This window comes from Bubalus bubalis, chromosome 1 (assembly GCF_019923935.1).
Source record: "Bubalus bubalis isolate 160015118507 breed Murrah chromosome 1, NDDB_SH_1, whole genome shotgun sequence".
NCBI classification, from domain to species: Eukaryota; Metazoa; Chordata; class Mammalia; order Artiodactyla; family Bovidae; genus Bubalus; species Bubalus bubalis.
In genome coordinates this window covers 49,195,491-49,772,206 of record NC_059157.1, presented here as the reverse complement: position 1 = coordinate 49,772,206, position 576,716 = coordinate 49,195,491, and the positions used below count along the sequence as shown (strand labels likewise).

Below are 576,716 nucleotides of genomic sequence, written 5' to 3'. Positions count from 1 at the left end.
TATATATGATATCAGTTCTTTGACTACTTGTATAACTTACTTTACTCTGTGGTCTGATTTTATAAATATTTTTCATATACCGAAAAGAATATATATTCTGAGGACAGTATATTAGATAATGTATATTAGACATTATTTTGTGTGTTGCTCAAATCTGTATCCTCACCAATTTATTTTGTGTTTGATCTATTTTCAGGAAATTATATTAAAACATTGTACTGTAACTGCATATTTTTCCTATATTTCTGTTTGTTTTTTGCTTTAACTATTTTAAAGCTATGTTATTTATTTTCTTGTTGCATCTAACACCTTCTTTTGACACTGATGCCTAGGGGAATTAAGTTAATACATTTGGCTAGACTGTAGTTAATTTTCAGTGAACAATCTTCAGCTCTGCCAAGAATCTTTCCACGTCTAGGAGTTGATATCAATATGCACTTTAGGTGTACAAATAAAAGAAAGCATTAGGTAAGTGGAATGTGTAAATAACACCAGCAGTGTTTTGGACAAATTACTAGTTTGTGGATTTTTTGGCAGTGATGAGAAAGTTGAATTTGTACTCCTCTTCTTGAACTTACTAAATCCATTTAATATTATTTCTTTTCATATGTGGTGCATTCTCTTGTTCATGACTTGATCTTTTTGTCCTTCAAGAAGAAAACCATGCTGCTGGGGGCCCTCGGTGATGGGAGGAAGATGAGGGAAGGAGCCACAGAAAAGGTCCCATTTGCTTAATGTCTTATTAGTTTAGAGTGTCCCACCTGCATCTTTCTTCTCCTTTGTAGTTTTGGCTCCTTAAGGAGGCAGGAAGGAGATGAGCTCTCAGAAAGTTTCACTTTAAAGGAAAATACTGCTGCCCTAGTTTCAACTGCCACACAAGAAGTCATTAAATAACATTATACAAAGTGTGGATGTTACTAACATTAAACATTGGACACCTAGCCCAGCAGTTTTGAAATTTTACTTTTGTGGCACCGTTTTATAAAATCCAGGGTACCTTTAATCCTAAACATATTCAGAATATGATAGCAATTACCCATCACTCTTAGAGATATCTAAGAACAATAACATTTTTAACTGACAGAGCCTAGTTTCTTTTGAAGTGCTTTATCAGGAACAAAAATGATGAAGTGTGCTGAGAATATGCAAATATATTCAAGTGCACACAATTAAAACCCTGAGATGTATTTGATGATAAATCACTTCACTGTGGTTGCAAGTATTCGCAATAGGAATTCAAATTGATAATTATGACTATACGATGGTTAGAATAGCTAACAGTTTTCCATTTTTATCTGCTCTTTGAAATAAAAAGAGAAATGTAATGCCTTAAAACCACTCTCTAACAGGCAGATTGCATTTCAAATATATGAAAACTTTTTCTTTCCTCTGGCTATCTTGTGTAAAAATACCTAGAGAAAACCACACGTACAAAAAAAAGAAAGAAAGAAAGAAAAGGCAAGTCCTATCCCCACTTCCCACTCCTGACTTCTGGATAAGTTTCCAAAGCTTTTTCCAGTTCTAAATTACCTCCAGGTCAGGCCTTAAAGAATGAGAGCAGATGCCCTATGTACCCATTACAATGCCAATGTGTTGTGCCCATTACAATGCCAATGTGTTGTCATGGAATTTAAGCCTTGTTCTAACCAATCCCTTCCCTGAGCAAACCCTTAACTGATGAAGAAACCGTATGATGGGAACATGTGCAGGGATGTGTTAGAGAAGGACCACGTGATCCCTTTTTTAAAATTAATTTTTAACAGAGTATAGGTGATTTACAACGTTATGTTAGTTTCTGCTCTACTGCAAAGTAACTCAGTTATACATACACATATATCCATTCTTTTCAGCTTATTTCCCCATATAAATGATTAGGGTTTTCCAGGTGGTACTGGTGGTAAAGAACCTATGGAGGAGGGCATGGCAACCCACTCTAGTATTCTTGCTTGCAGAATCCCTATGGTGGGCTACGTCCACAGGGTTGCAAAGAGCTGCACACGACTGACACGACTTAGCATGACCATGGGTGATTATAGTGTATTAAGTAGAGTTCCTGGTGCTATACAGATTATTGCTATTTCTTGATTAAGGCGATTCATCATCAGCTGGGCAAGCTCTCTGTTTTTTGTAGCTTTTTCACAGAGGTTTGGTGAGACTCTATAAGATTATTGCCATTCTCAAGAAGCAAATATAAACTAGATTTTATAAACTATAAACTAGATGTAGAGAGATGATTACATTTGTGTCCTGAGGACCTGAGCAAGCAGACACAATTGGAATATACCATCAACAGGGAAGCAAAAGTGATGCATGGGTTTATAAAGCAGGATTAAACACAGAGTTACCTGGATAAAAAGCAGGAAGATGGGAACGTATATGTTCAAATGCCAGCTCTGTTGAGAACATGCCTGTTGTTCCCACTTATTATTTGAAATAAACAATAAGCCATCTCATTGCATGAGAGACTGCTCGCGCCAGCCAGCTGATGACGCTGAAATTCTCAGAAGCCCCAGATTTCTACGGAAACACAAAACAGTGCTTTTTAATGGAGATGGTAAAATAATTTTGATTGCCAGTGCACAAGTTTTAAAAATACATTATGAACTTTAATCTCTGGAACAATGCCTCTTAGTGGAAGGTGTAATTCTCAATAAACAGGAAAACTAAAAACATAAAAACCAGGGATGAAACTGACCTTGCCCGAGAAGGAGAAAAAAACTATTTGCAAATGATGATTAAAAACTTCACACCCTCTTTCTGGAAATATTCTCATCTCCACACAATAGATCTTAGGCTGTGTGGAGTTCTTGATCCTCATACCACTCTTCAAATTGGCTTCTCTGGTGACTCAGATGGTAAAGAATCTGCCTGCAATGTGGGAGACCCGGGTTCGAGCCCTGGGTCGGGAAGATTCCCCTAGAGAAGGAACTGGAAATCCACTCCAGTATTCCCACCTGGAAAATCCCACGGACGGAGGAGCCTCGCGGAGTCCATGGGGTCGCAAAGAGCCGGACACGACTGAGCGACTAACACACACAGTATTTGCCTAACCAGAAGGTGAACACTCTCAGTTGTGGTTTTCATTAGATTTGGGAAATCCTGAAATAAGCCAATATTTGATGGGGGGCATTTTCAGGCTCCTTGAGGGATTTGGGAACCTACTTGTTTTTAGAACGTCTATAGGAGCTCATATAGTTCAGGTGGGATGGATATTGGCACAGAGTGGGTACCACTGGCTTTAATATCCACCCGGTCTGGCTCTCAGCAGAGTCAGAACATGGGAGCTCTCAAGTGATAGTCATTATCACCTCCGAGAGCTTTATCAGATGTGAAATTCCAGACTTTCTTCTTCCACCGCCCTGTTGAACTCTGATTCCTGCTGGACAGACTCCTCATGCTCATTGGAACACATGTTCCTGTAGTTTTCCATCATCATCAGAGTTTCTGGCTACTTTCTTCCTCCCCTGCTTCTCTATCCAACCCGGACCCCATGGCCCAGTGTGCACAAGTTCTTCATTGGTGTCTTTGCCTCCTTCATCCTCTTTGGCCTTTCAACCATTCCCGCCAGTCACATCCATATCTAGATAGAAACTCATTCTCATGCCATTCCCAGGTGCCAAGATCTAACAGAGGGAGTTGAGACGTGCTGAAGGATTGCAGATAAATTCAAGTTTTCTGGATGCCCAGCTTCTACTGCTGCTCATCAACCCTCTGCATCAGTCCTCAACTCTCCTCTTCTCCCAGAAAACCCTCCACTACTATCTTCTTCAGGTGATCAAGTCTAACTAAAATGAACCCCTCTCTTTTTTAAAGATCTCTGATATTCTTGAGGTATTAACGTATATCAACTTTTTTCTTCCATCACTTTTTCCTTTTCTTTTTTTTCATGCAGAGAAACAGTGAACTGGCTCCATCTTCGTGGTCTCAACAGAGGGGTAAGACAGGGTGGATATTACTGGCTTTGGTTTCAAAGAACCTGAGCTCTTAGGAGAAAGAGGAGAATTGAGAATTAGCACAGTGTTTGGATGAAACCAAAAGGGGAAGGATTCTCGTCCACATCCCATCCCATCCAAATCCTTCCCCAGCTTAGGAGATTCCTCTGAGATGGTGGCGAGATCAGAGGCTGTGAGCCCTGGAGAGAGAAGACTGATTGCCTTCTTGCTCAACAGAATTTGGAGAGAGAAAATGGAGTCACAGTGATTGAGCAGACGAGTCCTTAATGAAGCAGAAGTGACCACACAGAGCACAAAGACAGCACTAAGAGTACCCTGCCACTGACATAACGTGGAAACAGCAGGAAGAGCCACCAGACCTGAAGGTACCATGTGCAAAAATGGGCACTTCTCAGTTGAAATCTATGTGGACCAAAGTTCAGATGTACTTTTCTGCCTCCCCAACCACATGCTAGTACTCTGTAAGTAACTTGGAACCATGATGGGGCTCTGGGAATGGAAAATGGGTAGGCAGGATAACCTGGGATAAAGTTTTCACCAATTCATTGGGATGAGGGTGCATAATATTAATACAAACTAGGCTGAGTTACAGACAAAGACAATTTGTATTTATTGCTTAATCAAAACCTGAAATTCAAACCTACCTCATCTATGTCTTCAGCCATCTTCTTCCTCTCACATTAACAAGACAAAGTGTTCTGTTGCCTTCTGTTCTATCTTCACTCCAAGAATTTGTTGTTGTTTAGTTGCAAAGTTGTGTCTGACTCTTTGTGACCCCCATGGACTGTAGCCCGCCAGGCTCCTCTGTCCATGGAATTTCCCAGGCAAGAATACTGGAGTGGGTTGCCATTTCCTACTCCAGAGGATCTTCCTGACCCAAGGATCAAACAAGTGTCTTCTGCGTTGGCAGGCAGATTCTTTACCACTGAGTCACCAGGGGAGCCCTGATTCCAAGAATATCATGCTGTCATTCTCAACCACTGTTATAGTATTTTCCAGCATTTATCAAACCTTTGCTACACATGTATCTCTTCTTGCATTAGTTAATTTTAAGTCTCAAGGAGCAGAGTCTAACTCAGTGTACCTAAGATAAGAAGGTGGATGGGTTAACTGATGGAATCCAGGGAAATGTATTAACATAACTGTGCCTCAGAAATAATTGGAACTAGAGTCACATCACTCTTAGGATTCTTTCTCTCCATTTCTTCAATCTACTCTCTGAAAACTGGAGTCATTATCTTTTTTTTTGCAGACTAACTGGCTTATTCCAGCAGAGGAGAAATACAACTGCTGACAGCATCAAAGTTTTTCATGTTAAAATTTCTCCAATGGGGAGAAGACTGACTCATGCTTTCCTTCTGATATCACACTCAAAAACCCATACATTCTGCACGTCAGCTCTAAGGTTTGCGGTGTAGGTAGAAGTAGTTAGTAGAAAAGGCAGGGAGTGAAATGGAACAGACGAAACAATAGACGTCCATAACCCATCTTTAAGGGAGGTTGGCTGTCATTCCGGTGGCCTATAAGCTTGCGCACTCAGTCACAGAAAGGAAATACTCACAAGGGAATTTGTAGTTTTTCAGTTGCTCACTCGGGTCTGACTCTTTCGACCCCATGGACTGCTGCACGCCAGGCTTCCCTGCCCTTCACAATCTCCTGGAGTTTGCTCAAATTCATGTCCATTGAGTGGATGATGTCATCCAACTATCTCATCCTCTGTCATCCCCTTCTCCTCCTGCCCTCAATCTTTCCCAGCATCAGGGTCTTTTCTAGTGAGTTGGCTCTTCACATCAGGCAGCCAAAGTATGGGAGCTTCAGCTTCAGCATCAGTCTTTCCAATGAATATTCAGGGCTGATTTCATTTAGGATTGACTGGTGTGATCTCCTTGCAGTCCAAGGGACTCTCAAGAGTTTTCTCCAACACCACAGTTCAAAAGCATCAATTCGTTGGCGTTCAGCCTTCTTTATGGTCTAACTCTCACTTTGATACATGACTACTGGAAAAACAATAGCTTTGACACAAAAGAATAGGGGTGCTTTATTCTTACTGCCTCCACTTTCTTCCCATTTACTCTCCTCAGTCTCTTACAGTTCAGTTCCTGCTTTGATCTTTTAAAGAAATTCTTTTATAGGTACCTGTGAATGACCTCATCATTCTCAAATTCAACTACCTTTTTTTTCTTCTTCTTCTTCTTCTTCTTTTTTTAGTAAGCACCTTCCTTTTTCTTTCTTTTTGTTTTAAATAGCAATCATTGACTCTGTTAATCAAAATCTTTTTTCCTAGCTCAGACCCATGTATTGCTTTTCTTACCTGGTTCTCTTCCTACCTTCTAGGTATGTCTTCTGTCTCCTTTGCTGATTTTTCCTTGCTCCACATGCTCCTTAATTATAAGTAATTATCACATTTCTGACCTCAATCACCTTTTTTCCTACTCTCTCTCTTACAATAATTTGAAGCCTTCTGCAGTTTTTTACTTCCCGTGGCATAAAACCAAAAGCAGTAAAAGCTGAAAAAAGCTAATGTGAAGTTGATATCCCATAATAACAATGTGATGAATTATAATAACAGCTAGGGCTGAAATTTTCTGAGCACTGACCAGTACTCTAAGCATATTACTTGCATTAAACCATGTGATCTTCATCTTCATTCTTCATCTTCATGGTGACTGCAGCCATGAAATTAAAAGATGCTCACTCCTTGGAAGAAAAGTTATGACCAACCTAGATAGCATATTAAAAAGCAGAGACATTACTTTGTCAACAAAGTCCATCTAGTCAAGGCTATGGTCTTTCCAGTGGTCATGTATGGATGTGAGAGTTGGACTATAAAGAAAGCTGAGCACTGAAGAATTGATGCTTTTGAACTGTGGTGTTGGAGAAGACCCTTTAGAGTCCCTTGGACTTCAAGGAGATCCAACCGGTCCATCTTAAAGGAGATCAGTCCTGGGTGTTCATTGGAAGGACTGATGTTGAAGCTGAAACCAATACTTTGGCCACCTGATGCGAAGAAGTGACTCCTTGGAAAAGACCCTGATGCTGGGAAAGATTGAGGGCAGGAGGAGAAGGGGATGAGAGGATGAGATGGTTAGATGGCATCACCGACTCAATGGACATGAGTTTGAGTGAACTCCGGGAGTTGGTGATAGACAGGGAGGCCTGGCGTGCTGCAGTCCATGGGGTTGCAAAGAGTCAGACACGACTGAGCAACTGAACTGAACTGAACTGATCTTCATCTTATGAGATGAATACTTTTTTTTATTATTCTCCTTTTGACAGAATAATAAGGAATAAAAAAAGTAAAGGGAATGCACAGGGGTTAAAACCGCATTCTCTGTCAAATAATGAGAAAGGTAACGTTCAGACTTGGGCAGTCTCCCAAACATGTCTGGGGCTTCCTGTATTCTTGCTTCTGCTCCTGGAGATTGGCCTCCGTACCGTACTCCATCATTAAACATTTTGCCCGTCCTTCAAGGAAGAAGTTCCTAGGCTTCCCCTTCCCAGCGCCTTGTTGGATGGATTCTTTCCCTCCATTGTACTCCCATGGGGTCTTATCTGTGCCTCGCTTATAAATTTATCATTCTATCTTCTACCTGACTATTTAAAAAGATGTCACCTTGTTTGATATACTGTGGGCACCTGCAGGTGTGTGCCCACACTATAGTGCCTCTCAGCGCTTTGTTCCGTCATGGATGCTCAATCAATGTTTTTTAACTGAATAGATGAGTCATTTGTCAAACAATAAATCTTGTTGAGAATCATCTGTAAGGTTCTATAGATCAGTGCTGCTTTGAGTACAGCCTGCAGACTGATAATGTAACTGAGAACGGGGTCTGCTGATAGTCACTCAAAAAGCCAATAAAGAGGCAAGATTGCTGGAAAGGAAAGTTTGCATTACTTTGGATGGTGCAACAATGGCAAGGAAAGAGACAGAGGGCAGACATCTGTTCCAAAGCCCAGAATCAGTGGGCAAGAGCTTTATAGACAGAGCAAGGGGCTACATGCAGAAACAGCACTGCTGCTGCTGCGTCGCGTCAGTCGTGTCCGACTCTGTGCGACCCCACAGGCGGCAGCCCGCCAGGCTACCCCGTCCCTGGGATTCTCCAGGCAAGAACGCTGGAGTGGGTTGCCATTTCCTTCTCCAATGCATGAGAGTGAAAAGTGAAAGGGAAGTCACTCAGTCGTGTCCGACTCTTAGCGACCTCATGGACTGCAGCCCACCAGGCTCCTCTGTCCACAGGATTTTCCAGACAAGAGTACTGGAGTGGGGTGCCATTGCCTTCTCCGGCAGAAACAGCATAGTCAGCTCTAAAAGTCATCTTGTAGCTGGTCCTCAGAGCTCTGACCAGCATCATCTTGATTTAAGTACAATTAATCTTTAGTTCCAGCATCAGTTTGTTTCCCTTTCTTGAGGCCAGTTTTCAGAATTGTGGCATCTTATGTCATGGCAACAGTCTGGTCATCAGGTTTTGGTATTTCAGTATTTATAAGACAGCTCACAGGATATGGCTCAGAATATTATCTGTAGCCCTTGCAGAGCAACTAAAGGTCCTTGAATATGCTTAATGAATACATTATTATTATTGTTTGGTCTCCTTTGACTACTTTCCTTTGGTTTTGCATTTTCTCACTTCCCTGATTGAACTTATTCTTTGACCGAAGTTTTTCCGCAGATGAAAGGCAGGCAGAGGCCACTGGGGGCGAGGACCATAGGGTCTGCTCCATTTCAGTCCTCTTCCCGGAACCATTTGTTATGATAAGATAAGGAGGTTGTACCAGAGGGTGAATCAACACAAAGCTTCTTCATTAACAAAGTTCTGCTAAGAAAAAAATTGTGGTTAGACTAAATGCTGTGCCTAGTGACATAGATGATTTACCACGTGGTTGAGTTACATTTTGGTGCCAGCTGTTGACCTCATCAGGGATCAGTAACGAATAGTTTGAGGACTTGCGTTTTGAGTAGCATGGCTATAGGGGATATAAAGCGGAAATGACTTCTGCTCCTGGGAACTCACATTCTAGGTGAAGAGATACAATATGATATCAAGAACAGCAACACCTAGACCACAAGATGCTAAGCATGTAAGTCAATAAAAAGAATAAAAATACCATAGTGCTTCCAAACTGTTAGTCCAACTCTCCAATTTTTGCAGATTAAGAAATGAAGGCTCAGATGGGAATGCTTCCAATGCTTCCACTGGAATGGGAACAAAATGCTTCCAAGGGAACAAAAAAAATAGAAATACAGTTTAAAATATGATATAAATATTCACAACATTTATAGGTGGGCACATATATATGGGTGCCACAAGAAAATTTTTCTGATTTTATCTGTAGCTTTAAAAAAATCTAAAAGCTTGCACAAAGAAATATGACAATTAGGAGACATTATTTAACAGTGTATTTTCCCAGTCTGTACATAATTCCTGTACTTAAAAATTCTAGTCTATCTTTTCTTTAAAGAAAACAATTGTGAATACTTAAGAAAGCACTTTCTGAGTGGCTATATTTTCTCTGAAGGGCATTCAAATATAGATCATATGCAGCAAGGCTTTCAAACATTTGTTGATTACAAATACAATTTTAGGTAGTCTGACAATCATCCTTTTAGGGAGAAATATTATCAATAAGAGTAGATTCACCGAACCAGACATTGCACCAAAAGTAGAACTGATTACAGATATTGGATGGAATGGGCCAGATTTCTGAACAATCACTTCCTAGAGACATGTGAGTTAAGTCAACAGATTGCTATGGAAACAGAAAAGGAAAGGAACACATCCTTAGGAACAGAATGTATGATCTGACAGTACACATTTATGCTGTCACAGGGAAAGGAGAAAGAAAAATCTCTACTTCAAGGCAGTCAATACTTTTGTGGTTCTTGTACTTCCTGACAAAATATTTGATCTGCTTGGGCACCCAGGAGAGGAGACACAGCTGGCAAGGGATCGAGATAGATTCTAACACAGAAATATTACAACACATTCTTACAAATGTGTTATAGAAAGCCATCAGATTTACAATTCTGTCCTCCACCAGCTCCCTCCCTGCCACTGAGGGAACACACACTAGAACTCACACATCAAAATGAAATCCCAAGGAAATCTAAGCAAAATGTAAACAGGAAAAAAAACTGTTAAAAAAAAAAAAATAGCAAGTTCAATGTCACAGTGAGAAAACATTTAGGTTTTTTGTCCAAAAGCTGTTGCTCTCTTCAACTGTATCTTAAAATACTCATTTAAGAAAATTGGGTGGGAGCCTTTAGATATTCTTTGGGAAAAATCTATTTAAAGATAAACCGAGCAGATGAAGAAGGGGGAGGATCAAGATGGAGAGATTTATAAACTTGTTTGTAGCAGTGATCTTTATTGGTCAGGGATGAACTGTGGGACACTTGTATGCGCTTTACTCCTGTTACGGAATAACCTGCATTTCCTCCAAATTCGTACATTGAAGCCTTAACCTCTTAGGTGACTATATTTGAAGATGAGGCCTTTAAGGAAGCAGTTGAAGTTTAAGGAAACCCGTAAGTGGGACCTTAATCCTTATGAAAAGAGAGAAAGACTCCTGAGACGCTCACACTGAGGAAGGATCATGTGAGGACACAGCAAAAAAGCAGCCACCGACATGCTAACGAGGGGCTTCCCCGGTGGCTCATTGGTTAAGAACTCGCCTGCCAAGGCAGGAGATGTTGGTTCAATCCCTGGGTCAGGAAGATCCCCTGGAGGAGGAAATGGCAACCCGCTCCAGTATTCCTGTTGGAGAACTCCATTTTCAGGACTCAACTGAGGGTCTGAACACAAATCAATACTGAGATAGAAGCCCCATTTTAATAACCTGTGAAAACATTCACTTCTGCCTGACACAAAATGAAAAAATGAGGACTAAAACTGTTTATTTTTGCCTTTTGTAGTACCTGAACTCATGTTCCTAGGGCCTCACACTCAGCCTACTCTTTTGGGAATGGTAGTTCAGTAACATTATTGACTAAACAAGGTTTTTTTCGACCTGAATGTTAGACAAGAGCCCACTCTCAGGCCCCAGAAGGGGTCACCCTTCCTGCAACAGACAGAGGATTTATTATAAAGAAGTGGCTCATGTGATTATGGAGGCTGAGAGATCCCACCATCTGCCATTCGCAAGCTGGAGACTCAGGAAAGTCAAAATATGAGTTTCATTCGTATTTTTACCCTGGGAAAATGCCTCACAACACAGTCAATTTATAAATTTGATTCAAAACATTGTCCACGTGATAGGTGTGGATTATCTTTGCTAAACTTGTTTAATCAGAAAGTTAAAAATTTGGGAAAGAGAATTCGACCCCTTCGGAAAACACTGTGCATGTTCTGAAGTCACTTCCCTTATAACCACTTAAATAAGGCATCTGAGGACACTGTGTCTTCCTTTAGTTGCAGCTCTGTAAGTGATATGGGCTTCAGCCGTGGCTCCGTGGTAAAGAATCTGCCTCCCAATGCAGGCAGTGTAGGTTCGATCCCTGGATCGGGAAAATCCCCTGGAGGAGGAAATGGCAACCCACTCCAGTATTCTTGCCTGGAGAACTCCATGGACAGAGGAGCCTCGGGGGTTGCAATCCATGGGGTCTCGCGGAGTTGGACACGACTGAGCAAGCACGCAGACAGAATGAATCGTGCGATCCATTGAGGGTCTGAATAGAACAAAAGACGGAAGAGAAATTTGCCCCTTTCCTCCGGACTCACTGCTTGAGCTGGGGCATCTCATCTCATCTTTTCCTGTCCTCAGATGGGGATGTATACCATAAGCTTCCCTGCTTCTCATGTCCAGATTTGCTTTCCTGGGTCTCCAGCTTGCAAATGGCAGATGGTGGGATCTCTCAGCCTCCATAATCACACAAGCCACTTCCTTATAGTAAATCCTCTATCTGTTGCAGGAAGGGGGACCCATTCTAGGGCTCTTGTCTAACATGCAGAAATGAATTGTCTAAGACACACATACTGACAAAGGAAGAGACTTTATTAGGAAGGGGAGCCTGGGCAGAGAGCAGGAGAGCAAAGGAACCCAGGAGGACTGCTCTACCCCGTGGCTCCAAGTCTATAGGTTTTACGGTGACGGGTTTCTGGTGAATGATTCTGACTCAGGGTCCTTCCTGGTAGTGTATGCATCACTAGGCCAAGCTGGATTCTGGAAGGCTGGTAGGACACATGAACTGGTGGTGTCTTCTTTCTCCTTTTGACTTTCCCCAAATTCTTCCTATTGGTGGTAGCTTGTTTCATGTTCTTTATTAGGACCTCATGTTCAAGATAACTCATGCAAGTTGTTACTATGGGGCCTGACAAGGTCAGGAGGTTTCAGCCTATGTTCCTCCCTGCCCTTCCTCACATCTAAATTTATATATAAAGTTATATGTTCTTATGTATTCATACAAAGGAACCCACTGGTTCTATTTCTCTGGAAAACCTTGATAATCCGGGTATTAGTAAAGGAAACAGTTTTAGAGCTGTGAAGTCCAATGGCTTTGAGCTTAACCATGTAAAAAATCATGGCTGAAACCCAGAAGGCATCTGGGAAGTGTCAGAGTTCCTAGGGCTTATGGATTTTCATGCAACTGACTGTGTAGACGAGTGAGTCTTGAAACTGTACTCACTTTTTAAGGTTATCTACACTGATGCTATTTGTTTGAGCCTACTGCTGCTACTGCTGCTAAGTCACTTCAGTCGTGTCCGACTCTGTGCGACCCCACAGACGGCAGCCCACCAGGCTCCCCTGTCCCTGGGATTCGCCAGGCAAGAACACCGGAGTGGGTTGCCATTTCCTTCTCCAATGCGTGAAAGTGAAAAGTGAAAGTGAAAAGTGAAAGTGAAGTTGCTCAGTCATGTCCGACTCTTAGCGACCCCATGGACTGCAGCCTACCAGGCTCCTCCGTCCATGGGATTTTCCAGGCAAGAGGACTGGAGTGGGGTGCCATTGCCTTCTCTGAGATATCATTGCAGTCATGTCTGGTCTGATGGAAGATTACTTTGCTACATGCCCTGACTATGGCTGGGCAAAGGTAAATCAAAACAGGTTATATATAATAAGTTTACTAAGACTGCTGTGTGACCAGAGAAATGCATTGTTTCACATTTCTGGAGGCTAGAAGTCTGAGATCAGGTGTTAGCAAGGTCAGTTCCTTTGAAAGCCTGTGAGGAAGACTCCGTTCCAGGCCTCACTTCAGATTCTGGTGGTTTTCTGATACTCTGTGCTGTTCTTTGGCATGAAGATGCACCAGATCTCTGCCTTCAGCTTCACATGGCTTCTCCCTGTGGGCAGGTCTGTGTGCTCATTTCCCCCTTTTCTAAGGGCATCAGTCATGTTAGACTGGGGGCTCACCCTACTCCAGTATGAGGCTTCCCTGGTGGCTCAGACAGTAAAGAATCTGCCTGCAATGCAGGGGACCCAGGTTCAGTCTCTGTGTCAGGAAGGTCCCTTGGAGTAGGGAATGGCTACCCACTGCAGTATTCTTGACTGGGGAATCCATGGAGAGAGCAGTCTGGTGGACATGACTCAGACATGACTGGGTGGCCAACAATTTCTTTCTACTCCAGATGACCTTGTCCTAACTAATTACATCTACTATGACCCTAACCCTACTACCAAATCAGGTCACAATCTGGGGTACTGGGGGTTTGGACGTTAATATAGGAATTTGGGGTACACATAGTTCAACCTGTAACACTTCTATTAACTTGAGATTTTTCAGGCCCTCCACCCCTAACCTTCAGTACCTCATCAATGAGAGTTAAAATTTTTGATGCAGCACTTCACTTAATTAGCTATTATAATTCCCTCAGGGGGGAGGAAATTAGTTAACAGGTTTTTCTGATAATAGGAGGGTTGACCTATTATGTGGTGAAACTGTCCTGAAGGCCACGTTTCCTGGAACGGGGGACCTGCTGTTGGAACCCTTTATCAGGTGTGCACAATTGTGTTGATTGATCTCTTTTTAGAAACTAGCATTTTACAGCCATTCATTTTCAATCCAGTAATCAGCCTGATTAAACTTTGACAAGCATAAAGCAGGGGAAAAATGAAATAATAACTCTTTTGCTAGATCTTAACTGGGGAAGAAAGCTGACAGCCCTAAGAGGGAAGAATGATGGGTATTTAAAATATAAAATTTGAAGAAACAATGGGCATCTGAATGATACTTGTTAAAATAATTATATTTATTTTTATATGATTATATTCAAAGCATTCATGATAAAGCTTTGAATATAATCATTACCATTTTTTTTTTTTTGGTGGCACTCTGTGTCATGTGGGATCTTAGTTCCCAGACCAGGGATTGAACCCATGCCCCCTGCAATGGAAGCATGGAGTCTTAACCAGCAGACTCCAGGGAAGTCCCTTGCCAATTTTATTTAGCTTAACATGAAGGTGAAAGAGGAGAATGAAAAAGCTGGCTTAAAACTCAACATTCAGAAAACAAAGATCATGAAATCAGGTCCTATCACTTCATGGCAAATAGATGGGGGAAAAGTGGAAGCAATGGCAGATTTTAATTTCTTGGGCTCCAAAATCACGGCAGACAGTGACTGTAGCCATTAAATTAAAAAAAGCTTGCTCCTTGGAAGGAAAGCTATGACAAACACAGACAGCATATTAAGAAGCAGAGACATCACCTTGCTGACAAATGTCCATATGTGTCATGCAAATGTCCATTTGCATGACAAATGTCAAAGCTATGGTTTTTCCAGTAGTCATGTATGGATGTGAAAGTTGGACCAGAAAGAAGGCTGAGGACAATTCTTTCCAATTGGGCTGGAGAAGACCCTTGGGAGTCCTTTGGACTGCAAGGAGGTCAAACCAGTCAATCCTAAAGAAAATCAGCCCTGAATATTCATTGGAAGGACTGATACTGAAGCTGAAATTCCAATACTTTGGCCACCTAATGCAAGGAGCTAATTCATTGGAAAAGACTCTGATGCTGGAAAAATGGAAGGCAAAAGGAGAAGGGGATGACTGAAGATGAGGTGGTTGGATGGCATCATTGACTCAATGGACGTGAGTTTGAGCAAACTCTGGGAGATAGCGAAGCCTGGGAAGATAGGGAAGCCTGGTGGAAAAAAGTGGGACGTGACTGAGCAACTGAGCCACAACATGAGTAAAGTAACTTAAGGTGATACATGAGATGTACGTTTGGACTGTTGGGGGATTTTGTTGTTTCGGGGTTTTGTTTTGTTTATGTTTCAACATCTCACCTCTGAGTTAAGATCATTTCACTCTTCAGTGGTTCTCAGCTGGGAACACCATTGCCCCCAGGAAATATTGGGGACTATTTGAAGACATTTTTGGTTGTCACAACTTGGGCAAGGTGTCCAGTGGGTAGTGGTCGGAGACACGGCTTACTCTCTTACCATGTACATGACAGCCCCCCATAGCAGTGTTATCCTCCTCAAAATGTCAGTGATGCCAACACTGAGTTCATTCATTTTTCCCCCAAGGGCCTAGACTGGGGAGCCTTCATTCTGCTCTTTAACTAACTGTGCCAGCTATAGATGTCACCCTAGACTCATGCTATTCTTGGAGAGAAGGTAACAGTATACTGAGGTCAAGCCAAAACTCTGAAGGAGGTCCAATAGTCTCACCAAAATTTTTGCCAATGTCTAGAAGTTCATGTTCTCAAGGTCACTCAGACTTGGCCTCTGCTCCTGGGAAATTCACATATTTTAATTCCATCTTCCCTCCTACTGTTATTCTCTCCGTTCACTTTCAAACCAGATGTGGAATTTGACCTCCCTGTCTTTTTCAGTTCAGTTCAGTTCAGTTGCTCAGTCGTGTCCAACTCTGCAACCCCATGGACTGCAGCATGCCATGCCTCCCAGTCTGTCACCAACTCCCGGAGCTTGCTCAAACTCATGTTCATCAAGTCGGTGATGTCATCCAACCATCTCGTCCTCTATTGTCCCCTTCTCCTCCCGCCTTCAATCTTTCCCAGGATCAGGGTCTTTTCAAATGAGTCAGCTCTTCATATCAGGGGGCTAAAGTGTTGGAGTTTCAGCTTCAGCAACAGTCCTTCCAATGAATATTCAAGACTGATTTCCTTTAGGATGGACCAGTTGGATCTCCTTCCTGCCCAAGGGACTCTCAAGAGTCTTCTCCAACACCACACTTCAAAAGCATCAATTATTCGGCAGTCTGCTATCTTTATTGTCCAACTCTCACATCCATATATGACCACTGGAAAAACCATAGCTTTGATTAGAAGGACCTTTGTTGGCAAAGTAATGTCTCTGCTTTTTAATATGCCGTCTAAGTTGGTCATAACTTTTCTTCCAAGGAGCAAGCATCTTATTCATGGCTGCAGTCACCACCTGCAGTGATTTTGGAGCCCAAAAAATAAAGTCTGTTACTGTTTCCACTGTTTCCCCATCTATTTGCCATGACATGGTGGGACCAGATGCCATGATCTTAGTTTTCTGAATGTTGAGTTTTAAGCCAACTTTTTGACTCTCCTCTTTCATTTTCATCAAGAGGCTCTTTAGTTCTTCCTCGCTTTCTGCCATAAAGGTAGTGTCATCTGAATATCTGAGGTTATTGATATTTCTCCCAGCCGTCTTGATTCTAACTTTTGCTTCATCCAGCCCAGCATTTCTCATGATGTACTCTGCATAGAAGTTAAATAAGCAGGGTGACAATATACAGCCTTGAAGTACTCCTTTCCCGATTTGGATCCAGTCTATTGTTCCAGGTACAGTTCTAACTATTGCTTCTTGACCTGCATACAGATTTCCCAAGAGGCAGGTCAGGTAGTCTGGTATTCCCATCTCTTTAAGAGTTTTCCAGAGTTTGTTGTCATCCACACAGTCAAAGGCTTTGGCATAGTCAATAAAGCAGAAGTAGATGTTTTTCTGGAATTCTTTTGCTTTTTTGATGATCCAACGAATGTTGGCAATTTGATCTCTGGTTCCTCTGCCTTTTCTAAATCCAGCTTGAACATTTGGAAGTTCGTGGTTCACGTACTGTTGAAGCCTGGCTTGGAGAATTTTGAGCATTACTTTACTAGCATGTGAGATGAGGGCAATTGTGCAGTAGTTTGAGCATTCTTTGGCATTGCCTTTCTTTGGGATTGGAATGAAAACTGACCTTTTCCAGTCCTGTGGCCACTACTGAGTTTTACCAATTAGTTGGCATATTGAGTGCAGCACTTCCACTGTCTTTTTACCTTCGCAAAATCCTTCCAAATAAGGCACCAGTGTAACAGTTTGCTGAATATTTCATTTTGGAGGGGTGATATATTTCATGGGAGGGTGTTATTTTTCAGAGGCACAAAAGAACAGAGGACAGACTATTACATTTCTTTAGTCATCCCTACACGTTGCTTGGCCATCTTCTTTCTTTTCCACAATTCTCTTCTGCAATTATATAAGCCCTCAACCCTCAGGCTCCCCAGTGAAGACAATTCTCTGTGCTCAGCTGTGCATAGCTATGTAGAATTCCAGGTCCAGTTTAGTTCCCAGCCTCTCTCGCTTGGGATTCATTACTGGGCTTCGTTCAACAGTGGGTCATCCCCCTCTAGGTCCTGCTCTAACCCACACCAAAATCAGGTGAAGATGTTAATGTTCTGATGTCCTCCTTTCTTGCCCCTCAAATCAGTCCCTAGAGGAGAACAATCAGAATTCTGCTTCCACTCAAGCGATGACATCACTCTACTTTATCAGACTCTTAGAAATTAGACTCGACTTTCCCACCTTTCCTCTGTTTCTCTTGTTTACAAAACTATTTGACCCTGGGCACATCACTCAATTAAAAATCACAGAAAGTAGAGCCTACAGAAACCCTGGAACACATCTATTTTAAGTCTTTCATTTTAGAACCAAGAGAATTGTTTGGGATTAACCCAAGGTTAATTAATGGTATTTGGTACCTGAATCCAGGCACCTGTTTCCTGGTTCTCTCATCACAATCACAGGAAGGGAAAAAACCCAAATCCTAGCTCAGGGAAATCTCTTTGTTGAGCCTCAATTTCCTTGTTAAAAATAGGAAGGGAATAAATGAGATGGTCTCTAAGGTTCTTTTCAACACAAGTAACCACATAATCCTCCAAAGTTGCTTGGAGACTCTCTGAACCTACCCCACCACCACCACCACAAGTAACAAAACAAATAAAAACACTTTTCCAACGGTGTTGAAAAGTTTCACTTTTTTACTCACGTGACATATGTAAAGAGACCTAATGGTATGCTAGGTAAGAGTACAGACATTAAACCTAAAACATCTGGGTGAGAATCCAGGCTCAGCCTCTTATTAGATAAACGGTGTGATCTCGGGTAAGCCACTTAACATCTCTGTGTCCTTGTTTCATACATTTTTAAAAGGGGGGTTATAATCACATGAATATTCTAAGATAGTTTTGGGGAGTAAACAGGTTCATTAAACCACTTAAAACGTTAATGGCATATTAATGTCTATTGACTCTTTGCGACCCCATGGTATGTAGCCTGCCAGGCTCCCCCGTCCATGGGATTTTCTAGGCAAGAATACTGGAGTTGGTTGCCATTTCCTTCTCCAGAGGATCTTCCTGACCCAGGGATTGAACCCGGGTCTCCCGCATTGCAGGTAGACTATTTACCGTCTGAGCTACCAGGGAATCCAATGTTTATTAACACATTATTTCTGACACTTGCAATTAGTAGGCTACAGATGACAAAATAAAATAATTAGGTTAGAATAGGAAAATTACAGGAATACACTCATTTTACATTCACTTTTTTTTCTTGTGTTCTAAGAACCAAAGAGTATCTGAGTCAACTCATAAGAGAATCTCACAGTATTATTTTTAGACTCTTGGGAGAAACTTTTAATCATGCGTGCACTTGGATAGCAGATTATTCATGGTCGTGAGAACGTATCAGTTACTGAGAGCAGGCTGAGAACATCAAGATTGTGCCATGTAAGCGCTTGGGCTTGTGCTTCTGGGTGAGGTTCTGTGTAATATGTTGCAATTTATATTTCCTGCAAAAATTCAGAGGAAAGCCAAGTGCTTGCAAACTGGGCTTGATAACATTGGGTTTTTTGAATGTAATTTTTAAAATCTTGCTGTCAGAAGGGAGGTCTGTTTCCCTGGAAACCTCACCTGTATTTAAAGTTAAATTATTTTTAATTAGTCTCAAATTATTTTCCTGGAAGGTCTTAGCCTTGAAAACTCCACTCTCTATCTCTTTCAGAAGCATCCAGTCAGAGCTACTGACCCAACCTTGGACTAGAGTTTATCCCAAAGTCATCTGGTCCTAGGATAAGAGATGATAGCTTGCCAAATGAGATGCAGAGGTGTCAACAGCTTGGGATGGTTCTGGAACAGAAGTCCCCCAGCAAGGGCCCAGTCTGATCCAACTCCTGGTGACTATTTTCGTCAGATGTGATGATGGAGGTGCCCCTGTCTATGCCTCTGCCCTCTGCCTCTTGGAGATGAATTCTGAGAGGGCAGCTGTGGAGAGGGGAGCGCTTACCACGAGCAGCCTGAGTCTCTGCCAGCAAGTCAGGGGTGAGCAAGGAGGCACGGTGAATCACAGGTGCAGAGTCACCAGGAGGGCAAGAAAGCAAGGTTTCAGGTCTTACTGGGGACTCTCGTTGACAACGAAGGGCAGCCAATTCACGAGGTGTCGCCTGTTACGCAGAGACAACCTACACATAAATCAGTCTCGGTTAGGAGTGACTATCTGAGGGGGAAATGGACCAGGTCTCGGAGTCTGCTCATTGCTGAGCCAAGTGTGAATCTGCAGCTTGAAAAGAAAAATCAAAGCAGGCAGAGAAATGTCAGAACAAAAGCATGGTGGCTCAGAGGGAGGTCAGGGCTTCCTAAATCTTCTGAGGCCTCCTCTTTCAAATGTTCTTTTCAGTGTTATTGGGAGGGGGCGGGGCGGGGGGGGGCGGATTCTCTTTATTTTTTAGATATTTGTTACTGTGGTAAAAGAATAACAAATTTTTTAATTTTGTTTTTCAATCCAAAACCTCTCCTAAGATCCAGAGCCACATGTCCAACTGTGCACTAAGTAACTTGAATGCACAAAAGTGCCTTGATTTTTTTTTTAACTTTGTGTTTTGTATTATAGCTGATTTACAATGTTGTGTTACTTTCAGGTGTACAGCAAACTAATTTAAGTGTGTGTATATAGTTTTCCTAGGTGGTGCAGTGGCCAATGCAGGAGACATAAGAAACACGAGTTCGATCCCTGGGTTGGGAAGATCCCCTGGAGAAGGAAATGGCAACCCACTCCAGTATTCTTGCCTGGAGAATTCCATGGACAGAGGAGCCTGGCAGGCTACAGTCCCTGGGGTCACAAAGAGGGGCATGACTGAGTACACCACACCACAAATACAGACATCTCCATATTTTACAGATATTTTTCCCAGTGCCAGACCTGCAGGCTGGGTTCAGAATTCTGCAGCCCCCCAGGCCCCTCTGTCCGTGGGATTTCCCAGGCAAGAACACTGGAATGGGATGCCATTCCTTATCACTCCATCTCACTGTGGCTTCTGTCTTGCCTTTGGAAGTAGAATATCCTTTCTGGTCATCTCCAGTCTTTTCTGTCTACGGTTGTTCAGCCATTAGTTGTGATTTTGTTGTTTCTGTGTGAGGAGCTGAGCTCAGGTCCTTGTCTTGGTCTGAGATCCTCTTTGGTGTTTAAATTGGTGTTCCACTCCTTTCCTTACCTCACCAGTCTCATAGGATGGCGTTCTTCCCCACTATTTGAGCCCCTGCCAAATTGGCCTTTTAAATTTTCCCAAATGTTCCACTTTCTTTCCAGCTCCAGGAGCCTGCCCCAGGCAGCAGGTTTCCTTTTTATTTTGATCCCCATCAGCCTTCCTCAAGCCAGAACTCCAGGGAACTTCAACTGTGCTTGAGATCTGGTGTACAATGCATCCGTCAGCTTCCACACTCAGGTCAAGAGCTGCTGCGTGAATCTGTCGAGTTCCTGCCCTTCTTTCCAAGGCCAGTGGCTTCATCTTGCCCGTATACCAAGGTTCTCTCTTCCACTGTGACTCAGCAGCTTCACATCCCAGGCCCTTCCCCTTCCTTCTACTTGAACCTTAAATTTGATCCTAGATGCTTTCTTTGCAATGACATCACAAGGTCATTGCAACTCTAGAAACACCAAGCCCCCTGGTTTAGTGTGAGCCTCCAAGGATGCTCCTATAAAGACATTGCTTTTGTAAACCTAGACTCCATGGGCGTTGCCAAGGCTTTTCCAGGGAGCATGGTCTTGGGAAGAGGCACCAGGAATCAGACTTAATATAAGGGAGAGTCATGAAACACAATGAAAAGCACAAGAACTGCAGGAAATGAAATCCTGGAAGTCAAATAAGGCAGGAAGTTGATCTGAAGTCTTGAAGGAGGTCCCTTGATGAATGAACTCAAAGGAAGCCAAACATTTCTGGACCTTTTGATTCTCCAGTAGTTAAGGAGATAGAATTCATAGTCTACTCCATGGGTCCTTGACTGATGGGTGTGATGATGATAGATTGTTTCCATTCTGCAGAATATGGCACCCGACTCTCCTTGACTCCACCCCTGCCTCCCCAACAACTCACAGAGCTCCAGTCCCCCCATCTCCGTGCAGCCTCCTAGGCAGTCAGTCTCTGAGGGCACCTGCCATACTCAGCTGCCCCTTGTAGTGTGTCTGGCATTAGGTAGATACCATTTGCTTGTTAAATTGGTAAATAAAAACCAAGTTCTGGGACTTCCCTGGTGGTCCAGTGGTTAAGAAACTGCCAATGCAGGTGACACAGGTTCAATCCCTGGTCCAGAAAGATCCCACACAACTCAGAGCAACTAAGCCCATGCTCCACAACTACAGAGCCCGTGTGCCACAACTACCGAATCCCACGCACCTAAAGCCCATGCTCTGCACCAGGAGAAGCCGCTGCAATGAGAAGCTCGTGCACAGCAATAGAGAGGAGCCCATGCTTGACGCCACTAGAGAAAGCCCCGCACAGCGAGGAACACCCAGCACAGCCAAAAATAAATCAATAAAACTTTTTTAAAGACACAACCTTCTCTCTAATTTCCCATGAACGTTGAGATCTAAAGCAGCTTAATTAATTCATTCACTTTAAAATGAAAATTTACTTTGAAACTCTGTAATTTTTTTAAGGGGCCGTGAGAATAGAATAGATTAAAAAACCTACTGAATGCTCAGTACTGGATAAGTTGTTTAACACACTTTATTTGATTTAGTCCTGTATTTAATATCTAGGAACTATCTGTACCATTTTATAAATCAAAAACAGAAACACAAGAGGAGAAGTGGCATACCCAAGCAAGACACAGAGTTCAATTCCAGCCTAGTTCTGCTGACTCCAAAGACTGGGGTTCATTTCCTCACAGTGTCTCATACAATTCAGAGTTTTCAGTATATGATGTATTAAATCCCAAATTAGACTATTCTCTGTAACTGGGTATATACTAATTTCTAATTCTTGTAAGAGCTGGCTTCAAGCATAAGAAACTTGGTATGAATGCACCATATATTTAAAAAGATAGAGGCAGCTACTGCAAGTCAGGCCTAAAAATCACAACTCTAAGGCACTTTCCAAATGAAATTTCTGTTTCCTCTCTTTTTCTTCTTTGTTTGTTTCAATTTTTTTCTAAGCCAAGTTAGAGTGAAAGGGAGAATCTTGGTAGATCATTCCACAGAGAAGAGTGATTTGTCTTCATTAGTATTCCAGTTTTTAGTATGCAAATTACATGCACTTTTCCTTTCTCTTATTTGTACCAGTGGCAAATTATAATTCACTCCCACTGAGGAAATGCCATTGAAAATGAAAAAAAAAAAAAAAAAGTCCAATCTTTAAAATTAGCCAGACTTCCTTTGATTTAGGCAGGAGTATAGGGGCCAACCTGAATGCATGTGGTCAGCTAAAAGGACTTTCCAAAGTACTTTTTTCTAATGTTGGCTTCCCAGGTGGCGCTAGTGGTAAGGAATCTGCCTGCCAATGCAGGAGGCACAGAGATGTGGGTTCAATCCCTGGGTTGGGAAGATCCCCTGGAAGAGATAACGGCAACCCACTCCAGTATTCTTGCCTGGAAAATCTACGAACAGAGGAACCTGGAGGGCTACAGTCTCTAGGATAGCAAAGAGTCAGATGTGACTGAGCACTCACGCACACAGGGGCCATTTAATGGCTGTTTTCCTAGTTTCCTCCCCCCCACTTTAATGTTTCTAAAAGCAGGAAGTACTGCACTGTTAATACAGATGTTTAAGGTTTTCATATGTCTTTATTTTGCCCCATTTGGGGGGTTGTGTCTCACAGTTGATTGTCTCTTGGAATTGAGTGAATCTAGGACCCCCGATTCACAGAGGGGCAAAGAGGCTTGGAGGGCTGCAGTCCACAGGGTCACAAAGAGTTGGCCATGACTGAGCAACTGAACAAAAGCAACAGGAGACCAAGTGAGGACTCGGCTTGCAGGGTAACTCTCAAGAGTCTGACTGTGATCCCCAGAAGGGAGGCTGCCTCCCTGGCTAGAGGCTGCATTAGCTAAAGGAAGAAGAGGAGGAGTGTGGACAGCACCACTCGAAGGCCAGGCTTGTGTTCTGAAACGGACCTGAGGTTGAAGCTTACATTACATTAGTGAGTTAGGTGTGCTGGGGTCATAATACAAGGAGGCTCTTCTAACTACTGACACTGACCTAAAAGCTCCTTTTTCTGTCTGAGATGCCCTCAGGGAGTGAGAACAAAACTCAGATGGGGCACGTTGGGAGTAAGTGACTGGAGAAAAATAAAGCCTGTTCCTCAACAAAGTTGGCTGTTCAAAAAGCTGATTACTCTGCTTAGGTCACAAGCTTCCCAGGTGACTCAGTGGTAAAAAGAAAAAAGAATCCACTCGCCAATGCAGGAGACACAGATTCAATTCCCGAGGTGGGAAGATCCCCTGAAGCAAATGACAACCCAATCCAGTATTCTTGCCTGGAGAATTCCACAGACAGAGGAACCCGGTGGGCTACAGTCCATGGGGTCGCAAAGAGCCGGACATGACTGAGCAACTAAACAACAACAGCTTAGGTCACAGATGACACTCAGGATGAGGTGCCAACATGCAACGCACTGATCTCCTGGGCAGCATCCACTCTTCAAGATGTAGGGGGCTGGGCAGATGGTGACTGTGGTCATGAAATTAAAAGATGCTCACTCCTTGGAAGGAAAGTTATGACCAACCTAGACAGCATATTAAAAAGTAGAGACATCACTTTGCCAACAAAGGTCCATCTAGTCAAGGCTATGATTTTTCCAGTGGATAGGAGAGTTGGACTATAAAGAAAGCTGAGTGCCGAAGAATTGATGCTTTTGAACTGTGGTGTTGGAGAAGACTCTTAAGAGTCCCCTGGACTGCAAGGAGATCCAACCAGTCCATTCTAAAGGAGATCAGTCCTGGATGTTCATTGGAAGGACTGATGCTGAAGCTGAAACTCCAATACTTTGGCCACCTGATGAGAAGAACTGACTCATTGGAAAAGACCCTGATGCTGGGAAAGATTGAAGGTGGGAGGAGAAGGGGACAACAGAGGATGAGATGATGGAATGGCATCACTGACTCGATGAACATGAATTTGTGCAAGCTCCAGGAGTTGGTGATGGACAGGGAGGCCTGGTGTGCTGCAATCCCTGGGATCGCAAAGAGTCAGACACAACTGAGTGATTGAACTGAACTGAACAGAGTCCTTTACTGGTAGGATGTTATTCATCTTTCTTAGGGTGAAGAATAGGCTTGATGATGATCAGAAATTATTATAAAATAAAGATTATAGTAAATTACAATAATAGCAACTAATATTTGGCAATATCAGAGGGATACATATTTGGTTGTCCACAGTGAGGTAGAGAAGGGAACAGATTCTACTGACATCTAGTGAGTAGAAGCCAGTACTGGACTCTTTGGATAGAATTCACTGTGTGCAGCTCACATTTAAGGAGAGGGGACTAGCGCTCCATCTCCTTGCAGCGGGGAGTAGCTACGTATATTACTTGGAATTTTAAGCACTGGAGATTTGCCTATTCCCTCCTACTTACTTGGGAATCCCTGGTGGCTCAGATGATAAAGAATCTACCTGCAATGCAGTAGACACAAGTTTGATCCCTGGGCCGGAAAGATCCCTGGAAGAAGGAAATGGCTACCCACTCCATTATTCTTGCCTGGGAAATCCCATGGACATAGAAACCTGGCGGGCTACAGTCCATGGGGTCTCAAGAGTCAGACACGATTTAGTGATTAAACCAACAACAACAACAACCCACTTATTTACCTACATATTCAATCATGTATTTATATGGGTGTAGTGGATTGAATGGACTTCCCAGGTGGCACTAGTGGTAAAGAACCCACCTGCCAATGCAGGAGACAAGAAACTTGGGTTTGACTCCTGGATTACAAAGATCAGCTGGAGGAGGGCATGGCAACCCACCCCAGGATTCTTCCCTGGAGAATCACCATGGACAAAGGAGCCTGGCGGGCTATGGTCCATAGAGTCACAGAGAGTTGGGACATGACTGAAGCGACTTAGGATGCAGGCACATAGTGGGTTGAATGACAGCTCCACAGAGTTATATCCACATCGCAGCCCTTGCACCCTGTGAATGCAACATTATTTGGGGAAAGGGTCTTTGCAGATATAATTAAATAAGGATCTTGAAATGAGATCATCCTGGGTTATCAGGGTGAGTCCTAAACCCAAGGACGGATGTTCTTACAAGAGAAAGAAGAGAAGACACAGAGGAGAAGACCATGTGAAGATGAAGGCAGTGGCTGGAATGATGCGGCCACAGGTCAAGAGCCATGGGGAGCCAGCAGGAGCTAAAAGAGACAAAGACCAGGTTCTCCAGTAGATCCCATCACAGAGCATCACCCTGCTAACACCTTGATGCCAGACCTCTAGCCTTTAGACTTTAGACTTCCTATTAAGTCCCCTAGTTTGTTACAGCAGCCATAGGAAACTGATACAGTCAGTATGGGCTATGGAGACTCATGTTTTTTTTTAAGTATGGACTTTTGTATATATAGTTAAGTCCCCTGCATTCAAATGAGCTCCTTTCTGAGGGCATGTTCTTAAGTCCAATTTGTTTGTAAGTCCAACAAAGTTACTCTAGGTACCCAACTAACACAATAGGCTACAAAATACTGAATAATAATAGGTCTATAATACTTATCACACAAATAATACATTAAAAACAAATACAAAAAATAAACACATTTTTAATCTGATGGTACAGTACCTTGAAAAGCACAGTAGTACAACAGCTGACACACAGGGGCACGTTCACACTTTGAAAGTTCTCCAAGATGGGGGCCTCCTGTAACCCATGTATAATGTTTATCTATGAGCTTATTTATATGATCCAGCACTAAAGTATTTAGTTTATGGCTCTGGTCACAGGGGACTCTCTTAGTCGGCAGCAGCAGTTTTCCCCAGGCATCCGTACCTCCCACCCTGGTGTGTGTTGCAAATTCTTTGAGTACCCTCTCTGAGGTCCAGGGCTGACCCTGCTCAGCAGAGTCTCTGAGTTAGTCCTGCATAGAGCTAGGCCATCTCCAAATCCTAAACCAAAAAATGACCTTTAATGTTTTACTGCTCTTTAACTATTCAGGCACCCATCAGTACACCCAAGAATGTTAGCATTGCTTACAATCCAGAAAGCTTGCCACGGAGAAGAGAATTAAGCCAGAATGCTGGCACTGTGCAGATTTTCCTATGCCCCTCCCCAGTTTGAGGGGCTTCCCTGATGGCTCAGAGGGTAAAGAATCAGCCTAAAATGCAGAAGACCTGGGTTGGATCCCTGGTTCGGGAAGATCCCCTGGAGAAGGGAATACTACCCATTCTAGTATTCTTGCCTGGAGAATTCCATGGATAGATTTTACATGTTTTAGCCTATGTTTTATACATATCCTTGCCTAGCATTAATAAGAGGAGGCAGAAGCAAAAGCATGCTTCCAGAATTCTTCAAAGTTGGCCTCTTTAACTGAAATATTTTCGTGAGAAAGCAAAGGAAAGTAAAGACAAGCTTTCTGTTAGCAGATTCCAAATTCCAGGTAATCTGGGTCAGGCATACATCCAATTAACCAGGACACCTTTAGCTAGACCAAATGAAAGCCAGAATCCCAGCTTCCCAGAGTAATTTCCTTCAAGAGCTGAGGATGACAATCACAGTTGTCCTTAAGTTGTCATATGAAGAAACAAAAACTTCTTTGCAACTTTAGACTTTGTCAGCTGGAAAGGACTGATATTCAGTTGCTACATGTCTCATAGAATTATTGTCTTTTTCTTCACAGCAGATTGATTTGTTCTGAGAACTGCTAGTGATGTGAAGAGTAGAGATGATTGAGAAACAATCAAAAGACTCAATCTCTGTTTCCCCCAACCTGCACCCTCTTCAGCACTTCCCATGTTCATTAATGCTTCTGATTTATTAGTCTTGAAGCTGGGGTGTCGCCACTGGTCGCTTAATTTTTTCCCTCCTCCCTTTCTTCTCCTTCTCTTCTTCACTCTCTCCCTACCCCATCCAAACACCAAGTACAGCCTATCTTTACTTCTTGAAGACTCTTATATCTATTTGATTACTTTGCCTCTCACAGACATCACCCTAACCCAAACCCTCATCACTTTATTTCTGGAATATTGCAAGGTGGTTTTTTTTTGGCCACACTGGGTCTTTGTTGCTGTGAGAGGGCTTTCTCTAGCTGTGGTCTCTCTACTCTTCGGTTGCAGTGTGTGGACTTCTCATGTGGTGGCTTCTCGTGTGGCAGAACATGGGCTCTAGAGTGCACAGGCTTCCGTAGTTGTGGCTTAGTTGCCTGGCAGCATGTGGAAGGCTCCTCAACCAGGGACCAAACCCATGTCCCCTGCACCGGCAGGTGGATTCTCAACCCCTGGACCACCAGGGATGTCTGCAAGACTTCTAATTACTCACTTTCAGCCTCTCCACTGTGTTTCCTAATGTTTGCAAATGCATAATCTTATTTCCTAAACACAGTCTTGTAGCTTGGTATTCCTCACCTCATCATCCTATGATGTGTCCCCAGTGCCTGAACAAGAAGGTCCACCTCTTTATTGTTCCTTTTAAGTTCTCCCAGATCCCAAGTTGAGCACACCAACTATAATTCCCACAACTCAAAAATGACATGAAACTTTCATGCATGCTGAACTGATTATAGACCTGGACAGACCCATATTTCTGCCTGTTACAGTTTTCTCCCATTCTTCCCTTTGTCTCAAGTGCCCTTCCTTCTTCTTTCCACTAAATCATCCATAACTTAAATCTCTGCCCTAAAGGTGAGCTCCTCTCTTAAGGAGCCACTAATACATGTCATCAGTTTCAAGTGATGGCTTCTGCCTTTAAACTCCTGTGTCCTCACTGGCCATTCCAATATTTTCCAAACTGAGTCCCACAGAAGTGTGCTATGGCAGTGTTTCTCCAATTTTGCCACACGTGAGGATCACCTGGAAGGCTTCTTAAACAGAGATTGCTGAGCCTCGACCAGAATTTCTGAAACAGCAGGTCTGTGGTGGTACAGAATGTGTATCTCTAACAAAACCCAGGTGCTTCGGTTCTTTATTATTATTATTATTATTGAAATACAGTTGATTTACAATGTTGTGATAATTTCTGCTGTACAGCCAAGTGACTCAGTTACACACATTCTTTTCATTTAAAATGTTTTCCATTATGGTGCATCCCAGGAGATTGGATATAGTTCCCTGTGCTATGCAGTAGGAACTTGCTCATCCTTCCTATATGTAATAAGATCCAGGTGCTCTGGATGCTGCTGGTCTATGGACCACAGCTGCTGCTGCTGCTGCTGCTGCTGCTAAGTCGCTTCAGTCGTGTCCGACTCTGTGCGGCCCCAGAGACGGCAGCCCACCAGGCTCCCCAGTCCCTGGGATTCTCCAGGCAAGAACACTGGAGTGGGTTGCCATTTCCTTCTCCAATGCATGAAAGTGAAAAGTGGAAGTGAAGTTGCTCGGTCGTGTCTGACTCTTAGCGACCCCATGGACTGCAGCCCACCAGGCTCCTCCATCCATGGGGTTTTCCAGGCAAGAGGACTGGAGAAGGACCACAGCTAGAGTACCACTATGATTTCTACTGAGCTTCCTAGGTGGTACCAGTGGTCAAGAGCATGCCTGCAAATGCAGGAGATGCTAGAGACTCGGGTTTGATCCCTGGGTTGGGAAGATTCCCTGGAGAAGGAAATGGCAACCCACTTCAGTACTCTTGCCTGGGAAATCCTATGGTTTTAAAAGTTTTTGTGTCCATCAGAATCTTCTAGAATGCTGGCAAAAAGGGTAGATTTCAGAGCATACATGTTTATGATCCAATGAGGCAAGTGTGGGCCAGGCCAGTCCTTTAAAAAAAAAAAAAAAGACCAAGCCCAGGGTAATTCCTACTGAGTTGGTCCTCTTGTCTGCCCAAAAGGTTTTGTTCTGGAAAGTGCAGGAGCTCTCATTTCTGAGGATAACAATGATGACCCTTTTTGACTTTTGTCACTTAGCATCCTGTGGCCCTTCTCTCTGAGGAATTGGTCTATTGTTCCAGATAGTTAGTCTTTGAGAAAAAGTTTCTTTTTTTCTCAGTCTCTAGCACAGTTATCCCCATGGGGAAGAATACTCAAATATGTTGGATATCACCTGGTTAGAAAAAGATAATTCCTGTGACTTATTAATCCCTATGAATTCCTCTGATGTACTGTGAAAGTAAGGTAAGTGTTGAATAGTGAGTAGGAGTGGGTGGCTGGGCGGGAGGGCTCAGACTGGACTTTGTGAAATGGCCTCGGGCCACTTTGAATTCCCAGGGTGGGCCTTGAGTCTCCCTGATATGCAGACATGAAGGCCAGGCCTCATTTTCCTCTATTGCTTGGGGTGAGAACCGATTTGTCGAATGCCTCTGTTTAAGGCACATTCTGATTTCTAAGCTCAAACTAAGCCACTTTGTCCTGTACTTGCGGGTAGTTTCTCATGAATGATTAACAGGTGAATCTAAATGTCACTTTCATTTCGATTTAAAGAATGAAAAAAGATTGAGGGCACAGAGTAAGTGAGAAGGATGATTTTTCAGTTCTGTCTTGTCTGATTGCTTAATGTTTCCGCAAGAACATGTGCATGGGATGAAGAGGAGCTGGGGGGTGGGGGGTGAGCAGGGTGCTGGAGATGCTACAGGCATCTTCCCAGGAGCTCCACGTGTATGGTATAGAGAGACTGCAGAGTGGGGTTCTCTCTCTTGCCATGACCAGTCTGGAGAGGTACCCTCACTGCCTAATGGAGAAACTAGGGAAAGAGGTAAGGAAATGATCACCTTCATAAAAAAAACAAAAAAATCAGAATTTTAAAAATTGCATAGTTTAGTTTAAAATAGCATTTTCCTAAACATGTTTAATCACTGTTAGCTTTTCCCTGGACAATGTTCCCCAAAACAGCTGGTAGAAAATGTTTGTATAGAACTATATTTATTTCTGGGTCTAGTAATAGAATTGTGCCAGAACTTTCAACCCCTTATTTTAATTATTTTAAAGGAATTTCAAAAGTGTGAACATTCCCTAGTATCAAAGATGATTGTAGAATATTCTCATGTGCCTCAGGACTATCACAGTGTTTTAAAGTTCAAATTAAAACTAGTTTCAAGAAATTGAATTAAGTAAATATTTACTAACTTTAGGGGAAAAAAAATTTTAAGAACTGGACTTCATGTCAAGTAAATTCCAAATTTTAGAGATGGAGAAAAACTTACAGTGCAAACTGAGGGTCAGAGAAGAAGTCACCTGAGTAAGTGGCAAAAGTCTGAATATTCAATGAAAGGAAACGTTGGTGCAGCCGGGGCCAGGAGGGGGGGACAGCACAACTCTGTGCATCAGTTCAGTTCAGTTCAGTCGCTCAGGCGTGTCCAACTCTGTGACCCCAAGGACTGCAGCACACCAGGCCTCCCTGTCCATCACCAATTCCCAGAGTTTACTCAAACTCATGTCCATTGAGTCAGTGATCCATCCAACCATCTCATCCTCTGTCGTCCCCTTCTCCCACCTTCGATCCTTCCCAGCATCAAGGTCTTTTCCAATGAGTCAGCTCTTCGCATGAGGTGGTCAAAGTATTGGAGTTTCAGCTTCAGCATCAGTCCCTCCAATGAATATTCAGGACTAATCTCCTTTAGGATGGACTGGTTGACTCTCCTTACAGTCCAAGGGACTCTCAAGGGTCTTCTCCAACACCACAGTTTAAAAGCATCAGTTCTTCAATGCTCAGCTTTCCTTATAGTCCAACTCTCACATCCAAACTTGATCACTGGAAAAACCATAGCCTTGACTAGATCCTTTGTTGGCAAAGTAATGTCTCTGCTTTCCAATATGCTGTCTAGGTTGGTCATAACTTTCCTTCCAAGGAGTAAGCATCTTTTAATTTCATGGTTGCAGTCACCATCTGCAGTAATTTGGGAGCCCAAAAAATAAAGTCAGCCACTGTTTGCACTGTTTCCCCATCTATTTCCCATGAAGTGATGGGACCGGATGCCATAATCTTAGTTTTCTGAATGTTGAGCTTTAAGCCAACTTTTTCACTCTCCTCTTTCACTTTCATCAAGAGATTCTTCGTTCTTCTTCACTTTCTGCTATAAGGGTGGTGTCACCTGTGACTATGTGAATACTCAGTATCTGAATTGTGTCTGACCCTTTTGTGATGCCATGGACTGTTGCCCACCAGCTTTCTCTGTCCATGAGATTTCCCAGGCAAAAATACTGACGGGGTTGCCATTTCCTTCTCCAGGAGATATTCCTGACCCAGGGATCAAAGCAGCATCTCCTGCTTTGCAGGCGGATTCTTTACCAGTGAGTCACCTGGGAAGCCCCATACAAGGGAATATAACACAATTACTAGGAAGAAGAAGAATTAATATTTCACTGATTCGAAGGAACATCCCTTATGCATGGCTGAGTACAAAAGAAGCAAGTTTACAAATGAATATATGTCATATGATCTCAATTTTTAAAACAAAACAAGAAGCAAAATTATATGTGAAAAAACATGTTTTGATATTTTTGAGCATCAGAAAAAACCTTGAAAGAATATTTCAAACTGTTGGCACCAGATATCTAGGAATAGACAAGAATGAGTTCTTTTCTTCAGTTTCTTTCCTTTAATGTGTCTGTGTTGGTTGCTTGGGGGCACTGACTCTGTATTGCATTTGTAGATAAATGGAAAATTCAGGTAGATATTTCTTATCAAAAGCACTCAAAAAGGAAGGCCTCAAAGTGTTCCAAAAATTTTTGTTAGAAAAAACTACTGGTCTTTTTCTCCCCTTTAAGTGAGCCAGGGTGACCTGTCAACTGTCAGACAGATGAGAACTTGGGAGGTTCTTGAGTGCACTTGATTTGTCCACAGGTACTGAATGCTCTTCCCTGCAATGCTTTTGAGATGATTAATCTACATATTAAGAAGGAGGGACTTTCGAGCAAAGGTGAACCTCACTGCTGCCTAAATTATATCTAAAAAGCTGCTTGAAGTGTTTTAAGTATTAAGAATAGAAATGTGCAATCAAAAGATCCCTAATTAGAGCAATTTTATCATGTAACCAATCTACAGTATAAAAAGTGGATCAGTTACCTGATGAAATTGCTCTAATAAGGGATCTTTTCATTGGACTGATGCTTTCAAATTGTGATACTGGAGAAGATACTTGAGACTTCCTTGGACAGAAAGGAGATCCAACCAGTCCATCCTAAAGGAGATCAGTCCTGGGTGTTCATTGGAAGAACTGATGTTCAAGCTGAAACTCCAATACTTTGGCCACCTCATGCGAAGAGCTGACTCATTTGAAAAGACCCTGCTGCTGGGAAAGACTGAGGGCAGGAGGAGAAGGGGATGACAGAGGATGAGATGGTTGGATGGCATCACTGACACAATGGACATGAGTTGGAGCAAACTCCAGGAGATAGTGATGGACAGGGAAGCCTGGTGTGCTGCAGTCCATGGGGTCACAAAGAGTCAGACATGACTGAGCAACTGAACAACAACAAACCGATCTACTAGAGAGCATTACTGTCAGTCCAGAGGGAAGCCAAATCAGCACCCAGTATATTGTAATTGGTCTCTAGGGGTTTATCATGGAGATGAAAAATCTAAATGCACATAAAAATTAGAGAATGTAATGAAACAAAAAATAATCTCTCTGCACAGTGACGTCTACCACTCTCAGTGCTGTAGACATTCAAAGAATGAACAAATGGATAAAGGCTACAAATAAAATGTTTGCATAATTAGAAATAAAATATAAAATAAAAATTCAAGTCTCTGGAAAATGTCATGATTACTTAAGGAAAATAATTCATTCAAATAACCAGAATATAAAGGAATTGAAAATTTTTTGAAATTGTCCTAAAGGACAACATACGCCTTTTAACCTCCTCCTTGAATTAATTGTGATTTTGAAGGTGGCTGCAAAGGTGGCTGAGTCCTTGATTTATTTAAGTGTTTTCTCAGTTTCTTCTCCTAAGGACTCTGAAGGGAACCTATTTTGTAAATCTGAAAATGAGGCTGCTGCTCCAAATATCCGTTAAGGAGATGTAATGATTTTTCCTTGGCGATGTTTGCATCTTCAGTGGAGCTCTCAGAAATCGTCTCAAGAGCTCTGTAGGCTTGCCTTCTTTTCTGGGCAGTCTTCCAGCCAGGGAAGGAATTGAAGCATTTAGTGCTCAGCCCTTCGGACATTAGTGGTCTCCCTGCCAAGGCTGCCTAGGACTAAACTGATTCCTGAATGTTGCAATTACCGAGAGCATCGTTATTATGAATGATGGATACTCATGTAGTCTTCTCATTTTGCAAAGTGCTTTATAGTCATGGTGCATACTCAGTCGTGTTCGACTCTTTGCAACCCCATGGACCATAGCCTGCCAGGCTCCTCTGTCCATGAGATTCTCCAGACAAGAATACTGGAGTGGGTTGCCGTTTCCTCCTCTAGGGTATCTTCCCCACCCAGGGATTGAAACCATATCTTTTGCATTGACAGGTGGATTCTTTACCTCCATGCTACCTGAGAAGCCCATGCTTTATAATTGTATTCCCTTATTATTTTTTAGATGTTAATGCCTAATTACAGTATGCTTTGGCCAAGCCTTAAAAGGACTGGCTTCTGGGGTGGCAGGTCCAGTCCTTTCCCCTACTGGGCTGAATGCACATGGACTCATTGATCTCAGTTCCTCAGGGATACCCCTATGCCCTGAGAATAGGAAGCAAACCAAGTAAATCCTGTCCTGATCCAGGGCTATATTTGGCCTTTTTTTTTCCAGGTTACCATTTCTGCTATAAGGATTGAGTACTTATTGCTGTACTCAGCAGCAAAGACCACCTCCTTCCCTTGGATCTGACAAATATTTCTAGTTTCAGTCACTAGGAAATAATTCTATCAGAAGCATATGAATAGTTTGAAGGTATTTTTAAGATAGTGGAGACACTTATACTGTGATGTATATTGCATCAGTAAATGTATATCTTTTTCTAAAACAATGCCACTTTTTTCTAAACAAAAACCATGCTTCTTGTCTTATTATCTATTGGCATGACTTATCAGGACTTCACAATCCAGCTGAACCACTGAGTGAGCAAAATATTCCCTAAAGTTTTCAAAGCATTCTAAAGAAGTTTAGAAATACAGTTAGTTCTTTTCAGTTATGAAAGAGAAGCAATTAGAATCTGGATGGATCAGAACTAGAACAAAAAGTTTCACAATTCATATGGAAGCACAAAAGACCCTCAGTAGCCAAAGCACTATTGAGAAAGAAGAATGGAGCTGAAGGAATCAACCTTCCTGACTTCAGATTATACTACAAAGCTACAGTCATCAAGACACTTTAGTACTGACACAAAAACAGAAATATAGACCAATGGTACAAGATAGAAAGCCTGGAAATAAACCCATGCACCTATGAGTACATTATTTCTGACTAAGGAGGCAAGAATGGGACAAAGACAGCCTCTTCAATAAATGGTGCTGGGAAAACTGGACAGCTACACCTTGGAAGGAAAGTTATGACCAACCTAGATAGCATATTGAAGAGCAGAGATATTACTTTGCTAACAAAGGTCCATCTAGTAAAGGCTATGGTTTTTCCAGTGATCATGTATGGAGGTATGGATGTGAGAGTTGGACTGTGAAGAAAGCTGAGTGCCGAAGAATTGATGCTCTTGAACTGTGGTGTTGGAGAAGACTCTTGAGAGTCCCTTGGACGGCAAGGAGATCCAACCAGTCCATTCTAAAGGAGATCAGTCCTGGGTGTTCATTGGAAGGACTGATGCTCAAGCTGAAACTCCAGTACTTTGGCCACCTCATGTTAAGGGTTAATTCATTGGAAAAGACCCTGATGCTTGGAGGGATTGGGGGCAAGAGGAAAAGGGGATGACAGAGGATGAGATGGCTGGATGGCATCACCGACTCTATGGACATGAGTTTGAGTGAACTCCGGGAGTCGGTGATGGACAGGGAGGCCTGGTGTGCTGCGATTCATGGGGTCACAAAGAGTCAGACATGACTGAGCGACTGAACTGAACTGACACATAAAAGAATGAAATTAGAACACTTCCTAACACCATACACAAAGATAAACTCAAAATGTATTAAAGACCTAAATGGAAGACCTGAAACTGTAAAATTCTTAGAGGAAAACAAACATAGGCAAAACACTCAATGACATAAATCAAAACAAGATGCTCTATGACCCACCTCCTAGAGTAAGGGAAATAAAAACAAAAGTAAAGAAGAGGGACCTGATTAATCTTAAAAGCTTTTGCACAGCCAATGAAACTATAAGCAAGGTGAAAAGACAATCCTCAGAATGGGAGAAAATAATAGCAAAGAAACAACTGACAAAGGATTAGTTTCCAAAATATACAAGTAGCTCATACATCTCAATGCCAGAAAAACAAATCAAAAAGTGGGGAAAAGATGTAAACAGACATTTCTCCAAAGAAGACATACAGATGGCTAACAGACACATGAAAAGGTGCCCAACATTGCTCACTATTAGAGAAATACAAATCAAAACCACAATGAGATATCACCTCACACCAGTCAGAATGGCCATCATTAAAAAGTCTACAAACAATAAATGCTGGAGAGAGTGTGGAGAAAAGGAAACGCTCTTCCACTGTTGGTGGGAATGTAAACTGATACAGCCATTATGGAAGATGGTATGGAGATTCCTTAAAAAACTAGGAATAAAACGACCATATGACCCAGAAATCCCATTCCTAGGCATATACCCTGGGGAAACCAAAATTGAAAGACACACATATCCCATTGTTCATTCCAGCACTATTTACAATAGCTAGAACATGAAGCCAACCTAGATGTCCTTCAACAGATGAATGGATAAAGAAATTGTGGTACATATACACAATGGAATATTCAGTTCAGTTCATTTCAGTCACTCAGTCGTGTCCAGCTCTTTGCGACCCCATGAATCACAGCACGCCAGGCCTCCCTGTCCATCACCAACTCCCGGAGTTCACCCAAACCCATGTCCATTGTGTCAGTGATACCATCCAGCCATCTCATCCTCTGTCATCCTCTTCTCCTCCTGCCCCCAATCCCTCCCAGCATCAGGGTCTTTTCCAATGAGTCAACTCTGCTCATGAGGTGGCCAAAGTATTGGAGTTTCAGCTTCAGCATCAGTCCTTCCAATAAACACCCAGGACTGATCTCCTTTAGGATGGACTGGTTGGATCTCTGCAGTCGTGGGACTCTCAAGAGTCTTCTCCAACACCACAGTTCAAAAGCATCAATTCTTCGGCGCTCAGCCTTCTTCACAGTCCAACTCTCACATCCATACATGACCACTGGAAAAACTATAGCCTTGACTAGATGGACCTTTGTTGGAAAAATAATGTCTCTGCTTTTGAATATGCTATCTAGGTTGGTCATAACTTTCCTTCCAAGGAGTAAGCGTCTTTTAATTTCATGGCTGTAATCACCATCTGCAGTGATTTTGGAGCCCAGAAAAATAAAGTCTGACACTGTTTCCACTGTTTCCCCATCTATTTCCCATGAAGTGATGGGACCGGATGCCATGATCTTCGTTTTCTGAATGTTGAATTTTAAGCCAACTTTTTCACTCTCCTCTTTCACTTTCATCAAGAAGCTCTTTAGTTCCTCTTCACTTTCTGCCATAAGGGTGGTGTCATCTGCATATCTGAGGTTATTGATATTTCTCCCAGCAATCTTGATTCCAGCCTGTGCTTCTTCCAGCCCAGTGTTTCTCATGATGTACCCTGCATAGAAGTTAAATAAGCAGGGTGACAATATACAGCCTTGACGTACTCCTTTTCCTATTTGGAACCAGTCTGTTGTTCCATGTCCAGTTCTAACTGTTGCTTCCTGACCTGCATATAGGTTTCTCAAGAGGCAGGTCAGGTGGTCTGGTATTCCCATCTCTTTCAGAATTTTCCACAGTTTATAGTGATCCACACAGTCAAAGGCTTTGGCATAGTCAATAAAGCAGAAATAGATGTTTTTCTAGAACTCTCTTGCTTTTTTGATTATCCAGCGCATGTTGGCAATTTGATCTCTGGTCTATTACTCAGCCATAAAAAGGAACGCATTTGAGTCAGTTCTAATGAAGTGATGAACCTAGAAACTATTATACAAAGTGAAGTAAGTCAGAAAGAGAAAGATAAATATCATATTCTAACGCACATATACGGAATCCAGAAAAATGGTACTGAAGAATTTACTTGCAGGGCAGCAATAGAGAAACAGACATAGAGAACAGACTTATGGACGTGGGGAGAGGGGAGGAGAGGGTGAGATGCATAGAAAGAGTAACATGGAGACTTGCATTACCATATGTAAAATAGATAGCCAACAGGAATTTGCTGTATGGCTCAGGAAACTCTAACAGGGGCTCTGTATCAATCTAGAGGCGTGGGATGGTGAAGGGGATGGGAGGGAGGTTCAAAAGGGGGGTATATATGTATACCTATGGCTGATTCATGTTGAAGTTTGACAGAAAACAACAAAATTCTGTAAAGCAATTATCCTTCAATAAAAAATAAATAATTTTTTTTTAAAAAAGGAAGAAGCTGGATGACTCTAGATTTTGATGGACTCTGGCACTGTGAGGGTCCCTTGTGGAGTCTGGGGCCTCCTAGTTCAAGGTCAAAGTCAGAGTGTTGGCCTCCCATAATGGTGTCATTGATTAGCCTTCCATACCTGGACTGGTCAGGAATTGAAGGACAATATCGCCATTCTGGCCATCTGTAATTGTCTCATTAGTTAGGGATGCTCCCATTATGAATCTCCCTGTCCCTATGGAGTTGAAGCTAAAGGCCCCACACAACTCTCTTCACACCCTTCGTTGTTGGGGTGAACGTGGACATTGCGACCTTTCCTCCTTTCCCTGAGACCGGATCTCCTTGCCATCCTCTACTGTCCTCCCAAACTTACCCAATGGCCACAGCCCAGTGGAACTGGGGTGCTCGCCACAGGTGGCTGCAGAAGGATGTGAGGAACTGACTTCGGTATCTTTCTTGTTGGTTTCAATTCTAGAAGAACTAGAGGCACAAGAAGTGAAGTGAAGTGCTATTCCCCCATTAGGATTGACCGTGGAACAGTTGTTTGTTGCTAGAATTATAATATTTCATCATGTGTTGTCGTTTATGCCCTCTCATGTGTAATGGTGATATCTGTGTTTATTTTGCACTTCCTCGCAAAAGGGGAGAGCAACCAAAAGGACATTCATCTTACATCTGAAAACCATGCTTATTTTGAAGAAAGCTGAAGATAAGGGGAAGCGTGGGACTTTCCTGGTGGGCCAGAGGTTAAGGATCTGCCTTCCAATGCAGAGGATGTGGTTCAATACCCAGTCAGGGAACTAAGATCCCACATGCTGCAGAGCAACTCAGCCTGCATGTAGCAATGAAAGATGTTACAACTAAGATCCCATACAAATAAATATCATTTAAATAAATAAATATTAAATCTATATTATTTATTTAAATAATAATTAAATAAATATTATTAATAAATAATTAATAATATAAATAAATATTAAAATTAGAAGAAAAAAACAAAAAAAAGATCAGGTTGAGCAGGACCTTGACTCTCATTAAGGAAATTTATTTCAAGATCTTAAAAAAAGATTTCTTTTAAAAAAAGATGTTCTTATCCCATTCCCCTGATGTAAGGTAGGGAATAAGTATCTGACCAAAGCAAAGCCTATTGTCCCTGGAGAAGGAAATGGCAACCCACTCCAGGATTCTTGCCTGAGAAATCCAAATGGACAGAGAGGGTTGCTGGGCCGGATACAACTTAGCAGCTGAACAACGACAGCAAAATCTACTGTGTTCCTCCCTCGGGCTTTGACTCTGGGGCAGTGATACAAAGAAGTAGAGGGGCATTCTCGAACTCACCTTGTAGTGGCCGCAGTGATTTCCACTGTCTACTGTTGGTAGGGCTAGCAGTGATGCTGGAATAACATGGCCACAATAAGGTCCTACATCGAGTCCCATTGTAATGATTTTGGCTGTGGTTCTGGCCTCCCTTCATTTTGCCCACTTTTGTGCCTGGTTGATTAGCTCTGCCTGAATCCTGAAAATTACTCCCAATCCTTAGGAAAAATTGCTTTTTGCTTTCAAGTAATCCGAGTTGGTTTCCATTATATGGAACCAAGAACCCTGAACAATGCCATCATTCTGGGACCCAGGACATTGATGACAAACATTAGTAGAGTCCTTTTGGCCCAATATCTCTTCTCAACAATAAAAGAATGTTTTCTTTGAATTTGGGAGTGAGTCTTTGTGTCAGTTAACGTTTATATTTTGAGTTAAGTCCCTGAAGCACAGAGACCTTTAGTCACTGTGTTTCTATTATTCTAATATTTTGTGCTCTTAGTGGCTAATTGTACATTCCATACAAATGTTGATGGTACAAGCTTCCTCTGAATTCTTACTGCAATGGGCTCTGATGATAACTTTTGTAGATAACCCTGCTGCAATTGCCTATGAATTCATACTCTGATGAGAAAAATTTTATAAATATTCTTGACTTTAGGAAGGAAAATACTAACTTATAGAAGAGAGTTATCCAAAGTGTGTCTTCATAATTACTTAGGAGATGTATTTTTTATTTGTCTTGTCCCCAAATGTTTACCAAATTCAATAGCTAAAAACCATCTGTGTTTCTTCCCTATAAATTTCTTGCTTGTATATTTACAAATGGAATATATTTATTTGTCATTTGGGAAACTTTTTCATAGTGCTCACTTCATATGACAGGTTTCCCACTTCATGGATGAATGTTATTTTGGTCTATGTAACCCAAAACTCTGGAATGGTTTTTAGGGGTCTGGTGATGGACAGGGAGGCCTGACATGCTGCGATTCATGGGGTCGCAAAGAGTCAGATACGACTGAGTGACTGAACTGAGTGTGCCTATTGTATTTCGTTTGTGTATGCTGAAACTTTTATGCAGTACATAGTGATTGCTGTTGTTATTCAGTCACTCAGTCATGTCCAACTCTTTTTGAAGCCATGGCCTGCAGCACGCCAGGCCTCCCACCCATCACCAACTCCTATGGCTTGTTCAAACTCATGTCCATTGAGTCAGTGATGCCATCCAACCATCTCATCCTCTGTTGTCCCCTTCTCCTTCCACCTTCAGTCTTTCCCAGCATCAGGATCTTTTCCAAAGAGTCAGCCCTTTGCATCAGGTGGCCAAAGTATTGGAGTTTCAACTTCAGCATCAGTCCTTCCAATGAATAGTCAGGGTTGATTTCCCTTAGAATTGCCTGGCTTGATCTCTTTGCAGTCCAAGGGACTCTCAAGAGTCTTCTCCAACACCACAGTTCAAAAACATCAATTCTTTAGTGCTCAGCCTTCTTTATGGTCCAGTGCTCACATCCATACATGACTACTGGAAAAACCATAGCTTTGACTATAGAGACTTTTCTTGGTAGGGTTTCCCTTTACCTACATTGCAGGTAAAGAATCTGCCTGCAATGTAGGAGACCACGGTTTGATTCCAGCAAATTTGGAAAACTCAGCAGTGGCCACAGGACTGGAAAGGTCCATTTTCATTGCAATCCCAAAGAAAGGCAATGCCAAAGAATGTTCAAACTACCGCATAATTGCACTCATCTCATATGCTAGCAAAGTAATGCTCAAAATTCTACAAGCTAGGCTTCAACAGTACATCAACAGAGAACTTCCAGATGTTCAACCTTGATTTAGAAAAGGCAGAAGAAACAGAAATCAAATTGCCAACATCTGTTGGATCATTGAAAAAGCAAGAGAGTTCCAGAAAAACATCTACTTCTGCTTTATAGACTATGCCAAAGCCTTTGACTGTGTGGATCACAACAAACTGTGGAAAGTTCTTCAAGAGATGGGAATACCAGACCACCTGACCTGCCTCCTGAGAAATCGGTATACAGGTCAAGAAGCAACAATTAGAACCAGACATGGAACACCAGACTGGTTCCAAATTAGGAAAGGAGTACATCAAGGCTGTATATTGTCACCTTGCTTATTTAACTTATATGCAGAGTACATCCTATGAAATACCAGGCTGGATGAAGCACAAGCTGGAATCAAGATTGGCGGCAGAAATATCAATAACCTCAGATATGCATCCTTATGGCAGATACCACCCTTATGGCAGAAAGCAAAGAGGAACTGAAGAGCCTCTTGATGAAAGAGGAGAGTGAAAAAGTTGGCTTAAAATTCAACATTCAAAACACTAAGATCATGGCATCTGGCCACATCACTTCATGGCAAATAGATGGGGAAACAGTGGAAACAGTGGCTGACTTTATTTTCTTGGGCTGTAAAATCACTGCAGATGGTGACTGCAGTCATGACTGCTTGCTCCTTGGAATAAAAGCTATGACCAACCTAGACAGCATATTAAAAAGCAGAGATATTGCTGACACAGGCCCATCTAGTAAAAGCTATGGTTTTTCCAGTAGTCATGTATGGATGTGAGAGTTGAACCATAAAGATAGCTGAGCACTGAAGAATCCATGCTTTTGAACTGTGGTGTTGGAGAAGACTCTTGAGAGTCCCTTGGACTGCAAGGAGATCAAACCATTCAATTCCAAAAGAAATCAGTTCTGAATATTCATTGGAAGGACTAATGCTGAAGCTGAAGCTGCAATACTTGATTCGATCAAGCTCCACCTGATTTGAAAAATTGACTCATTAGAAAAGACCCTGATGCTGGGAAAGACTGAAGCCAGGAGGAGAAGGGGATGACAGAGGATGAGATGGTTGGGTGGCATCACTGACTCGATGGGCATGAATTTAAGCAAGCTCCTTGAGTTGGTGATGGACTGGGAAGCTTGGCATGCTGCAGTCCACGGTGTCCCAAAGAGTCAGACATGACTGAGTGACTGAACTGAACTGAACTGACCTTTGTTGGCAAAGTAATATCTCTGCTTTTTAATATGCTGTCTAGGTCGGTCATAGCTTTTCTTCCAAGGAGCAAGTGTCTTTTATTTTCATGGCTACAGTCACCATGTGCAGTGGTTTTGGAGCCCAAGAAAACTGTCTGTCAGTGTTTCCATTTTTCCCCCATCCATTTGCCATGAAGTGATGGGCCTGTGTGCCATGATCTTAGTGTTTTGAATGTTAAGTTTAAGCCATCTTTTTCATAGTGATGTGTGCACGCAAATGCTTACTTAATATGACCATATTAAAATGTATCAAAATATCCAGAATTATGTTATGAATTAACATACACATGCAACATGAAATGAAAATGTAAACTTGTCTGAATAAATAAAACATTTGCTCAACCACTGTTTACGGTGTCCTCCTACTAAATACAACGCCCTTTGAGGACAGCAGAAGCTGATGTGCATTCTGCCTTTGAGGAATTATCTATTTAATGACAGGAAGTCACAGTTTCATTGGGAAGCTTATATTCTAATGGTAATTGTGTGTTGGTAGTCAACCTCAAGTATAAACTCCTTGTTGGCATATGTGTGTTCCTGACAAATCTTTGGAAGTAAGCATTTGGATATGGAAAGGTCATATCCTTTAAAGATTTCAGTCCTTTTACAAAAGTCTCTGATACCCCTAACCTAATATTTTAAGGCCAACTTCTATTTTCGTAGTTATACTTAATAAGATAAGGGTAAGATTTTACAACTCTTGAGGCCTGAAAGAGAGTAAAAACAGAGAGAATATCAGAGCAGTTTAGACCTAGAATGAAGCACAGATTATCTGGCTCAACCCTTGAGTTTACCAGAAGGCTACTGTTCAACCTTTAGATGGTTAGTATGTGAGAAACGACAAGACAACTCCCTTGATCACTTTTTCCTTCTTCTTCCGTCTCCCCTCCCCACCTTATTGTATTCTTCTGGAGTACTAAAGGGACCTCCCGGGGATGTTTTCATTTTGAGCAGAAGACAGATGCCAGTGCCGATTTGAAGACATCACATGACTGAGCAACCAAGCAAACATCATGGTTTTAGGAAGGGAATTGGGACGCAGCCTACTCCTTCATACTGATGCGGCGTCCTTATCCATGCTCTTCTTAATGATCATACAGCAGTGTTGGCAGACTTTTTCTGCAAAGGGTCAGAGTAAATATTCTAGGCATTGTGCTCCCTTTCGTTTCTACCCAACCTACTCCGCTCTGCCGTGTAGTGTGAAAGTAGCCATAAACAATACAAATGAGTATGGCAGGGGTCCATTCAACTGTGTTTATAGAAACTGAAACTTGAACTTCATACAATTTTCACAGGTCATGAAATAGTATCTTTCTTTTAATTCTTTTCAGTCATCTGAAAACAAAAATCATGCTTAGCTCACAGGTTGTACAAAAATAGGCCGTAGTCAGATTTGGCTGGTGGGCCACAGTTTTTCTGTCCCTTTTGTAGGGAACACTTATGGGATGTCCCTTATATGTATACTGATGAATCTAACCTAGTCAGAGTTGATACCCAACGAAAATAAACGTAAGGGGGACATAATTGCCTCAACCCTAGTTGTTGTTCTTGTTGTTACTTTGTCACTAAGTAATGTCCAACTCTATGTGACCCCGTGGACTCTAGCCCACCAGGCCCCTCTGTCCATATGCTTCTCCAGGGAAGAATACTGGAGTGGGTTGCCATTTTCTTCTCCAGGAGGATCTTCCCAACCCAGGGATCAAACCTGCATCTCCTGCATTGCAGGCTGATTCTTTACCACTGAGCCACCTGGGAAGCCAACCGTAGTTAGGATCCCAGAATTTTAGGGATTATTTTCCTTATCTCTCTACATTTCAAGATGATCAGGTGGTGGACCAGACACATAAGATAACTGCCCACCATGACCTGGTAGTCAACCTTTGTTCTATGCTTATTCAGAGACCAAGTTCTGCTGGACTGTGCCCCATATTTATTTCTTATTTATTTTCCTTTCCCCTCATCTTTGGGATTCTCTGCAGGTGATGTCTGCCAGCATTTATGGAAAGTAGATGCCTGTCTGTCTACTGATCCCCTCAGTAATCAAGGAAGCTTCCCAGGGAAGAAGTGTGGATAAAGCTCCATATAAAGAGGTGAGGTAGTTGTTGGGAGGGCTTCAAACTGCTGAGTCATTGCTGTGTCATCATTTACAAGTTGCCATTTCTGTTACAAGGCAAATGTGAGGGTGTGTGAATTTATGTACAATGCATAACATCAAATTCGGTGAAACATTTGCCAGTAGCTTTATACAGGGTGGATCAAAGTAAAGGACAGAAGCCTAGAGACTGGAAAGAAAAGGAGATTAAGATTTCATCACAGCTCCAGATTTCAGCCACACATCAAAGGTGTTTGTTCTGTTGGCTTGTTTTAAGAACATGCTTAAATGGGTTACCGTATAATTTATTTGTCAAAGTAAGGATTTTAAATGCCGTTAAACTAAAGACATTATGAGAAAACCAATTTTCTCTCTCTCTCCTTTTATTTTTTTTTTATTTTTTTTTTTTTTTTGGTATTCACCCTGAGATAAAATGCAAAGGTAAGTTGTATGTATGGGGCAAATAATTTATCTTTTATTAGGACTCTTTCCTGTCTCATTTTTGGTTGAGATTCCCAGGTAAAAAGTCTCAAGCATTCCCACATTCCAAAGTAAGCAACTGGACCCCCTAATCGGGACTTGTAAAGGAGAGTCAAAATCCTGTTTTGTGACTCTCAGCTGGCCACCTACCCCAGGCTAGGAAAGAGACCAAGATCATGGTATGGACAGAAGAGCCTGAAACTTGGAGAGATTTCTTTGGGAAAAGTTGGGCTTTGAGTTTCATGTTTCACCCAAAGTCTCATATTTCTCTTCTCAATCATGTGTCATGAAATGGCTTCTTCTTTTGATATTTTTTCAACCTAAGATGGTAAAGCCTTTCTTAACTTGCTGGTCATACAAAAACAAGTCGTGGGCTAGATTTGCTCCATGTGCTGTAGTTTGCAGAGCTCTGACTTGGAAACAAAAAGAGGGGGAAATTAGTGGTTTTTTATCATAAAACTGTTTTAAAAATTATTGTTTGTCCCTAAAGGTTCGAGAGGAAGAATTTTTTTTACATGGCAATGATAGTAATTGTTCAGTCATTCATTCGTGTCTGATTCTTTGTGACCCCTTGGACTGCAGCACATCAGGCTTCCCTGTACATCACCATCTCCCAGAGTTTGTTCAAACTCACATCCATTGAGTCAGTAATGCCATCCACCATCTCATCCTTTGATAGTAATAATAATGCTGCTGCTGCTGCTAAGTCGCTTCAGTCGTGTCCGACTCTGTGCGACCCCAGAGACGGCAGCCCACCAGGCTCCCCCGTCCCTGGGATTCTCCAGGCAAGAACACTGGAGTGGGTTGCCATTTCTTTCTCCAGTGCAGAAAAGTGAAAAGTGAAAGTGAAGTCGCTCAGTTGTGTCCGACTCCTAGTGACCCCATGGACTGCAGCCCACCAGGGTCCTCGTCCATGGGATTTTCCAGGCAAGAGTACTGGAGTGGGGTGCCATTGCCTTCTCCGAGTAATAATAATAGCTAATACTTTAATAGTGGTTTCTATGTGCCTGATGCTTTTGAAGTACTTTCCTCTATTTACTCATTTAGTGCTCATGATACAGCAATGAGTTAAATATTCAACACTATTAAATAGTTTAGCCAAATTCTCAGTTTTAGTGAAAATAGCAGGGCCTAGATGCAAATCCAAGTGACCTCATTCTAGCATGGCACACTTAACTACAAGGCTAGTTTCTCACTTACGTTGGTCACACACCCAGTGAAGCCCACTCTACTGTTTCTGCTTGAGTGTTCTCCACAAGGTCTAGACACTTTAGCAGGGTGTTCTCCTTTAGAACCTGTCTTCAAGGGGGTGTCTGAAGTCAGAGGGATAGAAAAATGCTGAGCAATCGTCAATATAAATCAACACACATTTTTCAAAACTCTTGAGTGACATAATTTTAGCAGGCAAATTTATCATCACAGGAAGGCTTCCAGAAAAGTTTTTTAAAATGAGGATGAAGAAAGAAAGCTTTATTTGATTGGGTGGGTCCACTGGGGACATGGTGAGTCTGATCATCCTTTGGGAACTCAATAGACCTCCAACCAGCAGAGTGTTTTACTTTCTATCTAATCTCCAAGTCACTAATCAAAATGAGGATTGTAGCCTGTAAGGAGAAAATTCGTCATGAAGGATTCCATGTCTGTGAAAGTTTTTTCATATAGGTGGCCAATTGTAATCAATCTCTGAAACGAGTTATGTTTTATGTGTATGTGTGTGTTGAGAAAGGAACACACTTCATTTGTGTGGGGAGGACAAGAAGTACCCTATAAAAGCCTGTGGGTTCTGCAAGATTCAAGCTGTACCACTTTTGTACTGATTAACACCTGGCAAATTCCTTTCCCTCTCTAGCAGCCAATTACATCTCTAAAAAAAATAAAATAGCAATGATAATATTACTAAATTCACAGGGTCATTGAAAAGATTAAAGACAATAATGTATGTGCATTGCAAGCTATAAAAAATACATATATTCATATCTTTTAATAAAGCCAATGAAAAAAGACAAATCAAGCTGAATCTAAAGGAACTCTATTGCTACCTGCATCAGCAAATCAAGATAAGACAGTCGCTATTTTTTTTTCAATAATAGCTCAAAGGCAACTAACAGTATAACCTCTATTGCAGGTAGTTTCTGAGAAAATACAGAGTCGGTATCACTTCAGAAATGTCTTAGGGGATAGATTTTCCTGGAGGAGGAAATGGCAACCCACTCCAGTATTCTTGCCTGGAAAATCCCATGGACAGAGGAGCCTGACAGGCTACACTCTATGGGTCACAGAGTGAGACATGACTGAACATGCATGCCAAAAAAAGGGAGATCGATTTTACGAAAATGTTTGTTTTACCTTCCTTTTAATGAGAAGTATTTTCCCAGTTTTGGTCTAAACTTTCTATGTTTTAAAAGAAAGTCGCTCTTTTGGTGCCTAGAGCAGCCATGACTCAGGGTCCCAAGAAGCGTGTAGCATCCGAAACGTTGGATGCTGGACGAAGTGACTGGTGTGTTTGTTCCTCGTCCATCTACCTGGCCCCACAAGCTGAGGAAATGTTTCCCCCTAACCATTTTCTTAAGGAACAGACTTAAGTATGCCCTAACAGGAGATGAAGTAAAGAAGATTTGCATGCAGCATTTCATTAAGATGGATGGCAAAGTCCGCACCGATATAACCTACCCTGCTGGTATTATGGATGTCATCAGCATAGATAAGACTGGAGAGCATTTTCATTTGATCTACGACACCAAGGGTCGCTTTGCTGTTCATCGTGTTACACCTGAGGAGGCCAAGTGTAAACTGTACAGTAAGAAAGATCTTTGTAGGGACAAAAGGAGTCCCTCATCTGGTGATCCATGATGCTCACACCATCTGTTACCCTGATCCCCTCCTCAAGGTGAATGACACCATCCAAATTGACTTGGAGACTGGTAAGACTACTGATTTCATCAGATTTGACACTGGTAACCTGTGCATGGTGACTGGAGGTGCTAACCTGGGAGGAATTGGTGTGATTACCAACCAGGAGAGACATCCAGGTTCCTTTAATGTAGTTCATGTGAAAGATGTGAATGGCAACAGCTTTGCCACATGGCTCTCGAACATCTTCCTTATTGGTAAAGGCAACAAACCTTGTATCTCTCTTCCCTGTGGAAAGGGTGTTCTCCTTACCACTGCTGAAGAGAGAGACAAGAGACTGGCAGCCAAACAGAGCAGGGGATAAAATGATCTCTATGTGATGTGATTGGAAAAGTCTTTGTACCTAATTAAAGATAATTCCAAGTGATTAATAAAAAAAAGAAAAAGAAACTCAACTACTAAAGTTAGAAATGGGTGTGGTGACCTCTTAAGAAAAAGGCATACTATTTGATTAAAATCTCAGCTCTTCTGATAGCTTGGGTTAACTAACATTCAAGAATAAATTGATGTTTTTTTCTGTTGTGTCATTTAAAACTGCCAGTGTTATCCATTCCAAGGTTTACCTTTATTATCAGACCCCTCTGCCATCACCCAAAATTAAATTGCTGGCTTTCCTCAAAATGTTCTTATTTTTGATCAGATAAAATTTGCCTTCTGTGTAGTTTCAAGATGAATAGGGTGTACATGGGATTTGGGCTTCATGTTGATTGAAAGTATAGCTCTCTAGCAACAAGGATCTTGCTGGCTGACTTCTGTTTCATGTAAACACAAGCAGAACAGAAAGAAAAATGTGTTACACACTTGTATGTGTTAGCTCAGGCTATCATAACACAGTAACAGGAGTTGGATGGTTTAAACAACAGACTGATTTCTCATAGTTCTGAAATCGGTAAAGTCCACGATCAAGGTGCTGGCTGATTTGGTTCTTGATCAGGGCTTTGCTGCTAGAGTGTAGATAGGTGTATTCTCATTATGTCCTCACATTGAACGGAGAAAGGGAGAGAGAGAAAGGGAGAGAGAGGAAAAGAGAAATAGAGAGGAGGGAGAGAGAATGGGAGAGGGAAAGAGATGTAAAGGGAGAAAGGAGAAGAAGCAAGCAAGCTCCCTGGTCTTTATAAGGGCACTAATTCCATGATGGGGGCTCCATCCTTATGACCTAATTATTTCCAAAGTCCTCACCTTCTAGTACCATCACATTGGAGATTAGGGCTTCAACATATGAATTCTAGGGGGAGCAGGAATCAGTCCATAGCGCTGTAGAGAGAGACAGCTTCTCTGCAGCAAATCCTCAAATGGGATTGTTCTTGCTTGCTTTGGAGACAAAACATAAACAATTAATTATTCCAAAGCTGGCTGAACAGTAGAGGAACTAAATAGAATTTCAATCAATGACTTTTGAAAACAAAGTAGTCTTAGGACTCCCCTGGTTCAAGGGTGATTTGAAGAAGGAATAGCTTGTGAATGCTTGTAAAATCTCATTTCAATAAATTTGAGAGAGATGGAAGTGGCATTGCTACATTCCAATTATATTTAAATGAAATGATATTAGAGCACAGAGGTGGTGTTACTGGGTTGAATTTGGTTTATCTAAATAAAGCCGGCATTGTTTTTATGTCCTGGTTTTTCCGTTTCTTCTTCATTTTCATCTCCTTTCCTCTGTACCATGTTGAGGTACCTGCCTTGGAGATATTCTTTCCCTGATCTCTAGTTCTGACAATTTCCTCACTCTCATTTCTTTTCAACCTCCTTTACTCCTCTGGGTCCCTAATGTAACAATACTGATACAGTAGAAAGCACTAATTCTGAACCATAACCGTGTTTTCATTAAGCAGATCCACTGCCATGTGGACAGGGACTTGTGAACACATCTGTTCTACAGGATTTTTCATTTAAAATAATTTTCTGAAACCACATCAGCAAAGTACTACTATGATAAACTATCCCCAAAGACATGGATGTAGTTTTGCTAATCACAACTCTAAATTAAAATGACATGTAATCATGGGATTCTACTTGTATTTATTCGTTCTTATGCATTTATGAAGGTAAACTCTGAGCTAGTGTTATTTGGATGTGGATTTCATGTTTTGTTCCCACATCATTGAAATTGGGGAAGGAAATGGCAACCCACTCCAGTGTTCTTGCCTGGAGAATCCCATGGACAGAGAAGCCTGGTAGGCTGCAGTCCATGGGGTCACACAGAGTCGGACACGACTGAAGCGACTTGGCAGCAATCATTGAACTGGGCCTTTATGAAGTTGCTGGATCCCTTGGCATTCAATGGCAAGGCTATTAGCCTTGGTTAGGAGGAAAATTTGTGGAAAAACACACTATGCTAAATTAGCTAGTAACTGCTTCTGCAAAAATTGTACCCAGTTTCACCTGTGATAAACTTATGATGGAGTTCATAAGATCCAAGAGGCTGAATGATATCATTCTAATAGTCTGCCATTGGTTGGCTTGATTGAAGAGGTTAATATTAGTCCTTGAATAATACTCCTTGCTTCTTTTCCAAAGTCTTATAAAGTGCAACTGAAACTAAAGGCACAATGCAGCTGTCTCTCTAATCTTGAATTTCAGATGAGTAATACCCAAAAGCAGGGGTCCCCAACCCCCAGGCCATGGACTCTTACATGTCTATAGCTTGTTAGGAACCAAGCTGCACAGCAGGATGTGAGCAGCAGGTGAGTGAGTGAAGTTTCACCTACATTTACACCCACTTGCCATCACTTGCATTGTCACGTGAGCTCTGCCACCTGTCAGATCAACAAGGATATAAGAAATGCAATGCGCCAGAATCACACCAAAACCATCACATACACAACCCAGGTCCATGGAAAAATTGTCTTCCACAAAATAGGTTCCTGGTGCCAAAACTGCTGGGGACCACTGCCCAAAGGGGATTGCAGCATTTTATATCTGCCTGTAGCTAGCTCCAGGACGGTTTCCTATGAAGAGAAACTTGGCTCTAGATGGGCAGTCACTGAAATCACTGGGATGGATTTTAGCCATGTTAGTTTAGTACAGTGACTCTTAAATGGGGTTATTTTATCCCTCTTCTCCACTGCAACCAAGGGCATTTGGTGACGTGTAGAGACATTCTGGTGGCTAGAACTTGGGGGAGGTGGTGTATCTAGTGAGCAGAGGCCACAGATGGTGCTCAACATGTGATAATGCCCAGGACAGTCCCACACAACAAGAATGATCTGACCCCAAATGCTAATAGTGCTGAGACTAAGAAACCCTGGTTTCAATAAGGAGCATGTTTGGACCTTAGCAGTTAAAAGGTGGAAGGAGTATGGCAGCCCAAACTATGGACTATAATGCAGCTACCAAACAGTGACTTAGAGCTATGTGTCTCAATTTGTAGAGCTGTTAAAGATGTACTAAGTGGATAAAAGCAAGTTACAAGTGATGATGATAATAATTATTATTATAACCAATCTTTATTGAGAAGTTACTCGGTCATTACATTAAATGCTTTAATTACATCATCCCATTAAATTCTTCCAACAATATGGGGTACACATTGTTATTAATCCTGCCTTTATATACACTGACACTGAGGCATGGAGAAATTAGGGGAAGTTGCCTAAAATCACACATGTTACAGCCTCCAGAGCTCACCTGCGTCATCACTTTATGTGTGCTGTGTGTGTTAAGTCACTTCAGTCATATCTGACTCTTTGCGACCCCACCAGGCTCCTCAGTCCATAGGATTCTCCAGGCAAGAATACAGGAGTGGGTTGCCATTTCCTCCTCCAGGGGATCTTCCCAACCCAGGGACTGAACTCAGGTCTCTTACATTTCTTGCATTGGCAGGCAGGTTCTTTACCACTCGTGGCACCTGGGAAGCGTCACTTCATATATATGCACAAATACAATGATATGATACTAAAGAGTTTAACACAGCAATGGTTTTACCTCGATCCCCTCTCTAACTAGGGATGCTACTCCCCAAAGAAAAGCTCTTTTAATCATTTTTGCTTTAGATCTGTATAACTTCACAACTCCAGATAATTACTAGACTTAAAAAATAGAGGCAACTTGTTGATTTGTTTATCTCATGTCTTATTTATCTCATGTAGCTCACTCATACTTTGTGATCCCCTCTCTTTCTTCCCTCTCAGCTCTCTTTCTTTTAAAAAAATAGTATCATTCTACTTCTGTTGGTCACAGTTGCAACTTTGAATAACAGTGTAGTGTTTTGCTCTTATCATTTCCTAAATTGTATCACCTAGAGCCAGACATCCTGGAATGCGAAGTCAAGTGGGCCTTAGGAAGCATCACTACGAACAAAGCTAGTGGAGGTGATGGAATTCCAGTTGAGCTCTTTCAAATCCTCAAAGATGATGCTGTGAAAGTGCTGCCCTCAATATGCCAGCAAATTTGGAAAACTCAGCAGTGGCCACAGGACTGGAAAAGGTCAGTTTTCATTCCAATCCCAAAGAAGGGCAATGCCAAATAAAGTTCAAACTACAGCACAATTGCACTCATCTCACACGCTAGCAAAGTAATGCTCAAAATTGTCCAAGCCAGGGTTCAACAATACATGAACCATGAACTTCCAGATGTTCAAGCTGGATTTAGAAAAGGCAGAGGAACCAGAGATCAAATTGCCAACATCTGCTGGATCATCAAAAAAGCAAGAGAGTTCCAGAAAGACATCTATTTCTGATTTATTGACTATGTCAAAGCCTTTGACCATGTGGATCATGACAAACTATGGAAAATTCTTCAAAAGATGGGAAAACCAGACCACCTGACCTGCCTCTTGAGAAATCTGTATGCAGGTCAGAAAGCAACGGTTAGAACTGGACATGGAACAAAATACTGGTTTCAAATCGGGAAAGAAATACGTCAAGACTGTATATTGTCACCCTGCTTATTTAACTTATATGCAGAGTACATCATGAGAAATGCTGGCCTGGATGAAGCACAAGCTGGAATGAAGATTGGCAGCAGAAATATCAATAACCTCAGATATGCAGATGATACCACCCTTATGGCAGAAAGCAAAGAAGAACTAAAGAGCCTCCTGATGAAAGTGAACGAGGAGAGCAAAAAGTTAGCTTAAAACTCAACTTTCAGAAAACTAAGATCATGACATCTGGCCCCATCACTTCATGGCAAATAGGAAGTGTTTCATAGGGAACAGTGGCAGGTTTTATTTTGGGGGGGGGCTCCAAAAGGCACATGGTGACTGCAGCCATGAAATTAAAAGACGCTTACTCCTTGGAAGAAAAGTTATGACCAACCTAGACAGCATATTAAAAAGCAGAGACGTTACTTTGCTATTATATAGCTATGTCAAAGCTATGGTTTTTCTAGTAGTCATGTATGGGTGTGAGAGTTGGACTACAAACAAAGCTGAGTGCCGGAGAATTGATGCTTTTGAACTGTGGTATTGGAGAAGACTCTTGAGAGTCCCTTGGACTGCAAGGAGATCCATCCAGCCCATCCTAAAGGAAATCAGCCCTGAATATTCATTGGAAGGACTGATGCTGAAGCTGAAACTCCAATACTTTGGCCACCTGATGCGAAGAACTGACTCATTGGAAAAGACCCTGATGCTGGGAAAGACTGAGGGCAGGAGGAGAAGGGGATGACAGAGGATGAGATGGTTGGATGGTATCACTGACTCAATGGACATGAATTTGAGTAAACTCCAGGAGTTGGTGATGGACAGGGAAGCCTGGCATGCTGCAGTCCATGGGGTCACCAAGAGTTGGACATGACTGAGCGACTAAACTGAACTTAACAGAAAGTGTATCACAACTCCCTCCCTATATACTCTTTGTATATCTCCTCTCCTCTCTTACCATTGCCATAATCTTTAACATTTATATAGGCCTACAAACATCATCAAGTGTTCTGCAGTTGTCTTGCAGTTGATGCAAGAAGTTGAAAACTATCTCCAGGGACTTCTCTGATAGTCCAGTGGTTAAGAGTCCAACTTGCAATGCAGGGGACATGGGTTCAATCCCTAGTCAGGGAACCAAGATCCTCCATGCAGCAGAGTAACTAAAGCTCACTCGCTGCAACTGCAGAGTCCACGTGCTGCAACTGAAGAGCCCGTGGTCTGCAATGAAAGATCTCACATTACACAACTAGGGCACAGCACAGTCAAACAAATAAATTAACAAATATTTTTTTTAAAAAAACATTAGCCAGAGTTTACATAGCTGTCAAGGTGGGTTATTTCTGGATCACATAGGGACTAGACTGCAATTCCTTCTCTTCAGGACGTATATGTCCAGCCTTGAGTGGAGATAGGTGATCAAGGTACAAGGGCCAATGAATGCTGTCGTTCTGAGTAAAGACCATTCTCGAATCCCCTATTTTCAACCCATTTCTCACCCCTCTTCACTCTGCACCCAGATCTGCCGTCTCCTGGATTCCCAAGAGCCGATCTCCAACTTCCTATGTAGTCCTTCACTGACTTAGTGCTTTGAAAAACGCCACTGAAATATGTATTTTATCTGTTTCTGCTGATATTTTATTTGTTCACATTTTAATTATTTTAATGGATAACAAAGTGTGGCCTCCCAGAGGGAAATTCAGATGTCCTTTCTCTCTATGATTGATGAGCCCTGCACAGTCTCTTTCAACACGTTGGAGAGTCAGTTCCTCGGGGCCCTTTTGATCTTGGAAGAAGCCTCCTTGGAGAGTTCACAACAACATTTGTAAGACTGCTGCTCTCGGCAACCATTAAATGAAAAGCTCGAGTATTCCCTTAAGATAGCTACACATCTCCTCAGAGCACTCCCAGGTGAAGAAAATCTGGCTCTGTACAGGAAGCCTGTGCAGTGGGAGCCTGGGAGTCACTAAGCATCAGTTCTGACCGTGGACCAGCTTCCATTTAACCCATGTCCTGCCTGGGAAGTGGAAGGAAATCTCACCAGGAAAGGACTCCTGGAATCTTTCACCAGTTTAATGCTCAAATATAGACAGGGAGGAACTTCCCTGTTGGCCCAGTGGGTGAGACTTTACCTTCCAAAGCAGGGGGTGTGGGTTTAGCCCCTGGTCGGGGAGCTGGGATCCCACATGCCTCACCCGCCAAAAAAAAAAAAAAAAGGTAAAACAGAAGCAACATTGTAACAACGTCAATAAGGACTTTAAAAGTGGACAAGTACACACTGCTATATTTAAAACAGATAACCAACACAGATGTATAGAACAGTCTTTTGGACTCTGTGGGAGAGGGAGTGGGGGGATGATTTGGGAGAATGGCATTAAAACATGTATAATATCATATAAGAAATGAATCGCCAGTCCAGGTTCGATGCAGGATACAGGAAGCTTGGGGCTGGTGCACTGGGATGACCCAGAGGGATGGTACAGGGAGGGAGGTGGGAGGGGGGTTCAGGATTGGGAACACGTGTACACCCGTGGCGGATTCATGTTGATGTATGGCAAAACCAATACAATATTGTAAAGTAAAATAAATAAATAATTTAAAAAAAAACAAAAAACAGATAACCAGTAATGACCTGCTGTACAGCACAGGGAACTCTGCTTAACATTGTGTGGCAGCCTGAATGGGAGGGGGTCTGAGGGAGAGTGGATAGATGTGTTTGTATGGCGGAGACCCTTTGCTGTCCACTTGCAACTGCCACACTGTTAATGGGCTATCCTCCAGTACAAAATTAAAAGTCTGATTTTTTTAAATGGTCAACATCAAAAGCATTAAAAAAAAAAATAGACAAGGAGTCTGGAACATTTTGGTGCCGCTCTAAGGAAGAAGGCTTGAGAGTTCAGCTGTCCTAAAGTGGATGGTTGTGGTCATGAGAAGGGACTTTATCTGGCCAGGAGATGTTTCTGTTCCTCTTCCTCCACTCCTACTTCCAAATAATGGACCATAATGATTCATAGGTGTTCTGTCATAATTTTCCTGATATCAGCTGGCCTTGAATAAACCCAATTGAATGAATTTACTTTCTATTTAGAAAGATTTTCCCAAAGTCTCCTAGTATATAGGAACTCTCTCTTTCCTACATGAGAGAAATTGACAATGATTCTCTCCATTAGGATATAATTCAGTGAACCAGTGAAGTTGCTCAGCTGTGTCCGACTCTTTGTGATCCCAGGGACTGTAGCCTACCAGACTCCTCCATCCATGGAATTTTCCAGGCAAGAATACTGGAGTGGGTTGCCATTTCCTTCTCCAGGGCATCTTCCTGAGCCAGGGATCGAACCCAGGTCTCCTGCATTGCAGGCAAATGCTTTACCGTCTGAGCCACCAGGGAAGCCACCAGGATATAATGGTGGTTTGTTGTTGTTGCTAAGTACTGTTCAACTCTTTGTGACCCCGTGGACTGTAGACTGCTAGGTTCCTCCGTCCATGGGGATCTCCAGGCAAGAATACTGGAGTGGGTTGCCATTTCCTTCTCCAATAATGCTGGTTTACCTACTAGTTTATTTATCTAGACAACACATAGAAAGCCATCACAAACAAACAAAACCAAACACAGAGAGAAACACACAAACAGCAGTGAAATTTGCAAACAGAGCACGTGGGATATGCCCTCTCCTGTGAGGGGTGTGGGGTGTGAGTCCTAGGAACAACAGGGAAGGGACTCTTGCTGAGCTGGTGGTGGAGGGCCAACCACTATCTTGGGGATCTGGGAATCCTCCCAAAAGACAGACAAATATCCAAGGGCCAGGTGTTCATTAGAAACCTCAGCTAGGGAGAGTTTATTACACCTCACACTCTGATCTTGTGCCTGGTTATTGTTTGAAATGCACACCTGGAATATTCTTCCACCCTTGGAACTTTCCAGAGCTGCATTTATGCACCAACCTGTCTCATCTCACTTTCACTCTACATTTTCTCTCTGCTTTGGTTTTGGAACATACTTTCTAGTCACTAAAAATCCCTCTAGTGACGGGGGGCGGGGGGGGAGTAAAAATCTCTTCTTTTAAACTTAGGTTTTGCATCATCTAATTAAAAAATTCCTTATTTTTAAAAATTATTTATCCCATATTCAGGGTCTAAAGTCCTTCTGCTAGGCTCTTAGAAAGGGAATTTTGATAGAGGCTCAGAGCAGATAGCTGCCCTAATCTCATTGAACACTCTAAGGGGAGCTTATGAGCTTTAACTCAGATTGAGTCCTGATTCCACTTCTTAATAAGACCAACCTGGCACATTCCAAAGCAAAAATTTCCTGACCTGACTACATATCAAAATGGCTTGTGGTATTTTAAAAAACCCAGAATATATCCAAGACCCAGACCTACTGTATCAGAATCTCTAGCCTGGGGGGTCAGGAATCTGCATACTCTCAAATTCCCCCAAATGATTCTGAAATAGCTTCCCTGTGGAGGTGTGTGCAGGTCACTGTATTAATATATATTAATCCCTTCTAGCAATGTGTCTTCCAACATCTGGATATAGTTTGATGAACTTTTGAATTCTGAGGACTGACTTTACACTTGCAGCACCCAGTACAAAGTGAGTTCATGTTGTTTTTCATGCTAGTAATAAGATTTTTGTATCTACATCGGTGTTATTGACCCTGGCTGCACATTTGAAAATCACCTGAGGAGCTTTTTTTTTTTTTTTTTTTTTTTTTTGCATGTGGGATCTTAGCTCCCTGACCAGGGATTAAACCTGTGTTCACTGCTTTGGAAGAGTACACTCTTAACCATTGGACAGTCAGGGAAATCCCTCAAGAAGCTCTTGAAATGTCTGATGCCCAAGAGCAACCACTAAAGATTCTAAAAGAAGTAGTCTGAGGTGAGGATGGGCATTGGCTATTTTTAACAAACTGTCTGGGCAATTCTCTTGTGCACTTGGGGTTGATAATCACTGCTCTATGCAAAGGCTTAAGAAGTTGATGAATGTTTTGACTTGTGGACAATGTATCAGTCAGCTGTTGCTGTGTAACAGACAACTGCAAAAATCCCACAATAATAAGCATCATCTATTCGTGCATCTCTGAGGGAGACTGGGCAGCCCTAATGATTCCAACATGGTTGGCTGAGTGCAGCTTCAGGCCATGGGTTTAGTTTATCTTGGGTTCATGTGACGCTCATTCCTTTGGGACCCACAGGTTACCTGGGGCAAGTTCTCTTCATGGCAATGATAGAACTGCAAGAGAAGTGAGTGGGAACATGTAATGTCTCTGGAGGCCTAGGCTCACTTCATCACACTTTCACTTCCTCTTGTGTTCTACAAGCCAAAGTCAGTCACATGGCCAAGTCCAGCAAGACCAGGCTCTGCAATCTAATAACTTTAAGCTACTTCCCTCGGCTCTGGTGCTCATTGGTGGTGTTTTGAACAAAAGGACGGTTGAGAATTGCTGTCTCAGGCTGCAATTCCCTTCCAGACTTAAAAACTCCAAGGTAATTTTTATTTCCTCCATCTAGTGAACCTTGTAATTTAAAAATAATCTCCCAAATCGCCATCTTTCTGCAGCCATGTATTCACCCTTCTTTTTTAAGAACATTTAGAACATGTTGGGGACTACTCTGGTGGTCCAGTGGCTAAGACTCCATGCTCAGTGTAGAGGTTCCAGGTTCAATCCCTGGTTGGGGAACTAGATCCCATAGGCAGTAACTGAGAGTTCACTTGCCACAAGAAAGATCGAAGATTACATGCTGCAACCAAGATCCAGTGCAGCGAAATAAATAAATATCCAAGAAAAGAGCATTTAACATATGGAATCTAGAAAAATGGTACTGATGAGCCTGTCTGCAGGGAAGGAATGGAGGTGCAGATGTAGAATGGAATTATAGATCCAACCAAGGAAGGAGAAAGTTGGACAAATTAAGAAAGTAGCATTCTCCTGCATGCTGGTGACCCACCATGAAAGACCATGCTAACCCACAGACCATGAGCTTGAGAATGCATGATTCTTGCTTTAAGCCTCTGAGTTTGGGGGACCATCCTGTTAATCAGCATTATTGTGGCAAGAGCTGACTAATACCTAAGATGCCTGATTATGTGAGAAGGCGGAGTTGCTAAAGAATGTGTGTAGTAAGCTCTCATCTAAATATAGATGCATTTGGTTGCACACGTGTGTGCTCCTGTGTGCATGTGCACGGCAGTCTTTGGATCAGATCTTCATGGTGGTTTTCTAAGGAGATGAGATTTTCAGAAACTGTCACAACTTTCCTTGTTGTAATGTTCTATTGTTTTAATCCAAAAAGCCTATAATGCTTTTGTGATCACACAATAAAGACTGATTTCCTTTATGAGAAAAAAAAGAAAGAAAGAAAGCAGCATTGACATATATACACTATCCTGTGTGAAATAGACAGCTAGTAGGAAGTTGCTACATAACACGGGGAGCCCAGCCTGGCACTCTGTGTCTACCTAGAGGGGTGGGATGGGAAGAGAGGGGGCATATATGTATAATTATGACTCACGCTGTCGCATGGCAGAAACCAACAGAACATTGCAAAGCCTCCAATTAAAAAACAAATAAGAACAAAAAAGAACATTTATCTTAACTCTCTGTTGGTATTGCCCAAAGTAAATCCTGACACAAAGCAATCAGCAGTAACACTCATCCTGTTTTTACTTAACTTAGGATATGTTGTACATCATGAACTTTTGTATTAATTTTCACTTGTTAAAGTCTCACATTCAAATGTTTTTTATTTTGATTCCAAAGTCTTGGGCTCCCTCTTGCTCTGGTCCTGCTCTTCACAAACATCTGTCTGAACGACGTGGCCTGCAGGGATCTGGCCCTTCTCCCTCCTCCAGAGGATGTCCCTAGATGTACCAAGAGCTTCCTATCCCAGTTCTTCCTACAAACTGCTTTTTAGAACAAAACTCAGAAGTCTTTTCATTTGCCAAGTCAATATGCCCATGTGATGCAGCCTCTGTTTCTGTGTTGAGGTTAGATAAGACACTGTCTCTCATTCATTGCCAGGCTGACCTCCAGATGCACTGGTGTGAGCCCACCCCTGTCTCCTAGCAGTGCTTAAACTTGGGAATCCAGAGAAGTCCTCAGTCAGCTGAAAGACTTCTTTGTATGTCCTTCCACAGGGCACCAGGGCATATGGTAGGTACAAATTAAACACAGTAGCAACCTGGATATCTAATTATTCCCTGAGGCAAAGATGTAAATCGAGCATGCTGATAACTCTGGGTTATATACTTAAACACTTCATTTTAGGGTATCTTCATGGAGAAAAAGGCATCTTTTAAAAAAATTTTATTGAAATAATTGTTTTACAATGTTGTGTGCATTTCTGCTATGCAGAAAAGTGAATCAGCTATACGTATGCATATATATCCCTTCCTTTTTGGATTTCTTTCCCATTTAGGTCACCACAGAGCACTGAGTAGAGTTCCCTGTGCTGTACAATCTGTTCTTGTTAGTTATCTATTTTATACATAGTATCAGTAGTGTATATATGTCAATCCTAAGGTAACCCTTAGGAAGGTGTCTCGGATAAATAAAACTGTGGTATAATGACATAACACGGATTTTGGAGTTAGAAAATCAAGCGTTTGTATCTTGGATCAATCAAGTAGCAGATGTATGACTTAGAAAATTACTCAACTTCTCTGAATCTCAATTTAGTAAGGACAATGATCTTCCTCTTTGAGGTAGAGCTCTTAACAGAGCTTAAAAAATAACAGGTAAGAGGTACCTAAGTTTCTGACCTAGAAAAAAATGTTGTTGATTTAAGCATCAGAGCTTTTAAACAGTGTAACCCTTTGATAGAAATTCTTAAAAATTTATTACACAATTCACTTTCCTTGTTACCTAGGATAGACTGAGTTGACTTTATCTCAGTGTGCCAAGGCCAGTAATTGGCGCAGCTGTTCCTTCCTGAGCTCTGATGAAATGCAGAAGTGCCCCGGGACCTACTGATTCATGAAGGCCAATTTGTCCTTGTGTCCATTGCATAAAATGTCAGTATGCTTATCTGTTTTTATGTTCTTTGGGTTTTCCCTTGCTGTCACAAGTTTGCTGTCACTTCTCCTTACTACCCTGCTTGCCTCTTTTTATTTGTGAGTCCTGATCTGTGGTAGGTTGATAAACCAGATGGCTAGCTTAATAAAGATTGTGGACACATAAAAAGCATGACTAGGTTACATAAACACCCAGGGAATCCTGTATGTAGTGCATGCATTTTGTGGCATCTATTTTACAATGAGTTTGCTTCCTGGCTAAGTCCTCAACAAAGTCATGAAATATCTGGATTTTGGAAGAGTGAGGTGGAATTATAATACTTCATATTCTTTGAATAAAGGGAAGGGCTTAAATATTTTCTTAGTGAAGAGGTTTGCTTCATGACAGGTAGAACTCTGTTTTGTGTGACTTGATGTCTTTCACAACACCCAGCATATTCATTTGCTGGGTATCATTTGCTGTTGCTCAGTCACTCAGTTGTGTCCGACTCTTTGTGACCTGCAGCACACCAAGCTTCTCTGTCCTTGACCATCTCCCAGAGCTTGCTCAAACTCATGTCCATTGAATCGGTGATGCTATCCAACCATCTCATTCTCTGTCATCCCCTTCTCCTCCTGCCCTCAATCTTTCCCAGCATCAGAGTCTTTTCCAATGAGTCAGTTCTTTGTATCAGGTGGCCAAAGTATTGGAGCCTCAGCTTCAGCATCAGTCCTTCCAATGAATATCCAGGACTGATTTCCTTTAGGATTGACTGGTTTGACCTCCTTGAAGTCCAAGGGACTCTCAAGAGTCTTCTCCAACACTACAGTTCAAAAGCATCAATTCTTTGGCGCTCAGCTTTCTTTATAGTCCAATTCTCACTTCCATACATGACTACTAGAAAAACCATAGCCTTGACTAGATGGACCTTTGTTGACAAAGTAATGTCTCTGCTTTTTAATATGCTGTCTAGGTTGGTCATAGCTTTTCTTCGAAGAAGCAAGAACCTTTTAATTTTATGGCTGCAATCACCATCTGCAGTGATTTTGGAGCCCAAGAAAATAGAGTCTGTCACTGCATCATAGTCACTAAATAAAAATTTGTTGAATTTAACTAGATTTCATATAATACATTTGGCTAGAAAAAAAGTAAATGTCCCAAAATCATATTAATAGTGGGTTAAAAAGAAAACCATAAGTGTTTGAAGGGGACTAGCCTCTCCTTTGGAAAATTTTTACGAGAATTTTCTTTGAAAAATGGTTTAAGAGAATGAAATGACATTTAAGGATGCAGAGATGCCATATTTTAACCAAGGGGCTCAGTTTGCCACTGACTGTGTTACTGATGTGGAAATGCCCCAGGCCCAGAAAATTTTGAGAGCAACAGGTTGATCAAATATCCTGACCTTAAATTACCTCCTACTTATATAGGTGAAGTGAAAGTTGCTTAGTCATGTCTGACTCTTTGCAACCCCATGCATAGTAAGGGTGAGTAAAAGTGAAATGAGCTGTTGAGTTAGCTTGGAATTCAGGTGAAATTCTATGACTAAATTTACACTAAATATACTAAATTCTATGACTAAATGTACTCTTACTCCTAGAAAAGAAACATAGCTGTGAGTCACCCCAAACGGAACTACTTAAATGTCTATCAATTGTGGAATGACTAAATCATGCTATATTTGTACAATGGATTGCTATTTAGTTATGAATGTTACCTATGACATGACTGATCTTTAAAATAAAATACTGAAGAGTTGCAATAGACAATGTTCACTGTGTTTGCATTCATGTCAAGATAACGGACAGGTTTATAGAAACTCTTTGCATGCTCTGACTCTGATAGCTCAGTTGCTAAAGAATCAACTGCAATGCAGGAGACCCCTGTTTGATTCTTGGGTTGGGAAGATCCCCTGGAGAAGGGATAGGCTACCCCCTCCAGTAATCTTGGGCTTCCCTTGTGGCTCAGCTGGTAAAGAATCTGCCTGCAATGTGAGAGACCTGGGTTCGATCCCTGGGTTGGGAAGATCGTCTGGAGAAGGAAAAGGCTACCCACTCCAGTGTTCTGGCCTGGAGAATTCCATGGATGGTATGGTCCATGGGGTTGCAAAGAGTTGGACACAATTGAGTGACTTTCACTTTTTTTTTTTTTTTTCAGAAGTTACTCAAGACACATAGTAGGTACTAAAGCACCACTTGTTTACTATAAGCTTTCTGGTCAACCTCCTCTCTCCCTCTATTAAAGAGTAATTCAGAGATGACCATGTAGCCATTATAAAAGACTGCCTACAGTTTTAAACTGCATTTTGTCTTTGATACCTACTTGGGGGGAAAAAAAAGAAAAAATGTCCTTTAATTTTTCCAGCTTATGGGTCATGAGCAACTGATTACATTGAAATTAATTTCTACCCATTGCCATTCACTATTTTTCCTTTTTTTTATGGTGTTGTGGCTCTTTTGTTGCTTTTCCTCTCCAGGCAGAGGAGCTGTACTGAAATGTGTTTATTAGTTGTTGCACATATATCTTGCAGGTTGCTTATTCCTGTTTCCACTTCCAACCTGATTAAATTCAACAAGGACTTTGGCCTTGGGTGAAAAGAGAAGCAAATTTAGCAGTGCTCCTTGAATTTATGAGACTGAGACATGATTTGTTGGTACTGGAGATTGGACACTGCTCTGGAGAGTGGGGCTGATGAAGGAAGAATTTTGCCTCTGATGTCGGCAATCACATGGGATTCACAGGCAGGACTTGGCTGGGCCAAGCCTCCTCTAAAGAGGCTGCATAATGTTCCTTGAGGGGTCAGAAGGTTCCACTAATGTGGCATCTGCTCTTGGAGCACTGAGATGGAAAAGGAAGTGAATCTACATTTCCTGTCATCTATCAGTCTTGTCACCAAACTAAATACGGAACAGTTTATCTCATTCATACTGAGCACAGTGAATAGGTTTTCTCTTATTGGAGTACAATTGCTTGCAATGTGTGTTAGCTTCTGCTGTACAACAAAGTGAATCAGCTATATGGATACAGAAATCCCCTCCCATTCCCCACCTCTCGACTCCTCTAGGTCATCACAGAGCACTGAGCTGAGCTCCCTGTGCTATACAGCAGCCTCCCACTAGCTGTCTATATTACACATGGTAGCATACATACATGGAGAAGGCAATGGCACCCCACTCCAGTACTCTTGCCTGGAAAACCCCATGGATGGAGGAGCCTGGTAGGCTGCAGTCCATGGAGTCGCTAAGAGTCAGACACGACTGAGTGACTTCATTTTCACTTTCATGCATTGGAGAAGGAAATGGCAACCCACTCCAGTGTTCTTGCCTGGAGAATCCCAGGAACCCTCTATGGGGTCGCACAGAGTCGGACACGACTGAAGCGTTTTAGCAGCAGCAGCAGCGTATATATGTCAGTGCTACTGTCTCAATTTGTCCCATGCTCCCCGTCCTCTCAGCCCGTGTCCACAAGTCTGTTCTCTACATCTGTGCCTCTGTTCCAGCCCTGCAGATAGGATCATCAATGCCATTTTTCCTAGGTCCCATATACACGCATTGTATGTGTGTGGCAGTCACATTAAAATACAATATCGTTTTTCTGCTTCTGACTTACCTCACTCTGTATGACAGACTCTAGGTTCATCCACATCACTCCAAATGACCCACTTTCATTCCTTTTTATGGCTGAGTAGTATTCTACTGTAAATATGTACCACATTTTATTTATCCATTCGTCAGTGGGCATTTAGGTTGCTTTCACGTCCTAGCTATTGTAAATAGTGCTGCAATGAACATTGGGGTACATGTATTTTTTGAATTATGGTATTCCCAGGTTATATGTCCAAAAGTGGATTTGCTGGGTCATATGGTAGTTCTATTTTTAGTTTTTTAAAGACCCTCACTACTGTTCTCCATATTGGGTGCATCAATTTACATTCCCATCAACATTGCAAGAGGGTTTGTTTTGGCGATAAGGAAGCAGAAGCTCAGGGAAGCTAAATAACATGCTGACGACCACCAGCTATAAGCAAAGAAGCAGGGTGAGACCTGGAAACCACAGCTGTGATTTCCAATCATGGCTTATTTCTCTGTCAGTTCAGTCAGTCAGATCAGTCGCTAAGTCTTGCCCGACTCTTTGCAACCCCATGAATCGCAGCACACCAGGCCTCCCTGTCCATCACCAACTCCTAGAGTTTACTCAAACTCAAGTCCATTGAGTCAATGATGCCATCCAGCCATCTCATCCTCTGTCGTCCCCTTCTTCTCCTGCCCCCAATCCCTCCCAGCATCAGTCTTTTCCAAAGAGTCAACTCTTCGCATCAGGTGGCCAAAGTACTGGAGTTTCAGCTTCAGCATCATTCCTTCCAAAGAAGCCCATGGGATTACAAAGCATTAAACAGCTCCCTGTGCAATACAGTAGGTCTTTGTTGGCTTTCTGTTTTATATGTAAGGGTGTGTATATGTTCATCCAAAACTCCTAATTTATCCCTCCCCCCAACTTTTCCCTGTTGGTAACTAAAAGTTTGTTTTCAAAGACTGTGAGTCTGTTTTCGTAAATAACTTCATTTGTACCACTTTATTAGGTTCCACATAAGTGATATCATATGGTATTTGTCTTTATCTGTCGTATTTTAGCTAGTATAATAATCTCTAGGTCCATGCATATTGCTCAAATGGCATTATTTTATTCCTTCTATGGCTGAGTAATAATCCATTGTATATATGTACTGCATCCTCTTTATCCATTTATCAGTTGATGGAAATTTAGGTTGGTTCCATGTCTTGGCCATTGTAAATAATGTTGCAACAAACATTGGGGTGCATGTATCTTTTTTAATTATGGTTTTCTCTGGATACATGCCCAGGAATGAGATTGCTAGATCATATGGTATTTTTAGTTTTATAAGGAACCTCCGTACTGTTCTCCAGAATGGCTGTACTAATTTATGTTTGCACCAACAGCATAGAAGGGTTCTCTTTTCTCCACACTCCCTCCAGCATTTGGTTTTTTTTAATATTTATTTATGTACTTACCTATCTATCTGGTTGCCTGGGGTCTTCATGGCAGCACGCAGGATCTCTCATTGTGGCATTCAGGCTTAGTTGCTCCATGGTATGCGGGATCCTAGTCTCCCGACCAGGGATCAAACCCGTGTCCTGAGCATTGCAAAGTGGATTCTCAACCACTGGACCACCAGGGAAGTTCCCAGAATTGATTGTTTGCAGACTTTTTGATGATGTCCATTCTGACAGGTATAGGTGATACTTCATTATAGTTTTGATTTGCATTTCTCTGATAATTAGCAATTTTGAACATCCTTTTCTGTTCTTCTTGGCTATCTGTATGTCTTATTTGGAGAAACGTCTATTTATACCTTCTGCCTATTTGTTGATTGAATTGTTTTTCTGATACTGAGCTGCATGAGCTGTTTGTATATTTTGGAGATTAATCCCTTTTTGGTCACATGGTTTGCAAATATTTTCTCCCATTCCATGGGTTGTCTTTTTGTTTATAGTTTCCTTTGCTGTGCAAATGCTTTTAAGTCCTATTGGTTATTTTTGTTTTTATATTCATTATTCTAGGGGGTGAATCCAAAAAGATATCATGGTGATTTATATCAAAGATTGTTCTTCCTATTTTTTTTTCATCTAAGAGTTTTATACTATTTGAGCTTATGCAGGAGACCTGGGTTCAATCCCTGGGTTGGGAAGATGAAAGGCTAACCACTCTACTATTCTGGCCTGGAGAATCCATAGACTGTATAGTTCATGGGGTCACAAGAAGTTGGACATGGCTGAGTGACTTTTAATTTCACTTTTCACTTTAGGTCGCTAATCCATTTTGAGTTTATTTTTGTATACAGTGTTAGAGAATGCTCCAATTTCATTTTTTTACATGTGACTATGCAGTTTACCAGAACTACTTATGAAGACATTGTCTTTTCTCCATTATATATTTTTATCTCCTTTGTAGTAGATTAATTGATCATAGGTACACGAAAACAGTCAGTGTCAAGATGTTCCTCCACCATACAGCCCCTTTGTCCACTTGCTGGAAATTTTATGTCCATCTAGTGCTTAAAATGTCATGGTTTGCTGCATTTCTTCCTGCAGAGTGATTCAAACATCCATAAGGAACTGTCAGGAGAAAGTAAACTAGTCCCATTTAGAAAAATAATAATGGATTTCATAGGAGAAACTCAGGAATGAATGAATTTGTCTGAAAAATAAATAAATAAATGAATAAAAATAGAAGACCCTACTCTAGCTCTGTGGGTAAAATTTCCTTATTTTTATATCATTAACTTTTACACTATGAATCATTTTAACTATTAAATATAGATCACCTAGCTGGGGATTGACCTGACAGAGAATGGTTGGATGGCATCACTGACTCCATGGGAATAAGTTTGAGCAAACTCTGGGAATTGGTGATGGACAGGGAAGCCTGATGCAGAGTACATCATGAGAAACACTGGGCTGGAAGAAGCACAAGCTGGAATCAAGATTGCCAGGAGAAATATCAATAACCTCAGAAATGCAGATGACACCACCCTTATGGCAGAAAGTGAAGAACTAAAGAGCCTCTTGATTAAAGTCAAAGAGGAGAGTGAAAAAGTTGGCTTAAAACTCAACATTCAGAAAACTAAGATTGTGGCATCTGGTCCCATCACTTCATGGCAAATAGATGGGGAAACAGTGGCTGACTTTATTGTGGGGGGGGGGGCTCCAAAATCACTGCAGATGTTGATTGCAGCCATGAAATTAAAAGTTCCTTGGAAGAAAAGTTATGACCAACCTAAACAGCACATTAAAAATCAGAGACATTACTTTGTCAACAAAGGTCCGTCTAGTTAAGCCTATGGTTTTTCCAATGGTCATGTATGGATGAGAGAATTGGACTATAAAGAAAGCTGAGCACCAAAGGATGGATGCTTTTGCACTGTGGTGTTGGAGAAGACTCTTGAGAGTCCCTTGGACTGCAAGAAGATCCAACCAGTCCATCCTAAAGGAGATCAGTCCTGGGTGTTCATTGGAAGGACTGATGTTGAAGCTGAAACTCCAATACTTTGGCCACCTGATGCAAAGGGCTGACTCATTGAAAAAGACCCTGATGCTGGGAAAGATTAAGGGCAGGAGGAGAAGGGGATAACAGAGAATGAGATAGTTGGATGGCATCACCAACTCAATGGACATGAGTTTGGGTAAACTCCGGGAGTTGGTGATGGACAGGGAGGCATGGTGTGCTGCGGTTCACGGGGTCACAAAGAGTCGGACACGACTGAGTGACTGAACTGAACTGAAGATGCTGCTGACAAAGGAATTCTTACTTTTAATTTTTGTGTTTTTCCAGATTTCATTCATACTGAAATTAATGGGGAAAAAATCATCTTTCAGTTTACAACTGCAGGAATTGCTTTCCATGGGTAATTTCATATTTCTAAATGTCACAGCATTTTAATTTTTGTAAATCTATACATACCACTAGACCATTCAGGTATGACCTAAATCAAATCCCTTATGATTATACAGTGGAAGTGAGAAATAGATTTAGGGGCCTAGATCTGATAGAGTGCCTAATGAACTATGGACGGAGGTTCGTGACATTGTACAGGAGACAGGGATCAAGACCATCCCCATGGAAAAGAAATGCAAAAAAGCAAAATGGTTGTCTGGGGAGGCCTTACAAATAGCTGTGAAAGAAGAGAAGCGAAAAGCAAAGGAAAAGGGGAAATATATAAGCATCTGAATGCAGAGTTCCAAAGAATAGCAAGAAGAGATAAGAAAGCCTTCTTCAGCAATCAGTGCAAAGAAATAGAGGAAAACAGCAGAATGGGAAAGACTAGAGATATCTTCAAGAAAATTAGAGATACCAAGGGAACATTTCATGCAAAGATGGGCTCGATAAAGGACAGAAATGGTATGGACCTAACAGAAGCAGAAGATATTAAGAAGAGGTGGCAAGAATACACAGAAGAACTGTACAAAAAAAATCTTCACGACCAAGATAATCACGATGGTGTGATCACTGACCTAGAGCCAGACCTCCTGGAATGTGAAGTCAAGTGGGCCTTAGAAAGCATCACTACGAACAAAGCTAGTGGAGGTGATGGAATTCCAGTTGAGCTATTTCAAATCCTCAAAGATGATGCTGTGAAAGTGCTGCACTCAATATGCCAGCAAATTTGGAAAACTCAGCAGTGGCCACAGGACTGGAAAAGGTCAGTTTTCATTCCAATCCCAAAGAAAGGCAATGCCAAAGAATGCTTGAACCACCGCATAATTGCACTCATCTCACATGCTAGTAAAGTAATGCTCAAAATTCTCCAAGCCAGGCTTCAGCAATATGTGAACCGTGAACTTCCAGATGTTCAAGCTGCTTTTAGAAAAGGCAGAGGAACCAGAGATCAAATTGCCAACTTCTGCTGGATTATCGAAAAAGCAAGAGAGTTCCAGAAAAGCATCTATTTCTGCTTTATTGACTATGCCAAAGCCTTTGACTGTGTGGATCACTATAAACTGTGGAAAATTCTGAAAGAGATGGGAATACCAGACCACCTGATCTGCCTCTTGAGAAACCTATATGCAGGTCAGGAAGCAACAGTTAGAACTGGACATGGAACAACAGACTGGTTCCAAATAGGAAAAGGAGGACGTCAAGGCTGCATCTTGTCACCCTGCTTATTTAACTTATATGCAGAGAGTACATCATGAGAAACTCTGGGCTGGAAGAAGCACAAGCTGGAATCAAGATTGCCAGGAGAAATACCAATAACCTCAGAAATGCAGATGACACCACCCTTATGGCAGAAAGTGAAGAGGAACTCAAAAGCCTCTTGATGAAAGTGAAAGTGGAGAATGAAAAAGTTAGCGTAAAGCTCAACATTCAGAAAACGAAGATCATGGCATCTGGTCCCATCATTTCATGGGAAATATATGGGGAAACAGTGGAAACAGTGTCAGACTTTATTTTTTTGGGCTCCAAAATCACTGCAGATGCTGACTGCAGCCATGAAATTAAAAGACGCTTACTCCTTGGAAGGAAAGTTATGACCAACCTAGATAGCATATTCAAAAGCAGAGACATTACTTTGCCAACAAAGGTCCGTCTAGTCAAGGCTATGGTTTTTCCAGTGGTCATGTATGGATGTGAGAGTTGGACTGTGAAGAAAGCTGAGCGCCGAAGAATTGATGCTTTTGAACTGTGGTGTTGGAGAAGACTCTTGAGAGTCCCTTGGACTGCAAGGAGATCCAACCAGTCCATTCTAAAGGAGATCAGCCCTGGGATTTCTTTGGAAGAAATGATGCTAAAGCTGAAACTCCAGTTCTTCGCATGAGGCCACCTCATGCGAAGAGTTGATTCATTGGAAAAGACTCTGATGCTGGGAGGAGTTGGGGGCAGGAGGAGAAGGGGACGACAGAGGATGAGATGGCTGGATGGCATCACTGACTTGATGGATGTGAGTCTGAGTGAACTCCGGGAGTTGGTGATGGACAGGGAGGCCTGGCGTGCTGCGATTCATGGGGTCGCAAAGAGTCAGACACGACTGATCGACTGAACTAAGGAACTAATACATTTTCTGTCTTGGTGTTCTTCCCTGTGGCCTCAGTTGAGCCCACGTTACTAATGGCAGGTGATGTACTTTTACATTTATAGCCTTAAGTTGTTACAGTTGATTTGGGTGAGGGAAAGAGAGAGGAAGAGTCTTAAATGACCATTGGCATCTACAATGGACCAGGTGTGAGCAGTCTATACCCACTTGTAATGAGTAAACCCCTGAGATAAACAGGAGCATAATTTTACTCACTTCTTAAGTAAAATCAGCTTGGCTCCTGAAAGCTCAATTCTCTTTGGCACCTACTCTTGCCACTCAAGGTGAACTCTATCACTGCCATTTTTAAATGCAGCAATTCAAGATTTAAACTTGGTCATTCCAAGCCTTTTCTCCAACCCCTTTCTCCCTTGGAATGATTTATGACAGTGGGTGGGGTTCATTGCCTTGCCGGCTGGAAGAGGCAGCTAGAAGTCAGCCTCCATGCCTGACTTCCTCTAGACCCAACTCAGGTCTCTAGGTCCATGAGCTCTGTCCCAGAATGCCCAAGTCCACCTTGGACAGAGGCAGGAGGCAGACAGAAAGGTAGCAGACAACTCTCGGTGGCTTTTTCCTACCCCACACACGGGAGCTCTTGACTTGGGCTCTCTTGGCTCATCCACTGGACAACTCAGCAGGTGCCTTGTTGGACATTATTGGGGTAAAATATAGTGAACGAGGCTACAGAGCAGTATCTCCAGCACCCACCAGCATTCCAATCATATCCACTTTCTCTCTGACTCTCCTCTTCACACCAGCTGGGTGAACGTTTTACTCATTTTATTGAAATATAATTTACATATAGTGCAGTTTGATTAGTTTTAACAAATGCATACACCTGTGTCAACTGTACACTTAACATTAGAATATTCTATCACCCAGAAATTTTTCTTATGCCCCTTCCCAGTCAACCCCAACCCCCAAGAAAACACTCTGGTGATTTCTACCATCAAAGATTAGTTTTGTGTGTTTAGAATTCCATGTAAGTGAAATCATGTAGTACATACTCTTTGGGGTCTGGCTTCATTCACTCAGCATCGCGTTGTTTTGTGCATCAGTAGTTTGTTCCATTTTGTTGTATTTTATGAATATTGTGCCCTTTGTTGGACCAGCTAGAATGGAGAGAGGAAGAAGAAAATTGTAAACACCACTCAGGCCCGCCTGAGTTGTGATAGAAACACAGTAATTTGAGCACTGCTTTTCTTACTTTGGTATAAATGTTTATGCATATATTAACCAGTTATTTCCCCCATCCTTCATTACCTTAATATCTATCATCAGACATTCAATAGCTGCTTAGCCTTTTATCTCAGTATTTAACTTACAGTATATCAAAGTAAGAGCATGACACAGCTTGAAAAGGAACAACATCACCTGGAGATGGATTAAGTGACCAATGAGTCTTTGTATCCTTTGGGGAATAATAATATGGGTGGGCCTCATCCAATCAGTTGAAGGCCTAAGTGGAACAAAAAGACTGGCCTTTTTGGTTGAGGAACTTTTGAAAAGAGGAAATTCTCCAGAAGATTGCCTTAGGACTGGGATGGTACCATCAGCTCCCCTGGGTCTCAAGCCTGCTGACACACCACAGAGTTTAGACTTCCCAGTATCCACAATCACGTGGGCCAATCCCCTGTAATAAACCTTTATATATAAACACACATATGTATATATAATAAATCTATACATACATCTATGTATAATAAGTATATTATGCATATACTTATTCAGTTCAGTTCCATTCAGTCATAAGGGCGGTGTCATCTGAATATCTGACATATACTTATTACATACATAATATATATATATACACATATATTCTCCCATTGGTTCTGTTCCTTTGAAGAACCCTTACTAATACACTGACCCCCTGACCAACAGCCAATCCAGGCCACCTACCAGATGCAGAGGTGGCAGCCTGCCTTAGACGCCTCCACCAGGCTCCCTCCTCAGGTGACACCCCTGCCTTCTCATATTCCTTTCCAGCCCTTCATGGTCCACTTGTGCCAGTGTTTCAGAAGGTCTGGTGAGTGATGTTTCTCTGATCCTCCAACTCCTCCCTTCAAATCTTTACACCTCCAGCTTCTTCCACAATGTGTACAGCCTTGTTCCTATAATAAATATTAACACTATTCTATAAAACTCATACTGTTCATGGGGTTCTCACTGAGTGCAGAAGAACTGATGCTTTTGAACTGTGGTGTTGGAGAAGACTCTTGAGAATCCCTTGGACTGCAAGGAGATCCAACCAGTCCATCCTAAAGCAAATCAGTCCTGGCTGTTCATTGGAAGGATGGATGCTAAAGCTGAAACTTCAATACTTGGGCCACCTGATGCAAAGAACTGACTCATTTGAAAAGACCCTGATGCTGGGAAAGATTGAGGGCAGGAGGAGAACAGGACAACAGAGGATGAAGTGGTTGGATGGCATCACTAACTCGATGGACATGAGTTTGAGTAGGCTCTGGAAGTTGGTGATGGACAGGCGAGCCTAGCTTTCTGCAGTCCATGAGGTCACAAAGACTTGGACCCAACTGAGCAACTGAAGTGAACTAATAAAACTCAATGATTTTACTTTCATTATTGTACCATGAATTATACCATATAATTTAATGCAAAAGAAAGCATGCTAACATTCCCCAAATAGGTAAAGCATGAAAACTGTTAGTCGGCTCTCATTTCTTGTCTCATTCATTCATTCATTGGTTCATTTGTTCACTTGTTCACTCAGGGAATACTCAATACAGGCCAGGTGCTATTCTATGAGAGCAGACCTGAAATGTACCAAGGGCTCGTCAGGGTCTAGAACTCTGGCTAGAGAGGGAAAATTGCCAAGAGGAGGTTTCAGTTCAGTACAGAGAACTGACATTAAAACTGCCTATAAATGAAGAGCCTCTCCTTTCCAAGGTAATGAGGGTCTAGCTACCAGAGAAATTAACAATTTACTTAACCAATATGCTTCAGAAAGTATTGGCACATCAATCTGTGGTGTTTACATTTTCACCATATTTACTTTTAAATTTTATATTCTGCGATTGTCTTGTATGCCATTTGTAAGATTCTATACGCTGTCCATATTCTGAGGTGACTATGAGATATAACAGAATTATGATAGTCTCCAAATTATATCACAGGAGAAAAGAACTAGTGTTTATTGCACACTGCATATACTCAGACAATTTTCATTAGTTATTTTATAATCATCCAAAACTCTAAGTTTTTTTTATCCCCTCTGAGATCAGCAAGCTATAGTGACTTGTCTAAACCCCTCAGTTCCTAAACAGAAGAGCCTGAAGTCTGTCTGCACCCAAGAGTCCTTGTTTTTTCTTTTATGTTATATCACATTAAGGTTCAGTATTAGTATGTGGAAAACTAATAAGATTATCAATTATATGCAATTGCATAATTTTCAAGTATATTCTTAATGAATGCATACTTTGTATACTAGGACACATATCTTATTTCATGTATTAAATTAGTTCCATAGCATCAGTTATCAATGTTTTGCCTCTTCTGATCACTCCAGTCCCTTACCTTCCCACTTAATCCTCACAATAACCCTGTAAATACAGTTATTATTAATATTTAGCCTATTATTAATATTTACAGATGAGAATGATGAAAATCAGAGAGGCTGAGAAATATATCCAGAGCCAATATATCAAGGCTAGAATTCAAATTCTATTATATTCTGATGTTGAAGGCCATTCTCCATACTCTGGGTCCCCTGGGGTTAATTTCTGCCATGGGCAGGGGCTGAGGGGTGAATTTTGTTTACTGTATTTTCCAAGATGACTCATTCTTCCTCCTACATGTCCCAATACTGTTTCTCCCTTCTTCTCCCTCCAGAGGCTTCTGTAAACAGCTTCTTGTTCATTTCTATGCCAATTTCTACTTTCAGCCTCATTCAAACATTTGGAAGACTCACCTCAACAAGGCACTGGTTGAGCAAATAAAAAGAAATCTTTTCGTATACTTAAATTGTGATGGATGACACAAAATTCCATTCAGTGCAATTTAGGTCTTCTAAGATATTTCTTTTATTTTGCCCAACCATGTACTCATAATTGGATGATTTTGCTTCCAGGTATGATAAAAATCCACAGAGGATTTCATTTTGCCTTTAAACTCTAGCTGGTCATTGATATTTGAGATGTTTAAGCCAACCAGGTATATAAATAGCCTCATCTACAATTAAGGGAAAGATGAGTGTACCTTTGTAATATTAATCCTGGGATAGACACAGCCTCATCTGCTATTTCCACCAGTTATCAACAACAGCTCTAAAGCAGAAAAATAAAATGGAATATAATTGCTTTTCAGCTCACTACAGGAAAAGGAAAGCTACATTAGTACATATGATTCATATAAAAAGAGAAACAAACACACAGTGGGAGAGAAGGAAGCTAATATTTGTTAAAGGTTTAATATATACCAAGAGCTTCACATATCTTACAACGTCCCTATGAAATATCATTTCCTATTCTTAATTTCATATTATAAAGGAAAGAATTGATCCCAAAAAACAAACTCAGCTTGATAAATCCCTCCACCCCAAAAGTCCAGGCTTTTCTCACTATAATACATTGACCCTGTGTACAATCTGATGCAGATTTCTCTTAAAAACTTGGAACTTGTTATATAAGATGTCATTTACCTTCCTGTGCTTCAGAATGAAGATAAAGTCATGAACCAGAGTCATCACAGCCTCTGCTCTAGTGTTTATTACCCAGTTTACAGGCACTCTCATGCTTTAGCCTTGACAAATTTGTTCAGAAACCCTGAAGTTTATGATGAAAGTGAGTAGACAAAACTGTCCTCCCATTTGAAACACTAGAGGACTTCTAGCTATCTGGAGATGGTGTCTGTCATCTCGCCGATTTGGGGTGCAATGCCTTGCCTTCCCTCCTCCCTTGGGATAGAAGTTGTCTAGGGCTGATGCTTTTGACAAAGTTGTTTATTATTCAAGGTCCCATTCCTTCCCTGGACCAAGGTGAGATACACCAAAGCCAGGTTCTCCCCACTCCTACTCAAGACTCAGATTTTGTGTGGCTGCAGCTAAGTCCCGTCAGTCGTGCCCAACTCTGTGCGACCCCATAGACGGCAGCCCACCAGGCTCCCCCGTCCCTGGGATTCTCCAGGCAAGAACACTGGAGTGGGTTGCCATTTCCTTCTCCAATGCATGAAAGTGAAAAGTGAAAGTGAAGTCGCTCAGTCGTGTCCGACTCTTTGTGACCCCATGGATTGTAGCCCACCAGACTCCTCCGTCCATGGGATTTTCCAGGCAAGGGTACTGGAGTGGGGTGCCATTGCCTTCTCTGCAGATTTTGTGCAGGCAGATTCAACAAGAGAAAACAACTGAAACAACAGATTTAACCCAAAGATGCCCCCATAGACACTGCCTATCACTTCTCCAACTCTGCTCAGAGTTTGTCCTGCTTATGACTTACTTTATCCTTTCCTCCAGTTCTGTGGGCATCCCATATCTTTCCAATACATTTCCCCTTTATTAGCTACAGTCATTTTCTGCTGCCAGCTACCTAAGTCCCTGAAATGACAAGCCATCCAAGCCTTGAACTATGATGCGGGGCCGCAGTCACGTTCTCCCATCACGGCCAACGCTGAGCTCTGATGCCCCTTCTCTCCCAGACGCCCGACTCCTTTCACCTGTGTTTGCAGGTGTGCTCTTCCCTTATCGATTTGCCATCGTCAGCTGAGCCCACTGAAAAAAATGGCCAGGATTCACAGTAGCTCAGATTGTATCCCCTACTGAAAGAGATGATCACTCAGTAGGAAACCCAAGAAACTAGACAATGTTGTAGACAAGGAAAAGTGGGATCTCACATGCACTAAGGAAAAGAAAGGAAAATACCTACAGGTCCATCTAGTCAAGGCTATGGTTTTTCCTGTGGTCATGTATGGATGTGAGAGTTGGACTGTGAAGAAAGCTGAGCACCGAAGAATTGATGCTTTTGAGCTGTGGTGTTAGAGAAGACTCCTGAGAGTCTCCTGGACTGCAAGGAGGTCCAACCAGTCCATTCCAAAGGAGATCAGCCCTGGGATTTCTTTGGAAGGAGTGATGCTAAAGCTGAAACTCCAGTACTTTGGCCACCTCATGTGAAGAGTTGACTCATTGGAAAAGACTCTGATGCTGGGAGGGATTGGGGGCAGGAGGAGAAGGGGACGACAGAGGATGAGATGGCTGGATGGCATCACTGACTCGATGGATGTGAGTCTGAGTGAACTCCGGGAGCTGGTGATGGACAGGGAGGCCTGGCGTGCTGTGATTCATGGGGTCGCAAAGAGTCGGACACGACTGAGTGACTGAACTGAACTGAACTGAGACTGTTCTATAAAAACCTGTTCTAGCACAATCTATAACAGTTACTGCCCTGTCATGTGAACAATGTCATCCCGGACAATCTGCCCCAGAATATTTCCCTAGTTTATGAAATCTCACACCCAGGGAATCCCTTTGTGTAGATTCTTAATTACTGAATATTTTACTTAAGACTACGACAACTTATACTTGGTCACTTCCACACTCAGATGTGCCATGCACGTGCGTGCTCAGTTGTATCCGACTCTTGGCGATCCCATGGACTGCAGCCCACAAGGCTTCTCTGTCCGTGGGATTTCCCAGGCAAGAATACTGGAATGGGTTGCCATTTCCTCCTCCAAGGGATCTTCCTGACTCAGGGATCAAACCTGAATCTCCTGCATCTCCTGTATTGACAGGCATATTCTTTACCACTGAGCCACACTCAGTGTATTGGGATTTAATTCAAATTTTTTAGAAGAAAAATCTACTAATATTAAAAATCTACACGTCATCTACCCTTTCACTACTAGGAGCAGGTGTTATTGCAGACTACTCAGAGAATGAATTTTTGGGATCTGAGTCCATCTGCTTTATCTCCTGCTGCTGGTTATCATGTTAGCCCATAGATAGTAAAATTATAGCGAACCACCGCAAGCCTCACCACCTTGCAGATGTTTCATTATTCAATTAATATCTGTCCATTTAATCTGCAGGTGAATAAAGGACCGGAGACAGCTGTATTCCCTCAGGGGCTTCCAATTAAAAAGGATTAAGAGCATATCTATACCCTAATTGTCCCCAATTTCTCAGCATAATCATGTTTTACTCCATCTAAATATGTCAGCTACAGAACTATCCTATAAATAGTCATATTTTCAGAAAGACTCAAATCAGATAAGAAAATATGCATTTGCAGAGTCAGATAAAAATAGTTTAGGATGAGGACACTAAGATACAGATTCTCACTTTTGTACCTGTGAACACACACCCCCTCATCTGTGCTCAATTATACTTCCCTGTCCTTTGAGCACAAGTCATTCACTTCCTCATGAAAGCTTCGGTGGCCCACCGACCTCCTGATATATCCCCACTCCAGGGGTCCATTCATCCTCTGAAATTCCAGGAGTTTCTCAGGGCACTTAGCATAGTTGGCCATACACATTCTGACCTCTAGGGGGAGCCCAAGGCTCCTCTTCTCCCATTCGGACCCTGCTAAGGTCCAGTTCAGTCACCCAGTCGTGTCCGATTCTTTGCGACCCCATGGACTGCAGCACGTCAGGCCTCCCTATCCATTGCCAACTCCTGAAATTTACTCGGACTCATGTCCATTGAGTCGGTGATGCCATCCAGCAATCTCATCCTCTGTCGTCCCCTTCTCCTCCTGCCCTCAATCGTTCCCAGCATCAGGGTCTTTGCAAATGAGTCAGCTCTTCGCATCAGGTAGCCAAAGTAGTGGAATTTCAGCTTCAGCATCAGTCCTTCCAATGAATATTCAGGACTGATTTCCTTTAGGATGGACTGATTGGATCTCCTTGCAGTCCAAGGGACTCTCAAGAGTCTTCTCCAACACCACAGTTCAAAAGCATCAGTTCTTCAATGCTCAGCTTTCTTTATAGTCCAACTCTCACATCCATACATGACTTCTGGAAAAACCATAGCTTTGACTAGACGGACCTTTGTTGGCAAAGTAATGTCTCTGCTTTTTTATATGCTATCTAGATTAGTCATAGCTTTTCTTCCAAGGAGCAAGCGTCTTTTAATTTCATGGCTGCAGTCAGCATCTGCAGTGATTTTGGAGCCCCAAAAAATAAAGTCCAAGGTAAGGTCCAAGAATGTAATAAAGCACTGAAGCACAGTTGGGCCACAGAGCTGATTAGGGCACAGAGAGTGATGCTTTGCTGGAGGAATAAAAATGAGGTGAGTGGAATGCTTTGAGAAGGATTTCCTTCCCACGTTTGTGGTGCGAGCTAGTAAGCCTTTGGAGCCATCTTGACCTACCTCTAGTCTGTGTCCACATTTACAAGGTACAGGGAGTTCCTGAAGCTGGGTATGTTCATTCCGGACACTCAGGGCAAGCCCGGAAAGTTTTCTTGCCTTTCCCAACACCTGAAGAGTTGCCTGCCTTCGTGGACTCGTGGCCGCTTCCTCCATCTTCACAGCCAGCAGCATAGCACCATCAACTCTCTCTCACTCTGATACTCCTGACTCCCTCTCAGGAGGACACCTGTGATTGCATTTAGGGCTCACCTGAGCAATCCAAGACAGCCTTCCCACCACAGGGTCCTCAGCTCAACCACAACTGCACAGCCCCTTGTGCCGTGTAAGCTTAAGTCACAGGTTGCAGGGATACAGACATAGATATTTTGGAAGGCCATTATTCTACCTACCACACTGCCTCCCCCACCGCCTTGCTGTCACACACACACACACACACACACACACACACACACGTGGCTATGTAGCCACATTAGACATTTACGAAGGGCCCCAGTGCTGAGATGGAAGGGATTTTTTTTAGCGTATTTAGCCCTGCTCCCGCTACAGAGGCACTGGGAGAGCACAGGAAAACCAGCACCCCCTGCACCTTCCAGGAGGAGCAGGAAGAGCATCTCTGCCTTATTTTTAGGGCACCAGCCCTCAGACAGCAGCAACCTCCTCCTGGTCTCTTATACTAGGGTTACGGCTGCAAAGCTCAGTTGAAAACGCATGAATCAAATCATCATACGTGATAGAAGTGACTCTAAATTATTCCTTGGGGCCAATATGAGCTTTTATATAAAGGATTGCCTCAAGTTGAGTGCACTCACATTATTTTATTAAGCTCGGGATCCTGCATCCCACTCAGAAAGCTACTGCCCCACTTTGACTCAGCCCCAAAGATGAAGGACATCAGCCCCAAAGATGAAGAAGCACTGGGACTCCTCCCCAGAATTCTTGTTTAAAATAAAGGGATTGAGGAGAACAGAGGAGACACAAAGAACAGATGAGATGAGAGACCAGGAAATAAGAGAAATATGATGAGTAAAATTTTCCAGTAGGGTTCCCTAGGAAACAAATGGGCAAAATTTGCAGCATGTTTACCTGGGGAATGAAATGCATTGGCAGTCAGAGGGAGGGGGAAAGGAGAATGGAATAAAAAATACACCAAGTAGAAAGTGGACCTTTACTCATAAAGTCCATTCTGCCCACTGGCAGGGACTATCTCCTGATGCTGCATGGAAACTGGGACCAAGAACCAGATGAGGGAGGGAAGGAGAACAATTTATCTGCAGGCTCATTCCTGCCTCCTGCCTCTTGTTGGTCCAAGTTCACCCACATTGTGTCACCTGGCCCCTCCGGGCAGCAAATCTCATGTCATCAGTCCCTCTTCTTAGTTCTGAAGCAACAGACCCAGAACAGAGCAGTGTCCTGCAAGTCTGGTCTTGACCAGCTCCAAGTCCAAACTCAGTGACCCTCTGTCTCTAGGGCCACCTTTGCAGGACAGACACGGGTCAGGCCTTGGGACCGCAAACCACCCTAGCCTAACTCTTTGGTGACTACCTTCAGGGCTTCAGCTATTTAAGATAACTCTTTCCCAGAAAAACTAGGCTGTGTCTCCATCTTGCCCCTTCTTGGCCATGGGGCTGTCTCTGCATCCCTGGAGCCTGGAATCTGCCCTGGCTCTTGCTTCCATGAGCACATTGGCGGTCACAATAGCCGTGCTGTAGAGCCATGGCCAAGGTGAGCCAGGAGCCCAGAGAGCTCTTCCCACAGAGGAAGTTGTAGCCTGAGACATATTGAAAAGAGAAAGTAAAAATACAGCACAAGGGAATCTGAAGCTTAACAAATCAGAAAAAAAAAAAAAAACACATAAATTGGACTTGATACAAACTCTTAAGTTCAGGATAATTTTTACATAATTCTAAATTGTAACGGGGGCTTCCCAGATGGCTCAGCAGGTAAAGAATCTGCCTGCAGTATAGGAGACACAGGAGATGCGGGTTCAATCCGTGGGTCGGAAAGATCCCTTGGAGAAGGAAATGGCAACCCACTCCAGTATTCTTACCTGGAGAATCCCATGGATGGAGGAGCCTGGAGGGCTATCGTCAAAAGGGTTGCAAAGAGTCAGACACGACTGAGCACACAACTGTAATGTGGAGACTGAGCATTTTGAGATTTCAGCGGAAGGAAAAAATCCCCAAGGCCAAGGACTAGGAGTGAATGAAAGTCACTCAGTCGTGTCCCACTCTTTGCGACCCCAGGGACTATACAGTCCATGGGATTCTTCAGGCCAGAATACTGGAGTGGGTAGCCTTTCCCTTCTCCAAGGGATCTTCCCAACCCAGGGATCGAACCCAGGTCTCCAGCTGAGCCACAAGGGCAGCCCATCAGCCCAAAGAGAACACCATCCGAAAAGAAACAGTTCTCAGGCTGAGCCATGAAGGAGAAACTATAATAACAATGACCATTATTTTGCTATCACATGAATGCTCCAGGCACTGCACTAGACTCTTTCTATAAGCAGTTCCATTTACCCTACTGCTTTTTCCAGGTGAGATAAGGATTGTTACCTTATTACACAAGCAAGGAAAGTGACACACAGTTAGTGAAGGGTCATTCAAAGTAGCAGAAAGAGCCTAATAAGGTAGGAGAGTAGAGTTCATTAAGGAGAAAAGAAAAAGATACTTTTAAGAGAACGGTAACTCTCAGACTCAGGAGGGTCTTCAGAGCCAGGCTGTAGAGTTGGGCTGTTATTTGGTAGCCCTGGGGCCAGCAGGGGAGGGTCATCTGCTGAGGAATGACCTATGTACACGTTTTCAGAAGATATTTCTTCTATAGTCAGCACTTCCCTGGTGGTCCAGTGGCTCACACTCTGCGCTCCCAGTGCAAGGGGACCCAGGTTCCATCCCTGGTCAGGGAATTAGATCCCACGTGCCACAACTAAAGATTCCTCATGCCACAACTAAGACTCAGCACAGCCAAATAAAAATAAATAAAAGAAGAAGATAATCCTTCTGTGGTAATAAGAAGGGTGGTGGGTACTCAGTTGCTTCCGTCGTGTCCAACTCTTCGGGACCCTCTAGACTATAGCCTACCAAGCTCCTCTGTCCATGGGATTTTCCAGGCAAGAATACTGGAGTGAATTGCCATGCCCTCCTCCAGGGGATTTTTCTGACCCAGGGATCAAACCTGGGTCTCCGACATTGCAGGCAGAGTCTTTACCCACTGAGCCACCAGGGATGTCCCAATAAGAAGTGGGGCAGAGACAACAACGAGATCGTGAGACTTCTGCAGTCCATGTGGAAGAAGGCAGGGCACTGGCAGGTTTAACACCTTGACCATGGGTGACAAGGTGGCTGAAAGAGTGAACCACGGCCCCGAGGTTCTTCTGGGAGCAAACATAGACGGGTCAGGGCCACTGAGGAGGACCTCATTCCTCAGTCATCATCTGACCTGCCTGTGCACACACAGGGCCCTGCAAAGCTCCTGCCCCAAGACCTTACTCACCCAAATGCTGCAGACAAAGGCGAAACTTGCCATCCGCTGTGAGGAAGGGGCCCATTCCCAGAGGCGGAGGGTGCGTGAGGCATCAAGAGCAGCCCGGCTTTGTTATCCGCCTTCCTTTCAAGTCACGAAGTGATATCACTTGGCACTTGAATTTTCAAGGAGCACTTAGAGCTTCCCAGGTGCTCTTGCTAATTACCGCAGAACCACAGGGAACTGGGAGGAGCAGCGAGAGTAAGCATGCCAAAGTCAGTGCAGGCAGCTAGGCACTAAGTGGCTGAATGAAAATAAAATGTGCGTGACCTGCTGCTCAGCCACGTTGGCCTCACCTGCCCCAGTGCAAACAGGTGAGCTGCAGATTCTCTTTCATCTGGCGAAATGAGCAACTCTTAGGATATGATGCCCAGCCTGGGATGGGAGAAAATTTAAATTTATGATAAATGAAGCATGCAACTCTACACGCAGATACTTACTGGAACAGCAGACTTCTGAGTGCTGTGTCATTGTGTGCTAAGTAGCTTCAGTCGTGCGCGACTCTCTGTGACCCCAAGGACTGTAGCCCACCAGGCGCTTCCGTCCATGGGATTCTCCAGGCAAGAATACTGGAGTGGGTTGCCCTACCCTCCTCCAGGGGATCTTCCCCACCCAGGGATCGAACCGACATCCCTTACATCTCCTGCATTGGCAGACAGGTTTTTTCAGCACTCTTGCCAGGTGGGAAGACCTTTGCATCGTTGTAGGGACCTAAATTTTCCTGGAAACCCAGAAAAGGTTATCACATGTCGTTTCTCCTTATTTGCCTGTAAGGAATGGTGTCAGGCGGTGTCTTAAGTAATTGTCTTTCAGAGCAACAGGTGACTGGAAGGGGTTGCTGGTAGCCTTCTTGGGACCTCAGAGGGACATGAAAAGAGATGACCTAGGGAGTGAGGGAACTAGGTCAAGCCCTGAGACATCCTTGGAGCCCCTGAATCCTGCTTATCTACCCTTGAGCTTGCCAGTTAAGTGCGGGAAACAGGCTCTCTTTTCTTTGAGTTGATCAGCTTTCATTTGCAACTGACGAATTCTGGACTCTAAACACCCCAGATCTGGGGCTTCCTTGGTGGTCCAGTGGCTAAGGCCCTGGGCTCCCAGTACAGGGGGGCCTGGGTTCGATTCCTGGCCGGGGAGCTAGATCCCATGTGCTGCCACTAAAGGTCCCAAGGGACGCAACTGAGGCCAGTGCAGCCAAATAAACAAATAAAATGCTTTCAAAAACCCAAACCCCAAGAATATAAATAACTGACGCTGTCTGTGAGAACAGCCTAAAAGCCAATATTCATTTGATTAAGAATACCTCTCATTTTGTGGTTTTAAAATTAGACAAAGAAAAAGTGAGAGAACAAAGCCTTCATTTACTTGTGGCACAGTTTCCTATGACTTCACACCCCAGTACAGGCTACTAAGGCATTGAGCTGTTCCATCTTTGGAGCTCTAAGTCAGTGATTAAATCGGACTCCTATCCGCATCTCTAAACCATTCCTCTAGGCTTCGGGGAAATGCTGTACAAAATAATAGTGTTGTTGACATGAGAGAGCAGAGTGTACGGAACATCGAGTTAACTAGGTAAGAACATTGCCTCACGTCCTGCTGGAAACAGGGACCAAACCACATTCCTCTTCCCTAGAGGGACCAGGCTGCAGACAAAAGGTATAATGATTTGGGGTGGGGGGGGGGGAGGTTATACAGCACTTTATGGGTTTCCCAGGTGGCTCAGTGGTAGAGAATCTGCCTGCCAACACAGGAGATGCAGGAGACGCAGGTTCGATCCCTGGGTCAGAAAGATTCCCTGGAGGAGGAAATGGCAACCCACTCCAGTATTCTTGCCTGGAGAATCGCATGGACAGAGGAGCCTGGCAGGCTACAGTCCATGGAGTTGCAAAGAGTCGGACACGACTGAGCATGCATGCATACTTATAGTTCATAAATGCTTTCTCATCTACTTTGTCATTCCACATCCCTAGCGGTAGTCTGGGACAGAATGGCATCCTGCCTTGTTACAGATGAGGAAACTACAGCTCCAAAAAGTCAAGAGACCAAGCAGCTCTCCTTCCAAAACAGCACTCGTTCCTTTAAAGCACAACTGGTGAATCTCACTTCTGCATGTTTGGCCTCAAAAAAGAGAACAATGAAGACTTGCCTCTACTCAGATATCTCCCAAGTCAATTTATAAAGGCCTTCTTCTTTTTTGATGGGATTGACTACATGTATAGGTGACAAGAGCAGGAGGAGAAGGGAGCAACAGAGGATGAGATGGTCGGATGGCACCATCAACTCAATGAACATTGGGTTTGAGCAAACCTTGGGAGACAGTGAGACAAGTGCAATTGTGTGGTAGTTTGAGCATTCTAGTCAAGGCTATGGTTTTTCCAGTGGTCATGTATGGATGTGAGAGTTGGACTGTGAAGAAAGCTGAGTGCCAAAGAATTGATGCTTTTAAACTGTGGTGTTGGAGAAGACTCTTAAGAGTCCCTTGGACTGCAAGGAGATTCAACCAGTCCATTCTGAAGGAGATCAGCCCTGGGATTTCTTTGGAAGGCATGCTGCTAAAGCTGAAACTCCAGTACTTTGGCCACATCATGCCAAGAGTTGACTCACTGGAAAAGACTCTGATGCTGGGAGGGATTGGGGGCAGGAGGAAAAGGGGACAACAGAGGGTGAGATGGCTGGATGGCATCACCAACTCAATGGACATGAGTTTGAGTGAACTCTGGGAGTTGGTGATGGACAGGGAGGCCTGGCGTCCTGTGATTCATGGGGTCGCAAAGAGCTGGACATGACTCAGTGACTGAACAACAACAGATGACAAGGGAATCAGGCTAGGCTATGAGTCCATAGGTGGGAAAGGGTCTGTCCCCAACACCCACCATCCCAGAAACTGGAGCAAGAGAGCCTTTGATTCCATAATTAGAGATTAGCTTCTGTGCCACCTGGGCTACTGGGTGACAGCAGGCAGTAACTCAGCATGACCACGACAGACCCGCACAGCCTCCTCCCCAACCTTGCACACCGACCTCCCTGCAGCCTCCTGCCTCACTCCTCCCTTTCCTCCTCCCACCTGCTCCCAGTTAGAACCCTCCTACCAGCAGGAGGGTGAGTGAGGAGGAGAATAAAAACTACAGGGCCCCAGAGGGTTGGAGTGTCTGTGCTTTGGGGAGGGTTGGGCAAAAGGAGGAATGAGCCAGGTACCCCATAGAGCAGGGGCTGCCTTCTCACCATCATCTCATTTAATGCTGACTCAGCTTCTTGATGGAGGGCACCCCCCAAACTTTGCATCTATTCAAAGCCCATAGACCTAAAGTCAGTTACCCAAAGCCACACAACCAGGATCAAAAGCGGGTCTAACTGCAGAGCTCACATTTGGTCTGCTAGACCACGTTGCCCCACACATACAGCTCCCTCACCTCACACTAGGAGCTGGGGAACACGGGTCAAATATAAACATCCCAAATATAAACATCCCTTTTTCAGCTAAGAAATGAACTCCAATCAATCCTTTTGGCTTGGTTGGAAGCACTGCTAAGTCTAACCCAATCCAAAGGAAGGGAGAGGAAGGGAGAGGGTAGACTTTGTTACACCAGAAAAGTGAAAGTGAAAGTTGATCAGTCCTGTCCGACTCTTTGTGACCCATGAACTGTATAGTCCATGGGATTCTCCAGGCCAGAATACTGGAGTGGGTAGCCTTTCCCTTCTCCAGGGAATCTTCCCAACCCAGGGATCGAACCCAGGTCTCTCGCATTGCAGGCAGATTCTTCACCAACTGAGCTATGAGGGAAGCCCAAGCAACGTGAAAAGGGTTATCTCTGGAAGAAATTAGTGTGTTTAAGCAACATCTTAGAGCTTTTGCAGGTGCCTCATCAGCTATATTTGCCTTTTCCCTTCCTCCAAAGCCTCAGGCTTTCAAGTGGAGTCATAAATGTTACGTGTGTAATGTCCATCAGATGGAGGTCAGCCTGTAGGCTGCAGAGCCTCCCAGGTAAGATGCCAACAAAAGACACCACTTGCTTTCCAGGCAGGTTTGCAAAGACTGGATGAGGAGGAGAGGTTGACACTTCAAGTTAATGAAGACCATTGTGATAACCAATGTTCTGGAGTCATCTGTAATGATGTGCCAAGTTCAAGGACAGCACCATTGGATAATTGGTTTCTCCAAGTGGGGCAGAAGGGTAGAGAGGCACACTTAGAGGTTTAAGAGCTGAAAAATGGCATTCCAGCCTCATCCTCGGGGTGACTCCTGCAAAGGGAAACAGGCTGTGACCTGAGAGGCAGGGGGTAGTGAGGGCAGAAGGGGAAGTCTTTCTTGCAGGGCACTGCAGACTGGTTGCACAGAGACCAGTGAATACTGATCTGCAGCTCATAATCTTGTTTATGTTGATTTTTTTTAATTTACATTGTAAAATATTTCCATCATACAGAATAGAAAGAACGGCACACTGAACAGCTGGGACCAACCACTGGGTCAATCAAATCTTAAGAGTCTTCCACACTTGCTCCCCATCTTTTTAAGACCCAAGTCATGAGGTTGAGGCTCCCCCTGCCACCCTCTCCCTCTCTTCTCTCCTTCCCCAGAAATAGCCAATATTCTGAACGTTGATGGTCATTCCCAGGCATGCTCCCAACTATTATTACATGTAAATATAGCATTGTTTTGATTTCAGATTTTACGTGTGGCATTGTCTTTGCTGTTTCCCTAAACTTTAGGTTTCCAAGCTGTAATCCACTTTTCACTACTGTACTCTATTGGATAATAAACCAATATGCATTTATTCACTCTTGTTTCTGGACAGCTAGATTGCTTTATGATCTTTTTTTCTACAAACAGTGTTGCAATCTCTCTCTTTAGTCGCTAAGCCTTGTTCGACTCTTGCAACCCCATGAACTGCAGGCTGCCAGGCTCCTCAGTCGATGGGATTCTCCAGGCGAAAATACTGTAGTGGGTTGCCATTTCTTTCTCCATTCTTATACATTTATCTCTCTGCATATCCAATGTGTGAAGTTTCTAGGGAATAGTTCTAGAAGCAGGGCTGATATTCATATCTTGAGCAAGAAACATACACCCACTGGGGACAGGGAGCCTCTGTTCTGATTGGAGAAGGTGCAAATTCTGATTAGTGGGTGGCTTGCCCTCTGGGATGTTAAGTATATCGAGTATCATCCCTGCCTAGAAGTGGATTGATTGCGTTGAAGAGCACAAGACCTTTAACTTTGCTAAATCATTTCAAATATCTCTCTGAAGTTACTAATGACACAGTCTTATCAGTCATGACTGATAACCCCCATTTGTCCAGATCCTTGTCAACAGTTGGTATTATCAGCCTTTATTTTTTGCTCAACTGATGGCATGAAGTATTATCTCATTGTGCAAATAATTTGTGCATCCCTCATTCCTAGCAAGATTGAAGATCCTTTCATGTTAACTAGACATTTAGCTTTTATCTTTAGTGAATCACCAATTTGAAACTTTGTCCTTTTTTTAGTTTGAGTTTTTCCCTCATATTGATTTGATAGTTCTTTATCAGACACATATTAATATAAGATGTGTATTATGACTATATATCAATACAACATACTGTATAAATATCTTTTCCTGTCTTATTGCATGGTTTTCAGCCTTTAATACCTGGTGCTTTGGCTCACTCCAGCTCTTCTTCACCCTGGCCTTCTTTCTCTCTGAAGGGGTATCAGCAAAATCACCACCAAGGGAGACCCACAAGTGTGACCTGTGACCTCTGAAACAGTCCTGCAGCAGCTTCCTCTCAGACTATTTGTTTAGAATTACTAATATGTTGAGCTTACTTTTCACCTTGATGATAAATTTTATGAAGGCAAGAACCTGGGTCTAGGACAGTGTTTTTCACAGAAATTAATGTCCTTACTTCTGACGGCTCATAAGTGAGCAGGAAGAAGCTGATCTCCTAAAAAGCATAGTTAAAACTTGGCAAGAATAATAATTATTGTGGTGAAAGCTGTCATCACTTATTAAACACAAACATATAAATTTAAATAATCTCTTCTCCACAACCCCACAAGGTGATCTTTTTATCCAATTTTTTGAGATGAGAAAAAATTTTTAAAGAGTGCCCTGTTAGATCATAAATGGGAGAATTGGCACTGAAACCCAGGAAGTTGAGCCTCAAGGGTCTGCTCTTGTTCTTTCATTTTATTAATTCACTTTCTTTCTTTTTTTTTTTTTTTCCCATTCCTGTCCAAATAAAATCTTGGCATAACTGGCAAAGGTTTTCCAAAACCAAGAAAAAAGAAAAGGCAGATACTGTGATTACTGCTAGTCTGAGATCCATTTCTTCTCACTCCAGCTTTGCCTCTTTATGGTTTTCTCCAAAAGCCCTTTTTCTGACAGGGCAGCAAGCCTGGGGAAGCTGTCAGCTCTAGGCATTGCTGGCCGGGTGCTCTGGTAGCCCTTGGGATTCAGAGAGAAAAGAATGGTGAAATGTTTCTGATAGAGATGGTAGATAGACAGACAGACTGAAATATATTACACTGCTTTTATATAGTTACCTGTCTTTCATTGATTTAAGTGTTAGGGTTGTGTTAAGTTATAATATGATACATTCAATTGGTGGGCTTCCCAGGTGGCTCCCTGGGTACAGAATCCACCTGCAATGCAGGAGACACAGGCAGAGGCGAGTTCACTCACCAGGTCAGGAAAACCCCCTGAAGGAGGGCGTGGCAACCCACTCCAGTATTCTTGCCTGGAAAATCTCATGGACAGGGGAGCCTGGTGGGCTACAGTCCATAGGATCGCAAAGAGTTGGACACGACTGATGGCTGAGCACGCACGCACGCACACATGTTCACTGGTTAGCTCCCAAGGGCAAGAACTGTGCCTTTTTTTCTTTCACGTTCTCTCTTAACAGGTGTTTCACAATGAGTAAATGTACATTGATTCATCTGAAGTAATTCACATACCTCCATCTCCTTCAGAGCAGATTCTTTGTGTGGGGACATTTGGTCAACACAGATTCTCCAATCCTATAGGCATAAGGCCATATGCTGCTAAGTCGCTTCAGTCGTGTCTGACTCTGTGCGACCCCATAGACGGCAGCCCACCAGGCTCCCCAGTCCCTGGGATTCTCCAGGCAAGAACACTGGAGTGGGTTGCCATTTCCTTCTCCAATGCATGAAAGCGAAAAGTGAAAGTGAAGTCGCTCAGTCGTGTCCGGCTCCTAGCAACCCCATGGACTGCAGCCCACCAGGCCCCTCCGTCAATGGGATTTTCCAGGCAAGAGTACTGGAGTGGGGTGCCATTGCCTTCTCCGATAAGGGCATATAGGAACAAGTAAAAAAATACTAATTCCTTCCTTTCCTCTACCTGTTTGAAGTTGTATTTTTTATTGTAATAATCTTGTCACTGCCCTATTTCAGGTGGGGGAGTCCTATACATAGTTTGCAATCAGATTATAAAGAAATAGATACAGAGTCTGCCATGCTACAGTCCATGGGGTCACAAAGAGTCAGGTACGACTTAGCCACTGAAAATCAACAACAAAATAGAGCATGTTTCAGGATGAAGGATTCTAAGTAAATGTAAATTACTGCATGTGTTCACAGAGAAAAATTGTGATAACTGATTGTTACCTCTGCCTTTACTCTAATGTGAGACAGCTGCTTGGTGTGATGGTTAATTTTATGTATCAGTCTCACTGGCCTAGGTGGTGTCCAGATACAGCTGGTGAAATATTATTTCGGGGTATGACTGTGTTTCTAGAAGAGATTTGAACTGGTGAACTGAGTAAGCAGATGGTCCTTCTCATTGTGTACAGGCATCGGCCAATCCTCAGGGGGCCTGAAAAAAACAAAAAGACACAGGAAGGGCATGTTCATCCTCTCTGCTCGAGCTGGACATCCTTCTTCTCCTGCCCTTGGACATCAGTGGCTCCTGGTTCTCTGTCTTTGAACTTGAACTGAATTATGTCACCAGTTTCCTGGGTCTCCAGGTTGAAAACAGTGTATCAAACAACTTTTCACCTTCCATAATTGTGTGGGAAATATACATATACTTACATAGTATTATATATGTGCTTTCTCAGTTCACTCAGTCACATCCGATGCTTTGCAACCCCATGGACCATAGCCCGCCAGGATCCTCTGTCCATGGGATTCTCCAGGCAAGAATACTGGAGTGAGTGGGTTGCCATTCCCTTCTCCAGGGGATCTTCCCATCTTGTGTCTCATGCACTGGCAGGTAGATTCTTTACAATTCAGCCACCTGGGAAGCCCCCATTTTATATATATATATGTATACATTCTTTACCTTGTGAGCAACCAGAGAAGCCCATATAATATTTATATATAATACTTCCAGAGAAGCCCATATAATATATATATAATATATATATTTATGTATATTATATATATGTATATGATGTATTTATATATAACATTTATATGTGTGTAATATATTGATATACAACATAATATATTATATATAATATATACAATTATTTATAAATCTATACAAAATTCCTATTCATTCCATTTCTCTGGAGAACCCCAACTAATACAATTGGGATAGTAGATAAGATGCCAGGTGATGGTGCCACAAAGATTAAGACAGTAAGATTCCTAAGATGGCATTTGAAAACCCTGTCAGATGACATAAGTCCACGTGGTCTTTCATGCCTGGGACAACTGAAACCTGGGCAGAGGAGGAGACTGGTTCCAGGTCACACAAGCAGCGGACAATTCAGTTGAGACCCATTTGGTGGGCAGGATCCTCTTGCAGGTTTAAACAGCCTATGTGGGAAGGAAAAGCAGGGATAGAATTGACTAGAACAGGGAAGCCTGTCTCCCTCCTGACCCCCACCCCCAGGACATTTTGCGTCCTCAGAAACCATGGAGTCCAGGAACTTCTCTGGTGGTCTAGGGGCCAAGACTCTGAGCCCCCAAAGCAAGGGGCCTGGGTTTGATCCCTGGTCCCCCAGCTAGAGGCCACTTGCCACAGCTGACGATCCCAGGTGCTGCAACTAAGTCCTGGCACAGCCAAATAAATAAGCAAATATTAAATTAAAAAAAAAAACAAAAAAAAAAACTGTGAGTCCAGGACACAAGGACCAAGTCCGTGCAAGGTCTCACTAACCAAATAGAGAATAAGGCACCTCTGCAGACAGGCAACACTTCCTTGGAACTCTGATCCCCTCACACTTAAATAATTACTTTTCCTCACACCAAGGTAATTTAGCGAACAGATGACATTTGTATTCACAACACTCCCCTCCCACCCCCTAACACACACACACATCTGCTCCCTTGTTTCTCAGGCTCCAAAGTTCTTTTTATTTTAGTATTTAATCATGTTCTTCTGGGCTTCCCTTGTGGTTCAGCTGGTAAAGAATACGCCTGTAATGAGGGAGACCTGGGTTGGATCCCTGGGTTGGGAAGATCCCCTGGAGAAGGGAAAGGCTACCCTCTCCAGTATTCTGGCCTGGAGAATTCCATGGGATCACAAACATGGAGAAGTTCATGGGATCTCAGAGTAGGACACAACTGAGCGACCATCACTCACGTTCATCTACCTGATCAAATTTGAATTTGACTGATAAAACTCCCAATTTAAACCTTAAGTGGATATGTCTCTTGAATAACTCAGGTGGAAATATGGAAAAAAAACAGAAGCCTGAGTGAAAAAAAAAAACTGAAAAATATTTTTTTCTAAAATGATTAATTAGTGATTAATTTAAAAAAAAACACACACACCTAATTTTCCTGTGAATTGCCTAACAAAAGAACTTCTAGAAAGCTAGTCTCCAGGCAGAAAAATGAGTTTTAGCCATCAAATGTAAAAATCTCAGGCTTCCGAGATTTGGCGGGGAATTTTTCTAAATAGCTCCTACCGTTGCCCTCTCTTCAGGCCAGGACAGTGAGAAAAAGAAACACTGAACCTCAGCTACGTGGGCGTCCACTGTTCATATACAAAAATGAAAATCCATTCCCATCCTTAGAAGTTAGTAAAGGGGACGGACGGTTCAGTGTCTGCCATTCGCTGCTTTCCCTCGAGTTTGTCACTAGGCAGAATTGTACTGGGTCAGCGAGAGGTGAGCGTTCAGAGAACGTGATGAACAGACACATCCGGCTATCACATCTGATACTGACTGACCGACATAATGGAGGTGAGGGATTAAAAAAAAGGGAAGGTGATTGGAAGAAGGGATGGAGGAAAGACGGGAGAGAGAAAATGAGAATAAGAAGGATAATTTTTGGTCCGAACACTCTTCTTGAGTTTGTCTTGGACCATCAAAATATACATAGTGAAACAGTGCCCTCTTCTGGTCAATAAAGGAAAATTCAAGACCTTTTCTCCAAAAAAAGGTCTAATTTCAAAGATGGATGAATTAATACACTAAAAAAGAACTGCAATCAAAGTGTAATAAATTTGTTGTTACGCTCTAAAATAAGCTCCATAAACTAGCAAGCTGAGCTCACAGTAAGTGCCCGAAAGGTGATCAGTTCAGTTCAGTCGCTCAGTCGTGTCCTACTCTGCAACCCCATGAGCTGCAGCACGCCAGGCCTCCCTGTCCATCACCAACTCCTGGAGTTTACCCAAACTCATGCCCATCGACTCCGTGATGCCATCCAGCCATCTCATCCTCTGTCGTCCCCTTCTCCTCCTACCTGCAATCCTTCCCAGCATCAGGGTCTTTTCCAATGAGTCAACTCTTCTCATGAGGTGGCCAAAGTATTGGAGTTTCAGCTTCAACATCAGTCCTTCAACGAACACTCAGGACTGATCTCCCTTAGGATGGACTGGTTGGATCTCCTTGCAGTCCGAGGGACTCCCAAGAGTCTTCTCCAACACCACAGTTCAAAAGCATCAATTCTTCGGCGTTCAGCCTTCTTCACAGTCCAACTCTCACATCCACACATGACCACTGGAAAAACCATAGCCTTGACTAGACAGACCTTTGTTGACAAAGTATCGTCTCTGCTTTTGACTATGCCGTCTAGGTTGGTCATAACTTTCCTTCCAAGGAGTAAGCGTCTTTTAATTTCATGGCCACAATCACCATCCGCAGTGTAAAGTCTGACACTGTTTCCACTGTTTCCCCATCTATTTGCCATGAAGTGATGGGATCAGATGCAGTGATCTTTGTTTTCTGAATGTTGAGCTTTAAGCCAACTTTTTCACTCTCCGCTTTCACTTTCATCAAGAGGCTTTTGAGTTCCTCTTCACTTTCTGCCATAAGGATGGTGTCATCTGCATATCTGAGGTTATCGATATTTCTCCCGGCAATCTTGATTCCAGCTTGTGCTTCTTCCAGTCCAGCGTTTCTCATGATGTACTCTGCATAGAAGTTAAATAAGCAGGGTGACAATATACAGCCTTGAGGTACTCCTTTTCCTATTTGGAACCAGTTTGTTGTTCCATGTCCAATTCTAACTGTTGCTTGCTGACCTGCATACAGGTTTCTCAAGAAACAGGTCAGGCGGTCTGGTATTCCCATCTCTTTCAGAATTTTCCACAGTTTATAGTGATCCACACAGTCAAAGGCTTTGGCATAGTCAATAAAGCAGAAATAGATGTTTTTCTGGAACTCTCTTGCTTTTTTGATGATCCAGCAGAGGTTGGCAATTTGATCTCTGGTTCCTCTGCCTTTTCTAAAACCAGCTTGAACATCTGGAAGTTCACGGTTCATGTACTGCTGAAGCCTAGCTTGGAGAATTTTGAGCATTACTTTACTAGCATGTGAGATGAGTGCAATTGTGTGGTAATTTGAGCATTCTTTGGCATTGCCTTTCTTTGGGATTGGAATGAAAACTGACCTTTTCCAGTCCTGTGGCCACTGCTGAGTTTTCCAAATTTGCTGGCATATTGAGTGCAGCACTTACACGGCATCATCTTTGGGGATTTGAAATAGCTCAACTGGAATTTCATCACCTCAACTAGCTTTGTTCATAGTGATGCTTCCTAAGGCCCACTTCACATTCCAGAATGTCTGGCTCTAGGTCAGTGATCACACCATCGTGATTATCTGGGTCATGAAGATCTTTTTTGTACAGTTCTTCTGTGTATTCTTGCCACCTCTTCTTAATATCTTCTGCTTCTGTTAGGTCCATACCATTTCTGTCCTTTATTGAACCCATCTTTGCATGAAATGTTCCCTTGGTATCTCTAATTTTCTTGAAGAGATCTCTATTCTTTCCCATTCTGTTGTTTTCCTCTATTTCTTTGCATTGATTGCTGAGGAAGGCTTTCTTATCTCTTCTTGCTATTCTTTGGAACTCTGCATTCAGATGCTTATATCTTTCCCCTTTTCCTTTGCTTTTCACTTCTCTTCTTTCACAGCTATTTGTAAGGCCTCCCCAGACAACCATTTTGCTTTTTTGCATTTCTTTTCCATGGGGATGGTCTTGATCCCTGTCTCCTGTACAATGTCACGAACCTCCGTCCATAGTTCATCAGGCACTCTATCTATCAGATCTGGGCCCTTAAATCTATTTCTCACTTTCACTGTATAGTCATAAGGGATTTGATTTAGGTCATACCTGAATGGTCTAGTGGTTTTCCCTACTTTCTTCAATTTCAGTCTGAATTTGGCAATAAGGAGTTCATGATCTGAGCCACAGTCAGTTCCCGGTCTTGTTTTTGCTGACTGTATAGAGCTTCTCCATCTTTGGCTGCAAAGAATATAATCAATCTGATTTCGGTGTTGACCATCTGGTGATGTCCATGTGTAGAGTCTTCTCTTGTGTTGTTGGAAGAAGGTGTTTGCTATGACTAGTGCGTTCTCTTGGCAAAACTCTTAGCCTTTGCCCTGCTTCATTCCGTATTCCAGGGCCAAATTTGCCTGTTACTCCAGGTGTTTCCTGACTTCCTACTTTTACATTCAAGCCCCCTATAATGAAAAAGACATCTTTTTGGGGTGTTAGTTCTAAAAGGTCTTGTAGGTCTTCATAGAACTGTTCAACTTCAGGATTACTGGTCGGGGCATAGACTTGGATTACCATGATATTGAATGGTTTGCCTTGGAAATGAACAGAGATCATTCTGTAGTTTTTGAGATTTCATCCAAGTACTGCATTTCGAGCTCTTTTGTTGACCATGGTGGCTATTCCATTTCTTCTAAGGGATTCGTGTCCACAGTAGTAGATATAATGGTCATCTGTGTTAAATTCACCCATTCCAGTCCATTTTAGTTCACTGATTCCTAGAATGTCAATGTTCACTCTTGCCATCCCGTTTGACCACTTCCAATTTGCCTTGATTCATGGACCTGACATTCCAGGTTCCTATGCAATATTGCTCTTTACAGCATCGGACCCTGCTTCTATCACCAGTCACATCTACAGCTGGGTATTCTTTTTGCTTTGGCTCCATCCCTTCATTCTTTCTGGAGTTATTTCTCCACTGATCTCCAGTAGCATATTGGGCACCTACTCACCTGGGGAGTTCCTCTTTCAGTATCCTATCTTTTTGCCTTTTCATACTGTTCATGGGGTTCTCAAGGCAAAAATGCTGAAGTGGTTTGCCTTTCCTTTCTCCAGTGGACCACATTCTGTCAGATCTCTCCATCATGACCCGCCCGTCTTGGGTGGCCCCACGGGCATGGCTTAGTTTCACTGAGTTAGAGGAAGCTGTGGTCCGTGTAATCAGATTGGCTAGTTTTCTGTGATTGTGGTTTCAGCGTGTCTGCCCTCTGATGCCCTCTCACAGTCAGTGCCCGGAAGGTGATGGGGTCCAACAAATCCAGTGAGAAAGCAGGCTTAGATATGATCTTGTTCACAGTCTAACCCTCTTCATAGTGATCTTCCCCCTGTTAAATTACAGAAAGCCAGATCAAATTTATCATCTTACCATAAAACAACTTTTCCAAAACATACTTCAGGAGTAAAGACTACACTTACTGTTCCAAGTGGCCAAACATCTGTGGTCTCCAGGAGGTCACGACAGCTCGCAGTTAGATTTAAGAGCTGTGTTTATATAAATAGGAAAATTGAGGCCAAGGCTTAACAGTCTGTTTTCTCAACTATAACATGGGCAGAGTAACATATTCAAGGTTTTTCTGAGGACTGTATGAGAGAGTTTGTGAAGCATTAGCCAGGTAGGAAAAGCCAGGCAAGGTGAGGGGCCCCGCCTGTGTGAGTGGTTATCACTGAGTACAATACGGCTATAATTAATTAAATTGTACAGCTGACATTTGTGTATTAGCCCTTCTGCTTTTACATCTAATCTTTTTTTAAAAAAACCTGAAGATAAACGTCTCTTTTACATTTCTTTTTTTGTGGTAGAGTATTGGCATCTGGTCCCATCACCTCATGGCAAGTAGATGGGGAAACAATGGAAACAGTGAGAGACCTTCTTTGCTTAGGCTCCAAAATCACTGCAAAAGCTGATTGCAATCCATGAAATTAAAAGACACTTTCTCCTTGGAAGAAAAGCTATGACCAACCTAGACAGCATATTAAAAAGCAGAGACATTACTTTGCCAACAAAGGTCCGTCTAGTCAAAGCTATGCTTTTTCCAGTAGTCATGTATGGATGTGAGAGCTGAACCATAAAGAAGAACTGAATGCTGAAGAACTGATGTTTTTGAACTGTGGTGTTGAAGAAGACTCTTGAGAGTCCCTTGGATGGCCAGGAGATCAAACCAGTCAATCCTAAAGGAAATCATTCCTGAATATTCATTCATTGGAAGGACTGATGCTGAAGCTCCAATACTTTGGCCACCTGATGTGAAGAACTATCTCATTGGAAAAGACCCTGATGCTGAGAACGACTGAAGGCGGGAGGAGAAGGGGATGACAGAGGATGAGATGGCTGGATGGCATCATTGACTCGATGGGCATGAACTTCAGCACACTCCAGGAGATGGTGAGGGACAGGGAGGCCTTGCATGCTACAGTCCATGGGCTCACAAAGAGCTGGACATGACTTATTGACTGAACAACAATGGCACTACTACATTTAACTTTTTGAGAAACTGACAAACTATTTTTCACAGCATCTGCACCATTTTACATTCTTATGTGAGAGTTGGACTGTGAAGAAAGCTGAGTGCCTAAGAATTGATGCTTTTGAACTGTGGTGTTGGAGAAGACTCTTGAGAGTCCCTTGACTGCAAAGAGATCCAACCAGTCCATCCTAAAGGAGATCAGTCCTGAGTGTTCATTGGAAGGAGTGATGCTGAAGCTGAAACTCCAATACTTTGGCCACCTGATGCGAAGAGCTGACTCATTTGAAAAGACCTTGATGCTGGGGAAGATTGAAGGCGGAAGGAGAAGGGGATGACAGAGGATGAGATGGTTGGATGGCCTCACCAACTTAATGGACATGAGTTTGCGTGAACTCCAGGAGTTGGTGATGGACAGGGAAGCCCGGCTTGCTGCAGTTCACGGGGTCACAAAGAGTCAGACACGACTGAGTGACTGAACTGAACTGATCCACAACATACAACTGTTTCACTCTACCCACATTCTTGCTTGTTATTTTCTGTCTTTTGAGTATCACCATCCTAGCAGGTGTGAAGTAGTATCTTGTTATGATTCTGATTTGCATTTCCCTAACAATTAAAGATGTTGAGCATCTATTCATGTGCTAATTTCATGTGCCATTCATATATGTTTTTTTTTGGAGAAATGTCTATTCAAGTCCTTTTTCTATTTTTTAAGTGAGGTTTATCTTTTGTTGTGGAGTTGTAGGTGTTTTTATATTCTGGATATTAAACAGTTATGATTTGCAAATATTTTCTCTCATTCTGTAGTTTGTCTTTTCACTTTCTTAATTTGCAAAAACAACTATTTTGTTGTAGATCAAGCAAAGACTCCAAGTAGAACTGATGAGCTGGCGAGGCCCGCACAGGAGTTTTGTACTGTAGGGGCTGGCCTGGGCCAATTCTGCCTGGAAGCAGAGCCCCGCATGTAAGACAAGAAAGCCGATGTAGGAAGTGGTAACTAAGACACTAAATTGGTTATTTTTTTTCAAAATTCAAGCAATTTCCCCAGCAGTCCAGTGGTTAAGACTTGGTCTTCCAATGCAGGACGTGCAGGTTCGATATCTGGTTGAGAAACTAAGATCCCAAGTGCCTCTCAGCCAAAAAACCAAACAGAAGACAGAAGTGTTATTGTAACAAATACAGTAAGACTTCCAAAAAAAAAATATGTGCTTTACAAAAAATGAAGCTCAAGAGAAGGACTCAGTGATGGAGTGGATGACAGATACATAATAGTTGCCCAGCCTGGTCAGCCCAATAGAAGGTGATGCCATTTACTAAGAGGATACACGGTGGAGGAAGATAAAGTGAGGGTGGGAACAATGAATCAATTTGGGGAACAGTCTGAGGGACTCGCAGGTCTACAGCTAAAAACGTTTTCAGATTTTCAGGCTCAATGAGTGGCACCAAGCATCACCGAGGGGAGGGGAGGCTAGGCTTGTGTGTGACCCCCAGGAGCTGTTCTAACTCACCATCACCCCCTGATTCTCATCTCCAAGGCTCTGGTCCCCAGAAGGCCTGAGTCATAGTCTCCTACCCATGAACAATGCACCCCAGCTAAACCCACACTTAACTCAGTTGCCACGTGGGCGGGCCTGGGAAATCCACACCACCGCTCACGGCCTCAGTTCCTCATCTGTGAAATGAGAGCGGGTTAGAAAAGACGGCCTGCGAGCGTCGGTCATAGTTCACTGCGCTCTGTTTCCAGAGTAACACTGGGCACTTCACTAACCCATCACCAGGGGGCGCCAGATGCCACTGAGTCTAAGCTCATACCGCTCCCTGCACAACGGGTCAATAAATGCAGAACCGAGCTGTTGGGGACAAGGAATGTGTGCTGTGCTTAGTCGTTCAGTTGTGTCCGACTCTTTGTGACCGCATGGACTGCAGCCCACCAGGCTCCTCTGTCCATGGATTTCTCAGGCAAGAATACTGGAGTGAGTTGCCATGCCCGCCTCCAGGGGATCTTCCCAACCCAGGGTAATTACGAACCCAGGTCTCCCATATCGTAGGCGGATTCTTTACTGTCTGAGCCACCAGGGAACCCCAAAAATACTGGAGTGGGTAGCCTATCCCTTCTCCAGGGATCTTCCCAACCCAGGAATCAAACCAGGGTCTCCTGCATTGCAGGCAGATTCTTTACCAGTTGAGCTACCAGAGTTTATTTGGAAAGTCAACAGAGCGAGAAGGTGGTGGACTAGTGCCCCAAAGAACCATCTTCTCCAAGTAAGAATTCACACTCTTTTATACGAACAGGGAGGGTGTTAAGTCCTGCCTCCCCTCAGCCTCCAGAGGAGATATGTTAATTTCTATTTTCTGCAGCCATTACCAGGTGGTCAGGTTATTTCCTGTGAGCTAAACAAAGGTATTTTAGCTTAGCACTTATTACATGGGAGGCACAGTTCCCAGAGATGGGCCATTAGGTATAATTTAAGTTTATAAGCAACATTCTTGTAGTCATTAACTTGTAGCCAAGCAGTAGAATACAAAGGTTAAAACAAAAGGAGCAGATCTAGAACTTCCCTGGTGGTGCAGTGGATAAGAATCTGCCTGCCACAAAGACAGAAATATAGATCAATGGAACAAAATAGAAAGCCCAGAGATAAATCCACGCAACTATGGACACCTTATCTTCAACAAAGGAGGCAAGAATATACAATGGGGAAAAGACAATCTCTTTAAAAAGTGGTGCTGGGAAAATTAGTCAACCACTTGTAAAAGAATGACACTAGAACACTTTCTAACACCATACACAAAAATAAACTCAAAATGGATTAAAGATCTAAATGTAAGACCAGAAACCATAAAACTCCTAGAAGAAAACATAGGCAAAGCACTCTCTGACATAAATCACAGCAGGATCCTCTATGACCCACCTCCCATAGTAATGGAAATAAAAGCAAAAATTAAACTTAAAAGCTTTTGCACAATGAAGGAAACTATTAGCAAGGTGAAAAGACAGCCTTCAGAATGGGAGAAGATAATAGCAAATGAAGCAACTGACAAACAACTAATCTCAAGAATATACAAGCAACTCATACAGCTCAACTCCAGAAAAATAAATGACCCAATCAAAAAATGGGCCAAAGAACTAAATAGACATTTCTCCAAAGAAGACATACAGATGGCTAACAAACACATGAAAAGATGCTCAACATCACTCATTATCAGAGAAATGCAAATCAAAACCACTATGAGGTACCATTTCACACCAGTCAGAATGGCTGCGATCCAAAAGTCTATAAGCAATAAATCCTGGAGAGGGTGTGGAGAAAAGGGAACCCTCCTACACTGTTGGTGGGAGTGCAAACTAGTACAGCCACTATGGAGAACAGTGTGGAGATTCCTTAAAAAACTGGAAATAGAACTGCTTTATGAGCCAGCAATCCCACTGCTGGGCATACACACTGAGGAAACCAGAAGGGAAAGAGACACGTGTACCCCAATGTTCATCGCAGCACTGTTTATAATAGCCAGGACATGGAAGCAACCTAGATGTCCATCAGCAGATGAATGGATAAGAAAGCTGTGGTACATATACACAATGGAGTATTACTCAGCCATTAAAAAGAATGCATTTGAATCAGTTCTAATGAGGTGGATGAAACTGAAGCCTGTTATACAGAGTGAAGTAAGCCAGAAAGAAAAACACCAGTATAATATACTAACGCACATATATGGAATTTAGAAAGATGTAATGATAACCCTGTATGCGAGACAGCAAAAGAGACACAGATGTAAAGAACAGACTGTTGGACTCTGTGGGAGAGGGAAAGGGTGGGATGATTTGAGAGAATAGCATTGAAACATGTATATTGCCATATGTGAAACAGATCGCCAGTCCAGGTTTGATGCATGAGGCAGGGCACTCAGGGCTGGTGCACTGGGAATGTACACCCGTGGCTGATGCATGTGAATGTATGGCAAAACCACCACAATATTGTAAAGTAATCAGCCTCCAATTAAAATAAAAATTTAATAAGTAAAATATAAAATACAAAAAAGAAAAAAAGAATCCACCTGCCAATGCTGGGAACACAGGTTCGATCCCTGCTTCAGGAAGATTCCACATGCCTCAGAGCAGCTAAGCCCACGCATCACTGCTTAGCCCGAGTTCTAGAGCCCATGAGCGGCAACTTTTGAAGCCGGTGCACACAGAACCTGTGCTCCACAACAAAAGAAGCCACCGCAATGAGAATGCACACACTGCAGCTAGAGATAGCCCCCCGCCCCCCGCAACTAGAGAGAGCCCACTCACAATAACGAAGACTCAGCGCAGCAAAAAACAAATAAAATCATTTTTTAAAAAAAGAAATTCAATACAGTTTCAATTTTTTTTTTTAAGGGAACAGATCCAGTGTGGACTCAGGTTTGTTTTTCCCTGTTACATGGAGAGGTGCCCTCACACGGGGCTACGATGGAAGTGCCCTCATCCAGCCAGAAGACACACAGGATGCTGTGGTGGAGGTAAAAAGAGAACTGGAGACTTTCCTGGTGGTCTAGTAGCTAAGATTTCGCACTCCCAATGCAAGGGGCCTGGGTTCAATCCCTGGTCAGGGAACTAGGTCCCACACGCTGCAACTAAAGCACTGCAGGCGGGTTCTTTAGTAGCTGAGCCACAAGGGAAACTGAAGAACACTGGAGTGGGTACCCGCTTCCTTCTCTAGTGGATCTTCCTGACCTGGGAATCGAACCGGGGTCTCCTGTATTGCAGGTGGATTCTTTACCAACTGAGCTACCAGGGAAGGCTCAACTAAGACCTGGCACAGCCAAATAAATATTTTTTAAAAAGAGAGAACTGGAATGCAGTCCTTCCACACCCTCCTTACTCAGGCAAATCCTTAGCTCTGAAAAAAAATGTTTAATAAACAGCAGTAGCAGCCAACTTTCTCTTATCAGTTTATTAAGGTGAAAAACACTGTCCTGCTCTTCACTCCAGAGCTTGAGTCAGTCGTGTGCTCAGTCGTGTCCGACTCTTTGTGACCCCATGGGCTGTAACCTGCCAGGCTCCTCTGTCCATGGCATTCTCCGGGCAAGAATACTGGAGTGGGTTGCCATCTCCCTCTCTGGGGGATCTTCTCCACCCAGGGACTGAACTCGTCTCTTGTGTCTCCTGCATAGCAGGTGGATTTACCACCAGCGCCACCCGGGAAGCCCTTGAATCAGTTAGATGTATGCACTTTCAAAGTAAATTAGATCCAGTAATTTTCAGTCCAATTATGTAACAGACAAGGATAAAGGGATTAGATTTCCTGTCTGTGGTCGATACAGAAATGTAATTCACAGCTCTACTGATACATTAGAATCACTGTGCATTCATGCTCAGTCGCTTCAGTCATGTCCAACTCTTTGCAACCCTATGTACCATAGCCCACCAGGCTCCTCTGTCCATAGGATTCCCCAGGCAAGAATACTAGAGTGGGTTATTCCCACTTCCAGGGGATCTTCAAACCCAGAGATGGAACCCGTGTCTCTCAGGTCTCCTGCCCTGGCAGGCAGGCTCTTTACCGCTAGTGCCACCTGGAAAGCCCTGCTGCTGCTGCTGCTAAGTCACTTCAGTCGTGTCCGACTCTGTGCAACCCCATAGACGGCAGCCCACCAGGTTCCCCATGCCTGGGATTCTCCAGGCAAGAACACTGGAGTGGGTTGCCATTTCCTTTTCCAATGCATGAAAGTAAAAAGTGAAAGTCAAGTCGCTCAGTCGTGTCCAACTCTTCGCGACCCCATGGACTGCAGCCTACCAGGCTCCTCCGCCCATGGGATTTTCCAGGCAAGAGTACTGGAGTGGGGTGCCATTGCCTTCTCCCTGGAAAGCCCTAGGATGCTTTTAAATATACTGATGCCCTAATCCCAACCCAGAGCAACAGCAACCCGTTCTAAAGACACAGCTCTCCCTTCAGCTGAAAGACGAATTTGGGACACATTCCAGCTCCCTCCATCACCTCTCACTCCCCAACCCCCACCTTACTCCTTCAAACTCACAGTCTAGTTGCTAAATCAAGTTCAGCTCCTCCCTTTGTTAATCCTACAAAAGAAAAATTTGAGAGCATTCTGCAGGCCTCCAGCAGGGGGCAGTGGTGTATACATGGAACATTCAAAGCTGCTTTGGCTAAAAAGCTTTTAAGGAGAGGGTTAGTACAGACGCTGTCTTGTTATCATCCTTATTAACAAGATAAACCCGTAAAGAAAATGCCATTGGAGACTTTTAGAGGCTAAAACATTTTGTTTGTTCTTTTTCAAAAAGCAGGAACAGTGGCTTTGATTGCTGTAATTCTATCATTGTTATTACAGCCAGTCAATGAATTTTCTGGCGGGAAATCCATGGATTTGCCAATCTATCTTTCTTTGTGGGTTCTAATCCTGGTCATTAACACCTAACAAAACAGCTGCTAGGGTGCAAGTCACAATTTCTTTGAGCTTTCTCTTTCACTTCTAATAAAGCAGTAAAGATATCTACCCAAACCATCTCACAGGATTTTTTGCAAAGGTCAGGCAGAATAACAAGATGCTCTGAAACATATAAAAGGAATGCAAATGCCAGATGAAACTACTTTAGAGGTGAGGGTCACTTCACAATATTTTATTTACAATTAGCCAAAACATAAACAACTCAAAGATCCAAAATTATCAAATTAGAGACTCTCATTTTTTCAGCAAGTATTTGAGGTCATTAGTGGTGTGACGATCCAAAAGAGATTTGTGTAACCACTAAAAAGTATATGATGTATATATTTGTATTGAAGTGTAGTTCATGTACAATGTTAATGTGCTGTACAGCAGAGTGACTCAGTTATATATACATACGTATACTTTCTTTTTCACATTCTTTTCCATTATGGTTTATCACAGAATACTGAATATAGTTCTCTGTGCTATACTGTAGGATCTTGTTTACACATTCTGTATATCCCAGTCTGCATCTGCAAACCCCAAACTCCCAACTCATCCTTCCCCCAAGCCCTCTTCCCCTTGGCAACCACAACTCTTTTGTCTATGTCTCCGGATTGGAGGAGGAAATGGCAACCCCCTCCAGTGTTCTTGCCTGGAGAATCCCAGGGACAGCGGGGCCTGGTGGGCTGCCGTCTATGGGGTCGCACAGAGTCGGACACGACTGAAGCGACTTAGCAGCAGCAGCAGCAGCCGAATCTGTTTCTGTTGCATGCATGCATGCATGCTTAGTAGCTTCTTTGCGACCCCATGGATGATAGCCTGCCAGGCTCCTGTGTCCACGGCAAGAATTTCCCAGGTAAATTTCCTGGGAAAGAACATTTCCCTGGCAAGAATACTGGAGTGGATGGCCATTTGTTTCATACATAGGTTCATTAGTCATAGTTTAGATTCCATGTGTAAGTTATACTTTATGGTCTTTCTCTGTCTGATTTACTTCACCTCAGTTCAATTCAGTCATCCAACTCTTTGCAGCCCCACGGACTATAGCACACCAGGCCTCCCCATCCATCACCAACTCCCAGAGCTTACTCAAACTTATGTCCATTGAGTCGGTGATGCCATCCAACCTTCTCACCCTCTGTCGTCCCCTTCTCCTCCTGCCTTCAGTCTTTCTCAGCCTCAGGGTCTTTTCAAATGGGTCAGTTCTTTGCATCAGGTGGCCAAATGTTTGGAGTTTCAGCTTCAGCATCAGTCCTTTCAATGAATATTCAGGACTGATTTCCTTTAGGATGGACTGGTTGGATCTCCTTGAAGTCCCAGGGACTCTCTAAAGTCTTCTCCAACCACAGTTCAAAAGCATCAATTCTTGGGTGCTTAGATTTCTTTGTAGCCTGACTCTCACATCCATACATGACTACTGGAAAAACCATAGCCTTGACTAGATGGACCTTTGTCGGCAAAGTAATGTCTCTCCTTTTTTATATGCTGTATAGGTTAGTCATAGCGTTTCTTCCAAGGAGCAAGCATCTTTTAATTTCATGCCTGCAGTTACCATCTGCAGTGATTTTGGAGCCCAACAAATAAAGTCTTTCACTTTCCATTTTTTCCCCATCTTTTGCCATGAAGTGATGGGACCAGATGCCATGATCTTAGTTTTCTGAATGTTGAGTTTTAACCCAACTTTTTCACTCTTGTCTTTCACTTTCATCAAAAGGCTTTTTAGTTCCTCTTCACTTTCTGCCCTAAGGGTGGTATCATCTGCATATCTGAGGTTATTGATATTTCTCCTGCCAATCTTGATTCCAGCTTGTGCTTCTTCCAGCCCAGCGTTTCTCATGATATACTCTGCATAGAAGTTAAATAAGCAGGGTGACAATATACAGCCTTGACATACTCCTTTCCCAATTTGAAACCAGTCTGTTGTTTCATGTCCAGTTCTAACTGTGGCTTCTTGACCTGCATACAGATTTCTCAGAAGGCAGGTCAGGTGGTCGGATATTTCCATCTCTTTAAGAATTTTCCACAGTTTGTGGTGATCCACACGGTCAAAGGCTTTGGCATAGTCAATAAAGCTGAAGTAGATGTTTTTTGGAACTCTCTAGCTTTTTCAATGATGCAACAGATGTTGGCAATTTGATCTCTGGTTCCTCTGCCTTTTCTTAATCCAGTTTGAACATCTGGAAGTTCATGGTCACCTACTGTTGAAGCCTGGCTTGGAGAATTTTGAGCATTACTTTGCTAGCATGTGAAATGACTACAATTGTGCGGTACTTAGAATATTCTTTGGCATTGTTCTTCTTTGGTATTGGAATGAAAACTGACCTTTTCCAGTCCTGCGGCCACTGCTGAGTTTTCCAAATTTGCTGGCATATTGAGTGCAGCACTTTCACAGCATCATCTTTCAGGATTTGAAATAGCTCAACTGGAATTCCATCACCTTCGCTAGCTTTGTTCATGGTGATACTTTCTAAGGCCCACTTGACTTTGCATTCCAGGATGTCTGGCTCTAGGTGAGTGAACACACCATTGTGGTTATCTGGGTCATGAAGATATTTTTTGTATAGTTCTTCTGCGTATTCTTGCCACCTCTGCTAAATATCTTCTGCTTCTGTTAGGTCCATACCCTTTCTGTCCTTTATTGAGCCCATGTTTGCATGACATGTTCCCTTGGTATCTCTAATTTTCTTGAAGAGATCTCTAGTCTTTCCCATTCTGTTGTTTTCCTCTATTTCTTTGCATTGATCACTGAGGAAGGCTTTCTTATCTCTCCTTGCTATTCTCTGGAACTCTGCATTCAAATGGGTTTATCTTTCCTTTTCTCCTTTGCCTTTAGCTTCTCTTCTTTTCTCAGCTATATGTAAGGCCTCCTTAGACAAGTGTTTTGCCTTTTTTTTCCTTGCATGTCTTGCATTTCATTTCTTACTTCATTTCTTATAATAATCTCTAGTTCCATCCATGTTGCTACAAATGGCATTATTTCATTCTTTTTAATGACTGAGTAATATTCCACTGTATATGTGTACCATATCTTTTTTATCCATTCATCTGTTCATGGACATATAGGTTGTTTCCATGTCTTAGCTATTGTTATAGTACCACTATGAACATAGGGGCACATGTATCTTTTAGAATTACAGTTTGTCTGGATATATGCCCAGGAGTGGGATTGATGGACCATACGGTAATTTTATTTTCAGATTTTAGAGGAACCTCCATACTGTTTTCTACAGTGGCTGTACCAACTTACATTCCCACCAACAGTGTAGGAGAGTTCCCTTAAAAATATGTTAGAAGATGTACCCCAAAGTTCATTGCAGCACAATAGCCAAGACACGGAAACATCCTGAATGTCAATCAACAGACGAATGCATAAAGAAGATGCAGTGTGTGTATGTGTGTGTGTGTGTGTGTATGTTCCATATATATATAAGGGAATTATGTATGGTTAAGTAATATTCCATTTTATTACTTAGCCATAAGAAAGGATAAAATATTGTCATTTGGAGCAGCATGGATGGACCTAGAGATTATCACACAAAGTGAAGTAAATCAGGCAGAGAAAGACAAATATTACATGATATTATTTATATGTGGAATCTAAAAATAACACAAATGAATCTTTACAAAACAGAAACAGAGTCACAGACTTAGGAAACAAACTGTGGTCACCAAAGAGGAAAGGCAGTGGGATAAATTAGGAGTACTGGATTAACAGATACAAAAAAAAAAAAAAAGAAATTACTCTCTATATAAAAGGGATAAACAACAAGGATTGACCGTATAGCACAGTGAATTATATTCAATATCTTGTAATAACCTATAATGGAAAATAATCTTTTAGAAATGTAAATATATACACACACACACACACACACACACACACACATACATACATATAGGTAACCAAATTACTGTATATGTGAAACTAACACAATATTTTAAATCAACTATACTTAAGTTTTTAAAAAATCAATAAATATTTGTCAAATTAATGAATTACATCTCTGAGGCAGACAGTGGAGTCTAGTCCCACGAGTCACCTTGTAGTCTGGACGGTGGGTGTCATCCATTCACCCGGGCACCCTAAGACCCATCAACTGATGGATAGACAAGTTGGGGGTTATTCACACAATAAAATCCAGCAACAGCAATGTACAGAATGTACGGCTAGGACACACAGATGAACCTCACCAACTTCAGATGAGTAAAGGAAGCCAGCCCCCAAAGAATGCACACTATCTGCTCCCATTTATGTTTCATGCAAAAGCAAGCAGAACTAATTGATGACGACAATCTTAGTCTGTGAGAGTGTCTATAACAAAGGATTAGAGGCCAGGTTGTTTAAACAATAAAAACCTATTTCTCACAGTTCTGGAGGCTGAGCCCAAGATCAAGGTGCCAACAGATTTGGTGTCTAGTCAGGGCTCCCTTCTCTGCTTGCAGATGGCTATTTCCCTACATTGGCTTGTGGATTCTCTACCACTAAGCCACCAGGGAAGCCCCTGTGTATTGTATTAGTCTTGTGCCCATTCTTTTGGCCAGATCCAGGAGATGGTGAAGGACAGGGAAGCCTGGCATGCTGCAATCCATGGGCTCACAGAGTCAGACACGACTGAAGTGACTTAGCATGCACACACATCTTCTTGCTAGGTTTTCAAGTGGTGGAAATGATCTAGTTCATGCCTTGTGGCACTAATAAGGGCACTAATTGCATTCATGAGGGCCCCACCCATATGACCTAATCACCTCCCAAAGGCCCCACCTCCTAAGACCATCCCACTGGAAACTGGGATTTCAACATATGATTGGGTGGGGGCAGGGGAGACACAAACAGTCACCACAATGATGGAAATCATAATATTGGTGACCTGAGGAAGGAGGTGGGTTTTGAATGAAAGAGATAAAGGGAACTTTATAAGGTGCAGGAAATGTTCTATATCTTTCTCTGAGTAGTGGTGAAAAAAAGTCAAAGTGTTAGTCACTCAGTCAAGCCTGATTCTTTGTGACCCCCCTGGACCCTAGTCCACCAGGCTCCTATGTCCATGGAATTCTCCAGGCAAGAATACTGGAGTGGGTTGCCATTCCCTTCTGCACATGATCTTCCCAACTCAGGGGTGGAACCCAGGTCCCTGAGCAGTGATATTGCAGGATAAATATAAGAAAATCAATGGCCAAAGGATTCACTTTTGTAGTGCAATTGACTGTATATCTGCTATAGCTCAATTTTAAAATTCACTTTTAAGAACATCCTTCTCCCTCTCAGAAACTCCAAGTGTGTGTCTCTTATCTAGTTCTCAGATAATTAGTAAAGCAAAACTGTTTGTCATTCCAGAACCTAACAAAGAATTTGGCCTTTTCTAGCCTGATACAGCTTTCTTTCCACCTCCCTAAGGGAATTTTATTTTTGTAATGTCAAGATTTCTTATATATAATATCCATCAAGGTAGAGTAGGGACATTTCCTAGACGAAAGGCATTACTGTTTACTTACTTATGAAAACAAGATCCAAGGCAGAGGGTGCAGGCACACACGCAATTCTACTCCCAGAAAAGCATCAGTAGTTCAGACTACCCCCTGTAGCCTGCCCGGTTCCTCTGTCCATTGAATTCTCCAGGTAAGAATACTGGAGTGGGATGCCATTCCCTTCGCCAGGGGATCTTCCCAACCCAGGGGTTGAACCCAGTTCTCCTGCATTGCAGGCAATTGCTTACCATCTCTGAGCCACTAGGGAAGATATTGCTGGAGGGTGTAAGTCTTCAGAAGACAGCTCTCCATAAACAAAACCACATCATCTTTTCCAGGTTATTAAGAATAATGAGCAGAAGTCACGTCAACTGCAATTTTTAAAACTCAACTATCAATTAAAAAGTAATAATTTCAAGAACCATCAACTGATTGAAGATTTGGGGTGGGGGGGGGGGAATGGGGAAGCAAAGTATCAATAAAACTATGGTAGAATTCCTAAATAGGTTTCTTATAAAAATTGTGTCAAGGATATGATTTTAACTGAGAGAAATCACATAGGCCCTGGATAAGATTTAGTAAGAAAAAGAAGGAAAAACATTAATGTGTGGAGTTCTATGCATATTTGTGTTTAAGATTTCTTCGTATGTGTGGAGTTATCTGAGTAATATAAAAGTCAAGTAGAAAAAAGATTTTAGTAAATTTTTTCCTATCCTAGACAGATTATGCAATGGGTTTTCATTCTCTTTTAATCTTAAAATCAGGGTGTATCAGACTCAGCCATCCAAATATGAATTACTGAGTAATATGGTTAAGTGGCATAGGACTTTTTTGTTTAGTTTCTAAGTTATTTGCTTCTCCAGGGGATCTTCCCATAGGTTACATCCATTAATTGCTATTTTGATCAAAGCTACTGTGTTTGTTTAAAAAATCAAGTACATAAATTAAATGCACTTTCAAGGTAGCTTTTCCAATTAAGTTCTATATAAAAACTTTCTTGTTCTAATCAACCGATACACTAGTTGGTCTAAGTTTACTTTCACATATTGAACAGGATGATGAATAACTTTGCAAGTGAATACAAATCCCTAATAAAAACATTTTCCAGATGCTTCTCCACAAAGATCATTTTTCACTTGAAGGTTTCAAAGCACACTGGTACAAGGTCATCATCTCATAGATAAATTGATATGTATGTGAGGTCGACTGAGGTCCTGGCTAAGGAGTAGGAGGAAGTAGAAAGTGACCATTAACTGAGTCACAGGATAAAGCAGGTATTGTTAACCCACATTAGAGAGGAAGCAGACTCAGAAGTGTTTGGTGTCTTGCCCAGGATGATTCAGGTGGTAGACAAAAATATCAGGGTTCAGCACACAGGCATCTGTGCCAAAATCCATCACTTTCTATCCATTCAGCTTCCTTGGTGCTCAGTGGAGAGGGGAGAGTGAGAAAGCGTGGAGTGCCCTCTAAAGTAATCCCAATTTCTCAGGCAACTGTTTCCAATTTTTTTCACAACAGCTTCCCAAGACAATTTTCAAAATTCATGTAACCTCTCTATTTGACATCTAAATGTTTTCCATTATTAAATCATTTCAAAGGATGTCATTTCTGGCTACGTAGATTGTTTCAGCAATGGTCCCTAATGAGTCTCACCTCCCTGGATCCAAGCATTTGGGCTGATCTTTCCCAACCTGCCTCTGAATTTGGTGACATGACTTGTTTTAGCCAATGGGATAGAAGCAAACAAGTCAGGAAGGGGCTTGCAAGTGGGGCTTGACCCCCATGCACTTTGGAACACTGAGGCCACCACCATATGTTATAGACTGAAGGTCTATGTCTCACCCCAAGCCCCTGAAATTCATATGCTAAAGCCCTAACACCCAAAGTAATGGTATTAGGAGGTGGGGCCTTTGAGAAGTGATCAGGTTTAGATTAGCATGGGGGTGGGACGCTTGTGAGAGAATTAGTGCCTATTAAGGGCACTAACAGAAGAGAAATGGAGCTCCCTTTGCACACGCTTAGAGGAAAGGCCTTGTTCATTGCTCTGTTGCATCTGATTCATCTTTCTCTCTCATGATGAGAAACTCCCTGAGACTTGAAATCCACCAGTTATTGTCCCTTCCCCATTCTAAAAAAAAAAACAAAAAACAAAAAAAAAAACTTTCTTTTTCCACAATGGCTTTTAAAAAGACATCATGATTTGTTGCAAGTGAAAAAAAATTTCGTCCGGCCACCCATGCCTACCATGATTTTCTATTCCTTCCCCAAAGTGTAGCCACTTTTGGGGAGTTGTAGCCACTTTCCCATCTGCTAGAGTTCATTAATGAGTTGTTGGATTCTTGTCCACTGGAGCCAGAGCTTGATCCTGTGACATCTCCATTTCAACTATTTAGTCTTATTTAAACCTAAGAAAAGGTCTATAAGCCCTTATTTCTTTTTTTATTTTTATTTTTTTATTTTATTTTAAACTTTACAATATTGTATTAGTTTTGCCAAATATCGAAATGAATCCGCCCCAGGTATACCTGTGTTCCCCATCCTGAACCCTCCTCCCTCCTCCCTTCCCATACCCTCCCTCTGGGTCATCCCAGTGCACCAGCCCCAAGCATCCAGTATTGTGCATCGAACCTGGACTGGCGACTCGTTTCATACATGATATTATACATGTTTCTGTCATTTCATCCATTAGGATGTGCTGGGAAGAATGGATTGCCCAAGCATGTCTGTGATATAAAATTGATTTTATCACCACTATAAAAGCTCAACATTCATTTAAATCTGGAGGCAAAACAAGCAGCAGCATGTATGGGGTGGAGGATATTTACAATTCCTGGGGTTCTGAAAGAGAGAGTGCTTTGATGTTCAACTCACGTTACCCTAAATACCCCCAAATCCTATAGACTAATGACCAAATATTCCAGTAAAACTGCATGTGGGCTGGAGGAAGCAGGATGGAATAGAGAGAAGGTCCAGCTCACCAGGCATATCCAGCCCAAGAATCTAAATACATGCTCAGGTGAAAAAGCCAGTTTCCCACGACAAAGCCATAGGCATTTCTGTGACAAAGCAAAGACACCACATAGGAATTAGAATCTTGACCAGAAGACTCACCAGAAGCCAAATAGGTGTACTACTGTGTCCTACAATTCAGAAATGTGCATCAAAACCTTTCAAATGCATATAAATGTACACAAAGCTATTTCTATGACTGTACTCTATGGACATAACTGGACTCCTGCACAAAGAATATGCAACATGAATGTTCACAGTATTTCTACAGTGATAAAAACTAGAATTCTTACTGTCCTTCAGCAGGGAACTGGGTATATAAATTACAGTAATTCACAGTCCATCACTAAGATGAATTACTATGTAGTTATGACTCAGAGTGATACAGATCTATTTATAATGTGATAGGAAAATGTCCACAAATTATATCATAAAAGCTAAAAATCAGATTAATAAAACAGTATGAATTAATAAAATAGTATGAACCCACCGTGGATGTGTGTCTGCATACATGCATATATTCAAGAAACTAGTCAGGAGTTCACAGCCAAAATGCTAACATCTTCATTGAAAGCAGAGTGTAATAATTAACCAATGTCTAAAGCTCAAGGCAAGGATACCAGGCAGAAAACACCAGCAACAGATTAGAACACAGCACAGGATGTTCTGCTTAAGATGAAGACACTGAAATTAGAAATGAAGGAGCTCTTAGGAACAGCCCAGGCTCTCAGAAAAAGAGATTAAGTCCTGAAGCTAAAGAGGATGGAGCAACTCTGTTAGGATCCCACTGGATTAAAAAACCCAACTTTGGTCTGGTCTGAGTGTACAGGACATTGAAACTACATGAAAAGTCAGGGTTATGTTCTATGGCGGTTCCTGATTTTAAATACGAAGAATCCTGGATTTAGGCTCTTAAACATGTGCCATGCCTCCCCCTGTGCTGTGCTCAGTTGCTCAGTCTTGTCTAACTTTTTGTGACTCCATGGACTGTAGCCCACCAGGCTCCTCTGTCCATGGGGATTCTCCAGGCAAGCATACTGGAGAGGGTTGCCATGCCCTCCTCCAGGGGATCTTCCTAACCCAGGGATCAAACCCAGGTCTCCCACATTGCAGGTGGGCTCTTTTCCACCTGAGCCACCAGGGAAGCCCAACCTGAGAGCAGCTGGCTAAACAGATGGGTGCTATGTGAGCACGTGGAGACTTGAGATGCTGAGGAACTGCAATATTTTTTTTGTTGCTGTTAAAGCTTCAGACTCCACAGACAAGTATCATATTGTATCACTCATATGTGGAATCTAATTTAAAAAAAATAACAAAAATGAATTTATTTACAAAGTAGACTCACAAATTTCAAAAACAAATGTATGGTTACTAAAGGGGAAATGTGACAGGGAGGGATAAATTAGGAGCTTGGTATTAACATACACATACCAAGTGTTAGCCGCTCAGTTGTGCCTGACTCTTTGCAACCCCATGGACTGCAGCCCACCAGGCTCCTCTGTCCATGAGAGTTTCCAAGCAAGGATACTGGAGTGGGTTGCCATTCCCTGCTCCAGGGGGGATCTTCCCGACCCAGGGATCGAACCCAGGTCTCCTGCATTGCAGGCAGATTCTTTACCGACTGAGCTACAAGGGAAGCCCATAATCATAAGACAGTCAACAAGGACCTAATGTAAAGCATTGGGAGCTCTACTCAGTATTCTGTAATAACCTATAAGGGAAAAGAATCTTGAAAAGAATGAATATGTGTATGACTTCACTGCAGATGGTGTCTGCAGCCATGAAATTAAAAGACGCTTACTTCTTGGAAGGAAAGTTATGACCAACCTAGATAGCATATTCAAAAGCAGAGACATTACTTTGCCAACAAAGGTTCGTCTACTCAAGGCTATGGTTTTCCCTGTGGTCATGTATGGATGTGAGAGTTGGACTGTGAAGAAGGCTGAGCACCGAAGAATTGATGCTTTTGAACTGTGGTGTTGGAGAAGACTCTTGAGAGTCCCTTGGACTGCAAGGAGATCCAACCAGTCCATTCTGAAGGAGATCAGCCCTGGGATTTCTTTGGAAGGAATGATGCTAAAGCTGAAGCTCCAGTACTTTGGCCACCTCATGCAAAGAGTTGACTCATTGGAAAAGACTCTGATGCTGGGAGGGATTGGGGGCAGGAGGAGAAGGGGACGACAGAGGATGAGATGGCTGGATAGCATCACTGACTCGATGGACGTGAGTCTGAGTGAACTCCGGGAGTTGGTGATAGACAGGGAGGCCTGGCGTGCTGCGATTCATGGGGTCGCAAACAGTCGGACATGACTGAGCGACTGAACTGAACTGAACTGAGTCACTTTGCTGTACACTGGAAACTAACACAACATTGTGCATCAACTATACACCAATAAAATTTTTTTAAGTCTCAAGCTCTATCAACAGCAAAAGATAAATGCCATTATCATCTCACGCATACGTGGAATCTAAAAAACAAACAAACAATAAACCAAGCTCATGGATACATAGAACAGACTGGTGGTTGCCTGAGGTCAGGTGGAAGATGGGCAAAACAGGGAAAGGACATCAAAAAGTACAACTTTCAATTGCAAAATAAGTCATGGGGATGCAACATACAACACGGTGACCACAGTTGATGACATTATATTGCCTATTTGGAAGTAGCTACGAGTGGATCTTGAAGGTTTTCATCACAAGAAAAAAAATTTTATAACTATAGATGGTGATGATGTTAACTACTGTAGTGATCACTTTGCAATATACATATTATGGTCTGTACCTAAAATTAACATAAAGTTATATGTCAATTACACCTCAATTTAAACATACACTAAAAAACTTAAAGGACCACCAAGTCAGCTTTCCCTTGATGGTCATGGTAATTATTTAGAAAAACAAAAAGGCATCCTTAAGTATTTTCTCCCACAAACTCCATTCATCCTTCCATCCAAAAAAGCACAGGACCGTCCACTTTTCAATATTTTTTATTGTTTGACAGGCATTTACAACGTTCCATTCATAGACCTAAAAACATAAAAATAGACCTTCTTTCAGCTTATAAAAGAAATATATAAGAACTTTTGACATAGACACATCATGACCTTATGTACAAGAGACAATGGCACCCTCTCCAAGCACCAGACTTTCCAGCATTTTCAGACAAACCCGTTGCACTGGGACTGGTCAGTGGGACTATTAGAAGCCTCCGCTTCCGTTTTCCACCCAGACACAATCGAATTAGAGATGATATGGAACAATGCAGTGATACAAAGGGTATAGAAACCATTCTAAAGCTCTTTAAGAAAATCAGAAGATATAGCAAAAATTTAATAGAATAAAACTCTCAAAAGATCAAGCTCAAAGCCCTGGAAACCCGAAAGGGAAGGGATACAGGGTGGGGAAGCAGGTAAAGCGAGCAGGGGCACAAGAGCGTGATGTTCTGAACTCTCTATTGTCTGGAAATATAAATTCATAACTGGTCTTTATAAAATATAATTCCTAAAGCTACTATAAAATTCAGGTCTTTAAAGTACCTACTGATGTGTCAAACACCAAATAGATATTTTCCCCAAAAAGAAAGTTTTCATATTATTTAAACCTTTTTTAGGAAGTGGACATTGTGAAATGGGGGGGAAAAAAAAGCTATAAACCTTTAAAAAAATTTTTTTGAAAGTGCTTTAAATTGTTTTTGTTCATCCTGTTTGGAAATCTGTTTAGAACATTAGTTGTTTTCTTTTTTTTAGCATGTTTACCCTGTTTGTTGGCATGAAGAAAGTGTTAAACACATGTTTTTGAAAAGGTTGTTTTGTTAAAAGGTTTGGTTATGGACTCTCAGGGAAGGGGTAGGTCATCTATGGATGGAGATGTAACTATGATGGGAAAACCAATGATCACCATGGCAACCCCGTGAAAAGGAGTCTCCCCTCCCCCGCCATGTGCAACAGACACACACACTGCCCATTCCGGTGTCACGTTTAATCCAACCAAGCTCCCATCTCAAATAGAGATTCAAACATTAAAAAAAAAAAAAAAAGAAAAAGAAAAACTGCTTCTTGGGCAAAAAGCTTCTCCTAAGCATCTTGTTGGCCTTTCATATATAAATATAAAATCACCACACCTCACTCTCTGTAAAAGGTAAAATCCTCATTCTTTAAACTCAGAGTTACACTACACTGTAAAAGTCTCATCTGTTTGTGCCCCCCTGCATCTGAGATAAAATACAAAAAATAGTGTTTTTTTAAATGATAAATTTGGATCTCTTTTCAAGGAGTTTGGCATCTTTATAATTCTATGCAAAACTAGAACTTCCGAACACCGACATCAAGACCAGCCATAGACTAAAACAGAAGAGGAAAAAACGGAAAAATTTAAAAAGGCTCATCAAAACATAAATCTTCACCCTCTCCTCACACGTTCTTAAAATACACAGATATTCTCAGACATTTAAGAGGGAAAGGAGAAAGAACACTGCAAGCTGTACAGTTGTTTTCCCAACTAGGAAGTGGCTCCTGGATTAATTTCAGATAGAGTCCTTATTAATTTTTTATGTGCTATCCCTTAAGCTAATCTGTTGTACATAGTTCAACTCCTGGGGTAATTTGCTTTCCAGTGCTATAGAATTTTTCTTTTTTTAATTCTTTTAGGCCCTGATTAATTGAGAATAAATAAAAGCCCTTGGTAATAATATACAGAAGCTCAAGCTGATTTGGAATTCTTGGACAATTCTTTCCGATGTGGTTAAAAATGATCAAGTTGGGTGGCTACATGGCTTCAGAACAAAGTCAGCTGCCAAAACTGTTTGTGTGCAAGAGTGCGACTTAAAGGGAGCTTTTTTCCCCCCCGCCATCGTGGGTCCCGTGGGGGGAGTGTGGGGGGGCGGTGGAGTGGGGTGGGGATGGGGGAGCAGGAGACGTATCTACACGGACTCGCTAAGGATGGGGAGAACGTGACACAGTCAGATCTCAGTGTTCAGCTTGCGGGAGGGGGCAAAGTCTTCGCGCCTAACCCAAATGACCTCCTCGCTCGTACTCTCCGGGCCTCCGTTGATGCCCGACAGGGCGGCTTGCTTCTTGAGCTGCGTCATGCGGGACGCGTGGCTGTCCAGGGGCTTCCGGCCTTTCTCCCGCTGAGTGATGGAGGCAGCCTGAAGCCGCTCCTGCAGGTCTCTGTCCGCCGAGGCGCCCTTGGCCGACTCACAGAACTCATCATCGTCACTGAGGATGTCTGTCTCCTTGATGTCATCCTGCTCTTCATACTGAGCAAGATCAAACTGTTCCTCCACCCAGCGGTCAGTGTCCCCACCACCAGGGGGCTGCTGGGGGTCTTTCTCCGGGCTGCTGGCGGAGATGGCATCGGAATCAATGGTAAACCTGTTTCGGGCCAGTCGCCGCCTCCTCCTCCCAAGAGACTTGCTTGGGGCGGACACTGCACACACACACAAAAATATAACAATAAAACCCCCACATGCTTTACGTGTGATGAAAATCCAGAAAGCAAATACAAGCTAAAGGAAAGGAAAAGACTATGAGATTGCATTTAGGGCCTGGGTATCATTTGGGGCTTAGAGTCCAGTCTGTCTCAGGGGGCAGGGAGGGGGGCTTTACCTGGCACAGATGTCTGGACTTAAGAGGATATTCTAGTCACTGAATGGAGGGCAAGGAGGTGGGGGGTGGTGATAGGGAAGTGGGTGGGTTGTAGGTTATGGGGAAAAGGATTTAACTCCCTCTGAAATAATCCAATTATCTACGGGTGTACCTGGGAGGCAGGTAATACAGATTCCTGCTGTTGTCAAGTCCACCACTGGCCCTGGGATTAATTAGCGCCCTCCTTCCTGACCATGGCCTGCATCACAGTGCTTTGAGGATCCCCCAGGGGCTGTCCTAGAGTCATTTAGTAAGGATGGAGATGCTGTCAACGATTCACTGTCTTTAGAGAGATCACCATGATGTACCAAGGAGGGAAAAATACTGGTCCAAGTTATATTGCCTTCTGAACGTCACATTTCTTGAGGATCTTCAGGTACCTTAAGGGCGCACCATTGTTTCTGGAGAAACTACAGAAAAGACTGTGTCTCAGAGATGTCAAGTCCTCTTTCTGACAAAACCTCAGGTGAAACTGAGCGACTTTGCGCCTTAGTCCCTTCCTGACTCTGTTCTTTGTATCCCCGATTTCTCTTCCACAAAGCGATTAAACTACCAGTGCCTGAGTGGAATGAGCAAGGAATAATACGACACTCAAGCAGCTGATGAGTAAAGTGCAAAATAAAGTGACTAACAGTTAAGAAAAACAAATCTCTGTATTCTGTATTTTCACCTCACTGCCCTCTAGGAAGTCAGTATTACTAAAAACAAACAAAATATGCCACCCAGTCAAGCAAATAATCACACACACACACACACACACACAAAAGACACATGGAAACATTGCCACTCCTCCACGAACAGTGAAATGCACCATGTGCTTTCCCATGGGAGTGGGGAGCCTAGACACCAACAAGGAGCTGCTTTCCTAAAATCCATGCCCCGAAATTCATTAAGTGCTTCAGGGCTGCAAGAAGTAAGATGACTATTCATAATTACTGCCAAATATAGCCTTGACTTCAAATAGAGCAGGTGCAAGGTCAGTAAGCCGGACAGTGGTCTAAACTGGCTCCCATTCTGACCATCCTCTGTCTCAGATCCCTGCGTTTCCGTCATCATTCCTCTCATTCAAGGCAGGGAATGAAAAGCACTCCCGGAAAAACAGAAAACAGAAAGAATAAAAAAATAGTTCTACTCCATTGGAAAGAAGCAAAAATTATTGTTCAGTTTTACCTCAATATCATCACAGTGGAACCTGACTCTCTCCAATCACTATGTTAGAACTACCTTAATTCCAAACTGGGATACTGGAAATATTTGTCAAGGATGTGCTGGCTGAAGTATTTAGGGGTAAGGAGTGCTGCTGCTGCTGCTAAGTCGCTTCAGTCGTGTCCGACTCTGTGCGACCCCATAGATGGCAGCCCACCAGGCTCCCCCAATCCCTGGGATTCTCCAGGCAAGAACACTGGAGTGGGTTGCCATTTCCTTCTCCAGTGTATGAAAGTGAAAAGGGAAAGTGAAGTCGCTCAGTCGTGTCCGACTCTTAGCGACCCTGTGGACTGCAGCCTACCAGGCTCTGTCTGTATTCTGAAAACGTGTCAAAAGCAAGATGAGTTGATGGATGATGGATGGATATGTGGTAATGAAAATATATAAAAATGTTAATTACATACAGCAGGTAGGAATGTGTATAATTCTTTCATTTGTTCCATATGTCTAAGAATTTCCATAAGAAAATGTTGAAACAACAAAAAAATGTGCAGTTGGATCACTGGCAGACATTTGGTGAAGGGAGGCAGAATATTTGCCTTTACTGTTCTATTCAAACAAGAACAAAAGGAAAAATAAACTAGCTGGGTGTCGTGAATCACGACAATGAGCAATGAAGCATAAGAATCTATCCTTTACTAAAAAAACACATAATAACCCAGCCAGCCTTACGGGGTTCCAAGAGACAATCTTTGACTTGAGTACCGCCATTATTCACTATTAAGACTGATTAGCTAGTACAGTGCTGATCCACTCAAGCACCATTTTCAAATCATCTAATGTGAATGATGAGAGTGAGGAACTTCAAAAGCAAAGTGATGAAGACTTTCTTCAGCCAAAAATGAGCCATTAGGCTCTGCCATCAAGGCTTTCTCTCTTGATATTCAAGATAACAGAGTAGGTTGTAGTAACTTTGTCTTCTTTCCAAAGGGATCTCAGCAGGAAAACTCCTGAGTGTCCCACAGACTACAAATGCTTAGTTTCAAAGTGAATGGAGCTCTGACTTTAGGTTTACCAATTAACAACTAAAACCTGGCCAATGACAGGTGGGTTTTCCTGAGATTGGGACACATAGTCCCAATCCTAATTAAATATATCTGGAAAGTGAAAGAAACAAATGAGATAATTCCAAGGTGAAACTCTCTGCTATGAGCTCTAAAGGGATGAGCAAAGCTATTTAACACTGAGGACTCCAGGAGAAATCATGGATGGGGAAGTATGGATACTGGCAAGCCCAGAAGAGTGCCAGGTGTTCACCATACCAGGTTTCCAATGAACACTTAGCGATTAATTGAAGAATAGATGTAACTAGTCCCTTTAACATAGCTAAACTTAAGGTACTTAGAGTGTAATATACCCTGTCAAGCTAGGCAGGTTATGTCTATGAAAACCTTCAACCATTCACAGTGCCATACCTGCCTCTTCAACACAATTGAGAACAGGCAGAAAATTCACCAGAACAGAAGGTGTTTTGGCGAATGCAAAGGAAGCCTCTTTTATTGGAATGTTCCCTGCAAAATTTTGGACTGCTTCTTAAGAAAGGAGTGATAAAAATGTTAAATCTTGATATCTTTAATACCTAAGTGTTATGAAAATATCTTTCTTCCTAGATAGATTTTAATGCCATTTACAGGTGGTAGTATTGATCTTTACTGCTTTAAGGTGATATAATAAGTCCTAAAAGAGTATTTACTCTGAGACCGTTTAAATTCCAGATTCTTCTTTTCTAATAGCAGCTCAAGGCTGCCCCAAATCAACACAGAAGCTAAAATTAAAGTTGCAGGCACAGGTGAGGGTAACATCTGATGGGTCATCTGGTCTACCAAACATGGCCTCCCTACTGAGAACAGGCCTGGCTGTGTTTCTGGAGGACAAAGCCACTGTATTCTCAGAATGGTGGGCTGTGACCTTGCTGAGACATCACACTGCGTTTTTTTTTTTTTGCTGGACAAAGCTGGCTGTCATGCAAAGCAGCAACTCTCATTCGGCAAGCAGGCTAAGACAAGCCCCTCCAAGTAGGAGAAGGCACTCAGTTCCTAGCTCGGCGAATGAGAGGGGGAGCTCACCAGCCAGGAGGAGGAGGGCAGCCAAGGGAGAGCTTGAGGGAGGGCGAGAGGCTTAAATCAACGGAGGGAGGCAAAGGCAGGGAACCTCACACCAGGGAAGAATGTACTCCAACATTAGCCCCCACAAGGCCACATCTAAGTCTTGCTCAACGAGGACGTCAGTTCTACAGTGGAGTGGGGGTGACGGGGATTTTGAACGTCTGAATCCCCACAGTACCTGCCCTGCTCATAGCCGGCCTGGCCCCTTTCAGCGCACACAACCGCTTTCCTCCGAAAGGGACATATTGCTGGGACGAGGGAAGGCTCTCAGTCTTCAGGAGCTGTCTTCTGTGCTTATCTCGCAGGATGGAATGCACAGCCTTCAGGAAATCCTTTCGGCTCTCTGGGGAGCTATGAAAAGAAGATTTACACGTGTTGGGGAAACAGCACTTAACACATGGTGAACTTCTGATGCTATCAGGTACAGTCAAACAAATATCCCCAAGGACCAAAGTTAAAGATGGGAGGCCACCACTCCAATTTCACTGCCGAGGAGTGTTTTCACCGCTGGAGATAAAGAACACCTATTCCTTTCCCTTTATGCTTTGTGACTCATCTCCTGCAGCCAATTTGGGACAGAGCACCCCATTACTGAACAGACTGATGGAGAGATGGATTTTATGGACAGAGTTGCCAGAGTCTGCTCTCAGGACTTAAGGCAGAGCCTTTCATTCTACAGTTTTTACAGACAAAGGAACCAAGAGATTCTTGCAGCTCTGCAGCGCCCCTGAAATAATGTCCCAACACCCTGACCTTCCTCTAATTGGGCCTCCTTGTTAACACATTACTGACTGGAGAATTTCTACAGAATCTAACATCTGTGACCAGTGATTTACTAGGTTGGCCAAAAAGTTCATTCAGGTTTTTCATCATATCTTACGGAAAACTTGAACGAACTTTTTGGCCAACTCAATATTATGTAAACTAAAACTCAAACGATTCCGGTCAATAACATTTGGGCAACAAAAAAGACATATTAATACATCTCTGGTCAGTAATGTTTTAATGCCTCCCACGGCACATGTCAACATGAAAATATTAAAGCTACATTGTTAAGAACTGGAAAATCTTCCGAAGTCCCAATTCCCAAAGTACATCCTAGGTCAGTTATTTTTCTTGCTAAGATCTCAATATTTTTACCCAGGTAAGTTTTACCTGGTATTCCCTATTAACAATGAATATGGCATCTCTGGGGCAGGCTCACTGGACCCTGTGGATTTAACAACAACAAAATCACAAGTATATTAGCCTAAATAGATAATGTGGTAAAGATAGTTCTACATGTGGTAAGGGTGGTGCAAAACCACACACAGATTATTTGAAAAAAATTCCTGTTCTAGTTCCAACAGATTCCCAGGATTTGGATTTATTGTTCCCTGTCACCCAACACAGACAGATGAAGCAGAAATATAGAATACAGGCTTTGAAGTCAAACCCACTGAGTTTGAACTCAGAGTTCATCTGCGGTAAGGTTTTAGCGAAGTTGCCTCTATGAGCCTTGACACCTCATTAGTAAAAATGGAATAAAGACCTCAGGATGATTAACTGAAATAATGCATGAAAGGTGCTTAGTCTAGTTGATGTTTGGTAAATGTGTTATCTTACTATATCAGCAGTCACACTGTAAAATATTATTAACAACCATAAAATATTTATTCTGTTGAGAGTATGGGCTGCACTTGAGAAAAGTACAATTCTCAAATTCTCAAGAGCCCAAAGAAAAGGAGGTGAAGGAGGAGCAGAGGGGAATGGGGAGGGGAGAGGGGAGAGTAGGAAAAAGAAGAAATAAATAGAAGCTCGTATCATAAGCTCAGCTTCCACTCCAGATCTGCAGGTGAAGCCAAGTCACCTGTGCCAACCTCCCTGGGCTGAACTTTCTCTGCGTGATGATGAATCCCTGCAACACGGTACCGCGCTCCCCTCCTCCCCGCTGACTCTCCCATCTGTTGCATCTCAGAGACGTTACAGTACAAACAGTGCTCCCAAACCCCAAAACCACACGTCATAAGACAACCACGTCCTTCTAACCCACCAAAGGTACACAGGGGAACGACGCCCTCGTTCGAATGTTGGATATGTACGAAAATTCCAATTTCCTTTTAGAAAGATACTAAATTGACTAGGTTACTGTTTGTATTCTAATAAAATTAATCGATCCGATGACTCTTACTCAATTGTTAAGTACTTTCTCAAATGTACAGGAAAAAGGATATAGCTTCTAAGGATGCACAGGCTGGTCCAGAGAACCCAGAGGGGTTGGGGACACCAAGCGCAGTCACACCCCTTTCCCTGGGCGGCACAGCCCGCATTGCATGGCTCCAGCCTCACCTGCAGCACAGGTGGAAGACCCTCTCCGGCCTCCCTTCCGACTCCGACTTTACATGGACGATTTCACACACGGCATTTGCTTCTGCATCTAGGTAAATGAAAGCAAGGATGAATGAGAGTATGTTTCAAAGAAATTTATTTGCATTTTTATAAAAGCATCTTGCATGCTTTGGTGTCCAGATTAAATAGAGCAGAGCCGCTTAAGACCAAAGCAACTTCATTCCTGTCCCGTGATCTCTACAGGCTAAGTGACTGAGAGCTTAATGGCTTCAAAAGAAAAGAACACTTGGAAAATTTCCAGTTGCTAAAATCTCCCTCTGGATCGTCTAAAAGGACAATCAGTCAATCATACTGATGGAAGAACTGACCCTTTAGCTTCACTGCCCATTTGGCTGAACTATTTTAATTAAGTAATTCATTGTTTTGGCAACAGTTAGACAAGATGGAGCCCAAGATTCCAATGTAGGCCAGTGATATAGAGAGGCAGGCCCCTTCCATCAGCAGGACAGCCTTCCCACTGACCTGGTGCCCTGGACAGGCATGTCCTGGGAATAAATGGGGCTCTTCTTTCTCAGTCCACCCATAGAGCCCAATCTGAGTGAAGCAAAAATGGTATCTGAGAAGGTAAGTATAAGCTATATTTAGAAGTAATTTCTAAGTCTTTCATTGCCTGAATATCATATTATTTTAGCATGTTATTCCTAGTGTTTATAAAAGAGACAGCTCATTGCAGGCACACACTCTGCACTCTGTGAGGTCTCATGCTCACCTACTGGTTCCACACCCGGGTCACAACAAACCCTCATCATACCCACGTTATGTAAACCCAACCAGGACCCACATAAAGTAAGTTTCACAAGTTCTCCCAAATGCAGACAAAAATCTAGAAATTTCCATCTCCTGATTCTCAAATCCATTGGCATGTACTTCATAAGGAGACGTGTTGGCTAGTCTTTACAACTCCATGAAAATAAGCTTTCATCTTGACGATTTTAAACTTGAGTGAAAACCCAAGGATGAGAATGGAATGTCACCTTCACAAAGATGGCTTTGTTTTCCAAACTTAAGATCTGCACGAACAGTCTTCAAGGAAGGCAAAATTCCTGCCTGAGAAGGGCCTCTACAGTGTGTGTAAACATGGGCTTTTCCGGATATAAGCCAGGCACAAGGAAACACAGGAACTAGATAAGTCACAACCTAAGGTTGTAAAGTAAGACAACACTAGTATTTAAGAGCCCAAACTTCAAAATACTATTAGAGTTGTTTATAGACCTAAGATTTCTAGGTTCCTGAAAATTTATCTATTAATCAATTTACTAATCAAATCAGAGTAAAAAAGCAACAGGGTAAATCTCTGGACCAGAAGGATTGCCAGACAAATATTCAAAAGGCAAATAGTCACCCCCAATGTATTTACCAGTCGTGGGTTTTGCATTTGAGTTCTCTTTGTGCGACGCATACGAGCTGTGAAGGAAGCGATTTCTAGTTTAACTTGGGTGACTAACTGAAGGTTTACCAAATACTGCAGATGGTTTGTCCTCATGACACTGGATTAGGAAAGAGTTGGTTCTATAAGGACTAGAGCCAATTTTATGGCTGATGGAGGCAACAAGTGCAAACAGGGAGAAGATGAGTGATGCCAATCAGACACAAAGAACTGTGCACTCATGTTAGATGCCAGTGTGAAATGAAAATATCTCCTGCCATGTTAATAAACAAGAAATGCCATAGCCATCAGTGATTTCTGGCCTCCAAAGGTGACTGAGGGCTCCCCAAACTGCATTCCAGAGGATGCTGCCAGCCCCTACAGTGACCACTGAGGAGCTGGGGGAATGCAAGAAGCACGCTGAACAGGGAAACAGGGTTGACCCCAGATAGCTGAGGTGCATATGAAAGAAATGAATTCGGTGAGGCTTGCATCTTCCCATACGTAGAATGCTAAATTCTTAACCCGATACCTGATCTTTGATGTTCAGACTGTTTGCTCCCTTTGTGGCAAACTTGTATATAGCCTGACTTCCCCTCTTGGCTCCTTGGAGCAGGTTTCTCAGAGCTAATGAGATGCTGTCTCCTGGGCTCGGAGTCCTACACATTCCCACCAAATAAGATAACTCAGGTTATCTTATACTTTCAGGTTCTGACTATATTGTTTCGTCGACACCAGCAACACAGAAGTCCAGATGACTGTGCACCTGCGGAGGTCCACTTTCTCAGCCTCTCTCTACCACCAGAAAGCTGCACCTGCTGTCCAGGTGGGACAGGGATTAGAGTGTTCCAAGAGTTTCCACTTGACTCCATAGCTGCTCCTTCCAGAGTGTGCCTGGGAGAACCACCGCTAATTGCTCCTTCCTAATACAGCCTCAAATGAAGCCCTGGATGGGCCCCGGGTCACAGAAACACTGCTATTCTCAGTCAGTACCATCCTGACATTCGCCTCTCTTCTCATGCACTAAAGCACCATCTAATCAAGTACTGAGTTGGCCAAAACGTTCAAGACTGTCCATAGCATCTTACTGAAAAACCTGAACAAACTATTTGGCCAGCCCAATACATCATCACCACCTGACAACTGGCTTCACAGATATTTGGGTAATAGAAGAAGAAGTGACATTTCATGCTTGTACAAAGATAAAGACTTTTAATGCTTCAGGAAAAAAAATGTATTCAATGGCTTTTTTTGTGCTTTGGAGGCCTTTCGGGGTCTCTCAGTTAAAAGTCCAGTAAGTTATTTACATGGGCTTTATCTGCTCACGGTCTCAAAGATTCTTTCCAGAAGTCCAGACTCGCTGCACTTAGATGTGCCACTGTGAAGTTATTAATATATATAACAGAATAAATAGAATTCCTTGGAACAGCAATACAGGCATGACATCCATTCACTTAGATCATTTAACAGAATAGTTGGGCAAATAAGAGGCAATGAAGAGACTGAGGAAAAGGAGACATAAGCAAAGAAGAAAAAAGATGGTGGAGTGGTTGGAGCCAAGAGTGTGGATTCAGAGAAACAGCTCATATGTAGAAAGATGTACCCAGCCCATTTCAGAGTTTACCTGCACTTGCCAGAGCGCGAACCTGCAGAGCTTCAGTAGGAATCATGTGTCGAAATCGGAAGGGGTCCCAGTCCTCGTAAATTGAAAGCCTGTGTGATCCTACCTGTAGGGAGAGAAGGAACCAGGTGCATGAGATCCATGTCTCAGTCTGGACCAGACCCTCACACTTTCTAAACCAGTGACGCTGCGGGCACCGAACAGCCCTGTGGTTGCCAAGGGGGAGAGGGGGTGAGGGACTAGGAGTGCAGGATTAGCAGAGGCAAACTATTATATACAGGATGGATAAACAACAAGGTCCTAGTGTATAGCACAGGGAGCTGTATTCAATAGCCTGTGATAAGCCATATGGAACAGAAAATTCCTTTAAAAAGGAATGCCTATATGCATATAACAGTCACTTTGCTGTACAGCAGACACTGGTACAATACTGTGAAATCAACTGTACTTCAAAAAATAATAAAACTTAAAACATTACTAAAACTAATTTTTTTAATTAAAAAAATTAAGTTGTTTTAATTTTCAAAATAAAAGCAATGCTGGAATCCTGGGCTGCCCCCTACCAGCCCCATGAGCACTTCTGTTCACCCACAGCAGCAAGCCAGAGGCCAGGTGACAATCTGCTGCGGCTGTGCGAATGAGCTTGCTAACCAAATTCAGGCAAAAGAGAGACAAAAGGAAAAGGAGAGAAGGGACCCCAAAACGAGAACAGTGTGGGGACAGGAAGAACAGGGAGGGGATAAAACTAGTGTTGGAAAGTTCTGGCCATGGTAGGTTCAATAGTTATTTACTGAGTTGGCCAAAAAGTTCACTCAGGTTTCCCCATGTTATGGAAAAACCCCAACGAACTTTTTGGCTGACCCGGTATTTTTATGCTCTAAATGTGAGCCGCCTACAGGATGGGCAATTTCCTCAAATGCTCAGTTAACACCTCAAAAAAAGAAAAAAATCATACAACATTCATGCCTGAAAAAGGTTCAGAATTATAATTACACAGAGCCAACTGAGAAGCAGATAAAAAGGGGAGATACTTTTAAACTGTGGCGTGAAAGAAAAAGTCTTACAAGTTTCTTCTTCTGTTTGGTACCATCTTTATAGACAAGGACCACGGCAGTTTTGAAGACTGGAAAAACATAAAATGAAGGCGGTTATGGCATAAGGCGTTGGGTTTTCCCCTTCACTTCAATAACTTGTGGTAACAAACACTACAGTTATGAAGAGGACAGAGTCCCCATGAACGAGCTCCCCTTCCACCCTCCACTCCCTCAGCACATCTGAGAGACACAAAAGCCTGTTCAGACAAAATTTTCCAGGTCCCAGATAAGTACAGGAAGCCTATATAGATGGAAATAAACCCTCCTGCCCCACTGGAAACTTTGGGGTAAATATATCTTTCAACTACACTCTCTCTTCAAGATTCTAACTTCAGCTTATACACATTTAACAAAAATGTACTAGTTTAGCAGCTGAAGGAACAATGCAAACATCAATAATAATAATAGTGCTTAAGGTAATTTCTATTTCTGTAAATCAAAATGATATTACACAGTGCTCATAATTCAGAAAATATAATTCATCTTTTTGACCTGAATAAATAAAAATTGGTTTACTAAGAAGAATGCAATTCTACTTCTTCCAAACAGGATGAATCATATAAGCCATTTCAGGACTTCTCTAGGAGTCCAGTGGTGGAGACTTAGCCTTCCAACTGCAGGGGGTGTAGGTTCGACCCTTGTAGGGGAGCTGATTCCACGTATGCCTCTATGGCCAAAAAGCCAAAACATAAAACAGGAACAATGCTGTAACAAATTTAATAGACTTTAAAAATATGGAGGACAGGAGAAGATGGATCAAACTGAGAGAGTAGCACCGAAATATATACATTACCATATGTAAAAGAGAGAGCTAATGGGAAGCTGCTATATAACACAGGGAGCTCAACCTTGTGCTCTGTGACAACCTAGAGGGGTGGGATGGGGTGGGAGGGAAGTTTAAGACGGAGGGGACATATGCATGCCTATGGCTGATTCATGTTGACGTATGGCAGAAATCAACAAAACATTGTAAAGCAATTGCCCTCCAATTAAAAATAAACTTTTAAAAAAGGTTTTAAAAATGGTCCACATCAAAAAAAAAAAATCTTAAAAAAAAGTAAGCTGCTTTTAGAAGCTAGGAGTGTGTTGTTTTATTCTTATATTCTTTGGGGGCGAGGTGGAGGGGAGGCGGTAGAATGGCATTATGCATAATCTTCCATAGAATACCTTAAGCAATGCCAAGCACATGTAACACTCAGTGATTCTAACTCCTCCTGGAAGAACAACCAGTGGCCAGCACAACAGGGGTGACCCCAGTCCTTCGTTGGCTCTCTGAATCAGGGTCTCTGTCTCCCTTCACGCTCTGACCCCAAGACAAACTAGGGACCCCGTCAGTCACACAGAGGGGGCACTCTTGGGGTACCAGAAACAGAGAATTCTCAGGCCCCCAGGCTCTCTACAGACCAACCCAATGTGTCTGGTTCCCTTTCCATCCTACCCAGGTCAGGTTCTCCACTGTGGGAAAACAGGGGATAGGGTACAAAGAAAGGGATCCCAGCCACTGAGTCTGGGTTGTCTAAGCACCTGATTTCATAAAAACCCCAGAGGCTAGAGCGTGAGGTTCCCACTGACCCCAGGAGACCACAGCAGCTCTGACGGAGGAGTGCGCTAGTGCCTGAGGAGGCCCTCGGTCCTGACCACGAAACCTTCAGAGATCACAGTGGCCAGGACAGCAGGTCCCTTTAAAAGTGAGGGAGCTCCCCTCCAGGAGAGGGCCAGGGTGCCAGTGACCTTCATCTCCAAAAGACCCACCACCTCCTTGGGACCGGAACTCAGTGAAATTGTTACCATACTACCGGCCTGCCTCGGTTTACCTGGACCATCTAGGATCATCATGGGAGGTCCAAAGTGGACCTCAGCCCGGCCTATGAATACCTCTGCCTGACCCATGGGGTGACTCTCACTCAACCAACTCCAAGTGTTGCCCATCCCTTCGGACACAGCCTTGACCTTCAAAATTCCTGGCTGCCCTGGCCAGCCTAAAACACTCACTCCATATCCCAAAGGATGAGCATCTAACACCCTTCCAGGGTGAAGCCTGAACAGACGATGCCTGTTCATCTTTTAAAGGTGATGACCATCAACACTGAGCACAAACTAGCCTTCCTGGGAGTAAAACAGCAAGGTGCTACATTGGCAGCCGGTCAACTTCAGTTTCAGAAGAAAAGCAGCACCATTTCCTGAGATCAGAGGTTCCAACGGAAACAAGACAACCAAGCTTTAACCCCAAAGCTGCCTGCTCGGTGCTAACTACTTCCCTCATAGCAACTCTTCCTTGTTTCAAAAATGCATTTCTAAGGCTCTGTTAGTTCTGACTTGCTACTTAAAAATCACACCGAAACTGCCAACATGTCACCTTTTAAGGACGGGGAATCGTAAAAAAAAAAAAAAAAATAGCTCATTATAATGACAGTAGTCTGTTTATGGGTGCTCAGTTGCTTCAGTCATGTCTGACTCATTGTGACCATATGGACTGTAACCCGCCAGGCTCCTCTGTCCATGGGATTCTCCAGGTACTGGAGTGGGTTGCCATGCTCTCCTCCAGAGCCAAACACACACACACTGCCCATGACCTGGGTTTGTGTCACAAAAGCCCCAAACCTTAAAACTGGCATTTTCCTGGACCTTTTCTATCACAGATTGGCAAGCTAGGGCCCACCCGCTTCTGCTCAGCCCACCAATGTGGTGCCCATTTGTTCACATGTCTATGGCTGCATCTGGCTACATATGGCCTCTGGGTCTGCAAAGCCTGAAATATTTACTCTGTGGCCTTTCACAGAGTAAGTTGCCAACCTCCTGGTTTCTCCCACTCATACGATTTTCTTATTCTAAATCTGTTTACTTCTAACAGCAGGGAATCTGTAAAATATAGAAGATAGGTATGAAAAATTCCAATGCTAACCTCTGGTATGGTTCATCCGTGCCCAGAACCAGAGACAGGGAGAGAGATGGTCTGGGTCATTTCCTTCAGGGTCCTACATCCCATAAATGACCTGCTAAGAAGTATCAAAGAGCTCCAACACCTCTCCGCGCAGTGGATAAGAATCTGCCTGCCAATGCAGGGGACACGGGTTCAATCTCTGGTCCGAGAAGATTCCACATGCCAAGAAACTTCTTAGCCCATGTGCCACAAGGATCGAACCTTTGCTCTAGAACCTGGGAGCTGCAAATACTGAAACCTGCACGCCCTGGAGCCTGTGCTCTGCAACAAGAGAAGCCACTGCAATGAGAAACCCATCCACTCCAACTAGAGAGTAGGCCCTGCTCTCCACAACTAGAGAAAAAGCCTGCATAGCGGCAAAGACCCAGCGCAGTCAAAAATAAATAATTTTTTAAAAAAAGAAAGAAATTGCAATATTACAAACAGAACTATTAAGGATGGGAAATGAAACAAATAGTATCCCTCCCCCTGTCAAAAATACCCACTCCTATCAAAAACCACCAGCATGTAACACTACCCCACTTACTCCTTTGAATATCATATCGTGTTTTTCCTTTACATTTATATGCTTATATATAAATATCATATCATGCTTTTCCTTTACACTTATATGCTTTTTACTTTTAATTAGATGGCATCAACAGCTACAATAATGTCTCTTTGGAATTTTCAGGGATATCACTAAGGTTTTCAATGAAGGCTGAGGGATCTAATTAGGAAATCCAATGAATCTTTGTATTAAGCGTTCTGATTTTAACACCACTGGGATGTTCCACTTGGGTATGAACTGTTCACATCATGCAAGAAAAGAAGAATTGAGTTTAAAAAGCAGTAAACAGAGAGAACAAGATGGCAGAGGAGTTGGTGGGTGTGGAGTTCATCTCTCTTCACAGATACATCAGGAATACACCTTCAGACACAGAAGTGCATGCAGAACACCAGCTGAGAGCCAACAGGAGTACCTGACCAGTGGAAAAGAATATATGCTGCTGCTAAGTTGCTTCAGTCGTGTCCGACTCTGTGACCCCATAGACAGCAGCCCACCAGGCTCCCCCGTCCCTGGGATTCTCCAGGCAAGAACACTGGAGTGGGTTGCCATTTCCTTCTCCAATGCGTGAAAGTAAAAAGCGAAAGTGAAGTCGCTCAGTCGTGTCCGACTCCTAGTGACCCCATGGACTGCAGCCTACCAGGTTCCTCTGCCCATGGGATTTGCCAGGCAGAGTACTGGAGTGGGACCCACGCAAAACTCGGTAGGACGAAGGAACTAGGGGGAAAAACAGGAGTGTTACTAGGACTGGACCTGCCATTGGCGGGTGGGGGGAACTAAAGCAGGGGTCCAATCCACACATCAGGGCAATTGTCTGAGTCAGAGGAGTAACATTTAAGGGTGAGAGTGAAACAGCTGATCTGTGGCAGCCTTAAATGGAATGAGAATCAGACAGTCCTTCCACAGCCATGCATACCCCAGACAGGGACACAGGCCCCCTGGAAGGTGCAGTGGCTGGGAGCTGGAGTTTAGGAATTGTGGAGCAATCCTGCTCTCTGTGGAGCAGGGCGAGGGCTGCTGTTGACTGCAGAGAGACAGATCGAGGGGATGTGAGGGAGGAGATTGTGGTGGGAAATGCCTGTGGAGGAAAGCTGGGCAGCCATGGAAGCAAGGCGATACTGCTGAGTCAGCGTAGGGGGTGGAGCCCTCACCACAGCCTCTCTCCCCACACAAGCCAGCCGCTGAACAACAGAGAGGCTGGCCCATCAAACACCTGAGGCACTGAACTAGACAGTAGGACCCCACCAAGGGTGCCCGTTTGAGTGCCTGACACACCAAACTACAGAGAAGGACCCCAGCCAGGGGGGCCCCTCTATGTGCCTGACGCGCCGAACAACAGAGCAGGACCCCAGGCAAGGAAACCCTCTAAGTGCCTGAACTGGTGGAGCTATGGAGAAAGACTGGCCAAAGAAGCATTCTGATCACCACGTACAAGAGGCTTGGAAAAAGACTCTGATAGCGCCGTAACTCCTGTGGCGGAGGTAGTCTGTGTCCCTGCACTATTGGCATCGGCAGGGTCCCCACAAGCCAAGCAGCTGCGCCACCTTCATGCTCATCAACTTTCACTGGGGCAGAGCTGCCACAGGCAAAAAAAGCCTTGCGCCTGTGCATGTAGGGTCGCTTCAGTCGTGTCCAACTCTTTGCGATCCTGTAGACTGTGCCTGCCAGGCTTCTCTGTCAGGGAGGTTCTCCAGGCAAGAATCCTGGAGCGTACTGGCCAATACTGGTTTCCATACCCTTCTAAACCACTGTTTCCTGCTGCCCTAGCCGCCAACCCCCTCCCACCCCCCCCACCCCCCCCACCCCCCGGAGTACCTGGTGCTGCCAGAACCCCTGTGAGAAGCAGCTGCACCATCTCCACACCTGGCCCTCATGGGGGCAAACCCAAGTCTTCCAGGGCAGCCTCAGGAGAAAACCCCAGTGGATGACCCACATGCAGAGTTGGAAATAAAATCACAATTGAAACCCAGGGGCAGTGTGGCTAAGGAAGAAGACCCACCACGTTCCCACCAGCTGTACAAGATGCAGATTAAATCCACACAGTCAACTAGGCAGACTCTGTGTCTATGGAATATATAAAAGGACATTGAGAGCTGCCACAAAAGAAAACGCACTAGTTCTGAGAGCTGCGGACATTGGAGGCAAGAACACAAAGGAATAGGACCAGGTTAGAATCTGAGCTGACCCCACAGCAGATCCAGAGATCAGCACAGTGTTGGAGGGCTTCCTGGGGAGGTGAGGTGGACTGTGACCCCCAGCTGGGGGAAGGACTCTGACAGCAGTGACAAGAAAAATATTTATTTTCTTCTGTTTTGACTTGTTCTGTTGATTCTTTAGGATTTTTTTTTCCTTTTTTCCCCCCTCTGTTGTAGCTGTCAATTTTATTGGCACTATGAAATCTAACTAAGCTTTTGAGCTTTTTGCTTTTCTGTCACATTTTTTGTTGTTTTTATAAACTCTGCCTCTACTTTGGGGTTTTGCAGTTCTGTGGAGTTTTCTTTTTTTCTCTCTCTCTTTTTTTAAATTCTTATTTTTTAAACCTATTATTATTTTTTCTACATTTATTCCTTTGTTTGCTTTTCCTATTGTGCTTCTCACCTTGCAGTTAATCTTTAATATATATTCAGTTCAGTTCACTCAGTAGTGTCTGACTCTTTGTGACCCCATGAACCGCAGCAGGCCAGGCCTCCCTGTCCATCACCAACTCCCGGAGTCCACCCAAACCCATGTCCATCGAGTTGGTGATGCCATCCAACCATCTCATCCTCTGTTGTCCCCTTCTCCTCCTACCCTCAATCTTTCTCAGCATTGGGATCTTTTCAAATGAGTCAGCTCTTCGCATCAGGTGGCCAAAGGATTGGAGTTTCAGCTTCAACATCAGTCCTTCCAGTGAACACCCAGGACTGATCTCCTTTAAGATGGACTGGTTGGATCTCCTTGCAGTCCAAGGGATTCTCAAGAGTCTCCTCCAACACCACCGTTCAAAAGCATCAGTTCTTCTGCGCTCAGCTTTCTTATTAGTCCAGCTCTCATATCTGTACTTGACCACTGGAAAAACCATAGCCTTGACTAGATGGACCTTTGTTGGCAAAGTAATGTCTCTGCTTTTGAATATGCTGTCTATGTTGGTCATAACTTTTCTTCCAAGGAGTAAGTGTCTTTTAATTTCATGGCTGCAGTCACCATTTGCATTGATTTGGGAGCCCAAAACAGTAAAGTCTATCATTGTTTCCCCACCTATTTGCCATGAAGTGATGGGACCAGATGCCATGATCTATGCTGTCTAGGTTGGTCATAACTGTCTGTTAATCTTCTTTATCTACCTCTATTTAACTTTGCATATCTATTCTTTCTTTTCCTTCTTTCCTTTCCTCTCAACATATTTGTTAGCTTTATTTTCATAGCTTTATTCCCCAATTGGCACCGTGCTTCAGTTTTTTTTTTTCCCAGTTTGTGCTTTGGTTAGTTTTGTTCTCAACTGGTACGTATAATTTTTGGTTTCCTTTGTTCGCCAGGTCAATCTATTGCACTTTACTTTTGTTGGACTGTTTTGACTTTGCTCATGGATGTATATGTATATGTGTATATTCATTATTTTAATTATTATTTGCCTGATTTTGTAGCTACCATTTATTTGGGGTTCATCTTTGGTTTCTCATTTTGGGGTATCTGTTTTACCTCACTTAATGCCATAACAAACCACTTGTGGAATCTTCATTCCTGACCAGAAATCAAGCCCTGAGTCTTTGGAGTGGGAGCACTGACTCCAAGACCCTAGAGTACGAGAAAACTAACTGTAGGGAGTATCAAATAGTGAGAACTCACTCAAAGGAAACCACTTGAATACAAGACCCAGCATCACCCAACCACCAGTAGCACCCTGTCCAGGACACCTCATCTAAACAACAAACAAAACAAAAATACAAGCCCAATCATCAGGAGACAGGATCACCACCTCACTCAGCCTTGCACATCAGAGGAAAAGCAAGCAAACAAAAAAACTCAGCATAAATCTCACCCTACAGGAAGCTTACACAAACCACTGGACCAACCTTAGGAGGGCATAAATCAAAAGGAAGAAAGAATTCAACCTCGAAGCCTGGGAAAAGGAGACCTCAAACACAATAAGTTAAAAAAAAAAAAAAAATGAAAAGGCAGAGAAATACTACACAAATGAAGGAACAAACTAGAAACACAGAAGTCCAAATAAATGAAGAGGAAATAGGCAAGCTACCTGAAAGAGAATTCAGAAAAATGATAGTAAAGATGCTCAAAAACCTTGAAAACAAAAAGGAGAAAATGTAAGAATCAATTAACGAAGAATTAAAGAATAAACATACTGAGACTAACAACACAATTACTGAAATTAAAAATGCTCTAAAAGGAATCTATAGCAGAATATATGAAGCAGAAGAACGAATCAGTGAGCTGGAAGATAAAATGGTGGAAATAACTTCTGAACAGCAGAATAAAGTAAAAAGAATGGAAAGAACTGAGGATAGTCTCAGAGACCTCTGGGACAATATCAAACACACCAACATTCAAATGCAGAAGAATATACCTTCTTCTCAAGTGCACATGGAACATTCTCCACGATAGACTGCATCTTGGGTCACAAATCAAACTTCAGTAAATTTAAGAAAACTGAATTCGTATCAAGCATCTTTTCTGATCACAATGCTATGAAACTAGATATCAGTTACAAGGGGAAAAATTTTAAGAAACACAAACACATGGAGATTAAACAACATGTTTCTAAATAACCAACAGATTACTGAAGAAATCAAAAGGGAAATCAAAAAATTTCTAGAAACAAATAACAATGAAAGCACGACAACTCAAAACCTATGAGATGCAGCAAAAGCAGTCCTAAGAGGATAGCAATACAATCCTACCTCAAGAAACAAGAAAAACATCGAATAGACAATCTAACTTTACACCTAAAACAACTGGCAAAAGAAGAATGAAAAAACCCCAAAATTAGTAAAAAGAAAGAAATCATAATGATCTAAGCAGAAAGAAACGAAAAAGAAATGAAAGAAACAATAGTAAAGATTAATAAAGCTAAAAGCTGGTTCTTTGAGAAGATAAACAAAATTGACAAACCTTTAGCCAGACTCATCAGGAAAAAGAGAGAGAAGAATCAAATAAACAAAATTAGAAATGAAAAAGGAGAGGTTACAACAGACAATGCAGAAATACAAAGGACTATAAGAGACTATTATGAACAACTATATGGCAATAAAATGGATATTCTAAAGAAATGGACAGATTCTTAGAAAAGTTCAATCTTCCAAGACTGAACCAGAAAGAAATAGAAATTATGAACAACCCAATTACAAGCACTGAAATGGAAGCTCTGATCAAAAATCTCCTGAAAAACAAAAGCCCAGGACCAGATGGCTTCACAGGAGAATTCTATTAAAGATTTATAGAAGAGCTAATGCCTATTCTTTTAAAACTCTTTCAAAAAGTTGTAGAGGAAGGAACACTTCCAAACTCATTTTATGAGGCTACCATCACCCTGATACCAAAACCAGACAAAGACAACACAAAAAAAGAAAACTACAGGCCAATATCACTGATGAACATAGTGCAAAAATCCTCAACACAATGTTAGCAAACAGAATTCAGCAACACATCAAAAAGCTCATACACCATGATCAAGCTGGGTTTATTCCAGGGATGCAAGGATTCTTCAATATATGCAAATCAATCAGTGTGATACACCATGTTAACAAATTGAAAGATAAACACCATATAATTTCAATAGATGCAAAAAAAGCCTTTGACAAAATTCAGCACCCGTTTATGATTAAAACTCTTCAAAAAATGGGCATAGAAGGAACCTACCTCAACATAGTAAAGCCCATCTATGATAAACCTACAGCAAACATTTTTCTCAATGGTGAAAAACCGAAAGCATTTGCCCTAAGATCAGGAACAAGACAAGGGTGTCCACTTTCACCACTATTATTCAACATAGTTCTGGAAGTCCGAAGTCCTAGCTACAGCAATCAGAGAAGAAAAAGAAATAAAAGGAATGCAGTTCAGAAAAGAAGAAGTAAAGTGCTCACTGTTTGCAGAGGACACGATACTGTACAGAGAAAGCCCTAGAGATAGTATCAGAAAATTACTAGAGCTAATTAGTGAATTCAGCAAAGTTTCAGGATACAAAATCAATACACAGAAATCACTTGCATTTCTATATACTAACAATGAAAAATCAGAATGAGAAACTAAGGAATCAATCCCATTTACCATTACAACAAAAAGAATTAAATATCTAGGAATAAACTTACCTAAGGAGACAAAAGAACTGTACACAGAAAATTATAAGACTCTGATTAAAGAAATCAAAGATGACATAAACAGATGGAGAGATATTCCAAGTTCCTGGGTAGAAGAATCAATATTGTGAAAATGACTATACTACCAAATGCAATCTACAGGTTCAATGCAATCCCTATCAAATTACCAATGGCATTTTTCACAGAATGAGAACAAAAAACTTTCACAATTCATATGGAACCACAAAAGACCCTGAATAGCCAAAGCAGTCTTGAGAAAGAAGAATGGGGCTGGAGGAATCAACCTTTCTGACTTCAGATTATACTACAAAGCTACAGTCATCAAGACAGTATGGCACTGGCACAAAAAGAGAAATATAGACCAATGGAACAAGATAGAAAGCCCAGAAATAAATCCATGCACTCATGGGGACCTTATTTTTGACAAAGGAAGCAAGAATATACAATGAGGCAAAGACAGCCGCTTCAGTAAATGGTGCTGGGAAAACTGGACAGCTACATGTCAAAGAATGAAATTAGAACACTTCCTAACACCATACACAAAGCTAAACTCAAAATGGATTAAAGACCTAAATGGAAGACCAGAAACTATAAGACTCCTAGAGGAAAACATAGGCAGAACATTTGATGACATAAATCAAACCAAGATCCTCTATTGCTCACCTTCTAAAGTAACGGAAATAAAAACAAAAGTAAACCACTGGGACCTGATTAAACTTAAAAGCTTTTGCACAGCAAAGGAAACTACAAGCAAGGTGAAGTGACAACCCGCAGAATGGGAGAAAAGAACAACAAATGAAACAACTGACAAAGGATTAATTTCCAAAATATACAAGCAGCTCATACAACTTAAGGCTAGAAAAACAAACAACCCAATCAAATAGTGGGAAAAAGACCTAAACGGACATTTCTCCAAAGAAGACATACAGATGGCTAACAAACGCATGAAAAGATGCTCAACATCGCTCATTATTAGAGAAATGCAAATCAAAACTACAATGAGATATCACCTCACACCAGTCAGAATGGCCATCATCAAAAAGTCTACAAACAATAAATGCTGGAGAGGGTGTGGAGAAAAAGGAATGCTCTTCCACTGTTGGTGGGAATGTAAACTGATACAGCCATTATGGAAGATGGTATGGAGATTCCTTAAAAAACTAGGAATAAAACCACCATATGACCCAGCAATCCCACTCCTAGGCATATACCCTGAGGAAACCAAAATTGAAAAAGCCACATGTGTCCCATTGTTCATTGCAGCACTATTTACAATAGCTAGAACACAGAAGCAATCTAGATGCCCATCGACAGATGAATGGATAAAGAAGTTGTGGTAAATATACATAATGGAATATTACTCAGCCATAAAAAGGAACACCTTTGAGTCAGTTCTGATGAGCTGGATGAACGTAGAACCTATTATGCAGAGTGAAGTGAGTCAGAAAGAGAAAGATAAATATCATAATCTAACGCATATATACAGAATCTAGAAGAATGGTACTGAAGAACTTATTTACAGGGCAGCAGTGGAGAAACAGACATAAAGAAGGGACTTATGGACATGGGGAGAGGGGAGAAGAGGGTGAGATGTATGGAAAGTGTAACATGGAAACTTACATTAGCATATGTAAAATAGATAGCCAATGGGAATTTGCTGTATGGCTCAGGAAACTCAAACAGGGGCTCTGTATCAACCTAGGAGGGTCAGATGGAGAGGGAGATGGGAGGGAGGGTCAAAAGGGAGGGGACATGTGTATACCTATGGCTGATTCATGTTGAGGTTTGACAGAAAACAACAAAATTCTGTAAAACAATTATCCGTTAATTAAAAAGTAAATAAATTTTAAAAAACAAAATAAAAAAAAAAACCAGTAAACAGCAAAACTTTCCCACTTCCATCCAAAGAAAGATAAGAGAAGGAAGGTGAATGGAAATATTAATATTAGATTTCATTTATACTATTACTCGCCTATGAATCTTTTACGGGCAGGCTAGGAAATGACACAGCCTAAAACAAAAGCAAGAATACTGGCCACTGATCGTGGTTGATCATTTTACACTCAGGAACAACACACATGCTGTACAAGCATTTACACACAACAATGAGCCATATTTCCTGAATTACGCACAGTGGGCTAACTCACAGTTTTTCTCTTTCAAAAAAGCATTTTCCAGTAAAACAACATGAGATTTCTAATTGTGGCAACTACATCCATCAGAACTAGTTTATTGAAAAAATAATCCTTGACTCAGGGAACTCAAACCAGGACTCTGTGATAACCTAGAGAGGTGGAATGTGGGAGAGAGGTTCAGGAGGGAGGGGACATATGTATACCTATGGCTGATTCATACCAATGGATGCAATGGACATGAACTTGGGCAAACTTTGGGAGATGGTGATGGACAGGGAGGCCTGGCGTGCTACAGCCCACAGGGACGCAAAGAGTTGGACACGACTGGCAAACAGTCATGAACAACAACGTGGCAGAAACCAACACAATACATAGAGCAATCATCCTTCAATTCAAATTAAATAAAAGAAAATAAACCTTCATAAACATCTTACAATTTGCTAGTATTACCAGTGTGACCGACAAGCACCTTATAACTGATCAAGGCACCCAGTGGCACCAAAACAGATGAGCTGAGAACCATGCCCTGAACCCTGGCATCACAAAGAGCAACACAGAGTCAGGAAGAGAACAAATGATCTCAGATTGGGGGGCTCAGATACAGAGACAGTTTTGATTTGTTGATTTTTCTTTGGTTTGTTATTAACTCATCATTTTCAAATGATATTTGAAGCGGAAGCTTAAAAAACATCTTTTCCTGCCTGTGTGTCCACACCTGGGTGAGATGCAATCCAGCAGGGGGGCCACGTTGGTCGTACTTCGCTGGGAGGTGTGATTTAGTGTTGGTGACATGTTAGTGGCCACAGCAAGAAGACAACGCAGGTGACTTATGTAAGCTTACTTTAATAAACAGTGTCTTGGAAAAGAAATGTTAACTTATTTCAAAAAATAAGCCAGCCTCTCTCTGCCCCTCCAAGCCCTTTGGTGACACATACCAAATGCTGCCAATTCAGGCTCCTTTTTCCACTTGCCCAGTGAGGCGGGCGGGTTTGGCCAGATGACGGTGGTATGCAACAGCAGGTCTCCCATGCTCAGATCCGCAACCTGAAATCCAGGGCAAAGCTTACTGGGTAATGTCATAAACACTCAAGATATTCATGACATTTTAAAACTCGACAGGCTGGTATCAATATGACTGAATGAAAAATGCCTCTAAATAATGTCTTCCATCTGGTCATCTTTTCCCCCTTTATTCTGTGTTTGCATATCAGAAATCCAAGAATATGGTAGCCAAAAGATACAAATAGGGCTTCTGAAATTCATATGCAGTAAAGCTATCAAAGGGCTTCCCTAGGGGCTCAACAGTAAAGAATCTGCCCACACAATGCAGGAGGCTTGGTTTGATCCCTGGGTTGGGAAGATCCCCTGGAGAACACAATGGCAATGGACTCCAGTATTCTTGCCTGGGAAATCCCATGGACAGAGGAGCCTGGCAGATACAGTCCAATGGGTCGCAAGCATTGAATATGACTTAGCAGCTCAACAACAAAAGACCTGTCAAAACTGATGAATAAAATCACAAAAGTTTGGTGTTCAAATTGATAGTTACCCAAGGGGAACCAACGGTCATCCATGACAAAGATCCAGGAAAGTACAGACACTGCCACCTGTGACTTAAATTCCCTTTGGAGCAAGGGTCTTCTGGGAAGCAGTGCAATCTTTACTTCATTTCTTCTTCTGACTCATTTTAACAAAGATTTCATTTCATTTTAGAGGAGGAAAAAGAAGCCAACTGAGGTGCTGGGAGATTGTTCTTTAAGCTTATACAATGTGAGCTCTGGGGTCCTTAAAAACCGCAAGGTCTACTCTTGCAGCCTCAAAGGTCAAATGCTAAGCCATCTCAGATAAACAAGGTCCTCTTCTCCTTATGGAAGCATGATAATCCTCAGATTCCACCAGTGTCTGTGCCTGACAATTGTCACGTGTGTCTTTCACTGGAGCTGTTGACCACGTCCACATCTATCAAAATCCCATCCTCCCACACACTCAGCAACCTAATCACAGATGCGAGGATCATCTGGTCCCTCCATGTGGCTCCCTGTGCTAACACGTCAGAGGACGAGGCTGTGCAACAACCAGAGTCCAAGGTCCATCCCACTGGGCAACCCCATCAATTGTGGGAAGGGTCTTCTTCCAATATGCCTCCCTGGAGCCCTCACCCACCAGTCTCTCACTTTTACTGTTTCCATAGAAAGCAAGCCTGAGTCTTTCTCCCTCAAAGCAGCAATGTGCATATTTGAAAACTTGATGTTGAATTTCTCAAGGACAGATGGCTCTGGTTTATTTTGCTGCTTTTGATCTGACCGAGTTTCTAGATATGCCAGCCACCAAGCAGCCCTCCGCCGAGTATGGTGCCATTTAATCACCACTCTGGGCTGCAATGCTGGAAATGGGGCTCCGGCAGTGTACAACACAGTGGTACTATTGCCACTATAATGATCAAGATCATTACAGTACTAATAATTACTCTAATTACTAGTGAGCTATATTATTAGTCATATGGTCAGTGGTTAAAAACAGTAAGCAATTATATTACTTTGTTCATATTAAGTAACTAGTCAACCACACCCCCAGGGCAGTATCCACCAAGGGAACAATACTGCTTTCTCTAAGTATTGCTTAGACTTATCACTGATCTTGGCGCAGAACACACCATTTCCCCAGGACCATTCTCCCTAGGGTTTTACTTTTGTGGATTCAAGATCACTCCATCCTTTCCAGTTTGAAGACCATTCTTTTCAGTGGAGAAAAAAAAGACATCAAGTGGATTTGAGTCATTTTCTTTGGGTCATCAAATGTCTTTGGTTATGATACTTCTAGCCCTGGGTAGTGGTCTTTTTCTTTCTTATTCTTCCTATAGTGCTAAGACATAATCTTCTGTTGCTCTCATTGCATCTTCTTCAAGCTTTCATTTTTGTGATCTTCAGACATCCTACTACTGATACAGGACTTTCCTACCCTGTCATACTGGTATGTGGTCAAAGGTCCCTCTTTCCATCTTTTGTACATTTTTACCCTAACAAAATCTCTGCTCACAAGAGATTGCTTTGCATAGCACTACATCTCTTTGTTCCTTGATGGAAAGATTTCTTACTTGGTTGACAGAATTTCAGTTTGGAGGTTGGGCAGTTCCACCAAAGCCATATGCCCTTTTATAGTCTGACTTGTGAATCATATTCAGCTTTTTGTCTAAAGTCTTTGCAATCTGCTATCCATATTACCTTCTAGTCTTTGGCATAATAGTCCTTTGCTCTCAAGATCATTAAAATTCAGAAATCAATTTGGAATATAATGAAATGCACTGAAATTATTCATTTCCATGACTCAATAAAATTCACTTGTCAAAATGAAATAAACTAAAATACAGGATAGAAGCCTTATAATTCTGAAGTATTATTCATAGTCGTCAAATGAAGCCTAGAGAAGTACTTGACAATAGGAATTAAGCAAGTCATTGTTCAATCACACAGTAAAATATTACACAATCATTTCAATGATCCTTTTGAATCACTTAAAGTAACGTGAAAATTAAATAATTCTTTGTTCAACATAAAAAAAAACTCAAGGTACAAAATAATTTCCAAAATATTCAAGAATATATATGGAATTATATTCAAGTACATAATAAACATATTTTTTAAAAAATAAACACCCAAACATCAAGAGGTAAGTTTTGTGTTCTGAGATTGTAGGTAGTTTTAATTCTTGCCTTTTTCTGTAGCTTGCTCTTTTCTTTAAGAAACACAGTGCATTTTTCTTACTATAAAATTTTACAAGAAAATGAAAACAAAATCCAGAGAGGCATGTCTGTCTTTTCCACATTCTGATAGATTAAATTGTCTGCCTGCTAGACAGAGAATATTCACGTACTCTTCCTGAAATACCATGGTGAATAAAAATTGTGTTTCGGTGGAAAACTGAGCAGCCTTTACAGCACACCCTCTTAAACTATCAGAGTCCAACTCTGTATCTACGTGTCTTTGAACTTCTTTGTAAGGTGCAGGTAACAGATAAATGGGTACATTCTCTCCAGCCTGGTAGTGCCTTAATTGATGCCTCCCGCTGTGGAAAAACCAATTTGTCTGCATTTACAAATCATCTCGCCATTTCTTCACTTCGTACATACACCTGCTATTTTGACTGTCAGGTTCCCTCACATCATCTGAGTAAAATACACTTCTTCACATTTGTTCGCTTTACATCTCTATGAGATGTCATGATTTTACCTTTTTCTGAAAATTATCTTTTTACAGTCCAAAATTTCTTTTGCTTCACCAAGGACATAAATGGGAACCCGTTAGACAATAACCCTTTACATCTCCAAAGAGAAGGCTGTTTTCTTTTCCAGACTAAACAACCAGGTCTTGTCCCCACCACCCCTCTGCCTTTCCCTCCTTCCAATCACAGCAAGAGAGTTTCTCGTCATAGTTCCCTGCTGGCTTGTGTCCTTTTTTGAGGCAGAAAGGAAAATGAGGACAACATTCCAATCAAACCAGGAAGCACAGTGGCACTGGTGAATATCATTCCGTAGCATATCCGTCTGATCCATCTCAGTACTATCTGCACTGTATTCACGTAAGCTCTCCTCAGTGACTCAGACACAACTTAGAATTCATTTTACATTTTTCTCAAGTGTATCTGTTCCTGTGACTCTTTATTCTGAGTACAGTTTTAGGCAGACTTGAAAAAAAAAAGATTCAGAGTCATTTGAAACTGTCACTCATTCAATAAATATTCACTGAGCGCCTGCTACATGTCAATTATTAGTCTAGTCTCTGGAGATACGGCCATGACCTTTAACAGTGTTTAGAGAAACAGTCCAAGTCATGGTCACGGAAATTCACTCTCACACTTCAGAGAGAACAAAATCAGAGGTCTGGAGGGTGAAGCAAAAGAATCAGGATATGTTTCCTAAACTAAGAAATAATTCAACTGAGAAAGAAAATTCACAGTGTAGCCTTGGGTAAAAGACAGAAGTTCTACCAACGTGGGAATGTACATTGGTATAGCCACTATGGAAAACAGTTTGGAGGTTCCTTAAAAACCTAAAAATAGAATTGCCATATGGTCCAGCAAGTTCACTCCAGGCACATACCTGGAGAAAACTCTAATTTGAAAAGATATATGCACCCCAATGTTCATAGCAGCACTGTTTACAAAAATCAAGACATGGAAGCAACCTAAGTGTCTACTGACAGATGAATGGATAACAAGATGTGTATACATATATATACACTCATATAATATATATAATATTCCAGTGTATTATTACTTAGCCATAATAAAGAATGAAATAATGCAATTTGCAGCGAAATGGATGGACCTGAGATTATCATACTAATTGAAGTAAATCAGAAAAAGACAAATATCATATGATATCACTTGTATGTAGAATCTAAAGTATGATACAAATAAACTTATCTATGAAAGAAAAAGAGACTCAGAGACATAGTTATCAAAGGGGAAAGGGGAAGGATAAATTAGGAGTCTGAAACTAACAGGTAGATACTACTATATATGAAATAGATAAATGACAAGGTCTTACTGTACAGCACAGGGCAATATATTCAATATCTTGTAATAAACTATAATGGAAAAGAATCTGTAAAAGAATATATATATGCAAACTGAATCACTTTGCTGAACATCAGAAACTAACACAATACTGTAAATAAACTATGCTTCAATTAAAAAAAAAATGCCACCAACAAAAATACTATCATTGTTACTATTTTACTTATAAATAACACCTTAAAAAGAAACGAACCAACCCAGCTCTACGGACAAGCATGCTGGGCAGAAGAGGGGTCCTTACCTCTTTTTTCTCACCAGTCTGTTCAGCGATCAGCTGGTCAAACACAGCCCCAAATTCCTCATGGATTTTCTGCATTTCATTGATATGACTTGCAACCTTGTTCATAGTCTTGATGGCCACTGGAGGAAAACGGGTCATGAAATCAATGAAAAGGCCATTTAAAGGCTCTGGGAGAGACGGGAACAAGGGGCAGTTCTCAGGGGCTCTCGGCTCACCATCCAGGTGGTAGTGTTCCTCACTCTCCGCGTCCGTCAGAGCAAAAAGCTCCTTCAGCAGAAGCGGATACTTAAGGATCCTCTGGATGGGCTTGATGAGGTAAGACTCCAGGGTGGACGAGTGCTGCTGCTTTGGGTTCTGGGCGTCCAGGAACGCCTTGAAAGCTGCGTCCGTCTTGGCTGGAAGAGTTTAAATACAGACTGAGCGGAACATCCAAATGACTCCCTTCTCACAGCTTCACTCACTAATTCCAAGGTGCCTTTTCACAGGATTGAGAGTACAGTGAGTGGTCAGAGAAGGCCTGCCCATCAGATTTCTTTGTTTATTTAGGAGGCGTGAGCAGAGCTCCAATGAGTTAGCAGTGGTCTCCAACCTTTTTGGGCACTGGGCACTGATTTTGAGGAAGACCATTTTTCCCGAGATTGGGGAGGAGGGGATGGTTTGGAGATGATTTGAGCACATTACACTTATTGGGCACTTTGTTTCTATTATGATTACATCAGTTCCACCTCAGATAACCCGGCATTAGATCCCGGAGGCTGATGACCCCTGAGCTGAGGGATAACAGAGTCTGTAAGTCCTACACACGGAGGTTTTCAAGGGTTGCTGTTGAATGTCTTCTTAATCTGATATTTTGACATCAGAGGTCCTACAGACCCGGGAGAGCCTGTCCTAGAGCGAATTAGTCCCTAAAGGTAGCCCAGGAATCACCTGGAAGCATGCTTTTCACACACAAACCAACCAATCCAGAGCCCCTGCCTCCATCTCTCTTCTATGAGGCTTTTACAACTCTAGGCCGATATTGCCCTAAGCATCCCAGAGCCAGGTCCCAGAGAACTCAGGACAGCCCTCCCACCCTAGAGCCTGCTGAGATTATTCAAATTAGCCAATCCTAAACCCGCCTGCCCTGCTTCACCCATTCCTTCCTGCAGATGCCACAATAGAGCGTCTTGCCTGTGTCTTCCCCTCACTCATTCTGCCTCCAGGTGGACCCTGGTGTGTCCTCTCATGGCCCTGCACTGTGTGATCCTCTCCCCTCTTCTTGGGAACCGTGAATAACACATGGTCTTTCTTTCAAATAAAAACAATTATTTGGCTGTGCTGGGATCTTTGGTTGCAGCATGTGAACTCTTAGCTGTGGCTAAGACCCCTGTGGGATCTAGACCCCTGACCGGGGATTGAACCTGGTTTCCTGAATTGGAAGCGCAGCATCTTAGCCACTGGACCACTAGGGAAGTCCCACAAACTTTGGATGGTAATTGTCTCCTGATCTGTTGGCCTCGCCATCTCTGAATAATACAAAAGCCTGCATCTTCCAACACTGCTTACCCCAGTTTTTCTAATTTTTCAAGCATTTCATTGCTGATAGAACCTGTTTTGAGAAGAGGAAGGAAAAAAAAAGCAGCAGCAGTACCTTGCAGCTGGGTAAGTGGAGCAGTGCTGGTCTCCTGCAGGGAACGCCTTTTAAGATCTGTTCTGTGCTAATGCAGTGCTACCAGCTATCAGGATTTATCTCAGAGGGAAACATACAACTGACCTAAGGTAACACAGGCAGCAATGTCCTCACGGGCTGGGCTTTTATGTGTCCCAGCTAGGCTGAAAATCAGCCCTGGGGAGCTGTGGGCCCCCAGACAATCAGAAAGGTATCTGCCAGTGGACAGTCAGGAAGACACATGTCTTTCCAAAGAAATGGTGGAAAGAGAGGCTGAACTGAGGGCAAAAGAGGGAAGAAGAATGGACAATATACTAAAATGACTAACTGTAGGCATATACTTTTTCAAGCTTCTGATAAAATATATTTCCATCTCCAAAAATTAGGAATGTGAGCTAAGCACAAAAGATAGGGCTTCCCTGGTGGTCCAATGGTTAAGAATCCACCCTGCAATGCAAGGGACATGGGTTCAGTCCCTGGTCAAGGAAGATCCCACATGCTAAGGGGCAATTAACCCCATGGCCACAACTTCTGAGCCCACACACGGCAACTACTGAAGCCCTCTCACCTAGAGCCTGTGTTCTGCAACCCACGAAGCCACTGCAATGAGAAGTCCACTCACGACAATGAGAGAAAGCCCTCACACGGCAAGAAGACCCAGCACAGCCAAAGGAAAAACAGGAACAGAAGAGACTGTAAAAGGACATCGTGAAACCACAGAATGAGTCTTCTCACTCTCTTTATTCAATTAAGAAAAACAGCAGTCATGGGGAAAGGCCTTGTCAAGACTACCATCTTCTCAGCCATTTTAAGGCCCATCAAGAGGAATCAGATTCCATGGATCCAGCCACCAAATCCACGAAGAGAAAGGAGACTCGGAATGCAGTGGTTACAAAGCAGCCCAGGCGGGTACTTCCCGTTCTCAAAGAGTTCTCTTCATCCTATCTGCACATTGGGCCATCAGAAAAATGTGGGTCATACCTAACGGTTTAAGGGATGATTTTGAAAGACTCTAATATTTTTCAGGTGCAAAATATAATGATTTTGAATTTTTGAAAATCTACAGGGGCAGAATTTAATCAAGTGAGTAAAAATAACACAAACTGCTTTAAGGACTGTGATGAGTATATAATTTTACCAGAGAGCAAAGTGCTCTTAAAACTCTCATAACACAGCATTCAGTTAGAGTTTAAAAAGAAATACATACACGGAACTATATGACCAGTGCAGCTTATATAAAACCACACAGCAGGACAATTTCCTTGTTATATAGCTGGACAAGGATATTCCCAGGTATCCTTTAAGTGTTTATGCTGAAGCAGAACTCTTTTGCCTGGACTGGAACGATCATTAAGTATGTCATTAAGTATGTCATTATCTGGGGCAGGATCTTTTGCTATCTAGAGACCTGTGTTGTATTCATCTTTATTATAATAAGTTTTGAATTAAATCAAGCTAGTTCTCTTTGGCAGCAAACACAAATGTAAGTAAATTACCTACATATTCAGCAGTTGTTTGCATGGCAGCCACATGGTAGGGTGTAAAAGGAAGAGCAGGCTGATTTCCAGAGACCTTTTGAAATTGAACTTTCTATAGATTCTACTGTTTACCAAGGCCATATTTCTCTAGTCCCTTAACCTATCAAAGTCACATGCAGAACTATGGAAGAGAAACAGCTTTTTAGTGATGCTGAGAACACCCACCATCTTCTTAGAACACTTAGGAACAGGAGCTTGCCAATATAGAACTTCTACTCTGCTCTGTGCAAAACGGAATTACAGCTGGACTTTTGTAAATAATTGAAGCAATTTTAGTAGTGATGGTGGTGAGTATTATCACACACCTGGGAACAAAAATCAGTGAGGGAAAGATGAAATGACACAAAAAGGTGTATGAAGTGTGGTAGGTTATTATGAAATTAATGAAAATACAAATAAAGTAGGGAATTTCTAAATCCCCTATGTTTTTGCATAATTGCAAAATGACTTATCAATTCTGGCCCTGAAGAGCTGAGTCAAAACTTTCATGATAAGAAAATTGACAACACTATTAATTCAAGATATTAATGCATTTAATTTCTCAGTACAGTCAGTGCTCCATATCTAAGGATTCTATATCCACAGGTTTTGCATTGTGGATTCAACCAATGATGAAGAGGAAACAGTTGGGAGAAAAATTCCAGAAAGTTCCAAAAGGCAAAACTTCAATTTGCTGCATATCCACAACTATTTATTACATGGCAGTTATACTGTATTGGGCTTTCCTGGTGGCTCAGATGGTAAAGAATCCCCCCACCATGTTGGAAACCTGGGTTTGATCCCTGGGTTGCAAAGATCCCCTAGAGGAGGGCATGGCAACCCACTTCAGTATTCTTGCCTGGAGAATCACCATGGACAGACGAGGCTGACAGGCAACAGTCCACGGGGTTGCAAAGAGTCGGACACAACTGAGCAACTAAGCACAGCACACATATACTATATTAGGGCTTCCCAGGTGGCACTAGTGGTAAAGAACCCACTTGCCAATGTGGGTGGAGAAGGAAATGGCAACCCACTCCAGTATTCTTGCCTGGAGAATGCCGTGGACAGAGGAGCCTGGTGGGCTGCTGTACATAGGGTTGCACAGAGTCGGACATGACTGAAGTGACTTAGCATGCATGCATGCATTGGAGAAGGAAATGGCAACCCACTCCAGTATTCTTGCCTAGAGAATCCCAGGGACAGAGGAGCCTGGTGGGCTGCCATCTATGGGGTTGCACAGAGTCGGACACGACTGACATGACTTAGCAGCAGCAGCAGCCAGTGCGGGAGACATAAGTTCGATCCCTGGGGTGGGAAGATCCCCTGGAGGAGGACGTGGCAACCACTCCAGTATTCTTGCCTGGAGAATCCCAGGGACAGAGGAGCCTGGCGGACTACAGTCCATGGGGTCACAAAGAGTTGGACACGACTGAAGTGACTTGGCATGCATGCATACTGTATTAGGTATTTCAAGTAACCTAGTGATGTTTGGTGGTGCTAGTGATAAAGAGACTTGGGGGTTCGATCCCTGGGTTAGGAAGATCCCCTACAGTAGGAAATGGCTACCCACTCCAGTATTCTTGCCTGAAAACATCCCTGGACAAAGGAGCCTGGCGGGCTACAGTTCAGGGGTTTACAAAAGATTTGGACACAACTGAAAAACTAAGCACACACACATGGGAAAATATGCAAAGGTTACGTGCAAACAGAACGCATTTTATATAAGAGGCTTGAGCATCCCGGAAATGTGGTGTCCATGGTGGATCCTAAAACCAATACCCCACAGACACTGAGAGACAAGTGTACTCTCACTTGTAGCTTGCTGAAATATCTATCTGGCACAACAGTGACTCTTAGATTTCCGTCCAAAAGCCCCCGACCACGGTCAGCCACACAAATGTGAATTGACAATTAACATGCCCACCTGCTGCCTGGGCCTCCTAGGCCTTACCTTTCACCAGGACCTTGGGGACCTTCGTGTGGCTGGCGCAGAAGGCACTGTAGAGCTTGAAGCGGTCAGCGTAATACAGAAAGGATCCCCCCAGGGAGAACAGCACTTTCTGGACACAGTGAGAAACAGTACAGTTAGTTTGCGGTCCTCCTCACCCAGGAACAGCAGCAGGATGCAGCCGGGAGCTCACACCTGCCCGAGTCTCCCCACAAATCGGCACCACTCACACCTGTCACCGCCTGTCTTTGCTCACTGACGGCCTATTGGGAGGTCTATGGGCTCACCTATTTGTGTAATAGACCCTGTATTTGGCTGTCTCAGTAATTATAGCCAGTGTCACCGGTTTTGCTGGCTTGTGTCTTTCAATGACCTAGCTGGGATGTCTGACTGTTAATGAGAAAGTAGATATGGCATTTTGGAAAAGACAGAAAACTCCTGAATTCCCTCATTAGATTCTGTTGGGATGTAGAAGTGACAAACCAAATAAAGGCAAGAAATGCATAAATCCCCCAAAATAGAAAACACCTTTCCCTGATCACTAATTCCACCCTCTCTAACACCATACTCTTTTCTAGCAGCAGTAGATAAGAAGAAAAGAAACAGACTCACCCATGGCCTGGAGAATTCCATGGACTATATAGTCCATGGGGTCGCAAAGAGTCGGACATGAGTGAGTGACTTTCACTTTCTTCCCTATTAGGAATTTAATATAGCTCAGCTGGGATACTTTTTATCCTATACATTTTCTATAAATATATGAAACAGGCCTCAGAAAAATATCTTCTATAGGTTTCACACTGATCTAGTCTAGTTCAGAAAGAGGTACGGCTTATTTAGCTTTAGAATTTTAAAGTTGGATTCCAAGCCAAAAAAAAAAAAATAAGACTTTGGATTCAAGTGATAAATTGGGTTCCACAAAATGCAGTTTATTTTAATTAACAACGTAGAAAATTCTGATAGTCTAATTAAAAGAAAACAAAGGTTTATTAAGAACCATACATAATTGATAATTAGAGGCCTAAATTCATTTCCTACATGTTCTACTTTTCCTCCTTTACTTTTTCAGCTACACGCCTCCCCAAATCTCATCCCCCTGACCCTGTATAGACAGTCATCCTTTGAACCATATCCAATAATCAAATGAGACAAGTTGTGTAAGAAAAAGCTCTAAATATAACCCCTCACTTTAGCCACATGAAGTCATTCATTTGTTTAACTTAATATAAATTCAGTAGGCATTTACCATATAGGAAACACAGATAGAACATTAACATGTTCATTTATTCTTCCAGCCTTAAAAAATAATCTCGGAGCACAAACTGTGCACAAACATGGCGGGTGTGCACACAAAGACGGCATTTACCCCGTGTTTCTATTCAGTAGGACCTCACAAGCCTCTCACTGGCTGACAGACACTGCAAATTTCCAAGAGGAAATTTTACCAAAACTTATTTGATCCCAGAACCAATTTTTTTTTTTTTTTTTTGCTAATCCTGTTGTAGGGCTAGTGTTCTATGCAACACAATTTGCACCTTTTTAACAAGCTTTTTAATTTTGGGCAAATATATAACCAGGATTTAAACGAAACAGCAATCACAGAAACCAAGAGCAACAGGCTTGGGGATGAACACAGACTGAGAAACCAACTCAGCAGTGCCCGGGAGCAGCCCCGGGGCTGAGGGTACTCAGTGAGCATCAACTGTCACGTCTTACAGACGGAGGGGAGACTGTCAGATTATGCAGGAAATCGGTGAGGTGAAGGTCGGAGCAGAGGGTTCCACTTAAATGATATTCACAACAGTGACTGCTCTAGAGTGAACTTGCTCAAAGGATCATGCACTAATCCCTCCCTGGAATAACACCTCTGCTCCTAGCACCATGATGTTTGTATCACAGTTCTGATAACTAAACACTCCTAAAGTGATCAACAGAATCTAAACACAAAGAACTGATGCCACAGTAAAAGCACGCTAAATGAAGATTATGAACGTTAGGTATTTTAGATTAAAACCAAGCATTTTCAGGTCTGTATGCATTTTTATTATGTTGTTCTAACACTGTCCTATTAATTAATTTACCAACAAGCCAAGCTGTATTTCAAATGGACAGTATCACCAATCACCCTGAGGAGAGAAAAAATGAACTAACCCAAGCAATTCCACACACACACACACAAAAACTATATTTACTAGTTAAAGGGGTATTATGTCTGTAATTTATTCAAATCTTTCAGGAGAAAAAATTATACCTTTTGTACACACAGACACACACAACACAACACACACACACACACACACACACACACACACACATACACATTAGATAGCCAGAGAAAGGATAAAGCAAATGTGGTCAAATGTTAACATTTGGAAAATGTGGGAGAAGGATAGCTTAGAATTCTTTGTTCTATTCTTGTCACCTTTCTGGAAGTCTGAAATTATATCCAAATAAAATTAGAGAACTATATATAAATATAGGTCCATAAGCTTATGTATATGAAAGTGTGTGTGCATTCTAAGTGACTCCTGTTGCAGAGAGGGACTGTAAAGAGATGACACACACACAAATATATCGAAGGATAGTCTTCATCTCATCCTACAAACCTATCAGGTGTACTAACATGACACAGCCAGATCTCCACGCCTGTTAGAAGACGCCACAGGGTACGGGGCCGCGCCTGTGCGGACAACTGAACCCAAGGTCAACACGAGTGCAAAAGTTACTCAATGCAAAAAGATTGAAAGATAGTCATTTCAAAAACCAGTGCTAGAAAAATTAAATATTCACATACAAAAAATTGACTTTGATTCACCCATCACACCAGATAAGAGACTAATATATAAGTCTCCAAGTCACAAAACTTCTAGGAGAAAACTTTATGACCCTGCCTTAGGCAAAAAGTTCATAGATAAGATACCAAAAGAATGACCCAGAAAAGAAAAAATTTGAAAAAGTGGATTTCATTAAAAAACAAAAATTTCTGGGGACATCCCTGGAGATCAAGTGGTTAAGAATCCAGGCTTCTACTGCAGGGGGTGTAGATCTGATCCCTGATTAGGGAACTAAGAGCCTGCATGCCATGCGGTGTAGCCAAAAAAAATTTTTTTAAATAAAACTTCTGTGCGGAGGAATAAATTAGGAACTTGAGATGAACATATATATACTACTACACATAAAATAATACCCAACAAGGACCTACTACATAGCACAGAGAACTATACTCAATATTTGGTAATAACCTATAAGGGAAAGGAATCTGAAAATGATTATATGTCTATATATAAACTAAATCTGGAGAAGGAAATGACAACCCACTCTAGTATTCTTGCCTGGAGAATTCCATGAACAGAGGAGCCTGGCAGGTTGCAGTCCATAGGGTCGTAAAGAGTCAGACACAACTGAGCGATTTTCACTTATAAACTAAACCACTTTGCTATATACCTGAAACTAACATACCGTAAATCAACTATACTCGATTTAAAAAGAGAAATCAACTTGAAAAAAAAAAAAAAATCTGCTCTTTGAGAAACACTGTATGACAAAAGAAAATATTTACAAATCATATATATGGTAATAGAGTTCTACACAAAATTTTCAAAGAACTCTCAAGACTCAATAGTAAGATAACAATCCAATATAATAAACAGGTGAAATGATCTGAACAGACATTTCACCAAAGAGGCTATAATGAAAGCAAATTAGCACATAGAAAGATATTCATCATCATATCATTAGAGAAATTAAAATAAAGCCATAATGAAGGGCCACCACATATTTGCTAAACTGGCTACGTTTAAAAAGAGTGACCTGACCCTGCTGAAAGAAAGAGGAGGAACAGCTGGTGGAACTGCACACTGGCACAATCATTCTGGAAAACAGTTCCGCAGTTTCTTAAAAAGTTAAACATACACTTTCCATACGATCCAACCATTCCATTCCGAAGTATTTATCCATGAGAAATAAAAGCATATATTCATGGCTCAGCTGGTAAAGAATCTGCCTGCAATGCGGGAGTCCTGGGTTTGATCCCTGGGTTGGGAAGATCCCCTGGAGAAGGGAAAGGCTGCCCACTCCAGTATTCTGGCCTGGAGAATTCCATGGATCTCTTAATTTCATGGATCTCTTAATACATTCATACTAAAACTTGCACACAAATGTTCACAGCAACTTTACTTGTAATTACCAAAAGCTGGAAACAACCCAAATGCCCAAGAAAGGAGAAAGGATCACAAAGTATATCAATAGTACTGATACATCCACACAATGCAATTACTACTCAGCAATTAAAAAGTATGAATTATGGGTATATGAAACAACATGGGTGGAACTCAATATAATTATGCAGTAAAAGATGCCACATAAAAAAAAGTCTGGGCTGTATGATTTCATTTATATAAAATTCCAGAATGCAAACTCGTCTATGGTAACAGAAAGCAGACACAGTTGCCTGTGGCTGAGAGGCCAGAAGAAAAAGAAGAGAGGAATCACAAAAGAACAGGAAAAACAACTGGGGGAGATAATTATGCCCATTATCCTGATGGAGGTGACGGCTTCAGAGGTGTACACATATGTCAGATTTCATCACAGTGTACATTTTAAATATAAGCAGTGTGTTGTAAGTCAATTATATCTCCATTAACCTTTTTAAATGTCCATGAGAGTGACACATAAGCCAAAACCATTGTGCATGAATCAATGAGCTTCGTTGGTTGGAAACACAAGGCAGGAAATCTCTGCAAGGGGAAGCCAACCAAGGAGGAGGAAGCCTGCTGTAAGCACCCTCACCAAGTGCTCCAGTCATAAATTCTCATTAAGGCTACGGGGACAGTGTGTGCTGGAAGACCGTCTTCCTCCTGGATAACGATAAGCATTTCTATTAACCAGTTCCCCAGAACAAGACAAATTAATTTGTTTATCGGAAAACCAAGACTGCTAGTCGAAATTTGCTAACAGTAAGTGTCGTAGGCCCCCACATAAACAGAACAAAAGGTAGGTGCATCTTCCTAAATAGAAGTCAGCAGATACTCCAGTTAAATGGAAATCAATGGCACTGGTTCTACCTTAGCCAGATCAGCAAGCACAGTCCATTCCCCTCTCTGACTCCCTTTAGGAACTGACCCCACTGGATATCCAATGAAGACCCAACACCACAGCAACAATTCCTCCTGAGATGTATTTTCAGGAGATTCGACTGGACCTACAGGATACCTCACTCCTGACATTAGGAGGCAGCTTGACACTATTTGAGGATGAGACTTACCTTAAATTGATCAACTTTCTCAAGCTTTTCCAAATCAGGTACCAATCTCACTCCATCTTCCAGAGTTTTAAGGAATTCTACTTGAAACTCTACCATTTCGGTTAAATTTCCAAAAAGCACATCAAGCTGGAAAATGCAAAAGAATTTCATTAACCGCCTATTTCATTAGTGTGTGGATCCTTCATTTGCTTCTGATTTAAAAGTTTTTCTACCCATATGGTAATGCTCCCACTATCAGAAGGTGGGCCAACTCTTTCCTCTTGGAGTGCATGCCAAGAGCTCGGCAGGCAATAACTTGACCTATTTATTACAATTAAATGAATTCAAAATGCTCAGTATTGTGTGAGGTCCTCATTTCTTCCCCATCACCAGGTCAAGTTAAAGTTCAGACGAAAGCCACCATACCTCATCCTGGGTGAGAAAAGTTTCTTTTTGAAGAGGTTTTAGGTATCTCTCCATGAGACAGTTTAAGTCCTAAGGGTTGAAAGAATATCAGATTAGCACATCTGAAAGTCTGTAAAGAATCTAAAAGGAAAAAAAAATTATGTCCCAAAGGCTAAAATTTCAGTCTTTAGGTCACTGAGGTTCACTGAAGCAGAAGCGAGCCAACCTCTTCTCAAAATATTTCAGGCTTTGTAGCCATATGGTCTCTGTCACAACTATTTAATTCTGCTGCTGCAGCAGGAAAGCAGTATAAATGATACTGGGTTGGCAAAAAAAAATGATCATGAGATGTTCCAGAAAAACCCAAATGAACTTTTTGGCCAACCCAATACAGAAATGAATGTGTGTGACTGTGTTTCAATAAAACTTTATTTGTAAAAGCAGGCAGAGAGCTGGATTTGGCCCAAGGGCCATACTTGCTGACCTCTGACTTAAAGACTAAGATAGAACATTAAAAATAGATCACACAGTTGTAACACAGACTTAACATAACTAAATTATACAGAGGCATATGTATATGATCATACAATGATCATAGTTAGGTTAATTATATCATTATAGGAATATATTGCAGATTATATAGTGTTGAAATAACTTTCGAAGCCCCAGATGGAGCCTCATGACACTGGGGCGTCATGTCAGTAAACCAAAATTTAAATGATTTTTATGTTCCTATCAATACACCACTTGACCAGAAGTGTAGTATATATCTAGTCAACCAATATCCAAACGCCAAGCCAATTCTGGGTCTTCTCACCCCAAACAAGGTTGACTTTGTGGCCCTAGCCAATTAGATATTTTCTACTTTTCTCTTCCTTGCTCTTGATTCTTTGTTATAAAAGCTTCTTGCCTTCTGCCCCATCTTGCAACTCTACAAAAGAAGACTGTCCAATTCATGAATAAAGTTTGTTTGTATTACTTACAAGTTGTCTTCTTTAATCATTTTTAAACAACCATTGTATATATTATAAATTATATAGGAACACAAGATCTAGTTCCAAGAATATAACTAAATGTCAGAACAAATCATAACACAAAACAGACCTGATACCCTTCTGCCTCGACTCAAAGTAGATTGTGAAGATACCACTACTTAAATTTGTCAAAACTGAATTCAATTTTAGTATGCACTCAACAGCCTATTTAGAAAGGTTAGAAGCTTCACTTAATATTCACCATCAACTCCTTTCGGAGTCAATCAATCAGCTATTTCCATCAATGAATTGCTATAAGACTAGGCATGCCTCCCTAAAATACAGAAGGAAACTGCAACATTCAGAATCAAGGCCAAGTTCCATAGGAGAGACAAGACACCCTTCATGACTGTGATCTGGCCTTGTCATCAGCCGACATCCGTGTATAAACACCCAGCATGCATCCTTCCAAGTGATGACAGGACGTGCAGGGGGCGAGGGGAAGACGCACCTTCACGTAGGTGCGCTCTGTCTCCAGGAGCTCGCAGATGACCTTGCGCAGCTTGTCGGCATCCGTGAGCTGCCTCAGGGCGGCCAGCTGAGGCCCAGTGCAGTCCTGGGGGGACGGGCTCGGGTCAGAGGGCTTCATCTCGTGCAGACTACGGCAGAACGCGGCCACCTGCTCCGTGCTCTTCAGAGCACAGTTGGAAAGGCAAGACAGATGAAGTCATTCCTCACCGAAGAGACTTGCCTGACACCTGTCCTTCTGACGACGTTCAGCCTGGTTAACGAACTGCCACTCATGAATCACAGCGCCCATTTCCCCAGATTGCTCCACGCGTCTGAGCACTCACTGAATGCTCCGAACAACCATAATAACAACTCCTGGCATAGACTGAGTGATCACTGCCTATTAGGCACTGGTTTGATGCATTTAATCTGCTCATGTGATAAGTAAGGGCTGTGATCATACCTACTTAACAGTTGAGACAAGGGAAGTCCAGAGTAGTTAAGTAACTCATCCAAGAATGCACAGCTCAGACCTGAACCAGGCAGCATGGCTCAAAGCCTGTGTTCTTAACTACTCTGCAAGAAGCTCAGCAACCAAAGGAAGATACAGCCAAAGGCATTTCACCCAAAATACAAGGCTAATTCATTACTGGACTCTCAGTGCACCATACATATTTACTTTGCAAAGCTGGAAGATGATTTGATAAGCTTGGCATCTCCCTGTCTCTATTAAAAACTGACATGGAGGCAACTTTCTAGATAGCCATAGATACTTGTATTTTTATGTATTTTAAAGTTTCTATCTCTCCAGCTTCTCCAAGGCAGGAAGATTCCAAGACTAACCCCACTACTACCACCAGCACCCCCTGCCTCCCCACTCCTCCAGCTAAAAAAAGGGGCACTGGGCCCTGAACAAGACCTCAATAGCTCAGTCCCCACCCAACTGTCCAGGATGGGTCAAGCGGAAGTTTGGGATTCTAGAATTCGAAAATTCCAAGTCTCCAAGTTAGGCAAAACAGTTCTTCAAAGCAAGGGCCAAAGACGGAGCACTGAAAACCCCAGGGCATCAGTAGCTCTCCACCTTTGCTCCATGGAGGAATCACCTGGGGAGCTCTTAAACCACTCCCAATGCCCAGCACACCCTCCAGATCAATTCAGAGTCTCTGGGGACTTCTCTGGTGGTCCAGGGGTTAAGAATTTTGCCTGCCAAGGCAAGGGACACAGGTTTGTGCCCTGGTCTGGAAAGAGCCCACACTGCATGAGTGACTAAGCCTGTGTGCTGTGACTACTGAATCCTGAATGCCCTAGAGTCCGTGCTCCACAACCAGAGAAGCCACTGCAATGAGACGGCCAAGCAGCGCAACCAGAGAGCAGCCCCTGCTCATCGCAACTAGGGAAAATCCTTGTGTAGCAGCGAAGACCGAGCACAGCCAAAAATTTTGTTAAAAATCAGAATTTCTAGGATGGGATGTGCAAGCGTTTGTATCTTTTAAAGCTCTCCATGGTATTACTCTACAGGCTATTATTTTGTAGCACAGAATCTATTGATAGTTTAACATTTGTTCAAAATGTACCAGTCTAGAGATGTTTGATGCATATCTCTTTGAAACTGGTGTTGCCTTCTTGGACTTCTCTTTCCTGCTTCTCTAGTCCAGTTTACCCCCAGGAAATACAAAGTATTTCCAACAGAGCAAATAAAGAATTACTTTTTCTATCACCCGTCTACTCACTCCTAACAGTGAACATTCTGAGAAGAATATCCTTCCAAAAACAACCATGAATGCAGAGAGCTGAAAGTCATGGTTGGCATTTTGTGGAGAGCACAGGAGCCAAACCCAGTGTACCCCATGGCGGCAACATCACTCATTACCAGAGAAATGCAAATCAAAGCCACAATGAGGTACCATCTCATGCCAGTCAGAATGGCTGCTATCCAAAGTCTACAAACAATAAATGCTGGATAGGGTGTGGAGAAAAAGGAACCCTCTTACACTGTTGGTGGGAATGCAAACTAGTTCAGCCACCATGGAGAACAGTGTGGAGATTCCTTAAAAAACTGGAACTAGAACTGCCATACGACCTAGCAATCCCACGGCTGGGCATACACACCAAGGAAACCAGAATTGAAAGAGACACGTGTACCCCAATGTTCATCGCAGCACTGTTTATAATAGCCAGGACATGGAAGCACCCTAGATGTCCACTGGCAGACGAATGGATAAGAAAGCTGTGGTACATATATGCAATTGTTAAACACAGAGAAAGGCTACAGCAGCTAACATTAACCTGCCTTCCCCTCATTAGCATACTGACTTTGCCTTGTTAGCATACTGCCTTCTGCTTATTAGCATAGCCCAACGGGAAGGAAGCCCGAAATAAAGCCAGGACAAGGACACGGGAAATCAGAACCTAACAAGGATGCATTAGTAGCAATGTCATGACAGGAAAGGGGAGAGCCGGGACCCAAATCCACATGATGATTGATCCAAATCTCTTAAGGTTACACAGCTTATTTATTGATAGCACAAACTCTGGTCTTACATGCCAGGATGTATCAGTTACCTGTCAATGGCACTATTAAATGCTTCCTATGGAATCAATGTTTCCAACACTGAATATGCCCCAAAGAATTCTCCCTTTGGTGACTGATGAAAAGCTCATCAAAATGGGCTGAACTCTACGACATGTGAATTATATTCTAATAAGGCTGTTAAAAAAGAAAGACTACTAGTTTTTCATCAAAGCCTGCTTCAGTAGAAATAAAGTTTTATCTAGTTATGTTAGGATTTTACAAACTCAATGTCATCATTAAATATTAACCGTAAAATATGGATTTGTCTTAATAATTAAAAAGGAACGAGTAGATCCATTTTGACAAAAATGTCCACATCTTTGAGATAATGTTATGGTAACTGTAATAGGCAATTATAATAGGCATTATAACACAGACATTATGGAAGGGGGGAGGGTGTGCCTCACTAAAATGAAAATTCCATGGAAAGAGAATGATCACAGCTGACAGCTTAAGTACCATGCCCTCCAGCTGATCCCAAACTCCCCTGTGTCACTTTGATTTGTCCCTCGCCAACACAACAAATGTATAACTGGCACCTTCGCTTACACAATGCTTTTCTAACTGTTCCAGCTCTAACAGCAGCTGACTGCCATTTACATGCAAATTAATATCCTAGCTATTATTCATGATATGTAAATCCATCACCATATTCCCATCAGAGACACGGTAGACCTTTCTGCAGTTTAATCATTTAGACAAGTCGTCATGCAAAATCCAATGTCCTCGTTAATTATACCAAGGATGCCCCAGGCCTTAAGATGCCCCATGCCAAGTTATAAACTGGGGACTCTGACACACATCAAAAACAGGACACTTCCCTTGGTACCCCCAATTCACACCATGCAGACTTGCCATTCTCAGCACTATTTGGTTATAATAACGAAAGGCATGACATGGAGTTTCTGGGTTTTCATCCCCTCTGCTTCTTCATAAATACTCGGAGGTTTTCATTTTTAAGAGTGTGAGTTTCAATGAGGGTCATCCAGGTGATGTCTGCTTTTCAGAGAGCAGAACAGCACACTTTGTCCTTGCATCTGAGTTCTGTGGGGCCCCAGGTTGCTTGAATTCCCGTCTCTGCTGCTAGGAGATGGGTCAGCTTGCTCATACCAATATGGGAACTGAGAAGATGAGAGTAGAAGTGATGAACCTGCTGCAGTTTTGCTGGTTGACAGTAGAGCTGACTGAACCCCAGGCTCCCTGGGTCCCAGGTCTGCAGACCCACTGTCAGCAGATCATCGGAAGACATACGTCTCACCATTTAGACCTTCTGTAACCTGGACCCTTGTCTCTCTTCACTTCCATCTCCCTTCTCAATCCCATGGTCCATATTCTCATGATAATCTTCTTTTTTTCATGAAAGTATAATTGACTTTTGTGTGTGTGTGTGTGTGAAGTTGCTCAGTAGTGTCTGACTTTTTGCGATCCCTGGTAGGACTGTAGCCTACCAGGTTCCTCCGTGCATGGAATTTTCCAGGCAAGAGTACTAGAATGGGTTGCCATTTCCTTCTCCAGGGGAATCTTCCTGACCCAGGAATCGAACCCAGGTCTCCTGCATTCCAGGCAGACGCTTTACCATCTGAGCCACCAGGGAATTATATTGTGTTTGTTTCAGGTATACAGCAAAGTGATTTAATTATACATATATATGTGCGTGAATGCATGCTAAGTCGCTTCAGTCATGTCTGACTCTTTGCAATCCTATGGACTGTAGCCCGCCAGGCTCCTCTGTCCATGGGATTCTCCAGGCAAGAACACTGGAGTGGGTTGCCATACCCTCCTTCAGGGGGTCTTCCCGACCCAGGGATCAAACCTGCATCTTGTGTGGCTCCTGTATTGCAGGCAGATTCTTTACCGCTGAGCCACCTGGGAATCCCATAGTTCCCTGGGCTATACAATAAATTATTGCTGTTTATTTTATATTAAAAAAAGAAAGAGTGTGAGTAGAGTTCCTGACTTGGCCTATGTCACGTTCACCACCTCTGAGGCTTGGTACCCTGATTTAATCAAGCCCATCGGGGAAGCTCAGGTCATGTAGGCCAGGGCTTTGGTGCTCTACACCTAGCCATCTCCTACCAACATCATCTCAAACAGCCAGCTTCCTCACCTTCCTCCTGACACACCCCTCCTGAGCCAGATCCTGGGTTATAACAGGAAAGGAAATACCTTTAGCATCCCAGGAGACACCTCCAAATTTCCTTGAGTTTTCTGAGAGTTCAGAGCCTTAGGCGTCCCTTCCTTATAAGACACCTTCTTTCTATGCTAAGACAGATTTACCCAGTGGAGTCTCTGAAATTGACAGCGGGGGAGAATGGGGACAGTTTCTCCACTGGCAACCCTGTTCTCTGATTCAAGGTATAAACTCTCAGGTTTATCACAAGGAAATGGGTCAACATAGCCATACGACTCCAGGTTATCTAACTAAAAATAAGTTTAATAAAATAAACTTAAATAAGAACACACAGACTAACCAGCTATATTGTACATATGGGCTTCCCAGGTGGCACTAGGGAGATATTGCCAAGGGGTGTTATTTATAATGCTCTTAGTGAAATTTTTGCTTGGAAACAATTATTTTCAAAGGATGTTATCAAGTTTGAGAACTCTGTTTCACAAAATATTACCCATCCCCCAAAAAATCCTTAGAAGGAAGTATGAAATGCAGGTTGTCTTTGAAAGTGAAAGTTGCTCAGTCATGTCCGACTCTTTGCAACCCCATGGACTATACAGTCTATGGAATTCTCCAGGCCAAAATACTGGAATGGGTAGCCCTTCCCTTCTCCAGGGGATCTCCCCAACCCAGAGATTGAACCCAGGTCTCCCACATTGAAGGTGGATTCTTTATACCAGCTGAGCCACCAGGGAAGCCCAAGAATACTGGAGCGGGTAGCGTATCCCTTCCCTTCTCCAGCAGATCTTCCTGACCCAGGAATCGAACTGGGTTCTCCTCTATTGCAGGTCATTTTTAGAATACCTCTAATCTAGGGATTTTCCACCTGGTGGCCCAGTTCTTAAGTCTCCCTGTCCCCACACTGGAGTCAAACTTCTTTGCATCAAATTGATAGGACCTTCTCCAGAAGGTAGCTCAGGCAGGACACAGGAGGCAGGAGGAGTCAAATGCGGTGCTTTCCCTGCTCGACTGCTAAATGCTACGTGGCATCGTGATCATTTATACATCAAGCACTACAGCCCAGAAAGAGAGCTGCCCTGAGAGGTCCTCAACACACCCCTAAAGTCCAAGTTTCCCAGAACTGGTGCAAGCACCTAAAGGATTGCTGGAAAGGAGAAGACAGACACGGTTTCTCTGAATCCAAACCTCTCTCCTCTGCTTGAGGACTGCTATCAGGCACCTTAGAAATGGAAAGCTCTTATGGGCATTTCCAAGCTGCCCGTTTAAACCTGTTAAAGAGTGGCAGAGCCATCCCCACTGTCAGGACAAAGAATTATCCACCCAAGGTACGAAGATGAACAGGACAATGGCAGGAAGAAATGGGCTACTTTCCTGAGGTCTGCCTGAAGTGCAGTGTTTATAATATCGCTTTCTTCCTGTGGGAGATGAAAAGAAAGTACAAAAAGAGGGGGTAGGCTTTTAAGTGCACACTATCAACTCAGGCTACCCAGCTGTTAAAGCTCTTCCTGTTATGCAACCACTGAAGGCAATTTCTATCTCAGGATGAGTTCAGAGTTCTAAAACTGTCCTTTGAGTCCGCCTGATTTAACACCCCCCACAGGTTTAAAAGGGGCCAGGGTGGCCTAAAATCTTGCAGCCTTTATTTAAGCTTTCGTGACAAACACACACCAAAGCAACATACTCCGTCATTTCAGAGACCATCATATACAACGATAGTCCCTTGAGTTCTCTGTTACCTCTTCCGTCTCCTTTTGAACAAACTCTGAAGAAGAAAAATTCAAGAAGGTGAAGGCTTATTTGAGTAAAACAGCTGTACTCACTGTCCAAGTTCACATTTCAGTACATGACACAAAATCTAACCATCAGTAGGCTCTGGTATGAATAGTAAACTATTCCTCCCCATTAACGCACCAAAAATATTTATTAAAGAGGTAAGCAAGGTGGGATAAATTGGGAGACTGGGATTGGCATATATACACTACTATGCATAAAAGAGATAACTAATGAGAACCTACTATATTACACAGGAAACTCTACTCTGTGCTGTCTTGACCTAAATGGAAGGAAATCTAAAAAAGAGGGTGGATATGTGTGTGTGTGTGTGTGTGTGTGTGTGTGTATAAAACTGATTCACTTTCCTATACAACAGAACTAACATAACACTGTAAAGCAACAATACTCCAATATAAATTATATTTAGAAAACAAAGTGGCAACAATTACCATAGGAATTGGCATATACAATATAGGTCAATTGATGTTAAATCATTAACACATACCCTGAGCCAACACTAATAAATCCACCTCCTTCTCAAGTAAGCAGAAATAGTCAAAATCACTTAAAATTTTATAGGAGACAAACTGAACATCCATCTTCCAGAAACGCTTGCTGAATACTTAGGCTAACTTATGGTGGGCAAGAGGGGGAAAGGGAGACAAGTATCTTCAAACTCTCAACATCCAAAAGAAAGAGGGAGCAATTCAGATAATTACGAATAATAACAATCCATCTTTCCATCATTTAAAAATGAAAAACCAGACACACATAAAGATTCCAGGCAAACTTGACTTCACGGCAACTACTGATGCCCCACCCCCATGCTAAAATAGATAATTCTCTCTCAACAAAGGGGTCTAAAGGGCAGAAGGATGAAGGATGCAGACATGGGACAAGCATATCACCATCATTTGAACTGGGAAACAGACCAGCTAGAAAGTCGTAACATAAACAAAGGCTGGCAAGAAAGCCAGAATTCAAACAGTGCTCACCAGATGAAGCGTCCGGTATACAGAATCGCTGGACTTGCCATTGTTTTCAATCCTGGGCTTGCGCTTTATTTTCCACAATGCAGACATCATCAGGAAGATATTCTCATGATAATTCTACCTCCTGACACGTTCAGCACAGAGACAGGAGTTTCTTAAACACTTGGAGAGTACCGAGTGCCTTCGGGCTCCCGAGCAAGCATCCTTCATGCAGACAGCCCATGCCGGCCCTGCCACGAGGACCTACCTACAGCTGCATCTCTTTACAGAGGACAGCAGCAGCACGATCCCGGCAGCAGCTCCCGCTGCCCAGCGGTGCCCTCTGGGAGGGTGGCAAAGGCTACCCGATGGACGAGAAAGCTTTGATTTCACCTGGCTAAACAGCAGAAGTTCCAGAAATGGAGAGCCAAGAGGCGAGAAAACAATGCAAAAAAAAAAGCCTCTCTGGCATGTGAGCATCTCTACTCTGCAGACTGAGATCAGCTGATTGGCCAGCAGCCCGCACTGCACAGGAATACTAAACCCGCCCGGTTCAAACAACTTCGAAGACACCCCTCGAAGAGTCAAGTCAGGAGCAGGCACTAAAAACCCAATTTATTATTAAAAAAAAAAAAAAATTGATGTTTTCACGTTTTCCCTGAAAGCTTTGTTACAAAAGCCAACATTTCCCAGACAATCACACTGTGAGTTAAAAAGATAAAAGAAGGCTTTCCCATCGGAAATGCTCTGAAAATGAATGACTCTCATACATCGGCTACTACGAGGAAAACAAAATCGCAGCTGCCAGGGGTCTGGAATGCAGGACGGGACTGCCCGGAGCTAATTAGCATTCATTTCAAGGGACAAGAGTTTTTTATTAGAAGCAGGGAAACAAGTCGGGGGCAGAGGTGGTGGTGAGGAGGTCCTTTGAGGTTGTCACCCACAGTCACAAGAGCAAGCAGGCGGCTTACAGAGAGAAAGGCCGCCAGGCTGCCCCTGCAGTGTGAAAGTCCCACCCCCCCCCCATGGACGTGACATTCCCCTGTCACCACTCAGCAACAAAACTCACAATTATCTATTTGCTCAACCCCAAAAGACCATACATAGCAAGAACTGCAATCAGAAAAATTTGTAAAAACAAAACTCCAACATGCATTCTCCTTATCCTGCCCACTGTTTCATGAAGACAATTCACTTAGGAACAGCACCAAAAACATTAAACAAAAACCAACAGCCTTCATGCATTCAGCCAGAATTTTTAAAACATGATTACTTGTTTCATTTCACTTGTTTGTTTGTTTGTTTCTCTTTACTTTTATATTCTACACCTAGTCTGGAGCATTCAAATTAAGGCGAAATTGTCCTTCCACTTTTAGGCAGCTTACAACTTAAATTTTGATGCTTTTGAATTGTGGTGTTGGAGAAGACTTTTGAGAGTCCTGTGGACTGCAAGGAGATCAAACCAGTCAATCCTAAGGAAATCACCCCGGAATATTCATTGGAAGGATGATGCTGAAGCTGAAGCTCCAATACTTTGGCCACCTGATACAAAGAGCCGACTCACCGGAAAAGACCCTGATGCTGGGAAAGACTGAGGGCGGGAGGAGAAGGGGACGACAGAGGATGCGCTGGTTGGATGGCATCACCAACTTAATGGACATTAATCTGAGCAAACTCCGGGAGACAGTGAAAGAGAGGGGATCCTGGCATGCTGCAGTCCATGGGGTCACAAAGAGTCAGACACGACTGAGCGACTGAACAACAACTTAAAAATGAATGTTCCCTTTTTTCTCAAGAAAAATCACACAATGATATAGGAGCTAGAATACCTTAATCAAGAAACTTAAAATATACACTTGCTGTTACTTTAAATCATGACAAAAGATACTCACAAAACTTAATAAGCATTAGAAAAATATTTAAGTGGCTAATGAGTATATAGTTGACTCTTGAACAACTGAGGGGTTAGAGGTGCCAAACATCTTCAAAATCAAAAATCTACATATAACTTGCATTTCCCATCACCCCCATAAACATTGTTCTTACGTACCTATGTTTTTCCTCTGCATCCATGGTTCTGCATCTGTAGATCAAACCCAGATTGGCTATGGACTATTAGAAAAATATCCACCTATAAACAGACTCTCCCAATTCAACCCCATGTTGTTCAAAGTTCAACTGTATCTAAACTGGCCTATTAATTAATTAATTACTTCAGTCATTAACTACTTCCTTCATTTTTTGAAACCTGGTATTTACTACCAGACCATACCCATCTGGCCAGGAGGTCATTTTAGCAAAGCAGTAAAGAACACAGAGCCGTGTTTTGCCCTCTCAGAGCTGTGTGACCTTCAGTAAGTTGCTTAACCTCTCTGTTCCAAAATCATCATCTATAAAATAGAGGGAATAACAGTATCTCTTTCTCAGGGGTATTTTGAGGATGAGACTGGTTAATATAGAATAACACCCAATATATACAAGATACTATAGACGGTAGAGAATCTGCCCACAATGCAGGAGACCTGGATTCAACTCCTGGGTTGGGAAGATTCCCTGGAGAAGGGAATGGCAACCCACTCCAGTATTCTTGCCTGGAGAATCCCATGGACAGAGGAGCCTGGTGGGCTACAGTCCACAGGGTCACAAAGAGTCAGACACAACTGAACAACTAGCACTAACAAACATAAGTATTGTGTGTTAGCCACTCAGTTGTGTCCGACCCTTTGTGACCCCATGGATTAGCTCTCATTTATTACTAATAACAAAACTGTTCAAACAAAGATAAAATCTGAAATCAACTCAATACTAGGAAGTAGTACTTTCAAGTAGAGATCATGGTGCTTCCTACATCCAACCTGGAAAAAAAGGACTATGATCCTAACCTCTGGTGTCACTGAGGCCACTGTATGTTCTTTAAAAATGCTCAGATCATCACCCAAACTTGTCAATACCTTTGCAGAAATTCTCTTTTATGAGCGCCGTCTGCGCCTTTCCACAGTGAACTCCAGGAATAGCATCTCCTGCCGCTTTGTTTGACCCTGTCTGCTCCAGGCACGTTCCAGGGCCTTGCTCTCAGGAGAAAGAGCCATGAAACCAGAGAGGCACCTGGGATGAGGCGACAAAACCCTGGGCCTCTTCCTTCCTCCCTGTTGCCAGGACCTCATATTATAGAGGGCCCTGCTAAGGCCATGACTCACTGCATTTAAAGCGGAAACAGTCTCTTAAAATCCACAAAGGCAGGGAAACACTGGGCTACTGGAGCGAGGTAAAAGTGATCCAAGTTTAAAAGTATTAAAAAATGAATGTCTTAGATACTGTATTCCCAAATCAAATTAGAGACTGAAAATAACACGTTTAGCTTAATAACACAATGATATAATAAAGAGCCTTCAAAATACCTTATCTTGCATGGAAATATCTATTTCTCTCAAGGGCCATCACCCTCCCCCACCTTCCCAAGAAAGTAGGTAAAAGGCCACGTAAATAAAAAGGAACTATAAACAAGCCTTTGTCTGTGTTTTTGGCTTTAAATGAAACATATATTTCTGTTTACTGGCTTTTAAATTAATAACTGACCACTTAAAGGCTTTCAGTCTATAAATATTAAATTTATAAATGTTACAATTACTTTCAAATACTAAAATTTACAGTGTTCAACTTAAGACACCAAGAATGATGATCCTATGATGGCAAAAGAGAAACATACGGGTAAAAAAAAGATACTGAAGAGAGTCAAACACAGGCACTCAAGAAAGTCCTACATATGGATGTGGGACTTATGTATACCTATGGGGACATATGTATACCAAGAAAATTCTGTAAAGCAATTATCCTTCAATTAAAAAATAAATTTTTTTTTTTTAAAAAAGAAAGTCCTACAAAGATAGATGAAGACAAAAAGAGACACAAACATATGCACATAGAAATGTAGGTTTTTAAAACAATCTTTCATATTTGAAGTCTAATTCCATTAACAGTGGACTTCCCTGGTGGCTCAGATGGTAAAGCGTCTGCCTGCAATGCGGGAGACCCAGGTTCAATCCCTGGGTCGGGAAGATCCCCTGGAGAAGGAAATGGCAACCCACTCCAGTACTCTTGCCTGGAAAATCTCATGGACAGAGGAGCCCGGTAGGCTGCAGTCCATGGGGTCGCTAAGAGTCAGGCACGACTGAGCGACTTCCCTTTTCTTTCCATTAACAGTATCAGTTATATTTTTTGACCCACTGCATCATCCAATCACTGGACAAGGGCAAGAAGCACCCTGATATTGTAGATGAGAAAACAAAAGTATAATTTAAAGTTATATGATTTGTTCAGGTTAAATGACTGGTAAACGTCAAGCAATATTAGATAAGCAAGGGAACCAACATAAATATGTCAACTACATTCTCAAAAAAAAGATGAATAAATATGGACATAATCACACACGCTTTTTGCTGCAGAGGCATCTTTTGGCAATAGGTAACAGAGGTTTTAAATTGGGACCCTGTGATGAAAAGAGGTTACTGACACATGGAACACTTTAGGAAGTGGAAATAAAGCATGATGAATTATGGAAAACAAACTCATAGCAGCACCTAAGAGTCAGAATAAGAACATCGTCACAGTGCTCAAGCAGCTGAGCACGCTGTATTTGGATGGACAAATCAATGGTCTCTTTCCCTTTAATGTAAAAGATGTTCGCCCTTCACAAGAACTAAACAGAGATCATGCAAATGTGGTTCCTTATAGAAACCGTGAGTAGCAGGGAAGTATAACTGACCCAGTTACACTCATGATGCCTTTTCCTCATCCAGGAAGGGAGGACATAAGAAGGAAACAGGATGGACACAGACTTCAGTTCACTAAGAGTGAGCTCTGGCTTATATTGTCACATCTGGGTTTGTTCTCACGGCTATCATTAGGATGCCATATCCTATTTAGTGACCTCTCAGAAGTAGAAACACTTCCGTCCCGTGGAGGGGCCTTCCCACCACACACAGCTGCAGAGGTGACGTGTCAGCTGTGATTCTTTGGTGGTTCGAGACATAGGATGTGAAAATGGAAATCTCTCACCTTGCTGCTGTGATCAGTATCATCTGAGGATTCCAAGTCCGGCCCTTCCACCTCCTCCGGAGCAGCCTCAGCACTGCTGCCCTGCTCGCTGCAGAGGCTGTGGCCTGCAAGATGAAATCAGAAGGACACACGGGTCAGCACATACAGCCACCGCCACAAGGGCAAGGGAGCATGGCGTCAAGCTCATGTGCACTCACTCATGTCCCACTCTTTGCGACCCCACGGACTGCAGCTCGCCAGGCTCCTCTGTCCATGGGATTTCCCAGGCAAGACTATGGGAGCAGGTTGCCATTTGCTGCTCCAGGGGATCTTCTGGACACGGATGGAACCCGCATCTCCCTGGCACCAAGCCAACTGGATAGCCTCAAGCCTATGATGTGTCCATATATTGTTAAACCCTCCAAGTACGGGCACCATGACCCTGGTTCAATACACGCTAGTTTAGCTGTCTTTATCATTACCACTATTATTATTACTTTATAATACATTTTTACTACTTACAATATATATTTTATAATACAGAATATTTGCTACGGACTGAATGTTTATCAGCCCTGAATATTCATTGGAAGGACTAATGCTGAAGCTGAAACTCCAGTACTTTGGCCACCTAATGCAAGGAACTGACTCATTAGAAAAGATCCTGATGCTGGGAAAGATTGAAGGCGGAAAGAGAAGGGGATGACAGAGGATGAGATGGCTGGATGCCATCATCGACTCAATGCACATGAGTTTGGGTAAACTCTGGGAGTTGGTGATGGACAGGGAGGCCTGGGGTGCTTCAGTTCATGGGGTCACAAAGAGTCGGACACGACTGAGCGACTGAACTGAACTGAACTGAATGTTTACCGCTCCCCCCAACCCCCGCCAAATTCATATGTAAAGCCCTAACCCCCAGCAGGACTGTATTTGGAGACGAGGCATTTGGGAGCTAAGCAGGCTTGGAGGAGGTGCTGCGAGTGGACCTCCATGATGGGATTAGTGTGATTAGTGTCACTGGAAGAGAGACCAGAACTCCCCTCCTCTGCTGTGAGGTCGCTGAAAACAGCCACCTGCAAGCCAGGAAGGGAGCCCTCAACAACAAGCCTGGCCTTGGACTTCCCTCCCAGCTCCAAAACTAAGAGAAATAAATGTCTGTTGTTTAAGTCACTCAGTCCAAGGTGTCTGTCACCACAGGCCCAGCTAATACAATAATTTATAATACATACGCATGCGTGGTAAGCTGCTTCAGTCGTGTCCGACTCTTTGCAACCCTATGGACTGTAGCCCATGAGGCTCCTCTGTCCGTGCGATTCTCCAGGTAAGAATACTGGAGTGGGTTGCCATGCCTTCCTCCAGGGCATCTTCCTAAACCCAGGGACAGAACCCATGTCTTCTGGAGCTCCCGCATTGCAGACGGGTTCTTTACCACTGAGCCACCGGGGAAGCCCATAATACATATAATAAAACTTAAATAAAATTAAATTAGGAGATTCGATTGATTTATAATCAACAAATTAATTGTTGGGTCAATTAATTGCTAGGACAACTGAATAAAGCATTTTGAGAAGAACATTTTAAAAATAACTGTTTTGGGGCATCCCCGGTGGTTGAGTGGTTAAGAATCTGCCTGCCAATGCAGGAGATACAGGTTGAGTCCCTGGGCTGGGAGGATCCCACCTGCTGTGGAGCAACTAAGGCATGCAGCACAACTACAGACCCTGCGCTGTAGAGTCTGGGAGTGGCAACTGCTGAGCCCACGTGTCATATAACTAATGAAGCCTGCTTGCCCTAGAGCCCATGTCCTGCAACTAGAGAAGCCACCTCAATGAGAAGCCTGTGCCCTGCAATGAAGAGTAACCCCCACGGACTGCAACTACAGAAAAGCCCGTACAGCAACGAAGATCCAACACAGCCAAAAATGAATAAATACAATTATTTAAAAAACTAATAACTGCTTCATAGACATCATCTGGCAAACTTCAAACATCTTATAACACCCACTCTTTCCACCATATTCCATGCAAAAGTGCAGGCAACTTTCTTTCCTATTTTACAGAGTCCCGACTCCAGTATTCTTGCCTGGAGAATCCCATAGACAGAGGAGCCTGGCGGGCTCCAGTCTATGGGGTCGAACACAACTTAGTGACTAAAGAGTTGACTACAATGGTTGGCTACGGTAAGCCCTGTGCTGGGGAAGAGAACATTACGATCACTTTCCTCTGGGAGGCTTCTCAAATTTAAAAAGCATCTGAGCTGCCTGGGGATTTCTGTCATGCAGATTCAAACAGAATAGGGTCAGAACTATGATTCTGCATTTCTTACATACTCCATGATACCAATCAACACTGCAGGTCCATGGACCAGATTAGGAGCAACAAGTCTCTCGGATATTTACAAACCTCTAGCTACTCTGATAAGAAATTGGTTTGATGACTATTAGAATATTTCAGGCACTAGGTCAGGGACTATAGCACCATACTGTAACCAGATAAGAGAAAAGGGAAGAAAGAGAAGAAACACGGGTAGAAGGAGCCACTTTCTGACTCCTGGGATGAAAGCGTCAGTCTGAAAAGAGGCTGCCTTACTCCAGTGACAGCATCCGAGTCATGAGCCTGTGTCTGGCATCACATTCAGATCAGATTCTAGGTTGACTGGGAAACTAAGGGAAGAAGCCAAGCCCTGAGCAAACCTTGCTCCAGAACTTCATCCTGTGGTCCCCTTCCCTTCCTCTGGAAGGGAGCACCAAGGAAGCGAAGCTCACATGGTTTGTAAGTTTCTGTCTGTGCCCACCCTTCCTGAGCCTTTGCTCTGGTTCTACGATTTTCCTGCATTTCTTTTAATCACTAACTCACTATAAATCCCTTGGACAGAGGAGCCAGGGGGCTACAGTCCATTGGATCACAAGAATTGAACACGACTTAGCAACTAAACCACCACCACTCAATAATATGGTGGAAGCCGCCAAAGAAAGTTCAGTTAACTTGGTGGACATCAACTATGTCATACCGTCACCGCCAGAGGGGGGAAAAATAGTGATTGAATACTTGAAATGGGGGCAATGATCTAGATGCTGGGGCTAGAGAGGAGGAGAAGATTTGAACAGCATTAAGCTCTGAAATGGCAGGAACCATGGCTCCCTCGGCAGTAGGCTGACAGCCAGGCTGTAAGACGCACGAGGCCACCTTCATGCTGCACTCTGCACAATGGCAACCCCATTCTGTACAGCCAGATGCCGTGACCCTGCATATCCCCACTGCACATTGTAATGCCTGGGGTCAGAGGATGCTCACAAAACAGTGGGAAAACGAATGAAAGGATTCCCATTGCTAACACAGGCCAGGTATCCTGAAAAGGAAGCAACCCCCCACCCTAATTCTACAAAAACACTTACAAATGCTCAGTAAAATAGAACAGGATCCTTTTTATTTCATTTTTATTATTATTATTTTTTGCTCACGCTGCACAGCACGTGGGCAGTTCCCCAACCAGGGATCGAACCTGTGCTCCCTGCAGTGGAAGCAGGGAGCAGTAACTACTGAACCACCAGGGAAGGCCCCCTGAATCCTTTTTAAACGTAAAGCTGAGCTCTAAGAAACCCCAGAGTCCAAAATGAAGACAAAGGAAGCTGGAGCAGTGGGCCCGTCCCAAAGCCATGGCAGGGCTAGATAACTCATCATCTGCCTCCAAACTCCATATCTACCTCCAGCGCAGCGTTTCCTAAAGGGGGTGGGACCCTGTTGGTGTCAGGAGGGGACAACGTTTGGGAAGAAAACGACACGTGGCAGGTACACAGGGCACTAACCTCCCTGGGCCTGGGCATGGAACACCGTCTGCATTCCCCAGTCACTGTCACAATAAAAAAGACACCCGAACACAGCCCACCAGCAGAATCAGTACCACCTGGGAACACAGCCCTGGAGGCCTTGGCTTTAACTCAAGTCAGAAGACAGAAAACAGGTGTTGGTCAGTACAAGTCAGGGAGTTACAACCAAATCTCCCAAGTTCATAGGGTTCTCTTGAAGGACTATACTCTCACCCCGAAAAGACAGAAAAAGACTTTTTTTCTTTTTTTAAAGTACTGCGTACTCCATTGGAAGGAGTGATGCTGAAGCTCCAATACTTTGGCCACCTGATGTGAAAAGCCGACTCACTGGAAGAGACCCTGATGCTGGGCAAGACTGAAGGCAGAAGGAGAAGGGGACGACAGAGGATGAGAAGGTTGGATGGCATCACCGACTCGATGGACGTCGGTTTGAATAAACTCCGGGAAACAGTAAAGGACAGGGAAGCCTGGTGTGCTTCAGTCCACGGGGTCGCAGAGAGTCAGACACGACTGAGCAGCTGAACAACAAACAACAAATGTATAAAACAGGTACAACTGATGAGAACATGCTGTATGGCACAGGAAACTCTACTTCATGCACTGCTGTGACCTGAATGGGAAGGACACACACAAGGGAGGGGATATGTTAACATGTTTACAGACGGCTGCTTCACTGGGCGATACAGGAGAAACTAACACAACACTGTAAAGCAGCTATATTCCAACAAAAATTTAAAACTAGATTAAAAATTAAAGAAGTACTCACATGTGAAAGAGAAAAAAGAAAGAAAAAGAAGCTGATCTAACTCTGCCTATACTCTGGGATACAAGAGCGAGGAGAGGGGAGGGCGCTTCTTGGAGATGAGACCCACGGGCTGGCCCCATGGGTGCTGGAGATTCAAATTTACACTATGTCCTCCATTCTGGAGACTCCGACATCTTCGTCTACTTGGGCTGGTGAAACTAAGACCGCAGACTAGGGGGCTTAAACAACAGACAGTTATTTGTCTCAGTTCTGGAGACTGGAAGTCAAAGATCAGGGTGCCAACACATTCCTTCCAGGGTGAGGCCCTTCCCCTGGCTGGCAGATGGCTGCCACCTCCGTGGTACCCACACGACCTCTCCTTGTGTGTGCAAGGTGAGAGGGGTGAGCCCTGGTCTCTCTTCCTCTTCTTACAAGGACACTAATCCCATTATGGGAGCCCCAGCCGGTAACTTGATCTGAACCTAATTACCTCCCAATAGCCCCCAACTCCTAATAAACCTCCCGTTGTGGGTTAGGACTTCAATGTAGGAAATCTGGCAGAACACAAACATTCAGTACGTGATACTCAAGATGAAAAATTGCCTTAAAGTCTCTCTATATTTGTATTCCAAGGGCCTCTGGCAGAAGGCAAGAAACAAGTCTGTTCTGGAGGGAATCACCCTTAATGATGGTTTCATACTAATGGTCAGGCATAAGCTTGGTCCAACAAGAACCACAATCCACCATTATACAACACAAGGAGAACCAGCTCCCCATGATGGAGACACAGCAGCCACAACAAGCAGAAGGAGATTTCCTAGGAATAATACCATAATTACCAGATTGTCAAATGAGTATGCTGCAAAAAAAAAAAAAAAAAAAGGAAAGAAAAAGGAACAACAAAAGAGAGACTTTCAAAAAAGATTAGGTAAATTTGTAAAATTTTTAGAAATGAGAGCTATAAACAGTGAAATTAAGCACTCAATGGATAAGAATAAAAGCTGAAGAAAGACGTTTGAAAGGCCTATTTGAAGACATTACCTCACTAAAGCATAGACATCCTCAAATTCTCAAACTGTCAACACAAGACTGACATAATATCAAGTCAAAATAGTGTTCAAGAAGAAAAATTTACAATAAGAAACATTTGACAAAGAGTGAGAAAGCTTAGTAATACAGAGCTTTCCTAAAAAAATTCTCTAAAGGATGTATTTTGGGTGGGAAAATATGTATACACACACACATGCATAATCTGGTAGACAAGGTGAAATGATAAATAAGAGCTGATATACACACAGGACAAGCTCCAGGAGATGGTGAAGGGCAGGGAGGCCTGGGGTGCTGCTGTCCACAGGGTCACAAGGAGCTGGACACGACTGAGCGGCTGAACAACACAACACAAACAGGCAAGTCAGGACACTTCACGCACACACACAAAAGGCATCTGTTCCAAAAACACAAGATGAAACTCAAGCCATGGTGGGTGACTGTATTTAAATCATTTCACGATCCTTTTATGCTTCAGGAAACATTAAAATTTTAAGGGCAAAAAAAAAAAAATTAAGGGCAACCACTGAATAGAATATAATTAGATTGTATAAGTTGAAAGGGGAAAGTGGAATTTAGAAATTCAACCCAAAAGAGGACTAGAAAGGGCAGGAAGGATAAATGAGATCAAGATAGCAAAATATGATGAGAGAAACGAGCCAAGATACATGGATCTTCTAAATAAATGTGATGCAGACTAAATGCAATATTAAACTTCATGTTTAGATAGCCTCACCTACATGCTATACATAAGAAATAGACTAAACAAAAAAGACAAAGAAGACTGAAAGTATCGGGGTAGAAAATCAGGCAAACGTAAAGAATGCTCTTCAAATGCCAGACAAAATAGATTTACTCAGACTACAGAAGAGGTAAACATCAAGAATTATTGAGTCTGACCCACGAGTGTATTTTAAACCCTACGCACAAGAATTCAAGGATGCATGTTTTTTCCAAGGATTAGCAATGTAGGCAAGCAGGCCACATATGAGGCTGTAATATAAATCTCAACAAATAGCGAGGGATCTGAATTCAGACAGACCACACTGGCAGCATTATTTCTGGAACAAAATTTGCTACGAACGAGCAAAAGGCCAGTAATACCAAAGACAGTTTTAGAGGGGCGCGGCGGGGAAAGAAAAAGCGAGACTGGGATACTTCCCCTACCAGATATCAGCATGCATTTAAAGTTAACAGTAATACAAAGCAGTGCAGAATTAGCAAGAAGACAGGCTAACAGAACAGAGAGTCCCAGAAACAGCCCCACCCGTGTGTGGAAGTGTGATGCACAGCAGATGTGGCACTGCAGATCCGGGGGAAAAGAATGGAACATTTGATAACGACTACCCACATGGGGAAACAAAAAGCTGGACCCTAACTCCCATCATCCACAAGAATCAGTGCCAGGGAGGTATCAACCAGAAAGGGAAAAGTTCAAAATATAAATCTTTCAGCAGGAAATAACAGAAGAAAATGTTTGTTACCCAGGGGAGAGAGAGAAGGATTTCTTAAACAAGAGAGAAAAAAGCACAAATCCTAGGAAACAGAAAATCAGATTTTACTAAAATTAAAAACTTTCCTTTGTCAAAAGGCAACACGAAGGCAACAAGATACACTGCAGACTGAGAAAAGTTATCTTCAACACGTATAACTGGCAAAAGTACGAATATCTAGAATATAAAAGAAGTCCTATGAATCAATAAGTGTGGGCCTATCTGATTCTAAAACATATATTCTTTTTTTACCCCATTGGCTCTGCTTCTGCCCTTAACTGAAGACAAAAATTAATAAAAGAGGAGAGACAGAGAAAAGGCAGCTGTGCTTGGACAGCCAGCAAAGATGACAGTGATGAATCTTCCTGCTCCTGTAAGCATGGATCTCTGTGTCTGTCTCCACACCCCATGAATTTGGGTTGGTCTTGTGACTTGATAGATGGGGAAACAGTGCAAACAGTGTCAGACTTTATTTTTGGGGGCTCCAAAATCACTGAAGATGGTGACTGCAGCCATGAAATTAAAAGATGCTTACTCCTTGGAAGAAAAGTTATGACCAACTAGATAGCATATTCAAAAGCTGAGACATACATTACTTTGCCAACAAAGGTCCATCTAGTCAAGGCTATGGTTTTTCCTGTGGTCATGTATGGATGTGAGAGTTGGACTGTGAAGAAAGCTGAGCACTGAAGAATTGATGCTTTTGAACTGTGGTGTTGGAGAAGACTCTTGAGAGTCCCTTGGACTGCAAGGAGATCCAACCAGTCCATTCTGAAGGAGATCAGCCCTGGGATTTCTTTGGAAGGAATGATGCTAAAGCTGAAACTCCAGTACTTTGGCCACCTCATGCGAAGAGTTGACTCATTGGAAAAGACTGATGCTGGGAGGGATTGGGGGCAGGAGAAGGGGACGACAGAGGATGAGATGGCTGGATGGCATCACTGACTCAATGGACGTGAGTCTGAGTGAACTCCGGGAGTTGGTGATGGACAGGGAGGCCTGGTGTGTGTGATTCGTGGGGTCACAAAGAGTTGGACACGACTGAGTGACTGAACTGAACTGAACTGTGACTTGATTTGAACAGCAGCATGTGACCCAAGGGGTGATATGTGAATTCTGAGCTAAGGTCTCATGTGGCTTTACAGTTTGGGGTCTGATCCTCCAGGAATGCTGGACCATAATATGATGAAACCCCCAAGGTAGCTTCTTGAGAATGAAAGACCTCAAAGAAAGAGGGGTCCAGCCAGCCAATCACCAAATATGTGAGAAAGGCCAGCTTAACTCAGCCCCAGTCAAGCCCAAATGGCACAGCCAACGAGAGTGACTGAGGCAAGGAGAGCAGACCAACCACCCAGCTGAGCCTGGCCCAGCCGTGAGCAAATTAAATGGTGGTTTCCCGCGGTTTGTTACAAGACAGTAGATGACCAATACGTGGTTAGCGGAACTCGAGTCATCAAAGAAAGCCAGAGAGGCAGGAATCGACAGTGGTGCCCTTTAAGAGAGCTGAAGAGAGATACCAGCATGGCAGGAACAGGGAATCAAACCAGAAAAAGCCACATTCTTGCTCCCACACTTCAAGGCTTTCTCTGAACACCTCCCAGGGGAAGAGTTTATAGAACACCATTGTTGAGTTTCTACGCAACCCCACACAAACAGAATTTTGCAACTTCCTACTCTAGCTTCCTTCACCACAAGAGACTTTTCTTCTAACAACAGACACTGAAGGAATTATTTTCTTTGTCCCCATTTACTCACCAGTGCACATGCAGACAGCTCCAGAGAACTGAAGACAGGCTAAGAGCAGGTTGAGGAAGCAAGAAGAACAGGAAACTGCCTGTCCCACCTCCACTCTTCCCAGCACCCAGCACATCACTACGTGGCACAAAGGAGGTGCCAGTGATACCTGGAACCACAGAGACGGAACAGGGCCAAAGCTAAAGGGACAAAGGATGAGCGGGGCTAGACAATGGAGAATTATTCAGCTATAAAACCAAAGGACGACAGAGGATGAGACGGTTGAATGGCATCACCGACTCGATGGACATGAGTTTCAGCAAGCTTCAGGAGTTGGTGGTGGACAGGGAAGCCTGGCGTGCTGTAGTCCATGGGGTCGCAGAGAGTCAGACACGACTGAGCGACTGAACTGAACCGACCTAAAAACCAAAGGAAATCTACTATATCTAACAACATGGATGGACCTTGAGGGCATTATGCTAAGTGAAATAAGTCAGAGAAAGAAAATACTGTACGATCTCACTTATATGTAGAATCTAAAAACAAGGCAAAAGCCCTCACGGACACAGAGAACAGACTGGAGATTGCCAGAGGTAGGGGGTGGTGGGGCAGGTAGGTGAAATGGGTAAAAAGGTAAAAACGTATAGTTATAAAATAAATAAATCATGGAGATGTACAACATTTGTTGCTATCTAGTCACAAAGTCATGTACAACTCTTTGTGAACCCCATGGACTGCAGCCCGCCAGGCTCCTCTGTCCACGGGATTTCTCAGGCGAGAGTACTGGAGTGAGTTGCCACTTCCTTCTTCAGGGGATCTTTTGGACCCAGGGATGGAACCTGCATCTCCTGTATTGCCGGCGAATTCTTCACTGCTGAGCCAGCTGGGAAGCCATACACACATACACACACACACTAATTAATAATACTCTATTGTATTCGAAGAAAGTAAACCTCTAAAGTTCTCATCATCAGGAGAAAAAAAAAAGGAAGTATGTGTCCTGGTGGATGTTAACTAGACACAGTGCAGATCATATAGCAATACATACAAACATAGAATCATTATGTTCTACTCCTGAAACTAATGTTATACATCCATTACACCCCAATTTTTAAAAACAGGATAAGCAGGGCGGGTGGCTCGGTAAAGAATCCGCCTGCAATGCAGGAGATCTGAGCCGGGCAGATCCCCTGGAAGGGGGCACGGCAGCCCACTCCAGGATTCTCCTCTTGCCTGGAGAATCCCATGGACAGAGGAGCCTGGAGGGCTACGAGAGTTGGACATGATTGAGTGACCAAGCACAGGGAGGCCTCAGAGAATGGGGAACCTCAGGGCAGAGCCAAGCCCAGCAGGACAGAACCCGTAGGCCATCACAAAAGCTGCCATAAATAACATCCAATGTTGTGAACAGGTGTGATCATTTCTCTGCTTCTTAAAATTATTTTCACATCATAATGGGACTGTTTCTGTAACCAAGGAAACCTTTGCTGCTAGCACATCCCACTCACCATTATCAGGATAGAAAACAATGAGGTTCGGAGAAGTACAAACACATGCACGTAAGCTTACATTTCGATTAATCTTTTTACTCGGATGAGGTACATTCACTCAGGTTCCATTCAAGCCCATTAGAACTTAACACAGGAAGGCAAAAAAGATCTTTGCCTTATGAGATATATTAACAATGTTTGTTAAACTAAGAGATACTCCAAACATTTCCAAAGAAGAACCAATCATAACTGACTTTTTAAAGGTCTTTATTAACACCTGAGTTTCAATCTCTGAGTGAAAAACAACTGAGGGGAAGGGAAAAAGGAAAGGTTAGACATGGCCAGTAAAGACACTGGGGCTTCCCAATGCAGCAGACATGGGTTCTATCCCTGGGTTGGGAAGATCCCCTGGAGGGAAAATGGCAACACAGTCCAGTATTCTTGGCTGGATATTTCCATGGATGGAGAAGCCTGGTGGGCTACAGTCCATGGGTCGCAGAGTCAGATGTGACTAAATGTGCATATGCGCATGACGCACGCACACGCGCGCGCACACACACACACACACAGGAAAGACACTGAGCTGGAACCCAATCCTTAGGCTATGATTTTGCTTTGCTTTTCAGCCATTTTACTGTCATATAAGAACTCCATAAAAACACTCATAATATATAAGATCAACATAAACACTCACCCCTCCCCCAAGCTAAGAAAATAAAATCAAAACAATTATAAAGGAAAAAAAAAAACCCTCAGAAGAGCTATATATACTCTATAGGGGGTGGGGAAGGAAAAACACTACAATTTTAACTTAGACAATTTCTTTCCAACCACATTTCACAAAATCCCAGAGTCTGTTTCTCTACACAGAACAGTTTTTTTAATCCATAAAAACTGTACATATAGTTCTTCCCAATCCTATCAGCTTGTTGTGAAACTCAAACTATAATCCACTAATGTTCTTTAAAATTATACAAATGGAGGCGTTTCATCTCCGAAGCAACACTGTTTTTCCACACACAGGGCTTGATGGTGTCATTAATCAGCACCAGCCGGAAGGCACGACCAGGCTCTGGGGTTTCCCCAGCAGGGCGCTCGGGAGCGGGCCCTGTGCTGGGTGACAGTAGGCATCGCACACGGCAGTTTACAAAATGCACACGGTTCCACGTTTTCCCAGCAGACACCTCGAAGGCCCTGCGCACCTGGCTATCTGTGCGTCTGGAGAACACGACCCTGCCTGCCTGCAGGAAGACAAGTCTGGGCGGCTCCTCTCTCTGTGTCGCCCCCCCTCCCGGCTGTCTGCAGAATGGAGCTGCAGACAATGTGTGTGGAACGTCAACCAGAAACAGAACCTTGCACTTCACGGGCACAGCAGGGAAGCCTGCACTGCTGGGCAAATCAAAGAAGGCTAACGGCTTCCCCCACTCTGACCAAGATGCCCTGACTCTCCTGGCTACCACAGAAGCCTTTCCTGTTACAGCAAAGGCTGCTTAATCTACTTACTGCAGGTGGGCTCCCGGTGCCCACCACAGATGGCCATCTTTCCACTCAGCATCAGATCCAGGGGGCTGACTCTCCAAACCCAAGGCTTACCCCAACTGCCTTTAACAGGTAGGGGCTAGGGCGGGCCACAGCCACTTAACCCACCCAGCTCAACTTCTGGAAAGACCATTTTTCAAATTAGAAGCAATGGCAGCCCACTTCAATATTCTTGCCTGGAGAATCCCATGGACAGAGGAGCCTGGCGGGCTTCAGTCTATGGGGTCACAAAGCGTTGGACACGACTGTGTGACTAACACTGTTAGTTCACTGAGCTTTCATTGTAACTGTTGATTAGTCGCTTAGTAGTGTCTGATGCTGTGCGATCCCACGGACTGTAGCCTGCCAGACACCTCTGTGTATGGGATTCCCCAGGCAAGAATACTGGAGTGGGTTGCCATTTCCTTCTCCAGGAGATCTTCCTGACCCAGGGCTTGAACCCGTGTCTCCTGCTTTGGCAGGCAGATTCTTTACCATTGAGCCCCCAGGGAAGCCTTTCATTGTAATATCATAAACTATTTGCTGATCTAAGCAAGGGCACCTGTTTTATGCCAACTGGTCAAGTGAATTTTAGGGATGATAAAGCCAAGCTGCCTCCATCACAAAAGTCAAATGTACTTGACCCTTAAGGACAGAACTTAAAGTAAGAGAGACAGACGTTTTGAAGTCCTGGAAAGACATCAGGGATGCCCTCTGAATTATAATTCTTATAGCTGGCATGATATCAGGGGCTTTTGTTTTATCAAAGTTATTTCAAAAATTATTTTAGATTAGATTTGCTTTCCTATATTGATGTTCATATAGTACTTTGCTAACTGAGGAGTAAAGGTTTACATTCTAATAAACCAGGCCAGTGGTTTCACCTGGAAAGCTTTCACCCTGAGAGAACATTTAGCAATGTCTGAAGATTATTTTTGATTGACACAATTTGGGGAAGAGGGTTATAAGGACTAGCTGAGAGTGGTTTGTTGGAAAACTGCTAACATCAAGGCTGAGAACAGCCCACCACCACAAAGAATTTTCTGGTCCGAAATGGCAGCAGAACCAGATGAGATCATAATTCAAAATAAATCACACAGGAGCATGAGAAAGACTTTCTGGGACGCTCAAAGAAACTAAAGTTTTGCAACTTCCTATGGAAATGGCAACCCACTCCAGTGTTCTTGCCTGGAGAATCCCAGGGATGGGGGAGCCTGGTGGGCTGCCGTCTATGGGGTCGCACAGAGTTGGCCACGACTGAAGCGACTTAGCAGTAGCAGCATGCCAGCTTCCCCTTCACTTCAAGGCTCTTTCTAAAACAAGAGCCACTGAAGCAACAAGCTTTCTGTCTGGACCTCCTTTCCCCCATTTTCATACCGGTATGGACCTAAACAACTGTTGAGAAAAAAAAAAGATGAAGAATAGCCCCAGGCAGATTTCCACAAAGACACATGGATGGCCAGTGGCCAAGAATGGAAACTGAGTCTTAGAGGGAACCCCGAGGATGGGATCTATTTTCCAGTCCCTGACATTCCAAACCAACACAGCAACCCATACTGGGAAGTGTCCTTCCCATACTGAGGAAGGGGAGGATAAAGAAGATCACCTAACAGGTTGTCATTACAAAAATCTCAATGAAGCAGACAACAGAAAGTTATCCACAAACACCCCAGTTATGGTCTGCATGGGGCCGTAACATTCCAATCATCTTACCATTTCACACAGACAAAAAACAGGACCAAGAACCAAGGAGAGAGCTGGTGACCTAAGAGAGTAACCTCCCATCTTGACAGCACATTAGAACCACCTGAAAGTTTTTAAGCAACCACGAACCCTAACAAATGCATACCCAAGCCCTGCCCCAGACCAAGGGAATCACTATTTCTGAAAAGGGGCCCTGCGGTCTCAGCATCTAGACAGTAGAATCTACTTCTTTCTACCCAGGGAAGGAAACTGCTTTAAGTATACTTCATAAACACAGTTCTCAGATAATATCCTGGTGTAGACAGAAGTGGAGTAGAGTAGTGAGGAGAATAACACCCAGCAGCCCCTGGTTACAAGTCAGAGAACCTTCCCATCACCTTTAAGACACTGTGCTTTGAAAGCGTATTCAATGAGCACCTCCTAGGACTTATTCTGAACACTTTAATTACTCAATCATTCCTCACAACAGCCTCATTTGATAGTAGCGTGGCATGATCCCGACTGCAGGCACAAGGTCACGGGGCACAGATTAACCATAATCTGTTCAAAGTCACGAAGCTAATAAAGATCAACATGGGACTCATTCCCAAGGAACCTGGTTCCACAGCCCACTTAAGCCATTAGGCAGTGAGGTTTCTACATCGAGGAAACAAACCTCTCCATGAAAAAGGCTTCACAAAGAATCCAGTCCTGAAAGTTAATTACATCTTTCCATCAAGAATTCTCAGGGCAGGATCAGGGCCAAGCTTGCAGACTTGGACTTGCTACAAGGGGCGATTCACCAGGTAAAACCTCCTGCAGATAGGCAGCAGCCGGGGTGCCTGTGGACACAGCCAGGCCCTCTGTCCACGTGGCCTCACATTCACTATGACCACCCTAAAATGGTCTCCGCATCAAATCTCAACTCTGTCACTCAGGATGCTTCTTATTTTTAGTTACTTCTAAATTTAGACTAAGGCTATAGTCCACAGTTTCTCCGTTGTTTTCTATCGTCACTGCAGCTGTCTGTGGACACTGCTTTATCTCTGCTTCATTGTGGACCATCTTTCAGGCTGTTTTATCCTGTTTACTCGCCCCCTCTTTTATCTTCCACTGTTAAATGCGGACAAGGAAATGGTAACAACCAGAACGCAAACAGGCTGGGACCCAGGTGGGGGCCTGAGTGTCTTGCTTCCCTCTGGCCACGGGGATGGAGCTGCAGCTGCTGAGAGCGTTTGAGAATGCTCCTGGAACTTAATAATGTTGAAACCAACTTAGAAAACATCCAGGAAACCCACACTGTGACTTTACCTTCATGCTGTATTTCTGAACCAGGTTGATTATCTAACTTGACCAAGCGCAGTTGATTCTGAAGGGTTTTTGATCACTACAAAATAGCAAAAGGTGAAGCGATTAAAAGAACAAAGAACTACACTAGAATGTTAAAGCACGAGGACAGAAGCATGTCACAGTCAACAATGTAACATTCGGCAACCAGCTTAATTCTTAAGAGCAAATACTTAAATGTAGATTCCAAGACATGATTTCTGTGTGTGTGTGTGTGTCACTCAGTCTTGTCCGATTCTTTGTGACCCCATGAACTGTACCCCTCGGGGCTCCTCAGTCCATGGGATTCGCCCGGAAAGAAGACTGGAATGGACTATCATTTCTTTCTCCAGTGCATCTTGTCAACCCAGGTATCGGACCTAGATCTCTTGCATTGTAGCCAGACCCTTTACTGTCTGAGCCACCAGAGAAGCCCAGTTATGATTTGGAAACAAACAAATAAATAAATCATCTAAGAATGATTCCAAAATAAAAAAGTTTTAATGGGGTTTAAACAACATTCAGTTCAGTTCAGTCGCTCAGTCCTCTCCGACTCTTTGTGACCCCATGAATCACAGCACTCCAGGCCTCCCTGTCCATCACCAACTCCCAGAGTTCACTCAAACTCATATCCATCAAGTTGGTAATGTCAACCAGCCATCTCATCCTCTGTTGTCCCCTTCTTCTCCTGCCCCCAATCCCTCCCGCCATCAGGGTCTTTTCCAATGAGTCAACTCTTCGCATGAGGTGGCCAAAGTATTAGAGTTTCAGCTTCAACATCAGTCCTTCCAATGAACACCCAGGACTGGTCTCCTTTAGGATGGACTGGTTGGACCTCCTTGTGGTTGAAGGGACTCTCAAGAGTCTCCTCCAACACCACAAGTTCAAAAGCATCAATTCTTAAACAACATTAGGTTCAGTATATTTAGCACACAGATTTCAAAGGCATCTGGTCTGAAGGAGGATGTATGGTCAGCTGTGGACATGGTAAAGCTATGTACACAGAATATACCCAGATATTCTCAAAACAGGCACCTATGTACAAACACATCTTTAAAATAAAAAAATTTTTAATAAAAAGTCTTAAAACTTCACAAACTGTGTATATGCATATACACAGAAACACACACAAATCTCTTCTCAAAAGAAAGAAATACATCAAAACAGTGATTGTGTTTAAAGGAACAAATCATGAGCAATTTCACACTTTATATGAGAGGTCTGTAAAGGGCCAGATAGTATTTTCTGCTTTGCAGACCATGCATCCCAGTCATAACTACTCAAATCTGCCACTGAAATGGGAAAGCAGCCAGAGACAAAACATCAGTGAATGGGTGTGACTGTGTTCCAATAAAGCTTTATTTATAAAAAGAGGCTATAGCCTGGATTTGGCCAGTGCATCTTAATTTGCCAACACTTACTTTATACCCATAACCTACAGGAAAAATTGAGACAGGAGAAAATATCCAAAAAATGGTTGAGCACACACTGTGATTTGTAGTATGTACACCCAGACCTTACAAAATCCTTTCAATAACCTAATATAACCCAACACGCCTCACTTGGGTCATTTGACAGAAACCACTGTGAACCAAGTTTTATGGGGTTGAGCCTGCCATCTTGTGGTCACGTAAAAGAACAGCCTTCGTGGTATTCATTCCCTATCATTTAAGCATACACAGCTCCCTGGTCAGAAAGAGAAAAACAAATACCATTTGATATCACTTATATGTGGAATCTAAAATGCGATATGAATGAACCTATCTACGAAATAGAAACAAAATCAGGGACAGAGAAGAGACTGGTGGTTATCTTCCACCAGGGGAGGAGGGTGCGAGAGGGTAGGAGTGGATGTTTCAGATTAGCAGATGCAAACAGGCATATGCAGAATGGATAAACAATAAGGTCCTACTATAGAGCACAGGGCACTATATTCCATATCCTGTGATAAGCCATAATGGAAGAGAATATGAAAAAGAATATATATATATATACACGTATATGTTATATATGTATGTGTGTATATATATATGTATATGTATGTACATATGTTGTTGCTCAGTCACCCAGTCATATCCAACTCTTGTGACCCCATGGACTGCAGCACGCCAGGCCTCCTATATATTTAGGTTTCTCAAGTGGCCCCAATGGTAAAGAATCTGCCTGCCAATGCAGGAGACATGGGTTCAATCCCTGAGTTGGGAAGATCCCCTGAAGTAGGAAATGGCAACCCACTCTAGTATTCTTGCCTGGAAAATTCCATGGGCAGAGGAGCCTGGCAGGCTATACAGTCCATGGGGTCACAAAGAGCCAGACAGGACTAACGCTACACTCACGCTACATATAGATATATCTGAGTCACTTTGCTGTATGGTGGTAAGTAATGCAACACTGTAATTCAACTATACTTCAATTAAACAAACAAACAAACAAAAAGGTACACAGCTCCCTGGAATGCTTTCTTAAAGATACGATGGGCGAATGGGTACTACAAGTGATTGGGATTGATTCTCTCAAGACTCAACTTGTCAAATTCTCCCAGGGAACCACTCGATAAAAGGATGAACTATCAGCAGGCAGCTGGTGTGATCTATTCTTATCGACTGAGCTTCAGAAGGGACTTTGCAAAACAAGAATACTCAAAGTACCTACACTCAGAGGTGGGAAAGGAAGACCTTTTTTAACCCAACTTTTAAAAATAAGTCCCCAGTCCCAGCTTACTAAAAGCCACCCCAGCTCTAGAACAGATCACGGCGAGATTAAGCGAGAGCCGTATCTATTCACCTGTGGGCTTGTTCACAGATTCTCCTGCCGAACAAGAATGAGCACCTAAAAGTGAAAAAGCTCTAAGCCCAGTCCCAGGAAACAAATTCAGGAGATGGAGAGACGCAAGCAAGAACAGTGTTGCAGGAAGAGAGCCCACGTGAAAGATGTCTGGGGAGCCAGAGGATGGAGCTCGGTGGGGGTCCCAGAAGGCTTCCTGGGGCAGGTCGCATCCAAGCTGCTCTTTCTAGAGTGAGCATAAGGTTGTCAGAGGGAGAGGAAGGAAAGGTATAAACAGGAAAAACAGCAGATGGCGCAGGGGAGGGGGTTTCTGCCAATGGGCTCATCTCCAGACTCGAGGTCAGAAGAGCCCCAGGGAAAAGCAGACCAAACACCAGCTCTGAGCATATTTCCACTCAGGGCTTCTCAGTCCACATCCTCTCCCCTTCCACACAAGGAAACACAGGACTGGGGCGATATAGGAGATGGTGCCGTGGAAGCAGGGGCAGGACCAAAGCCCCAGCATCTTCAGTGACTCCTGGCAGTCCAGCGTCTCTACATCTCCACCCACAATCGAGAGACAGTAGCCTCCATCTACTTATCTTCCCCCCAGAGGACAAACAGCAGCAGGACCACAGAGCTTTCCATTGCAGCCAAGCGGCAGTTCCACCAGCATGTAAGTTCCCAGCCCCTTTACACCTCGACGTGGGAGCTCAGTAATCTGTTCATCTTCCTGAGGCATCTCACAGGACCTGCCAGATGCAGGAAATCCACAGAAAGACGCAAGCCGCGAGGGGCACCCCAGGGCACAGCCATACCTGTGTCACTGCTGAGAAAGGCGAGGGGGCTCTCGCCGAGGTCAGCCGGGCCGTCCAGCCGATGGGGCGGGTTCTCCAGCAGCTCTGCTCCTCCCTCCAGCTCGGGGCAGGTCCTCACCAGGAGGCCCAGGGACGGCTGTGTGAGGAAATCTCTGAGCACAGAGGAGTTCAGGGTGCCTGCAGCCCGCTTATTGATCTCAAGAATCTCATCTCCCGCCTTCAGGCCTGCCAACGCGAGATGGAAAAATGTTTAATCTCACACACACACACACACACATAAAAGCAGCAGCAGCGTCGAATCAGATCGCAGCAGCAGAGGAGCCCTGCTTCTAAAGGGCACACCAAGCTCGCCTGTTAGAGGTGCCGCTGCTGCACACAAGCTGGCGTGAGCCAGGGGGCTCCTCAGGTGACCACGTGGGCTTCGGTTCTGGAAGGTTCTAGACTGGGATGTCACAGCAGGCCTGAGCTGCCCTGAACACACCGACCAAACAACCGTACCCCTTCTTGAATCTATGTGCTCTGCTGTTAGCCGCTCAGTCCTGTCTGACTCTTTGTGACCCCATGGTCTGTGGCCTGCCAGGCTCCTCTGTCCATGGGATTCTTTGGGTAAGAATACTGGAGTGGGTTGCCATGCCCTTCTCCAGGGGATCTTCCCAACCCAGAGATCGAACCCGGGTCTCCTGCACGGCAGGCAGATTCTTTACCATCTGAGCCACCGGGGAAGCCCATGTGTTCTATCCTAGCTGTTGTCCCACTGTTTCGAGGGGAAACATGGCAATGGGCCCTGATTTCAGCAATGAGTGTGCCATGTACACGCTTGTCTACTGTGGACATGTGTGCACAGTCAGCTAAAGCCTAAAAATCGTTGCTATGGAAACAAAATGCAGGCGTCTCCTCAGCTACAATCACTGAAGGTCATCTCATTCCAAACACATTCAGGGATAAGAGTTTACAGAACCAAATGCAATCATATTTGCTCCCCACACCCTGTCCTCCCCCCCAACCACCTTTTTATATGGGCTTCCCGGGTGGTCCTAGTGGTAAAGAATCCACCTGCCAATGCAGGAAATGCAAGAGACTCAGGTTCGATTCCTGGGTCGGGCAGATCCCCTGGAAGAGGAAATGGCAATCCACTCCAGTATTCTTGCCTGGAGAATTCCATGGGCAGAGGAGCCTGGCGGGCTAGAGTCCATGGGGTCACAAAGAGTGGGACACGACCGAGGGACTGAACCACCACCACCTTTTATATAAAACGACATCAGAACCTTGGGGTGAGTGGCCTTCTGAAGGTCCCGAGAGGTTCTGCTACTTTTGCAAAGCGTTCTGGGGGGCTGCCAGAGCTTGGGACCCAGAGGAGCAGCCGTGAAGCAGCCCAGCCTCGGAGAACAGGAACTTATGATTGACTCAGGGCAGGTCTGCCTGACATTTGAAGAACTTTGCAGCCGTGTGAGAAAGGGAGAGGTTAGGGGAGAACAGGAGACAAAACACGGGGTCCTTTCAGCTAAGAAGAAGGAAAGAGGATGATTCCTATTTTCAAGACTAATGTGGAAAAACAAATCTGTAAAAAGGGAGTGACCGAAGAAGGGCAAAGGCAAAGGATGATCTTCACCCAATGCGAAGCCCCACAGCCCCTCGGGCGTCTGCAAGTCTCACTCTGATTCCGCAGAGAAGTTCTCACTTCCCCGCTTCACCGGGTCACACCTCTAGGCCAGCTTTACTCAGGTTTCCAAAACACTTGAAATCAACCCTCTGTCATAAAAATACTCGAAGAAACATCACGGGTGAGAAGACAATGGGAGAGAAATGAGAATGTTTCTCTCCATGCCAGAGGTGGAATTCTAGGACACTAACCATTCCACTTCTAGGCGAAAGATCCTGGCGTTACAACATTTGAATTGAAAATACCAAACGTCCACATGTGAAAGGCAGCTGCCATCTTTGAAGTCTTCTCTTGGAGACAAGTCCTTTGGTTAGGCATCAGAGGCCGTAATATAAGGAGGAAAACAAGAAAAGACAAAAACTCAAAACATCTGCAAGTTTTGTTTTGTTTTTTAAAATGAATCGCTAGGTTGGCTGGGATTCCCTGGTGGTCCAGTGGTTAGGACGCCACGCTCTCACTGCCAAGGGCCTGGGTTCAATCCCTGGTTGGGGAACGAAAGCCCACAAGCCATGCAGCCAAAAAATAAATTTATTTCTTTAAATAACTTTTAAAAAAGAATTTCTAGGTTTGTCTGACTGTTTGAATACGAGTGTATAGCAAGTTAAAGGGTACCCCCTGAAAAAGTATGTCCGTGTTCCAGAACCTGGGAATGAGACCTTATTTGGGGAAAGGATCTCCGCAGCTGTATTTCAGTAAAAGCTCTTGAGATCAGACCATGCTGGATTATCTGATGGGTCCTAAACCCAGTGACAACCATCCTTGTGGGACAGACACAAAAGAGAGACACAGGAAGTAGAGGAGAAAGTCAGGGGAGGACGGAGAGTGAGACTGAGTGATGCGGCCACAAGTCAGCAAACACCAGATGAAGGAAAAGGCAAGAAAGGACCCTACCCACCGACCCGCACCACCCCCCCAGAGCCTCCCAGGGACCCCAGCGCTGCAGACACCCTGGCTTCAGACTCTGTCCTCCAGAACTGCGGCAGAAAACAGTTCTGTTTCCTGAAGAAACTATGTTAGCAGCTCAGTCATGTCAGATTCTTTTCGACCGCATGGACTGTAGCCCGCCAGGCTCCTCTGTCCATGGGCATTCTCCAGGCAAGAATACTGGTAAGGGTTTAATTGAGATTAAACAAAATAATCCATGTAGAACTCCTCACGTTGCACTTGGCATGTTGAAGATATTCAACAGACAGTAACTCTCATTATTAATGTTTGGTAGCAGAAAGAGGAAAACTTTGTTTTTCATTTTGAGCCTACTCAAAAATACTCCCCACTTGCCCACAGGTGAAACCTGTGAAATATGCCATCTGTCTAGAGAGTTCTAGCCCATGGCCTTCTCAGCCAGGCTCTGTCTTATGGAGCCATCAGGAAGACACTTAGATGGCAGCAATAAAAGATGCCTGATCACAACCTCAGAGGATTCCGAGAGCAGAACAACAGGCCCAAGATGAACAGAGACATGTGTAAACACACTCTGGTTTCCAAAGTCAGTTCTACAAGGACAGTCAACGTGAGAGCCAACACGGAGCAGAGGGTGAGAGAGAGAGAGAGCAGGAATATGGGAACTAATCATCAGCCCATTCCCGGCCAAAAGCCCATGGTGGCTAACAATAATAAAGTGTAGGCTCAATGAACGATCAGAATATTCAGTTCTAATTAGGCTGCAAGCCACCAGACTCCCCTTGGTGCGCACCACATTCTGGTCATTTTAAGAAACACTGGCATCGGGATGGTGTCCAGAGGGCAATGACCAGAGTTTATTCTATGTTCTAATGAATTGTTGAAGGATCTGCAAGGGTCAAATTTGGAAAAGACTTAGCAGCTGTAACACAACGAATATCACGAACTCCTTTGGCTGGCTATAAAGAAGGAGGCTAAATGGAGAATGGAAGCTGAAGGAGAAGGATGTTTTATCATCAGAGTCTGTATGGTCCACCGGGAGCTCTCCAACACCGGCTAGCTCTCCATCACCTTCACATAGAGGCTACATTTTAACATCAAATACCCCAAGTGCCACAATAGCATCACTGACTCGTGGGACACGAAGCTGAGCAAACTCCAGGAGATAGTAAAGGACAGAGGAGCCTGGCGTGCTCTGGAGTCACAATGAGTTGGACACAACTTCGCAATTGAACCACCACCACAACCCCAAATCTCTCTCCCAACACAGCCCTCTGCAGGCCGGGTACTGGGATGGTTTGATACCCACGTGGACGAATGGACATCCCTCTTGCATCTGTAGAGAAGAGCGTCATAGGGGGCAAGGGGGTTGCAGCACTGAACGGTTGTTTTCATCTACCACCAGGGTTCTTGGATTCAAAGGACTAAAACAGGATGTGACTGAAACCAGGGCCGCGTATTTCCCCACCCCCGCACCCAGCACAGTTACTGCAGAGATGAAAGAGATCAAAATCAGTGTGGGGTTCAAAGGGGAATAAACCCCACCACCTCTGCTCTTAGCTGAGATACCCTCAGTGAGGGAACCAAGCTGGCTGCCTCTGGTCTTGAAAACATGGAAGGAAAATGAACAACAGTCACATCCGTGGCAGTTAGCGGCGGGTACGTTACTTGGACTTTATTTCCCATGGGTCACACCTTTGTCATCTCTGTGCAGGGCCAAGACTGCAGGGAGCACTTCTCTGATGCTGACAACACAGGGCTAGGTCAGCAGCACAGGGGCCCCGCCAGCTGAACACCCAGAACTAAGCTGCCCCAGCACAGGGAAGGAGGGAGAAAGGTCAGTCTGCCTTCCATCCGTTCCCAGGTCCTCCATCCAGCCGTCCCTGAGCAGAACTAGACACAAGCATCACGTCCAAGCAGAACTGACTTGTACATTCAGTGGGTGTGAATTTGCCACTGCCTGAAAGAAGCCAAAATTCCATAGCAAGAAGAATGAAATGAAGGTGGAGTTTAAGCCCTACCTACCTGCCCAACTCATTTATAATGAGTATAGTAACTTGAAGAAAAAGCGAGAAGAAAGTTAGTCACTCTGTCGTTTCTGACTCTTTGCAATCCCATGTACTGTAGCCCACCAGGTTCCTCTGTCCAAGGAATTCTCCAGGCAAGAATCCTAGAGTGGGTTGCCATTTCCTTCTGCAAGGGATCTACCTGACATAGGGATTGAACCCGGGTCTACTGCATTGAAGGCAGTTTCTTTACCACTTGAGTCACCAGGGAAGCCCAAGAATGTCTCCCCAAAAAGTCATGTCCACTCAAAATGTGACCTTATTTGAAAATAGGGTCTCTGCGGGTGTAATGAGGTCAGGATGAAGCCATACTAGAGTAGAGTGAGTCCTAAACCCAGTGACTGGTGAATGTCATCTGAAGACAGGGAGACACGCAGGAAAGACCACCCTGTGAGAACAGAGAAGGAATCAGTGATGCAGCTACAAGCCAAGGATGCCCTGGACTATTAGCAGCCAGCAGAATCTAGAGAGAACCATGGAAGAGATTCTTCCTGCAGGGGCTCAGAAGGAAATGACCCTGCCAATACCTTGATTTCAAACTTCTAGCCTCCTGATCTGTCTGAGAATACACTTCTGTTGTTTAGAATCACCCAGTTTGTGGTAATTTGTTCCTGTAGTCCTAGGAAACTAACGTAGGAAGCCAAAAAGAAAATCTAGGATGAAAAGATTTTCTCAGTAGAAAAAGGATGGAGTGCTGGGGTTCCACAGGTAGCCTAGACAGACAGTAGTAGCAGTTCTTGTAGAGGGGCAGGCGGGTATAGCAGACAAGAGCTCTCTACAGAGGGCAAGATGTCTAGATCCTGAACCCCAAGGACCTCAACTCCTACAAAGATCCCCCCATGAATGGCAGTAACAGAACATGAAGGAGCTTTGCAAGCTAAGCTGAAGATCAGTGTCAGCTTTGAGCAGTGCGCACCAAAACACAAAGGGGTCTTCCCGAGCAGCTCCAACCAGACCCCCAAGACCTTCATTCCACCCCAGATGGTAGGGAAAGACAACCCCTTCTGATTCAAAGGGAATTTTCCACCAACCCCATGGAAATGGGCTCAGAATTAGATTTAAAATCCAGGAAGGCAACATTCCTTGCACAATTGAGCTGATGGAAAAAATACTCGTATTCCCTGGAAGTGTTTTCACTGAGACAACATTTAAATACTCTTTAGAGGTGAACATTTGGAGCTGATCTTTCTCATTCACCAACCAGAGAAATCCAAAAGGGAATTGAAGACAGACAAGTCAAGACAAGATGGTTAATAACTTACCTTTCTTGGAAGCTAAGCCAGTTTCTTTTACACTATTCACGTAGAGCCTTCGAACACCATCCTCTTCCACAGAAGAAAGTGAAAATCCTGGAAACAGAGACAGCAGGGTAAGACAGCAGGTAACACTCATACCCTGAATGTGGAGCAAACGACAGAGAGAATCCGGGGTGAGCCTGGCATGCTCACTGTTTGGGGTTATGGTCTTTCCTTGTCTGTACTGTGTCATAAAGCAGAAAAAAGTATTTTTAGACAACTCTAAATGAAGCCACAATAAAAATTAATATTACCAAGTACATCTATCTCCATATAACCAACTATCAACTCAAGTGGAAAAAAATGACCTTGTTTTTTGCCTTGCTTGATAGTTAATGCCACAGTTTTGCTTTTTTTTCACTGTTCTTTCTGCCACACAAAAAAGAAACAGTTAGCTTATCTCATTTTGGTCCCCTTGACCTTTTTTTTTAGTCAATCTATGTCCTAGGACATGTCAGAACAGAACACCTGTACCATGTGTGTTCATAGTGCTGTGTGGACACTGCTTTAATTTAGTAAAATTCTGCAAATGGGGATACGTAACAACACATTTTACAAATCCTTTTCATTTTGAAACTGATGGATCGCACATTCTCCTAGTGTCAGATCATAAGATTATCTTATACTAATCCAGGCTTCCAGAGCTCAGTTAGTTAATTAACCTTGGGCTTTGTGGCATCCTTCAAAAAACAAGGCAGAACAAGGATCTGAAGTTCTAAGTGCTCCCAATCCCATGGCTACAAGCCTTGGTCACTTCTGTTTCTCATATAAAACTCTTTCTGATCAATCAATGGAAAGTCCACCACCAAAACCTACTTTCCCTCAGGATAAAATACTTTGCCAGATAATACTAAAAGGGCAATGGAAATTAATGCAACTATAAATATCAGACATGGTTTCTGCTCTGGGAGAAAAATAAGGCTTAGGCAGAGAAAAACATAGTGGTTTTTTTAAAAAAAGCAAAGAACAAAATAGAATAATTAATTAATGGACTGGGGCCCAGGGATTCACTGAGACTTCTCAGACTGTGTCAAATGAACACATTTTTTTTTTTTTTTTTTGTACCATTCACAGAACCAGGAAATAGATACCCACAGGCAGGCAAAACCTCCAAATGCCATCACCCACGAGGGGACCATAACTCCCTCGGATAGAGAACAAGACAAGCTCACCCCTGAGGACTTTCCAGAGTCTTTATTTTAGTCTCTTATTTTAAATTCCATTCTTACAGCAACTTCTAACTTTCAGAAGACTCTTCAAGAAGTCCCACTCAGGGCTTCCCCGGGAGTCCAGTGGTTAAGAATCCACCGTGCAATGCAGGGGACATAGGTTCAATCTCTTGTCTGGAAAGATCCCACATACCTCAAGGAACTAACCCTGGGAGCCACAACTGTGGAAAGCTGCTTGCCTAGAGCCTGTGCTCTGCAACAAGAGAAGCCACCCAATGAGAAGCCTGTCTATTACAACTAGAAAGTAGCTCCGCTCTTCAAAACTAGAGAAAGCACCCGAACAGCAACAAAGACCCAACACAGCCAAAATGAAAGAGAGAATATCCAAAAACTAAGTTCTACTCAGATAAAGATAATTTAGACATGAGCCTTAAATGACATTAGCCTTAACACAGTGGTATTTATCTGCATTTCAACAGAGATTTTCTTTTCCTTTTATCTGTTAGAATAGACACAGATTCAAGGACTATATCAGGGAAAGGATGAATAGAATCCATTAAAATACAGGCATTTCCTTTCTCAAATGCTATCATTTTATAAAATGCTGAGATCAAATTTTTTAACTATACTTCTAATTTAAATTTTCTTCTATTAAATATAAAACGAACACAATGTCCGGAGAGGTGATGTGTTGAGAGCCTACAGCAAGTCACCTTAAAGCAGAGTCAGAGCAGAAGGCTGAGGTATTCATTTGTTGCTTTCTTTCTTTACCACTAAAGGTGTCAAGAGGCCCAAGGAGCAGTCTCTATTTCAAGAGGTCAACAGTCTGCACACTGGGGGGTAGGTGGGAATTTTAACCATTTCCTACAGTAACAAATGTGTGTTCATTTGTATTAGATTTTAGATTCCACATATAAGCGATATCATATTGTATTTGTCTTTCTCTGTCTGACTTATTTCACTAAGCATGATATTCTCTAGGCCCATCCATGTTGCTACAAATGGAAATAGTTCGTTCTTTTTCGTGGTTGAGTATTATTTCATTGTATCTCTGCTGCTGCTAAGTCGAGTCAGTCATGTCCGACTCTGTGCGACCGCATAGACGGCAGCCCACCAGGCTCCTCTCCTATTGTAGGTACTGTGGCTATGAACGCTGCAGTGCATGTATCTTTTTGAATCAGAGTTTTCATTTTTCCAGATATATATAAGCAGGAGTGGGACTGCTGGATCCCTGGTAGTTCAGTTGGTAAAGAATGCACGTGCAATGCAGGAGAACCTGGTTTGATTCCTGGGTGGGGAAGATCTCCTGGAGAAGGAGATGCTACCTACTCCAGTATTCTTGGGCTTCCCTGATGGTTCAAACAGTAAGGAATCTGCCTGCAATGTGGGAGAGCAGGTTTGATTCCTGGGTTGGGAAGATCCCGCAGAAAAGGGCATGGCGACCCACTCCAGTATTCCTGCCTGGAGAATCCCATAGACAGAGGAGGCTGGTGGGCTACAGTCCATGGGGTCTCAAAGAGTCAGACACAACTGAGCAACCAAGCACAGCACAGCACAGGGTAGTTCTATTTTTAGTTTTTTAAGGATAGCAACAATCTAATTCCAAGAAAACACATGTAATACAGTCCAAAATGATGGCCACAGGAAACAGAAGGAGTTAGTCCATACAAAGCCAACGCGCCCACCCCACCGAAAGGCTTCGAGTTACAGAGACCAGGAGGCACCCCGAGTGACATATGGTCATGAAAATGAAGGAGGTGATTAAAACTAAGCAAAGAAACCGAAAAGACAGACTCATTTCCTGAATAACCAGAAGCTTCTTCATACCGAAATTGAGGACCAAAGAAAAATCATGACAACACAGTAAACAAAACACATGGACTCAAAACCAGAGTCCAGGACACAGTGAAACGGAGAAAGTGAGAAAAACGTAGACTCCACTGACAGAGAGAAGGGGGCTCCCGGGTGGCTCAGCGGTAAAGAACCTGCCAGACAACGCAGGAGGTGTGGGTTTGACCTCCGGTTGCGAAGATCTCCCGGAGGAGGAAATAGCAATCCACTCCGGTATTCCTGCCTGGAAAACCCCATGGACAGAGGAGGCTGGTGGGCTCTAGTCCATGGGGTCGCAAAGAGCTGGACATGGCTTAGCAACTGAGCAGGCATGCCTGCTGACATAGAGGGGACGCAAGACCAAAAATCTACTAGTCTAAGAAGTCCCCAGAGAAAAACAAATACTCAGTTGCTGAAATGATGCATTCTTCCACTTCAAGGCTGCCTACATGATCATGCTTAGTCTATTACAAAACTATGTGAACTAACTTTAACAACAAGCTCTGAGAGAGTCCTGAGGGCTGAGGTGGAGGGAAGGATGAGAAATTAGGCAAGTGCTAAATCTTTCCATTTGTTTCGTCAGTGGGATTATTAAGTCATATTTTCCTCCCTGAAGTGTTCTACAATAGAAAGCAGTATCTGGTTTGTATGCTGATGTGTGCTAGTAACTTACATGCAGTGAAATTGATGTATAGCAGGAAGCTGCTCTTAGATGCAAATGTCAGAGAAAGATGGGCTGACTTTAGACTCCTTAGTACCTTTGAGGTCAGAGACTCTCAGGTCTCTTAGGGCCGGGGGACTCTGTAACTTCTGTGGAAACACCTAAGCCAATGTGAACTGGACACTGAGAATAAATGGGTCAGCTGAGCTTATGAGCTATGCATCTTGAGAGTCCCTTGGACTGTAAGGAGATCCAACCAGTCCATCCTATAGATCAGCCCTGGGTGTTCACTGGAAGCACTGATGTTGAAGCCGAAACTCCTATACTTGGGCCACCTGATGCAAATAGCTGACTCATTGGAAAAGACCCTGACACTGGGAGGGATTGGGGGCAGGAGGAGAAGGGGACAGCAGAGGATGAGATGGCTGGATGGCATCACCGACTCAATGGACATGAGTTTGAGTGAACTCTGGGAGTTGGTGATGGACAGGGAGGCCTGGCGTGCTGCAGTCCATGGGGTTTCAAAGAGTCGGATATGACTGAGCAACTGAACTGAACTGGAGGCTGTCCCAGGTGAAGTCCAGGAACTAGTACAGACAGGATGCAACTGACAGCAATATAAGGGTAGAAAGCAAGACTAAGCATCAAGAAACTCATCGTTTGGTACCACCACACCCTCCAAGCATGGGACTTTTCATTTACAAAAGCAGGGGAGGTCCAGGACAGGACCCCTGCTTCTTTATGTCAGGTCATGTGAGAAGCACAGCTGACTGTACCTTCTGGGTTGATTTCTGATGCCCTGTAACCCCTTCAGTGTGGAAACGGAAACAGGTTCTGCAACTACTTCAGTCACTTTAATAAAAAGTATAGCGACTTCCCAAGCAGTCCAGTGGTTAAGAGTCTGCACTCCAACTACAAGGGGCGTGGGTTTGACCCCTGGTCGGGGAACTGAGATCCAACAGGCTATGCGGCAAAGCCAAAAAAATAGAAATAACTTTAAAGAAATAAATTTTTTTTAAATATAAAAATATGGGCTGCCCTGGTGGTTCACTGGTGAAGAATCTGTCTGCAGCGCAAGAGACATGGGTTTGATCCCTGTTATGGGAAGATACCCTGGAGAAGAAATGGCAACCCACTCCAGTATTCTTGCCTGGGAAATCTCAAAGACAGAGGAGCCTCATGGGCTATACAGTCCATGGGATAGCAAAGAGTCAGACATGACTTGGCAACTGAACAATAACATAAAAATATAGTAGTTTTAGGTCATTTCTGTTTCGGAGGCCCCCAAACCAGTCCATCTTGGAGTTTGACTCCAAGGACTTTGAAACTCAGCTCTCTTGCTTTTTGCTATGTTCCTCTCTTACCCAAGAGAAATCAAATAAACCAGAGAGAAAAGAGTAACTGACATGGTGCATTTCAGTTCGGAGGACCCAGACACTTATGTGTAGCACTGCTACCGATGACTGCTTTTATTACTGAGGTCACACTTCTGCTACAATAATAAGCCTTTCAGACACATTTATCCCTTGCCATCAAAAACATGTGCTAGCTTGATGATGTCTTTCGTTTTAAGGTCAAGAAGTAAAATAGCATGAAGGTATAAGTCAAGTGGCCAGGGGTCAGAAGTTAGGTTTTCCTCATTAGGACAAAGCACTCCAGTCAAAGTGGCCTGAGAGGTTCAAATAAGCCTCTGCCTGCGGGAGAGGCTACAGAGGAATACTGAAGGTGCTGCTGCCCAGTAAGGGGTCTGTAGATTTTCAAATGCTGCTGCTGCTAAGTCACTTCAGTCGTGTCCAACTCTGTGCGACGCCATAGACGGCAGCCCACTAGGCTCCCCAGTCCCTGGGATTCTCCAGGCAAGAACACTGGAGTGGGTTGCCATTTCCTTCTCCAATGCATGAAAGTGAAGTCGCTCAGTCGTGTCCAACTCTGTGTGACCCCATAGACTGCAGCCTACCAGGCTCCTCAGCCCATGGGATTTTCCAATGCTAAAAAAGCCCAATAAGTTAATTCAGAGAGAAATGGTAAGCAAGCATATGCAGTAAACTTTGTATCTTTTCACCAGATATTCTGTTGTTCTTCAGTTGCTAAGTCATGTCCGACTCTTTGAGACCCCATGGACTACAGCACACCAGGCTCTTCTGTCCTCCACCATCTCCTGGAGCTTGCTCAAATTCATGTCCACTGAGTTGGTGATGCCATTCAACCATCTCATCCTCTGTCACCCCCTTCTCCTCCTGCCCTCAATCTTTCCCAGCACCAGGGTCTTTTCCAGTGAGTCAGCTCTTCGCATCATGTGGCCGAAAGTATTAGAGCTTCAGCATCAATCCTTCCAATGAATATTCAGGGTTGATTTCCTTTAGGATTGACTGGTTTGATCTCCCTGCTGTCCAAGAGACTCTCAAGAGTCTTTTCCAGCACCACAATTCAAAAGCATCGATTCTTTAGCACTCAGCCTTCTTTATGGTTTTCTAGTTCTTCTCTTTTTTTAAAAAAAAAAAAATGTATGTATTTCTTTGGCCACACCGGGTCTTTGTCACAGCAGGTAGGCTCTCTAGTGGCACACAGGTTTAACTGCCCTGTATGTGTGGGATCTTAGTTCCCTGACCAAGGATCAGACCAGGATCCCCTGCATTGCAAGGAAGATTCCTAACCACCAGGAAACTCCCCTAGCCCTCCTTCTTTCCAGCACCCTGTAGGCCTACACTTCCCTGCCTACCCACCCAATCCCTGGCTCCAGTCACTTGCTTTGAAGAGTATACTGGGAATGAGCCAGTGGCTGGTTCACCACCTCCCCTCTTTGCCTTCTGCCAAGGAACAGACAAGGTTCCCATGTGGAAGCTGCTCCAGGCCTAGGTCCTGGTGTGAGGACAACAGAGAGAAAGGGTTGCGGCCAACCCAAAGGCGGCAGGGTGAACAGCAGAAAGAACTCCACTGTTCGGAGCCAGGGGGCTTTGGCGACTGCCACTGCCTCAGCTAACCTCGCCCCGCCTGGCTAATCTACCCCGGTAGAGTATGGGTTTCCCTACATGTTGTACTCAAGCAGCAACTCTGCGGCTGTCCAAGTCATCAAGGCTAATGCTAAGCAGACCGGTGTGGAATCCATGGAAAATATCCCATCTTTAACTACACCAGAATTGGACAACTGTGTAGGAAAGCCCTAACGGAGCGGGCCTGACTGCTGCTCTTTGAAAAAAGGCCTGCTTACAACTTTGACTCCTGCCTGAAATCTGGGAACTTGGATTTTGGGAGGGTTCCCAACACCCTGATGGAGCTCACTGTGTCTAAAACTCTGCACAGACAGTGTAGGTTACGCCAAACACCGCTTTCCTCCTGGAAGGCTGGAGTCCTGGTACATGCGGGGCAGAGGGTGCCTCTGGGACCAGCCTCCTAACCAAAACCCTGGGCACTGAATCCCTAACAAACCTCCTACCGGACAGCGTAGTTCACACGCATCGTCTCAGCTCGCTGCTAAGGGAACTGTGGGCTTGCCATGTGACTGGGCTGGACTTTTGGGAGTTTGCGCCTGGTGTCCGAGCACCTCACCCCACGTGCCTCTCCCTCTTACTGATGTTATTTCGCATAGTTTTGCTGTAATAAATCGTGGCCGTGAACACGACTGTAAGTGCAGTGAGTCTTCTCAGTGAATCGGCAAACCTAAGGATGGTCTAGGGCACCCCAACTCACATCAAAGTAAATTCCTTTAACATCATCTGTGAGGGATGGAGAACAATACATTTCTGGGGGATAGACGTGCGAAGGGATAATTTCTTCGTTACTTGTTATTGCTGTCCAGTTACTCAGTTGTGTCTGACTCTTTTGCGACCCCATGGACTGTTGCCCACTAGGCTCCTCTGTCCATGGGATTTTCCTGGCAAGAATACTGGAGTGGATTGCCATTTCCATCTCCAGGGGATCTTCCTGACCCAGAGATCAAATTCATGTCTCCTATCCTGGTAGGCAGATTCTTTTACCACTGAGCCACCTAGGAAGCCCTTCTTCATTACTAGGCTACATTATAATATAAAATAATCTATTCTCAATAAATCCACTCCTTTTTTATGACAGGAAAACCAAGAAGATTAAAGTTACCAAATTTAAAGCTAAAGTCTTCATCATCCGGAGGTTAAATATCTTTTTTATTTCCCCCCTCAGTTTGGCTGAGCTGCAAAGCACAGAAGCCAGATGGGTTATCTGTTTTAAATGGACCCCAAAGGTTTTATTGAATTGTAAATAAGTACATGTTTATGCAGGAATTGTTTTCACGTGAAGAACACCAAAGATCAAAGAAAAATAAACATACCATAATTATCACCAGCTGTATCTGACTTCTCAATCTGGATGTTCTGAGTGACTTTTGGACAAATTTCAATTTCTTTGTACAGCTGAAAATGACAAAGAGAAACCTAATTAGGACTACATTATAAATAACTTATTAGAAACAGTCATCAATTTGTAAATCTATTTTTTCACAACTGACACTTGACATCAAATTCTCATCACATCCCAGTATTTTTTCTTGAACTGACCCCATTAAGACTTAACGTGGAAACTTTTAAAAACTTATATTCCCAAATTTAGCTACAGTTCCAGTTTCCTAATGATTCCTTGGCATAGTCTGTATATACAATTTTTTCCCACCCTACATCTATCACAGACCTGAAAAATAATGCTAAGGTAATCAAAAATCTCTAGTACTAGGGAAAAACATTAACAACAAGAAGAGGTTATAAAGATCTTGATATAGAATCCACAGAAATAGGAGAAATCCCTGTGCTTCTGTTCATATGCCATTTTTGCTCAAAAAGTCCACAATATGCAGAGAAAAATTACAGCACTGAAACAGACAAAAAATCATATAAACAACAATATTCTCTTCTAGTCACTGAATTATACAAAAGTATTGAGAAAACTTAAGTATATAAATCAATCAAATCTCTTGGAAACCCAAGAAAAAATGGGAAAAGAGATAAGAGAAATTGGTGGTTTATTAAGAATTTTTATTTCAATTAATTTAATTGATACTTCACATTTTGATGGGCTTCCCCTGTGGCTCAGCTGATAAAGAATCCGCCTGCAATGCGGGAGATCTGGGTTTGATTTCTGAGTTGGGAAGATCCCCTGGAGAAGGGAACGGCTACCCACGCCAGTATTCTGGCCTGGAGAATTCATGGACTATAGTCCATGGAGTCGCAGAGTCGCAGGACTGAGCGACTTGCACTTCACTTCACTTAAGATTGACTGGTTTGATCTCCTCGCTGTCCAAGGGACTCTCAGGAGTCTTCTCCAGCACCACAGTTTGAAGGCATCAATTCTTTGGCTCTCTGCCTTCTAAGGTGGAAGACCTGGGTTTGATCCCTGGCTTGGGAAGATCCCCTGGAGAAGGGAACAGCTACCCACTCCAGGATTCTGGCCTGGAGAATCCCATGAGCTTTATAGTCCACAAAGAGTCGCACACGTGAACAACTTTCACTTTCACGTTTCAGTGTCTGGACTTAGCATCATCATGGGCCATAACTTACGAAGGTTTTATTTACCATGTGTTCTCACCCTTCACATGTTCTCTATGAGACAAATGTGACCCCTATTTTACAAAGGAAGAGAAAAAGGAGTAGAGAAAGTACTTTCCTAAGATCAGAAAGCCAGCCTGGGCAGAGCTGGGATTTGAAGTGCAGGTTCAGCGCTGAAGTGCTCCCCGCTACACTATAGTGCCTCGCGACTGCCTCCTGGTGGAACTCAGGGGTACCACAGTCAAGGGTACAAGCCTTACTTCCACGGAACGAATTGGGAGTGAGCATTGACATATATACACTGCCGTGTGTAAAACAGATAGCTGGTGGGAAGCTGCTGTGTAGCACAGAGCTCAGCTCGGTGCTCTGTGATGACCGAGGCGGGTGGGAAGGGGGGTGGGTGGAGATATATAAATACATATGGCTGATTCGCTTTGTTGTAGAGCAGAAACCAACGTAACACTGTAAACCAATTATATTCCCCCACACCCCCCCAAAAATCTTATTTCTTAGGTAAGCAAGTAGTAGTAGTGTTTGTCGCTCAGTGGTGTCAGACTCTTTGTGACCCCAGGGACTGTAGCCCACCAGGGTTCATGGAACTTTCCAGGCAAAGATACTGGAGAGGGTTGCCATTTCCTACTCCAGGAGATCTTCCTGACCCAGGGATCGAACCTGGGTCTCCCGCACTCCAGGCAGATTCTTTACCATCTGAGCCACCAGGGAATCCCGAGGTAAGTAAGCCAAAGGCCATCTCTGAAAATTTATGATAGACGTTCCAAAACAAATAAATGTGTCAAAGGCTCATATGGAATTTTTTAAACTGTCTTTAATTTCAAAAGGAAAATCTCTTTTGAGCCAAAGTCAATAAGAGAAAGCTCTTCTTGAGCACTGAAGAGAAGTCTCAGTGATTATTTAAACTTGCTCCCATCTTAGTCATTTGTCCAGGAATAATTTCATTCATGCCAAGTATGAAAAAAAAAAAAAAAAAAAAACACAGGTTTCTTTCTGTTCACTTTCTTAGGGCAGTTGACAGGTAGGAGAGGTGAGCTGAATGCTTAGGAATCAGGAGCCTGGAAACAGGCTAAGCCAAGAGGCTGGGGTGGAAGAGGGGCTGGAAATGTTGACCCTACAAGCCCAGAGCCTCTAGAACACCCTAATTTAATGCAACTTCCATCAAATGCAAAGTGCTGGGGGCATAACTTAATATCATTTTCTGTCTATATTCTTCAGAAAAAGTTCCATACCAGTGCATTCTTCATTTAGAAGACATCAGTTCTAACACTGATCTTTAGTTCAGAAAATACAGTCACCAAAATTATACCTTTACCAAAGATAATCAACGCTATGATATATTTTACAATGTCATGGAATGCTCAGTAAAATGTTATGAAATGTACTACTTATTACTTCAACTTCTTTGGAACCTTAGTTTGATTTTTTTCAATTTCCTTGAAAGCCAAACTCTCCCCGCTAGGTGGCAGTATATCACCATTTGTTTTAGTCATCTCCGGAAAGTTCCAAATGGCTTTCTACAGATCCAGTGGGAATTTAGCTTCGTAAATAAGCTTTCCTATTCTCTCAATATTGCCTCCTACTCTTCTTTGTAATTGGTGTGAAAGTCTTTGTGTTTCTTCACCAGTCTCAGACAGTAACTTTGTATAATACTGGACCCTTCACTGTGTGGTCCTTAGGCCAGGTGAACAAAAACTGGATTTTTTAAATCTCTAAAGTATGTAAAATTTCAAGAAGGATCTGCACTTTAAAATACATTTTTGATGCAATCAGAATATCTGACACCAGAAATTTTGAAATTCCACAGTTTTAAACATATCTTTAGCAAAAAGTATCACACACACTCCCTATGCTATTAAATCAACAATGATGCATATTATCCTTCTTTTCGAAAACCAGAGTAAAGACCATCAGATGTTAAAAAATGATCTGATTACCCCGGAACTTGAGTTGTCGAGTGAATATCGCATTCATTTCTTACCAGGTCTTCGTGGGGCGCCTGGTCCAAGCCCCTATCATGCACTGCCTGAAGGACAGCTCACCAGGCTCCAGCTCTCCCAGCCCCCTCCCCAAGGCTCGTGGGCCACATGCTAGCCGCAGTGAGCCTATTAAGACAGGAGTCAAATAAAGCTCTTGTCTCTTGGGGTTTCACCTCTCACTCGGGCCTGACAAGCCCTCCTGCTCCCCTTCTCCCTCACCTCCTGAATTCAACACCCCACAACCCCCCACTCACCCTCCCTACTGATGCTACTCAAACACAGTAAACCACCTCCACCACCACCCCCTTCCCCTGCCAGGCCCTGCCGGGCTTTGTTCCCTGACCCTGGGACACATTCCTCCTAAATACCTCAGTGACTCACTTTCTCACCTCACTCACCACCCTGCTCAAACGTCATGTCTAAAAGGAGCGGCAGGATCACTTTCAGATGTCCATTTTTCTCTATCCATTCATGTCCTAACCTTTTCTTTCCCAGCACTTAGCATCCCTGGAAATACTACCCATTTACCTGTCAAAAATATTTACATGCTTTTATATCTGTCTTCACAAGCTGGATGTATTTTTCATAAAGAGTAGAAATTTTCCTGTTGCTCTCAGTGCCTAGAACAGCTAGCATGGTGCCAGGCATATAACAAACGCTAAATAAATATTTGCTGGATGAATCAATCGATCGATTGATCAGGGTTGTTGCAAACTCTATTCCTAGTTGTCTTTTTAAGAAAAACATATTTAATTATGGGTTTTCAAAAAAACCAGTGCCTCCATATTTATTATCAGTCTACAGATTGGACCCAATAACCAACTAATTATGAAAAAGTAGCCAAGCGGGTATTGCTTATATTAAAACATAATTAGCAAGTGAAAGCAAAAAGTCACTCAGTTGTGTCCGACTTTATATGGTCCATGAATTCTCCAGGCCACAATACTGGAGTGGGTAGCTTTCCCCTTCTCCAGGTCATCTTCCTGACCTAGGAATTGAGCTGGGGTCTCCTGCATTGCAGGTGGATTCTTTACCAGCTGAGCTACCAGGGAAGCCCATAATTAGCAAAGCAGGTATGTATAATACATAAGTAGAAGACTATTCATGGCTTTTCTTAAGCAAAGGAATCCTCAGCCCCACAAAATAAATCTACTAGATGCCCCCCCCTCAAAAAAAGATCTTTAAAATACAGTGCACATTTTTGCCAATAAATATTATCTTCTAACTCAAGAATTTTTGACAAAACAATAGCAGAGAATAAGATGTTTTGGGACAGTCATCTATGAATGAGTCACTTTTCAGGACAGGACTCTAAACGTCTGTGAGTTTCATTCATCCATGGGAAATACAATGGAGGTGGGTTATGGAAACCAATTAGCCATGAGTGGTCTGATGCTTGTTCAGTAAGGGTCAATAAGTAAAATATCTGTAAAATCTCAAAAAGCATCCAGAACATCGTGTGTTTAGAAACCCTCTGCCCTGGAATGACATCTCACCCAGCTTAATGGCCAAAAGCAAAGATTGGAAACCATGGATGTATGGATATAATTCGAGGGGTCTGTGAACTGGGATGCTGAAAAAGCCTGAAATTTTTATATTCACTAACCTGTAACTGAAACGTAGCATTTCCTTCAATTATTAATGAACGGAAGCAACAAACACGGCAACGTGAGCAGTGTGTCTGTGACCTTGTCACAACCAGAAATCACAGTTCTTTTTACACCACATTCTAGTTGCTGCTAATATCTCAAAATATTATTTATGCTCATCACTACTTCAGAACAGTGGCAGGTGTCAGACCAACCACTGTCTGATTATTTAATGAGCTATTAAGTAAGCATGTGCATTATCTATAATTTTTTAAATATCTTTCATAACTAATTCAACACAATTAGGCCATGGGTAATCCTATGTATTCCATTTCATGGAACTGAAAACATTATTCTGAAATGGGATCCGCAGGCTGTACCAGGCTGCCAAAGATATCAAAGTTTAAAATCTTGGTAAAAATAGAGGTGCCCATTAGCAGTACTCACTCACAGTCTGAACAACAGAGTGAGTAAGAATATGGCATTTACTTCCTCAGGAATCTCAGAGCTGGAGACCTTCTGCGACTGGGCAAGAAAGAAAACCATGATCTCCCTGTATTTCAGGTTTTTGCTTTTGTTTTTAAAGGGCAATTGTAATATGTACATAGCAGTTGTAGATAACAGAGTAAGCTTGTTAGTCTTCTATACTGGATGAGACCACACAATGGCCAAGACTTAAAAATAATAAGGAAGTCAATATAAATTCAAAAGATATGTCTTCAGCATTCTCCTGTGTATAAAATATGAAGGACATGGAAGTTCCTTAGGCTTGATCCCTGTCATTTAGGATATAAAAGATTCATTAACTCCGAGATAAAACTATATGATCTAACAGCTATTTCAGTGTTAACAGCAAAGCACTTTCCTTTCTTAAGTAAGAAAATGGGTTTTCTTTCTTCTACTCACAGAGCACAAAGTCAGGGCTTTCCCCATGCCAGAGAAAAAAATAAATCAGTCACTGTTAAAGGTACCTTTCTCTGCTTTAAGCTTTATGATTTAAGTGATGGTTGAAAAATGGTCATTTTGTTCTTCTTCTATTTCATAGCATGATAAGAATGCTATAAAACGCACACCCTCTCTTGTATTTCATTTAAAACACTTAAAGGGACACCAGGGAAGTTTTTAAGATGACAGAAACATAAATTATGACTGTAGCGATGGAAACACAACATTCTGTATACATTTGCCAAAACTTACCAAACCATGGGCTCAGAACTGATGTTTTATTGTTGAGAAAACAAACCTCAAGAGAAGTTGATTAGAAACACAATTCCCTACTAAATGGACTAAATTTTAAATCACACGTCCCTTTTTCAAAAGGAGACTTTTCATGTCTAAATTTTCAGTTCTGTTTTCTGTGCTGAAAGGCTGTCTGAAGTCATACTGTTATCATTCACAGATCCATGGCAAGCAGTTCGGTGACCCCCAGAGAAATGACTAAGTACAGGAAAGAAGAACAAACTCCAAGAGAAGGGGCCCGGCTCCCAAAATGTTTCTTTTCTGGAACTGAAAAAAGCACCCCTTGGCTAACAAAAAAGGAACCATGATCACCATTTATTGAGCATCTACTATGTGAACCATGATCTTTAATCTTTGCAAAATCCTACGAGGTATTAGTCACCACATTTGGGGGCAGGGGGCAGGGGCGGGGGGGAAGTCTGGCCAAGACCACATAATTACTAAGCAGAAGAGCCAGAATAAAAATCCAGATCCAGTTCAGAACCCAAATCCCATCATGAAACTCAAACCTACATAAGTATGCCCAAGAATCTATATCAATACAATTCCAGAAGGCCAGGACATATAATTAGTTAGCAGCTTTTTTAACCTAACAGGATTTTACCCATCATTTTCAACATGCAGGGGGAAGTCACACAAAATTGGAGCTGGTACTTTTTCTCTGACAACAGCCAGCTCATCTTTGAGTCACCCATTTAAAACAAAAGACTGTCAACATGGCGAGGAAAGCTAGGAACAATAACTAAAATTCTATCTGAGAGTCAGTTCTGGATTTCAATTTTTCATGATAGCACAGAACTGTTCCCTGTATAAACTAAGGTGGCATTTCCACTCTGCAAAAAATACTGTGATAGGTTAAGGCCATCTCCACAAACATGAGAGCACGGAATGAGGCTCATTTATTCTAGAATTTGTTCCACTCCACCAACCACAATTAGCATGAGCATACATATAATTTAAAAATAGTCTCCTACAGAATGTACGTGGACAACAGTCATAAACATTACCAGCTCATAAATGTCCTCCTCGGGCTTTGGCACATAATGCTGCATTTTGTTTTCTATTAGAAATTTCAGGCGCAGGTAATGAGCAGAATGATCCAGTTTATGCGCCTAGGAACCAAAAAAAAAAGAAGAGGAGAGAAAATGTTCAATAGTAAATAGATATAATTAGTTCTCCACTGACATATTGTCATGTATCCCTGAGAATAACAGGGATTGATTACCAGAGGGGGAAGTAACATTTCTGTATTTATTAAAATGTTTATATCCCAAACCCAAATTATATTAATTGAACATATTAATAACATCTCATGAGTATCTTACATTCACTGGAAATAAATAAGCCACATATTCACTTCTGCTTATCTGATTCATTCCGTTCTTCAACACCAGGTTTGCAAGAAAACCTATCAGGTCCAAAAGGCTTTTAAACCTAATTTCCAACACACATAGGTGATTAGAGAAGAAAAGGAACAAGAAAGGCCAGAGAGGATTTACAGTGACAGAAGAAAGCTGTGCCCAGGCAAAGTTGTTTTCTTGGCCACATGGGGACCCTGGGGACAGCTGTTAACAGTTCATTTGCGAGCGACTCAGTGTATAGACAAGGCATTTGGATTCAGTCTCGTTTATATACACCCCAAGTGAGACTCCCTCCAGGCACTGCAGACAGGCGTGTGTCCAACTCTGGAAACACCCTGAATGACTCGCCCAAAGAAAACAATTCTAAAACAGATCGAATTTTCTAGGATCAAAATTTCCAGGCCTCCTGCACCGGTCAGAATGGGTCAAATCATTCTTTTCTACCTAGAAAGTCATTCGTGAATGAACTTTGTGAAAAAGGCAACGGTAGCTCTCTGGTTTTATAAATAACACCCTCAGTTCACATTCAAGAAGATTTGAAGGAAAAGGGGCGGGGGGGGGGGACGTTCTTCAAAAGTTACAAGGCAACATGAAAAGGTATTGCTAGAGAGAAAATGCTTCCCTCAAGTCTTTCTTTTTTAAGGCATCCTTATCTTTTAGAGATTTATCTGAAAGTACTACTAGTAGATAAAGATATGATGTCTGGAATTTGCTTTCCAAACCATCCAAAGCAGGGGGTGGGAGTCAGTGAGTAAATGGATGAAACATAATTTGATATTCTAGAACCCGGGAGTTAATTGCATGATTGGCTACTCTTTTGTAAGTCTGAAATTTTTCATAAATACAATGTCATCTCTTCACAACAGAAACTCAACTAAGGAGAATTCTTTCAAAGTAAGTGAAATTAATTTCTCACTGGCTTAATACTCTATTTACCTTTTCCCTCAACCAAATTTGCTGGGAAAGATTGAAGGCAGGAGGAGAAGGGGACGACAGAGGATGAGATGGTTGGATGGCCTCACCGACTCAATGGACATGAGTTTGAGTAAGCTCTGGGAGTTGGTAATGAACAGGGAGGCCTGGCGTGCTGCAGTCCATGGGGTCACAAAGAGTCGGACACAACTGACTGAATGGAACTCAATCAAAATTTTGAGGCCAAAGTAAAAACATTTCTGATACTTATTCCAATAAATATTCAATTACACCCAACAAACTCTGAAGTGTGCCAGACATCGTGAGAAGCAATGCCAATAGGGAAATTAATAAAACACAAGTGCAGGACTGTGTGAAGGGGCACGCAGAACATAGGAGGTGGGGACACTGGAGACTTTGCTTCGTAAATAAATACACAGGCAAGACAGCAATCCTGCATCATCAAGAAAGCATAGTTACAGACAGCAGGAGGGACTTTGTTCTACACACCTAGCCAAATGATAAAGATGTTTTCTACAGGGATTCTTGGGAACCCCCAACGTGCATCCTCTTCCTAGTAATGTGATGATTTGAAACCACAGCCTGAACACAGGCACCAGGGAGCCAGCATCTTCCATGTACAGGCTTTGGGACTTTTGCTGTGGGTTGTTGTTGTTTAGTCACTCAGTTGTGCCTGACTCTTCTGCAACCCCCTGGACTGTCACCCACTGGCTCCTCTGTCCATGGGAGTTCCCAGGTGAGAATACTGGAGTGGGTTGTGCCATTTTCTTTTCATGGCTGTGGATGCTGAAAACCAAATGCTCAACGACTCCCAGACCCAGACTGTTCTTGCAAAAGAACCAGGGTGGATGGGTAAACCCGGGAAACAAAGGCAGGGGAGCTTCAAAGTGTGTTAGCTACTACTTCTCAGAGAGCCACAGAGACAAACAACAAAGTAATAATACTTAAGAGAGCTGTGATATGCAAGAAAAGTTGACCTCACAGAGACAGAAGCTGCAAATGCTTCCCATGGACCAAGACACCCACGGAAATCTTTAATTATTAAAAGAAGCAAAATATTTTGCTTTGCCATCTGTTTCCAACTGAGGTGGGAGGGAAAGAGAAATGAAACTTCATGGGGTCTTGATCAACAGGAACGAACCCACTGGGAAATCTTGTCGTCATCATCAATAAATGTTTTGTGGACATTCCCACAGGGCTGCCACTTAGAGAGTGGCAACCAGATCCGAATAGCAACCTCATCCAAGACTCCTGAAACCTCAGCGTGAGAGATAGTCCACTGGCAGACACCAAAGGTCTTAAGGTGGTTTTGCTGGAGACACCATCCCTTAAATGCTACCATGCTGAAAACATTTATACAGATGCACAGAAAACAATAAACAAGAGCCTACACTTTGAAGTGTTTAACAAAGGGAACAATGGTAAAAGTTTGGCTCTTACCACTTTCCCTCCTCCACCATATTTTCAAACTTCTTTAAGTTATAATAACGTCTTGATAACTTAGAAAGATAAAAGTGAGCCCGCACAACGAACACAAAAATGATAATGATCTTACTTATAATCCAGGAGTCTGTGGTTTGATCAGTAAATAGTTACCCTAAAAATGGGACTTCTAATCAATATACCAGTGTGTCTTCTCATTTTGGGAAACGTTTCTCAATTATGAGCCCTAGTGAGTCATGGCTGGTCTAACATAAAGAGAAAATTTTAACGAACTAAGACTATCAGCACTCTCAAGAATTTCAAGATCCTCCACTATTTGCAAGTCAATATCAAGGTGTTTTTAAAAAAAAAAAAAAACTTACCGTGTTTGTAGCACATCTTTGTGCAAGAATTCCAAATATTAATGACTATTTTAAGACAGTAATTCTAAGATGTGGCCTGCATTATTTGTTGTTGTTGCTATTCAGTCACTAAGCCGTGCCCTGTATTATACTCGTAAAATTTTCAAGAGAAACTTTCCTAACTCAGGAGAAATTCAGACAGGAAAAAACTTAAACAGTCCAAATTAGTTTTCCAACATTTACTTACTTAAGTTACTTGGCATTTGATTCATTTTGAGACAATGAAGCCACAAATTATACCATAAAACAAATATTACTTCGTGTAGTTGGCACGCTTCTTAAAAATTTACATGTTTCTATGACTCCTCCAAAGGATGAAATATAAAGCATAAGGTAGGCATTTTCAATAAGTAATCTGAGCCCATTAAAACAGATACCATACTCTTCAAATCCATCAACATTTGGCTCTTTTCTGCTCATATTCTTCCATTTCAGTCAAACTTCTTCAGAAAACATAAATGCATGCAGTTAAGGACATACAGAGATCCATGATCCATGCGTGCACGCACACACACACACACACAATGCTACTGCAGAATTTCCAAAGATATTTATTCTGCCCTTCAAGATGGTCTTTTTATTTTTTTTAATGCCCACATTCATTAGGAAACAGTCACAGGTCTACATGGTAAAGGCATGAAAAAAATGCCCACGGTCACACGTGAATAATAACGGCTGAGTATGAATGAATGAATTTCTTTGTAATTACTTTAGTGATTGCAATGATCAGAATATATTCACAACCCACAGGCCAACATGCTTCCTGCTATATTTAGTAACAATCACTTTCATAACATTCAAAGCATGAATTGCACATGAAATGTAGATCTTGAAACAGTTACTATACCAGAACTGGACTGGTGCTCGGATGGCAGATGACAGACTGATGTGAAATGATGTGGATCAGACAGAATAGGAAAGAGAATGAGCTGAATGCAAGAGACAGAAGAAAAAGATTGATTATTAAATATTAGCGAGAGCACCCATCACCACCATTGAGAACAGCAATAAAGAAATAAAAGACAGACAATTCTGACAATCACCGTTGTTTTTGGTCCCTCCCCTAAGGGGGGGAAAAATCACTCAATGTTAATTAGATCATTAATAACATGTGGCACTGTGTTCCCTATTATCTCTTTCCCTCTGAAGAATAAAATCGGCTCCACTAATTACAATAAAGCGTCTCTAAAGAAGCAGTCAGCTTTAGAAGGCACCTGGCTCTGGGCACACTATATAATTTACCCTACACAAATGCTTTTCTGGGGACCATCAATTTCTCAAAGTACACACCAAAGTTTTCTGTTTTTAAACTGAAGAGATGTAAGAGTGTTCCACACCATATTGTTTTTGTCTCTAGTTCTATGTTTTTTGGGGGAAAAAAAAATCTGAGGATTCAAGAAAAACAATAAAAACCTTTTATTGTTAGAGAAAGGGATGTATGTCACAATGACACCATTAAAATCCCATCAAGTGATAAAACCCTTTATAAGGGCAGCTGGTCAAACTCATTAATTAAAGATGGTCTCTAAGTTGCCCTGACAGTTGTCCTTCATTCCCTTAGTTTTTTCTATCAAAGCAAAAGCTTGAAAAGTACCTAAAATCACTATTTTCCCCACTGTTTAATTTTTCACCAATATTTATTGCTAAACTCTAACACACCCTCCAATTCCTGATGGAGTCTATGCCAGTGTATACAGGAGGCGCCAGAGCAACGCTACTCTTTGGAAGGCCCCTCCAGAGTTCAGCTAATATGAAAAACCCAGAGTCCTACTTCTGACACCTTCAGCTGCAGTTCTGAGAATAACTCCCACAGCTCGGCAGAATATTAATGGGTCTCTAAAGAATCATGCTAATCTATAAATAAAAGGATGCAGAAATCCTCAATAGACTAATTTTGTTAAGTAATTAAAATAAAAAATGTGAACAGAAATGCCATTATCTTTAAAAAGCTAGAATTCGTGTACATGAAGGAGTCGAAGCATGCAATGGTGTATCATTTATTTTTAACACCCATGTGGGGGCTGATTTTCAGCTTTGCCCTGAAACAAATGGCCCTTCTACTTTTCCTCCAGAGAGATGATCTGATACGCTTATTTGAGCCACAGTGTTCTATTTCTCCTTCACATGAAGCCAGATTTTTCCCTTACCAAGTCCTAGTCATTTGTACTTTTTGTTAAGTACAAAAATTGCTGATGGCAGAAGAACTGAGTTACTAGTTGAGATAGTGAAAGTTATTCCATATTTATAAACCACTTGTATTGACTGAGGGCTTCCCAGGTGGTGCTAGTGATGAAGAATCCGCCTGCCAATGCAGGAGACATAAGAGAGTTGGGTTTAATCCCTGGGTCGAGAAGATCCCTGGAGTAGGAAATGGCAACCCACTCCAGTATTCTTGCCTGGAGAAGTCCATGGACAGAGGAGCCTGGCGGGCTACAGCCCACAGGACTCTATAGTCCACAGAGTTGGACTCAACTGAAGCAACTTAGTACGCGCATGCTGAATGAGAAGGCTCAAAACATCATTGGATTGATTCATCCAGCTTCTTCTAGGATAAAATTATGACAAGGTTTCCACTTTCCCTTTAGTGGTCTCAGAGAAGACCATTTCACTCCCCTAAGAATATATTCTAGGCTCTTCCACCCCTTAAGGACCATCCTTCCAGATGACTGACAGTTCTTGCAGCCATCTACTTGGCACAAAGGAAGCCATCCAAGTTTGAAGCAGCCAGAGATTAAAAACCTCCTTTGCAGGCCTCCCTGGTGACTCAGTAGTAAAGAACCCACCTGTCAAAGCAGGGGACATAGGTTCGATCCCTGATCTGGGAAGAGACCACCTGCTACAGAGCAACAAAGCCGAGGCGCCTCAACTGAGCCTGTGCTCTAGAGACTGGGAGCCGCAATCACTGGCCCAAGTGCCCTAAAGTCCATGCTCCGCAACGAGAACCCACTGCAATGACAAGCCTGCGCACAGCAGCTAGAGAGTGGCCTCCACTGGCAGCAACTAGAGAAAAGCCCAAGGAGCAACGAAGACCCAGCACAGCCAAAAAGTAAATAAGCAAATAAAAGTATTGAAAGGGAAAAAAACAAAAACAAAAAACCTCCATTGCAAGTGACTATGACCGTGATGTGAGCTCAGGCAAGGAACCAGGGCTTTCTGAGCCTCACCTTCTCATATGTACAATGGGGACGTACCATTTCTTCTCAGACTCGACTTGACTACCAAATAAGATTATTAATGCTGCTAATTAGGAAAAAGAAAAACCTGACATGTAAGAAAAGCTCCGTTCTTTCCTCTTTCCCTTCTCTCTCAAGGCAATCCAGTTCACCTAGCTGTCACTCAAGGAGGATCAAAAAAATGAAAGTGGGCTTACCATGAAAATGATCACGAAGTTTCTATAACTTAAGTTGTAAGCAGAGGAAGGCAGTTCAATCACTTGCCACTTTAAAGGAAAAAAGAGGCTAATTGTGTGTTTACGGAATGGAGAATTTCTCATCATGGACCACAAATCTGACATCTATTTCAATGTTTTCCTACCCTAAAGATGCCCATGGCGTATTCAGTTCAGTTCAGTTCAGTTCAGTCGCTCAGTCGTGTCCGACTCTTTGCAACCCCATGAATCGCAGCACGCCAGGCCTCCCTGTCCGTCACCAGCTCCCAGAGTTCACCCAAACTCATGTCCATCAAGTCGGTGATGCCATCCAGCCATCTCATCCTCTGTCGTCCCCTTCTCCTCCTGCCCCCAATCCCTCCCAGCATCAGATTCTTTTCCAATGAGTCAACTCTTCACATGAAGTGGCCAAAGTCTTGGAGTTTCAGCTTTAGCATCAGTCCTTCCAATGAAAACCCAGGACCGATCTCCTTTAGAATGGACTGGTTGGATCTCCTTGCAGTCCAAGGGACTCTCAAGGGTCTTCTCCAACACCACAGTTCAAAAGCATCAGTTCTTTGGTGCTCAGCTTTCTTGACAGTCCAACTCTCACATCCATACATGACCACTGGAAAAACCATAGCCTTGACCAGACGGACCTTTGTTGGCCAAGTAATGTCTCTGCTTTTGAATATGCTGTCTACATTGGTCATAACGGTGTATTAGAAACTGTCAAAGAGCAGGTTACAAATAGTGCAAGTGTAAAGTGTTGTGTTGATCGCTCAGTCGTGTCCAACTCTTTGCAACCTCATGGACTGTAGCCCGCCAGGCTCCTCTGTCCATGGGATTCTCCAGGCAAGAATACTGGAGAGGGTAGCCATTCTCTCCCCCAGGGGATCTTCCTGACCCAGGGATTGAACCTGGGTCTCCGCGTTGCAGGCAGATTGTTTACCATCTGAGACACCTGGGAAGCTCCGTGCACATAATATGATGCCACTGAATACACGTATGTGTGTTTGTGGCAAACAAGAACCAGGGACAAACACCAAAATGTTCACCGAGGTGACTTGTGAATTTTGTGAGCAAGGGTGCCTTAATTTTTGGCTTTGTTCTTTACCTAAATTCTCTACAACTTGTGCAATGAGCACATAATAGGCTTTGCACAAATCTATCAAGAACACATGTTGCAAGAAGCTACTAAGAGAATCCCTCTCCTCCTAGTGTGGAAGAAATCACATCCATCCATTATGCGTATATCACAAGGGGATCCAACACTGCTCTGTTATGAAATAAAGGTGTTCTTTCAAGAATCCTCCTCTGCCACCTGCATCTGAGTGTCCGTGGAGTCCTCCAACGCAAACAACCCCAAGTGGCCTCATACCTTGCAGATCAGCTCCAGGGTATCCCGGGCCGTGTCCCCCGGCCGGACGACCGTCAGGGCTGGCTGATTGTTCGGTAGACAGAACCAGGATGGGGTGAAATACTCATGGACCCAAATGTCACAGTCAGGATTGTGCTGGTGGACGGCAGGTAAGACCATTTCTTTCTCCCTCTAGGATAAGAAATAAAGTTAGCAGAGCAGCAAGTCAGTCTCTGAGGATCTCAGACCCCCTGATAGCACATGGGGATTATCTACTCTGAAGAAAAGGGCCCGGCGGCAGAAGTGTGGTGGCAGGAGTGAAGGACAGAGGGGACTCTCAGGGAGAGGAATAAATTATAGAGAAAGGAGCTTTCTGGGGGTGGGCGAGATGTCTCAGGTGAGATGCAGACCTCACACCTGACCCATGGCATCCACAGGTGGGCACTGCATGACTGAGTGGATATCAAAGTTTGGGAGAAAGAAAGAAATGGACCATCCATTCAGTTCGGCTTTCTTGCTATGATTTCTCCCACAAACCCACTTCAAATTTAGAGCTGAGAGTGCTCCGGCAAGACTGTACCCTGATGAGCTGTAAGTTTCAAAGGCAACCAGGAGGCTCCAAGGAAATTCTTAAAGATGGTGTTCCAACACAAGCTATTGACAACCAGCATCATTTCTGTGCTCACATTTAACCTCTGGTACAGCTCTGGGAGAGACAGAGAGCTATATTTCCCTTATGAGGTGCAGAGAACTCCACAGATGAGCTTTTTGCCTTCTCTCAGGCTGTTGCCATCAGTCCATCCTCTGAATCAGGGAATAGTACCAAGTTTCTAAGAGTGGGAGGAGCCATGTCCTACCTACGTACTCAGCAGCTGGGTTATATCTAAGCCAGCTAAACAGCTAAAGCAAAAAACACTCCACAGGTTAATGAAATATTAGGAACCTAGTCTCTCTGTAGTAAGCAAAGAAATAATTTCTTTAGATTTGAGCAAGGTAAAAATAATGCTGATGCTCAACAGGTGGTAAGAAATAAGCCTTGATTATTGGTTTATATCCACGGATTGGTAAATATGTACCCATAGATTACTGAAAATGTGCCGCCATCAGCAGATTATAAGAAGAAACAAGTTTCCAAACGGAAGCCTGAGAGGTGGTAATGTAACACCTTCCGTACGTAAAAAGATCAGGTCCCAGAATAGGGGACATGTTTCTATAAAGGCTACTAAACTAAATTCTTCAATGGAGAAGACAATTTCAGCTCTGCCTTTGAATAGTTTGGCTTTCACAGATAAATTGAGCCCCAGGGAAGGCACTGTCAAAACGCAATAAACTTGCCCAAATCCCATTAACTATAATTGGAATCTTCCCACTCTGTCCCCACGTGCCACCTTAAAGAAATGCTCTTAGCACTAGATCAGCCCAAATTTTGCATCTAAACTGCTCTTTGAGTACAAGGCATTCCAGCCAAGGAGTAAAAATAAAAAGGTATCTCGGAAAAATGAAAAGAGTGATCCAGGGGAACAATTTTTGCAGTTTCCAGGATCTGTGTGCCTGGGGAAAACATCCCTACATTAAAAGTGTACTAATTACGGTATTCAAGATGAATTACCTAACTTCAGACATGAATACATGAACACAGAAACTGTGCTTGGATTGCATGTAAGGACACTGACTTAACTTCATGAGATTTCATCAGAAAGAGACAGTGGTTATTGATGAGTATTTCCAAGGACAGCTATCTTGATATCCACAATGATATAATCCAGGAGTAGTTAGGTATCAAAGGGAGAAAAAGGTCCCTTCGTGACCACACTTCTCCCCACTCCCCCCAGTAGCCAGAACCCTGATTTCAGAGGCTCGGCTCTATCTAGAACATGTGACAAGCCACTGCCTGGTTGCATGGCAACTGAAAGCTGAACTCTGTTATATTGATTCTGAGTCAGTGAATGGAAGGATCATACCAAGGTCACATTATCAACATCAGAACTCCCACCCCTTCCCCAACAAAGAGCCTGTTGGTATCATCATTAGGGTCTTTCAAATGAGGGATGTCCATTCATTTAGAGGCTGAAAATAGCAGCCTAGGAAAAAAAAAATCAATATTCTTTATGGGCTTTCAATCAGAGCAGTTTGAAAGACCCTTTTAAATCCAAGCACAAGGTTAAACCAAGTCTGGAGATTTATAACTGGATGCTTGTCTTGGGAGGCAAATGCATGTTTTATTTTTAAAAGACCATACCATTAGAACAGTTCTTTGAAATTAATCGAAGCAAAATAGCATGTGTGGGTAGACAGGGAGATCAGTACAAACTCACCTCTTGAGAAGGAAGTTGTTTACGAGAGGAACTTACAATGGCATAAAATATTCTGCTACCCAGAACCCCAATTTCCTCCCTTATTCTAGATGGAAACAAACATTCAAATGATAATTACTGAAAATGTTATGTCAGCAGGTGAATGTCTTACTGTAATCAAGTTTTCCATCTCTTCTCGACCAATTACATAATTTTAAAGGACTGATTATTTCAGTTTCTAATACTGAGTCTACTTAATTTTAGGATCCCAAGAAACCCTTGCACTGTGTAATGTTGAGGTATTTGTGGTACTGTTAGAAAAGGAACATGTGTTTATTTTTACCTTGCCATCTGGAACAGTGTCATCAAATACTCCCGCTAAAGATTTCTTTACAGCCTCAGTTCCCTCACCGAACACCTGCATATACAAAAGTATCATCTTAAAAAGGAATTTGGGCAAAAGAAGCATGAGAAGGGGATGGAAATGGGCATGGCTACTAGAAAACATTACAAAAGTTTCACATACTCACACATTAAACTCTCAAGTAGGTAAAACAATTTACAGGCTAGCAGACCATGAAAACCACTCCTCTGTCGGGATCACTCCCCAACTCTCGGACAATTTTTTACCATTGGCTTATTAGAGCTAGATTCTTTTCTTTAAATTTGGATGAATTAGCTCACAAATGCAATGGACCGGATTCTTTCACAATGAAGAGTTTCAACTACAGTGCCACACACCTAATCAGATATTTACCAATAATAATTAGTTTACATTTTAATCCTCAGAACTAAGGGGTCTTCCCTGACGGTCCAGCGGTTAAGACTGCACATTTCCAACACAGGGGGCATGGGTTTGATCCCCGGTTTGAGATCTGAGGTCCCAATGCCACGAGGTGTGGCCAAAGAATTTAAAAATAAACATAATACATAAATAAAAACCTTTAAAATCCTCAAAATCTGAGAACATACATTTAGAATTATATTACCGCAACACCATGGAAAAGTTTATTTAAAAAACAGAAACTTGTCTACCCTTGGAAATTTAATGAATCCTACAAACTTAAAGATGACTTAATGACTGTGCATTGGGAGATTAGGTTTGACATATACACAGTACCATGTGTGAAAATGAATAGCTAGTGGGAAGCTGGTGTATAGCGCGGGGAGCTCAGATCAGTGCTCTGTAATGACCTAGATGGGTGGGATGAGAGATGGATGGGAAGGAGGTCCAAAAGGAGATATATGTATGTATAGAGCTATATGTGTATCTACCTGATTCACTTGACTGCACAGCAGATACTAATACACCATCGCACAGCAGTTATAATCCAATTTAAAAAGATATGAATAAAACCACATCAGGGTACCCATGCCACCAGGCAGTCAAAACCCAAACACGTGAACGTGAGAAATTTTATATCCTGGCTCTCAACTGATGGTGTACTGTTGGAATTAAGTATGGAATTAAGAAAAAGGTTTTGCTCCAAAGCAAGTGAGATATATAGAAACATACAATTTTTATGTTTCAAAGTACTAAATCAACAAGTAAATTCCTATTGGTATGCTTATGGCTAAGAGGTTTTTTAAAACTAAGAGAGAATAACGAGAATTGGTTATATAACATCACATGATCCTTTGATTAAAAGAAATAGCTAAAACTTCTTTTGGATTCATTTAAATTCAGGCATATACTTCAGCAGCAATGGACTATAACATAAGTGGGCACCCATAAAGTAGAAGCATATGAATGAACTAAAGCTCCTTTTTTAAGGTATTTTTTATTTTATTTTATTATTTTATTTATTTATTGGCTGCTCGTATGGCATGTGGGATCTTTGTTCCCAAATCAAGGATCGAACTCATGCCCTCTGCAGTGGAAGCACCGAGTCTTGACCACTGGATCGCCAAGGAAGTCCCTGAAATAAGGCTTTTAACAGAAGAGAAATGCAACTCGAGTTGCCAACTACAAATCCTGGCATGTACTTATAGTGATGGTCTGAGTCACCTGTAAGGCCAACGGAGGCACACAGAATGAGGCGAGAAATGCCGACTGCTAAGGTCACCTTTTTGCATGTTTAATCAAGAGTCATCAAGTCTTGTGTGTGATTGTTTCTGCTGAAATATTGACTTTCCTCCAGTTTATTCTTCGAATTTACACAGAAGCAAGACCCCAGGCAGCCAACTTGACACACTTCTCTCCCCAAAGACCAGAGAACAAACAGCATGACTGCTCAGGCTCTCCCCATCTGCTCATCATTTCTACATTCCAGGTAGAAATGATGAGCGTGGTGGGCAGCTAAGGACTTAGTACTTCAGCGTTCAGGCCTAATTTCTCTTTTAAATGTCATTCCTAAGTAAACTAATGTCTGAACTAGCCAAATAAACGAGATCTTTTTTCACTGAGTCAGTCAATGGACCTGTCTCACTTTGCATAAGGGCTCAGAGTGAACAGGTCAAATTGAGACTACTAATCATGACCTCAAAATGCACAGTGCCTCTGCAGCTCATGGACTGGACATTCTCCCCCTCTCCTATGTTCTTTCCATGCCTATCATCAAAGCAGCTCTGAGGCCACTTGTTTTTCAAAGCCAAAGGAAATGACAATGGAAAAGAGTTCCCCAGAAGTAACTCTGGCAGGAAAGTGGTCTTTGCTAGTAAAAGTCAAAGTGATGAGGCCAGAGCATTTGGGCATTAGAGACCCAGTGATGCAGCACCCTAGCGGGTACCACTCATGATGCACTGAGACAGGTCCCCTTCAAGCCCTGCCACCTTGGGAGATGGACGTCACGGCAGTGAGTATGCGCTCTCAGACGCCTGGTTCCTCATATTGATAGGCACCCATTTTAACGTCAACCCCAAACAGTCAAGGGCAAAGATATAATCAGATTGCCCTGGAGGCGGCCTTTGATCCAGTGCCAGAGGAAACATAAAAAGACTGCTCAGGTGCCCACTTGGCTTCATCATCAAGCCCTGCTTTTTTCCAGAAGACTCAGGAAGAAGTACACTTTCAGTCCGTCTGTAATTACCCAGGGTTTGGAAAGGATGCAGGTGGGGGACGGGAGCTTGGTGATAGACTAATAGCAGAGTTCAGTGTTGTGGGTGTACATTATATATTTAAAGCATCTAGCACAACCAACTTCTTTGCTTCAGCTAGTTGAAGTGGTGTAACACTGGATCTATCAATCAAGAAACAACGCACACATGCATGCACATCCCCAAAGTGACGTGTCCGCGGAAGTAACCTACGCTTGCTTTCTCATCCACCCTGGAACCCACCTGATTGATGCTTGGGCGTCCCTGCTTCTTTTTAGAGGTAGTGTCCAGACCCCAAAGAGAAGAAAACCTGCTCCTTCTCTTGCTTGCAGATCGGGACATGGCCTGAGTACGTCTTCTGACTCCAGTTTCACCAGTGCGGGCAGCCACCTGAGGACGGCAAGAGGGACCATCAACAAGAGGTAGTCAGGACCACTGACCTGTTCTCCAAAGTCCCCACTAAGTCCCACCCTCCAAAAGTCTCATGTCAGCCAACACTGAGCCCACCACCCAAAGCATTTCATCAATGGCTCACACATATGGGTACTTTGAGAGTCCTTTCTAGATTCAAACTTAAACGAAAGCTTGGCAAACTCAATCGCTGTCTGAAATAATCAATTGCTGTTGTTGTTCAGTTACTGAGGCATGTCTGACTCTTTGCAACCCCACAGACTGCAGCACACCAGGATTCCCTGTCCTTCACTATCTTCCAGAGTTTGCTCAGACTTTCATCCATGGAGTTGGTGATATCCAACCATCTCATCCTCTGTCACCCCCTTCTCCTCCCACCCTCAATCTTTCCCAGCACCAGGGTCTTTTCCAATGAGTCAGCTCAGTAAAAATACATAATAACAGTAACAGAATGTATACCAGGTTTCCAAGAAATCAGATGTCCTTCTGGTCACAGTCCCAAACTCTAGCATCAAGTTAAACTAACCATACTTTCTTTAGATTCTCTCTAAATGATACAGTGTTGTTCCTGCTGCTGCTGCTGCTGCTGCTAAGTCGCTTCAATCGTGTCCGACTCTGTGCGACCCCATAGACGGCAGCCCACCAGGCTCCCTCATCCCTGGGATTCTCCAGGCAAGAACACTGGAGTGGGTTGCCATTTCCTTCTCCAATGCAGGAAAGTGAAAAGTGAAAGTGAAGTAGCTCAGTCGTGTCCGACTCTAGCGACCCCATGGACTGCAGCCTCCCAGGCTCCTCTGTCCATGGGATTTTCCAGGCAAGAGTACTGGAGTGGGGTGCCACTGCCTTCTCCTACACCCTAACAAAAACCAGTGACGGAGTGTCAGCAAAAACAGTGAAAACAGCACATTTGGGTGCCTGTGATTTCGTACTGAATCTAAATTTACCCATCGCTTCTATTTTGTTTTCTCAGAATTACATAAAATCACTTTCCTCATTAAGCAAGTGATGGTTGTCCCCCAGTATTAATCACTTCTTGGCCTTAGTCAGAGAAATCTCAAAAAAAGTTGAGCATCTGGCTGCCCCAAATGGACTTATTTTCCTTGTAGCAGGGTGTGGGATAGTGATGAAGTTCTGGTCAAAGGGAAGTAGAAAGGTTATTTATAATTTCCAGGAAGGATCCTCAAAAGGAGGGGGTTTTCCATTATCCTTCACTCCCCTCTTTCCTGAAAGGTCAGGTTAGCTAGTTCAGGGCATTTGGATGGAAGCATTTTCAAGGATTACAGAATAAGACGGAAGGGATCCAGGTCCATGAAAGATGGTGAAACCACGTTATAGCCTTGCATGTCCCATGTTTAGGTGAAAGAGGAATAAGAGTTGTATTTCCTCAATCATGATTTTGTAAAATATTTAAATTCAAACATGCATAAACAAGGCTAGAAGACATTTTCCTCATTTTTATAGGATATATTTTGCACAGCAAAAGAGAGCAAAAAAATGTTTCCCAAAACATGAAAACTACCACTTGGTTAATACTTGGTTACATCCTTCCTGACTTTACTTCCAAGCAAACATGTATATAATATTTTTACAAAAATGGAAATGTATTTGGCAATTCTGTCATCTACACTTAAAATTTATGCTTTTAAACTGTGGTGTTGGAGAAGACTCTTGAGAGTCCCTTGGACTGCAAGGAGACCCAACCAGTCCATTCCGAAGGAGATCAGTCCTGGGATTTCTTTGGAAGGACTGATGCTAAAGCTGAAACTCCAGTACTTTGGCCACCTCATGCGAAGAGTTGACTCATTGGAAAAGACTCTGATGCTGGGAGGGATTGGGGGCAAGAGGAGAAGGGGATGACAGAGGATGAGATGGCTGGATGGCATCACTGACTCAATGGATGTGAGTCTGAGTGAACCCCGGGAGATGGTGATGGACAGGGAGGCCTGGTTTGCCGCGAGTCATGGGGTCGCAAAGAGTCGGACACAACTGAGCGACTGAACTGAACTGACTGACTGACACTTAAAATATGATACTCATCTTTTTATTAAAACAAATTTTAACTTTGGAGAGGGAAATGTTTTTTTTTTTTTTTTTTTTTTAAAAAAGGAAGCTAACCTCCATTGAGATATTTGCAAGGTGCCAGTGTGCACACTCAGTAATTCAGTTGTGTTTGACTCTTCGCAACCCCTACGGACTGTAGCCCACTGCAGCCCACCAGGCTCCTCTGTTCATGGGATTTTTTCCAAGCAAGAATGCTGGAGTGGCTTGCCATTTTCTCCTCCAAGGGGATCTTCCTGACCCGGGAATTGAACCCACATCTCCTGCATTACAGGTGGATTCCTTCACTTGAGCTACCAGCCAGGAACCCAGACAAATACTTAAATGTTCAGAAAGGGACCACACCAAACCTACATCCGCCACTGTGATCGCCTGCATCAAGCAATAGGTGCAGGAACTCTGAGACTTTATGGATTTTCAAATCCATAAAGTCTTTGCAGGCAATCCTTCAGTCTTGAACTTTATCCCACAGGTGGTAGGTAAGCACAGTCCCGGGAACCTAAGGGAACTTCTGGCAGGAGGTCTCAACAGGCCACCCACGGGCTCTCCTTTCAAATGAGGGAGTGCCAGGAGGTACAGCGAGTTGGGCTTGAAATGAAACTTCCCCACCCACTCTTTGTTGCCGGAGGTAAATATCTCAGAACCTACTTGTCATAGATTCCCACACGGGCAACTCCCCATGTGATGGCTGCCAACTGGCCGCCTTCTCGTGGATGAACACTGTTGGGTAACACCCGGGGGCCCCCTCAGCCGTGAGTACACTGGCCACAAGGCACACCTTCCTGAGGTTCTCAGCACTGACAGGGTAAACACCCTGGAAGCCCCAGTGAGTAGACTGGCAAAGACCCCCACGTCCATCAGAAACAAGAATCAAAACAGCTTCTCTGCAAGGGTATTAGGGGGAAAGTTTTGGTCCCAAACAAAAAGAAGAGGAGGGAGCTTGAAAGGTCTTGCATTTTCTCAGCTTCAGACATTAGCAAACCTAGACGGGGGCAGGTAAATATGTGGCACCCAACACAACAGTGGGAAAACTCCCCCAGAGAGAGCTCTTACCACAGATGTACTCAAGGTGTTAGGGGAGCAAAAGTCACACAACAATAAAGGACACATTTTTATGCTAAATATGTAAACATTTTTTCTTCTCCATTTCATCACTTTCTAAGCTAAAGGTAAACAACGGTTGTAAAAGGAATAAATGATAATGTGCTAACATACAAAGATGCTGACATAACTATGTCAAAATCAGTTAAGCCTATGGTCACAAAATGAAGCTAAGAACCACTGAATAAATGGTATTAAAGGTAAAAATTCTAGAGAAAAAGTGTTCATGTGGTCTCATATTTATAAAGATATATATACAGACATATACAGGCAGATATACATGCATGCACAAACACACACACAATTGTCCATCAATATCTATGGGAAACTGGTTCTTTAGGACCCCCAAGGAATCAAAATCCTCCCATGCTCAAGACCTTATATAAAATGGCATAGTATTCATATATAACCTACATACCATCTCCTATGTATTTTAAACATCACTAGCTTATTTATAATACCTAATATAATTTATATTCTATGTAAATAGGAGTAAGTACAATGTAAATGCTATGGAAATCGTTGAGCAAATTTGTTTTGCTTTTTGGAACTTTCTGGAATTTATTTTTTTTGAATATTTCCAATCCATGGTTGGTTGAATCCACAGATACAGAACCTGCGGAAATGAATGGTCAAGTGTGTGTGTGTGTGTGTGTGTGTGTGTGTGTCTGGTGTCTGTGTGCATCACAGCACCCATCAATATCTGACCTTTTGTGTTTATCTGGTATTGCTGTTTAGTTGCTAAGGCATGTCCAAGCTTTTGGCCCCATAAACTGTAGCCCGCCAGGCTCCTCTGTCCATGGAATTAACCCAGGCAAAAATAACTAGGGTGGGGTGCCATTTCCTTCTCCAGAGGATCTTCCTGACCCAGGGATGGAACCCACGACTCTTGGGTCTCCTGCATTGCAGGCAGATCCTTTACCACCGAGACACCTGGGAAGCCCTTGTGTTTATCTGATTGCTTACTTATTATCCATCTTTCCCACAAGAATATAAGCTCCAATGGGACAAGAACTCTAGATTCGTTCACTGCTATAACCCTAATCAGAGGACAGTATGGACATATGCAAGGCACTCACATTTATTTGTTAACTGAATGAATAAATAAACAACAAACAAACAAGAAAAAGCACAAGCAGAGATCGTACATAACACAGTTATAACAATTACATGGCAACTCTAGTTTCTAATTTTGGACAAACAGAGTCCAGAAGAGAAACTCAAACAACCATAAATGTGCTCAATTCCCAGCTGACCAGTTGGTTTAGTTCTGTTTAACAAATGGACTGTTTTATTTAAGGTTCTGATAGTAACCACTCTAAACTGTTGGGGACCTCATAAGCTACTGCTACTCCCAAGACAATAAGGACTCAAAATGAGCAAAGAGATTTAGATGGAAGGGGAAACAAAAAAAAGCTGGCAAAAGAACTGTTGGACAAGAGCTCAAGAGTTTCTCAATGATCTTTGCTCACACAATGCCTCTCTTTGTGGCCCGTACCTGATTACTCTATCATTCTGTTCATCTGTGCAAACAAGAGCAATGATAGCCTTCTTTCAAAGAGTACAGTGGGGGCCCTTCAGTTAATTACTGAGCATGATGAGAAGTCGTCCTGGCCAATGGAGCTTAAACTGTGCTCGAATCTCCTCCCCTAGCTCCATTGCCCTGACACCTCCTCCTTCCACGCTCCCCACTTAAAAGAAGGAAAAAAAAAGATCTGGACAAAGGCTAAATTGAAGAATGTTTCAACCGCAAGGGAAAAGAACATTCTCTGGGGTCAAACGACAAGGAGAGAAGGGAAAAAAATAAGTATCCAATAAATGAGACAGTAAAAACTCCCTGCCCAGAACCTTCTATAAAACATACAGCAACAAATAGGAACAGATACCCAACAGGCTTGCTTAACTGGTGCAGTCCCACTGAAACCCCTCATGGAAAAGAGAAGTTTGCAATGACACACAAACACCCAGATACACGTCACAGATGTAGCTAGCAAAAAAAAAAGAAAGAAAGAAAGAACAAAGAAACAGAGACTGGCACATATGGAATTAAACATTCTCCTTTAAAATCACGGGCTAAATAAACCTAAAAGTTGCTAACCCTTCCACTCCCATTGTCAGCTGGTCAGATTTTAAAAGCCTGCCCATCAAAAGAAAAGCACACACAAATCATAGACATTGAGATAGAGGAGATTAGAAGGTCTGGAGATAAATTATGGAAGGATATTTTAGTGGCTTTTATTTCATCATCTCACTTTAGAGGGACTTCCCAGGTGGCGCTAGTGGTAAAGAATCTGCCTGACCAATGCAAGAGAGGCAGGTTTGAACCCTGAGTTGGGAAGATCCGCTGGAGGAGGAAATGGCAATCGCTCCAGTATTTTTGCCTGAAAAATTCCAAGGACAAGAGGAGCCTGGCGGGCTATAGCCCACGGAGTTGCAAAGAATCAGACACAAGCACGCACAGGAGAGATAAGCTTCAGTGGCTTTGAAGAAAATAATAGAAACACAGAAGTTTTAGGTAGACAGCAAGATTATTTTCTCCAAAGTTTATCAAGCCCAGGAGAAGGAAACAGCCATTTGGATGGCTTGGGATTTAGTATTGGGTTGGATGAAAAGTTCGTTCGGGTTTTTCCATAGGAACTCAAACAAACTTTTTGGCCAACCCAGTAATAACACTGATGCACCATCATGGGGATCAAACTTCCTACATAAGAAAGTGAAATAAAGTGTTAGTTGCTCAGTCATGTTCCAGTCTTTGCAACCCCATGACTGTAACTCGCCAGGCTCCTGTCCATGGAATTCTCCAGGCAAGAATACTGGAGTGGGTAACCATTTCCTACTCCAGAGGATCTTCCTGACACAGGGATCAAACCGAGGTCTCCAGCATGCAGGCAGATTCTTTAGCGTCTGAACCACCAGGGAAGCCCTTTCCTTAGTAAGACTGCTGCTTCAATTGATGACATTCTCACAGTGTGGTAAACAAGGATTTTTCTCACAATTATTTTGCAGAACAGGCAAACTAAGATTTGGTTAAGTTACAAAGCAGTGTCCAGGCATCACAGAAACAGACCAAGAGCCACAAACTGAAGACCATTTGCAAGATTAATTGATCACAGCCCTTGGACCCAGTGCCACTAAAAAAAATAAGACTTAATAGCTGTATGTACAGAGAGGTGGTAGCCAGGAGACCAAGAGCTGAGCTGTAATTAGTAGAACAAATCAGGATGCCAGTTCTAATAACTCCAGAAATTGGTTTAAGACTTCTTTAAAAATGTAAATCTACCCTAATTATCTGAATGATGATGCTAATCTATTTATAAAGAACACAAACGCCTCTGAGTGAATTACAGCTCTGAATCAATTGAAGCGTGCAGCTGACACAGCACGCCCAGAGCCCCACAGGAAAGGTTCTCCAAGGCGGCTTCTGGAACCTGGGACTTAACATTCAGTTTCACAGTAAGTACGCTAAGGTGCAGTACATTTTCAGTGGGTGTTCATTTGGATAGGCGAAAACCGTGTTGCTCGCATAGCGATTTTTGAGAAGAAAGGAACCCAAAGTACATAAAGCTGTTTGCAATTTAGCAAGTACATGAAATTACAGATTGCAAACATACAACTACCCAATCTGCCGCTCTGGAGATCAAATGAAAATTCTCTTCCCCAAGCAACTACCTATGTCGGGCTGAGAAACACAGAAAGGTCTTGACCTTCTTCAAATGAATCAGGTATTTATGGTCACCCAAAACTATGATGGGGGCTTCCCTGGTGGCTCAGACAGTAGAGAATCTGCCTGCAATATAGAAGACCTGGGTTCGATCCCTGGGTTGGGAAGATCTCCTGGAGGAGGGCATGGCAACCTACTCCAGTATTCTTGCCTGGAGAATTCCATGGACAGAGGAGCCTGGTGAGTCCATGGGGTCGAAAAGAGTCAGACATGACTGAGCGACTAACACTTTCACTTTCAAAACTATGGTGAAAAAGTGAAAAGAAAGATTTTTTAAAAATCTGTTCAATGTATGGTATATGTGTCTTCATGTGAGAAACTGAGAGAGAAACACATTTATGTTTGAGAGAACAAGCTCTCCACTTATCATATCCACAAGAATAACAGAAAAAATATATATTGGAGTCGAAAGCATGACACCACCCAAAAATGACATGAGTTATCCACCAGTACCCCATGTGAAGAGCTCTTGAGGTAATACCTTTCATATTTTCTTTTCACAGTAATTTAGGGCCCATCAAGACCAGCTGAAGTAACAAATGTCAAAAGAGATTCAAATGAAGATTTGCATCCATGGCTGAGAGAGGACGTATCAAAGCCACAGAGAGCAGTAAAACTGGAAAACCACTTCAGAGATTCTTGCCAAGTTGTGCTCAGGATTAATAGTCAAGATGAATATTTATCAAAAACACATTAGCTTCTACTCACCAGGGCATGAAAAGATGACACGGAAAAAATTCCAAGGCGGCCCATTGCCACTTTGGTTGGTCTGCTTGCAAAGGCAAGTAACCTTTTAGGGTTGGGCAGCTCTCCGCCTTGGAGGCTGGCTAGGTAACAGCGGTACCGAAACAGGTCCATTTGGAACTGCTCAAGATTCTGCTCCCAGACAAAGATCTAGAGTGGTGAAAACACGGAAAAAGCAAAAGAAGAAAAAGAGAAGGCAAATGTTAACAATGTTATCCCACATAAATGTTACAAATTCATATGTTGCAAAGGTATTAATTTTAATCCTAAAAGGTAACCAACAGGTATCCTAAGTTTCTAAGGTAATAACAAGTCCCATTTTGCTGTTTCCATAGCTTACATGTTTTTCTGCGATCTGTAGTCATACATTCAGTGTGATACACAGAACATATAGCCTTAGTTGCTCTGCTCCCTCCCATCATAGATTCCATGTTTGCAACCATGACAGATCAGCTCTAGGCTCAGAACCACAAACCTGAGGGAGAAGTAAAAAACGCAGAGGAATTCCAGCCCTGGAGAATTATACGACTTACCTAGGGGTGGTTTTTCAGAGGAAGATAGAGAAGAAGAGAAGCAAAGTGATTTCAAAATCAGAGACAAACAGGCCGAGAGTTTTGGGAGCAGCTGGGCGGTTGAATGTACAGGATGGGACCATGGAAAATACTAATGGTGAAGATCCACATTCTGGAACACATAGTTTCAACCACAGAATGGATCCAAGATGTTTCCACATTTTTCCAAGTGGCAAAATAATACCCACCTCCTGAGGCTGATGTGACGGTCGAACAAAGTAATGCAAGAGTAAGAGTTGGAACAGGTATATTGTGAAGGTTCAGGGGTCTTGGCTGTGATGTGGATATTAATCAGTGGTTAGCCCAAATATCTATCAAAAGATGAACGGGTAAACAAATTGTGGTGTACACACACGATGGAGTAATATTCAGCCATAAAAGGAACGGAGTGTGCATACCACAACGTGGACCAGTGGGTAAGACTTTACGCTAACTCAAAGACATTGACTCACATATTATGCTACTCCATTTATACAAAACATCCGAAACTGGCAAACCCAGAGACAGGATACCAGGGGCAGAGAGGAGCAACAGCTTAAAAGATACGGAGTTTCCTTTTGAGGTAGACGATATTTGGGACTAGACAGATAATGGTTACTCAACGTTATACATGTACTCAATGCCGCTGAATTGTACACTTTAAAGTGGTTAAGTCTGTGTTATGTGAATTTCACCTCTGGTTAAAAAATATATAGAACAGGGTAATAGAGGGAAAGAACAGACAGAGAGGAATTCAGAAGATCATATGCTGATCAATTATTTAAATAGTGTTTATTCACATACTTACTTCCTACATACTAGGCAAAGTTTCAAAATGTTGCTAAATGGCTATCACTGACTTTAATTTTTTTTTTCTTTCTTTTTGGCAATACCACGTGGCACGTGGGATCTTGGTTCCCTGACAGGGGTTGAACCAGCGCGCTCTGCATTGGAAGGGCAGAGTCTTAACGTCTGCACCCCCAGGGAAGTCTCTATCACAGACTTTAAAACAACTGAATAGAAGGCAAAATGTCCTCTGTCATCTCACTAAATCTTTCCTTTTCAGCATGAAATACACTTACCTGCATATACAGCAATTACACACATATTTTTAAAGCACACTCTACCTTTACTAAATACAGAAATTTAACTTTATTGAGGAGTCAGGGATGAAGTTAGACCCATCACAGCTGGGCACCAAGTCAACCTGATACCACGGGGAATGAAATCACAGACATGCCAATTACCCAGATCCCCGAGAACAGCTTGCCACTGGTGGGAGCAGGAGGGCTCCTCTATTAGATTTCTGTTTTTCCTCCAATGTAATACTGTTCCCTTCAGCTCATAACAATCAACTGTGAACAACCGGTGAGGAGAACTGACAGTCAAAATAAAGAATCTAGCAGCCTGGGCGACAGGCTGACAAGGAGGAGATAACCAAGGATATTTCTCGGTTCCAAGGCAGCAGAAACACCCCTTTCAAGACCTAAGGATTGACTCACGTCTGTACACGGGAGAACAATTACCTGATCTAATATAGTTTTCTTCTTCTTTGAATCCGTGACGGAAGACAGCTGCATTTCGCCCATTTTCTTCATCTTCTCGTCCATGTCAATCTTTTGTTCCAGTTTTTTGATCTCCGACTTCAGCAGCCGGAGCGTGTCCTCTTTGTGGTGGTGTCTTGCGACAGCGGCCGCGCAAGCAGAGTGGATGGCGGTGATCCAGTTCTCCAGCTCCGTCTGGCTGGTGGTCTGTGAGGGGCAGGGCGGGGCCCGAGAAGAAACGGGCACCACAGAGGTCAGCAGAGAAGAACCCGTGTGCATTTCCAGGCAAGCCCTGGCTGGGGTCATGCAGATGGGTCAAGCACCCCGTGGGGAAGGCTAACCTTTCTGACTGCCTTGTTCAGAGAGCAGATAAAACGAGGGTGTCTCAGGTCAGACACCACTCCACCCAGCCCTCGCTCCCAAGGGCTGTCGGGAATGAGGCCGCCATGTCAGCTCACTCATGTACTTATTGAGCTCACTTGTTGCAATGGATTGAATGGTTGTATCCAGCCCCCTGCCCCAGATTCAAACATTGAAAACCTAACCCTCAGTGTGATGGTACTGTGTGCTCAGTCTTATCTGACTCCTTTCGACCCCATGGACTGAAGCCCACCATGGAATTTTCCAGGCAAGAATACTGGAGTGGATTGCCATTTCCTTCTCCAAGTGTGATGGTATTAGGAGGTAATGAGGTCGTGGGAGTGGAGGCTTCATACAGGGGATTGGTGCCCTTATAAAGAGAAGCCAAAGAGCTAGCTAGCTTGATAGCTCCATAGACTGCCATCTATGAATCAGGGAATGCGCCCGATCAGACCCCAACCATGTTCCCACCCTCATCTCACACTTCCAGCCTCCAGAATGTTTATAAAGTCACCCTGTCTCGGGCAGTTTGTGACAGCCGTCCAAACCAAAACACTGGCATATGTGCCAATTCTATCTGCCACTGCCGTTTAGTCACTAAGTTGTGTCCGCCTCTTTGTGGCCCCACAGATCGCAGCATGCCAGGCTCCTCTGTCTTCCACTGTCTCCTGAAATTTGTTCAGATTCACGCCCATTGAGTCTGTGGACAGTTCTATACAGATAGCTTAGTTTGGGTTTCTTTTTTAACCTCTAATTTTTTTAAATAATGAAAGTATTGATAACACATTTACTGGAGACTGGGAAAATACAGAACAAAGTGACATACAGTTCCACTATATAATTATTTTTATAAGTAGGTAAATTAAGGTTTTTAGTAGGTGTTTCAGATAGCTTGTTTCCTTATTGACAGTTGCTATGAAGCGAAGGTCAGTTTTCAGAGGGGACGGGTCAGTTCAGAGGGGACAGTGAAGCCAAGGGATATTACGGCCAAGGAAAATGCGATAACCCTGCCCCTAGTGACCTGCTGTGACCCCAATCCTCAGGTGCCCTGCCTAAGCCAAGCAGCCATAACACAACTAGGGCTGGGATGGAGATCCAGGAGCTAGAAGTATTACCAACTCAGGAACACAGGGGAGAATCTAGAAATAGCGACCACCCAGGAGAACTCCAGCCACTTAGAATGACCAGGTCAAGGGGCTTTAAAGACAATTAACATTGGCGGGAGACACCCACCAATGAGCAGATAACTTCAAAGTGGGCTTGCTGTAACTCCGGGCGCTCTGAAAGGCAAAAGCTGGGGGGACAGCTCATGTGTCATCATAGGCTATGGTTAATTCTCTAGGAATGCAATCAATGAGCATCTCCTTAGAGAAGTTTAGTAAATGCTCAGAAGTTAGCTCAGACCCAACCATGCTTCAGCCTGAACAGAGTCTCTTTGGCTACTTCAATACTAAACTGGCTGACAGCATCATTTTTCAGTCACAAAACATTGTTACTTTTTTGTTTTCTCTCTGATGCATCTTCTTACTTTTCTCACTCATTTGAGCCATGGTTTGAAAATATATTCTACAACAGGACTCCACCCACATAACTGAAATTTAAGTGAAGGTACCACCACTAGGGTTTATGTTATCTCTGATTCTCATCAGTTTCATATCCCACAAATGAAACGGCATCAGATATTACAGTGCCTGCCAGCAGAGACACCACACACCGGGCTAACCTAGGCAATCTGGCCGTTGTTATGTTTACAACAAAGCACTTGCCTGTATCTAAGGGAGACTTCAATAAGCTAGACATTCTCTTAAAGAAACAGCACCTGAGAAAGCAGATGGAATCATCTCGGTGGGAAAAGAAGAAGAGATAAAGATACTGGAAGTCAAAGGTAAATACTTGTAGGTAGAGAAAGGGAAAAATTCAATGTGTGTATATGAGACTCATCTTTTTATTACATACCTAGGACTTAATCAGCTTCTAATTGGAAGCTTGTAACTGACTACCTTTATCCATTTTACTTCCCACTCCCCCTTTTAATTCTTTAAGAGTTAAAGACTCAGCTGCAAATTTTTAATTTTTAATCTCCTTGTGGAAAGCAATTACCTTCCATTTTGTCTTGATGTATCACTTGAAAGTTATTCCAGAAAAACAGAGTTTAAGATCCTCCCACATATAAAACCACCACGCTTCCTCATGCCTAGTGCAATTGAAATGTTTGCTGTCTCTGGGTTTCTCAACCTCAGTGGGTAATTTGCCAGGTGCAGTTATCCCCCCTACCCCCACTCTTTTAAAAAATCTTACTAGAGAAGGAATCAGTTCAGATGGGAAAACAATCAAGTCAGGATGCTTTTCGAAAAGAAAAATTTCCACCAAGAAAATACCAAGTGTTGGCGAAGATATGGAGCAACCAGAATATTCTTATGAGCTGCTGGATGCTAAACTGGTGTCACTGGCTTGGAAAACTTACTTGGCGCTACCTCCTAAAGGAGAAGGTCTGCACACCTTTGTGACCCCCAAAATGCACTCGTGGGTATGGTCTCAAGAGAAATGCATTTCTGTGTTCACCAAAACGTATGTCCTGAAAGGTTTATAGCAGTACAGTTTGCAACGGACAAAACTAAAAAGTATCCCAACACCTGTCAACAGGAGAATGAATGAAAAACATGGATAATCACATAGTGACACATGACACAGCCACGGGAATGAAAGACCGGTGACTGCACGCTACAAGACGGGAGACGCTTCACACGTGCTGTGTGCTTAGTCGCTCAGTCCTGTCCAGATCTTTGTGACCCCATGGGCGTAGCCCGCCAGGCGCCTCTATCCAGGGGATTCCCCAGGCAAGAACACTGGGGTGGGCTGCCATGCCCTCCTCCAGGGGATCTTCCCAACCCAGGGATCAAACCCAGGTCTCCCGCATTGCAGGCAGATTCTTTACCGTCTGAGCCACCAGGGGAGCCCCACGTAAGATTGAGGAAAAGAAGCCAAACACGAAAGAGTTTAAAGACTCTATTTATGTAAAGTACAAACGCAGGAAAACGAATGTACACTCTTAGAAGTCAGAAGAGTTGTTTGATGGGAATTAGGGGGCGGAGGAGAGGTAGCATCTTGAAGGAAGCACAGGATGTCTCTCGGGTGCTGGCCATATTCTGCTTCTTGATCTGGGTGCCAGTTATGTGAGTGTATTTTACGGGTATGCCCAAGAAACATCATCAAAAAGAGTACTTTTCTGTGTATACATTATACTTTAACAGAGAGTTTTTAAAAGATCCTTCCCAGATATATCACCCTAATATTGAAGTCCAACTTCTCTATAACTATTCTAAAAATGTTACACTTCAGACTCTTATTTTTCAGAAAAAAGTGCCGCTGGAGGGTTGTAATGGAGGTTCCCAACAGCATGACCTTTCCAGCATCACCTTCTTTGTCCTCCAAAGTGCCTGGCAGCATCTGACGAAGAGCTAGTCCCTTGAGCCAAAATATGCTTTTCCCCTTTGTACACACAGCTCAGTGGAAACAAGGAGCTTTCAGATGTGAAGGGAGCTGGTGTTTTAACCCATGTGAAAAGGATACTGGGGGGCTCTTTCAGATGGAATCCATGCAGAGGTACCACGTGTCACTAAGGAGGAGAGGACGTTGTCTCCAGTAAAAACAGCTGGTGCATCAGTGCTCTCTGAAAGGGCAGCATCTATTCCCCAGGACCCTCTTCATCCATCTCTGCTTCCCTTCTCCCACCCCCAAGGAAGAAAAGCAAATATCCTCAGCCCTGACATAACACCCAAGGAATAGTTAGAAAGAGCTTAAAGTTCCTGATACAAACTCTGCTAAATCCAGTTACAAACCTTACTTCTTAAATAACTATATTCATCAAGAAGGGGGTCCGTGGGATGATTTTACAGATGAAGGAACTAAAGCCTAGTCAAAGCAGGGATGACACAGTCATTTATCATAAACCCTGATCTCTTTCCATCTTATTTTTGTTTTTGTTTTTTTTAATTTTAACATGCTACATACACCACCCCAGACCCCTTCAGCTCTCACCAATTGCTCTAAAAGCCTAGCTGTGGGGTCTTTGGTGTTGCCCACTTATTTTGAGCTCTCCTTAGGGACACGGGGGGATGGAATCTTCCTGCTGCCTCTGAAGGTAGGTGTGGTCAGGTCACTTGGCTGCGGTCAAGAGATCTGAGTAGAAGTGAAACCGAGTAAAAGCCCCTGTGCCCTTGTCTTTTTGTTCTTTTTTGTGGTGGGTAATCGCTTTACAATATTGTGCTGGCCTCTGCCATACATCAGCATGAATCAGCCACAGGTACACACACGTCCCCTCCCTCCTGAACCCCTCTCCCCGCTCCCACCCCATCCCACCTCTCGAGGTGGCCACAGAGCGCTGGGCTGAGCTCCCTGTGTCACACAGCAAATTCCCACGGGCTGCATATTTTACATATGATAATATGTATGTTTCCACGCAACTCCCTCAACTCGTCCCACCCTCTCCAGAGTGAAGTCAGTCAGAAAGAGAAAGACAACGACTGCATATTACCACATGTGTATGGAATCTAGAAAGATGGTACTGACGAATCTATTTGCAGGGCAGCGATGGAGACGCAGGGGCTTCCCAGGTGGCACCAGTGGTAAAGAATCTGCCTGCTAATGCAGGAGGCTTAAGAGATGCAGGTTCGATCCCTGGGCGGGGAAGGTCCCCTGGAGGAGGGCATGGCAACCCACTCCAGTATTCTTGCCTGGAGAATCCCTAGGGTTACAAGGAGATGGACACGATGGAAGTGACTCAGTGCTGTAACGGAGACACAGAAATAGACCCTTACCCTTGTCTTTTGAAGTAAAATGCTGACTCAAGAGTTAATGATTGGGAAAGATGAAAATGTAGAAACAAAGAATAACTGTTGGGCTGGGGAAACTGGTAACAATTTAGACTAAAATTCTGCCACAGGACAGGATCACCCGAACTCCCAGTTCCCTGAAATATCTAGATAAAGGCCTGACACACATTCCTAAGTTGTTTTTACAGGAAGCAGACCCCCCCCCTCCAGATGAAAACTGGGACACAAAAACACAAACACAAGACTGGTTGAAGCCAAAGGACTGATGATGCTTGAAACTTCACCTTGATACATCAACCAATCTGAGAACCGTCCACGAGCTAATCACACCCTGCTCCTTGAACACTATAAAACTCCTCCTCACTATCCCCCTCACCAGGGTGAGTCACACAGTCTCAAGGCAATTAGCCCCCTGTGGCCCCCTCTGCCTGGCAAAGCAATAAAAGCTTCTCTTGTACCTCACCCAAAACTTTGTTTTCCACGCTTCTATTCGGCAACAGTGAGCAGAGGCTGAGTTTCGGCAACAGAAGCAGCGTTACTAGTAAACGTGTTACTAGTAAACAAAAGCCGGCTTCACCCTATTCTGGTCCCTTGGCCTACAGTCCTGGAAGTCCTGGAGGAACAAGACGCAGCTTCTGCCCGCCTGGGTGCCTAAGTGCCTCGGATGAGAACAGCATCATAGTCCATGTCTTATCAGACACATGGCAGGAACGAAAAGTTATGTTAAGAGATGTGAGGGTTGCTCTTTACTGCAGCATAACCTAAGCTGTCCTGACTGATATACTAGCAAAGTAAAAAATTCATTTTGAAATAAGTGATGCTTTTTATATATTTTTTTTAAATTTCTTATTGGAGTTCAGTCGCTTTACAATGTTGTATTAGTTTCCACCATACAGCAAAGTGACTCAGCTATATATCCCCTCTTTTTTGGATTTCCTTCACATTTAGGTCACGACAGAGCATTGAGCAGGGTGCCCTGCGCTACATGGTAGGTTCTCGTTAGTTATCTATCCTTTACATAGTATCAGTAGTGTATATATGTCAATTCCAATGATTTTTTTCAGAGTCTGTATAATATACTCCAAGAGGAGCCAGAGGCTGATAGGTTCTGCAGAACAACAGTTTTTCACTCTCTTCACTTAATGAAAAGAGAATCACATCTTCCTTCCATATGTGAGATTCTCCATCAAGCTCAGTCAAGGGCAACACACTCCATTCTCATGTCAGAGAGTTTACGTTTGCCTCCCAGGTAAGAGGTGGAAATGAAGCAAACTGATACCAATTGATGAAGCCAAACAGCCTTTGAAAGGTGTATATTTAATTCTGACAAAGCAGCTATCCTGGCATTAATTTATTTAAAAGAAAGAAGACGGTGGTTGCCAGGGGTTCAGGAAAGCAGAGTATGGAGAGTTCAGCGGGTACAGAGTTTCAGTTCTGCAAGATGAAACGAGTTCTGGAAATGGACGGTGGTAACAGTTGCAAAACACTGAATTACCTAATGCTGCTGAACCGGGCACTTGGAAACGGTTGGTATGTTCCGTATATTCTATCACAACTGAAGTGTTTTTCTAAAAAAGACAAAATGAAAAGAAAGGGGAAAAACCTACCAAGTCTCATAATCTAGAGAAAGATGTTTAGAAAATGCGATCACAGCTTTATGAAAAATTGAACAAGCAGCCCTTTTAACTATTAAAAACGCTCAAGCCACCAACCACTTTTGAAAGCTGTCAGAGATGGAAGGCAGCGCCATTAGAGAGAAATTTTGTTCCTGCTGTCCTGTCTAAATAAAACAGTGGTCTCTGCCATTCTCCACCATTAGGACAAATCAATTTCTAAGAAGGACAATCACTCAATGAGCTTTTCAGCAGAGTCTGTCTCTTGGCAGTGGCATACACAAGGCTACGTGTGGAAGAGAGGGTGGGTACAGACCACGCTGACTGCTGTCAACAGCAAGTAAAGTAGAGACGAAACGGTTTCTGGCCATATTACAGGCTGAACATTTCTGACTTGATCACAGCAAACCACTCACTTGATACAATGTTTTCCAGTGTGGCCATGCCAGGATCTAAACTCTGACATGCTAGAAAAAGCTTTTCAAAGCTGTTCACCCTGCATCACCTTCTTGAACCAGGCAAGCTTAATCAGGAACACCAAGTCCACTCGAGAGCCCTCCATCAGAGGCAGGAAGGAGACCCCCAGGTGGTACCCTCTCAACTTCTTCCACACCAATCACCTCTCATTAAACAAACAGCAGCAGACAGGTAGAGAGAGGGAATCATGTGCTTTTTCCTTTGCCTGCTGGGGATGCTATAAATACTGTATAAAGTTCAGTGAAGGAAATAGTAGAGTTCTTGCCAAAGGAGGAATGTAATCAACAAAAAAATGCATTTTGCATAAGAGCCCCGTTTGAGCACAGAGTTAAGATGAAGCTCAGGGCTTCATTATGTATTTAAATAGATCCAGCTTCAATTTCCAACTGAATGGAGGATACTTGATTTCAGATAATCAATGGTTTACGTGAGTGGCAGGAAAAGGGAAATTCATTCTAAACAAGAGGACTAGAGAATATATGCCAGGTCTAGGAAACTAACATTTCACATCATTTGAGTGTATAGGAGTGCATGAAAAATTGTAAAGTAGGTTGAACTTTTTCCACTTTGAAAGAACAAAAAGGAAAAAGAATAAAGTTACGTATTTTTAAGAGGCTAATTGGGAACGAAATTCCTGTGTGAGTTCCTAAAAAGTCTTTTTTCTCATTGATTTTTCTGTTTAACACATTTTAGAGTTTTATTATATAAGAGTTCATTAAACTATCATTGTTAACACTTATAAAGAAAATTATAGATATTACCCCATAATTGTAACCTGAGGCTCATCTCATCTACTGGAGGAAAGTCATGTAACTGGGCAACCTTCCCACCCAAGGTGAACTCTTTAAAGAAGAAAGGCTTCAGGCCCCAGAAAACCAGACCCAAAAAGACAAAGGAATTATTTAATGCAAAACAAAGGAATACCTGCAAACCTGAAACAGTGAATGGCCAAGGCAGGATCCACCTCTGGCCAACTGAGTAACCCCCAGGAAAGGCCAACAAATATTGTCAACTGGGGCCCCCTTCACCAAAAGCCTCCCCATCTGTTCATGCTGCAGAAGCCTCCAGTAGGTATCAACATGCACCAATGAGACCCAAGTACTTCTTTGGTACCTCGTACTTAAATATGATCAGACAACTAAGGATCACCAGATACGTGATGAAAGCCTCCAGCATGAAAGGCAGACACCGAAGCCCAGGGAAGAGTTCACGTGATGACTGCAACGCATGGGGCCTTGAAAGAGACAAGACTGGAGCAAAAGCACCAAGTGCTAGGGGAGGGCAGACTCCAGGGAAAGCCCCAGTACTCATCAACTGCCCAATAAATTGGAGAATTTTAAAAATACAGTGAAGTAACCAAAAAATAAGCAAATTAAGCATAAAAAAAAAGACAGTCATTAACTACAAGCAAAAAAATAAATAAAATGACAGTACACTATTTGGCTCAGCAGCTAATACCATTTATAAGGTCATACAGCATGGGGATGTCAAAAGAACGTAACAGGGACTACTGATTGAATTCTGAATTTTCATGGAAGGAAGGATAAGAAGAGAACTTCACTGTAGGTCTTATAAGGTTAACTGAATTCTTCCAAACTATGCATTCAGAACAGAAAGAGACTCACAAAGAAAACAAACTCATGGTTATCAAAGGGGAAAGGCAGGGTGGAGCGGGAGAATAAGTTAGGAGTTTGGGATACAGACTATTATACACACAAACCATCTATATCAAATAAACAACAGGTCCTACTGTGTACGACAGAAAACTGTAGTCAATATCTTGTAATAAACTATAATGGAAAAGAATCTAAAACAGAATACATATATATACATATGTAGACCTGAGTCACTTTGCTGGCACTCAAAACAAATGCAACACCGTAAATTAACTATATTTCAAATAAATAAAATTATCTGCTTGTATGAACTTAATACAAATTTAAAATATTGTAAAAAGGAAGCAGAACAGGGTCAGTAACATATTCCTTGGACGATACATAATAGTATACTAGGCCACACTCGAGCTCAGTCACAATTGTACCTCTCCACTGTGCTGTTAACATAACGTGGAGAAACCTCTGAACACACTAACAGCAGGGCAGGCACTGGAAACAGTGGCCAGCCTGTGCACTTATTGTGCGCCTCAGCACCCATACTCTCCAAGAATACTCTCCTTAGAGCTGGGCCAATGGGTCCTCATGCTTTGAAAAGGGCCCCCCTGGGGCGTAAAATGGGCAGGTTCAGCAGGCACCCCTTCAGGGAGCTCTATGATCCTCTATCCCAAATGGGGCATTAATAAGAGTCTGTGGACATGAGTCTATGGCTCACAGGTCATACCTGCTATTTCTTTTCACCAGGTTGCATGACATTGAGCCACCAGGATAGTACTGACAAGCTCATCTGGGTTGAGTCCAAGCCTTCACAGAGATTAAAAAAATTGGCATGGGGATCCACACGTGCTAGAAGTGACCCTTCGTCACAAGAACCTATGCCAAAACCAAAGGGAAATATCCCTAAAGTGGCTGGCTAGAGGTAGGAAAATGATCTACAGTGGTGGGAAAACAGGACTTCGCTAGAAACCAAGCCAACACTTAACGAAGACCAAACTTGGAGACTGTCATATCTGCATATTTTAACTCAAAGTTAAGAAGGATATAAACACCACAGAAGATCAAATTAGCATCCTAGATGATTTCATTAGAAGGACAAAAACCACAAAGATAAAATTTTGAAGAGCTAAGTTGAAGTTCTGCAACTTGGAGTTTTCAGAAATCTATTAAAATAAGATGACAAGGATCTTGACACTGAGGGTTAAATAGACCACAAGCTGGGTATGAGTCAACAGTTTGTTGTGGTTTCTAATAATTTAAGGAATTGACACCAGCCTCATGGAAGAAATGAGAGAGCAGGGGCTGAAATGCAGGAGGCACAGGGCGGGCCTCACAAGAACAGAGTGCGGGGTCCTGGGTCACAGTTAGGAGGAGAACGTTCAGCAAAGGAGCAGGACCACTGGGAGCCTGGCTTGGAAACCTCGGGTAGGGAGACCTAAATAGGAGACATGGCGCAGGGAAATGAGAGTGGTTTTCAAGTAGTTAGATGGTTATCAGGAAGAATAAGCATGAACGGCTTACTTGAAACTCTGGGGGAAAATATGGAAGCAAACAGAAATGGCAAATGTCGCCAGAAAGAATGTATCATCGCAACACAATGAAGAACTTTCTAGAACGCGGAGCCAACTAACCAAGTAAATGGGTGATTCCCAGGGATGGTAGCCGTCCAGACTGGCCAGACTGACCAGCTGTCAGGAGCCTTGTAGGAATGGTACCAGCCTTGAGAAGGAGGCTTGATGCTAATCTACTCAAGTCCAAATATGAAGTCCCTTCTACAGGCTTTTCTAACAAGTCCACTGGATGCTCCTGGTGAAAGGTGATTTCCAGATCATTTTCTAACTCGGCTGTCCTTGTCCAGGGCATATGACACTGATCTTCACTGAGTCTGATACACAGAGTCACCTGGGGCACTTGAAGGTTATTATTCCTCAGAAGCTGATCAAACTCAAAGCTTTAGTCTTTCCTCAGAGAAGCCACACTCAACTTCTATAAAGATACTTATTTTAGAGAAGTACAGGGAACTAGTCTCTTTTTCTTCTAGTTAAAATGCTAACTATAACATTTAGTGAGCATTTGCTACCTATCAGACACTTGACTTGCATTACCACATCTAATACCCAATTCAACATAAAGGTGTAAATTCTATTTTTTTTTTAAAGTCTTTTTAAACTGTGCATGCTTTATAGGTTAGGAGTTTGGGATTGAAAAAAAAATATATATATATATGCATAGCTATACAAGAGACACTATAAATGACAAGAAACTTTCTATGACCCCTTAGAGACAATATTTCCTACACTTCTTTTTTGTTCATTTGTTTTTTGTCTGTTTGCTTTTGACTACGCTGGGTCTTCATCCCAGTGCATGGGCTTCTCCAGTTGTGGTGCATGGGCTTAGCTGCCCCTAGGCATGTGGGATCTTAGTTCCCCATAAGCGATTGGACCCACGCCCCCTGCATCGGGAAGATCCCCTGGAAAAGGAAATGGCAACCCACTCCAGTATTCTTGCCAGGGAAATCCTGTGGACAGAGGAGCCTGGCGGGCTACAGTTCACGGGGTCACAAAGAGTCTGACACAACCAAGCAAATGAGCACCCCTGCATTGGAAGGCAGATTCTTAACCACTGGACCACTCCTTCAGATACATAATTCTAAATGATTTTCTACCCAGTCAGGCATCATTCTTACTCTACTAACTATGCTCCCAAGGCATTGAATATAGAAATTGAAAACTAATATTAGGATATGTTACCGTAAAAGTCACCAAGATAGTAATGGATGAAGAAAGGGCCGAGAGGAAACTGTGCTTTGTAGGTGATGTCACCGATTCTGGCTTCCAGTTGGAGGGAAGAACACTAATAAAAATATTAATAGTTGAAATGCAGAAGCTCTAGCTTCCCCTTTGTAAACAGCATAGCACTTTTCATATATAAACTCCTCTAACATTCATGTCCATTCCCACCCCCGTCTTGGACACAAAACCCCTCTACTATGGTAACACGAACCTCTTTTCCATGGGCAGCAAATCTGAATAACAGCATCAGATCAGCAGCATACGGGCTCTGGAAACTGTGCACTGAATTGAGCCCCGGGGCTGAAATAACCTACAAATTATTTCCATAATCATGCTCGCTCTCCCTCGCTTTCGCCTCACCCCCTGCACACACAGGTTCCTTTCAAATTCAGCCCCTCCAGGGTCATGTGGATTACAATAAGTAGAAGGTGGAAAATGCCCTCATGGATCCCAAAGAGCAGTAATTTCCTCTGAAAAGATTCATTTTGTGCTCTGTCCCACGTAAGCAGCATAAAAATTTCACCAAAACAAGAGGACACAGTGGTTTTCATGAATAAGGTCCTATGCTGCCACAAAAGAATTTTATTCAATGTGACCTATTGAGTATTCAGATTCTAATGGCAATTTTACGGCCAGGAAAGTCCTTTCAAAGGGAATTCACATGAGGAGTGTGTAGGTAAAAAAGAAGAACATCCTGAAATCAACCAAGTTATCATCTAACTTGTACAGTGAGGCAAGGATGGCCAAAATCAAGTTACAATTTTCAAATATTCCAAGTAAGTGGCTTAATTATAAGAGAAAAAGTCACTTTTTACCATAATCACTGACTCTCGACCATGTTCTTCTGAGCATAAAAAGTAATAGTCATGGGATAAGTAATATGCTTAGACATATAAGGGGCTTTGGGAAACAAGAGGCTTGGTTTGAATCCAGCCCCAACACTCAGTTACTGTGAACTGGCATCCAATTATCAGCATTTGTAGCCTTAGCTTCCACAGAGCAGGTACACAATCCATACCAACTGGTTAAGAGATGGATACCGCTATAAGACTTAAGTGGACTCACACTGTAAAACGTGTTCAGCGTGGTGTCATAAGTAAGGGTTCAGGAAAATGTTTGTTTACTGTTGTTATCATGAGAGTAGTTGAGCATTTTATCATTTGCAAGATATCCAATTAATTAATACAAAGCTATTGCAGATTCAGAAACACAATGGTTTATAAGTTATACAGAAGAATATGTTCACGAGACAAAGCATGGAGATTTTTCAATAGGATACATAAAGAACTACCCACTCGTTCCCTTCCACCTTGAGAAATAAGACTACATTAAAATTAAAGTTTTGGTTTAACAAAGAATACCTTTCAGAGAGTAGAACGCAAGCCACAGGGAGCAAAAACGACATGTGAATGCATGTAATTAACAAAGAGATGATGTACAAAACACGTAACAAACTGCTGTGAATCATCACGAGGAGATGGACACCTCAGTGGAGAAGTAGGCGAGAGACTTAAAAACTTCACAGACGATGATACTGGAGTGGTCATCAGACCCAGAAAAAGGTGCTCAACTTCACGCTGATAGTTTAAAGAAAGAAAAGACAAAGATCTGACAATCACACTTGTGGACAAGGATGAGAAAGAACTGGAGCTCTCCCGGGCTGCTGATGCGAGGAGGACAATTTCATTCATTTTGGAGACTGGCAGTGCCTAGCACGCCTGACTGTGTGCACATATCCTGTGACCCCCGTACTGCCGCGCCTGGGCACACACCAAAAGAAATGCAGACAAATGTGTCATGAACACAGACCCGAGAGACCGGCGTGGGTTCCATCCCGGGGTCGGGAAAATCCCCTGGAGTAGAAAGTGGCGACCGACTCCAGTATTCTCGCCTAGAAAATCCCATGGACAGAGGAGCCTGGTGAGCCACAGGTGAAATAACCTATTACTCTCTTCCATGCCTTTATTTCAACTCTCTCTTCTCATGGCATATCCTCACCATCAATTTCACTCAATTCATCCCTGTTCTTCCTTTAACATTCACGGTCAAGGTTTACTACATCATAAAGTTCCATGTATTCCAGTGTCTGCCTCCCATATTATATGTGAACACTTTCAAGTATAGGAACTATGTTAAAATCTTCTTGGTATTCTCCATATCACTATGCATAGCACGTAGGAAACATGGAATAAAGGCTTGAGGACTTCCTATATTATTCCTAAATTATAAAATGGAGAAAGCTTACCTAACGCACTAACACCCCAAAAAGTGTATCACAACTGACCTAATTCAAAGGATTTCCTATAAAAGCAAATGTTAACGCCAAAGTGATACATAGGTTAGTATTTTTTAATATAATTAACAGTCAGAGTTTGATAACTTTAAGTACAAGGTTCTGAAAAGATGAGGAAGAGAAATTGGTTGGGAACAGACTATTTCCAGGATGTCATGATTTTACTTTATGAGTAATATTAGAAGAGAACATATTATGATAAAAAATTTTGACAGTGCAAATCAGGTCTAAATTAAGAATTCATGATCCTTGCTCTAAAGTGCTACACAAATCATATCAAGATTTCAGTGAAAAATCCTTCAATCTACACCCCTCCCTCAGGCTTCACAGAGGAGACCTCTAGGTGAGTTCAGTCATTCCTGGAACTCAACAGAGATGCTTATTTTGTCATTCACTATGGCGACTCAATGGACATGAGCAAACTCTGGGAGATAGTGAAGGACAGGGAGGCCTGGCGTGCTGCGGTCCGTGGGGTGGACACGACTGAGCAACCAAACAACAATCACAGCACCTATTGTTTCTATAATGTTTAAAAGCTAGGACTCCCCCCCGCCCCCCAACTCAACAGAAAACAGGATGAAATACTCAAGCAGTAGAGGAACGTATCTGATAAGCGATCTGAAACGCTGTGCAAAGGAGGAGCCACACACCTGGAAGAGGAAGGCATCGCCCAGGGAATTGCTGAGGCAGAAGACGAAGTCCTTCTTGGGGTGCTCCGGAACTGCCTGTACAATGCTGTTCTCCACCCAGACGGCGTGCTTGGGGACGCTGTTGTGGTCTATCCCGGACCTGCCGTCGCCCTCATAGAAGAAGAGTGTGCACCCTGGGAAAACAAAGCGGTGTCTGCGTGAGCACTTGGTGCAACAGAAAGTCTGGAGTGAAAACTGTGGCTCGTGCGCCGTTACTAGGCAAGGGCTGGACATTAGCATGGGACAGAGGAAGTCAAGAGAAGGGGCTATGCTGGTACTAAGTCTTGGACAGGCTTGTATTAAGAGAGGATCCTTCTTTTTTTCCCCCAATTGAAGTACAGTTGATTTACAATGTTGTGCTAATACTTTTTTTTTTTTTCCAAGTCTTCATGGAATTTTTTACCATATTGCTTCTGTTTTATGGTTTGGTTTTTGGTCCAGAGGTACCATGGGATTCTTAGTTCTCTGACCAGGGATGGAAGGCACACCGCCTGCAATGGAAGGCAAAGTCTTAACTGCTGGACCACCAGGGAAGTCTCCCGTTAAGACTCCAATCTCAGTGTCATCATGCACGCCCTCCAGTTCATCGAGATCTTACTTTCCACTTCAGAATGTTTTGTTCCGGGTATCCTCAGAGGCATGTGGGGATCTCAAGGCTCCTCTGACCACTACCATGTACCACACGCTCGGTCGCTCAGTAGTGTCTGACTCTGTGGTCCCAGGGTAGCTGTAAATTCAGCTCCATGGGTCCAAAGAGCAAGCAGTGCTGAGTGAGGCCTGGCAGTTGGGACTGTCCCCCTACAGCCTCCTCCCAATATATCTCACAGGAAATGCAACCAGGAAACACCATCTATTGGGTTTCTTGACTATGCCCTTGGTGAAAACAACATACAACACTGACTCCAGGTACTTTCAGGAGAAGGAAAGAAACGATGGACTTTTGAGTCTCAGATCTTCTCTATAAAATGTTTGCCTAGAAATCAACCAAGTGCTTGTTCCTCCTGGAAGAACAAACACACGACACACGTATGAAGGCCTAGGGGAGGCTGGAGGCCGGGCCACGCTTAATTAAACTCCGAAACGAGAGAGACAGCAGCAGTAGAAACCTGGCCTAGATCTGTGGCCAGCTGGGTTGCACAGATACCCTCCAACCATGGCCTGCAGGTAGGTCCACTTTATTAGTAATTATTCACTGAGGACTTAATCTCAAGTCATCAAATTCAATTTCAGGGGAGGCTGGGACCCCTGAATTCTAATTAATTCTTTAACTTCAACATAAGCCACTTGGTCAGTTTTCAACATCTTCCTTACCACAAGCAAGGGCCACTGCTGATGCGAATCACAAAGCCCTTCCAAGTACCATCTCTTCAGCTGCAATATGAACTTCTGCAAAGCAAATTTCTAACTGACGGTGTACAACGATGGGGATCAATGGAAAAGTCACATGCATGCAAAGGCCATTTTTTCCTAGCCCTTACTATTTCACAGGACAGCTTCCTTGGTGGCTCGGCAGTACAGAAATCTACCTGCAATGCAGGAGATGCAGGTTCCATCCCTGGATTGAGAAGATGCCCTGGAGGAGGAAATGGCAACCCACTCCAGTATTCTTGCCTGGAAAATTCCATGGACAGAGGAGCCTGGTGGAATACAGTCCATGGGGCTGTGAAAGAGTCAGATACGACTGAGAAAATTAACCTGACTAGTATTTCACAGGAGCATGTAACAGCGGCTGGATGCAGCGCCTCCAGCACAAATGCACGCCACACACTTGCTGGCAAGCCCCGCTGGTTTCCCGGTGCTTCCTGTGGTACCGCCTGACCATGAGCTCAGCCGAAGAGTCTACTGGTGTGTTGCTGAACGTCACGATTTTATAACTGTTGTCCTGTAGCCATAGTTCAGGAGTTTCAATTTTCCCTCCAACCCATTCAAGCTATATTTACCTTTTTTCCCTGCCAAGGATAAAGCCCTGTGTTTTCTGTGACACTTATTGTTGGAAATATATACTGTTATGTAATTTTAGTACGGTTTTATTTTGTTTTTATGTTTTGGGGGTATAAGTTACATACATATAATTTAACTATAGACCTATTACCCCAACACTAATTTTTTTTAATAATCTCTCTTATTTTGAAGAGCTCAAGTTTTTACAGGAACACAGAGCTCACATTCAGAAACATCTGAATCTCCTCTTTTCATGTCTTAAGCTAGCATAGATTCAGAGATAGAAAAAGAAAAGAAATGGAAAGAAGAGGGTATTTTCCTTGACATCTGAGGTTCCCGAGGTGGGGGCATTTTTGCTGAATGAGGGACATTTGGTGAAGTCTAGAGACATTTTTAGTTGTCAAAACTTGGGGGTGGGGGACAGAAGCAGGTGGGTAATACAGGGGTCCCCAACCTCCAGGATCTAAAGCCAGATGATCTGAGGTGGAGCTGATACAATAAAAGAAATAAAGCTCACCATAAATGTAACAAACTTGAATTATCCCCAAACCATCCCCCCCACCTCCCCATGGAAAAACTGTCTTCCATGAAACCCAGTCTCTGGTGCCAAACAGGCTGGGGACCACTGATTGGACAAGGATGCTGCTAAACATCCTACAACTCCCAGGACAAGCCTCACGACAAAGAATTATCCAGAAAATGTCAGCAGCCCCGCTGCTGAGAAACCTTACTCTAAATAATCCTTTAGTACTCATATTACACTAACGATGAATAGATTCTTAACAGAAAAGGGACAATGCAGCTTTACCATAGTTAGAACAAAAACCGAAGCCTGCAGATAACGGATACGCAACGTTCACACACTGAACACTTGACGTCTCCCCAAATTGCCATTTCCATCATTTTTCAACTTTAGTTTACAATCGCCCATGACAGTGGATGGTTGAAAACCAGCTTCTCCTTCATTATCAACATGTTCCAGCTCTAAGACTAACGTGAAACAGCACGTCTGGGCACCACGCACTCCCCTGTAACATCTTCTTTACCTTCATCTTGAATGTAATCTGTTTGCGTTTCAGTCACGGATGGAGACACTCCAGAGTCTAATTCTAAATAAAACTTTTTAAAAATTAATTATTCTGTCGAAAGTGAAAGAATCTTTGAAGAATTCCCTAGCCCATGGCTTCCAGGTACCCTGCTTTTTATTTCTCCATCTCCAAGCTCAAGTCAGCAGCGAGCCCTGCCTGTGAGTGGCAGGGACAAGCCCTGAGTTTGTTGATCTATAATGGGACCCGTCAGGAGCCAAAAGCAAAAGACTCGGCAGCTGTGTGTTCCAGTCTGGATCCTGACAGACTGTGTCATTCAGATCTGGGTCACCAAGGAAGCGCAGGCTCCCTCCTCTAATGGGCGTGTGGGCTGGGCTCCTGAGTGCCGGCATCCTGCCTTCCTTGATCATTTATTCTCTAAAGGAACAGCAGAAACAAAACAGCCCCCGCTTCCATGTCCCAAGTAAAAAAAATAACCTAATTATTTTTATTCTATGCCATTAACAGTGTTATTCTCAAACTGAGTCTAAGCATCACCTGGGAACTTTGTTTAAACCACAGATTCAGGGCCTGTCATGGGCTGAATCCTATCCCCCCAGGTTCCTAGATTGAAGTCATATAGCCCGGGGCCTCAGAATTTCACTATATTGGGAGATAAGGGCTTTACAGGGGTAATTAAAATAAAAGGAGGTTGTTCAGGTGGGCACTAAGCCACTATGACCACTGTCTTGATAAGAAGGAGGAATTTGGGCATAGACAGGTACAGACAGAGGACATGAGAGAACACCAAACCAGCTGACACCCTGACCTCAGACTTCAAGGCTCCAGGACTATGAGACAATCCATTTCTTTTGTTGAAGCCACCCAGTCTGTGGTACCTGGTTATAGCAGGTCCAATACAGGGATTAATACAGGGCCCCAACTCCAATACTTTGGCCACCTGATGCAAATAACTGACTCATTGGAAATGACCCTGATGCTGGGAAAGATTGAAGGTAGGAGGAGAAGGGGACAATAGAGGATGAGATGGTTGGATGGCATCACCGACTCAATGGACATGAGTTTGAGTAGACTCCGGAAGTTGGCAATGGACAAGGAGGCCTGGCATGCTGCAGCCCATGGAGTTGCAAAGAGCCGGACACCACTGAGAGACTGAACTGAACCAAACCACCTTCAGACTTTGAGATTCAGCAGGTATGGATATAACCCAGGAAGTGACTCAGACAACAGCGACACAGATGGTCTTCTAATCATGTTGTTAAAAACTCATAAAGCTGACTTTTCTATTTGTGGTTAGATTTCAAAATGCTGAAATAGGCTATAATAAAATGTGCTTTGTTCCTACAAAAAAAAAAAAAAAAAACAACTCAACATTGAGTAATAAAGTGAAAGATAAGACAAGCTGCTAAAGGGAACAGAGACTATGGGGTCCAGTGCTGTGGACCTCTGGGGAGGAGCAGGAGGTGGAAGAAGGGGTCTTTCTCCCTCATGTCATCCCACCCCCCACAGCAGGACAGTGGATATGATCCAGGGCCCCTTAGACATGATCCGATAGTGCCTTTAAATTAAGCCGAGGCAGGTCTCATGTGAAAAAGAACAGTAGCAGGTCTCCAAAATGCTCCCACAGGAAGAACAACTGTGTTTCACAAGCAGAACCACGACATCAAATAGCCTTTTCGCAATTCACAATGGAACATGAAAAGCAAAGTGTGCTCTGTGTGTGTGTGTGTGTGTGTGTGTGTGTGTGTGTGTGTGTGTGACCCAATAAAATTAGCTCAAACCCAACGTTCCTGTGTTTTGAACACAGAGACTTCACATTTGTGTTCAAAATTTTATATGCACTTTATGTAGACTATAGTATGGTACCCGCTCTTGCATAGACACCAAAATTTAAAGTTTAATATCAATATTTTCTGAGGTTTTCCACAGAAGATACTATGGGTACCAGAATTCCACATCTATTCAAACTCTGAAACCACTAAGGCAGACTTTCAGAATGAGAAGAGGACGTGAGAAAAGAACCCGTGGCTGACTCATGTCGGTGTATGGCAAAAACCACCACAATATTGTAAAGTAATTATCCTCCAATTAAAAGAAATAAATCAAAAAAAAAAAAAAAAAGAAGAACCTGACTCTTTCCAAGACATCCTTAGAAGTGGAGCAACAAGATATAATAACCCAAGAAGTCTTAAAAACTAAAGAAAGCATCCTATGCTAAACATGCAGGAACATTAGACACACAAGCTCTTGGCAGAAAGGAGGGGGAACTGCCCTGCACTGGCTGACAAGGTTAAAGCCTCCTCTATGGGACAGCTGGTTGTTCCCCAACACGCCCAACCTCCTTTCCTCTGCAGTAACAGCAACCCCAGTGCTTGGTTGAGTCCATTCCTGCCTCCCTTGCAGCCAGGTTGGACTCATTTCTGGCCTATGCAGTGGAAGCAGAAGAGATTCAGTCAACTTCCAGACTGTACGCTCAGTGCAGAGGGACTCGCCCTCCACTCCTCCATATTTCCACTGGAACTGGACCTGCCGGTGAGCTCTCCTGATCGTTCATATGAAAACAATGCTCTAGGTACAGTTAAGCAGTGAGACAAAAGGAACCCTGGCTTCTAGATGACGTCACAGCAAAGAGTCGCCCCATCACCCTTAGAAGGTCTACCTCTGCTGGGAGGGGGGGGAATTTAAGGCCTGGCCTGCTTGAGGCATTGTCACTATAGGTCTCTGTGACCTGCAACAAGACCTACAGCCCAATTAATATGCTCCCTCCCTGTTTGGCCAGGCATTGAAGCAATAGCAGGCAGCACTAGTAATGCAACCCACCCAAACCCCGCACAGGGATTGACCTGCACATCACTGAACAGAGCTCTAGGCCATGTGTGCCTCTAGGACTGGTTACTCCACACCAGCCATGGATGATAAAATGCAGTATCAGATGGTGTAATGGGTGTACCACACCAGGTAAGCTCAGGCTTCTTTCTCTGGGACCCATCCTTCATGCTTCATAACCTCTCTAACCTCTCCTGCCATACATTCACCTGCTTCACATCCAGCTTCTGTTAAGGATTCTAAGTGGGCTTGAGCAGTGTCTTTTCTTTTAAGACACAGAGCTCACAAATATGTTACAATTTCTACACCATCAAGACATGCAAACGTGGGCAAAAACACACGCACATACTTCTAAAATGTATGCAAAACATTAATGAGCAGCAGCACATCAAAGCATCATGCTTATCAATGAAAAGGCAGTGCATATATATACACATGCATGTATATATGTATACACACACACTCAAATATTCAAAGTGTGACTGCAAAACAGGGACTTTTTCACAAACGTAGATGGCTCAGATATCCCATTAAACACTAGGTTAAATTCTATGAAATTAACAATATTCCATCATTCTTTATGAAAGAAAAAATAAAAAGGCAATTTCATAAGATTCAAACTACTGATTTTTCCCTCCAAAACAGTTACTCTGGGAGGCACATTTTTTGGGACGATTTCAAAAAAATATTTTTTGGAACTCAAGGCACTGAAACTGTCGCCACAACCAGCTGTACATAGGAAAACAAGGCATGAGAGGCTCTAATAGCTTACATGTGAAAAAGAAAAGACTATAAACCATTGATGGGAAAAGGAAATGGGGAGTGACTATCAAGCGACATAAAGTTCCAGCTCAAGAAGATCATTGCGTTCTAGAGATATGCTGTACAACCGTGTGCCTTTGTCAAATACACTGAAACATACACCTAAAAATGTGCTAAGAGGGTAATATGTGTGTGTATGTGTGTGTGTGTAGTGTGTGCATGCACGCTCAGTCATGTCTGACTCTTTGCAACCCTATGGACTATAGCCCACCAGGCTCCACTGTCCATGGGATTCTCCAGGCAAGAATACTGGAGTGGGGTGCCACTTTCTCCTGCAGGGATCAAATCCGTGTCTCCTGTGTCTCCTGTATTGGCAGGAAGATTCTTTACCACTGTGCCACCTGGGAAGCTCAAGAGAGTAAGCCTCACGTTAAGTACTCTTACCATCATAAAACAACAATTTTGAAATTAGCATGAAATAGAAATTCCATGTAATTAAAAACAATCATGTGTAAGGGGTACCACGGAACCCAGGGTTACCCGGCACGGCAGGAAGGATGCTCTCTGTCTCTCTCACCTTTCAAGGACACCCAGTAGTGCTTCCACTTCCTCCGCGTGGCTGACTCCACCTTCTTGTTCTTCTTGTGCACCAGGAAGTTCTTGACGGCCAGGGCGCCGGCCTTGCGCACTGTGCCCTGGGCGGCCGTGAGCAGGATGTCGGACTGGCCCGGGGAGCTCAGGGTGCCGCTGCTCTGCTCGTCGCTGTGCGCGGAGCCCGCCTCCTCCAGGCTCTCGCTGTTCGTGGTGCTCATCTCCAGCTCCCGGCGAAAATTCTCATACACCCCCTGGCGGGCCGCGTCCCCGGTGGAGCTGCTGCCGCTGTCGCTGCCCACAAAGGCACGGCCGGTGGGGGGCGAGTAGCTGGAGTTAGTGGCATTGGATCGCCGGGACAGGAGGTCCGTGTCGGTGGTGGCCCCTTCGATCCCGCTGTCAGCAAACTCGCTACCCTCGCCTGTGTTAACATCCTTGGGAGCCGAAAGGGAGAAGAAAGAAGACATGCATCACACAAAGAAGTAACCCAGGGGCTCCTGTCACTCCAGCCGGGGGCTGTGGAGCTGCTGGCAACCTGCAGCATGTCATGCTCCCCACCTTCCCGGGACTACCCCTCAACCCCCAACTCCCTCAAACCTAACTTGCCTGCTGAGCAGCTCAGGAAAACCATGAAGCCACCCCAGTATGAATATCAACAATTCAGAACATTCAAAACACACACACACACAAAGCAAGAAACATTTCAAAGAACTTATCAATGATCTGACTTAGATAATTAAGTAATGGGCAAATCAGCCATTCAGAGTCCCCTCCACTGCCCTGCTGAACGAACTCAGCACCCTGGCCCTCATCAGCCAGCTTGGCGCTCCAGGAAACTCTGCTGGCTGATTAGGTAGTTTATTCCGGAGTGGGGGGGGGTTCCAAGGGAATAATGACGTCTGTGTAGCTCATACTTAAAAAATAAAACAACAAATAAATAAATAAAAGGCTGAATTAGGAGTCTAATTTATGATCTGATGACTAGAAAGATAACTACCGTACCACCCCACCCACTCACCCAGCAAGAACCCAGAGCCCAGGAGCAGGGGAGAGCCCTCATGCTCCACTCCGCTTTGTTTCTTGAAAACAAGCAGCTTCTCACTCTGCACTTGAGCTGAACAAGTCTGTGGGGCCCACGGCTCCAGTGCAGACTCTCCAATTACCCTGCCCTTTCAAAGCTGGGATGCCAGGAGCCTGAGCAAGCTACTCACTGCCCCGGGGGCCAAGTGACAACTTGCGGCAACTGCCAAGATGTGGGGGGTATCCATCCCTCAGTTAAAAACATTTGGAACTTCCAAAGTGCTGGCCCTGCTCTCAGGCTCGACGGGACACAGACAGGTCTGTTCTTAAATCACAATCTGGATTGCTCTGAAGTGCTAAAGGCATTTCCACAAACAATAATTAAAGAAGGGTAGTCCTCAAGGGAGAATAATGAAAGCAGAATTCAACAGGACAGCTCAACAGTCTCAGGGATAAGAAATGGGACTGGTTTTTCTACAAGGGAAAGGATGGGAACGTGAAACTGACATGCAAGTGATAACGTGGTTTGGAGACTTAACCGTGTTTTAAGCCTTTAGTCTCATAAATAGTTCATTATGGTTTGAAAATGTAAAAAGTTAACAGCATATTCCAATTGCCACATAAATGATTTGAATGCTATGCTTTCAAATCCCTGCTGCCAGGTAACAGGGCAGAATGAACCAAGCCACAAACTATTGGGTTGGCCAAAAAGTTAATTCCGGGTTTTCATACGATGCTACAGAAACACCAGAACGAACTTCTCAGCCAAGCCAATAACGCTGTCCTGCATGAGGCCCAAACAGGTGTTGTGCCCTCATCTCTGCACATCTCACGTGGTCAATTCTAAGCTAAGGCCCTCAGAGTTCACCTTCATCACGAATAGTCAGCAACTAAAAGATGGGCAGAGCCAGACATGAAAACCATCATGGGATGCACAGAAAGACAGATACTGTAGGATTCACTTCTAGGTGGAATGTAAAAACGCCAAACCCATAGAATCAGAGAGTGGGATGGCATTTGACAGACTAGGGGACTAAGGGAAATGCGAGATCCTGGTCAAGGCTACACATTTTCAGTTACAAGAGCAATTACGTTCTGGGGATTTGATATACAGCCAGATGACTCTAGTTAATGATACTGTATTGTATCCTTGAAATCTGCTAGGAAGGTAAACCTATAAGTGTTCTCACCACAAAAAAAGAAAAAAAAAAACAAAAGGAAGGAAGGGAGGGAGGAAGGAAGAGAGGAGTAATTACGTGAGTGATGGACGTGTTAATTAACTTGATTGTGGGGATCATTTCACAATACATACATAACATTAAACTCCGGGAGTTGGTGATGGACAGGGAGGCCTGGCGTGCTGCAGTCCATGGGGTCACAAAGAGTCGGACATGACTGAGTGACTGAACTGAAACCATCACAGTGTACCTCTTCAAAAATACAAAAAAAAAACAAGAAGTACAGTGTGCAAAGCACAGAACCTCGAGAGTGGAGACACTGGCCAAGTACCACCTCGACCAAGCGCTCAAGGTTAACTGAGTGCAGGGTACACGGGAACCCTTTGTACCACGTTTGCAACATTTCCTTGATCTAAAACGGTTCTAAAATTAAAAGTTTATCTAAAAAGAAAGAAGAAACAAGGGGGAGGTGAGATGGGAAGACAGTAAGTAGCAGGAAGTGCTGAAGCAAGTTTCTGAGGACCAGTGGCACTTGCAACGGAGTTTAGGTCCCTGGGATACAGAGGGACTTAAGAGGGTCAAAGAAACCACGGATGCAGCCAGGATGCAGACCCTGTGACTGTCCGTCCTGTCACTTCCCTGCCTGCTGTCCTGCCTGTTACCCACCACCAACAGTCATCAAGGACGCAGACACGGAAGGTATGTGATATATACATTGTGTCACTGAGTGAGCGTGCATAATCAGTCGCTCCAGTCACGTCCAACTCTTTGTGATTCCATTGGAGCCCACCAGGCTCCTCTGCCCATGAGGTTTTTTGGCAAGAATACTGGAGTGTGTTACCATGCCCTCCTCCAGGGGATCTTCCCAACCCAGGGATCCAGTAGGTAAAAAAAAGTCCCCAGTACAAACAGAAGAGCGCTGTTACCAACCCACGTTTCTCCCTGGCAGGAACATTTACCATATGTTCCTTTGGATGATAATAAGTAAAGTCAGTCATCACCGAATATTCAAGATAACCATGGGTGGAGGGAGTCTGCATGAGTCTCCCCAGTATCTGGACTCGTTTTCACATCTCAGTCCTTCTCTGGGAGATGGGACAAAAATCAGCTACAAATTTGCCTCAAAAATGAAAAATGATGAGCTGCTTCTCTGTAAGACAGGGAATGACCAGCTACACAGGGGTAACATCCCTGGGTCATAAGAAAAAGAGTTCAGAACAAAAAAGGAGACATTGATAGCAGGCACGTGAAAATTTCCAGAGCTGGGGAACAGGAAGGAACCTTGCAAAACCATCCCCCAGCCTGGGGATGCTGAGGCTCAGAAAGTCATAGGCCTGGTGGGTGGCAGACATGCCTCCAATGCCCTCTTCCACTCTGACAAGGCGTCCCCATGGCTCAGCTGCAGGCAGCACCTGATAGGGTCCTGTCTCAGCAGTCAACACCATGCCTTCCCCTCTGTCTGCCAACAGTGCCTCTTCTAGGGTTTCCCAACAAAACTGTGTGACTGGGCATCTGCACGCCTTGACTTTCCTTGCAAAGAGCTCAAACTCCAAAGTGACGGGAAGGGGAAGGAGGAGATGAAAGAATCTGAGTGGAACAAGCAGAGAATGGACAGGCATGTCTCTTAACATCCCTTAACATTACTGGGCTTAGTTGCTCAGTTGTGTCTGACTCTTTGTGACCCCATTGTAGCCAGCCAGGCTCCTCTGTCTATGGGATTCTCCAGGCAAGAATACTGGATGGGGTTGCCATTCCCCTCTCCACTTAACATCTACTACATCCCCACAAACCATGAACCCTTACAGAATGCCCTGATGTCCCTATTGGAACTAAGAGTTAAGGACTCGATAGACAGCCCCCTCTTTTTCATACTTAAACAAGTGCTCATGCCAACTCACGCTGCACCTCTGCAATGGCTCAGGCTGTGCATGTTCAACTCTGGGACAGTCACTGAACTGAGCAGTGATTTCTCCCAGTAACAGGCCCACTGGCCCCAGATGAGCTCGCATACTTTGGGAGAGTAACCGCCAGGGAATGCTCCCCATCTGTGACCCAAGGCAGCTCCACCTTGTCTCCACAAGTGGTTAAGCAGGCTCAGCGGTACACATCCCCCTTCTGATATGTGACCCAGCCTGCCCAGAAACAAATGCTGCCTGCCCAGCCCCAGCCTCTATATGACCATGAAGCATGGGATGTTCCCAGATACCCAGAAATCCTTGCTCTAGCACCGTGGGAAATGATGTCCACCCAGCCAGAGGAATTACTCAAGAACTGAGTGGTCAATAGGACTCCACATCCCCTATACCAGCCATCTCCAACTTCAATACAGGAATCATCTACAATGGGGCTGTTTTATCCAGCTTGCTCCTTGGAGGAAAAGCAATGACAAAACTAGACAGCTTATTAAAAAGCAGAGACATCACTTTGCTGACAAAGGCCTATATATTCAAAGCTATGGTTTTTCCAGTAGTCATGTATGGATGTGAGAGTTGGACCATAAAGAAAGCTGAGCACCGAAGAACTGATGCTTTTGAACTGTAGTGTTGGAGAAGACTCCTGAGAGTCCCTTGGACTGCAAGGAGATCCAACCAGTCAATATAAAGGAAATCAACCCTGAATATTTATTGGAAGGACTGATGCTGAAGCTACAGCTCCAATACTTTGGCCACCAGAAGCAAAGAGCCAACTCGTTGGAAAAGACCCTGATGCTGGGAAAGATTGAAGGCAGCAGGAGAAGGGGAGGACAGAGGATGCGATGGTTGGATGGCATCTCTGACTGGATGGACATGAGTTTGAGGAAGTTCAGGGAGATGGTGAAGGACAGGGGAGGCCTGGCCTGCTGCAGTCCATGGGGTTGGACACCACTTAGCGACTGAACAATGAGCAACAAAGTGCCACACAACAGTTAGAAGCCTACAGGTCACAAAAGCTCTAGAAGAAACCAATGTAAGATACACGGATGTAGAGGCTCTAGGTTCACACACTGCAAGATGGCTCTGAGGCTGCATCCCAAACGCCCAACCTCCTCAAATACCAGGTGCATACACTGCCCCATGGTTTCCAGTCGTGCAGAAGACAGCATCACTGCGACGCAAACGATCCCGGTGCATTTTTTCAAAGGGCTCCTCCTCCGACTACCTCCATCTCAAGGACACTTCCTGAGAAACCTGATTCTCCCCACACTCAAAAGTATCTGTGAACCACCCCCACTCTTTTAGTGGTCAACCTCAGGGAAAAGTTCCGTGGGAGCTCAAGAGTCTTTATTCCTAATGCAAGGTATGTTCCTTCTTATCTAGTTAGATGCCTTAGCATATGATCAGCCCTAGAATATCAAACCAAATGTACTCAAATTTAAAGCAAAAGTCAGAGGAGATCAATGGAAATAGTAAGACCCTAGCTAAACAGAGAAGTAACTCTCAGCATGATGCATGATCTGGCCAAAGATTTCCTGCAAATAGCTCAAAATAAACTCCCCGTATTAGAACCACTCCACTGAAGAGGCTTCCAATTATAAATAACATTCATAGACTATAGAGGCTCTTAAGCCCTGCTCTTCCTGGATGAATCCTCCCAAGCCGGATTTTCACTCACCAGCTTCCATTCCACCGGCCGAAATCAACAAATGCACTTTCCCATTGAATGTACAAGTGGCCAGCTGTCGCCCAAAACATTCAACAGTGCAAGTTTTCTTAGTCATTTCAGCCAGGCAACAAAGCTTAAATGAGCTCTGGTACTAAAGCGGAGGCGGTGAGAGGCAAATTCAAAGCCTGTTTGCACGGTCTTGAACACTAGAGGGTCCCCCAGCATGAACATGGGCTAATGACACATTGTGGCAAAGCTCACATCCTTTCCACCAGGGACTCAGAAATACCCCCAAGGAACAGGTTTGCTGTGCTAATGATGTGTGAACACAATTCTGAAGAGGTCATTAGCCACAAAGTTCAAGGGCCCTGGGAGAAGTTTTAACTCGAATGCAATTAGAAACTGTTATGTTGGTCACTTTCTTTAATTTCCCTGATGAATCCAGCTTTGCGTCAATACACCTGTATGGAGATGATAAATGCAGCAGAGAAGAGTTGAAGGGATTTCAGTGATGGGAGGAGATTCTGACCTGTGGTGGTGATGGCGGTTTAGTCGCTAAGTCATGTCTGACTCTTGTGACCCCATGGATTTTAGCCCGCAAAGCTCCTCTCTCCTCTGTCCACAGATTTCCCAGGCAAGAGTACTGGAGTGGTTTGCCATTTCCTTCTCCAGGGGATCATCCCAACCCAGGGATCGAACCCAGGTCTCCTGCATTGGCAGGTAGATTCTTTACTGACCATGTGATCAAGTGATCCCACTCCTTGGCATATATCTGTGGACCTGTGGAAGCCTTGAATTAGAACAATTTCTGACTTGCTAAATTCTAAAATATTCCTCCTGTGGTTTATCATCTTCTTATCCCCCAAATCTGAGTACCTCCACCACCCCCCCCATACATGCATATACGTGCACAATGTCTTTGGTTTCCAACACTGTCTCCATGGTATATCTCAGTACAGCAAATATCGTGTCTAGGCGTGTCATTCTGAACCAAGCCATGCCTCTGTTTCCTCACCTTTATAATGGGAATGGCAATAATATCTATTTTGTAAGACACACTGTAAGATGTGATATAGAGTTAACTCACTTTTCTAGAACCCTGCCCGGCACACAGCCCTTGCACAGGTCGTGTCCGTCTCAGCCCAAGGAGGGAAGTCACTGCCTGACCTCACTTCCTAGCTTCCTGCACTAACACAGAAGAAAGGGTGTTGCTAAGGACTGTGGGAAAAACAAGGCCTTATGGGAAAAAAGACAGGCAGATCAAGCTTGGTGTGAGCCAATGCAATCCCTCTGAATCCTCTTCACATTCATACCACTGCACAATAAACGAAGAAAATGATGCTTTCTATGCTGCAAGTAATTGCTAGGCACTGTTATAATAATCACCTTTCTTGATTTACAGAAATATTGCAGTCTCCATTTTCCATTATTGTAAGATTTTCCCCATCTCTCTATAAACAAATGTCCAGTGCCTTTTTGAGTTCGTGATTCAGAAGTTTGTCAATTTCAGCTCCTGGGCCTCCTACTCTTCACCTCTTTATATGTGTCCTGGCTCCGTCTGAGATATTTCTAAAGACCAGCTCCATTTCCCACTTCTTCCTTTCCCCAGGCAAAGACTCCATGCCCTTTCAAGTTTCCGGCACTCAGTCCCATCCTTGCTAATGATTCCCAACAGGGGTGACTCAAAATTTCTCTCAATTACAACTTACTGCTGCTCACAAGGGACTCAGAAGTTGTCTAATGCTTGAAATGTTGCTCCAGGTAACTTCAGATTGGAGTCAGCACTATGCTGGGGTCAGTGAATCATCTCTCCTTTCATCTGTTTCTCTATGTGTGTGTCTCAGTCCCTATTCTCACCACCCACCCCTCATCTCAGGATATATCCCATCTCCAATCATCAACTCTCTTTTCTAACTACCTTCCTCCCATAAGCCATCCTGTACAGTAAGTCTCCCAGCAAAGGTGGAGGGCTCCTGAGGCTATGCATCAAGGTCCTTCACTGGTGTCCAGCCTTAGCACCAGATCTTTGGAGGCACCCAGCCACCAGTGAAACTGAAGGACTCCTGCAAGTGTTTGCTCCCAGCCCTTCTTGTTTCTAGGAATTCCAGGAATACTGATCCTTCAAGGCTCAGCTGGAAGCCTTCTTTTAATCTCCTTTGATTCCCATGAAACTTCTCAACACCCACCCTACCACCACCCCAGCCACACTGGCCTCTTTGCTCTTTCTCAAAAGTGCAGGGCATGACCCCAGTTTCCAAATCAATGGTCGACTCCCGTCTCCCCTTCCAATCCCTACCCAAGCCTGCCCTTTCTATGGGGCCTGACTTGACCACGTGATCTGGAATTGTCAGCACGTCCACCACTGCCCACTCTTCCCATCTTGCTCTTTTTCCCACAGCATGTCCTGTACTTGTTATGCTAAGTGTTTGCTGCGGACACACCCGCGCTTCACCCCTAAGCTCAGCGATCTTTTCTTAACACCTCCCAAGAGCCAAGAATAGTGCCTGGCATGGCATAGGCACTTTAAAAACAAACAAACAAACAAAAAACTCCACATTGTTGAAAAACTTCACTGCTGTTCGTTGTCTACCCTCCTCTCACAACAAGAAGATCGTTTCTCATGGAAGACACTTGAGTTTGATTTAAAGATCTAGTCATTTGCAGGCTCAGCTCACGCTCAACGCCAGCTGAAGTCACAACTGGAAAGCCTGACTTCGCCGTCTTCCAGAGAAGATCTGGGTTTATGATGTCTTTTATGGAGACAACCAGAGCTCATTTACATGTCTTTTTCTTTCATCTTTTTAAAAGGAGAGAAAGTGAGAAAGACATATTGGGCTGTTTTATGGCCCACACTAGATATTCTGTCAACGGGAGGTTCAAAGCAAATGGGGCCCCAACCACAGAGTGAAAAGCTTGTGGGTGTTCCCTGCCCCGGGCTCCGTGGAGACGCTCCCAGGGCTGCAAGGCAGGCTGGTTGGGAGGCTCCAAGCTCCCATCACAGCGCTTTATCCTTCCCAGTTACACTGAGAAACCAGTAATTAATTACACAGCATTGCAGGACATGATTTATGTTGAGGGACACCGACTCCCCTCTCCTCACGGACTAAATGGAGAATGTGGTTTTCAGAGGTTTGGACCTCCCCAAGCTATATTAGCATAAATGAGCTGCTCTCTGAGTGGGGATCGGGGTTCCTTAAATAATTTCAAGGGGCCCCTAAAGCCCTCCCTTTTCCAACTACCTATTCGAAGCAAGACTTTCCCCAAATAGTCCAACAAAAGAGCATATCACAAGAGAGTGAATGCAGAGAAGACTCCAGTCTCTTCTGACAGGTTAGAAATTGCAGACAGTTGCAAAAATACAAAATGGGACTTCCCCGGTGGTACAGTGGATAAGAATCCACATGCCAGTGCAGGGGACATGGGTTCAATTCCTGGTCTGCAAAGATTCCACGTGCCATGGAGCAACTGAGCTCATGCACTACAACTACCGAGCCCAGGAACTGCAACAAGAAAGGCCAGTGCAATGAATAGCCCACGCACCCAGCAGAGTAGCCCCTGCTTTGCGAGAGAGAGCCTGTGTACAGCGGCAAAGACCAGTGCCGCCAAAATAAATTTAAAGCAAAGAAACAACGCCCTTCTTGTCGATCTTTCTCTTAATTTTAGAATATAAAATTTAACAATTAAAGTTATTTATGTGAACATGTAATGCTTTATTACTGCTATTTTAAGATGAATTAACAAGTATTTTTTACATTTCTGGTTCAATTCCTAATGTGATAAATATTTATAGATATAAACATGAATAGAAACTCCTTGGAGTCTATAATCCTTTTTAAGAGTAGAAAGGAGTCTGAGAACTGCTGATACAAGCCATCTCTTGGCTACCTCCTCCCACTCCTCAAAAGAATATCCTGGCAAAGAAGATGGATATTCATGTTGAAAATGGATGGGCTGTTTTTCAAAATAAATATCTCACTGCTTAACTTATGTGCCAGAAAAAGAAAGATAAAAGAAAAAAGAAGCATCAAAAAGGAGAAGTGAAGGAAGAGGTTGTTTTAAGTGGACTGTATATAAAAATATTTTGTTTCATGAAGAATTAACCCGAGGTTCTTAATCAGAAGCTTCTTGATGGATGCTGGAGGACCCATGGATCCCCTGAAATGATACAAAGCAGGGTGGTCCCTGTGTTTGATCCAAAAGAATCCAATTTTTTCATATGATTCTCAAAGGAATCTGTGACCAAAGGTTAGGAATCTCTTGGAGGCTGATGCCAATTCTCAGCTCAGGAAACATATTATCCTTGAACCATTTAAGCCAAGTATAAAACAAAACCCAAATTTTAAGCACCAACACAGTTTATTATGGGAACTCAAGATCTCTTTCTGACCATGCTGCACCCTCTATCTGGCTGAAATCACCAACCTATTGCCTGTTTATCCAAGCAAGAAAGTTTTAACAGGGATAGAGCCTTCTAAAGCCATCTTTGGCATTTCTCCAAAAAAAGACATACAGATGGGCGAACAGGTATGTGAAAAGATGCTCAACACCACCAATTACTGCTGCTGCTGCTGCTTAGTCGCTTCATTCGTGTTCGACTCTGCGCGACCCCATGGACTGCAGCCTACCAGGCTCCTCCGTCCACGGGATTTTCCAGGCAAGAGTACTGGAGTGGGGTGCCATTGCCTCCTTCGCTACTAATTACTGCTGCTGCTGCTGCTAATTACTAGAGAAATGCAAATCAAAACTTCGATGAGGTATGACCTCACACCAGTCAGAATGGCCATCAGAATGTCTACAAATAAAAAATGCTAGAGAGGGTGTGGAGAAAAGAGAACCCTCCTACACTATTGGTGGGAATGTAAGTTCATGGAAAATAGTATGGAGGTGCCTCAAAAAACTAAAAATAAAGCTACCATATGACCCAGCAGTCCCTCTCCTGGGCATGTATACAGATAAAACTATAATTTGAAAAGGTACACACACCTCTATGTTCAGAGCAGCACTACTCACAATAGCCAAGACACGGAAAGCAACCTACACATCCACGGACAGAGGAATGCACACAGAAAACATCATGCATACACAGTGAAAATAGTGCTCAGCCATGAAAAGGAACGAAATAACGCTACCTGCAGCAACACGGATGGAACTAGAGATTATCAAACTACGTGAAGTAAGAAAGAAGAAGACAAATGCTGTATGATATGCGTGGAGTCCAAAATACGGCACAAATGAACTTATCTATAAAACAGAAATAGACTCATGGACACAGAGAACAGACTTATAGTTGCTGGTGTGGGGGGTGGTAAGGCCGGGAGTGGGAATTTGGAGTTAGCAGTGTAGACTGTCATATATGTGATGGATAAACAAAAGGTCCTACCATATAGCGTAGGGAACTATATTCAACATCCTGTGATAAACCATAATGAAAAGAATTTCAAAAAGAATATATACATATACACACACATAATATATAACTGAATGTGTGTGTGTGTGTGTGTATATATATAACTGAATTACTTTGCTGCACAGTAGCAGAAATTAACTGTAAATCAACTATACTTCAATTAGAAAAATAAAAATGAAGTCATCTTTGGTGATCTCTCTCAGGAACTACTCTTTTGGGCCATGGTAGCAGACAGTGGAGGGCCTCGTGGGCTGCCGTCTCTGGGGTCGCACAGAGTCAGACACGACTGAAGCGACTTAGCAGTAGCAGCAGCAGTAGACTGTTACTTTTTTTCTTTTCAGCCCACCACCCCTCTGGGCTTCCGTACCAGAACTGAGGGTTTGTACGTTAAACTCTGAAGGCACAGGAGCTAAAACCTGTTTGAACATGGGGAGACAGTGCGGTGTCTACTGTCTACTCTGGACGCCACGGGGCAAATTCACACTGAGATGTGACTTCTGCTCCTGCACATTCATGTCACAAATTCTGGGCAAATTGGAAGAGTAGATGGGAGAGAATTCCTGGAAGCCATCACCATACAAGGATGGCTAAAAACAGCCTAACTAGACACAAAATCTATCCCCATATCCAAACTCCACTGGATGTCAGACTGGATGAAGCACAACTTGGAATCAAGTTTGCCAGGAGAAATATCAACAACCTCAGATACGCAGATGACACCACTCTCGTGGCAGAAAGCGAAGAACTAAAGAGCCTCTTGATGAAAGCGAAAGAGGAGAGTGAAAAAGTTGGCTTAAAACTCGACATTCAGAAAACTAATAAGATCATGGTATCCAGTCCCCTCACTTCATGGCAAATAGATGGGGAACAGTGGAAACAGTGACAGACTTTATTTTGCAGGGCTCCAAAATCACTGCAGATGGTAACTGCAACCATGAAATTAAAAGATGCTTGCTTCTTGGAAGAAAAGCTATGACAAACCTAGACAGCATATTAAAAGCAGAGACATTACTTTGCTGACAAAGGTCTGTCTAGTCAAAGCTATGGTGTTTCCAGTAGTCATGTATGGATGTGGAGTTGGACTGTAAAGAAAGCTGAGCGCCAAAGAACTGATGCTTTTGAAATGTGGTGTTAGAGAAGACTCTTGAGAGTCCCTTGGACTTCAAGGAGATCCAACCAGTCCCTCCTAAAGGAAATCAGTCCCTAATATTCATTGGAAGGACTGATGCTGAAGCTGAAATTCCAATACTTTGTCCACCTGATGCAAAGAACTGACTCAACGGAAAAGATCCTGATGCTGGGAAAGACTGAAGGCAGGAGGAGAAGGGGACAAGCAGAGGATGAGATGGTTGGATGGCATCACCGACTTGATGGACATGAGTTTGAGGCTCCAGGAGTTGGTGATGGACAGCGAAGCCTGGCATGCTGCGGTCCATGGAGTCACAAAGAGTCGGACACGCCTGAGCAACTGAACTGAACTGACTGCATGCAAGACATTATGCCAGGAGTTCTACATTCATTCCTGTGTGGAACCCTCAAATTAGCCTCATTCAAGAGGCACTGAGATCCTTCGGGGTTACAGAGCCAACAGGGAACAGGGTTCCAACTTGCAAGCTCAGACGTGCCAGACTTCAGAATCTCTTCTTTGAAGGACAGCAGGCCGCCCCTCCTCTATCCATTAACCATAGGAACACTAAAAGAGTAAAGTTTAGGCCAAGAAACCAAAGAGGCATTAATTAAATCAAGAGGCAATCTAAGTGATGTCACAGCGCTCAATACAAATAAACTCTGTTTTACATAGTCTGGGTAAATCCCCCCAACAAATGAACAGCAGCCTGACTCTCAAGATAGTCTTATGCACACAGCACACACACATATTCACATGTACTGAAGTCAACAAATAGAATTCCTCAGCACTTACTGGGTAGCAGACCCATGAAATGTGCCACTTTCTAAAACCAAAATGTGAACTCCGTGGCCTTCAGATTCATAGCTCAGTAACATGTCCAACTACTACTCAAATACAAAAGCAGGAAGAATGGTTCCAAACTCTGTTTTGATCATTTGCAAATAAAAATATGTTCTTCATGTTTGTTCAGATAAAACATTGTCCCCCAGGCTCAGAGGCCAGGCCCTTGGGCCAAATGCCTGCCAGGAACTCTTTTCTGAGGAGTAAAACTGCTGACAAGACTATTAGAGATTCGACTACATCACCAGGGCAAACAAGGAGACTGTTAATATCTATGATCCGAACTCATGGGAGAGGGCCCCTGGGTCAGAAACTTTCACCAACAAAAGAAAACGAGAAAAGAATTACTTTCAAAGAAGCCTCCACACCCACTGTCTCTTAAAATACACTGTTTGGAACATAGTGGGTTCTCAGAAAATCGCGTTGGATGAACACGCCAAACTTAAGACGAGGAAGCGTGGGTGGGTGGATAGTGTTGTGCATAATTCTGGGGTTTGTTTCAAGTCATTAAAGATCCTCACTCAACACGTAACGTTGAGACCAAAATAAGACTTCCGTTCATTTTATAGGCGCTGCAGAAGGCTTCTATGTATGGAATCCCACTTGGTTCTCCTACTGGCCCCGTCGGAGGCTGGTGTCACTCACCCTGGACAGACAAGGAGCCAGTGATGAGGTGACTCTCCCAAGGTCACTGGCTGATAAGGACTGAGCCAGAAGCAAATGTGCTTCTCAGGATTGCCGGTCCCCTGTACTCTGCACTACATTAAGCTACCAGAGTGCTTTATGAGACAGAGCTCTGAGATGATCTCACTTCCATATATTAACAATTTTAGAAGGCAACAAGCCAAAGCATGGAAGTGGCATGCAACAAGTACACGTGAGAACTTCCCGAGATACCAGCAGCGCCCCTCTCCTGGGGGCAGCCAAGGCTCAAAGGCTCACAGCCCCATCAGTGAGGGGTGGGGGAAGCAGGAGTCCAACTGTCCCCCAGGGTCAGAGACAGAGAGCCAGGATGCCACCCAGCACCCCCTCAAATCTTATATAGAATGGATGCCAACTTAGCATTGTTCCAGGTGAAAGTGACAGAGGTGAGGTTTCTTTTAAAAGAGTCTGATCAATGGAGCCTGGTGGAGCTGCCAAGCCCATCTCTGCGAATCAGGCCTGCAGTGCCAATTTGGTGATGTCTAAAGGACAAACTGTGGTGCCTTTCAGGGGATCCTTTATTAGGACCTCCATCTCACCTGTGTGCTGACTCGTCAAGTTGCCAGTGCAAACAGAGTCCTGCCCGGGGCAGGCAGAGGGGCCACAGCAGGGTCATTTCTATCATTACAATCATGCTTCAGAAAAGACACAGGTCAGGACTTCCCCGTGGGTGGTCCAGTGCTAAAGTATCCGCCTGCCAATGCAGGGGACACGGGTTCGATCCCTAGTCCGCCAGGAAGACCCCACATGCCTTGGAGCTACTAAAGCCCAGGTGTCACAACTACTGAAGCCTCCCCTCGCTGCAGCTAGAGAAAGCCTGCACACAGCAACAAAGACCCAGCACACTCAAAATCAATTAATTAATTAAAGATGCTTTATAAAAAGAAAAGAGGTCAAAATTCAAGGAGGGCATCTGAATGCAATATCCACGCTCACCTTCTCACACCTCAGAATCAGCCTTTTTTATCATTTTGTTTCCAAAACACAAAGTTTGATACAAACACCAAACTACCTGCAGTCCTCAACTCATAGAACACCATTCAGGATACTGAAAATCACAAGTAATAGACTGTCCCTTACTGGTGGCTTCTAAAGTACCAAGCACTAGCCTTTACCCTCCATTTTCTCAAAAATCTTATTACTCTGCCCATTTGACAGATTAAGAAATTAAGCCTTCAAGAGACTTAAAAAAACTGTACCCAAAGTTACTCAGGTAAAAAGAGCATGGACACCAGCCAAACTTGTCCTTCAACAAATGAAGAGCCGGCGGGGGGTGCGGGGGGGCTGTTTGGGGAGTGTGAAGTGTTGGTGGAATATTATTCAGCCTGAAAAAGGAAGGAAATTCTGACACCTGCTACAACGTGTGAACCCTGAGGATATCAACCTAAGTGAAATATGGGAAACTGAAGTTGCTCAGTTGTATCCGACTCTTTGCAACCCCATGGACTGTAGCCCACCGCGCTCCTAAATCTGTGGGATTTTCCAGGCAAAAGTACTGGAGTGGGCTGCCATACCCTTCTCCAGGGGATCTTCCCAACGCAAGGATCGAACCCCGGTCTCCGCATTGCAGGCAGATGCTTTACCATCTGAGCCACCAGGGAAGCCCGTGAAATAAGCCTGTCACAAAAAGACAAATACTGTATGATTCACTTTAGATGAGGTGGTGGTTTAGTCGCTAAGTCGTGTCCAACTCTTGCGACCCCACCAGGCTCCTCTGTCCGTGGGATTTTCCAGGCAAGAATACTGGAGTAGATGAGGTATCTAGAGTGAAATTCATTGAGACAGAAAGTAGAATGGCAGTTGCCAGGGGCTGAAGAGGGCGTGAAGTTTCAGTTCCACAAGGTGAAAAGAGTTCTGAAGGTGAAGCACAGCGATGGCTACATGAGCATGTGAGTGTATTTAATACCCCTCAACCACGCACTGGAAAATGGTCAAGATGACCATCTGCCCATTATACTTAGACACCCTTCCCAAGACAACTGAACCTCACAATACCCCCCTGACTGGCACGGAAGCAAGACCGGAGGTGCAACATCACCCCGCTGGCCAGGTCAGAGCACGCCTGCTGATTTCCAGCTGACCTCAGTGGTATTCACTGCTCACTCTGGGGGCCAATACACCTTTCAGGGCAAAGGAGCCCCACCTGGATTCCGGATCTGAAATGCCATCCTGTAAACTACCAACCCATCCTCAACACGAGCCAGGACTCCTGGAACCCTGCTCCGGGACCAGAAAAGGACTGACGCAGGCAGGATTACTTGACATGCCATTACCCTCGTGACACTGGGTTGGTCACAAAGTTTCTACAGGGGTGACCAGACCCCCAAATGAACTTTTTGGCCTGCCCAATTATCAATAATGATTAGGGAATGTGAGGACACTCTTCGTTTTATTAACAAGACACATTTTAAATCTTTGAAAACGCTTTCACACGCACACCATCATGCCCCAGACCCTGAAGCAGCTGGGTCAAGCATCTTCACCCCAGTGTTCGGAAAAGCACCTGGAAGTCAGGGTTTTGCCCAAGGTCAGAAGCCAGTTGGCTGCAGAGCAGACCTGGAACCCACCCATGTTATTCCTCCTGCAACACCTCCCTCCAGAGAGAGAGGGCTGGCCAGCATCGCAAAGGAACAGGAAATTGAAATGGCTCCCGGGAAGGCAGTCAGCCTGCCAACCTCGGACAGAAGCTGACAAATGACCAGAGCCGGCCCCGAATCAAAAAAGGTTTCCTCCAAGGAGCCGCCTGCCGACTAACCTCTTCCCACCTGCGGCGCGGAAGAAATAAGCTCCAAGAGTCCACAGCCCACCATTCCCATCTGTCCACGGAGAGAAAACCACGTTAGGAAGGAAGCACAGAACCAGTGAGATGCTGCTCAGAGCTGAACTGGAGAGGCAGTTTCCCGATACGAACTTATCAGCTTCATTCCCACTCCTGTCACCTCACCCACACACACACACACACACACACACACACACAGGCTTCTTCCTGAATTCCCACCCCTTCAGCAACAGAACTGCAAGAGGGGCGAAGCAGCAGACAGATGAATCTTCAGAGAGGCAGCACCCACCAGGGAAAAACTGTGTTTAACACACAGCTACAAGATGGGAAACCTTCTAAGAGCCCAATCATGCACTTCGAGTCATGCACCAGTTTCCAAAATACCAAAACAGATTCCAGGCACTTTACCTGAGTGGTTTTTGCTCTTCTGCCTTGCATGCTGCTGCTATGGCTAATCTGTGGGTTGGTGGCACCTTCAGAGAGACAGTGAGATTTCCTACAGGGGAGTGTGTTATAATTACTGTAGGGGAGAGCCTCTTCAGCGGCAGCTGGTGGCATCTTATGGTTTGCGAGATCAGGGATGTCAGACACCAAATTCCGACAGTAGCCTGCAAGTTTGCTCCTGGGCCCCCCGTTTGCCGTCACCCCAGGGTTCTTCTGAGCGTACAAGTCCCCCAGAGAATTGGCCCGTTGACAGGCACTGAGCTGCCGCGGACTCGCCCGGGTTTCCATCGCCCGAGCCTCCTCGCAGTCTTTCTCCTCGGCGGAACCCAAGATCTCTTCGTTGCTTGTTAAATGTTCTTGGCTCAGATCAGACAGTGAGAATTCCAGGCTGTCCTCCCGCCAGATGTCTGCGGATTTGGAGCGTTTCTTCTTAAAGCTCGCCGTCTCCATGAACGCGGGTCCGTTGGAGGCATAGGGGCGCTGCCGCCTGCCGCCCTCCGCCAAGTACGTCGCGTCATCCCCATAAAGCCGGCTGTCTTCCGAGTCTGGCATGCTCTGCACGGAGGCTGCTGTGAGGACGATGCTGCTGTCCACGCTGGGAGCGACGGAGGAATCGGTGTAAGACACGGGTCTCAAGCCCATATCCACTCGGTCCACCCAAATGGGGCTCCCGAAGTCCTCGAGGGTGCCTTCCTGGGAGAAGGGCTCCAGGCCATTTTCAGCCAGGGACTGGGGGATGCTGGGGGTGCTGCTGGACCGGGTACTCACTTCGGAGTTCCTGTGGATCACCTTGCCGGAGGAGGCGTGCCTGGTCCGCCGCGCCTTGTGCGACAGGCGCAGGGATCGCGACGTGTGCTTGCGCCCCAGGACGGCGTGCTTGTCTCCATAGAACTCATGCACGACATTTTGACTTTCTGCGTTTCCCATGGTTTTATGGTCTGTAGCAAGGGGAAAAAAAAAAAAAAGGAGAGGATCACTGAGTCACCCATGGGTACGGGCGGTTAATGGGAAGAGCTCGGTACCTACAGAGGGCAGACAGCTTGAAAGGTAACAGGGGCGCCTATATGCACCTGGCAGGCACTTGGACTCAACGCGGCAGCAGGTGAGAACTAACATCACCGGCTGAGACTACTCCTGCAGAGATGTGAAATAAGAACATAAATAAGGCCATGGGGGATGACACGGGTCTCTGCCCGGGGAGGGGAGCAGCACTCCAGGCATGGCACAGACTTGCTTTCCTAAAGCTGGCAACACCTGCTTTCTTCTCCTTAACCTCTAGAGTTGTCTATTTAAAACTCTACGCCTCTCCACCAACTAAAAACTCTAAAAAGTACAAACCAAGGTGTCCGCTCCGAATGAGTAATGTTCTGTTTGAAATGACATATTTCAAGAAACCAGGCGAAACTCCGAGATGCACTGGATAAAGGTCCTTCCTCCCCATAGGTTTCCATTTCATCCTGACTTCATCTACACTTCAAAATTAATCAAAAACGGGAAAGCTCAAGATGTGAAGTCCTGTCAACTCTTCCTGATAAAGTCAAAAAGAAAAGGGGCTTTTTACCTTTAATGCCACAGCTTTCTGAAAATCTTAACAGGGGAAGGGGGGCGACGTGGGAGGGGGAGAGGGAGATGCCCAAAACAAAACAGAAACCCCACTCTCTGCCTGGCAGCAAACTAATGGGTTCATTTCTGGGAGCAAATCCAACCTGAGAACATTAATCTGGTACAGAGTGCCCTGCACACAGAAATTCACATGATCAAATCACTAAATGTGATTCAGCCTTTTGGAGCTACCCAGGTTAATTCAAGTCCTTTCCTTAACATTGTTCCGGTCTCTCTCATTGGTCTGAGGGCTGTTACCCACAGTGAGAAATTAAAACATTCTCAAAGCTCGACAAGTATGACTCTATTTAGCCTTATTCTCCTTGCTCTGCAGTGAGGTTTCTCTCGACCATTTCAACTGTATACACTTAGGATACACACATGAAAATGGTCAGAAAGGAGAGAAGAAAAATAGAACAGCTGAGCGCATCCCTGAGTTGATGTGTACAATCGTCTACACGGTCATTCATTCAGAAAATATATATACTGGGACTTCCCTGGTGGTCCAGTGGCTAAGATTCCATGCTTCCAATGCAGGGGGCCTGGGTCTGATCCCAGGTCAGGGAACCCGGTGGCTCAGATGGTAGAGAATCTACCTGGCAGTGCAGGAGACACCAGTTGGATCCCTAGGTGGGGAAGATCCCTGGGAGGAGGGAATGGTTACCTACTGCAGTATTCTTGCCTGGAGAATCCCCGTGGACAGAGGAGCCTGGAGGGCTACAGTTCATGGATGGGTCACAAAGGGTCAGACAGGACTGAACGACTAACGCTTTCACTTTCACAAGGAACTAGATCCCACAGGTGGCAACTAAGATCCCGTATGCCAGCAACTAAAAGATTCAAAGTGCCAAAACTGAAGACCTGATATAGCCAAATAAATAAATTTTTTTTTTTTTTTTTTAAACAAAGAGGTGGGGATGGAGCCCCGATGCTCATGCCAGCTTCTGCCCTGACTGGCTGAGCAATCTTGAAAACTGTTTAAAAGAAGAAAAGAAAAGAAAGAAAATAAATACTGCATAGCTACCATGTTCCAGAAACCAGAAATACAGCAGAGAAAAAAAGATACACATTCTCCACTCTCATGAAACTGATACTTTCAGTTTCACTTTCTCATGAAACTGATACTGTCAGGGAAGGGATACAATAAACAAAAAAGCAAAAGGTACAGGGGGAAACAGGAACAAATTTATTGGACCTATTACACTTTGAAACCCCCTGCAATATAATATATTCCTTCCCAATGCTCCAGAACCACTCTACAATCCTACTCTTCAGTCTCAAAGGTTGCTTAAACTCCTACAAGCACATCTTTACTGAAATGAAATTTGTGGCAACAAGAAGGGAAAAACCTCCATTGAATGTTCCGATGAGTTCAGAGGTAACTCATACAGACACCAGATGTGAAGCTATTCCCATACTGGAATGTTCCCTACCAGGTCACACATCATATGATTCTGAGAGCGAAGTTTCCAAGAAAGAGAATCGTCCTTTAACTAGTAGCAAATATACTTCAAAGCAATAAGTTCACGCCCCTCTGGCTGGTACCTTTAAGAAGCAAGAAAAAAACGTAGAGACTCAACTCAGTACAGGGAAAATGAAAAGATTCATGGTCCATGTGTGACCATTTATGTAATCTATATTCCTAAGAATATCATGTGCTACATTTTTACAAGTGAAATATTTTAACAAGCATCTAAAGTAAGGCTAAAAGCCATGACCAGTGTCTCAGGGTTCTTGATTTTTTAAGGGTATAGCTTTCCTGATAACTCAGTTGGTAAGGAATCCGCTTGCAATGCAGGAGACCCTGGTTCAATTCCAGGTTGGGAAGATCCCCTGGAGAAGGGAAAGGCTACCCACTCCAGTATTCTTGCCTGGGAAATCCCATGGACAGAGGAGCCTGGCGGGCTACAATCCATGGGGTCGCAAAGAGTCAGACACGACTGATTGACTTTCACTTGAAGATACATAGATGGGGACTTCTCTGGTGGTCCAGTGGTTAAGAATCTGCCTGCTAATGCAGGGGACACAGGTTCCAGCCCTGGTCCAGGAACTAAGATTCTACATGCAGCAGGGCAACTAAGCCTGCATACCACAACTACCGAAGCACACGTGCCTAGAGTCTGCAAGAAGAGAAGTGCACCCCCAACAAAGAGTAGTCCCCACTCAACGCAACTAGAGAAAGCCTGAACACAGTCTAAAGAAGACCCAGCACAGCTAAAAGAAAAAAAGAAAGATACCTGAATGTGTCTATGCATCTATATGCTTTGCCAAGGAATAATTAAAAGTTTAGAAAAAGTATTAGCCACAGTCCCATTTTAAGAATCACATAGATTTAAACTCCAAAGAGGGAAAGAATGGAGGTGACAGAAACCACGGTGAAGAAAGGCAAAGCTGTCACCCCAAATATGCTCGAATGGACCCCCCAATATGCTCGGATGGAGCCCCCCCCTTCTACTGTATACAAAAGTTTGCAAATATAAATTGACAGACATATTCTCAACAACAAATTTCTGGTTAGGCTTGTTTCTGCCAACAGAAAACTAATCAAGTTAAAAGCCTCAGGAGCAGTTTCCTGAAGCAAATGGCCCCAACCTTCAAGAATTACAGCGTTCCCTGCATCGCTCTGATGGGTCTGTTATATTAATAGCATTTTTAGTAGCAAGATTCTTTTCAGCCAGCCAAGGTAGGAAAGAAGCCATTTTTATCTTCAGAACTAGAATTTAGAGATGAATGCCAAATCTCTTAAATCCTACCAAGAGCGATTCTCAGGGGATGATCTAAGTCGAGTCAGCAGGAAGTCTGAAGCAACTCAAGTTAGGAGAAAAATGTTCCTAGGGACTGCCGAAACACCCCTTCCTTTAAGAGCTTTCCCCCAAAGGTCAGTGCGACTCATGAAGGCCCATGTGGGGGTCAGTGGGGGACCCTGAAACAACAGAAGCATGAAAAATGAAAATTGCTCACTGCATACGACAGACACAATCTCCCCTTTCAGGGACGACCCCATCCCACAGGCAACCCCCAGAACGCTGGTGACTTGAAAGCCCTAATCCTCTCCACACACAAATGGCAAGTGCCATCTACATTCAACATCTTCACATTCCCCGCTCTCTCCTACCTAACCCTTATCATTTACTTATAACAAACCAAAACAGCCTGGTTTACACTTTACATTTACACAGTCTTTATCTGTTTCTCTGAATCTGGAAGCAACTTTGGGCAGAAAGTGGCTTACACTTCTTTTTTGAAGCCTCTATCTAGAGTACTTCCCTGGTAGTTCAGAAGGTAAAAGAATCTGCCTGCAATGAGACAGACCTGGATTGGATCACTGGGTTGGGAAGATCCCCTGGAGAAGGAAATGACACCCCACTCCAATTATTATCCCCTGGGGAAATTCCATGGACAGAAGAGCCTGGCTGAGCTACAGTCTGTGGGGTTGCAAAGAGTCAGACACGTCTGAGCGATGAACACTCACACTCATAGAGACTACAAGTGTTCTATGCATGATAAGGAGTCAAAAAACGCTCATGTACTTTAGAAACAAAAGTACAAGGTAGTGATCAGTACTTAGCCAACAAAACCACCACACAGTCACTAGAAAAGAGGGGAAAGATTAAGGGGGGAGAGGACAGGCTGAAATGCAAAAACTGGGCTAGAAATGGACAAGCAGGGACTTCCCCTGGTGGTCCCATAGTTAAGACTTCGCCTTCCAACACAGAGGGTGGGGTTTTGATCCTTGGTCATGGAGCTAGGATCCCATATCCCTCTGAAGCCAAAAAACCAAAACATAAAACAGAAGAAATATCGTAACAAATTCAAGAGTGTAATACACTCAATTTGTAACAACTTGAAAAGCAGAGCTTCAGAACACAGGTACATGATGGCAAGCTAGAAAATGTTACCATTTTTAAACTCATTCAACTCCCTATTGACTTCCTTAGGGAAAATATTAGTGGCCTCAAACAGCTTGCACTTGCAGAGGGTAGTTAGTGGGAGGCATATTAAGCAGGAAGTGGTGGGCAAGACTGTAACACAGAGACAACTGTCCGAATTTAAACCTCAAATCTTAAACTTTCTTTCCTGTCCTCTAAGATACAGCTTCCTGTCTTCCCCAGAGCCTTTGTTCATGCTCTTTCCTTGGCCTTCAACTCTCCAGCCTTCAGGCATCTACACCTGGCTCGCTCTTTCCAGATCTTGACTCAAATGTCACCTTCTTAAAGAGATCTTTCCTAGCATCTCTATCCAAAATGACCCCTCAGAGCTCAACACTTCCCACCCCTCTTCTTTGCTTCCCCCCCACTCCTTAACATTTGTCATAACTGTCTCAAAAAATGTTTTTCATTTACTTTTTTTTTTTTTATTCTATATCTTTCCCCACTAGAACCTAATTAAGCATCAGGGAGGCAGAAAGTTTGTCTCGTGTATTGCTATATTCTCAGTGCCTAAAACATTGCCTGAAAGGCACTAGGTGCTCAGTAGGAAAATACAGAACGAATGAATGACAAAATTTAATCTAGAATGTAAAAAACCAAACTCACACAACTGCAAGAGAAAAGCGATGAGGTGTTAGCATAATGTAAACTAGAGAAAAGATACACTGGCCTTAAAAATGCCAGCTCTCCTACATGAGAGTGCCCAGAAAATGCACCCATTTCCAGACTGTGTGCTGTTCTCGGTGTCTCCTCCACCTGCAGCCTGGTGTAGGTCCCTCAGCCCAGGCTACTGGGCTTGGGATCACCCTGATTCTGTGAGCTGAGCTGATGGGTGTGGCCTGCCCTGCTCCACTGTTCTTCCCAACCTTCAATCACCTAGGCAGAGACTCATGGCCTCGCCTTTGTCTCATTTCACTTAATTCCTACATCCCTCCTCCTTTTGGAGGTTTAGGAAAGGGGGTTGGAATTGAGAGAGTACCTCTCCTCCGTGTCGGGGAGACAGCTCAGGACTGAGCAGCCTGAGATGATCCAGAGAAAATACAGGCAAAGGAGACATAGCAACATGATGGGGAGGCGTCATTTGAAAGTAGAGGCAGTCCAAAAAAATCAAGAGATTCTTAGGGTCAGAGACCAAGGACACTAGAGAGAGGATGAATTCTCCATTCTTCCCAACACCATGACCTTTCTCCTTAAGTCATGAGTTAAACTTTTCGTAGTAACTTCCTTTAAATCCCATCAAAGTAAATACACATTAAAAGAGTAAAAAAGTACTCCCATCAAAATGAATGCACAGTGAAATTACTTAAAGGAACTTTATCAATCAGTACAGGCAGCACTGTGTGCAACAGACAAGACATGGACGCGGCCTAAAGGTGCGCTGACAGATGAATGGATAAAGATGTGGTGGACATGTGCAGTGGAATACTGCTGCTGCTAAGTCACTGTCCGACTGCTAAGTCGTGTCCGACTCTGTGCAACCCCATAGACGGCAGCCCACCAGGCTCCCCTGTCCCTGGGATTCTCCAAACAAGATCACTGGAGCGAGTTGCCATTTCCTTCTGCAATGCATGAAAGTGAAAAGGGAAAGTGAAGTCGCTCAGTCGTGTCTGACTCTTAGCGACTCCATGGACTGCAGCCCACCAGGCTCCTCCATCCATGGGATTTTCCAGGCAAGAGTACCGGAGTGGGGTGCCATTGCCTTCTCCGAATATACACACAACTATACATAAAATAGATAACCAACAAGGACCTGCTGTATAATACAGGAAACTATATTCAATATTTTGATACAACCTTTAAGGGGAGAGAATCTGAAAAGTAATATAACTTTACCACTATGCTGTACACCCTAAACTAACACAATTTAACACACACACAAAAAAAAAGTACAGTCATTCAGGTGGTTAGTAGATACATCAGATAGGTGATTCTTTCTCAGGGACTGCTTTTATAGATTTATTAGCCTACTAAGCCTTATGTAATAAAATGATATAAAACTATTTACACACTTTGGAAAAAAGTGTCAAATCCCTGGCTTTGGTAGTTTGCGGAAATTAAGTAAGATGCAACCATTAAGAGAAGCTAGGTGAAGAGTATGCTTACTGTGTTCAATTTCATGTGGATCTATAATTATTTTGAAATAAAAAGTTAAAGCTGTCACTCACTGGGAGTTTCTGGTTAAGCGAAAATTTTGTTTAAAAGTGATGATGCTGCCAAATGAAGCTTTTTCAAATCCTCTTTTTCAACAAATTATGCAATAAGAAAATAAGCACTCACTGGACATTATCTAGCACAAGGTCATCAGGAAACAGACAGCAAACACAAAACAAGGTCCAAAGTGAGATTCAATAGGGAAGCAGGGTTGATTAACTAGGGACAGGGCTTCTGTCTTTAATACAGTAGTGAACAAAACTGAAATACTATTTATAGTACCTGGTGCCAGCCAAGATGAAGTAAGACACAGTGGCTGGTCTTTCTTCCAATGATAAAGATTTAAAAACTCTGAACCAAAGTAAAAAGCAACTACCTAAGGCTTCCAAAGAGTAAGCAAAAGCAGGTAAGTTGGGGATGGGAAGAAACCCAAGGTCTTCCCTGGTGCTTCAGTGGTTAAGAATCCACGTGCCAATGCAGGGAACATGGGTTCAATACCTGCTCTGGGACGATCCCACGTGCAGAGAGACAACGAGTAAGCCCCCACTTGTGGAAACTAGCAATGAAGACCCAGTGCAGCCAAAAATAAACAAACAAGCAATAAAACTGAAGAAGCCACTCTAACAAGAGTGGGTTTCCCATTTTGGTTTTTATTATTCTCATTTCTCTTCCAGCCTTTCATGGAGGGTGAGCACACAGTCCATGCATGCATGCTGGGTCACTTCAGTTGTTTCCAACTCTTGGCGACCCCGTGGACTATAGCCCACCATGACCCCATGGACTGTAGCCCACCAGGCTCCTCTACCCATTGGATTCTCCAGACAAGAATACTAGAGTGGGTGGCCATACCCTCCTCCAGGGGATCTTCCTGACTCAGGGATCGAACCCTCATCTCGTCTGTCTCCTGAATTGGCAGGCAGGTTGTTTACCACTGGTGCCACCTGGGAAGCCTGAGCACACATCTAGCCATTACAAAAGCAGCAAAACTCACAAGACATGCCCTGTCATTCTGGCCAAAGAAATTGAGACTAGTGATCCCTGCAAGCCAAAGAATGAGGGTGATCTCAGAGAAGACAGAGCTGGAGGAAACAAATCAGCTAATGTCATGTATAAATCTACCCAAGTCCCAGGCTCACTCCTCAGGTGTATGTGCCTGGGACTGACCCAGAGAAAGACAGCAAAGGCTTGGCAAACTGAGCTATGATCTAAAACACAGCTCACCTCTCAGTCTAACTCCCAAGTGGTGCATGTGTGGACAAAGCCACAACTTTGGAGCAAAGGCTTTGAAAATTGAACTGACATCAGACCTACCACCCACAGGAGGTCAAACAGAACTTGCCATCTGGACCTAGCCAGGTTGATTGCTTACTAAAATAGGAAAAAAAGAAAATTCAACATTCTCCAGATGATTTAAACAGGACCTAGATTCTCCCAATGTAACACTTGAAAGTGTCCACAATGCATTCCAAAGAACCAGGAAAATCTAATCAGTTCTCAGGGGAAAAGACAATCAATAGATGCCAACCCCAAAGTGACCCAGATGTTGGAATTATCAAGCTTTTAAAGCAACTAGTATAACTGTGTTCTCTGAGTAACAGTAAACACTCCTGAAATAAATGAAAATTTTAACTCCTTGGAACATCTATGCAAGATCACTGTGAACATCAATTATTATGCATGAGTGGAGAAGGAGAATACAAATTAAAAAGAAAGGTAAAATATTTTTAATTTGATCCAAAATACAAAACAAGCTGCATTTTTTAATCATCAGATGTGAAGTTTTCTTGGCATTGCATGAGAAAACATTTGAGTTAAACTCACCCATGGTCAAGGTCTCTGGGCAGAGAAAACAAAGAAAAACACTCCTATAACTACAGATTGTTCAGAGGAAAAAAGGGAGAAAGAAAGAAGATACAAGGGAAACAAAAAATAACCTCATCACTTTGCAGACCAAGGAGGTTATAATAATATTTTTATGGTTTAGGATGTCTAATTCCCTCGATGAGACCAGAAGTTCAAGCGGTACTCCAGACAGCAAAATGCCCCACCCTTTAGCTGAACAACAGGAAAGCTCCACATGATTAAAGCCCAGCCTTGTGGGTCAGCTTGCTGGGGCTTGCCCTGTTCAGAAGCAGATAATCAAAAAGATAATTATATTATTAGGGTCAATCACCTCTGGAGCAAAACTCTTATTCTCAGGAAGTAAAAACTTATATTTGAGATGCATATCCAAGATACTGGCTTTGAAGAGATTAAAATTCTAAAGATGTTAATATTTTACCTCCTTTCTCTCTCTCATAAACACACACACACACACAAAGAGGGAGGGAGGGGGAGGGAGACACACACACAGAGAATGTATAGACCTGTGTAAAAATTTTTAAAGTTAGCATCTTAGGTAGAGATTATGGGGTAATTTAATTTTCAAAAGTATACTTTGCTTTTCGTATTTTCCAAAGCTGCTAAAGCTATAATTCACTGTGTTGGCCATGCTGCACGTGAGATCTTCTCTGATCAGGGATAGAACCTGCACTCCCTGCAGTGGAAGCACAGAGCCTTAATCGACTGCCAGGCAGGTCCCTTACCTAGAATTCAGTTATGGCAAAGAAAAGAATAAACGCTTTAAGTCCCTAGGTTTCTTGGGTAATTCTCGGAGAGTGAGGATGGGGACACCAGGCTGACAGCTACAGCGAAAAAGCACCAAACCCAAACTTAAAGCAGATGACTCGGGAAAATCACCCAAGATAAAGAAGAAAATACTACCGAGCTTGGATTTAACCATCCTTTCTCGACACTGCAATGGCACTCTGCTTGATCTCCTCCCATTCCATCTGTGGCATGGTTATTTGTACATTGACACACTTGTCTTTCTTTGCATGAACCCCTTATTTTATTACAAGCTCCCAATGGCAGGGACCATGGCTTACTCATTATTATATTGGCCATCTAAGTGAACTGAAGTTTTAGTACTGCTTTTTTCAATGGGATGCTCACCTCTCAGATTGTCTATAACAAGAATATTTCAAAAATATAAAGCATTAGAGAGCCCATAAATGGGCACAAGATGACCCAACTTATATTCAAGTCAAAGTTAACTATTAAAACACGGTTTCTCTTGTTGGTAAGGGTGCTGTAGAATATGAACATAAGGCATCTAATGATGTATACAAATTATAATTGTTAATAATAAAATTTTTCACTCCCTCCTGAAGTATTTAAGAACTTATTAAAATAAACATAATGATTACCCTTCTATGATTTGAAAACAGACCTCCAAAATTGCAGGAGAAAGGATGAAATGTATTTATTTCAAAGTTAAATTTGAAGCAAAAATCACAAGACAACAGATTGCAAATTTAAAATTAGATTCTAGTGGGAGGGCTTGGTTTCAAGCCTGTTTTTTCCCTACTGGAGGCTGAGCCTGAAGACAGGGTAAGGGGGTTGGGGGGAGAGCGGGGGGAGGAGAGCTAAGATTAAACTGAGACAAAGTTCTGAAAGTTTTAGCTAAATCTTTACAAACCCATGAAAAGTATTTTGCCAAGTCACACACAAATACCCCTAACACAGGAGACTAAACAGGAAAGTTTTGCAACAAATAAAAGATGATCTTTGATTTAGAAAGATTATTATTTTGACTGCATTTATTTTGCTTTTTAAAAGATTATCCAAACCAGAAACAAAACATGTCATTGTTCTAAAGTAAGATTTTTGAAGCCGGGTTTACCTTTTTCAAACATAATCCCATCTAAAGATGGTAAAGCTTGGGAATAAATTTCAAAGATCCCTGAGAGCAATTCACAGAGGGAAAAAGATAAGTACCTGCTTTTTCTTTTCTTTTCTTTTCTTTTGTTTTTTTTTTTAGTTTTAATGCTAATACTTTTGAATTGCTAGATGGGCATAACCTTAATCCAAAAAAATGAGTTCAAATTCTTTTTCCCACAAGCTGCATACACCATGGCAATGCCGTGGTACCTGTCTCACCACCTCTGAAGCATTACGTTTAATTCATGGAGGTATACACAGGCTCAAGCACACATTCACAAACTTACCTTACAAGGCAACAACGGTTCCCAGCCCAACTTGCCCCAAGAGCACTGTGGCATTTAGATACGGAGCCTGGTGATGATGTCAGGATGAACAGTGACGGTGGCTGGGAAGCGTCTCAGCACCTGCCCCTGGAGCTGGCCATCACAGTCTCATCTGCGTCTCTGCAGCTATGCCAAAAACCTGGAGAGGGCAGAAAAAGAAAGCCACTATTCAGCCAGAACACAGGAAACAGGAATTTTCCATCAAACCCATTTACATAAATTCTCCAACATCCATTTCATGTGAAATAGCACACCCCAGATCAAACAATGCAACATTCAGCCTCAGGTCTAAAATGACAGGCATAAATCCATAAATATAAGCATGGTTACATTTACAGTAATAAATCGCTCTACAAACTCAGTCATATTTTATCATTTTATTCTGTCTCTACAGATGAAAGTATCAGGTAACAGAAATCAATTCCAGTAGCATGATTTCATGGTTCCCTCTTCTTTTTAAAGTGTTATTGGCATACAGGTGCTTTACAATGTTGTGTTAGTTTCTGCTGTAGAGCCATGATCAAAACCATACACAAACAGTAAATGCTGGAGAAGGCGTGGAGAAAAGGGGTGTTGGTGGGTAGAAATGCAGACTGGGACAGCCACTGTGGAGAACTGCGTGGAGGGTCTTTAAAAAACTAAAACTAGAACTACCATACGACCCAGCAATCCCACTCCTGGGCATAGGCTTGGAGAAAACCGTAATTCCAAAAGGTACCTGCACCCCTACACTCATGATCCCCTTTGAATCTTTCAAACATCTCAACAAACAGAAATGAGTGACAGGAAACCAGGGAGTCTCAGTTACTCTCAAAGCAGAGCTATACCTATCACAGAAGTTGAAGAAGATGCTAAAAGACAGTAAAACAAAAGACCAAATTCAACATGATAGACCTTCTCATCATATACATGGGGTATTGCTGAGAATTCGTGCTCACAAACTCTCATGTTTTCAAAATAAGCTCCATGCACAGGCATTGTGAGCGGTCTTTGTTTTCTAAAACCTGGCTTCTGGTGAGATTGGAGATGCTAAGACAGGAGAGGGGCTTCTAATGGCTCAGTGGTAAAGAATCCACCTGCCAACGCAGAAGATGCAGGTTCAATCCTTGGGTCAGGAAGATCTCCTGGAGAAGCAAATGGCAACCCACTCCAGTATTCTTGCCTAGAAAATTCCATGAACAGAGAAGCCTGATGAACTGCAGTCCATGGTGTTGCAAAAGAGTCAGACACAACTTAGTTGACTAAACTACAAGACAGGAGAAAGCCCCAAGGGCTTCCTGGGGGTGGCTGCCTCTCATTCCTCTCCTACAGATCATTCCTGTGGGGCTGCCCACGACTAGCACCTATAACTGGTAGCCTCATTAAGGTGGAACTCAAGATGACAAACAGCTTGCAGAGAAACATACAGAAAATTGCCTACTGTTGTGGAAGGTGGTCACATCAAGACAGTAAATAAATAAATATCCATATCCATAGAAGACAGCATAGTAAGTGAAGTTCCTGTTCACCCTATCTTGGAAAATATGCTACTTTGCCGTGAACCTGGTGACTCAGCTTGCCAGGAGAGGAACACGAGTTCTCAGCAATACGCCATTATTACCCTCCAGTACACGTCCTTGCCATAATTCCCCCACTGCTGTCCTGCTCCCTCTCTTTTCCCAGGCATCCTCCTTAAGCTGCTCTCTGCAAAGTTTTACATTTTCAAAGCAGTTCCTGAATTGCTTAGGAACTGGCAGAAATTAATAAGCAACAGCCCATTTATATTGAAATGGACTCATTACGGTGCCAGCTGCCAATAATTTGCAAGGGCTGGATTCTTGCTGGCAAACCAGGCCTGCAGGCGGCTGTCCTCCACCTGCACAGGGAGGCTGATAATGCATTTTTTATACTTGAAAAAAGAAAAAGTACATATTCTGCTACAATAACTGAAATGTTTCTCTATTATAGTCTTCTATTCCCTGAGCAGAAAAATGCTATGGGGAAGAAAGTGAAAGTTATCAGGCATTGTTTAAAAAATATGTAGGAAGACAAAACCCAGTCTATCTGGTATCTGGGATCCTTTTTTCTCCCCCTGATTCTGATGGAAAAAGTATTTTGACCTGTGACCCATAGAACTGACCCCATGATATAAACAGATGAAGAGAACATATTTGCTCTTTGTGATCAGCAAATATGCTAAGATTGCAACGAGTCACCAAGGATTCAATCTGTATCAAGTACTCACAGTGGATGGATTAACTCCACCATAGCCTTGTGAATATACACCATAACAACCTGAGAACCATCAGGATTCCGGGTTTTCTTTAAGAGCCGCAAAGAATCCACCCTCAACAGGAGGTAGTCAGGCTTCCCAGGTGGCTCAGTGGTAAAGAATCTGCCTGCCAATGCCAGAGACACAGGTTTGAGCCCAGGTCTGGGAAGATTCCACATGCCATGGAGCAACTGAGCCAGTACATCACAATTACCGAGCCCACGAGCCACAACCACTGAAGCCTGCACGCCCGAGAACCCATGCTCCACAATAAGAGAAACCACTGCAAGGAGAAACCCGCACACCGCAAGGAGGAAGGAGCCCCTGCTCACTGCAACCAGGGAAAAGCCCGCGCGGCACCAAAGACCCAGCACGGCCAAACACAAATAAAGAAGCAAGCGGCAGGTAAACAGCTAACTCACTGATGGGAGTTTGAGCCTGGAGTCCCACTGCATGCATCAATAAGGTCAAAACTCAGTGGCAAACACTAATTATCAGTTTACCCCTCTACAAATAGGGACAAGAATTCCTAAACCATTCTATTGAAATAAGCGTTAAATGACACCATCTATGTGACATGATTATTTCAGTGCTGACTCCTTGGTCAATTCTCAATAAAACTACTCAATTCTTTTCACTGTTATGCAACATTTGTAAACCATAAGGAAGATGCTACAAGACAGGCTGCTATTAAGGGAAATTCCTTGAAACATGGTACCTAACTCACTGAACTGGGTCTACAGTCTAAGTTGGATGAAACCGACCGCCTCAAATGTGTCATGAGACCAAAGGGGAACTCATTAACCCAGCTGGAAGACGTGATTGACTCAATTCGCCACAGTGCACGCATACACGCAAACCACGCTGACAAAATCTGGCAGGACCAGTTGGACAGCTTGCATTGCATTAAGATGACCCCCAGTGAAGTAAACGATAAATGTGCCAAGTTTTACAGTCTCATTCTGATTCATCTCAACTCATAAAGTCAATTTCTGCATCAGGTGTCAAATAACCAGTTTTCACAGGGAAGTGTCTGTGCTGGAGAAGGGGAGGGAATTACCAAGCTAATCCCAGGCTTCAAATACCTCAAAAATAGACAGGGCTCAGAAGTTTCATCACTTCAACCCGAGACGAAATATGACAATGTCAGAAATACGGTGTTCATGGCAGCTAATCCATGGCTTTCCCTAAAATGTCTGCCACACCAGAACTTTCTTTTTCACCTCAGAAAACACTCATGAGAGGCATCCTGTCACTTTTAAGTCCTTGCAAGTTCCAGGAATCAAAGTACATAGAGAAAAGGATACTGTACTTGCCATCAAAATACCCACATCTACACCCCAAGCTCTATTACTTACTAACTTATGTGATCCTGGACAAGCAAACTACCCATTCCAAAACTTAATAGGAAAAAGAAGGATGTGTAAAACTATCTGCTTTACTTAACATCTACCTGAAAAGGTTGTTTTAAAACAGAAATTAGAGATTCAACATGAAACACTATAAAAGACTACAGAAGTACATTCATTCTTACTCTGTTCATCATGAATAAGTGTCCCCAAAGTGTTTCATAATTACTAAATGCATGAGAATCAGAACATTTCCCTTCACCCTGAAACTTAAAGTGGGAAGGGACTAGTAGTTTTGGGTCAAAATCCTAAACGAATCAGAAGTCCTGAATATTTTTTATATGCAATAAGCACCAAAAGAATGTAGATTTTAATATTCATATTTAGTCCAAAAATCAGCCTGGGGTGAATAGAGGGACAGATGAATCTAGGACCCTGAAAATTTGTTATTGGTTCAGAAACAGTTAAAGAAAATTCATCAGTCATTTTGTTTGCTGACATTTTTTTAACTATTATTATGTTAGAGAAAGGACTTAGCAGTGACTTCCAAAGATGCATGATCTAAAATCGAATAGGAGAAATTATCACTGGAAAATAAAAAGGACCCAAAGATTAAGACAAAGTGCAAGGGAACAGAATAAGGGTAATGAATTTACCCGGGTATCAATTTACCCAGCGGACTCAACTGGACTGTCAAGTTTTGGTAACAGCCAATCAGATGGGGAAAACAGAGTAGTTGTAAGACTCACAAGGTCCTAATCGAGTGTTCAGAAAAAGGACAAACATTCTAGGTGCTAAGATCAGACAGGAATTTCCACCAGTGGTCCTTCGAGACCACTGTGATACAATGAGCCATGGGTTTCGGTTTTTGGTTTGGCTGTGCTGGTCTTCACTGCAGTGCATGGGCTTTCTCCAGTTGCAGCGCATGGGGGCTTCTCCCGAGCTGCAGTGCACAGGCTTCTGTTGCTCTAGAGAGTGCAGGCTCAGAGTTCTGGCCCATGGGCTTAGGTGCCCCCACATCGTGTGAGATCTTAATTCCCCAACCAGGGATCGAACCTTCGTCCCCTGCGTTGGAAGGCAGATTCTTAATCACTGGACCACCAGGGAAGTCCCTGAGTCATATTTTTAGAAGCACATCCTTTCAAAGACAAACTTCATATGACTGTTTCTTGTTTTGATAATTGATTCAAGAAAAAAAAAAAAAAATCACAGTTCAGGGACAGAAAGGCTGAAGAGGTATGATCCTGCTGAGTTGCAGCAGCTGCTTACCAGGAAAATCTCTTGGGACGCATGCTTGCTCTCCAGAGTACTGGGTTGAGGAGGGGAATCTCGAGTGAGATGGGGCCCCGTGCCCAAATGTGGCTGGTTCCTACTGCCACCTGGCCACCCCTCATCTGGCATAAAGGGACGGTTCCATCGGGGTGAGCTTGTCTGGCTTGTGTGAAAACTGAGACTGCGACAAGCACTCCTGAACAGAGAAGAGGAACCCGCCTTCCCTATCAGGTCCACCATGTGACTACTGGGGGCCTTGGAGCAGGACCAAGATTCTCCATGAAGAACTAATCCCTCCACACAGATGGGGGCTTCCCAGGTGACACAATGGTAAAGAATCCGCCTGCCAACGCAGGAGACCGAGGTTCAATCCCTGGGTCGGAAAGATCCCCTATATCAGGAAATGGCCACCCCCTCAGTATTCTTGCCTAGAGAATTCCATGTACAGAGGAGCCTGGTGGGCTACAGTCCATGGGGTCACCAAGAGTCAGACACAGCTGAGCACACGTCTCCCCCCTCATCTCAACAGAGATGAATGAATCGTGACAGGGTTTCCAAATTCCTCCTCCCTAAAGCTTGGATGAAATGGTTTTAGCCCAACCATGTTTTCCAAGGCGAGTAAAAATAGACATCCAAATCGGCCAAACAAAATTCCTGAAAGTTTCCCTATCCAAAGCCTGCCCTGATTTTGAGCAACTTCTCAGTATATCCAAATGCATCCCAAGGTAACTGCGAAAAAACATGTTCATAGAATTGATATTCTTAAGCCAGCTAAGTCAGTTGGGAAATTTCCCCTGAAATGATAACTTTAATTTTAGAACAGTGAATCTTTGGCAATACTTAACCAACAGGTTCAGCTGGAACGGACATGACTGTGGTTTCCTAGGAGTCAAGGCAGTGTACTGCTAAGTGAAGTAATATATTCTCCCCCGGCTCAGGGAGCTCTACCATTTATGGAATGCTTACTATCTGGCTGGCACCATGTAAGTGACTTTAGACCAAAATACTACTCTCTAAGTTTCCCTTGGTTCTTGGTATTTATCATCTTGCAACTATACTTGGACACGGACAAGTGCCAATGCGTACAACTCAACTCCGGCATTGCATCACCCACTACGAAGTGTTTGGAAACCACCAGTCCCAAAGGGCAGAGTTACACAGCTGGTCATCAGATCTTTCCAAACGCCCCCACACAGCCTGGCTCTGAAAGGGGCTCCAGTGAAGTCCCAGCTTACTGAAATGGATCAGCTTTTTCAGGACAGACCCCAAGAATCATGTAATTTTTCAAGATTCTAAGCAGCATCATTCCTACTCTGAAGCCATGAAGCTACTGAACCCTTGAGAATTCCACCCAACATTCCAAGAGGAGTGACCACAGGACTTAAGAGGCTCAACTCCGGGCTCCCGGCTCAACTTCAAGTCTGAGTCACATCAAAAAAGCACACCCATGTCATTGTAAGAGAGCACGGAAAAAACTGATCTCAAAAGGAAATGGGAATGGAGCTGCCTGACTGCAGCTAACTTCTACTGCTGAAATCCTTCTTTCACGACTTCACCATTTCATGGCTTAAGAGCTCCTAGTGAGAGAAGGAGGTCATCCCATAGAAGACAGTGAGAGGGGATGGTACTCTATTGAAACTGCTTCTGTAACTCCTGTGAACTGTATCAGACTGTTTCACCTTTAAACTGCACTCCCCAACAATCTTCTTGAAAATACACCAAAGCCTGAGTTTGGAAGAGACTGCAACATACAATCACATCATCCAACAACATCTTTTCCACTCAGCAGACATGACCCCCATATCCCCATCAGCCTCTCCAAGCACATTTCCTGAGACCCCCACACAGAGTGGGGAAGGGCAGCTACTCTTTCACCATCCAAGACGGAAGCTCAAAGGGAGAGAATCTGGTCTTCAAGGCAAACAATGAACCTTGAACAGAGGGGTGTCTCCATCTTAAAGGACATGGCCGTGGCCTTGAGTGAGCCCTGCAGAGGAAGGGCACCACAAGAGAAAGGATGGTCGCACCCAGCAGCGGCTGCCTGCCTCCAAAGACCCTTCCCCAGGCTCATCCAAGAGGACCCAAACGTAGGAAAACTGCCATTTCCGTGATGCTCTCCAGCCCCTAACAACCTGGCCTCTCCCTTCACCTGTTCTCCAGCAGCCAAGAAGGAAGTCTTTCAGACCAAAAGACGGTCAGGGTGTCAAGCAGTCCTTTTTTTCTTCATCATGAAGCAGAGTGGGACCCAATCATCATCCCAACAATTTCAACCCTTCGCCACCGCACAAGCCACCGCTCTGCACCCGGAAGCTGCCTTTACCACTAAGAATGGGAGGATCACTCTGTGAATCAGACAAGAGCTCCCTGGACTGAGGCCACGCATGCAGGTGGCTGGTGTGGCAACTCTGCCTGCCAGCAAGGAGGGCTGGGACCATCTTTGTCAGAGGACAGGGGAGAGGCCACCAGGCTGGGGTGCGTCCGATTAGTGCTGCTGATCCCTGGCACTCTGAGCCTAAAGGGCCCCCCAGAAGGCATCACACCCGCTCCCCCCGGGATGCCTGCTCCATCCTCCTTGGGTTCTGTTCCTGCCACTGTGGGATCTGTGTTGGCGGAAGGTGTATGTGAGATGGCAAAATTCTCCAGGAGAAAAGGTTACAGAGAGAACTGGTAGACTGGCTGCTAAGAAGGGAGAGGAAGGAAGAACAGCTAGAAACGATGTTTGTGCATACATGTGCCTCTTTGATAGCAAGTGGATTTAGTAACTAAAAGTCAAGGAGCAAGTATGACAGCTGGAAAACAGAGCCGCCGGACATAAAAACGGAAGCAGTAATGGGGTCCCCTGCAACACTGTTGCTAGGGGACACCAGGAACTTCATTTTGGTATGTGTTTAGGTGGGAAGATTTGCAGGGAGGCGGGGGGTGGGGGGCGGCCTGGATAACTGCTTTACAGTGTGGTGTTACTTTTTGCTGTATGACAAAGTGAATCAGCTCTGTGTTTACATACACTCCCTCCCTCAAGGGCCTCCCTCCCACCCCCACCCCCCCTTCCTATCCATCTAGGTCATCACAGAACACCCAGCTGAGCTCCCCTTGCTTTATAGCAGGTTCCCATCAGCTATCTATTCCACACAACAGTTCAGTTCGGTACAGCCGCTCAGTGGTGTCCGACTCACATGGTAGTGTATATATGTCAATACTAATCTCCCCATTCATCCCACCCTCCCCTCCCCCACTGTATCCACTTGGTACAGATGAACCTATTTGCTGGGCAGGAAGAGAAATGCAGACATAAAGAACACACATGGGAAGACAGGGTTTTAATCAAGTTGCAATCTTCCGCTGAAAGAATTGTCCGCTTCAAAATCAAATAAAATAATTTTTACAAAAATGTTAAAGAAATTCCTCCCCAAAATTTTCAAAACTGGGATGATTCTCTACCTGTAAGTCCTCATCTTTTCAAAGAAAAGAGACTAAGTCTCAGTCATAAGACAGAAAGACAACACACAGTTCCCAAGTCAATCCCCAAGTACTTCACCCAAAACACTCCTTTACGCTCTCCTCATTTTATAATGAAAAACATCTTTTAAAGTGACCTCAGTTTTATATTTTCAAATCAATTCAAATTGTTTTCCAGTTAGGCATTCAAGACTACAGCTCTAACAGGAAAAACACAAGTCCTTATGTCGCTGACTCTAACAAATACATTTTTCATGTTGAATGTCTCTGAAGTTGACTATATCTTACAATCGCAAAGGTGTGATGAAAATTAGCACCATTTTCTTTTTTGGTTGGTGGCATGTAAGTGTGGTTTGTCTTAGAATGGTTAGCAAGTCATGAAAGAGGGGATATAAAAATAGATTTTTAAATAGATAGTCGTAACTGCTTGGTGAATTATTGGGGTACAGCAGAGTGTCTACATAAGAACCTACTGATTGTTAACAATTCAGTTCAACTCAACTATTATTTACTATGCACCCACTTTATGTTTGGGATAAGGAAACCAGACAGTTCTTTATACCCCCACAACCTAAGAAAATGGTGGACACTTTTCCACTCTGAGATAGGATTGTAAAGGCTAATCAGACCTTATTAATAGTGAATGACAGAGGAGGGGATGAATCAGAAATTTGGGATTAACAGATACACTCCACTATATATAAAATAAACGAGAACCTACTGCATAGCACAGGTAACTATATTCAATGTCTCGTAATAGCCCATGATGGAAAACAATCCGAAAAAGAGAGTGTGTGTGTGTAACTGAGTCAATGTGCTCTGCGCCTGAAAGACTGGAAATCAACTGTGTGCTCTGCTCAGGCGCGTCCCACACTTTGCGACCCCATGCACTATAGTCCACCAGGCTCCTCTGTCCATGGGATTTTCCCAGCAAGAATACTGGAATGGGTTGCCGTTTCCTCCTCCATATAAATCAACCATATGTCAATGTAAAAAATAAATAATTTTTAAAGATAGTGAATGATGGAAAAAAACAGACGAATTCTGCAAGGGGCGCTATGGGTCCAATCTGGTTCTGAAAGGTTCGTTGGATTTGGCTTGGCTTATGAGGATGGGAGGAAATGAACAGGGATAGGAGAGAGCTTGCAAAAAAAGGGCAGAACATTCCGGGAAAAGAGCAAAGACTCGGGCATGAAAGCATTAATCCAACATTGTACAGAAGTACATGGACTAGAGCTGGAGGTGATGGGGCTTTTAGAAAGATAGCTTGGGGGTTATGGATGCAACACAGAGAAATTAGATGTTATTAAGTGTAATGAAGTCTGTGATAGGATTTGATTAGTTACATGATCAAATATGTTCTCCCCCAACCCCTCCCTACCCTCTGGGGTAACATGAAAGAGAAGGTGGAGGCTTGTTGCAACAAGGCATCAGGCAGTGCCTGGAGAAAATAAGGAGTTGTTGTTCAGTCCCTAAATCACGTCTGACTCTTTGTGACCCCATGGACTGCAGCATGCAAGGCTTCCCTATCCTTCACCATCTCCCGGAATTTGTTCAGATTCATGTCCATTGAATCAGTGATGCTATGTAACCATCTCATCCTTTGTCGTCCCCTTCCCCTTCTGCCTTCAATCTTATCCAGCCTCAGGGTCTTTTCTAATGAGTCCGTTCTTCGCATCAGGTGGCCAAAATATTGGGGCTTTGGCATCAGTTCTTCCAATGAATACTAAGGGTTTATTTCCTTTAGGATGGACAGGTGAGCCTTGGGATAAGAAATAAGGCTGTTCCGTATCCCATTGTTCAGTCACTCTATGCTATGAATGGAGTCACTAGGACTTGGTGACCACACATATACCTGTGAGAAATAAGGAGGAAAGGAGGAAAAGAAGGAAGAGACGCTCCTGGCATTTCTGGTCTAGTAACTGACAAAAGAGAAGGTGACAATAACACCTTCCACTGTGAGAACAAACGGAGCATCCAATTCAAAAGTTGCACACTTGAGAGGCCGAAAGTCCCTGCCAGCAATCCTACTGGAAATTCGGTGTCCATTCCACACAAGACCTCAAGCCAAAGGAACCAAGTTTGGAACACACCAACTCAGCCGTAAAAGAAAGTAAGAAAAATATCCTCCCAAAATGCTTAGATCAGGAAGGATACCAAAACAGAGACACAAACATTGGCCAATACTACACTCAAAGACCTTAAACTCAACAACAACAACCAAAAAAAACCCACATATCTCATAACCTATGCAAGGCAACAGGTTAAAACACTATCTCACTACACTTTTATTGACCAAGCCAGGATCTGTAATAATAAATGGATTCAATACCATAGACAACTTTACACAAAAGTAAAAGCTTGATGCTTCAGGTTTGGTACCACAGAATTAAAATGTAAATCAGGTTTGAGTGCAGCCCCCAAAACTCCCTAGGGCTGCAGGAACACCCATTATGCTCCTTACTCACACCTTGGGATTGGGGTTATAGTTTAAATAAGATCACTGACTGCAAGGCTGATGTTCCAAAACAGTACAAACCACAGTGGAATGTGGCTGGACTGTATAAATGAGTGTTGCTGAGCACCACTTCCAAGAAAGGTAGCATTTAAGCATCCCTTCCCCTTTCTGTGAGTGAGTGAATGAGAAGCTGATAGCTATGACCATCAGGTAGATTTCAGGTGAGACTCCAAGTTAGTTACGCTCTGCTAGTGACCATGATAAAGACGGCGCAAATAGGGCACATGGCAAAGGCGACAGAGAGATGGCAGGAAAGACAGACGCTAATTTGTTGTTGTTGTTCAGGCGCTAAGTCATGTCCGTGTTTTTGAGACCCCCATGGACTGCAGCACGCCAGGCTTCCCTATCCTTCACTGTCTCCCAGACTTTGCTCAAACTCATATACACTGAATTAGTGATGCCATCTAACCATCCCATCCTGTCACCCCTTCTCCTCCTACCTCCAACCTTTCCCAGCATCAAATTCTTTTCCGATGAGTCAGCTCAGGTGGCCAAAGTACTGGAGCTTCAGCTTCAGCATCAGTCTTTCCTTAACTATGGGGCCACTGACTTTGGAACTCAATCCGACTTTACTAAGAGGATCATTCAGAAGTTTTTATGGTCCCTACACTTAAAAAGAACTGCACGAGTCTTTAAGTTGCTTAAGTCAAAATCCATAAATATCCTAATGGGAACTATCAAGAGACTTTCTCTGCTGGGCATTCCTTTTACAGCAAATAGGCGATTCAATTAAGGCAACAAGTACCACTGAGATAAACTCCAGAAATTCAAGATGGAAAACAAATCCTTACTTTTTTTTTAAGATTTACTTATTAGTTTATTTTTTGGCTATGGTGGCTCTTCATGGCTGCATGCAGGCTTTCTGTAGTCTTGAGAAGTGAGGGCCACTCTCCAGTTGCAGTCTGTGGGCTTCTCATTGCAGTGGTTTCTACCCTACTCCAGTACTCTAGCCTGGAAAATCCCATGGGCGGAAGAACCTGGTGGGCTACAGTCCATGGGGTTGCTAAGAGTCGGACACGACTGAACGACTTCACTTTCCCTTTTCACTTTCATGCATCAGAGAAGGAAATGGCAACCCACTCCAGTGTTCTTGCCTGGAGAATCCCAGGGATGGGGGAGCCTGGTGGGCTGCCGTCTGTGGGGTCACACAGAGTTGGACATGACTGACTTAGCAGCAGTAGCAGCAGCAGCAGCTCTAGGGCTTGAGGGCTTCAGTAGTTGTGGCTCGAGGGCTCTAGAGCATTGGCTCAGTAGTTGTGGTACAAAGGCTTAGTTGCCCTGCAGCAAGTGGGACCTTCCCAGACCAGGGACTGAACCTACGTCCCTTGCATGGTGAGGCGGATTCTTAGCCACTGGACAAGCAGGGAAGCCCCCTAATTCTGACTTTAAAGGCTGACTCAAGATCTTTTTGGCTGAATAATGCCTAATATTCATCGTAGCCAAATAACAAATTGGAAGAGAAATAAAAAGCAGCCAAAGTCATTGTACACTGGACTTTTGAAAGCAGAAGAAAAAGAATTAAACAAAGCATATATGCCCCTCCCTGAAGTCATAAGAGGATAATCAACCTCTTTCAACATAAAGACGGTTCCTGGGAGGTCATGAGAACATTTCTAAAACAATGATACATCAAAGTCCCCAGAAAAACCGATACACCCAATCACAAAGTAAATCTGTTCCCTGTATGACAGCAACCAGCTTAAAAAGCTTGACACTCACTGCCAAGTAATATCTATGAGACCACACACAAGGCGAGTGAAACACACACCAGGCCGTGCCTGCTAAGAATTAATGAGGACGCTCCTATCCAGGGCACTAATGTGCAAAAGGTTTAATGGGAATCCTCATTCAATGAAACCATCCCAACCATGCCCACCCAAAACAGAGTTGAGTGTGTGTCGTTACTTATTTAATCAATGTATAAATTACATGTATGTGCTCTTGTACAAATACATTATGCACATTTTAAATTTCTGTGTATGTTTATAATTTTCCTCATTTATTTGAACTGAACAGAAGGACACAGAAATTTAAATGCATAACAGAGAAATTCTGAAATTCCCTTCCTCTGCCCTCATGAAATCATCTCGCACATATACCCAGTATTAAAGACCACTGTTCTAGGACAGGGAAAGCTGATCTGGAAACTAAGAGAAAATAAGGAAAGACAGTGGAAAACGCAGAGGGATGCCTGCTTAACTTTACTGACATCTCAGGCTTACTGTGAAGCAGTAGTAGAACAGTATCAAAACCTTCCCGAATCTTCAAGAAGGGAATGCAACCATTCAGAAGACCAAGTTAGTAGACACACACGGAAAACTGATGCCTGCTCTGAAATTGTCTGCTGACAGCACCAGCTGTAGAGGATCCATTAAATTGTGTTTTTGCCATCAAGACAGTTAACAACATCCCTTCACCAGTCATCAATAAAATTCACCAGTCATCAATAAAACAATGTCATGTGCAGAAAAAGAGAATGATATAAAAAGGAAGGGCTCATTTTTGGAACTTCCTCATCCCCAATCCCTGGAAGACAACATAACGATGGGCCAAGAAACAGTAAGCAAAAACGCACTGGCAACCATCACTGCATTGTTCAGTGTGGGTAATCTCAGACACAGCCAGGATAAGTAGCCAAGAAATTTCAGTTATATAGTTTGGAAGAATAAAGACTAGCAATAACACATGCAAAGGAAAATTATTTTTAAAAAGGTTCTTGTGAGTCTGTTTCTCATTTGTAAATCAATTCATATGTATCACTTTTTAGATTCTGCACAAAAGGGAAGTCATATGATACTTCTCCTTCTCTGTCTGACACACTTCACTCAGTATAACAATCTCTAGGTCCATCCATGTTGCTGCAATTGGCATCGTTTCATTCTTTTGAATGGCTGAGTAATATTCCTTTGTACATCGAAGGTATGGTTGCCATGGGGAGAAGGGATACATGTACTGGCAGTTGCAGATCAACAGGCAGACACTGCTATATTTGAATGGATAACCAACAAGGCCCTACTGTACAGCACAGGGAACTCTGCTCAGTGTTCTGTGGCAGCCTGGATGGGAGAGGAGTTTGGGGGAGAATGGATACACGTATATGCATGGCTGAGTCCCTGTGCTGTCCATCTGCAACTATCACAACACTGTTAATCTGTTGTACTCCATAATAAAGAATTTTAAAAAGAAATGAATGAATGAATAAATTAATTTTTGAAAATATTTTTAAACAAAATTTTCATCCTGAAGTGGGAAATGAAGGTCTCCTCGTCTGAGAGACAGTCTCTCTCTCTCTAGCTTTCAATCCAAGTAACAAAAAGAGTTTTCACTGGGGGCCCTTCATCGGCATTTGATCTTGCTGATTTCTTCCCCTAAAATTAAAAAAAAAAAAAAAAAAAAACCATGCTCCCTCCCCGTGGCTTCCCTTATACAGTTCTGACATGCCCTCCTCGCCCCAACTGTAGTTTCTGCCCTCAGCCTTCTACCTAACTCTCCAGACCAAGTACTTTCCTCTTGAACAAACTTATTTACTTCCTTCCACACTGTCGTCTACCTTAATCTCCATCTTCAGTACAAATCCCTCTTCCTAAGCCTCTCTGGACACCTCCATAGGGTGAGCCTGTTGGATGAGCCATAGGGTGAGCTCAAATCTGACATACCATGTAGGGTCAAAACTTTCCACACTTATGATCCCTCCCAAAAGGCACCAAGATTTATAAAAGTAACAGAGTTGAGATGCAGTCAGAACTAGCCTTCATCTGCTCATTAATGTCCCCATGACCTTGAATGAAACAATAAACATCCCCATGGACCACCTTCTCCATCTGCAAAATAGGAAATCTGCCTTGTAGGTCTGTGCTGGGGACAAAATGAGGCAATGTGTGAGAAGACATCCTTCTGTCGTATTTACTTGGGCTTCCCTTGTGGCTCAGCTGGTAAAGAATCTGCCTGCAATGTGGGAGACCTAGGTTCAATTCCTGGGTTGGGAAATCCCCCTGGAGAAGGGAAAGGCTACCTACTCCAGCATTCTGGCCTGGAGAATTCCAAGGACTGTATTCCATGGAGTTCCATGGGGCTGCAAAGAGTCGGATACGAGTCGTATTTACTTAGGGCTTCATAAATGTTCATCTCTGGACTTGCCTGGTTGCACAGTGAATAAGAATCCACCTGCCAATGCAGGGGACATGGGTTCGATCCCTGGTCCAGGAAGATTCCACATGCCATGGAGCAAGTAAGCCCGTGAGCCACAGCTACTGAGCCCATGTGCCCAAGGGCCACACACTGCTAATACTGAGCCCGTGTGCTACAACCATGAAAGCCCACATTCAAGACATACTCAGCGCCCCTCAAGAATGCCACTACATCAGTCCTGCACTGATAAATGATATGCAAACACCCCTGGCACACCCAGCAGACTCAAATCAAAGGACTAAAGGAACAACATTCAGAAGAGTCGGTTTTACTCAAAGATTTACTCAGAAGGTTAGGGAGAACAGGAGCATTGGGGTAGATTAATAATGGAATACAAACTTTTAATGTGTATGATTTTCTACAGGGAAAAATTAGACTGGGAAAGACTGAGATCTCTTCAAGACAATTAGAGATAGCAAGGGAACATTTCATGCAACAAAGTGCAAAATAAAGGACAGAACTGACATGGACCTAACAAAAGCAGGAGATATTAAGAAGAGGTGGCAAGAATATGAGAGAGTCAGTTCCTAGGCAGGTTGATAAGGAGTCTAGGGGTCCCCAAGGAGACAGGGGTCTGGAATTCTCAAGGAAGAAGAAAGGACAAACTTTTTTTCTTTCTCTACATTCCTTAGGATTATAAAACAATAATGTATCCTCCCTAAGGACAGTCTCTGGATTAAACCTTCTGTTATCTTAAAATGTAAATTATGGGAGTAGACCTGGTCTTTACAAGGATGTATCCTGCCTGAGGACAGTGTTATCTAAAAATGTAAATTATGGGAGTAGGTCTGATGAGGTCTTTACAACCTCCAGACATTCTTTGGATTATATAACTTCATTGTTAACACTAGCAAGCGGGTACTCTTTCTGCCCCCTTCTGATGCCTATGTCAGAAGCTTTCTCTATCTCCTTTATACTTTAATAAAACTTTATTACACAAAAGCTCTGAGCGATCAAGCCTCGTCTCTGGCCCCGGATTGAATTCTTCTCCTCCAGGAGCCAAGAATCCCAGTGTATTCGCGTGATTCAACAACAACCTTTCAAATACACAGAACTGTACAAAAAAAGATCTTCATGACCCAGATAACCACAAAGATGTGATCGCTCACCTAGAGTCAGACATCCTGGAATGTGAAGTCAAGTGGGCCTTAGGAAGAAGCATCACTACAAACAAAGCTAGTGGCAGTGATGGAATTCCAGTTGAGCTATTTCAAATCCTCAAAGATGATGCTGTGAAAGGGCTGCACTCAATATGCCAGCAAATTTGGAAAACACAGCAGTGGCCACAGGACTGGAAAAGGTCAGTTTTCATTCCAATCCAAAAGAAAGGCAATGCCAAAGAATGCTCAAACTACTGCACAATTGCATTCATCTCTGCTGCTGCTGCTTCTAAGTCGCTTCAGTCGTGTCTGACTCTGTGCGACCCCATAGACGGCAGCCCACCAGGCTCCCCTGTCCCTGGGATTCTCCAGGCAAGAACACTGGAGTGGGTTGCCATTTCCTTCTCCAATGCATGAAAGCGAAAAGGGAAAGTGAAGTCGCTCAGTCGTGTCTGACTCTTAGCGACCCCATGGACTGCAGCCCACCAGGCTCCTCCATCCATGGGATTTTCCAGGCAAGAGTACTGGAGTGGGGTGCCATTGCCTTCTCCGCATTGACTGTGTAGATCACAAAAAAACTGTGGAAAATTCTTAAAGCGATGGGAATATCAGACCACCTGACCCGCCTCCTGTATACAGGTCAAGAAGCAACAGTTAGAACTGGACACGGCACAACACACTGGTTCCAAATTGGTAAAGAAGTACGACAAGGCTATATATTGTCACCATGCTTATATAACTTATATGCAGAGTACATCATGCGAAATGCCAGGGTGGATGAAGCACAAGCTGGAATCAAGATTGCCAGGAGAAATATCAATAACCTCAGATATGCAGATGATACCACCCTTATGACAGAAAGCAAAGAGGAACTAAAGAGCCTCTTGATGGAAGTCAAAGAGGAGAGTGAAAAAGTTAAAAAAGTTAAAAAAGTGAAAAAGACTTAAAAATCAACATTAAAAAAACTAAGATCATGGCATCTGGTCCCATCACTTCATGGCAAATAGACAGAGAAACAATGGAAACAATGACAGACTTTATTTTCTTGGGCTCCAAAATCACTGCAGATGGTGACTGCAGCCATGAAATTAAAAGATGCTTGCTCCTTGGAAGAAAAGCTATGATCAACCTAGACAGCATATTAAGAAGCAGACACATTACTTTGTCAACAAAGGTCCGTCTAGTCAAAGCTATGGTTTTTTCCAGTGGTCATATATGGATGTGAGAGTTGGACCATAAAGAAGGCTGAGCACCGAAGGACTGATGCTTTTGAACTGTGGTGTTGGAGAAGACTCTTGAGAGTCCCTTGGACTGCAAGGAGATCCAACCAGTCCATCCTAATGGAAATCAGTCCTGGGTGTTCACTGGAAGGACTGATGTTGAAGCTGAAAAGCCAGTACTTTGGCCACCTAATGTGAAGAGCTGACTCATTTGAAAAGACCTTGATTTGGGAAAGATTGAAGGTAGGAGAAGGGGACGACAGAGGATGAGATGATTGGATAGCATCACCAACTCAATGGACATGAGTTTGAGCAAACTCTGAGAGTTGGTGATGGACAGGGAAGCCTGGTGTGCTATAGTTCATGGGGTAGCAAAGAGTCAGACACAACTGAGCAACTGAACTAAAAACTGAACTGATGATTTTCTAAGATGAAATACCCGTCTTCTTCCCAAAATAAAATGGCACATGGAGTGGTTAGAAATTAATTCTCTTTTTGTGGAGCATTTTACTGAAAATTTTTGCAAAGCTCTGTTCTTTCAAGACATGCTTCATCACTCTTCTCCTCTGAATCCCTGTAGTAATCAGTTATTTGAAAACTTGTCTTAATCTTCTCCTCTATTAGGATGACAACTTCCATGCGGGAAAAGAAGACAGTGCATTACTTTTTTATCCTATGGTTCCACAGCTCATGGCCCCTGCATTAGCCATGGTTCTCCAGAGAGACTAAATCAACAGGATACGGATGGATGGATGAATGACTATTTTAAAATACTGGCTCACGAGATTGTCGAGTCTGGCAAATCTACAATCTGCAGGGCAAACCAGCAGCCCGCAGACCCAGGAAGAGTTGATGCTGCTGTCTTGAGTTCAAAGGACCCAGGAGAAGAATCCCTTCATTTTAGAGGACCTCAGTCTACTTTTAAGGTCTTCAAGTGATTGGATAAGGCCCGCCCACATTATGGAGGATAACCTGCTTTCCTCAATGTCTGATTTAAATGCTAAATCACATTTTAAAAAATGCCTGGTAAAAGAAAACAGTGAGGAAAGAAGGAAAAGAAAGAACAAACTACTATATGATCCTAAAATCCCACCCCCGGGCAGACGAAACTATACTCCAAAAAGACACACACACCCAATGTCCACTGCGGCACTGTTCACAATAGCCAAGACTTGGATGCAGCCTAAGGGCCCATCGGGCCTCCCTGGTGGCTCAGACAGTAAAGAACTGCCTGCAACGCAGGACACGTGGGTTCCATCCCTGGATTGGGAAGATCCCCTGGAGGAGGGCATGAGTACCCACTCCAGCATTTGTGCCTGGAGAATCCCATGGACAGAGGAGCCTGGCGGGCTACAGTTCATGGGGTCACAAAGAGCCGGAAACAACTGAGTGACTCCCACTTTCACTTCTTTCAAGCAGTCACCAACAGAACAACGGATAAAGAAGATGCACCACGTGTATAAAATGGAATACTACTCAACCATAAAAAACAATGAAATAATGCCATCTGCAGCAACATGAATAACCCTACAGATCATCATACTGAGTGAAGTTAGACTGAGAAAGACAAATGTCATATGGTATCAGTTACATGTGGAATCTTAAAAAAAAAAAGTACACATGAGAGTATTTACAAAACAGACAGAGTGACAGATGTAGAAAACAAAGTTACGGTTGCCAGTGGGGAAAGAAGTGGGAAGGATAAATTTAAAGATTGGGATTGACACATACACACTCCTATATATAAGATAGGTAACTAATAAGGACCTAAACTCCAGTACTTTGGCCATCTCACGAGAAGAGTTGACTCATTGGAAAAGACTCTGATGCTGGGAGGGATTGGGGGCAGGAGAGAAGGGGATGACAGAGGATGAGATGGCTGGATGGCATCACCGACTCGATGGATGTGAGTCTGAGTGAACTCCGGGGGTTGGTGATGGACAGAGAGGCCTGGCATGCTGCGATTCATGGGGTCACAAAGAGTCGGACACGACTGAGCAACTGAACTGAACTGAACTGAACTGAACTGATACGGCACAGAGAACTCGACTCAATACTCTGTAATGACTTACGTGGGAAAAGCATCTAAAAAAGAGTGGATGTGTGTATACGTATCACTGATCCACTTTGCTGCATACCTGAAAGTAACACAACATTATAACTCAACTATACGCCAATAAAAATTGTTTTTTAAAAAAAGCATATGAAGAATGCCTGACATACAAAACAAACAGACCTCGCAGCAACCTGTGAGCTATTTAACCAAATCACTGGGCACCACAGCCAAGTTCACGTATAATATTAACCATCCCGTGTCCCAGGAGAGTTTTTCTCTAGTACCTAGTAATGGCATCAATACCAACAAAAGGAATAAAACATGTTGCCAACACAGAATATTTACAACAGAATATCCAGCAGGTGTTTAGACAACCCAGTCCACAATTCCACCTGATTTCAGACCTGGGGAAAAAAAAAGGTCTTCTTGGGGTGTTAGCGGTAACTGCAGGCTCTGAGGCATCAAGGGGTCATGGAGAGAGTGGTCTGACTTTCAAGATGTCATCTTTACCACTTATTTCTCGGGGACAGCACCCTTCCAAGCTTAGGTTTCCTAGCAGCCAACATCATCAAGAGTTGTGGCTCTCTTTTACGTTATGGAAAACAGTGTCAAAATATATTTGAAGATTGGACAGTACAAGTACAGCAGCCGCCCCCCCACCTAACGTTAGTCCTTCCCCACCCCTCACGCATATATACAAACAACACATCCTAGGTACACAAGCTTCCCTGGGGCGGCATTTCTGCTCTAGCCCTGGGTCTGAAATTACCACCCTCTCCCACCTCTGAGCCAAGATTTCAAGCACACAGCAGGGTGGGGGTGGGGGGATGTCCCCAGCAAGTCCTCAATTCCGATGCAGCTGGGCTTAAAATTGAGCTTGCAAGCCCAGGGACGGAGCAGGGAGGCAGAGTGATTGTTCAACACCCTCCTACACTCAGCTCATGACTAATGCATCACATCGGGAGAGCAATTCCTCCCAGCTAGCTGGAACCGACAAGTCCACATTTAAACCAAACCACCCCTCGGAAGGCTCGGCGCAGCCCTCCCAAGCCCGAAGTGTACCCCTTTCTGAAAATATTCACCTTGACAGAAAACAAACAGAGAGATTAGGCATGGAGTTCTAATTCTGAATGCTTCCCTTCAGCACGTGTTGCTGTTCAGTCGCTAAGTCATGTCCGACTCTGCGAACCCACGGACTGCAGCACCCCAGACTTCCCTGTCCTTCACTATCTCCCAGAGTTTGCTTAAACTCATGTCCATTGGATGCTATCTAATCATCTCATCTTCTGCCGCCGCCTTCTCCTTCTGCCAGGGAGCTTGAATTTTCAAGGACAAAATCAAAAAACATGCCCACTAGGAAAGCCATAGGTATTGCTCTTTGAGCTCCCTGAAAACCTGTTAACTCGGGAGCAAATGACTTCATTTCTCTATGGTTTCAGACTCTTCCTCAGTAAAATTCAGCACATAGTCAGCACTTTCAAAAGGTAGAAAACAAGAGCCCAAAGTTAGGTGTGGTATGTCACAAGGAGAAAAAAGGTACTGTGTACATCATCGATGCAGGGATTTGATATCCTATTCAAAATAGCATCCAGGAGAAGGAGGAGGAGGACTAATCAAGTGTATTCACTAAATAGAGCTCAGTGATTAAAATAACATCAGCCTTCTGCTTCTGCCGATGCCTCGCTCACACGAGCACAGCAAAGTGTGGCCCGAGCTGGTGCTGACGCCAGGGTGCCAGCTCCAGAGCCACCTGTTTGTTCTGCTTCACTCCGTCCCCACACTCTCAGGAACAGGGTGCCATCTGTGCTGTGCCAGCTCGGCCTGGCTCTCCATTAAGGTAAATAAGATCCTGACATTGTGTTTCATCTAAAAATTAAAAAATCCCTTCAATTTTGGCTTCCAGACCTCAATCTCAATTTAACTCAACCCAGCTCAACTTCAGTGTGTGCAGAGCACCTTCTTGGTGGCTGGCTCCACCCAAGACTCCATGAGGATTCTAAGATAGGGAAGGCTCAAGGCACCTCAAAGAGTCTTAATGATCTTGGAGGTGGGGATATAAGATGAGACAAGGACCCCCAAAGATGCACTAAAAGACCCAAGAGTGATCAGGCATCTATGATGAGCTCAGAGGAGTGTGAAAAATGAAAGGTGCAATTCAATGAAAATTTAATGCTAAAGCCTGCTGATGCAGCTAATACTCTTTACAATGAAAAATATGCTCTTAACAGGGCAAAGGCAAAAATATACATTTAGATTACAAGAATATGCATAGCAGGACAAGATGGCAGATTAATTTGACTGTGATTTTTTTTAAGCCATGCTTACTCAGGAAAAAACTATAATGACCATTTTGGCACCATTTAATGGGGATTAATAATGGGTATTTGAAAATAATTTTGCTATAAAATCATGGTATAGAAGAGAATGTTAACTCTAACAAACTCATGCATTCCAAAGGCTTTATTTAAATAAGAACAGGTCATTTCAAATTTTAGGCTATTTAATTTTGAAATACATGCTATTTTTCATCCTAAAAGTTACAGAGGATTTCCCCAAAAGAGCCTCATATCAAGAGCCACCATTTTAAGACAAGTAAAAATGATGAAACATTAAGTTTAAAAATCCTTGTGCATAAATCTAGATAATAAAGATATAAAACTTAGGTGTTGAAACTCATGCCTCTCGTATTTCAAACACTGATTTAAGAAGCAACAAAGGGCTCTCTGCTTGTCAGGGAGAGCCCTGGGTCACTTTAGTTCTTATCTGAGGACGGACTAGATTCTTTTCCTGAACTTTTAAAAACGTATTTATCTTCAAGTTTTATTAAGATATAATTGACACACAGCACTGTATAAGTTTAAGGCATACAGCATAGTGATCTTACATACAGCATGAAATGATCACAGTAAGTTTAGTGAACATCCATCACCTCATACAGATACAAAATTAAAGAAACAGAAAAAATTTTTTCCTCGTAATGAGAACTCTGAGGATTTACTCTACACAGTTTTCTTATATAAGTGCCTGGAGAATCCCAGGGATGGTGGGGCCTGGTGGGCTGCCGTCTATGGGGTCGCACAGAGTCGGACACGACTGAAGCGACTTAGCAGCAGTAGCAGCAGCAGTGTTAATTATATTCATCATGTTGTACATTACATCTTTAGTACTTACTGATCTTATAACTAGAAATGTGTACCTTTTGATCGCTTCGAGGATGGAATAGACTCCTGATCCGCTTTTCTTAAAGGCACATCCTTAAAAGACCCTGTCCTAAAATTGTGGGTACTGCCTAGTACCAGGGAGACTTCCCTGGCAGTCCAGTGGTTAGGACTCCATGCTTCCACTGCAGGGGGCACAGGTCTGACCCCTGGTTGGGGAACTAAGGCCCCATGTGATTCATGCTGATGTGTGGCAGAAACCAAGAGAATACTGTAAAGTGCTTATCCTCCAATTTAAAACAAACAAACAAAGGAATGGCATCAAGGGTGAGTGAATTAAGAAAATAAAATCTCACATCATAAAAAAAATCAGAGGATATGCCTGAAGATACTATGCCAAGTCAAATAGGACACTGTTGTATGATTCCACTTATGTGAAAGTGAAAAGTGAAAGTGAAGTTGCTCAGTCGTGTCCGACTCTTTGCGACCCTGTGGACTGTAGCCCACCAGGCTCCTCCGTCCATGGGATTCTCCAGGCAAGAATACTGGAGTGGGTTGCCATTTCCTTCTCCAGGGGATCTTCCCGACCCAGGGATCGAAGCCAGGTCTCCCACATTGCAGGCAGACGCTTTAACCTCTGAAGCCCGACCTACAATAGTCATTGAGAGAGCAAGTAGCACGGTGGTGGCCAGGGGCTGGGGGCAAAGGACGAGGTGATGTTTCAGTTTGGAAAAAAACAAGACAGAAGTTCTGGAGATGGACGTCGGCAATAATTGCAAAACAATGCACAGAACATTGCGAAACATTAGCCATTAGCAATATACTTAATGGCACTGAACTGTACACCTAAAAATGGTTAAAATGACAAATGTTATGTTATATACATAATATCACATTTTTAAAAGTAGAGGCTTTATTAATAACTAACATTTCCAGAGTGCTTCAAATCTGAAAAGCATCTCTGTATGCATTAGATCATTTGAAGATCACAGCACCCTGGAAGAAAGGTATGTGTATAAACTCGTATACTTGTTTCTAAGTGACGTGCCTGTTGTCTAGAGGGTGGAAAGGTGGCTTGATCCGAACCCAGTCCTCCATCCTTCATGTATGCGTGCTAAGTCGCTTCAGTGGTGTCTGATTCTTTGTGACCCTATAGACTGTAGCCCACCAGGCTCCTCCATCCATGGGGATTCTCCAGACAAGAATACTAGAGAGGGTTGCCATGCCCTTCTCCAGGGGATCGTCCCGACCCAGGGACGTGTTTCTTAATCTCCTGTATTGGCAAGCGGGTTCTTGACCACTAGCGTCACCACTTCCCCACATCCTTCATACATATACTCAATTCTCAACCCCACGCTGTATTCCACTATCTGTACACATTCCGGAGATACACAGGGAATGTCTATAGATGCTTTTTTAAGAGATACGCATTCTAGGGTCAAACTTGGGAACTCCACCTCCTTCGGTCAAGAAGTGGATTTCACTTTATTTAACCCAGTGTTTCCCAAACTTTCTTAATCACGCAACTTTATTTTGCAGAATATCTGAGAGCAACCTGTGAGAAAGTGAGTATTTGATGGGTTACTGCTGTATGAACTCATCTAATGAAATGCACTCATTCATGTAGTATTCAGCCACCTCACAGAAGAAAGAGCCAAGTGATCGAGCTGTTTACTTAATTGGCAATTCCAAGTATCAGTATCATCACCAGCGGTATCCTCATCTCATAATGCCCCCTCTCTAATTTTCTATCTTCCCTCATCCAGATCTTTCCATCAACCATAAAAGTACAACAAAGACCATGAGAACGAGAAAAATGACTGACTGAGCATCGTCGTTGGCTCTCGGACTTCTTACTCACTGGGCCTGGATCAGAACAGCATGGACCCATTTGAAGGTTCACGTGTAAGTGTGTGAGGGGTGGTGTGTACAAGCATATGTGTCTATGTGTATACATGATAACTGGAATGCAAGCTTCAAAAAATTAAAACTATAATGATATACATATACCCCCCCCAAAATTCTTTATAAGTTCTGGTATAAATGAGTCAGACAAAGAGACAAACAGCTACATTACATGCAATACGATTCTTTATTTTATACAGCAACAATACTTCAACTTGGAGTTTAATGTACCATGAGTGGTTTCTTCCCATTCATTAAAACAAAAACATAGACAACCACGAACCAAAATCTCCAATCATAGGTTTGGTGTTTCGATTGTGTTTTTAACCCAGTACTTCCTCAAACCTTTAAGAAACAGTAATGAATTGTTCAAAATTATCTTGTAATATGTTATGCATATTTAACTCTCAGAAAGAGATCGCTATCTCCCTCTGGGATGCAATCAAAACTAAATCTCCTCCATGCCCTTCAAAATGAAGGAAAATACAACCAGGCTTTTAAGGAGTACGCCTGGTCACGTGACCACACCACCACCACCACCTCCCCCATTGCCATGATATTTCTGAGAATGCAATTAACCAGTGACACTGGCCAGGCTTCCACAGAGCAAATGCTAAGCCTGCCGACTGTCAGTTCTTGTTGGGGCTTGTGCAGTTTGTTACGTAGTTTCAACTTATAATGGGAGTTTGTCAGCTTCTTTTGGTTGAACTTGACACAATGGGAAAAGCCCTTAAGGGTTAATTAATTAATCTCACAATGAAATCTGAAACAGATAATAAATAGGTCTTGAGCAACTGTGAACGTCAGGCAACAGCATCAGCCAAAATAAGGGCTGTTCCCAGATCAGACTCTCCTCAAACTCAACTGCATTTCATTGTTTCATTCGCCATCAAATGGCTGGGACTCAAGAGATTAGGGCTCAGAGAATGGGTGGTGGAGCCAGACAGAGCTGGATGGGAATTTTGCTCCTGCTACTGAATACCCAAATAACCAGTAAAGTTACTTCACATCACACAGACTCAGTTGGCTCACTGGTAAAAATGGGAATAATACGAGTAAATGGAACAATCCACTGGAAACCAGGAAGGCCACTGTCTGAGCCAAGGAAATGATCAATAAATTATACCCTCGGGGACAGACTTCAGACAACACTACAAAGCTACAGTAATCAAAAGAGTATGGTATGGGCACAAAAACAGACATATGGGTCAGCAGAACAGAATACAGAGCCCAGAAATAAACCCACACACCTACAGTCAATTAATCCTTATCAAAGGAGACAAGATAATACAATGGAAAAAAAGAGTCTGTTCAGCAAATGACATTGAGAAAGCTGGACAGTGGAATGTAAATTGACAAAGTTAGAACATTCTCTCACATCCTATACAAAAATAAACTCAAAATGGCTTAAAGACTTAAACAAGAGACATCACACCATAAATGATTCCCTGGGGGAAAAAATATGGGATCTTTCATTACATCTAAGTATTGATTAGTAATTATAATCTCCAGGATTGTGTATCACTATTAGAAGCTTTCCCAAAATAGTAAGAAAAATAAAATTAGTGAAATCAGTGCTTGAATTTATGAAATTTCTTTTCTTATTGATTACACTGAACACATATGATGCCTTCACATGGAGTAGGAAGGCACAACTCATAAGGGGAGTATCCCTGTTGGGGGCATTTGGTATCTTCCTTCAATGATAAAGTTATAAGGATGAGAAGTGACAATTCAAAAGACCATCGCTTTGTAAAATAATACACCCACTCTCTTCCTCTTGTATGCCTCTGCAAGCTTTTTGAAAAGATTATTGTTCACAGCAAATGCACCTTCTAAATATAAGTAACCATGTTGATTAAAGATAACCAGAGGCAACACTTTCAATATCTGGGAAAGAACCCTGCCAATGGTAAAGCATTATTTATTACCCCAGAACCTGTCAGGAAGGCACAAAGCAAATCAGACTTACTGAATAAAAATACACTGAGGTATAGATATACTATTTAGATTAAAAAGATCACAGTTTTGAGGGATTAAAAACCAAATACCTGTTATCTCATGGTAGGAGGTGCCAATAATAAAATGTGTTGGCTGCTAAACTGACTCAGAAAAGCCAGCACCAAAAGTATGACTCACATGTTTGAGTAGAAACTCTTGAGTGATGGTTGGAAGTAACAGTAAGGTCAAATCTGAGTTGTGAATTTTAGAGCAGAGTTCATCTAGAGAGTGAGATTATACAGCAAGCTCACTTTTTTTTTAACAAGCGTAAACAGAAGTTATTACATCTGAGACACCCCATGCTTAGTACTTAGGGTTGGGAAGAGGTTGGGGTGTCCGATGAACTCTGACCCCCATGAGCCCAGGCCTGGAAACGAATGTCCTGTTTCCACAGTGCCTCAAGAGCTAGATTAATTCAGTGGAATTTAAAACTACATAATAAAAACCCTGGGTTCAATTTCTTATTCTTCTCCAGACTCTTACTATACAACCCTTAAAACTATGGAATACAGAAAAAGACTTTAACCCTGGACACTGTTAGAACTGAGAAGCATACAAAAGAAGATCAGATAAGAATTATCCTCTAGGTAAAATCATCAAAGAATGCCAGACATACATAGTTGATCTGTTCCTGCTATCCAGGCAGGATAGTAGGCTCAGAGAACAAAAACACTGTTATTCAACAAACAGTTGAGATGTCAAATAGCTTGCAAAACTCTCCATACTCGCAGCATGCCACTGTCGTCCCAGTTATTAGCACCAAAATGATTTATAAATAATTGTTAAAACAAAAAATGGCCTTTAAAAAAACACTCTTTGAGGAAGAATAAGTAAAATAAAGCCAAAAGCAAATGATATAGTGAATATATACGACACTCTATCCCAAGGTACGACTCACCAAGAGCAATGAAATGTAAGACTTTTGTATGGTGGCATTCCTGAGAGTTTTGACCTCTATTTGACTGTGAAAACTACAGATGCGTTCGTGTACTCTCTATACTCCTCTAAAGCAAAGAAAATTTCCTTTTTGATTTCCTAAGAAACTCTAAGCCAACGTAAAGGTCTCTTATCTAAGTTATTAGTATGAGAAATGGTAAAAAGCAACCATGGAAATAATAGCAGCCTGTGGAGTGAAGGAAAACAGAGAAGACAAAAAAAGAAGAAAAGAGAAATCTTGGAAACTTAGGGCCCAGAAGGAATCAGGATACACTGACTAAATCCCAGTCTTAAGTTTCAAATGTTCTTTGTTTCTGGGAAGCCATCAGGAGAATTTATTTTTAAAAAACTTACCTTACCAGCCTGAAAACTGGGTTGTAACTCAGCCAAACGATTACCATAGGTTAAAGGTAAGAACGATGTTCTAAAATGAGAATACGGAAATAATTTAATGTGGGTGTGGTCACTGAAAATTAAAAACGACCAAGACTTTTCCAGTCCTAGCAGATTTTAATAACAGATTGGAATATTATATCCAATAGTCCAATAATTAATATAAAGTATATCCCTGACATGTTGTGAATTTACCCAACTCCTGCCACAGGTAAGTATCTTTCATCACACTGAGGTGTGTGTGTATGTGTATGTGTGTGTGTGCTCGCGTGCACATGTGTGTGCATTAAATGGGAGGGCAGAGAAGACATTTATAAAATAAACAGTATAAATTTTAAATATTTTACTTAACAAGGAGGTGCAACTGAACATGTGCATACTAATCATCATTTCATTAAAATCTCACGTTAAAACAGACTATTGTAAATAATTTTTAAAAATTAAACTCGGGGCCAAGAATTTTAGTTGATGATTCTGAGAGTGGAAAATTCAAGGAAGTCATATAGAGAAGTGGTAACAAGTGAGTGAGTGGATCTCTAGCTGAGCACAGGATTGGGCAGCGTGGTTGAGGACAGCAAAGTGAAGGAGAGCGCAGGAAGGAGAGATGAGCACAGACAGAAACAAAAGAGGTCCTGATTCTTTCCCCTTCCTTCCAGAACCTTGCATGCATGTGTGCTCAGTCCATTCAGTCATGTTCACCTCTTTTCAATCCCATGGGCTGTAGCCCACCAGGCTCCTCTGTGTCCATGGGATTCTCTAGGCAAGGATACTGGACTGGGTTGCCATGCCCTCTTCCAGGAGATCTTCCTGACCCCGGGATCGAGCCAGCATCTCCTGCGTTGCAGATTCCTGACCCACTGCGCCACGTGGGAAGCCCTCCAGTACCATGTGCAACAGGCTCCTCTGTGGCCTGCCACAGGCCTCCTGCAGAAGCTGGCCTTCTAGCACCTTGGAAGTCCTATCCACACTCAGCAGTGTAGAAAAAAGTGATAACAGTTTCAAACTTGGGTTTTTAACATGACTGAACTGCTCCTGCATCTTTTGATAATTTGTGTAAGAATGTGCCTGGAGGCACGGAAGCTCCCCTTCCACGCCAGCTAAAATACTAAACAGGCCCCACTGGGATTTTTTGCAGTTTAGAAACAAAACCAATTTCCCCTGAAACGTTCATCTAAATGTCTATAGTATATTGGCCCCAAGTTAACCTGAAAGATATGTGATATCATTGGATATTTGTCTTTTCTCTTACTTCACTTAGTATGATAATCTCTAGGTCCATCCGTGTTGCTGCAGATGACATTATTTCATTCTTTTTAATGACTGAAGAGTATTCCATTGTACATATGTACCACATCTTCTTCATCCATGTCTCTGTCGATGAACATTGGGTTTGTTTCCATGTCTTGGCTATTATAAATAGTGTAAATGAACACAGGGGTGCATGCAGCTTTTTGAATTATAGTTTTGTCTGGGTAAATGCCCAGGAGTGGGATTGCTGGATCATATGGTAACTCTATTTTTAGTTTTTTTGAGGAACTTCCATTCTGTTTTCCATAGTGGCTGCACCAATTTACATACCCACAAACAGTGTAGGAGGGTTCCCTTTTCTCCACACCCTCTTTGGAAATATACTTTTAAAAAAAAAAATATGAATTAAAAAAAGAAAAGATATCGACTCATGGGAGTGGCCTGGCACAGGGGTTTTAGAGACCATGCAGGTCAGGTTGGGGAACAACAACAGAAAGAAGCATCCAGGATGTCTCAGAGTCCAGCCAGAGTGAAAAAGCGGACAGAATAGCACAGAGGAGCCCCTCTTGGAGGGACCCCAACAGATCCAACCAGGGAAGACCTGAATATCAACATAAAGACCACCACTAACAGATTATCAGTATAAGTGTTAGTCACTCAGTCGTGTCCAACTCTGTGACCCCATGGACCACAGCCTGCCAGACCCCTCAGTCCATGGGATTCTCCAGGCCAGAATACTGGAGTGGGTAGCCTTTCCCTCCTCCAGGGGATTTTCCCAATCCAGGAATCGAACCTGGGTTTCCCACCTTGTAGGCAGATTCTTTACCATCTGAGCTACCAGGAAAGCCTAACAGATTATAACTGCTGACTAAAATAGGAAACCGAGTCCTTATAGATATAAATAAACTCAAAGATTAATGAGAAATGGGGAATCTACATCAAAGTACCTCTCTATAAAATGCTTACTAATTACAAAAGGGAAAAAGGGAAAAGAATCACTTCCCAGCAGGGAAGGCTGGCAGAAGCCATCTAAACCAAGGGATCAAATGAGTGAGCATCATCAGAAATGGGATGGGTTCGCATCAAGAGTTCTCAGTGAAGACAGAGGGAGGCTCAGGCCATCACCATTGAGGGTGCCTGCTGATGACTCGGAATGTGGATCCGATCTCAAGAATGAACCAAGTAAAGCCATGCTGAGGGACACTCAACAAAACAATGGCCTGGGTTCTTCAAAAGAGTCAGGGTCGTGACTCTTGATGGGCAGCTGTTTCTGAACGAAGAAATCTGAAGATGCGTGACAACTCGGAGCAACACGTGCGGCTCGCTGGAAACATCTGTTATTTGAAATGGAGCTAGGGACAAGCAACAAGAGAGTGGGAGAGGGTGTGAGAAAGAGCTGGTGGTAAGGCATCATGATTTTGAGCCCCGTAGAGCAGTTTTGTAGAAGACTGTCTTCGTTTATGGGAAAAAAACACTCATGCCTGAGGGTAATAGTAATTTACTTCCAAATGACTTAGAGAAAACAACCCTCTTTATAATATAGGGCCAACTTCTCCAGAAGTTTCTGACAATTTCAAATTAAAAAGTAAATTTGTGGCCTGATCGTTTCTTTATTCTAAGTTACATACACAGGTGGAGAACCGTTATGGATAACGTGTACAAGGAGAGCCTTTAGCAAGTGACTCCCTATATCAAATATGAGAATTCATGAATCTATTCTAGATAAAATTTGCTAGTTTCAGCTTGGGGGGTGGGGGGCGGGAATCACACAAAATCCCGTGAGCCACACGTGCACGAGTGCCCTTCTGGACTCACCAGCATACGCGAATCCTCAGTCGGCGGGCTGGGTACACTGGGGCCTGCTTGGTCTTTTCATGCCAAGCCTCTTCTCCGGCTGCTGTCACCACTCCGAGTACATGGTAAGAGCACGGTGCGCTCAGAAACGCATCCCGCCAGCCAGAACCCTGCCAGGAACTAAGCAACCAGACCGAAATAACTGCACACGTGTTCTGCTTTCAAAGTCCACATCGCCAGAGACTCGGGAAAACAACGGTACTCGTCCCAGATCCTTGCTCAGACAGCTCTGTGATGCAACCACACCAGGCCTCGGCTTTGCCGTGTGGGAAATGGGGAGATGGCACGATCATCTCTAACGCTGATGGATTCCACCAGCATTGAACACCGGCCTCCCCAGCCCTGGCCCCAGCTCCAATAGAGGGGTGAGGGAAGGAGGGTGTTGGACAGATGGAAGGTGTAATGACCTCATTTCTGAGCACAGATTTCACTCGGTTCAGGAAAGGGACAGTATGACACAAGGGGCATGTCACAGGACGATGTTGAGTCTCCACTGCATTTTGAGCAGAGAAATGAGGGACTACTCCAAGTAGAATGAGTGGCTGGAGAGGGGATTTACACCCATGAGTCTGGCCGCTTGTCAACACTACACAGTGGGTAGCTGTGGTACCCCCAAGCTGTGTGACTTTGGCCAGCTCACATAACCTCTGCGTTTCCCTTCCCCATTTGTTAAAGGGAGAGGAGAACAATTACCCAGCCTGTCCTTGAGACACTTAAATGCTTTCATGTATCCATATGCCCATAAAGTTATAGCTAATAATAATAATTAACTTAATTACACTTAAATACCCCTGGGCTTCCCCGGTGGCTCAGACGGTAAAGAATCCACCTGCAATGCAGGAGATCCCAGTTCGATTCCTGGGTTGGGAACATCCCCTGGAGAAGGGATAGGCTACTCACTCCAGTATTCATGGGTTTCCCTTATGGTTCAGATGGTAAAGAATCCTCCTGCAGTGTGGGAGACCTGGGTTTGATCCCTGGGGTTGGGAAGATCCCTTGGAGGAGGGGATGGCCACCTACTCCAGTATTCTTCCCTTGAGAATCCCCATGGACAGAGGAACCTAGCCAGCGACAGTCCATGGGGTCGCAAAGAGTCAGACACAACTGAGCGAATAAGCACAGCATGATTATTAAAATATTAATATGTGACATGTCACGTGTGTGTGCTCAGTTCAGTTCAGTCGTTCAGTCGTGTCCGACTCTTTGCGACCCCATGAATCGCAGCACACCAGGCCTCCCTGTCCATCACCAACTCCAGGAGTTCACTCAAACTCACGTCCATCGAGTCGCTGATGCCATCCAGCCATCTCACCCTCTGTCGTCCCCTTCTCCTCCTGCCCCCAATCCCTCCCAGCATCAGAGTGTGTGTGCTCAGTCACATCCAATTCTTTCTGACCCCCCAGGACTGTAGCCCACCAGGCTCCTCTGCCCATGGAATTTTCCAGAATACAGAATTTCCCAAGAATACTGGAGCGGGTTGCCATTTCCTACTCCAGGGGATCTTCCTGATCCAGGAATCTAAGCCACATCTCTTGCACCTCCTGCATTGGCAGGCGGGTTCTTTACCACTGTGCCACTTAGAAAGCCCATGTGGTATGTAATAGTATATAGTAATAGTAGCTAACTATTTTAAATATTTAATATTTTTACCTATATTTAGCATACTCTAAATGTTTTGGTTTCTTGGAGGGTTTAACACTTTATTCTACAGAAGACCCTGGCACATAAGTACTCAATTAACTTTCACTGGTATTTTTTATGATTATATGATTTATGAAGATTATGACTTGGTGTGGCTCAGAAAGAGGGTGCAGTGCGCTGTGTGATGAGGGTGGGGGTGCTGCAACTTGTGCAACCAGCTAGGACCAGATGAGCCGGCTGCCAAAGGCTGTAGATGGCGGGATGAGGAGTTTGAACTTGACTCTATCAATAGTGGGAGTCTCTCTGTTGTAGTCCTCATTAAGAATCTATTGATTCTCAATTTAACATGCTCAGTTATCCGGCTTGACAGCCAACAGTAAACTAAAGGCAGAGAGTTTGTGGGGAGGAGGAACGAGGGACAGAAAACCACACCAACTATGAGAAAAACGGAGAGGTTAGCTCCACGACCTCACCTTTCTGGCCCTTCCAACCTCAATTAACTTCTAACTGACCAAATCCAGCTTAGGAGAAAAAAAAAATTTTGACTAAAAAGATTCAACAATGTTCAACATACTGTGTTGAAGATGCTGGGAAAAGTAGGAAATGTTTTAAATGCTTCCAAAATTATTATTAAAGATGAAAGCTTTGGGATTTATAAGGGGAAAGATCTCCTAGAAGGAAAAACTGCATGACTGGAATTCTACACCCCTGGACGGGAAAGTCTGACCGGAGTCCTCCTGAAATCCAAGAGACCTGCTTCTCAAAGGAGGAAATGCGACAATGTGGCCTTCTAACCCTGGAAACTCAGGGCAAAGTGAGGTACAAACATGGACATCAGGGAATCCTGAGGTCAGCACAGATCCACATCTACTCTGATTATTACTAGACTGCATCATGCATGTTTTGCTGTTTAGTTGCTCAGTCCTGTCCAACTCTTTGGGACCCCATGGACTGTAGCCCTCCAGGCTCCTCTGTCCATGGGATTTCCCAGGCAAGAATACTGGAGTGGGTTGCCATGCCCTTCTCCAGGGGATCTTCCTAACCCAGGGATCAAACCCACATCTCCTGCACTGCAGGAGGATTTTTTTTTTTTACCACTGAGACACCAGGGAGACACGCATCATTCATGACCAGACATTAATTCTGGATCTTTAGGTAGGCTATAAATACATCATCAGGCCAAAAAGGGAAAGTACCCAGTGCAGCACTTCTTTTAAATAAAAATTCCCTTATTTGCCATTTGTGGGAAACTCGTGAACCCTAAGGTAAAAATGAACCTAGAATTCAGAACAAATACCTAGCTACCAAGTCAATCCCCTGTCAAGGTCCTCCTAATAGACACACTTACCTTCAGAACCCTTAAGATTAAGCTTATAATATGCAACTGTGGCAGAGACATTACATGGGTTCCTTTCTCACGTGGGAAGTTAGGAAATGTAGCTTTTCAGCCCAGTCGCACCTATATGGGGGGCCCCATGCCCGTGTCACACGGCCAATAGAATACAAATTCCTACAATGCTGGCCACTTCCAGAATCTAGCCCTGACACTTTCATGGAGACCCTCCTGTCCTCCCCCTTCTCTTCCCTACACACCAAATACAGAGAAGCCTGAAGACAAGCAGGTTGAGCAGCCCCGGGTCCTTGAATGATCTTGCAGAGAAAGAGAACCTACAGGAGACTGACAAGGGCAATCGTAAACCTCCCAGTATACGCAGCTGCTTAAATTTGGGGTTGTACATGGAAGGGGTCAGCCTATCTGGAGGAAAACTGCATTGGGTTAAAGAACTTTGGTGAGAATCTTCTGGGTAGTCACAAAGCCACCACCTCCAAAAAACCCAAAAGTCTTGGAAATTTACCATCATGGAGGTGAAATTAATTTCACAGGCTTACAATCGAGACTTACTGGATTCCTGAAAACCCAGACTCATCAGCTACCTTTCAGAACTAGAAGTTAACCACTCCCACATGGAAACTCCAAGTGACTGCATCCTCTCCTTACAATTTCAGTTCAGTTCAGTTCAGCCACTCAGCTGTGTCCGACTTTTTGCAACGTCATGAACCCGCAGCACGCCAGGCCTCCCTGTCCATCACCAAACCCATGTTCATTGAGTCGGTAATGCCATCCAAAGATCTCATCCTCTGTCGTCCCCTTCTCCTCCTGCCCTCAATCTTTCCCAGCATCAGGATCTTCTCCAATGAGTGAGCTCTTCGCATCAGCTGGCCAAGGTATTGGAGATTCAGCTTCAACATCAGTCCTTCCAATGAACACCCAGGACTGATCTCCTTTAGGATGGACTGGTTGGATCTCCTTGCAGTCCAAGGGACTCTCAAGAGTCTTCTCCAACACCACAGTTCAAAAGCATCAGTTCTTCGGCGCTCAGCTTTCTTTATAGACAATTTAGTTGACACCAAAATGACAAAGCCAAAGAAAGTGATATCATGAGCACAGCCAACAAGCTCAAAGCAAGGGCTACCCAACAATGCGGGGTGTGAGATGGAAGGAGAATGATATTCACTGAAAGAAAAACCTGCTAAAGGCAGTGTGTCAAACTGTTTTTCTTCTACAGCAAAGTGAAATCTGCATTGTTATACACTGACATGTAGCTCGGTGACTGGCACAGCTCAATCCCTCTGACAAAGGGCAGCATTCCAACCTTTCTTTAGAGTAAGAGTCAACGTGTCTTCACAAGTCGGCAACACCTGCATCGGCTTGGCAGGCCTCTCAGCATGTGTAAATAATGAACCGCCATACGCTGAGGCTGGAACCAAGGAGGAAAACCTGGATGTTTGCACTGTTGGGAAATGTTTTCAGACACTGCTTTGTTGACACAGTAAGAGGAATAGCATCAAAAATTGCTCACTCTTGGGAATTAATATTCTCCAGCATGAGACAGGAGGTCCTGAATTGAGTTGCCAGTTTTTTAAAATGGGGAAGGACCCCACCAAGAGAAACAATATTACTAGGAAATTCTTTTCTCTGATTGTCTAACGACACCACCCAGTGAAAGATGGAAGCTTTAAACACGGAAATGAAATCATTCCAAAAATGCCCACCAGGATTCCCTGGGGACTTGAGATAGCAATTTCGGCCCAAACAGCCACCGGAGGTGGTTAACCATGACCTCTGACCCAACTTGGTGAGTAATTTCTTAAAAGACTCATCCTCACACACCTGGGTCTATGCACCTGTTTCAGAACAGGTCCATTTCCACTGTATTGGAATGTATCAGTATTTGAAGGACAGTCTTTGACTGGGAAGGTAGGAGAGACACCCTACTCTTGACCCAGCAGTCTAAAGATCTCTGTCCATCTCTTCATGCAGAAAGAGAGGACTGAACAGTGATTGAGAACTTAGGTTCAGGGGCCAGGAAGACTACAGACTGATTCTCCTAACATCATGGAATTTCAAGTTTCCATCTGTGAATGAGGCTAAACTACTCATCCCATCCCCAAGTGAGTGATGATGATCCAATGTAATAAACACAAAAGCACATATTAGGCTTAGAACATAAAAAATGATCAATAAAAGTTATCATCACTAGCATCTACCACTCAGCATGTAATGTCAGAGACCCTGCAAATAGTAGGGAAACTGAGAAATTTCCAGGTGGTACAGTGGTAAAGAATGTGCCTGCCAATGCAGGAGACACAAGAGACACGGATTCGATCCCTGGGTAGGAAGATTCCCCTGGAGGAGGAACTGGCAACCCACTCCAGTATTCTTGCCTGGGAAATCCCATGGACAGAAGAGCCTGGCAGGCTACATACAGTCCATAGGGCTGCAAAGGGTCAAACACAACTGAGCACGCACGCATACAATGAAATTTCAGGGCTTCCAAGAAGACCCTCCTTGTTCACAAAATACATTTCCTACCCAACTGAATAATAACAACAACAACAAAAATCTACAATTAGTTGCTGGTTTTTAATTATTTCTCTGCAACACATACCCTTTCAGAGAAGTAAGCTTATCAGTATAAAGTGCTCACTGAAGCCACAGAGAAGAGGCCCCTTTTACAAACAATAAACCAAAGCTCAGAGAGGTCAACATTGTTGCCCAAATTCCTGAAAGTAGCTGAGTGGCAATGCCAACGTAGGTCCATTTGATACTAGAGATGTCTTTTCCTATAAAATGCTGCCAGATACTGGTAACTGCATTCCTTCTGACAGGAAAGTTTTTATTGCTAGAGAGAGTGAAAGGAAGAAAAGACAATGTGAAAACATTATGTAAATGGAAGGAATGAACAGGGCAGGGTATGGCAGAGAAAGCAGAGTCAGGAAGCATTTTAATGACGATAGGGCTGCCCTGTAAGAGACAGCTCAGCAATCCTCACAAACCCACATCACGTACAACCTTTAAATTACAGCAGCTACTCACCGACCCGGTGCCAAAAAGAGTATTTATATGCATAGAGTACGTCCTATATATTATTTTAAAAGACACCACAAGGTTTAATTTAAATCTCCTCATACTACTCTAAGAGTGGTAGAGAAGCAAGATTTTCATGCATGAATTATCTCTTCTAAGAATTTGAATACATTTTTTTGCTTTGAGTATTGCTGATAATTCTGGAAATTCAATAAACTTCTTTAAGATTAACACAGTACCTACAAAAGTAATTCTGAGGGGGGAAAATACCAGGAAAATCACTTAACTCTTCTTGTGAATTTTTTTTTTTAACCACATTTACTTTATAACAGAATCTGGCAATTGAGTTTTAATAGTATTCTGAGTTTTCGTGGAGACTCCATCTGGGTTCCAAAAAAATCAACATATGCAACATTTGTAAGTGAACAGAATGTTGATTCAAAATATAAAGAAAGAGGGATTGTTCTCTTAATGTCATTTATGATGAGAGGTGGCTAAATAATTAATACCAAAAAATGGAGTTAAATAGACTAGATTAAAAAAAAAAAAAAGATTAGACAGACGCTTCTGAAACAAGAATATTACCACACCCAGAGCACTCTTCTGCTTAGTAAACGCAGCCTGAATGGACTGATTCTAAGAAATTCTAAGGGAAGTATAAAACACAATTCACACAATTCCTTTACGGTATACCAACAATTCAACAAGACTCCTGAGAGTCCCTTGGACTGCAAGGAGATCCAAGCAGTCCATCCTAAAGCAGACCAGTTCATTGGAAGGACTGATGTTGAAGCTGAAACTCCAATACTTTGGCCAACATGATGAGAACAGCTGCCCCATCTGAAAAGACCCTGATGCTGGGAAAGATTGAGGGCAGGAGGAGAAGGGAACGACAGAGGATGAGATGGTTGGATGGCATCACCAACTCGATGAACATGAGGTTGGGTAAACTCTGGGAGTTGGTGATGGACAGGGAGGCCTGGTGTGCTGCGGTTCATGGCCTCACAAAGAGTCAGACACGACTGAGCAACAGAACTGAAATGAACTGAACGATTTAAGCTATATATCCTATCTATGTAAACTCATAATCTTCCCAACAATCCTAGAAGAAGGAAATTATCATTATCAGGATCATTTCACAGATGAGAAAACCAAGTTTAAGGAATGTTGTCTAAAAGTGGAGACCTCGTGGCCTGGTGGGGATCACACTGATTTTTACTTATCTGGAAAGGAGGAAAATTAAATATAAAGAAAAATCATGAGAGCCTTCAAGAGCCAGATTTAAGTTTATTTTCACAACTGTGAGTAAGTGATGACTTGGGATAGGCTGTTAAGACATTAAAATGTTAATGGAACCAGTGGACTCTTGGACCGTTTTTTAATAAGGAAGAAAAAGGGCCAACACAGTCAAAACAGACCATGAAAAGAAAGCATGCATTTCTTTAAATTGCTCCCACTGCCCTAAATATAAAGTAAAACAAGCAGAGCTAACATCAGTTTTCTCAAATGGGGACCCATATTTTTCATTTCAACTCAGTATACGGACATATAGCCTGGTTTCTTTTCCATTCCATTGGTTTGATAATGCTGGCCCCAAACTACTACTATTATTTCATAAATCCCAAAAGGGTCTCAACCCTAAGTTAAAAATCACTGCCCAGATGGAAATTATAAGTTTCCACATGAAGTTATTTGTATATTTTTTAAACATTTATGCTTGTAAAGGGCAGGGGTCATGCAGTCTTGCTCACTTTAGCAACTTCACATAGGCCCTGGGAGTTGACCCAATACAAAGGTGCTCAGCATAGGGTCCCTGGAGAACTTTCAAAGGTCTTTGAACCTTCTGGAATTAGAGACAAAATTGCGTGCATAAGCACATCTGCATTTGTGTAAAAAGCAGTTCTATGGCTTTTTCCAGTAGTCATGCATGGATGTAAGAGTTGGACCATAAAGAAAGCTGAGCGCCAAAGAACTGATGCTTTTGAACTGTGGTGCTGGAGAAGATTTGAGAGCCCCTTGAACTGCAAGGAGATCCAACCAGTCAATCCTAAAGGAAATCAGTCCTGAATATTTATTGGAAGGTGTGATGCTAAAGCTGAAGCTCCAATATTTTGACCACCTAATGCGAAGAACTGGCTCACTGGAAAAGACCCTGACGCTAGGAAAGATTGAAGGCGGGAGGAGAAGGGGATGACAGAGGATGAGATGGTTGGATGGTATCGCTGACTCAATGGACATGAGTTTGAGCAAACTCCTGGTGAGCCTGGTGAAGGACAGGGAAGCCTGGCGTGCTGCAGTCCCTGGGGTCGCAAAAAGTCAGACACGACTGAGCAACTGAACAATGGCTTTTTTACCAGCTTTTCAAATGAGTGGGATCCACAGAAGTTTGTATATGAATACATTTATTCTGTGAAGGTCACTAAACTTGGCAGCAAAATCACATACAGTTTCTCCCATTAAGAAATAAAATGTACATACCAGCAGAGCAGATCATGCCCACCAAGACGGCCACGAAATGACATCACAACACACAGTAGCCACACAGCAGAATATATATTTCATTCATTTATTCCACAAACTGAGTGCCTACCAAGGAAGATTAACCATAGTAAGATTCTGAGTTTTAATTTAGGAGAGGGGGTGAAACTAGAGGGGCTCTGATCCCCCCTGATGGTATCCTAGCGCTGAGACACTGCTGCTGCTGCTAAGTCGCTTCAGTCGTGTCCGACTCTGTTTGACCCCATGGACGGCAGCCCACCAGGCTCCCCCGTCCCTGGGATTCTCCAGGCAAGAACACTGGAGGGGGTTGCCATCTCCTTCTCCAATGCATGAAAGTGAAAAGTCAAAGTGAAGTCGCTCAGTCATGTCCAACTCGTAGCGACCCCATGGACTGCAGCCTACCAGGCTCCTCCATCCATGGGATTTTCCAGGCAAGAGTACTGGAGTGGGGTGCCATTGCCTTCTCCAGCTGAGACACTAAGATTCTAAAAATCTACAAAATTAAAGACTGTCAGCTACATACTGCGGGAAACCCAGGGTCGATCCCTGGGTCGGAAAGATCCCCTGGAGTAAGAAATAGCAACCCACGCCAGTATTCTTGCCTGGAGAAGCCCATGGACAGAGGAGTCTGGCGCAGGGTCACAAAGAGTCAGAAACGACTGAGCATGCTCGCTTGCATGCACGAACATACGCACTTACCTACATTTCCTGTCCAACAGACAACCGACAGAATGCTAAGCTAGTTACTTTCAAAATCACTGGCTTTATCATTGCTCATTCCTACTTTAAAAGCCAAAATACTTTTAGAAAAGGTGTGCACTGATTTAGACAACTGTGACGTGTAGCTGCTCTCAGATGAAAAGGGGTGTCCACATTTCACAAAGGGGAGTATTTTATGGGGAGTAAATATCTAAATGCCTATTAAATAAACACAAACATGGCCTCCTATTCACCGTATGGTAGGGGGCAGAATTCACCATCTTGCTGAAAATAAATCAAGACTCTGAGTGGCTCACTTTTATCAGATCAAAGGTGATAAAAGAAATGCGTTTTGGACCAACAATAGCATTCAGCTTGATGGAGCATGTGAGCCACGTCCCTGGAGAGGATATGTGCACAGTAAGCCACAGAAAACCCCCTGGCTTTGCTGACCACTTGGACTGCTCTAACAGGGGCAGAGTCACTCACTAGGTTTGGGGGAATGAGCCCTGCAGGCCTAACTCAAGTCTGTCTCTTCCCTCTCTCTTGGGATCTTCCATGCCCATGGAGAACCCAAGATCCGACCCGCTCTGGATCATGTGGCAGGTAATTTTAGTAGAGAGGATGCCTACTGGTGTCCAGGGCTGGGTCTGCATAGGTGGGCGAGTTGTGCCAACTTGATCAGACAACTGTACCACATATTCCTGTTCTCAAGCAGTTCCCTACCAGCAGCAAAACCAAAACCTATAACCACTAACCCAGTTTAAGAGAGGATTTCAGAGAGAAGGTCTGTTTCTTTAGGTTAATGCCCAGTCACAGAATGAATGACAAGGCTGTACAGTGGAGTTAAACCAGAACTTGAGCTGGTAACAGCTCTTAGGTCTTTGTAGAGTGTATTTCATTCTATAGTTCAAAGTGAATTTCCAGAACAACAAGTATTCAAGTGTGAGTATTCTGATGCACCCACTAAGGCTTTAAGTTCAGGATGAATTATCAATGGTTAATAGGTGGTCAAGAGACTCAACCCTGGGAATATGGAATAAATATCCACGAACTCAAATGTTCTAAGCAGATTTTCTATTCTCAACTGTGATTAGCAAGACCTATCAATTTCGTTATGGAACATTCAAAAAAATTTAATACTTGGGAAATAAATCTTTGGGGCTCTGCGGCTGGAAGAAAAATGTTCTGAAGATGAATCTTCTTGACATTATTTTATCATTATCTCGACAATGTTTTTAGACAGAAGAAATCTGACTCAGCATGGCTGCTGCTGCTGCTAAGTCACTTCAGTCATGTCCAACTCTGTGTGACCCCATGGACTACAGCCCACCAGGCTTTTCCGTCCATGGGATTCTCCAGGCAAGAACACTGGATTGGGTTGCCATTTCCTTCTCCGATGCATGTAAGTGGAAAGTGAAAGTGAAGTCGCTCAGTCGTGTCCGACTCTTAGCAACCCCATGGACTGCAGCCTACCAGGCTCCTCCATGCATGGGATTTTCCGGGCAACAGTACTGGAGTGGGGTGCCATTGCCTTCTCCCGACTCAGCGTGGATTCTCCTTCAAAATGTTTCGTTTGTGTCTTGACATTACAAGATGGCCTCCGTGGCTGAACCAAACTTTCTGTGTCTCTAGGGCTTCGGTTTCAACTAACATGGCTTGCATTATGTGGGTGGGATTTTTTCTGGAGTTCTAATTTCTGCTCTTTTACATGCTAAATGCCCAGATGGCAACATAAGTAAATCACCCTTAGCATTTATTGATACACAATAGTAACAACACATATTCAAAAGAAGCTCAGTTGGTATATGAGTATGTGTTTGTACGAGTCCCTATTTTCAAATTCTTGGGACACATACCTAGGAGTGGAATTGCTGAATCATATGATAATTTTATGCTTAACAATTTGAGGAAGCATCAAACATTTTTCCACAGCAGGTGCACCATTTTGTATTCTCAAGAGCAGTGCACAAGGTTCCAAATTTTCCACATGGTTCCAATTTCTCCATATACTCAGCCTATTTTCTTTTTTCTCTCCCCAATTATAGCTACTCTAGTGGGTGGGCAGTGATCTCATTGTGGTTTTGATATACATTTCCCAAATGACTAATGATACTGAGTATCTTTTCACGAGCTTATTGGTCACATGTAAGTCTTCTTCGGGGAAGTGTCTCTTTGTCTTCTTTTATCATCCGGTTTTTCGTTGTTGTCATTGAGCTGTATTATGATTCAACGGTCAAAGCAAGACTATTCACAACAGTCAAAAGGTGGAAATATAAATGTCCATTTGCAGATTAATAAACAAAATGTAGTATGTAGAATGTATATATACTGAAATATTATTCAGTAAAAAAAAAAAAAAAAAGAATTTCTGATGCATGCTACAAAAGGAATGAACCTTGGAAACATTATGCCAAGTAAAATATACCAGTCACAAAAGGACAAATATTTCACTTACATGAAGGACTATCTGGAATAAGCAAATTTATAGAGACAGAATGTAAAATAGAAGTTGGGGTGGGGTATTATTGCTTAATAGGTACAAAGGTTCTGATTGGGATGATGCAAAAGCTTTGGGGAAAGATGATGGTGAAGGTGGTGCTTTCCCTGATAGCTCAGTTGGTAAAGAATCCACCTGCAAGGCAGGAGACCCCGGTTTGAATCCTGGGTTGGGAAGATCCTCTGGAGAAGGGATAGGCTACCACTCCAGTATTCTTGGGCTTCCCTTGTGGCTCAGCTGGTAAAGAATCCACCTTCAATGTGGGAGACCTGGGTTTGATTCCTGGCTTGGGAAGATCCCCTGGAGAAGGGAAAGGTTACCCACTCCAGTATTCTGGCCTGGAGAATTCCATGGACCGTATAGTTCATAGGGTCCCAAAGAGTCGGACACAACTGAGCAACTTTCAGTTAAAGGTTATATAACATCATAAATATACTCAACTTGGCTGAATTGTTCACTTTAAAATAGTAACTCTTTTGTTATATATATTTTACCACACACACAAAAAATCAGCTCAATTTTCTTCACCTCATGTGTCCAAAATAATTTGGAAAAAAAAGGAAAAGTCAAGACATAAAAGATGGGTGGTTTTAGGTGAGGATGGTGGAGCCAGGGGGTCCTGAGGCACTTGGGAAGAGGAAACAGCATTCAGGTTAGGTGGTATCAAGCTTGTAACACAGCTCTACCCTGATCCATGTGCTATGGTGTGCGAATCCTTCAGCCTCTCAGAGCCTCCTTAGTTACACAATCAAAGGCGAGGCAGTGGTGGAAATTAACCTCAGATGGTTACTGTAGGGATACAGGAAGAGGTGGCGGTAGTGGTGAAGAATCCACTTGCCGGTGCAGGAGATGCAAGAGACACGGGTTCCATCCCTGGGTCGGGAAGATCCCCTGGAGAAGGAATGGCAACCCACTCCAGTATACTTGCCTGGAGAATCCCATGGACAGAGGAGCCTGGAGGGCTACAGCCCATCAGATCCCAGAGTCGGACACAACTCATCGACGAACACCCAGGAAACTATCTGCGTGAAGGACCCGATGCAGGGACAGACCTCGGGAACACTCAGTAAGTGCAGCAGGCCTGCACCCCGCCCCCTCCTAAGACTGCAGTCTTCTCCACGTGACTCGAGCCCAATCCAGACACTGCCCTCTCCATGTTATTCTCTGTGCTGTTCTGTGTCTTTTAAATATTTCATGACAGAATTTTAAAAGCAAGTAAAAATTGCTCCTTATATAACACACTGATGTAACCAAATTGATGGAATTAAGTGTAGGAAAACATTAACCCTCCCTGACATCCGTCAAAAAATCCACTCAGCAGAAGAGAAAAAAAGAAGTCTCAAAGGAAATAAGCTACATGCTAATCGTGGGTACCTCTGAAAGCAGGTCAAGGGGTAGGTTTTGATTGTTCTCTTTTTGACTGTCTATATATTACTATTTTTCTGTAATAAATGTGCAAGGAAAAGAGAATAAAAGCCTGGCTCAGAGTTCAACTTCTCTCAAGTCTTCTTTGCCCCTTCCTCCCCTCCGCCACCAGAGGCCATCACTCACACTCTGTGTATTCCATCTACCTTATCATGATATGGACTTCCCTGGTGGCTCAGTGAAGAATTTGCCTACGGTGGAGGAGACCTGGGTTCAATCTATGGGTCGGGAAGATCCCTTGGTGAAGGGAATGGCTACCACTCCAGTATTCTTGCCTGGAGACAGAGGAGCCTGGCAGGCTACAGCCCATGGGGTCACAAGAGTCAGACACGACTGAGCAATTAACACATCATGATATGGAAGAAGGTCCTAGCTCACCTTTGCAGGAATTGTACCAGGGCTGGGCCCCCCTCTGAATCCTGACACATGCCAACCAATTCAGTACTTGCAATAACTGGAGTTGGTGGGTACCATTATCCCCCATCTTACAGGGGAAGAAACTGAAGCCCCAAGATCACAATAATTTGTCCATAGTCACTCCCATCATCTGTGATCAAGTTGGTTCCACACCCATACAGTATGGTTCCTGAACCCACACTCTTTTGCCGCGACACTCTGCCCTCTCCTAGATGTATTCCTAGGGCTGTCACTGCCTTTCTCGTTGTCCACATGCAATGACTTTCCTGTCTCCTCTGCCACACTGAAACAGGAGCTACGTCCGATGAATCTCGACCTACAATATCCATGCCCTACTCAGTTCTACTACTGAACCATTGGCTGAACTTACCGGTGTTCAACACCACATCCCAAACCAAATGGAATTTTTAGGTTACTTACAGATAACACATAAGCCGATACTCCCATTTCCATGAGGGTGGTGAGCGTCACTGATAATAAGAGCAAAGGGTGACTCATCTGTCCCGTCAAATGATCCCCTCAGCCAGGAAGCAGTTAGCCAAATTTCTCTTCAGGAAACTTGCTGCTGCTGCTGCTAAGTCGCTTCAGTCGTGTCCGACTCTGTGCAACCCCAGAGATGGCAGCCCACCAGGCTCCACCATCCCTGGGATTCTCCAGGCAAGAACACTGGAGTGGATTGCCATTTCTTTCTCCAATGCATGAAAGTGAAAAGTGAACGTGAAGTCGCTCAGTCGTGTCCGACTCTAGCGACCCCATGGACTGCAGCCCACCAGGCTCCTCCATCCATGGGATTTTCCCCAGTAAAGTTCACATTAGGTCACTAGGTGTACTTCTGACCCTCACAGCCAAAAGAAAGAAACACGAGACTATTCATAGAGAACATCACGAGAGGAGGCGAAAAACAGGGGCCCCATAGAGACTTCACCCCTCACGATATCCACCTACTGCAGTTAATGAAGCTCCACAGGCAGGAAACGGAGGGAACTGGCTTAGAAATGGTGAAATCCAAAACAGGTTTAGTAGGAGAGAAAAACAGAAATCTTTTTAAACCCCAACATTACTCATTTAGTTCCAGCCTAAAAGCAGAGAAATGATGACAACAGTAAAGTTGATAATTTGGAGAGACCAGTCATAACTCTGGGCTTCCCTTGTAGCTCAGCTGGTAAAGAATCTGCCTGCAATGCAGGAGACCTGGGTTCGATCCCTGGGTTGGGAAGTTCCCCTGGAGAAGGAAATGGCAACCCATTCCAGTGTTCTTGCCTAGAGAATCCCATGGACAGAGGAGCCTGGCAGGCTATAGTCCATGGGGTTGCAAGAGTCAGACACGACTTAAGAGACTAAACCACCATCAACAACCATAACTCAGACAGTAAAGAATCTGCCTGCAGTGCGGGAGACCATGGGTTTGACCCCTGGGTCAGGGAGATCCCCTGAAGGAGGGATGTATTCTTGCCTGGAGAATTCCATGGACAAAGGAGCGTGGCGGGCTACAGTCCGTGGGGTCACAGAAGAGTCAGACATGACTGAGCAACTAAGCACAGCCAAAACTCAGGAGTTTCACAGGGGGTGCTAATGGTAAAGAATCCACCTGCCAATGCAGGAGACACAGGAGATGTGGGTTTGATCGCTGGGAAGATTCCCTGGAGGAGAAAATAGCAACCTACTCCAGTATTCCTGCCTGGGAAATCCCATGGACAGAGGAGCCTAGTGGACTCTATAGTCCATAGGGTGCAAAGAGTTGGACATGACTGAGCATCTGAGCACAACCATAACTCAGACACTGGAGAAATATGGTGGTTTAGTTGCTAAGTCATGTCCAACTCTTGTGATCCCATGGACTGTAGCCTGCTAAGCTCCTCTGACCAAAGGATTGTCCAGGCAAGAATACTGGAATGGGCTGCCATTTCCTTCTCCAGGGGAATCTTCCCGACCCAGGAATAGAACCCAAGTTTCCTGCACTGCAGGCAGATTCATTACCAACTGAGCTATGAGGGAAGCCTATTACTCCTCTTAACAGCTCTAGAAGGAAAGTACTTACCCCCAATTAAATGAAGCAATCCAAAGCACAGAGATTTTAAGTGACTTATCCAAGGTCACAAGCTAGTAAATGGTAGAACTATGATTTTTATTCCCAGTATATCCTTCTTTTCTCTCTCTTTCAGACAGCTACCTCAGAATTCTAGGATTCAACCTACAGGGCCCTTGACATGGCCACGAGCAAAGAGATTAACTATCCAACTTGAAAGTGTAACGTTTAGACTGAAGGCGAAGATTTTTGCTTATTTTTGCTTCTTAACAATCAAGTGGATTTATAAGTCATTTCTCCGCTGAAGCTACATATGCATTTAAAAAATACTCCAGTAACGTCGACAGCAACTAGAGCTCCCACAGCACAGAAATCCCAAAGCCCCGTATTAAGAATGGACGATCTTTCCATTACTGTTCCACCAAAGTAAACAAAACTACACCAACACCACAACAATTAAAGCAAAGAGCACAAGCATTTTTGATAGTTCAAAAGGATTCAAAGACAATCACGGAAACACATGTTCCTCTAGAGGGCGTGCTTTTGGAATTTACCCCAAAGGACCTTCATCTACAATAATACAAACGTTTATCTCTTACCTATGAAAATATGGATCATTCTAACTTTTTGATCATAAAAATGGAAAGAAACCAGGAATCAGCCGGTTGGAGGTATCACATGGGGGGACATTCAAAGAACCCACACTTCTCAATATTTTTCCATTATATTGTTTATCTCCACATGCAATTCTAAATAGGGCAAGAATACTGGAGTGGGTAGCCATTCCCTTCTCCAGGGGATCGTCCCTGACCCAGGGATTGAACCCAGGTCTCCTGTATTGTAGGCAGATTCTTTACCATCTGAGCCATCAGGGAAGCCACATAAGGCAACATTACATTATAAAATCAATAACATATACTTTATATTGGTATTTTAGAGAAGGAAATGGCAACCCACTCCAGTATTCTTGACTGGAGAATCCCAGGAGCCTGGTGGGCTATAGTCCATGGAGTCGCACAGAGTAGGACACGACTGAAGCGACTTAGCAGCAGCAGCAGCATATTGGCATTTGGGAATCTTTAAAAATAGAGCTCAAGACTCTTTTTAAAATTAAAAGGACCAATATATCCAGACAAAACTCTAACCCAAAAAGACACATGTACCCCTGCGCTCACAGCACCACTATTTATAAAAGCCAAGATATGGAAACAATCTAAAAGTCCATAGACAGATGAATGGATTAAAAAAGATGTATCCAAGCACACAATGGAATACCACTCAGCCATAGAAAGAACAGAATAATGCCATGTGCAGCGACGTGGATGCCACTAGAGATTATCATACTAAGTGAAATGATTCAGGAAGACAAATGCCACACATTTATCACTCACACACGGAATCTAAACTACAACACAAATGAACCGACCTGCGAAACAGACACAGAACCACAGAAGCAGAGAACAGACTGGTGGTTGCGAAGGGGAGGAGGCGGGGGAGGGAGGCTGAAGTCCACAGACGTGAGCTTTTATATAGAGAGTGGATAAGCAACAAGGTCCTACTGTACAGCACGGAGAGCTGTCTCCAGCATTCTGTGAAAACCATCATGGAAAAGATGATTTTTTCAAAAAGAACACACACACACACACACACACACACATATACACACACACATATATGACAGCAGAAATTAATACAACATTGTTAAGCAATTATACTTCAACTTTTTTAAATCAAAAAAAATGAAGATAAAAATAAAGAACTCCCATCTCTCTGCCGTCCGCCTGTGCATCTCACAGCACTCTCGTGTGCTGTCAAGGCTAGCCTTTTCCACCTACCATGCAGTGTCCCCTCGTGGAATGACCCCTTCTCTGGCTGTGCCTATGAACACCCTGATCTTGGCAAGAGCCAGATCTTTGCTTCCCTCCCACAGCTTAGCAGCTAAATTCCCCACCCATCGATGACATGACTGTAACAGTCTCCCATTTGGTTTTGTTGTTGTTGTTCTGTTCCATCTTTTAAACCAATGTCCTCATGTATCAGGAATGAACTGAAAGGAGAAAGACATGGCTCTCTACTGCCCTTCTGTTAACCCAACTCACTTGGGAAACTTTCCGGAGGAAGAAGGTAAAGGTGAGGGGGAATGTCCCAGACTCCTAAATGAGAATTACCCATCACCCACTTGGAAGGCAGCTGACATTGAAAAAGGAAGTGAGGTGAAGAGAAAGTCACTCAGTCATGTCTGACTCTTTGCAACCCCATGGACTATACATTCCATGGAATTCTCCAGGCCAGAATACCGGAATGGGTAGCCTTTCCTTTCTCCAGGGGATCTTCCCAAGCCAGGGATCGAAACCAGGTCTCCCGCATTGCAGGCAGATTCTTTACCAGCTAAGCCACAAGGGAAGACCAAGAATACTGGAGTGGGTAGCCCATACCTTCTCCAGGGGATCTTCCCAACCCAGGAATGGAACCAGGGTCTCCTGCATTGCAGGCGGATTTTTTACCAACTGAGCTATCAGGGAAAGCACCACCTTTACCACCATCTTTTCCCAAAGCTATCAGGGAAGCCATTGATAAAGAAACTCCCTATCTATTAGAATACCAAACCAAAAAGATGCAAAGAAAAGCAGACAAGCTTATCAGTCACCTCTACTATGCTTCAGTCCACAGGATGAGATTCCAGACAATCCCTAATAAGCCATAAGGACACATGAACTAGGATAAAAGTCCTCTGAAAAGACAGTACTGAAAAGCTAGGGCAAGTTCCCCACAGTCCCCTCCCTGGAGACCTGCATGACAATACACTGCCCACCAGGTAATACTTGCCAAGGATTTAAGATGCTAGAGGAAAGGCATTCATGAAATGCAAAATGCCCGTGATTGTGTTGGGCCCAGAGGCTGTCCCTCTAAGTTCTCTGCAGAGGTGACTTAAACCATGCCCTCCACCCCTTCCAGTGATGGGAGGTTTACCTAATGTGCACCTGCGGTTTTAAGGTCCCTAAATGAAAAAGGGACCAGAGGTGAAAGTTATTACCATTCTGTTCAAAGTACATGAGTAAACTAACTGTGGACAAGTTCACCACATGCCACTTGAAATGGACTAACAAGGGTCCAATAACAAAAAATTTAGGGTGGGATTTTTGAAAGATTCTCTAATATGTTCTGGGCCATGAAGAGGAAGGTAACACACAGGACAAGTGGTTGACCTTTTTAAGACCCAAAACATGATCAGACCAAACCAAAAAGGGGTGTGTGAACTGGAAAGGCGAGTCAAACCTGACTACAGGCAAGAAAGGGGCTCTCAGAGCAAAACAAGAGCTAAAGTAGGGAGGAGTTTTCTGTTTTGGAGGTAAATGAAACATCAGACTGCAGAGAATTCTAAATGATCCTCGAACATTTCTCGGGCACTCTCGAACTCATCACGGAATTCATCAGCTAACTATCCTGGTACGATGAAAATCCTTTTTCTCATTGACTATAAAGAAAGATATCTGCACCTAGAGAAGCAGGAAAAAAATGGATTAATAGAGACCCAACAGCACCGGTGGGATCAGGGACTGTGTGAACCGTTACAAAGTCTAATCGCTGTTCAGACATCAGGATTATTGGCCACAAGGGTGAAAAGAAGGCGCCTGACTCGCCCTCAGCACTGCATGCAGAAGGAGCCTTTTAAAACCTCCATCAGGGACAACCACTGGTGGTCCAGTGGTTAAGACTCCCAACGTCCAATGCAGGAAGCCTGGGTTTGATCCCTCATCCACGTACTAGACCCCACGTGCCACAACCAAGAGTCTGCTTGCCACAACAAAGATCTGGTGCAGCCAAACAACACATATTTTTAAATAAAAAAACCTCAATCAGATCATGTCTCCCACACACTATCTTTCAAAGGCCTCCCATCTCAGTAAGTCCTACCAGCTCCTCCCCTGATCAAACTCACCCCCTGGAGTCTCCCTGCTTGCTCTCTCCAGCCAGACCCCAGGGGCCTGGGCCCTCGACTTGAATCACTCCCCACCTGTTAACAAAAGATCTCACCCTCACCCCCTCAACATCTTTGTTCCAAAGTCATCCGTGCATGGAATTCCCTGGCTGCCCAGTGGCTAGGATTCTGCACATCCACTGCAGGGGACATAGGTTCAATCCCTGGTCCGGGAACTAAGACCTCTCATGGCATGTGACACAGCCAAATTAAAACAAAACAAAGTCACCCATGCAGTTGTTGTTATTTAGTTGCTAAGTCATATCTGACTCTTTTGTGACCCTCTGGACTGTAGCCCACCAGGCTCCTCTTTCCATGGGATTTTCCATGGAAAAGGCATGGATAAATCCATGGATTTCCCATGGCAAGGATACTGGAGTGGATTGCCACTTCCTTCTCCAGACGATCTTCCAGAACCAGGGATGGAACCCATGTCTCCTGCTTGGCAGGCAGATTCTTTACCATTGAGCCACGTGAAATGTACAGTGTCATGTAATTACCATAAAATGATCATACCGAACAGTTTCACTGCCCTTAAAATTCTATGCTTTACCGATCCGTCAATGCCTCCCTTCCCCAAGCTCCTAGCAACTAACAGTCAGTCCTTTTACTGTCTCCGCAGTTTTGCTTTTTTCAGCAAGTTATACAGTTGGACTCATCCAGTATGGAACTTTTTTAGATTAGCTTCTTTCACTTGGTAACATGCATGTAAGCTTCCTCCACGTCCTTCATGGCTTGAAAGATAGTTTTTAGCCCTGAATAATATCCCATTGTCTAGATATTCCATGGTTTATTTATCCATTCACCTACTGAAAGACATCTTGGTGGCTTCCAAGTTTTGGTAATTGTGAATAAAGCTGCCACAGACATCCATGTGCAGAGATTTTGTGTGGATTCTTGTATGGTTTTAATAGCATCTTACGAGGAGAGAAATGTAAAGTATAACCTTCATGAGCTGAAGACAAAATAGGCTTCACACTCTCTAAGAAAGTCCTTCTTTCTAAGAATATTTCTGAGAAGCTAAATTTGTCAAAGAAGGCTGGTTTTAGTTTTATAAACACATGAATCCAATTCCAACACTATGGTTTTTTCCATGCACTTCAAATGGATCATAAACTCTGAAACATCATATAGGTTTTGAATATTTTCTCTTGTTCCTATTAATATTGCTTCTCTGTGGGATTTTGCCATCTATTCCATTACACTTAGCCCATCACCCACCACTGGTACCACCAGGCCCTGAGTTCTGTTGGGGCATCTACCATACCCCGCCGCACCCATCCATGCCTGAATCCCACAAGCCTGTCACTAAGACACAGAGCAGGTGCTGAAAGAACTGTTGACTGCAAAAGGCACGTTGAACATTCCAGCCAAGCATCCAACCAAGACTGTGGCAAATCTCGACAAAGACCCATAAAAGTCCCTGGGACTTCCCTGGCGGCCGGTGGCGAAGACTCCATGCTTCCAACGTACGGAACACGAGTTTGATCCCTGATTGGGGAACCAAGATCCCACACACTGAGTGGCGTGGCCAAAAAACGGAAGAGAAAAAGGACTCATGACAGTCCCTGGACCACAGATACAGAAAGAGAGTAGACGAGCATTCATTCACTCAACCATGTCAAAATCTACACGCTGACTGCTACGCAAAAACTAGAGATAGGGGGTCATCTCAAGTCAGAGATCCATCTCTTTAGAAAAGGGGAGCTCACCACCCCCAAACAGACTGCACGCAGGCTCATGGGCCCTCAGGGCTCGAAGGCCCGCCAGCCACAGCAGGTTGAAGGGGAAACATGAGGAAAGATGATGCCCAAGAGCCCAAACGTGTTTCAAGCCATGAAACACTAGAAACCATTTCTAAAGCCAAAATCCATGCTCAACAATTTCTAAAATCAAAATGCCTTCCTAGTATGGAAAACCCCACACAACCATACCACTCAGGACTGAAATCCTGGACTGTGTCACACCAGGTTTAAAAGCTGAAACTGAAGGGCTTCCCTGGTGGTCCAGTGGCTAAGACTCCAGGGTCCCAAGGCAACAGCAGGCCAAGCTTCAATCCTGGTCAGGGAACTAGATCCCACAGGCCACTACTAAGACTTGGCACTGCCAAATAAAAATAAATATTTTAAAATTTAAATTTAAATAAAAAATAAAAAATTTAAATTTAAAATTTAAATAAATTTAACTAACTTAATTTAATTTAAAAAAATTCAAATGGAACTACAAGGCATTTCAGAAGGCCGTCCATCTTACATTTGTAAATGCAGAAGTTTCCAAAATGTCTACTCAAGGCTGACATTTTGCAGACGAATTCCCCACATCCTGTATTTACCACATTCAAAGTATTCTTGGTCCCTCACACCCACTACCACTTCTGACTTAAAAAGAGAACCAGAGAGGAGGCCAGGTGGATAAACAGACAGAGATCACCTGAACTAAGGTGAAAATTTTCAGTCTGATTTCAAATTATAGAACTAGAGGAGGCTGGCAATTTGAGTTTAAATGCCAACTTGATGTGTTCTTGAAAAGACATAAATATTTAACATTTCGATCTGCTTTTTTTTGCTTTCTTTTAAACCATAAAGTCCCAATGAAAAAGTAATCCATGTACAATGTATCCAATTTCTTGGCAAGCACTCTTATCCATGTTCCCTTGATCTAGCAACAAAATGGTGCCTTTTCCCATTTTGGTTAATTTCTCCACTGCTGAAAAGTATTTCCAGGTCCAATCTCTTCTTTAGTTTCCATTTTCATCCTATCTGAAACCCCCTAGAGAAAAAGAAAGAAAAGAACACACAACCAGAAGATAACACAATACTTTAAACACCAAAATCATAAAATCCAGCTGTAGCATTTGGGTCTAAAGAAAAAACGTCTAAATAAATAATTCAGTAATATGAAGCTAAAAGTTGAATCTTGATACATAATACCTCTATTATAGGTCTGTATAGTCAAAGCTGTGGTTTTTTTCCCAGTAAGTCATGTGTGGATATGAGAGTTGGACCATAAAGAAGGCTGAGTGCCAAAGAGTTGATGCTTTCCAACTGAGGTGTTGAAGAAGACTCTTGAGAGTCCCTTGGACAGCAAGGAGATCCAACCAGTCAATCCTAAAGGAAATCAACCCTGAATATTCATTGGAAGGACTGATGCTGAAGCTGAAGTTCCAATACTTTGGCCACCTGATGCAAAGAACTGATTCATTGGAAAAGACCCTGATGCTGGAAAAGACTGAGGGCAGGAGGAGAAGAGGACTTAACAGAGGATGAGATGGTTGGATGGCATCACCGACTCTATGGACATGAGTTTCAGCAAGCTCTGGGAGATGGTGGAGGACAGGGAAGCCTAGTGTGCTGCAGTCCATGGGGTCGTAAAGAGTCAGACACAGCTGAGCAACTGAACAGCAATATAGACAGAAACTTCTGTACATCACAAGGACCCCCAAGGATATAATGTGCTGCCCCAAGCAACTAGCTCGCCTAATGTCCAAGAGACAGGGAGCGCTCAGGTAAAGACGACCTGGGTCTCTTCACTTCTAGCCCAGTGTTCTTTTCATACTTTATCATTGTTATTTGCTCGTGTTTATTCAATAATCATTTTGCTTAAATACAAATGATTGAGCTTATTTACCTCCCTAATTTTTTTTAAAAATTAAAATGACCATTGATTTTTAAGGGCCCAAAGAGAAAACTCGCTAGACCCTAGCAGGAGATCATTGTTAGCAATGGCAACACTGACATGGCCCAGAGAAAACCTTCGAACCACGACCAAGGAGCTGAGTGACAAAAACTCCCATTCATATTCACGCTCTTTATACAATAATTAGAATCACCCTCCGAAGGACCGAAAACATCAGTAGGGTAGATCTGTTCATGACTAAATGGCCCATCAGGCATTTACACAAAACTAGATGCCTGTAAATACTGAAAAGAGTGGAGCAGAAACTAAGTGACCAAATTGGTTGTTTGCCGCTGACTCTTAGAAAGAAATACTGAAGATGTACTGACTGTTCCAGAAACACAAGAAAGTCAGAATTGGGAAGAACCACAGAGGCTTGGGGGAGTTGGGCATGCAGGCTGCCCGCGTGTCCACCTGGACTTGCTGTGCATAGCTGTGTCCTTTTCCATCTCTCTGCCTCATTTTCCTCACCTGTAAAGCTGGGCTTTCCTAGTAGCTCAGATGGTAAAGAATCTGCCTGCAATGCTGGAGACCTGGGTTCAATCCCTGGGTCAGGAAGATCCCCTGAAGAAGGAAATGGCAATCCACTCCAACATTCTTGCCTGGAGAATTCCATGGACAGAGGAGCCTGGCGGGCTACAGTCCATGGGGTCGCACAAGATCTGGACACGACTGAGAGACTAACACACACACACAAAACTGGGATGATAATAGTTCACTGGGTTATTGGATAGATTAAATGCAATAGTCCATGTTAAGCATTTAAAACTGAGCCAGACACGTGATATCTCTGGTGGTCCACAAGTTATGACTCCACATTCCCAATGCAGGGGGCACCGATTTCATCCCTGGGTGGGTAATTAAGATCCCGGATGCAACGTGGCATGGCCAAAAATAAAACCGTGCCAGGCAGAGAGTAAATACTTAATGTGCGTGTGTGCCAAGTCACTTCAGTTGAACCCACCTCCTTGTGAGCCTATGGACTACAGCTCACCAGGCTCCTCTGTCCATGGGATGAGTGGGTTGCCATTTCCTTCTCCAAGGGATCCTCCCAACCCAGGGATCAAACCCAGGTCTCCTGCATTACAAACAGATTCTTTTCCCCTCTGAGCCACCAGGGAAGTTGGGAATTGTATAAATGCATTAGAAAAATACATAACAACAGTTATAACCTAGAGGCTGGAACGGGAAAAGCTTTCAATCAACCTTTGTGGCTTTCGCCTTTTCCACTCAGATTGAACTCCATGCTTGGTTTGCATGCAGGCAACTGTAATTACCTCCACTGTTCCTTCCAAAATTAAAACCACGAAGATCTGTCAACCCTTGATTTTTCTTCCAGGCGTGATTCTGCGGCCTCATGCCCTCCCTGTCTGGGAGGAATCTTCATTACCACACTTCTTGTTTCCATCAAAGCCTTCAGTCCTCATCACACAGATTGATGCTGCTTGACCAGCAAAGAGTCCCACGGATAACAGGGCCCTGACTGCTCCATCTGGACTCCCCTGGGATTTCAGAGACTTTCACCTGCACCTCTAGCAACAGATAAGCCAGGTCTCTGGAATGAACTTCTAGCTCTGAAAGTAACTAGCTGCAATCCTCTCTCTCTCTTCAGCACCCCATTCCCACCCCATTCCATTCCCATTCTCTTAATAAAACGAACTCCACTGAGCATCAATTAGGAGCAGAGGGAAAATCCTGTGCTTCACTGGTTTCTTCCCAAACTAAACACACTTCTGCAAGCCTGAAACGGTTGCAGGCCAGCCTGCACGTCTCAGGGCACCCAGGGCTTCTGGAGTTGAGCTTTTGTTTACCCACTGTCAAGTGGGTATTTCCCAGCCCGCCTCTCCTCCCATGGAGACTAGTGGCAACCACCCGGACCCCCTATCCAGGCAACCAAATGTGACATCAAAGGAGCCCCCGAGTGGCCATCTGTCCCTGCCACGCCAATGTTTATGCAATGTGGGCAGGAGAGGGACAGGACGACCAAAGAATCCAGGGCATCCGGCTCCAACAAACCCAAGGCAGCGACACCCCAGGCCATGTGAGCTACCGAACAGGAAACAGTGGTAAGAAGCCCCCCGTCTAGCTGCAGAGGCTCCTTCTTCTAAAAAGATAGCTGCAACTACCTTTTTAATGGTTACCTTTTTTTTTTTTTTGACAGATAGTTGCTTTACAATACTGCGCTGGTTTCTGCTGTCGTCTGCAACTGTTTGACTTTCTTTCCTGATGGTGTGCAAAAAACGAGCTGGATACATCTCACCTGTGGGCAGGCAGCTAAAAATAAAATCGGCTCCCTAATTTTGCAGTAATTTTGTGATATTTTTCAAATATTACGCATCCTGCCAAAAAGTTCCACTTCAGTATGGTATCTCATGCTGTGCTGACGTTACCAGACTCATGAACGGTGAAGTGCTAAGGGGAACTGGCTAAGGCAGAAATGCAGAGATCAGACACGAACCCGGGAGCTTCAGAATTCTAGAATCCTCATCTAAACGCCTCTGCTTTTATCTAGAATGGCAGGTAAAGACGCATGGGAGCAGCCATGGATGTAAAAGCCAGATAAAGCACAGTTCAAGTCCAGGGTCACCATGTCAGGGTGAGTTTGGTGAAGTCACGTGGGTGCCATCAGCTGGACTCAGTCAGGATGCCACGTCCAAGGAGGTGCTGAGGTTCGATCATGGGCTCTATTGAGACCAGTGAGCAGAAAGCCAGGCACATAGCACATGCTCAATGTATGTGGACCCTTCTCTGCAGCATCTTCGGTTCCAGCCCCGTCCCCTCTCCGGGACCTTGAGGTGAGACACACCCAGGAGGCAAAGCATGTCTGAATCTCTTTGCCAAAAAGGAGAGGTCACCATGAACAGTGGGGCTGACCACCAGCTCGAACTGAACACACAAACTCTGCTGAAACATGTCATTATTATCCTTCCAATGGGGAAGAAAGCACATCAAGTGCTTTCACCTACCATTTTCATGAAGTCTGTCAAACCACATCCCAAGAATTGGAAGAGAGACCGCATTATTCATCACATAAATCTGCTTCCATTCTCCCAGTGGGGGAAGACGGCTAACCACCGTGCTTGAAGCCAAAAGATGATCCATCCACCCTGTGATTCAGCTTGAACAGCTGCAGCGTGAAAACGCAACACCAGCTTACCCAAAAGTGGGCTGACGATTTTTAGATTTGCCCCCTCGCTTATCTTATTTTTTTCAAGTCTGTTCCTTGACCTCGACTTCCCTTCATTCATAGAACCGGGAAACAATCGTGGCATTTCTCTGGACAGCGTGGGCCAGGTTATGATGCATCCCTGAAGAATCAGATCAGCACACGCGTACTCGGTGGTTCCGGGCACCATCACAGCACTCAAGGATTTACAGTTGAGTTGGGAGGAAAAAAAGATTAAAAAGGCAACATCTGACTAGTAATACGGGGCTCTGAGGGGGAAAAAATGACTTGGGGCTGGAAGAGACTGGAAAGGCAGCAACACTGATTCCGAAAGACAGCTGGGGGGAGGTCACCGGAGGGGGAGATGGTACGGACACTTGCCCAGAGACAGGACTTGGAAAGGCTGTTTAGAGGTCAGCTGGGCCGATTAGCCACTCATCAAACAAGGATTTACACAACAGCCTGTGGCAGTCCGGAGAAGGCAATGGCACCCCACTCCAGTACTCTTGCCTGGAAAATCCCATGGATGGAGCAGCCTGGTGGGCTGCAGTCCATGGGGTCGCTAAGAGTTGGACACGACTGAGCTACTTCACTTTCACTTTTCACTTTCCTGCATTGGAGAAGGAAATGGCAACCCACTCCAGTGTTCTTGCCTGGAGAATCCCAGGGACGGGGGAGCCTGGTGGGCTGCCGTCCATGGGGTCAAACAGAGTCGAACACGACTGAAGTGACTTAGCAGCAGCAGCAGCTGTGGCAGTCACTCTAACCCACAATGAGGGAAATATACAGGAGAGGACTACCAGCCCTACCTTGGAGAGACACACGGGAGCCTTCGGGGAATCAAGCAACTGCGGTTCAAATCCTCTCTCCTCCTTTCCTAACGCTGTCACTTGGAACAAGTTCCTTAACCCAGAGATGAGAACTCACACTTAAGGTACTTAGTGGAAGCAGTTTCACAGAAAACCAGTTGGGGAGTGGGAGAAAGAGACCACCAGAGCTCTCTGGAGACAGGACAGGGAAAACCTCAAGAGTCTGCCTGAAATACCCCCACTCAGCTCTGGCTAAGGATTGCCTCAAGGGACAAGGACTCCATGGTCAAAGGCGCATCAAGCCTCGAGGCTGGCTCGCCAACAAACAGAAGGGAAGGCTGGCTTATGGGGTGAAAGCATAGAGGGAAGCTGATTTGCACATAAGACAACGTGGATCCAAACAGGCGGGACACAGCACAGGCGGCATGTGCCTCAGAGGGTTAAATGTTGTTTTCATCATTGTTGTTTATATTATTTACCCCTTAATAAAAAGCCAGCAACCCAACTATGACAATGTAATGGGATTCAAAGGAGAGCAAGAGGTCTGTAGGCTGCCCTGTGCTAAGGCTGCCAGTCTGGATCCAGGTGTGGCCAGAACAGGTAGGACAGGAAGAACAGGTCAGAGCAAGACCTGCAGAGGAGAGCCCGAGATGCTGGTGGGGAGTAAACTGCAGGGATCAGGAGGCAAAAGAGCGCCGCCATTGCAAAAGAAAGAAACAGAACGACCAGAGGATCCAGCAATCCCACATCTGGGTATTTACCCAAAATAAATGAAAGCAGGGTCCCAGAGAGACATGAGCCGGTCCATGTTCACTGCAGCATTACCCACAGGAGCCAAGATGGGGACGCACCCAAGGTCCAACGATGGAGGAAGGCGGGGAAAAGGCAGTATACACGTGTGTGCGTGTGCGTGTGCATGTGCGCACACACACACACACACACGAATATTATTCAGCCTTAAAAAAGAAGGAAATCCTGCATATGCCACAGAATGGATGAACCCTAAGAACACTGTGCTGTTTGAAATAAGCCAGTCCCAGAAAGACAAATGTTGCATGCTTCCACTTACATGCTGCTAAGTCACTTCAGTCGTGTCCGACTCTGTGTGACCCCATAGACGACAGCCCACCAGGCTCCCCCGTCTCCGGGACTCTCCAGGCAAGAACACTGGAGTGGGTTGCCATTTCCTTCTCCAATGCATGAAAGTGAAAAGTCAAAGTGAAGTCGCTCAGTTGTGTCCAACTCTTAGCGACCTCATGGACTGCAGCCTACTAGGCTCCTCTGTCCATGGGATTTTCCAGGCAAGAGTACTGGAGTGGGGTGCCATTGGTTATCTAAAATAGTGAAACTCATCATGAAAGCAAAGGCTAGAATGGGGGTTGCCAGGGGTTGGAGGGAGGAGGGGATGAGGAGGTGCAAATCAACGGGTATTAAATCTCAGGTATGCCGGATGAGCAAGGTCTAGAGACTTGCTGTAAAATACCGCACCTACTGCTAATACTGTACTGAACACTTAAAAATCTGATCAGAGGATAGATTCCGTGCTGTGTTCTTATTACAGTAAAAAAAAAAATTTTTTTTTTCAATTGCAGGGCTCATGCCTCAGGAAGTATTGGTAATTCAGCCTCTCCATCAAGTTGGAGATCCCTTATTTGTTCAGATCCTAGATCAACTGGCATAGGACCCAAATCTGATCACTGTTAAACAGTACAGCATTATGTCACTTACTAACAAGGCTTGAGTGGCTACATTCATGGGAGGAAAGCAAGCTTGTTTGCTTGTTGTTTCTTATGTTTGTTTGTTGTTGGCCATGCCATGTGGCATGTGGGATCTTAGTTCCCCAACCCAGGATCAAACCCAAGCCCCTGCCATGGAAGCATGGAGTCTTAAACCCTGGACTGCCAGGAAGTCCCTGGAGGAAGGCAGGTGTGGAAAGAATAACTATACGTGTATAGTTAGAAAGCCCCCTTTGGTCTAAACCATCCTCGCCCAGTGACATTAAGTGGGAGATGTTGCTCAGGGCAAACAACACTGTCCCCACATGGCAGAGGAACTTTAGAGCCATGAGTCCCCTTTTGTTGGACTTCCTAGAAGAGTCTCAGGCCACACATGGGAGGCAGCAAAGGTGTCTATTCCACAGATTTCTTTTCTCCAAGTGCCTGTAAACCAGACACTTTTCCCACCTGTATCCTTCCAGCAGGAAGCCCCTTGCCTCTCAAGCGATGATGGGACCCCATCTGGGCACAGCAGTGAAGACCACATGAAGTACCCCACTGCAACCAAACCTACTTCCCAGTTCAGGCGAAGAGTCAACCTCCCTGTTCCAAGGAACCTGATCTCATGTACAACAGCCCCAGAAAAACCCTATCTGCTACCAAGCTTTCCCAGCTGCTCTCCAAATCGATTCTTTCTTCCCCTTTTCTGGTGTCACGAGGGCAGGCAAAGAAAAAGTCAGGAAAACAAAGGAAGGTTATCCCGGAAAGTCTCTAAAATTATGTAATCTGAAAATCAATGGGAACTTTTTTCCTCACAACTCAAGGTGGAAGGAATCAGTGCATGTATGGAGGCTCCCAAAGGGCAGACCCAGTCGGCTCACGGTGGCCCTGACTTGGGGTGTGCCCCCACCACCTCATCAAGCCTGAAAGACTGGCCTGTCCATGTGGACGACCCAAGAAGAAAGGGCCCCTAAGTGGCCCAGACAGTAAAGAATCTGCCTGCAATGCAGGAGACCCAGGTTCAATCCCTAGGTCAGGAAGATCCCTTGGAGAAGGGAATGGCAAACCACTCCAGGATTCTTGCCTGAAGAATCCTGTGGACAGAGGACCCTGGCGAGCTCCAGTCCAGGGGTCCTTGAGTCGCCACGACTGAGTGATTAACCCTTTCACTTTCAAGCATCAGAAAGTTCCCAGGAAATCCGTTTCAAAGTCTCAGTTTCTGAGCAGGTAGAATCAGAAGCCCTCTTCTCATCAAAACAGATAATGAAACTTCTATCGTCCTGAATAGGAGGATTTCGACAGATCCTAAGACAAGAAGGACTTTAAAGGCTTGCCTCCTCACGTCCCAGTGTTCTGCATACACTCCACTTACCCATCCCAAACAGGAGAGGCTTCTCAAGATCTCCAAACGTGCCATCCACAGCTCACATCCTAGGTGAGAGGCTAGGACCCAGAGCCATCACACTCCAAGGGACCAGCCCCCCTGCTCCTGGCTTCGGGTCTAGAGGGGTGGGGCTCAGCCCACTGTGGTTCTACCCACAAGAGCAGACAGAGGAAAGCAATGGGTTTTGTGCTCACCTTTCATATTCCTCTAGAGGTTACGAGATCCTCCTCGGAAACCTCATTGTGATAACTTACGAAAAGTACCTCATATGTTGTAGACGGCTTCCCTCATAGCTCAGTCGGTAAAGAATCTTCCTACGATGCAGGAGACCCGAGTTCAATTCCTGGGTTGGGAAGATCGTTTGGAGAAGGAAATGGCAACCCACTCCACTGTCCTTGCCTGAAGAATCCCATTGGCAGAGGAGCCTGGCAGGCTGCAGTCCATGGGGCCGCAAGAGTCGGACACGACTGAGCGACTAAACCACCACCACCACCATGTTATAGATACTCAATAAATCAGTATTTAGTATTCATAGTCTAACAAGGAATTTGTATTTGAATAATCAAAGAAGCATTTGCGTGTATGCTAAGTCACTTCAGTTGTGTCCAACTCTGTGCAACACTATGGACTGTAGCCCACCAGGCTCCTCTGTCCACGGAATTCTCCAGGCAAGAATACCGATGTGGGTTGCCATGCCCTCCTTCAGATCTTCCCAACCCAGGGGTCGAACCTTCATTTCATACGTCTCCTGCACTGGCAGGCAGATTCTTTACCATTAGCACCACCTTCACTTACCAGGCGCTTATACCACTATGGCCTCATACAAAGCACTTTGGCCATGGTTATTCTTGCCCACCAAAATCTCATAATTTATGAAAGCCCGAATTGTCAAACACTGGAGCAAACGAGTCCAAGGTACTGCATGAGGCGCTATAACCTAGCTCAAGATCTTACAGATCCATCCAGAACAACTAAAAAGACAGCTTTCCAAAAGTGATGACCTCTCACCCTCAAGTCTCACCAATGAGTGGTATGCTAATACTTTGTTTTCAAGTAAGGAATCAAAATAAACTAGGGAAGCAGTGCTGCAAAACACTGAGGAAGACCATGGGCCCTCTTGTTCTCCGTTCTCGTAAAAACACCAACTAAAACAAACAGCAGCTCCGGTGCTATTACTCAGCCCTTGGGGTCATAGCAGACAGGTCAGGTCAAGGGCAGCTGGTTAATCAATCTGCTGACTTGGAAAATAGCCCCACGGCGAAGGCCAATTCACTCTGCAAAATGTAAACCAAGACTCACTCCTTGGGCGGAATAGCAAATGATGTTGGCATCACACCATAAAGCCTTGCTCCAGCTCACAATCCTTCCCCATGGCCAGCTCAGCCCATTGCAACACTGGATGCCTAAATAAATCTTAACTAATTATGCCACAGATTCTCCCAGGATCTATTCAGAGCAGAAATCCCAGGGAGAACAAACAGCTTGAGTTTGGAGACTTCAATAATGCTACAGTCCTTTGTGCAGGAATATTACCCGGCCAACCTCCTCCGCCCTTTGCTCTTCATTTCCCTCCTTGGTTAAGAGGTCAGCAGTAGCGTTCAACGATCCACATCTCCCTGCAAAGCATGGACGAACTCCAAGCCCGGGAAGAGGACACTCAGAAAATGCGGTGGAAATACAAAATCAACGTGGCAATCAACCCCAAGCATCTCCCAGCTAAATTCTGTAGTAACAAAAGTTAACAAACTTTACCTTCAAAGGAGCAACCTCACTGACTTATATCCCAAGTTCTGAGCTTTGTACCCATTTCATTAGTACCCTGTGTGTGTTAGTCGCTTAGTCCGTGTCCGACTCTTTGCAACTCCATGGACTGTAGCCCGCCATGCTCCTCTATTCATGGGATTCTGCAGGCAAGAATACTGGAGTGGGTTGCCACTTCCTTCTCCATATTTGTACCCTGTGTGTGTTAGTCGATTAGTCGTATCAGACTCTTTGTGACCCCATGGACTGTAGCCCGCCAGGCTCCTCTGTCCATGGGATTCTCCAGGCAAAAATACTGGAATGGGTTCCCGTTTCCTCCTCCAGAGGATCTTTCCGACCCAAGGATCAAACCCAGGTCTCCTGTACTGCAGGCAGATTCTTCGCCATCTGAGCTACCAGGGAAGCCCTGATGTATACTCTAAAGACAGCCCAAAAAAAGCAAGAAAGAAAGGGAGGGAATTAGAAGAGAGCAGTTAGACTCCAAGGAGGTGAAATGAACTGAAGGAAAACATACAGTAATCCCAGGAAGGGGACGATGGTGAGAGTTGCACAACAATGTGTGTGCACTTAGTGCCGCTAAACGATACGTGTGTGTGTGCGCTAGTTGCTTCAGTCGTGTCTGATTCTTTGGGACCGTTAGGGATTATAGCCTGCCAGGTTCCTTTATCCATGGGATTCTCCAGGGAACAATACTGGAGTCAGTTGCCATGTGCTCCTCCAGGGAACCTTCCTGACCCAGGGAGAGAACCAGAGTCTCTTATCTCTAGTCTCCTGATGACTAGTGCCACCTCATAGTACAGATATCAGAAAAGGTGGTGGAAATCCAAAATCAATGTGGTGTTCATCAGCCAACCATCTTCCACCATATTAAAATAGTATGTTGTAGATTATGTCACTTTTTCCACAATTTAAAAAAAAATTTTTTAATTAAAAAAAAATGGAAGGGGAAATGTACAGTCAGTTTATCATCAATTCACTGGGATAAGATGAAAATATGGAAAGGGACCCTGGTAATTCCACTTGCCCGGAATTAAAAAAAAAATGACAGAAGTGGTTTTGTCCCATGCTATTGCAATACCCTTTCATATTTCTGGAAGGAAGGCACCCGCAGAACTGTGACCTTGCACAACGGTAGCAGAGGAAAACACTCCACAGACTACAACTGACGATCCACTGTGTGTGTGCCAAACCGCGAGATGGGTCCCGCACGTGAAAACTCAGAGAAATCTCAGGAAGGCCCCCGAAGTAGTTTTCAGACCTCTGTCTCACAGGCTCAGAGAGCTTAGGCAATTTCCCCAGGGCCACACAGCTACAACTGAGAGCAGGAATTCAAGCCCAGCTCTTTCTGACTCCAAAGTTCTTGTTCTTACACCACCGGCACATACTCAGAAAGATTTTCTGAGGAAACTTTAAAATGCCAAGGCTCATGCATTAAATATGAACCAAACTGAAACATTTTCCCTCAGTCATTACAACAAATTTGCTCTGGCTCAGTACAAAGTAAACTTGTTAAGTGGGTTGAAATCACCTTCAATTCACATTAAATTATCAGTAAGTCTTGGGTGAATTCTAGTAAGATGTTTCCAAAACAATTTCACAGGGTGTGTCCCAGTGAATATGCAAAACCCACCCTACAACAATTTGCTCCAACAGGTATGATACTCAGGAACACAAGGTATGTTTTAATAAAACTGGAAAACATTACGTCAAAGACACATAAATATACAGTATCTTCCTCCATACAACTAGGAGACTCAGTTATTTAGTTTTAAAGGCTCTTGAAATCCTTTTTGACAGAGTTCCATAGGGCACAATTTTTTAAATGCATGTAAACTTACAAGAAGTTGTGTGTGTTTATGCTTTGTTTAAAATATAAACAAAACCAAAGTTAGGTCTTTCAAAAACGAATAAAACTGATAATACATTAGCAAGGTTGATCAAAAAAGAAAAAAGGCACAAATAACCAATTCCAGAAATGAAAAAGGAAACACTTCTACAGAAGCTATACTCTTGAAAAATATTATGAAAGGATATTATGTGTAACTTTATATATATAAGTTTAAGATGAAATGGGAAAATCCCTATTAAAAAGAAAACAAAACTCGTTACTAAAAACAAGATCATCTTAATAGCCTTACTTCTACAGAATAAACTGAACTTGCAATAATAAAAAAAATAAAATCCAAGGACTTCCTTGGCGGTCCAAGGGTTAAGACTCCACAATGCCAATGAAAGAGGGGCAGGTTCAATCCCTGGTCAGAGAACTGAGATCCCACATGCCCTGAGGGGTGGCCAAACAATATAAACAAATAAATAAATAAGATAAAATTCAAATATCCAGATCCCATCCAGGTATGGGCGAAGTATAGTGACCACAAGAAAACAATGATACAGAAGTTGTAATACCTGCAAGGTCATACAGCATAATTAACACACGTTTCAAACAGCTTCATGATGACATTCCCCTGGCAGTCCCATGTGACAGTGTCTGGAAACCTTTCTGGATAATATATTCCCCCTTCCCTAGCTGAGGATTACTGTTCCATAAAACTCCACAAACAAGGGTCTATTAGTCAGTTTTAGCAGCATTATCACAAGATCGAGTCTGGTTGTCTTTCCTGTTGAGTAAGTTACTAAAGGCTCCTTGGCGGGGTAGGAGGAAACAGCATCAAGTTCATCCCCACCTGCACGTTCTTTCTTGAGCCCACAACAAGCGATAAAGCAGGGCTCCAGCAGCCCAGACCATGCCTCCAGTTGTTTTTCCCTGGCACGTGTGCGTGATCATGCCCAGTAGCTAAATCATGACTGACTTTTGTGACTCCATGGACTGTAGCCCTCCGAAGCCAGGCTCCTCTGTCCGTGGGATTCCCCAGGCAAGAATACTGGAGTGGGTTGCCATTTCCTCCTCCAGGGGAATCTTCTCGACCCAGGGATTGAACCCCAGGTCTCCTGCATTAGCGGGCGGATTCTTTAACACTGAGCCACCTAGGAAGCCCAGCATGTGTCTAGATTGGTTTAAAAGTAAATTCATTCTACTTCTGTATCATAAACTTTGAGCAAGCTAGAGGGTGAAAGTAAACGAAGGCTAAGACTGTGGGCACAGCATCCCATTCCCCAAGCCCCAAAGTTCAGATGGAAAGCGGGCTGGGGAAGTCAGGCTGGTCCTTTCTAGCATTAGGAGAACAACAGAATCGGCAGCTAACATCCCCCCAAGTCACACCCACCCCAGAACTTGGAGAAGCCCTTACAAAATAAAACTTGGTTTTCTACAAATATAATAAGATCCACACATTCATTCGCCTTCGCTTCTGGCTCAGAGAGCAGGACAATTCTCTAAAAATTCTTACAAAAGATCAGCTTACAACACACACACACACACACACAGCTCCCACTGCTTTGCACTAACCTGTTGATCAGATATGAAACAGATGACACAGATAACAGTTAACCCCCAGGCCTCCACCTAACCAACCCTGCAGTAAGGAAACACTACACAGGTCAAAATAAAGCTCCTTGAGGGGCTCAAAATAAAACCTGAAGATTGCCGCCATTTGTCCAAGTTTATCCTCTGCTGAGACAAGTGAAGCGTCTCTTGCAATCAACCCAACCTCATGCCACCCTCCACCCAAACTTCCTCTCCCCACCCCACCCGAAATCGACTTGGGCAATCAATCTAAAGACAAGTCAGCTGCCACAGAAAACTAACATTTTTCAAGGAAAAAAGTTCCACATACATAAATAACACCTCAATAACCAGAAACCCTGGCGCTGTACTCACTCAATCAGACAGAATTAATGAGAAACGTAGACTTCCCAGGCTTCACTCCAGAATTCCCACCCAGGAGCCTGTTAGCACCACAGCTTCGGAATATTCCTTCGGAAGTTTTTGTCACTTAAAATCCCGAGACTTTAACGGGGTTCATTTTCAAAGACGTGGACACTGAACGCGCGGCAGGGCAGCCTGAGACACGGCGCATCTTTGGTGGATAACAGGATCCCACCATCTCCTTCCAGAACCCAGATTCAGTGAGATCCTCGGTTACAGACGGGGCGAGCGCGGAAAGGGGTGGGGGATGAATCGCTTTCAAAACCCCGAACCCCTTTCCCCACGAACCAGAACCCACTTGGTGGTGTCCCCGGGCAGCCCCAGCGCAGCGCGGAGACGCGCCCCGCCGATCCCGGGCGCACAGGTCCCCGCGCGGCAGCTGCGGAGCCCGGGCTTCCATCCGGCCTCTCGCCGCCCAGGGCTGGCCCACACCTCCCAACACAAAGAAATTTGCCGATGAAAAGAACCGGGTTTGAAATTCAAGCTCACCGTCGCTCAGCGAGGCGCACATGCCGCTCGCGTCTTGCTTCCCATCTCTCATAACTTTCAGTAACAGAATGAGGAAGCAGCCAGCCTTCCCCGGGCTCCAGGCGGTGGGAGTGGGCGTTACCTTGTGAAGTTTCGTGCTGTGATGAATCCGGTCATTTGGGTGTGTAGAAGAGGGTTTGTGGCTCCTCCCCGCACACCGTCGCCTCCCTCCTCTCCTCCTCCTCCAATTCGTCTCCCCTTTGGTGTGCGCAACGCCGTGGACTCCCCAGCGCCCAGCTCCTCGCATCCTTTGGGGAAATTAATTCCTAACAGGTTTTACCCATTTTTCAGACGAACCTGGTCGCCGTGCAGAAAGTCTATTTTTCGAAAGCACGTGGCAAGAAATCAGTGCCTCTTATCGGATTTAAGAGGCTATAAATCTTAAATAACTGCGCAGTACCCGCTCTCTCCCGGCAGGAATATGGGTAGTTCAGCAAGTGGAGACCTAATTTTATGAATATCGAGTTTAAAAGAGTCGAGGACAGGAAAAAATAAAAACACTTTCAGCTGCTTATTTTTCCTTTAAAGCCTATTACAAAATATTTCAGGTATACAAAAATATATTTGAAAATAATATAATGAACCAGACAACTTAAAATTCCCAATCTTCTTGGGAACTCCTCCCTAAATGCACCCCCCTGCCCCTCCTCTTTGAAATATAACTGCTGTTAATTTGATTTCCCATGAGCAATTTCCATATCACAGTTTCTAAAAATTCTAAAGGACACAAGCGAACAAAGTTCACGTGAAAGCAGTCCAGGGGTATCTTTCAGCTGGGCTTGCTCTCGGTTCCCAAACAAAAGTTCACTTAAATAAAACTTTAAAAGGACCACACATGAAATGCAGCCTCAGGTGGCCAGTTAAAGAGAAGGAAAGAAATCACAGTATAAGAAAATAGGATATCTGGAATGACAAGCAAGAGGCCCTGTCTCAAAGAGTTGAAGCATTCATGGATGAAATTGATAGATTAATAGCACATTATCATTTTACAAGGTCAAGAGCTGTGTTAAAAGCCAAGGATACTGACCCACTGCTGCAAGGGACTTTTTTCAAACAAACAGGCTACAGAAATAGAAACACAGCATTCATCATTAAAGAGGTCGTAATTGCTCAAGTGCCTGTCAGAGATACAGGCTGGGAGCAGTTACTCAGAAAAGGGAATTTTCAAGATAATCATGATAAAAATCAAAATGGTAAAAACCACGATCTGTTCAAAACTGATTCAAAAATGAGTAAGAAGTAGATGCCTAGTTGATTTATATATTCCCAGTACCTTGCTGAGAAGCTGCTGCTGAGTCACTTCAGTCGTGTCCGACTCTGTGCAACCCCATAGACGGCAGCCCACCAGGCTCCCCCATCCCTGGGATTCTCCAGGCAAGAACACTGGAGTGGGTTGCCATTTCCCTCTCCAATGTATGAAAGTAAAGTCAGTCGTGTCCGACCCTCAGCGACCCCATGGAAAGCTAGCATAAGTAAACATTTAAAGACTGTCTGATAAATGAAGCAAACAACCAAGAGAATGCTCATGAAGACTTCTGAAGGAGCAGAATGAGAAAGGAAGGCAGTGGTCCTGGATGGGGATAGTGGTTTTGGTCCCGGATTTGGATAATGGTCCGTACCCAAAGATGACTTTCCCTTAAGGGGATATTTAGCAGTATTGGAGACACAACTTGGGGGTGCAATTAGCATCTAATACGTGTCAGTCAGGGATGCTGCTAAGCACCCTAAAATGCACAGGAAAGCCCCCTTCAACAAAGGGTTATGCAGCCCAAGAAAACAATAGTGCTTGCTATTGTCAGCAAGACCCTGACAGAGGTCTTGCTATCCACTGTCACTTAATGGACATTCCATCTATGATCACCAATATTATAAAGAGACTCTCCTGGGACTTATGACAATACAGAATAGCATTTCTCCTTCCTTCCCATTGTGCAGCATTTGATGACTGATGGCCATCATGTGAGCTCAGAAGAAACTGGGCACTGGGGTCAGATCAGGAAAAAAGTTTACCGATTTGGGGTTCATGCAACTCACTAAACCAACTTCTGTTGAATTTGGATGAAGATAATCAACAGAGGGTTGAGAGGAAGATGACAGAAAGCCAGGATATCAGCTTGAGAATCATTGCATGGCTGGGCAAGGAGGCATCAGGTGCAAAGTGAAAGAGTTGTGAAAGATACAGAGGGTCGGGCTTATCCTGGTCACATCAGTCATCTCTGTGTAGACAGTCACTAGCTGGAGACACTCCACTGAGAACAGGAAGGACGTTTAATCTCATTACAGCTTACCGAAAGGCAAGTTACAAATCACTTACAGCAAAAAGAATGTAAGCATCACAAAGTCTACCTCTTTCCTACAGGTTTTTCTGGTCTCATCATTACCTAAGAAGTATTGAACACTTCTTTTAACTAGGATGCCGTATGTTTTTTTCTCCTTTCTTGAATAAGAAAGAGATTTGTTGTTGTTGTTCAGAGGGGTGATGGGTGGGTGTGAGGGGGCAGTGGGTGTGCTCATTTTGAATCCCCCTTAAAACCTAGCAGACGGCATGTTCTCAATAAATGGACGTGGGATTAAACTGAAGGAGTCCCCACTTTACTACCCACCTCTCAGGTCAGAAAAGAGAGTCCCCTGTAGTTGCTTCTGGCAGAAATCCACAGGGCACCAGGGGGTTCAAGAGTCTGAATGATCTGACAGCACATGAAGAATCTGCTGATTGCATTCAGTGGCTGACAGATTGCCAAAGACCTGACATGGGTGACAAGGGCGAGCCCGGACCAAGATCAGAACCCGAGCAGTTCCCAAGCGGCGGCCACTGGCCTCACAGAGAGGTGTCTCTTTGCACCAAAGCGCTTACTCCCATAACAGAAGAAGAGTGCCAAGCTGTGGGTCCCCCCCCACAAGCCACGTGACAAGCTGATGACAAGGAAGACACTTGAGCCCTCCGTAAGGTACCAACTCCTGAACCTGCAGTCTCTAAAGCCACTCATTTTGCTTTTTAAAATTCATATGAATTTAGGAAAAGAACAAGTAAGCACAGTTCTGAGCCCTACTCAAGCAATGAACTCAGGCATTAACAGGCAACACTTCTGTAACAGAGAAATACAACCAGTAGAGGGCACCCAACTGACTTTTGTTTTTACCAGTCATCTGGGGTCAGGATAAACCTGGAGACGATATTAATTGAAACGAGTTACTAGAGTAATCCTCCACTACCACAAGTGGGGAAAAAAGAAAGATTTACCTAAAAACCAGTTTGAAAAAAATCTACAAGCCATGACACCCTTATATGGTATTTATACTGCTTACGGATATCTATACAAGAGCTAGCTAAACCGACATAATTATAATTAATTAATCAGTTAATACATGTTGGAAACAATATTTGATATGTGGGGAAGAAAGCCACAAAGGGTTAAACGTCTCTCTTCTTTGTCAGCTGAATTTACACTCAGGAATTTACACTCAGAAAAAAATTTTTTCTTAATTTTCCCCAAAGATTTTACTAGGTCTTTATCTTGCTATTTTGTTTATTAGACCTATAATAGCTGGCTTTTAAAATTCCTTTGAAATTGTGTTCTCAACAACACAAATGCTCTTCTTAAACAAGATTCTTTTGGATGAGCTATTCAAGGGTCTTCAAAACCAACTTGCTCAGGAATCAAAGCAGCTTAACCCCAAATCATTGTAATCAGCTGAGCTGAAAAGATCTGCAAAGTTGATATTAGTGCCTGCAGTGAGCGCTCTGCCACTCTCCCCGGTCTAAATCTGGAGCTAGGAAGGAGGGCTAAGGTACCAAGTGCTCACACCAACCCGCCGTCACCTGGATCACCCTGAGTCAGCAACAAAGCTGGGGAGAAAGTGCTCCTTAAGTGAGGTGAAGCCCAACTGGGGTGTTAATTAACACCGTCAAATATTCTGAATCCAATAAAACAATTCCCCAGCATAGGTACAGATCTAAACACAGATGCGGTTAATCCTATGATGTCACTAGGGAAATTCAGAAGCTTATTCACAAATGCATTTCGCAGTTGACTGACATCTGATTGCCAAAATCAATTTTTTATGTTTGAAACTGATTGAAAGTCTAAATATGGATCCATCTCACCCAGCCTGCTTGGTGATCTGAGGATGCATTCAGGGACACTGACATGTTTGAAAACCCTTGATTCAGCCCTGGAAGAGTGAGGCCTTCCTTCTCTCTGAGAAGAAACCAAAGCCCACCCTTTCAATGTCTTGTCTTGTCTTCATGTGCAAGTGAAAGTGAAAAGTGTTAGTCGCTCAGTTGACTCTGTGTGACCCCATGGACTGCAGCCCACCAGGCTCCTCCGTGCATGGGATTCTCCAGGCAAGAATACTGGAGTGGGTTACCATGGCCTCCTCCAGGGGATCTTCCCAACCCAGGGATGGAACCCAGGTCTCCTGCATTGCAGACGGATTCTTTACCGTCTGAGCCACCAGGGAAGCCCATGATGTGCAAAGCCCTCATTAAACTTGATTTAATAAAAGAATGTTTTATGACTTTACACTTTGCACCAACCAAACTGTGAGACTCTTTCTTTCCTTTTACTCTTTCTTGAAGTGCTTATATTGTTGTTGTTGTTTAGTGGCTAAATCATATCTGACTCTTTTGCAACCCCATGGACCCACCAGGCTCCTCTGTCCATAGGATTTCCCAGGCAAGAATACTCGAATGGGTTGCCATTTCCTTCCCCAGAAAAACTCTTGACATCGTTTTTGCTCTCTGAAAACTGAATGCAAAATCAATAAGCGGAAATATTCCTGAAAAATACACCATCTGCCGAAAAAGGCATGCAAACTCTAATAGCCTTGAAAGGCCACCTCCTTTAAAGGATACGCTGCAGTGACTGTGTGGAAAGTTCCTTGAAATCCAAAGGCTTCAATTTCCTCAACCATATAAATAATGGTGTTCAAATTAATTTTCTCTGACTTCCCAGCTCTAGCTTCCAATTATATGTTTCCATGACTTTAAAGTTCCCATTGGCTTTCATTGCCCCAAATTACATTTCTTTACAGAACCACTTTTATCTCACATGCCAAGGCCAAGAGTTTCAGGACTCCAGTGGTGATTGACGTAACTGAACCCGGACTTGTAACTGGAAGGGTGAAGGGGAGAGGGGAGGAAGGGTAGCCAGCGGAAAGAGGGAACAAGGAAGACAGAGGATGAGTCCATGAACTCTCAGCCCCTATTAGCTTCACCCACATGGAGCCCAATGCTGTCCCGCCCCCACACACACACTGTGAGGCAGTTGGTTCCAAGGTCTCCAAGCGCCTTGCACAAGAGATGCATGTGGTTCGTGGGGGTGAGAGCATCTGGGTTCTCACTGGTGTGGGATCTTTTAGGCATCTCTCTGCTCAACAGTGATAAACAATAACAATTATTATTGGCATGAAGAGTCACATCACGGCTAGGTAACGAATGTACCAAGATAAGAAGTCAAGCTGTAATTTCAGTCCTGCTATCTTTCCAAAGAACATGCAGCCAAGATAACCTTACCATGCAGTACGATAGCCTCCTGCAAAAGCTGGGGCAGGGAGTGTTCTCACTGGGGAGGCCTCCTTTGCTCACAGGAGGTGCAAAAACAGGCAGTAAGAAGACCTACTTCAAGTCCAGGCTCCACTAACAACCAGGTAAGTGACTTAAAGTAAACCCTCCAGTTTCTTCAGTAAAATGGGAAGTTGACATAGATGCCTTTGACAATGGGTGGGATGGGCTAACAGGCTTTGTAGGAGCACATGCCTAATATTTTCCCTAAACGGTAAAGGGTGCAACATAGGCAAAGATATGTCAATCAGGAAATAAGCCAAGCCTGCTTCTCAAGCTATTTTAGTGTTTAGAATGTTTTTGATGTTTTTCTGTTGATATTGTTATTTTGGTCATGGATATAGATAGTGCAGTTGAGACATGAGCTTCCCTGGTGACTCAGCGGTAAAGAATCCACCTGCCAATGCAGGAGACACAGGTTTGATCTCTGGGCAGGGAAGATCCCCTGGAGAAGGGAATGGCAACCCACTCCAGTATTCTTGCCTGAGAAATCCCAAAGACAGAGGAGCCTGGCGGGCTACAGTCCAGGGGGTTACAAAAGAATCAGATACGCCTCAGTGACTAAACAACAACACAACTGAGACTAGTCACATGCTGAATGAGAGAGTGGGGCCCCTTCCAAGAGCCCAGGTCCACAGAGACCCCTCTTGAGCCCTTCCTGTCGAGCCCCTACTATGAGGAAGCAGCACGTCCCCTCACAAGGGTCACCGCAGTAAGTCACAGCAGCCTTGGGTGCTCACCAAGGACAGCCAATAAAGTAGTATTAGGTTTTGTTTTCCATGGGGAAGAGGAGCTTTTAACTTCACTTCATATTACAGGAGAATGGTAAATGTCATTTCACATTTTCTGCATTACCCAGAACATATCCAGGTGAAGCTGGGTAGGAAGGACACACCCAGCACGTGAGTACAACAGTGAAGTAAAAAGGACCACACCCACAGATGCATTTCTAACACCTGACATCTGCCAGAGTTCTCTGCTAGTGAAAGGAACATCATCAATTCAAATCAGGGGACCTGTAGTACCAGGAACTTGCTAATGGGAATCTACTCCATTCGCTTTCCCTTCCAAGCACACAAGCATTGGATTTTATGGTCTCTAAGACCACACGGCTGGAGAAGGCAATGGCACCCCACTCCAGTACTCCTGCCTGGAAAATCCCATGGACGGAGGAGTCTGGTGGGCTGCAGTCCACGGGGTCGCTAAGAGTCGGGCACGACTGAGCGACTTCAATTTCACTTTTCACTTTCATGCATTGGAGAAGGAAATAGCAACCCACTCCAGTGTCCTTGCTGGAGAATCCCAGGGACGGGGGAGCCTGGTGGGCTGCAGTCTATGGGGTCACACAGAGTCGGACACGACTGAAGCAACTTAGCAGCAGCAGCAGCAAGACCACATGGCGCCATTTTCCCTAGACACAGATCCAACATGCAAAGATTACTTTCAATCAGGAAATGAAACAAGCTTATATATCAGAATAGTAAATGGCCCGAGGTAAGGCAATAGACTCATGAAGAGTCATAGACCAGTGTATATAAGAGCCAAAACAAGGGTGGCAATCTTGTAGGTCAGAAAGGTTACGTGACCTGCTCAGGCTCACAGAATAAAATGACAGCAGACTCAGCCTAGAAGCCAGATTGATTGAAACCTACTGTTCCTTCCACCAATTCAGGTATTACCTCCTTAAAATAATTCCCTAAAATAAACATTAAAGGCAGCATAAAAGTGAAAGTCGCTCAGCTGTGTCCCACTCTTTGTGACCCCATGGACTGTAGCCTGCCAGGCGCCTCTGTCCATGGAATTCTCCAGGAAAGAATACTGGAGTGGGTAGCCGTTCCCTTCTCCAGGGGATCTTCCCAACCCAGGGATCGAACCCAGGTCTCTGAATTGCAGGCAGATTCTTTACTGCCTGAGCCACCAGGGAAGCCCAAGAATGCTGGAGTGGGTAGCCTATCCCTTCTTGAAGGGATCCTCCTGACCCAGGAATTGAACTGGGGTCTCCTGTATTACAGGTGGATTCATTACCAACTGAGCTACCAGAGAAGCCCCAAGGCAGCATATACATAAATAATTCTGAACCTCAACACAGTACAAAAGGCACATATAAATAAAAAAATGATATACATTGATCCCGTCTACAACTAAGAGCAAACCATAATAACTGGATGCACAAGAAACTTCTTGGCTCAACTCCAGACTAGCAAACAAGAGGGTCAGAAACTTGGGATGGAAGGATGCAATCAAGCCAGGATGGCTGAAGGCAGGCTGATTCACCAGCAGCCAGCGTCCTCCCAAACAAATTACAGTGGTAAGCTTGGCAAGAAAATGGGGGAAGCCTGGTAAAGACATGGGACACTCATACATGCCAAGGGTCAAGAGGGCACCCTGGTCAAAGACAAGGATCCCCCAATTTGAAAAGTCCTACTCCAAGAGCCCCAAGAAATTAAAATATATCTCCACAGATGATACAAAATGGCATCATTCCTAACTTGCACATGAATATTCAATGCAGTATTATTCACAATAGGCAAAAAGTAAAAAGATCTGAGGTGTCCATCAGCAAGTGAATGGATAAACAGGATGCCGTCTGATAAACACAGTGGAATATTACTCAGCCATTCAAAGGAATGAAGGATGATACTTGCTACATATGGATGAACCTTGAAAATGTCATGCCACAGTGACAAGGTCAAAGCCCACTCACATGAAATCCCTAGACTAGGCAAATTCATGGGTATAAAAAGGAGACCTGAGGTTACCAGGTGCTGAAGAGCAGGGGAAATGAGGATTTACTGCTTAATGGTTACAGTGTTTCTTGGAGGTGATGAAAAAGTCTGGGGCATAGACAGTGATGGTCATTGCACAATCTTGTCAATGTAATGACTGTTACTGAATTGTAAACACAAAAATGGTTAAAATGACAAGTTTTATGTTACATTTTTTTACCACAATTTTTTTTTTTTAAGATTCAAAAAGAGAATTCATCGCTTTCAAACTACTGGTTCAGGTACGTGTAGCTTTTCACAATACTGCTGTTAAAAAGTCATCCAAACTTTAAGCACGTTAACTAAGTTTTAACGTGTGCCCATTCTCCCTGTCACATCACCATGACCTCGACCACACACCAGCAGCATTTCTCTCTGACTGTAAGAGGTAAAATGGGATTGTCCAATCTGTAAAACAAAACCTCTTGTAATCACGAAGATAAAACAAGGCACACCTTTGCACATCAGGAGCTTCCACGGGTGCCAGACGTTACACCTGTCGGGAACGTCTCTCACCATGGCTCCACTTCCACCAACCCATCCCAGTCCCAAATTTCACAGCAGAACATGAAGCCAGAAAGGGTGGGATGTGAGCCCAGAACAGTAAGAGGAGAAAACAACTCAAATTCAAATTATCAAATGAAAATACTAAATGGCACACTTTTTTCTGAGAGTGATAAACAGTCTTTTATTGGGTTTGGTTCAGTTCTAGGATAAAGAAAATATAGCCATGGAAAATGTCTTATATTCCTAGTGTTTACTGTTTCAGATTTCCATTTAATTGAATATTGGTTGTTTTTTATTATTGAAACTTTGTATTATTCTTTTTTTCTACTGCTTTATTAATATACTTTTTAATTTTCACAGAGCATGTTTTATGCATTTTTCCCACGTAGCAGACCTAGACTGGCCAGGAATTCCTTTTCTAGTCACAGGCCTATTTTCTAATTTTTGTAAAGCCTCAGTCCCCCATCTGTAAGACAGGTTATAATGTGGGTTGGCCAACAGTTCCTTTGGGTTTTTCTGCAACACCTTACAGAAAAGATGGACGAACCTTTGGCCAACCCACATAGTATTTTACTTGTGACGCTACAGGACGCTGAAAGCACTGAGAAAATTTATGAAGACCTCCGTCAAAAGCATAGGACTGGGGTCTGCTCATCAATGTTTGTATCTGGTCCTCATGACAGTGCAACAAAGTGTAGACCCATTTAACCAATAAAGAGACTGAGGCACACAGGGGTTTCGTGAATTGCCCAGAGCTGTTCAACAGGAGGAGGCAGGTCTGAAATTCTAACTTGGTCTCACAGAGGCTGGGAGCCTGGCTCTTCCCGACCTCAATGCTACACTTGGCCTATAACCTTGACATTCACCACTGACCTGGGCAGCCTCACGTGCACTGCATTTGTTTCTACTGTCCTCATCGCCTCCGACTGATTCTCAGTGCCTCACAAAGTCACAGAGCTGAGTCTGATTCCCGAGGCCTGTGCTTACTCACAGGGCGCCTGCTTCCCTCCCAAGACCAAATGGAGCGGCAAGCCACATACTTCAGAGTCTGACATGAAGTTACTGGAAGATGATCATCATTCCATCTGAGAAAGATGACTGAACAAGGTATCTAAGGTGAGCAAGTTCAACTGGGCAACAGTCAAAGAATATGCATAACCCACATGAAGAAAATTCATCAGTTCAGTTCAGTCACTCAATCATGTCCAACTCTTTGCAACCCCATGGGCTGCACCACGCCAGGCCTCCCTGTCCATCAGCAGCTCCCACAATTTACTCAAACTCGTGTCCAAAGAGTCAGTGATGCCATCCAACCATCTCATCCTCTGTGGTCCCCTTCTCCTCCTGCCTTCAATCTTTCCCAGCATCAGGGTCTTTTCAAACGAGTCAGTTCTTCGGATCAGGTGGCCAAAGTACTGGCGTTTCAAGCTTCAGTGTCAGTCCTTCCAATGAATATTCAGGACTGATTTCCTTTAGGATTCAAAGTGTCCTTTCGCAGAACCAAGGTCCCCTGCCAGAGGCAAGTTCCAGGTCCAGGTTGAGATAATTATCCATTGGGTGGGTATTTTATACTAACCTATTTGTAGTGTTGGTTCCCAGTCAAAAGAAATACATGATGAACAGAAACTTGCTGGCGCTCAACCAGCTCACACTCTCCCAGACTTCCCACTGAAGCGCAGCAGGTGAGTCAAAGGATGACACACGGCTCTTGGCGTAGGTACCAAGAGTTACCCGTGCCTCCTGGTCAGAGTGGAGGAGGATCCTCTCCAAGAGACCTGACCAACGCCTCACCAGACCACCTGAAACCCTGAAGCTCAGCTTTCCACTCCCAGCCACCTGGCTACTGAGAAAAGGGATTTCTCAGCATCGGATTACAACCATGCCCAACCTGCCACGCTTTGAGATCTTTGCAGAAGGCTGGCGATGACCAAGATAAGCCATCTCAGCTTCAATGCGTTCACACACCTTGCTCAAGCTCGGGTTTATGACTCAGACTCCTCCCTCCTCCCAAAGCCCTGTGCCCTGAGAGCCTTTGTTCTTCTTTGCTGGCCACAGATGAACTCAGCCCATTGGAGAACAGCTGTAATCCCTTCCCTGCTGAACTTTCCATCGGCAAAAATTAGTCAGGTCGGCTGGGTGTGAGGTCAGCTGTTTCCTGAAGGAACACCCACCAGAGAGTTCCCTTTCCCGCTCCAAAGAAAATCAAATATAGCTCTTAACCAGCCTCATACATGCTACTGGCACATACATGGACCCTACTGACTCAGTCGACTTAAATAACCAAAAATAATATTCTTGGCTTTTGGCATTAGCATGGGATTTTGTTTTCATGGGAACATGGTGCCAGCTCATGCTATTTGCTCTGGTGGAAACGTGCATTCATTCTGAGTACACATGGACCCTAGATTTGAGCCCTTTATTCAAAGTACCTTTTCTGGGAGGTCCTTTCCCCTCCCTCATCTTCTTTCCCACTTCCCTGCTTTATTTCTTCCTCCTTTATACACACAGAATATGTTAACACACAGGCACTACATCAACAAGAAAAAGATCAACAACCAAATAGAGAAATGACAAGTGATTTAAACAGGTCATTCACAAAAGAGGATATTCCAAATTGGCCAAGAAACCCATGAGCAGGCGTTGAGCCTTCATCAGGAAAATATAAAATAAAGAAAATCCCCTCATTACCAGAACAGCTAGAATGAAAATGAGTGATAATGCCAGGGGTCCCCGAGAACATGAAACAACAGGAACTCTTTTACATTCTCAGGGACAGTGGAACTGGCTCAACTTCCTTCTGTACTAAAGATGAAAAATCAGCAATTCCACTCCCAGAGATAAACCCAAGAAATGCATGCACATGTGCACTCAGGAAACTGTCCCCAAACATTCTCTGCAGCATTATTCACAGTAGCCAAATGTTAGAACTAACCCATTTTTCACCAGCACTAGAATGGTTAGATCAGTTACAGTCTGTATATACAATGAAACTGAAATAGTGAAAATGGACAAATTAGACCTACACACAAGAGAGATGAATCTCACTCTTTAAAAACTGAGGAAATGAAACCATACCTAAAATAGTAAATAAAGAATGGTGGCTCAGATAGTAAAGAACTGCCTACAATGTGGGAGACCTGGGTTGGATACCTGAGTTGGGAAAGGCTACCCACTCCAGTCTTCTTGCCTGGAGTATTCCATGGACAGTGGAGCCTGGTGGGCTACAGTCTGTGGAATCTCAAAGAGTCAGACACACCTGAGTGACTTTCACTTTAACTTGAGCTTCCCTGGTGGCTCAGCTGGTAAAGAATCCGCCTGCAAAGAGGGAGACCTAGGTTCCATCCCTGGATTGGGAAGACCCCCCTGGAGATAGGAACAGCTACCCACTGCAGTATTCTGGCCTGGAAAATTCCATGGACTGTGTAGTCCCTGAGGTCACGAGGGAGCCACTAACACTTTCACTTTCTGCTCATATAAGATTCAAAACTAAACTACAGTGCTCAAAGAGACATAATTGAGTAATAAAACTGAAGAAAAGCAAAACCATGATTCCAAAGAAGTCCGGCCCAGTTGTTATCTTCAGGAGGTGGGAGGAGATCCTGATTAAGCACAGAGGGGCAGGTCTTCTGGCGGGGCTGGCAATGTTCCATTTCTTAATCTGGTGATGACCACACCCACCTTAGAGTGTACATTCAAGTGTGCTATTCCAAACGGGTGCCCCTTTCACAATTTAAAAAGAGTTTAGAAACCCCCTCCACCAAGAAAATCCACATGAAAACTATCTTGGAGAAAAATATCTTTCATCAAATATTAAGAGATCAGAGCAGATCAGTCACTCAGTCGTGTCCAACTCTTTGCGACCCCATGAATCGCAGCATGCCAGGCCTCCCTGTCCATCACCAACTCCCGGAGTTCACTCAGACTCACGTCCATCGAGTCAGTGATGCCATCCAGCCATCTCATCCTCTGTCGTCCCCTTCTCCTCTTGCCCCCAATCCCTCCCATCATCAGAGTTTTTTCCAATGAGTCAACTCTTCACATAAGGTGGCCAAAGTACTGGAGTTTCAGCTTTAGCATCATTCCTTCCAAAGAAATCCCAGGGCTGATCTCCTTCAGAATGGACTGCTTGGATCTCCTTGCCATCCAAGGGACTCTCAAGAGTCTTCTCCAACACCACAGTTCAAAAGCATCAATTCTTCGGCACTCAGCCTTCTTCACAGTCCAACTCTCACATCCATACATGACCACAGGAAAAACCATAGCCTTGACTAGACGAACCTTTGTTGGCAAAGTAATGTCTCTGCTTTTGAATATGCTATCTAGGTTGGTCATAACTTTCCTTCCAAAGAGTAAGCGCCTTTTAATTTCATGGCTGCAGTCACCATCTGCAGTGATTTTGGAGCCCGGGAAAATAAAGTCTGACACTGTTTCCACTGTTTCCCCATCTATTTCCCATGAAGTGATGGGACCGGATGCCATGATCTTCGTTTTCTGAATGTTGAGCTTTAAGCCAACTTTTTCACTCTCCTCTTTCACTTTCATCAAGAGGCTTTTGAGTTCCTCTTCACTTTCTGCCATAAGGGTGGTGTCATCTGCATATCTGAGGTTATTGATATTTCTCCCAGCAATCCTGATTCCAGCTTGTGTTTCTTCCAGTCCAGCATTTCTCATGATGTACTCTGCATATAAGTTAAATAAACAGGGTGACAATATGCAGCCTTGACGAACTCCTTTTCCTATTTGGAACCAGTCTGTTGTTCCATGTCCAGTTCTAACTGTTGCTTCCTGACCTGCATACAAATTTCTCAAGAGGCAGATCAGGTGGTCTGGTAGTCCCATCTCTTTCAGAATTTTCCAGTCAAAGGCTTTGGCATAGTCAATAAAGCAGAAATAGATGCTTTTTTGGAACTCTCTTGCTTTTTCCATGATCCAGCGGATGTTGGCAATTTGATCTCTGGTTCCTCTGCCTTTTCTAAAACCAGCTTGCACTGGTCATAACAAACACCCTCTTCCAACAACACAAGAGAAGACTCTATACATGGACATCACCAGATGGTCAACACCAAAATCAGATTGATTATATTCTTTGCAGCCAAAGATGGAGAAGCTCTATACAGTCAGCAAAACAAGACCAGGAGCTGACTGTGGCTCAGACCATGAACTCCTTATTGCCAAATTCAAATATTAAACCCCTTCCCAAATAAGAAAGCCTCTTATTTTTAGGCTACAGATATAAAATCCTGTATAAACAGCAGTGCTTCATAAAAAAAAAAAATCTCTGAAAGAAAGTTCAATGACTAAGACAGTTAGTGACACATAATATAACATTCTTGTTCTAAAGGGAATACTTAATGCATGAAGCCATTCTTCGCTACTAGCCATTTAAATTAAATCTACTAGCCATTTAAAATACTAGTAGGTCATATGGACATAGATTCCAGTAACTCTTTTCCTTGAGGACTATTGTCATAAGAGTGACTGATTAGAAATAGACTCTGATGCTGGGAAGGATGGAAGGCAAAAGAAGAAGGGAGTGGCAGAGGATGAAATGGTTAGAAAGCATCAACAACTCAGTAGACAAGAATTTAAGCAAACTCCGTGAGATAGTGGAGGACAGAGAAGCCTGGTGTGCTGCAGTCCATGATGTCGAAAAGAGTCAGACACAACTTAGGGACTGAATGATAACAACAGACAAGATCTTCCCAACCCAAGGATGTAACCCAGGTCTCCCACATTGCAGGCAGATTCTTTACCGTCTGAGACACTAGGGAAGCCCGAGATATAGATAGATAGATAGACATGATGTATATATTTATTATTATGTACACATATACGTACATGTTTATGTACTATAGCTCAGTCAGTAAAGAATCTGCCTGCAGTGCAGGAGACCTGGGTTCAGTCCCTGGGTTGGGAAGATCCCCTGGAGAAGGAAATGGCGACCCACACCCATATCCTTGCCTGGAAAATCTCATGGACAGAGGAGCCTGGTGGGCTGCAGTCCATGGGTTCACACGACTGAACAACTAACACTTACTTATGTATTATATACAGCCAGCATAAGAATATGCCACTCAATATGCACTCAATATGCCAGCAAATCTGGAAAACTCGGCAGTGGCCATGGGACTGGAAAAGGTCAGTTTTCATTCCAATTGTTTTATTGAAGAATTGATGCTTTTGAACTGTGGTGTTGGAGAAGACTCTTGAGAGTCCCTTGGACTACAAGGAGATCCAACCAGTCCATCCTAAAGGAAATCAGTCCTGAATATTCATTGGAAGGACTGATGTTGAAGCTGAAACTCCAATACTTTGGCCACCTGATTGTAAAAAGCTGACTCATCTGGAAAGACCCTGATGCTGGGAAAGATTGAAGGCGGGAGGAGAAGGGGATGACAGAGGATGAGATGGCTGGATGGCATCACCAACTCGACAGGCATGAGTTTGAGTAAACTCCAGGAGTTGGTGATGGACAGGGAAGCCTGGCATGCTGCAGTCCATGGGGTCGCAAAGAGTTGGACACAGAGCGACTTAACTGAAGCATAAGAATACACCTCTTGCGAGGACTTTAAGATGAAAGAAGCATGTAACAGTGGGCTCAGCACACTGACTGTCTTCCCTACTTCTAGGGAGTCATTGAAGGTATGGACCTAATGCTTACAACTTGGAGGCGCCAGAAAGAAAGTACAGAAGAGGCAGCGGTCAGCCCCCACTGACCCCAAGGACTCCAGCCATTCACCCAATAAGGTTTGCCCTTGTCCTCATGATGAATCACGGAACCATTACCCTTGAATGTGCTATAATTTTTTATTTTAAAGAAATGCCCAAAGGACCATTCATCTCTTAGAGCACTCTTTCTTACCCACACCATGAAGCAATTGATTTCTGTATGTTCCGATGAGTAGCCAACCTATAAACAGGAACATCAAGCTCTGTGATGTCTTTTTTGCCGAGGAGTAGTGGCGGAGACCACTCCTTTCCTCCTTTATTTGTTACTATTTTTCTCTACATGCTTCACCCTTTATTCTTCCTCCATCCCCAGACACAAAGGGTGGAATAATTATTAAACCCCAAGCCCCTGAACAGTCATTGGCCCAGAGATGAGTTGACCATCTGTATTAGCCAATCAGAGAACTTCCTTGGGAATAATTTTTTTTAAACTGAGGAAGTCAGTCTAGAGCTGCTGGCAGCCAAGTCTCTGCTGTGTTCAAGCTAGACAGAGAAATATCTAAATCAACTCAGGGAAAAATGGGGATGAAAGACAGAGACTCCTGATGTGCTGACACCCCTGGGTCTAACTGTCCCCCAAACCCAGCTTCATCGTGCTCCTTACAGGGTCCAATGTTTCCATTTTGACCTTCTTTAAATCAACTTGTGTTAGTCACTCAGTCGTGTCTGACTCGTGATCTCATGGACTGTAGCCCAACAAGGCTTCTCTGTCCATGGAATTCTCCGGGCAAGAATACTGAAGTGGGTTGCCATTTCCTTCTCCAGGGAATCTTCCCCACCTGGGGATTGAACCTCGGTCTCCCACACTGTAGGCAGACTCTATACCAAGTGAGCCACCAGGGAATCAACTTGAGTTTCTAAACCTTGCAACACAAAATTCTAACTAATATTGCTGGGATCTCATTTTTCTTTTTTAAATGGTTTTATTGTTGTTGTTGCTACTTTACTGATGGAAGATGCAGAAATCTGCCCCTATGATCTACAGCACACCTCCACACCACACATTTGTGAAAAAATCATTTGTGAGTCCCTAAGCTTACTCTCTTTTTTTTAATTTTTATTTTATATTGGAATAGAGTCAATTAACAATGTATTAGTTTCAGGAATAGAGCAAAGTGATTCTGTTATACATATACATTTGTCTATTCTTTTTTAAATTATTTTCCCATTTACATAATACTGAGCAGAGTTTTCTGTGCTACACAGTAGGTCCTTGTTGGGTGGGAGTGTGTGTGTGTGTGCGTGTGTGTGAGCGCGCACGAGTGCGCTAAGTCGCTTCGGTATACGGACTGTAGCCCGCCAAGCTCCTCTGTCCATGGGATTCTTCCAGCAAGGATACGGCTGTGGGTTGCCATGCCCTCCTCCAGATCGCCCCAACCCAGGGATCGAACCTGAGTCTCCGATGGCTCCTGCACTGGCAGGCAGGTCCCTCACTACTGGTGTCGCCTAGGAAGCCCCCTTGTTGGCTATCCATTTTAACTACAGCAGTGTGTGTCCACGTCCATCCCAAACTCCCTAACTATCCCTTCTCCCCACCCTTCCCCACTGCAAACCGAGTTCCTTCTCTAAGTCTGTGAGTCTGTTTGTGTTTTGTAAACGTTTGCTCTATGCAGAATCTGTCTCTTTTTACTTCTTTTAAAACTACACCCTGGGTGTGTTCTTCTCCCTATTTTATTTATTTCTTATTTACTCTTGATTTTTTTTCTTTTCCCAGTGTTGAAGGACACGTGGCAAATATCTTGGATTTTTCTCTGTTCCGTGAGAAGGGTGATCTCCCCCAAATTAAGACCTGAAAATGGAGCAGCAGCTGTAGATGCTTTTGCAGCATCCAGATTACGATCTTAGAGCTCTTCCCAAAGAAACCTCTGTAGCTCTGAGGAAACTCCACGCTTGGGGCAACCAAAGGAAGTGCCTTTGCAACCGCACAACATGCAATGGAACCACAGAAACGAAAAAAAAAAAGCCACTTCCGGTATATTTTCTGAAGCATTTCGCTTAAAAGGAGATCTAGAAAGAAACAGCAGGAAAAACACAGAGCAAAACAGCTCCTTGACAACAGAGGAGAATGTTCAGGGCTGCAGGGGTCATTTGCATTGACTTCATACATCTCTCCATTATCCTGATAATAAAGGACATAATTTCAGCATTTTCTAAGAGAGCAAAAATGCATTCCTCCTTTCTCCAGCCAACAGTTTTCTGAAGTAATTCCACGGTGGGCTCACAGGACACCCCCACCCCCTTCCCTGCCCTCGACCTGCTTCCTAGGGATGGATTAGAGGCCCCAGCAACTGCATAGTTTTACGTTTCTCTGAACCACAAAAAAAATTAAAAGGATCCCAGGTGGAATAAACTTGTTCAGCAAAGAACCACGTAAAAGTGAAATCGCTTCTAGAGAGCTCTCTCAGAGCTTAATGAATGGGACTCCATTTCTCAATCGAAAATTCTGATCAAATGGGAAGCCTTTCAGAGGTTCCTGCTGAAAACCCACTCTGCTGGCCTTGCAACCAGGAGCTGGAGTGGAGTATTGGGGAGCAGAGGAAGCTATGTTAGACAGTGGAATAGTGGAACTGAGAAAATACTGGAATATGAGCCACAGAGGGAGAGTAAAGCACAGCTCAACCTACAGGAATTGCTGATATGAGTTGGGCTTCACATGGTAAAGAATCCGCCTGCAATGCAGCCGACCCGGGTTCAATCCCTGGGTTGCGAAGATCCCCTGGAGAAGGGAATGGCTACCCATGAGTACTCTTGCCTGGAGAATCCCACAGACAGAGGAACTTGGCAGGCTACAGTCCATGGGGTCGCAGAGAGTCAGACATGCCTGAGCAATTAACACTTTCCAATTCAATACCATCTAAGCTCTACAAACATATCTTGGAGCAGCTAATGCCATGGTGGCCAAAAACTGCCATGGTAGATGGATGGTTGGACAGACTAAGAAGAGGATGATGACAATCACAACTAAGTGAGTGTATACTGATGCAGGGGAGAAGGAGGGCAGGCAGACCACATCAAAATCACTGAGCAATGGCCTGGACCAGAGTGGACAGACTTTTTCTATGAAGAGCAGATAGTATTTTAGGCTTTACAGATATTAAAGGCTTACCTCAGTTCAGTTCAGTCGCTCAGTAGTGTCCAGCTCTTTCCGACCCCATGGACTGCAGCATGCCAGGCCTCCCTGTCCATCACCAACTCCCAGAGTTTACCCAAACTCATGTCCATTGAGTCGGTGATGCCATCCAACCATCTCATCCTCTGTGGTCCCCTTCTCCTCCTGCCTTCAATCTTTCCCAGCATCAGGGTCTTTCCAGATGAGTCAGCTCTTTGCATCAGGTGGCCAAATTATTGGAGTTTCAGCTTCAACATCAGTCCTTTTAGTGAACATTCAGGACTGACTTCCTTTAGGGTGAGCTTACCTGGATCTCCCAAAATTCCTACGTTTTAACACTGGGCTTCCCAGGTGGCGCTAGTGGTAAAGAATTCGCCTGCCAATGCAAGAGACTCAAGAGATACAGGCTTAATCCCCACATTGGGAAGATCCCCTGGAGGAGGACATGGCAACCCACTCCAGTATTTTTGCCTGAAGAACCCCACGGACAGAGGAGCTTGGCAGGTTACGGTCCATAGGGTCGCAAAGAGTCAGACACAACTGAGCAACCGAGCACACAACCCTCGTACCTCAGAATACGACAGAATATGACAGTATTTGGAGATAGAATCTTTAATGAGGTAATTAAGTAAAAATTAGCTCAAACCAGGAAGTCCCTGGCAGTCCAGTGGTTAAAACTCCATGCTTCCCCTGCAGGGGGTATGGGTTCAATCCCTGGTCAGGGAAATAAGATCCCACATACTGTGCTTCACACCAGGAAAAAAAGAGCTCATATGGGTGGGCCCTAATCCAGTAGGACTGGCGTGCTTATAAGAAGAGGAAATTAGGACATAAACCATCACAAAGGGCAAAGCACGTGAGGACAGAGGGAGAAGACATTCATCTACAAGCCCAGCAGAGAGGCCTCAGAAAGAATCAACTCCGCCAGCATCTTGACCTCAGACCGCTTACCTCCAGAACTTAAACAAAAAAGAAGGAGAGAAGAGGAGGGAGAAAAGGAAGAGATGAGTGGCGGGACAGAGGACCCCAACTGCGTACGTCAAGCTGGTTCAGCCCACCCTCCCCACCCCTGATGAAGAGACGCAACAGAACTGGGGGTATAAGCGCTACGAACAGTACAGAGGGGCACAGAGCCTAAAGACCGGAACATCCCTTTTCTACTTCTAGGTGGGTCAGTTAACTGCTAGATTTAAAATCAAGCCACAGGAAGACTTAGTTTCCTAGTCAGCAGAATGGAACTAGATGTACCAGGCAGACAGATTTAAATAGCAGAATACATGTTTTTAAAAAATTCACTAGCTACCCATTTTAAATGGCTTTGTATTCTTTTTCTTTGTGGAGAAATCTCCATAGCAACAAAACCTGAATACCTCGGTATTCAACCCAAGCTTACTCGCCCAGTGAATTTGGCAAGAACGGTTTCTTCTTACTAAAGGCACTAAACAATTAAGGGTAGCTAGAAAATCTGACAGACCTCAGGCATGCTTCTTGGAACCAGGAACAGACAACCAAGAGACATCCTCTTGCTTCTCAACTAAGGTGGCAACGTTCCGATTCCTCATGGTGCAGGAGCAAAAGCGTTGATCGCGGTGCTCCGAACGACCAGCTCACTGTTCACGTCATTCACACATCTCTCCTTGTGCTGGCATTTTCTGCGTCCTTGTGGGCTACTATAGTGTTTTACTTGAAATGACATCTTATTTGGAATCATATGATCAATATAACTTTATCCGTCATTGTCTTTTCTGAACTGCTTCACGGACCACAAATGAAGGGAGCCTAGAGAACAAGATGGATGTCAAGTTCCAAGTAATCAACGTGCTAAACCCCCCAAAGAGGCCACCTATAAATTACCACAGGAAGTTCATCCCAGTTTAGACACTTCATACAAAGATGCATATTAAAAGAATTAACTTTGAAACACTTCTTTCTGCATTCAAACTTAGCATACGTATTACGTTCAAGGAAATGTACCAACCTGACGGTCAGTTGGCAAGAGAAATCCACCAATTATTTTAACTTCATGAAAGATTTTCAGGGAAAACGTGTAAGACATATTAATAACTCCCTACTTTGTATCTCAGGCTCCATTCTTAAAAGACCTTTAATATTTCAAAATAATTGGTTTTAAGCTTTCCAAATAACCTTTCCTAAAAATCCAAGTGAATCGCTTCAGCAGTTTATTACTGTTTGTAGCTCAACAGATTACTCACTTGAGCTGAGCCATACACATACCATTTTTAATTAGCGTGTCACAGTGTGCCTTGATTTCAAATCCAAAATATTCTAATCCAAAGTGATTCTGTAGGCTTCCTATTTGCTGCCAGGAGCTTGAAAAGTTAAAAATAGCAACCAAGTTTTCACATCTCAAGGCAGCACAGAGCATTTCAGGAAAGCATACAGGCTTCAAATAGGTCCACAAAGAGATCCCAAATGCCAGCTATCTGTTGATAAGACCTTAGATCTGATTATCCTCTCCCTACACTCATAAAAAAAAAAAAAAAAAAAAGGATGCTGGGCGGACACTGAATAGCATCCTATTGCTAGAAGGAAAACCTTATAAAGCAGGAACTTGTAGTTTAAACTTTTCAGTAGCAGGAGAAAAATAAGGCAAAACTGCTAAAAATACAAGGATATAGACTCTTCAATACTATAAAATGAAGATGCTGGCTTTGAATGCAAATTTTGAACAAATCCGTAAGGATTCAGGCAGCAAACTCCAGAAAATGGGAAACCTGACAGGTCAAAGACTTAAGTCACTTTTTTTTAAGTTTATCTACTAAAGTCTAGCTGCTTGACAATGTTGTATCAGTTTCTATTGTACAGCAAAGTGATTCAGTTATGCACATGTGCCCTATTTTTTTGATTTCCTTCCCATTTAGGTCACTCAGAGACTTAAGTCACTTTAATCCATAACATGAAAGGGACAAAAAGAAAACAAGAGAGAATAAGGGGGAACTTATTGATCACATGACACGTAAGACATTATCCATCAGTGGCAACATAGGGCATGCAATTTGGATCCTGATGTAAAAAGATAGGATGTTCAAAACCTATGAGCCAGGAGGATAAATTTGAAAACTGACTAGATATTGGATAGTGTTAATGAGTTACAGTCGGTATTGGTTTTTCATGTTATCTTTTTTGCAACATATACTGATACATTTACAGGGGAGATGATATGGTGTCTGGGATTTGCATCAGAATAATCCAAGATCTGCATGTGTATGTGTGTGTGTGTGTATGTGTATAGCCATAAATTGCCAATCCTTGAAGCTAGGCAAAACAGTTTGTATGGGGCCCGATATAGTATTCTCTTATGAATGCTTGAAACTGTCAATTAAAAAAAAATAGTATGTACAAGGAATACTGTGGTCTGAACGCCCAGAAAATGCCTCTGGGTGGCCTGAGGGTGTGTGTGGCCTAAAGACATATTTTGTTTGGATTGTGGGACTGTTTTTTTCAAAAGGATTTTTTTTTCTTTTCCTTTTTGATCCAACATTTGAAAATGAGAAGACTTCAGGATTTCCAACTTCTCTGAAAACACAGGAACGATCTGGCAACCCGGGGCCACAGCAGCAAGGCCTGGAGTGTGGCCCGTGCCGCCCCCGTCTCCCTGGCACTCACAGACCGATAACAGCTTCCCCTGGTCTGCGATCAACTGAGACCGATCCCACGCACAGCTCTCTTCAGAGCCTTGACACAGCACCAACCTGAGGGCCAGGGCCTCCAGAATTTACATGTTCCATCGATCAGCCCAAACCACTCGAGTTCTGTTTTCTGACCAGTAATCAAAAGGCCCTGACAATAACTTCAAGACAAGCGCCAGGAGAGTTTCCGTTTATATTGCACAAAGCCGTGATTGGAAACATATGGACAGTCAGGACGCTGCGAAAGAAAACTCTGGAGTTCTTAGTCGATTGGGTTTGGGGACTGCCCCCCTAGCCAGCTCTGCCGGCCTGCCCTATCGCTGAGGACACAGGCCTGGCTGCCGTCTTGCTCCCCAGGCCCCCAGGAAGGAGTTCCTTACCTCTCCCCTCATTTTACAGCTCAGGGTGCAGCCAACGGAGGGTGAGTCATTCACCCAACTCTTTTCCAAAGGGTCATCAGAGGGAAAGGACGGGGGACAAAAAGGTCCTCGGGAGACACACTCCAGAGCTCCTGGATAACTATTGGTTCCTGCATGTTTTGAGTCCCTTTAAAATATTTTCCCAGTGTGGTATATAGAATGCATAAACAACAGGTCTTATGATATCACACTGTATTCAATATCCTGTCATAACCATACGGGGAAAGAATATGAAAAAGAATGTATGTACGTGTATAATTGGATCCCTTTGCTGTATAGGCAGAAATTAACACCACAGTGGACATCAGCTATACTTCAATAAAAATAAAAAATACTAAAAACAAAAATATATTTCCACGGTGACAATGGAATAAGTACAATGTCTCCTTGGGGGGGCAGGGGAGAAACAAAGAAAAGACCTTGAACCTTGAATAGAACCCAAGTTTGAACCACCTGGGTTCTGGCATGCCTGTTTAACCAACCTACGTGGGATGAGTGTTAACAAGATCTCCAAGCAACTGACAGACATTCCTCACTTGTATAGACAGTTGTCTTCTCATCTGGCAACCAAACAAATAAGGTAAGTCCTTCCAACTCTTCAGGTTCTCTGAAGACTCAGATTCCAGATTCTCTGTCACACAGGCTCTCAGATTCATTCACTCCTTGGGCCCAGCTTACCACGCTGAGTCAAAGGCAGCTCCCAAGGCCCAGACACTGACTGGCATATTTTCAGATCCAGCCGTCTATGACCTTGGGTTCTTCCCAAATAAGCTTCCCAGTTCTCAAATTTTGACTAATTCAACTGCTGACATCAAAAGCAAAAAAATCAAAACAACGTGGGGAGATATGTACATGAGCCGTGGCTGTGGTGGACAAGGAACGCTGCCAGCTGTCTAAGGAGGGGGTCTCGTCATCCTCTAGTAATACCTCGTAGGTATTTGTTCACTTTGTTCACCTTCTCATAATTTCCGACATACCTAAAGGTAGCAGCCCTTTGTTCCCCATTGAAAATGTAGGGAACACCATCTGGTGTTGCCATCTGAGGTCAAAAGGCACCGCAGCGACCACTGGCTGGACTTCCTTAGCATCTGAGCACGAAGACTTGAGGAAATCCTTCAGAACTCACGGTCAGTGGTTCTATGACATTAGTCTGATAAATGCACAGGTTACAACTCATCCTTTGTGCACCACCCCTGTGAGAAAGGTTTGAACTTAACCCAGTGTGAAATATGGAGGTTTAGGGCATTGAACGGGTCATCTACAGCTAACCCCTGCTCGACTGAACTTGAGAGTCACAGAGAGTCATGGAAGAACGTCCATGGCAATTGATCTGGCAAGAAAAGGCAAAAGTCTAAACTGGGACAGAAGCCACAGAGATGAAGAGAAGGGCTGAAGGGAAGAAGGAAAGAGAAGGGGAGGAAAAGGGCTTGAGAAATTAGGTAGCTAGAGACACTACAAACCAAGACAACAGAAAGAGAGAACCAACCTTTACTTTATTCATATAATAAATATTTCTTGAGCACCTCGTTTCTGACAGGTACCGTGCAAAACACTGAAGATACAACAGGGAGCAGAATAGAATAAGTAGGGAATGTAGAAAGAGATGCAGGAGGCTGTCTGGGTTTTTTGGTTTTTTTTTTTTTTTTTTTGAAAGGGAAAAGTAGAGATGAGAATGCCAGCTCATTCAGAGAGATGTTATGTTTGAGGTGAAGTCAAACAGGCTGAAATAACTTGGGTTAATTAAAGGAAACGATTGACTTTAGACATTCACTACATAAACATGCTTACTGTTATTCTCCGACCTTCTAAAGTAAAAGCCCCATGACTTTCCTGATGGTCCCATAGTTAAAACTTTGCCTCCCAATATAGGAGGTGTGAGTTTGACTCCTTGTTAAGATCCCACACACCTCGGGGCCAAAAAAAGATCAAAACATAAAACAGAAGCAAGATTGCAACAAATTCCATAAAGACTTTAAAAATGGTCCATAAAAAAAAAAAAAAAATCTTTAAAAAAAATAAAAACCCCTTCTCTGGTGCCATGAACCCCTCTGGTTATTGCCCAACCCCTGCCCGTGAAAGCCATGGTCACAGAAGTAACAGTTCCCTCTGGATGGTCTTTCTCTCCTCACTCTTGCTTAGTCCAAGCCAAGGTCATCAGACACACCCCCAGTGGTCCCTCTGAAGGGTCTTCACCCTTCCCCAACAGCTGCAGAGCACCTGAGACCATCAGGAAAGCCTCTTTACATCAATTCTGCAGCAATTACAGAAAATTCGGTGTGAGCTTCAGGCCCAATCGGATCAGCACTGCGAAGAATACCAACACCAGGAGTAGCATCCCTTCCTCCCCAGATTACACAGTTAGTGTCCCATGAGCAGGGCTGGCTCCCCCAAACCATATGCTGGGTGCTGGTCAGAAGAAGATGGGAAATGAACACTGGGTAGACAATCAAAAACTGTCCACTATAGTGTCCATGCTTTCCCTCCAAAACTGGGACAATTTCTTCTCCAACTTCTCTTAGCTTCCTTTCTCTGTACAATTAGGTATACAGAATATTCTCTATGCATACATCTAAATGCCCACTGGAACCCTCTATTTTTGCCACACTGAAAGCATCTGGGGAACTTTCAGGACCTCACACGTACACTCCATTCCATACGGAGAAGGAAGAGATGGACAAGAACAGAGGTGGGGAAAGGATGCTGTGTATCTTGAGACTCCCAAGGACATCCTGATACAGGATCTGCACATCCCAGCATCACTCTGCCTCTGGTAAGAAGCCCATCCTGTCAAAGCACTGCTGGCCAGGAAGGAAAACACCAAGTTCCCTGCAAGGAGAAGACGTTCCCAAAGTTACGGAGGACAATAGCTGACTCCTACAGTGTATTTATTCAACTTAAAGACCAAAGCCACAATGAAACAACTGATCGTTTTGGAAAATACTCATAAAAGAAAAACAACTACTCTTCTCATTAAGCTGTTTTAAATATATTTATGCCCTCCCCCTCCAAGGACTGAAACTGTTTCGAACCATTAAAAATTTTGTTTGGCCTAGGTATAAGTGGGGAGAAGGCAATGGCACCCCACTCCAGTACTCTCGCCTGGAAAATCCCATGGACGGAGGAGCCTGGTAGGCTACAGTCCATGGGGTCGCAAAGAGTCGGTCACAACTGAGCGACTTCACTTTCACTTTTCACTTTCAAGCATTGGAGAAGGAAATGGCAACCCACTCCAGTGTTCTTGCCTGGAGAATCCCAGGGATGGGGGAGCCTGGTGGGCTGCCGTCTATGGGGTCGCATAGAATTGGACACGACTGAAGTGACTTGGTGGCAGGTATAAGTGGCAAGGGAACAAGAAGAAATTTAGCAAGAAAGCCAGAGAAAGGGTGAAATTTCAGGTCTTCAGAAAATCACGGTTTATACTTTAAAACCAGCATAATAAATGTTTTAGTTTTCAACCTTGAACCAGAACTCTATGTTTTCTACACAAGCAAAGAAATGTGCCTGCTTTTGAACCATTAATTTGGGCTCTTTATTATTTATACTCTTTACTATTAATAACATCTTCAGAAACATCCATTTTGGGGTTGAATTTAACCAGCATTTCAGATAAATAAAATATCAAAAGCTCAATATTTAATAGAAAAGTCGACTTCAAATTACCACCAACATATTAAAAGTCATTAAAATAGCATAATCACCTATATCCAGGTAGTTGAGGTGATTGTCTGAAAAATGGATAACATTTGTGTGTGTATATGTACATATCAATATATTACATGTGTGTATGCCCACATAATAAAGAGAAAGAATACAAAAAATGTCACACTATAAGCATGATTGATGTGGGTGGGAATAGACAATTATTTCCCCTTCCTCATATTTTTCTGCTTTTTCAAACTTTCTACCATAATCACTCATAAATATATAAATGAAAAAATAACTCTGTCACATACATGAAGATATATGTTTTTATAACATACATTTATCTCCTTAGATCAAAAAATCCAGGCACTAAATTTCCCAAGTTTCACAAACCCTCTGGCTCCAAATTAACCCACACACTTGGAAAAAAGAAAAGAAAAACTCAGCTTCGTTTCTAAAGTAAACCTGTTCACTGAGAAAAAGAAACGATAGCCCTTTTGTATCAATATTGCTATCTGTATCCTCCAAGCGCCTTTCAATTTCACAGCTGAATGTTAATTATCTATCTCATACACCGGAATGCCACATCCTCCCCTTTGCTTTTTCTAGCTCTCTTGTTCTCTGTTTCCTTAAGTGTGCTTCTCCCACAGAGCTGATACACGAAGCACACTCACACGTGCCTGCAGATACACACCCATGAGCATGCCCGCTCCCGCACCAATCCTCATATACGAATCTGAGTCTCTGATCATCACGGGGATCACCAAGAGAAGGCTTCTCCCCGAAGCGCAGGGCTCCCTCGGAACGCCAGGTCTTCCTGCAGCCCGTGATGTGCAGGGGAAAGCAAGCCTCCAGCAGCCTCCTCTCTATTTCACCTTTTCACCGGAATGTCCATACAGTGTTGAAAGCAAATTCCTGATTATGCACCCCGATGAACGCAAACACTGAAGTAGACGCATGCTCAGCTCAAGATATCCCTAACTGCATTTCGCCTAGGCTACCATCAGAATCAGTTAGTGTCCCCCCCCAAACACACATGCAGCAAAAGGAAGATACAATGACGAGAAGAATTTCTAGGTGATGGAGAATCTGACTGAAATATAAAATAGGTCTCAAATAATGTAGGGAGAAAAAAAAAACAAAACATGTTTCATATTTGCAACCCCGAGTTGTGCGTGTAAAAAACAACATAGGTCCAAGTATGTTTCTCACAGCTACCATCTACATATGACATTTCCATGTGGCCCAGAGTTACTGCCTGAATGCTGACTAACGTCATGATCAAACAGTATCAGAAGTACAGTGGAAATCTAGTACACCATCTACAGATAGAGTTTCCTGAGTGAAAGCAATACAGCCACATCTAGAAAGCACAGAATTACAGCCACTCCTTACTTTGTTTCTAAAATTTTTTCTTAGGTGGACTTATAAGCTGCCTCTCTGTAACTCCTATCTGCTGGAGACACCAAACTAAATTTCCATCTTTTGTGTATGCTAATATTTCAAACAGCAGAAGGAAGTAACTCTTGTCTCCTTTTTACTGTTTCCACCAGCAAGGTGTTCTATTACCATTTCGGTTCTGCTTCTCTGACTTCATTTTCTCAGAGTTGTCCTTCCAGTGCTGGTCAAGGAGCAGCTGAGCTGATGAGCAACCATGGGACCACAACATGACATTTCCCTTGGCCCATGATGAGTTCATTCACACTAGCAACCACATCAGCCTTCCCGACACATGCTGTTACAAGTCCCATCTTCCCTGTCCCATCTGTGTACAACAGTGTCTTCTACTTTCTTCTTTCCCCTAAACACGGGGAAGGACATCACATGTCCTTCAAATGCTTTTATAAATGATTTGTCACAGGTTCTGCCTGTCATCCTGGGCTGCTAAATGTTCAGAGTTCGTATTGAAGACCCCACAGGTCTTCTGTCCAGATGTAATATTCAAGTTCAGAACCTACCAGCAGTCACGTTTTAGCCATGTCATCTCAGAAACAAGACAAAAATACTTTCCAGGTAGTACAGTGGTAAAGAATCCACTTGCAAATGCAGAAAACAAAGGAGACATAGGTTTGATCCCTGGGTTGGGAAGATCCCGTGGAGAATGAAATGGGAACCCGCTCCAGTATTCCTGCCTGGAAAATTCCATGGACAGAGGAGCCTGGCGGGCTACAGTCCACGGGGTTGCAAAGAGCTGGAGTCAGCTGAACACACACACACACACACACACACACACACACACACACACACGAGAGAAAAAAGACACAGAGTAGCAAAAACAAGAGAAACCAAGTGGGCCAGGGAGTCTAGACTCCTAACGACCTTCGCAATGGATATAATCCCTAGACATATGCACAACCTCCCAATAGTCTAGGAGGTACTCTGTGTCTTCATAAAAAACACCATTCTCCTTAAGAAACCAACACAAAACAAACTTATGTAATCTTGAGTTGATTTCTGTTACTTACAAACATGAGGCCTAGCTAACAAAGGGGCTTCCCTGGTGGCTCAGACAGTAAAGAATCTGCCTGAAATGTGGGAGACCCGGGTTCAATCCCTGGGTTGGGAAGATCCCCAGGAGGAGGGCATGGCAACCCACTCCAGTGTTCTTGCCTAGAGAATCCCCATGGACAGAGGAGCCTGGCGGACTACAGTCCATGGGGTCGCAAAGAGTCAGACATGATTGAGCAACTAAGCACAGAATGGCACAGCTAACAAAGAAACTGTATTCTCATACAACAAGTGAGCATCCCATGTAAGTTACCATGCCAGGTATTTTTCAGGTATTGAGCAACTTGTGGTATAAACTACAGACATCCTCCCAGTACGGTGATGATTCATTAAGGAACATTTTAGTGTGTTCCAAGCAGCTTCAAATCCAGCCCACATGTATCCCATGCTATACCCAGAACACCTGAACTTTTAACCCTCACGGCTTTTTAACTGTTTTATTCTCAACTTCAGTTGGCTTCTGCTAGTCCGTGAGACTTATCCTTCTCCCACACATGGTTTCATCCATACAACCTGGCTACTAGGTTGAGGGTAAATGAAGTAATGAATAATTTCTGTTTCCAAAACACCATGCCATACCCTTGGCCTAAGAATCACCCAAAGCTGGACTTTAGACAAGTTAGATGCAACTCTAGATGTAAATCTAAATTAATAATAATAAAGGAGACAAGAAAAATGTCAACCCCAGCACAGGTGTGACTTACTTTAAGAAGAATACACACACACAAATCTACATTTAAAAGTCTGTTTCACATGAAAAGATGCACACTCAGCATTAGCTGTTAAGGGAGCAAAAATCAAAACCACAATAAGATATCACTTCACGCCCTCAAGAATGCCTGCAGTTAAAAATGTAGATAACAGTAAGTGTTAGCAAGGTTGTAAAGAAGCTTCATATGTCGTTGATGGAAATGGAAAGTGGTTCAGCTGCTTTGGAAAATAGTCTGGTAGTTCCTAAAAACAGTGAAAGAGTTATCATCATTGTTGTTGTTCAGTCACTAAGTCCTGTCCGACTCCTTGTGACTCCATGGACTGCAGCATGCCAGGCTTCCCTGTCCTTCACTATCTCCTGGAGTTTGCTCAGATTCATGTACATTGAGCTGGTGATGCCCTCCAACCATCTCATCCTCTGCTGTCCCCTTCTCCTTTTGCCCTCAATCTTTCCCACTATCAGGGTCTTTTCCAATGAGTCCGCTCTTCACATCAGGTGGCCAAAGTATTGGAGCATCAGCATCAATCCTTTAAATGAACAGTCAGTGTTGACTTCATTTACGATTGACTGGTTCAATCTCCTTGCTCTCCAAGGGACTCTCAAGAGTCTTCTCCAGCACCACAGTTAGAAAGCATTAATTCTTTGGCACTCAGACTTCTTTGTGGTCCAGCTCTCATATCCATACATGACTACTGGAAAAACCATAGCTTTGACTATACTGACCTTTGTCAGCAAAATGAAGTCTCTGCTTTTTAATATGCTGTCAGTAAATGATAACATATGTCCTCATAAAAGCTTGTACATGAATGTGTCACACCAGCTAAAGAGCAGAAATAACCCAAGTGTCCATCAGCTAATGAATGGATAAATAAAACATGAGAGTCCATACAATGTGATATTATTTGGCAATAAAAAGAAATGAAGTGCTGATACATGCCACAACATGCATGAAACTTGAAAACATTATGCTAAGTGAAAGAAGCCAGACACAAAAGACCGTACATTATATGATTCCATTTATTCGAAATGTCCAGAACAGGCAAATCTGGAGACAAATTAGGTTAATGGCTGCCTGGGGCTGGAGACGGGTTGGGAGCGCTGGGGGGAAGTGAGGAGCAACTGGTAATGGTACAGAGTTTCTTTTGTTCTAAAAATGACTGTGGGGATGGTTGTAAAACTCTGTGAATATACTGAACGCTATTGAAGTGTACACTTTAAATGGATCAATTGTACGGTATGTAAATTACAGCTCACTAAAGGTGTTTAAAAGAAAAAGTCCATTAGAAGGTAATCCACCATTACCAGTCAAGATATAAAGAAAAGGAATGTACTTGGTGCCATAGCGTTTCTAGCTCATTAAAATGGTCCAGATTCTAAAATTAACATATACACTGTTTTCATAAAACAGGCTATCCATTAAATTCAAAACGTCTCGCATTACATCAGATTGGGTAGGAACAGGGGCTTTGGAATCAGAACTAGTGTGTCTCTCAACTCCACCATCACTCAGAAGCTCATTGACCTTCAGTGCTCCACTTAACCCCCCCAAGCCACAGTTTCCCTACATGTAAAGGAAGGAAAGTAATAGTGCCTGTCCCACTGGGTTATTGTGAAAGATAAAGAAATAACGCATATAAATTTCTAAGCAAGGAACTGGCATACAGTGCCACTCTAAAACTAGCTGTATAAATACACAAATACAAAAAACTAACAACAAAACCCACAAACTCTTATGCGCCACGTGTCAAGCCTTTCAAGGGGACAAAGATAACATAGTCCCCTTCTTCGATTATGATACCAAGCAGACCAATAAAACTCTATGAGATGAGATTTGTGCAGGAGACATTTAAACTAGGTAAGTGCAAACTCCTGACTCAGAGATTAAAAGGGAGGAAGGAAAAGAACAAAATGGTAAGCATCTCTCACAGGCAACGCTTTTGTGAGCTCGAACGCAAACAGCGGAGACCCGCACGGCTGGAAGCCTCAGCGCTCATCAGTAAACTATGTGTCCGTGTGCAGAGCCACAAGCAAGCATGAAAGCCGCTGCCTGAAAGCACAAACCACACAGAGCGTGACTGTGCAGGCTCACACCCGTCGAGTGCCAACCTAACAGCAGGAGGAGACGAACAGCAGAAAGATTGACTATATATGTTGACAGTCACATTGGTGAATCAAATACATAAAATTTCCAATCTCAACGTTTCTGACCACTAGCTATCAGGCTGGTCTGCATCTCATTAAAGAAAGTTTAAAAAGAAAATATATTGTCACAAAGTTTAACAGCTTCCTGACAGCTCTGTGACTTCTTTTTTCTCAAATACAATATAACTCCGAAGGGTAGCCAATGAAAAGAATGTAGTACACAGAATGACACAGACTTGAAGTATCTTTTTATGCTATATAAAACAAATCTTTAAAAACTGGCAGTCCATTGATGATACTTAAGGTAAGTCACTTCAGTCGTGTCCAACTCTGTGCAACCCCATAGATGGAAGCCCACCAGGCTCCCCCGTCCCTGGGATTCTCCAGACAAGAACACTGGAGTGGGTTGCCATTTCCTTCTCCAATGCCTGAAAGTGAAAAGTGAAAGTGAAGTCACTCAGTCGTGTTCGACTCTTAGCATCCCCACGGACTGCAGCCTACCAGGCTCCTCTGTCCATGGGATTTTCCAGGCAAGAGTACTGGAGTGGGGCGCCATTGCCTTCTCCAATGATACTTAAAATGAGATAATAAAAATTAAGGTATTTCCCTATGACTTCACGGGTGACTTCCACCTAATATTTAAAGAATTAATCTTAACTCATCCCAAACTTTCAAAATATTGAAGAGGAGGAAACACTTTCAAACTCATGAGACCAAAATTACCCTGATACCAAAGTCAGAAAAGGACACTACAAGAGAATTACAGACCAATATCCCTGATGAAATGGACACAAAAGTCATCATCAAAATACTAGCAAACCAAATTCAATAGCACATTAAAAGGTTCAAAAAACATAATCATGTAGAATTTATCCCTGGATGTAAGTACAATTCAACATATGCATATATGTGATATACCACAGTAACAGAATGAAGGGGAAAAAACTTACAATCATCCCAACAGATGAAGGAAAAACATTTGACAAAATTCAACATCACTTCATGATAAAAACACTCAATGATTTAGGTATAGAAGGATATCTGACAAGCCTTCAGCTAACATCATTTTCAGCAGTGAAAAACTGAAAGCTTTTCCTCTAAGACCATGAACAAGACAAAGACGCCCACTCTTACCAACTCTATTCAACATATTACTGGAAATCGCACACAAAGCAATTAGGGAAGAAAAAGAAATAAAAAGTATCCAAATCAGAAGGGAAGCAGCTAAATTGGATCTGCAGATGAAATGATCTTATGTACAGAAAACTCTAAAAACTCAACAAAATCAAATCAGTTGCATTTCTATAAACTAACAATAAGCTATCCAAACTAGAAAGTAAGAAGAAAACAATCCCATTTATAATAGCACTAAAAGGAATAAAATACTTAGGAATAAATTTAAGCAAGGAGGTGAAAGGTCTGTACCTGAAGGATATAAAGTCTCGATGAAAGAAACAAATAAATGGAAAAATATCATATGTTTTAATAGGATATTTAATTAATAATTAATACTGTTAAAGTATTTAACAGTATGAATTAATACTGTTAAAATGCCGCATAACTATTCAATACAATCTACAGATTCAGGGCAATCCCTTTGAAAATTCCAGAATGCTAGGCATTTTTCACAGAAATAGGGGAGAAGAATCCAAAATTCATATGAAACCACAAAGGATTCCAAATAACCAAAGCAATCTTGAGCATAAAAGAACAAAACTGTTCTTAGCGAAAAAAAAAAAAAAAAAAGAACAAAACTGAAGACATCACATGTCCTGATTTTAAAATATTTTACAAAGTGACAGTAATCAAAACAGTATGATATTTGCATTAAAAGCAGACATATAGGTCACTGGAACAAAATAGAGGGCCCAGAAATAAACCCATGCATGTGTGGTTAATTAATTTATGAAAAAGGAGCCAAGAATATACAATGAACAAAGAATAGTCTCTTCAATAAATGATTTGACGAAAAATGATTTGATATCCACATTCAGAAGAATGAAACTGGACCCTTATCTCACACCATACATAAAAACCAACTCAAAACTGATTAACAACTTAAACATAAGACCTGCAACTGTAAAACTCATAGAAGAAAACATGGGGGAAAAAACTTCTTTATCTTGGTCTGGGCAACGATTTTTTTTGGTCTGACACAGCTAAGACAAGAAAAAATAAATAAGTGGAATTAAATCAAACTAAAAAGGTTTTGCATAACAAAGGAAACCATCACTAGAGTAAAAAGATGACCTATGAAGTTTTAGAAAATATTTTAAAATCAATAGCAGAGGTTAATATTCAAAATATATTAAAAACTTAACTCAATACCAAACAAACAGAAGATATCCAAAATTTAAAATGAGCAAAGCACCTGAATAGTTATTCTCAAAAGAAGACATACATAGGGCCAACATTCATATGAAAAGGGCTTAACATCACTGTTATCTGAGAAATGGAAATCAAAATCACAATGACTTATCACCTCACACCTGTTAGAATGGCTATTATCAAAAAGACAAAAGATAACAAGTGTTGGAAAGGATCCAGAGAAAAGGGAACCCTTGCATACCAAGTGAGAATTTGTAGAGCCATTATGGAAAACATTGGGGATATTTCACAACAAATTAACAACAGAACTACCATACAAGCTAGCAATCCTACTTCCAGTTATACATCCAAAGAAAATGAAAGTTGGGCCTTAAAGAGATGTGTATAATCCCAAGTTCACTGCAGCATTACTCAAAATAGCCAAGATATAGAAATATGGAACACCGTAAGTGTCCATCAACAGATGAATGGATAAAGGAAATTAGGTTTTGTATATGTGAGAAGGGAATGGCTATCCACTCCAGTATTCTTGCCTGGAGAATTCCATGGACAGAGAAGCCAGAAGAATTTGTATAGGCTTCTCCAGTGGTGCTAGTGGTAAAGAACCCACCAGCCATTGCAGGAGATGTAAGAGGCATGGATTCAATCACTGGGTCAGGAAGATCCTGTGGAGGACGGCATGGCAACCCACTCCGGTATTCTTGCCTGGAGAGAATCCTGTGGACAGAGGAGGCTGGTGGGCTAGTTCATAGGGTTGCAAAGACTCAGACACAACTGAAGCAATTTAGCATGCACGAATAGTATTTAGCCTTGAAAAAGAAGGCAATTTGGACTTGAAAAGAAGGCAATTCTACCCTTTGCAACAACATGGATTAAATTGGTGGACATTATATGCTAAACTGAAAAAGTCAGGCACAGAAAGACAAATACTGCATGATCTCACTTACGTGGAATCTACACGAGTTCAACTCAAAAGAACAGTAGAATGATGGTTGCCAGAGCAGGGGTGGCGAATATGGGCAGATGTTGGTCAAAGAGTAAAGTTTCAGTTATATATATAATAAGATTTGGATATCTAACATACAACACAGTGACTATAGTTAATAATATTGTATTGTATACTTGAAATTTGCTAAGAGAGCAGATCTTAAGTATTCGCGCCACCATCAAAAAATAAGAGGTTCCTATATTAGGTGATATATGGTAATCGTTTCACAATGTAAACTTAATATATATCAAAACACCATGCTGTATACCTTAAATATATACAGTTCTTATTGGTCAATTATATCTCAGTGAAGCTGGGGGAAAACAAAAAGACAAGGTATTTTCAATAAAAAGCATAGCAAATAAACTTGAAAATTAATAAAAGTGTATAATTCAAAATAATGTAAAATAGTAAAATAGTGATCCGTGCAACATTCTCAGTTCAAGAATTATGCTTCTGTCTCTTCAATACAGAAAATTAATCATTTTCACCTTTGTGAAGTATTATACTGCACTGTATGCCTAAGCCATATTTCTCAGTATCATAAACATCTTTAAAAAGTGTGGATAACCAACAGGGACCTACTGTATAGCAGAAGGAATTCTGCTCAATATTTTGTAACAACCTAACTGGGAAAAGAATTTGAAAAAGAACACATACATATATATGTAAAACTGAATCACTTTGTTGTACACCTGAAACTAACACAGTTAAGCAACTATACTCCAATATAAAATTAAACATTTAAAAATGCAATAGTCACCTTTTTCGGAGAAGGCATTGGAACCCCACTCCAGTCCTCTTGCCTGGAAAAATCCCATGGACGGAGGAGCCTGGTGGGCTGCAGTCCATGGGGTCGCTATGAGTCGAACACGACTGAGCGACTTTACTTTCACTTCTCACTTTCATGCATTGGAGAAGGCCATGGCAACCCACTCCAGTGTTCTTGCCTGGAGAAGCCCAGGGACGGGGGAGCCTGGTGGGCTGCTGTCTATGGGGTCACACAGATTCGGAAACAACTGCAGCGACTTAGCAGCAGCAGCAGCAGCAATCACTTTTTAATAAACTTACAGAGTAAAATGTTTCTTTGTTTTTTCAGTAAGATGTTTTAATCCTAGCCTGTCAATCAAAACATATAGTGATTCTAAGAGCCATTGTGAGCCACTGAGCAGTACAAAGACTTTGCAGAATGATATTTAGTGAACACCTATTTTGTGCCTGAGGCTGGGGTATATGTAACTCCCCAGGAACTCAAAAAATTGGTAAGTGCATCCTGTATCCACACCTCTTCACACACCCAGTTTTCTCACTCTGCCTTGCAAACAAGCTCCAAATGTGCTTTCACAGATGCCTCCAGCTGACCTTGGCCTTGTCTGCATCCATCCCTTCCTCGTTCAGGTTGTCCTTCCCACTGGCAGCTCCAGGCTCCAGGCATGCCAAGGGAAACAACAGTTCGTATATCCACATTTGATTGCATGCATCATATTGGATGCATGTATCTACATCGTAAAGTTACACACCAACCAGCTGCATCCCTGCAAACAAGGAACGCATGTAAATTAGACAACTCAGAGAACGTGACATCATTTGGGGCCTCTGATTTTGTTAAGACCGGCTTAATTCCCTGGAAGTTTGCATTTCCCAGAATGGAAATCTGGAACGGAAAATGAAAAGATGTTCCAAGGTTATGCTGCAAAACCTCAGAAAGATCTGGGCCAGTGGATAGACAGGTTTCCTGATCCGACAGCTGCTCCTCTATCTGCTGGGACCTGCCATTTCAAAATTATCATTGGCAGTTGAATGCCTAAGGAGCAATACAAAATGATAGAATCTAAGCGGAGCGTGTGAAGACAGTGCCTGGCAGATGACTGTGTTCCTGTAAGCTCACCCGGGACCGTACATCCTGGTGTGTTCACAGACGTGCCCTCAGCCTCTAGCACAGCACAGCACTGGACACAGGAATTCCGAGTTGAACGAATGGACCGGACAGTTAGGATACTCAAGGAAACAAAGATTATCCAAAGGGGCTTGGGAAATAAAAATAATCAAAGAAACACATCAGCAAATGAAAAAAGTGTCCAAGATCAAAGGGGAAGGTGCCTACATTTTTTTTGTTTTCTTGTTTGTTTGTTCTCTAACTTTCTCAAGTTATTCTAGGTCTTATTTTGTACTTCAGGGCTATTTGAGTTTGTTTTAAATATAAAAATCAGAATCAGCAAAAGTCCATCTCAACTGCTCACTTGGATAGTTGCCAGTGTCTCTTATGCCTCAATTTCTTTACCTATAAAATGAAGATAATAATTGTATCTACATCACAGAGTTATTAAAAGTTAAACTGGAAACCAGGGAGCACTATATAAGTGTTATCCATCAATATAATCAAACATCCATTCATTCATGTATTAGAGAAAAGATAAGGAGATGGAAGGAAGGGCACGGGCCACCGGCAGCATGTAGCTGCTTCCACTAAGCAGGGCTCAGCAAATACTTTCTGCAAAGGGACAGAGAGTAAATATTTTAGGCTTTCCAGGACATATGGTCTCTGTCACACCTACTCAACACTGCCACTGCAGCGTGAAAGCCGCCAGAGGCAACACATGAATGAAGACGCATGGCCGAATTCCAATAAAACTTTATTCGTGGACACTGAAACTCGAATTTCATACAGTTTTCTCCTACCGCACAGTATCATTCTCCTTGTGATTTTTTTCCAGGCATTTAAAAAAAAGTAAAACACACTCTTAGCTTAGTGAAGTGAAGTCGCTCAGTCGTGTCCGACTCTTTGCGACCCCATGGACTGCAGCCTACCAGGCTCCTCCATCCATGGGATTCTCCAGGCAAGAATATTAGAGTGGAATGCCATTTCAGGGACAAACAAAAGAGGCAGTAGCCCAGACACGGACTTTGGGTCCTCGTTTGCTTAGCCCTGTACTAAGCACGAGGCACACACACTTTGCCCAGCTGCATTTTATAGTCATCTGAACCGGCCACTGATGATCAAAGTCCCTTGCTGTGGACAACAGACATTTAATCTCTTATTTCCAACCTGCAGAGAGAAAGAGATTTGAACCAAGGTTTGATGAACTATCTAACCTACTTAATGAGAACAAGTTTCAGTTTATCTATTTTAGCGCTGGTGTTCCTCTTTATAAATCAATTCCTAAAGTACACATTCATAACCATAAACGTCAGGCCTCCACTCTGAGTTTCGGGCTCTTCATTCTGTGCCTCACCGCGCACTGCATCCAACATGACAAATTTATTTCATTTCTCTGGTAGTTAGGAATACTTCTAGCAGTGGGGGGAGTGGGGGGGCCACAACCCTGGAACATATCTCTTTTCTGTTCAAGCTTCCTCATCTTAGATCCTTTTTATTATCTTATCAGAAACATTTTTTTAGAAGTTTCCCTGTCAGTCCAGTGTTTAAGACTTTGTGCTTCCACTGCAGGGGACATGAATTCGATTGCTGGTCAAGGAACTGAGATCCCACAAGCCGTACAACACAGCCAAAAAAACTTTTATTCAGAACAAGAGAAATTATTTTATAGGCTTTGAAACAAACACTTTGCAATATTACCCAATCTGAGTACCCAGCTCTCTACATACAGTATTCAGTTCAGTTCAGTTCAGTCGCTCAGTCATGTCCAACTCTTTGCGACCCCATGGACTGCAGCACACCAGGCCTCCCTGTCCATCACCAACTCCCAGAGTTTACTCAAACTCATGTTCATTGAGTCAGTGATGCCATCCAGCCATCTCATCCTCTGTCGTCCCCTTCTCCTCCTGCCCTCAATCTTTCCCAGCATCAGGGTCTTTTCCAATGAGTCAGCTCTTCCCATCAGGTGGCTAAAGTATTGGAGTTTCAGCTTCAGCATCAGTCCTTCCAATGAATATTCAGGACTGATTTCCTTTAGGATGGACTGCTTGGATCTCCTTGCAGTCCAAGGTACTCTTAAGAGTCTTTTCCAACACCACAGGTCAAAAGCATCAATTCTTCAGCGCTCAGCTTTCTTTATAGTCCAACTCTCACATCCATACATGATGACTGGAAAAACCATAGCTTTGACTAGATGGACCTTTGTTGGCAAAGTACTGTCTCTGCTTTTAATGGACACTATAGTTTCCATCTTGATTAAATAACTCATGATGTAAAAGCAAAGCATTGCTTTAATACACTCGAATCACCAGGAGAACAGCACCGTCCACACATCTCCAAAGTATTTTGAGACCTTCACTAATTTTGTAAAACCTTTATACTATTATTACCAAAAATGACAAACACTTCATCATGAGAACTTCACTCTTCTACTTTTTAGAAACACCCCTTCCAGTTTAAACTTGACCTTGATTTTGACTATTCCTATGTACTGAAATGAGCTCATCTCATAAGAATCCTCTTCAAAGCAAGAATTAAGAACATGGGAACATCCACACAATTACAGATGTTGCGAGCATTAAGAATACCATTAAGGAGATTCCAGGAGGTGAATCATTACATTAGCTCAAAGGAAACTATGATCCCTGAGATCCAATGCCAAAAGTTAGTTTTTAGGCAACAACTTCATTATGGTTCCTGAAAAGTAAAAAAAGACAAAAAACAAAGCAAATAAACTTCCATCAATGTCTACTGCAATATCTGATCAAGTCTAGAGCTTTCTAAAAGAGACTGCCAGGATACAATGACATCCACCTGATAATAACAACTTTTGAACTGCATGCTGCCGAATTCCAATGAATTTAAAAGCAGGTGCTTCTCAGTCTACTTTCATTATATGAAAAGTGATGGCTAACTTTTAGGGGATGACAGAGGATGAGACGGTTGGATGGCATCACCGACTCAATGAACATGAGTTTGAGTAAGCTCCACGAGTTGATGATGGACAGGGAGGCCTGGCGTGCTGCAGTCCATGGGGTCGCAAAGAGGCAGACACGACTGAGCAACCAAACTGAGCTGAACTTTTCTAAGATCGAAACCAAAGTGCAAAGACTCCGGTAGCAAAGACTCTGGATTGTTTTTTCCAGAATCATCTCTAATACCAGGCAAAGGGCCAGATGTGGGTACTCATATCAGAGGGCCTCCTCTGACCCCCACCAGCAACCATGGATGGATGCCAGTCCCAGCCCTCTCCAGAACACACCCAAGTACCCAGGCCCTAGTGCAAATCCCCTTCAAAGACTCTCCTGGTTTTGTCCCACCCAGGGTGGGGGTAGAGACTGTGTGTTCTACAGGGCACACCGCAGAGCAGGGCAGCCATCCATGCGGTTTGCAGAGGGAGACTGTTTATGTAGGTTGTGATGTCCACAGTCCAAGAAGGAGCCGGGGTGGGAAGGTAACGATGGGCATGGGCTGGAGGCTGGCTGCGCCTCACCTCCAGGGTTCCTTCTGGTATTTCAAGGAGTCGAATCATTCTAAATCTGAATCCAATTTTCCCAGATCATTATGAAAGTTTATTTGTCAAGAGAGGAGACTAAAACATCTTTTATTTTATAATTTATTAATGTGACTTACAACTTTTTATAAATTTCTATACTTAGACATAGGTTATACAAGCCTTCAGAGAAGGCAATAGCAACCCACTCCAGTAGTTTTGCCTGGAGAATCCCATGGATGGAGGAGCCGGGTAGGCTGCAGCCCATGGGGTCGCTAAGACACGACTGAGCGACTCAGCAACAGCAGCAGCAGCATCCAAGCCTTCATGTGTACTCTGGCTATGGACCAGCTCTTTCACAAAAAGGAACAATAGATATTTAAATTTTCTTTGAAGTGGCTAGCTATATAGGCCCACTCACAGAAATCATGAAAAGATCATTTTACGTTGACTTATGGTTTGTTTGCCTTGCTAAAAATGAATAATGAGGGAATCCCCTGGCAGCCCAGTGGTTAGGGCTCTGTGCTTTCACTGCCGAGGCTCCAGGTTCAATACCTGGCCAGGGAACTAAGATCCCACATCCCACAAGCTGTGTGGTGCCGTCAAAACAAGAAAAGGAATAATGAGGACAGATTAAAAAGACATGATTTGTGCATGCACACACACACACACACACACACACACACACACATGAATATTACCCAGCGATGAAGAAGAGTGGAGTCCTGCCACTTGCAGCAACAAGGATGAACCTAGAGATTGCCATACTAAGTGAAGTAAGTCAGAGAAAGAAAAATAACATATAAGATCACTTAAACAGGGAATCTAAAATACAACACAAAGCTACAAAACAGAAGCAGACTCATAGCAGAACAGATTTGTGATTGCCAAGGGGGAGGGGGGTTGGCGGGGGATGGACTGGGAGTTTGGGATTAGCAGTTTATGCTCAGCAGCAAAGAATCCACCTGCAATGCAGAAAACACAGGTTCAAACACTGGGTCAGGAAGATCCCCTGGAGGAGGGCATGGCAGGCCACTCAATATTCTTGCTTGGCAAATCCCATGGACAGAGGAGCCTGGAGGCCTCATTTAAAAAATTCACAAGAAACCTATGAATGTTCTTTAAAATATATATATATATAAAGAGAACAATGAAAAGCAATAGGATACCTGGATCAACTTATGCCCTCTCCTGGAGCTGCTATTCAGGTGTCACTACTCCACGAGCCCCCACCTCCCCAGCAGCAGCCTCTACTCCTGCCAGAAGATACCCAGGAAAGACAAACGCTCCTACCACCCGAGCAGTGACATCAGGCATTATAAAATATGCATGCACCCAATCCGCTGGGTTCCACATGGATGATTCCCCTTCACCAGCCCTAAGGGTCATGCTTATGCATATCTGGATTTTTTAGAGGGGAGAATTTCAGTACCTGAAGGTCAGTTGCTCAAGGGACTTCCAGATCAGCATTCTGCAAAGCTGACAGTGTTTGTTTGAATGTTGATTATCATAAAAAGTCAGCTTGAGAAGCGATTTTCATGGAAACTGAGCCAGCATTTAGAATGCCCCTAAATCTTGCCTGTCTTTACCACTATTATAGTATAAAATTACCATGTGTCCTACATTTTCCAAAACAGCTCCAATTTCATGTGTTTTATTACATTAAATTAATAAATGGGCTTGTACTGAATTTTTTAATTTTTCTTCTTTTTTTTATATTTTTCAAATAGTATACCATCAAGCACCTCAGAAAAAATAAAACTTCCTTAAACATATATCAAGATATGTATATATTACAGCCACATAAAAATCTGCTCATGAATGTTTATGGAATCTTTATTCATAACTGCCAAACCCTGGAAGCAACCAAGACATTCTTTACTGTGTGGCTGGATAAATAAACTAGGGTACACCCCACAATAGAATATCCTTCAGCGCTAAAGAGAAATGAGCTATCAAACCACAAAAAGACACAGAGGGGCCTGAAATGCATAAAGCAAGATGATAGGAAAAGGCTACATACTGCACAATTCCAATTATATGACATTCTGGAAAAGGCAAAACTACCAAGACAATAAAAAGATCAGGATGGCCAGGGACTGGGGAGGGGACGGGTAGTTAGGTGGAGCACAGAGGACATTCAGGGCAGTGAAATTCGCCTGCAGGATACCATAACGCTGGATACAGAGCATTACACACTTGTCCAAACTCCCAGAATGTGGAACACAAAGAATGTACAACCATGGACTCTGCGTGATAATGATGTGTTGAAACAGGTTCACAGACTCAGGTTCACAAATGTACCACTCTGGGGCGGGGGGTGGAGGGGAGGTGTTGATGTGTTTATGATGAAAAAGGCTGTGGATTAGGGCAGCGATGAGGGGCAAGAAATGTGTGGGAACTCTCTGAGCTTTCTGTTCAGTTTTGTTGTGACCCCAAAACCACTGTGAAGAAATGCAGTTCATTCACACACACACACACACACACACACACACACACACGAGTCGATTCAGGGCTCACAGTGTCGATTACTTGGCCGCCAGCGCTGGGCAATCACCCCTCCGCATCCTCACTTTGTAAGCCTTGGGTATCTTCTTCCATGGTGTGGAGTGATCCCAGTTCTTACCCACCAGCTACAGACCTTATTTGAAAACTAGTAAGACTGAGCTGCCGTCTGGAGACAGCCCTGCTTCTCAAGGGGCTACTTCCAGAAAAGTAACAACCCAACACAGATCACCGCTCACCTCCAGAGCGAAGCTGGGCCCTGGAGCAGGGATTCAGGAGATGCGTCAGAAAGAAGGGCTTTGCAAGAACAGCAGCGAGAGGCAGGGGTTATCCAAACACGGCAAGTCACCCAATATGCCAAAGAGGCAGAGAGGAGACCCTTCCTTGTATTTTCTAGGACAGGAGAACTGACTCTTCAACCCAACTGAAAAAACAAATGTGATTACCTCTCTCTACATAAATGAACTTACCGAGGGGATAAGAGGGTAGTAAAAGGTGGTAGACAGGAGAATAAATATTGACTGAGACATCTGTCTTGGGGAGGGGACACGTGTTCCCTTGGCTGTCAGCTGAAAATGTTTGCTATCCGAATTTGAGAGGTTACCAAAAGGACGCGGGATGCACAGAATTCATTAACAGCTATCTGTGAGAGGATGTCCTAATTAGAAAAACAACATGCTACAGGCCTGCATCAGCTCGCCAGCAAAAGAGGGCCTGGGCAGAGGCGGGGAGCCTTATAAACCGAAGGAAAATTAGACAGACGAGTGGAGTGCAAATAGATGGAGCATTCTCCCCTCTGTATTTAAAATTCAACAGCAATATGCCTTTTTTTCCCCCTCCTTAACGGCTGCGAAATTGATTGGGATATAGGCTAATAGAGGTCCCCAAGGTGCTAAGCGAAATTAGAGGAAGTCCTATAATTACAGCTAGCAGCTAATTATTATATGATGGGAATTGTAATCAAAGTAACAGATACACTATTATTTTCCATCTTCTCTGCAAAACACGACTAACGAAGTCTCTTTAGAGGAGGAGAGAAGCCAGTTTTGTTGTTCAAGTATGTCGCTTACTGTCAAACGCAAATAAAATCCAAGCAAGAAGTCCCTGCAGGTGACGGGCCCGTGGCCTCAATGTATTCTTCCAGGCCTTTCCCACACAAGCTCTTCTGGTCCTCCAACCCATTCCTAGTTCCCTACACCCTGAGTGGAGGTAACTAAGCCCAGGCACCACAACTAGAGAAGCCTGCACACAGCAAATAGAAAAAGCCTGCACACCACAACAAAGACCAAGACCACCAAAAAAGAAAAAAAAGGTCGATATGAAAACCAGGCAGGGTCTGTGTTCAATTCAGCTAAAGATCTGTGACGCTACAAGGAAAAGGTAATAAATGGAAACTAGGATTGTTATCTTTTATGCACTAGGCAGAGTGTTTGGCTCTTAAGAGATGTTATCGCTCAACAAAGCACTATCATGCTTATAGATGTCATTTAATATGACAAAAACTAAGGCAGGGAAGTTGGCTTGGCCAAAGGCCACCCAGACAGGACCAAGTTCTTACACGGGTCTTTTTGCCTCAAAAAACACTGTTAAGAGGATGTGGAAGACTGTTTATAATAGCCAGGACATGGAAACAACCTAGATGTCCATCAGCAGATGAATGGATAAGAAAGCTGTGGTACATATACACAATGGAGTATTACTCAGCCATTAGAAAGAATACATTTGAATCAGTTCTAATGAGGTGGATGAAACTGGAGCCTATTATACAGAGTGAAGTAAGCCAGAAAGAAAAACACCAATACAGTATACTAACGCATATATATGGAATTTAGAAAGATGGTAACGACAACCCTGTATGCGAGAAAGTAAAAGAGACACAGATGTATAGAACAGTCTTTTGGACTCTGTGGGAGAGGGAAGGGGGAGATGATTTGGGAGAATGGCATTAAAACATGTATAATATCATATAAGAAACGAATCGCCATTCCAGGTTCGATGCAGGATACAGGAAGCTTGGGGCTGGTGCACTGGGATGACCCAGAGGGATGGTATGGGGAGGGCAGGGGGAGGGAGGTTCAGGATGGGGACCACGTGTACACCCGTGGAGGATTCATATTGATGTATGGCAAAACCAATACAATATTGTAAAGTAATTAGCCTCTAATTAAAATAAATAAATTTAAATTAAAAAAAAAAGAGGATGTGGAAGAAAGGGAACCCTCACACATTGTTGATGGGAATGTAAGTTGTAGCTGATGTGGAAAACAGTACGGAGATTTCTCAAAGAAGCAAAAACAGAACCACCATATGATCCAGCAGTCCCATTCCTAGATATATGTAAAAAAAAAAAAAAAAAGACACACACACATACTCCCCAAAACACTAATACAAAAAGATACATGCACTCCAATGCGCATGGCAGCATTATTTACAATAGCCAAGATACAGAAGCAACCTAAGTGTTCACCAAGAGATGAATAACCAAGAAGATGTGGTACATATATATAGATGGAATATTACTCAGCCCTAAGAAAGAATGAAATCTCACCATCTGCAACAACATGGGTGGACTGAGGAGTATTATAGTAACTGAAGTAAATCAGACAGTTTTAGAAAAACAAATACTGGATGACATCACTTATAGGTTGAACCTAAAAAATACAACAACTAACAAATATAATAAAAAGGAAAAAGACTCACAGATGTAGAGAACAAATGTGGTTACCAATAGGATCAAGAAAGTGAGGAGGAACAAGACAGGGATGGGGAATTAGGAGGAACAAACTATTATGGATAAAATAAGATATAAGGATACACTGTACAACACAGGGAATATAGCCAATATTTTATAATAACTATAAATTAAGCATAAACTTTAAAATTGTGAATCACTATATTGTACAATTGCAACTTATGTAATTCTGTACATCAACTATAGTCAACAAAAAATTAAAATAATTTTTAAAGCATTGTTAAGGGTCCATGAATTAGTTTGCTTTTTTGCTTTCTTTCATCATTTTTCCTCCCCATTTTTTCCTTTGTTTTGGAAAAAAGAAGTAAAGATCAATATATAAACATCTTTATACCTGCCACCTGAAATGAATACATTACATTTTGTCAGATTTGCTTCAATTAGCTTTTTTCTAAACCAGAAATTAAGTCTCTCAGTCGTGTCCAACTCTTTGAGACCCTGTGGACTATAGAGTCCATGGAATTCTCCAGGCCAGAATATTGGAGTGGGTAGCCATTCCCTTCTCCAGGGGATCTTCTCAAGCCAGGGATCCAACCCAGGTCTCCCACATAGCAGGCAGATTCTTTACTAGCTGAGCCACCAGGGAAGCCCAAGAATGCTGGAGTGGGTAGCCTATCCCTTCTCCAGTGGATCTTTCTGACCCAGGAATGGAATGGGGCTCTCCTGCATTGCAGGCAGATTCTTTACCAGCTGAGCTAACATTGAAGCCCAAAAATTGCCCAGAAAGCTCAATGTCATTTCCTCTAAAATGAATCAGAAATCATATTAACCTATCCTCTTTGTCAACGTTTAGACAAAGAAAAGGTCAGTGAGAGGTCTTACCACCTGTAAAACTATACCAATGTAAAAATTTAAAGCATTCCTTAGCAGCAATTTGGACTCATTATTCCTTCTCTTCAGAACACCATGTGAACTACCTGAATACCTTCGACTCATACTGCAGATCTCAACGCGGTGTCTCGAATGTAAAGTAGTCCGATCACGTGGACCAGAGCATATTTGGGTTTCCCAGAATGTCCAACATCCCCTGCCAACAGTGAGGTGACAGGACCAAGGCTCGATGAAACCGCGTTCAAATTACAATTTATGACTCTTCCATGGCTGGGCGCCAACACTCCATGATCTAAATCTGTTGAGGGAAGTCTGACCCGTCAAAGGCAGCTCTGTGTAAAACAAACCTCCCCCTACAGAAAGAAACTCTTTCATTCCACTCCAGAAGTCAGAATGTGAAGATGCCGGGGCCGCTTTCTGGCAGGGAGAGTGAAAAACTCTTGGAAGGAAAGGACCCGAGAGGTAGATCAGAAGAGGCAGAGGCAACAGGTTTCAACAGACATTGACTCAGAACAAAGGGAAGGCAGCCTTTTTTTTCACTGCTAACTTGCAGAGCAAAAGCACCAGAAGGTTCCTGATAAACCTCTAAGCAAGCTCCAGCCAGTGTGCCGATGGAAACATATTCTGAGCCCCTCCTACTGCCCTGGGAGAGCAGTCACCAATGTCTCTTCTTGCCCCGCCATCCCCCCACCAATCCCACCCCCCAACCAATGCCCCAGAAAGGGGATCCAGGGTCACAGGAAGTGCCCAATTTTTGCAAGCGAATGTCAATCTTCAGGGCAAAGAGAACGTCTTTGTTCTTTAAAACCAGGGTGGAAATTGGGTTGAAATGACAACATACACTCATTTGAGCCCACAAAGGAAGCACCTGTTTTCACGATGGCCTGGAAATGTTCTAAACAATCTTACTTTTTAATGCTGTCCTTCTGAATGAGTAACTATTGGGGGAGGTGGGCCTCCGAGAGCCTGGGGCTGCTTTCCCACTCAAGGGGAATGGTTTACGTGACCGGTGGAAATGTGCAGATTCTTTCAATAAACCACCATGTAATTTTAATCCACTAAAAAATGAAAACAAATACAGCCCTAGGAAGAAGCCTACATGCTTCTGATTCTCCCTCGCAGCCAGACGCCTAAGCCTGTGGCCGGGCACACGGGTAAGCGGTGGAGGCATCATCACTGCTGCGTTCTTGCTGCGTGTGTGCATGCGTGCTAAGACGCTTCACTCAGGTATGCCTTTTCGCAACCCTATGGACTGTAGCCCGCTAGGCTCCCATGCCCATGGGATTCTCCAGGCAAGAATACTGGCAGGGGTTACCATGCCCTTCTCCAGGGGATCCTCCTGACCCAGGGATCGTACCTACATCTCTTATGTCTCCTGCATTGGCATGCGGGCTCTTTACAACTAGGGCCACCAGTGGGCGTGCTCACTCACTCAGTCGTGTCCGACTCTTGCAACCCCATGGACTGTAGCCCGCCAGGCTCCTCTGTCCGTGGGATTCTCCAGGCGAGAATACTGGAGTGGGTTGCCATTCACTTCTCCAAGGGATCTTCCTGACCCAGGGGTCGAACCTGGGTCTTCAGTATTGCAGGCAGATTCTTTACTGCTGAGCCACTGGGGAAGCCCAGATTCTTGCTGAGGCAACTTCCAAGCAACATTCACTGTTCCTAGGTCTGAAGATTACTTGGTGTTGCCTCAGTGTAGGAGAAAAGTTGTACCAATTACAATAACCAGGACATTTGGGATAACTCGGTGTGATGTGAAACTATGGAGCTGATCACTTACCCCCTGTCACTGAAAAAGAAAAACAGAAATGTAAACATCAGCATGTCTTGTCCCCAAGCTCTATCTCTTCTCAAACAATTAAAGACACTCCGCTAGAAACTGCAAAGAACTAGCAAAGCCAACATTAATCCCACAAGATGGAAGTGGATGCTTTCCTCATTAATACTTTCGCACTTCCCCATTAAAACTAAGTCTGCTAATAAGTACTTCTTGATGTCGTTGAGTCACTAAGCTGTGTCCGACTCTTCTGCAACACCATGGACTACAGCCCACCAGGCTTCTCTGTCCATGGGATTTCCCAGACTAGAACAATGGAATGGGTTGCCATTTCTTTCTCCAGGGGATCTTCCTGACCCGGGGATCGAACCGAAGTCTCCTGCATTGGCAGATGGATTCTTTACTACTGAGCCACCAGAGAAGCCCAATAAAAAGTACTAACTTTGTATTATTATAGATCTTTAACATTTTAGACATGACATTGATACGATATGTCTATAAAACAATGAAATTATTTTTTATACTGACTTAGATAAGAACTGTCTTTAAAATTTCAACCAGCATATCCTTAAATTCTTTGTACCATTTCAAACTAGAGTGGATTAAGGGTACATAACAAAATACTAAACAAAGAATAAATTAAAGTTTAGGTCAACTACATGAAATCATTGTATCCAATATATTATTGCTTCAAATCCCAAGGCAAAGAAAGGAAATTGCTTCCTCTGACAGGGAGAATGACTTATTTGGATCCACTAGGGGAAAGAAAATATTTCCTTCCATCTAAATCAGCCTGCATCCAAAAGTTTCTATTTCCCATAACAAAGGTTGCAAAATGTGAAAGTCTTAAAAAATGGAGGATTTTATGTCTTGAGAATATGCTACACAGCCCAAGAGAAGAGTAAAGCACGGCAATTAAAAAGACGTGTTATCTGAAATTGTCCAAACTTAAATTCACCGTGACATTCAGGGTTATTAAAAGCCATTATGATATTTAACTTTGATTTTATAAAAACAAAGTGAGTTACCCCCTGCACAAGTAGGAATGTTCTTTCCCTGGGTCATCAAAGACAAAATACCTGCTCATAAAGGTCTCTCACAAATTTTATTTATCCCCTGAACTCAAATAAAGCTCATTTAACTTTTCCCTTGAAATACAGACCTCTCTCAATGCATGCAGACATTTCATTGACTTTTAATGGCTTTTGATCATGTTCTCATATACATATGCATTCAAATACCCTGGTTTACAAAAGACAGATAAGTCCACCTGCCTGCTACACCGTATTATTTTTAATACAAATTGGAAATTCTAAATGTTTAGAGAATTGGAAAAAAAGTAAGGAAACCACTCTTTTTTGATTTCTAAATTAGAGAAGTGACAGCAGGTACTAACATATAAGCTCCAGGGGGCGAGATCTCAGTGAATTTCACTCATATATCCCAAGTGCCTAAAAGTGAAAGTGAAGTTGCTCAGTCGTGTCCAACTCTTTGGGACCCCATGGACTGTAGCCTACCAGGCTCCTCAGTCCATGGAAATTTTCCAGGCAAGAGTACTGGAGTGGGTTGCCATTTCCTCCTCCAGGGGATCTTCCCGACCCAGGGATTGAACCCAGGTCTCCCACATTGCAGGCAGACGCTTTACAGGCAGAGCCACCAGGGAAGCCCACAAGTACCTTTCAAATAATATAATAATACTGGATGATATAAAATTCAGTTTAATTCAGTATAATTCTACTTCTGCTTTATTGACTATGCCAAAGCCTTTGACTGTGTGGATCACAACAGACTGTGGAAAATTCTTAAAGTGATGGGACTACCAGACCACCTGACCTGCCTCCTGAGAAATCTGTATGCAGGTGAAGAAGCAACAGTTAGAACTGGACATGGAACAACAAACTGGTTCCAAATCAGGAAAGGAATATGTCAAGGCTGTATATTGTCACCCTACTTATTTAACTTATATGCAGAGTACATCATGCGAAATGCCAGCCTGGATGAAGCAAAAGCTGGAATCAAGATTGCTGGGAGAAATATCAATAACCTCAGATACACAGATAACAACACCCTTATGGCAGAAACCGAGGAAGAACTAAAGGGCCGCCTGATGAAGTGAAAGAGAAGAGTGAAAAAACTGACTTAAAACTCAACATTCAGAAAACTAAGATCATGGCATCCAGTCTCATCACTTCATGGCACATAGATGGGCAAACAATGGAAACAGTGACAAGCTTTATTTGGGGCAGGGCGGGGAGGCTCCAAAATCACTGCAGATAGTGACTGCAGCCATGAAATTAAAAGACACTTGCTCCTTGGAAGAAAAGCTATAACCAACCTAGACAGCATATTAAGAAGCAGAGACTAGTTTGTCAACAAAGGTCCGTCTAGTCAAGGCTATGGTTTTTCCAGTAATCAATTTATGAATGTGAGAGTTGCCTATAAGGAAAGCTGAGCACAGAAGAATTGAAGCTTTTGAACTGTGGTGTTGGAGAAGGCTCTTGAGAGTCCCTTGGACAGCAAGGAGATCCAATCAGTCCATCCTAAAGGAAATCAATCCTGAATATTCATTGGAAGGACTGATGCTGAAGCTGAAACTCCAATACTTTGGCCACCTGATGTGAAGAACTGACTCATTGGAAAAGACCGTAATGTTGGGAAAGATTGAAAGCGGGAGGAGAAGGGGACGACAGAGGATAAGATGGTTGGATGGCATCACCAACTTGATGGACATGAGTTTGAGTAAACTCCTGGAGTTGGTGATAGACAGGGAGGCCTGGCATGCTGCAGTCCATGGGGTTGCAAAGAGTCGGACATGACTGTGCGACTGAACTAAATTCAGTATCAATTTGATATAAAATTTCATGATATAAAATTCAATGCGATGTTATATTAAATAATATATCATTCAATATAGCATCTCATTAAATCCTCTCAACATTAAAAGATGGATGTTTTTCTTACTCCACTTTACAGATAAGGAAACTGAGCTTCAGAGAACCAAGTTACCAAGGTCATCCAGCTAGTTAGTGGAGAAATGTGGCCTTCAAGCCTTTGCCCTCCCCTTTTCTCCTTCTTGCCATTCTGTGGCTGTACCCTTGCCATCCAAAGACTTCAACAATCAAAGTTCTTGGCACTAAAACTGGAATCGCGGAACAATCAGTATGAATTTTTTTTTCAAGTCTAAGTTAAGAAAACAAAAAGTAAAAAAGGGCATATAGAAAGTCAAATTCAAATGCATTCATTTCATTCAAAGGCATGAATTAAAATACTTCTTAAGTTAAACATTGATTGGCCAGGTATCCAACTAGCCCTGGTTTTAATTAGTGTTATATCCAGCTGTTCATTACCTACAGACAAACTAGCATTTCTGTACCTCTTCCTCAGTCGACTGCCTAGACCTGAAACTTCAACTGGGAAAAACTGGAGGCTAAGACAAGTCCAAAAAGGTATGGGCTCTACTTTCGTAATGCAACCGAGAGCCAAACAGATACAATGGTGAATTGTTCCTTGATTGGGATATGGTAGCCATGCCAATCCCTGCCTCCTACCAACTCCGCCTTCTTGAGAGCCTGCCTGGGCGTGTCTGGGGCCACCCAAAGCACAAATGACCCCAGCTTCCCAGCAAGAGCCAGGTAGACCAGAGGTGCGAACATGACCCCACATGGCCCAACAGACTCCAGCTTAAAAACCTGTAATTGAGACACTGGGAGAGCCTGCAAAGCCCTGAACGGGAGCGGCACTGTATTAAGTCAAGGCCATACGACTGTCAGTAAACCTGAGAATCAGAGCAGCCAGATCTAGCAAGGAAGTCACTCTGCTAGTAGAGGTTAAAAAAAAAAAAAAAACACACAGCAGAGCCTCATAGAGAAAAGCAAAAATTACAGACTACACGGGCCTCTGAAGAATGTCAGACGGGCATCCCTTCCTGATTTTTCTACCACGTTCCTTGGCTACCCTGTGGCATCTTCTCATAGCTCTTCAGTAACACCATTTTATATGAGTTTCTTTGAGAACTTTCCATTTCATTATAAGCAAATGACCCCCAGGGGCTTCCCTGGTGACTCAGACCATAAAGACTCTGCCTGCCGGAGACCCAAGTTTGATCCCTGGGTCGGGAAGATCCCCTGGAGAAGGGAATGCTACCCACTCCAGTATTCTTGTCTGGAGAATCCTATGGACAGGGCAGCCTGTCCTCTGGTGGGCTACAGTTCATGGGGTCACAAAGAGTCAGACATGACTGAGCAGCTAACAGTTCTTCTTAAATGACCCACAAGACATAGTACTTTGCCTCACACTTACTGCCCTTTTAGGAAAGGTATTTTTTCGTAGGTCTCAAAGGACACAAGGCTCCACAGCCTTGGAAAAGCCAGAGTCACAGACCCCTGCCAACTCCCTTTAAAAGCCCGACTCCCACAGGCAGCCATCAGTCAGAAGAATTTTAAATAATTTCCCCAGGTGTTAACAGTGAAGCACAAAAGATGAGTATACTTTTTCAAAAATCTTTATACTATAGGGGAAAAAACAAACAAACCTTTCCACTGCTTTCTTGAAGAAAAAAAAAAAAAAATCAGCGGAGCTCTCAGGTAGTTTTAATGCTGTTCCAAGAGAAGTAAGGCCAGTCTGACTCATGATGGCCCCAAATTACATAATAATCTATCAAGGATTTAGCCTTATGGGTTTCAAATGTACATACACGCAAACAGATGGATGCCTGGATAAAGAAGTGAGACTAGAATGAGGAATAGTCTGGAAGCTGCTAGAGGCAGAGGAATACAGATCCCCCGTGCTCTAAGCATTTTGCTTGATCTGAGGAGAAAAAGTCAAAAAATGTGTGCAGTGCTTACTCAGTTTGCGACCTCTTGGACTGTAGCCTGCTAGGCTCCTCTGTCCCTGGGAGTCTCCAGGCAAGAATATTAGAGTGAGGGGCCCTTTCCTCCTCCAGGGGATCTTCCCGACCCAGGGATCAAACCCGCACCTCTTACGTCTCTTGCATTGGCAGGCGGATTCTTTACCTCTGGCATCACCCGGGAAGCCCCCATATTAGACAGTCCCTGCCCGCAAAGAATTCCTAGTCTAGTTGAGAAGACAGGCACCTCCAACGAACAGCTCAGATCCAGGCAGATAGTGTCAGAGGCTAATTGGATTCTCAACAAAGCGTGATCACGGAGGCAGAAGCACTTAATCACAGCCAGCCGGACAGTTGACATTTAGCCCCAGCCTCATCCGGGGCTGTCATCTGAAAAGTAAATCCACTCTAACAGTTATCATGAGATTGCATCCATGATCTTTGAGTCCCACCAGTCCATACATTTTATCTGATTAACCAATCTCTCCCCCACCTTACCAGAGATGACAACATCTGTTTATCATTCACTCCAGGAGCTCTTCATATGACACAATGACCTTGAACTATCCTTTATCTCTAGAAAATATCCTGCCTTTGTAAAGATAACAAAAAACGAAGCTAATATCCCCCCAAAGAGTTCAAGACCATAAATGAAAATAACCAAATGACTTGGTTCTTATTCCAACATTCAGCTGCTGGAATTCACATTCCATTCAACTGTTTGCTGAGTTAACAACACTTTAGGCGAACAGCGTTCAACTAAAACTCATGTGTCTGTAAAATATTTATTACAGTCTTAGTCGGAGGTTCTCCAGCCTAGCAAGAAACACTGGTCAAATTATATACACTAAGTCCCAACAACATCAACAAGAAAAACCAGTACACATAAAACCCAATGAAATCCCAGTATGGTCTGTAGTTTTGCTGATTGTATAGTGCCAAAATCAACCTCCTGGTTTGGATAATCCACTGTAGTTAAGTGAGACATCACCAGTGGGTGATAGGTACACAGGACCACTCTGTATTATTTTTCAGTTTCCTGTGGATCTGTAACTATATGGGTTAAAAAGAAAAGCCATTTATCACATTAACAGCGAGTTTTGCAGGGCTTTACCCATATTAACAGTTTCCTTTTCCTCCTGGCTTCCAACACTCTGATATTAAGACTCAAAACTTGCAGATGCAATTCAGAGAACAGGTGGCCCCAGTCCTGGGAGTGGCAGCCAGCAAGGGGAGGTCCCACTGGAGTTGGCGCTCTCTTCAAGAAATCCAAGAAAGTTAACTTCCTCAGCCTAATCCCACCATGCACTAGCTCCCTACTGACCTCCTGGCTTTGATCTACCACTAACATCCGCTCCCCAGACTACTCTCCCCACACACACACACACACACACACGCGTGCATGCGCACACACACGCACACGCACACACACATACACAGTAGAGAGACAATTTAAAAATTATTAAGAAAAGCAAAACCAGCAGCATCTCTCACCCACAAAATTGACCTCCATCCTCCCAAGACTGAACCTGAACGAGCCTCAAATAGTTTGCCTCTAAGAGTCTAAAGAACTGACTCTGATGAAATTCAAAACACAAGAAGCACTCAAAGAGCCTGTCATCCTAAACTCTTCTCCAAGGTACACACAAGCACCCCCTGGAGATCACTGCCTTAAGAGCTATTTATATAACTCATTCTCTGCCTCCAGCCCACCTCAAAGCATCAGGTAACACAAATTGAGCTCCCTGGCTTAAGACTTACAATCTTGCATGAAAAGTTTATGGCCTCTGATATTGGCATTCTTGAGCAGTTTCCAAGACAAAATACACCATCTCTACAGTGGGGCAGTTGGTAAAGAACTCGCCTGCCAGTGCAGGAGGCATTAGAGATGCGGATTTTATCCAGGGGTTGGGGAGATTCCCTGGAGGAGGGCATGGCAACTCACCCTAGTATTCTTGCCTGGAGAATCCCATGGAGAGAGGGGCCTGGTGGGCTACAGTCCACCGGGTCGCAATGAGTCGGACACGACTGAAGTGACTTGGCACGCACGCAATATAATCAATTAGATTTGTGAGAACTTTAATTCTGGGTCTGCAATGCAACGATTAAGAACAAAGAACTGGATGTTGAAGATCCCTGAAGCATCTCCCTGGATGTATGTCCTACCATTTACCACCCAAATAACCTCCGGCAAGTTACTTAAATTTTCTGTGGCAGGTTCCATCTGGAAAATGAAAATAGTAATAGGATTAGAATCCTGCCACCCAAGACTCTCTTGAGGATTCAAATCAGTTAATACATATCAAGGGTTCAGAACAGTGCCTGCCATATAGCAAGCACCCTTCCAGGGTGGTCTACTATTATTATTGTTGTCATTGTTTCTGCTGCAATAATTTTATACTGAGCGCCTAGGTCCCAAAGGTTACGAATCTAAGAGAAAAAGAAGGTGCTACTATTATCCTACAAGGATCATATATTACCAAATATGGGGACATAGAAGCATGAGACCTTGCAGGTGCTCCCAGTTCAAAGAAACACCTTTCTTGGCTTTTAGGCTGAGTGCTACATACAGAACCGTGAGTCACAGATGGTGAAGGCCCAAGACTGAGAAATCGAACGCTCTGGACAAACCCCAAAAGGGCAGACTTGTGAAAATCATGGGGATATGTACCACCATGCCCTTCCTTTGTTCACCTTTCACCTTAAAATCAACAAATTTCCCCAAATGGTGCCCAGTCTCTCATAAAACTTGGGCTGTCAGACAAGTTCTTCAAGTTCTGCAGATAATTTTATTAAAACACACCCCTAAAATACTGAAAGACCTAATCATGCTTTTTCCAACTTGGCCCTCTTCCACAGAGGACACATCTGTGGTCCCCCACCATCAGCATCCCTGTGAGGGAGAGACATTCCTCATAAAGGAAGGTCTCACATGGGGCAGAGTTCTGATCCATAGAGACAGGGTTTGCAAGACACAATTCTGAGAAGCAGGGATCCCCAGGGTTTCTGACACATTGCAAATCACATAAAGGAAGGCTGATGTATGATTTTCAAGCCGGTTTTATGAAAAGAACAATTACAAATCCCTAAGTGTGCAAAGACAAAATTGTAAATACTTGCTAAAATCCCTGGAGCTGTCTCATATTATTTATTATGATTCTTCCTGGCACCTCAAAAGTGGGCTCACAGAGCCCCTGATTAATTTACACACCATCAGTGGGGTTCACAGATGGTGAGACCCACATATGAAAAGACTGAGAGCCTTGGCCGAAATCCTAACAACGTGTAAATAAATACAGCTTGGAAGGACCCAGAATGTTATTCAGTCACAAGCTGTATTGCTACCACTAGGGCTGAGGCAGGACCAAGCGAATACCCAGGGTAAAATCAAAAGTCAGTGGATTGAGTCATGAAGAAGCAGGCTCCAATTCTAAGGTCAAGGTTTTCAATGCCTTCCTTTTCAAGGGAGTCACCTGCACTCAAATTAATTCTCATAAGGGCTTATAAGGACTCAGTGGGTGACAGATCCATCTAATGTGAACAAAGAAGGAATTAAGAGATCTTCTCAAAGTTGCACATTTGCTTTTCAAAAGGCTTCTGGCAGTTTTGATATGTCTCTGCCTTAAAGAAAGTAGATCCTAATTTAGGCCACACACATCAATTCTTTTAAAGACCTAGAGTTTCCATTGAAAGTGAGGATCATTTTAACAGTGCTAACTGAACAAATAAGAATACAGAATGATTACTACCCTGTAATATGCCAAACTTTAACAAAATAATTATAATTTTTAGTACCTGCAATAAAAATTTTTTGTTAACTTTTATATGATCTTGAGGCTTAGATTTTATATCTTCATGGTGATACTCAACTGCAGAATTTACTTCTAATGAAAACTGATTTTAACATTTGGTACTCAGCCAAAATGTATATTAGATTCATTTCCAAGATTATACAGAAAACTTGCAGCATGGTGAAGCTACATGAAGTACAAAGGAAATGTATCTGTGGATCATGTGAAGGATGCAATTTTACTAAATTCCCAATAAATAATCCTCAGCTCAGGAGGGGAAAAAAAAAAGGCCTAGAGTTTATTCCAGAACAATGCAGGGTATTTTTGAAGCATACAGCTATACTGTTTTTTATGTATCTGACGGTTTAGAGCTTTTTTATTTATATTTTAGATGTTTTTACACTTGTGTACAAATCTTATACCAAGTATGCTATATTCAAAATTTTAAAAAAAGAAATGGGAGTCTGTCGATTGAAAATGTAGTTCTACTGACATCCAATGGTCTTCCTGATATTGAGACGACAAAACCAGACAGTGAAAGAAGGGAGCCACTCAGACCCTAGAATTACCTTCTTTTATAAATAAAAGTTCACATGAGGCACTCTCCTTACTGAGTCAGCTAAAAGGATTCCATAAAAAGAGCCAAAACTCAGTTTTGAAACACTCTTCCTGTTTATAGTGAATATATTCCCCAAATGCAGAGAGGAATTAGATTTTAATGAAAGTCTCTACTAGCATGTTCTTGCTCAATAGCATTTTGGCAAAACTAGCTTAACTCTTCCTAGAATTCAGTTCTGACACAATGATCAACCAGATGGGGACAAGCTACTGTTCTTAAGATACAATCAGCTTTATTTTCCCTCTTATAATCATATCTTAGTTTAGTTCTATTTTGTAGACACTAACAGAATTCAATGGGAACAATTGAAACAGAGACAGACTTTATTTGGGGGGGCTCCAAAATCACTGCAGATGATGACTACAGCCATGAAATTAAAAGACACTTGCTCCTTGGAAGAAAAGCTATGACAAACCTAGACAGCATATTAAAAAGCAGAGGCATCACTTTGCAGATAAAGATCCATCTAGTCAAACCTATGGTTTTTCCAGTAGTCATGTATGGATGTGAGAGTTGGACTATAAAGAAAGCTGAGTGCCGAAGAACTGATGCTTTTGAACTGTGGTGTTGGAGAAGACCCAAGAGTTCCTTAGACTCCATGGAGATCCAAACAGTCCATCCTAAAGGAGATCCGTCCTGAATATTTATTGGAAGGACTGATGCTGAAGCTGAAGCTCCAATACTCTGGCCATCTGATGGGAAGAATGGACTCACTGAAAAAGACCCTGACACTGGGAAAGATTGAAGGCAGGAGGAAAAGCGGGTGACAAAGGATAATATGGTTGGATGGCATCACCAACTCGACGGACATGAATTTGAGAAAGCTTCGGGAAATGCTGATGGACAGGGAACCCAAGCATGCTGCAGTCCATGGGGTTGCAAAGAGTCGGACACGACTGAGTGACTGAACTGAACTAAACTAAACAGATTTCACCATGTGTTCTACACTTAAGCCAGCAGTTCTCCAAGTGTGGTTTCCAGAACCAAAGCAGTAGTATCACCTGAGAATATGTTCTTTTTTTTTTTAAAGGAAAGGGATCTATTTTTTGTTATAATTTTATTTCTTTATTTATCTTTGGCTGTGCTTGGTCTTCTGGAGAAGGCAATGGCACCCCACTCCAGTACTCTTGCCTGGAAAATCCCATGGACAGAGAAGCCTGGTGGGCTGTAGTCCATGGGGTTGCTAGGAGTCGGACACGACTGAGCGACTTCATTTTCACTTTTCACTTTCAGGCAATGGAGAAGGAAATGGCAACCCACTCCCGTGTTCTTGCCTGGAGAATCCCAGGGACGGGGGAGCCTGGTGGGCTGCTGTCTCTGGGGTCGCACAGAGTCGGACACGACTGAAGCGACTTAGCAGCAGCAGCAGTGCTTGGTCTTCATTGCTGCACTGGCTTTTCTCTAGCTGCGGCGAGCTGGGGCTGTTCTCTAGGTGCACGGGCATCTCGCTGCAGTGGGTTCTCTTGTTTCAGAGCAGGGGCTCTAGGGCACATGAGCTTCAGCAGTTGCAGCTCCTGGGCTCAGTAGCTATGGCGCAAGGGCGTAGCTGCCCTGCGGCATGTGGGATCTTCCCAGATCAGGGACTGAACTCCTGTCTCCTTCAATGGCAGGCGGAGTCTTTACCACCAAGCCACCAGGGAAGTCCTGGGAACTTGTTAAAAATGAAAATGCTTGAGCCTCCACGGGAAACCTGTTGCTGTTGTTCAGTGGCTCGGTCATGTCCGACTCTTTGCAACTCCATGGACTGCAGTACTCCAGGCTCTCCTGCCCATCACCAACGCCCAGAGCTTGCTCAAACTCATATCCATCGAGTTGGTGATACCATCCAACCATCTCATTCTCTGTCGTCCCCTTCTCCTCCTGCCCCAAATCATTCCCCGCATCAAGGTCTTTTCTAATGAGTTGGAAAAGAGTTTGGCCACATCAGGTACAAAGTATTGGAGCTTCAGCTTCAGCAGCAGTCCTTCTAACGAATATTCAGGACTGATTTCCTTTAGCATTGACTGCTTTGATCAATTCTTTGGTGCTCAGCTTTCTTTATGGTCCCACTCTCACATCCATACATGACCACTGGAAAAACCATAGCTTTGACTAGACGGACCTTTGTCAGCAAAGTAATGTCTCCACTTTTTAATATGCTGTCTAGGTTGGTCACAGCTTTTCTTCCAAGAAGCAAGTGTCTTTTAATTTCATGGCTGCAGTTACCATCTACAGTGATTTTGGAGCCCAAGAAAATAAAGTCTGTCACTGTTTCCATTGTTTCCCCATCTATTTGCATTGAAGTGATGGGACCAGATGCCATGATCTTAGTTTTCTGAATGTTGAGTTTTAAGCCAGCTTTTTCACTCTCCTCTTTCACCTTCATCAAGAGGCTCTTGAATTCTTCTTTGCTTTCTGCCATAAGGGTTGTCCACTGGAGAAGGGAATGGCAAACCACTTCAGCATTCTTGACTTGAGAACCCCATGAACAGTATGAAAAGACAAAAAGATATGACACTGAAAGATGGACTCCCCAGGTCAGTAGATGCCCAATATGCTACTGAGAAGAGTGGAGAAATGGCTCCAGAAGGAATGAAGAGGCTGAGCCGAAGTGAAAACAATGCCCAGTTGTGGATGTGTCTGGTGGTGAAAGTAAAGTCGGATACTGTAAAGAACAATATTGCACAAGAACCTGGAATGTTATGCCCATGAATCAAGGTAAATTGGAAGCAGTCAAACAGGAGATGGCAAGAGTGAACATCAACATTTTAGGGATCAGTGAACTAAAATGGACCAGAACAGGCAAATTTAATTCAGATGACCATTATATCTACTACTGTGGGCAAGACTCCCTTAGAAGAAATGGAGTAGCCCTAATAGTCAACAAGAGTCCAAAATGCAGTACTTGGGTGCAATCTTAAAAATGACAGAATGATCTCTGTTCATTTTCAAGGCAAACTATTCACTATCAGAGTAATCCAAGTCTATACCCCTCAGTAATGCCGAAGAAGCTGAAGTTGAACGGTTCTATGAAGATCTCTAAGACCTTCTAGAACTAACACCAAAAAATTATGTCCTTCTCATTATAGGGGATTAGAATGCAAAAGTAGGAAGTCAAGGAATAACAGGCAAGTTTGGCCTTGGAGTACAAAATGAAGCAGGGCAAAGGCTAACAGAGTTTTGTTAAGAGAACACACCGGTCACAGTAAACGCTGGAAACCTACTGAATCAGAAACGCTAGGGGCAGGGCGGTCTTGGGTTTAACAAGGTGATTCTGACTCACGCGCAAGTTCGGGTACCACTGCTTCAGGCCATGGAAACCCCCTTGTATGTGTCACTCAAACAGCCCCTAGGCTTCAGCAGGGTGGTGGTCCTAAGGATGTCTCAAACATGTCAATACCCAACTCACCCATGTCCATCACCCTCCTTGCAAATGGCAGAAACTCAGACTGTCCCCTTGCTTAGATGTCTCTGGAAATCTCAAAATTGGTCGCCTCTCATAGGCCACCTCTGCTCCAGCTGCTACTCCGCATCTCTGTGAGATGACGGAAGTCGCATGGGCCACCATGACTCTGCACTGACTCTGTATGCTACTCAGATGCCGAGCACAGTGGTCCTCTACCCGTGGGCCACCATCACACCCCACCCTGAGCCCAAAAGTCCTTTTTTTGAGTGTGCTAAGTTGCTCAGTCGTGTCTGACCCTTTGCAGCTCCCTGGACCATAGCCAGACATGCTCCTCTGTCCATGGAATCTCCAAGCAAGAATACTGGAGTGGGTTGCCTTGCCTTCCCTCCAGGGGATCTTCCTGACCCAGGGATCGAACCCACATCTCTTATGTCTCCCTCATCAGCAGGCACATTCTTTACCACTAGTGCCACCTAGAACTGCTCACTCCATCCTGCAGTCACACCTCTGCCCCGCTCCATCTCTGAGAGCCTTGCTGCTGTCTATGGGCCAGAGGAGACATCCACCCTCACCAGGCCTCCTTCTCCAGCGGGGGCGCCCCTGCTAGCTTCCTACCGCTGAAAATAATAAACCAGGCCCCAGAAGCCAAGAGGGCCAGCTGGGGGAAGGTGAAGAGGTAGGAAGATTTTTTTTTTTTTTAAAGCAGGATTAACAAAGGCTAGTGATTCCTATGAGACAAAAAAGGAGATCCAAATTTTCTCCAGCACTACACAAGCACGAGAAATGAGGAACATCCTGTCCTGGGAATTGACTGAAGCAGAGTCTTTAGAGTCACAGAAAGGAACACTGAGGGTGTAGGCGTGAATATGTGTACACAGGGGAGACAGAGAGAAAACATGAAACAGAGAGAGAGAAGAGACGGGCTGGGGCTCTTCCCTGGTGGTCCAATGGCTAAGACTCAGAGCTCCCAATGCAGGGGGCTCGGGTTCGATCCCTGGGGAACTAGATATCGTATGTTTGCAAGGAAGATGGAAGATCACGCTGCAACTAAGACCTGGACCAGGCAAACAAATAAATAATTTGTAAATGCAAAAATAAATAAATAATAAATAAATGTTACCTCTTTGGAGAGAAGAAAGAAACAGTCATAGTCCAAATGAGTTCCCCCTGTCACTGGCAGGCAGAAAAGTTACCAGATGGTCTCCTGTGTCTGATGGTAACTTACACAAAAAGCAGGAAAGCAGCAGGAGCTGAGAACAGTAAGAATCATCTCACCCCTGAGAGATATACCAAGATCCCCTGGAAAACTTTAAGCCCCAAACAAAAACAAAACCCAGGTAAGTATACAGGTCTCAAAATGAGTGTGCTCTGGACACACAGCTGGGCAGTCCTACAGTCTGGGGGCTGTTTCAAACCATTTCCTGCCCCGGCAACACAGTGATGGGTCCCAACTGCAAAAGCTCCTCCCACCCCATAATTTCAAATATGTTCAAGAGGAAAACAGCATCCCACCGAAAACGAAAACTCTGAGTAATCTAAGAGCTAAGGGGAGAGGAAACCTGTGAAGGACAGGCAGGCCTGGCATGCTGCAGTCCATGGGGTCACAAAGAGTTGGCACGACTGAGCGGCTGAACGCAACAAGAGGAGAGGGGCAAGGAGGAGCTATGAGTTGAACTGAAAATAGTACATGTCAAATACAAGGCGATGTCTTTATCTGTCTAGATAAAGGTGGATAAAGAACAAAGATCAGCAACTTTCTATAAGAAAACAGGATGGAAATCTTTCAAGCTTTGGGGCCCACTTCTTCCATCAATTCTGCCATAAAAAGCGCACATGCAGCCGCTGAAATAAAGGAATGGGCATGGCCATGTTCCAATAAATTGAATTTACGAAAACATGTAGTAGGTCAGATTTGGTCTGCCAAGTATCAAGTGTACGTATGTACATATGGAATGCAGAATTGGGCAGCATTAAAAAGTGTGTTTCATCTGCCCCTTTTAAAAAACAAGATGATGATCAAGACCATAATATTCCTTCCTCAGATAGTCCTGTGTTTGGCTGGTATACCTTGCCCTCATACACTAAGCCATGCCCTTCATTTGCACACTCCTCATTCTCCCTTGCATCAAGCCCTCATCCCTGTGCCCCTGAGAAAAGTGTGCACATGTTCAGTTATGTCCAACTCTTTTGTGACCCCCATGAACTTTATGTAGCCCACCAGTTCCCCCTGTCCATGGGATTCTCCAGGCAAGAATACTGGAGTGGGCAGCCATTTCCTCCTCCAAGGGATCTTCCCCACCCAGGGATCAAACCTATGTCTGCTGCATTGCAGGCGGCCCTCGAGAAAGGGATATTATAAAACAGATTATCATCCTGCTTCTTCAAAACAAGCTGATGAAATGTACTGTCTGGAACTGGCAAGTCCCCTCATCACACGTGCTTACACTTGACGCCAGGTCCAGAGCTCGTTTTCAGGGAAGGCACGGGCAAAAAAACCGACAGACCCGGCACCATCTCCCTCCACAAGGTTCCCGCCTCTAAATGCAGTGGAGACTGAATCCCGAAGTCATGAGCTTGACTTGGCCGCCCCCGCTGCCTCCGCAACACCAGCTGCGGTTACGTCACCTGCCTAAGGTCAACATCTGGAAATCCACAGAAGGACCCTGGTGGGATGGATGGAAGCAGGGCTCAGGAAGCCGTCTTCCAAGTTCATGAGGACTGCAAACAAAACACTGGACAGATGGCAAGCCCTAAAACAAGAGCTCTGATCTGGGTCCTCACCTCCACCCTTCAACCCACATCAGCTACCTCCTCTCCAGAGCAAAGCTCCCAGGAGCCCAGGCACAAGAGAGAAAATTCCCGCAAAGGAAAAACTCTGACATGCCTCAAAAATGGTCAGGATTCATTTGCTTGGTAACATTAGGAGGTGTGATCTGAGAATCCCAAGGTCCAGGCTCCCTTCTTCATATGGATTTCCTTAGCAGCCAGGGGAGCCACTGAGTGTCCATACGAAAAGCATAAATTGACCGCCAATGTACACATGTGTGGCTCAGATGGTTTTCATCACACTTAAAAGAGAAGCTGCCCTTTTTCTCAAATCCAACAGTGAAGAAGCCCGAGGGACATGAAAAGGTCTCAGAATGAATCACCCACAGACGGGAAACGCTTCCTAACAGGACCAGTTATGGGTGGACAGAGGTGGGGAGAAACAGCTCTTCCTATGTGTCCAGAAGAAGCATCTTCTGGACACACAGCCTAAAAGTCCAGCCCAGGTCAGCCGGGGACCCTCCCCCACCTCCTCCTGTCTCTCGTCCAACTTGATGACTTCCAGAAGTAGGATATAAAACGTCTCTGCGGCAGGAAGCAACACCACGCAGAACAATACAAGCCTCCGAAGGACAGGTGTCCTCGCGGTTGGACCTGAACCACAGAAAAGAGAAATTCTCTCTTCTCTTGCCACCAGTGCAGATGGATGGGATCCGAGGATCATTTCCTCAGCAGGCAAAAGCCCAGGGAAGAGGAACTGGGAAAGGTCACGTCCAAACAAATCTATCAACTGGACTGAGAGGGCCCTGGAATGTGCAGGCGGACATGCACACTGCCCGCGAAAGGAGGAGAGAGTGAACCCTGACATGCAGGGGCCATCTCCTCCGGGGAGCCTTCCTGCAAGGGGCCCCGAGAAAGCCCGCCATGGTCAGCTGGTTCGACAGACAGCTCCATGAAGGCAGGAAGCCGCAAGAAGAGGTGTAGCCCCCATGAGACAGGCAATGTCCTGGGTGACTCTGCCAGCCACGAGTGACTCCCTCCACCTGTGAAACTAAAACTCATGCGAAATTAACACATGATACGAAACACGTGGGAGAGCCTCAGTGTTACAAGGTCTTTCTGACCCTTCTGTCCCCAAAGAAAGAGAATCCTGTTTCATCGAAGACACCTCCTTATAACGCGCTTCTGAATAAGCAGAAGGCTGGGAACTGTTAGTAAAGTTTGCTAGAATTTATGCCATATTACAGTTACTGAACACCAGTACTAATATTTGTGGTTATTGCTGAAGCATGCGTTCCTCCCAGAGATGATCACTCACTCATGGCTAAGCAAACCCATTGAGTTAGTCAACAAATAACTTTCGAAGCACATTGGTCGGTGCTGGGGGCTCGGGAGGCAGGCGGGGGCTGCGGCGGGTGCGTGGGTCGGGCAATGAGGAGTGAAGATGGGCAGTTAGTGTTTAATGGGGTTAGAGTCTCAGTTTCGGAAGGCGAAAAATTCGGGAGACGGATGATGGCGAGAGTTGCATAACGATGAGAATGTACTTAGTGCCGCCAAACTGTACAATTAAATATGGTTAAAATAGTATGTGTTTATTATGTGACTTTTACCACAATAAAAAAATCTATTTTAAAATCACTTACTGCAATCGTATCCATTGAAGATATTTTCTCAAAGTCCACACACCTGTGTGTAAAAATTGGAATTTATCCTGGTCGGTACCCCTGCACCCTCCCCTCTGTAGAGATCTCTTGAGGAGCTGCCGCCTTCACACCCAGATTTTAAGCTATGACACCCCCACCCTCCTGTCAACCTGCTCACCCTCAGTCTGTGGCCCAACAAACCCCCCTCCCCGACACCAGCCCTGGGGTTTTCCTTTCCTGCCCTCACCTGCAAGCGAGATGAAGAGGAGCTGTGTGACTTTGGACCAGTGGCTTCTCCTCTCTGAGCCTCAGTTTGCTCCTCTGCACAGTGGGAGCAGTGGAGATGTGCGGGTCAAGGATGGCTGCAGAAGAGGGCAGGCCAGGACGTGGCCCCATTCACAAGGTTCCAGTTCTGATATTGGAAATCACATATCCACCCACATATGCCAGGACTTCCCTGTAGCTCAGATGGTAAAGAATCTGCCTGCAAAGCAGGAGATCCAGGTTCAATCCCTAGGTCAGGAAGATCCTCTGAAGAATGGCATGGCAATCCACAGTGGTATTCTTGCCTGGAGAATCCCATGGACAGAGGACCCTGGCAGGCTACAGTGCGTAGGGTCACAAAGAGTTGGACACAACTGAGTCACTAAAACTATTACCCAAGTGTTATACTGAACTCCAAGCCACTGCTTACTCCAGCAGTGAGTGAAAGTCGCTCAGTCATGTCCGACTTTTTGGGAGCCCATGGACTGTCCATGGAATTCTCTAGGCCAGAATACTGGAGTGAGTGGCCTTTCCCTTCTCCAGGAGATCTTCCCAACCGACCCAGGGATCGAACCCAGGTCTCCCGCATTGCAGGCGGATTCTTTACCATCTGAGCCACAAGGGACTCCGGTGGTACATTTTGTCAATAAACAGTCACTGACAGGTTAAAAAAAAGTTTCTAATCCATGAATGAGGAATGTGGGTGATCAGTTATTAATGCTAGAAACCAACGTAGCTAGAATGCACCACCCTGCCCGCTCCCAGGTTGCTTTTCTTGGTACCAAGACCTTCCCTCTTCCATCACATGGGGCAAAGATGGGACTGCCATAGCCTCTTCTGGGTTAGACATTCTCAGTGTCTCCTCCATGTTCTCCACCTTGCTTTCTTTTCAAGGGCTCTGTGACTCGTTTTACTGCCCATGGAAGGGAATGCGGTCTCTTAAGCTCCTGAGTGATTTAGAGAGAATGTCAGCCTCTGTTGTTGGCCATGACCAACAGGATGCTGTCTTCACATCGCCTCTCCCATCCATCCTGTCCATGTCTGGCCCTTGGCCACCGCCCAGGCCAAGCTCACCTCCCACCGAGCTCCTAACAAGCCTCTGTGTCATTCAGACCTTCAATGGCCAACCAGCCTTCCCAATGATACTCAAGGGATTTCTCTACAAGACGGATGATGAGTGTCATTCTCCTCTCCTGAGTGACTTGCTGGAGGTTTTTATTTTCTGCTAGTACTATTCAAACTCCTTGAAAGTGAAAGTGAAAGTCACTCAGTCGTGTCCAACTCTTTGCCACCACTCAGTCGTGTCCAACTCTTTGCCACCCCACGGACTATACAGTCCATGGAATTCTCTAGGCCAGAATACTGCAGTAGGTAGTCATTCCCTTCTCTAGGGAATCTTCCCAACCCAGGGATCAAACCCAGGTCTCCCACATTGCAGGCAGATTCTTTACCAGCTGAGCCACCAGGGAAGCCCAAGAATACTGGAGTGAGTAGCCTATCCCTTCTCCAGCAGATCTTCCCAACCCAGGAATCAAACTGGGGTCTCCTGCATTGCAGGCAGATTCTTGACCAACTGAGCAATGAGGGAAGCCCTCACCATCTTTAAAAGGCCTCCACAACACGATGCCCCTCTGAACTTTCCCTTTCCCCCTCCACATTGGCCCCCACAAACCCTGTCCACCAACCACACAGGACAAGTTCCCCCCCTCCACTGAGGCCTGTAGCTCACGTTCCATCACTGCCCTGGCACTGTACCCCCCAACCCTTGCTCATCTTCTACTCACCCCACAGGATCCACATCAAGGGCTGTGCCTCCCACAAAGGGATCTTTAGTCCCCAGACAAAAGGGGGCCCCTGCTCCGGGCTTCTGCCCCACTTTGCTTATGCTTTGATGCAGATTCATTATGTTACAATAACTGATCATCACGTTCATCTTCTCTGGCAGATTATAAACTCCTTGAAGCAGAGATCATCCCCAGCAGGCACAGCACCCACTCTGCTGCTTCACACACAGTAAACGAGCAATGGATACAGGCCAAGATCGGAAATGCAATTAAAACACTGGGGAAGGGACTTCCCTGGCAGTCCAGTGGTTAAGACTCCATGCTCGCAATACATAGGACACAGATTTGATCCCTGGCTGGAGAACTAAGATTCCACATGCTGCACAGCACAATCAAAAAAAAAATTTCAAAAACAAAAATTTTTTTAAACACTGGGAAGAACAGGGAGTCTAAATGCACCCTCCACTTCACCTTGGAACCTGATCAGACCCACTGTAAACAGCTGCTTGGAGCAGTAAGGATTTTCTTAGCCATCCGCCAGCCCCTGGGATTCATAAAGCAATGTTCTCATTCGATTTGACACCTGGACTCCTGAACCAAGGAGTACTAACCTTCTATGGGTTTGCGAGGCTTAGAGATTTTCCATAAAGCCGAGATAAACTCAGGGATTTATTAAATACGTGTCTCACCACCAGCCATCACTAATTAGTTAAATTCCTACAAGCGGACTTAACAGCCTGAGTGGGTCTCGCAACTGAAACTGGAGGGCTCTCCGGACACTACTGGAACTTGGGGGACTATTTGGCGACAGCTGGTAGTGGCCTCCGAAGTGAAACATTAAACATTAAATATGACCCAAGCAAAGGCCCCGATCAGGGGCTGAATCGCCACAACAGATTGAAATGGTGGAATGGCCTGAAACCCAAGAATGAAACAGGAACGGTCTCTAACAGAGACTCTGCCAAAACATGCAAGATAGCCTCCTGCCGTCAAGGAGGCCAGGAACAGGTGCGTCCGTGCCAGAACCCACACAGGTCGGTCCACCTCCAGTCCCTGTGGACGGTCTGCCAATACTCTCAGCCACACTCTACCTACAGAGTCAGGGATGCAGGGGACACACTCACGATGGTTTTCAATGGGCTCACCTGGGATAACAGTCTCACTGAAAAGGAGATGCAATAGACCCACATCCGCAGAGCTGGAGAGCACCCCGTGTGGTTACTAGGGGACAAGGGCTCCACGCAGAGAGAACAGCCAGGATGAGGGCTTTGAGGCAGGGGTTTGCCTGGCATGTCTAAGCCATAGCCAGAGTGAAGAAGCTACGGGAGAACCACGGAGGGAGAGGGTAGCTTCTGCCAGGCCCTGAAACCACTGCTAACACTTTGATTTTGATGCCTTGTGGGTGGAGAGGTGGGGGTGCTGAAAAGCACAGGAAGGTTTTGAGCAGAGTATCTGACCTAACAGCTGCCCTCTGGATACTATGTAGGGGCAGATGCTGGTGGCTCAGTGGTAGAGAATCCACATGCAATACAGGAGACATAGGAGATGCAGGCTCGACTCCTGGGTAGCGAAGATCCCTTGGAGAAGGAAATGGCAACCCACTCCAGTGTTCTTGCCTGGAGAATCCCATGGACAGAGGAAGCAGGCAGGCTACAGTCCCAAGGATTGCCCTAGAGTCGCTAAGAGTCAGACACGACTGAGCATGCATGCTAAGGTGGGAGGGCAGAGAGGCCAGTTCTAGAAAAGTCTCCACAGCATCCTTGCATGGACCACAGCTGTTATCTTGAGTGAGGGGTTTTGCACCGGCTACCAACATGGATTTAGGGACAGCCAGGGGTGTCCCCCTCACCCACCCCAGCGGCTTCAGACAGAAGCACCAGAACGGCCCTGGTGAGGGAGAGTGCAAGACTGTGGATGAAAGGAGAGGTCCCCGCAGCCCTTTCGGCATCACAGGGTAGCTCCAAGCCGAAAGGCAGGCAATGAACTCAGTGCAGCTTTAAACCTGGAGAGTTAGAGAGGTCACCCCAAATGAAAAGGAAACCGAGACCAACCTTTTTATGGGATCTCCCCTGGAAACATGGAGAACATACACACCGCCAGAGAAGAAAGGCAGCCGCCAGTCCGACAGCACAGGACTCCACTCAGAACTCGGTCTCAAAGAGCAGCCATTCGGAGAGAGCTGTGCAGCAAGACCTCTTAGAACTGGCCCTTCTTTGCCTGCAGCTGAACAAAAGAAAGGGGGTCAAGGTTACACACTCAGGTGGCTTTGAAGTTCAGCTGTCTCCCTGGCCTCCCGCCTCTCCACAAACTCACGGCTGAAGGTACAAGCAAAGCGCTCTCTGCACCCCTTCCGGTGGTCTCCCCCAGACTCAGCTGGTACCCACGGCATTCCCGCCAGGACTTGCCCTAACCCTGCAACTAGCTCAGCCCCAATCACTTCAGAGGCCTCCAGCAAGTCACTGAACACCTCTGGCCCTCTCCTTCTTTGCCTCTATGATAGTTCAGTTAGTGCAGTCGCTCAGTCGTGTCCGACTTTTTGTGACCCCATGGACCGCAGCACACCAGGCCTCCCTGTCCATCACCAACTCCCGGAGCTTACTCAGACTCACGTCCAGTGAGTTGATGATGCCATCCAACCATCTCATCCTCTGTTGGTCCCTTCTCCTCCCACCTTCAATCTTTCACAGCATCAGGATCTTTTCCAATGAGTCAGTTCTTTGCATCAGGTGGCCAAAGTATTGGAGTTTCAGCTTCAGCATCAGTCCTTCCAATGAATACCCAGGACTGATCTCTTTTAGGATGGACTGGTTGCATCTCCTTGCAGTCCAAGGGACTCTCAAGAGTCTTCTCCAACAAACACCACAGTTCAAAAGCATCAATTCTTCGGCGCTCAGCTTTCTTTATAGTCCAACTCTCACATCCATACGTGACCACTGGAAAAACCATAGCTTTGACTAGACGGTCCTTAAGTAAGATCACTCATACAAAGAGCGGACTCATTGGAAAAGACCCTGATGCTGGGAAAGATTGAGAGCAGAAGGAGAAGAGGGCGACAGAAGACAAGACGGCTGGATGGAAAACACAGATGAGATGGACATGAACTTGGGCAAACTCCGGGAGATGGTGTGAGGGAGAGAGAAGACTGGAGTGGGGCAGTACATGGAGTCGTGAAGAGTTGGACATACTGGGCGACTAAACAACGGCAAAGATCATTCATGAACGCAACCTGTACCTGGATGGCACACAACAGGAAGAATCATTCTTGGGGTTACTTTTGCTAATTCTCTTAACCTGTCCATGCATACATGACAAATTTAATTAATTGGCTGACTCTGTGCGACCCCATAGAGGGCAGCCCACCAGGCTCCCCCATCCCTGGGATTCTCCAGGCAAGAACACTGGAGTGGGTTGCCATTTCCTTCTCCAATGCATGAAAGTGAAAAGTGAAAGTTAAGTTGCTCAGTCGTATCCAACTCTTAGCGACCCCATGGACTGCAGCCCACCAGGCTCCTCCATCCATGGGATTTTCCAGGCAAGAATACTGGAGGTAAAACAATGAGAAGATCTAAATAAGCTGGCAGCAATAAGCAAGAGGTGTATCAGCATTAAACAACAGAATGGGACTTTCCTGGTGGTCCAGTGGCTAAAACTCCATGCTCCCAATGCAGGGGGCCTGGGTTCGATTCCTGGTCAGAGAACTAGATCCCACTTGCTGCAACCAAGGCCCACAACTAGTTAAACAAATAAACTTTTTTTAAAAACAGGGTGGTAACACATCTTATATAGTAATGAGATCTGCTTAGTTGCTCAGTTGTATACAACTCTTTGCAACCCATGGACTGTAGGCTCCTCCCGCTAGGCTCCTCTGTCCATGGGATTTTCCAGGCAAGAATACTGGAGTAAGTTGCCATTCCCTTCTCGCAGGTCTCCTGCATTGCAGGCAGATTGTTTACCATCTGAGCCACCAGGCTGTTGATGGGCCCATGTATACACAGAAAAGAAGACCCACCTTCCCCAAGATCTTGACCCCTAATAAACAGATAAACGTCATCTGTACTTGCAAGGAAACTGTTAGAATGAGCACATTTAGACACTGATATGACAGCATTTAAAACACTCCTTCTGGACACAAAATCAGCAATAAAATGCATTAGACGCATTTAAAAGTTCACACCCTTGAACCCAGTAAATCTGTGTCTAGATTTTTTAATCTAGAGATATAATAAAAGATGCAAAGATTCACACATAAGGAAGTTTACAGATCCCGCAACTAAAAGTCAGAAACTGGAAAACTAAAAGTGGAACCAGAAGAAACGAGTTAAAGCAGGTCACATCCTTAGAAGAAAGAAAATATGCAAATTTTAAAAGGGTGACTTTAGGAAAAAACATCTACAGGAAAGCTTGAGCTTCCTGAGAATGTGGTAAATGGATTAGAGTGGATTAGAAGCACACACTTGACTTTGTCACGTAACAATACATCATGGTACAGAAAACAGGCTTTGAAAGGAAAAAAATTCCTTGGAGTCAAAAGCATGGTCCAGGCTAGTGACATCAGCCACTGCCCTTGGACAGACCCCGGGGTTAGTTCCTTCTACTTTGCTGACACCCTCTCTGGATGCCAGTGAACTCAAGCTCCAAAAATCTCTAGCAACTGAGTATGAAAAACAGTTCAGGGAGGCTTACTAAAGGGATATTTGAGAAAGAATTTTCCAGCTCTATGGAAGTCAACTTAAAGATTATGAAGATAAACAAACCCAACATGGGCTCTCGGTAAAGCATGCAAGACTGTTTACATGTTGCACCAAGATGTTGCACCAATTTAGAATTGAAGTGACCACCTGACTTGTTTTGTTGTTGTTGTTACTGTTATTGGTGGAAATGCATTTGACCAAATTTTGACCAAATACTTCTCAAATCTTTGTCTGACAATGCAGAATGGCCTTCACAACACAAACTTCTACGTAATTAGTTACATGGTGTCCCTGAAAATTCACAACCACCTAATTATGTCCACATAACTCCAAAAAGTGATCTTATTAGGGCAGAGTTTTGCAGATGTTATAAAGTTAAGATGAGGTCACATTGGATTAGAATGACCCTAAATCTGATGACTGGTAACATTAAAAGAAGAGAAGACACACAGAGAATAAGGTCATGTAAAGACGGAAGCAGAAACTGGTTGATGCAGCTACAAGCCAAGGAATGCTAGAGATTGCCAGAGGAAACCAGAAGCTAGGAAAAGACAAGGAGGGGTTCTTCCCTAGAACCTTCTGAAGAAGCATGACTCAGCCAACACCTAGCTTTTGGACTTCTGGCCTTCAGAAATGCAAGAGAATGAAATTCTGTTGTAAACCATCATCAAATCAGTGGTGCTTTTTCCATTTGTTAAGGCAGCCCTAGTACTCTAATAATACAGTGTACAAGCAGAAGTCCCAAAGACAAAAGAAGATAAACACACAAAGAAGGATTGCCATGGAATGAAAACATTCATTATTTGTTGTTCAGTCTCTCAGTTGTATCCAACTGTTTGGGACCCCATGGATTGCAGAATGCCAGGCTTCCCTGTCTTCTCTATCTCCCAGATTTTGAGTTTGCTCAAATTCATGTCCTTTGAGTCAATGATGTCATCCAACCAGCTCATCCTCTATGCCCCCTTCTCCTTCCGCCTGCAGTCTTTCCCAGCATCAGGGTCTTTTCCAAAGAGTTGGTTCTTCACATCAGGTGGTCAAAGTATTAAAGCTTCAGCATCAGTTCTTCCAATGAATATTCAGGATTGATTTCCTTTAGGATTGACTAGTTTGACTCCTTGCAGTCCAAGGGACTCTCAAGAGTCTTCTCCAACACCACAGTTCAAAAGCATCAGTTCTTCAGCACCCAGCTTTCTTTATGGTCCAACTCTCACATCCATACACGATTACTGGAAAAGCCATAGCTTTGACTTTAGCACCTTTGTCGGCAAAGTAATGTCTCTGCTTTTTAATATGCCATCTAGGTTTGTTGTAGCTTTTCTTCCAAGGAGCATGTGACTTTTAATTTCATTGCTGCAGTCACCATCTGCAGTGATTTTGGAGCCCAAGGAAAGAAAGTCTGTCACTGTCTCGAAGCACTAATCCCCAGTTTTTGAAGGCGGGTATTTGGGAAGGTGATTAGGTCATAAGGGTGGAGTCCCATGAATGGGATTAGTGCCCTTATAAGAAGAGTAATGTGACAATCTCTCTGCCATCAGAGGATACAACAGAAGATGTCCCTCTCTAAGTCAGGAAGGTAACTCTCACCAGTGCCTTGACTTTGGACTTTCCAGGCTTCAGAACTGTAAGAAATAAATGTGTCTTGTTTAAACCACCCAGTCTATGATGCTTTTGTTATAGCTGCTCAAGCTGACTAAGACAGGATCAACAGAAGGAAAGTGTTCTTAGGACATACATTACTTCACAGCTCCATCCTCCTGGGCATAGGAGTTGGGGGATAGTTATGAAGAAAAGTTGCAAGATAAAAATAGTGTTATGACTTTATTAGCAGTTATCTTGTTTCTCAGAGTAGTGATCCCTAAGCATCTGTGTGCATAAGCATTACCCAGCAAGAGCATTAGAATGCAGATTCCTCAGTCCCCTACCCTAGACCCTGATGCAACCAATCTTGCACTATCCTGGTAGCTCAGATGGTGAAGAATCTGCCTGCAATGCAGGAGATCTGGGTTGGATCCCTGGCTCAGGCAGATCCGCTGGAGAAGGGAATGGCAACCCACTCCGGTACTCTTGCCTGGAGACTTCCATGGACAGAAGAGCCTGGTGGTCTACAGTCCTTGGGGGCTGCAGAGAGTCAGACACAACTGAGCAGCTTTCACTTCTCACTCACATTCTGACAAAGCTGGATTCCTGATCATACTTAGACTCTGCTATGATTCAACAAGACATGTAACAGAAACATCCTCTCTGGAGCTTCCCATCTACCTACCTCTCCAGCCTGGTGTCTCAAGTCTCTCTCCAACAACCCAGGAGCACAGGAACCCTTTAAGTCTGAGCTCACACCATCCATGACTGCTGCCAGGAATGTCCTGTACCTCCATCTGCATCCGCCTTTGGCTGGCTATTCCTGCACAGTACAGACCTGAATGTCTCCAGGAACTCTTCCTGACCAGGAACTGACCACGCGCTCATTCCTTCACCATTCTCTAGAGCCTATGAAGAACCATTGTTCCTGGTACCAAGAAAAACAAGCTCAACTGAACTGATATTCTTATTGGTAAAGACACAACACACACATAATGGCTAGGAGCTGGTCTCTGGAACCAGACTGCCTAGCCTAAAATCCTGGGATAAGCTGTAGCCCCCCTTGGGGCTGCTGCCAGGATTCAGCCAGTGGGTAGTTGCAAGAATGCAGTAAAAGATCATTTCTACTTGATAAACAAGATAAGCTCAGATTCTGATACATACAGTGATAAGCAGGGTACCTTGATAGAGTAACCTGGTACTGTATCATGGGGTGGACACCATGGGGTTGGGGAGGATTATTAGGGGTAAACCTTGAAGATGCTGTGTCATGAGGCTTGGCCAGTCTCAGGGATCTGACATGTTCATTTCCAGGTGACAAAAATCTCAGATGTCAGAGAGCCATTCTCTAGCATCTCTGCATGCAACATGCCCCTTGGCAAGGACTTAGCTATTCTCACCATAAAGATTCGAGTAAGACAGTTCTTCAAGCAGATATTAGAGCAGGTGACTGACAGATGAAGGCACATCAAGAGAAGAAGCACAAGGCAGACACTCGTGTGACCAATCATGATCAGCCTTGGATCCATTAGACGCCGTCCTCTGAGAATCCACAGAAATTCTGAGAGATGCCACAGGTAAGAGCTCCACAAGCCCAGGGAGGAACAAGGATGACAGCGTTCATTATCAATACCAAGACAGCTGCATGAAATCCACATGCGGGGGAGGCCTGCTGACACCTGAACTCATAGTCTGCCGCCCTGGGCCACCGCCCTGATTACGGTGTAGGGCACTCCAGCGTGGAGATGCAATCGCTGAATGCACATAAGCTATAGCTATCAGCATGCAATAAATGTAGTGGTGGATGAATAAAGGATTGCATCTCTTTGCACTGATTGCCTCAGTGGTCCTGGATAAGAATGCATTCAAATATAACACAGTTGGGACTTCCCTGGTGGTCCAGAGGTTAAGAATTCACCTTTCAATACAGGGGACACAGGTTCAATCCCTGGTTCAGAATTAAGATCCCACGTGGCGCAGAGCAACCAAGCCCTGGCAACGCAACTAGAGAGAAGCTGTGTGCTGCAGAGAAAGGGCCCACGTACGACAGCTAAAACCTGACACAGCTAAATAAATACATAAAGAAACACTTATTTTAAAAATATAACACAATATGTGCTTGAAACTAATACTATAAATCAACTTTACTTCAATAAAAACACGCACTGTGATGGTTAGATTGCCTGGAAATGATTAGACAGCTGGACCTTACATGTCACATTTTTGATCACCGTGTAGAATCCTAGATATCAAGGTAGGTGATGTATGATGAAACAGGCCCTAAAGCTATGATGGACTGGCCCATAATCTCACATCTATTTACCAGCCATGACAGGTACTATCCCTAAATGGCAGCTCACAGAACCCCTCTCCACCTATAATATGGGCCCAGAAAAACTTTATACCCTGCAGCTGATGGCTCCATTCAACTTCCTGCCTGTCTCCCAACTTCTTATGTCCCCATGTCCCAGTGAAGCTAAAAGAGTGGCTTGATCCTTCACTGCTTTCAAAGCTCCGGTGCCTTCAGCACGGACACTGCAGAGGAGACAGCTCCCTGCAGAGGATTCTGGTGCTGTCTAGAAAAGCCACTGGAAAATATGCCCCCTTGTGGCGAGTCACATTTAGGAGAGGGATGCAGTGACAGCCCCAAATGGGGGTGAAGGTCCTCAGGACTAAGGGATGCAAACCTGAGACGTGGAGGATAAAGCTGCTAACCTTTGCTCTAAGATGCTTCACAACCCTCCCTGCCTCCTTCCTTTAGCTGGTCCCCACACACCATGACCACACCATGCTCCTGGATGCCCCATCCCCGAAGAACACACCGAGTATCTTTACACTTGCGCTCATGACCTCTGCTCAGAATGTCCCTTCCCTCCACGCACAGGGAGGCTCCCTAAGACATTTAACTCATCTATCAGAATTCCATTCAAGCATCACAGTGGCTCCCTAAAGACTCCCTTGAATGCTTTGGGGAGGTCCACCCAAGCTCCAGCACCCACAGTCCAGACTCTGAACCATCCATCAGCGTGGTTGGCCATCTGACCTGTGACAGGGTGAGCTTCTCAAGGACACAAACGGGCTCTCGTTTTTTACCACATCATCATCACCAACAGTCACATAGTAGACCCTGACGGGAGGGATGCCCCCCGTGAGCTCTGTGGACAGAAATCATCCTGAAGACTAGGGCACTGAGTCAGAGCTCCCCTAACCTTCTGCCCGGTATACCCTCCAAAGCACCCGAAGTTTCTCCAGTACAGAACCCAGTACTTTGTGATTAACATCTATGCTGAATTCACTTAATGTCCATCTTGCCCACAAGACAGGGTGCTCTTTAGAGCCAGGGGATGTGTTGGGTATTTCGTGCTATGTCTTCAGCCCCAGTCCGACAGCTGGTTCTTGGCATGAGGAGAAATATGATGGTGATAATAAATGAACCCCTCACATGTGAGATTACTTGACACCTTGGAAAGTTACACACGAAGCTTGCAAACGTTATGCTGGGTGAAAGAAGTTAGTCATAAAAGGTCACATATTTATGATCCCACTTATACGAAACATCCAGAATAGGCAAATCCACAGGGACAGAAATAGATTAGTGATTGTCTAAGCTGGAATGGGGGCTGGGGGGTGGCAGGCTGGAGGAAAATGGGTGGTAAATGCTGATGGGTACAGGGGTTCTTTTGGGGATGACAAAAATGTTCGGAAATTGGCCATTGCACAACATTGAGAACACGGAGGGGGAAAACACTAGTTTGTAAACTTTACGTGGTAACAGTATACGAATTATATCTCAATCAGTTCAGTTCAGTTCAGTTGCTCAGTCGTGTCCGACTCTTTGCGATCCCATGAATCGCAGCACACCAGGCCTCCCTGTCCATCACCAACTCCTGGAGTTCACTCAGACTCACGTCCATCGAGTCAGTGATGCCATCCAGCCATCTCATCCTCTGTCGTCCCCTTCTCCTCCTGCCCCCAATCCCTCCCAGCATCAGGGTCTTTTCCAATGAGTCAACTCTTCGCATGAGGTGGCCAAAGTATTGGGGTTTCAGCTTTAGCATCAGTCCTTCCAATGAACATGCAGGACTGATCTCCTTTAGGATGGACTGGTTGGATCTTCTTGCAGTCCAAGGGACTCTCAAGAGTCTTCTCCAACACCACAGTTCAAAAGCATCAATTCTTCGGCACTCAGCTTTCTTCACGGTCCAACTCTCATATCCATACATGACCACTGGAAAAACCATAGCCTTGACTAGACAGACCTTTGTTGGCAAATGTCTCTGCTTTTTAATATGCTGTCTAGGTTGGTCATAACTTTCCTTCCAAGGAGCAAGTGTCTTTTAATTTCATGGCTGCAATCACCATCTGCAGTGATTTTGGAGCCCAAAAAAGCTGTTCCAAAAAAAAGTTGCACAAATTCTACTGTTAAGGATATTCAAAGATTAAGTCAGCTCAAGAAAGGTACATGGTATCATCAGGAGGAACCATGGAAATCCTTAGAATGCATATAATTTTTTTAAATAGTGAGTGTGCTTAGTCACTCAATAGATATAGATCTTATTTAGTATCCTATAACTAGAACTTAAGAGAATGTTGGAAAGCATCTGAATTTCCTTTTTTATTAATTTTTGTTGAAGCATAGTTGCCTTACAATGTTGCGTTGGTTTCCTGCTGTGGAGCACAGTGAATCAGCCATACGAATACACGTGCCCTTCTTTCTCAAGGTCAGCACAGCGCTGAGCAGAGCTCCCTGTGCTCTGCAGTGGGTTCTCATCAGTTACCTATTTTATACAGAGTCGTGTGTGCGTGTCAATATCAATCTCCCAACTCACCCCACTCCCCTTCCCGCTTTGGTATTCTCACGTTTGTTCTCTGCATCTGCGTCTCTATTTCTGGAAAGCATCTGAATTCCTTACTTTTAAAGCACTGGAAAATGAGATGCAGAAGTTTACTGATTTGTCTCAGATCTCGCCTCCAGCTTGTAGTAACTGAAGGTCCACACTCAATCACAGCAGCATCATTTATAACAATTCAAAGATGGAAGCAACCCAAGGATCCACGGACGGATGACTGGTTAAACGTGATACATACATACAAAAGGATATCATTCAGCCTTCAAAAGGAAAGAACCATGCCACGTGCTACAGCAGGAATGGACTTGGAGACATGACGCTAGGAGAAAGAAGTCAGACACAAAAGAACAAATACTGTGATTCTCCTTATGTGAGGAACCTAGGATAATTAAATCTATAGAAATAGAAAGTAGAATGGTGGTTATTGGGAGCAGGGGGAAGAAAAAATGCAGAACTGTTGTTTGATGGGTACAGATTCAGTTTTGCAAGATAGAAAGGGTTCTATAAACTGATTACACAATACGAATGTACTAGGGCTTCTCTGGTGGCTCAGTGGTAAAGAATCCACCTGCAGTGAAGGAGCTGCAGGAGACTTGGCTTCCATCCTTGTGTCGGGAAGATCCCCTGGAGGAGGGCATGGCAACCCACTCCGTGTTCTTGCCTGGAGAATCCCATGGACAGAGGAGCCTGGCGGGCAACAGCCCATGGGGTCACAAAGAGTCAGACACGACTGAAGCCATAGCAGGCACGCACATATTTTATCACAAATTTACAATAAACTTTTTAAAAGAGAGAGATCCAACCTCAAGTCTCCCAACACTTATCCTAACCACACCCTGCAGCATGGTGCTCTCAGACCCAGCAAAATGACCAGATGAAAAGCAGAAAAAACCCATTCTGCTCCATCAGACTTCACGACAGAGAAATGAAGTCAATCTCTCCAAGGGACTGCTTCCGAGGAATTTCAGGAATTTTAACAAACCTCAGCAGCACCAGTCAGTACACAGATCCATAAAATAGAGTCCCCTCCACAGGTCTGAGTGTTCCCCAGAACAAAGCCCTGCCAGAAGGTGATGGTGATGGTGGCAGAGCAGCTCAAACAGCTTTCTCCAGGGCAGGGCTTCTCAGACCAAACTGAGCACAGAATCACCCAGAGACCTTGTGAAAATGCAGGCTCACCAGGGCGAGGCCTGAGAATCTGCATTTGTAATAGGTGCCCAGATGACGGGGGTATGATGCTGGTCCCAGGGACCACTCTTTCCCACTCCAAGTGGCCAGAATGGAGATGAAACTCCACACCACATTCCTCTCCCCAGACGAGAAGCTATGTTCATGGGCTGAAGGCTCCATGGCAACAGTCCGCTTTCAGCGGAAGTATGTACCCCCATCACAAGCCAGTATATTTCAGTTCATTTCAGTCTGAATTAGAAAACCCACGTATTTTGTGGTTTCTGAAAATGCAGGTTTGATTTACACTAAAACTGAGTCAGTGGGTTGACTGCTTGATTGTTGGCGGCATGGGTAAGAAACCAACTGTGGTCCACTCTTTAAAGGGAATATTAAATATGACTTAAAATTCCAAAGTCGATGGAATGTGGTCTAATATCTGATTCATAAACGTGCCTTGGTAAACCATACTGGAAAAAGCCACAACACAGAGAGAGCTGAAACATTCTGTTCTACACAGGGTCATAGACAATAGGGAGTTTGGGTTTGTTTTTGGTTTTCTTAGTTTTTTTTAATTTTTATTTATGTATTTATTTACAGCTGTGCTGGGTCTCTGTGGCTGCACGGGCTTTCCTCTAGTTGTGGAGAGAGGAGGCAACGCTAGTTGCAGTGCGTGGGCTTCTCAATGCGGTGGCTTCTCTTGTTGCAGAGCACGGGCTCTAAGCACTCGGGCTTCAGTAATTGTGGCGCAGGGGCTCAGCAGCTGCGGGAGACGGGTTTAGTTGATCCGCAGCATGCAGGACCTTCCCAGACTAGGGATCGAACCCATCTCTTGCATTGCCAGGCAGATTCTTTACCACTGAGCCACAAGGGAAGCCCTACAACATGGTTTTTTAACCTTGATGTTCATGAAGTTTTGGTTTTCCTGCCATTTCCCAATAGAAATGAACAAGGAAGGAAACTCATCTACATAGGGACAAGAGGTCTATGAGGACCGGAGCCTATAATCAAGAGGACAGATGTTACAAGCATCAGACAAGAACCAAGAGAAATGAAAATGACAGATTATGTTTTCAGGATCAGAGGTTACCAATTAAAATTAAAAGTATTCTTATAGAATACTTCTCTTAAAAAGAGAAGGCAAAATATTGACTCCCTGCAATCAGAAACTGTCCCAAAATACTCTACAGCAAGTCTGACACATGACTTCTGAGAACTTTGCAACTTGACACCAAATGAGCTTCTAACTTTCACTGCAGTTGCTAATACCCATTTCAATACCCCTGTTTCAACTAATTAACCCCTTCACTTTATTGCCGTTACAATTAGTGAGTCCCCAAAACAGGAGAGGGTGGTTTACCTATTACTCACAAGACCTACTAAGTGATTCAACCTTGAGGGACACAACTGTCACTAGTCTTTACTTATTGCCAAGTCATTTTAACTTAAAAAAAAAAAAAGACCTTCATCTGAAAGGACAGTTATAAACAATTCAAACGAAAACCTCAAGACGTTAAAGGAGAAAGAATACAGCAGTCAGGATCAGCCACAGAGCAGCCGGAGAAGACGCTTCATCCACTGCCCTGGTGCTGCCACCGGTACAATCTTATTGTGTAAACGGGCAACATATGCTCTCTACAGTGTTTAGACTTTCTAACCTAACGATTCCTCTTTTGATGATCTATTGTCAAGACATACTCCAAAATTCAGAAAAAGCACCAGATGGATATAAAGACATCCTCTTGAGTACTTCGTCACAACAGAATGAGCACCAGAGACGAGCACTGGGAGGCATTACCCTGTCGCTGGAGCTAAGCAGGAACTACACCTCCCAGAATCCCCTCTCCTAGGAGCTACTTGTTTAGAATCAGCCATGAAGGGAGTTTACTCAGGCTCTGAAAGCACATTTCAAAGACATTTGAAATGACATTACTTTAAAAGACATTACTTTGCCAACAAAGGTCCATCTAGTCACGGCTATAGCTTTTCCAGTACTCATGTATGGATGGGAGAATTGGACTATAAAGAAAGCTGAGCACTGAAGAATTGATGCTTTTGAACTGTGGTGTTGGAGAAGACTCTTGAGAGTCCCTTGGACAGCAAGGAGATCCAACCAGTCTATCCTAAAGGAGATCAGTCCTGGGTGTTCATTGGAAGGACTGATGCTGAAGCTGAAACTCCAATACTTTGGTCACCTGATGCAAAGAACAGACTCATTGGAAAAGACTCTGATGCTGGGAAAGATTGAAGGCAGGAGGAGAAGAGGACAACGGAGGATGAGAGGGTTGGATGGATCACCGACTCGATGGACATGAGTTTGAGTAAACTCCGAGAGTTGGTGATGGACAGGGAGGCCTGGTGTGCTGCAACTCATGGGGTCACAAAGAGTTGGACACGACTGAGTGACTGAACTGAACTGAACTGAACTTGAAAGCCCAAGTGGAGATGCAGGTAGGGTCAGGGTGGTGAGCTCTGTATGGCACGGTAGTGGGGACAGATGCTGGAGCTCCTGAGCCAGACAAACGTGCAGCTCCGAGGTCAGCAGCAAGCCTCTTCTGCAAGTCACCCCGCGTCATCATTAAGGTGGGAGGCAGGGAAAAACTTGGGCCTCAATGTGTCCTGGCTCTTCCTCCTACTCCTGCGGCTGTTTTTCCTGAACAGCCTTCAGTAGACTTCTTCTAGTGCCCACAAGTACACAGAGTCAACTTCCCATGAGGAATCCCTATTTCACACCCATCATTGTGATGGTTAACTTTATGTGTCTACATGACTAGGCAAACAGATGCCTAGAGAGTCAGTAAAACATTATTTCTGGATGTGTCAGTGAGGGTTTTTCTGGATGAGATAAGCATTTGAATCAATAGACGAGTAAAAAATGATCACCATCTCTAATATAAGTAGGCATTATTCAATTCACGGAAGACCTGAATACAACAAAAAGATGAAGGAAGGGAACTCTCTCTCTCTCTCTCTCTCTCTCTCTCAGCTGACACATCCATCTTCTCCTGCCCTGGGACACTGGCACTCCTGATTCTCAGGCTTCAGATTCAGACTGAACCACACAGCTACTCTCCTGGGTCTCCAACCTGCAGACAGTAGGCAGCACAAGGGACTTCTCTGCAATCATAATTGCATGAGCCAATTTCTACAATAAATTTCAGTGCCCACCTGCCCTTTCACATAGACATGTGTGTGTATGTGTGTGTGTTAGTTGCTCAGTCATGTCTGTCTTTGCAACCCCATGAACTGTAGCCCACCAAGCTCCTCTCTCCATGCAAGAATTCACCAGGCAACAACACTGAAGTGGACTGCCATTTCCTTCTCCAGGATATCTTCCTGACCCAGGGATCAAACTCATGTCTCCCACATGGCAGGCAGATGTTTTGCCACCTGAGCCATCAGGAAAGCTGTCCAAATAGACAGACAAATAGATAAATAGATAGATTCTATTGGCTTCTTTTTCTCTGGAGAACTCTAATCACTCACCACACCTTAACTGATAAATAATCAGTGCATGCAAATGAGATTCCACTAAACCTCAGTACAACATTCCATAGACTGTTAAACATTTGCTAAAACAGATATTTACAAAGTACTTATGCATATTTGCAACACGATTTTTCCCAGTAAATGAGAAGAAATAACAAGCTAGAATCTAAATTAATTTATTACACATACTATAAATAATAAACAAACACAAGACAGAAAAAAAATGCTACATCAAAGTCCAACTGAAAGGTAGATTCAATCTAATTTGTATTAGAAATTAGCCTTTGTTTCTTTCTTCTGATATTTTCTAATTTTTAAGTCTTCTATGAGTTTTCTATATTTTTTAGAATTAAAATTAATATTATGTGGAGAAACAAAAGACCGAAGATAGCCAAAGTCATATGGAAGAAGTAGAACAAAGTTGGAGGATTAACACTAACCAATTCAAGACTTTCTACAACATTACAGTCATCAAAACAGTGTGGTATCTGCAAAAGAAATCACATAAAGATCAGTGAAACAAGATAAGAGAGCCCAGAAACAGATCTGAATAAACAGAATGGATCCTTGACAAAGGAGGAAAAGAAATACAACCGAGAAAATACAGTCTATTCAACAAATGGTGCTGAAACAACTTGATCAGTTCAGTTCAGTTCAGTTCAGTTGCTCAGTCGTGTCTGACTCTTCGCGACCCCATGAATCACAGCGTGCCAGGCCTCCCTGTCCAGCACCAACTCCCGGAGTTCACTCAAACTCATGTCCATTGAGTCGGTGATGCCATCCAGCCATCTCATCCTCTATCATCCCCTTCTCCTCCTGCCCCCAATCCCTCCCAGCATCAGGGTCTTTTCCAATGAGTCAACTCTTCACATGAGGTGGCCAAAGTATTGGAGTTTCAGCTTCCGCATCAGTCCTTCCAATGAACACCCAGGACTGATCTCCTTTAGGATGGACTGGTTGGATCTCCTTTCAGTCCAAGGGACTCTCAAGAGTCTTCTCCAACACCAGACTTCAAAAGCATCAATTCTTCAGTGCTCAGCTTTCTTCACAGTCCAACTCTGACATCGATACATGACTACTGGAAAAACCATAGCCTTGACTAGATGGTCCTTTGTTGGCAAAGTAATGTGTCTGCTTTTTAATAAGCTGTCTAGGTTGGTCATAACTTTCCTTCCAAGGAGCAAGTGTCTTTCAATTTCATGGCTGCAATCACCATCTGCAGTGAAACAACTGGATATCCACACGCAAAAAGAAGAATCTAGATACACACTTTATGCCCTTTACAAAAATTAACTCAAAATGGATCACAGACAAAAATGTATACTTGTAACCAAAAAAATGAAACTACAAAAGGTAACATACAAAAAAATTTAGATGACCTGGCCTACCACAATGACTTTTTGATACAACACCAGAAGCATGATCCATGAAAGAAAGAACTGATAAGATGGATTTCATTAAAATTAAGAACATTTATATAGCACAATTTCAAGAGAACGAAAAAACAAGTCACAAGCTGGGATAAACCACATGCAAAAGACACATGTGATAAATGGCTATTACCTAAAATATACAAAGAACTCTTAAAACTCAATGATAGGAACACTATAAAAAGAACTCTTAAAACTCAATGGTAAGAACACAAACCACCCTGTTAAAATATGGGCCAAAGGCCTTAATAGGCACCTCAACAAAAAAGATACATGGATGGTAAATTAGTATGTGAAGAATGTAAATTAGTATGTTTCACATCAGATGTCTTCAGAGAAATGAAAACCAAAATCAGTGAGATACCACTACACACCTATTTGAATGGCCAAAGTCCATAATGACGACAATACCAAATGTAGACAAGACTGTGAAACAACAGGAACTCTCATTCATTACTGCTGGGAATGCAAAACAGTACAGACACTGTGAAAGAACAACAAACTGTGCAACATTCTGCAAGAGATGGGAACACCAGACCACCTGACCTGCCTCTTGAGAAACCTGCATGCAGGTCAAGAAGCAATAGTTAGAACCGGTCCTGGATCAATGGACTGGTTCAAAATTGGGAAAGGAATGCATCAAGGCTCGATATTGTCACTCTGTTTATTTAACTTATATGCAGAATACATAATGCAAAATGCCTCACTGGATGACTCAAGCTGGAATCAAGACTGCCAGGAGAAATACCAACTACTTCAGATAAGCATATGACACCACCCTAATGGCAGAGAGTGAAGAAGAACTAAAGAGCCTCTTGAGGTGAAAGAGGAGAGTGAAAAAGCTGGCTTAAAACTCAACATTCAAAAAACAAAGATCACAGCATCCAGTCGCATCACTTCTTAGCAAACAGATGAGGGAAAAATGGGAACAGTGGCAGATTTTATTTTCATAGGCTCCAAAATCACTGTGGACAGTGACTGCAGCCATGAAATTAAAAGACACTTGCTCCTTGGAAGAAAAACTGTGACAAACCTAGACAGCATATTAAAAAGCAGAGACATCATTTTGTCGACAAAGGCCCACACAGTCAAAGCTGTGGTTTTCCCAGTACTCATGTATGGATGTGCGAGTTGGACGAAGAAGGCTGGGCACCAAAGAATTGATGCTTTCAAACTGTGGTGCTGGAGAAGACCCTTGAGAATCCCTTGCACTGCAAGACGACCAAACCAGCCAATCCTAAAGGAAATGAACCCTGAATATTCCTTGGAAGGACTGTTGCTGAAGTTCCAATACTTTGATTACCTGATGTGAAGAGCCAACTGACTGAAAAAGACCCTGATGCTGGGAAAGACTGAGGGCAGGAGGAGAAGGGGGCGACAGAGGATGAGATGGCTGGATGGCATCATGGACTCAAAGGACATGAGTTTGAGCAAACTCCAGGAGACAGTGAAGGACAGGGAGGCCTGGTGTGCTGCAGTCTATAGGGTTGCAAACAGTTGTACACAAATTAGCGACTGAACAACAGCAACAGCCACTGTGGAAGTCAATTTGGTAGTTTCTTACAAAACTAAACATCCACTTACCATAACATTCAGTAACCACACTCCTTGGTATTTATCCAAAGGAGCTGAAAATTTACATACACACAGAAACTTACACATAGTTATCAACAGCAGTTTTACTTATAACTGCCAAAACTAAGAAGTTCAAGATGTCCTTCAGCAGGTGAATAGACAAATGAAAGTATGGTACATCCAGACAAGGGAATAATATTCAGTTCTATAAAGAAATGAGCTATCAAGCCACAAAAAGACATGGGGAAACCTTAAATGCCTATCATTAAAGCAAAGAAAACAGTCTGTGAATGCTACATACCATACCATACCATTCCAGCTATACAACCTTCCGGAAAAGGAAAAACTATGGAGATAGTAGAAGAAACACTGGTTGGCAGGAGCTTGTGAGAGGGAAGCAAGATAATCAGAGGATTTTTAGGGCAGTGAGACGACTCGACTCTGTACGATAATTACAGTGGTAAAAACATGTCATTATAAGTAGGTCCAAACTCATAAAATGTGCAAGACCAAGAGTGAACCCTAACATAAGTAGGGGCTTTGGATAATAATGATATGTTAATGTATGTCACCCATTGTAACATATGTACCCATCTAGTTGTGAATGGTACTGAAGGGAAAGGGAATGTATGTGCGCAGGCCGTGGGTATATGGGAAAATCTCTGAACACTCTGCTCAGTATTGCTATAAACCTAAAACTGCCGTTTTAAAAAAAAAGGCTATCACACTTTTTAATTAAGAATCATTAATAATAAAAATAGTAAGAATTAAATTCTGAATTCTTTATGTTTTTCCTCCTTTACTCTCAGCTTATGTTTCAAACACATCACAAAAAATGGTTTTTCTAACTTGTAAAGGGCTCTGTTATTCTGTGTATATTCAACAGAATTGCAAACCTGATCTTATTTCACTTCACTGCCACAAAACCATTCGGTTATTTTCCAGGAGAAAAGCCAAACTTCTCAGCAAGATCTGGCCACTGATCTCACCAGCTTAGCTCATCTTCTGACCCTGATATAAGAATAATAGTCGTAAAGAAGGACACAATGACAATAATAATTGTGATCCCCAGAGGGGACCAAGTCCCTTGATTGCTCTGTACTTTTGCATGAGGTTCTTGTTGTTCAGTCGCTAAGTCATCTCTGACTCTTTGCAATTCCATGGACTGCAGCACACCAGTCTTCCCTGTCCTTCACTATCTCCAGGCTCTCAAACTCATGTCCACTGAGTCGGTGAGGCCATCCAACCATCTCATCCTCTGTCACCCCCTTCTGCTGCCCTCAATCTTTCCCAGCATCAGGGTCTTTTCCAATGGGTCAGCTCTTTGCATCAGGTGGCCAAAGTACTGGATCTTCAGCTTCAGTATCAGTCCTTCCAGTGAATATTCAGGATTGATTTTCTTTAGGATTGACTAGTCAGACCTCCTCCATCTCTAAGGGACTCTCAAGAGTCCTCTCAAAACCATCAATTATTTGGCACTTAGCCTTCTTTATGGACCATCCAACTCTCGAATTCATGCATTACTACTGGAAAAATCATAGCTTTGACTACATGGACTTTTGTCAGCAAACTAATATCTCTGTTTTTTAATATGCTGTCTAGGTTTGTCATAGCTTTTCTTCCAAGGGGCAAGCATCTTTTAATTTTTTGACTGCAGTCATCGTCCACAGTGATTTTGGAGTCCAAGAAAATAAAATTTGTCACTTTTTCCTCATCTATTTGCCATGAAGTGATGGGATCAGACGCATTACCTTGCTAGCATATGGAAGGAGTCCAATTGTGCAGTAGTTTGAACATTCTCTGGCATTGCCCTTCTTTGGGACTGGAATGAAAACTGACCTTTTCCAGTCCTGTGGCCACTGCTGAGTTTTCCAAATATGCTGGCATATTGAGTGGAGCACTTTTACAGCATCATTTTTCAGAATCTGAAATAGCTCAGCTGGAATTCCATCACCTCCACTAGCTTTGTTAGTGGTAATGCATGTGGCTTTCTTGATAATGCTCTCCTTCTAGCCTTTATTCATCTCAAAAACAACCACTCAACAATTAAGACTTCACTCCAACATCATTTATCTAAAGGCCTATCTAACTCTCCAAAGGCATTAATTCTAACTCCCCAGTTACTCTTTGATACAGGCAATGTGCTTTCAGGGACAACAACCAGACTGTGGTGAAATAGTCTCCCTTCAGCTGGAGAGTTTATTAAAATTTACATTATTAGGCCCCGCCCCCAGAGTGTTGATTCAGCAGGGCTGAGTTAGGGCCCAGGAATGAGCATTTCTAACAATTCCAGATGGTGATGATGATGCTTATCTGAGGACCACACTGTGAGAGCGGCTAAGTGAGCACTATGAGACCCTTGATGGTGGGGCCTATGATTTACTCACCCTTGCATCTCAAAGGCTCAAACACAGTCCCTGGCGTGTAGCAGTGTTCAGAACTGGAGGGCATGGCAACCCACTCCAGTGTTCTTGCATGGAAAATCCCATGGACAGAGGAGCTCCAGTCCATTGGGTTGCAGTGAGTCAGACACAAATGAAGCGAGTTAGCACACACGCAACCATATTTATTTTACCTTTTTAAATAAAGAAAACCCTGATACAGAGAACAAACTAGTGGGGAGAAGGAAGCAGGGAGGGGCAACATAGGGGTAAGGGAGTAAAAGGGACAAACTATTAAGTATTAAATAAGTTATCAGGATATACTGTGCAACACAGGAAACATAACCAACATTTGATAATAAGCAGGGTATAATCTCTGTAAATTGTGAATCACTATATTGTACACCTGTGACTCATATATAAATAACACTATAGATCAATGAAACTTCAACAAAAATAAAGAAAAACACACCTTTCCCCTACACGTGGCTAACCTCACTAACATGACGTGCAGTTACATGGACTCTGATGACTGGTTTTTTTGTTTATACCTTTATGAAATCTGGAAACCTTAATAAATACAAGGTGAAAATGTGAAAAATCCAAGGTTTTTATTTCCCCATACACACTCTTTGTGAAAAGCGTTCCACATTTTACATCACCATTGTAATTTCTCTGTTACTCCAGGCAACAGGAAATAAAGCCAGAAACAGGAGGAGATGGACAGAAGATACATGGCTACTCTTTGGCTCCCAAGTTTTCCGTGTTAAAAGACGAGATTGTTTTCCCTTCAGGGCTTTTAACTCTGTCTCTCCTATCCACACAACGACAGGGTGGCCTGGCAGTGCTAAACCCAGGAGCAGTGCCCGGGTCACCTGACCTTCAAGGCTTACTCACGACCTTCCTGGTAACAGTGACCACCAGCTTCCCAGGCACACCCTCAAGCCAGTTGGTGAGAAGGTTACTGGAATCCAGGCAAGAGAAGAAGCAATTTCACATGCCAAGATTGGGAAGATGTCCCAACACACATGACTTGGGAGGGGAAGGCACAGGGAGAAAGACTCTCCAGGGGAACAAGGGAAGCAAACACACAGAGGTGTTAAAATACACAGCATGTCCCAGCAACAGTGAGAGCCCAACAGCAGGAACATAACGTGCAATGGAGAGACACCTGGAGGAGACACTGGGGTCTGAAACACACGCCACAAAGATGGGTCTGTAATGTGGACACAGTAACTCCTGTCAAAGGGGAGTGAGAGTGATCATCTACATGTTGGGTAACAATTCTGGTGACTGAATGGATGATAAGGAGATGCTAGTGGGGCGAGGGGGCAGGCTTCCTTGGCGGCCCAGTGGTTAAGACTCCATACTTCCATTGCAAGGGGCACAGGTTCAATCCCTGGTTGGGGACATAAGATCCCACGTATCGCATGGCACAATTAAAAATTTTTTTCTTTTAATAAAATGAAAAACAAAATAAGGAGGCTCTGGAGGAGATGTGTTCTGTGTTACTGATACTCAGAGAAATGCCAAGTGAACCGGCAAAGGAAACATGAAGCAAACTACAATTTATATACCGGTGTGCCTTTCTTGATCCAACTGTGAAGTAGAGGCTTTTTATATTCTCTTTCCATTCAATCTCTCATTTCAGAAATAACTTAAGGCAGGTAAATAAGTAATTGAAGCAATAAGGACCAGAGAAATCAAAAGCTAGACCTCTTCAGAGCAAGGGAGCCAGACAAGTGTTCGGAGCTTTGATCCTGACCTTTAAAGATAAGAGAGCCTTCACCAGGAGGAGCAGTGCCATTTATAGTTATTGGGGTCATGAAGCCTTTGCAGAAGAGCTCAATTTACCGTGTTCTTTAACAGCCAAAATCTTCTGAGATGCACTTTAATCCCAAATTAACAACACACAAGTGATTATACTGAGCAAACTAAGTAGAAAGAGAATGAAAACACACACATCGGTTCTGCCACAGATAACTTCAACCTCTGAGAACAGATCAAGTAATGTGATATCTGTGTTTCCCTGGTGGCTCAGTGATAAAGAATCCACCTGCCAATGCAGATGTGGGTTCAACCCCTGAGTGGGGAAAATCCCCTAGGGAAGGGAATGGCAACCCACTCCAGTGTTCTTGCCTAAGATATCCCATGGACAGAGGAGCCTGGCGGGCTCAGGTCCATGAGGTTGCAAAGAGTCGGACACGACTGTGAGACAGAACAACAACAACAATTTGTTATCTATTTCAACTGCGATTAGGTTTTACAGTCCGTACTTTGAGTTCAAAGAAACAATTCCTACTAAACTTTCAAAACTCAAGCCTTTCTATAAGAACAATTTCCCAACACATATGAAAAAGAGGCAGTAAGTTAAAAGAAAGAAATTGATCCCCAAATGGCTTAGAAGAGAGGTTTTAATTATGCTTTAAGATGATGGTGATATAGAGAATAAACGTATGGACACCAAAAGTGGGGAAAGAGAGGGTGGAATAAATTGGGATATTAGGACTGACATATATACACTCCTGATTTTATGTATAAAAAAGATAACTGATGAGAACCTACAGTATAGCACAGGGAAGGAAATCCAAAAAAGAGGGGCTTCCAGATGTTCAAGCTGGTTTTTGAAAAGGCAGAGGAATCAGAGATCAAATTGCCAACATCTGCTGGATCATGGAAAAAGCAAGAGAGTTCCAGAAAAACATCTATTTCTGCTTTATTGGCTATGCCAAAGCCTTTGACTGTGTGGATCACAATAAACTGTGGAAAATTCTGAAAGAGATGGGAATATCAGACCACCTGACCTGCCTCTTGAGAAACCTGTAGGCAGGTCAGGAAGCAACAGTTAGAACTGGACATGGAACAACAGACTGGTTCCAAATAAGAAAAAGAGTACATCGAAGCTCTATATTGTCACCCTGCTTACTTAACTTATATGCAGAGTACATCATGAGAAACACTGGGCTGGAAGAAGCACAAGCTGGAATCAAGATTGCTGGGAGAAATATCAATAACCTCAGATATGCAGATGACACCATCCTTATGGCAAAAAGTGAAGAGGAACGAAAAAGCCTCTTGATGAAAGTGAAAGAAGAGAGTGAAACAGTTTGGCTTAAAGCTCAACATTCAGAAAACAAAGATCATGTTATCTGGTCCCATCACTTCATGGCAAATAGATGGGCAAACAGTGGAAACAGTGTCAGACTTTATTTTTTTGGAATCCAAATTCACTGCAGATGGTGACTGCAGCCATGAAATTAAAAGACGCTTACTCCTTGGAAGGAAAGTTATGACCAACATAGATAGCATATTCAAAAGCAGAGACATTACTTTGCCAACAAAGGTCTGTCTAGTCAAGGCTATGGTTTTTCCTGTGGTCATGTATGGATGTGAGAGTTGGACCGTGAAGAAAGCTGAGCGCCGAAGAATTGATGCTTTTGAACTGTGGTGTTGGAGAAGACTCCTGAGAGTCCCTTGGACTGCAAGGAGATCCAACCAGTCCATTCTAAAGGAGATCAGCCCTGGGTGTTCTTTGGAGGGAATGATGCTAAGGCTGAAACTCCAGTACTTTGGCCACCTCATGCCAAGAGTTGACTCACTGGAAAAGACTCTGATGCTGGGAGGGATTGGGGGCAGGAAGAGAAGGGAACGACAGAGGATGAGATGACTGGATTGCATCACGGACTTGATGAACTTGAGTTTGAGTGAACTCCAGGAGTTGGTGATGGACAGGGAGGCCTGGCGTGCTGCGATTCATGGGATCGCAAAGAGTCGGACACGACTAAGCGACTGAACTGACTGATGTGTATACGTATGGCTGATTCACACTGGTGAACAGCAGAAAATAACACAACATTGTATAGCAGTTATACCCCAATAAAAATTTAAAAAATAAAAAAATATGAGGAAGATAATTGGCTTATATACTGATCTATCGTAACTCCAAGATCATACACAGAAACAAATTAATTATCAACTAAGATTGTCAGGGAACATGCTACTCATATATGTGAATTGTCTCTGATAACTGAAGCTTAATGTTTTTAAATGAGCAAAGTTAGTTTAATTTCTTAAAATCTATTTTGAAAGGGAAGGAAAGCACTGCTAAATGTTACATAACTTCTACATCCAGCCAAGATGAAATAACAGACCAGATCTATAAACCCAAATGAAACCATTTTTTCAAATTGAAGTATAGTTGATTTACACTATTGTGTTCCTTTCAGGTGTACAGCAGAGTGATTCAGTTTTACATATATTTTTTTCAGCTTCTTTTCCCTTACAGGTTATTACAAAATGCTAAGTATAGTTTCCTAAGGTATAAAGTAGGTCCTTATTGGTTATCTATTTTATATATAGTAGTATAATCCCAACCTCTTCACCTATCCTTCTGGACCTCTCTTTCTCCTTTGGTAACCATAAATTTGTTTTCTATGTTGGTGAGTCTATTTCCATTTTGGAAATAAGTTCATTTGTATCTTTTTTTTTAGACTGCACATTTGTCTTTGGCATACCGCACTTTGTATGATAATCTCTAGGTCCATCCATACTGCTGCAAGTGACATTGTTTCATTCTTTTTTCACACTGAGTAATATCACACACACATATATATCACTTAAGTTGCTCTCATGTCTTGGTTATTGCAAATGTGCTGCTATGAACACTGGGATGCATGTATCTTTTCAAATTATACTTTTCTCTGGATATATGCCCAGAAGTGGGACTGCACAATCGTATGATAACTCTATTTTACCCATTCTTAAAAATGGACAAAATATATGAAACAATGGTTCTGAGACCTTGGACAGCAGGAGCACAGGATAGTGACCTCTATCAGGCTGCAAACAGAGAAGGTGAACCCAACGACTCCCAGGAGAGGGAACCCAGGAGGAGCCCAAGGTCTCCCAGGGTGGAGGAGAGGAGCTGAAATAGATTACATGCCACCCTGCCATTTGAAACAAGCATGGCAAAGAGTTTCCCGAATGCGGAACCATTTGTTTTCTTGATGACAAAGGGTCACCCGTTATTATGTTGTGAAGACTGTGAAGACCATGGTTAGGAGCTAGAAATATCTCTTCTCAACACCACTGAAGTCTTTAAATTCAGGTATGCTCTTGTACTGGATCTGCTCTCCTCCTAACAGGTTGCTACCACCCCTAACACCAGCCCTCAGATGATGTACTTTCGTTGATGTTATAGTTCACTGCACCTTCCATTCTTATGACTCCCAAACCCCAAAGTCCCCAGCGGCAGGCTCTGTCCCACATCCGCAGCGATCCTCCAGAATGAAGCCAAGAGCACTGGCGTGGGGACTGCTGTGGCGTCTGGGTTAGCAGTTTGACCTCTCGGATGGTCTGCGTTCTGGGTGGTACAGTTTGCCAGACAGGTGACCTCCACCTAGTCCACAATGAAGAACTGCTGGATTCATCCGTTCAATCATTCATTAGCAAATGAATGACTCACCAGGGTTAAAAATCACAAGTACCTTCTTTCCCGAATTTCTAATCTATTCATGCTTGGATCAGCCTAAACCAGACCAGTCAGACATCCTTCTCTACCAAGCAGACTACTTCTTTGCTTCCAAAAAGCAATCTCCAACATTCATTATTGGGCCCCACTCACTATACTGAATCCATTGGTAGAGGAACAATGGAATCCACGGTTCCACAGTGGCGATTTCAGATTTCAATCTGAAAACAATCTCCATGTCTAAAACTAACATCCAACTTCATTCAAGTCAGCCTCTGAAAGGCCCTTAGTCCAAGAGTTTAAAGCAACAAGATAGGGTTCTTTTATGGTCCTAGGAATGTAACGTTACTCTAAACATATATGTCTCTAAGGCCAAAAAATGCCTTGTCGAGCAATGTAAATAAATTGTAATTAACTCATTGGAGAAGGAAATGGCAACCCACTCCAATATTCTTGCCTGGAGAATCCCAAGGACAGGGGAGTCTGGTGGGCTGCTGTCTATGGGGTCACACAGAGTTGGACACGACTGAAGTGACTTAGCAGCAGCATGGAAAATGACCCATCTAACTGTCATATAAAAAAGACCAATGGGAAGAAAGCCCTGAGTCACATACTTCTGCTCTAAGTAGCATTACAATGACTTTATTAAAAACCATAATAATAACTTTCTTTCACATAGCAATTTACAGATTACGGGACAGAGCTGATAAGCAACTCCCATTCATTGTTCAGAAGCAATTTTATGACACAGATGGACTTATTTACAAAATCAGAAATAGAGACACAGATAAAGAAAACTGACAGTTACCAGGAGGGAAGGGGGGCAATAAATTGGGAGATTGAAATTGACATATAAACACTACCATATATAAAACAGATAATTAATAAAGACCTACTGTATAGCAAAGGGAACTCTTACTCAGGGCTCTGTGGTGACCTAAATGGGAAGGAAATCCAAAAAGAGGGGATATATGTACATGTGTAACTGATTCACTGTGCTGTAGAGCAGACATAACTGTATAAAGCAACTATACTCCAATAAAAAAAAAATTTTTTTTAACTGGTCTGGTGTTTCTCAGCCCTTCTTTACCTCATAAACTCCTACCCTGGCATCAGGATCTTCTCACATGCCACCTCCTCACTGAAGCCTTCCTTCCTATCTATTCTGCCTGCTATTGTCCCAGAGAACTCTATTCCCATCCCCACATCAGCTCCTACTCCTCTACAGTGGAAGGAGCCATTCATTTCCTGGCCTCTGATACGTCTAGCACCATCTCTGGTGGTAGCCGTCACTTGATAAATAACCCTTATCTCAAATGATGTATTCAATTATTTTAAACACAGAAACTTCTAAATACTTGAAGCCAACTCTAAAATATGTACATTGAATCCACCTGCCAATACAGGAAATATGGGTTCAATCCCTGGGTCAGAAGATCCCCAGGAGAAGGAAATGGGAACGCACTGCAGGATTCTTGCCTCGAGAATCCCATGGACAGAGGAGCCTGGCGGGCTACAGTCCATGAGGTAGCAAAGAGTCAGACACGACTTAGCGACTAAATAACAACAAGCACAAGCCTACCTTAAGCATATGTGTCAAGCTGTAAATGCTTTCTCTCCTTTTCTTCCAGATATCTTACTCTTTCTCTCCCAAGTTCTTGTCTATAAACTACATCTTACCCCTGACTAACTGTTCAGAAATCCTCCAAAGATCAAACCAGGGCTTCTCCAGGGAAGTCTGGCATGCTGCAGTTCAAGGGGTTGCAAAGAGTCGGACATGACTCAGCGACTGAACAACCACCACCAGCACCACTTTGGCATCACTGGCATTGGAGCTGGGCTAAGTCTTTGTCATGCGGGGTGGAGGGGTTCCGTGCATTGTAGGATACTTAATTTAGCAGCATCCCTCACCTCTACCCACTAGATGCCAGCAGCAAACCCCATATTGAGATAACGAAAAATAACACCAAACAATGCCAGATGTCTCCCGGAGAACGACTCACTCTCCAGTTGAGAACTGATGATCTAAATCAATCATTTAGTTATTTGATAACAAAGGCGGGTTCATGGTCATCCAGAGTTGAAACCTACGCATCAACTAATTCGTTATGATCAACTGGAAGTACTTGGCTGATTTCATACCCCCAGGACAGTGCCACATCGATTAGGGATGTCCGCCACCAACTGGGAAAGGGCAGCCTGCCATCTCCATTAACTCACCAGAAGCAGCTGGACAGAAGGAAGCAGTGGGCACAGTGTTTAAACCTGGACTTGGCTACAGAGAGATCCGGTATCATCTTCCCTTGACTCCATAAAAGGAGTAACAGAAAGCTTAAAGGCATTCTATTTTTTCTCTTTTAATGTATTACTATTTTTTAATTTTGGCTGCACTGAATCTCGAATGTAGCACACGGGCTTTCTCCAGATGTGAAGCACGGGCTTCTCTTGCTGCATCAGCTTAGCATGAGTTAGTTGCCTCGTGGCATGTGGGATCTGAAGACCCTGACCAGGGATGGAACCCACGTCCCCTGCATTGGAAAGCAGATTCCCAACAATTGGACCACCAGGGAAGTCCCTCTATTCTTTCGAATGCATCTGACTGGTAACGTTCTCTGAAATGATCCCTAAAAGAATTCATAGTTGGCCAGTCATTAATATTTATAAGCTTCTCCTGCTATCTGAGCACACTGTACACCATCGAAGGCTGGAAAGAAATAGAGCTGACTGAATCCACAGTCTCAAAAAGCTGGCAGTACTGAATGCTAACCCAGAAACCATAATTTTCATGAAAGGAAATGGAACCACTTGCTTCTGTACCATATAATCTATGTGTAAAAAGAAAGAGAGAGTGGGCTCTCTCCAAAAACCACTGGTTGTTCAAGAACATAATGGCTAGTGCAGAACAAACCAGACTGAGAAGGAACAAAACCATGGATTACGTCTCTTTCTGATTATCAACAGGTTTTGATTACCCACAATGTAACTTCAAACGATTACTGAACCACCATGTGCCTTAGTCTCTGTTTCCTGCATCTGGTAAAACCTTCTCCTTGTGTTGTTAGGATGAGGAAATAAGGCCATATACTAAGATTTTCTTAGTTGATATTGCTTGGTGTGTGTGTGTGTGTGCGTGCATTCAGTCATGTCCATCTCTCAGTGACCCTCTTAGACTGTAGCCCACCAGGCTCTGCGTCCATGGGATTCTCCAGGCAAGAATACTGGAGTGGGTTGCCATACCCTCCTTCAGGGAATCTTCCCAACCCAAGGACTGAACTCGCATCTCTTCTGTCTCCTGCACTGGCAGGTGGATTCTTTATCACCTGTGCCACCTAAGAAGCCTGAGATCATTTGGTGTCAGTACTAAATTCAAACTAGAAGATACCCACTAGCCTCTCTCATATTTGCCTATAACTTAACAACTGATGATGTTGAGAAATTAAAAACCTCAAAAAGTATGACCCAAAGCCTCTGTACTCACAATCCAGTTTCTCTTTACAATTGTGATTTGCTCAAACCATATCTCATGCAGATCCAAATGTCTCTTCTCACTCCACTAACTGGGTGGAGTTAAGGAAAACTGATCACTACACTTTCCTTCCCTAACCCCATGTCTGCTTTTAGTATAATTTATGACATAAAATAAACCCAAATCCTTTGCCTCTTTGAAACTCACAACATAAAGGACCAAGTCAATAGCAGACACTGTCAGAGTTTTCATGGTCCCAATCTAATCAGAAGAGATTAGGACAACCCTAATGTCTGTCTAGTCAAGGCTATGGTTTTTCCAGTGGTCATGTATGGATGTGAGAGTTGGACTATAAAGAAAGCTGAGCGCTGAAGAATTGATGCTTTTGAACTGTGATGTTGGAGAAGGCTCTTTTGAGAGTACCTTGGACTGCAAGGAGATCCAACCAGTCCATCCTAAAGGAAAGCAATCCTGGGTGTTCATTGAAAGGACTGATGTGGAAGCTGAAACTCCAATATTTTGGCCACCTGACGCGAAGAGCTGACTCATTGGAGAAGACCCTGATGCTGGGAAAGATTGAGGGCAGGAGGAGAAGGGGACGACAGAGGATGAGGTGGTTGGATGGCATCACCGATTCAATGGACATGAGTTTGAGTGAACTCTGGGAGTTGGTGATGGACAGGGAGGCCTGGCATGGTGCAGTCCATGGGGTAACAGAGTCAGACACGACTGAGCGACTGAACTGAACTGAAAGTCTTCAGTGGGTTTAAAGAGACAAACCATCCACTGTTGCTAGCTCATAAGGAAAGCAGGCATAGTTCTTGTGCTCTGCATTCTGGTCCCCAGGACCCCATTATGTAAGGAGCTTGTTGTTGTCTAGTCGCTAAGTCATGTCCAACTCTTGTAACTCCATGGACTGTAGCCCACCAGGCTCCTCTGTCCATGGGATTTCCCAGGCAAGAATACTGCTGTGGGTTGTCATTTCCTCCTCCAGGAGCTCTTCCCCATGCAGGATCGAACCCTGCATTGGCAGGCAGATTCTTTACCACTGAGCCACCTGGGAAGCCCCATATAATGAATTATTACAGGGAAATACCCTGGTGTGTTCCATGAAGCAGAAGAGCTGCAACAAGATGCTTGTGGGGCCACTGGGAAGAAGGGATGACAACCCTGACCTGTTAATCAGTTGATCTGAACAGGTAAACATGCATTTCCAAACCTAGAATACAGGCAGAAGAATCGATTACTATTGTTCAACTTCCCTTTTCACTTTGGAAGCACTTGCTTGCATTTTTTTTCCTTGTAAAAAGGAAAAAATCTCTTCTCCCATGAAAACTCTTCTCCCATGAAAACTCTTCTCCCAGCACAAGAGAAGCATAGACTATCAGGGCTGGGGAATATTTAGCAACAATTATAGAAAGGATTTCTCAAAGTGTGATCCAAGTATCCCCCTACATCAGAATTACATGCAAACTGTTTAAAATGCAGATTCATGGGTTGGTGTTCCACAAATTCATTTTCTTTTCATCTAGCTTATATTGCCTCTAGTTTATATTTCTCTCCTTGGAAGAGAAATGTGACCATGTGACTTGATCCTAGCCAGTGGAATGTGAGTGAGTAAGAGATGTGCCCCTCCTCATGCAAGCCTTCAGGCTTTTGGACCTTCCATGACTTGACTCACGTGACAATCGTGGAAGGTACTGATGGAGATGGCAGAGCCACAATAAGGAAGGAGCTAGGGTCTTAGCTAAGGCAAAGAGTTCCCTCTTAGACATTAACAGGATAAGAATCCAGAATCTTGTTAAAGAAAAAATTTATTCTGACACTTTTTACAACAGTAAGGAAGACCTAATTCAAGACTATTATGGTAAGGGTATAATAACAGAAGACAGAGATCAAGTTCAATTCTGAATGCAAGAAGGACAAGTGGGGATTTATGGCCACGGTGTAGGGTGAGGAAGTTACAGAGGATATAAAATTACTAACAGGAAATATCAAGAGTAGGGGGAGTCTTACCAAACTTGCCTAACAGGATTCTTGCTAAAGACAGGCCAAGGATACAGACATCAAAGATAGGGAATGAGGAATTTGATCAGATATCAAGAGTGGTCAGATATCAAAGGTAGGGGATAAATGAGCAGGATACTTTGCTAAGACTGGGCCCAGCTGGCCAAAAAGAGAACCAGAGACCAAAGATGATTCCTAGCTGAAAAGAGGGCTCAGAGGAGCCTGACTAAACTTTGGTCAAGGAGAGAGGCTTTGTCAGTGGAAGGTCTTGGAATTCTGCACTTTACCAATCTCATTAGAAAATAAGCCACAGGAGAGATACTCTACACCAGGCCCCCCAGGCAAATACTGGAAAGAGCCAGGACTAGAAGTCTCCAAGAGATCTGTCTCCAGGTTTGATCCTGTGTTTCAATGAAATAATAACTAAATAACAAGGTCAAAGGTATCTCTACACATATACTTTATCCAAGATTGAAACAAACTTTTAATGATCCTGGAGCAATTTAAACAGAAAGCATCCCTGCCGAAAATATAGAAAACATGGACTCTCATCTTTCCTTTCACAGCTCAAACTCTGAAAAACTAAAGAAAAGAAGGATGGGAAGGAATGGGTTACCAAAAAGCCTAACGAGGGGCATGGCCAGGCCTGTCAGATTCCCCAGCTGCCTGCAGTCATTGGGAATAATTAGACCCGCTAGCTAGTAACAGGCAAGAAATAATGAAGAGAGAATTCAAAGCCAACTCCCCAGAGATGCAAAGATGTCCCCATGGTCCCAAACACTTCTTAGAATTGGGTTCAGAGTCTATTCATGCTTAAACAAAGGACCTGGTTATTTGGAAAGGGATTTTTAAAAAATAATCTGGCAGGACTTCCATGGTGGTCCAGTGGTGAAGAATCCCCCTGCCAACACAGGAGACACAGGTTCGATCCCTGGTCCGGGAAGATATCACATGCCATGGCAACTAAGCCCATGTGCCACAGGAACTGATGCCTGCACACTGCAACTGTTGAAGCCCACATACCCTAGAGCCTGTGCTCTGTAACTGGGGAAACCACCACAGTGAGAAGCTCCCACACTGCAACTAGAGAGTAACCCCCGACTGCCGCAACTAGAGAAAGCCCATATGCAGCAACCGAGACCCAGAGGGGCCGAGTTAAATAAAAATTATTTTAAAAATCAAGGCAGAGTTTAGAGTTAATATTCCTTCAGTTCACTCTCCTGCTTCTAGCCTCTCTTGCCTGACCTGGCAAACCTGCTTCTTGAAGCCCTACTTGTTCATCAAGCCCCATTTAAATGCCCCCTTGGAAGAAATCTCACTTTCCCCACTGGCCCAATCGTTGGAATAAAATCCCCAGATCTGAGATGCCTGTGGTCCAAGCTGTGAATCTCTTTTAGCATCTGAAGTATCTGATATATTTATTTGGGACCAAAAGAATCTTATTTTATAAACATGGTTTCTACGACCCTTAAATGATTCTGGTCGTCCAAGTCTTCGATCTCAAGTCAGCTAAGAGGATCCCTACCCCTCTGGCAAATCCCAGTTTGGACTGCATGGCAGGCAACATAAATCTGACCAGTTATGTAACACAGAACATCAGACAGAGCCCACTCCCTTGCCAGTCATTTAGAGCATAATTCATAAGAGCTGGACTTCATGGAGTGCAGCCTCCCTACAGACAAAGAGAAGGCACAGTCTGGAACTTCCTCATCCCTGGACCCTCCTCAGTTGCGACTTTAAATACCTGGGAGGATACAAACTAATGAGATTTCATTAAGTGAAAAATTTCATGAAAATCAATTCTAACCTCTTTAGCTCCCAGCAGTGGGGCCTGTGTTTATAAGGAGAGCGTTGAAGATAAGCTCTCCCAGGAAAATGACAACAGGAGTGATCAAACAACTTTTCATACACTCTCTGAAGAAGAGGCTATGATTTAGAATTTGCACTGGCTTTCCTGTCACCGAAAAGCATGGTGCTGAGTCAGCCAGCTCATAGAGGCAGCGGCTAAGGATTATAAAGCTGCCTGACTTACAAATACTAATGAAGGCAGGTTTCCACTAACTTCCTTATTGCATTAAATTTCAAAGGAGGAATGGAAGTATCTACAATGCCACAATAGTTTTAAAAGCATGAGGGATTTGGATTAATGAATTTCATGCTTATGTTCTGGGAATTTACAAGGGAAAAATTCAGAATAGATGACTAATTGCTGCAATATTAATTTCATATTTACATTCCCCAAAAGCACTGAAGTGAAATTTGTCAGCTGGAGGAAAAAGAGGCTGGGCTATTTATCAAGACCTCGGATAAATAACGATCTAATATCTGAATGAACTGGAGACTGCCATTAAATATGTAACAATAAAAGAAATATGTCAGCAATCCTTTCTAAGAATAAGAGGATGCAAACACAACTACCGCTTCTGCTGTAGACAATTTTATTGACAGTAAACAGGTATCATTTCCGTGGGAAATGTCCCGTGGCATATGGGATGTAACACCAAACAAATGTCACAGGCTAACGTGAGAGATGGTCTATGGTGATGATGGTGATAAGCAAATCTTAACTCTGAGCAAAACACTTAATCCAGGGCCTCAGTTTCTTAATCTGTATCAAGAAAAGCTTGAGTTCATTTTACCGCTATACCTCTGCTGGCTTTCACAGTCTGTAACACCATGATAAACTTTACTCCGAATAGTACAAGGGTCTTCTAGAATGTTCTTTAACCACAGTTCTTTCTTACTACATTTGGGTTTTGCTGAAGGAGGTACAGTGCTCACTCCAAAAGACTCCTTCGTGCAACATTAAGTTTTGTGGAAAATAATCTGACAAATCAAGATGTAAAGCTTCCCCTTGTCATTCTGGAAGTTGTCTATATTCGCAATTAAAAGAAACTCAGGCCCTTAGCAACTGCATAGAATTCTGGCTATTGTCACAAAGGCTGTCCCACCACAGCCTACCTGCCTAAGATCTCAGACACTCAATCTCCTGGCAACGTCTGAAACCCTGTTCTCTTCAGAGGAGACATAGGATATCCCAAATTCTTGTAAACTCCAAGAATTAATTTAAGACTACCATCCATTGCTTCCTGAGTCGGAATATACCCGCTGAGAATTTATCACCTAGCCCTCATGATACAGGGAGAGGAATACAGTCTTAGGGAAGCTGGAAACAAAGGGGAGATTGGGGATTTTGTTAGCTGCACTTCTGGTTGGGGTTTGGGGGAGGGTTGTTCGGGTGCAGTGGGTGTTAACTCAGCCTTTAGCAGAAATGTCTGCAGCTGACAATTAGAAGCAACCTCTGGTGCTGTTATCTATTGAAAACCACTATGTGAGGTCTGGCTCTACCATCTCTCATGACGCAGACACCCATTCCAAGGGCAGAGGTGACATGCACCACTTCCGCCCCATGCTCACTCTCAAGACAGCTCACCGGGCCTCTAGTCTACATCTTGGCTTTCAAGGTGCACAAGGGCCACACAGGACTGCAAGTGTCTGGGTATTAAATATGGAGACAGGCAGAGACCTGGGTTGGGCACTTACGTCGGTCCAAGTTCCCAAGAGACACAGGAAGAAAAAATACACACACACTCACACACACATATATACATCTGGCAAATTAAGGGGACGTTAAGCTTCCCTTTGCCTTTCTGGAAGTTGTATGTATTTACAATTAAAGGAACCCAGACCCTCAGCAACTGCAGTATCTATATAGACAGATACATAGAGAGACACACAGGGAGATTCTGTATGAGGAACTGGTCCACCTACAATTGTGAAAGCTGACAAATGCAAGATCTGCAAGTGGCAAGCTGAAGACCAAAGACAGCTGAGGGTATAGCTCCAGCCCAGGGTCAAAGGCAGAAGAGGCCAGTGTCCCCGCTCGGTGGTAAAGTCAAGCAGGAGGCATTCTCCCTTTATGGCGAAAGCATCTGCTTGTTGGTACATTTAGGCCTTTGACTGGCTGGACAAGGCCCACCCACACTGGGTAGAGCAGTCTGCTTCATTCAGTCGATTCAGAAACATCCTTAGAGGGGATTCCCTGGTGGTCCAATGGTTAGGACTCCACATTCTCACTGCCAAGGGCCTGGGTTCACTCCTTGGCTGGGGAACTAAAATCCCACAAACCATGCAGCATGGCTGAAAAAAAAAGGACTTCCCTGGTGATCCAGAGGTTGAGAATCCTCCTGCCAATGCAGGGGACACAGGTTCAATTCCCAGTCAGGGAAGATTCCATATGTGGCAGGGCAGCTAAGCCCATGAGCTGCAAACTTCTGAAGCTTGCATGCCCTAGAGCCCATGTCCACAGCAAGAGAAGCCACCACAATGGAAGCCTGTGCACCACAACTAGAGAGCAGGCCCCACTGCTGCAACTAGAGAAAGCCCACACATACAGCAATAAGGACCCAGCACAGCCAAAAAGAAAGAAAGAAAGAATTATCCAAACATCTGGGCACTGGGTAGCCCAGTCAAGATGTCACAGAAGAGTAACCATCACAACACTCAAGTGTTAACAGGATCCAAAATAAACCCATGAGAAACACTGGTAACTCCTAAAACATCGACGCTGGCCAAGATTCAAGGACAGAATCTAAGCTAGAAATGCAAAGTGGAGAAGCCCCAAAACAGGGGCCGATGGTGGAGGTGTTTTATAAACTCACCCTCAACTCCACCTCTGACTTCAGTCTGCAACATCCGTGTGGCCCAGGAATCTGAGAAGACATGGACACCTTCTACAAGAGGGGCTGGAAGACACCCAAGTTTGGGGCACGAGTTTTTCAGCTCTACCCACGTAAGTCCCCTGACTTTTACTCTTAAAAACCCCTGTGACCAAGGTACGTGACCTCTCCTGGCCTTGGTTTTTCCATCTGTAATAGTAAGTGAGCCAAGAGCATTCACACACCCAGACTGTTCTGAACACTCCAGGAAGCAATGATGTTAAGGACTCAGTCCACAGCTGGACATAGTAGGTGCTTAAAAAAATAGTAGCTATTATTTTGCTTTGCTTCTTAATTGACTGCTAGTTCCCTCCACAGCAATTCCACAGAAAAATACCAGCTACTTCCACCGTGAAAACTGCCAGGCAGTTGTTACAACACAACTCCCTTTTCTTTCTTCGGTAGGACTGGGTTTGGCATCAGGACAACCTACTATATAAAGTACCAGGAGCGCTCCCTGCCAACTGACCAAGACTGGGCAAAAAATGCCCACACCCAGGCATAATTGGATTAGGCAGAAAAGCAAATATCTGGCGGGCTGTAAAAAAAGAGAGGGAAAGTGCATGGGGCCTGGGGACTCCCTCTGGGCCACCAGTCTGGTATCAGGCAGCAACCACACAACCAGCCTGCTCCCTCTGAAGAATTTATGAGATGACGAAAGGAGATGCCCGTGGAGAAAGCCACTGTGGAAGGCAGGACGCCCTGGCCCACGGGGAGCAACACCGCCCTTTTGCCCACTGGCTGTGGAGGAAGAAGGAAGGGGGAGGACGCAACTCCCTCTCTCCCAGAATATAAAGCCAACTCCATATCCAGCCCAAAGAACTGGAATCCTCCCAAACCACCTCCTTTCAAAGAGGCACATTTAGGCCTTCCCTAACACAAGCAACCAGAGCCTCTCTCCTATTCCAGAAAAGCAAGTCCAAGATACTTCTCCCACTTGTCTTCTGGGTCCCCACGTAACCACGGACGTCCGTCCTCTAGACCCCTGTTGGGAAGAGTGGCTTTTTCTCGCAGGCACCCTGCTTGTCGCCCAGATCTAAGTGTCTTCAAGGCAGGACCAGTGCTTTCTCTCTGCATGTTGCTTCCCAGGGCTTAAGAATGTGTGCAGAGCACACAGCAGACACCCAAAAGACCCTAACAAAGAAGAGTGTTGCTCCACAGCGGGACCAGGGGCAGAGGACCATCTCTTCCCCTTAGAGAGTCCATCAAAAGAGTCCTGGCGGGCCTCAGACATCATTAAACAGCACCTAATCCATCCAGAAGTCAATTAAGTTCAGCAACCAAACTAAGAAGTTAAGAGGAAAAAAGTTCCCACAAGATGGATAGGGCTGAGGCCCCACAAGCTAAGACAGGCCTTGTCATCTGTGTTATACCACGCGGTGATTTGTAGCTCCGAGGTGAACATAAATCAGGCCTCAAGCAGCAGGCGCGGCCAGTCGACTGGGCCACAGGCATCCTGGCGTTGCCCATGCATCACGCCTGCTGATATCTGGGGGGTACCCAACCCCAGGCAGAGCCAGCCGAAGGGACAGGCGCACCCGGTGACCTAGGCTGCCAAACAGACCGCATGCATGATTTAATAGATCATATTTTTCCCATGCAGTTTTAAATTCAGATAATTCACCCCACATTACTTTAACAAAATATACATATATGCTCTGCGAGCAGGGACCTTTGCCAAGTCTACCCATGGTTGAGTAATCCAATTCAAGTGACTTTGATGAATCCAACACAAAGCCGGGCTGGTAAACACTAGGCGTTAAAAAGGGCTCAGAGAAAGGAGTGATCACGGGGCTCGGGGCTGGGGGGCAAGGGGATGAGGTGGAATCTGTTGGAAAAGAATGGAAAAGGGGAGCTGAGGACATTATAATACGGACAGACACACTCTGAATGCACAGGGCGAAAACGAGACAGACATCATCAGAAAATGAGACAGAGAAGCAACTTGCTCTACTGGAACAGGTTGGACAATTAGGCGTACACCAGACTCTAAGAGAAATAAAATACCAGAGTCTGTGTGTGTGTGTGTGTGTGTGTGTGTGTGTGTGTCACAGACACAGAGAGATAGAGATTCAAGTCCGTGTTTAGGAAGATAGGTTTCAAGGACATTTCAAAGAAAATTAGAGAGGACTTAAAAAGCGAAAGGTGAAATGTGAAATAGTGAAATGAAAAGGACAAAGAAAAAGAGGTGTCAGTGTTCACACTCAGACTGAAAATCTGGTGGCTGGAAGACTAGTGCCCACACTAACAGTTACCAGGAAGTTGGAAGAGGCAAAATGGTGAGTTCTGAATTCAGGAAGAACTTTCCAGATCAGTGAGTTGGGCTCACAGTGAGGCCCCAAACACCCGCACCCCTGTGCTAGCCCCTCCCCTCCACTGTGGGCGGGGCCTGTAACTGGACTTTGACCAATGGAATATCAGAGCAAAGGCGCTGGGATGCCCCCCACTGACGACAGTTCATTATGAAGACATCCACCTTAGCAGGCTGGGCCTTCAAAAAGAAAGCTGTCCAGGTTACGAGCTGCCTGAGGAGGGGGCTGCGTGGTGGGGACAGAGGGCAACCCCTGGGTACTGAGTGACCTCCAGCTGACATCCATAGCAATGCAGGCAGCTCCATCCCACAACTGAGAGGAAATGAATGAATTCTGCAGCACAGGGAAGAGCTCCGGGGCAGTTTCTTCCCCAGCCTCTTAGATGAGAATGCAGCCTTGATGCCAGCCTTGTCAAAGTGTGCTCGCCACTCAGTCGCATCCGACTCTTTGCCACCTCATGGACTGTAGCCAGCCAGGCTCCTCTGTCCATGGGATTCTCCGGGCAAGAATACGGGAGCCAGTGAAGCTGCTGAGTCGTGTCCGACTCTGCGATCCCATGGACTGTAGCCTACCAGGCTCCTCCATCCATGGAATTTTCCAGGCCAGAGTACTGGAGTGGGTAGCAATTCCCTTCTCCAGGGGATTTTCCCAACCCAGGGATCAAAACCGGGTCTCATGCTTTGCAGGCAGAGTCTTTACCACCTGAGCCACCAGGGAATAGCCTTGTAAGACCCATTCAAGTGCACCCGGACTCGACTCACAGGACTGTGAGAACACAAGTGTGTGTTAAGACCCTAAATTTGTGGGGGTTTGTTGTGAATCCCCCGGAAACTGGAGCAACTGGGCTAAAGATCAGTAGAGAGATCAGGTGTGGACATAAGTCCATCACACAGTGGATAAGAGCCCACGTGCTCGCAGCAAATGGCCTGGGGCTGAGCCCCGGTGCTTCCTAGCTGTGTGATTTATGTATTCGCTCTGTACTTCAGTTTCCTCATTCATACAGTTTAAAAAAGAAGTAAGAGTACCTATCATCCAAGGATGCTACTTATGATTAAATTAATAACTGTTCAGCACTTAGAATAATACCTGCTCCGGAGGAGCCTAGTGGGCTGCAGTCCATGGGGTCGCTAAGAGTCAGACACAACTGAGCGACTTCACTTTCCCTTTTCACTTTCATGCATTAGAGAAGGAAATGGCAACCCACTCCAGTGTTCTTGCCTGGAGAATCCCAGGGACGAGGGAGCCTGGTGGCCTGCTGTCTATGGGGTCGCAAAGAGTCGGACACGACTGAAGTGACTTAGCAGCAGCCAGGGTAAACACTACTGGGGGAGGGCGGGTGGATTAAATTCTCAAAGGCAGAAAGTGCTAAGAAAGGCGAAGCAAGAGGTAAAGCAATAAGCAAGCAGGGGAAAAAAGATGGACCAGGGGCAGTGAAAGCAGAGTCAGACAGGAAGAGGCCAGGAGGATGAACAAGATCATAGTCCAAAATCTCACTCCTCACTCCTCAGGACGGCAGAACTTCGATGGGGAATGTCAAGACATATAAGAAAAGGGGGGGGACCAAGGAAAAGTCATCAAGTGAGAGAGCAGTAGCAGAATGCAGACATTTCCATAAAGTGTGCATTTGGTTTTAATTTAGAATATTACAAAGTCCAAGTATAATAAATGGCTTTCAGACTTGGAGTTCAAAATATAGCTGTAGAAGTGGCTTTGATTCTTTTAGATGTCTCATAAAATGAAACTTTGTATATGCTAATGTATTGATGTAATAAAACTGAAACAAGATTACTCTCCATTTGAAATTTTTGGAGAGCTTAAAAATGCTTCCATATTTTTTGCTCATCTTGTGGCACTGCAGAACTTTGGTGCAGAGTTTATATTTAGCTCAACTGCTACGTTAACTAAGAAATGCATAAATCTTTTATTCTTAATAATTGTAATTCTAAATAAACTGACTATGAAAAAATATTTTTTAAAGGGGTCTGCTCAAAAAAAAGGAGGGGGGAATTAACTGGCCTACAAAGACTGAATGACCTGGCCCCCGTGGCCTCCTTGCTCAGACACACGGGGATACTCCCTCCTCAAAGCCTTGGCACTGGCTCTTACTATTTCTTCCAGAATGTTCTAGATACACACTTCCTTTCAGTGTTTGCCCAAAAGCCCCTTCTCATCAAACAAGTCCTGACCAACGTATTTTAAATGGTACCCCAATAACCTTGCACCCTGCTTTTACCTATAGTGTTTATCTCCTTCTACCATTCTATACGATTCAGTGTTTGTTATATTTATTGTTTTTCTGTTTCCCCTGCTAGAAGCTCCGAAAAGACAGATCTTCGTCTATACTTTTCACTGATACACATTTCCAGAGTTTAGAACAGGACATAGCTCATAACAGGCACTCAGAAACATGACAACTAAATGCAACATCTCATTTGGAATTAGATGCTTTGGCTTATAAAGGACATTATGAGAACAAGAGCCAAAAAGGAAAAAAAATTGATTGGAAGGTGGGGTGGAGGAAATAAAATTATTTCAGGCTACACTCCCAACTTTCTGAGACTGCTTAAAAAATTTTTTGCAGTATTAAAAATTAAAGAGCTAAAACTCTAACATGCTGGTAATAACCCAAAAAGACCAGAAGGCTCCTCATCACTTTATTATAAATATTTATGTATTTCTGCAATAAACTTACTTACAAAACAGAAAGAGACTCCCAGACTTGGAAAATGAACTTTTGGTTGCCAGGGAGAACAGACAGTTAGAGAGTGTGGGAAGGTCATGTACACGCTGCTATATTTAAAATGGATAACCAACAAGGACCTATTGTATAGCACATGCAACTCTGTTCAGTGTTATGTGGCAGCCTGGATGGGAGGGAGGGTTTGGGGGAGAATGGATACATGTATACGTGCAGCTGGGTGCCCTCACTGTTTCCCTGAAAGTATCACAACACTGTTACTCAGCAATATCCCAGTACAAAATAAAAAGTCCCAAAGAAGCAAATAAATATTTATATATTTCTGGAAAAGGCAATGAAATCAATGAAACGGGAAAGACTGAAGAACAGGAAAGTTCATTTCTATTAACACTCCACATGGCTTTTACAAAGAGCATATATTACTTACATAATATTTTAATAGTGAAATGTACATGGGGAAAAAAAAATAAGCTGGCCCACAGACCATTTCTGGGAGGGAGCAGAAAGGATGGAGGGACAAGCAGGGAGCAAGGCCTTTGGGTTTCCTTCCCAGAAGCACCACAGCTCCCCAGGGACACTGCGGGGTCTCTGCTGGCACACAGAAGGGGGGGACCTGGTGGAGACCAGCAGCCCAGTGCCCACAGAAAGGCAGCCTGCCCACCCAACTGCTGAGGACAGCTCCCCCCAGAGCCCCTTCCCACAGCCCAGCAAACTAGAGAGCGCCTGCAGGGCTCAGAAGACACTCCTGAAGGTAAGATTTTCAAATAACACATGGCTCATGCTATTTATAGTTTTTGTCATTGCAAGGAAGTTAATAGTTTACTGAAATCGATCAACCTGCCATTTAACTTACTATGGAAAGTTGTCTTATGAGGACATCATCCCCATGGACCCATAATCCAATTGAACTATTCAATCCTATTTACACATACACACACATACACACACACACACACACACACACACACACACGAGTTGGTCCATTCAAATCAACATATAAGCAGGATCCACACACTGCAGTGGGTTGACCGAATTCTTTGGTTTCTTCATCAAGAATTCCCCTTTTCTTCCTCTTTTTATATCCTTTACGCTGTTTTTCTTGCCATTTTCCCATTTCCATTCAATGTCTACACAGTTTAAAGCACTCCTCTGTCTGCCCTTTCTGTGACCTCCACCCACTAATTTCCTCCTGGATCACTTTTTGCTTTACAGAGTTTTGCTGTTTTCTGTCAAACCTCAACATGAATCAGCCATAGGTACACGTATATCTCCTTCCTTTTGAACCTCCCTCCCATTTCCCCCCCATCCCACCCCTCTAGGTTGATACAGAGCCCCTGTTTGAGTTTCCTGAGCCATACAGCAAATTCCCGTTGGCTGTCTATTTTACATATGGTGATGTAAGTTTCCATGTTCCTCTTTCCATGCATCTCACCCTCTCCTCCCCTCTCCCCATGTCCATAAGTCTATTCTCTATGGCTGTTTCTCCAACTGCTGCCCTGTAAATAAATTTTTCAGAACCATTTTTCTACTGGATCACTTTTTAAATTTATTTATCTGACTGTGCCTCATCTTAGGTGAAGCATGCGGGTCTAGTTCCCTGACCAGGGATCTAACCAGGGCTCCCTGCCAAGCTCTCTGACCACCCTAGTACAGACGCACTCTGTTCAAGCTCCAGCAGGGAGCTCACAGGAGAGATAGGAGCCCCTAGAGAACTCTGCCAATCACAGCATCAACCACACAGAAAACCAAAGTGTAAAAAAATTCCCCAGAAACACCCATACTTCATGGCTTGGCCGCTAACCACAACTTAGGTGAATCACTGTCCCTCCTGGGCTTCTGTTTCTCCACCATTAGAATAACTGGAATAAATAAGATGATAATGATGAAATGATGATGTTGACATTAATTGGATGTTCATTGCCCAAAGCTCCTCCAAGATTCCTTCCAGCCAAGACTGTGGTCTTTGGTAATCACACACTGCATTAGCAAAGGATGACAACCTCCTTGGGTGGGTAAAGGGTGGAGGGAGCAGGGGGTGGAGGAGACTATTTCACCAATGACAATGGGGAAAACTAGGGGAAAAGAGTAAAACTAGGGACAGTGGTGACAAAGAAACTGAGACCACTGAAGTGGATAACAAAATGTCAGTCATCAATATAATCCAAATTTGAACAACAAGCCATTTTCTCAAAGCACTTTCTTATACATTAGCGAATTTGATTCACACCAACTGACAAAGGTCCGTCTAGTCAGAGCTATGGTTTTTCCAGTGGTCATGTATGGATGTGAGAGCTGGACTATAAAGAGAGCTGAGCACAGAAGAATTGATGCTTTTGAACTGTGGTGTTGGAGAAGACTCTTGAGAGTCCCTTGGACTGCAAGGAGATCCAACCAGTCCATTCTGAAGGAGATCAGCCCTGGGATTTCTTTGGAAGGAATGATGCTAAAGCTGAAACTCCAATACTTCAGCCACCTGATGGGAAGAACCAACTCACTGGAAAAGACCCTGATGCTGGGAAAGATTGAAGGTGGGAGGAGAAGGGAAGGACAGAGGATGAGATGGCTGGATGGCATCACTGATTCAATGGACATGAGTTTGAGTGAACTCCAGGAGTTGGTGATGGACAGGGAGGCCTGCTGTGCTGCAATCCATGGGGTCACAAAGAGTCGGACATGACTGAGCGACTGAACTGAACTGAACTGAACCAACAAATGATTCACGATGGAGTAAGAAGTTAACGGTAGAGTCTTGGGTATAAGAGTGTATCACTAGACCCATGGTTCTCAACCAGGGCAATTTTATTCAGCTTCCCCAGGAACCTTTAGCAATGTCTGGAGCCACTTGGGTTTTCACAGGTGGGACAGGGTCCTAGCCTCTAGTGGGCAGAGGCTGAGAATGCTTCTAATCACCCTACAAAGCTCAGGACAGCCTGCCTCACAAGGACGCATTCAGCCCAAAGTGTCTGCAGTTCTAACATAGAGAGATGCTGATTGGGGGAATCTTGTAACCCAAGTGAAACTGCGCTGGGAGGATGTGGATAGAGAGAGGGTCGGCAGTGTATGCTCTGTGCTTAGTCACTTCAATCGTGTGACCCCATGGACTGTAGCCCGCCAGGCTCCTCTGTCCATGGGATTCTCCACCAAGAATACTGGAGTGGGTTGCCATGCCCTCCTCCAGGGAATCTTCCTGGCCCAGGGATCAAACCTGCATCTCTTACATCTGGTGCATTGGCAGGCAAGTTCTCTATCACTAGCGCCAACTGGGAAGCTCTCAAACCACAGATAGATAAGAAAACCTGCCCCCTATCTAAGCCTCCATGATGCCGATCACACCAACACACAAGATCTGATATGGAGGGATTTCCCTGATGGTCCAGCAGCTAAGAATCCTCATTCCCAGTGCAGGGGGTCCTGGTTTACATCCCTGGTCAAGGAACTAGATCCCACGTGCCCCAACTAAAAGCCAGTGCAGCCAAATAAATAGTTTTTTAATTTTTTAAGATTGGATAAGGAAGCTGTCTTGCTTTAGTTTGCTCACTGAGATAGGTCAGAACACATCTTTCTGAATCTCTATTACTCCCTCAATGTAGTCACCTTGGAAAACTATTTATAAGACCCTCTCCACCTGAAGAATTCCCCTGCATAGCAGACTCGTCTCTGAATGAGGGGTATGGCAGCCTCTGACTGAGGTCACAGGCCACTGGTGACCTTGGAAAGGACAGGCAAAGAACGTGCCAGTGAATGAGAAAATTCCGAGGGCCCTCATTCTATCATGAGACCAGAGCAGTGAGACAAGGGTTGCTGATGGGATGAGCAGAGAGTGTAACGAGGGGCTGCTACTTCATATTCAGTTCTTGGAGGCTTGCTCAGGAAGGCGATATTTGAATCTTAACTGAAAAAAAATTTTTTTAATAAGAAAAAGCATTTTTTAAGAAAGAATTTTAATAAAAAGTAAAGCCATCCAAATAGAGGGGGAAAGAGCTATTGATGAAGATATTTCAAACAATACACTCCAGACTCTAAAAGCTATTTTCAAAAACCAGTGAACCAGTGAAGTTGCTCAGTCCTTTCCAACTCTTTGAGACCCCATGGGCTGTAGCCTACCAGGCTCCTCCATCCATGGAATTTTCCAGCCAAGAGTACTAGAGTGGGTTGCCATTTCCTTCTCCAGGGGCTCTTCCCAACCCAGGGATCAAACCCAGGTCTCCCGCGTTGCAGGCAGACGCTTTACTGTCTGAGCCACCAGGGAAGCCCCAAACTTCTGAACAGCAGGAGTCTCCTTCAAATTAAGTATACTGGGCAGTGCTGCCCCCTCAGACCTGTACCTCCGAGGTAACTCTTTCAAAAGATGAGCTCTGGTGTGACTGTTTTGACCTCAACCTCTTTACAGAGCTAACCTCCCCCAACAAGCTGGGCCTCAGGTATTCAGCACCAAGGGCAGTGAACAGCACCCACCACCACCACTGCTCTGAGAAGAAGCCTAGATATGGCGGGTCCTGGACAAGGAATGCTTGAACCAAAGGAGGAGCAAATAAAAGCTCAGGTCTAGCAGAGAACAGACTTGTAGTTGCCAAGGGGGACTGGGGTGGGAGTTGGGGATTGTTGTTGCTGTTTAGTCCCTAAGTGGTATTCGATTCTTTGCAACCCCATGGACTGAAAGCACACCAGGCTTTCCTGTCCCTCACCATCTCCTGGAGTTTGCTCAAACTCATGTCCACTGAGTAGGTGATGCCATCCAACTATCTCATCCTCTGTCGTCCCCTTCTCCTCCTGCCCTTCAACCTTTCCCAGCATCAGGGTCTTTTCCAATGAGTCAGCTCTTTGCATCAGGTGGCCAGGGTATTGGAGTTTCAGCTTCAACATCAGTCTTTCCAATGAATATTCAGGACTGACTTCCTTTAGGACGGACTGGTTGGATCTCCTTGCAGTCCAAGGGACTCTCAAGAGTCTTCTCCAGCACCATAATTCGAAAACATCAATTCTTTGACGCTTGGCCTTCTTTATGGTTCAACTCTCACATCCATCTGGGATTAGCAGATATAAAATTACATATAGGATGAATAAACAGCAAGGGCCTTCCTATGATACAGCACAGAGAACTCTAGTCAATAACCTGTGATAAATCATCATAGAAAAGAATATTTTAAAAAAGAATGTCTATTTGTCTATAGCTGAGTCACTGTGCTGGACAGTCTGCCGTACAGCAGGGATTGGCACAACATTGTAAATCAATTGTACTTCAATAAAAATAAATAAATTAAATTGTAAAAGCTCAGGTCTGCCTGGACTGTTCTCTCCTGGTGCCCTTATTTCAGTCCTTGTATGATCTCGTCTCCCAGGCCTCAGGGAACTAACTGCCCAGCCACAGGGAAACTGAGGTCTAGGCTCTGAATCTGGGAGTCCAACCTCTTCCCCTCTTTTTCCTGGTGGCGCTTCTTTTAAGACTCATCATCTGTGGCCATCTCAGCAATAAGATCGATCCTCGGGGCTAGATTAGGGGATGGGTCTAGAGAAGCTAAGGAGGTTTCTCAGCCTGATTGAAACACAAACCCCAGGCTAACCTGCCTGGGGTTAGTGGCAGGTCCACTACCTGGGCAAAAAGGTCCTCTACCTGGCCTATATCAACGCCCCAGGAAAGTACCCTGTGATCTGAGCTGAAGCCACAGCCCATATTAAAGAGTCTCTCTCTCCTCTCTTCCCTAATCAACAAGGCAGCAGGAGGCTTATGGTAAGGCATTAGAGGACTCTGTCCTAACCCTTCCTCTAGTAAGTGTATCTCTCTACCACACACACACACACACAGCACTTAATAAGGCAGGCAAGATGCTACAGTCTCTGCAGAGATTCAGAACCGCTATTGTAGGAACTAATTCAGATATCACCACTTCCTAAAAGGTTCCCTGCCCGCCCAAGCTTAAGCTTCACACTTCAAAGAAGGATTGTTAATTACACATTATGATACCAACTATTTCCAAATGTATTATGAAACAGGAGCTATGCTAAGCAATTTTATTGTTTCAATTCTTTCCTTCATTTTTAATAATTACACTCTGGTTTTTAATACATGAAGATGCAATGAAGGGGAAAAAATACTCCTTTGTATTTTAAATCTATCTCCATATTTTTTTTTTACATAAAGAATTTCAAAGCCATCCGCAATAATGTAGCATACAATATAGCCAAAACACAAAAGGAATGGCTTAGGGAGGCAACTTTGAGCTCACCAAGTAGACAAATGAGCAAAGCTCACCCTCCCAACTTGAAGAAACTTATGGACAAGAACAACAGACTGGTTCCAAATAGGAAAAGGAGTACGTCAAGGCTGTATATTGTCACCCTGCTTATTTAACTTATATGCAGAGTACATCATAAGAAATGCTGGGCTGGAAGAAAGACAAGCTGGAATCAAGATTGCCGGGAGAAATATCAATAACCTCAGATATGCAGATGACACCACCCTTATGGCAGAAAGTGAAGAGGAACGAAAAAGCCTCTTGATGAAGGTGAAAGTGGAGAGTGAAAAAGTTGGCTTAAAGCTCAACATTCAGAAAACGAAGGTCATGGCATCTGGTCCCATCACTTCATGGGAAATAGATGGGGAAACAGTGGAAACAGTGTCAGACTTTATTTTTCTGGGCTCCAAAATCACTGCAAATGCTGACTGCAGCCATGAAATTAAAAGACGCTTACTCCTTGGAAGGAAAGTTATGACCAACCTAGATAGCATATTCAAAAGCAGAGACATTACTTTGCCAACAAAGATTCATCTAGTCAAGGCTATGGTTTTTCCTGTGGTCATGTATGGATGCGAGAGTTGGACTGTGAAGGCTGAGCGCCGAAGAATTGATGCTTTTGAACTGTGGTGTTGGAGAAGACTCCTGAGAGTCCCTTGGACTGCAAGGAGATCCAACCAGTCCATTGTGAAGGAGATCAGCCCTGGGATTTCTTTGGAAGGAATGATGCTAAAGCTGAAACTCCAGTACTTTGGCCACCTCATGCAAAGAGTTGACTCATTGGAAAAGACTCTGATGCTGGGAGGGATTGGGGGCAGGAGGAGAAGGGGACGACAGAGGATGAGATGGCTGGATGGCATCACTGACTTGATGGACATGAGTCTGAGTGAACTCCGGGAGTTGGTGATGGACAGGGAGGCCTGGCGTGCTGCGATTCATGGGGTCGCAAAGAGTAGGACACGATTGAGTGACTGATCTGATCTGATCTGATCTGATGGACAAGAAGTTATCACTGAAATTAAATGGTGGCAGATATGTCCAAGGAATACTGTGAGGATTTGATCCCTGTATGTATCTTGGGATAGATGACTATGTGGAGATGGCAAATAGCAACAGAAAAATACTGAGTGGTGGCAATATGAGGAAATAGAATCTTCACGTTAGAAGCCCTGGAATACGTATGGACAATGGCTGTGTTCACCAGAGAAATCAATTACTCTCATGCATCGCCTCTCCATATTTTACTATGATAAAAATTGGGTCGTGTACATTCTTACTGAACTTTTTTGTTAAATAAATTTTTATAATCATAAAAAAAAAAGGAATAGCTTAGATAAAACTAGCTGAGTTCCATTTAAGGGAAAAAATGCAAGTCTACTTAATTTGAAAACTTTTAACATGAGACATTTGCTGAAAGGATACAGAATTCTTTCTCAAACAAAGGCAAAACAAGCCACAAAAGAGTACATTGGTAGAAGAGAAAGCTTTATACTAGCTAAGGAAGAAAGCATAACAAATCAAGAGTCAAATGCTGAATGTGCAGATTATTAATAATCAATTATCGGCCCGGTAAAATGACACCATTCTTTAATGCGAACCCACCCATGTTGAATTAGATTTCCAAATAAGTAGAAGGATGATGTCATCTAATGGTTAGAAAAATGAACAGAGAAAAATAAAATTATTTTAACAGCTTAAAATCTGTGAGCCATGGAATTTCACATTCACAGGTACTAAGGCTGAGTGACATTTCAGTAATGAGGAATTATTTTTGTTTGATCCACAGGCTAAAGCCTTATCATCTGCTTTCCTTCCAGCCCAGAGGTCAGCAAACTTTCTTTTTGTAAAGGGCCAAACAGGAAATAGTTCAAGCTTTGTTCAGGCCAATACTCAATTCTGCCGTTGCAGTACTAAAGCAAATACCAAGAATACATTAAAAAAACAGGCATGGCTGTGTTCCACTAAAAATTTATTTACAATAACAGAATCGTGGGCTGTGATTTCACCTACTCCTGTTGTCACCCTCACTGTGCTATAAGAAAGAGGGGTGAGACAGAGCACGCTTAAGACACTCCTGTAAGAAACGGCAGGAATGGACTTCCCTGGTGGTCCAGTGGCTAAGACTTCACACTCCCAATGCAGGTGGCCTGGGTTCCACCCCTGGTCGGGGAACTAGAGCTCATGTGCCACACATGAGTTCGTATGTCGCAGCTGAAGATCCGCATGCTGCACAACTAAGGCATGGTGTAGTCAAATAAATAAAATAAATAAATATTTTTTTAAAAAGAAAGAAGGAAATGGCAGGAATAATTAAAGACAGCAGGCAGATCTGAAACTACCCACCAAGACATTGAGCACAGCCCCTCATACTCAAGAGTATTCTTCAAGACCAAATTCAAATCTCGATACACGAGGTAGGAATCTCTCAGCAACCTTTGTTCTCAAACTGCAAGAGTTCCCCCCTCACAGAGTCAGCTTCTACCCTACCATACGGCTGGTTTTCCAAACTGGGTGAGAGAACACGCTACGCTATCACGTGTCAACTATCCTGGACCCAAAATTTGAACCTAAATCTGAGCCAGCCTTTAGTTTACAGGACACCTTGGGGACAAAGAAATATGTTAAATGGCAACACCAGAATGGTGGCAATAAAATCTACGCTGTAGGAAACCATATAGATCCAGATTCAAAAGTCTCAAAAGATCTAGCTGCTTTGACCAAATATATCACAAGACAGGACAAGAGAGGGACACGAAGCCTGTGAATTAAGAGAGACTTCAAGGACTTCCCTGGTGGTCCCGGGGTCAAGAATTCACATTCCAATGGAGGGGACAAGGGTTTGATCCATGGTCAAGGATCTCAGATCCCACATGCCTTGGAGCAACTACGCTGGCTCACCACAACTAGAGAAACACCTGCCGCAATGAAGACCCAGCACAGCCAAAAACAGAGAGAGAGAGATTTAAGAGACATCAACCAAACGCACTCTGTGGACTGTGTTTAAATCCCTCGGTTGCTCTAAGGTATTTTTAACTAACTGTGAAAAGATATTTCTTAGACAATCAGAGAAATCTGAACATGAATATTCAGTGATATTAAGAAATGAGTCACTGTTCATTTTTTATGTGTAATAATAGTATTGTGTTGCTGTTTTAACAAAAAGAATGCCTATCTTTTCAGAGAGTCATATTGAAATATGTATAAATAAATCTGATTTTCCTTTTAAACCCTCATCCTGAAATTCTTCTTTCACAAATCTGGTTGTTTTGATCCTGCAGAAGTCACTGCTTTTCAAATATACCCATGAATGGAGTGATGCAGAAAGAAAAGAGGGTGAAAATCAATACATATGAAAGACAGACTTAGGGCTAAATGATAGATAAATTTAAAAGACTAATATATTTATATACCCTTAATGGACCTAGAAGGTCCTTCAGAGCATATATACCATGTGGAGGTCAGGCTTCTGATAATGTTAACATCTGGAAAGCAGCTATCAATCTGGAAATTAAAAAAAAAAAGACTTCTGAGTGATAAAGAGCTTTCACAAAGCCCATGCATTTTACTCCAGGAGAGAAAAAGAAGCACATCATTCATGAAACTGTATCAAACAAGGCATAAGAAAGAGCTAACTCCAAAGAAAAGAAACAAAAGACTTAGAGAAGAAGCAGGGCAGTGCAGGAGTTCATGAGATAAAGACAGAGTCCACACAGAGTAAAACCCCAGGGCATCAGCCCAGCGCAGCCTTCTACAAGGAACCATACCCCAGAGTTGGCAGCACAGGCTTAAACAGGCTCAGCGTCCTGCTAAAGAAAGCAAGAAGGGCAACACAGACACTGCTTAAAATTATCTTCATTAAGATGGTTCAATTTAAGAAGCTAAACTATTCACTTAATGGAGAGATCAGGTTTTACAAAAAGGCAGAATTGAGGTCAATGCGAAAAAATGAAGACAGACTTTGAGCTTGAAATGGAGGCAGAGCTTCTCAACAATGAAAACCAGCCCCCAAGGGAGTGAATGGGGCTCCTCGACTGCTGTCTGGAGGTACTGAACTCCTCAAAGTGAGCTCCCTGTGATTCTCGACACTGGGTGAGGTTGGACCAGAGGTCCTTGAGATGATCTGGAGCAATTTCAAGGGTTTCTGGTGGGTAAAGTTTAAGAAAAAAAACTACTCTGATGCTTGTTAAAATGGTAAGACTTTTTTCAGAGCTATTGTAAAATAGGAGGGAGATGAGGCTCAACTCGGAATGTAGCAAAGACAGCTGAGGATTCACAGCAAACAAACAGAGTGAGGTGGTCAGGAGTCAGAAAATTACTAAGAGGAGACATCCGGGTAGGGAGATGCCCATTAAACAAACAAGCCATAGGATTTTTGCTGAAGGCAGCCCTGTGACCAGATATTGAGGATGATCGCCTACCAAAGCTGGGCGGGTGGCCCCATGTTCCTCTGTAGACTGACTTCAGATTCTTGCTAAAATGGGACTAGGCAGAGAAAAGACAGGACAGGGACCAAGGTCCAGATCCAGACAAAAATAGAACTCAGACGAGCCCAAGTCTGCTCTTCAACCCCAGACTGCCCAGATCCCAGGTTGGTGACATCACGTACACCCACAGCCTCATAACAATGCATAACACTTTTTAACTTCGTAATTGCTTCCTCATATAATCTCTCTGCTTGTAAACTCCAGAAATGCTAATTTCTATACATCAAGCTACCTTAAGATAGGAGGAAACTACCTTCGAAAATAATTCCACGTGAGTAATTGATAGGCACTCCTCTGTGATGCTGAAGCAGACTGCTTCATCATCATGAGGCAAAATGAAGCCTTTTAAAGCGGCCTTGAGGGCTACAGTTGCAGAGTCAGACACGACTGAGCACTCACTCACTCTGTGTAATAACAGGCATACAAATAAAATACAGAAAAAATAAATGACTGGATTTCAAAGCATCTGAAAAGAGCAGGAAGCTTCCAATCCCTAACAGAATTACAAAACCTCCATAACACGAGCTCAGCAATTTTCCACGATGCCCAATCCCCAGAGAGAGTGTTTACGGATGACAGAGCCGCTTCCTGGTCTCCTGAAAGTACCATCTACAGGATAAGTTATTTACCAGGTGTAAAACAGATAGCTAGTGGGAACCTGCTATAAAGCACAGGGTGCTCTGTGCTGACCTAGATTAATAGGATGAGGGTGGGGGTTGGAGGGAGGTCCAAGAGGCAGAATATATATGTATACATACAGCTTATTCATTCAGTTGTATAGCAGAAGCTGACACTACCTTGTAAAACTATAATACTCTAATTCAAAAAAAAAATCTGAACGGCAACAAACTAAATATTCTCTGGTTACCCTTTATATTACTCCCCATCTTTTCCACTCGTTCTGTGTCCTAAGAGTAAAGTGAGGTGAAAGCGTTAGTCACTCAGTTGTGTCCGGCTCTTTGCGACCCCATGGACCATCACCCATCAGGCTCCTCTGTGGAGGGGATTTTTTCAGGCAAGAATATGGGAGTGGGTTGCCATTCTCCTCTCCAGGGAGATCTTCCCAACCCAGGGATCGAACCTGGGTCTCCTGCATTGTAAGTGGATTCTTTACCATCTGAGCCACCAGGGAAGCCCTGGGTGACCTCAATGATATGCATCAACCTGGGCCCTCTGGCCCCTTGGGAGGTACTGGGAGATTGGTACCGGGAGAGTAGGTATCAGGAGAGTAGGCAAAGGATAAGGAAGGAAGGGGCATTCATCCCCTGGTTTCTTCCCTGCAGGATCTCCCCAGCACAGGTCACAGCTTCTCCCAGTGACAGTCTCCTTCTATCCTTACTTCCAGGGGTTAGAGGGTGCCACAAACTTGTTGTTGTTGTTCAGTCGCTCAGTCATGTCCAACTCTTTGTGACCCCATGGACTATAGCCCACCGGGCTCCTCTGTCCTTCACTATCTCCGGGAGTTTGCTCAAAGTCATGTCCACTGAGTTGGTGATGCTATCTGTCCATCTCATCCTCTGCCACCCTCTTCTCCTAATGTCTCCTACTCCTCTTGCCTTCAGCCTTTCACCACAGACCATACTCTCCCAAAATTCATATAGTGAATTCTGTTAGGCATTGAAGGCACCAAGCCAGAGGAGTTCCTCTCTCCCCACAGTGTACTTTCTGCCCCTTTCTTCTGCTCAACACCCTGACACACCTTTATTAAACTCTCTCTGTCGTGATTTTGAGTGTGACGTGTGTGCATTGGGTTGGCCAAAAACCTCATTCGTAATATAACAATACCCAAACAAAATTTTTGGCCAACCCAATATTTCCCACCCTCGTTCCAACTAACAACAATGGAATGAGAAGAGGGGCAGAGAATCAAAATTTTCAGTGTCCATATTTACCCTCAATTGGTGGTAGGGGAGGGGCTCAAATTTTAAGCTAGACTTCACAATGTGTGTATGTTCAAGGAGGCTCTGAATATACGAGTCAGAAGTTAAGTACAGAACTTTGCAGAAGTGGATACTTTTTTCTGAAAAGAGAAATCCAGAAAGCAAAGGGTCAAATTTTTAATTGTATTCTCCAAACTGAAGTGAAGTAAAACTCGCTCAGTCATGTCCGACTCTTTGTGACCCCGTGGATTGTAGCCTGCCAGCCTCCTCTGTCCATGGAATTCTCCAGGCAAGAATACTGGAGTGGGTTGCCATTCCCTTCTCCAGGGGGTCTTCCCAATCCAGGGATCAAACCAGATCTCCCAGCATTGCAAGCAGATTCTTTACCATCTGAGCCACGAGAGAAGCCTGAATTCTCCAAAACTGACCTAAAAATGGAAAGTCAATGCTCTAAGAGAAAAACAGCACAGAAACTGCCACCCAGGAGAAGAAAAATGACCAGGCTGACAGCGGGTACCCATGCCAGCTACAGGAGCAGAACACAGTCTCCGAGCGGCTGGACTGAAGGAGGGACACCCACCTCCCCTGCGCCCAGCATCACCCACCCCACGAAGGCAGCTGGAATGGTGTGTTCCTGAGAATCACTCACGGCTCCCTCCCAATAGTCAAGTGACATTTCAAAAGCTCATCAGCTCAGCAGGTGCTTGGATGCAATAGCAATAGCAAAAAAAAAAAAAAAAAACAAAAACAAAAAACAGTTCCGGGCTATGGAAAATCTTGTCCTGTTGTTCTGAGAAGCTCGGAGCATGGAAGCCAGAAGAGTGTGGAAGCAAAGTGTGTGCAAAAGAACAGGAGCAGAGAAAGGGACAGAGGAGTAGAGCTGAGCTGACCCCACAGGAAATGCCCCAGAGTTAGGCAGGGGTGACCCCCACTGTGGTGTCAGCCCCTTACTTCACAGACACATATTGCAAGTCCTGAACCCAGCGCTGCCCCTCACCTGCTGTGTGGCTGAGGATATGTGGCTCACCCTCTCTGAGCCTCACACACTTTCCCCCTTTACCCTTCAGAAGCCCATAGGGAAGCCCGGTGGCTCTTGGTAAACAATCCGCCTGCCAATGTAGAAGACATAAGTTTGATCCCTGGGTGGGGAAGGTCCCCTGGAAAAGGAAATGGCAACCCACTCCAGTATCCTTGCCTGGGAAATCCCCTGGACGGAGGACCCTGGTGGGCTAAAGTTCATGGGGTCACAAAAGAGTCAGACACAAGTGAGTGACTAAAAAACAAAAACAAACAAAACAAACCAAAAAAAATGCATTTCATAGAGGTGTTGTGGGGATCAAAAAGAAAATTCCTCTTAAACCCAGGAAATGCCTTCCAGGGTGTTTTATGCCTTCTGGGTAGGCTTTAGGATTCACATCAGAGCTCTTATCCATTTCCTTGACTGAGGAGGTGATCTCACGTACAGAAGCATACAAAGGACTGATTAAAAAAAAAAAAAAAAATCAACTTCAGATTCCATAACGGGAAGGGTGCCAAAAGGGAGTGACGATCACTCGGGCAAGGGCACCTGAGAGCATCCAGAGCCTCCATCCCACACAAAGCCCGTGAGTATTCATTTCCTTTCCCGGCTGTGCAGGGGCCTTAGCCCAGAGGAAGAGCCCAGAGACAGCCTCAGCCTGCACTCAGCCTCACCACGTACTGTCTGGGGACCGGGGGCAAGTGAGACTACCCCACTGACTCAGCTTCCTCATCTAAAAATCAGGAATAACCATAATCAGAGCACCCATCTTTTTGTGAGGATTTTAAAAATTCACGTAAACTTCTTAGAACAGCATACGGCACACAGTCATCGCTCAGTGGCTCAGTCGTGCCCGACTCTGTGACCCACGGACCGCAGCACACCAGGCTTCCACGTCCCTCACTATCTCCCAGAGCTCGCTCAAACTCACGTCCATTGAGTTGGTGATGCCATCCAACCATCTCATCCTCTGTCATCCCCTTCTCCTCCTGCCTTCAATCCTTCCTAGATTTTCCCATAAGTTTTTTCCAATAAGCCAGCTCTTCCCATCAGGTGGCCAAAGTATTGGAGCTTCGGCTTCAGCATCAGTCCTTCCAATGGATACTCAGGGTTGGTACACAGTGGTCACTCAATAAACACTGGCTGTGGTGTCGCCTCGTACATTTCAGCTCGTTACCAGGCCCATCTCATAAGAAGGCACCTGTGCTCTGAAGAGCAGTCAGATACAGGTACCACCAGCGCCCACGAGCCACATACATCCTTGATTCTAAGATGTGTTGTGTATTTTAGCATTCCCAACATCACAATATACATGTACTGTAGTGGATTTTCTCATCTGAAAAATGGGAATAGCAACAGCATCCAGCTAAAAGTTAGTACGTGTAAAATGCTTTAAATAGGGCTTGGCATCAGAAATTGTTCTCTACAGGTATTACCCTCAGTATTATTTTTTATTTAATAGTTTTTTATTTGGGTGCCTCAGGTCTTAGTGGAGGCATGCGGGATCTAGTTTCCTGACCAGGGATGGAACCCAGGCCCCTGCATTGGGATCACAGAGTCTTAGCCACTGAACCACAGGCAAGTTCCCCTTGGCATTACGTTAATGATCTGACCTGCTGGAGGCCTTCCCATCCCAAGAGACTGTGAGAATTCTCCCTCACTCCTCTCTTGATCTGAGGGCCAATGGATCCCTGGTACCTGAAGGTGCTGAGGGTGTATGTTAAAGGGTCAGTCACTCAGTCATGTCCAACCCTTTGCAACCCCATCGACTACAGCCCATCAGGCTCCTCTGTCCATGGGATTCTCCAGGCAAGAGTACTGGAGCGAGTTGCCATTTCCTTCTCCAGAGGATCTTCCCAGCTTTCCCACACTGCAGGAAGACTCTTTATGGACTGAGCCACCAAGGAAGCCCTTGAGGTGGGGTGGGGCCCTAATAAACCCAAAGGACATGCACAATTTCAGGTAGTTGCTTGATTTTTACCATCCCTTCAGCTTCATACATCTGATAACTTACACAGCATCATTAAGTTGCTGAATGTGGTTCTGGGTTTCTTGAGGTTCCTTTCTTTTGCCCATTGAGTAAGGTGCAGGTCAGAGTGTGGACCTGGGGTCTTAGAAGGGCCCCTACTCCCTCATTCAGCATGTAACTAGAGTCTCAACTGTGTTGTTGTTGTTGAGTCACTAAGTCATGTCTGTTTTGCGACCCCATGGACTGTAGCCCGCCAGGCTCCTCAGTCAATGGGATTTTCCAGGCAAGAATACTGGAGTGGGTTGCCATGCCCTTCTCCAGGGATCGAACCTGCATCTTGAACCTTCTCCCAACCCAGGGATCGAACCTGCATCTCCTGCATTGGCAGGCAGGTTCTTTACCACTGAGCCATGAGGGAAGCCTTGGGGTGGACTATCTGGATTCAGATCCTGACATCCCCAGTCATTAGCCATGTGGCATTGGACCAGTCCCCTAGCCACTCTGTGCCTCAGTTTCTTCATCTGTAAGATGAGGAAGGCAGTAGCTAAGAGGAGAGTGAGGCTGACAGGAATTACGAGCACACATGAAGCTCTTGGAAACATGCTGGGCCCACAACAAGCACCCACAGACCATCAGCCACCATCGCTTTATGGTATCTGAGCCCCAGGAGCCATACCAGGAGGAGCTTGGTTCAGTGAAACCGGGGTATCAGAGTGGGGGCAGTGTTGGCTAGCTCCCCGCACCAGTGAAGGGCTTCCCTGGTGGCTCAGACAGTAAAGAATCTGCCTGCAATGCAGAAGACCTGGGTTCGATCCCTGGGTTGGAAAGATCCCCCACTCCAGTATTCCTGCCTGGAGAAATCCCATGGACAGAGGAGCCTGGAGGGCTACAGTCCCGGGGGTCACACAGAGTTGGACACGACTGAGCGACTAAGCACAGCACACAGTACCAGTGAAATGGGAAGCCGGCTGGAGACAAACAGAACAGGATTCCAGCAGCAGCCACCCCACGCACAAACTGTGACTGATATTCTCTGAACCTCAGCATGCCCACCAGGTACCCAGGGTTTGGCTTCCTCAGCTCTCAGGGTTTCTTTCATGAGAAATGAGAACACACTGTGTAGGCATCAAATAAATGGCACTTCTTGTCATCTCTCCCCCTTCCCTGGAGAGCGAAGAAGGCAGCGGAAGCCAACACTGAGACCCCGTGGTCGGCACGGCGAGTGAGGTTTTCCTACCAACAAAGCCAGACATTTCCCTGTGCCCCGCTCAGGTCGCCCACCTTCCAGCACTAAGAGGTCAGCCATTTCCTACCAAAGGCCAGTAAAACCCTGCAGAGGGGACTTCCCTGGTGGTTCAGAGGATGAGGATCCACCTGCCAATGCAGGAGACACGGATTCGATCCCTGATCTGGGAAGATCCCACGTGCTGCGGAGCAACTGAGCCCAGGCACTATAACCACTGAGCCTGATCTCCAGGGTCCGTGCTCCGCAGCAAGAAGTCTGCTCTGTGCAACTAGAGAGAGCGCTCGAGCAACAAAGAATCATCAAAACCAAAAATAAACAATTTTTTATTTTAATACCTGCAGGAAAGGGGGAAAAGGCCTAGGTTTTGGAAGTCCTCCTCGGGAAAAAAACTCTCACCAAAGGTTACAGGGGCTAGTTGACAGCTACTTCAGCCGGAATCATTAGGCAAGGGCTAGAAACATCTGAGGGATAGGGTGTAGATAAATGTCAGAAAACAATGCCCAAAACGGTTGCACGCTACTTGCTTACGCAGCTTTTTCCTTCTTCAGACAAATGAAAAAACATCCACGTCTGAATATAAATCAGCTTCAATTAAGACGCGGCTGTTGGAAAGCACTTTTGGCAGGACGCACGAAATATTTGCCACCATTCTCCAACTTGGAGTTTTCAAGGTTGGCAGGGCGATTTATTTTTGTTGATTAAACAAAATACCAATGGAAAGGACCTAAAAATTGATTTGCCAATTAAACTCAATGATTCTGAACAATGAAATGCGCTCTGTTCACTTTGCCAGAGTGATAAAAATGCCTCCCAGCTTTCCTGCCGCTTTCAAGATTTACACCCTTGATGTTTGTGCTGACAGAAAGATTAAGGAAGGGCTGCATGATGCAAAAATGTGTCTTCTCTTTCACTGGAACGGAAGGGAGAGAGACGATGAAGGGCCTGGGTCATTTCAGAAAGAGCATCTGCCCAGCAACCATAATTCTTGAAAAAGTGATTTGGGTTGAGTGAGGGAGCCGTTGTCCCTAATGTTCTGTGTCCTTCTTCTTTGGCAAATTACAGAGTCACTAATAGGGGACAATTGGTTGAGATGAAAACAATCACAAAGAACCAAATTCTTCATTTTCTTTCACTTTCCCAAGGGATGAGAGTTCTGATAGGCAGCCAACCAAATGATGAGTGTGCTAGAAGCCTCTGAAAAAACGGACCCATGCCCAGAGGAGCGCCAGAAGCCAATTTCGGTCCAGCGCAAAATTTTTCTAAACTGCAACCAGGACATCCAGGATACAGCTGCCATCAGTTCACACACAGTAGCCATAAACCCAGGCCAGCAGAACACTCGTACTTCCTGGTGGTCCAGAGCACGGATGTCACAGACGGCTATGCGTTTTTAAACTTGATTGTACATAATTGTTCATCACTGACCCATTCTCCAACCCTCCTGGGCTGGAACGTGTTGCTAGGCAACTAATTTTGCTCTAGATAGTTCCGAAGGCTAGTGAGGCAACAACCAAGTATCAACTAAGTGACTACTAACAGGTTCAAATACAACAGGACGTCTGGGGTCTTGAAAGCACGTCCATCTCATGCTCTTTTCCTTATGAAGACACCTATTTCCCATATCTTCCAACTCATCAAATAAGCTCTCTTAGGTTGAATTGGATGAAATTGCCCTTTTGGTAGCTCAATTTGGCGATTCATATGGTTCAACCTAGTATCTTAAAAGAGGTTCATGTAGACTGTAAAACAGGAGCCATAATCCTCGGCTATTATAATCACAATTATGCTCTGTATCGGTAACATATCATTTACCTAGTCCACACATCTCTGGAAACTGTTTTTACAGGAGACAGTTGGGACAGGCAGCCTGCATTGCTTTGCAAATGCCTGAAAAAGCAGTCACATTTCTTTTTCCATTTTAGGCTATCCCACACTGATCTGACGATCTCTAGTACAATAATTCACACATTCCCTGACTTTTCCAGTGCTCGGAACACTGGAATGGGACTCAATTTATTTTTCCTAATTTGAGATCAGAAACACCAGGGGACATCCTAAAGATAAGGACAGAACTGCCAACTACAGGAGAGAAGTTGCTTTAAGGGGAAAGAAATGGGAAGGCAAGATTGCTGGTATCTCAGAACAAGATGCTGCTCTGGGAAAGTCAGTGAAATAATAAACGGTGTGTGTGCTAAGTCACTCAGTCATGTCCAACTCTGTGTGACCCCATGGACTGTAGCCTGCTAGGCTCCTCTGTCCATGGGATTCTCCAGGCAAGAAGACTGGAGTGGGGTGCCCTCCTCCAGGGGATCTTCCCGACCCAGGGACTGAACCCCTGTCTCTGGTGTCTCCTGCATTGGCAGGTGGTTCTTTACCACTAGCACCACCTGGGAAGCAATAATAAACTGCACAGAAACGTACATATAAAGGTAAAGGTGGGAAGTTTTCTCTTGAAGTCGTGACTGCCCTCATTTTCACTGCCCAAAGGGAAGTGCCAATTTGTTTACTTGGGGTCACACAAAGTCGGACACGACTGAAGCGACTTAGCAGCAGCAACAGCAGCATGTATGGTGGTGGGAAGCGGGGGGTGCCAGCTCAGTTACTGAGTCGTGTCCGACTCTTTGCAACCCCATGGACTGCAGCCCGCCAGGCTTCTCTCTCCATGGGATTTCCCAGGCAAGAATCCTGCCGTGGGTCGCCATTTCCTCCTCCAAGAAATCTTCCCGATCCAAGAATCGAACCCATGTCTCCTGCATTGATAGGCAGTTTCTTCATCGCTGCGCCACCTGGGAAGCCCACTTGTTTACTTGCTTTTAACAAAAGTGGCATCCTAGACACATCCCAGCATCTTGGATTTTTCACTCAACATTACAACAGAAGAAGATAGTTCTAAACAGAGTCCTCTGGAGTATTCAATTCACCAGACCATCTGTCCGCAGTTTCAAAATAAAGCTTCTCAGATAGTAAGAGTCCGCCTTCCTCACTCAGAGCTGACAACAATTTAAAGACCATCAAGGAATACAGCCAATATTTTATAATAACTATAAATGGAATATAACCTTTTAAAATTGTGAACCATTATGTTGTATACCTGAAATTTACACAATATTGCACATCAACTACACCTCATTAAAAAGAAAGAAAATAGAGACCATCAAAGCAGTATCAATTATTTATTTCCTAAAATCTCCAAGACAGACTTCTAGAAGCCCAGGAAAGAGGAAAAAACCTTTCAGATCTGTAGCTATCTTGTCGGAAATTCAGCCCAACACAAAGGGGGCTCCCAAGAAAAGTCTGGTTGGCACCACAAATGGGGCCTTGAGTTGGAGTCTCCAAGGAGAGACGTCTATATCACAAAAAGAGAGAGAAAAGTGAAACCCAGAAATATCAAAGACTGAACAAGCACCAAGGACCAACTGCTAAATTAAATTCCGAAGCCCACTGCTACAAACTGGAAGAAGAATATTACTCCAACAGAGACATTCTGAACCGCCTGCGAAGGAAGCTGTGAACCTGCTGAGAACCAGCAACTGTTGAGACAAGGAACAACAAAAACAGTTTCATGAGCAATAGGACTGTCACAGAAAGGTGCAGAGCGACAGAACTCTGGTGTGTGCATCATGAATTCCACGCCACCCCAACGTCATATCTGAGATTATATTTTCTTTACTTAAGGGAGCAGATGCAGACTTAAATTCTGAAGCCAACAGTCTTAACCTCAATTTTATAAGTCAACTTTAGGAAAGTCAGTTCCTCTCTCCAGGTATCAGTTTCTTGTCAGTACAATGAGAGGATCTGACTAAGGGAACTCTGAAATCTTTAACATGACTGATTCTGATGATTCTGTTTGGTTAAACTATGTTTGTGGATGGATGGATAGAAGAATGAATGAATGGATAGATGGATGGATGGACTGAAAACAGAGGGATAAATGGGTAGATGGGTGGTTGTGCAGATGGGAGGACAGATAGATGGATGAATGGATAGATGGGTGGACGGACGATGAATGGATGGATGAATGAATAATGGAAGACGGACGGATGAATAAATGGAAGGATGGGTGGATGATGGGTTTATGAATTTATGGATGATAGATGGATGGATCATTGATGAATGAATGACAGATGATAAACAGATAATGAATGGAAGGGAAGCAGTTGTTTACTGAGTGGGACTTTACAGACTTATGACTAATAGTTAAAAGATTTTCTAAGTCTGTGGACCAACTGACGTTCTCTTGATAATTTGGAGTCAGTCATGGCGGGATTATTTACACCAAGGAAACTGGCAAATGTTACAAAGTAGGCCTTTTCATTCAACCCTGAAATCTCTTTACCAAAACGCCAAACACTGAAGGAGTAGACAGAGAAAGGAAAATAAGAGGAAAAAAGAGACAATAGAGCAGTTCCTGTGTGTACACTGCTCCCCAAGTGGGCTGTCCCCCCACTATCTCCATGTTGATACACTTTATTTCTTCTCTGTCTGAAACACCTTTACTCAGCTTTGCCTGAATAACTGGAACTTGCCCAAAGCTCAGCTCAAGCATCACCTCTTTTGGGAGTGAGGATGCTTTAAGGAAAGCATCCTGTAGTCTGTGTGAGACACTGCCCTCCCCCTGCAAGCTCTCACCAGATGCTGGAATGGCCTCCCTCTGCCATCGCAGGGAAGACCTACAATACAGAGATAGCGTCACAGACTCAACGGACAAGAATCTGAGCAAACTGAAGGACACACTGCAGGATAGATGAGCCTGGTGGGCTGTAGTCCGTGTGGTTGCAAAGAGTCAGACATGACTGAGCGACTGAACAACAACAACATCATCCATTTAGCCAGAAAGAGAGTTCCAGAAAAACATCTACTTCTGCTTTATGAACAACACCAAAGCTTTTGACTGGGGATCACAACAAACTGGAAAATTCTTGAAGAGATGGGAATATCATACCACCTAACTTGCCTCCTGAGAAATCCGTATGCAGGTCAAGAAGCAACAGTTAGAACCGGACGTGGAACAATGGACTGGCTCAAAATTGGGAAAGGAGTACATCAAGGCTGTAAACTGTCACCCTGCTTATTAAGGGGTGACATATATGCAGAGTACATCATGTGACATGCCAGACAGGATGAACCACAAGCTGGAATCAAGACTGCTGGGAGAAATATCAACAACCTCAGATATGCAAATGACACCACCCTTATGGCAGAAAGCTAAGAGGAACTAAAGAGCCTCTTGATGAAAGTGAAAGAGCAGAGTGAAAAAGCTGGCTTAAAACTCAACATTCAAAAAATGAAGATCATGGCATCTGGTACCATCATTTCAGGGGAAACAGATGGAGAAACAATGGAAACAGTGAGAGATTTTATTTTCTTGGGCTCCAAAATCACTGCAGATGGTGACTGCAGTCATGAAATTAAAAGTCACTTGCTCCTTGGAAGAAAAGCTTGACAAACCTAGACAACATATTAAAAAGCAGACATTACTTTGCTGACAAAGGCCCATCTTGTCAAAGCTATGGTTTTTCCAGTAGTCATGTATGGATATGAGAGTTGGGCTATAAAGAAAGCTGAGTGCTGAAGAATTGATGCTTTTGAACCATGGTGTTGGAGAAGACTCTTGAGAGTCCCTTGGACTACAAGGTGATCAGACCCGTCAATCCTAAAGGAAATCAGTCCTGAATATTCATTGGAAGTTCTGATGCTAAACCTGAAGCTCCAATACTTTGGCCACCTGATTCAAAGAACCGACTCATTGGAAAAGACCCTGATGCCGGGAAAGATTGAAGGCAGGAGGAGAAGGGGATGACAGAGGATGAGATGGTTGGATGGCATCACCGATTCAATGGACATGAGTATGAGTAAGCTCAAACTTGAGTTGGTGCTGGACAGGGACGCTTGGTGTGCTGCAGTCCATGGGGTCTCAAAGAGTCGGACATGACTGAGCGACTGAACTGAACTGAACTGAACCAACAAATGATTCACGATGGAGTAAGAAGTTAGCTATCAGCTAATTCAGAACAGCGACTATGCATTGTAGTCCCTGGTGCTCAGTGCTCAGCACAAACCAGGTACACAATCACCATCCAATGAGTACATTCTGAACTAAAGCGGCAGCTATAACCACAAGGCAGAGCAAAAGTGTCTGCTGCAAAAGGTTTTAGCCTCAAAGAGCTGCACCTACTCTCTCCCAGTCATAATTGGATAGCTGGAAATATTTCAAGGGTTTAAGCTTTTCAAGTCCACTTTTCCCTAGATTGTGGTTTTCCATTAAATCAGTTAACCTACATTTATCTTAAAACAGTGCAGTGTGTCACTGACCCACTTTGTTTCATTTCTTTGCTCGTCAATGACATCCACATGTCACTATGAATTGCATTCTTAAATAAAGAATTAAGTATATTTGCCCTGGATTTACCCAAGCGAGCTCTGAGAGCATCGGGATTCACCCTCGGGCCCCATTGCCTAATCTACTAAAGTGGCTTCCAGCAAACTGCTTAAGCTTTCTCATCCTTAGCTACCCAATCCATTAACTGGAGACAGAAGACTAAATATAACACAGACCAGAAGCTACCACATGCCCTATGCCGCCATAACGGCAGGCTCACCAACCCTGACCTCAGCGGTGGCCAACAGTACTGCAAGCGGCTACACACAGCTTTCACCATCAGAAGAAAGGAAGTGAAGGGAGTGAAATTTGCTCCTTCACGTCAGACTCTGCTATCCCATGGAAAAGTCCATGGGATTCTCCAGGCCAGAACACTGGAATGGAGAGCCATTCCCTTCTCCAGGGGATCTTCCCAAACCAGGGATCGAACTCAGGTTTCCTGCATTGCAGGCAGATTCTTACAGCTGAGCCGTCAAGGAAGCCCAAAGTGAAAGTGAAAGGTGCTCAGTCATGTCCGATTCTTTGTGACCTCACAGACTATACAGTCCATGGAATTCTCCAGGCCAGAATACTAGAGTGGGTAGCCGTCCCCTTCTTCAGGGGATCTTCCCAACCCAGGGTTTGAACACAGGTCTCTAGCATTGCACGTGGATTCTTTACCAGCTGAGCCACAGGGGAAGCCCAAGTGTCTTCATCTGCCTGCTCAGACACTCAGTCAGGTCCGACTCTTTGTGACCCCATGGACTGCAGCCCACCAGGCTCCTCTGTCCACGGGATTCTCCAGGCAAGAATAATGGAATGGGCTGCCATTTGCTACTCCAGGGGCTCTTCCGCACCCAGGGATCGAGCCCACATCTCTTATGTCTCCTGCACTGGCAGGCAGATTCTTTACACACCAGTGCCACCTTGAAAGCCACCTCACCTGCTTGGGTTGCCATAATAAAACACCATAGGTTGGGTGACCTAACAACAGTAATGTATTGTCTCACACTTCCGGAGGCTGAAAGTCCAAGATCAAGGTGCCAGTAGGGTACCCAGACAGGACAGAGCTCTGGCGTCTGTTCCCCGTCTTATAAGACCATTATCCCTATTGGATTAGGGCCCTACTCTTTGGGTCTCATTCAACCTTAATTATCTTCTTAAAGGGGCTTCCCCGCTGGTAGCTCAGTCAGCAAAGAATCTGCCTGCCGTGCAGGAGACCCAGGTTTGATTCCTGGGTCGGGAAGATCCCCTGGAGAAGGAAATGGCAGCCCACTCCAGTATTCTCGCCTGGAGAATCCCATGGACAGAGGAGCCTGGTGGGCTCCAGTCCATGGGGTCACAAGAGTCAGGCATGACTTAGCAACTAAACCACCACCACCACCACCATCTTCTTAAAGGCTTACTATATCCAAAGGCAGTCACGGGGGGAAGAGGAAGGGTAGACTTTCAACATACTAATTTGGAGGAGGGGGGACCACAATTCAGACCATAAAAGAAAACTACTCAGCACCTACTGGATAGTAATGCCTACTGTTTTGGGGACTTTTCTGGTGGTGCAGTGGCTAAGACTCCGCACTTCCACTGCATAGGTTCAATCCCTGGTCAGGGAACTAGGGGGCTTCCCAAGTAACACTAGGGGTAAAGAACCCACCTGCCAATACAGAAGGCATAAGAGACACAGGTTTGATCCCTGGGTTGGAAATATCCCCTGGAAATGGCAACCCACTCCAGTATTCTTGCCTGGAGAAACCCATGAACAGAGAAGCCTGGTGGGCTACAGCCCATAGGGTCACAAAGAGTCAGACACGACTGAGTGACTTAGCACACACACAAAGGGAACTAAACCCCACATGCCGCAACTAAAGATCCTTCATGCTGTAACAAAGATCCCATGAGCCACAGCTAAGACTCAGCCCAGTCAAAGTAGTAAATAAAATTAAGATTTTTTCTTAAAACTACTATTCTTCACAAAGGAAAGAATCTTTCTTCACTCTCCTGGAATGAAAAAAAAAAAAAAACAACAACCTCCATTCTGGGTTGAACTGTGTTTCCCACCCAAATTCACATGTCAAAGTCCTGACCCCCAAAACCTCATGCTGCTGCTGCTGCTGCTGCTGAGTTGCTTCAGTCGTGTCCAACTCCGTGCGACCCCATAGATGGCAGCCCACCAGGCTCCCCCGTCCCTGGGGTTCTCCAGGCAAGAACACTGGAGTGGGTTGCCATTTCCTTCTCCAATGCGTGAAAGTGAAAAGTGAAAGTGAAGTCGCTCAGTCATGTCCGACTCTTAGCGACCCCATGGACTGCAGCCCACCAGGCTCCTCTGTCCATGGTATTTTCCAGGCAAGAGTACTGGAATGGGGTGCCATTGCCTTCTCTTCTGCCTTTTAATTCTTAGGTAGGTTGATAAGGAGACCAGGGTCCTCAAGGAGAAAGGGATTCAGGGCTCTCAAGGAAGAGAAAAGGACAAACTTTTTTTCTATGTTGCTTTGTCTTAGACACATAAGATGCTTTTTTTTTAAAGTTTGAGAGTTGTTATGACAACAATCTCTAAGACTAACTTTCTTTAAGCCTAGAGGTAATGATTATACAACAAAACAACTCATCTTGCTTAAGTGGATGTTTTTCCTTAAGCTCTATACTAATGATTTCTAACTAATCCTGTTACCTTGAGCCGCATGTTGTGGGAGTGGGTCTGGTGAAGGTATATAAGTCCTTGATAAGACTAGCAAGTGGGGCACTCTCTTTCCCCCTTCTGATGTCTATGTCAGAAGCTTTCTCACTGTCCTTTTTCACTTCAATAAAAATTCTGCCACACAAAAGCTCTGAGCGATCAAGCATGGTCCCTGATTTGGAAGCTAAATCTTCTTCAGAGATCACAAATCCGACACCGTCCACATAAGCTCTCACTTCTAAAAAGGGGGGTTTTGGACACAGACAAACACACTGGGAGGACATCATGTAAAGATGAAGGCAGAGATTGAAGTGACAATTCCACAAGCCAAGGAACACCCAGTGGTTGCTAGGAAACTGCCAAAACCTGGGCAAGAAAGCATGAAACAGGTTCTCCTTCGCAGCATTCAGGAGAAAACTTGACCTTGGACTTTTGGCTTCTGCAACTATGAGACAACAAATTTCTGTTGTTTCAGCTACCCAGCTTAATATGCTTTGCTATGGCAGCCGTAGGAAACTAATACAAGCTCTTTCCACATCCCCTAACTCATTCCTCCCCGGGAAGAAGAGGACTCTGGCAGACTGGGCTGGGCTATGCATGTGTTCAGTCGCTCAGTCACGTCTGACTCTTTGCAACCCCTTGGACTGTGTTGCTCCAGGCACCTCTGTCCGAGGGATTCTCCAGGCAAAAATACTAGAGTGGGTTGTCATTTCCTCCTCCAGGGAATCTCCCAACCCAGGGACTGAACCTGTGTCTTCCTGGGTCTCCTGCATTAGCAGGCAGGTTCTTTGTTGCTGAGCCATCGGGTTAACTGGGAGAAGATACGAAACACATGATGCCTGACGCCTTCTGGACTCTGTCTTCTGGAACTGATCACTTTCAGGACATACCACTTCCTTCTCTGTCCTGTTCTCAGGGTTGACCAGCCCTGCAAGGGAGGTGAGCAAGCCCATTAGGCCCTCACCCTAAACCTATTCTCCAACCAGCTTTTTCCTATAATAATGTTGATGTCCTGACCTCCCTTTTGTCTGAATTCTCTTCTATACTCATCAACTGGTGCTAAACACTGGGATGAGAAGGGGGGCAATTAATTACCATCTTTCAAACCTTGACAGTGCCCTTCACAGAGCTCCATCACCAAATTCTCATGACACCCCACTCTGTTACAAACAAAAGAAGCAGCTGAGACTCGTGAAGGTTTCTTTTCTTGACCATAGTCCCAGGACTACTAGGTAGGTAGGAAGCCAAGAGTCCAGCCCACATCTTCTGACAGCAAAGCCTACATTCTTTCAATAAGAACCCCTTTTTGGACTCATTAGAGCAAAGCAAGTATTCAACAACAAGAAGAAAAAAGGTAGAAGTCTTTTCTAAAGTTCTTAAGAAAAGGAGAAGAGAAAATCCAGTTGGTTACCAATAAGAGCTAATAAAAATGACTAGGTCTGGGCTCTTGCAGCCAAACACTACTTAGTCACCTACTAATGTAACCAAGAGGAACATCTTTTCCACGCTGAGGGGAAACTCTGACAATTTTAGGCTTATTAGTAAGACCGGTTCAAGTATACTTCCACTTAAATATCAAGCCAGAATTACCCGGACACAATGTTGGCCTGTGCGCTCCAAGGAGCTGCCATTATTAAACACTCATCACACACATTTAGAGAAGAACTAACACCCATCCTTCTGAAACTATTCCCAAACATTTCAGAGGAAGGAATACTCCCAAAGGCATTCTATGAGAGCACCATCACCCTGATACCAAAATTAGACAAAGATACCACAAAAAAAGAAAATTACAGACCAATATCACAGAGGAACGCAGATGCAAAAACCCTCACCAAAATACTGGCAAATGAAATCCAACAACATATTAAAAAGGATCACAGACCATGATCAATGGGCTTCCCTGGTGGCTCACACCAACTCAATGGACTTGAGTTTGAGTAAACTCCAGGAGATAGTGAAGGACAGAGAAGCCTGGAGTGCTGTAGTCCATGGGGTCACAAACAGTCAGACACCACTTAGCAACTAAACAGTAACGACTGGTGGCTCCATCAGTAAAGAATCTGCCTGCAATGCAGGAGACCACATGCAATGCGGGAGACCTGGGTTCAATCCCTTAGAAAAGGGAATGGCTACCCACTCCAGTATTCTTGCCTGGAGAATCCCATAGAGGAGCCTAGCAGGCTACAATCCATGAGGTCACAAGAAGCGGACATGACTTAGCAACTAAGCCACCACAGACCATGATCAAGTGGGATTTATCCCAGGATTTTTCAATATCTGCAAATCAATCCATGTGATACACCACATTAACAAACCGAAGAACAAAAACCATATGATCACCTCAACAGATTCAGAAAAAGCTTGTGACAAAGTTCAACACCCGTTTATGATAAAAATTTTAAAAACTTCTCCAGAAAGGGGGCATAGAGGGAATATACCTCAACATAAAAAAGACCATATATGACAAATCCATAGCTAACATCATATTCAATGGTCAAAAGCTGAAAACATTTCAAACAAATGTGATTCCACACCATCTAGAAAACGGAAAGTTCAAGGAGATGACTATGTCATGTGGCTGCAATTAAAGCTAGGAAGAAGGTGCCTCCCTAGCGGTCCAGTGCTTAAGACTCCACGCTTCCACTGCAGAGGCTGGGGTTCAATTCCTGGTCAGGGACCTAAGATTCCACATGCCGGTTGGTGCAGCCAAGGTAAAAAAACGGTAAGCTCCAGTGTGAGTGTTTTGACATCAACCTCTTTACAAAGCTAACTTCCCCCAAAAGGCTGGGGCTCAGACCAAAAAAAAAGTTTTTTAACTTTTTTTAAAAAAGCTAGGAAAACCTATAAGAATGAAGATTCTTGATCAAAGTTCAGTTGGAAGAACGGATCAGCTCTAGAAAACCCAACTCACTTCAAGAAGGTCTTTGATAGTCTGGAGAACAACCTAGAAAAGAAAGTAGGAAGAATCCTGTGTGGCCTAAAAACAAAGCCCAAGGGATGAGAGTTACAGGAAATGGCAAAGTTTAACTGGAAAGAGAGATAAAAGGAAAGACACGGCAACAGTCTTCAGATCCTCGCGGGCCCTCATGCCAGGTGAAGGCATCAGAAGAGGGGATTTCAGCTCAATATAACTAAAATTAGAGATGCCTCCCCAAAACTCAGAGACTGTTCAGTGATAAAAATTTTGATCTCTAGTAACATTCAGGGGACAGATAGACACTCACAGATCACAGATGTTCTAAAAGCAGACCCTCCGTTAAGACAGGGGCTTCCCTGGTGGCTCAGACGGTAAAGAATCTGCCTGCAACGTGGGAGACCTCAGTTCGATCCCTGGGTTGGGAAGATCCCCTGGAGAAGGGAATGGCAACCCACTCCAGTATTCTTGCCTGGAGAATTACATGGAGAGTCGGACACGACTGAAGTGACTTAGCAGTTAGCAAAGGAACTTAGCAGGCTACAGTCCACGGGGTCGAAAAAAGTCAGACACGACCAAGAGACTCACCATTAAGACAAAAGTGAGTTTGCATGACCACCAATGTCCTCAGCTCAACAATAAAATCCAACCCAGACCCCAGGGCGATGCTTGTTTGCTCGTTCTTATTTTTGGCTGCAGTGGGTCTCCGTTGCCACCCAAGGGCTTTCTCTAGTTGCGGTGAGTGGGGGCTGCTCTCCAGTAGCAGGCCAGGGGCTTCCCATTGCGGCAGCTCCTTTGTCGCGGTGCACAGGCTCTAAGGTACGTGGGCTTAGTTCCTCTACAGCATGTGGGATCTTCCCAGACCAACGATCAAACCCGCGGCTCCGGCACTGGCCAGCATATGTTTAACCACTGGACCACCAGGAAAGCCCCCAGGCAGTGTTGATACCTCCAACTTCAGCCCTAAGCTCCTTGTTGGGGGACCTCCTGGTTAATCACACACCTGGACTTGCATGCAAACCTAAAGATACGTCCTTCCAGTCACCTGGGATGTACCTAGCATGAGGAAATCAAGAAAGAGATTCTTTTTAAGAACCTACACTCTCAAGTCTCCTTCGTTTCTGTGATGCTGGGAGGCAGGAGAAACAAGTGCAGGCAGGAGCACAGAAGCGCCTCGAAGGGTGATGTAATGTGTAGGCTGACATTCGGGGACTCACCCACCTGCCAGCCCGAGTTCACCTGGCCAAGTTCATTTCAGGCTCACCAGTCCCTAACCAAAGCAGAAGCAACCCCAGGCAAGACCAGCCTAGGGCTGAAAACATCGTGGGAGACCTTGGCAGTGACTCCGTGCAAGGTAAGGACTATACCATTAAATTATAATAATAATGGATATCATTTATCAAGCAACTACAGTGCCAGGCTCGGTGCAGGTATCATCTATAATCATCAGTGTCAAACCGGTAAAGAAGGTGACGTACCAATATTAAAACGAGGGTACAAAAGCTCAGAGGCTAAGTGGTCTGCCAAAGCCATGCCGTTAGTTAACAAAGAAAGATATGAAGACCTCCCTGGCGGTCCAGAGGCTGACTCCATGCTTCCAATGCAAGGGGCCTGGGGTCGATCCCTGGTCGAGGAACCAGATCCCACATGCCGCAACTAAGAGTTCAAATGCTGCAAGGAAGATTAAAGATGCCATGTGCTGCAACTAAGATTCAGAGCAGCCAAATAAATATTTTTTTAAAAAATAAAGAAAAGCTATGAACCCATTTGTATCTGGCTCCAAGGCCATGCATGGCCCTGGCCTCACACCAGACCATGTTGCCTCTTATGCCAGCTCCTTTAAGGAGGAGGTTCACTGACGGTCTAGCGGTCCGGACTTGGCATTTTCACCACCATTGCCCCAGGTTCAATCCCTGGTTGGGAAACTAAGATATTGCAAGCCTTGAGGTGTGGGCAGAAAATAAAAAGAAATGAGGTAGACGAAAGGGATTCCCGGGTGGTGACTGAAGCAACTTAGCATGTATGCACGCAAATAGACCAAAACCAGTTAAGTCCAAAGCAAACAGCGCTACAGACCCCACCACCCTGGGGGCAAACACCATCCCTCTCCTCTATGGATGAAGCCGGAGGTCTTGAAAAGACACACACGCCACTACCCCAAATGTTTCCACCCACAAGAGTCAGCGTGTAAGTGGCGGAGTGGGTCTGGTGCCAAGAAGCAGGAGCTGGTTTATTTTAGTCTCAGTGTTAAGACAGCCAGCACCAGGTTGAGGCTGAGAAATGCTCCTTCTAATTAAAACTTTATTTTCAAACACATGTCACAGTTGCAACATGGTGAGACTCATTTCTGGCTTTGTGGACGCCTCCGAGGAGAAGCAGCTTCCCTGTGACAGCCTCGAGCATTCATCCAGGACGGCCAGAGGAGACCCGGGGGCAAAAGCTCCCGGTGACACCCAGAGCACTGGCACAGGGGACCCTTCCATTATTCGAAAGGGTGGCAGAATCAAGAAAGGGGAGCAGTGATTGTAAACTAGTCAGCAGTGCGAGAGTCTGCACGCCCCGTCGAGGAGCAGCCCGACAAACATGCACGGAGAACCAGAAACAATCTCCTCGTGTCCCCAGCAGGTGGGCAAGCTGAGTCCAGCAGGAGAACGTCCAAGCAGAACTAGGGCAGCCATGGAAAACGGGAGTGAAGCAGCCGTTACAGACCCTTGATTAGTGTAGAAAAAGGAGTTAGGAAACCCCGTAAGCACACTGTATCCCAACCCCCGGGGTTCCCTGGTGGCTCAGCAGTAAAGAACCCGCTTGCGGTGCAAGAGTGCTAAGTGCTAAGTCACTTGAGTCGTGTCCGACTCTTTGTGACCCTATGAACCATAGCCCACCAGGCTCCTCTGTCCACGGGATTTTCTAGGCAAGCTTAATGGAGCGGGTTGCCATTTCCTTCTTCAGGGGATCTTCCCAACCAAGGGACTGAACCCACATCTCTTGTCTCCTGCTTTGGCAGGAGGGTTTACTACCACCAGTGCCATCTGGGAAGCCATCTGGGAAGATGGCTTGCAGGAGATGCAAATTCAATCCCTGGACCAGGAGGATCCCCTGGAGGAGGAAATGGCAACCCACTCCAGTATTCTTGCTGGGGAAATCCCATGGACAGAGGAGCCTGCGGGGTAGGCTATAGCCCACAAGGTTGCAAAGAGTCGGACATGACTGAGCGACTCACAGCAGCAGCGGCATCCCAGCCACCTGACTCTCTCCATGGCCCCACGGACTCCAGCAGGAAGCGGCCAGGGTAGGGAACGGGTCTGCTTTCGTTCCTGTTCCATCCACGGGCACATATCCAACAGGTATGGGCCTGATACGTTAAGACTTCAATACCTGCTTACTGAAGTAACACTGTGGAGTGGGCATCGTGGGTGGCCTCCAAACCCAGCTGCTTCTGAATGAGGACCTTCCGTGTATAGTAGCTCTTCTGAACCAGTGTGAAAATCAGGGAGAGGAACAGAAAGAAAGAATTTGCAGAAGTCTGGAGGAGCAGAAATCGGTGAGTTTTAAATCCTTCATCCACTGCTTTAAGCCCTTCATCCATGGGCTTCCATGGTAGCTCAGGTGGTAAAGAATCTGCCTGCAATGCAGGAGACCCAGGTTCAATCCCTGGGTCAGGAAGATCCCCTGGAGAAGGGAATGGTTACTCACTCCAGTATTCTTGCCTGGAGACTCCCATGGACAGAGGAGCCTGGTGGGTTATAATCCCAGGGGTCGCAAAGAGTCGGACATGACTGAGTGACTAACACAAACCCACTCAAGACCCAGCTATCAATCACAGCATGAAGCTCACAGCGCTGTGTGTCCTGAAATTTCAGATTTCCATTCACCCAGGACGGGGACCATACAGGCTGTGGAGGACCCTGACCCCAGCCATGAGCCAAGGCCTTCCCAGGAACAGCCAGGTCAAGAGCTAGAAAATGATACTTCACTTTTCATGTATGGCAGCCCCAGAACAGAGCCTGCAGGTAAGACCATTTCCACAAGCTAGAGAAGAGACTACAAGGCAGGCTGTGAAAAAGCCACAGAGAAACAGTCAAGACCTAGTCTAGGACACCAAGCTGCCGGCCCAGACTTCCTTTGTAACCCATGTGTACTCCCACTCGTCCCAGGAGAGCAGCCCCAGGTGTTTCTCAGACCTGGTCATTCTAATCTTCACATCACTTACACTGAGACCATGCCAGGATTCAGACGCCAAGAGGTTGTGCTGTTGGGTCAACATTTCTCAGGTCACTGAGGCATTTTCTAGAAGTCTATGAAATTCAGATGGAAATCTCGAGACAAAGAAGTAGAAGTGTTTAATATCACTGTTGCCTGACAGTAAAGGCTAACTGTGGAATTACAAGTCAAAATTGAGACCTCAAGATGTGAAGAGAAGGGAACCCTTGTGCGTCATTGGTAAGAATGCAAATTGATGCAGCCACAATAGAGAAGAGTAAAGAGGTTTTTCAAAAAACTAAAAACAGAACTACCATGAAAGTGAAAGTGAAGTCACTCAGTCATGTCCGACCCTCAGCGACCCCACGGACTGCAGCCTTCCAGGCTCCTCCGTCCATGGGATTCTCCAGGCAAGAGCACTGGAGTGGGGTGCCACCATATGACCCAACAATTCCACTCCTGGGTATACATTCAAAAAAACACTAATTCAAAAAGACAAACGCACCCCAATGTTCACAGCAGCATTATTTACAACTGCCAAGATATGGAAGCAACCTAAGTAGCCATCTACAGATGAATGCATAAAGAAGATGTGGTATGTACTGTGGAATATTACTTGGTCATAAAAAAGAACAAAATTTTGCCATTTACAGCAACGTGGATGGACTTGTTAAGTGTGGAGGGAAACAATAGAGAACGAACTATTAATGACAGGATAGGGGTGTGCTGGACGGAGAAGGCAATGGCACCCCACTCCAGTACTCTTGCCTGGAAAATCCCATGGACGGAGGAGCCTGGAAGGCTGCAGTCCATGGGGTCGCTGAGGGTTGGACACAACTGAGCGACTTCACTTTCACTTTTCACTTTCATGCATTAGAGAAGGAAATGGCAACTCACTCCAGTGTTCTTGCCTGGACACGACTAAGCAACTTCACTTTTACTTTTCACTTTCATGCATTGGAGAAGGAAATGGCAACCCACTCCAGTGTTCTTGCCTGGAGAACCCCAGGGACAGCAGAGCCTGGTGGGCTGCCGTCTATGGGGTCGCACAGAGTCAGACACGACTGAAATGACTTAGCAGCAGCAGGGGTATGCTGGAACATAGGACTGTGGAAGAAGGAAGGACAAACCACGGGGTATAAGACAGGCTTAAGGATGTATTGTGCAACAAGGGATATAGCCAATATTTTGTAATAACTGTAAATGGAAAGTAACTTACACTAATTGTATAAAAACTCCCCACTGCCCCCTGAAGACCATCTGTGTCACTATCAATCTACCACTGAACTGGGGAACCACAGATGGGCGAAACATCCTTCAGGGTCAAGACAAGAGGGACCGAGGAAGCACCCACGGCGAGACGCGCGGAGCACTGCACTGATGCTTGACAAACACCGGGTCGCGACCTCTGCCCTGGGCTCGGCAGTGTGCTTGAACCGCGCAGCGTTACATTAGACAGCTCTCTGTGATTGCACTCAGCAGTCTGGCCAGGCTTTGGGCGGAGAAGGGGATGGGTTGGCTCCCTTCCTGGGAGCTCCAGGACCATCAGAGCCGGATGGTCTTTGATCTGGAGGAGCTTGGGAGCAGCAGCCCTGTGAGCAAAAGTGCCTTGCCCACAGCCTGGGATGGAATGGGAACCATATCACTGCTGGGGGAACCTCCCTGCTGCGTGGTCCTTCACCCAATGATCCTGAGGGTCGGGGTAGGGAAGCGGGCAGACATCTCAACATGGAGCCCAGAAACGACAGTGAGAGAGTTAAAGCTGAGCCAGTCCAGACCCCTTTAAGGAGGAGGTGAACATTCTAGCTCATGCTTTCCTGAAGCCTTGTGCAACAATCCTGCCCAAGAACTGGCCTTTCTTAAGGAGCTAATGACCACACAGTTACTCATGGAAATGCTTTGCTTAGACTCCATGTTATTAATTATTATAATTGTAACAAATCTTGCCTGGGAACCTATTTCTCAAGACTTGTACCCCTGATTACATAGCAACAGTATATCTCAGCCAGAGCTGGCGCCCTGGAACCCTTCTCCTCAGCTAATCTTGTGCTAGAGTTATCTCAGGATGTATGCCTTGGGAAAGGGTCTGGTGGCACTTTTACAAACCTTGAGGTATTCTTTGTATCTATTTTCAGCAGCTAGCAGAAAAGTACATAATGGCCTGCTTAAACTAGTGAGGAGGGGTACCCTCCTACCCTCTTCTGATGTCTACGTAAAAAGCTTTTTCTGTCACTTTCACTTTAAATAAAAACCTACACAAAGCTCTGAGCGACTGAGACTGTCTTTGGTCCCTGAGTTAAAGCTTTGGAGACCACGAATCCAGTAGCACCGTTCACCAAATGCCGTAAGCTCTCACGAGGCACACAGAGGGCACAGCCAGGGCCAGGTCTTTCCTTCAATTCTAAGACTGCTGGATCTTGCAGCTTCAAACCAAATGCATGAGAGCTGTTCAGACACTGAGGAAGGAGGCAGGCGAACCCTGTGCCCGACCTTCATGGCTGCATATGCTGGTAGCCCATCAGCTTTGCTCCAGGTGCCCATGGGCAGTCCCAGGTGATAAATCCTGAGGCGTCAGCCCAGTGGGTCTCAACCCAAGGCGATTCTGACGGTGCCTGGGGTTGGGGGGAGGGATACTACAGCCTCCCCTGCAAGGCATGGGACAGCCCCTCACCACAAAGATGCATCAAGCCTGAAGGTCAGTAGTGGCAAGATGAAGAAACCCTGCTCTACGCTACCCAGTACATCCTATTTCCCTTTGCCAGAAGCTACTGTTTTCAGCCCTGCTTTACTGTCCCAGCAGTCTGGGTTTTGTGGAAAGGTGTGATGGCGTTTGATCACTGAGATAAAAAGGAACTTCAGCCAAAAGACATTAACACCAGCACCAGATTGAGCGGTTCACGGAGATCTTTACAATGAGTCATCAAATAACCATCATCCCCTTTTACAGACCAGGAAACTGAGGCATATAGAGGTCACACACAGCTCAGTCGAGGACTGTGGTCCAATCAGTCCAATCCCAGACAGTCTGTTAACTGGGGAAAAAGTATAACATTGTATCTGTATTCTGGATGGTCCTCTTAATGCGCTGATTTTTAAAAGGGGGGGGTGGGGTGCAGAAAGAGAGGGAGGAGGGAGACAGGACAGAATGTATGAGCAAAAGGGCCGAAATGTCAACAGCAGCTCTTTCTACGTAAGTGATGAAACGCGGGCGACTTCTTTTCTTCTATTGCTGCTGTTCTCGTTCAGTCGCCCAGTCGTGCCCGATTCTTTGCAACCCCGTGGACTGCAGCACACTAGGCCTCCCTGTCCTTCACCGTCTCCCGGAGTCTGCCCAAGTTCATATCCATTGCATCGGCGATGCCACGCAGTCATCTCATCCTCTGATGCCCTCTTTCTCTGTACCTCCCTGCATTTCTACATTCTCTACCACAGAAATGCCTTTACGGGCAGAAAAGAAACAATGAGGAAAACAAAAAAACTCCAGCCAAGCACACATGTCAAGACGGCCAGCAGCACCAGTCATGCCCATCTATAAGGTAACAATCCCTGCGCTCGGGGAAAAGATGCAGACCCCCGCCTGGCAGGACGTGCGGGCACACCCTGGGTTCACTCGGGCCCACGGCAGCCTCGATGACAACCAGCACAGGGAAGCCATGCCCCAGAGGCCCTGCGCACAGCACACCTGCAAGGGATCCGCTCCCGAGTAAAAACGCCACCCTGAGTCTGAGACAGCTTGTCAGCTCCTCATCCATCTCAGAGTGGAAAGGGCCCAGAGAGAGAGAGCCATGGACCACCAGGTCAGACCCCCCTCCGCCACGCCTGACTGTCTCCACGCTCGAAATACTCAAAGACGGCTTCGGGAAAAACAAGCTTTCCAGATCATTAAAATTTCCTTTCAACAGTTTATTAACCTGTAGGAATGAGAGAAAAAGACCTTTTTTTTTTTAAACCTAGGGCCTAATGTGAAAGATTGTGAAAGCCTGTTTGGGGGGGGGGGGGGGGCGGGGAAAGGGAAAGAATTCTAAGAAACACTGAAAAATTCACTTTTCCTATTTTTTCCCATAGAATTTGTATGCACATTATCTTAAAGTCCCTTTTCACCATAAAAAACCTACACAGCGCACAAATGCCCAGTACCTACTGCATGCTTTTGTTATCCTTGGTTGTTGGTCACTCAGTCGTGTCCGACTCTTTGTGACCCCATGAACTGTAGCCCACCATGCTCCTCTGGCCACAGGATTCTCCAGGCAAGAGTACTGGAATGGGTTACCAGCCATTCCCTTCTCCAGGGGATCTTCCCGACTCAGGGATCGAACCCAGGTCTCCCACATTGCAGGCAGATTCTTTACCAGCTGAGCCACAAGGGAAGCCCAAAAATACTGGAGAGGGTAGTGTATGCCTTCTCCAGCAGATATTCCCGACCCAGAGGGAATCAAACCAGAGTCTCCTGCACTGCAGGCAGATTCTTTACCAACTGAGCTACTAGGGAAGCCCCTGATATCCTTACTGTTATTTTATCTTTGTTATCCTTACTGTTAACTAAAAAAAAGGCTGGTTATTCTATCCCCTCTCATGATAACACAGGGATAATCAATCATGAGGCCCTCTCTAACTCCACCTTGTGTAAAATGATTAAGTAGTTCGATAGCCATAAAAAAATCTTGCATATCACCTAGTTTCATGAAGATATCACACCCCAAATGCAGAGATTCAACACATCCAAATGTCACCACTGGGCAAGACAAGAAGTAATTTTTAAAGCCATCAGCAGGACTAGATCTATCTTTAAAAATTAATAATAATAAATCCTTAGTTGCTAACCCAAGAACCATGGCTGGGTGCCTCCCTCCTGGCCAACAGAGCACTGGCTGCTCAAGGTCATCATTCTCAAGCCACTTGGACTGGAGAATAGCTTTCCCCAGCCTGAAATAGGCCTGACATGAAGCAATCAGGTGCATCCTACTCCTCCTTGCCTGTGATTGGGTTAAAGCAAGACATGTGACCCAGCTGTAGCCAACAGAACAAAAGATGATGTCAGCAGATCAGGGAAGTTTTCATTTCCTATGGGAAAAAGGAAGCTGGAGGCAATGCCTTTCATTTTTTACCAAGGACTGTTGCACTTACTTACCATGTTGCAAATCCAGATGCCACCCTTGCTACTGTTTAGAAATAAGCCCAGGATCAAGTAAATACAGACTTCCTAGATGGTGCTAGTGGTAAAGAACCTGCTTGCCAATGCAGGAGACACGGGTTCCATCCCTGGGTTGGGAAGATCCCCCTGGAGGAGGGAATGGCAACCCACTGCAGTACTCTTGCCTGGAGAATCCCCACGGACAGAGCAGCCTGGCTGGCTACAGCCCGTGGGGTCACAAAGAGTCAGACATGACTGAACAGTCAACTTAGCATGCACGCACAAGCAAATCCACTGAGGATAGTGAAGCAGGAAAATGGAACCAAAGAACTCAGTTCTGAGGCCAGCACTGAATTGCTGACCTTGAAACTATCATGTGAAATACTAACCCCCATATTGTTTTTTTGTGTGTTGTTTTCTTGATTCTTTTCTTTGGAGTATAATTGCTTTACAAGGCAATTATATTTCTGCTATACAACAAAGTGAACCAGCCACAGGTATACATATATGCCTCCCTCCTGAGCTTCCCTCCACCCTCCCCTTCCATGTTTCAGTGGTCTTTTGTTCTTAGCAATCAAAAACATCCTCACTGATAGATCCTACACCAAGGCTCACTAAGAGTTTGAGGTCTTACCAATTCCTCAACGCTGAAAGAGAACGTGTCCAATGGTAGGGACGAGAGCCACAGCAAGACAGTGGGAGGACATGGGGCTGGAACCTTTATAATGACTTCTTGTCAATTACTAATCCGTGTCCCAACTCTGCCTCCTCTGCGCCCTGACTGTAACTCACCGCAACAAGAATAGATAATGGGTGCTCTAGGATGAGAGGAGTAAGGAAAGTGAGGATTTGAACGCATTTATCTCCTCTGCTTTAGCAATTCACAGAGTACCAGCTGCTAAAAGGCTTCTCCGAATTTAGACTTTAAATAAACTGACTCATGAATCTTTAAGGCTTGCAGAAAAGAAAACTTAACAAGGCAATTTTTTTCAGGAATGGAGGCTGGTGAGAGGCACAAGCCATAGATAATAGTCAGTACTTAAATCATCTTGTTAAAGATGTGAATTTCATGTGAGGTTTTCTATTCTCAGAAAACAGACATATAACAAATAATAACAGCATCTCATTAGACAGAAGGTCTCTCTTCTGTCTGCCTGCAGGTTTATTCTTCAAGAACTTGTTTCCCGTAGGCATTAAAAATAATTACCTTTAAATGTATAATATGAAATGTTAAGTGAAAAAGAAAAAATCCATGTATCACATTACATATATACTGATTCCAAAAACAGTGCACAAGTGCTCAGTGAGAAGACAAGCAATGCATTTGGGAAGATAAAGATCCTTAAGATGTGTTTTAATGAAGTTGTCTTTTGTATGAAGTTAAGTAGCTGGTGAATATGTGCACATTTTTAATGAAGTTTTTACATTGTTAATGAATATATGAACATCCTCAGACATCCACAATTACAATTTTTTAATTTTTTTCTTTTTTGGCCACACCAAAAGGCTTGCAGAATCTCAGTTCCTCAACCAGGGACTGAATCCGGGCAGTGAAAAGCCAGAATCCTAACCACTGGGCCAGCACGGAATGCCCCTCTGCAATTGTAAACTTACCAATACCACTCCCGGACCTTTTTCCTTTAAAGAAGGAAGCTCAATCCTGCAAATATCTGAAAGCCAACTGCATGCCAGGTGCGGTGCAGGTCTGAGAATTCAGCCAGGTTTCAGACAGAGCCCAGGTGGCCTTGAATTCTTTCTAGGACATGGGAAGTGAGAGAGTGGGAAGGAGGATGAAGTGAACCTTTTAAGAATGTGTAATCTAATCAGAAAGAGAGAGGAGTATAAGAGGGGTAAAAACACAGTTATATAAAGCACACAACCAATGATTAGAAAGGGATATGAAAAAAAGAGATATGACAGAAGTCTTTTAAAAAAAGAAGAGATCTTATTGAGCTGAGAATTTCAAGAAAGGCTTCACAAGAGAAGTATCACTACAAGTGGCTCTTTAAGAATGAAGAATTAGGTAGATGGGGTTTTCAGACAGTTGGAACAGCTTAAGCAAAACCAAAAACAAAAAACTCCAAGAATTCCGGAAACACTGCTTCGTGCCAAACTGGGCTGAAATGAAAGGTGCGTGTGTGCTCAGTCGTGTCCAACTCTTTGCGACTCCATGGACTGTAGCCCGCCAGGCTCCTCTGTCCATGGGACTTCCCAGGCAAGGATACTGGAGTGGGTTGCCATCTCCTGCTCCAGGGGATCTTTCCAACCTGGGGATCGAACTTGCATCTCTGGCATTAGCAGGCAGATTCTTTACCACTGAGCCACGTGGGAAGTCAGAAATACAGGGTATGCACAGACCAATCACGAGTTAACAAATGAAAAATGGACAGTGAGACCTGGTGGGGCTTGGCGCCAGGCTGAGGCACCTGCCTTGCTCTGGCAGGCAAGGGAAGGTGGGGTGAAGTAGGGTTTGGCAGTGACACACTGGAGGTGCACTTTAGAAAAACGAATCCGACAGCCCTGGGCAAAGAGGTCTGCAGCTAGGAGAAGGTCGAGGGGAGACCTCTGAGCTAACTCAGGGCAGCAGCACAGTGTATAGCCCGAGGACTGGCAGCATGCCTGCATGGAGTGGGCAGCTCCACAAATATCTGTTAAACTGAATAAGACTTCTTGTCTGAAGGGATCAGATAGGTCTGGTTTTTTTCTGAGCTTTTGACACGCTCCTAATGCACATTTAGGCACTAAATAATGATGCCAACTGTCCCCTAAATGAGGCTCCCCCTGCCTCCATCTTCTGCTACAAGTGAAGAGAGATAAAGCAGCAAAGATCAAGAGAAACACTCTTGTCTTCCCATTCCCAATAAAGAATGTTCTCTGTCCCGGGGCAAACATTAGGAAAGTACAGTGGTCCCTCGGCATCCGCGGGGGACTGGCTCCGTGACTCCTAGAGACACCAAAATTCAGGAGGCTCAAGTCGTTCACGTAAAACACCACAATACACTCAGCCTGCCGTATCCGCTGTCGGGCGTCCTCGCGTTCAACCAGCTGCAGGTTAGATTGGTTGAATCATACCTGTGGATATGGAGGGCTAATTCTACAAAAGATCAGTACAAAAGAACAGGAAAGGCAGAGTAGGGAAGAGCTACGAATCCAAGAAAGAACACTTCATGGGCACAATATGAAATAACATGCTTTATCCTCCTACACTCCTACTGGCCCTAAAAATTAACAAAAACGTATGCCCATATAATCAACAAAAAAATCAGACTTGGAGAAAAGTGCAGTTAAAGTACAAAGTGATTCTCAGAATATATGGTTCTAAGAGTATATGAAAGGGTATCTGCATTGTTAGGGAGGACACGCTGGATGTCGAGACAAAGAGACATGATGCTTCCAACAGACTCTCAAATGGATCACAAAAAAAATGTGCGTGTGTGTGTGTGTGTGTATAAATGTGCTTAGGTATATATACGTATATATGATAAATGTGTGCAGATGTAAAAGTGTGTGAAAAGAACACATGGAGAGATAATTATAAAAGCAAATGGGGCAAAATGCATATCAGTGCTAAATTTGGGTAAAGGACCAAAGAAAGTTTCTTATACCATTCTTGCAACTTTTCTGGAACTTTGAAGTAACATCAAGACAAATAGCTGTTTGTGTGTTTGTGTGTGTGTGTGTGTGTGTGTGTGTGTGTGTGTGTCTGCTCAGTCATGTCCAACTCTTTACAACCCCATGAACCATGGCCCGCCAGGCTCCTCTGTCCATGGGATTCTCCAGGCAAGAATACTGGAGTGGGTTGCCATTTCCTCCTCCATATAAAAAGTCCATGTTGCACAGCATTCAGGACCTTATTTCCCTGACCAGGAATCAAACCTGTGCAGTTTGCATTGGGAGTGTGGCATCTTAACCACTGGACCACCAAGGAAGTCCCTCGCACTTGCTGATCATAAGGTTTTGGCCTCTTCCATCACTGGGAGGTCCCTGCAAAATACAGGACCCAGATGTCTGGGCCCAAACTCAGCTGCCCAGGGCCAATCCCACCCTTCCCTGGGTAAGGAGGATCCTGAGCCCTGGCCAAGGTGCTTGTCATTTGCATTCCAGGGATGCCAGGGGTCCTCTTAAGTGACTCACACAATACGGGAACTGCTGTCTGATTCGATGATCAGAACTCAAGAACCAAGAAGTGGATGGAAATGTCCTGCCCACGCAGGGTGTCCAGAGAAGTCCAGGTCCCAGCTGGGAGTTTTCTGAGAAGGTTATCTTATAAACAGCACACCCACCAACTGCCCCAGGGTTCAAGTTAGGAAAAACATGTCAGGCAGCCACTGTGATGTGTATTTTATCTTCTCAATTCAACTTTATTCTCCCCAAAGCCCTGGGAGGTAGAAATTTTCCCTGTCTGTTTTAGTTGACGAATGAGACTCAGAGACATGAACACACAGCCAGTAACAGGCATGGCAGGGGTTCACATCCAAGTGTCTTTCTCAAGTCACTGAAGATTTTTTTGTCATAAAGTGTTTTTATATTTTACTCTGGCCAGGCTAAATATCAATAACCTCTGACATTCAGATGACACCACTCTTATGGCAGAAAGCAAAGAACTAAAGAGCCTCTTGATGAAAGTGAAAGAGAAGAGTGGAAACATTGGCTTAAAGCTCAACATTCAGAAAACTAAGATCATGGCATCTGGTCCCATCACTTCATGGGAAATAGATGGGGAAACAGTGGAAACACTGACAGACTTTATTTTTGGGGGCTCCAAAATCACTGCAGGTGGTGACTGCAGCCATGAAATTAAAAGACGCTTACTTCTTGGAAGAAAAGTTATGACCAACCTAGACAGCATATTCAAAAGCAGAGACATTACTTTGCCAACAAAGGTCCGTCTAGTCAAGGCTATGGTTTTTCCAATAGTCATGTATGGATGCGACTGAGTTGGACTATAAGGAAATCTGAGCACAGAAGAATTGATGCTTTTGAACTGTGGTGTTGGAGAAGACTCTTGTGAGTCCTTTGGACTGCAAGGAGATCCAACCAGTCCATCCTGAAGGAGATCAGTTCTAAATATTTATTGGAAGGACTGAGGCTGAAGCTGAAACTCCCAATACTTTGGCCACCTGATGCAAAGAACTGACTCATTGGAAAAGACCCTGATGCTGGGAAAGACTGAAGGCAGAAGGAGAAGGGGACGACAGAGGATGAGATGATTGGATGGCATCACCGACTCAGTGGACATAGGTTTGGGTGAACTCCGGGAGTTGATGATGGACAGGGAGGCCTGACATGCTGCAGTCCATGGGGTCGCTAAGAGTCAGACACGACTGAGCCACTGAACTGACTTGGCCAGGCTTCCCTGGTGGCTCAGTGGTGAAGAATCCACCTGCCAATGCAGAAGACACAGGTTTGATCCCTGGTCCAGGAAAATCTCACTTGCCGTGGAGCAGCTAAGCCTGTGTGCCACTCTTGAGCCTGTCCTCTAGAGCCTGAGAGCTGCAACTGCTGGGCCCACGTGCCGCAGAGCCCGTGCTCCACAACAAGGGGAGCAACTGCAACGTGAGCCCACGCAACGCAACTAAAGAGGAGCCTGCACACAGCAACAAGGACCCATACAGCCACAAGTAAACAAATAAATAACATTTTTAAATTTACTTTTGTCAAAGTAATACATAGAGCTGAACAAGTATTAGGTACCCTGAAAGTCTATACAAGACAGTGACCATGTTAGTTTCCCCTGGGAGGGGAGTGAACTAGCTGGGAAAAGACATTGCACAATAACTCCTTTCAAATTCTGGCCCATATGAACATACTAGCTATTTTAAAACTGAAGAAGGCAATGGCACCCCACTCCAGTACTCCTGCCTGGAAAATCCCATGGACGGAGGAGCCCGGAAGGCTGCAGTCCATGGGGTCGCTAAGGGTCGGACACGACTGAGCGACTTCACTTTTACTTTTCACTTTCATGCATTGGAGAAGGAAATGGCAACCCACTCCAGTGTTCTCGCCTGGAGAATCCCAGGGACGGGGGAGCCTGGTGGGCTGCAGTCTATGGGTCGCACAGAGTCGGACACGACTGAAGTGACTTAGCAGCAGCTATTTTAAAATAACTAAATAAAATAATTCTAAATGTAAATTAAAAGTTGCAAGAAAGAGGAAATTATATATTGATAAGATCTTTGAAATCCATTGTTAAATGAGGAAAAAAAAAAAGATCCAGAATGGGATAAATGGAATGTTACCATCTGTATAGAAAGCAGAGAGGAAAAAGGGGAAGGGGAGATAAATATATAGATAGATAGACATAGATGGGCTTCCCTGGTCACTCAGATGATAAAGAATCTGCCTGCAGTGCAGGAGACTTGGGTTCGACTCCTGGGTTGGGAAGATCCCTTGGAGAAGGGAATGGCAACCCAATCCAGTATTCTTGCCTGGAGAATTCCATGCACAGAAGAGCCTGACAGGCTACAGTCCATGGGGTCTCATAGAGTCAGACAGGACTGAACAACTAACACACACGTGTAGACATAGATAGATATGGATATGCACACATATGTGTAGCTGTCTCTACATATCTGCACTGACATATAAGAACTGGAAACATTCGGAGCTTCTCTGTAGGAGGAATAGGGTAAAGGGAAGTTCACATTATAAACTCACTTACATATTTTTCATTTTGAACTATGTGAATATGTTACCTATTCAAATATATAAATAAACAAAATACAAGTGCCTTTTAAAAAGATGCTAAAGGAAAATAACAGGACAAGCATATGGTTTGGGGTAGCTCAGAGCAGAGGAACACAGAAAATGGAATAAGGACCACCTGGCAGGGTGCTGCCCAGATGCAACCTCACAGGCCGCTGTGCTTGGAGAGCTGCCTGTTTAGAAAGGAGTTGTTCCAGACCAGCAGAGCTGGGGGCTTGGAAAGCACGTGCTATCAAGTTGCAGCCTAAATTGGATAGGAATTTCCCCTAAAATAAACTATGTAATTTACTTCCAACAGACAATTCCCCATTGCCCTGTTCTCCACATTGATACTGCTCATTCTAATATTTAATTATCTGGCACACAGTCCATCTGTCCGGCATCTGACCACCACAGCCTGCAAAGCCCTGAACAGCTCCAGCAGCTGACAGAAACCCATGCTCAGCAGGACGTGACCAAATATAAACAACATCCAACTGCCTTCATCCGCAAGGCGCCTGCCCTTGGAGATAATGCCTACAAGGCATTCACAGGTTGTGTCACTGGAAGGAAAGACAGTCTGGTTTTTGGTTTTTAGTTTTTAGTTTTTTTAAAAATGGTAAAATACACAGAACCTAAAATTTACCATCAGAATCATATTTAAGTGTACAGTTCAGTACCAAGTGATGCTGGGAAAGATTGAAGGCGGGAGGAAAAGGGGACAACAGAGGATGAGATGGTTGAATGAGATGGTTGGCTGGTTGGAGACTCAATGGACATGAGTTTGGGTAAACCCCGAGAGTTGGTGATGGACAGGGAGGCCTGGCGTGCTGCAGTCCATGGGGTCGCAAAGAGTCGGTCACGACTGAGCGACTGAACTGAACTGACACTCACATTGTTGTGTTACCAACCTTGTGAACTCTTTTCATTCTGCAAAACTGAAACCCTCTCTGTCCCCACTGAACAACTCTCACGCCCAAACCCCAGCAACTACCATTCTACTTCCTGGCCTATGAGTCTGACGCCACTAGACACCTCACCTGAGTAGAATCATACAGTATGTGTCCTCTTGTGTCTGGCCTATTTCATTCAGCAAAATGTCCTCAAGGTCCATCTATGTTGTAGCCTCTTCCAGGACATCCGTTCTTTTCAAGACTAAAGAACATTCCACTGTACATATATACCAGGTTTCGTTGAGCCATTCCTCCGCTGAGGGACACTTGGGTGGTTTCTGCTTTTTGGCTCTTGTAAGGCTCTTATGAACATGACGCCTCTTTGAGAACCTGTGGAAAGACATTCTTGAACGATATTTTTAAGACTTACCAAGATGCTCATCTAAGATTGCAGAGGACAGCAATTCAGAATAGGGAAATGAAGCTTCCTACCTCTCTAGACTCAGCCCCTGTTAAACTTCATGGGGATTGAGCGAGTTCTCAAACAATAGAAAGATAAGACAACAACCTCTGGGGAAGCCAGAGAAAGAAGGTACCTTCCAGAGCTCACCTGACTTTCTGGCTATCAGAACACCAGGCAGGGGACCCCTGGGCACGTCTAACTCCCTTAAGGAAACACGGTTGCTCTCAGAGCCAAGACCTTGGCTCCACTATTCAGTCTCTAGTGCTGGGGGCTGGGGGGGTTAGTATTTACATGAGTACATCTACCTTTGCTGTTTGTGTCTGAAACTGCCACATGAACTGTGATGAGAAATGTAACTGATACTGGCATCTGAACAGGGGTAGGGAAAAAGTAAGAAAATAGGACAAGGGCTTTCCTGGTGGCTCCTGGGAAAGAATCCCGCTGCCAATGCAGGAGCCACAGGTTCTATCCCTGGTCTGGGAAGATCTCACGTGCCATGGGGCAACTCAGCCCCGGAGCCACAGTACTGAGCCTGTGTCGAGTGGCAGCAACTACGGAGCCTTACAGGCCCTAGAGCCTGAGCTCTGCACCAAGAGAATCCAGGGCCGTGAGAACGCCACGCAACACAACTCGTGAGTAGCCTCTGCAGCTGGCAACTAAAGAAAAGCCTACGCAGCATCAAAGTCCCGGGAGACCCAAAATAAATTAAAAAAAAAAAAGTTTTTAAAGCAGGACACAAGTGGAGTTAAAGATCGTTCTGTCCCAGAACTTTAAAGATAATGGACTAAGGAACTCCCAGTCTAGTGGAGGGAAACGAAGTCTTGTTACAAATAACGTAAGGACGCACATATCCGTCCACCTGGAGCCCTACTTCTGTGTCTTAAGAAGGCATGTCCACATGTGGGTGATCACCACTAATGAAAACGGGCACACTGCTAATCAACTATGCTCAAAAATAAAAAGTTAAACAAAGGCAGGCGGAAAGGAAGAGCACACACGACAGGGAAAGAGCACCTAGTTGCCAGAAACCTGGATCTCAGCCCAGCTCTCCCTGACAAACTGTAGGTGACTGGGCCAGTAACATCTTCTGAGACTCAGTTTCCTCATCCGTAAAACGGAAGAAACTACACCTACCTGCAGAACTGTCCTCACCATGAAATTAACTTTGCAGGTAAAGCTGAAAGTGCCTAACAGCGCCTACCACGGGAGCAGACCCCTGGCCAACAAAGCTTTCCTCTCCTGTTTACATCAGACTCAACACATAAAGCCCTGGTTTGGGGGGTTGGCTTCCCTGGTGGCTCAGACAGTAAAGAATCCTCCTGCAACGCAGGAGACCTAGGTTCGATCCCTGGGTGGGGAACATCCCCTGGAGAAAAGAACGGCTACCCAATTCAGGATTCTTGCTTGGAGAATCTCATGGACAGAGGAGCCTGGTGGGCTACAGTCCATGAGGGTGCAAAGAGTCAGACATGACTGAGCGACTAACAATTTCCAAAAAGGGTATGTTGCTTTCAGAGGTTGGAATAATGTGTGTACAAGCTGAGAACACCAAGGAGAACACAGAGCTTGAGAAGAGGCACGGAGCAGACTGTCCCAAAGAGCCCCTGGGGACACCCAACCTGCTGACACCTCCACCTTGAAATTCTAGCCTCCAGATGGATGAGAGAATAAATGGTGCCTTAAAGTCACCTAGTTTTGTTATTTTGTTGCAACAGCCCCAGGAAAGGAAATTTATCCTCCTTCCCTCCATCCTCTTAAAGGAAAAATGAAATTTCTGACTTGCCTGAAGAAGTAGGACACTTTTAAAATATAAATAATAAATAACATCCCAGGAAAGGTAATTTTTGGTAAAAAGCCTCTGCAGAAGAAGGAGAAATACGAGAAATTCAGAGGCATCTTACTGGTCTTCCTTCTCTTGGCCTCCTCTTGCTCTCTGCCCGCTCCTTCTGGGAGCAGCCACCCTTTGCGGTTCCTCATTCTTCCCAGAGGGATGAAGACACGCTAAGAATGACTGTCTAATACAGTCCAGAAGGTCAGAGCGATGAACCCTCACCACGGCAGAGGCAGGGTCACAGCCCACACACTTTCCACCTCCCCAGAGACCTTGAAACACGCCCCCCTCAGTAAGACTGCTGCTGCTGCTAAGTTGCTTCAGTCGTGTCCGACTCGGTGCGACCCCATAGACGGCAGCCCACCAGGCTCCCCGTCCCTGGGATTCTCCAGGCAAGAACACTGGAGTGGGTTGCCATTTCCTTCAGACTAGTGACCATGTTTTGTAGCAACGAGGAGGACAGCCTGGATTTTTTTTTTCCTTTAATACAATCTGCTGGCAGTCAACCACAGGGATGGAAAGAAGACAAAGAAGAGTCAAACCAGAAAAGCAGAAAATCACTTTCTAAATGCCTATATAGGGACTTCCCCGGCAGTCCAGTGGTTAGGATTCTGTGCTCCTGATGCAGGGGGCACGGGTTTGATCCCTGGTCAGAGAAGCAGGATCCCACACCCCACATGGGGCAGAAAAAAAAAATTTTGTTTTAATGTTTAAAATAAAATATTTAAAGTCTATGTAGCTAGAAGGAATAGAAATGATGCATGAGTCTGGCTTAACCAACCCACGTTAGCCACATGCAATCCCCTCTTTGGTCTTCCCTCTCTACCTGTGGTCTGACCGTCTGTGTCACCTAAAAACTCATCTTAAAATCCTAATGCCTAAAAGGGTGACATTAGAAGACAGGGCCTTTTGAAAGGTGCTTAGATCGTGGGGGTGGAGCTCTCCTGAGTGGGATCAGTGCCCTATGGAGACCCCCACGGAGCTCCCTTGGCCCTTCCATCAGAGGACACAGCAAGGCGCTGGCAACCCTGCAGCCCAGAAGAGGAACCTCGCCAGAACCCTGAACCTAGACTTCCAGGCTCCAGAACTGTGAGGAAACACATATCCATTGTTCTGAAGGCACCCAGTCTCTCGTATTTCTCTACAGCTGCCCAAATGGACTAAGACAACCCTACTATTCCATTAACACCAATGGTATTCTCGCTGGAATCCACAAAATCCATTTCGTTGTTTTGGACCAGGAACAAAGAAGCCATTTGTTTGGATATGGGCGTCCAAACTCCCATAACTGGCTACAGGCACGGTTATCAGCCATCTGATAAAACTCAACCGGAGTGAAACTAGGAGCGGGCTCAGCTCTGGCCATTGTTTCTCTTCTCCCTTCTCTGTTCCACCAGATTTTCCAGCTTTCACCTAGCTGTTTTGAGGGCTTAGGGGAAATTTCCAGTGTCAAAGAATGAAACTGCAATAAGTAATGACTCCATAGCGCTGGTTCTAATAAGGTCACCAAACCAGTCCACCAAGTGACATGTCTTAGAACAGTGAAGGGAGAAATACCAGATGGTTCACTCTGGGACCCACAACCCCAGCCAGGAAGCAAGAAAAAGGCATTGATTTCTTCCTCGGCCACCAGGACTGGCACCACCCGAATCCAGGGCAGCACCAAGCGCGAGGGCAGGAGGCAGAACGAGGGGTGGGGTTCCCACTGGGGGAAAGAGGAAACTATGATGCTGAGATAGAGTCAGGTGAGAGGAGATTCTGCTCAACTCAGGAAGCTGCCTTACGATGCTTCTCACCCACATCATCTGTCTTCGGCTTCCTGGTTCACCCTGGCGTGCACCTCTGATGCATTTCATAGTTTCCCTTTACACTCGGATCTTAATTATTCAAGGATTGCCAATCCAGGTGGCAGAAATCTCCAACTCTGGCTGCCTGCCATTTCTCTGCTAGGGAGCATCTCCACGTGAGGGAGGGCAAAGGAAGCTTAAGGAAAAGCAATCAGTCAAGCAAGGAATCCTCATATTCAAACCCCTTAGCGGAGTTAGGATGATGAGTTTGCCTTGGCAGGAACCAATTCAAAATGGAGGGGGAGGGCGGCGGGGAGGATTTGAAAGAAGAGGAAAAGAAAAGTCTCAGAAAGAAAATTCCAAGAATCTTACAACCTGAATATTGCCTTGCTGGAGATGATCCTGGACTCTATACTTGTTTGTAAGAGACACGCATTCAATTCCTGAATTGGGATGATCCCCTGGAGAAGGAAATGACAACCCACCCCTGTATTCTTGCCTGGAGAATCCCATGGACAGAGGAGCCTGGCGGGCTACAGTCCATGGGGTCACAAAGAGTCAGATATGACTGAAGCACACACGCATAGACAAGAACACTGGCACTGAAAATGATCTCAAGTCACAAAAATGGTTCCTGTCGGACTTCCCCGGCGGTCCAGTGGCTGAGAGTCCACTTGCCAGTGCAGGGGACATGGGGATTCAATCCCTAGTCCAGGAAGGTCACACAGGCCACGGGGCAACTAAGCCCATGAGCTGTAAAACAAGAAGCTACGACAACTAGAGAGGAGGCCCAGATTGCCACAACTAGAGAAAGCCAGCATGCAGCAAAGAAGCCTTGTGCAGCCAAGAAAATAAAATGTTCCTGCTCATCGATTGATCAGCCCTCCTTCCCCCATGAGGCCACTCCGTACACTGCTCCACCTGCGAGATGAGCACACAGGTATGACAGGAGGCCTGCTCACAACTCAGGACCAAACCCATGCAAGGTGAGTCTTTCAAAGACAAAATGAACATCGGAAGAGGCTTTGCTAGCTGTGGTCCACTGTGTGAGTACAGGAGTCATGTCCTGATTACATGCATTCAGGGAGGCGGGCAATGAGGTCAATTACACTGCAGAGTCTAACACTGAGCTTTGAGAGATCAGACAGGCCCAATGCCCATGGTCCCAGCAGAGGCACAGTCCTTGTCTCGAGGGTTCACACCCCAAGGCTGTGCCCTCACACCACCGACCTCCACCAGGCTTGTTCTGCAGAGTCTTGAATGAACAACTCCACACATCACCCTAAAAGGACCAATCCCAGGCTCTGGGCAAGACACCAAGATCCACTGAGCATGAAGCAGATGTGGGCAGTGAACCAGGGGTCTCTGTGGGTGAGGACTTGCAGCTTAGTCCTTTCCTTATTATTTTAATCTTATGCATATGCCTCTTCCTTGACCACCACTCCAAGTTTTTAGAAGGCTGTCTTTCCATCTCAGTGGCCTCGCTCCAGGACAGATGGCCCATAACCTCAGGGAGTGCTCACTCCAGTCTACTCCCATGATAGAACTTGTCTGGGTCAAACTGCTAGAGAGCTGATGTTTTGTCAACTATCAAATGTGAAAGCCAAAGTCGCCCCTTCCAACTCTAAAACGCTCATGATGATTCAATGCACCAAGTGTTCCAGGTAATCCGATGAAGGAGTTTGGATCAGCCCACCCCTTTCCCAGAGCAGATCTCTGATTAATACCTACCACGTATCATTTGCAAATGGATAAAAGATTCAGTGTCTCTCCTCTTGATCCATGCCCAATCCAATAGCAAACAAGAGTCTGAATCTTGCAAAGGAAGCTTGACTTTGTTCCAGGTGAGGTCTGAGCAAGCTGATGGTTGGCCTGCTGTCTGTCTTGACTTGCCAGGGGAGTTACAGGTCCCTGCTTGCCTACCAAGGCAACACAGGGCAACCTGGAATATCAGCAAACAACCGTGTTTGAGAAACCGATCAGCTTGAGATTAGTTGTGTTTCGCATGCGTACTCAATCATGTCTGACTCTTTGAGACCTCACGGACTGTAGCCTGCCAGATTCTTCTGTCCATGATATTCTCCTGATGAGAAAACTGGAATGGGTTTCCATTTCCTTCTCCAGGGGATCTTCCTGACCCAAGCATCCAACTCTCTTCTCCTGCATTTGCAGGCAGATTCTTTACCACTGAGCCATCTGGCTCGGCTGCATTAGTCACATCTGCAGGCAAAGGAAGAGCTTGATTTAATCTTCACTGAGATGCAAGGGCACATCCGGAAGACTGGGCAGGTCAGCTAAGAGCAAAGAATCCACTCCTTTAGGGTGACTCACATCCTTATACTTTCCAAGGATGGGCTATATTTTGGCAAAGAGAAGGTGGCTCCGAGCAGGCAAGATCTCTACTAGAAGCCACCCTGAGAATAAGCCCCATCCCTCCAAGTTCAAAAATGCTGGTTTGAGAAATGAAAGCAATATGGGTGGCTAACTTACATGCAGAGTACATCATGCGAAATGCCAGGCTGGATGAAGCACAAGCTGGAATCAAGACTGCTGGGAGAAATACCAATAATCTCAGATGACACCATCATTATGGCAGAAGGTGAAGAAGAACTAAAGAGCCTCTTGATCAAAGTGAGAGAGGAGAGTGAAAAAGCTGGCTTAAAACTCAATATTTAAAAAACTAAGATCATGGCATCCGGTCCCATCACTTCATGGCAAATAAAGGGAGAAACATGGAAACAGTGAGAGACTTTATTTTCTTGGCCTCCAAAATCACTGCAAATTGTGACTGCAGCCATGAAATTAAAAGGTGCTTGCTGCTTGGGATGAATGGATAAGAAAGCTGTGGTACATATACACAATGAAATATTACTCAGCTATTAAAAAGAACGCATTTGAATCAGTTCTAATGAGGTGGATGAAACTGGAGCCTATCATACAGAGTGAAGTAAGTCAGAAAGAAAAACACCAATACAGTATATTAATGCATATATATGGAATTTAGAAAGATGGTAACGATGACCCTATATGAGAGACGGCAAAAGAGACACAGATGTCAAGAACAGACTTTTGGACTCTGTGCAAGAAGGTGAGGGTGGAATGATTTGAGAGATAGCATTGAAACATGTATATTTTCATATATGAAACAGATCACCAGTCCAGGTTCGATGCATGAGACAGGGCGCTCGCGGTCAGTGCACTGGGATGACCCAGAGGGATGGGATGGGGAGGGAGGTGGGAGGGGAGTTCAGGATGGGGAACACATGTACACCCATGGCTGATTCATGTCAATGTATGGCAAAACCACTACAATATCATTAAGTAATTAGCCTCCAATTAAAATAAATAAATTCATTTACATACAAAAAAAAGATGCTTGCTGCTTGGAAAAAAAGCTATGACCAACCTAGACAGCATATTCAGAGAAGGCAATGGCACCCCACTCCAGTACTCTTGCCTGGAAAATCCCATGGAAGGAGGAGCCTGGTAGGCTGCAGGCCATGGGGTCGCGAAGAGTTGGACACGACTGAGTGACTTGACTTTCACTTTCCACTTTCATGCATTGGAGAAAGAAATGGCAACCCACTCCAGTGTTCTTGCCTGGAGAATCCCAGGGACGAGGGAGCCTGGTTGGCTGCCATCTATGGGATCGCACAGAGTCAGACACAACTGAAGCGACTTAGCAGTGGCAGCAGCAGACAGCATATTAAAAAGCAGAGACATTACTTTGCTGACAAAGGTCCATCTGGTCAAGGCTATGGTTTTTCCAGTTGTCATGTATGTATGTGAGAGTTGGACTATAAAGAAAGCTGAGCGCCAAAGAATTGATGCTTTTGAACTGTAGTGTTGGAGAAGACTCTTGAGAGTCCCTTGGACTGCAAGGAGATCAAACCAGTTCATCCTAAAGGAAATCAATCCTGAATATTCATTGGAAGGACATCATGAAACTCCAATCCTTTGGCCACCTGATTCAAAGAACTGACTCATTCAAAAAGACTCTGATGCTGGGAAAGATTGAAGGAGGGACGAGAAGGGGATGACAGAGGATGAGATGGTTGGATGGCATCACTGACTCTATGGACATGAGTTTGAGCAAGCTCTGGGAGTTGGTGACAGACAGGGAAGCCTGGCATACTGCAGTCCATGGGGTCTCAAAGAGACGGACACAACTGAGCAACTGAACTGAACTGATAGGTGGCTAGGATCTAAACCTCTCTCCAGAGGAAGAGAAGAGAGATTAGATTTGAGAACACAGTAACATGAAAACTTCCAGAGTTGGGAAATGCCCTACTTCCTAGTTAGCTCAAAGTGAAAGTCACTCAGACATGTCAGACTCTTAGAGACCCCATGGACTATATAGTCTATGGAATTCTCCAGGCCAGAATACTGGAGTGGGTAGCCTTTCCCTTCTCCAGGGGACCTTCCCAACCCAAGATCGAACCCAGGTCTCCCACACTGCAGGCAGATTCTTTACCAGCTGAGCCACCAGGGAAGCCCAAGAATACTGGACTGGGTAACCTATCCCTTCTTCAGCGGATCTTCCTGACCCAGGAATCGAACAGGGGTATCCTGCATTGCAGGCGGATTCTTTGCCAACTGAGCTATCAGGGAAGCCTAGTTAGCTCAAAGCAGCGGCCCTAAGGCTAGTTCTCCATGGAAGGGTCCCTGGATGCAAACGGGGGCTGCTGATGAGTTGTGGAGCAGAGGGGAAATGCAGGAACCCAGCGTGGCTTTTCTATGCTCGGATCTTGAGTCATCCTTTCAGATGTTAAATTAGGCTGCATTTTTCACAGGATACCACACTCACTAATAGCCCCTCTTGAGTTTATAAAGGAAATTTTTGAGGAAGCTAACTCTTCTCCCCAGAAGCTAAGAACCTGACTACTGCGTTCTGCTCAGCACAAGAGCTATTCCTTCCCTGACACAGTGAGACAGAAATGATTCCTCTTTCTTTTTTTTTTTCGTGGAGCTGTAAAGCTTATAGGATCCTAAGTGCCTCGACCCTAACCCTAGTTCCCTGACCAGGGATTAAAATTCAGGCCCCAAGTAATGAAAGTGCTGCTGTCCCGCTGACTAACCACTGGCCTGCCAAGGAATTCCCAGGAATGATTCCTCTCAAAGAAACTAGAAAGTACCTTCTAAAAACTTCTATTGGTCTCTGACAGGCCTGTACTAGAGTCCTCAGAAGGACCAAAAACACAAAGATAATGGCCCTGCCATCCAGGGACCTGGGACACAGAAGAGCTGCACTAGCCTAGCACAGAGGGTATGGCGTGCACACAGCTCAGAACAAGCCAGGCGCAGTCACAGCGCAGCCACTGCCCCGCGGGGCGAGCGTGAGCCCAGACAAGCTCCTTCACCTCTCGCTTCCCGTTATCCACAGAACAGAAACCATGAATCCACGTCACGGTGCTGACATAAGGTTCCAATGACTGAATGCATGCAAAAAGCGTAGCTATATACAGGGGTTACTATTATCAGCATAAGTTATTAGAATCCAAGAAGACCAAGAACTACAAACAAAGGCCAAGGAAATTTTTTTAGGATGACGGTTGATTTATTCATTTTTAAAAATTTATCTTGGAGTATAGTTGATTACAATGTTGTGTTAGTTTCACATGTACAGCAAAGTGAATGTTAGACATATACATATATCCCCTCTTTTTTAGATTCTTTTCCATATAGGTCATAAGAGAGTATTGAGTAGAGTTTCTTGTGCTAAATGAAAGCAAAAGACTTAGTCACTCAGTTGTGTATGACTCTGCAACACCACGGGCTGTAGCCCACAAGGCTCCTCTGTCCACAGAATTCTCCAGGCAAGAATACTAGAATGGGTTGCCATTCCCATCTCCAGGGGATCTTCCCAACCCAGAGATAGAACGTGGGTCTCCTGCATTGCAGGTGGATTCTTTACTGCTGAGCCACCAGGGTCCTAATTAGTTATCTTTTTTATATATAGTAGTGTGTACACGTCAATCCCAAACTTCCAATTTATCTCTCCTCTCAGAGGTCTTCCCCCTGGTAACCAGAAGTTTGTTTTCTACATCTGTGACGGAAAATTTTAAAACTAGGAAACATGAAAACTGGATTGGAGTGAAGAAAAACTCAGAAAAAATTAAATGTGTTCTTAACCAAATGAACTGATGACATTAAAAAAAACTGGAGCTTCTTGACCAAAAGGTGATGCCTTCAAACGCGCTGCCTGAAGCCAGTAGGATCAGAAGAGCCCGCACAGAGTGTAGACATTGCAGAGAATTGTGAAAGAAGGGGGAAAAAAAAAATGAGTGACTCAGTGATACCCTGTTAGATGCTTCAAAACTCTGAAGTTTTCTGAGCTGGAAAGATGTGCAGAGGTTACTCTGCCAGCTCCCTTTCAAAGCAGATGCCCACAATGGGAAACGATTGATTTGCTCAAAATCCCACAGCTGGCTGGAGACAGAGCTCTGATTACAACCACAAGCATTGATAACTACCCAGACGCTTTCCCCCCAGTCCAACTTTTCCTCTCAACGGGCATTTGCCAGCCCCTCTGGCTGCTTCCCCATTCATCTCTCCTTGCCTTTCCTCTGGAACATTCTCCAAACCCACTCACTCTTTCACACACACAATCCATGCACAGAAATGTGGTATGAATTGGGTTGGTTTTTTTTTTGCATCCTTCCATAACATTTTGCACATGTGCAGTGTTGAGGTTTAATGTTCTACACAGAACATTAAATGTATCAGGACTGTCCTGGGGGTCCAGTGGCTAAAAATCTACCTGCCAATGCAGGGGACACAGGTTCGATCCCTGGCCGGGGAAGATCCCACGTGCCTTGGGGGCAACTAAGGCTGTGCGCCACAATTACTAAGCCTGTGCTCGAGAGCCCACAAGCCCAGCCACTGAGGCCCCGCAGCCTGCGCTTCACAAGAGAAGCCACCACAATGAGAAGCCCACAAACCACAATGAAAAGTTGCCCCTGCTCACCGCAACTGGAGAAAGCTCGCACGCAGCAACGAAGACCCAGAGCAGCCAAAAATAAGCAAACACTAAAACATGTATCACCTTTACCACTGTTTTATTTCATTTTTTACTTACTGGGTTTTTTGGAGGGGGGCTGTGCTGGGTCTCCGTAGCTGTGCAGGCGTTTCTCTGGTTGCGGGGAGCAGGGGCTCCGCTCTGTGGCCGCGCACTGGATTCTCACTGCAGTGGCTTTTCTTGCTGTGGACCAGGGGCTCTAGGCACGGGGCCTCCAGCAGCTGCGGCATCTGGGCTCAGGAGTCTCAGCTCGAGGGCCCTAGAGCATGGGCTCAGTAGTTGTGGCACATGGCTTAGCTGCTCTGAGGCATGTGGGATCTTGCTGAACCAGGGACTGATCTCGGTACAAAGGTTACAATCATTCATGAACTAAAGTCATGGTCCCTTGTCTTGATAGGCTTTCCAGTCTAGTGGAACAGACAGGAATCAGATCTCGGACAAATATCTGTATTTCTCCCGAGGTGAATACCACGCAGGATCTTTGGAGAATGTGTATGTCCTCCAGAAAGGCACAAAACTGAAACGTCCAGACAGAAGTGTGCTATCATTAGAGGCTCAACAAAGCAAAGAATAACGACAAGAGACATTTAGCAGGGAAGAGTAGGGCAAGGGAGTAGGGGGAGAGACACGATCAAAACAATGACATGGGGGACTCCCGTGGCAGCCCAACGGTTAAGACTCCATGCTTCCACAGCAGAGGTCCGGGTTCAATCCTTGGTTGAGGACCTAAGATCCCACATGCCACAAGGTATGGCCAAATTAAAAAAAAGAAAGAATTAGGTCAGACGAAGAGGGAAGAAACAGATAATAATAAAATCGATGCAGGCAGTCGTGCCCCTAACATCAATCAAATAGGAAGGCATTTCAGGACGGCAATGCAATGGAAGTGGTGGCGGGGGTGTGGTGGGTCCAGTTGTGTCCCCCCAATATATGCTTAAGTCCTAACCCTGGTACCTAGGAATATGATCTAGGAAAACATGACCTAGGAAATAGGGTCTTTGCAAATGATGACATCAATCTGCAAACTATGCAAAATTCTTAAAGAGATGGAAATACCAGACCGCCTGATCTGCCTCCTGAGAAACCTGTATGCAGGTCAAGAAGCAACAGTTAGAACTGGACCTGGAACAACAGACTGGTTGCAAATCAGAAAAGGAGTACGTCAGGGCTGTATATTGTCACGCTGCTTATTTAACTTACATGCAGAGTACATCATGAGAAATGCCGGGTTGGATGAAGCACAAGCTGGAATCAAGATTGCCGGGAGTAATATCAATAACCTCAGATATGCAGATGACACCACACTTACGGCAGAAAGCAAAGAAGAACTAAAGAGCCTCTTGATGAAAGTGAAAGAGAAGAGTGGAAAAATTGGATTAAAACTCAACGTTCAGAAAACTAAGATCATGGCATCTGGTCCCATCACTTCATGGGAAATAGAATGGGAAACAGTGGAAACAGTCTCAGACTTTATTTTTTGGGGCTCCAAAATCACTGTAGATAGTGATTGCAGCCATGAAATTAAAAGACACTTGCTCCTTGGAAGAAAAGTTATGACCAACCTAGACAGCGTATTGAAAAGCAGAGACATTACGTTGCTGACAAAGGTCCATATAGTCAAGGCTATGGTTTTCCCAGTAGTCATGTATGGATATGAGAGTTGGACTATAAAGAAAGCTGAGCACCGAAGAACTATGCTTTTGAACTGTGGTGTTGGAGAAGACTCTTGAGAGTCCCTTGGACTGCAAGGAGATCCAACCAGTTCATCCTAAAGGAAATCAGTCCTGAATTTTCATTGGAAGGACTGATGCTGAAGCTGAAACTCCAATACTTTGGCCACCTGATGTGAAGAACTGACTTGTTGGAAAACACGCTGATGCTGGGAAAGATTGAAGGCGGAAGGAAGAGGGGACAACAGAGGATGAGATGGCTGGACAGCATCACCGACTCGACGGAAATGAGTTTGAGTAAGCTCCCGGAGTTGGTGATGGACAGGGAGGCCTGGCGTGCTGTAGTCCATGGGGTCATAATGAGTCGGACATGACTGAGCAACTGAACTGAACTAAACCCAAAACTAGGAAGAAGCTAGGGTGGATTCTTTCCCAGGGCCTCCAGAGGGAGCATAATTCTGCCAACACCTTGATCTCAGAATTCTTAGCCTTCTGAACTGTGAGAATAAATCTGTACACTGTTTTAAGCCACCCAGTTCAAGACAGCTTCTTACCGCAGCCCCTGGAAACTAATACAGGGTAGAATGTGGAAAAAGCCCCAGACTGGAATTATTGTGTGTCTTTTCTTGGGATGTGGAGGGGAGAGAAAGAAAAACAGAGGTAGACTTTCATCTTGAAATTCCTATCCAAGTACCCAGTTATGATCCAGGCCTGCTTACCTTAATCTCAGTTTCCAAATCTGATGGATAAGTAGGTGCCTATGTTTCAATACCCTAGCGCGGGGGGCGGGGCCTCTTCCAACCACTTCACCAGGGGCAATTCCAGAGTCTAAATACCAGGGGAAACAGAGACATTCCTGGCATGTGAGGTATGACATGCGTCAGAAGGGTTAGCAAACAGGGTGAGTTTGATCACTCCCCTTTCCCTCCAACATCAAGAACACACATATTTCTAGTGGAGTCAGGCGCTGAGCTGAGCCCCACCTGGTGTTCCAGACAGTGCTCCGATCTTCCCAAGCTTTATGTCTGAATACACTTGGGGGATATTTGATGGAGATCTCGGGGATGGAGCGCACTCCCCACTACAGTTTCCAGGTGCAGTTCAGTCGCTCAGTCCTGTCTGACTCTTTGAGACCCCACGGACTGCAGCACACCAGGCCTCCCCGTCCATCACCAACTCCAGGAGCTTACTCAAACTCATGTCCATCGAGTTGGTGATGCCATCCAACCATCTCATCGTCTGTCAGCCCCGTCTCCTCCCACCTTCAATCTTTCCCAGCATCAGGGTCTTCTCCAATGAGTCAGTTCTTCACATCAGATGGCCAAAGTATTGGAGTTTCAGCTTCAGCATCAGTCTCCTATGAATAATCAGGACTGATTTCCTTTAGGATGGACTGGTTGGATCTCCTTGCAGTCCAAGGGATTCTCAAGAGTCTTCTCCAACACCACAGTTCAAAAGCATCAATTCTTTGGCGCTCAGCTTTCTTTTTGGCCCGACTCTCAGGACCGCCACGAAGGCTTGCCTGCAAAGACAGGGGTGCCCGCAGAGTCTCCCACTTGGAGAGCCACGGAAGAGCAGCAGGCAGCGCCCCTTGGTGCAACACGGAGGACGCTATGGGATCCCCAGCCCGGAGGAGCACTTCCGGTTCTGCCACCGTCCTGCTGGACCCTCAGGGCCACGTGAGCGCCAAGTCACCTGCCAGGCACGGGCACCACCTCCCACCCGCTCCACCAGCACCCAAGTGTTCCAAGCGCCCGTCACCGCGCCTCCTCCGCCGCTGTCAACACAAACGCCCACACCCAGGAAGGAAGCAAAAAAAAATAACCAGGCGTCTCAGAGCGATGCCTCATCCCCTTTCCCAGGGGAGCTGAGCGCCTCTCCCATCCCCGGAGGGTCTGAGACTCCAGAGAGCCGGGAGGAGGGGAGCAGAGGGGAGGGGAGGGGCGAAGACAAGGGGAGGGACGCCGAGGAGGGGCGGGGCCGGGAGGGCGTGCCAGATCCACGCCCAGAGCTTTGTCTGTGGCGTCTGAGGCAGAGCATCTTTAGAAGGGATAAAGTTGGAGGCTCTTAGAAATCAGTGAAGGCAGCCATGTGTGTCCCTCTCCCAGGAAACCTAGGCTGACAGCTCCTGCCACCAGCAAGTTACCAGGTGCCTCTAAAGCCCGCAAACTTGGAGGATGAGTCAGACAGCTTCTGCGTTATGCCTCCAGGGCCCTCCCCGGCACAAGAGGCTGTTTATTTCTTTCAGGCAGATATATCAGTGCTGAGCTGGAAAGAAGCCAAAAGCTGCCTTTCCATATAATCCAAGACCAGAACCAGCATCCTAAGGTAAAGAGTCTCCCTGCAATACATGAGGCCTGGGTTCAATCCCTGGGTCAGGAAGATCTCCTGGAGAAGGGAATGGCTACCTACTCCAGTCTTCTTGCCTGGAGAATCCCATGGACAGAGGAGCCTGGAGGGCTACAGTCCATGGAGTCACAAAGAGTCAGACATGACTGAGTGACTAACCCTGGCATTGTGGGTTCAACTGTGTCTCCCAAAAGTATTCTGAAGTCTTAAGCCTCATGCCTGTGAATATGACTATCTGTCCTCTGAAGTGAAGTGAAGTCGCTCAGTCGTGTCCAACTCTTTGTGATCCCATGTACTGTAGCCTACCAGGCTCCTCCATCCATGGGATTCTCCAGGCAAGAATACTGGAGTGGGTTGCCATTTCCTTCTCCAGGGGATCTTCCCGACCCAGGGATTGAACCCAGGTATCCTGTGTTGCAGGCAGATGCTTTACCATCTGTCCTCTAGGGCTGTCATAATAAAGAACCATAGGCTATGGGGCTTAAATGGCATAAATTTATTTTCTCACAGTTCTGGAGGCTGGAGGTCTGAGATCCAGATGTCGGCAGGGCTAGTTTCCCCACGGCTTGTCGATGGCCACCTTCTCACCGTGTCTTCCCGTGTCCGTGCATCTCTCATGTAAGTGTGTCCAAATCGCCTTTTCTCAGAAGGACGCCAGTCGGACTGAATTAGGGCCCACCTAAGGGCCTCATTTTAACTTCATTACCTCGAACTCAGGTTCGATCCCTAGGTCGGGAAGATCCCCTGGATGAGAAACTGGCAACCCGCTCCAGTGTTCTTGCCTGGAGAATCTCGTGGATAGAGGAGGCTGGTGAGCTACAGTCCATGGGGTCGCAAAGAGTCAGACATGACTGAGGGACTGAGCACAGACACCTCTTTAAAGGCCCCGTCTCCAAGTACACTCACATTCTGTATTACTGCGTGGTAAGGCTTCAGCCCTTAAAGATGGAGGGCCTACACTGCAGGCAGATGCTTTACCAGCTGAGCTACCAGGGAAACCCAAAGATGGGGGACACACACCCCCAATCCAGCCTGTAACAGTGACCTTATCTGTAAATCATTTACATTTTACAGCTGGGTCTCTGCAGTGGTAGTGAGCTAAGATGAGGACATACTGGAGGAGAGTGGGTTCCTAATCCAGAGTGACTGGGTCCTTCCAACAGAGGCGAAGTTTGGAGTGACGGACCAACAAGCCAAGGGACACCAAGGACTGTCGGCAACTTTGCATCTAGGAGCAAGGAAGAGATTACCTAGACCCTTCAGCAGGAGCAAAGCCCTGCCAACACCTTGACTTTGAACCTGTAGCCTCCAGAACAGTGGGAAAATAAATCTCAGGGCTTTGGGGGGGGGGGGGGGGCAGGGGGTGGTTCATGAAGTTTTTTTTAAAGCACAGAATTTTTCTCTATTTTTTTTTAATTATTAATTTATTTGTTTTTGGCTGCACCGGGTCGTAGTGGCAGTGCCTGGGCTCTTTGTTGCTGGCTCACGCTTTCTCTGGTTGCGGTGTGCGGGCCTCTCGTTGCGGTGGCGTCTCTAGCCGCGGAGCATCGGTTCTACGGGACTCAGGCTTCAGTAGTTGCTGCTAACAGGCTTAGTTGCATGTGGGATGTGGCATGTGGGATCTTAGTGCCTCGACCAGGGATCAAACCTGTGTCTCCTGCATTGGCAGGTGGATTCTTAACCACCAGACAGCCAGGGACATCCCCTAAATCTGAGTTCTTTGAAGTCACCCAGTCTGTGGTACTTTGTTAGGGCAATCATAGGAACTAAAAGCATAGGAGCCCCAGCTGGCCCTGAAGGTTTAGACCTCTGAAGCCACTTAGCAATAACGAGAAAGCCTCAATTGAAATTATTAACTCTCTAAATCAACTAAAGTGAGTGAAAGTGAAGTCGCTCAGTCGTGTCCGACTCTTAGTGACCCCATGGGCTGCAGCCCACCAGGCTCCTCTGTCCATGGGATTTTCCAGGCAAGAGTACTGGAGTGGGTTGCCATTGCCTTCTCCGAAAAATCAACTAAACTTCAGTTCAAACAAACTATTAGCTTTAAGGGCTTTCCTGGTGGCGCTCATGGTAAAGAACCCACCTGCTAATGCATGAGACATAAGAGACATGGGTTCAATCCCTAGGTGGAGAAGATCCCCTGGAGGAGGAAATGCAAGCCACTCCAGTATTTCTGCCTGGAGAATCCCATGGACAGAGGGGCCTGGTGGGCTACAGTCCATGGGGTCACACTGAGTCGAACACAATGAAGCAACTTAGCACACACGCACACATTCAGTTCAGTTCAGTCAGTCACGTCCAACTCTTTGCGACCCCACGGACTGCAGCACACCAGGCTTCCCTGTCCATCACCGACTTCCGGAACCTACTCAAACTCATGTCCATGGAGTCGGTGATGCCATCCAACCATCTCATCCTCTGGCGTCCCCTTCTCCTCCTGCCTTCAATCTTTCCCAGCATCATTGTCTTTTCCAACAAGTCGGTTCTTTGCATCAGGTGGCCAAAGTATTGGAGTTTCAGCTTCAGCATCAGTCCTTCCAATGAATATTCAGGACTGATTTCCTTTAGGATTGACTAGTTGGATCTCCTTGCACAAGTTAGCTTCAAATAAAATTCAAAAACTGATTTACAATTCAGCAGAGTGACTGTCAGCACTGTCTCTATAGCCAGAATACTTGAACTTAGATCCCTGCCCTGTCACCTACCAGGACTCAACCTTGGCCAAGTCATACCCTTGGGGCCTCAGTTTTCCTCATCTGTAGAAAGGCGATGATGATGATGATATCAGCTAGTTTGTACTATTATGAAAATCAAATCAGTCAATATTTATAAAGTATAATATGCCTGGTACAGACTCAAAGCTGTAAAAAGGTTTGATTGATCCTCACAAATAGTTAAGTCACCAAAACGTCTCTCAGTTGTGTGTGACCGTCCTAAAACTCTTGGATCAGGCCTCCCGGACTCTGGACTGATCACATGCAACATCAAAATTCACCAAAGTTCCAGGAAGAGAAGAGCGAAATGGAAAAATTTAACACTAAAGAAAAGAAAAATTTCGAAAGTATTAAAACCCTAAACTTAACATCTGGTTGCTAGGACAAGGAGAAAATATTTTTAAGAAAATCTCATTTGAGAATCCATGCAAAACTGATGGGCAGTGCAAACCAACTGGCAGATATAGACATGAGACAGCGTGCTGGCAGGGGGAGACGAAGAAGGACCGTGAGTTAGGGTCTAATGGTAAACCCAGCCCACCCAGGTACACAACACAAAAAATGTCTCACACAACACTGACTGTATCAGGTGGGCTGCACTGAAATTTTTTATTCTACTTCAGTTCTTTAATGTTATCACAACTGTCTTAAATAAACCAACAAATACTCTATAACCCACCGTTGGGAAACCATAGCAACAACCCTCTGCAAGAGTCTTCCAGCGCTTTCTTTTCCCACGCTATTTAACGTCAGTGACTAAATTCTGAGGAAACCTCCCAGTGCCTTCTTTGCTTTTCCAAAGTCTAAGATAATCACAGAGAAAACATGAATGTTCTAGAACAAACTACATAAAAAACTGGACATTAAAGCAGAGTTTCGAGTGGGCTACAAGCTCTGTGCTAAAAAGTCAGAAAAGTTTATCATTAACTTTTTTCAACATTATTCTTATGTCCTAGAGAGCGATTTATTGTAATAAACATTTATACACATGTACCATATATATGTTCCATACATACGCGTGGGCTTCCCTGGTGGCTCAGCAGGAAAGAATCCACCTGTAATGCAGGAAACCCGGGTTCGATCCCTGGGTCGGGAAGATCCCCTGGAGGAGGGCATGCAACCCACTCTAGCACGCTTGCCTAAAGAATCCCATGGACAGAGGAGCCTGGCAGGCTGCAGCCCATAGGGTCGCACAGAGTCGGACACAACTTCAGGAGCTAGGCGGCAGCAGCAGCACACATACACACACATGTACCAGGCACCAGACACTATTTTTTTTTTTTTTTTTTCTTTTTGGCTGCACCCAGCAGTATGTGGGAACTTCATTCCCCGGCTAGGGATTGAACCGGGGCCCTCTGCAGTGGAAACATAGAGGCTTAACCACTGGTCCGCGGGGGAAGTCCCACCAGACACTATTTTAAGCTCTTCACAAATAACTCATTTAATCTCTATGACTATCCTGTGAGATGGATGTGTATTATACCCATTTTACAGATGAGGAAACTAAGGCCTGAGATGTCACTTAACTTTGGACACGTGACTTCTCAGGGTCTTAGAGCTGGAATTCAAACCCAGGCAACTGACGTCCTCACTCCTCCCCAGTAGACCACGCAGTTCAGACTGCTCTCCTCATCAGTTTTCTCACCACTTCAGTTGCCCATGTTCATCATTAAGCAGATTGCTTTTTGAGTTTCAATGCTACCATCTTGCAAAAGGCTAACTTGCTTTACTCATTTTTATTTGAAGATGGCATCACCAACTTAGGCTTCCCTGATGGCTCAGATGGTAAAGCGTCTGCCTGCAATGCAGGAGACCCAAGTTCGATCCCTGGGTCACGAAGATCCCCTGGAAAAGGAAATGGCAACCCACTCCAGTATTCTTGCCTGTAAAATCCCATAGACAGAGGAGCCTGGTAGGCTCATGGGATCGCAAAGAGTTGAACACGACGGCGCACAGAGTCGGACACGACTGTAGTGCCTTAGCAGCAGTAGCAGCAGAGCGATTTCACATGGTCACCAACTCAACAGACATGAGTTTGGGCAAACTCCAGAAGATAGTGAAGGACAGGGAAGCCTGGCATGCTGCAGTCCACGGGATCACAAAGAGTCAGACACGACTCAGCAACTGAACAGTGAACAACAACAATTGAGATATAATTGAATACAACATTATTATATTAGTTTCAGGTGTATATCTTTAATTCCGTGTATGTGTATATTGCAAATGATCCCCACAATAAGTCCCATTAACATCCATCACCACCATGCAAACTCTGAATCACTACAGCTCAGCCACCAAGAGGGCAGGTGACCCACAAACTGTCACCCTCTCAGTACTAGTCATTCCTTCCATGTTTTTTAACAGTGGAATCAGACTGTCAAAATAAGCTCCTTAGAAACCCGGACACACCTTTCTTGGAAAAGTTAAATTCTGAATTTGTTTTAAAGGAGTCTGTCTCTTATACAGGGATCATGCCTGTCCGGTGCTATCTTTACATCAAACCAGATCTGTTTGTAAAAACAATGTTCCAGCACACTCCCCCAAAGGACTGCAACAGAGGGACATTACTTGAGGGCGGGGTGGGGGGTGTATGTGGGGGGGAGAATGTGAATCCCCTTGTATCTCAAAAGCTTCTCTGACAGCCCCTTTCTTCCACCCCATCCCCCAATTCCTTCCACCTCATAATCAGAGAGCAGAAATGAAAAACCAACCCTCCCACCACTGTAGAATCAAAGATGTTTGCTCCCAAACATAATACAAACCCAGGTCTCAAGAAAGTAAAAACTGCTTTCAACCGAGGAGGCAATTATCCAACCAAACTGGTTGAACAAGAAAATTTGCAAATTCCAGGTTCTTGCTTCTGGGGTTCTAAAGGTGAGCTACCAATACACAGGGTCAGAAATGCAGAGGCTGAAAGTGTTACAAGGTAGAAAGAAAGTAAAAGATTGAATCTTGATGCAACCAGAGTCCTGGAATCCTCCAGGATGTGAAATGCAGAGCCCTTGCCTGTAGGTCTCAGTGTGGTCCCCACCCCTGTGGCTAAGTTGCCCTCTCTGAAAGAAACAGGCCTCCTGGGGCCTGAAGCTGGCAAGGGGATGGGGTGGGGTGGAGAATCACAGAACAAAGCTGATTTTGTTCAAGTGGAAAGCTGTGTCCCAGGTCGGGAGAGATGGAAAGTGAGATACAGCCACATTATTTCTTGCTTCCAACCCTCATTATTCATATCACACGTGTACCTGCAGAGCCCCCAAACCCATTTCAAGATACTGACACGGAAGTGGACGGAAGGACCTCGTCAGGTTCGCCAACAGGCACATAGCTTTCTGCAGACGTGACTGCACTTTTACAGAAATGTAAGATCCCTATGCCCTTGAACAACAAAAAAAAGCCCCTTCAAGGGGTCTACGCTGGCTCCAAGGGCACAGGAATTTGTTTTCAGCCTTTGCATCTTTCTTCACGCTTCACCTACGGGCCACCCCTCCAAAATCATGACCTGGCATTCCATTCCCTAGCCTGCCACACACACCGCGCTTCCCTGGAATACCCCCTCTTCTTTTCTCCATCTAGGAAAATCCAACCCATCCTTCGAAGGCCAGCTGAAGCCCTTCCACCTCTGGGAAGCCCTTCTGACCTCCAAGCTGGGCTAGACAGTCTGTCATCCACGACTCCCATGCACAGTGGTTCTCAAAGTGTGGTCCCTGGATCAGCAGCATCAATATCAAAATTCTTGCCCTCCACCCCAGATCTGCTAAATCAGAATCTCTATTTCTGAGCCAGCAATCTGTGCTTTAACAAGGTCTCTTGTTAAATCAGGCTCTGATGCCCAACCTTGGCTTCCATTGCTGTAGATTACGATCAGTGCTTTATTCCACCTCTATGCACTTAGCTTAGGAGTTCCATCTGGCAAGCCCCCCAGAGCCTGGCATGCAATAAACACCTACTTGTTGAATTAACCTAAGGAACCGCTTCTAAAACCAGAACAGACAGTGTGAAATCAGCAACTTTACAGGCTATCAAACCTCCGCCACTACATACATTCAGGCACATAATGCTAGCAACACGCATTCCTACAGAGTAAAACTGGAATTGGGTAACATCTCCATGAAACAAGTGATTTAAGAAAAATGAACATCGAGCTCCCAATCATGGCCACGATCCAAGGTAAGATTCACTGAGCAGGTGTAAACGTATTCAGGAATGTTGGGAAAGACACGGGTTTGTGTCCCACAAGAGGTCTTCACTGGCTCCACTGAACCGTCCCCGTGGGTGCCAAAGGAAGGGAACTACTAATACCCAGGTGTGATTAACCCATATTTGACATCGTGTCCTCTTGTCTCATCAGAGCTATGGATCCCAAGCTCAACCCTGCAAAACTCAACACGCTATTGGTGCCGACACAACTTAAGTCCTCCATGATTGAAAAAGAAGAAGGAGGAAAGATGGACAGGGCTTCCCTGGTGGCTCAGTGGTAAAGAATCTGCCTGCCAATGCAGGAGGCACGGGTTCAATCCCTGATCCAGGAAGATCCCACAAACCGTGGAGCAACTAAGCCCACGTGCCCCCCAACTACTGGGCCTGTGCCCTAGAGCCTGGGAGCCGCGACTGCTGAGCGCACGTGCTGTAACTACTGAAGTGCGCATGCCCTGAAGCCTGTGCTCCGCAACAAGAGGAGCCACTGCGATGGAAGGCCGCACACCGCAACCAGAGTAGCCCCCGCTCGCCACAACCAGAGAAAAGGCCTGGGCAGCATGAAGACCCAGGCCAGCCACAAACTAATTAATTATTAAAAAAGAAAAAAAAAAGAAAGGTTATTAGAATAAAACTGAATGAGAGACAGCATAGTGTAGCAGAAAATTATTGGAAATACAGTAAGCTATCAGGTACTGAGCTCCTGTCTTCTGCCAGGCACTACGCCAGAGGCTGAAATAGTCACAGGGTGGGGGTTAAGGCCACAACTGTTCCCTGACCCACCCTGTGATCTCAGATGATCCATGTAAGAAACTTGAAGACAGTCCCAATCACACAAAATCACTGATGGAGAATATCGTTACTATTTTTGCTGATTGTGGAAGGCTAAAAAATGTCCCCTCAGACAGTCCCAACCTCTAATCCCCAAAATCTGTGAACATTACCTTACGTGTCAAGAGATATAGTTGAGGGTCTTAACCAAAATGCAGTCATGGTTATCCTAACAAAACAGAGATTCATAGGGAGATTCATAGCTACAAGAGGAGAGCATGCACAGAAGCAAAGATAGGAGTGATGCGGCCACAAGCCAAGGAATTCGGGCAGTCACCCGAAGCTGGGAGAAGTGGGGTACAGGCTCTCCCCTAGAGTCTTAGAGAAAGTGTGCCCGGGGCTACAATCTTGATTTTTACCCAGTGAGCCTGATTTTGGATTTCTGGCTCCCAGAACTGGGAGGGAGATTGGTGCTGTTTTAAACCACCAAATTTGTGGCTTAGGAAACTAATCCACTGATTAATCAGTTCACTCCTTTTCCCCCACAACAGTGCATACTGGCAGATATTATCCCCATGTTATGGATGAGGAAACCTGGGTGTGGTGGTGTGGAACAGTCACAGGGATGGAGCAGGGCCAGCTGCAGACTCCATCAGTCTGATCTGATCTTCCCAGCATGCCTTACACGTGAATTGACACATGGGTTCCCTGGCCCTTAGGAATGCCCTGGGAAAGTCAACCCCAGAACATTGTCTCTATAAAAAATGCTCTAAAGATTCAAAGAAAAGACAAAAGGAAGTTTAGACCCACAGGAGAGAAGGGTGTGCTCACCCCACAAACACTATTGTCTATTTAGAAATCAAGGCCATGCAATTAACCCGTTCATTGAAGGGTCTGAGTTATGAGGTCATACACGTCACAGACAGGCTGTCCCCAAACCTTCCAGGCCTCTGGATTGAAGGAAAAATTAAAACTTGTCCTAAGACCCCTTCCACTGCAAAATAAACCTCAGAGCCTTTACTTCGAATCCAGAAGAGCATTTACCACGTGCAGGGCCCCGTGGTCCTACTGACAGATAGCTGCTGACATCCCAGTCATCTTGGCTTTCCTAAGGAGAAGAGTTTGGGGTGGTGAAAATCATCACGAAATACAGCACTAACTGGGTGGGCGTGCACTTTTGCTGCAAGTCTAGACCTATTGATGATGGCACTTGGTGGAAAATACAGAGTATTTCAAACATAGTTTTGCATAGACTATGATTACATTCTGGAAAAAAAAAGAGAAACAAATGCCAAGGTAAACACTCGGAAGGATAAACACTAACAATAATATTGTCAAATAATAATAATATTGTAAACAGTAACAACACATGAACATATGCTCAACATCACTAATTGTTGGGGAAATGCACATCAAAATTACAATGAGCTATCACTTCAGAAGTCAGACGCCTTGTGCGCTGCTGATGGGAATGTAAATTAACGCAGCCGCCGTGGAAAACAATGTGGAGTTCCTCAAAAAATTAAACAGAGAATTATCATGAATGATCCAGCAATTCAGTTCTGAGTATCTATCTACTCAAAAGGACTGAAAGTAGGGACTCAGAAAGATATGTGTACATAATGTTTGTACCAGTATTATGCATGCACAGGAGTCAAAATATGAAAACAAACTATCATCAGATGAATAGATAAAGAAAATGTGACGTGTACATACAGTGGAATATTATTCAGCCCTGAAGGAAGGAAATGACGACACGCTACAACACAGATGTCATCATGCTAAGTGAAAGCCAGCCACAGAAAGACACACGCTATCCAATTCCACTCACGTGAAGCATCTAGAACAGTCAAGCTTGTAGACACAGAAAATAAAATGGTAGTTGCCAGGGACTAGGGGGAGGGAGAAATGGGGAGCTATGGTTTAAGGGGTATAGAGTTTCAGTTTGGGAAGATGAAAAAGTTTTAGAGATGGACGGTGGTGGTGGGTGCACGACAGTGTGAATGGAAAAGGTTAAAAATAGTTAACACGGTAAATGTTATATCATACAACACCAAATAAAAGAAGAAAGAAACACTAGCGAGAGCTGTTTAAGAATAATGAGTTTGGACTTCTCTGGTGGTCCAGTGGGTAAGAATCTGCCTGCCAATGCAGGAGGCACAGGTTCAAACCCTGGTCTGGGACGATCCCACATGCTATGGACCACAGCTACTGAAGCCTGCTCACTCCAGAGCGTGTGCGCCACGAGAGAAGCCGCTGCAATGAGAGGCCCAAGGGCCACAGCAAAGAACAGCCCCTGCGTGCAGCTACAAAGATGCAGCCCAGCCAAAAGAAAAATAAGTAAAAAAAAACAATTATTTTTTTAAAAATCAAGTCAAAAAAAGAATGACTTTAATACATAACTGTATCACTTTGCTGTATACCTGAAACATTGGAAATCAAATATACTTCGACAAAAACAAAACAAAGAATGATGAGTTTGTGGGTGAGGTTTTATTTTGCATTTCTTTTGACTTCGACCTTTTCATTCATGAAATTTTTCTTTAAAAAAAGGTATGCTGCTGCCGCTGCTAAGTTGCTTCAGTCGTGTCTGACTCTGTGCGACCCCATAGATGGCAGCCCACCAGGCTCCCCCAGTCCCTGGGATTCTCCAGGCAAGAACACTGGAGTGGGTTGCCATTCCCTTCTCCAATGCGTGAAAGCAAAAAGTGGAAGTGAAGTCACTCAGTCGTGTCCGACTCTTTGCGACCCCATGGACTGCAGCCTACCAGGCTCTTCCATCCATGGGATTTTCCAAGCAAGAGTAAAAGGTATGTGTGGTATTAAATATCAAAAAAAGAAAAAAATGTGACCATCCTAGGGCAAGCCAACTCATTTCGGACCCACCGCTTCCAGAGTTTCGTGGAATTCCCGTGGGAATGACCTTTCCCACTTCTGGAATATGAATGATCACAACATGAAAATCCAAATCCCTATCCGTGTTTGTGAAAGCCGTTCCCTTCAGAGAGCTGAAGCGACAAAGCCAGCCAAAAGCACTTCCCAGCTGTCCAACTAGAGATTTATATTGCAGGGACATAAAGAAACATTATGTAATATAAGCTGTGGGGCAGGAGAGAGAACTCTGGTCTTGGAACCAGAAGATGAATTCAAGACCTGCTTCACCCACCAACTACCTGCATTGGACCAATTAAAAAGTCCCCAGGCTCCTGCTGCCTTTTGCATGGGTGAAGGAACACCTGCTTCATAACGAGACAATAAATCCTGGAAAGGACCCACACCTTACTAATACCAGGGGTTTATACACAGCATGAGAGAGAGAATACAGCCCGCCACAGAGCAGGTGCTTAATAAACGATGCGTGCCTGCTTCCTCTCCTTCCCAAACTACACAAATGTACACCTCAAAGGGCTTCATGCCTGCTTATTCCTGAACTTCTTAGGAAGGAATAGACTGCTAGATTGACTCCTAATTACCTCAATTCTGCCACCATCTCTGAAAAAGAAACCCTCGCCCTAAAATTATTAATGAGGCTGGCTTTCTATTTTATGGTCAGATAACCAGAAATAAGAGAAAGCTGGCAAAATACCAAGCTGGAAGTCTTAGTCTAAATTAGCCCCTTCCCCCACCCCCACACACAAAAAAAAAGTTTCTAGAGTTTTTCTTAAAGTTCGTATTCTGGAATTCCAGAAAACAGAAGGCTCCAGTACTCAGTTCTGTGTGACCTTGGGCAAATTACTTGCCCTCTCTGAGCCTCGGTTTGCACATCCCAAAGCATGATGCGAAACACACAGGGCAACTGAGCCTCTAAGAAGTAAAGGTGAGTAAGAACTCTAATTGTTAAGAAATTAATCATTTAACTCTAATTGTTAAGAAATTAATCAGTTTCACAATTGCTGTAATTCCCCCTCCATCTGTAAAACAAATTTTAAAATTTCAGCACATACTTGATCATTCCTAGATAGCATATTCAAAAGCAGAGACATTACTTTGCCAACAAAGGTTCATCTAGTCAAGGCTATGGTTTTTCCAGTGGTCATGTATGGATGTGAGAGTTGGACTGTGAAGAAGGCTGAGCGCCAAAGAATTGATGCTTTTGAACTGTGGTGTTGGAGAAGACTCTTGAGAGTCCCTTGCACTGCAAGGAGATCCAACCAGTCCATTCTGAAGGAGATCAGCCCTGGGATTTCTTTGGAAGGAATGATGCTAAAGCTGAACCTCCAGTACTTTGGCCACCTCATGTGAAGAGGTGACTCATTGGGAAAGACTCTGATGCTGGGAGGGATTGGGGGCAGGAGGAGAAGGGGCCGATAGAGGATGAGATGGCTGGATGGCATCACTGATTCGATGGACGTGAGTCTGAGTGAACTCCGGGAGTTGGTGATGGACAGGGAGGCCTGGTGTGCTGCGATTCATGGGGTCGCAAAGAGTCAGGACACGACTGAGCGACTGAACTGAACTGAACTGATCATTCTCAGTAGACCATCACCATTCAGGGTTTATACAGCATTGTCCTGGCAGCCAACATCATGTTTCCGAACAGCAGTAACTCCTCTGCAAAGTAAGGGTTCCCTTTTCAACTTTTCTCACCCTACCAAAAGCACCAACCAAGGGAAATAAATCAAATAAAACATGTGTTATATTTATATTCTTTCTACAAATGTAATCAAACAACAGGACTACAGCACCAAGACATAAAAAAGGGCACCCAAAACTTTCGTAGGTGCAATTTTCACTAAGTATAGCTTAATGAACTGAATAGTTCATTAACTTTTGCAGAAAAAGTTCCAAATAGTGCAATTAAGAGATGTTTACAGGAACACAATGCATTTCTTTTCAACTAAGGACAAGTCACATGAACCACCCAGCTAAGACTCCTTTGAAAATGAGGGGGAAAGACCATTATTTCAGAGCAAGGGCATGAAGGACTCTGGGACAACCCTGGACACAGTCCAAAGAGCTTCTAGACTAACTGTGTGACTGTGGGCAAATCTCTGAATGTCTCTGTTCACCAATAAATCAGAGACAGTAATACATACCCAGCTTCCTATCCTGGCATCCTGATTCCCATTGCTCAGATGAAGAAACCTAAGACTCAGGGTCAAAGTCAATGCCATGGCAAGTCAATGCCAGAACCAGGACTCAAAAGTCGATTCTGTTTACTTCCACAGCCCAGTGCTCTTCTCTTGCTACATGGCAATGAGCGCCAAGATTTCTCTCCTTTTGCTGGTGATGGGTTTGATCCTGAGAGCTTTCCAATAGGAAAATGGATAATCCAGTGTGAAATCGTGAAAGATAATCGGAGTTCATTCTCTGCCAAGATTAATAAGCAGTCTAAAATGCATTGAGCCCACACTCTGCCCAAGTGTTTTATACTCCATTTGATCCTGGAGTGCCCCTTTAGGTAATTCATTAGAGCAAAAAACTTACACACCACTTAAGGTCCATATCTGGGAGGAGTCACTTACTCCCCCCAACAATCCTATTTTACAGATGAGCCAACTGAGGCAGAGTCAAGTGACCTGCCCCAAATCACACAGCTCGCAGTCATAGGGCGAATTCAAACCCAGGCAGCTTGGTCCCAGAGCTGTGCTCTTAATCCCGACTTCCAACACCAGGGACTCATCACCACCCATCTTCCTGATGAAGACAGAATCTGAGGGGTGGGATGGTAAACAGCTCACCCAAGTGATCCTGGTTGGCCTGACCTCACCATCTGGTAACTCTGAACCTGGTCTGCCTGACCTCATCACCTGGGCCCTGACCACCAAGCTGAGCTTTTAGGCCCAGCTGGCAGAGGTGACGCCCGTGTGACACCACCGGGCCCAGGCAGGTGAGTTACCAAACAGGACCAGATCCGTGTTCTCGCAGCAACAGGCTGAAGGAGGAAGGATGGGAAGCCCGTGGTGGCAGAGCAGAACAGGCAGCACAACCAAATGAGCTCAAAGGCCCAATCAGCCGTTTCACTGACTCTGCTGAATGCACAGGGTATCGCAGAAACTTCTAGAACCTTCCAGACCAGCCGACGGTTAACTATTTTGTCTGTGGTCGGGGACTCTAAGAGCCGAGTTCATTTAGCAAAGTAAAGACCTTCTGAGCCTGTTAAGTCAACGGGAATGGAGACAGAACTGCTCACTAGACCACCTGGTGAGGAAGTCCTCCAGGGAGGGCCCATGACTGCCCTTCCTTCTCAGACAATCCGAAGACGCTTCTCAGACCTCGAGGCCATAGGAGGGAATCCTTCCGGTGAGTCTGGGGGTCACAGAGCTCATCATGTGGTTTACCTTCACAGCATCTCTGTGGGGATCGCAAAAGCTTCGTGGTCTCCGCGTTTCTTGATCTTGACCTTCCGTCAAGCCTTTAAGAATTTCCAAAGATGTCCAGGCCACCCATTCAGGAGGAGACACCTGAGAAGCAGGCTTCCAGTGCAGAGAATCCATTTGACACACTCCAGCTCAGATGGAGTCACCCAGGAAGAAGCTCAAGCTACAAGCTCCCCCCAGCAATACACACCCACCCCCCAAATTCCTCATACCTTCTGCCCTTGTTAACCCAGAAGTCTGGTGTCCCTGGCCTCACTTTCAACTGAGACTCCTCTTACACCCATTGGAATGCTCTCGTGCTGACAGAGGCATTTTCTAGAAAGCCAAGTTTTCGTAAAGGGAGGGTGGGTATAACCTAAATTATAAGCCTCTTTCGGAAAGTTACCTGCCTCTCAACATTGGCAGGAAACTTATGCCATATTTACAATCTCTAGTGGAAAGTTTTAAAACTAAAGGGTCTTAATGACTCCTGGCAGAGGCAATTTAAAGCTACAGCTTATTATTTAAATAAAAAACAGTTACTGAGAAACTACTAAGAGCAAGACAAGAGGAATAAAACATTCAACAGCACGGAGTGTACACACTGCTATATCTGAAAGAGATAACCAACAAAGACCTACTGTATAACACAGGGAACTCCACTCAGTACTCTGCAGTAACCTAAATGGGAAAGAAATTTGAAAAAGAATAGATATATGTATAACTGAATCATTTTGTTGTACACCTGAAACTAACACTTCATGGACTATGCTCCAATATAAAAGTTAAAAATTAAATTAAAAAATAAAAACAAAGAGCATGCAGATCTCCTAAGCAAAGAGCCGGCATTTCTGCCATTTCCCCCTTTACCCTGATGGATCTCAGAGCTGACTCGCCCAAACGTTAGTCATTGACTTCCAGGCAAGTGCAGACACTCCCAGACGGAAATCACTGTCAGTGACCTATCCCCACCCTGCCACTTATCACAAAACCTGAGGATACCAAAATGATCTCAGAGGTCACCAAGCCCAACCCCAAACTGAAATCTCCCCTGTCTCGCATCTCCCAGTCTCCACCCTCTTAAGCTCCTGGTGGTCCACACTCTCCCATTGCCCAAGTCTCTGACCAAACCCATCACAATCCTTCAGAAAGAAATTCTCCCCCAAGGAAATGTCTCCATTGCCTACACAAACAGAGTGGAAGCTCCTCTCTGTTCCTTCAACAGCCAGGGGGACTGTGGTTGATAGACACACAGCAAGACTAATCTAGCAGAGATGGGGAGCCCCAAACAGGGATGACTAAGCTTCCCAGCACACAAGGAACTCTGCGTTTAAACGGGTACCCCGTTCCTTTTCTCCTTTGCCTTTAGCTTCTCTTCTTTTCTCAGCTATTTGTAAGGTTTCCTCAGACAACCTTTTCGCATTTCTTTTCCTTGGGGATGGTCTTGATCACTGCCTCCTGTACAATGTCAGGAACCTCTGTCCATAGTTCTTCAGGCATTCTGTCTATCAGATCTAATCCCTTGACTATTTCTCACTTCCACTGTATAATCGTAAAGGATTTGATTTAGGTCATACCTGAAAGCTCGAGTGGTTTTCCCTACTTTCTTCAATTTAAGTCTGAATTTGGCAATAAGGAGTTCATGGTCTGAGCCACAGTCAGCTCCTGGTCTTGTTTTTGCTGATTGTATAGAGCTTCACCATCTTTGGCTGCAAAGAATATAATCAATCTGATTGCAGTATTGACCATCTGGTGATGTCCATGTGTAGAATCTTCTCCTGTGTTGTTGGAAGAGGGTGTTTGCTATGACCAGTGCATTCTCTTGGCAAAACTCTGTAAGGCTTTGCCCTGCTTCATTTTGTACTCCAAGGCCAAATTTGCCTGTTACTCCAGGTATCTATTGCTTCATGACCCCAATAACCATGATGGTATGATCACTCACCTAGAGCCAGACATCCTGGAATGTGAAGTCAAGTGGGCCTTAGGAAGCATCACTATGAACAAAGCTAGTGGAGGTGATGGAATTCCAATTGAGCTATTTCAAATCCTCAAAGATGATGCTGTGAATGCCAGCAAATTTGGAAAACTCAGCAGTGGCCACAGAACTAGAAAAGGTCAGTTTTCATTCCAATCCCAAAGAAAGGCAATGCCAAAGAATACTCAAACTACCACACAATTGCACTCATCTCACACACCAGTAAAGTAATGCTCAAAATTCTCCAAGCCAGGCTTCAACAGTACATGAACCGTGAACTTACAGATGTTCAAGCCGGACTTAGAAAAGGCAGAGGAACCAGAGATCAAATTGCCAACATCTGCTGAATCACTGAAAAAGGAAGAGAGTTTCAGAAAAACATCTATTTCTGCTTTATTGACTATGCCAAAGCCCTTGACTGTGTGGATCACAACAAACTGTGGAAAATTCTTCAAGACATGGGAATACCAGACCACCTGACCTGCCTCCTGAGAAATCTCTATGCAGGTCAGGAAGCAACAGTTAGAACCAGACATCAACAACAGACTGGTTCCAAATCTGGAAAGGAGTACGTCAAGGCTTTATATTGTCACCCTGCTTATTTAACTTATATGCAGAGTACATCATACGAAATGCTGGGCTAGATGAAGCACAAGCTGGAATCAAGATTGCCAGGAAAAATATTAATAACCTCAGATACACAGATGACATCACCCTTATGGCAGAAAGTAAAGAGGAACTGAAGAGCCTCTTGATGAAAGTGAAAAAAAGAGAGTGAAAAATCTGGCTTAAAACTCCACATTCAAAAAACTAAGATCATGGCATCTGGTCGCATCACTTCATGGCAAATAGATGAGGAAACAGTGGAAACAGTGACAGACGTTTTTTTGGAGGGGGACTCCAAAATCACTGCAGATGGTGACTGCAGCCATGAAATTAAAAGACGCTTGCTCCTTGGAAGGAAAGTTATGAGCAACCTAGACAGCATATTGAAAAGCAGAGACATTGCTGTGCCAACAAAGGTCCGTCTAGTCAAAGCTATGGTTTTTCCTGTAATCATATATGGATGTGAGAGTTGGACTGTGAAGAAAGCTGAGAGCCAAAGAATTGATGCTTTTGAACTGTGGTGTTGGAGAAGATTCTTGAGAGTCCCTTGGACTACAAGGAGATCGAACCAGTCCATCCTAAAGGAAATCAGTCCTGAATATTCATTGGAAGGACTGAGGCTGAAGCTGCAACTCCAATACTTTGGCCACCTGATGGTGAAGAACTGAGTCACTGCAAAAGAACCTGACGCTGGGCAAGACTGAAGGCGGAAGGAAAAGGAGACGACAAGAGGATCAGATGGTTGGATGGCATCACCGACTCATGACATGAGTTTGGGTGGACTCCGGGAGTTGGTGATGGACAAGAAACCCTGGCGTGCTGCAGTCCATGGGGTTGCAGAGTCTAAACGGCTGAGCGACTGAACTGAGCACAAAAACGGGTGGATGAGGCCTCAGTATTTAGACACCAACAGTCATTCATTCACAGAAATAGGTAACTAGGGACAGTAGGGACTGAAGGGGGAGGTGGAGTGGGCAATGATCAATAAAGATATTTTCTCCAGAGTTGGCAGGAATACCAATGTATTGGTATTCAATAAAAAAAAGTTGGTATACAATTCTGTATATCAACTTTTAGTTAAGATATTTCTTCAGATAAAATGTCAGTAATATTCTAGGAATTTCCTGGTGGTCCAGTGGTTAAAGATTCCACACTTCCACTTCAGGGAGCATTGGTTCCATCTTTGGTCAGGGAACTAGAACCCCATAAGCCCCACAACTATACACACACACACACACACACACACACACAGAAAAAGTTATATTTATCATGTCATTTTGGGAAACAGGAAAAACATAAACTATGAAAACTAAACCCCTCTTTAACTCTTCAGCCAGGTATTTATTGAGTCCAATCATGGTGGATAATAGTCTTGAACTCTGTTCTCGAAGGGTCCTCAGGATTAGAATTAGGGAGAGAAAACAAATGCACATAAAACAATTAGAAAACGATTATGGGCTAGCTGGAGTTCCAAGGGTAAGATTTCAGAAACTGAAGGAGTGTGGTTCAGTCAGCAGTTCATTAGTACTTTGACTATAGCCATTGTCAGGCAGAGGAGGAAGCTGTCAGCAAAACATTCCCTTCTTTATCTCACAGTGTATCTTCTCTATCAGCAAATGGATTTCCTTTCAGCCGGTCTAAGACCTTGTGGGTCAGGGCCACCTGCCCAGTTCAGGCCAGAGGAAACAGAGGAAACAAATTAGGTCACCCATCCAACAATGCTCCTCTCCCCGGAATAGTTCCTCTTCAAAAGGACAGAGTAACAAGCATTGCAAAACCGCTCTGCGGACGTGTTTATAAACTCTACGCCTGTAGCCTCCAACATTTCCTCCTGCAATTCCATGGAAAGCCTCTTTCAAGCCCCTTCCTTCTCCAGGGAGCACCCACGAGAGCCAGGGCAAGATGCTCTCAGAGGGCAGATTTGACCCTCTGCAGCCCGGCAGTTTCACACACCCCCATCATCATTTACTGGTCAGCATCTTTGCTTAAGTAAGGACCTGTCATTGCCTTCGTAAACCCCCAACAAACGTTTATTTACTCTAGCATGTCGGAAGGCAAGATAATTTGGCAATGAAGCAACCATATCAGAAAACTCAAATGTGAACCTCCGTCCTGTGTCATGCTGGGAAAGACTGAGGGCAAGAGAAGGGGGCGACAGAGGAGGAGACGGGTGGATGGCATCCTCAACTCAATGGACTTGAGTTTGAGCAAACTCTGGGAGATGGTGAAGGACAGGGAGGCCTGGTGTGCTGCAGTCCATGGGGTCACAAAGATTTCAGACACGACGCAGCGACTGCACAAGTCCTGTGTCAGCCCCACTGGGCCTGATGTCACCATTTCTCTCCCAGTTCTTGTCTAGGGTCAGTGCCATCTCCCGGGGCACCCTCAGCTGCTAGGGTCTCCTCTGAACTCCTAGTGAAGAGGTTCTGAAAATGATCTATACTTAGTTCAGGGACACTAAAGACTTTCGCAGCTGAAGTCCACTCCCAAGCAAAGGTCTCCGTCTACATCTCTTTAACCTTCTGGGGCCATTTTACAGATAAGGAATCTGAGGCTGAGAAATGAAACAACTTGGCCAAAATCGCACAGAGACGTGAACAGACATCTCACTTCCCAGATCGCTGCTCTTTACCCTCGAGGCAATCCTGTTTTCCACCATAAGAGTGTAGTTTTGGGGGGCTTTCCTGGCAGTTAATATAATCTGTGCTTCCACTGCAGGGGGCTTGGGTTCAATCCCTGGTCGGAAAACTAAGATCCCACAATTTTTAAAAAATGAGTGCAGGTTTTCAAACTGGCAAATGGAAGCCGGCTCAAAGCACTAAAGCATCTGTGTATGATTAAGGGGCTCCTAGGAAGCAGCAGGGCCATGAAGGCTGGAGAACCATAAACCTATTAACCGTCGGGTACCCCAGAGACCAATTGCAGGATCCCTCCTGGCGGACACACACCCAGAAGCAGGGCACATCTTGATCCACATTGAGCAGGCAGCTGCCCTCACCAGCTGGTCAGCCACAGTCCAGTTCCCAGACCCAGCCTCCAAGATCTTGGACCCCTGGCCACCCTCGGGGTCCAGGGCGAAATTAAAATGGAAGCAGATGGGCAAATGATTTTGGAGGAATACCCTTCTTATCAGTTTACCTTTAACGCTGAGCCTTATAAACAGAGCAGGACTGGCCTGACCCCTGAGTCATAAATTCAGGGGTTAAAAAAATAAACGATTACTACTGACTATCAAGAACAAGAAACAGAACTTCACAGTTTTGGCTCCGAGTCAATTACAGCGCCACTGACTTACGCCCCACAGAGCGCACTTCCAATGGCTAATTTCTCTCCAGATGGCGGCCTGTACTTTTCCAGGCAGAATCTCATCTCCCCAAGCCTGGCCTCCCCCTTCCACGGCTCCGTGTGTTTTCCCAACGTCCTCTGTGTGCGGAGGGCTTTGCAACACCTCCAGGTTTGCTGCCACCTCCAGATTTAATTAGCGGACTGTTTACTCCCCCTTCACTGTTTGGAATATCTTAAGTAAAACCAGGCCTCCATTGAGCCCGTGGGGACTCCACCCCGGGCCTCCTTCCAGTCCGCTCCCTGGTGCATTACTGCTTGCCCAGCTCCAAGCCTGGGTCTGGCCCTTGTCCAAGGCGAGTCTGTGCTGTGAGCCAGCCACTGGGTACCACGTGAGTGCCTTCCAGCCCTGGGGGTGCCTTAGCACCAGGAGGCTATGCAGAAGGAAGGGCAGAGGTAGTCAAATAAAAAATAAATAAAGTGACACTCAGTGAAGGCAAGGCTTTATTGTCCTGTTTTTTTTTTTAAAAAGGTGCAGAGAGCCCATCTGAACACACATTTTTTTAGGACTTCTCCATGTGACCTATACCTTAGAAGAAAAAAAAAAGCAAGGAGAGAAAGGGTGAAAGAAATGGAGAGAGCAGGGCAAGAAGGGGAAACACAGATGAGAAGCCAAATGAATGATCTGCTTTTTTTTTTTTTAATGAACCACTAACTATAGCCATTAACAAACTGAATATGTATTTTCTGTTCAACAACACAGGATTTAAACATGTAAAACGAGGTCTCTCCTTGCAAGGATTTTGGCATCCATCAGAGCAAACAAATCAGCAACGGGCAGCAAGGGAAACAAACATGAAACCAACAGCAAGCCATGTAAATAGGCATGAAGTTCATTTTCTACATGCGATTTAATGATGCAAGGACGAACAAATTATTCTGGCGATGGAGCAGGAGCGGAGATGAGAGAAACATCTCTCTGGACCAGCTACCACCAGGCACAATCCAGGAGGCCCCCGCACAAACAGCCTGATGCTGACAGACCATTACGGATACGACAAAGCCACGCATGAGATCTCATCTCCCCATGCTGTACCACCCCTCCTTTTCTACTGCTTCCAGGCTCTTGATTAGTTTTTCTGAAACTATTTTAGGGTTCCTGTGACTACTCTTCTTTACTCTTAAGCTTTTAGAAGGAAGTCAGGCAATTAAATGTGCAGAGCTATTATTATTCATAATAGGTGCTGGTAGCGTGTCTACCTGATCATCTTTATTTGCCTTAACTAATTCTACTGCAGAGAAAATTCCTCTGTCCTTCCAGGGAGCTGGTTATGAAAATGCACTGTTTGTAAGTCACTCTCCCTTCAAACTGTCATTTTCCCCACACCCTGGCTTCAAAACACACTTCAGACAGCCCATCAGAACTAAGAGATTCCTTAAATAAGAGAGACTCCACTTACTCTGGGCTTCCCTGGTAACTCAGTCAGTAAAGAATCTGCCTGCAATGCAGAAAACCTGGGTTTGATCCCTGGGTCAGGAAGATCCCCTGGAGAAGGAAATGGCAACCCACTCCGGTATTCTTGCCTGGAAAATCCTGTGGACAGAGGAACCTGGCAGGTCCACGGGGTCTCAAGAGTCAGACACGACTTAGCAACTAAACCACCACCACCACCGCCTATTCCAGCAGGCGGTCCTGGGAAGATAAAGGACCCATTCCCTCCACCAGGGCTCCTCAATAAAACACATGATTGTAAATTTTCTAGTAGCTACATTTTTAAAAAGTGAAAAGGTTAAATATATGATAAGCTCTAGGTCCATCCATGTTGCTGCAAATGGCATTATTTCATTCCTTTTGATGGCTGAGTAGTATTCCATTGAATATGTATACCACCTCTCTTTATCCATTCATCTCTTGATGGACATTTAGTTTTTTTCCATGTCTTGGCTATTGTAAATAGTGCTTCTGTGAACATAAGGGTGCATGTATCTTTTTAGAATTAGTTTTGTCTGGGTATATGTCCAGGGGTGGGACGGCTAGATCATATGGCAACTCCAGTTTTTTGAGGAAACTTCATACTGTTTTCACAGTGGCTGTACCAATTTATATTCCCACCAACAGTGTAGGAAGGTTCCCTTTTCTCCACACACTTTCCAGTATTTGTTATTTGTAGATTTTTTGATGATTGTTCTGACCAGTCATCACACTGTTCTCACCAGTGTGAGGCGGTACCTCACTGTAGTTTTGATCTGCATTTCTCTAAAAATTAGTGATATTGAGCATCTTTTTCATGTACCTGTTGGCCATCTGTCTGTCTTCTTGGGAGACATCAGTTCAGTTCAATCACTCAGTCGTGTCCGACTCTTTGTGACCCCATGAATCGCAGCACACCAGGCCTCCCTGTCCATCACCAGCTCCCAGAGTTTACCCAAACTCATGTCCATCGAGTCGGTGATGCCATCCAGCCATCTCATCCTCTGTCGTCCCCTTCTCCTCCTGCCCCCAATCCCTCCCAGCATCAGAGTCTTTTCCAATGAGTCAACTCTTCACATGAGGTGGCCAAAGTATTGGAGTTTGAGCTTTAGCATCAGTCCTTCCAAAGAACACCCAGGACTGATCTCCTTGCAGTCCAAGGGACTCTCAAGAGTCTTCTCCAACACCACAGTTCAAAAGCATCAGTTCTTTCGTGCTCAGCTTTCTTCACAGTCCAACTCTCACATCCATACATGACCACTGGAAAAACCATAGCCTTGACTAGACGGACCTTTGTTGGCAAAGTAATGTCTCTGCTTTTGAATATGCTATCTAGGTTGGTCATAACTTTCCTTCCAAGGAGTAAGCGTCTTTTAATTTCATGGCTGCAGTCACCATCAGACTACCCATATTGCAAGAGCAGTAGCCCCAGTGGCTAGTGGCCACCAGAGTGGGCTGTCCAGCCATAGATGCTCTATGTGTGCTCAGTTGGGAATGAGGTTTAGATAAAAAAATTTCTGAAGTATAAAGGATTCCTGATCTCTCAAATGCCTAATCACATGATATGCAGAACTTTTCTTTCACACAGCCCCCATTCAAGGGCAGACACACCCTTTGTTCTATCAGAAATAGCCACCCAGAATCAGGAGAACCTCTCCAGGGTCCTGGATTTCATATCCACAAACCTAACACCCCTCAATAGAACAGAAAACACAGGGTATTTATTGAGTACTCCTAGGTACAGAAATCACAGTAGGGGCTGAAACAAAACATGAACAAGCTCACTATTAACTTCTAAGCACAACAGGCAGGCCAGTAGGTTTTTTTCTTTGTGGATCTCCAGGCCTTATTAAAAAGTCGTTAAATCCTACATCGAGAGAGCAAGCATCTTTAAAAACAGGAAACTGAGCCCCCTGTGTTAATAACCAGCTCTGTTCTAAATTCCAGGACAAAACAAAGTATCCAAAATCAGCACTCAGTAATCTTAATTTCTGTCTGCCCATCACTGAGTCTTCACGATCCAAAGAATCTTAAAAGAACAATCACTGTCAGGGTATCTGCAGTGCATGACACTTTCTCAGGGTAGTTTTTCCTTTAAGTTAATGTAGGAAGTTCTTCTTGACCCAATTTTTTTTTATATCATCTTAAAACTGAAGCATATTTAAATTAGTTTTGATTCCTTAAAATTCCTGAAAGGTACGAGTGCCAAAGAATTGATGCTTTTGAACTGTGGTGCTGGAGAAGTCCTGAGAGTCCCTTGGACTGCAAGATCAAACCAGTCAATCCAAAAGGAGGTCAACTCTGAATATTCATTGGAAGGACTGATGCTGAAGCTGAAGCACCAGTACCTGGCCACCTGATGCATAGAGTCGCCTCATTGGAAAAGACGCCGATGCTGGGAAAGATTGAGGGCAGGAGGAGAAGGGGATGACAGAGGAGGAGAAGGGGGCAACAGAGGATGAAATGGTTGGATGGCATCACTGACTCAATGGACATGAGTTTGAGCAAACTCTGGGAGATAGTGAAAGACAGTGAAGTCTGGCGTGTTGCAGATCATGGGGTCGCAAAGAGTCGGACACGACTGAGCGAATGAACAACAGTGAACTACAAGCTTCACGGAGCTTCATGGGAAGAGGACCCTATTTGATGGCCCGTGAGGCTAGGAATGAGCTTGGCCCCCCACTGACAGACTTGGGTCCCCGCTCACCGAAGCTGCCACTATCGCCCACGGCAGCACCACAGGGTGGCCAAACCTTCAAGCATCCCATGTCCCGCTCTTCAGTAGAACGCTGCACAAACAACCCACAGGGAGCAGGGCTTCGCTGGTGGTCCAGGGGTTAGGCCACCACACTGCCACTGCAGGGGGCATGGGTTTGATCCCTGGTTGGTGGGGGAATCAAGATTCCACAGGCTGTGCAGCATGCCCCCAACAAAAGTGTAGGAGGAACAAGATAGACAGCCCAGAAATAAACCCATGCACCTATAAGGTACCTTATTTTTGACCAAGGAGGCAAGAATATACAATGGGACAAAGACAGCCTCTTCAATCAATGGTGCTGGGAAAACTGGACAGCTACATGTAAAAGAGTGAAATTAGAACATTTCCTAACACCATACACAAAGATAAACTCAAAATGGATTAAAGACCTAAATGGAAGATCAGACACTATAAAACTCTTAGAGGAAAACAGACAGAACACTCGATGACATAAATCAAAGCAAGATCCTCTATGGCCCACCTCCTAGAGTAACGGAAATAAAAACAAAAGTAAACAAGCAGGACCTGATTAAACTTAAAAGCTTTTGCACAGCAAAGGACACTATAAGCAAGCTGAAAAGACAACCCTAAGGATGGGAGAAAATAATAGCAAATGAAACAACTGACAAAGGATTAATTTCCAAAATATTCAAGCAGCTCATACAGAAAAACAAATCAAAAAGTGGGAAAAAGACCTAAACAGACATTTCTCCAAAGAAGACATACAGATGGCTAACAAACACATGCAAAGATGCTCAACATCACTCATTATCAGAGAAATGCAAATCAAAACCACAATGAGATATCATCTCACACTGTTCAGAATGGCCCTTATCAAAAAGTCTACAGACAATAAATGCTGGAGAGGGTGTGGAGAAAAGAGAACAGTCTTGCACTGTTGATGGGAATGGAAATTGATACAGCCACTATGGAAGACGGTATGGAAATTCCTTAAAAAACCAGGAATAAAACCACCATCGTGGTGATGGTGAAGTCGCTCAGTCGTGTCCAACTCTTTGCGACCCCATGGACTGTAGCCTACCTGGCTTCTGCATCCATGGGATTCTCTAGGCAAGAATACTGGAGTGGGTTACCATTTCCTTCTCCAGGGGCAGATGTTTTAACCTCTGAGCCACCACCATATGACCCATCAATCCCACTCCTAGGCATATACCCTGAGGAAACCAAAATTGAAAAAGACACACATATCGCACTGTTCATTGCAGCACTTTTTACAATAGCTAGAACATGGGAGCAACCTAGATATCCATTGACAGATAAGTGGATAAAGAAGTTGTGGTACACATACACAACGGAATATTACTCAGCCATAAAACGGGGTGCATTTGAGTCAGTTCTGATGAGGTGGATGAACCTGGAACCTATTATACAGACTGAAGTGAGTCAGAAAAAGAAAGATAAATATCGTATTCTAATGCATATATAAAGAATCTAGAAAAATGGTTCTGAAAAATGTATTTACAGGGCAGCAATGGAGAAACAGACATAGCGAAGGGACTTATGGATGTGGGTAGAGGGGAGGAGAGGGTGAGATGTATGGAAAGAGTAACATGGAAACTTACATTACCATATGTAAAACAGATAGCCAACGGGAATTTGCTGTATGGCTCAGGAAACTCAAACATAGGCTCTGTATCAACCTAGAGGGGTGGGATGGGGAGGAGATGAGAGGGAGGTTCAAGAGGGAGGGAATATATGTATACCTATGGCTGATTCATGTTGAGGTTTGACAGAAAACAATAAAATTCTGTAATGCAATTATCCCTCAATAAAATATTTTTAAAAAGAAGCAATATTATTAAAAAATTCAATAAAGACTCTAAAAATGAAAAAAAAAAATGTAGGAAGCACTTCCAGAGCAAGAATTCCCCTTTTCCAATGTTCTCTTTTACATTTCCCCTTTTGCCCATTTTTCTCCATGTCCCAATTTTCAAGGAGTTGGACTCCTAGCAAGATGCACAGTCGTGAAGGGCTGTTCATAGGGACAACCACTGACAGCGCGTATGCCCACCCAGCCCGGGTGCAAAGTACCCAGGACACTCCACCTTCCTCACTCAATGAACCCTGCAAGGAACCGGTCAGAATATAAAGACCTCAGGATGAAATGTTTCTCTTTTCCACCAATTTCTTATAGCCTCCCAACCATCAGTCATCACTTGATCACTGTGCGCAATCATCAGGGGTCCCGATGATTAATGCATATAAGGCAGTCATTTTAAAAACTCAAGCCAAGATAATAAAAGTTCCTTTTGGGGTGTTTTTTTTTTTTTAATTTAAAAGTAAATAAAAATAGGGGTTTCTCTGGTGGTCCAGTGGTTAGGATTCTGTGCTTTCACTGCTGAAGGCTTGGATTTGACCTTTGGTCAGGGAACTAAGATTCCACAAGCAGGGCAGCTTGGTCAAAATCATGTAAAAAATGAAGACCCAGGTCTCCAAGATCCCATAGGAGCTTTGGGATGGTGGGAAGTCGCAGGCTGGTTCTCCACCCAGATTCTTCCTTCTTCCCATCACCCTGATCTCACTAGAGCTTAGATGCTCCCTGCACCTTCTCATGGGCAGGTAGGTGCCCAGGGAAGGATTTTCAGCTGCCATGAGAATCTGAAGTCCAGCCCTGGCACAATCCAGTGTGTGACACTCGGTTCAGTTCAGTCGCTCAGTTGTGTCCGACTCTTTGGGACCCCATGAATCGCAGCTCACCAGGCCTCCCTGTCCATCACCTGCTTATTTAACCTCAAACTCATATCCGTCAGGTCGATGATGCCATCTAGCCATCTCATCCTCTGTCGTCCCCTTCTCCTGCCACCAATCCCTCCCAGGGTCTCTTCCAATGAATCAACTCTTCGCATGAAGTGGCCAAAGTATTGGAGTTTCAGCTTCAGCCTCAGTTCTTCCAATGAACACCCAGGACTGATCTCCTTTAGGATGGACTGGTTGGATCTCCTTGCAGTCCAAGGGACTCTCAAGAGTCTTCTCCAACACCACAGTTCAAAAGCATCAATTCTTCGGCACTCAGCTTTCTTCACAGTCCAACTCTCACATCCATATATGACCACTGGAAAAACCATAGCCTACTAAAGCAATGTCTTGCTTTTGAATATGATATCTAGGTTGGTCATAACTTTCCTTCCAAGGAGTAAGTGTCTTTTAATTTCATGGCTGCAATCACCATCTGCAGTGATTTTGGAGCCCCAAAAAATAAAGTCTAACACTGTTTCCCCATCTATTTCCCATGAAGTGATGGGAATGCCACGATCTTCGTTTTCTGAATGTTGAGCTTTAAGACAACTTTTTCACTCTCCTCTTTCACTTTCATCAAGAGGCTTTTTAGTTCCTCTTCACTTTCTGCCATAAGGGTGGTGTCAATTGCATATCTGAGGTTATTGATATTTCTCCTGGAAATCTTGATTCCATATCCATAGATAGCATATTGAAAAGCAGAGACATTACTTTGCCAACAAAGGTCCATCTAGTCAAGGCTATGGTTTTTCCAGTGGTCATGTATGGATGTCAGAGTTGGACTGTGAAAAAAGCTGAGCGCCAAAGAATTGATACTTTTGAACTGTGGTATTGGAGAAGACTCTTGAGAGTCCCTTGGACTGCAAGGAGATCCAACCAGTCCATTCTGAAGGAGATCAGCCCTGGGATTTCTTTGGAAGGAATGATGCTAAAGCTGAAACTCCAGTACTTTGGCCACCTCATGTGACGAGTTGACTCATTGGAAAAGACTCTGATGCTGGGAGGGATTGGGGGCAGGAGGAGAAGGGGCCGACAGAGGATGAGATGGCTGGATGGTATCACTGACTCGATGGAAGTGAGTCTGAGTGAACTCCAGGAGTTGGTGATGGACAGGGAGGCCTGGCGTGCTGCAATTCATGGGGTTGCAAAGAGTCCGACATGACTGCGACTGAACTGAATCTTGATTCCAGCTTGTGCTTCTTCCAGCCCCAGTGTTTCTCATGATTACTCTGCATAAAAGTTAAATAAGCAGGTGACAATATACAGCCTTGACGTACTCCTTTTCCTATTTGGAACCAGTCTGTTGAGAAATTCAGAGAGACTGTCAGATCATTACTCATTGTTTTCCCGAGAAAGGGCCAACGTGAAGACTTCGAGGTTCCAGCCCCCATGCTAGGAATAGGGATGACCAAGGTCTGCATTGGACCCGCCCTCAAGAACTCCATAGCCTCAACAAAGACACACAAACAGATGAACAGAACACGATGCATTATTATCCAAGCAGAGAAGGTCCCAGAAGGCTTTCTAGAGATAGTGATGCCTGCTTTGAGCCTATAAAAGTCAGCAATAAGAGAGCAGGAGAGAAATCCAGCTCAGCATAAAGCTTTTTGAGCTTATATTAAAGGCTAAGGCCCCTGGCTTTCAAATTGTGGTGTTGGAGAAGACTCTTGAGAGTCCCTTGGATAGCAAGGAGATCAAACCAGTCAATCCTAAAGGAAATCAGCCCTCAATATTCATTAGAAGGACTGGTGCAGAAGCTGAAGCTCCAATACTTGGGCCACCTGATGCAAAGAACCGACTCATTAGAAAAGACCCTGATGCTGGGAAAGACTCAAGACAGGAGGAGGCTGGGCAGCAGAGGATGAGACAGTTGGATGGCATCACGGACTCAACGGACATGAGTCTGAGCAAACTCTGGGAGATAGTGCAGGACAGGGAAGCCTGGCATGCTGCAGTCCATGGGGTCACAAAAAGTCAGACATGCCTGAGCGACTGAGCAACAAAAAGAAGAGTCAGGATGGGGTGCTGTCTTTTGAAAGAGTACAAAATTTAGAATACACACCTTTATTTACATAAATACAGAAATCTGCAAGGACTCATAAGAAACCAAGAAAAGTAGCTAGCTGACAGTATAGGAAGAAGGGAGCAGGACGTACATGGTAGTCCAGCGGTTAAGACTCTCTCTGCCTGCCAGTGCAAGGTACACGGGATCGATCCCCGGGCCACGAAGATCGCATATGTTGCTGAGCAACACAGCCCATATGCCACAACTGCTGAGCCCATGCTCCAGAGCCCACATTCCACAACTGGAACGTAGCCCTCACTCGCCACAACGAGAGGAGGCCTGCACACAGCAACCAAGGCCCAGCGCAGCCAAAGGGAAGAAAGAAAGAGGGGGTGAACAGAGGCAGGGCAAGAACACGGCTTCTTCATGCATCCTTCACTATGTTCTACAGGTTAGAAACAGCCAGGACTGAGGCGCTGTTAGAGGGGTGCTGACAGGAAGGGGCCTGGGGATGGTTTTGGGGTCTCAGCACGTTCTGACTCTGGATCTGAATGCTGGGTACACAGGTGTGTTGTTTAGCTCATCAAGCTAGACACTTAACATGATGTACACTTTTCGATATACACATTACATTCCAATTTTTATACTTTGGGAAATAGCACTTTACTTTTTAAATGCACAAATCTTGTTAAACAGCTTCCTATCTGTTCAAGGGAGCAGACAACACCCAGTGTACAGCAAAGTTCTCCTGGCTCGATGATAACGATAATTCTAAGAGAGACGACACAGAAAGCCATTCCAGACAAATCTAATGTCATGGAATTTCACCGGACAAAGTCCACGTAATGTGCTTTATTTTTTATTTTTTTAATACAAATTTATTTATTTTAATTGGAGGCTAATTACTTTACAATATTGTATTGGTTTTGTAATGTGCTTTTAAAATCATCCTTTTTTTTGTCCTAAAACCAATGTGAAGACAATGTTTTCACTAGTGCTTTCTTTGCTTCAAAAGGGATTTGGTCCCCTTCGTCAAAGGCTGAAAGGTTGGGGAGGGGAGCAGTGAGGAGGAGGGTCTCTGAAAATATTTTTATGCTTTTCTCACTGAAACAAAACACCAAGAATGGATTTTCCATGAGAAGTGGCGGGAGAAGGGGCAGCGGCCTGAGCTTAGGAGCTGCAGAGAGCCCCTGCCTGGCCACCAGCTCCAACCACCTCCCAGGCCCCTGAGTAATGGAAACACCAGACTTAAACAGGTGTCATAACAGTAAAAGGGCCCCGTAAATGGGAAACGCAGAAGGCCTGGAGGAGCTGCACAGCTGGTGCGGGGGTTAGCCTTACAGCACCGCGTGGTCCCCAGGCTCCAGAGTCTGCGGTCCTTCGCCTCACACACACTTAAATGTCCATCTGCCTCCGCGAGCACACACGCAGCACCTACATAAAACCTCTGCACAGGAAATCTCTGCCATTCTTAAATGGTCTGGCCCAAATAAACCACCTCTAACAGAGTGCTCTGAGCAACTGGATTGCATTAAATGAGAGGAAAAAACGAAAGTGGGGTTGGTGATTCCACAATAAACAGTCTGCTCGGTGGAGCAAGTCACATGGGCACCCTGGATTCTCCAAGGAGGGGGCTGGGGGACGTGGCGGACTTGATAGAGGAAGAATATTGGGGTGAGGGGGGTGGAGTCAGCCTATTTCCATCCCCGTAACCACCCAGATGTTGTCATTGGCTGATGACCATAGATATTCGTGGATCCGTGAAATCTACATCGCCTGGCCTTGCTCATGTCATCTCTCTCTGCTTCCGGACTTTCTGATCTGTCAAATGGGAGGGCAATACCCACCTTGCAAGGATTTCTTTTCCTTTATTGCTATTATTTGTTTTAATTTTTATTTTATATGGGAAAGATTGAAGGCAGGAGAGGAAGGGGACAGCAGAGGATGAGATGGTTGGATGGCATCACCGACTCCATGGATATGAGTTTGAGTAAGGTCCGGGAGTTGGTGATGGACAGGGAGGCCTTACGTGCTGCAGTCCATGGGGTCCCAAAGAGTCAGGCATGACTGTGCAACTGAACAGTAGCTGATTTAGAATGTTGGGTTAGTTTCGGGTGTACAGCAAAGTGATTCAGTTATACAGACACGTGTATCTATTTTTCAAATTCTTTTCTCATTTAGGTTTTTACAGAATATTGAATAGAGGGACTTCCCTGGTAGTCCAGTGGTAGGGACTCCACGCTTCCACTTCAGGGGGCACAGATTCACTCCCTGGTCCGGGAACTTAGGATCTTGTATACCATGCAGCGTGACAGAAACAAACAAAAAGAAAAAACAGAATATTGAGAGTTCCCTGTTATAATCAGTAGGTCCTTATTGGTAAGGATTTCTTAAGGCAGTGTGTAAAGCAGCAAAAAGGCCCAGCACAAAGGAAATGATCTGTCAAAGGTAGCCAGTCTCACCTATCCTTCCTGCGTGCTCACCTGTCCTTCCTGTGTGCTCACCTGTCCTTCCTGTGTGCTCACCTGCCCTTGCTGTGTGCTCACCTGCCCTTCCTGTGTGCTCACCTGCCCTTGCTGTGTGCTCACCTGCCCTTACTGTGTGCTCACCTGTCCCTTTTGCGTGCTCACCTATTTTTCCTGTGTGCTCACCTGTCCTTCCTGTGTGCTCATCTGCCCTTGCTGTGTGCTCACCTGTCCTTCCTGTGTGCTCACCTATCCCTCTTGTGTGCTCACCTGCCCTTACTGTGTGCTCACCTGTCCCTCCTGTGTGCTCACCTGTCCTTCCTGCGTGCTCACCTGTCCTTCCTGTGTGCTCACCTGTCCTTCCTGTGTGCTCACCTGCCCTTGCTGTGTGCTCACCTGCCCTTCCTGTGTGCTCACCTGCCCTTGCTGTGTGCTCACCTGCCCTTCCTGTGTGCTCACCTGTCCCTCCTGTGTGCTCACCTATCCCTCTTGTGTGCTCACCTGCCCTTACTGTGTGCTCACCTGTCCCTCCTGTGTGCTCACCTGTCCTTCCTGTGTGCTCACCTGCCCTTGCTGTGTGCTCACCTGCCCTTCCTGTGTGCTCACCTGCCCTTGCTGTGTGCTCACCTGTCTTTCCTGTTTGCTCACCTGCCCTTCCTGTGTGCTTACCTGTCCCTCCTGTGTGCTCACCTGTCCCTTCTGTGTGCTCACCTGTCCTTCCTGTGTGCTCATCTGCCCTTCCTGTGTGCTCACCTGTCCCTCCTGTGTGCTCACCTGTCCTTCCTGTGTGCTCACCTGTCCCTTCTGTGTGCTCACCTTCTCTTGCTGTGTGCTCACCTGTCCCTGCTGTGTCCTCACCTGTCCCTCCTGTGTGCTCACCTGTCCCTCCTGTGTGCTCACCTGTCCCTCCTGTGTGCTCACCTGTCCCTCCTGCGTGCTCACCTGCCCTTCATGTGTGCTCAGGTACCCCTGGCATCTGTGTGTGTGTCCACACTTCCTCTTCTTAAGGGACACCAGTCCACCTGGATTAGGGGCCACCCTAAGGACCTCATTTTAACTTACTTCCTTATAGGTTCTGTCTCCAAAGTCAGTCACATTCTGAGGTCCTGGGGGTCAGGGCCTCAATATATGAATCTGGGGGGACAAAATTAAACCCATAACATTTCTTTATACCATAATCTGAAATGCTGAATTGGGTGTTCACAGAACTAAAGAATCCATGTGATGGAAACAACTCAAGGGGCCATCAACAGACGAACGGATTAAAGCGATGTGAGATATATACCATATGTAAATACATCTATATGTATATACAGATATACAGATATCACATATACAATGAGATATTACTCAGCCATAAAGAAGAATGAAATATTGATATGTGCAGCAACGTGCACGGACCTAGAGAATATTATACTTGGTGAAGTCAGACAAAGACAAACATTATATGATATCACTTACACGTGGAATCTAAAAAATCAAATAAATGAATCTATACACGAAACAGACTCAGATCAAGAAAACAAACTCATGGTTACCAAAAAGGAAAAGGAGGGGAGGAAGGATAAGTTAGGAGTATGATAGATGTTAACATATACATACTACTATACATAAAAGAGACAAGCAACAAGGACCTACTGTGTAGCACAGGGCACTATACTCAATATCTTACAATAACCTATAATGGAAAATAATCGGAATACACATATGTATAAATGAATCACCTTGCTGTACACCTGAAACTAACACAATACTGTAAAGTAACTATATTTCAATAAAAAGGAAAAATGAGTTGAAAACAGAAAAGTCTTCCTATTTTTTGTTAAATTGACTTCTCTCTACTAAAATACACTTATATTTAGATGAGGAGGAGGAGAATCCATGTGATATGAGGGACAGAAGAAGCAAAGAATTTTTCTTGGAAAGAGTTTCTGCAGTGAGGTGGGGGGAGGCACGACAGCCAACCACAAATGGTTATGTATATACATCACCACCTCCAGAGGGGGTTGGCTTTATGCCCCCAAAAGACAGCATTGGCATCAACGGGAGGAAGTTTCAGGACGGCAGACCTCCATTCCCTGCAGGGAACAACTTTCTAACAATTCATTTGCTCAACCAAGGACCAGACTGACTGCCTGATGCACGTTCTTTTGGTGTTAGCGAAGGCCAGCCCACACGAACCCTATAACGTGGGAGCAGGCACTACTCAGCATCACTCCACAGAGAGACCAAAGGGCCAGCCTCAGAAAGGGCAAGTGACTCAGCTAATCCAAGTCGCGCCAGGACTGGAACCCAGACCCTTGGCCTCTGAGTCTTCTGTTCTGTCAGCTGCATAATGACAACCGCAACAAAGGCTCACATGACATTCCTCAGCCAGGGTGTCACAGAGAGGATTCCTGGCTTGGGAGGCCTTTATCGATCCCTCTGACTCTAAAATCCCAATCTAGAGGTGATCCCAGTAGAAGCCAGGGAATGGTGGGGAAAGACTCCTGAGGAATGACTCTCAACAGTGACATCAGCCTTCTCAAAACCAGCCAGAGCTCAACTACATGATACACTGGAAAAGGAAAGTCTATGGCAATGATAAAAAGATCAGTTGTTGCCAGGGGCTGGGGGAAAGAGAGATGAAAAGCGAGCACAGGGGATTTTTAGGGTATTGAAACTACTATACAATACTGTAATACACGTAGATACACATCACTCAGTTCAGTTCAGTCGCTCAGTCATGTCTGACTCTTTGCGACCCCATGGACTGCAGCATGCCAGGCCTCCCTACCCATCACCAACTCCCGGAGTTTACCCAAACTCATGTCCATTGAGTCAGTGATGCCAACCAACCAGCTCATCCTCTGTCGTCCCCTTCTCATCCCACCTTCAATCTTTCACAGCATCAGGGTCTTTTCCAATGAGTCAGCTCGTCACATCAGGTGGCCAAAGTATTGGAGTTTCAGCTTCAACATCAGTCCTTTCAATGAACACTCAGGACTGATCTCCTTTAGGATGGACTGGTTGGATCTCCTTGCAGTTCAGGGGACTCTCAAGAGTCTTCTGCAACACTACAGTTCAGAAGCATCAATTCTTCGGCGCTCAGTTTTCTTTATAGTCCAACTCTCACATCCATACATGACCACTGGAAAAACCATAGCCTTGACTAGACGGACCTTTGTTGGCAAAGTAATGTTGATGCAACAACCAGCGGCAAGCCCTAATGTAAACAGTGGAATCTGAGTGATGATCAGTCCGTGCAGCTTCATTGATTGTAACCAACACACCACTCTGGTGGGAGCTGTTGACCATATGGAGCTGTGCACGTGTGGGGAGAGGGGACAGATGAAAACTCTCTGAGCTTTCAGCTCCATTTTGCAATGAACTAAAACTGCTCTATAAACCGAAACCTATTAACAAAAAGCCAAAAACTAGCCACAACAGGTCATCTACAGCCAGTTCACCAGTCCATGTATCAGAACACTTAATGTTGCATCCCATTCACCCTTTAAACTTTGGATTCATCAACTCTAAGCTTTGGACATTGGAAAGGCTAGAAAGGCCCTCAGAACAATTTGTTTCTACCTCATTATCTCACAGATGAGGAAGTCAAAAAAGTTTTTTCTCATTCTATCTTATTTTTCTCCAGGGAATGTAAAGGATTTAAAAGACAAGGCAATAATCGTGTTTTCTAAAAGCTTGAAATAATGTTCAAAATGATAGACACAAAAAGTTCGGTCTACCTGAAAAGCAAAGAGAGAGAGATAGATTCTTTATGATTGTAATAACAATAACAAAACTAAATTAAATAATTAAGACCCAAAAAAATAAAATAAAATTTAAAAAAATAAAATAAGATAAAAATAATAATTAAGACCCAAAGCAGATCAGTCATGGTGAGGTCAATACATTCATACATATGAACTGATCAAGACTTTTTAAAGCAGGTTGGCAATTCAAAGCAAGAGCTTTTTTTTAATGTCATATTTGAAACAGATATCACATCCTGAGAATTTAGCCTGAGAAAAACAAGTTTAAAAAAATAGGAAAAAAGCAAAATATGCATCAAGAACTTCAAAGGAATCTTAAAATAATGATTAAAAAAGAAACACAACAAATACCCGGTTAGAGGAGGGTGGTTATGTAAGTGGTCGGCTCACTGGAACATGTGACCACCATATACAAGCATGGGCATGATAAGGCTGCTTTATTTTTTAATAGATAAACTTACTTTATAAAAATGAAAAGAAAATGTCTTGAAACAGATACCACACAATTATTATCTGGTCTCCCTACTGATCTACAGAAGGCATTTAAGGAAGGGAACTAGGTCAAAAACAAAGACTAACCCCAACAGATATATTAATATGTTGCTTTACAAATCTGATTTGCAGGAAAACTAGTTGGTTACCTAGTTTTGTTGGTGGTTTTGTTTTTGCTTTTTGCTGATTCTTTTTTTATTTATCAATTTGCAGATACATTGGAGAAGGCAATGGCACCCCACTCTAGTACTGTTGCCTGGAAAATCCCATGGGCGGAGGAGCCTGGTGGGCTGCAGTCCATGGGGTCGCAAAGAGTCGAACACGACTGAGCGACTTCACTTTCACTTTTCACTTTCATGCATTGGAAAAGGCAATGGCAACCCACTCCAGTGTTCTTGCCTGAAGAATCCCAGAGACCGGGGAGCCTCGTGGGCTGCCGTCCATGGGGTCATACAGAGTCAGACACTACTGAAGCGACTTAGCAGCAGCAGCTGACACATTGCTGCCCTAGTAACCTTTAGTGGCAACCAGTGAGGTTTGTTATGAAATTTTACATATCTGGTGTGATTCAATGAGTTGTATTATAGCCAATGTTCTTTTCTGAAGTCTAACTTTTCCCACTAGTATTTTTTTTAATTTTATTGAAGTACAATAATTGATTTACAATGTTGTCTTTAATTGCTATACAGCAAAGTAACTCAGTTATACATATATATATATATATATATATATTCTTTTTCATATTCTTTTCCATTATGTTATTACAGGATACTGAATATAGTTCCCTGCACTATATAGTATGTCTTTGTTGTTTGGCCTAGTTTTCAAGCTAATCACAAAATCCATTTTCTTAATGGTCCAGACATTTTGCCAATTCTCCAGCTCAAAAGAAGTTCCACTGATCTCCCATTCACTGCAAAGAACAAACCTCACGTCAGTTTATCTGCACTGGGAGTTTGTACCCGGTATACTCACAGTTCTTTTCGCCTTTGTCCATGTAGTTACTTCATAGAATTGATGTAATGTCGAAGAAAAGAAGATACACATCTGTAGCTCTGCACGAATTACAAATACGTAAAAAGGGCATGAAAAGATGGAGAAGAAAGCACAAAGAAAAACCAGAAGCAACAATGTGCTCCTATAGTAGCAACATGCAGAATATTTCTTTTTAAATATACTTGATTGTTCTTACAAGACTTAGTTGGGAGGTGAAACCAACTATGGTCAGTTTCAACTATGGTTTGTTTCTTACAACAAACATACAGTAAATAAAAATATACTTTAAAGAGTAAGCTGATCCATGCAACGCAAAGTTCCTTTAATAGCCTCGTGCATGCTAAGTCGCTTCAGTCGTGTCCGACTCTGTACAACCCCATGGACTGTAGCCCTTCAGGCTCCTCTGTCCATGGGATTCTTCCAGGCAAGAATACTGGAGTGGGTTGCCACTTCCTACTGCATTTATTAGCCTCTGCTGCCCTCAACTAGGGCTTCCCTGGTGGCTTGGTGGTAAAGAACCAGCCTGCCAATGCTGGAGATGTTGATTCAGTCTCCGGTCTGGGAAGATCCCCTGGAGAAGGAAAAGGCAACCCACGCCAGTATTCTTGCCTGGAGAACTCCATGAACAGAGGAGCCATGGTCCATGAGATTGCAAAGAATACAAGGCCTCAACTAGCAAATAGTTTAGAAATGCCATAGCACAGAGTTGGACCCTTATCTGATCTCAACCAGCAACTTGAGATTTCACTTTCCCTAGAGCCAGTGGCCTTCATCCCTCTCTCTGTGGTCATCTGCAATTAATGCTCTGGTCTCAACATTGCACCCCCCGCATGCTACAAGTCATCCATCAAGGAATATGCTTGTCCCAAGTCTCTCCTGAGTCCAGACCTTTACCACCTTAGGTTTCTCATCCATAGCAACAGCCCACCATCTTGGCAAAGAACAGAACACCATGCTTGCATACTAACTGTGGAATGTTATAAGCTGGGGGCAAGTGTATCCTAACGTGCATCAAGCTCCTCCACAGAGGCATGATGGGCAAAACCAAGATCAGTCTGGCTGAGATCCTGACTGCAAAGTGTCTGCAATCTAAGGTCAACCCTACCTTCATGCCCTCTGTATATCCCAGAATCCATACATTTTCCCAGGAAAACTAGGTAACTGTTCTGTCTTTGGGGCTTCTCTTCAGTTGCTATTGGAGTGTATGATGACCTCTATTCCAGCACCATGGTAACAGCTTGCCATTTGGACCCTGAAGACTTAGTGAGATTTCCAGCTGGGCCTCCCCACTCGGTTTCTTTGGGCTAATCATGAACCTTTCCAAGCCATGGCTTTTCTTGGCTATAGTGCACTCAGGAGGACCTTTCTTGAAGTGACTGTGAGAAGACCTCCAAGGAGGGGGGGAAAAAAATAGCGCCTGCAGTCTAGGAAACAACGCGAGACAAACTATGATAACACCTCCATATAAAAAAGCCACTAAGGACTTCCCTGGTGGCCCAGTGGTTACGACTGGACTGCAGGGGTCCAGGTACAACCTCTGGTCAGGGATCTAAGATCCTGCAAGTCACACAGCACAGCCAAAAAATAAAAATAAAGCACCATTAAACACTAAAATGTTGAGGAAACGACATAAAGATGGCTGATTTCGACCAGACCTGGGAGAAGGGCTAGCAAAAACAGGAATAGTCCGTATCTAGAGATAGTGTCAACATATATAAGAGAGAATAGGATGTATCCCAAGGCAAAGAGGACTCCTGCTTCACTGGCTCTAAGCATTTGAGAAAGGAATCCTGAGAGATGAAGTGGGAAAGCAGGCCTGGGGCCATAGGGCTAGACAGAGTCTCTGTAAGTTTCCACACACGGTGACATATCAGAGCTAAGCTCTAAGAAAGTCACGCTTCTTAGCAGTAAGTACACACCCACGCTATGCACTCTCAAGTGACTTTAGCAGGCAGTCTAACGGAGTGGTCGCACACACTTGTGGGCTGAGTGGTGTCCCCCCAAAATATATGTTTAAGCCTTGATCTGTAGTAACTATGACTATGATCTTAATTGGAAATTCGATCTTGGCAGATATAACCAAGTTAGGGTGACATTAAATAGGAATTAAGATGGACCCTACATCCAATAGCTAGTGTCTTAACAAGAGAGGAGGAGATTCAGAAACAAACGCACAGCCACAAAAGAAGACGAGCATGAGAAGGAGGCTGAGATTGCAGTGAGGATGTCAGAAGCCCAGGAATGCCAAGAGCCAGCAGAAGCTGGAAGAGGCAAGAAAAGATTCTACCCTGGAACCTTCGGAGGGAACATGGCCCTGCGGCCATCTTGATTTTGAACTTCTAGCATCCAGAACTACGAGAGAATCAATGTGTCTTGTCTTCAGTCATCCATTCGAGGCACCTTTTACTAGTAACCCTAGAAAACGAACGCAAATATGAATTAAGCTTGACTTAGAAATAATCAAGGTTTTAGGACCTTCAGAGAAGATGGGATAGTGCATGAACTAGGAGGTGATCCTAGAGAAAAACTGAGCTCATGAGACACAGCCATGACTGGAACTGTGGGTGTAAGAACATCGCCTAAGGGGAAAGGAGTATAAAGAAAGGGAAGCAGTCAACCCTCGAAGGTCAACCACTTTCTGATGACTGAAGGTCTGCGTTCAGTCCCATCCTGAAAAGATCAGTCAACAATGGGGCTAATCCATCCATTGAGATTTAATCATTGGGCTTCTTGGCTGCCCCCGAGGGCTTTCTCATCTTTGTTCATTCCAGGCCAGAATCCACAGTCCTGCGATCCTTACTTTTGAGAGGGCACTTTGCTCTTTAATCCCCTTGTTTAAATGGATTACAAAAAAATACAACTTGGGAGATTAAGCTTCTACTAGTCACCATCTACCCAAAGATGAATGTGGATTTAATCAATATAATTTTTCTGATTATACAAGTAACCCCTAATGATTATAAAATCTTTCAGTTTGAGAAAATTATGCCTAAGAAAATAAGATTCCCCCTAACTTCAACACTAAAAGACATTCATTGTTGCTATTTGGCTATATTTACCTGATGTAATTAAGAGAAATACTTTATAATTAAAGAAAAAAATTGAGGATGAGTTATTTGGGAAGAATCATCCAGATAAAGAAAATGCGAGGGAAAAGAACCCCACAGAACATCTGAGAAAAATCAACAGTGAGCCAGGTAATCAAAGGCCATTAACCATTTTAATACTGCTAGAGGTCAGAGCGGAGAAGGCAATGGCACCCCACTCCAGTACTCTTGCCTGGAAAATCCCATGGATGGAGGAGCCTGGTAGGCTGCAGTCCATGGGGTCGCTAAGAGTCAGACACGACTGAGTAACTTCACTTTCATGCATTGGAGAAGGAAATGGCAACCCACTCCAGTGTTCTTGCCTGGAGAATCCCAGTGATGGGGGAGCCTGGTGGGCTGCCATCTATATGGGGACACGACTGAAGCGACTTAGCAGCATCAGCAGCAGAAGTCAGAGAGATCTGATTCAAATAAAAAGAGGAAATTCAGAAACATGACTCTCACAGCATCCTTAAGTTAGTTATAATGTTCAAGGCATTAAACTATTCAACTTGACTCCTTATTAAGCTCTTCAGTTCAAAAATCTACCAAATAACTTTTCCAAGATGGAAACCTTAATGTTTAAGGTACATTAAGATCTTTTTGCAGGAGTTCCATTTTTTCCCAAGTTATGGTTTCCTAGCAACCATAACACAGCAACCAAGAACTATATTTTATGGCCTTGGTACCAGTCTCCTCAAGGCCTATATGTATAGGCCTGTACGTGTAACCCTTGGCTGTCTTAGCTATGGCTGGGCTTTGGAATGCTGGAGGGGCTGGGTCCATATGCTATAATAGAATCCAGACACTATACACTGCTGGCTGCTAGCAGGCCCATAAATTCACTTATCCTGATGTAGATGGGATTCAGAACTGCTGTATCACAGGCTAAGAAGGCACAGATTAAAATTAAATTAATTAAAATCAAAATTCAGAGGCTATATGTAAGGAATCATTTTAGCCCTTCTCACTCACATAAGCTCTGTTAACTAGTTTCAGTTTAAAGAAAGGCTCGTTCACTTGGATTTCTAAAGATTCAGAGGTCCTAAGACTAACCTAACAACATCTATCAAAAAAGTCCAACTGGTTATGACCCCATTTCTTCCAAGAAAGAGGAGGTCATTTGGGTGCTTTCTTATTTGAGCTGAAATCATGCCGCAGGCACCCACAAACCTTTTCTTTAAAGTAATTTAAATGGTTTGATACAATTGGTGAGAGGTCACAGGACCAAAGTTGCAGGCATTCAGTCCCCAAATTAAAGCAATTAACTGTCAGGGAAGTGAAGAAAAGGAAAAAAAAAAGGAAAAACAAAACCACCGGGTGAATTTTTAAAATCTACTTTAAAATTGTTAAATTGTTTCGTTGAGCAAAAACCATAGTTGGGAGGCTGTACTTTTTTAAATGACAATGAAATGTTAAAGTTCAATTGATATAATTGTAGAATTGAAATAATTTCTAATCATAAAGATTTCAAAGTGAGATGATTCCAACATTCGTAAGACTTTTCTATAATAAAACTGTACAGTAGATCTTGCACTGCACTGGGAACATTTTTTTCTAAACATATTTTTCATGCTCAATAAATTACTTAAGAAGAGTAACATTATAATGATCAGCCTGCAAATATTTTTCCTCCCATAACATGAAGCACAGCAGAATTCAGGATACAGTCATTAGCAACATCCGGAAGTCATTAAAAAGATGAACTTAAGCACTGAGAAGCCCCAAATGCCTGAAATTGTTATCCAATATCTTAAAACTCTGTACCTGAAAAAAAGAAAGATACTCAAATCTAATTTTCGCTAAAATATGACCGAAATGTTTTAAATAACCAAAATAATCTGATGTCTCAAGATAGTTCACTTCCAAACACCTAAACAACACAGGCAACTATCCTAAGTAAAGAAACTTAAATGTGTGGCTCTCTAACAATACTTGTGTCTTTTGAATGCAGTGTTACTCAGCCTCAGCCCCTCGGACTATGGACCAGAAACTCTTTGTCTGAGGCACTGACCCTGCATTGCAGATGTTAGCAACATCCTTGGCTTGTACCGCCGAGATGCCAGACATCTCTCTGTCTCTAGGTAGATGCTCAATACTCCCCCAGTGCTGCGCTCAGTCTCAGTCGTGTCCAGCTCTTTGCGACCCCATGGACTGTAGCCGGCCAGCCTCCCCTGTCCATGGGAGTTCTCCAGGCAAGAGTACTGGAGTGGTTGCCATTTCCTTCTCCGGGGGATCTTCCCAACCCAGGAATAGAACCCAGGTCTCCTGCACTGCAGGCAGATTCTTTACTGTCTGAGCCACCTGGGAAGCTAGGTAGATGCTAGATACTTCTCCAGTAGAACAACCTAAAATATCTCCAGACATTTCCAAAGGTCGCCCGGTGAGCAAAACTGGCCCCAGTTCTTAACTAATATAAGAACCTAATATAACACAGTGATAAATATTTCAACCAGCAAAAAAAAAATGTATGACCCAAAAGTTGACACCCAAGACAGCTCCCTTCAAATTACTTTGCAAAAATATACCCTTCTGCAACTTTGGTAAATAAATAACCGAGTCATTCACACAGTTTTTAAAGTAAATGAAAAAATTGCTCTTTTTTAATGTGCAATCAGAGAATTAAAAATGTTCCCAGTATTTCTTTTCTCAATCTATCAGTTAAGTCATTCCAGTATAACTACAGAAAATATAAAACTAGTATAACCTGGAGTACAAAGTTGACTTAGTTACTGTCAGAGTCATAACTAAGCAAACATCTTTATTGACCTTCGGCTTTTCAAAAGCAAACCATATGTAAAGGATGCCCTCAGAAGAGTGAAATGGTGACTCACCAAATGAAGAAAATGTTTACAAATCATTTATCTAATAAGGTACTTTTATCAAGAATATGCAAAGAATATGTATGATTTAATAGAGACAGAAACCAAATTTTAAAATGAGCAAAGGGTCTAAATAGACATTTCTCCAATGTCTATTTCTCCAATGTCCAATTGTCCAATACACAATTCACCAATGAGCACTTGAAAAACGCTCAACATTATTACGTATCAGGGAAATGCAAATCAAAATCAAAAGGCGGTATTTCTTCTCACCCACGAAGATGACTAAAGTCAAAAAAAATAATAATAAATGCTGGCAAGGATATGAGCAAATAGAATCCTCATTCAATCACTGCTGATAGGAATGTAAGATGGTACGGTTACTTTGGAAAACAATCTAGCAGCTCCTCAGAAATTCAAACATAGAATTATCACACGACCCAGCAATTCCACTCCTAGGTATATACCAAAAAGAATTTAAAACAAGTATTCCAACAAGTATTTGTAAACTAATGTTTACAGCAGTAACGATGCACAACAGTTACGAGGTAGAAACAACCCAAATGCCCAACTGATGAATGGATGTAAATAAAATGTGATATATCCATACAAAGAAACATTATTCATCAATAAAAAAGATCGAAATGCTGGGACTTTCCTGGTAGTCCAGGGGCTAAGACTCCAAGCTCCCACTGCAGGAGCCCAAGTTCAATTCCTGGTCAGGGAACTAGATCCCACATGCTGCAACCAAGATCTCACGTGCTTCAACTAAGATCTGGTGCAGCCAAATTAAATAAATAAATATTTTTTTAAAAATGGAATGAAGTACAGACATGCCACAACCTGGAAGACCCTTGAAAACAACATGCTAACTGAAAGACAGTCACAAAAGACCATACATTATATGACCCAGTTTATACGTAATGTGCAGAGTAAGCAAGTCTATAGAGATGAGCACAATAAAGGACAGAAACGGTATGGACCTAACAGAAGCAGAAGATATTAAGAAGAGGTGGCAAGAATACACAGGAGAACTATACAAAAAAGATCTTCATGACCCAGATAATCACGATGGTGTGATCACTGACCTAGAGCCAGACATCCTGGAATGTGAAGTCAAGTGGGCCTTAGAAAGCATCACCATGAACAAAGCTAGTGGAGGTGATGGAATTCCAGCTGAGCTATTTCAAATCCTCAAAGATGATGCTGTGAAAGTGCTGCACTCAATATGCCACAAATTTGGAAAATTCAGCAGTGGACACAGGACTGGAAAAGGTCAGTTTTCATTCCAGTCCCAAAGAAAGGTAATGCCAAAGAATGCTCAAACCAGTGCACAATTGCACTCATTTCACATGCTAGCAAAGTAATGCTCAAAATTCTCCAAACTAGGCTTCAACAGTACATGAACTGTGAACTTCCAGATGTTCAAGTTGGATTTAGAAAAAGTAGAGGAACCAGAGATCAAATTGCCAACATCTGCTGAATCACTGAAAAAGCAAGAGAATTCCAGAACATCTACTTCTGCTTCACTGACTATGCCAAAGCCTTTGACTTTGTGGATCACAACAAACTAGAAAATTCTTAAAGAGATGGGAATACCAGACCACCTGAACTGCCTCCTAAGAAATCTGTATGCAGGTCAAGAAGCAACAGTTAGAACCAGACATGGAACAATGGACTGGTTCAAAATTAGGAAAGGAGTACGTCAAGGCTGTATATTGTCACCCTGCTTATTTAACTTATATGCAGAGTACGTCATGAGAAATGCCAGGCTGGATACAGCACAAGCTGTAATCAAGACTGCCGGGAGTAATATCAATAACCTCAGATACACAGATGACACGACCCTTACGGGAGAAAGCAAAGAAGAACTAAAGAGCATCTTGATGAAAGTGAAAGAGCAGAGTGAAAAAGTTGACTTAAAACTCAACATTCAGAAAATTAAGATCATGACATCCAGTCCCATCACTTTATGGCTAATAGATGGGGAAACAATGAAAATAGTGATAGATTTTATTTTCTTGAGCTGCAAAATCACTGCAAATGGTGACTGTAGCCATGAAATTAAAAGATGCTTGCTCCTTGGAAGAAAAGCTATGACCAACCTAGACAGCTTATTAAAAAGCAGAGACATTACTTTGCCAACAAAGGTCATATAGTCAAAGCTATGGTTTTTCCAGTAGTCATGAGTGGATGTGAGAGTTGGCCCATAAAGAAGGCTGAGCACCAAAGAACTGATGCTTTTGAACTGTGGCATTGGAGAAGACTCCTGAGAGTCCCTTGGGCTGCAAGGAGATCCAACCAGTCCATCCTAATGGAAATCAATCCTTAATATTCATTGGAAGGACTGAAGTTGAAGCTGAAGCTCCAATACTTTGGCCACCTGATGCGAAGAGCGGACTCATTAGAAAAGACCCTGATGCTGGAAAAGATTGAAGGCGGGAGGAGAAGGGGACGACAGAGGATGAAATGGTTGGATGGCATCATCGACTACATGAACAAGAGTTTGAGCAAACTCTGGGAAATGATGAAGGACAGGGAAGCCTGATGTGCTGCAGTCCATGGAGTCACAAAGAGTCAGACAAGACTGAGTGACTGAACAACAACAAATAGAGACAGAAAACAGATCAGCGGTTACTAGAGACTGGCTGGATGGGTGGGGAAGGGAAGTAAGTGGTAACAGGTATGGGTTTCTTTTGGAGGTAATGAAAATGTTCTAAAATTGATGTCTGCTCAATTCTGCAAGTATACCAAAAACCACTCAATTGTACACTTTAAAGAACTGAATTGTTTGGTATGTATTATTGTTGTTCCACGGAGAAGGCAGTGGCACCCCACTCCAGTACTCTTGCCTGGAAAATCCCCTGGACGGAGGAGCCCGGTAGGCTGCCGTCCATGGGGTCGCTAAGAGTCAGACATAACTGAGCGACTTCACTTTCACTTTTCACTTTTCACTTTCATGCATTGGAGAAGGAAATGGCAGCCCACTCCAGTGTTCTTGCCTGGAAAATCCCAGGGACGGGGGAGCCTGGTGGGCTGCCGTCTACGGGGTCGCACAGAGTTGGACACGACTGAAGCGACTTAGCAGCAGCAGCATTGTTGTTCCATCACTAAGTCGTGTCCAGCTTTTTGTGACCCCATGGACTGTAGCCTGTCCATAGGATTCTCCAGGCAAGAATCCTGGAGTGGGTTACCATTTCCTTCTCCAGGGGATCTTCCTGACCGAGGGATCAAAGACACATCTCCTGCATCGGCAGGCAAGTTCTTTAGCACTAAGCCACCAAGGAAGTATGTATTGGTTGGCCCAAAAGTTTGTTTGGGTTTTTCCATAAAATGTTACAGAAAAACCCAAATGACCTTTTTGGCCAACCCAATAAATCATATCTTAATAAATCTGTTATCAATTAAAAAATAGAGAAAGCACAGAAAACTTCATCATCCTTATCATGCTTACAGAACAGTCTCATCCACCCTGACATCTGACAGAAGCTGGAGGTAAAACAGGAAGGGAAGTCGAGAGGAAAGGCAGGTCAGGACAGTGACATCCTCATTTCACAAAGGGAAAGGAGGCAAAGGGCACTGCCATGGGTTGATGGAGCTGAATTAGTCCATACAAGCAACAGAAAGACTGAACCATAAATACAAGCATCAAAAATCTGGAGAAGAAAGGAAATAAGACAAAATAAGTAAGCTAAACTGTCTTTTGTCATAACAGGAAGTCAAATGAAAATGGCATAAGCAGATTATATAGCAATATAAAGATAATCAGTAGAGGAACAAAAATGAACAAAAGTGATTTATTTCTGGAGAGTACAGGAGTGGGTGGGAAAAAAACAAACAGAACATGTTTTTCACAGCAAGCTCATCTTTTCCCCTAGGCTGCTAATACGACATGGGATTATTATTTTGCACATCGTTTCTAGAAACAAACTGAACTTGGCATTACTTGAACAGAAGAATCCACGTGAAAGGAGTGTACTTGGCATCAGGAAGAATACTGTGGTCGATCAACATCAGTGAGTGAAACTGCGATTTCAATATATTACAGCAAAACTGACTCAAGTTTTACAGCCAAAGACTGCATCCTTAGTAAGCCAATTTGGAAATGTAACATGTTAGATCCTTAAGAGAATAAGAAGCACACACAGAGTCCCTACCCCCTCTGTGGCAGTTAAGAAGCATCATTAGGTCAAAGCTTCACCATGGCAAGAGTATTTTGAAGGTCCTAACAACTTCTGGATTACCCGATAATTCAAACGGTAAAGAGTCTGCCCTCAATTGAGGGACACCTAGGTTCGATCCCTGCATTGGGAAGATCCCCTGGAGAAGGAAATGGGAACCCACTCCAGTACTCTTGCCTGGAAAACCCCATGGACGGAAGAGCCTGGCAGGCTACAGTTCGTGGGGTTGCAAAGAGTCGGACACGACTGAGTGACTTCACTTTCAACAACTTCTGGATCCAAAGACATCTCAGATGAGAGAAGGCACATGGGGCATTTTTCTCCCTGCACAGCTTGAAGGCACTTATTTAGTTTTTTTAATGGAGTATAGCTGCTTTACAATGTTGTGTTCGTTTCTGCTATACATTAAAATGAATCAGCTATATGTATACACATGTCTCCCTCCTTCTTGGACCTCCCTCTCCCTCTAGGTCATCACAGAGCACCAAGTTGAGCTCCCTGCATTGTACCAGCTGTCTGTTTTACACATGGCAGTGAAGGCATTTTAAAAACCAAAAGGTGAATATGGAGGCTGATGCCACCAGAACAGAGCAGGATTTGCCATCTGGGAAGCACGACCCACAGTTACTTAAACATAATCAGGGGGACAACTCCTGACGCTTGGGGCTCTGGATTCCAGGGGGCCGCCCCGGGGCACTTTTGAGAATGGCAGGTGGCAGAATCAGCCATGACGCCAGGGACCAGGCACAACCAAGAGTGACCAGGGTACCCAAGCAATCTAGGGGCCTTATAGGCATAGAAAGCGACGCTGTGGTTATCAGATCCTGGGGGGGCTACAGCATGAGAAAGAATTAGACCCCCATGTTCCCACTCCAAGGATAACCTTGTGTATGTGAGGAGATCAGGAGGTACATTTCAGGGACCCCCGTGGTGGCCCAGGGGTTAGGACACCACCCTGTCACTGCTGAGGACCCAGGTTCAACCCCCGGTCAGGGAACTAAGATTCCACAAGCCACTCCTGGTAGCCAGAAAAATAAAAAATAAAAAAAAGACCAAAACTAACACATTAGTTCAGTAGTTGGGTCAGACTCCAGTTAAGTCCAAAAATGAAACCAAAATGCACATCTGAATGTCACGATGAGACTAAGCCCACAGTTCTCACCTTCTCAAACGCTGTCCTAAAAGCAAGTGGGAACTAGCTAATAAGGTCCTGACTGTTCTAGACGTTCCAGCTTGAAATCTTCTTGTGCCCGGAATGCGGCCAAGAGCTCCCTGCCCAACACAGGAGAGCCATCTGGGTCAAGAGGGATCTTGTCAAGAGAAAGCCTGAGATGGTCAGGCTTTGGGCTGGAATCTCTCTCCCAAAGACCTCTGGGGATGGGGTGGGAAGAGTGGGCAAGGCAGATTCCCCCTCCTAAGGGCCCTTCAGGCTCAACCTGCAGACCTCAGGCCCATCTCCTCTTCTGAAAACCAAGCACTGGGGACTTCCCTGGTGGGCCACTGGCTAAGACTCTGTGCTCCCAAGGCAAGCCGCCCAGGTTCACTCCCTACCAGGGAACTGAGATTCCCATGAGCCACCAGTGAAGATCCGCACGCTGCAACTAAAACCCAGTGCAGATAAACAAATAATAAATATTTTAAAAAGAAAAGAAAAGCAAGCATCAGATAGGAAAAACCCCCACCCATCCATTTCCGTGGTCCTGACAACTCCACAGGGAAGATTCCCAGACCCAGGACTCCCCCTGACTTCCTCTCCTCTGGGGCTGACCTGGTGACTTTTTCTAGCTCATCATCCCTGCCATAGATGGCAGAGGAAGCCAGGAGCAGGAACCAGAATGAATCTGAGTGTAAAAGGTTAGCCCCTCCTGGCCCAGGAGGCAGGTACTCTGGCAACAGAAGGGCAGCCACTGAGAAGGCAGGATATCCTGCCTCCTCCCAGGGCCCAGAGAACTGTGTTTGGGGTTTTTAAGGACAAGCAACTGAATCTCCTTCACCTAATTCCCCATCTACTCCTCACCTATCCCAAGCCAAGCTCGGTCCCAGGTCCAGTCTCCCAATCACTTACCTTCTCACTCATCTGTTTATTCATCAATATACTTATCCTTTAGTTTGTAATAAAATTCTGTTGTAGAAGCTGGAAATAAATAATTGGGGCGGGGGGGGTGGTACGGGTTGTTTCGTATTTTAACCAAAGACAACGCCTCCCTCCCTTTCATCTCTCCTCCTTCAAAGTGGCCCGAGCCAGCACACACGTGGCACCTTCCTGCTTGGCTCCAAACTGCTACACCCAAATCTCTGTATGGAAAGAAACCCTGTGACTGCGCCAAGACTCGGAGGGCCTTGGGCTATTCAGAAAGTGCTCCTCTCAAAGCACCTTTCCTCCCACAGGGCTGCTCACTGAATCATCACTCTTTGTTCAGCATCCTTTGGATGTACACAGCTGACTGGCTCTTAGATTGTGCCAAGGTTTTGCTCTGCTTGTGTTTTGTTTTTCTTCTTTCTTGCTGCTATTTCAATGAACTGAGACCCCACTCGCAGCCAAATGCCAGGCTCTAAACTCAGCCTCAGCCCAATGAGGGAAGAATCTCTCTCTACCTAGCAAGAGCTCCAACGCCTTCTAGAAGAATCTTACACGAGTCTGGGAGGAATCTCTGTACACCCACAGTCTAGGCCTTTACGGATGGCTTAATGAGCTCCCTGGAGACCACAGGAACAGTGAAAGTCTTGTGCAGGAGGGGTGTGGAAGTTGGGAAGGGGATGGAAGGGAAAAACCCGCCTGCTAATATTTTGTACCTTTTACACTAGAGCACTGTTTTCTTTTCCAAAAATTCTGTTCCTGCCTGAGTACTGCTTTATTTTTTGAATGCCTCCTTTATTTACTTTTTTAAAAGTTTTTAAATAAGTGATTGGCCTACAATGATGACAGAAAAAAAAATGTTTAATAGGAATTACTAATTACATAAAACCAGATATTTAGAGATGAAATGTGAATCATGAAAAACCGAAGAATTGTGCTGGGAACCTTGCAAATCTGTTTTTCTCTCATCCTATATGGAGGGGGGAAAAAAAAGGGAGGACATAATTCCGAAACATTCTACCCACTTGTTAAATTTAGAAAAGAAAATGAGTATGTATATATGTGCGTGTATGTAATACATACACGCACATATATACACACACATTGCCAGTGAAACACTGTTTTACATACAGGAGGCCACATTGACACATATACACTATCATGTGTAAGATACGTAACTAATAGGAAGTTGCTGTGAAACACAGGGAGGCCAGCATGGTCCTCTGTGATGACATGGAGAGGGGGGATGGGAGAGGGGAGGGAGGCTCAAGAAAGAGGGGATTTATTTATAATTATGACCCATTCACGTTGTCGTAGGGCAGAAAAAAACATTGCAAAGCAATTATACTCCAATTTTTAAAATTTTAATAACATAAAATGACTGGACAGAGTGAAAATAAGGATCTTTCTCAAGCACAAGCACAAGCCCACACCTGCTGGGATTCAGGAATTCCACAGGACTCTGCACACTGCTCACAGGAACCAAATCCTCTCTCTGCCCTTTCACCCTCGTGCCTTGCGTACTCTCAGGCAGACGTTTCCCTCCATCACTGGCTTCTCGGCAAGAAGTGGACGGGATTCCCACCCCACACTCTTACCTGCTTTTCTCATTTGGCAAAGCACAGGCTTGAACTTCACCATCTATTCAAGTGCTGTCTCATAGGCAGTAAGCAAGCTTCTTGCAATGAGGAAAGGAAGGGAGAGGGGTTAACAGACACAGCTAGCTGGCGCTCAGCAAAGCTTTGGGAATAAATTCCTGCCCCAGCGCTCCAGAAGGCCTGGGGTTCCATCTGCTTGTCCACAGAACTGCAGGAATTTGCAGGGGGATGGAGGGGGTGTTAGACGAGCACCAAGACTCCTTTCTGGTTTGGGGGGGGGGGGCACTGGGAAGAGTGGGGAGCTGGGAGAGACAACCGCAGGGGGACAGGAGAGGAAGTCTTTGTGCTAGCTCTTTGGATGCACATTAGAGTGAAGTTGAATTGTCAGCTAACAAGATTTCCTAACCACGTGTTCCCTTTAAAGTCTAGGCCCCCCACTGATTTGATCCCCAGACAGCAGCAGGAGGCAAAGCTGCCTTCAAGCATCCCTAAGGGCCAGAGAATTCCCAGAACAAGTGCAAGAAGGGTCAGAATCATTTCTACAAGTGGAATTTCAAATGGGTTATACACATTTATGCCTTGGCATCTAGCAATAATGCCACACTCCTACATCTGCTTAGGGTGACGGAGGCAGGTCCAGGGGGGCAGAGGTTGTGAGGAACATTCCCTGTGTGCTTCTGCCCCCACTGGACAACCTGCAAGTCCCTCCCCCCCTTAGTTTTTGTTTGTTGTTTGCTTGCCTGTAATGGCCCCTGGGATCTACATTCAAATGAGGTGTTATGGCACCCAGCTCAATAATTTGCCCCAACAGGCAAAAGAGTGTTGAAACCAGAAGCATTTTTTTTCCATTATCTTATTCTGTAGCCAAACCCGAGATTGTCTTTTTCAAACTATTTATTCATCTGATTATGGACAGGTTTTTCCTTGTTTTTGTTTTTCCTGTACACAGTGGCTTGTCTCTTCGCCTGGAGGAAATCAGCAGTGCTCAGCTGGTGGACCAGAGGAAAAACAAGTCAAAACACATTGACAGCATTTTGCAGATACTCAATGAAATCAGTTCTCCTCTTCCACATTACCAAGTCAGGCAACAGCCTCCTCCTAAGGTAGGTATATTTCTCTTCCATGCAAAGATAATTACCTAGCAACTTCGGTGTTTACCCCTCCAAGACAACCTGACTGGCAGAACTCTTTATGGCAGGGTACAAAAGAGCATGCTCCAGAAACTAGCCGTTTACCAAACTTCTGCTACAAGACTCAGCTCAAATTTCACTTCTACCAGGAAGTGTTCCTCCCTGCCTCCAGGTATCTCTTTGTTCAAACCTCCCTCCATCCGGGTATTATTCACTTTGCACAGCGGCCATTGGTTTAGCAGCAGACGCTTCCCACTTGGACAAGGTTTCCTCCTCCAAACACAGGCCTGGGGCTCAGCATAGCCTCAAGGAAAAAGGAAGGAAGAAGAAACAAGTAAAACCTAATGGAAAAAAATTTAAAAAGAAAACCTAATGGAAATGCAAAAAAAAAAAAAAAAAAGCCCTAAGGGATTAGATAAGTAGAGTGAAATCTAAGGTCAAGTAAAACAAGCCCTGTTTGAAGCTCAAAACGGCAATCCTACATGGTTTTAAAAATAGGAGTCGGGAGAACGGAAAACTGCAGCAAGGGTGAGAGATGCGGGGTCATCCTCTGCAGTAGATTCCCTCTAACAGGGAAAAATTTTCCAGTGTTTCCTCTGTGGCCGTAACTGCCAGTTGATTTATATTGTCCTTTAATCCCCGTCCCCACAAACGTGGACATTAATTATCCCCATTCTACAGACCCGGAAACTGAGACGCAAAGAGACTAAAGTCACTCGGTCTGGAACAGATCACCCAGCTCGTGGATGACGCTGAGCAGGCACTGGAAGCCAGGTTTTTTGTTTTGTTTTGTTTTTTAACCTCAGTGCTCAGGCTCTCAATCTCTGCTCCAGCTCAAACAAAGTGGATGCCAAGTCAGCACGCGTGGGTAACCCGATCCGGACTGCTCTGACTCAGGAATGCTCCACAGCTGCTCCGTGGGGCCGCGTGGGTACCACTGAAACGGGCACCGATTGGCCAGAGTCCCCAAGGGCTCGCGCGTCCTTCAAGACTTGCCAACATGCAGGAATTGGGAGACTCCGAATCAACCTGGCCGGCTTGGGGATGAGGCTAGAGGATGCTACTGGAAGGGAGGTGAGCTTGGCTCCATCAGCGCCCCGACGGCGGCCAAACTGAGAGGGCCTCTGGTGTAAGGGGGCCTGGGAGCACCGTGCGCAGCGGGGACAGGGCACGAAGGCGCCGTCTGGGCGTCTATTCCCCCGCAGCATCTCGCCCAGGAGGCCTGAGGAGGGGGCGTCACCTGACAGCATGCACCAACTTCTCCTAGCTCAGAGGGGGCGCGCGGCAGTGGCCGAGGCCCGGGGAGCGCTGCGCGCAGCTCTTGCCCAATAGCGAGGTCTGTAAACAAAAGCGGGGCCCCATGCGGGTCCCCCAGCTGGGCGATGAGCCGCGCGGCGCAGCAGCATCCGAACGACCGGGCCCGCAGGGGAGCGAGACAGGACCGCGATCCCGAGCGGGGACCCGATGCACAGACCCCAGGATCCCGCGCCCGGATCCGTCATTGTCTGCGCGCGCGCAGAAGGCCGCTGTAAATGTCTGCTCCCGGGTCCGCCGGGGGTCCCCGGCCCTGTGTGCTGATCCCCTAGGCTCTCCGCCCCGCGAGTCGGGTCCCGAGCGTAGCAGCGATCGCCAGGGTGAGCGCCCAGTCAGCGTCGCGGAAAACCCAGGCCTGGCGGGGTGCACGAGTCAGGGACGCAAACACACACACGAGACACACGCAAGCACACGCACGCCCTCCCCGAAGTTGATTTAAAAAAAAAAATCAGCCGACACATACAAAGTGCCGTCGTCGCCGCAGGTCAGCGCTGACCTCCCGCTGCCGGGAAGACCGAATGACAACGCCTGGACACTGTCACTTCCATTCGGCGCCAGGCACCTGGGCGCCACTGCCCGTCTCCCTCCGGACTGCTCCCTCGAGCGATGGATGTCTCCCTTGCTTCCCTCTCCGGCTTCCCACCTCCCTCCCCGAGTGTGGGAAACGTGAAAACAATACGAGCAAAGCCCGATCAGAGGGGGAGCTAGGACCCGCCGGGAGCCCCAATGTGCGGGGGGGAGACTGGGGTCAGGACGTGCCCGTCACGGGCAGAGGGGCTCCGGGCGTCCTCATCGCCGTTCCCTCCCGGTTAGCTCCGGCTAGCCAGCCAGCCAGATCTCCCTCCCTAGGCTCGCAGTACTCACCCCCCGACGCTCGTCCCGGATCTCGGCCACGGGGCCAGGGACAATGCGGGGCCGCCGGGCTCCAGGGGGCTGCGGTCGCGCCGAGGCGTTCGCCGCGCTGCAGAGCTGCGCGCCCGACGGCGGCGGCGCTGCGAGAGCCCAGCAGCGCTCGGAGCGGGCCCCCTGCGCCGTCCGCCAATGGGAGCCGTCACGGTGCCTCGGCCGGCGGCTTCGGGGGGCGGGGCCACGGGATGCCCGTGGGAAACCAGGCTCCGATTGGGCCGCCTGACAATCGCTCCGCCTCCAGCCGGCCAATCAGAGGCGGAGGATACAGGAGCGGGGCGTTCGGAGTTGGGCTCCAGCGCTCCAGCAGGCGCACGCTGGGTACCCGGGCGGCATCGCCTCCGCTCCGCGCACGAGCGCGCGCTCAGCTTTGAGAGATGCTCGCACCCGCGCGCGTGCGCGGGGGCTACCTTCCCACCAGCCTCCGGCGGCGCGACCGGAGGAGGGAAGGGGAAGGCCAGCAGAGGCGCGAAGGAGGGAGCCGGTAACGGCGAGGAAGCCCCTAACAAAGCAGCCCTGGGAGGGCCGAGAGGCCTCCGCCTCCTTCCTCCATAGGTCCGCGATGCTGCCTGTCACTCTGCATAGGTGGAGGTGGCCAATGACGTGAAGAGAAGGCGCTCGGGTTGGCGGGCGCGCGCGCGGCTCGGCCTCGGTGGGATTGGTCCGAGGTAAAGGCTTTTCCTGCCACCTAAGGCGGAGAGGAAAGAGGAACGGGGGAGGGGAAGAGCCCACTCCCCCCAGTAAAAAAGAAAGAAAGTTGTACCTGCGACACGTGGTCTGGCTTAGGAGGCGTGTGCCTGACTCAAGGAGGAGACGGGAACTTTTGTACGAGAGGAAGAAAAAAAAAAAAAACCCTAATGTAATCCCTTCCTCTGGATGCTGGAGATGTTAGACGCTAACCAGGCTCCAGGTAGGGCACGGTGGGCTTAACCGAATCCTGGGGAGTGCAGGACTCTTACTGGGTTGACTCACCTTGGCCAGCAGGTACACTTGAAATCACATGCTCACAGTCACCTATTGTGAAGTACGCAACTCGAAAGCTAAGTTCACACACTCCTGGTCTCTTCTGTAAAATCTGGAAACGACATTTGCCCTTTACCTTTCGCAAGGCTGTGAGGAAAGACAACACCCGGACGCCGGCAGTCTCTAAGGAAATGTCTTCCCCACACCCGCCAATGCTTCCTCCTTATCTTAAGAGCTTTGAACACTGCCGTTAAGAACAAAGACCACAGCTGAATATTCTTTACTACCTGGTTCAGAGGACCCATTTGCCCTTAGGGAGTGGGGAGGCCTGTGCTCCCGGGGTTAGCAATGGCACCCCACTCCAGTACTCTTGCCTGGAAAATCCCATGGACGGAGGGCCTGGTGGGCTGTAGTCCATGGGGTCGCTAAGAGTTGGACACGACTGAGCGACTTCCCTTTCACTTTTCACTTTCATGCATTGGAGAAGGAAATGGCAACCCACTCCAGTGTTCTTGCCTGGAGAATCCCAGGGACGGGGGAGCCTCGTGGGATGCCGTCTGTGGGGTCGCACAGAGTCAGACATGACTGAAGCGACTTAGCAGCAGTTGAAAATAGAAGGAAACCGCAAAAAAGAATTGCCTGTGTCCTAGAAGGCTTCCCTGGTGGCTCAGAAGGTTAAGTGTCTGCCTGCAATGCAGGAGACCTGGGTTTGATCCCTGGGTCGAGAAAATCCCCTGGAAAAGGGAATGGCAACCCACTCCAGTATTCTTGCCTGGAAAATTACAGGGATGGAGGAGCCTGGTCGGCTACAGTCCATAGGGTCACAAAGAGTCCGACACGACTGAACAATTTTCACTTCACTTTAGAAGTCAAAACCCAACTGGAAAACTCAAAGTTATCCGTTTCTTCTCCCTCCTTCTTCCATCTGTTCTGTGTGTTCAGCCTCTCAGTCCTGTCCAGCTTTGCAACCCCACGGACTGTAGCCTTCCAGGCTCCTCTGTCTATGGGATTCTTCAGGCAAGAATGCTGGAGTGGGTTGCCATTTCCTCCTCCAGGGGATCTTCCTGACACAAGGGTGGAACCTACATCTCCTGGATGGGCAGGCAGATTCTTTACCTCCCCACCCCCCCCCACCCCCACCCCCTCCGGCTACTTGGGAAACTCCCGTCTTTTCTAGCCTACTCCTAAATCAATGACATCTTCTGGATCCTCTCTCTGAACACATCAAAGGCCTTCCATCTCTTCCTACCCCAGGCCTTGCCTCCTGAAATCTATTCTCCCACTTTACAGAATCATCCTTCTAAACAGGTAAATCTCATTTTGCTGTCTTACTTCTGGGTCTCTTCCTTTTGCCCAGAACCCACCCCACTCCCCCACTTTCCTTTCACATGACTGATTCCCACCCATTCTACACATCCCAGCTTATCGGCCAGTGCCTTCATGCAGCAGACTTTTGGCAAACTCCAACTGCCGCATACAGTCTAAGATCAGATCAGATCAGATCAGATCAGTCACTCAGTCATGTC

At 44.1% G+C, this 576,716-nt stretch overlaps 1 protein-coding gene, 3 long non-coding RNA genes, 1 other non-coding gene and 2 pseudogenes across 13 annotated transcripts; 4 read left to right on the top strand and 3 right to left on the bottom strand.

The window, feature by feature from the left end:
- Positions 1-47,391: 47,391 nt before the first annotated feature.
- On the top strand, positions 47,392-48,170 carry LOC102416521 (annotated as a pseudogene).
- An 18,417-nt stretch (positions 48,171-66,587) lies between these two features.
- Positions 66,588-82,358, bottom strand: LOC123332732. 4 transcript variants are annotated; one of them, XR_006549710.2, is made up of 4 exons: positions 82,119-82,351; positions 72,209-72,420; positions 71,317-71,421; positions 66,588-66,854 (listed from the first exon to the last, which is right to left on the bottom strand). It is a non-coding gene; the product is annotated as an uncharacterized LOC123332732 (long non-coding RNA). The 4 variants fall into 4 exon arrangements; XR_006549709.2 differs by lacking the exon at positions 66,588-66,854 and adding an exon at positions 78,630-78,855 and having other exon boundaries at positions 71,073-71,421; positions 82,119-82,358; XR_006549711.2 differs by lacking the exon at positions 66,588-66,854 and adding an exon at positions 74,525-74,592 and having other exon boundaries at positions 71,073-71,421; positions 82,119-82,358.
- A 32,571-nt stretch (positions 82,359-114,929) lies between these two features.
- Positions 114,930-574,300, bottom strand: TIAM1 (TIAM Rac1 associated GEF 1). Of its 6 annotated transcripts, XM_006053559.4 has the most exons (28): positions 574,186-574,300; positions 419,994-420,165; positions 283,183-283,360; positions 271,416-272,389; positions 254,357-254,804; positions 247,166-247,338; positions 232,521-232,745; positions 230,408-230,593; positions 222,652-222,798; positions 219,716-219,790; positions 217,100-217,270; positions 209,221-209,325; positions 202,188-202,269; positions 194,192-194,278; positions 188,304-188,528; positions 169,882-169,985; positions 157,381-157,560; positions 155,917-155,985; positions 155,512-155,637; positions 150,252-150,360; positions 145,348-145,527; positions 145,133-145,251; positions 140,253-140,361; positions 127,354-127,412; positions 126,293-126,395; positions 123,243-123,330; positions 121,093-121,265; positions 114,930-117,385 (listed from the first exon to the last, which is right to left on the bottom strand). In XM_006053559.4, exons 4-28 carry the CDS (start codon positions 272,376-272,378, stop codon positions 116,916-116,918), a joined length of 4,776 nt encoding a protein of 1,591 aa, XP_006053621.4. In that variant the 5' UTR covers positions 272,379-272,389; positions 283,183-283,360; positions 419,994-420,165; positions 574,186-574,300; the 3' UTR covers positions 114,930-116,915. The 6 variants fall into 6 exon arrangements, with proteins under 6 accessions (XP_006053621.4, XP_044795584.2, XP_044795577.2 ...); XM_044939649.2 differs by lacking the exon at positions 271,416-272,389; XM_044939642.2 differs by lacking the exons at positions 419,994-420,165; positions 574,186-574,300 and adding an exon at positions 350,628-351,353.
- On the bottom strand, positions 161,473-161,545 carry TRNAS-GGA. The gene has a single exon. It is a non-coding gene; the product is annotated as a tRNA-Ser (tRNA).
- Positions 355,774-368,780, top strand: LOC123332726. Its single transcript, XR_006549706.2, has 5 exons — positions 355,774-356,194; positions 359,075-359,115; positions 360,374-360,496; positions 366,010-366,127; positions 367,824-368,780. It is a non-coding gene; the product is annotated as an uncharacterized LOC123332726 (long non-coding RNA).
- On the top strand, positions 467,002-468,245 carry LOC123332909 (annotated as a pseudogene).
- On the top strand, positions 534,147-541,645 carry LOC123332727. Its single transcript, XR_006549707.2, has 2 exons — positions 534,147-534,495; positions 541,178-541,645. It is a non-coding gene; the product is annotated as an uncharacterized LOC123332727 (long non-coding RNA).
- Positions 574,301-576,716: the final 2,416 nt, after the last annotated feature.

Excerpts from the sequence above, each read along its gene's own strand:
- TIAM1 (XM_006053559.4), bottom strand. The coding sequence starts at position 272,378 with ATGGGAAACGCAGAAAGTCAAAATGTCGTGCATGAGTTCTATGGAGAC. Across the intron at positions 222,799-230,407 it reads TGTCATCTTTTCATGCCCTG|GTGGCTGCCCGCACTGGTGA; the intron begins GTGAGTAGAAGC and ends TGCCGTCCTCAG. Across the intron at positions 155,638-155,916 it reads CTTTTCTCACCCAGGATGAG|CTTGATGTGCTTTTTGGAAA; the intron begins GTATGGTGGCTT and ends TGCATTTTCCAG.